The sequence below is a fragment of the Lepidochelys olivacea genome (assembly GCF_965140295.1).
Source record: "Lepidochelys olivacea isolate rLepOli2 genome assembly, chromosome: 4".
Classification (NCBI taxonomy): domain Eukaryota; kingdom Metazoa; phylum Chordata; order Testudines; family Cheloniidae; genus Lepidochelys; species Lepidochelys olivacea.
The window spans coordinates 34,605,707-35,182,422 of NC_140414.1; the positions used below are offsets into that span (position 1 = coordinate 34,605,707).

The following is a 576,716-nucleotide window of genomic DNA, read 5'->3' on the forward strand; positions in this document are numbered from 1 at the left end:
TCTCCTTCCTTAGAAGTTTTTAAGGTCAGGCTTGACAAAGCCCTGGCTGGGATGATTTAATTGGGGATCGGTCCTGCTTTGAGCAGGGGGTTGGACTAGATGACCTTCTGGGGTCCCTTCCAACCCTGATATTCTATGATTCTAATGACCGTTGCTGCCATTAAGGGGCTCTTCCCCAGGGGAGAGAGAGACACTCATCCAGGTATCTCCCCCACCTCCACCCTGCCACAATCGTTTGAATCTGGTCTACACACGCCTGTGGCCCTCTGTTTGTTCCCTGCGTGCCACAAGCTACCGCTGAAGCTGAATGGGAGTCCTGGGGTGGGATGGAAAGCAGGACCCGTTGCCAAACGAGGGCAGCATCCCTTTCGCTGGGGCTGGGAGGGCTGCAGAGGGGTTCGGTTGAGGAAGGCGATTCTCAAAGGAACTCGCCTTTGGTTTAAAAGGAGGCGGGCGTGCGCCGGACCAAAGCCCGAGCGATACTACCCGCACCCCGGCCGCACCCTCTCCCCTTTCCCCGGCAGTGCAGGAGAGCGGGTCGCCACGGCTTGGGGGCGCCGGGCCCTCGGAAGGGCGCCGTCTCCTCAGCTCGACAGGAGGAAGCAGGGCCCGCGTCCAGCCTTGGGCGGGAGTTTCACTTTTGCAGCCAGCGCGGGAGCCGAACTTCCCCCAGCGGACGGAGCGGGACCCGCGCGAGGGGGCGGGCGGGGGCTGCAGCGGCAGGTCGGTGCTTCCGCGGTGGCTGAAGAGGGGGCGTCTCTGCTGCTGGGGCCGGAGCGACGCGGCTGGCTGAGCGCGCCCCCGGCCTCCACCTGCCCTGCGGAGAGGGAGGCAACGGGCCGCGGCCTGCGGCGGGACGATGACGAGCCCCCCAGGTGGGTCCGGGCTGCTGCCGGGATGGGGTGGCCGGGCCAGCGCTGGGGGTGGGAAGCGGGGAGGGAGCTGTCAAACGCCGAGGTCTCTTCCTCGCCCCGCCGCCCAGCTTGGCTTCCCATAGGAGGGGCGGGTCCTTCCCTGCTCCCACACCGGACTGAGAGACGAGCGGGAGGGAGCAAAGGGGCTGGAACTGGGGGTGCTGCACCGGCTCTTCTTCGAGTCCCCCAGCCCAGCCTGTGTCCCACCTGGCGATGCCCTTGGGGTGTGGTGAGCACTGCAGGGGAGACAGGGACCCACTTCTCTTCATGCCCTCCGGCGACGTGCTGTTGCCCAAAGCTACCCTATTGCGAACCCCGAGTCCTGCTAATGAAAAATAAAGAGTAGGACCCAACCCACCAAATATTGCCGGGCGGGGGGTGCCGCTAGAAGAAGAGTGAAAACGTGCGTCCCTGGGGATTTCTTACTTTGCTTCCCTAAGCGAAGGATGGGTAGAGCAAAGCCTAATTTTTTATTTTGCAAAGTGTCTAACGTAGGAGTGAAAATGTCAGACAACTTTTTTTTATTTAAAGGGAGATGTGTAGTAGAAGACTTTTCTTCTTGCATTGAGAAATAGCTTAGCTGTAGGGACCATTGCTTACTTACAAAAGAGTAAGTTGTTTCCTTAAACAAAATGAATACAGCTGGTATATGCGTTGTTAAATGGTGAACAATAACCCAGAATTTCTTTAGTGAAATATAATTGTAGACTTATGGCTTGGAAATATACAACCCCTCCAGTTTGGGGTCCTAACATCATATCTAGCTCAGTACAACCACTTTTAGGCAAAGCAGGTGAGGTAATATCTTTTTTTGGACCAACTTCTGTTGGTAAAAGAGACAAGCTTTCGAGCAACACTGAGCTCTTCTTCAGGTTGTATTGAAATGAAAAACAAGGTCAAATGCCCACAAAAACTGGATAGGTTTGCCAGGTTTTCGACCAGAACGCCCCATCAAAAAGGGACCTTGGTGGCTCTGGTCAGCACTGCCGACCGGGCGTTAAAAGTCCGGTCAGTGATGCGGAGGGTCTAAGACAGGCTAGTCCCTACCTATCCTGGCACTGCGCTGTGCCCTGGAAGCGGCCAGCAGCAAGTCCGGCTCCTAGGCGGGGGGCTACAGGGCTCCATGTGCTGCCCCTGCCCTGAGCACTGGCTCTGTACTCCCATTGGTCGGGAACTGCAGCCAATGGGACCTGGGGGGGCGGTGCCTGCGAGCAAGAGCAGCGCGCGGAGCCTCCTGCTCCGCCTCCCCCCCCCCAACCCGGCCTAGAAGCCAGACCTGCAGGTCGCTTCCAGGTCACACAGCATGGAGCCAGAACAGGCAGGAAGCCTGCCTTAGCCCCGCTACGCTGCTGACTGGGAGCTGCCCGAGGTAAGCCCACGCCCCGAGCCCAAGTACCTGCCCCTGCCCTGAGCCCCCCCAAACCCCTCAATCCCAGCCCCACCTCAGAGCTCGCACCCCAGCTGGTGGGGGAGAGCAAGCCACTGAGGGAGGGGAAAATGTAGTGAGCGGGGGGTGGGACCTCAGGGAAGGGGCAGGGCTAGGGTGTTCGGTAGACCACTGGACCACAATGAAAGCTCAACTCACCCGTTCACCTTGTATTTCACTCGATTCCCATAAATATTTTGTTTTGGACATTTTAATTTGTTAGTGCCATTTCTCCAAGTGTTTTATATGACAAACTAAATTTTACTGAACACTTTACTGAAGAAGACTACCATTATTTTTCATAAGTGTTTAGCACCACAAGCCACACCTATAGCTTTATAGAAATGCACCCCTCCAAAATATCCATTAATCATATGTTGGTTCAACTTTAAACCTATGTATCATTACATACCAAAAAATACATTTCAAAAGTTATTGCAAAGTCAAGCGCTTGAAAGTTGGGAAAGGCTAGAATTAGGGTAGAATGGACCATATAAATTCTGGTCCCTTGGAACGTGCATTGTCACATACTTTTTAATTAGATAATCACATACTATTTTTTCCATCTCATTCAAAACACAGGATGGACAGTGTTCAGTGATCAAGGCATCTAATTCAATTTTTCTTTTTCTCTCATAATTCAATTTCTGATCTTCAGCCTTATTTACTACACGCCATCCAAACCCTGCACTGAATACAGAATTGTTCATTTTTTCATGGTCTTTTTTTATAGAGTACATTGCTATGGCATAAAAGTGCCTTACAAAAATTAATGCATTATTATTTCCATTTTACGGAAGGGGAAACTGACACAAAGAACATAGTAAATCAGGGGCAGATCCAGGATTAGAATTTCGGACCCCTGGACTCCCAACCTTGACCACACTGCTTAACTGAGGAAGAAGATACTGAGTATTTACAGTTCCCATTGACTTCAGGTAGAGATGAGTGTTCAGCTGCACTTCTGAAAATGAGTGCCCCCTGGTATTTTATATTGGGCACCCAGAAAATGACAAACACACAATAGTGACCACCTGCCAAAAATTGTGTTTAAGAGACTTGCTTGATATCACATAGTGAGTCTGTGGCAAAGGCAGGGATCTATTTTCACAACTCTAGGAGACAGAAAAGTATTTTTACCCTCATCTTACCTATGAGAAAATAGATATGAAGGCCAGAATTTGTAAAAGTGTCGCTATTTTCAGTGCCATGATTGGGTGCTCGCTCTGCATGAGACATCCAGGACTTTCTTTTTTCTTTTTTCCCAGTGTTTTTAGGATTTTATAGCACTTTTTATGTTCAATACACTAACTGACACTCACAGCCCCCTTATGAGGTACAATAGAACCTCAAAGATATGAACATCAGAGTTACGGCCTTACTGATCAACTGGTTAGCATGTGGGACTGGAAGTAAGTGGAGACCAAAATGCAAAAAAAAAAAGGCAGCAAATACTGTGTTTGCAGTGGTCACCAACCGGTTGATTGCGATCGACTTGTCAATCCTAGTGGATGTCCCAGTCAATCGCGATCTCCGACAGACTTCTTTATGCAAATTCCACTAAACATACTGTACCTAGTGTAGATAAAGCATTCATGAATGGCAGATCTTTTATGAAATCTGTCTTCACTTATGGGGAGAGGCAGAGATACGATAATCCGCTAATGGTGATGCCATACTTGAGTTATATCTCTTCTCCACATTCATGAAGATAAATGTCATAACAGAGATTAGCCATTTTGTATTCTTTATTTATATAAAGTGCACTTCTCCCACTTGACAGAAATAAGTCATTAAAATTGATTGTGTTTGAATGGAATGTGTTAATCGTACAGGGGAATCTAGCCAATGACTAGGCTTGGAAACATTTGATTTTTGTATTTCATGAATAACAGAAAACAGCATTATATATTCAGTATTTTTAATTTTTTTAATTAATTTAAATGTATGCATTAATAGGAAATAAATAATGCTCAGCGCTTGACTTAATTAAAAATATAATATGTAAAAGTGAGTTTTAGAGACGATTCAGAAATAATATCACAGAATTTGATAATCATATATAATAATATCTTCTCAGTATTTCTTTGAGTGTAATGAAATACTAAATTTTTTACAAGATCCTATGGTGTGCATTCACACGTGCACACAATCATGTTAGACAAAAACCCTTTTTGTGTATTAAAAATGCCCTTTCTATACATTTTGCTTATTAATGATGAAAATAGTTTGATAGTGTTTTGGATTAAAGGAAAAATCTAGTATTACTGAGATTTAAAGATTGAAATCTAATTATTCCACGCCTAATACTTAAAGGTCGAGGTTGATCATTTCATCTCCATCCAAGATGCTATCCAGCTGCCAGTGTCTTCAAACCACTCCTACTGGCTGGAAACGTAACTTCCTTTTTTAAAAAAAACATTCAGCATGGTCGTGGAAAGGAAAACCTTTTCCATTAAAAATTAAAACAACATCCCAATGACCTAAAATATAAAGGACCGAGTTTTTTTCTGCACAAAACTGGCATTAGAGGCTGGCATCATGGGTCATTCACAGGCATGTATCAACAGCTTTATAGGAATGAAAGATAATAGGGAGGGTGGGGATTGACTATGAAGGGCCTTAAAAGTAAATACAAGTAGCATATATTTGATGCAATAGAGAAGGGGGAGTCAGTGGAGGGTTTCAGTAAGAGGGGTCACATGGTCAAGGCTATGGACTAGGACAATTATCTTTGCAGCAGCATTCTGATGGCTATGAGCAGGGCAAGCTTGCATTTCTCAAGGCCAGAGAGAAGAATGTTGCAGTAATCGAGATGTGAGATAATGAAAGCTTGGCTGTGAATTTTAGCTGTGTGGCTGATTTGGAAAAGTAATATGTTAGATGTGATGCAGAAAGAATTGGCACAATTCAGACATAGTCTGGATGTGAGGACCTAGTGCAGGGGTGGGCAAACTATGGCCCGGGGGCCGCATCCGGCCTTTCAGACATTTTAATCCGACCTTCGAGCTCCTGCTGGGGAGTGGGGTCGGGGGCTTGCCCCGCTCTGTGTGTGCCATGGTTTCGCATGGCTCCCAAAAGCAGCCGCATGTCTCTCCTCCGGCTCTAATGCGTAGGGGCAGCCAGGGAGCTCCACTCCCTTCCCCCGCCCCAAGTGCTGCGCCTGCAGCTCCCATTGGCCGGGAACCACAGCCAATGGGAGGTGCAGGGGTGGCACCTGCAGATGGGGCAGTGTGCAGACCCACCTGGCCACGCCTCCACATAGGAGGTGGAGAGGAGGACATGCTGCTGTTTCTGGGAGCTGCTTGATCTAAGCACCACCCAGAGCCTGCACCTCTGACCCCCTCCCATGCCCCAACCCCCTGCCCCAGTCCTGATCCCCCTCCTGCCCTCCAAACTCCTTGGTCCCAGCCCAGAGCACCCTCCTGCACCCCCAACCCCTCATCCTCAGCCCCATCCCAGAGCCCTCACCCTCCCGCACCCCAAACACCAATTTCATGAGCATTCATGGCCTGCCATACAATTTCCATACCCAGATGTGGCCCTCAGGCCAAAAAGTTTGCCCACCCCGACCTAGCGAGAGGTCTGAGCTGAAGACGAATCACAGTGTTTCCTTTTCTTGCAATCTTTTAATAAGTCTTGTGATATTTGATGTGTCTCTTAAAGTCCTAATTTCTGAAATCATTTGGTTTATGTGAAAATCTCAGATTTTGTCAGAAAACAGTAAGTTTCAGTCTCAATGGTTTGTGGACAAAAACTTGAAAATGTGAATCCTAAAGGCTTAAGTATCAGAAGGCAAATACAAAGAACCCAGATTTTATTATTTTTAAAAATCCGGTGTGTTTTAAAGCCAGTCTTACGATTTTGAAAATCTTGATTTATGATTTTTGAATGCATGGGGTTGCACATACTGGCATCATAAACTTCGAACAGAAAGAAAGGGGGGATGTTTTCAAAGATATTTGAAAATCATTGCTGAAAATCTGCCCTCCCATACTGATTTTTCTTTGTAACTTGCAGTTGAAAAAAGTAAGAGTTCTTTCAGAAATGAACTCACCCAAAGCAGTTTCCTTTCCTTCTCTGAACTCTTATTCCTCTCTCCTGTCTCTAGGTGCATGGTCATCTCATATGCTCACTGAAGCTTAAAATAAGCAGTAGATTACACACATCTGAGTTTCATTGGCACTGAAAAATTATGTCACTGAAGCCACAGTACAGGCAAAAGAAAGGGCAACAGTCTCAATTTCTAAAAGGAGGAGCATCTGTGTCCAGGGGGATGGGAATTGCAATATAAACACAGTTCTTCTGCTCTCTTGTCTCTGTTTCTCTTGGTGCTGGTCTCTGAGTACCTCGTAAGCTTACATACTCCTCTATTTTTACACGTGCAGTAAAAAACCAACCAACCAAAATTTAGAACATTTGAACATAGTGCTACAGTAGGCAGTACTAGGTTAGAATTTTAGCTGCATAGGGGACCCATTCATTTCTGATTATATTACTAGATAATCTGTTTAATGTAAAAGTAGTAACAGATTTTAAATGACAGGTTTCAGAGTAGCAGCCGTGTTAGTCTGTATCCGCAAAAAGAACAGTACTTGTGGCACCTTAGAGACTAACAAATTTATTAGAGCATAAGCTTTCATGGGCTACAGCCCACTTCATCGGGTGCATAAGTATTTGCATAAAACAAACCCACATTTGAAATATTCAAAATAGCCATGCAGTTAAGAAGGGAAAAACAAATACTGAGGTCTGAAAGTCAAATAGAGATTCATATTATTTCCTAAGACAATATGGATCCTTATTTATCATCTGATACCTCCCTATTTAGAAATGAAACAAAGCTCTCTAATTATTCATAAAGTCTGATTTACACTTCCATTGGTTCTGATATTTAAGGCAAGCTAATTTTAGATTTTTTTTAAAAAAAGGCATAGTTATACAGTTCTGCAAAGTTTCTTGAGACTCCGTATAATCTCAAAAAATCAAGACATCCTGTATATAACATGGTATGTGAGTATAATTTAAGAATGCATAGCTGAGTTTGGAAAGCACCCTTTTTGCTCTTAGATCACATGGTTAGCAGCTGTAACTGCCTTGAAACATTATACAAGTACTTATTAATAGCAAGTATTTGTGGCTTTGATTCTCTCCTTATTAAAAGTTGGAGTGTGATGAATAGTCATTTTCATTATATGGCCAAACACCAGATACTGACTTCTTATGTTTAGCCATGTAATGAATACCATCAAAGAACCAAATTGTATAAACTGTATTTTAGCAGTGCTAAGAAATAACTTTCATGATAAAATAACTCAGAGCATCCATAGGAACTATTACGTAGTTATCTGCTGGGTATAATCTATGTTCAATATAAGCACACAATAATAATTGTATTACTTTTGTCATTCAATAATTACATACAATATTAGCACTCGATATAAGTACGGATTAATAGCACTGTAATACTAAAGTAAGCAATAATCTGAATTTTCTCTTACATGGTATGTTTTAATCTTTAATATAGTTTAAAAAATAAAGCCTTTTAAACAGATATTTGCTTTTTTACACTCTCTTCATAATAGTATGTCTGTACCTCACAAACAGAAAGAAACTGGATAGGTACTTAAATGAAGTGGACAGACTTTCAGAAGTGCTCAGTACACCGTAGCTGCTGAGCTCTTTTGAAAATTTGGTCCAGAGAGATTAAGGCCAAATTTTTCAAGTGTCCACTTGTTCTGTGTGTCTGTGTGTCTAGCCTTGGACACCCTGGGCCCAATCTTCAGACGTGCTAACCAACCATTGCCCTGTTTGACTTCAAGTGGAGTTGTGGGTCCTTCTAAAAATCAGGCCCAAGATGTCTGACCTGGTTAAAAAAGGGTGTGTGTGTGTGGGGGGGGAGGACAATAAGTGGCCACTCTGAATTCCAAGTTTGAGCTGACGTTTTATTAATAAATAAATAAATAAATAAGTTAGAGCACAAGCCCAAAGGGCTGACTCCTGAAAGACTGCCACCTTTGCCTTTCTTTTCTGTTATTCATTTCCCATCTCTTATAATGGAAACAGAGAGAAAAGGACCTTTGTTTAGTTTGTTTTGCTTAGAGAACCCCGCATATGCTATGAACTTGGAGGGGGGACATTATAAACAACTTGAAGTAGGATCTGGTGGGGACTCAGGAGAGCCCCAAACTCTCCCACATTTTGAAATGCTGAAAACTTGTTAATATTTATGTAGGCATGAAATGTGTGCTTGCTGCATAATGGGATTGAAACACTGGTGCACAAAACAACTTATACCAGTGTAACAAATTGTCTTGAACAAACATTATGTAAGTATAAAAAAAAACCCCAAATGTTTTAATTGGCGAAATGAAAAATTGGAACATTTCAGGCATCCTGAAAAAATAGTTATCAGGATACTATAACACCATGTGAAAAACTATGACTGTGTTGATTTAAAAAAAGAAATGACAGCCTTACCTAAATGATTTGTCCGAGATTACACAGGAAGCACGTGACAGCTAGGAAGAGGACCTAGAATTCCAGTGCAGCGTCTTAATCAGAAGACCATAATTTCTACAGATAATAATTAGAATACAAACATACGTTGTAAAAATTATTCAGGGGTTTTACCACTCCTTGAATTTCTGTGCAGCATCCTGACACAGTGGCCATGATTGTGATCCCTTAGGTAGTGCCTATAAAATGCCCGGTGAAGGCATGAGGCTACAGTGGAGGTGGCTCTGTGAGGGAGCCACATTGTACTTCTCCAGTGGTAATGCAGTGGCTAATCACCTCTCAGCTGGGCTCATGGAAGGAGTATATTTGCCTCAGGACTAGTGCCTCTGGGATCTTTAACTGGGTGGTTGTGTCCTCATGTTGCTGCCTGCTGTGGTGTATAGCTTAATGCTACAGCTGAGCCCTATAGTTTGTACCAAATAAAGACCCAGACATTAATACTTGAAATTTGTTGTTGGTAAATGGTACTTTAAAAATAAAGAAAACCAAGAAAACCTCACAAAAACTCAGCTCATTGATGATCTGTCTATATTATATGCATCTGATGAAGTGAGCTGTAGCTCACGAAAGCTTATGCTCTAATAAATTGGTTAGTCTCTAAGGTGCCACAAGTACTCCTTTTCTTTTTGCGAATACAGACTAACACGGCTGTTACTCTGAAACCTGTCTATATTTTAAACACTTACCCAGTAGCATTTAACATATTCTATGTACTGGTGAGGGGACATTGTGTGAATGCTCACAAAGAAACAGGGTTAGAGACTGTGGAATCTGTAACTTTTTTTCTTACTTAAACAACAGAGCCAGTTCAGACAATTGTACCAAATCTGCATAACTTTGGAGGAAGTAAACACTATCTAGCAAACAACAAACAAACCAATATTAACATTAGCCAAAAACACCAACAATCTTTCTTATACCCAAACAAAGACATAAAGCAGAAAACACTGAGCCCCCCCGCCCCCCAGGTTCTTTGTATCTGTCTGTTTACATCCATGATTCTGCAAACACTTAAACATGTCACTTTATGCCTATGGGTAATCACCTTAGGTTCCTTGGTGCAGGGACTGTGTGTACTTCTGTGTCTAGTACAGAGCAAACACCGAGGTAGGCACAAATAATAAGTCATGATAGCTCCACTTGCTGGATATTTGTATATTTTATTCCACAGAAATAATACTGAATATCAATATATCACAGCATTCAGCTTGAGCGCTCCATGGAATGAAGGAAGGTTAGCTGGTGGATCGAATAGTAATAGTACTCAAGTTGATTGTTAGTTAGTCAAAGGTAAATTTCTGTGTTTGAAAAATACTACTATTTGTTAACAAATAGAGTTCTTATAGGATATAGATCACATCCCTAACAACATTTAACATATTGAAGTGGTAATGTCTTTGTCAGTGTTCAAACTTTTACAAGATTTTGCTGAATAGAAAATGAATCAATACATTGACTTAAATTTTATAGAATTGAAATATATATACATCATATTTTCATATAATGTATGCTTATTATTGTTTTGGTTTACCCATGAAACATTTTACACTTTGTTAGTTGAAGGATGGAAAAAATGCAATTGTGTGCCTGGAACAAGTTCAACAAGAATAGCTGAAAACTATTTGAGGACTGAAATCAAAAGACCCAACCTTTAAATAACATTAGTTTCTTCCTTAAAAATAGAAGCCTACAGGACTCAGTTAGTTTAACACCAAAGCAATACTGAGCAGTAAAAGCAAACAAATAGCACTCCTGTCAGCCAATACAAAATGTGGCATCCTCCAGATTGTACTGATGTTTGTATTAATTCAAAAATCAGTCACAGTTGTTCACTCGTTAAACAAGTCATAATATGCTTGAGTGACAGAAACTGCATGTTAAGTTAACAAATCATACATACAGTAGAACTGTCAGATACCAACTTCTGGTTCTGTTTATTTTTCTTTTTTAAATGTATAATATGCGCTAAAACTAGTAAATACTGTATGCACTATTAATCAGGCTCTACAGACATTTAAATTTATCTGACCTTCTGTGCAATTTGGCGTAATTACCAGAAGTAACTCCTGACGGTGTTATTTGTAGGAACAGAGCTAATGTGTTAGGGTTCCTCCCCCCCAGAGGCTTTAATGTTTTCAGTAATGTCCAAACAGCCAGGTCCAGATCCTCTTCCATGGCTGAGGCACATGCAACATCAGTTAGGAGTGTGTGTGTATGTGCATGCACACGGAAAGAAGCCCAATCAGTTAATCATACTCCAGTAGTATAGAATTCTCCAGAACACTTTCATCCTCATATAGGGCCCAGTTTAGCCAAGTGCTTGAACATATACTTAGTTGAATCGAAGCCTTAACTTTTTATTCAACTGTGCAGTTGACTTAAACATAATTTTTTTAAAATCTATCTGTAGTCCATCCAAGTTCTGCTCAAAATTGAAGTAGGGTACCTAAAGATTTAAGGTTTGATCTGAAGCTCATTGAAGTTAGTGGGAAGACTCCCATTTACTTCAGTGGATGTTGGTTATGTACCTAAGCAACACCAAATGAACTGAAACCATGTTTTTATAAGCTTAAATGGCTTTACCTGAATCTAGAGAACTACATTTTGAGGAGGGCAGGCCAGGAACTTGGGGACGGTATCATAATATTACGTTTTAATATCCAAACCAAATTTGTATCTCATTCACACTCCTATAGTGATCTGAAAGTTAAAATAAAACTTCTAGCACAAAAAGTAGGGCTAGATACTGTAGAATTTAATAAAGATTTAATTAGAATACACAACAAATAAATCTAGCTTGGAATGGGATTTCAAATGTAGCAAATCCAATAAAAAATGCAAAAAGCTCAATACCACCCCTATTTTCAAGAATTCCAATAATTCTACTATTATAGTCTTTCGGAAAGTTTCCCATAGCTTCAAGTTTCCTGCATACAGAAGTACTGGGTCAGTTTCCCAGCTGCTGTAAATCATTATAGCTCCATTGAAGTCAATTGCAGAATGCTGATTTCACGCCAGATCAGGATCTGGCCCACTATCCTTAATCAAAATTCCACTTAAAGATTTCATACTAGCATTCTGTGTTTGTAATTCGATAATCTTATCAAAAGCTTCCAGAGGTTTTCTTCCCCCAAGAGATTCTGTTCACTGTTCAAGATTAACCATTTTAGAAGAGGCCAAATCTAATTTGGACTTGAATGCATCAAACCTAGCCTGTAATGATTGAATTGGAGAAAAAATATTTTCTGCAGAAGCTTTTGAGGTTGCTTTTACATTTGTCAATTTAGAAACAGAAACCTTTCCTACTAACACAAAACATCCAGGTCAATTTATTTTTAATTTTCTTGTAGAGGTCCTGCCAAATTATTGTCACCTAGTCTTCTACGAGAGTTTAAAACAACTCTATTTCATTGACAGACTCTTTGCCTATTTTTCACCATCTGAGAAGGTGATATGATTCATTTAAATGGCATTCCATATTCCTATATTTTAGCTTTTCAGATATATTGTGTATATAGATGTGTGTGTATATATATATAATACATTTTGTCCTCACACATGCCAGAAAACCCTTGATCATGGTGAACCATATATATAATTCTTATCATGAATCTCACACATGATCCCTACCTAAATCATACTCTAAATCACATGCCCCCTGAAAGTAGAACTGTACTCAACCTTACTATGGACTTGTGACCATTCATAATGTTTGAAACATAGAGCCTTTAGACAACCATTGATTAGAGAAACTTTGATCTGAGCAGAAAGTTGGATGTACAAACCTTACTCATGGCACTCAGGTGTGAAAATAGTGGCCTATGAATTTATTATTCTACCTTGTCTACAAACAATTCAGACATGAGTATTTTTATTAGGCAAAACTGAGGCTTTTAAAGTGGGGTCTATTATTAAAGTGGGGTTCTTTTCTGAAAATGACTGTGTAAACATGTTGCTTTCTTACTATACTCCTGTACATTAAGAGTCTTATCTGTTGAATTTAGTGATAGGAGAAAACATAAATTTTACTGTTTCTGTTATCCCTGCTGATCTAACTCAACTGAATTTGAATGGATTCTATTCCTTGTTATGCCTCATGAACAGAATTATTTAAGTTCCAGTTATAACTGTGCAAGTTCGTTAAAAACAATGGGATTGCATAAGTGTCACTTGAAGACCTCCTTTGGCTATACTGTGCTAAAATTAAGTCCCTGTGCTAAAGTTAAGTCCCTTTCCAAGAGTTTGCAAAAGTGTGCCAGGGAAAGGCACTGGGACAATATCCTGGGGACTGTGCATTCTGCAGTGCACTTTACTGCTTTTCTAAAAAAGAAGAAACATATACTACCACTGTTCTTCTAGTGTGTGATCCTATTGCAGCATGTGGGGTGTATTTATGCTTCTAAACAAGCTATCCAGGCCTCCTTGGTACCTTGGAGCACCTAGAATACTTTCTGTTTTGCCATTGATGATTGTGGACTGTAGTGCAAAATGTTTTCTTTTTTGCTTTTGTATATTAAAAAAATCCCATGAGTTCTTGAAACTTATTATTTCCTTTCTCTAAAAAATACAGGCTTTGTTTTGAGAGCATATGCCGTGAATTGAGAATTAATATGATTTTAACAGTATTAGTTGAAATTGTTGTGTACCTGATATGGAACATGGAAAGCAAGCCAGAAGTGTAGTGAGCTGAACTATTCCTAGATAAAATATAATTTGCTAAAACTTCCCAAAGAAAATCGAAGTCCGGTTAGAATCTTTGTCATTTACATATGGATAATGTTTTCCTATGTGGTTTCCAACTCTCCAAAAAGGAAAAGGAGAAGAGAAAGAAAAAGAGGAGTTTACAAAAAGCAAAGTTAACAGAAGGCCAACAATTAAAATGTAGCAGAAAGAAGCAAGACAGAACTAAGTGTCAGAAAGAGAAAGCAGAGGGAAGTAAAATATGTGAAGTAGAATGTGAGAAAACCAGAGCATAGATGTCAGTACAACTTACAACTTGTCAAGTAGTATGCAGCCGCAAAGAAAAATACAAGGTTAGAAAATCTAGACTGAAAAACAGAAAAGTTCTTCTGTCTATATAAGGAAAGTTGAGAACTAGTCAACTCAGTACTTTGGGTTAGAGAAAAAGGTGTTTTCATTTTAAGAGGATTATTTGGACACCAGTGTGTTGTCCAGTGATTTTTGCTGGTTCTAGTGACCATGTCCAGAGGGACAACCATGAGACAGTGGTAGAGAAGAGAGCTGAAAACCCTGCATCTCCAGTCACTGTGGCAGGTTCCTGGAAAGCCAGCCAACCACGCAGACTGTTCCCTTACATCTTGAAGTTTAGGACCTAGCTGGAGTAAAAGTCTACTTTAATATACAAGTCAGAATTTTTTTGACAATCACATATAGATTTTCAGGGTCACGTCCTGCAAATGGATCCTCACAGGTGCAGTTATGATGATATTACTGGATTAAGAACATAAGAATGCCATACAATGATCCATCTAGTCCAGTATCCTGTCTTCCAACAGTGGCTGGTGTCATCTGCTTCAGAAGGAATGAAAAGAACAGGGCAATTGAGTGATACATCCCCTGTTGTCCAGTCCCACCTTCTGGCAGTCAAAGGTTTAGGGGCACCCAGAGCATGGGATTGTATCCCTGATCATCTTGGCTAACAGCTAAGATTAAGATTTTGTCACAGTTATTTTTAGTAAAAGTCATGGACAGGTCACAGGCAATAAACAAAAATTCATTGAAGCCTGTGACCTATCTGTGACTTTTACTAAAAAAAAAATTATAATGGTGGGGGCCTCATGGGCAAAGTGGAGGACTGAAGTGCCCTGCAGGCGGGGAGGGGAAGAGAGCCCTATTGTCACTGCAGGGGGTGGGGAGTCTAGCACCTCCCACAGTGACTGACAGCTTGGGTGCCCCAGAAGCTTAGAGCTCCAGTTTCCCCAGCTGCGGGCCAATGGGTCTGGGTGCCCCCGCCATCCCAGTGCTGAAGCAGGAAAATGTCACCAAAGTCTCTGAAATTCATGGAATCCGTGACTACCATGATCACCATGACCTAACCTAATCCTTAGTAATAGCCATTGATTAACCTGTCCTCCATGAACGTATCTAATTCTTTTTTGAACCAAGTTGTACTTCTGGCCTTCACAGCATTCCCTGGCAATGAGTTCCATAGGTTGACTGTGTGTTGTGTGAAGAAATATTTCCTTTTGTTTGTTGTATACCTGCTGCTTGCTAATTTCATTGAGTGATCCCTTGTTCTTGTGTTATGTGAAGGGCTAAGTAACACTTCCCTATTCACTTTCTCCACACCATTTATGATTTTATAGACCTCTATAATATCTCCCATTTAGTCGTCTCTTTTCTAAGATGAACAGTCTCAGTCTTTTTAATCTATCCTCCTTTGGAAGCTATTCTATACCCCTATAATTTTTGTTGCCCTTCTGTATACCTTTTCGAGTTCCACAGTATTCAAGTTGTGGGTGCTATGGATTTATTTAGCAGCATTCTGATATTTTCAGTTTTATTATCTGTCTCTTTCCTAATGGTTCCCAACATTCTATTAGCTTTTTAGACTGCCGCTGCTCATTGAGCAGATCTTTTTAGAGAACTATCCATGACTCCAACAATGAATTTCATCTTCCATTTTGTCTCCCAGTAACCCAATTTTGTGAGATCCCATTTTAACTCTTCACAGACTGTTTTGGACTTACTACCTTGAGTAATTTAGTATTGTCTGCAACCTTTGCCACCTTGCTGTTTACCTTGTTTTCCAGATCATTTAAATGAATAAGTAAGTCCCAGTACAGATCCCAGGGGGACCCCACTATTTACCACTTTCCATTGTGAAAATTGACCATTTATATTCCTACCCTTTGTTTCTTATCTTTAACCAGTTACTGATCCATAAGAGAACTTTCCCTTTTATTCCATGATTGTTTCGTTTGCTTAAGAGCCTTTGATGAGGGACCTCGTCAAAGGCTTTCTGAAAGTCCAAATACACTATATCCATTGCATCACCCTTGTTCACATGCTTGTTGACACACTCAAATAATTTAAATAGATTGATGAGGCATAATTCCTCTTGACGAAAGCTGTGTTGACTCTTCCCCCAACATATGATGTTTATCTATGTGTTTGATAATCCTGTTATTTACTATAGTTTCAATGAATTTGCCTGGTACTGAAGTTAGGCTTATCACCCTGTAACTGAAAGGATCACTTCTGAAGCCTTTTATAGAAATCAGCAGTACAACTGAAAAGCATAAGTCTCTACTGCTTCAGCTAAGGGACCAGGCGTGTTCGCTCATAGGCAGTAGGTTGCTCGTAACCCTCTATTTGTTGTCTGGCAACTAGGGGAAGACAAAGCCAGACTGTGCTAATGTGTGCTACACAGGGGTCTGCTCATGTGTTTCCTTTTGTAAGATCAGGGTATAAAGCGGTAATATGAGAACTCGCAGTTTGTAAGAGAAGTCAGTGATCACATGATGTTAACCTTCTACTGAGAAAAAAGTGCTTGCTGGAAGAATGTATCTTAAATCATTCATAAACTTGAATGTTATTTGGGCAGGTTGGTTGATTTTGCAATATAATGTATGAATTGTCTTAATATATGATGGTGTAATGTGATTAAATAGGGAAAGAACATGTTAAAAATTGCTTAGACAAGATAGATGTCTTCAAGTTATCAGGGCCTGATGAAATACATCCTACTACTCAAGGAGCTGACTGAGGAGGTATCTGAGCCATTAGCGATTATCTTTAAAAAGTCACAGAATACTGGACAGATTCCAGAGGACTGGAAGAGGACAAATATGGTGCCCATATATAAAAAGGAAAAAAAGGACAATCCAAGGAATTACAGATCAGTTACTTTAACTTCAGTATCCGGAAAGATAATGGAGCAAATAATTAAGCAATCAATTTTCAAACACCTAGAAGATAGTAAAGTGTTAAGTAATAGTCAGCATGGCTTTGTCAAGAACAATTTGTGTCAAACCAATCTAATAGCTTTCTTTGACTGGATAACAAGTCTTGTGGATGGGGGGAAACAGTAGATGCGGTATATCTTGACTTTAGTAAGACTTTTGATACTGTCTCACATGATTTTCTCATAAATAAACTAGGGAAACACAATGTAGATGGAGCCACTCTAAGGTGGGTGTGTAAGTGGTTGGAAAACCATTCCCAGAGAGCAGTTATCAGTGGTTCACAGTCAAGCTGGAAGGGCATATCAAATGGGGTCCCAGAGGGATCAGTGGTGGGTCCAGTTCTGTTCAATATATTTATCAGTGATTTAGATAATGGCGTAGAGAGTACACTTATAAAGTTTGCGGACAAAAAAAGCCAACATCACTTTGGGATGTATTAACAGGAGTGTTGTAAGGAAGCCACAAGAACTAATTCTTCTGTTCTACTCCGTGCTGATTAGGCTTCAGCTGGAGTATTGTGTCCTGTTCCGGGTGCCACGGTTCAGGAAAGATGTGGACAAATTGGAGAAAAAATGGAGAAGAGCAACAAAAATGATTAAAGGTTGAAGGAAACATGACCTATGAGGAAAGATTGAAAAAATTGGGCTTGTTTAGTCTGAAGAAGAGAAGACTGAGACGGAACGTGATAACAGTTTTCAAGTACATAAAAAGGTTGTTGCAAGGAGGAGGGAGAAAAATTTTTCTTGTTAACCTCCAAGGACAGAACAAGAAACAATGGGCTTAAATTGCAGCAAGGATGGTTTAGATTGAACATTAGGAAAAATGTCCTAACAGTCAGGATTGTTAAGCACTGGAGTAAATCACCATGGGAGATTGTGGAATCTCCATCATTGGAGATATTTAAGAGCAAACACCTGTCAGGGATGGTATAGATAATACTTAGTCCTGCCATGAGTGCAGGGGACTGGACTAGATGATCTCTCAAAGTCTCTTCCAGTCCTACGATTCTGTGATTGATTAGCTCTTTTGGGGTGGGTTGGGTTGGGTTGGTTGGTTGGTGTTTGGAGTTTTTTTGGTTTGTTTGTTTTTTTTGCTGACTGGCGGGCAGTAATAAAAATATCTAGGTTATTACATGGGTGGAATCCTGAGTCCACTGTCTTAAGTGACTGTGCAGGGATTAATTTGGGCTTTTGTGTTGGAAAGTCTGCTTTCTGATAAAACTATTCAAAAGTTTTACAAAATGCTTGTTTAACTTGGTTTCCAACTGACCACTGGACTCATCATTGCAATTTTGTTAAACTATGTGTTTTGTTTTCTTTGGTTTACTGACACACTATACTCCTGTCTCACTTACTTCCCCCTTTGTGCATGACTGTCATTAATGATGTCAATAGAGCTAAGCTGTAGGATTGGGTTTAGCTAACTTGTGCACCATTTACTGGCAATAGAAACAGCATAGACTATTAAAGGTACTGTACATAGACACTGACTAGTGCTTTGATTTCCCCCCCCTCTGCGCTAGTGGCACACTTGAATGAGGGATTGGAGTGGGGAGGATATTTTGAATCCAGAGGATCTTCCCCACTACATTAAAGACATATCACATACTGAACATAAATGACTTTTCACTGTCCTTTTAAATGCTGATAGTGGAGATTCAAAACATCTAGAAGACGACAGACAAAACCAACAAATAAGGATGGATTCAAAGCCAATGTACAGAAGTAGATGAAGATCATGCACAAAAGTAGCCAGAGCCTTCTTGCCTACCCTGAGGATACTCTGTTGACTTCTGACAAAAATTAAAACATATTTGGCAACAGATTTTATGGCAGTGAGGACATAAGATTATTATATTAGAGGCTGTGACTGGTATGAGTTCTGTTTCTAGGGGACTTGTACCATGTAGATTTCCTGTGTCAGTGATGGTGTCTTTGTTTTTCTTAAGAATTGTTGTAGTGTTGTCATTGTTTAATACAGCACACTTGGCTCGACTTTATAATGAATTGAAAATAGAAATTGCTTTGAGCAAGAATCGCGGTAAGTAGTGGTGATTGCTGAAAAGTGAAGGATTTGTTTCCGGAGTTACTTAAGAGATCTCACTCTGCAGGAAGCAAGGCACTGTTGTGCTGTGGTGATTTCTGGATTATTTCAGTTTCTAACAATTCCCCGCACACAGGAAATCTTAACTGTTCAGTGATTAAGCCTCAATCACGGAATCCCACATGCAGCGCCATTTAAATTAATGGGGCTCTATGGGATCAAAGCAGGCTGCCTGGAAGCTGTCAGTTGCTGGATTGGGGCCCTTATATATATATATGCCATTTTCCTTGGGCATGTTCTCAATTGTAGGAGGGAAAAGCACTACAACTTAAGCTCAGCACTACAACACCTAACTTCGGCACTCTGATTTAGGTGCCCAGGCATCCTATACAATGCACTGGAAGAGTTAGGAACTTACAAACGGGAATCTACAAAAGCCAGGAAGCTGAACAGGGGGCTACCTAAACTAGCGACTAGGAAACATCAAGGAGAGGGATGTGATCCAAGCCTCCCCAGTCTCCACTGGGGATTCACAGCCATGAACCCTCCCCTGACATTAGTCGCCTAGGCCCTTTTTTGAAAAAAAACGTGGGGGAGGAGGAAGTGGTGGAGAGTGTCCTAACCCACTGAGCTGGATGATATTTTGAGGTGTCTGTCTCAGTCTCTCCTGTTGAAGCCCTTCCATTTTAAATATTCGTTGGGTCAGAGAGAGTGACTCTATAGCCCAGTGGTTAGGACATTAACCTGTTCTAATGAATATTTAATTAAACCATTCCACTTTGTATAAGTAATTAACAGGAGAGATTGGGATGTTTTGGGATGGGTCTCTCTCAAAGCCCAGTGGTTAGGGTACTCCACTGAGAGATGAGATGTCAGTTCAAATTCCTGTTCCAAATTAGGGAGAAGGGGGATTTGAACCCAGGACAACCACTGGGCTTATGGTTATAAGATTCATAGACTTTAAGGTCAGAAGGGACCACCGTGATCATTGCAGGCCACAGAACCCCATCCACCCACTCCTGTAATAAACCCCTGACCTCTGGCTGAGTTACTGAAGTCTTCAAATCATGGTTTAAATACTTCAAGTTACAGAGAATTCACCATTTACACTAGTTTAAACCTGCAAATGACATGTGCCCTTGCTGCAGAGGAAGGCACCCCTCTCCCCCCAAGGTCTCTGCCAATCTGACTTGGGGCAAAAATTCCTTCCTGCTCCCAAATGATCCTGGGCATGTGGGCAAGACATATGGCTCTGTGGATATGGGGAAAGCAGTGGATGTGATAGATCTTGACTTTAGCAAAGCTTTTGATAAGGTCTCCCACAGTATTCTTGCCAGCAAGTTAAAAAAGTATGGATTGTATGAATGGACTATAAGTTGGCTAGATTGTCGGGCTCAACGGGTAGTGATCAACAGCTCCATATCTAGTTGGCAGCCAGTATCAAGCGGAGTGCTGCAGGGGTCGATCCTGGAACCGGTTTTGTTCAACATCTTTATTAATGATCTAGATGATGGGATGGATCAGCAAGTTTGCAGATGACACTAAGCTGGGGTGGTACGGGGAGAAAGAGGTAGATATGCTGAAGGGTAGAGATAGGGTCCAGAGTGACCTAAACAAATTGGAGGATTGGGCCAAAAGAAATCTGATGAGGTTCAACAAGGACAAGTGCAGAGTCCTGCACTTCGGACAGAAGAATCCCATGCACCACTACAGGCTGGGGACCAAGTGGCTAAGCAGCAGTTCTGCGGAAAAGGACCTTGGGATTACAGTGGATGAGAAGCTGGACATGAACAGTGTGCCCTTGTTGCCAAGAAGGCTAACGGCATATTGGGCTCCATTAGTAGGAGCACTGCCAGCAGATCAAAGGAAGTGATTATACCCCTCTATTCGGCACTGGTGAGACCACATCTGGAGTATTGTGTCCAGTTTTGGGCCCCCCACTACAGAAAAGATGTGGATAAATTGGAGAGAGTCCAGCAGTGGGCAACTAAAATGATCAGGGGGCTGGGGCACATGACTTACAAGGAGAGGCTGAGGGAACTAGGGTTATTTAGTCTGCAGAAGAGTGAAGGGGGATTTGATAGCAGCCTTCAACTACCTGAAGGGGGGTTCCAAAGAGGATGGAGCTCGGCTGTTCTCAGTGGTGGCAGGTGACAGAACAAGGAGCAATGGTCTGAAGTTGCAGTGGGGGAGATCTAGGTTGGATAGTAGGAAACACTATTTCACTAGGAGGGTGGTGAAGCACTGGAATGGGTTATATAGGGAGGTGGTGGAATCTCCATCCTTAGAGGTTTGGAAGCCCTGGCTGGGATGATTTAGTTGGTGTTGGTCCTGCTTTGAGCTGGAGGTTTGACTAGATGATCTCCTGAGGTCTCATCCACCCCTAATCTTCTATGATTCTAAGACCCACGGGGCAGAATTCTTTCCCAAGTATATCTGTAGTAACTCAGATCCCTCCTCATCTAGTGTCCCATTCCCTGCCATTTGGGATTTTTGCTATAGGTAGTCGCCAATCATGCCATTGTAGGAAGTCCTGTTATACCATCCCCTCCATAAACTTATCAGACTCAGTGTTGAAGCCAGTTATGTTTTTCGCCCCCACTTCTGCCCTTGGAAGGCTGTTCCAGAACTTCACTCCTCAAGTTAGAAAACTTTGCCTAATTTTGAGCCTAAACTTGTTGATGACACTTGTTCTTGTGTCCACATTGGTGCTTAACTTAAATAACACCTCTCCCTCGCTGGTATTTATCCCTCTGATGTATTTATAGAGAGCAATCATATCCCCCCTCAACTTTCTTTGAGTCTTCTCTCATAATGTAGGTTTTCCCTTCCTTGGATCATCCTTGTAGCCCTTCTCTGCACCTGTTTCAGTTTGCATTAATCTTTCTTAAGCAGCACTGCCACCTACTCCTCTGGCAGCCTTGGTGTGTATGCCAGACCCAATCTGTTACCGAGCCTCTGAGAGGATCTAGTGGATAAGGCCCCACGAGCTTGACAGTTGGGGGGAATACTTAATTTGAAGACTGCCTCGCAGGTTTAAGCAGAAGACAGGACTTAGGCAGCTATACACACTCACTGGCAGATTTTTAGGTGCCTATGGGGACGGCAGCAGCTGAAATGTAGGCACCCAGGAATTTTAGGTGGCAATTGAGTGGTGATTTTGAGGATCTGAACTTTATGACCTATTTACCACTCTAGGTGCCAGAGTCCAATCCCCTGTACTCAAGGCAGGGCTACTGTGACATTCCCCTCTGGTGTTATCTGGACTGGTGATCTGCTAGGTCACCCCAATCCTTGACTCTAGGAGCCAACTTTACCTTGCTCTACTGTGAGAGCTCCTACTCCTGGGTTGATCACGCACAGTTTCTGGCATGTAAGCTGCTCCTTGGATTGTGCAAGCCAATATCTTGGGTCCCAGACACAACCCTAGGAACTTCTGTCTTGTTGGTTCCACTTATGCCTGCTGGACACTGCAAGCTTATATGAGTTTGTCAATTTAACAAAGAAGTTGATATGCACCAGGCTAAGGGGAGTCCAACACGCTTCAAAGCGAACACACTGCTTCAGTTAAAACAAACTGATTTATTAACTACAAAGATTTGTTATGCTCTGACTTCTAATCAAAGTCAAATTTGGGCAAATGAAATAAGATCAGCTTAGAATACATTTTGCTTTTAACACTTTCAGTGCTCTCACAATTTTAGATGCTTCTCACCATAGGCTGGCTGGCTGCCCTTGAGCCAGGCTCTTCCCTTTGATCAGCGCTTTAGTCACTTGGTGGTGATGTCTGTAGATGGAGGTGGGAAGAGAGAGGAAGAGCCTGGCAAACATTTCTCCCTTTTATCATGTTTTTTCCCCCCTTGGCTTTGCCCCTCTTCTTTTCAGAGTCAGGTGAGCATCACCTCATCGTGGTCCCAAACTGACCAAAGGAAGGGGTGTGTGACTCACTGGAGGGTCCAACAGATCCTTTGTTGTTGCCTAGCCCAGTGTCCTTTGTTCTGTGAGGCTGGGCTTGTCCCATACGTGCCTTGACAAGGTGTGAACTGCTCCTCTGCTCTTGGAGAGTTTTTGCCTGGGCTTGCTTTCAGCCATGAAGACACATTTTCAGCTGTATAACTACATACATGAAGTTGCAACTTATTACTAGAACGAAGCTCAGTATATCATGAGCCTTCCAAAGACACCTGACATGACAAACTTTGCATTAGATACCACACAATCATATTATAAGGATGAACATGGGGGTGTGGAGTGTTCCTAGGAGGTACAGTATGTCACAGCTACATAGTAACTAGACTATTCCTGACAGGTGTTTGTCAACTCTTAGAAACCTCCAACGATGGAGATTCCACAATCTCCCTAGGCAATTTTGTCCCAGTGCTTAACTGCCCTGACAAGAAGCTTTTCCTAATCTCCAACCTAAACCTCCCTTGTTGCAATTTAAGCCCATTGCTTCTAGTCTTATCCTCAGCTGCTAACAACCATTTTCACCCTTCTCTTCGTAACAACCTTTTATGTACTTGAAAAGGTTTATGTTCTCCAAACTAAACAAACCCAATTTTGTTTGGTTTTTTTAAACCACACACAATGTTCCCTCATAGGTCTTGTTCTCTAGACCTTTAATAATTTTTGTTACTCTCCTCTCGACTTTCTTCAGTTTGTCCACATCTTTCCTGAAATGTGGCAACCAGAACTGGACACAATACTGTAGCTGAGGCCTTATCAATGTGGAGTAGAGTGGAACAATTACTTCTCGTGTTTTGCTAACACTCTTGCTAATACATCCCAGAATGATGTTTGCTTGTTTTGCAACAGTGTTACACTGTTGATTCATATTTAGCCTGTGATCCACTAGGATTCCCAGATCCCTTTCTCCATTACTCTTTCTTAGGCAGTCATGCCCTTCCAGCTTGACTGTGAACGACTGATAACTACTCTCTGGGAATGGTTTTCCAACCAGTTATGTACATACCTTATAGTAGCTCCATCTATGTCAGGAGTGGGCAAACTTTTTGGCCCGAGGGCCACAGCTGGGTTACGAAACTGTATGGAGGGCCAGGTAGGGAAGGCTGTGCCTCCCCAAACAGCCTGCCCCCTATTCACCCCCCTCAAAACCCTCGACCCATTCAACACCCCTGCTCCTTGTCCCCTGACCACCTCCTCCCAGGACCCCTGTCCCAACCGTCCCCTCGGGACCCCACCCTCATCCAACCCCGCCGCTCCTTGTCCTCTGACTGCCCCCGCCCCTGCCCCCGACAGGCCCTCCCAGGATTCCTACGCCTAGCCAACTCCCCCATTCCCCATCCCCTGACCACCCCCCCCAAACCTCCACCCCATCCAGCCACCCCTGCTCCCTGTCCCCTGACTGCCCCCTAGGACTCCCTGCCCCTTATCCAACCCCCACCCCCTTACCATGCTGCTCAGAGCAGCGGAAGCTCGCAGCCTCACCAGAGCCAGCCACGCTGCCCGGCAGGAGCAGTAGGCCAGAGCACGGGTGGTGCAGCGAGCTGAGGCTGGGGGGGAGGAGGGGGTACAGCAGGGGAGGGGCAGAGGGCTAGCCTCGCCGGCCAGGAGCTCAGGGGCCGGGCAGGACGGTCCCACGGGCCAGATGTGGCCTGGAGCCATAATTTGCCCACCTCCGATCTAGGTTGCATTTCCTTAATTTGCTTATGAGAAGGTCATGTGAGACAGTATCAAAAGCCTTACTGAATATCACTGAATGCAATAGGCAAGAGGTGAAGGCTAGTTATGTACAGTAAGAGAAGGCATTTACTTACACAAATCATTGCAATTAACAATTGAAGGCAAAGAAATGCAGCCTATGTGCACATGACACAATAGTTTAACAGCAATTTGAGAATACAAATACAATCACTGAGCCAGTTCATGTGGTGGTGGCAGGAATGTCCTTCCTCTAAGATAATTGCTTTAACTGAAACAGGTGTGCCACTGCTTCACTGCATTTTAGGTACTTCATCTCACTGTAAAGCTTAGAAGCAAACAGTTGTAAAAATCTTCATTTCCATCAGTGGCAAATCTCTGAGAAGCAACATAGGAAAACATTTTCCATTATCCAAGAGTAGCTCTAAAGTGTTTTCTGCTGTCCCTCCCACACAAATCCATTTTGGCTTGCTTCAGAGAATTTGCCTTGCTGAGGTCTAGCAGGTCAGAGATCTCTCACTATGCATCTATGTTACTGGTTGTGTGCCAGGTACTTTGACTGGTAAATTTATTCCTGATGTGGGAGGAAAGTGTCATCTCAGGGAGACTGATTAACATTAAATTTAATAGTCTCATTTGGTTTTCACCAAGAAATTGCAGGGATTGCTCTGGTTTCTGGTGGAACTTTTCTTGAATTCCATAGTATATTATATTGTCACAGCAAGGCACATGTACAGATTAATGGCCATATGTTACTCTTCGTGGAGAGTCAGTCTGTGTATGGGCCAGGAGACGCCAGAGTTTCAGCTTGTCAAGTTTTATCCTAATTGCTCTAACTAGGTGGTCCTGGTGTGTCAACCCTCTCCTCTCACCCTGCGTGCACACACAGAACTGAGGGGGATTTTATACTGAGTTCTGAGGAGAAATTCAGTATCTATGGTAAGCTGCAACTTTCGCATGGAGACCAGTACCTGTGCACATCTCTCCATCACACTCTTGTCTCTTTATAGCATGGTTCCCGACTGCCCTAATTGCTCCTTGGTAGGCAGGATGGACAGCATTTTTCTGCTAAGCTTTATCCAGGTAATTTCAAGAAGGGATAAAGCAGCAGAAAGCACCCACTCCCTGTTACACACTCGTCAATCCCAAGCAGCTCTCTGTTACTGCTGAGTCAGGACCCTGCAGACTAGGAGGGAGGGGTTTCAGTGGAATTGGGGATAGTGGGAGAGCATGCCACATCTTCACCTATGATGGCATTCTGCATAGCTTCTCTGCCAGTGGAAATCTAGGTATAAACAACATAGGTGCATATTTGACTATTAAAAGCCTAGCACTTCCCTGGCCCCATCCTTCTGTTCCAGGGAAAATGTGGGTTTTTTATTTTTAGCATTGGTGAAAAGTACTGTATTGACAACTATGGAGAATCAACCATCAGCTATCAACCAAAGAGTTTAGCCTAGGTGACATTCATCCAATCTTCCTCATTTCATTTAGAGCTGTCACTTTAGACACTGACAATTTAGACACTCAGCAACAATGTCCACTCTGTCTTTGGTGCCTCTGCTGAGACAGCCAACAAGACTGCTTGTTTTAGAGGTTTTTGGGTCATGGACAGCTGTCCACTAGACACAGAGCACCAACTTGCTTCACACCGGTCACTGAACAGAGAGGATGCCTTAAAATGGCTTATGGACCTACAGCTGTATCTATAGAATGTTGCTCTGTAGATGCCATACATGAGAGAGAGAAACTGAGCATCTCTCATAAGGCAGAGACTTGTCATTTAGATGACAAAGTTTTCAAAGTGAAAAACTAGGGACTCCTTGAGTTGGGGAGATTTGGACAGCTAGAGGGTTGGTAGCTGATCTCCCTTCCCCATTCCAGACTAAAAGAAGTTGGGCAAATTACAGCAAATGGTAGTGTACCCAGTACAATATGCTGATCAAGATTCTTCTGAAACTGGGTGTGGCAGGCTTTGTACCTCATCAGCCCCTTAAGACAGGGGGCAGGAGGTAACCCCACTTCTATGCCTATGTCCATTTTCTAACCCCCCCACTCCAGTAGTCAGCACAGTGGGACCCAATGGCCAGAGTCCACCTACTGCCTCTTCCTGAGTGGGATAGCACAGCCTAGCAGCCAGAGTCCATTCAATGTGCCCCTAGAGCAGTGTGGCCCAATGGCAAGAGTCCACCTAATTCTCCTCCTCTAGTGGGATAGTATGGCCTGGTGGCCAGAGTCAGTACAGCCACCTTTGGAGGCAAAACAGGTGGCCTAGTGGCTGGTGCCTGGGGGTCATCACAAGGGGGTGGCAGCCCCCAGTAGGCCCACCCAACCCCACTGGGCCCCAACCCAGGGCCCTACTAGCAGCAGAGCAGTCCACCACAGGGTCAGCAGGGAATCCTACCAAAACACACTGACCTCATAAGGGTGGGAGGTACCATTCCCTTACCCTCCCTGGGTCACTTCCAACCAGCTTTCCTGTAGTAGTGGTCCATATGGTATTGCGGTCTCCAAACTCCTCAGCACCAGACACTTCCTAGGGTTCTGATAGCAGCAGACCTCTGGTCCAGGTTTCTGGCTCTTCAGCTCTAGGCTCCTCAGCACCAGACACTCCCTGGGGTTCCAGTAGTGGCAGGCCTCTGGTCCAGGTTTCTGGCTCTTCAGCTCTTGTAGGTAAGGGCTATAATGGCTCCTGGGCTGACACTCCTGCAGAGCATCTTTCCTCCTCAGCAATCCACCCTGACTGGCCAGCTCTGCAGGCTTTTATAGCTGACTTCCAGGTGGAGCATGCCCAGCAGAGCCTCAGGGGTGGGGCTTCCTCTGGTAGAAGGGAAGGATTAACCCCCTCCATACCAGTGCAGGGCCAATCCACCCTGTCACACTGAGATAAAACCTTAGTTTTATTAAAACAAGCTGAGAAAATGGAATTGTCCCAAGCCAGTTTAACATGGTTAGATCCTGCCTATGCTATCCAAGGAAGCTCTGTTGTGCCCTTTTTGTTGGCAAATACCATATTCAAAGGCAGCTCTCTAGAAAATTGGAAACACCATTTCAAATTGCTGTGTAGAAAGAGCCAAAGAAAACTGTGTGTGTCTGTAGGTTGCCAAAGATCTCCTTTCATCACAGAGAGAGAGCTAAACATATCTTATTAAATTCTTTATACAGTCAGGAAAATGTATACTGTAGAGAATATAATGTAATCTGTGCAAAGGCCCTGTTTTTGTGATTCTATTTTGATGTTAACCTGAAGGATCAGTGACCCTGAGTGTTTCTTGCTTAATTTGAAATGAAGAAGAAAGCAGAAGCTTGTTATAAATCAGATTAATAGAGAAACTAATTATCTAATGTACAGGCTTAAAAGCAGTTAAAAAACCACCAAACCTTTTAGATCTTTCCCTGCCCAGATAAATTTGCTTGGTACACCACACACTTCTCTAAAGTAATTTTCTCCTCAGTTTTCCAATTATTTCCTACTCTCTTTTACTCTACTTTTCTTCATAATCCTATATCCATAATTCTAATCCTTACCTTGGAATTAAATTCCCCCCTGCAAAAGTTCCTGATTTTCCTCTTTACCAGCACCACCCAAAAAAAATTTTTTTTTAAATCTCTCCTGAAGCATACTAGATTAACATTTTTCTTTTCAAACCATGTTTTAGAGGGCACATTTTATGGTAGTGTTGTGTTATGCTTTTATGGGTGACCACACATCAGTAACCTACTGATTAGTTTGGCCTGACAGAAAAGTCTTTTCCTGCTATGGATGACGACATAAACTTTCCTATTGTTTCTCATTGCAGAATTAATAATACATTTTATTTCTACCTTTGATTCTGCTACCAAGTACGAACAGTTAAAGCATAGCATAATTTTGTCAGGTGGTGATAGTTTCTATTACATTAACTTTCAGAGGAACAAAATTCTTCTCAACTTTCATTGTTTTTATCTCTCACTATTTTTCTTCTGTGTATAATGCAGCGAAAAATTCTTGCTGAAAAGTGAAATACCTGCTATTCTGTATTCACCACTGAGTTCTATTGAATTATATCTGGACTTCATCTTTTTCTGTACCCTGTAATAATTATTTTACTTTGGGGAGTGAGGGTGGAGATGGAAGTCTGGGTGTAATGTAGTTTTCAAGTAAGCTTCCTTAGAAAATTGCATCTATATTTTAAAGAAAAATATTTCTACAGGGAAAAATAATATTGTGATATACAAAGATTAATGTTTGGGGCATCCAGTAGGTTTTTGGCTTTGTAGGCTTTTAACTTTTGCTTGGTCTGTAACTAGGGAGTTGGTGAACAGTTGCAGAACCTTTCATCTCCAAGAAACTGAGTCAAAACCAACCTAGGGGAAAGAAACAAATAAATCCTATCTGTTGAGTGTTATACGTGAAATACTGGCTCCACTGACATAAATGGCAACACTTCGTGCCTTACAAGGAATAGACTGGTGGTCTCTCCTTTTGTGAATGATGGGTGGTTGTGACAGCAGTTCAGGGTGCAATGAGGAGTTGCGTCACTACTTGCCCTGCAACCCTAGGTGTCTCACAATGTTTTGCTGCTGTAGCTGCCAACCTGGGATGTTTACAACAAGTTCACAAGCATGCAAGTCACACTCTGAGTGTCTGTGTGCTAGGCAGACGTGGTTCAGCAGCCTGGACCCCAGCAGCCTATCTACAGGCCCACGGCCACCCTCTGGCTTGCAGCAGCCTTGGTTACTACTTGCAGGGTAGTGCACACTCCCAGTTCTGAATTTTCCCCCAACCCTGTGTTCTGTAATGTCTTTCCCTCCACTGGACAGTTCAGAGAAATAAGGTTTGTTCATGTAGAGAGACAAAAGCACATGGCAGCTTAAATATACCCTTCCATTCAAACACAGAACTGAGTTGGTTTATAATGGAAAAAAATGAAACAAATTTATTAGCAATTGGACATAGGTTAAGTAAAAGAAATAATTTGAAAGGTTTACAGGCAAAGTATAAACATGCATCAAAATGTCTAAAGCTTAATCTAGCAAGGTACATTCTTTGCGTAAGTAGGTTTCTCATCTATATTAAGTTCACGGAGACTGAAAAGTGAAATACCTGCTATACTGTATTCACTATTGAGTTCTATTGAATTATATCTGGACTTCTTTTCCTGTACCCTGTAATAATTATTTTACTTTGAGGAGTGAAGGTGGAGGTGGAAGTCTGGGTGTAATGTAGTTTTCAAGTAAGCTTCCTTAGAGAATTGCATTTATATTTTAAAGAGGAATATTTCTACTGGGAATATATCAATCTTTGGTTGAAGGACCCATCTTTCTCACCTTGCAAGAGTTCTGGCCTCTTGTGTCTGTTTAGTGATGGATGCCAAAGATGTCTCCTGTCCTTGCTTATATCTTCCAAATTTCAATTACCTTGCTTTAATAGGCAGGATGACCTCATGCTGTTTTTTCCCTTCCTATTGGCTTCCTATCCACTTGCATGTAAATTGGGGCTTCTGTTGTTTTGATTCCACCGTGCTTAATTTGCACAGGAGACCGGTAAATAGCTGCCTTCTCTCCTGTCTGGGAGAGCATTTGTTTCTTCCTGTTTGGTCACAGACTGTAAAACAGAATATCACTAAGTATCCATATTTCCTCATATAGTGTTAATACAAACATTTTGAAATGCTGTTAATTAACAGCATGTCATTAGCTTTCAGAAAAGACTTCACTCTATAATACAGTAATATTGTAAAAATTAGTTAATCCAATTGCTTATCACTTAAGGTTCAGATCCCTTGTATAGACCAATAAACCTTTGAAGCCCCTTAAAGTAAAGTTTATTCAAGCTGTGAGAAAGGCAACACTGAGTCTGATGAAGGAAGCTCCATGCTCTCTCTTCCCCCATTTGTGTTTGCTGAAATGAAAATTATTCTGTTTTCTGCCATATCCTCCCCCAGCTGTCTTGATGGTGCTGTTTACTGCTTATCTGTAAATTGAAGTAAACACAGTCCTTTCTTTAGGATAGACCTGTTTTAACAAGTCCCTCGCTGTACCTGGTTTTCACATACTTTAGTCATAATTCCAGCATATATTCATAACTCTTAATATACATCATGTACATACATCAAGCAAGAATATTAATGATCAGTGAGTTGTTAGTGTTCAGATGATACCTTACAAGGCACATTTTGTACAAAGATTATTACAATAGTGTGGAGGGTGTGAATACAGGGATACTTAGTGTCACAATGGGTTGTTGAATCTCACTATGGCTGGGGAAGATATCTCGCCTGATCACCTTCCTGTGGGCTCTTTGCAAATATTCAAAGTAGGGGCAAAATTTTGCTCAGTTTGCATTGTAATTCCATAGTAATTTCACTGACTTTAATGAAGTTACTCTGGATAAGTAACTGAGTAGTGTTTAGCCTTACATTTGAGCACATATACCACTTTAACAGTGATTCCTGCCTGCTTTATGATAAATCTAATGTAGCAAGCCACCTTTGGGTCTCACCAGCCTCAGCTGTTTTTTGCCTTGGAGAGACAGGCTTGGAGTAAAACAGTCCCTCTTGGCTGCATAGCGGCAGTCTGTCCCTCTCTCAATCAGTGTTTTGGGCTTGTTTTTCGCCCTTACGGGAGAAAATGCAGCCTCCCTGTCACGGTTCCTCCCCCACTCTGAACTCTAGGGTACAGATGTGGGGACCTGCATGAAAAACCTCCTAAGCTTATCTTTACCAGCTTAGGTCAAAACTTCCCCAAGGTACAAAATATTCCACCCGTTGTTCTTGGATTGGCCGCTACCACCACCAAACTAATACTGGTTACTGGGGAAGAGCTGTTTGGATGCGTCTTTCCCCCCAAAATACTTCCCAAAACCTTGCACCCCACTTCCTGGACAAGGTTTGGTAAAACGCCTCACCAATTTGCCTAGGTGACTACAGACCCAGACCCTTGGATCTTAAGAACAATGAACAATCCTCCCAACACTTGCACCCCCCCTTTCCTGGGAAATGGTGGATAAAAAGCCTCACCAATTTGCATAGGTGACCACAGACCCAAACCCTTGGATCTGAGAACAATGAAAAAGCATTCAGTGTTTTACAAGAAGACTTTTAATAAAAAATAGAAGTAAATAGAAATAAAGAAATCCCCCCTGTAAAATCAGGATGGTAGATATCTTACAGGGTAATTAGATTCAAAAACATAGAGAACCCCTCTAGGCAAAACCTCAAGTTACAAAAAAGATACCCAGACAGAAATAGTTATTCTATTCAGCACAATTCTTTTCTCAGCCATTTAAAGAAATCATAATCTAACACATACCTAGCTAGATTACTTACTAAAAGTTCTAAGACTCCATTCCTGTTCTGTCCCTGGCCAAGACGACTACAGACAGACACAGACCCTTTGTTTCTCTCCCTCCTCCCAGCTTTTGAAAGTATCTTGTCTCCTCATTGGTCATTTTGGTCAGGTGCCAGCGAGGTTACCTTTAGCTTCTTAACCCTTTACAGGTGAGAGGAGCTTTCCCCTGGCCAGGAGGGATTTCAAAGGGGTTTACCCTTCCCTTTATATTTATGACACTCCCCTCCTGGAGAGGCTTGTTTCCTTGCTGCTACTCACCTACGTTTAGTTTAGTTTAGTTTAGTTTCGTTCGCTTGCTGGCTGGCTGGCTTGCTTGCTTCCTTCCTTCCTTTCTTTCCTTCCTTCCTCCCCCCCGGGAGGGTTTAAACAGGTCTCAGACTGCCCTTAGTTGGAATCAGCTGATCCTAATTGACCTCATGTAACTCCCTCTCAGATGATCCTCACTGACCTGTAGTCACCCCTCCTCAGTTGATAGGGAGGAGGGCCTTTTAACCTTCTGGGACTGCCTTCTACCCCACCTCCCCCTTGCAGCCTTCTGTCCGGAGTTTATCACGGTAATTAACAAACACAGCTCTTACATTCATTATTAACAAAAGTTAAATTGAGACTGAGAAGAATATCTTAGAAAGCAACAAATCAAATGGCACAAATCAAAAAAATAAGAGAAACAAATAATGCAAAACAAACCCACTTTTTCTCCCACCTCTAAATGAAAGACAGCTGTATGTAATTTAATAGCACTTGCCTTCTTATTTAAACAACCAACATTTCACCAAACAGCTGTAATGAAGTACCAGTCCTATGAGTCTCCCCATAAACAAAAGATCAGGAAAGAAAAATGTGTTAAATTAAAGTTTATATGATACATGTCTTAAATCTCTTTCTCCAGCAAATGTATAATATACATCTCACTCACCCCCTTTCCTTACATAAATATGCCATTGTGTGTTTTCTCTCTTTAAAAAACATCAATATGGTAAAAAAGAGATACAGCCCACCTCTCAGTAAACAACTTAACACTTTGAATATTAACCTGATCCTTCATACATAATAAGTACTGTATGATGTAGTATTTGAAAAATTTATTGTAATTTTGCCATAATAAAAGGCTTAAACCCCACCCTCCCCCAAACTGCAATCCTTTTCATCCCCACTCAGCAGAGGACATAGTCACACACTCAGGGTGGAATTTGGGGTTTTGTATTCTGTCACAGGATCTTCAGGGTGCAGCCTGGGACTGTAGGACCACTGTGCCCCCTTAATTCTCTCCAGCCTGGGTTGTCTTTCACAATGCTTTGCTAGTGACCAGCAGCAAACCCTTCCAGGTGCTGTGATCATTCAGCACAACAGCATGTGGAGCCTCACACCCACGTAGATTGTATGAATGCTCCCGGAGCCACTCATGAATCACACAGAGAAAGGCACCAGCCAAATCCCCCCAACTCCCAGCCTTGTACCTCAGGAATATACCATCTTGCACTGCTCAGTGTGAGCAGTGTAAATTTATTAATTGGTTCACCACTTCATCAATGGAAAGTGGATATACTCCAGCCTTTGCAAAACCTGAGCAGATTTGCCATACACTTCATACGATCTCACTGGTAAAGATAAACAGTAAAACAGATCTATTGACTACAAAAATAGATTTTAAGTGATAGGCAAAAAGTCAGAGTTAGTTACCAAAATAAAATAAAATATAAGCACGCAGTCTAAACTCTCAACCCTATTTGACTGGGCAACAACAAGACTAAGCAGTTTTTCTCACTCCACTGGATATTGCAGCTCATAGTACACGGATTTCCCCCTCGAAATCTGGGCCAGTCCCCTCAGCCCTGGTCTACACTAGGACTTTAGGTCGAATTTAGCAGTGTTAAATGGATTTAAACCTGCACCCGTCCACACAATGAAGCCCTTTATTTCGACTTAAAGGGCTCTTAAAATCGATTTCCTTACTCCACCCCTGACAAGTGGATTAGCGCTTAAATCGACGTTGCCGGCTCGAATTTGGGGTACTGTGGACAGAATTCGATGGTATTGGCCTCCGGGAGCTATCCCAGAGTGCTCCATTCTGACCGCTCTGGACAGCACTCTCAACTCAGATGCACTGGCCAGGTAGACAGGAAAAGAACCGCGAACTTTTGAATCTCATTTCCTGTTTGGCCAGCGTGGCAAGCTGCAGGTGACCATGCAGAGCTCATCAGCACAGGTGACCATGATGGAGTCCCAGAATCGCAAAAGAGCTCCAGCATGGACCGAACGGGAGGTACGGGATCTGATCGCTGTTTGGGGAGAGGAATCCGTGCTATCAGAACTCCGTTCCAGTTTTCGAAATGCCAAAACCTTTGTCAAAATCTCCCAGGGCATGAAGGACAGAGGCCATAACAGGGACCCGAAGCAGTGCCGCGTGAAACTGAAGGAGCTGAGGCAAGCCTACCAGAAAACCAGAGAGGCGAACAGCCGCTCTGGGTCAGAGCCCCAAACATGCCGCTTCGATGATGAGCTGCATGCCATTTTAGGGGGTTCAGCCACCACTACCCCAGCCGTGTTGTTTGACTCCTTCAATGGAGATGGAGGCAATACGGAAGTAGGTTTTGGGGACGAAGAAGATGATGATGAGGAGGAGGTTGTAGATAGCTCACAGCAAGCAAGCGGAGAAACCGGTTTTCCCGACAGCCAGGAACTGTTTCTCACCCTAGACCTGGAGCCAGTACCCCCCGAACCCCCCCAAGGCTGCCTCCTGGACCCAGCAGGCGGAGAAGGGACCTCTGGTGAGTGTACCTTTTAAAATGCTATACATGGTTTAAAAGCAAGCATGTGAAAGGATTACTTTGCCCTGGCATTTGCGGTTCTCCTAGATGTAGTCCTAAAGCCTTTGCAAAAGGTTTCTGGGGAGGGCAGCCTTATTGAGTCCTTCATGGTAGGACACTTTACCACTCCAGGCCAGTAACACGTACTCGGGAATCACTGTAGAACAAAGCATTCCAGTGTATGTTTGCTGGAATTCAACCAAAATCCGTTCTTTATCTCTCTGTGTTATCCTGAGGAGAGTGAGATATAATTCATGGTCACCTGGTTGAAATAGAGTGCTTTTCTTCAGGGGACACTCAGAGGAGCCCATTCCTCCTGGGCTGTTTGCTTGTAGCTAAACAGAAATGTTCCCCGCTGTTAGCCACAGGGAGGGGGGAAGGTTGAGGGGGTAGTCACGCGGTGGGAGGATGCAAAATGCGACCTTGTAACGAAAGCACATGTGCTATGTATGTAATGTTAACAGCAAGCTTTACCCTGAAAGAGTGTAGCCACTGTTTTATAAAATGTGTCTTTTTAAATACCGCTGTCCCTTTTTTTTCTCCACCAGCTGCATGTGTTTCAATGATCACAGGATCTTCTCCTTCCCAGAGGCTAGTGAAGCTTAGAAAGAAAAAAAACGGACTCGCGATGAAATGTTCTCCGAGCTCATGCTGTCCTCCCACACTGACAGAGCACAGACGAATGCATGGAGGCAAATAATGTCAGAGTGCAGGAAAGCACAAAATGACCGGGAGGAGAGGTGGAGGGCTGAAGAGAGTAAGTGGCGAGCTGAAGAGAGTAAGTGGCGGGCTGAAGACAGGGCTGAAGCTCAAATGTGGTGGCAGCGTGATGAGAGGAGGCAGGATTCAATGCTGAGGCTGCTGCAGGACCAAACCAGTATGCTCCAGTGTATGGTTGAGCTGCAGCAAAGGCAGCTGGAGCACAGACTGCCACTACAGCCCCTGTGTAACCAACCGCCCTCCTCCCCAAGTTCCATATCCTCCACACCCAGACGCCCAAGAACGCGGTGGGGGGGCCTCCGGCCAACCAGCCACTCCACCACAGAGGATTGCCCAAAAAAAAGAAGGCTGTCATTCAATAAATTTTAAAGTTGTAAACTTTTAAAGTGCTGTGCTTAAGGTGCTGTGTGGCGTTTTCCTTCCCTCCTCCACCACCCCTCCTGGGATACCTTGGTAGTCATCTCCCTATTTGTGTGATGAATGAATAACGAATGCATGACTGTGAAGCAGCAATGACTTTATTGCCTCTGCAAGCAATGATTAAAGGGAGGAGGGGAGGGTGGTTAGCTTACAGGGAAGTAGAGTGAACCAAGGGGCGGGGGGTTTCATCAAGGAGAAACAAACAGAACTTTCACACCGTAGCCTGGCCAGTCATGAAACTGGTTTTCAAAGCTTCTCTGATGCGTACCGCGCCCTCCTGTGCTCTTCTAACCGCCCTGGTGTCTGGCTGCGCGTAACCAGCAGCTAGGCGATTTGCCTCAACCTCCCACCCCGCCATAAACGTCTCCCCCTTACTCTCACAGATATTGTGGAGCACACAGCAAGCAGTAATAACAGTGGGAATATTGGTTTCGCTGAGGTCTAAGCGAGTCAGTAAACTGCGCCAGCGCGCCTTTAAACGTCCAAATGCACATTCTACCACCATTCTGCACTTGCTCAGCCTGTAGTTGAACAGCTCCTGACTACTGTCCAGGCTGCCTGTGTACGGCCTCATGAGCCATGGCATTAAGGGGTAGGCTGGGTCCCCAAGGATACATATAGGCATTTCAACATCCCCAACAGTTATTTTCTGGTCTGGGAATAAAGTCCCTTCCTGCAGCTTTTGAAACAGACCAGAGTTCCTGAAGATGCGAGCGTCATGCACCTTTCCCGGCCATCCCACGTTGATGTTGGTGAAACGTCCCTTGTGATCCACCAGAGCTTGCAGCACTATCGAAAAGTACCCCTTGCGGTTTATGTACTCAGCGGCTTGGTGCTCCGGTGCCAAGATAGGGATATGGGTTCCGTCTATAGCCCCACCACAGTTAGGGAATCCCATTGCAGCAAAGCCATCCACTATGACCTGCACATTTCCCAGGGTCACTACCCTTGATATCAGCAGATCTTTGATTGCGTGAGCTACTTGCATCACAGCAGCCCCCACAGTAGATTTGCCCACTCCAAATTGATTCCCAACTGACCGGTAGCTGTCTGGTGTTGCAAGCTTCCACAGGGCTATCGCCACTCGCTTCTCAACTGTGAGGGCTGCTCTCATCTTGGTATTCATGCGCTTCAGGGCAGGGGAAAGCAAGTCACAAAGTTCCATGAAAGTGCCCCTACGCATGCGAAAGTTTCGCAGCCACTGGGAATCGTCCCAGACCTGCAACACTATGCGGTCCCACCAGTCTGTGCTTGTTTCCCGAGCCCAGAATCGGTGTTCCACAGCATGAACCTGCCCCATTAGCACCATGATGCATACATTGTCAGGGCCCATGCTTTCAGAGAAATCTGTGTCCATGTCCTCATCACTCACGGGACCGCGCTGACGTCGCCTCCTCGCCCGGTATCGCGTTGCCATGTTCTGGTGCTGCATATACTGCTGGATAATGCGTGTGGTGGTTAATGTGCTCCTAATTGCCAAAATGAGCTCAGCGGCCTCCATGCTTGCCTTGGTATGGCGTCCGCACAGAAAAAAGGCGCGGAACGATTGTCTGCCGTTGCTCTGATGGAGGGAGGGGCGACTGACGACACGGCTTACAGGGTTGGCTTCAGGGAGCTAAAATCAACAAAGGGTGTGCCTGTACATCAAGGAGTATTTCAGGCAGGACTGCACGGAGGGTTCCAATAAGAAATGGTGCACCTAAGTTATCGTTGTTATTGGAACAAGGAGGTTAGCCTGGCCTCTGATTGATACATGGCTAGATTTACCTCGCTGCACCTTCTCTGTGAGTGACTGCAGTGTGATCTAGACAGGGGAGGAGGCAAATGATTACAAAACAAATCTGGTCTATTTCTTGTTCTGACCCACTCCATCTATCTTTTACATCTTTGGCTGGCAGCAGACGGTGCAGAAGGACTGCATGCCATCCACATCTCATGGCTGCTCGGCAGAAGATGGTACAGTACGACTGCTAGCCATCTTCATCTCTTGCCTGCCTGGCATAAGATGGTACAATACGACTGCTAGCAATCCTCATCTCTTGCCTGCCTGGCAGAAGATGGTACAGTACGAATGCTAGCAGTCCGTATCGCCTGCCCGCTCACCATAAGACGGTTCAATAGGACTGACTGCAGGACTAAAGAGAATGACCTGCTCAAGTCACTCCAAATTTAGTCCCTGCGCCCATGTCTGCCCAGGCGCTCCTGATCGACCTCACAGAGGCGACCAGGAGCACCTCAGGCATGACGATGACAGCTACTAGTCGTACTGTACCGTCTGCTGCCACAAGGGAAGGGGTTGCTGCTACTGTGTAGCAATTCTGTACCGCGTCTGCCAGCACCCAGGAGACATAGGGTGACGGTTACCTGAGCGGGCTCCATGCTTGCCGTGGTATGGCGTCTGCACAGGTAACTCAGGAAAAAAGGCGCAAAATGATTGTCTGCCCTTGCTTTCATGGGGGGAGGGAGGGAACGGGGGCCTGACGATATGTACCCAGAACCACCCGCGACAATGTTTTAGCCCCATCAGGCATTGGGATCTCAACCCAGAATTCCAATGGGCAGCGGAGACTGCGGGAACTGTGGGATAGCTACCCACAGTGCAACGCTCCGGAAGTCGACGCTTGCCTCGGTACTGTGGAAGCGCTCCGCCGAGTTAATGCACTTAATGCACTTAGAGCATTTTCTGTGGGGACACACACACTCGAATATATAAAACCGATTTCTAAAAAACCGACTTCTATAAATTCGACCTAATTTCGTAGTGTAGACATACCCTCAGTTGGAGTCTTCAGAGTGTCCTTGTTGCTTGCAGCGTAGATGGGTGAAGGAGAAAGGCCAAGCATGTGGCCACTGTGTCTGTTTTATACCCTCAGTCCTATGTGCTGGGGGAGCACAAGTCCAGGCATGTCTGGGGGCACTGCTGAGTCTCCAGGTAAGGTTGAGCAATTCCACTGGTGTGGCCTCATGCAGGTGAGTCATTGCACTGTAGCTCCCTTGCTAGACAATGGCTGTTGATGGGTTGTTTGACACCCTGCCCGGGTGTTGGTTACTTTCCTTGATCTTGCCTCCGGAGAGCTAATATCCGGCTGATTCCCCAACTTACAGCATGTTTTAGTGACAACCATACAACACAATTCTCATAACTTCATGTGCGTTAATGATATACATACATGGATAGAGAAATGACTTTCAGCAGATCATAGCCTTTCACCGATACCTTACAAGGCATGCTTTATAGGTAAGATCACAATTATATAGAAATGAGGAATATGGGGGTTACAGGACGCTCCCAAGGTATAGAATGTCACATGTTCCCAAATCACTTAGGCTCTTTTGAGTATGAAATTTCCATCCAGGTATATCATACCCACATGTGTTCCAGTTGTTTGCACACTATTTTAAAATAAAAACATGCATTTGGAAAAATATAAGGCTTTTTCATATTTCATAACTTCAAGGCAACTTTCCCACCATTCCTTCATCTTCAGACTGCGGCTTCTCTTAAGTCTTGGACTGAGAAGTGCATAACTTTTCTGATGTCCCTCTGCACAGATGTGATTTTCACCTTTTTGTGTATATGATTTATATTTATGTAACACTAAAGGACTCAAAAGCACTTTGAAGACATTTCTAGCCATGGATCCAATGCTGCATGTCTGCCATGCATAGAACTCTTGCTGATACCAATCTCTCTTCTCTTCTCTTCTCTTCTCTTCTCTTCTCTTCTCTTCTCTTCTCTTCTCTTCTCTTCTCTAATTACTGGAAGACTATGTCCAGTTCTGATGTTCACAAAAAGGATAGTGAGAAACCGAGAGAGATTCAGAAAAAAGTTACAAGAATGATTTGAGGTCTGCAAAGTATATCCAACAGCCAGCTGAGAAGTCACTATTTCCAGTCTAAAAGTACCTACATGGGAAACAGATTTCTGATAGTAAAGAGTTCTTTAAACTAGCAGAAAAAGGCAAAATGAAATACCATGAAAAAACAAGAGAGACATATTCAGAGTAGAAGGTGAAGATTTTTAACAATGTATACGTAACCAGTGGAATAATTTACATAGGTGAATTCTCCTTCACTTGAAGTCCTTAAATCAAGACTGTATGTCTTTCTAAAAGATATACTGTAGTTCAAACACAAATTATGTGCTTGTTGCAGAAATTGCTGGGTGAGGTTCTGTGGTACAGGAGATCAGACTAGATAATTATAAGGGTCTTTTTTATCCCTACAATTTGTGAACTTCTATCTTCTCTTCTGATATTCCTTATGTAACTCTAACAACATTTTTTCTTTTATCCTTTTCTTCTATACAATTGACCAAAATCAAGATAAGGGTCTGGGAAAAAAAAAAAAAGCTTCACGGCCTCTCCTCTTCCTTAAACTACTGTAAAACTGAAACCATTTTGCTTAGCCCAGTGTCCTCTTACTAGGGTTCTACCACATTCACAGTCCATTTTGGTCAATTTCACGGTCATAGGATTTTAAAAATAGTAAATTTCATTATTTCAGCTATTTAAATCTGATATTTCACTGTGCTGTAACTGTAGGGTGCTGACCCAGAAGAGGATTGTGTGGAGTCGCAAGTTATTGTAGGAGGGTTGCAGCATTGCCACTCTTACTTCTGTGCTGCTGCTGATGACAGTGCTGCCTTCAAGGGTGGCAATACCATACCATACCATACCATGCCATCCTTACTTCTGCGCTGCTGCTGGAGGGACGCTGCCTTCAGAGCTGGGCGCCTGGCCAGCAGCCACCGCTCTCTGTCCACCCAGCACTGAAGGCAATGCAGAAATAAGGGTGGCAACAGTGTGACCCCCCCACAATAACCTTGCAATACTCCGCCTCCTCTTTTTGGGTTACGACCCCTAGTTTGGAAAACGCTGGTCTCCCCTGTGAAATCTGTGTAGTATAGGGGTAAAAGTACACAAAACCCCAGATTTCATGGGGAGAGACCAGGTTTCACAGTCCGTGACGCGTTTTTCATGGCCATGAATTTGGTAGGGCCCTACCCATAGCACTGAATTTTAGCTCTAAGTAAAATGAGAAATATAGTATTATAAAACACTTTTTATTAGAATTGCATTTTAAAACAGGGATAGAGAGCCATCTTGGATAAGGCTGATTTTGCATTTTGACCACAGAAAATATGGGGGCCTCTATTTCAAATATATTTTGAAAATTTTCAATCAACTCTGGTTTGAGAGAGAGCAGCAGTTCATTGTCGACCATTCTGGGATGCCATTATGCACTATACTGTGTATAAAGGATGAATGATTAGAACAGAGGTTGGCAACCTTCGGCACCTGGCCCATCAGGGTAATCTGCTGGTGGGCCGTGAGACATTCCGTTTACATTGACCATATGCAGGCATGGCCCCCCGCAGCTCCCAGTGGCCGCGGTTCGCAGTTCCAGCCTGTGCCACTTCCTGCAGCATGTTAACCCCTGGATTAGAAGCTAAGAAAGGAATGATGGTCCAGTGGTAATACACCTGACAGATATTGCATGTGATCGCAATATCTTTGCAGACCATATTATTTTATACCTGTGAATAGTACTATGTATGACTGTGTTCTGCTCCATGATGGAGGGTTAGCACAGCTTCTCTAGGAACTACAAATGGTGGGAGGTGATTAAGGTGAATCACTAAGACTAAACAACTCTAGAGACGTACCATACCCTGGAGTGCTTTGCATATACTGGTTTAAGCTGGGTTTTCCAGTGACCAACAGACAAAGGGCTTTTGGCAGAAAAAGGTAAACTGACTCAAAGCCTTTTTTCTGATCCAGCAAACGGACAGAACCTTCTGTCCAAGGGAGGGAGGTCTGACCCTTGCCAAAGAGTTGGAAGGACTTTGACCTACTAAGGCCCCAGAGATAATGCTGCGAGTCTGTCAAGGAGGTCCCAGAAGTCATGGATTCTGTGACTTTCTGGGACCTCCGTGACTTCTGCAGCGGCTGGTGTGTCAGTCTTGGGCAACTGTGCCTCCCGCATAGCAGCAGTGCGGGTCCCAGGCCACCGTGCTCACCTCAGCAGCAGCGGGGGTCCTGGACAGGCTTAAAACCCCCTGGTCAGAAGACAGTGTTATAAGGGTCCCTACAAAGAGACAGGTGATTTTGGAAACCGGAGACGTGACTAGAAACTCCTAGAGTGTATCACAGAAGTGGGGACACAGGAGCAGTTACCTGAAATCGTGATATCACTAATCTAGGACTCTGAGATCTGGGCTTTCTTCATTGCTGTGCCCTGTGTGACTTTGGACAAGTCATTTAGTCTATCTGTTCTTTAGCTCCCCATCTGTAAAATGGGAATAATCACTAAGGTGTTGTGAGGTTCTCTTTCTCTCTGAGTATATATAATAAAGATTGTGAGGTGCTCAGTAACTATGGTGATGGAGCTCTATAATTACCCAAGTTAGACTTTAGGATTTGGCCTGAATGGACTCTGCAGAAAATCTTCATTACACAACATTGTTTCTTGCACAAAGGGTCTTGTACTTATGCCACCGTTCTACTGCATATGTAATATTATATAAATGACAGAGGATGTTTGATTTATGCATTTTTAATTCTCTAATTGGTTAGTATTTATTGTTGGTGTATGCTGTTATGTGGTATGTGTTTATATGCCTCTAAGAGCTATGCAGCTCCCATGTCTAAGCTTTGTTTGTTTACAGTATTTTAAAAAATCAAAATAACTAGTGTATAGTGGGATAGAAATGAACTTTCTATTCATTTGGTGCTTTCTATTAAAAGAAATCTAAAACTGGAGCTTTTACACTAATATAATTATCAAACCAAATTCTGTTCACACTTAAAATGGCATAAAAGAGGTGTAATTTTGTCTGTGTTATTACTTCAGATTTACATCATGAAAACTGAGTGTAGAATATGGTCCATAGCATACAAACCTGTATTACTAAGCTAAAAGTATGTAGTCTGTGGATGCTGTTGCTTAGACCCACCTGTGATTAACTTTGTGACAATAGAACTGTATTAATTAATTTGATGTCATATTGTATTTTGCTGCATACTGTTGTTGATCAATATATCAGTGGTGTCAATGGCATCCTATCCTTTATAATATCAGCATCATGGGTGTGCCTTTATCTACTTTATTTGACATTTCCTTTTGTTTCTCTAGCTGCTGCAACTTGCCAAATGCTGAACTATTCCTATTTTTATTAGATTAGCATTTACATTAATATTTTAAAATAAATATATAGAAAAAACAACCAACCCAGTTCGCAACACATCAGTGTGGGGGAGGGATAGCTCAGTGGTTTGAGCATTAGCCTGCTAAACCCAGGGTTGTGAGTTCAATCCTTGAGGGGACCATTTAGGGATCTGGGGCAACTATGGGGGACTGGTCCTGCTTTGAGCGGGGGATTGGACTAGATGACCTCCTGAGGTCCCTTCCAACCCTGTGATTCTAATTGCTGTAGTGCATCAAATGACATGTTATATTATGATGACAGAATATACTCTTTTAGATTAGTGTCTCCTGTTCAAGTTGTAATTAAACCGTTTGATGCTTTAACAATTATTTTCTTGTTGAAAGTGTTAAACTACTTCATTACATCACAAACAAGTTGTTGACTTTTCAACAACAAAATAAGGTGCTTTAATCTGTATTAAGTAGCAGCTGCCCCAATATTTTTTTGTAAATAAAATACAATAAAAATAAAGTAATTGTTTTGAGTATTATATTTTGTCTGTACAATATGACATGTGATAGTGAGATGCACTACTACTACTACTACTGCTGAGACATAATGACAGATATGGGGAGGGATAGCTCAGTGGTTTGAGCATTAGTCTGCTTAAACCCAGGGTTGTGAGTTCAATCCTTGATGGGGCCATTTGGGGATCTGGAGCAAAAATTGGGGATTGGTCCTGCTTTGAGCAAGGGGTTGGACTAGATGACCTCCTGAGGTTCCCTTCTAACCCTGATATTATATGATAAAAACAATAAATAATATGAAAAGGAAAAAATTAAACATATTTTGTTTTGAAACAATTTAAAAAATTTTACTAAACAAAATTTTCAAAAGGGATATTTTATCAGAATTTCTATTCCACACGAAATTTCAAAAATATTTATATTCTAGTTTGGAACATAAATTTCAAATTTTTCTGCAAACAGTTGAAAACCCAGATTTCTATCTCTACCATTCTGTTTCAAATTACAAAGAGAAAAAAATCTAACATGCTAACTGTGGATATTAGATAAAATGGAGGTTTAAAAATGTTTTTTTTTTTTACAGAAAATACAAAGGACATTCTGGTGATTTATGAAGAAGAGGCAGAAGAATGGGCTCTGTATTTAAAATCGCTTTTCAAACATATTATAAAGGAACAAGGAATCTTACTTTACAACCTAGAGACTTTGTCTATTCAGCATCTAGAGTCACTCTCTCTATCCTGTTATAGATGTAAACTGCTCATACTATCAAATGGACTTCTAAAATGCCTGAATCAAAAGAGAAGATATTTTCTGGACAGGGTCCTTAAGCCTTCCGGTAGGGTGGTGATTCTACTTTGTGGGGTGGAGAACTCAGACATTCTACATGAGATACTGACCTTAGACCAGAGCAGCCAAGAGATCTCCACCGATCAGGATCCCGAGGAATATCTCTCCATTGTTGCCGGCGTTATTCAACAAGGTAATTTTAAAGTTTAATCCTGCTGATGATATATTTGTCACTTAATTATGATTAAAGTTATCCTCCTCTTAGATCCAGAGTAAGGAGTATGCAACTTTGGAAAGTCTAGCACTGCAGTGAATGTTCTTCAGAAGCTGTCTGGTGAGCTTAAAGGGATGATATACTCTTGTCTCTCTGACCCCTGGGTTCAGATAATTATAACAATCTAATGCCTGCCATTAGTATGGTTGAAAAATGTGTATGCGTGTCTCATAACTTTCAGTAAAAAAAACGAGGATTCCTTGTGGCACCTTATTATTTATTTGGGCATAAGCTTTTGTGGGATATAACCCACTTCATCAGATGAATGGAGTGGAAAATACAGTAAGCAGGAATAAATATACAGCACATGAAAAGATAGGAGTTGCCTTACCAAGTGGAGGGTCAGTGCTAACGAGACCAATTCAGTCAAAGTGTATGTGGCCCATTCTCAACAGTTGACAAGAAGGGGTGAATATCAACAGAGAGAAAATTACTTTTTGTAGTGCTATCGAGGCCAATTCAATCAAAGTGGATGTGGCCCATTCCCAGCAGTTGACAAGAAGGTGTGAGTATCAACAGAGAGAAAATTATCTTTCCATCCCATGTATTATATCCCACAAAAGCTTAAGCTCAAATAAATTTGTTAGTCTCTAAGGTGCCACAAGGACTCCACTTTGTTTTTACTGATGCAGACTAACACGGCAACCTCTCTGAAACTTGTTATAACTTTCAAATTGTCTTAATTTCCTAGTTCAGAACTTCCTAGGCAATGTGCTAATATGGAAAATATGCTGTCCACAAAGTTTGGGCTTACTTCAGTCATTCTTTTTCTCTCCGAAGCACACACAAGCTGAAACAATATGCTAATCTTCTGCAGCAGCTGAAACAAGAAGTTTCTGCTAAATAGAATTGCATCCTGTATATGTTTGTTATGTGACTGCTGAGGCAGATCAGCACTGAGCAGGAGGTCAACATAAGAATTATTTTAAGAGCTTAAGTAGTGAATAGGTCTTGTGCTGGCCCATTGCACAGGGTTGAAATTCATTTGCAAGTACTTTACTGTGCTGTAGAAATGGAACTGAGGGGTCACTTTGTACCTAGCACTGCCTGCAGTCTGTTTTGTAGGAAGACCGTATCGCAATCAATTTGGGGAGGCCACTCCAGTAATATTATCACAGGCTCCACACACATCACCCGATATGCACTCCTGATAGGCATTTGCTGCTGCTGCTTTTTCATGGCCTCTCAGTCCTCTGTCTGCTCCCAAACTCCTTCTGTTTTGTGTGGTTATACTATTCACACACACTCTTGCCCCCATATAAGTTAGTTTTTTGTTACAGCTGCTGTTTGAAAACTTTCATTCAGCATGCAAAGTGCATACTCAGTGAAGCAGGACATGAGCCTTGACTTCAGAAACTGCACAGTAAGTGCAGGGTAGAATGTTGTGCTGCTATCTAGCAAGTAGCTCCACATCAGAGTTTTCTTTTCTTTTACTTTAAAAAAAAATAAAGGAAGGAAAGTCCATCAAAAACTTGACATTAAACATTTGAAGGTTGGAAAATGAAGTACTCAAAATTCCGGGAATATGAATTAAAACCTAGTGTCAGATTTTTTTCCTCACTCCCTTGTCCCACTCTTATGCTAGAGCAACTCCACCAAAATGCTGTCATGAAGTGGAGTTGCACAAGTATAAAACTATGGCAGTGGTGTGGAGAAGTAGACCCAGTCTTTAATTACATGAACATGGATTTACTTTGCAATAACACTGGTGTGAAACTGAAAGCATGCTTGGACCCAAGTGAACAGACACGACTGTACTTACAAACAGAAGTCCTAGATCCCCTCCTCTAGATCTTTCTTTTATGTTCTGGAGTAAAGCTAATCAGAGTCACCCGATTTGGCTTCCAGAAAGTTGGCATCCCAAAAGTTCTGCACCTTCCTACGGTGCATTACTGATGCTTGACTATTGAATGGGAGAAAGAGCTCTTTGGCTCAGTAACCATGTCATTCATGGGAATGAAATCAATGGGATCACACCAGTATAGCTAAGAGGAGAATTTAGCACAGGGACTGTACTTCCATATCAGTGGGAACCGCAAACAGGAAACTGCAAACATTTGTTAAAAAAAAAACCAAATATAGTTTCTTAGAAGAAAGGTATTTCTTCATTTTGGTCAGTTGTCACAAAGCATTTGTTTACAGTGGTCAGACTACAGAATATGACAACGTAAAGTGGCAAGGCATCCACAATATCCTGTCTCAAATAGTGGCCAGTAACAGCTGCTTCAGTGGAAGGTGCAAAAAAAAAATGCTGTAGTGGACAAATATGAAAATCACTTGGTTACAATGAAAGTTTCTTCCTAATCTGTATCAGTTAGTGATATGCCCTGAAGTGTAAAGGTTTACATCTTCTATATTGTTTACTTCTGACCAGTGTAGCTGTGGATGTTTGCATTTTCCATGTTAATCTTTTATTCAGAATCCTGCTAAGCTTTCGGTCTCAATGATAACCTGTATCGGTGATTTTCGGATGTTGTAAAACAATTTTTTCCTTTTATCAGTTTGAAATTTGTTGCTTTTCAATGAAAGAACAAGAGGTACATTTGATTTACCTTTTGTATACCAATGTTTTGTATGCCCCATCATGTCTCCTTTTACTCTTCATTAAGCTAAATACTTTCAGTCTCTCTTCATGTGGAAGCCTGCCCGGCCACACCTCATTTTAATCTTCACACAATGCACAGTCAACCTGTGGAACTCCTTGCCAGAGGATGTTTTGAAGGCCAAGACCATAACAGGGTTCAAAAAAGAACTTGATCAATTCATGGAAGATAGGTCCATCAATGGCTATTAGCCAGGATGGGCAGGGATGGTGTCCCTAGCCTCTGTTTCCCAGAAGCTGGGAATGGGCTATGGGGATGGATCACTTGGTGATTACCTGTTCTGTTCATTCCCTCTGGGGCACCTGACATTGACCACAGTCGGAAGACAGGATACTGGGCTAGATGGACCTTTGGTGTGACCCAGTATGGCCATTCTTTTGTTCTTATTTTCATCACCTATCTCTGATCCCCTCTGTTTCTGCAACAACTTTTGACATAGTGACCAAACAGAACACAATATTGTATGTATTTTACTCCTTCCTTTTACATTTGCTCATAACATTATTAATTGCTGCTAATTTGTTCATTCTGCACATTTGTACCACCTTGCACAACGCCTTCTAGTCAATATTCATAAAACTCTCCCATTCTTCTCCTTAAAACCCATGTATTCCATGGCACATTTCAGTATTGACTACCTGACACCACAGCATCAGTTCTCCTCTGCAACTGAGTTCCATTCATTGCAGGGCACAGGAGGCCATTTGGCAGCTGATTTTGGCTCCATGATTCAGTACTGGGCTAGTCCTGGCATTAGATAGAACAGAAGAGGTCCTGTTCTAATTTCTATCACTGGTTTACAATCTCTCAGACTTTACATCAATGTAGATTTGGTGTTAACAAACTCTGCCATGCTGTGCCACTACGTCCGAGTGGCTGACTGGCACAGAAGCAGGGTTTTCTGCTTTACGCCTGGAGGGAATTCTGGGCAAGGGGATTCTCTGCTAGTTAATTTGCAGCTGGACTCTATTCTCTTTGAGCTGTCTGAACAGCATGAAGTGGATAGAATGGACCAAGAGATCCAACTCCATATCTCTTCATTTGGCCGAAATATCCTTTACCACACCAGATTGTGCCAACTTCAACCCTTTGGCACTGTTCTCCAGTTGTGTACTCTTATAATGCTAGCCAAATAAATAATACTAATTAACATGCACACTTCAAATAAAGGTGTTAGTTGCTAGTTAGATAATGTACCCACTAGAGATCCAGTTTACAGAAAAGCATGATTCAAAGAAAACCTAAAATCAGGAGGATTTGCTGTCTGTGGTTGAGAGCATTCATAGGGGGAGCAAATGAGGAACTGAGACTCAGGCATTATGCTTTGTAACATATGTTTCCTGGATGGTGGCAGATTTTACTATGTTCCTGTTTAGTGCTAGCAAGAATGCAAATATTTTTGCTGTTAAGAGATTGGCATAGCAAGACTTCTTAAAAGGTGTGAACATTTTTACAGTGATGTTATCCTGAGCAGCTAATTAAAACCTTTCTTCCGTTTTTTTTTAATTGTCTGAATACTCGTTTGTCATTAGAAATGTAGGCTGTACAGAAAAGTTAGGACTTAGGAGGTTGTATTTTCCCAAGCTAGCAACTAAGATTCTGTTTACTCTTCTACATAACTGTGCGTTTAATTTTAATGCAAGGTGACTCTATTAATTTAGTATTTTGACTTTTCTTTGCCTCAGCTTTTCTTAATATTGATGAAAGTACAGTTCAACACTGTGTTTTACTCTATGCCTTACCCCTCCTCTCTTTCTCCTGCCACTTCTCAACACTCTAGAGTAGCTGTCAACCTGACACTGCAGACAGCCAAGATTCTAGGCATGTACTTTCTCCTAGAAAAGATTCTAGGCATGTACTTTCTCCTTGGTTTTTCAGCCTAGACTTAACTGGGCCTCTGTTTTTATTCCCACAATCATTTGTAGGCACAATTTAGACAGGTTCAATGTCTAAGTAACTGATTTGCATGTGCAGTTAGGTACTTAGATCTCTAAATGCCTTAAATTGTTTCCACAGTTATTTCTGTCCTCATCTTGCAGATGCAAAAAGAGAGGGTAGATTTTGAAAATTTTACGCTCTATAGATACCTCTCTTGTTATGTTTCTAAAATGAGCTTATTATTTTATGAGACTGTTTGGTAGGACTTTGAATCTATTGAGGACTTGGGAATCTTAGCATCTAGCACTCTCTTTAATGGCTCTATTTTATTTGATGGTGTTGGCAAAAATAAACACAGCAGTCCTCTTCTCTTCTCTTCTCTTCTCTTCTCTTCTCTTCTCTTCTCTTCTCTTCTCTTCTCTTCTCTTCTCTTCTCTTCTCTTCTCTTCTCCTACAGCCTATTCCCAAAGAAAAAGAGGGCCCTTTTTTCGTGACCCACAGGAGAAATTTAAAATTGAGCACTTAAATACACCTCTACCCCGATATAACGTGGCCCGATATAACGTGGGTTTGCATACAACACGGTAAAGCTCCGAGACGCTGCCGGGCCGGGGCCGAGGGGTTGGATAAGGGGCAGAGGGTCTCGGGGGCGGTCAGGGGCTTCCCCCCCACCACAAGGTCTGGGAGGCAGGAGCTGTGGGGGGCACTTTTGGGGGCCCCACAATCCCAGAGTGGCCCTGGGGATTAGCAGGGGGCTGGGAGCAGCCCGCTCTGCTTCCCTTGCCCCAGCCCCAACCATGTCGCTTGGGGGAGGGGGATTGGGAGAAGGGATCTTCCCACACTCACAGCAGTGGCGGAAGCGGAGTAGCCCGGCCCCAGCCCGCTCCACTCCGCCAGCTCCCAGCCGTGGTGCTCGGCTTCCAAATCTGAAAAGCTTGGTTTAAGTGACTTGCCTAGTATCTCATAGGAACTCCGTGGCAGAGGCAGGGATAGAATTAGAGCTAAGCAAATAACTGATTGTTTTTTCTTCATTGGCAGTTTCAAGAAGTTGAAAAATAAAATACCTTTTGGGTCATACAAAATGTTCTGTTTGATCCAATATGAAACATTTTGTTTTAGATTTTGAGCATTTTAAAACATTTTTGATTTGTTATAAAATAAATTAAAGAAAATTTTGAACTGAAAAATTGAAATGTTTTGTTTTAAAAGGTCAAAACAAAATGTTTTGATTTTTTTCTCAGAATATTTTTGTTGTTTCTAAGCAAACATTTTGGCAAAACTGACAGAAATTCATGAAATGTTTGCGGATTACCAAATCTGCATTTTTTTTTTTTTACAAAAAATTTTGGTTGAAAAATTTCATCCCCGCTTTGGATAGAATCCAGTTCTTCTGAACAGCATTCAACTGCCTTAGCCACAAGACCTTAACCATGAGACTATTCTTTCTTTTTTTGCAATCCCCAGCCTCACTCACTGCACACCTTCCAACTTCCGTAACAAATGAGGCAGAGGTCCTACAGACAACAACCTGCTTCACTACACAGCCACAAATCACCTCCAGAGCAGGTCCATCCTCCTGGGTCATATGAAAAAAATAGTTTGTGATTTTTGTAATTAATTCACATGCTCAAGGGGGCTGAATTAAAGTTGCACAGGCAATCTTAATTCTGGCATTTCCTAATTTTTGAGTGAGAGATTCCATCATGTGGCATCTAAGTAGTGTCTTAGTTTCTACCCTCCTTTTTTCCCCACCAGCAGCCATTGGTTTTTTTCTTTTACCAAATGCTGCTCAGGACTTCTGCTGCAGGGAAAAGCAAGGAGACCATCCCCACAAAAGTTTACTTTCGTTTGCAAGTGAATAATAAACTGTGAAACACGCTTTGTATTGTCCTTGCCAGGCTCCTACAGCAGCATAGCTGCTTACACTACTACTACACCACTACTAGGTGATGGAGTGCAGAAGAATGTTGGGGTTGAAGTGACAGGTAGAGACAGAAAACAAATAATTCCTGCACCTATTGTTCCTATGTCCTCATCAGTCCCATTTTTCTCACTTCAAGATAGTGTTGAAAAGTCACCACAGAACTCAGATCTTCAATTTAGGGGTGTAGTGGGCTGTTTTTTTTGTCTCATAGAGAGGCAGTTTAGCCTACTGGCTAGGGCATTGATCTGGAAATAAGGAGACATGGGTTCTGTTCCGAGTTTTCCCACGTGACTTTGGGAAGTCACTTTACTTTTCTGTTTCTCCTCCCATCTTTTGTCTCTTTTATCCATTTAGATTGCAATCTCTTTATGCTGGCAATATCTCTCACTGTGTCTGTACAGTGGGAAGCACAATGGGTCCCAATTTTAGTGGGAGCTTGTAGGCATTACTATAATACAAATAAATAATATTTCTGTCAGGTTTTATTTTAAATGCAATTGATATTAAGGTGGTTGCCCATAACAGTTTTAAACCTGACTTACTTGTATTTTTCACCTATCTTGGTACAAGCAGCTTGCTACTCCTCTGACATAAGTGGTTAGCCAACATTTGTGTCCTTGCGGGGCTGTTTCTCTTAGGAGGAGAAATTGGTGATCTGAATCAGGTATATTCTTTGGTGCAATCCTGTTTATTTCCAAAGAATGTACGCAAAATTCTGTTTCCTTGAACACAGTAGGAACAAACAGCAGGAAGTTTCCTTGCTCATAAATCCTCAAGCCTGCCTCTCCTGCAAGTTCTGTGCCCAAGAAGCTCTGTCTCTGTGTTTCACCTCAGGGTCACGCTCATCACTGTTTTTTTTTTCACTTTCTGCTGACTTTCTGCCTCTAAAACACACACACATACACACCAGCCCAAAACTTGGCCTCTGCCTTGGCAATCAGGGAACCCTCTGTTAATCTACCTACGTTAGTTTTTCCTCAGGCCTTGTCATACAGCGAGTTGCCTTAGGTAGCAGCTTTTCACTACATGAAGGGGCTTAACTGCTCCTGTCAGGTAGACTGAAGGAAGAGTGCATAGCCTGCACATCAGATTGAACTAGGTCAAAGTCTAACTTGATGGCAACCTTTTTTTTGCTTTTGCCTTTGCAAGTAGATAAGATTACCGCCGTATTCTTGGTATTCCCTATACAGTACCTAGGAAATACCCAAGGAATACTGTGAGTTGCTGCAGTAATAATTATTTGTAAAAGCATTGAAGATTTCAGTGGGGACCATAACACAAAGAAAAACACAAATACAGTTTTATCAGGCAAGAAAACAAATGGAGAAATCAAGGGTCTAATTCTGAAGAAAATAGCCTTGCCCACAAAAGATATGAGGGATTTTGTGGGGATGGAATCTTCACCCTTAGTCCAAGAGTAGATCTTGAGGCACTCATGCAGCTAGGTCACATTCAGTTAATGGTAGAACAGAAAAGAATAAAGGGCACAGGCTGCTGTTCCCCACCTTACCAAACTGTACCCATGTAGATTCATACTATACATACCTCAGGCACAATCCTGCACAAGCCCACATTCCCATCATTTTTGGTAAGCTATGATGATGCATGTACCAGAAGGGTGTATACAGGCTTGTGAGGGATCTGCCCAGATTGTCCCCCTCCTCATCTTCTCTTCCGCAGCAGGCCCACCACTTTTAAGATATTTTGGCCTTTGTGTAAGAAACCTCAGGATTTAGCCTCAAAAGGGAGGTGGGGGTGGGAATGCAAGCAAAAATAAATGACCCGGCCCTGCCTTATTTCTAAGATTCATTTCTTGTTGTTTTTAATCTTTCTATATATTGTCAAATTACAGTTTTTTATTTTGTTCCATTCAGTTTCTGATATTGAATTTGTGCAAAATGGTCTTTAATATTGTGGTTACTTGCCCATCGGATGCTCCAGTTATACCACAAGTTTGCCAATGAAGAAATGTATACATAATTTACTCACAGAAGAGTCATTAATACACTTGTTCGTTGATTTTAAGAAAACGGTGATGCTTTATTATATCTCTCCTTTCATATAACAGATTTTAAAGAATTTGTATTAATTTTTGCAGAGAATCATTTCAGTGGCAATAATACCTAATAGTCAAATGAGAAGTGCAGGTTTTCTATGTGATTGTGTGAAATGCCCATCGATGGAGAACAGTGTGTCAAAATGAAGATTTCGAATGGAACCTCATCTGTTGTGATTCCCTTCTGTAGGAATTTCATTTCTCAGAAGTCTCCTTTTGTGTACTTAAACTATTGACAGTAGCATTGAGGCAGGGATACAACTGAACAAAAACCAGGAAGTTCAAAGTGAAAACTAACTAGGACCTAATCCTGCCCTCATTCCACATACTCCTACTGACTACAGTGGGACTTCTACCTTAATTCCACATCATTGTGCTGCTGTGAAGACTGAACCACTGACCATATTGGCTTAGAGTGGCAAAGCTTTGCATTTCATAGTATAAATTGTGCCAGTATAGTTTTCTTTTCTCACTTGTGCTATCATACTACTTATTCCACATAGTAAAAAAATAAATTACTGATTAACTAACATTTAATACATTACTCACTCCTAGTATGTAAGTTGAGGAATGTAGCTGAATAACAAGCAGGTTTTAATATTTTTAGGAAGAAAACCTCTGTTATAGCTTCAATTAAAAAAAAATCTGTAATATATACTGCTAATGCCCTGGAATTAACTAGTTGTCCCAAAATAAGTTGTTCTTAAAGTAGTTCTCATCCCACCAATGGTCATCAGAGCTGTCCTTGCTGGAGTACAGAATTAAACATTTTAAGAAACAACTTAAGAAGCAGTGGGAGACTGGCCAGGGAGATGCTCATTTCAAGATGTTTTCAGGGAGATGTCATCCATTAAAGTATCTTTCTTTTCTTAGATGAACCACAGAATGAAGAAGCCAAAGAGTCACTGTCTTGCATCTATGAAACAGTTCTTGCGGATGGTGAGTTTGAAATTCCCTAAACTACATGAAAGTAGAGCAAAGGGCTCTTGAGCACATAGAGTCTTTACATCTTGTGTGACCCAAAAGGAAGTGATCTAATCTTTCTAGAATGTGAAACTACATAGAGGAACCTGTCTCGTACTCACACATCCACCTGCCCATCCCTCCATGGGTTCCAGAAGAGGAAAAGGAGCTGACAGAACCATTGCTCTCCCCCTCAAATCCAGGTAGTGTTGGGCAGAGGAAGGACCTCCCTCTTCCATGCAGGGAGGGGGGAGAGAGAGCTTTTCCTCTCCATTTCTCCCTGGTGGGGAGGGAAGGATCTTCCTGTAGAGCAGGGGTGGCCCTGGGGGGGGGGCGCTCACTGCTCAACCCCTGGCTCTGCCACAGCCCCTGCCCCCACTCTACCCCTTCCTGCTCCCTCCCCTGAGCATTCTGTGCTCTCGCTCCTCCCCCTCTGCCCGCCCCCAGAGCCTCCTACATGCCATGAAACAGCTGATCGGGAGGTGCAGGGAGGGATGGGGAGGTGCTGGCCGGTGGGCAGGAGGCGCTGGGAGCGGACGGTGGGGGAGAAGCTGATGGGGGGGCTGCTGACGTATTACTGTGGTTCTTTGGCAAAGTACATTGGTAAATTCTGGCTCCTTCTCAGGCTCAGGTTGGCTACCCCTACTGTAGAGGAAATGAGGTTGATATGAGTCTTTCAGTTTGGACAGTACTTTTTCTCCTGTCAAATGTCAATGCTGCTTCACTTAAAGGCAGGTAGGCATGGAGCCCAATAAACTCCCCAGCCAGGTACCAGCTCCTCCTGGTGCTTTCCATTCTAGATTATTTGCTTAATGAATGCTTATTTCATCAGTCACTGCTAAGAAACAGGAGGAGATGGAACTTGGAGAGATGAATCCCCCCCCCCCCAAGCCCAGGAGAGTAAGAGAAGGTGGAACTTTCCCTCTGCTTTTAGCAAAACAGTTCCCACATAGCACAGCCTCTGCTACTAACCCTTACTTAAAGGCCTCTTCAGTAAATCTTTATTGCAGGGCTGATGTCAAGTTACACCACTATGTGAAGTTACTAGCTCAGCACAATCAACTTGCTGGCTGATGAAAAAGCTTTGGTGAGATTACTAAGTGTCTTTCGGAATTCCTGGCTTAGCACCTCCACCTTACTGGACTCATGGCAAGGTATGAGCCTCTCTGAGGTTACTGGATCAGCAACTCTGCCTTGCTGGCATGATGTCAGAGCACAGGATGCTGTAAGCTCATTGGCTGTGAACTTCTAACTTGCTAGACTGAATTCAGGTCACATGTCTGTGGGGTATCTAGTTCACAATTTCTGGTTTGCTGGGCTCATGTCAAGATACAGGTATCTGTGATGTCATAAGCTCAACACCTCAGTTTTCCTGGTCTAATATCAAGCAGCAAGCCACTGATGTCACTCACCGTTTTGGCACCTGTAGCTGACTGGGCTGATGTCAAGACAAAGGGAACTCTGAGGTGACTAAGGACCTCTGTCTTGCTGGTCTGAAGTCAGGGAGAGGGCTTTTCTGAAGTCACTGGTTCAATATGTCCAGAACTCTGGGCTGATGTACAGAGGGAAGTCTCTTTGAGGTTACTGCCTCATCCCCTGTAACTCAGTGAGCTAATGTGGAGTGGAAATATGCTGGGAACATACTGGCTAAGCACCTCTAGCTTGCTGGCATGATAGGAGGAATAGACGGGGGTGTGAGGAGAGAGAGCTGATCTCCCCACTCAAACCCAAGAGAAGAAAATAATTAGGAGCTGCACTTCCCTGTGTTCCCTCTTTCTTTGATCCCTGACTCTGCTATAGCTCTACCTTCATCCTGCCCACTTTGGAAAGTCGTTAGTCTCACACAGTCCTTGCATTCCTTCAGCAGCAGTGCAAAGGTAAGTGGTTTCTTGCACTATATTCTCCCTTTGGTGGCTAGAAAAATCTTTGGGGAGTCACCTAGGATGTTGTATAATCCCTAATATATGGCACGTAGGAATCCCCAGTGTTTCCCAAGTTACCTTGCTAAGAGATCTATAAGGCTTCCCCTTATAGTGTAGGAGCCGGTTGCAACAAAAGTGTTTTCCAGTTTTTCCTCTCCTGTTTGGGGAGCAGGCTGCGTCCTGCCTCCTGAACACACTTTAGGGTTTTTGGGATCAGGGTTGCCTCCTTGATGTTGCAATAGGAAATAGTCACTTGACATCCCTGGAGATCCATGGATGGGGGAACCTTGCCCAAGAAAGAAGAGGGAATGGGATGTTTGGCCACTAGCATGTCAGTGTCTCAGAAATCAGGCAAGATAAGGTGTCAAGAGGCAGCTGGTGATGCCCTTGAAGAAGTATGTGAACCTCACAAACAAACCAGCATGGTTTGGCTCAGTGGTGACAGTTGCAAACTGAATCCTGCAGCTTTGCTTATCTCTTATAAAAAGGGAGCTTATCCAGTCACAAAAATGTATAAAGCCTGTGCTACATAGATGCCAAGGAGCTTCCAGTTTACCTTAGACAAATATGATCTCTGGGTTAAACAGCTAAAACACAAGTAGTTATGGCAACATTATGTGAGAGAGAAACCTGGGATGATATCATGAAATAACTAACTTTTAGGGAAGGATTTAAAAAGAGGTAGTTTGGCCCACTGAAAGTTGGACTTTCTCTCTTAAGTGTACAATCTGGCATAGAAAAGGCACAAGATAAGAATAGGATAATTTAGGCTTTGGCTGGAATGAAAGGTGAACAGATCAAAAGAACAAAGCTTAAATGAGAACTATGAGGCAACAGTGGTCGAAAGAACAGCAAGTAGCTGACAAGACAAATGGAAAGACAGCAAATAATGTATCTAATAAAGCAAAGATAGATGGAGAATGAGTGAGACCTAACAATCAAGAAGAACTGATTGACTAAAGTGAATTGTGTAAGTCCTTAAGGGAAAAGGTGGGAGTGTACATTGGAAAATGGAAACAAATATGATCTCTGAGATCCTTTCGGGAAATATGAGTTGCAGGCAGATGTGAAATCAACTGATTTGTTAGTACCTGGGAGTGGTGGAAAATATCCAGTGGTAGAATGCTAATCATAATAATGTATATTTATGAGGGTTCATTCCTGTATCTGATAAAAGAATTCTCATGAGCAATTTAAGTCAAAGATATAGAAAGTGAAGCTGAATAATTTTGAGGCCAAAATAGTCTGAACAAATCAATGATTTTAGCCTCTCACAACTATTCTTATATATTTACTTTGTTTCATTTCAGTGTTTTCATTCCATGTAAGAAAACAGACCAAGCTATATTAAAAAAAATTAATTTCAAGAGATCTTATAGTTCTTGGAAAAAAAGTTCCATTTTTTCCCACCCTGTATACCCATTATGGCAATTTATAAACTGAGTTGGAAAAATGAAGTAATCTTGCTGGCTTCCAGGTATACTGGTTATAATAACCATTTAACCATGGAGTTGAAAATGTTTATGCATTATTGTTGAACTGAGACAAGGTGGGAGAGGTAATATATTTTATTTGACCAACTTTTGTTGGTGAAAGAGACAAGCTTTCAAGCTACATGGAGTTCTTCTTCAGGCCATTGTTGAACTGACATTAATTAATTTACCCAAAAACTAGAGCTACCTAAAATTAAAATACACATTCAGAATAATTAAACAGAGATTGTTCCAGTTTTATATTACAATTTTGCCTTTTTACCATTGACCTATTGGACCTGTATTAAGTAAATAAAGAGATTAGTTCTTAACATGATGTTAAACTGCATCCTCCACTGCCTTGTGGATACCTGTTGGTGAAGAATGGCTAAAGGATCTCACCCTGACAGAAAAGGTGTTGATGCTGAAGTGATAGGCAGTTAGCAGCTCTATCTAGGTTGGCTCTCTGGCAGATGCTACAACCTTTGTGTGACTGAACATCCAGACTCACTCTGGCTTTTAGATTCTGGCTCAGTGGTCTAAAGGGGGGACAACAGTTCTATGGCAGCCTCCGCTCCTCCATAACTTTGCCTAGGCATATGAGCTGAAGGTCTTAGCAAGATTGTCGCAGGGATCCGAGAGAGGCATAAAGGCCCTGGGGCAAATCCCAAGATTTCTAAGCAGCCTTGTTTAGGGATGGCTTGCTTGCCTTGCATGAGGGTGGCTCTAGAAAAGGTGGGTTAAAAAGGCCCTGCCTCATCGTTTACATTCTGGCTCAACTGTTTTCCAGAATTGTTTGCTAGAATGTTTGGAGTTTGTCCTCTGGATACAACTTTGATCTGAATTCAGATTTGAGGAAAACAGCGATGTTGAGTAATGAACTTGCATGTTTCAGAATTGATATTGCCGTTCTTTTGGAAACTCAGTTTTCAGATACAGGCTTCATAAGGGAGAAGGACTACACCATTTACTGGCACGGCAAACCTGAAGGAGTAAGGAGAGAGTATGATGAAGGTTTTGCTATCAGAAATGAACTTATGGGATTGTGTGATGCTCCGATTGCAGTGTCCTTACATATCATGACACTTTGAGTTAGTTTACAGAAGGGATTCATCAACCTTTTCAGTGTCTATGCTCCAATTCTTCAGGCTAGTGGTGAGTAGGATAGCTTTTACCAACAGCTAGAAGAACTGATCGGCAGGAATCCACGGAAGGAATCCATCCTAGTACTTGGAGTCTTCAGTGCAAGTATTGGGTCCAATGCTGAGATCTGGCCTGGGATTCTGGGTAGGCATGGCATTGAATGTATAAATGATGATGGTCAGAGAGTTCTCGATATCTGTGCCAGTCAAGGCTTATCAGTGACTAACACCTTCTTTGCTGATAACATCAGAAGAACATCATGGAGATACCTGAGGTCCAAGCACTAGCACCAGCTGGACTTGGTATTGAAAAAACATACATATTTGAAAGATGTCTTACATACATGATCCTTCTAAAGCTCAGACTGTGACACAGACCACTCTCTTGTCTGCTGCAAAGTGAAATTTCAAGCTAAGAAGATCCACTGTAACAAAACTGCTGTACAACCTTGTATTGACTTGTGTCGAATCCATGATCCTGTCAAGAAATGGCTTTTTAATGAAGAAGTAGCAAAGATAGCTGGAAGGAATGAAACTGCGTCAGATGCATGGGAAGTCCTGAAGACAAGTATGAACAATGCATCAGTCAAGAGCTTTGGAAAGAGTACTAGGAAAAATGTTGACTGGTTCTTAGACCATTTGGAGATTCTGCTGCCACTTGTTGAGAGGAAAAGATCTGCCCTATCACCTACAAGTCCACTATTACTGATTTGCTCAACAACCTAAGAGAAGCTCGTAAGGTTGTTCAAATAGCTTCCAGGAAGTGTGGTCAAGAATTTTGGCTGGGTCTTTGTGACAGAATCCAACAGTCAGCTGACGCAGATGACAGTTGACAGTTGTATGAGGGCATTAGAAAGGCCATTGGGCCAATAAAGAACAAGACAGCTCCACTGAAAGATTTGGATGGCAATATTATAATTGATAAAGGGAAGCAACTGGAGAGATGGATTGAGCACTAAGGAATGATATACTCAAAGGAGTCTGTAGTAGACCAACGTGTGCTGGACGAATTGCCTGACTTTGAAGTTATGACTTTGCTGGATGCCAAACCTACACAAGAGGAACTTGAACAAAGCATCAAAAAGATTTCCCACAAGAAAGCTTCGGGATCTGACTGTTTACCTACTGAAATCTACAAATGTGCAAAGACTTGCTGCAAAGATTGCATGAGGTATTGCTACTCTGCTGGAAGGAAGAAACTGTTCTGCAAGACTTTAAGGATGCTCGTTTCATCCAACTCCATAAAAAAAAAAAGAGACAAGTGACTGTAATAACCACAGAGGTATCTCTCTTCTTAACATCTTGGGAAAAATTTTAAGTCGTATTCTTTTACCTAGACTTCAAATTTAGCTGAGAGAATCTATCCTGAGAGCCAGTGTGCCTTCCTCTCAGGAAGGACCATCATAGACATGGTCTTCTCTGTAAGAAAACTGCAGAAAAAGTGAAGAGAGAAGTGTATTCCACTGTACATGGCTTTTATAGATTTAACAAAAGCCTGGTCGATCAGGGCTTTACATTGTTCTGAAGAAACTTGGTTTTCCACCTATATTGCTAAACCTTGTGAAATCCATACAAGATGGCATAAAGGCAACTTTAATGTATGAAAACCAAGAGTCTGACTCATTTGACATCAAACAATGGAGTGAAGGAGGGTTGCATACTGGCTCCTACATTGTTTAATATTTACTTCTCATTCCTGCTTCAGTATTCATTCCATGATGTTCGAGAGGATGTCTCTCTTGTCATGAGACATGATGGAGGTTTGTTTAACATCGTGAAGTTCTGAGTTAAGGTGAAGGAAATCATCGAAAGGGGCCTGTTGTTTGTAGATAATGCAACTCTTGTGGCTAATAACGTATATGCCCTACAACATCTTATTACCAATTTTTCTGATTCATGCAAAATCTTTGAGCTAGCAATAAGCTCGAAGAAGACTGTTATCATGCACCAAGGCTCTTCAGAACCAGTTCCACATATCGGCTTAGATGGTATTCCTCTAGATGTTAACCAATTTTGCTACCTTGGCTCTACTGTTACCACCAATTTAGATCTTGATGCTGAGCTTAATAGTAGAATTGGCAAGGCAGCCAGGAACGAGCACTATATTGCAAGACAATGCCTGGAACAATAACAAATTGTCAACTAAAGTAAAAATCTGTATTTATGAGACCTGTTTTATCCACTCTTCTTTATGGCTCAGAAACATGGATGACTTACACCAAACATACCAAAAAACTAAACAGTTTTCATATCAGATGTTTGGAAAAAATTCTTCTCATAAAATGGCAACACAGTGTGACAAATGTGGAAGTGTTAAATTGAACTGGTATGTCATTTATGGGAACATAGTAAGAAAAGACTCAGGTGGCTTGGATATGTAAGCTGTACTCTGAAACTCACAAAGAGTCTAAAAAGGGAGGCAGACCGCTGCGCAGATTTGCCAAATATGATTTAGTATCCTTTGGAATCTCTGTGGATGATTGAGAAAGGAGTGCAGAATCTGGTTGGCGGAGTTAGCTTGTAGATGGAGCAAGGCAGACTGGATCAAGCTTTTTGATGACCAGTGTCAGAGGAGGAAAGAATCTGCTGCTCAGATTCAGAACATTGCTAGTGCATGGGAGTGCCCTAACTATGAATGGAACTGTCACTCACGCATCTGACTCAGCAACCATAAAAAAACTCATTGGCACATACACCATGCTCTGTAAAGAGTGATGGTGCCATTGAAGTAAAGAGCTCGATAAACGGGGCATCACAAGATTATATTGATGCCTAATTGCTGGCCACTGGAAAGTTTAACTCCAGATATATGGTTTGTCTGCTCAGAAATCTGATCTAACCATGAGCAGCCTGGTTTCTTGAAGGATAGGTGAGAGCTCCATAACAAAATTGATGGCGCAGCTTCTGAAAGTTAGGCAGAAGAGCTCCCAGACCACCTCTGATCAAAGTAGCCCACGCTGTAGTCTGATGGTTTTCTTTATAACCCCTTTTGATAAAAAATGCCTATCCCAGACTCCAGGCACTATTGACATAAATGAAAATATGATGCCAAAAAAAAGCCTGCAGCTTACTTTCATTCCCAAACCAGAAAATAACCAACAAAAGATGAAATCAAACACAAACAGTATTCTGCATGACCTAGAGACAATCAGTCCTTATTGTATCCGTACGTAAAGTGATAGGCCTTGTAGCATACCGTACAGGTCAACAAGTTTGGGCTATTTCAAACCAAAGGTGAGAGTGAATTCCAACATGGAGAGTCCCTTATGGAGAATGGTCTGCTGACAATCCACTTTAAAAATAAACTTGTTTCTGGCCTCAATTCTTCTGCTGACAGCCTCTGTGGACAGTATAGCATGAGGAGAGATGGTCTCTGAGGTTGGCAATGGGTCCAAACCTGAAGACCTTACTCAGATAAAACTTTAGTGAGTCTAATGCTGGTAGCTTATGATTCCTTAATATTATATTTCATCTGAATAGCTGGGCAGGTATCCCATTTATGTAGAGAGGCTGGAAGATGGATTCTGACTTCTTGAGGTGCACCTCTTCCCATATGCCAGGCTATGTCACCATGTAGAGGAGGTTTAGTGGATAGGAAACACATGAACAACATGGTTTAGTGGATAGGAAACACTGGACTGGGACTCAGAATACATGGTTTCTATTACCAGTTCTGCTACTGACCTATGTGATCTTGGGCAAGTAGTCACTTTACCTTTCTGTGCCACTGTTTCCTCTCCCACACTTCATCTATCTTGTGTGTCTAGTTTGTAAGCTCTTTGGGAGAGTGGGTTGTCTCTTACTATGTGTTTGGTACAGTGCATGGTACTTTGGCCACATAATTCGTATTAAATTAGTGCTTGGAGGCCGCAAGAGTGTTAAAAACCTGTGAGTGACTGTAAATACATGTAATTTATATTAATGATGTTGCCATATGTATATGCATGTGGTTGTGCATGCACAAAGTATGTATGCAATTGTGTGTGCAGACTTCGGAGCTGGAAATCATACCCTTATTCTAAAGCCATAGTGTGGTTAGTAATTACAGTCTTCGTGATGTCACACCCATAGACTGGTATGTGATCAGTGTGTGGCTGGCAATGAACAGTGAGAAATGATAGATAGTAAACTGTGTCTTGCTGGGAGATTTACGGCTTTTAAAGAAACTGTCTGCCTGATGCTTACTTTATTTTTGGTGAGCAACTTTTCTTTCAGATAACAGGACCATTTTGGATTCATAGACAATACCGGCCAGCTCACAGATAACACAAACGAACATTAATTTTTGATAGAAGAGCTCAACCATGGAAGTAGAAAATGGGATTGAAAATGATTTTGAGCAAAACAAACCACTCCAGATAGCGTGAGACAGGCATTCAAGTCTGATCTCTCCTTTGTTCACCTACACATCCGTTAAATGCCAATGGAATTGTCAGGTTGCTCAGATATCAGGACTGCTTCAAAGGAAGATTAATATTTTTGGCATAAGGATCATAAAGATTTGGTTTTTTTTATTTTTTACAAAATTGGGAATAATTTCTGTTAATATGTAGCGCAGATTTGTATTTGCACTTAAAGTGCTTTAAAATGGGGAGTTTCTCAGGGCCTCTGACCTTTAACAAAAGAAGTCTTCCTTCTCAACAGAGCAGAAAGAGTCAGGCTAGTGATAGTCCCAAAGACGTGAAGGGATTGGCTTTGAAATGATGTGATTTCAAGAGATTTGTAGTAAAAAGGAAATTAAACCCTTAATTTCTCAGGTTACATATAGGGACCCCTACTGCCTCCGTGTCCCTCTCAGCCCTCCCCTCATCAGTAGCAAAATGGCTCACAGAGTTGCCATTGGTTCCCACCTAGCAGATATACTCATGTGAGCCCTCTAATGGGGCAGAGAGCATTTAGAATTAGTTATCCCTGTTCCAAGTAGCACCAGCAGGCATATTTACCTGGCATATATTTATGCTGGACTATAAAGGGAACACAAAGTGTATAGAAATGATTCCTTGATTCGTCCACACTCCAACAGGCTATGAATTATTTTCCCACAAAACTACTCTGAGGGATTAAATTCCCAATCCTGAAAATCACTTACACATATGCTTTACAAGCCTTTTGGTGGATTCAGCAGGACACGTAAGCACATGCATATTTCTACTCACATGAGTAATACCATTGAATCTAGTTCGATCACTCACGAGCGTAAAGCTAAGTATTTGCTTAAGAACTTTGCCGAATTAAGGCTAAATACAGTGGGGCTGAACGCTCCACAATCTGAAGCACCTGTACTGCATAAACACCTTTCCAATTTGTATTGCCGCCTTAGCCCATGTATGATTTTAAGTCACTTTCGATCCTCTTTATTGCTATGTGATGTAAGGGAACATAGGGACCTTGTTCAGTAGTTGAACATACACCTTAGCTCTTCAATTAACATTGCTGTAGCATTTTCAGTTTTCTACTGAGCACCACAGGGAGGTTTGTATGTGTAAAGGCTGAGTAAAAACTGAGTAGGGATCTCAGGCTTTGGCCATGAGCCTTTTACCATGGTAACCTTAGAAAACATATGCATGTTTCATTTAGTTCTTGTGCTGATTTTAACACCCAGAGCCTGTTACACACATTGTTGATTCAAAGTATATAACGAGCATCAAATATCAAAACAGAGATAATTTGTGAACCTTGTAGACTGCAATAAGGATTAAATAGAGTACATTTGAAAGGTTAGAATTCATTTTGGGAAGGAAGTTGGATGTCAAGTGTAGGTTGTCAGGAGCTGTGGTAAGGCATTCATGAAAAATTCTGTTTATGCAGAGGAATACAATTTCAAAGAAATTTCATAAGTTCAGTTGAGAATGTGGAATTGAAAGCTATAATGCATTCCAAAAGGTTTTACATAAAATATACTGAAATAATGTGTTGCATAATATGAATTAGGAAGAGAGATTGAAATAAAATTGAAAGCATCAGTACAGAATCCAACTAAACAAATAACTCTTAAAGTGTATGTAACAGATACATAACTAATATTTGGTTACTGAGTTATGAAGCTAAACTTTTTATATTAATCCTTTTTAAGTATGAAAAATACCAATAGATATTTTCCAAAGCGTGCCAAAGAAAGCAGCCTGTGAGATAGAGCATTACCTTCTATAATGGACTATAATTCTCAGGAAGAAGAGGAGTACTAGTGGCACCTTAGAGACTAACCAATTTATTTGAGCATAAGCTTTCGTGAGCTACAGGTCACTTCATCGGATGCATCCGTAAGCTCACGAAAGCTTATGCTCAAATAAATTGGTTAGTCTCTAAGGTGCCACTAGTACTCCTTTTCTTTTTGCGAATACAGACTAACACGGCTGCTACTCTGAAACCTATAATTCACAGGAGTATCTTAAATACCCTAGGGAAAAGAATAATAGCTTTTTTAAAATTTATTTTTAGCTTCTTTTTAACTGTCTAAGTAAGCATCATCAGATACTATTAATGATTTCTGATATTTAGATCCTCCAAGAAGGGACCCATTTTTATTGATCCATTATTTAAACTACTATTCCTCCAATGCATACACTCATATAGGTCACTGCAAAAGAAAATATTTGAGTTCACTGAACAATAAATATTGGAAAAAAGTACTTCTTCACTCAAAGCTAATATATTATGGTGAAGAAGAGCGAAGAATATTTGGGTATTCTCTAGCTAACAGAGTTATTTTTGATGGTAGGCAATTATTTAAGTAATGTCAGGCATGATGAACAGTTTGGTTTGGGTGACATCGTTTTTAAAGGGGTTTACATTGAAGATCTTGATAGATCTCAGAGCAATAAAAAAGTGAATCCTGCCAAGTATGGTCATCAAATGGATTTGTGTTTGAGGATCTGACTTTAGGAAAGCAGTGGATGTTATTTCATATTGCCATATCATGTCACTTACATGCCAATATACATCTACAATTGCAAAATCTTGTTAAAAGAGCTTAAAAGGCTTAAAAGGCTTGCAGAATAGCTGACTTCTTAACTGTGCCCTGGTCTACACTAGGACTTTAGGTCGAATTTAGCAGCGTTAAATCGATGTAAACCTGCACCCGTCCACACGATGAAGCCCTTTATTTCGACTTAAAGGGCTCTTAAAATCGATTTCCTTACTCCACCCCGACAAGTGGATTAGTGCTTAAATTGGCCTTGCCGGCTTGAATTTGGGGTACTGTGGACACAATTCGACGGTATTGGCCTCCGGGAGCTATCCCAGAGTGCTCCATTGTGACCGCTCTGGACAGCACTCTCAACTCAGATGCACTGGCCAGGTAGACAGGAAAAGAACCGCGAACTTTTGAATCTCATTTCCTGTTTGACCAGCGTGGCAAGCTGCAGGTGACCATGCAGAGCTCATCAGCACAGGTGACCATGATGGAGTCCCAGAATCGCAAAAGAGCTCCAGCATGGACTGAACGGGAGGTACGGGATCTGATCGCTGTTTGGGGAGAGGAATCCGTGCTATCAGAACTCCGTTCCAGTTTTCGAAATGCCAAAACCTTTGTCAAAATCTCCCAGGGCATGAAGGACAGAGGCCATAACAGGGACCCGAAGCAGTGCCGCGTGAAACTGAAGGAGCTGAGGCAAGCCTACCAGAAAACCAGAGAGGCGAACGGCCGCTCCGGGTCAGAGCCCCAAACATGCCGCTTCTATGATGAGCTGCATGCCATTTTAGGGGGTTCAGCCACCAATACCCCAGCCGTGTTGTTTGAGTCCTTCAATGGAGATGGAGGCAATACAGAAGCAGGTTTTGGGGATGAAGAAGATGATGATGAGGAGGAGGTTGTAGATAGCTCACAGCAAGCAAGTGGAGACACCGGTTTTCCCGACAGCCAGGAACTCACCCTGGACCTGGAGCCAGTACCCCGAACCCACCCAAGGCTGCCTCCTGGACCCGGCAGGCAGAGAAGGGACCTCCGGTGAATGTACCTTTTAAAATACTATACATGGTTTAAAAGCAAGCATGTGAAAGGATTACTTTGCCCTGGCATTCGTGGCTCTCCTGGATGTACTCCCAAAGCCTTTGCAAAAGGTTTCTGGGGAGGGCAGCCTTATTGCATCCTCCATGGTAGGATACATTACCACTCCAGGCCAGTAACACGTACTTGGGAATCATTGTACAACAAAGCATTGCAGTGTATGTTTGCTGGCATTCAAACAACATCTGTTCTTTATCTCTCTGTGTTATCCTCAGGAGAGTGAGATATAATTCATGGTCACCTGGTTGAAATAGGGTGCTTTTCTTCAGGGGACACTCAGAGGAGCCCATTCCTGCTGGGCTGTTTGCCTGTGGCTGAACAGAAATGTTCCCCGCTGTTAGCCACAGGGAGGGGAAGGGTTGAGGGGGTAGCCACGCTGTAGGGGGAGGCAAAATGCGACCTTGTAACAAAAGCACATGTGCTATGTATGTAATGTTAACAGCAAGGTTTACCCTGAAAGAGTGTAGCCACTGTTTTATAAAATGTGTCTTTTTAAATACCGCTGTCCCTTTTTTTTTTCTCCACCAGCTGCATGTGTTTCAATGATCAGAGGATCTTCTCTTTCCCAGAGCCTAGTGAAGCTTAGAAAGAAAAAAAAAACGCACTTGAGATGAAATGTTCTCTGAGCTCATGCTGTCCGCCCACACTGACAGAGCACAGACGAATACATGGAGGCAAATAATGTCAGAGTGCAGGAAAGCACAAAATGACCAGCAGGAGAGGTGGCAGGCTGAAGAGAGTAAGTGGCGAGCTGAAGAGAGTAAGTGGCGGGCTGAAGACAGGGCTGAAGCTCAAATGTGGTGGCAGCGTGATGAGAGGAGGCAGGATTCAATGCTGAGGCTGCTGGAGGACCAAACCAGTATGCTCCAGTGTATGGTTGAGCTGCAGCAAAGGCAGCTGGAGCACAGACTGCCACTACAGCCCCTGTGTAACCAACCGCCCTCCTCCCCAAGTTCCATATCCTCCACACCCAGACGCCCAAGAACGCGGTGTGGGGGCCACCGGCCAACCAACCACTCCGCCACAGAGGATTGCCCAAAAAAAAAGAAGGCTGTCATTCAATAAATTTTAAAGTTGTAAACTTTTAAAGTGCTGTGTGGCATTTTCCTTCCCTCCTCCACCACCCCTCCTGGGCTACCTTGGTAGTCATCCCCCTATTTGTGTGATGAATGAATAAAGAATGCATGAATGTGAAGCAACAATGACTTTATTGCCTCTGCAAGCAATGATTAAAGGGAGGAGGGGAGGGTGGTTAGCTTGCAGGGAAGTAGAGTGAACCAAGGGGCGGTGGGTTTCATCAAGGAGAAACAAAGAGAACTTTCACACCGTAGCCTAGCCAGTCATGAAACTTGTTTTCAAAGCTTCTCTGATGCGTACCACGCCCTCCTGTGCTCTTCTAACTGCCCTGGTGTCTGGCTGCGCGTAACCAGCAGAGCAGCCAGGCGATTTGCCTCAACCTTCCACCCCGCCATAAACGTCTCCCCCTTACTCTCACAGATATTGTGGAGCACACAGCAAGCAGTAATAACAGTGGGAATATTGGTTTCCCTGAGGTTTAAGCGAGTCAGGAAACTGCGCCAGCGCGCCTTTAAACGTCCAAATACACATTCTACCACCATTCTGCACTTGCTCAGCCTGTAGTTGAACAGCTCCTGACTACTGTCCAGGCTGCCTGTGTATGGCTTCATAAGCCATGGCATTAAGGGGTAGGCTGGGTCCCCAAGGATACATATAGGCATTTTAACATCCCCAATAATTATTTTCTGGTCTGGGAATAAAGTCCCTTCCTGCAGCTTTTGAAACAGACCAGAGTTCCTGAAGATGCGAGCGTCATGTACCTTTCCTGGCCATCCCACGCTGAAGTTGGTGAAACGTCCCTTGTGATCCACCAGGGCTTGCAGCACTATTGAAAAGTACCCCTTGCGGTTTATGTACTCGCCAGCTTGGTGCTCCGGTGCCAAGATAGGGATATGGGTTCTGTCTATGGCCCCACCACAGTTAGGGAATCCCATTGCAGCAAAGCCATCCACTAGGACCTGCACATTTCCCAGGGTCACTACCCTTGATATCAGCAAATCTTTGATTGCGTGGGCTACTTGCATCACAGCAGCCCCAACAGTAGATTTGCCCACTCCAAAGTGATTCCCAACTGACCGGTAGCTGTCTGGCATTGCAAGCTTCCACAGGGCTATCGCCACTCGCTTCTCAACTGTGAGGGCTACTCTCATCTTGGTATTCATGCGCTTCAGGGCAGGGGAAAGCAAGTCACAAAGTTCCATGAAAGTGCCCTTACGCATGCGAAAGTTTCGCAGCCACTGGGAATCATCCCAGACCTGCAACACTATGCGGTCCCACCAGTCTGTGCTTGTTTCCCGAGCCCAGAATCGGCGTTCCACAGCATGAACCTGCCCCATTAGCACCATGATGCATGCATTGGCAGGGCCCATGCTTTCAGAGAAATCTGTGTCCATGTCCTGATCACTCACGTGACCGCGCTGACGTTGCCTCCTTGCCCGGTATCGCTCTGCCAGGTTCTGGTGCTGCATATACTGCTGGATAATGCATGTGGTGTTTAATGTGCTCCTAATTGCCAAAGTGAGCTGAGCGGCCTCCATGCCTGCCTTGGTATGGCGTCCGCACATAAAAAAGACGCGGAACGATTGTCCGCTGTTGCTCTGATGGAGGGAGGGGCTTCTGATGACAGCGCTTACAGTGTTGGCTTCAGGGAGCTAAAATCAACAAAGGGGGTGGCTTTACATCAAGGAGTATTTCAGGCAGGACTTCACGGAGGGTTCCAATAAGAAATGGTGCACCTAAGTTATTGTTCTTTTTGGAACAAGGAGGTTAGCCTGGCCTCTGATTGATAAATGGCTAGATTTACCTCGCTGCACCTTCTCTGTGAGTGACTGCAGTGTGACCTGGAGAAATGAGTCCCCTAGACGGGGGAGGGGAGGGAAGCAAATGAGTACAAAACAAATCTGGTCTATTTCTTGTTTTGATCCACTCCATCTATCTTTTACATCTTTGGCTGGCAGCAGACGGTGCAGAAGGACTGCATGCCGTCCACAGCTCATGGCTGCTCGGCAGAAGGTGGTACAATACGACTGCTAGCCAGCCTCATCTCTTGCCTGCCCGGCAGAAGATATTACAGTACGACTGCTAGCAATCTGTATCGCCTGCCTGCTCACCATAAGACGGTTCAATAGGACTGACTGCAGGACTAAAGAGAATGACCTTGTCCAGTTACTCCAAATGTAGTCCCTGCGCCCATGTCTACCCAGGCGCTCCCGGCCGACATGGCCAGGAGCACCTCGTACATGATGATGATGGCTACCAGTCGTATTGCACCGTCTGCTGCCAGAAGGCAATGGGTTGCTGCTACTGTGTAGCAATGCAGTACCGCGTCTGCCAGCACCCAGGAGATGTAGGGTGACGGTTACCTGAGCGGGCTCCATGCTTGCCGTGGTATGGCGTCTGCACAGGTAACTCAGGAAAAAGGGCGCGAAACGATTGTCTGCCCTTGCTTTCATGTAGGGAGGGAGGGAACGGGGGCCTGACGATATGTACCCAGAACCACCCGCGACAATGTTTTAGCCCCATCAGGCATTGGGATCTCAACCCAGAATTCCAATGGGCAGCGGAGACTGCGGGAACTGTGGGATAGCTACCCACAGTGCAACGCTCCGGAAGTCGACGCTTGCCTCGGTACTGTGGAAGCACTCCGCCGAGTTAATGCACTTAATGCACTTAGAGCATTTTCTGTGGGGACACACACACTCGAATATATAAAACCGATTTCTAAAAAACCGACTTCTATAAATTCAACCTAATTCCGTAGTGTAGACATACCCTGTGACTTCTCTGGTAGAGGCACAGCCATTTCAGCAAATGGGAATCACAATCAAGGCTTGAAAAAACCCAGTCCTCAAAAGACCTATGTGACAAACACAGCCTAATCTCAATAGTTAGCATGATTGTAGTAAGAAAAGGAGTACTTGTGGCACCTTAGAGACTAACCAATTTATTAGAGCATAAGCTTTCGTGAGCTACAGCTCACTTCATCAGATGCATATCGTGGAAACTGCAGCAGACTTTATATATACACAGAGAATATGAACCAATACCTCCTCCCACCCCACTGTCCTGCTGGTAATAGCTTATCTAAAGTGATCATCAGGTGGGCCATTTCCAGCACAAATCCAGGTTTTCTCACCCTCCACCCCCCCACACAAATTCACTCTCCTGCTGGTGATAGCCCATCCAAAGTGACAACTCTTTACACAATGTGCATGACAATCAAGTTGGGCTATTTCCTGCACAAATCCAGGTTTTCTCACATCCCCCCCACCCCCATACACACACAAACTCACTCTCCTGCTGGTAATAGCTCATCCAAACTGACCACTCTTCAAGTTTAAATCCAAGTTAAACCAGAACATCTGGGGGGGGGGGGGTAGGAAAAAACAAGAGGAAACAGGCTACCTTGCATAATGACTTAGCCACTCCCAGTCTCTATTTAAGCCTAAATTAATAGTATCCAATTTGCAAATGAATTCCAATTCAGCAGTTTCTCGCTGGAGTCTGGATTTGAAGTTTTTTTGTTTTAAGATAGCGACCTTCATGTCTGTGATTGCGTGACCAGAGAGATTGAAGTGTTCTCCGACTGGTTTATGAATGTTATAATTCTTGACATCTGATTTGTGTCCATTTATTCTTTTACGTAGAGACTGTCCAGTTTGACCAATGTACATGGCAGAGGGGCATTGCTGGCACATGATGGCATATATCACATTGGTGGATGTGCAAGTGAACGAGCCTCTGATAGTGTGGCTGATGTTATTAGGCCCTGTGATGGTGTCCCCTGAATAGATATGTGGGCACAATTGGCAACGGGCTTTGTTGCAAGGATAAGTTCCTGGGTTAGTGGTTCTGTTGTGTGGTATGTGGTTGTTGGTGAGTATTTGCTTCAGGTTGGGGGGCTGCCTGTAGGCAAGGACTGGCCTGTCTCCCAAGATTTGTGAGAGTGTTGGGTCATCCTTTAAGATAGGTTGTAGATCCTTAATAATGCGTTGGAGGGGTTTTAGTTGGGGGCTGAAGGTGACGGCTAGTGGCGTTCTGTTATTTTCTTTGTTAGGCCTGTCCTGTAGTAGGTAACTTCTGGGAACTCTTCTGGCTCTATCAATCTGTTTCTTTACTTCTGCAGGTGGGTATTGTAGTTGTAAGAAAGCTTGACAGAGATCTTGTAGGTGTTTGTCTCTGTCTGAGGGGTTTGAGCAAATGCGGTTGTATCGCAGAGCTTGGCTGTAGACGATGGATCGTGTGGTGTGGTCAGGGTGAAAGCTGGAGGCATGCAGGGAGGAATAGCGGTCAGTAGGTTTCCGGTATAGGGTGGTGTTTATGTGACCATTGTTTATTAGCACTGTAGTGTCCAGGAAGTGGATCTCTTGTGTGGACTGGACCAGGCTGAGGTTGGTGGTGGGATGGAAATTGTTGAAATCATGGTGGAATTCCTCAAGGGCTTCTTTTCCATGGGTCCAGATGATGAAGATGTCATCAATATAGCGCAAGTAGAGTAGGGGCTTTAGGGGACGAGAGCTGAGGAAGCGTTGTTCTAAATCAGCCATAAAAATGTTGGCATACTGTGGGGCCATGTGGGTACCCATAGCAGTGCCGCTGATCTGAAGGTATACATTGTCCCCAAATGTGAAGTAGTTATGGGTAAGGACAAAGTCACAAAGTTCAGCCACCAGGTTAGCCGTGACATTATCGGGGATAGTGTTCTTGACGGCTTGTAGTCCATCTTTGTGTGGAATGTTGGTGTAGAGGGCTTCTACATCCATAGTGGCCAGGATGGTGTTATCAGGAAGATCACCGATGGATTGAAGTTTCCTCAGGAAGTCAGTGGTGTCTCGAAGGTAGCTGGGAGTGCTGGTAGCGTAGGGCCTGAGGAGGGAGTCTACATAGCCAGACAATCCTGCTGTCAGGGTGCCAATGCCTGAGATGATGGGGCGCCCAGGATTTCCAGGTTTATGGATCTTGGGTAGTAGATAGAATATCCCAGGTCGGGGTTCCAGGGGTGTGTCCAATCCTTGGGGCACTCCACTTGATACCGGCTGCCAATTAGACATGGAGCCATTGATCACTACCCGTTGAGCCTGACAATCTAGCCAACTTTCTATTCTATTTCTATTTCACCTTATAGTCCATTCATCCAGCCCATACTTCTTTAACTTGCTGGCAAGAATACTGTGGGAGACCGTGTCAAAAGCTTTGCTAAAGTCAAGGAATAACACATCCACTGCTTTCCCCTCATCCACAGAGCCAGTTATCTCATCGTAGAAGGCAATTAGATTAGTCAGGCATGACTTGCCCTTGGTGAATCCATGCTGACTGTTCCTGATCACTTTCCTCTCCTCTAAGTGCTTCAGAAATGATTCCTTGAGGATCTGCTCCATGATTTTTCCAGGGACTGAGCGAGGCTGACAGGCTTGTAGTTCCCAGGATCCTCCTTCTTCCCTTTTTTACAGATGGGCACTACATTAGCCTTTTTCCAGTTCTCTGGGTCCTCCCCCGATCGCCATGAGTTTTCAAAGATAATGGCCAATGGCTCTGCAATCACATCCGCCAACTCCTTTAGCACTCTCGGATGCAGTGCATCCGGCCCCATGGACTTGTGTTCATCCAGCTTTTCTAAATAGACCACTTCTTTCTTCACACAGGGCTGGTCACCTCCTCCCCATGCTGTGCTGCCCAGTGCAGTAGTCTGGTAGCTTACCTTGTTCATGAAGACAGAGGCAAAAAAAGCATTGAGTACATTAGCTTTTTCCACATCCTCTGTCACTAGGTTGCCTCCCTCATTCAGTAAGGGGCCCACACTTCCCTTGACTTTCTTCTTGTTGCTAACATACCTGAAGAAACCCTTCTTGTTACTCTTAACATCTCTTGCTAGCTGCAACTACAGGTGTGATTTGGCCCTCCTGATTTCACTCCTGCATGCCCAAGCAATATTTTTATACCCCTTCCTGGTCATTCGTCCAGTCTTCCACTTTTTTGTGTTTAAGATCAGCAAGAATTTCACTGTTAAGCCAAACTAGTCACCTGGCATATTGACTATTCTTTCTACACTTCGGGATGGTTTGTCCCTGTAATCTCAGTAAGGATTCTTTAAAATACAGCTTTATTTCATACCCTATATCTTACCACATTTGTCTTTATATGGGTCTTCATTACTTTAAAAACTCTTAGTGAATAATTTTCAAAGGTGTTGAGCTCTTGTACCGTCACACTTTTTCTTTAGCTATTCGTGTGTGTAGAGAATGGTTGGCTGAACTTTCTAACACCTTTGGATTGATAAATGATCACTTTTTGGAAGTAATATGAAAAAGTATATAATGAGATCTAGTTCATAATGATACATTAACTGAAGGTATTGCATAAATTTCTATATCCATTCTTTCTTTGCTGCTAGGTTTCTTGAGATTTAATAAAACACTGACTCAAAGAGTCATTTATGTGAGCTCATTACCTCTCTCTTTGGAACCTTTATAGCTAGATACAACATCTAAATGACATTTATTTTCTAATCAGTGTTTTTTTAAGGTGATAATATTTTCACAATAGAAAGGACATTTTTATGGCAACATTTTTTTAGAGTTGTGAAATACTCATATAAAATAAAAAAGTACTTGTTCTCTTGTCAGTGCTGCCAGTTTCTAAGCTAAAGTGACATATGCATATTGCTCAGAGTGGAGAATATCTTCTAAAAACTTGTTTTAATGGGTTTATCATGAGACACTAGACATGTGACACTACCATTCATTTTGACAAAGTGTCATAAGAACATAAGAATGGCCATATTGGGTCGGACCAATGGTCCATCTAGCTCAGTATCCTGCCATCTCACAGTGGCTGGTGCCAGATGCTTCAGAATGAATGAACAGAGCAGGCTAATTATCAAGTGATCCATTCCCTGTCTTCCAGTCCCCTTAGTTGTCTCTTTTCTAAAATGTACAGTCCCAGTCTTTCTAATCTCTCCTCACATGGAAGCTGTTCTATACCCTTAATCATTTTGGTTCTCTGTACTTTTTTCCGATTCTAATATTTCTTTTTTGAAATGGGTCAACTACTGAATTGCATGCAGTATTCCAGGTGTGGGAATACCGTTGATTTATATTGTGGCATTAAGATATTTTCTGTCTTATCTATCCCTTTCCTAGTGGTTCCTAACATTGTTCGCTTTTTTGACTGCTGCTGCACATTGAGCGGATGTTTTCAGAGAACTATCCACAATGACTCCAAGATTTCTTTCTTGAGTAGTAACAGCTAATTTAGACCCCATCATTATGTATGTTTAGTTGGGATTATGTTTTCCAATATATAGTACTTTGCATTTATCAATCTTCAATTTCATCTAGCATTTTGATGGGTGACTGGTCAGTTTTGTGAAATCCCTTTAACTGTTACCCAAGTCCAAAGCTGACTGCTTTGTTCTGAGTCATTTGTAAACTTTGTCACCTCACTGTTTACCCCTTTTTCCTAGATCACTTACCAGTGTTGAATAACACTGATCCCAGTAGAAATCCTTAGGGGACCTCACTATTTACCTCCCTCCACTGTGAAAACTAACTATTTATTCTGACCCTTTGTTTCCTATCTTTTAACTAGTTACTGATCCATGAGAGGACCTTCCCTCTTATCCCATGACTACTTAGTTTGCTTAAGAGCCTTTGGTGAGGGACTTTGTCAAGGCTTTCTGAAAATCCAGTTACACTGGATCACCCTTGTTCACATGTTTGTTGACCCCCCCACACACACATAATTCTAATAGATTGGTGAGGCATGATTTCCCTTTACAAAAGCCATGTTGACTCTTCTCAAATACACTGTGTTCATCTATGTGTCCGATAATTCTATTCTTTACTATAGTTGCAACTACTTTGCTTGGTACAGGAGAAGGCTTACTAGCCTGTAATTGCCAGGATTGCTTTAAAAAAACATTCTCCAGTTCCTAATAAACCTTAATCTTTCCTCTGAACACCATCATCTCATCCATGCATTGAGACCGTACAGTTCTGCCTGCCTAACTGGCCCTGCTTGTGGAATGGGAAGCATTTCAGAGAATGCTACCATGGAGGTCCTGGACTTCAGTCTGCTATCTAGCAGCCTAAATTTGGCCTCCAGGATCTCTCCCTATGTCACTGAACCACGACCTTTGGCTCCTCCTCAGCACTGCACAGATGTCTCGAGAGGCCCTCAGCCGTCGCACACAGCAGGCAATTCACCATATGGTTCTCTCCATCATCATAAACCCAACTATCTATATATCTATTAATTCAATCACCAATTACTATTACCTATCTACCTAATATGAGCGACCTCTCCAGGGGAGAGGTATCCTCAGTGAGAGAGGATACCTTGAGATCATCTGGAAGCAGGGTCCCAACTATGGGATCTTTTCTGTCTTCTCCAACTTGATGATCTCCTTCCTAAGACTCTCATCCTCCTCATCAGCACAGAGGCTGTCAGCCTTGGGGTGGGACTACTCTACTGTGTCCGTGAACTCCTCCAGTTCAGTCACTCTGGTCTTGAGCCCCCCGTACATGGTCTCTGAGGGCCATGTGCGACTTGTACCGAATGCACACATATAGCACCTGACCACAATACAGATAATCATGCATGTTGCATTCAGTGCAATAAGATGGGTAACCCCCAGTCTGCTGCCTGACTTCCGCCTGTATTATTTTTACTCTTGCAGGGTAGTGTGTGTAGTGTGTGTGGTGTTTTTTGCACAGGGAGTGTGTGTGTGTGGGGGGGGGTGTTACTGGTCAAAGTTTAGAGAATATTTATTAGGTGTGTCTGGCTTTCACAGTCCCTCGCTGAACTCCCCTACTAAAGTCCCCTGTTTGTTTGCTAGCTCCTCCTAGGGGGAGGGATAGCTCAGTGGTTTGAGCATTGGCTTGCTAAACCCAGGGTTGTGAGCTTAATCCTTGAGGGGGCCATTTAGGGATCTGGGGCAAAAATTGGGGATTGGTCCTGCTTTGAACAGGGGGTTGGACTAGGTGATCCCCTGAGGTCCCTTCAAACCCTGATATTCTATGATAGCATCTGTGTTCATTTGACATCACTCCAAACACTGTTCATCACACTGAATGGTCATTCACTGTCTTGTTTGTTCCTGGTAAACTCAGAGCAAATTCTACTTTGCATATAGCAATATGTCTTAAACAGACATTACGTAATATACAAAAATCAAACATTTTGATTGATAACATGAAAAATCAGGGACACTTCAGGTATCATAGAATTATTGAACTGGAACGGACCTCAAGAGGTCATCTAGTCCAGTCCCCTGCACTCAAGGCAGGACTAAGTATTATCTAGACCATCCCTGACAGGTGTTTATCCAACCTGCTCTTAAAAATCCCCAATGATGAAGATTCCACAACCTCCCTAGACAATTTATTCCAGTGCTTAACCACTCTGACAGGAAGTTTTTCCTAATGTCCAACCTAAATCATTCTTGCTGCAATTTAAGCCCATTACTTCTTGTCCTATCCTCAGAGTTAAGAAGAACAATTTTTCTCCCTTTTCCTTGTAAAAACCTTTTATGTACTTGAAAACTGTTATCTCCCCTCTCAGTCTTCTCTTCTCCAGACTAAACAAACCCAATGTTTTCAATCTTCCCCCATAGGTCATGTTTTATAGACCTTTTATCATTTTAGTTGCTCTTCTCCGGACTTTCTCCAATTTGTCCACATCTTTCCTGAAATGTGGTGCCCAGAACTGGACACAATACTCCAGTTGAGGCATAATCAGTGCGAGTAGAGTGGAAGACTTACTTCTTGTGTCTTGCTTACAATACTCCTGCTAATACATCCCAGAATGATGTTTGCTTTTTTTGCAACAGCGTTACACTGTTGACTCATATTTTGCTTGTGATCCACTATGATCCCCAGATCCCTTTCCGCAGTACCCCTTCCTAGGCAGTCATTTCCGATTTTGTATGTGTGCAACTGATTGTTCTTTCCTAATTGGAGTACTTTACATTTGTCCTTATTGAATTTCATCCTGTTTACATGAGACCATTTCTCCACTTTGTCCAGATCATTTTGGATTTTAATCCTATCCTCCAAAGCACTTGCAACAACTCCCAGCTTGGTATCATCCGCAAACTTTTTGTAAGTGTACTCTCTATGCCATTATCTAAATCATTGATGAAGATACTGAACAGAACCAGACCCAGGACTGATCCCTGTGGGACCCCACTCATTATGCCCTTCCAGCATGACTGTGAACCACTGATAACTACTCTCTGGGAATGATTTTCAACCAATTATGCACCCACCTTATAGTAGCTCCATCTAGGTTGTATTTCTCTAGTTTGTTTATGGGAAGGTCATGCGAGACAGTATCAAAAACCTTACTAAAGTCAAGATATACCACATCTACCACTTTCCCCCTATCCACAAGGTTTGTTACCCTTTCTAAGAAAGCTATCAGGTGGGATTGACACAATTTGTTCTTGACAAATCCATGTTGACTGTTACTTATCACCTCATTATCTTCTAGGTGTTTGCAAATTGATTTCTTAATTATTTGCTCCATTGTCTTTCCAGGTACAGAAGTTAAGCTGACTGGTCTGTAATTCTTTGGGTTGTCCTTATTTCCTTTTTATAAATGGGCAGTATATTTGCCCTTTTCCAGTCTTCTGGAATGTCTCCCGTCTTCCATGACTTTTCGAAGATAATTGCTAATGGTCCTGTGATTTGAAGACATCTAACTTGTCTAAGTAATTTTTGACATGTTCTTTCCCTATTTCAGACTCTGATCCTACCTCATTTTCACTGGCATTAACTATGTTAGACATCCAATCGCAACCAACCTTCTTGGTGAAAACCGAAACAAAGTCATTAAGTACCTCTGCCATTTCCACATTTTCTGTTATTGTCTTTCACCCTTCATTGAGTAACTGGCCTATTCTGTCCTTGGTCTTCCTCTTGCTTCTAATGTGTTTGTAGAATGTTTTCATGTTACTTTTTATGTCTCTAACTAGCTTGATCTCATTTTGTGCCTTGGCTTTTCTAATTTTGTCACTACATACTTGTGTTATTTTTTTTATTCATCCTTTGTAATTTGACTGAGTTTCCACTTTTTGTAGGACTCTTTTTTGAGTTTTAAGATCATTGAAGATCTCCTGGAAGAAGATCTTCCTGAAAAGAAGTTTGTGGGACACTGGGAAATCAAATGGCTAACTAGGATTATCCCAGTAAAACTGGCATGATCTTTCATATGTTTGCACAGTTAGCTTCTTTATATTATGCAGTCAGTGTATTTTTAAATATGCTTGTTTTGGTCAGTGAAAATGCTTTTTGAGGTTAAAATAAAAATAGGTGAGTTAACATCACCTGAAATTTTGCATTGTTTGAGTGGGAAATGGGTATCGGAATATCTTGATCTAAATCTGAAGGTGACTGTAGAGTACGTGTTAGAATTATTATGTAATCAGTTCACCATGACAAGAATAAAATACAGTAGAACCTCAGACTTACGAATACCAGAGTTACAAACTGACCAGCTGACCACACACTTCATTTGGAACTGGAAGTACACAATCAGGCAGCAGCAGAGACCAAAAAAAAAGCAAAAAAGCAAATACAGTACAGTACTGTATTAAATGTATACTACTTAAAAAAATAAAGGGAAAGCAGCATTTTTCTTTTGTATAGTAAAGTTTCAAAGCTATATTAAATCAATGTTCAGTTGTAAACTTTTTAAAGAACAACCATAATGTTTTTTCAGAGTTACGAACATTTCAGAGTTATGAACAACCTCCATTCCTGTGGTGTTGGTAATTCTGAGGTTCAGCTTTACTGAGATGAACAGTAAGGGATCTACTTCCAAGGGATTTCACTTTCTTACCCCTTCTATTCACTGTGTAGATGGACAAACTTTGGTCTGCAATTTTCTTCATATACTGATAATAGCCAGCTCTGTCTCTTTGTAATTGAACCTTCTTTCTATAGACTTTCTCAGTATCTCTCTCTGATATTCATTAGGTTAGGGATATTTCCAATAGCAGTCAGCAATGTTAGGGGCTCTAGAGTAGCTAGGGTGACCAAACAGCAAGTGTGAAAAATCAGGACAGGGAGTGGGAGTTAATAGGAGCCGATATAAGAAAAAGACCCCAAAATCAGGACTGTCCCTATAAAATCGGGACAGCTGGTCACCCAAAGAGCAGACAGCTTGCCACATTCCTTCACGCCTTTAAGCTCCATATTGATTAGTTCTTGTATGACAAAAGTTTATATTAATAATAAAATCCATCAGCTACAATCTGACTTGATAATAAATGTACAGTATTGTTTTACACAATGGTAACGTGCGCAAGCTGTCTTATGACTATCTGTTCACTGTGTCAGTCAGAATTCTCTGGGTCATCTAGGATACAGGGAAAATCCTGCACCTGTTTTTGTAACCAAACACATGCCTGCCTGCAATGAAATTCATTGTGCAGAAGTTTCAGGAGTTTGATTTGGAAAGTCCTTGACGAGGTCTTGCACCCCATACAGGCTGCAGAGGATGGGAAAAGGGTCGGTCAGGGGAGGAGATGGAGCTGGGTTTGTGGATATGAAATTATGTATATCCACTGGTCATCACTCCTTATCAAGCAGGGGCACAGTAGTAGCAAAAGCTTCTGCATCCACAGGGTTGCAGTAGCAGCAGTGTTGTGGCACGGTGGGAGGACTTCCCCTTTCCCATGGAAGTCTCTGCATGCAAGTCTGGCTACACAATTTGTGTGAGGAGAGAGGGGGCAGATTTTGCCTATGGTGAGGACTAATATTTGAGCTAAAACTGCATAATAATTACAAAATAATTGCAATGTTGTGACAGGCTCAATGTCTCCTACTTCGAAAGCAATTATTTTGGCTTCTCTCAACACTGGCATTTATATAGCAGTAGTAGGGCTTTACAATGTGCAACTGACTCGAGAACTTTATTCTTATCTGTATGTATAATGATCTTTATTGACAGTACTCTTTCTTTTCTTTTTAATAAATCTTAGATTAGTTAATAAGAATTGGCTGTATGTGTGTGCTTGAGTAAAATCTGAAATATTCATTGACCTGGTGGGTAATGTGTCTGATCCTTTGGAATTGGTAGAACTTTATGGTGAATAAGATTTTAGTAATCCTCATCATATTTGATTTGGCTGTCCGGGTAGGAGCCCAAGGTTGGATTAGTTAAGGAAGACTATTTTGGGGCTTCTTGGTAACCAGTAAGGAATTATAGAAGCTGTTTTGTTGCTAGCTTGGTGAATCTAATTATTAGAACAGACCACCAGTGTTAGGGATCGTCTGCCCCATTCTTTGCAGTTTGCCCTGATTGAGCAATCTCAGCATGGTCCCTCCCCAGCAATCACGGTCACTAACTGGACTTTCTGGCCTGCCTTAGCTCTTTCTGGGCAAGTCTGAGGAGGACACCCGATCAGTCACCTTTAGGGCTTATCTGAAAAGAAAACATATTCCCAAAATGTCGAGGTCCGCCCATCACGAGTTTGCACCTTAATGTTGTCTGTGTTCTTGACTGTAATTGACTGAGTGTTCCATAATTTACAGTAATACAAAATGCTCTGGTCCTCTGACTGCTCACAGAATCCTGACTGGCTGATGAGAAGTCTGAAATATCATTAGACTACATTAAATGTGCTGCAGAATACTGAATAATCCTGTATCGTTACGAATGTGCTGCTGTCCTGGGAGATGAGGTGGCAAGACTGTCTAACATTTTGTACTATGTCAGAGCTAGTCAGTAGAATGGAGTAATAATGATAAAACTGAGAAGTAGGGGGGGTGTGAAGAACGGCTTTTTCTAAAACACAGTTCTGGAGAGGCAATTGCCAATTCTTTTATGTTTTCACATTAAAATTCTGAGATGGGATGAAGGGCTCATGCTACAGCTCTTCCGGCCATACTAGTATTGTGGAATAAAGAAGAAACCCGTCACTGTAAATTGCACACAAACTAAATGGGATGGTGTCAAGGTTCCTCCCCCACTCTGAACTCTAGGATACAGATGTGGGGACCTGCATGAAAAACCTCCTAAGCTTATCTTTACCAGCTTAGGTCAAAACTTCCCCAAGGTACAAAATATTCCACCCGTTGTTCTTGGATTGGCCGCTACCACCACCAAACTAATACTGGTTACTGGGGAAGAGCTGTTTGGATGCGTCTTTCCCCCCAAAATACTTCCCAAAACCTTGCACCCCACTTCCTGGACAAGGTTTGGTAAAACGCCTCACCAATTTGCCTAGGTGACTACAGACCCAGACCCTTGGATCTTAAGAACAATGAACAATCCTCCCAACACTTGCACCCCCCCTTTCCTGGGAAATGGTGGATAAAAAGCCTCACCAATTTGCATAGGTGACCACAGACCCAAACCCTTGGATCTGAGAACAATGAAAAAGCATTCAGTTTTCTTACAAGAAGACTTTTAATAAAAATAGAAGTAAATAGAAATGAAGAAATCCCCCCTGTAAAATCAGGATGGTAGATATCTTACAGGGTAATTAGATTCAAAAACATAGAGAACCCCTCTAGGCAAAACCTCAAGTTACAAAAAAGATACCCAGACAGAAATAGTTATTCTATTCAGCACAATTCTTTTCTCAGCCATTTAAAGAAATCATAATCTAACACATACCTAGCTAGATTACTTACTAAAAGTTCTAAGACTCCATTCCTGGTCTATCCCCGGCAGAAACCAGCATATAGACAGACACACAGACCCTTTGTTTCTCTCCCTCCTCCCAGCTTTTGAAAGTATCTTGTCTCCTCATTGGTCATTTTGGTCAGGTGCCAGTGAGGTTACCTTTAGCTTCTTAACCCTTTACAGGTGAGAGGAGCTTTCCACTGGCCAGGAGGGATTTCAAAGGGGTTTACCCTTCCCTTTATATTTATGACAGCTTACTTTTACCAGCTTAGGTTAAAACTTCCCCAAGGTACAAATTAATTTTATCCTTTGTCCTTGGAATAACCACTGCCACCACCAAACTCTAACTGGGTTTACTGTTAGACACATAGTTTGGACACGTCTTTCCCCCCAAAAGCCTCCCAACCCTTGCACCCCACTTTCTGGGAAAGGTTTGGTAAAAATCCTCACCAATTTGCATAGGTGACCACAGACCCAAACCCTTGGATCTGAGAAAATGAAAAAGCATTCAGTTTTCTTACAAGAAGACTTTTAATAGAAATAGAAGTAAATAGGAGTAAAGGAATCACCCCTGTAAAACCAGGGTGGTAGGTACCTTACAGGGTAATTACATTCAAAACATAGAGAATCCCTCTAGGCAAAACCTTAAGTTACAAAAAAGACACACAGACAGAAATAGTCATTCTATTCAGCACAATTCTATTCTCAGCCATTTAAAGAAATCATAATCTAACGCATACCTAGCTAGATTACTTACTAAAAGTTCTAAGACTCCATTCCTGTTCTATCCCCGGCAAAGCAGCATACCAACAGACACACAGACCCTTTGTTTCTCTCCCTCCTCCCAGCTTTTGAAAGTATCTTGTCTCCTCATTGGTCATTTTGGTCAGGTGCCAGCGAGGTTACCTTTAGCTTCTTAACCCTTTACAGGTGAGAGGATTTTTCTTCTGGCCAGGAGGGATTTTAAAGGGGTTTAGCCAATTCTTTTATGTTTTCACATTAAAATTCTGAGATGGGATGAAGGGCTCCTGCTACAGCTCTTCCGGCCATACTAGTATTGTGGAATAAAGAAGAAACCCGTCACTGTAAATTGCACACAAACTAAATGGGATGGTATCTTATTTTAAAATCAGAATATCATCGTGCACAGATAGTGTATATGTTTAGGATGCTGTGAGTCCATCTTGTTAGATGTGAATGACAGACGAAGGAACTCATGCTGCTCATTACATCCACTACATATTTATGGCAAAGACCTTTGTCTATGCCAGGGATTTGCCCTGGTTAGATCCATTGGTAGCAGCTCACTAGTGTAGCTGCCCTGAGGCAAACCCCTAGTGTAGCCAGACAATGCTGCAGTTGGTCAGGACACACAGGTGAATGAGAACAGGCACAGAGGTGGATTTAATGGCTGAACACAACTCCAGTGTCATCTGCCCCGTTTCTCCTGACTTATGTGTGCCAGGTATTTAAATGGGTCCAATGCAAGGGTTACAGGGCTCCAACCATAAAACACATAACTCAGAGTAGACTAACCTCAGCCTATCCCTAGGATTCAGCTCACTCTGGTATATCTTCTCACCCTCCCCACTCTAATGGGGACAGACAGTACCAAAAGAGGGACCTCAGTCTGCAACGACTTCAGGTCTCCCCTTCTTCCAGAAGCACAAGTCTACCAAAGAAATCCCAGGTCTCTTACTTCAGGGAACTGGCCATTTTGGCCTTTTTATCCACACTGGACACCAGCCAAAAGTTATGACAAACTAAACAGTCACACAAGTTACTAATATTTATTTCTAAGTCCTACTGCTATTTAACACAACTGTCTCCATGGGGCTGTAAGGAAGGTGGAAAAAACCCAAAAGGCCCCTCACCATTTGGCACCAATGGGAAAAGTTTCTTCCTAACCTCCCAAAAGAGGTAATTGATTAGATCTATAACATCCTGAAATACACGGCTTGTATCCTAAAACTACAGAGGAGGGTAGGATAGCTAAAATGGAGTGAGAAGCTCCAAAAGACCTAGGCAAAGGTTTAAATTAATGGGGTGGGGGGGAAAAGGAGCCAATTACCTCCCAACTCCCTCTGGCTGGCCAATGGGAGGCAGAGAAACCCTGGAGGAGAAAGGGCCCACCTTTTGTGTTCTGGTGTGTGTCCCCTCCCCCAGCCCTTTCCCAGCGGCTGTCTGCCCCCAGCAGCTCCTATAAAGTTTCCTACCTGTTGAGTCAGGTGAGTGGCATTTGCATCAGTAAAGCTTAGCCCCGTTTGAAACAAGGATAAGCTGCAGTGATGAAAATCATTGCTTATCTCAGTTTATCCTGCATAGACTGTGGTTTGCTGTTGCAACTACACTGGTGGCAAATCCCCATTGTAGACAAAGCCAAATACGTTTTACCTCAGTGAAACTTCTCATGTGAGCAAAGACTATTGAGATGAATATGGGTTGTGGGAATTTTGGACAAGGACACTGGATGAAATCCATTGACTTCAATGGGGCCAGGATTTCATCTACTTTCTTTTATTTCTTCACAAAATGCCACGTACATCAGTAGCATTTTGTAAATAATCATCGTCTAGCAGTTTTCAGCCCATCATGTTTTATTTGTGTAGGATGACTAACAATACATTTCAAAACAATATTATATCTTTCAGATTACCAAAATAACTCTGAAGTTAACTTGCAGTTGAATGAAGGAGGAGTATCAGTGAAAACAGATGTGAGTTTGGAAACTGAAGTCGTTTCTGGAACGTTGGAAACTTCAAGACCATCAGTATTGGTGCTACCAGAAAGGGTATCCTGTGAGGTAAGACCTTTCAATGCTAAAAAGTTAGGGATAAATATCACTCTTCTGCCCTGCCACTGCTACAAGCTCCTTCATAGCATGTCAGTTCTGTGGGGCAGATCACTACTCTGGAGCACAAATGAGAGTTTACCTGCAGTGGGAGTTATGCTGTCTGTGTGTCACATCCAATACAAACATCTGCAAACTAATATGGATTTGGGACAATCGTTACATGACTTTACTTCTATTAAAAATTGTTTTGGCAGATTGGGTCAGATATAATTCCGCTTCAACATGTTTCATTGCAATGTAAAGGAAAATTGTAGTCAGGAACTTTCAAAAGATATTAATTGCCTCTCAGTAAGAATCAGGTTTGGGGTGGTAGATGTGTGTATGTGTGTGTGTGTACAAACATATGAATGCTCATTTTTAAAAATCAACACTGTATGTGAGAAAACACAAAAGCATGAAAACTGTATAAAGAGTGCAACATCTGAACCCCAACCCTGTAGCCCTTAGACAAGTAAGTGGCCACAGTCATGTGAGGGCTGAAGAATCAGGTGAATAATGGCATGGCAGAGAAGTGGAAGGAATGTTGCACAGTTTTGGCTGCTATGTTACAAATAGGCTATTCCATGCCACTGAGTAGCAGTGGTTCAGCGAACCCTAGATTACTGATTATAGCTGAAAATCAGATGAAAGACATGCATATAGAACATATTTAGTTTAAAACTTTTACTATTTTGGAAACTCTTTCAGTAATCAGCACTGATGAAACCAATAGGGCTCTACATATATTACACTAAAACCTATAGAATTGAATAAAGAATTACAGTTAGTATGCTTTAAAATATGTACTTCTGAGAAATACTGTTTTTCCTCACTGGAAAGCCCCATTATGAAGATGGAGAGTATTATTCTAAACCGTAGAAACTTGCAATAGAATTTTAACCTAACAAATTGAATTTAATAATGAATATCCCTTTTATAGAATTTTCTAGGTTAGTTCCGATTTTTTTTGGAAGAGTTGTCATTGTCTGTTAAGTTCTATAGGACCTTTCGATAATATAAATTAGGAAATTATTATTTTGGGAACAGGGGGTATACTAGAAAGTATTAAACTGCTTCTCTAAACAGTGAAACAAATATATTCCCTTTTGACTTTTGGGAAATCTTTCTGGTTAAAAAGATAAGAAAAACAAGGGCCTAGATTATCCTCCTGCCCCCAGATTGCTGTTCTGAAGGGTCGTTTCATGCACGGATCGCCCCATCACATTCAGAAGGGAGATTATGTAGTGATATAAGGGTATACATTTTGTTTTGAAGGACTAATAAAGAGATTAAGGGTGAAATTTAGTTCAGTTTTAGCTGATCTGAAGGGTGGCAAATATAGCGCAGTGAATTGTTCATAGTGAATGGTTGTTCTGACTCTTGTTCTGTTCTTCAAAGAACACTAGCATGTGTTTATATTTTCCCAGTGAAAATATATAAATTTGCCACAAATCAGTGGGCCAGGTTAAAAGATGTTGAACAGTGCAACATTACAGACCAGTATGACAGTGGGAGTCACCATGAGTGAGTATTAACTGGTGTCACTTGTATACAGAGACGGTTGAGCAGTGCATGGAGAACAAATAAGGGGCGGGCGCAGGAAGGCATAAGATAAAGTAGTCAGCTTATTTTATTTTACACCTTCTTGTTAGTTCCTTGCCTTACTATAATTCTGACTTTAGTATTTAAAATGCACCAGCTTACCCCTAAAACTGAGATGCAGTTTTATACCACCTCTGAGATGCAGCTTACACCACCTAGGTCACCTTTGAATTTGGCCCATCACGTACTGTAGCTCACTAATGTTCTCTATGTTGAAATTCTCTCTTGGTCAGAGGGTCCGCAGAAGACCATTGTACCACTTAAGTTCCTTACCCATGAATCCAATTCTGAGTGTTTAAGTGTGTTTTAAGTAGTGTAGGGGTCCCCTTCATGAGGGGAATGTCACCCTTTGTGGACTGGAAGTGAATATATGATCTTAGGCTTACAGTGAAAAGAATTTAATTATATATGGTTTTAGTAAACAGAATTCAAACTATTACAATAATCCTGTCAATTTTTTACTTAGAGAAACATAAAGGAGAACTTAATGAAATAGCATCACAGCTGTTATATAATAATATTTCAGGATATAAAGCTATTGGTAAAAGAACTTTTCTTGCAACTTACATTAAAGCATATAATTTACATTTTATGGTTTCAGTTTAATTTGGTGAAAGGCTAATGGGAGCATATTTCTAACTTTATAGAACCCTGGTGAAATATTCATTCTTTTGAGAGATGAAATAACGGAAACTGTAGAAATTGAATTCATAACAGACAATCAACGAATTAGGACACAGCCAGCCTTTTGGAATCAGAAGGTCAGATGCATGAAAGCTTTAGGTAAGAGAACATTGCTGTAGCTTTAAATAAATAGAAAATTTTGGTCCTGGACTCTCTTCACTTGTCTTACAATAAGCAGTTTCACTTCCCATCAGAATCTAATATTATTTTGTGTTTCCTGTATATGGGTTTTGCATACAGAGCATTATTATTTTTATTAATACACCAATACAAAGGCTTGTGATTTATGGGAAACTGGATTTTATTGGGTTGTTTTTGTGTGGTTAAGTGGCAGGTGGCAGGCTTTAAAATATCATTGATTAGTCATAGATTAACATTCTTAATAAATTCCTGCTATAAAATGCAAAGCTAATATTCTTATTACAGCATTAGATTTAACAAGATGTTTTGTCTCTTATTTTATTCAGCGAAGTTGTTTTTTTCTTTTTGCCCATATGCCTGTCTATAATTCTTACTGACATCTGAGAACATTTCCCTTCTTTGCTGTGATTTCATATCCACCCCGTTTCTCTATGTTACTCAATCTCCCTTGGTTTCTCTGGGTTTTGTCAATCACTTTATCCATAATATTAGCTATTCTATTTTCTTATTTTGCCTGGAGCATGATAAACCATACAACAACATTTTTCAATGTATGAGTTTCAGAATGCAGAGGGAATGGCCATACCTCCCTCCCAGTTATTGGACTAGAGGTGTGATGGAAATATTCAGCTAGGAGTTCAGGGTTCAATTTGCCTCTCTGTTGCATGTTGTGAATTCCCAAGTGGTAGTATATAATATTTTATTTTAAAAAACCGTGGTAATACCACATCATTTAGAAGGAAAACACTTAAGCTACAATTTTCAAACTTGGTCGCCTGAAGTTAGGCCCTAAAATCCATTGTAACAAAGTTCCTCCTCTACCTTGGTGGGTCTTGCGCTTATTGGCGGATTTGCTCGCCTTGGAGCTTCACGGCAGCCCTCAGCTTGGCCGTTTTTCTGAATTCACACTCCAGGTCAACTCCTCCTGTGTCTGACCAGGAGTTGGGAGGATTTGGGGGGAACCCAGGCCCGCCCTTTACTCCGGGTTCCAGCCCATGGCCCTGTGGAATGCAGCTGTCTAGAGTGCCTCCTGGAACAGCTGTGCGACAGCTACAACTCCCTGGGCTACTTCCCCATGGCCTCCTCCCAATACCTTCTTTATCCTCACCATAGGACCTCCCTCCTGGTGTCTGATAATGCTTGTACACCTCAGTCCGCCAACAGTCCGCATTCTCGCTCTCAGCTCCTAGTGCCTCTTGCTCCCAGCTCCTCACATGCACACCACAAACTGAAGTGAGCTCCTTTTTAAAAACCAGGTGCCCTGATTAGCCTGCCTTAATTGATTCTAGCAGCTTCTTGATTGGCTGCAGTTGTTCTAATCAGCCTGTCTTAATTGTCTCCCAAAGGTTCCTGATTATTCTGGAACCTTCCCTGTTAGGAAACGGAACGTCTTTTGCTTGCTCCTCAGCGTGCAGCGTGGGCAACCGAGACCGACTAGAGCTGCCTCTCACCCTGGCCGAGTTCTCGGAAGCCCTCCGTCGCATGCCCACCAATAAATCTCCGGGCATGGACGGGCTGACCGTAGAGTTTTACCGCGCGTTCTGGGACATTCTCGGCCCAGACCTAGTCACCGTCTGGGCTGAGTCCTTGCAGAGCAGGGTCCTCCCTCTGTCATGCAGGCGAGCGGTGCTCGCTTTGCTGCCGAAGAAGGGGGACCTCCGCGATCTACGAAACTGGTGTCCCGTCTCACTCCTTAGCACGGATTACAAAATCGTAGCGAAAGCAATCTCGCTGCGGCTAGGGTCCGTGATGGCGGACGTGGTCCACCCAGACCAGACCTATACTGTCCCGGGTCGCAGCATTTTCGACAACCTCTTTCTCGTCCGAGACCTTTTGGAACTCGGGCGGAGAGATGGTCTATCGTTCGCCCTCCTGTCTCTTGATCAGGAGAAGGCGTTTGATAGAGTAGACCATGGGTACCTCCTGAGCACTCTGCAGGCGTTTGGATTTGGACCTCAGTTTGTGAGTTTTCTCCGGGTGCTGTATGCCTCCGCGGAGTGTTTGGTTAGGCTCAACTGGACCCTGACTGAACCGGTCAGCTTCGGGCGAGGAGTGCGGCAGGGGTGCCCCCTCTCGGGCCAGTTGTATGCTCTAGCGATCGAGCCTTTCCTCTGTCTCCTCCGCAGGAGGATGACAGGGTTGGTGCTGCGGGAGCCGGAGCTGCGGCTGGTCCTGTCGGCGTACGCCGATGACGTACTCCTCGTGGTCCAGAACCCGGGCGACTTGGCGCGAGTGGAGGCATGCCAAGCCATATATTCGGCAGCCTCCTCCGCCCGAGTCAACTGGGTCAAGAGCTCTGGCTTGGCGGTGGGGGACTGGTGGCAGGTGAGCTCCCTCCCACCCGCACTTCAGACCATCCGGTGGAGTGCGGGTCCACTGCTCTATCTCGGCGTTTACCTTTCCGCCACGCATCCTTCCCCGCCGGAGAACTGGCAAAATTTAGAGGGCGGGGTGATAGAGCGGATCCGGAGATGGACGAGGCTTCTCCGATGTCTCTCCCTCCGAGGGAGAGCACTGGTGCTTAACCAACTAGTCCTGTCCACGCTCTGGTACCGGCTCAACACCCTGGCCCCGGCCCCGGGTTTCCTGACCCACCTCCGGAGATTGATTCTAGAGTTCTTCTGGTCAGGAATGCACTGGGCCCCTGTTGGAGTTCTTCATCTACCCCTGAAGGAAGGAGGGCAGGGCCTGAAGTGTCTGTACAGTCAGGTCCGCGTTGTCCGCCTCCAGGCCCTGCAGAGGCTCTTTTATAGTGCAAGTAGTTCGGCATGGAGCATACTGGCACACGCCTTCCTGCGCCGTTTCCAAGGGCTTCGATATGACCGGCAGCTCTTTTATCTTTCTCCGAGGGGTTTTCCGCGAGACCTCTCCGGGCTGCCGGCCTTCTACCAGGACCTCCTCCGGACCTGGAAATTGTTTCTAACAACCAGGTCTGTGGCGGCCACCGTGGGGGCAGATCTCCTCACGGAGCCCCTGCTACACAACCCCCAGCTCTGTGTGCAGGTGGCGGAGTCCCGCTCGGTGCGCCAGAGGTTGGTCCTGGCGGAAGTTACGAGGGTCGGAGACCTCCTGGACTACGACCGGAGAGACTGGCTGGATCCCCTGATGCTCACTCGGCGCATGGGGCTCTCCAGCCTCCGTACCCCCCGGCGCGTACTTCAGGAGGTGAAGGCCGCCTTGACCCCCGCTGCTCGGGCTTATGTTAGCCGAGCCTTGTGCGAGGGCGCACCCCGCCCATCCCTTACCCCAGGCCCGCCGGACCTTTCCATCGGGCCCCCACCTTGTAGATCCCAACACACCCCTCACCCTTTCACTGCAAGCCGGCTGCACGAATTGCAGCCGGTTAGCTTTCAAATTGCTTCACGGAAATACTTATATACACTTACGTTTCACACCCTTCACGCCCACACCCTGGTGTCCCGCCCCGATACAAAGTGGCGGGATCTCCTGCCACCTTTGGAGGGTGAGCAACCTCGGTGGGCCAGCCTGTATTCCACCCTGGTCCCAAGGCCCGTCGGGGACATCAGTTGGCGGCTCCTTCACGGAGCTGTGAGCACGGGCGTCTTTTTGACACGGTTCACCCCCATTCCGGACACTTGTCCTTTTTGTAATGTGAGGGAAACCCTGGCGCACGTGTATTTAGAGTGTGCCAGATTGCAGCCCCTTTTCCGGCTCCTCACAAATATTTTATTACGCTTCTGGCTTCATTTTTCCCCCCACCTCTTTATCTATACACTTCCCATCCACGGCCCCACAAAGTCGCGGGATCTTCTGGTCAACCTCCTCCTAGCTTTGGCTAAAACAGCCATTTATAAAACCAGAGAGAGGAGGTTGGCCCATGAAACGTCCTGCGATTGTGGGGCCGTTTTCCGATCCTCAGTACACTCACGTATCCGAGCGGAGTTCCTCTGGGCGGCGTCCAAAGACTCCCTTGAAGCCTTCGAGGAGCGGTGAGCGCTGTCTGGGGTTCTCTGCTCGGTGACCCCGTCCGGTTCCCTCCGTCTGACCCTTTGATTGAGGGGAAGAGCGAGAGACGCCAGCCCCAGCCGTTGCCGCTGTGGATACCATCATTCCTGTCATCTAGGAGGGGTCCTATAATACATGGGTGTCTACCCTCCCCTCCCTAAACCGCCCACCCCGCAGCCGTGCCCATCTTACCGGGCACTCTCAGGAGAGGGAGGATCGGTGACACTGGGCGCGGCACTGGGTAACTCGAGGGGGTGGAAGACCACGAGTGTCGAGGAAGCCCCCCCACTCTAGGCCACCAGGTAACTCAGGAGGGTGGAAGACCACGAGTGTCGAGGAAGCCCCCCCGCTCTGGGCCCAGGCTAACCTGAACACTTCTCCCTCCTGAAAGCTGCTGTGTTATACCTTCTGATTGCGTTGTTTTGTTGCATAGTTGTTTTGTTTCCTTTGGTAATTCTGTAAGCGTTACCAATAAATTTTCTTTCTGTTTCAAAAAAAACCTTCCCTGTTAGGAAACGGAACGTCTTTTGCTTGCTCCTCAGCTATCTGCTTTCTATTCTTTCCTAAAGCCCCCTGGCCCGGATTTTCTTACTTTTTGCACCTGCCTTAGTCCCCCCCCCGACCGGGCCAGACGCTTTTCTGATTTTTCTTTTATTTTTTGTGTTTTTTTTTCCGTCTATGTCCTTCGCCGGCCATCCCCCCCCACGCCTGCTTTCGGGCGCAGCTATTTGCCTCAGCTGAGCCCCCGGAGGAGGGGGGGGAAGATTGCCGATTTTGCTGTCCGGAGGAGGGAGTGGAAACCCCCAGACCCAGCCGTTTTGCCAGCAGCTCGGACCTTACAACATTCTTAACATACCGGAGGACTTGGAACACAGCCAACACAGCCGGAGACGGAGATTTCAGCAGACAGAAGAAATAATATAAATCATCGTGACGAAGGCCGTAAGATTGAGTAACTTTCTGAATTATACTCTCGTGGGGGGGAGTTTGACTGTGATTACTTGCGTTTGTGGCGGCACAGGGGGTGTGGCGTGGAGACCCCCACCCCCGATCCATCGGTGCCCCTACCCCCCCATCGTTATTACAACTGTCACGGCCCCCCCGCAGTCTGTCCCTGCTGGCAACCTGCCATCTCCCTTCGGATCCAGCTGTTTGCTTTGAACTTTGCCTTCCGGACCGGACCTAACAACCGACCAACCGAGACTCTTTGGACAAACGTGTGTGGGTCTGCACCCCCCCCCCCCGGATTGCTTATCCCACAACTTGCCCCTTTTACTGGTCCCCGATTTTGTCCCCCCCCTCCTCCCAGCCCCCCTCCCTTGGCATTTTTCCCTTCCCGTCCGCAGCCAGCGGAAGGAGGGGCTATTCCGCCTTTTCCCCTCCCCCCTCCTCCTTCCGGTGTTTCCCTGTCTCTCCCTGCTCACAATGGCGGGGAACGAGAGGGGCGAGACTGCTTTAATAAAATTAGTTGTCCCTTCCCCACCACCACCCCTGCCCGACCCCCAAGGTCCCCCCCCTACTACTATTGTTAAGGTACTTGCCACCCCCCCTGCTAGGGCACCGGTAGCAGGAGGCACCAGGGTGATTGCTGCTGCTGCTGCACCCACCACCCCCCCAGATTCTAGGAAACCCCCCCCCGGTTCGCCGGAAGGGCCAGGGCGGGTGGAAAGGAAAGGGCCCCGCTAAAACCACTGAGCCCTCCATGGCAGGGGCTGCCCCCACCGCTGCGGCCTCGTCATCAACCGTGGCGCCCCTCCCAGCGTTTCCCTCCACCAGCTCTGCGATTGTCCCTCCCCCGGCCCCCAGGACGTATGCCCGGGCGGCAGCAGGCTTCCCGCTGCCTGCCGCCTCGTCATCTCGCCCCCCCCCCCCGCCTCCACCACCATCACCAGCGGCCGAGGCCCTTTCCCCGCCTTGACCAGGAAGCACGGCGTCCGTTGCCTCCTGGTGCCCGCCTCGCCCCACGTGGAGACATACGTGCAGGCGTTGGCGAAGGTGGTAGGACCCACGGCTATTGTGGCGGCCTCCAAGATGTATGGGAAGGTCGTTTTCTTCTTAGCCTCGGAGGATGCCGCCCAGGAGGCGGTGGAGAGGGGCCTGACGGTAGGGGGGGTGTTTGTCCCCCTAGAACCGTTAGAAGACCTGGGCGTTCGCCTCGTCCTTACCTCCATTCCTCCCTTCTTACCCAATGCTGCCCTGTTACCCGCTCTTTCCACCCTGGGGAAACTTGTTTCTGTCATCAGCCCTCTCCCGTTGGGCTGCAAGGACCCCACCCTCCGTCACATTTTTTCGTTCCGCCGGCAAGTGCAGCTTCTACCACCGGCAGGGGCGCGTGACGGAGAGGCGCTTGAGGGGTCCTTTCTAGTCCCCTACGAGGGAGCCCGCTATCGGGTCTTTTATTCTACCGGAGAGGCCCGGTGCTACCTCTGCCGCTCAGCGGGGCACGTCCGCAGAGACTGCCCTTTGGCTCGGGGGGGAGGGGCACCCGAAACCCCCGAGACCCGGCAGGACATCAGCCCCGTCGCTGCCGACGCCCCTGGCTGCCCAGTACCTGAAACCAACCCTCCTCCTATTCGACCCATCGCTGCTCCCGTCCGGGCCCAAGAGATACCTTCCCTACAATGCCCGGGCGAGCAAGGGGTTTCCACCCTTGCTAGTACCAACCCAATAGAGCCCATGGAGGAGGGTGTGGCAAGGATATTATCGGGTATAAGAGAGGGCCCTCCCCAAGGAGAAGCCCCCGCCCCTCATGTTGCCCCACCGCTACCTCCCCGAACCCCTAAACCATTGCCTCCGCCCCCCGACACGACCCCTGCTAGCCAACCCCCAGATGATGCTATGGAGGGCTGGACCCTAGTCCAGGGGAAGTGAGGCAAGCGGAAGGCTCGAGCTCCGCTGCATCCACCCGACGCGGAAGCCCCCCGGAAGACCAGGAAAGGAGGCACTGCTATCGAGCCTCCCGCCACGGCCGCGAGCGAGATCCATCCGCCGGTGTCGGGAGGGGAAGACGGACTGGCATTGGAGGGCAGAATCCCCCCTCCACGGGAGACCCTCCCCTCCGAGACTTCTGAGGACACCCCTTCTGCCCAGGCGCTACCCGAACCCCCCGCGGACCCCGAGGCGGCCGTTGAGGTGGGCCTTAGAGGAGAGGCCCCCGGGGTGGCAGGAGTTGGCCTCTCCTCCGTGTATGCGGAGATTGAGGCCCTAGATTTGACCCCGGTCACCCAGGGAGGGGATGATTTGCTGCCGGCTGACCTCGAGCTGGGCAGCCTTACCCCAACCTCCCTTTCCCCATGCTCCCTCCCCCTTTTTGCCTTCCCGGGTGAGCACCCTGCGGAAGGCGGTCCACCACCTGATGCCGTGACCGCTAAAACCACCATGGAGCCAGCACCTAGCATTATTGGGAGCCCCTCCCCTTCCCCGTTAACCCTTGACTCTGCTCAGGAGGCACTTTTCTTTAGCTGCTCGCCTCCTGCTCCCCAGAGCCTTACCCCTGCCCCCGCCCAAGGTCCCTCCTCCCGCAATGTTAATGCCGCCCCTGGGGTTATTTCCTTTCCGCCTTTTGCAGACTCCCCCCAGGGAGCAGTCTTTGCACTTTCTAGTCGCGACCCGTTAGGAGTGGCAGTTTTTTCCCTGCCATCCCCCTCCACCCCAAGGCGTGAAATGAATTTAATAACCCCAGCCTGTCAGACGCCCCGTCGGTGGTCCGCACCCTGTCTACCTGCCTTGGCGGACCACGAGGCTGTATTAAGAGGCCCATCAGGGAATACCTCGGGAATTGTAACCCCACCCCCCCATGAGCTGCGGCATGCGCTACGGAAGTTCCTAGAGCACTCCCGTGGCGCCCGTGATAGGGCACAGCTGGCTCTTCGGCTATGGGGGGACTTTGATCAACTCCTCCAGGCCACAAAGGCCCTTATAAAGGAGGGCAGGGGGCAAGGAAAGCGCGGTGCTGCGGCCTACGAGCGAGCCCGCAGCTTCCGACGCGATCTACTCACCCACGGGATGGGTCATGGGTTGCTGTGCAACCCGCCGGGGGCCCTGAACCCCCCCGCCAATACGAGGCCCCCACCCCCCCAGCCCTCCGCATGACGCCTCTTATTATTGCGACCCTGAATACCAGGGGCTGTAGGATGGCTCTCCGCAGGTCCCAGGTGCTCTCTTACCTTCGGGAGGGGAGGTACTCTGTAGTTTTCCTGCAGGAGACCCATACGGACCCGGCCGCCGAGGACAGGTGGCGGCTGGAGTGGGGGGACGGGGTATACTTTAGCCACTTTGCGACCTGGCAGGCTGGAGTGGCAACCCTATTCTCCCCTAACCTACGGCCTGAGGTGCTAGGGGTCAATGAGGCCGTGCCGGGCCACGTGCTGCACCTTCGAGTCCGTATGGAGGGGCTCGTGGTTAATCTTGTTAATATCTATGCCCCGCAAATGAGCTCCAGGCGGCCACAATTTTATCAGCAGGTGTCCGACTTTCTCGGCACCCTGGATTCGCATGAGTGCCTGTTCCTGGGAGGGGACTTTAACACCACCCTAGAGGAACGGGACCGCTCAGGGGCCGAACCGAGTCCGGCCGCTGCGAATATTCTCCAAGGGATAGTCGACCATCACTCCCTAGTGGACGTCTGGCGTGACCATCACCCAGATGACACCTCCACGTTCACCTTTGTCCGGGTGGAGGCCCATCGGTCACACCACTCTCGGTTGGACCGTATTTACTTATCCCGTTTCCATCTTTCACAGGCCCACTCCTCCGCCATTCGGCCGGCCCCATTCTCCGATCATCATTTAGTCACTGTAACTGTCTCCCTCCGTGCAGAGAGACCGGGGCCGGCCTATTGGCACTTTAATAACAGCCTGTTGGAGGATGAGAGCTTTGTGATGTCCTTCCGGGAGTTTTGGCTGGCCTGGCGAGAGCAGTGGCGTGCCTTTCCCTCGGTGCGGCGATGGTGGGATCTCGGGAAGGTGCGCGCCAAGCTCTTCTGCCGTGACTACACTCGGGGCACCAGCCGACGGCGAAATGCGGCGATAGAGCAGTTGGAATGGGAGGTCTTAGAGATGGAGAGGCGCCTGGCCGCCGATCCCGAGGACCCGTCTCTCTGCGGAGCGTGCCGGGAGAAGCGGGAGGAGCTCCGGGCCCTCGAGGACCACCGGGCCCGAGGTGCCTTCGTTCGATCCCGCATCCGCCTCCTTCGGGAGATGGACCGTGGCTCCCGCTTCTTCTATGCCCTGGAGAAAACGAGGGGGGCCAAGAAACACGTCACCTGCCTTCTTGTGGAAGACGGCACCCCCCTCACGGATCCGGAGGAGATGTGTGGGAGGGCCCGTGACTTCTACACAAGCCTTTTCTCCCCGGACCCGACCGATCCTGACGCTTGCGAGGTGCTCTGGGAGGAACTCCCCACGGTCAGCGTGGGCGACCGAGACCGGCTAGAGCTGCCTCTCACCCTGGCCGAGTTCTCGGAAGCCCTCCGTCGCATGCCCACCAATAAATCTCCGGGCATGGACGGGCTGACCGTGGAGTTTTACCGCGCGTTCTGGGACTTTCTCGGCCCAGACCTAGTCACCGTCTGGGCTGAGTCCTTGCAGAGCGGGGTCCTCCCTCTGTCATGCAGGCGAGCGGTGCTCGCTTTGCTGCCGAAGAAGGGGGACCTCCGCGATTTACGAAACTGGTGTCCCGTCTCACTCCTTAGCACGGATTACAAAATCTTAGCGAAAGCAATCTCGCTGCGGCTAGGGTCCGTGATGGCGGACGTGGTCCACCCAGACCAGACCTATACTGTCCCGGGTCGCAGCATTTTCTACAACCTCTTTCTAGTCCAAGACCTTTTGGAACTCGGGCGGAGAGATGGTCTATCGTTCGCCCTCCTGTCTCTTGATCAGGAGAAGGCGTTTGATAGAGTAGACCATGGGTACCTCCTGGGCACTCTGCAGGCGTTTGGATTTGGACCTCAGTTTGTGAGTTTTCTCCGGTTGCTGTATGCCTCCGCGGAGTGTTTGGTTAGGCTCAACTGGACCCTGACTGAACCGGTCAGCTTCGGGCGAGGAGTGCGGCAGGGGTGCCCCCTCTCGGGCCAGTTGTATGCTCTGGCGATCGAGCCTTTCCTCTGTCTCCTCCGCAGGAGGATGACAGGGTTGGTGCTGCGGGAGCCAGAGCTGCGGCTGGTCCTGTCGGCGTACGCCGATGACGTACTCCTCGTGGTCCAGGACCCGGGCGACTTGGCGCGAGTGGAGGCATGCCAAGCCATCTATTCGGCAGCCTCCTCCGCCCGAGTCAACTGGGTCAAGAGCTCTGGCTTGGCGGTGGGGGACTGGCGGCAGGTGAGCTCCCTCCCACCCGCACTTCAGACCATCCGGTGGAGTGCAGGTCCACTGCTCTATCTCGGTGTTTACCTTTCCGCCACGCATCCTTCCCCGCCGGAGAACTGGCAAAATTTAGAGGGCGGGGTGATAGAGCGGATCCGGAGATGGACGAGGCTACTCCGATGTCTCTCCCTCCGAGGGAGAGCACTGGTGCTTAACCAACTAGTCCTGTCCACGCTCTGGTACCGGCTCAACACCCTGGCCCCGGCCCCGGGTTTCCTGACCCACCTCCGGAGATTGATTCTAGAGTTCTTCTGGTCAGGAATGCACTGGGCCCCTGTTGGAGTTCTTCATCTACCCCTGAAGGAAGGAGGGCAGGGCCTGAAGTGTCTGTACACTCAGGTCCGCGTTTTCCGCCTCCAGGCCCTGCAGTGGCTCTTTTATAGTGCAAGTAGTTCAACATGGAGCATACTGGCGCACGCCTTCCTGCGCCGTTTCCAAGGGCTTCGATATGACCGGCAGCTCTTTTATCTTTCTCCGAGGGGTTTTCCGCGAGACCTCTCCGGGCTGCCGGTCTTCTACCAGGACCTCCTCCGGACCTGGAAATTGTTTTTAACAACCAGGTCCGTGGCGGCCACCGTGGGGGCAGATCTCCTCACGGAGCCCCTGCTACACAACCCCCAGCTCCGTGTGCAGGTGGCGGAGTCCCGCTCGGTGCGCCAGAGGTTGGTCCTGGCGGAAGTTACGAGGGTCGGAGACCTCCTGGACTACGACCAGAGAGACTGGCTGGATCCCCTGATGCTCGCTCGGCGCATGGGGCTCTCCAGCCTCCGTACCCCCCGGCGCGTACTTCAGGAGGTGAAGGCCGCCTTGACCCCCGCTGCTCGGGCTTATGTTAGCCGAGCCTTGTGCGAGGGCGCACCCCGCCCATCCCTTACCCCAGGCCCGCCGGACCTTTCCATCGGGCCCCCACCCCGTAGATCCCAACAAACCCCCCACCTTTTCACTGCAAGCCGGCTGCACGAACTACAGCCGGTTAGCTTTCAAATTGCTTCACGGAAATACTTATATACACTTACGCTTCACACCCTTCACGCCCACACCCTGGTGTCCCGCCCCGATACAAAGTGTCAGGATCTCCTGCCACCTTTGGAGGGTGAGCAACCTCGGTGGGCCAGCCTGTATTCCACCCTGGTCCCAAGGCCCGTCGGGGACATCAGTTGGCGGCTCCTTCACGGAGCTGTGAGCACGGGCGTGTTTTTGACACGGTTTACCCCCATTCCGGACACTTGTCCTTTCTGTAATGTGAGGGAAACCCTGGCGCACGTGTATTTAGAGTGTGCCAGATTGCAGCCCCTTTTCCGGCTCCTCACAAATATTCTATTACGCTTCTGGCTTCATTTTTCCCCCCACCTTTTTATCTATACACTTCCCATCCGTGGCCCCACAAAGTCGCGGGATCTTCTGGTCAACCTCCTCCTAGCTTTGGCTAAAACAGCCATTTATAAAACCAGAGAGAGGAGGTTGGCCCATGAAACGTCCTGCGATTGTGGGGCCGTTTTCCGATCCTCAGTACACTCACGTATCCGAGCGGAGTTCCTCTGGGCGGCGTCCACCGACTCCCTTGAAGCCTTCGAGGAGCGGTGGGCGCTGTCTGGGGTTCTCTGCTCGGTGACCCCGTCCGGTTCCCTCCGTCTGACCCTTTGATTGAGGGGAAGAGCGAGGGACGCCAGCCCAAGCCGTTGCCGCTGTGGATACCATCATTCCTGTCATCTAGGAGGGGTCCTATAATACATGGGTGTCTACCCCCCCTCCCTAAACCGCCCACCCCGCAGCCGTGCCCATCTTACCGGGCACTCTCAGGAGGCGGAGGATCGGTGACACTGGGCGCGGCACTGGGTAACTCGAGGGGGTGGAAGACCACGAGTGTCGAGGAAGCCCCCCCGCTCTAGGCCACCAGGTAACTCAGGAGGGTGGAAGACCACGAGTGTCGAGGAAGCCCCCCCGCTCTGGGCCCAGGCTAGCCTGAACACTTCTCCCTCCTGAAAGCTGCTGTGTTATACCTTCTGATTGCGTTGTTTTGTTGCATAGTTGTTTTGTTTTCTTTGGTAATTCTGTAAGCGTTACCAATAAACTTTCTTTCTGTTTCAAAAAAAACCTTCCCTGTTATCTTACCCAGGGAAAAGGGACCTGCTTAGCCTGGGGCTAATATATCTGCCTTCTATTACTCTCCTATAGCCATCTGGCCTGACCCTGTCACGCCATATTTTCAGGTTTCAGAGTAGCAGCCATGTTAGTCTGTATTCGCAAAATGAAAAGGAGTACTTGTGGCACCTTAGAGACTAACCAATTTATTTGAGCATAAGCTTTTGTGAGCTACAGCCACTTCATCGGATGCATCACGAAAGCTTATGCTCAAATAAATTTGCTAGTCTCTAAGGTGCCACAAGTACTCCTTTTCTTTACACCATATTTTGGCATCTTTGTTTTGTCAATGAAAGCTGACTTTTGTTGACAAAACTGTGTAGTGTAGACAAGGCCTAAGTAAGTGGCTTAATTTTTTGGGGATGCTAAGCGCTAGCAAATCCCATTGTTCCCTCTGAGGTGTATGTGATCTGTGGGTAACAGAAGTGAACATCAGCTTCTCTTCTCTCCCACGGGAGCAGCAGCTATTTCTTGTAATAGTGTTCTCAGATCAGCTCCTGTGGGAGGCTGCATCTCTCTTTGCAGGGAAGAATCACAATCACTGACCTCATTCCTCTTCCCTTAAAGGAGCCTCCACTGGCTCCGTCTCACTGAGGATCATAGGTGGCTTTGACAGTAATAGTTGTATGGTGCATTCATTTGTATAGTGCATTAACATTTGTATGGTGCATTCAAAGGGCTATATGGACACTAATTGATCCTTATGACACCATTGTGAGGTTAGATGAGTAGTATTATCCCCATGTTACAGATGGGGAACTGAGGCAAGCAAGTTGTGATTTGATCAGGAAAACATGGCAAGTCAGTGACAGCTGGGATTAGAACAAGAGCTCCTGGGGTCCACGTCTCTGTTAAGTCCATTCAAGTATGGAGGCACTCAAAGGTGAGGTTGCAAGTTGCCTGATTATCCATATGCTTGAGAGTTATTCATTACCAGGATGGCTCCCTGGGGAGGTAGGCGGTGATCTGAAATGGCTGTGCTTGGCCAGAGGAGGATCTTGGTGATGAGGCATCTTTCAGAAAAGACAAACTGAAATTCCCATTGACTGTATTGTGGGGGCTCCTCCAGGCATATCTTCTGGGGACATTATTGGGCCAGGGCAGATAGCCATAAGGGGTATAGATTCATAAACACAAAATACAAAGCATAACTAATATGTTCAGTTTCTTTTTGTCCCAAACCAAGGTCAGTTTTTTGTTCCGTTAGAGCTTTTAAATAAAAAGTGTTTGGCATTCCAACAGAAGCACTATTTTCCTCCCATCATTGTTTAATTTAGCTTCTTTGTTATTTGTCCCTCCCTCCCCTCCCCCCTGGGAAAAACATAGAATAATTGAAGTACAGGAATGCCCGTTTGGACCAAGGATCCAGCTGATTTCATTTTAACAAAGGAAAGTAAAATGAGCTTGTGCTTATTATCATTTAAGTGAATTGAGATACTGATTTCTATTAATCTGAGTTTCTTTGACTCTCCATTTCTTCTCTGACTTCAAGTTTGTCCATTTTTAATTCTTTTGTGAGGAGAACTAGAATTTTAGTTTTGCTGCTGGTAGGTACAGCAGGATTCATGGCACAGTGAATACTAATGAATTATAAAATGTACTCATAAAGAGGTCTCATGCTGCATACACAGAGCAAGTTGTTCTAAAGTAACAGACTATACAAATACCTCCTTCCTCAGCTTTCAGTAGATAAACAACTGGAATGGAAGTAATTAAACTGTAATTTCTACAAAACCCAATTCTGAGAGGCTTGTCTGCAATTATGAAAAATGTTTCAAAAGATGAATAGTAAATCTGTAACTTGTAATAAATGACTGAACCTTTACTTAATCTGTAGGCAGAAGGCAGCTGATTATAGAGCATCAATCCATCAAAGCGAAGGTTGAAAAGTGAAGCATTCTGTTTTCACCTCTCTTCTAATTTGAAACAATACATAGCTATATTTTATAACAATTTACAGATATGTATTTTGTTGCATTTTTGTGTTAAACTGAAGGACTGGTTTAAAAATTATTGCATTGAAACATCTGTGAAATGAAAATCTTATTCGTTACCTTTTATGTGGTGTTTGTGATATTTCTCTGTTCTTTTACTTACTCCCTGACACCTCCTGTCTGGCATTATAAAATGTTTTCAGCAGCTGTTTTTGTTTGTGTTTTATAAGATTTTCCTGCTGGTCCTGTAAATGTAAATGTCTACTGTGGGGGAGTCATTAAGGCCGTGACACAGATTGAATACTGCACAGCAGTAGAGGAGATTGAACGCATATTTAAAAAAGTGGCTGATCCAATAGCTTTTGCTTGTCAGGTAAGTTGACATCTCCATTAAGTTAATAAAAAAGCATAAAGGTGCCAGTATGAGATAAGAGAACGTATACTGTGCTATAAAGGCTATTTTGATAAAATAATGATCAACAAGAGTGGAAAGAAGCCAGTCTTTGAGATATCTAGTTGTAAACAAATCAGACAAGTGAAAACAAATGATCTCTATTGAGCTATTATTAGTTGTATTATTTGTTATTTATTGTTTACACAATGACATAAATTTGAATGATTCTTTACAGTCGTAGACTAATGCCCCTGTCTCATAGATGAAAATAATAATAATTAATTTCTATCAGTAGCAAAAAGGAAACTGCTGAGCCTATTCTGAAACCAAGGGAAAATGTCCTTAAATCACACAGTGTTTCAGGATTCGGGAGGGAGGGCGAGAGAGATTTGGACCACAGTATATCCAGCAGCAGTAAATCCCTTCTTTTGGGTTGGTATTGAAAACTGAAAGCTTACTGTGTATGGAAAACATGAGCTTACTATACATATACAGATTGCACACAGCTTTTCAGTTATAACTCATGAGATCTGCTGGTTGCCATGCAGATATTTGCAGGTGTTTAGAAGAATTCAGGCTTTGAAGCTGGACTTCATACTCAGCACTGCAGACTGCAGTATAAAGCCACTGCAGCATGAAGTCTCCTTTACCAGCAACATGTAAAAAAAACAACAGGAAAAGAAAGCAGTCTTTAGAATGGACAGAAACTGAAATATCACTTGTCCAAGGATTGATAGTTTGAGCATATTTGATACATCTATATTGTAATGACAAAGAAAGAACAACAACAAAAAAGTCTGTGTGTAACGTAGACAAGTCTCATTCTCCTGTGACAAATATACCTTATCTACCACCTAAGGCATTACACGCATAACAAAAGGATTAATAAAACATTATATATTACATCATTAGTATTCTGTTTAAACACAGTGGTAGATTTCTTCCAAATACAATTCACTTTTGTTCTTGGAAAATAAAATAAAATAAAGTGTAGCTTATCCTGCCAGTGCATCTCAGAAAGTCTTTACAATATCTGATCATTCTTAAATCTCTAGATTAAAGGCCATCTAAAATGACCTTGATCTGGATTTAACAAAATTTTCTGTTGAAAGGAGAGGGTGTGAGACTGAGTTTAAAAAAAAATAGTGAGCTAGCAATACCATGTCTGTCTTAAATGTCTGTAGGTTATTAGATTATTTTGTTCATTAGGTTGGCCCCTCATCTTAACAATGTGACTAAAATTCAGTAAGTAAGACATATACAATTTTAAATAATATTTAAATACAAATTGTAAAAATTTTCTGTGCAGAACAGTATGTATACTAGGAAATACACTACTAGTGTTTTGAATGCCAGGCATATTTTAATGATCTCCTAACCTTTACTCACCTGAGTAATGAATAGGGGTACAAATTTGGAGCTACTGTAAGTCTGGCTATTTAGCTTTATATGCTCTGGGTTAGTATAGGAAACATAAGTCACTGCCAAGAGACTTTTTCATAATCAATTAGGTGGCCCTATCCACACAGCATCATGACAGTTCTGTGGGAAAGAATGGTAATGGGAAATCCATTTTGTGGTGGTATTTTTAATGATGAACACCAAGCCATGGAGCAATGTAACTGCACTAGCTAAGCTATTTCCCACAATTTTCAACTCCTTTAACCTCTTATTATAGCAGCAGATCAACAGCCTTTTTATAGTTAAGGGTAAGATGAGCTTACTGTTTAAAGCTTGACTCTTGAAGTTTTGATATGGGAGTGTGGGCTCTGTTAGCAGTCCAAATTTGGGGACATTTGAACAAGGGGTTCCTGAGATAAAGTCCCATGAAAATAAAAACAGCTTTTCTTAAAATTTAGAGATTCTAACAACCTTTTTAGCTCACACATAAAGGTCAATCCAGGGCTCAGACTATTGGACCAGGGTCTCAAATGCTCAAGGTTATCCCAACAGAGTGCATGGCACCAACCAGCCCTTTATGGGAAATCAAATTAAAACATTATTTGAAAAAGATTTTGCTTCTGCAATTAGGCTTCCTGCAAGCCGCATGTGCTGATTCTTACTCCTAACAGATTTCACTGAGCACGTGCAGACAGAGGCGTTAACAGGATTGTTAGACAGCAAAGTTTCATGCTAGTTGGTTAGCTCCAGGGAAAAAGTTGTGGTTCTTTGAACCTAGTGTCAGTTTGAGCCTTACCTGGGACAGAAATCTGGAAATGGGTGGGCGGCTTATTACTAAAATCTGACAGAGTTTTTTAAAAATTATTATTATTTATTTAAAGTGCATGCTCGCTGGCAGGGAATAGGTATTTTAAGGTGTGGAGGAGTGGGGGGAAATAGGAATGAGAGGGTTTGGGGCTATAGCAAGGGAAGGGGGATAAATGGGGATGGGAGGTAATGGAGGTGAGAGGGTTTGGGGGATTTAGGTGATGGAGAGGGACACTGGGACAGAGATAGATGGGAGTGGCAGGAGAGTGGGAGGAGAAGCCCAGGGGCACCCATCAGCCCCATATTTTACCTTTCTCTGTATGGCTGGATCTGGGGATCTGAGTCCCTTTCTCTCCTCTCCTCCCCCGCACCCTTATGTGGGCTCAGAGTCCCTTCCCCCTGTTGGTGACCGAGCCATAGTCCCTGTCCCATGTGTGTGACAGGATGTGGGGAACCCCACCCCACTGTGGAGCGAGCTTCCAGCATGCACCAAGAACAAGTGGCTGATATTGGAATAGGATCTGAGAAGGGGTATGCTGGACACACATCAGAAATTCTCCTCCTGCCCTGGGGAGGGGGAACACCCACTGATATGAATGGATCAGTTTACACATTTCAGGGCTATTGTTTTAGGCTGTATTCATCCACATTGAGTAGTCTTTCATTGGAGAATATCTCATTGAGATGAATGAGCTACTGAACACCTCTTGGAATATGCAACTTTTAAGAAATCTGGGTAGAAATCTGAGAATGAACTGTAAGCATTTGGGGAAATCTTCCTTTGAAAAGGTTTTTTTCGTTAAAAAAAAACCCCAAATAAACCATCATCTGAGTACAACAGAATATTCAGAAGGTGATGAAACTATTTTTGAAAAGTATAAATTGCACATGTGAATTCTCATAGGAGGGGAAGAATGAAGAGGAGTTTGTATCTACAGCGAGGGATGGGTGTATTATGGGGCCCTAAATGGAAATGGGTATTAGGGGAGAGAAGAGGGGTTGGGGGGCTCAGGTGAGGGGGAGGAGAATATGAGGGGTAGCAGAGGAAGTTGGGGGTTTATGACTGGTTGGGAGACTACTGCCAGTTCTGAATTCTCCCCTCTTCAGGGGTCTGAGCCCCTCTCCCTGCCTACTATGTGTTCTGAGATATGGGGGATCCAGCTCCTCTTGGGGTGTTTAAGCGCCTCCATGTGAGCTGTGATCTGGAGTGGGGGGACTGAAGGTAACACAAATATAAATATCTGAAATCCAGAAAATGAATAGGTAAAATACACATCATCCTGCTTCGGATTGATAATGGGATATGGCCGGTGTGTGGGGGAGGGGCAGACTGGATGGACCTGGGGCATGGCTGGGGAAGTAAGCTGAAGCAGGGACAGGATTCCCAGCTGTCGGTGGGTAGCAGGAGTGAGGAGCCCAGCTCCGTGTGCATCTCGATCATGTAACCAAGGTAGCCTGTAGCTTTCCAGTAAACTGCTACCTGTGATATGTACACACAGTAGGGTTGCCAACTCTCCTGGGTTGGTGGGAATCTACCGGAATTGGCATTGATCTCCCAGTGAGTATTGTAAGGAATCAGAGAGATTTTAATAGGCTGCTAAAAGTCCGTTTGGTGACGCAGCGGGGCTAAGGCAGGCTCCCTGACTGCGCTGGCTCCACGCGGCTCCTGGAAGTGGCCGGAATGTCCAGCTCCTAGGCATAGGGTCAGCCGGGGGGTCTCCACGCACTGCCCCCACCCCAAGCGCTGGCTCCGCAGCTCCCATTGGCCAGGAACCATGGCCAATGGGAGCTGCAGGGGTGGTGCCTGCAGGCATAGGCAGTGTGCCAAGCCCCCTGTCCCCTCCACCTAGGAGCCGGACATGCCAGCCGATTCTGGGAGCGGCATGGAGCAAGGGCAAGCAGGAAGCCTGCCTTAGTCCCACTGCACCACTGACAGGGAGCCGCCTGAGGTAAGCGCCGCCCAGTTGGTACTGTACCTCCTCCTGCACTCTGAACCCCTTGGCCCAGAGCCCGGAGCCCCCTCCTCCACCCCAGACTCCTCATCCCTGGCCCGACCGCAGATCCTGCACCCCCAGCCAGAGCCCTCACCCCCCTCCCCGCACCCCAACCCGCTGCCCCAGCCCAGTGAAAGTGAGTGAGGGTGGGGAGAATGAGCGACGGAGGGAGGGGGATGGAGTGAGGGGGGGTGGGGGCTTGGAGAAGGGGTGGGGCAAGAGAAAGGTTGTTCAGTTTTGTGCAGTTAGAAAGTTGGCAACCCTAACACACAGCAGCATAGGGCAGGAGACAGCAAGGAGCAATTTTTTTACATGTTAATGGCTTCTGCAGTGACAACTAATGACTCAATGGGATGGGAAGGGGAGAGGGAACTGGAAATGTTGGCAGGGGAGCTACATGTTGCAAGGAGTGGTGTGGCAGAGGATGGAGAAGAGAGACACACCAGGCTTCTCTCACACCCTTAAAGTTATTGTAACAACCATGTAATAAAATTGACAAGGTTTTTGAGACATAGACCAGAGATTTATCTCACTGGTTCTCTTAGCAACTACACATTGTAAGCATTTCAAAAACTGACCATTATTCCCATTTCACTGGAACAAAATGTCCATGAGAGGACAGGAGCTCTGAGGAATCCCATAGCAACCATGTGGCCTAATGGAAAGACTGCCTGACTGAAACTATTTGTAGTTCTGCCACAGGCCTGCTGGGTGACTTTGGGCAACTCACATCACCTTTCTGTGACTCATCTTACAGTTTCCCATCTGTAAAATGGGGATAATGTATAATGCCGAAAAGCACTGTATACAACTAGTTTTTTTTTATTATCTATCCACAGTATCATATGAACTGTAAACCTAGGTGAGAACTACAGCTGCCTAAATGGCCACTAACTCCTATCAACAAACATTTCTCTTTCTATTTAAAAAAAAATCTAGGAAATTGAATGGCAAAATCTTTAACACAGAGTTAAGGTTACCGAGTGATAGCTCATGCCCTTCCAGAATGTTGATTTAGCAAAACTGAAACTTCTGAAAACCAGGAAATACAGAGTAAAGGTAAATGTCTTTCCAACCTTAACTTTTCCCTCTTTGTGCCATGCTCTACAAGGCCCATAACACTCTTCCTTTTCACTGTGATGGACAGGCACTGCTGGCACTTGCCATACGTTCAAACTCTGAGCCCACCCCCCTGACAGAATACTACACTTGTAAAATTCAGGAAAAACTTCATACCTTTCTTCAACCTATTCTCACTTACACACAGGATGCCACCTAAACCTGTGCTTTACCCTATGCTTTAACCTATGCTTTACCCTCCCCATCATTAAATCCACAAACTGCTTTCATATTTCATATTTCACCTCACCACTGATAATACCAATGGCAAGAAGACCCCAGTTCCCTGCTGCTGATACAGTCAACACAATTCTATGCTGAAATGATGAAGACTGGAACCTCAAGGTACATATGCATCTCTTTCCTTTGATAACACACATGGGGATACTCAGAGGCAGATCTCCTCATATCACAATCACAGCTCTTCCAAGCTGTTCAAACTTATTCCTCCACCAATTCAATACAGCTAAACCTAACCCAATAAATGCTGCTGGAATGTGTGCAGTTAATTTCCAGTGGCTATTGCCAGCTCTAGGGGGACAGTGTTTACCATAACTCTGTATTTCCTAGTTTTCGAGTTTTTGAGTTTTGCTGAACTTGACATTCTGGAAGGGCACAAGCTATTACTGGGTGACCTTAGCTCTCTGTTAACAAAGTATGGCAGCAGGACACATTGTAAAAGCTCAGTTAATGGAACATCATCTAAATGTGCCCTAAAAAGAGATTTATGTAAGGAAAACCAAAACACAGTTTAGGAAGATCATTAGAATTCCCATCAAGTAGCAGGAATAGTAGTAACTTCTATTTAACCAGTATAATTAAAACCTTTGAGGCGAGCATTTTATCCTCAAAGGTATCCTGGGGCAACAGCAGTTTATGTAGAGACACAACATAAAACAAAATTAAAGTCAAAAAGAAAAGCTTACAGTAATTATTGATCAAAGAAACAGCATTCTGTGATTTTAAAGAAAAGTTCAAGTTTCTTGTGAATGTTTGCAATCTGAGATGCTGATTAAAATCTCTTAATGAATGCAGATTAGTCCAATAAGACATACTAAGGATGTCATGTTTGGATAATATACTTTTAAGAGATTGTATCCTCTGTTGTTGATCTTTCAGATTATTTGTACATGATGTGCATTAATGTTCACTAAAAAAATAGGGTTAGAGTGCTAAGTTAATTTTTTGCTGTTGACCAAATCAGGACATAGTCGCCAGAGATGACAGATTTGAGTAATACTGTACCACTAAAACCAATTGAGTCACTTGTTTAGACTGGGGTCAAAAGACAAAATTAGATTAAAAATTAGGGCTGATCAAAAATTTTTTTGAGAAAACATTTTACATCTTAAAATGATTGTTTTTAAAAATCAAAATGTTTTGTGCAAAAATGTGCCTTTTTCCATTTGCTTCTGAAATTTTTATCAAAACATTATTGAAAACATTATTAAAATGGTATTTAATAGCAATACAATACAATAAAATATTAAAACATTCCGAGATGTTTTGAAAAAGGATTTGTTTTGAAACAAAACTCTGAAATTTTAGGTTTTCAGTGTTGGATGTTCCTTCTTACTTTAGTCTGCATCATAATGATGAGTAGGGCTCCTTGTTTGTCATGGAGGTCACGGAAAGTCACGGATTCTCTAACTTTTTGCAACCTCCATGACTTCTGTGGGGGGCAGCTGGCTTGGGGACCAGCTGCTCAGGTGGCCCCAGGGACAGCCTCACCAGCTGCTGCCTGGGAAGCCAGCTCCGGGGATTGCTTGAGCAGTGTCCAGTATGGCTGGCCCCGGGGACCAGCTGAACAGTGGTCCCTGGATGGCTGGTGCAGCCGCAGCCGGCAGCAGTTCCCAGGTGGCCAGTGCAGCCACTGCTGGTGGCTCCTGGCAGCTGGTGCCACGGCTGGTCCCCATCAGCAACAGCACCCCCCCCCCAGCAGTGCTCCCCTCCCGGCTCTGCCCCCCAGCATTGGCCCCTCTAGGTGCTCCCCCCAGCAGCGACCCCCTTAAGATTTAGTCAGAGGTATTTATAGTATAAGTCATAGAATTTTTGTTTATTGCCCATGACCTGTCCGTGACTTTTACTAAAAATATCCATGACTAGATAATAGTCTTAATGATGAGTGCTGAAAGGACTTGGTATCAAGATATATGGGAGGTGGGGACTGCTAATGGTTTAATTATAAAAGTGGGAACAACACATTCATATAACACTACATCAAAGAAGCTCTCCTAGGAACATATCTTGTTATACTAACTCCTTATGTAGAGACATGATCATATGGCTGTTATGCTTCATAATTAGACCTTTGTTCCTATTTCACTATATACTTTAATTTATGATTTCAACATTGCGTTATACAGCTTATTGATTTTTCCTATGAGATTTTCTACTAATACAAATATTGATCCTACTTATTTAGATTTTTTATTTTAAGATTTCCTTTGGTTTCCCAATAAAGATGGAAACCAGTGGCAGGTGCTTAATATTGAAATTGTGATGCTCCTGTTAATTAGAGTGACTTTGAATATCTAGAGAGGTTTAGGGAATCTTTACATCAAACTCTTTTTGAATAATATTTTTAGCTTTTGAGACATTTGATATATCAAAAGATGTTTTTATCATACACATTAAACATGATTCCAGTTACAGTATGTAAATTTTGCGGGGAGGAAGAAAAGATAATTAAATCCAGCCTTCTCTATAAAAAGTTATATGAAATAGATATGACATACATGCTCCTATTTATATGATGAATCGCAGAGCTTCACATGCAGTCTACCTATGAATCCATTTCCTTTGGGACTAATTTTAATATTTGACCTTTATAAACAACTTCAGCAAATACCATTTAAAAATGTTTCCTTCTCTTCCTCCAAATGTGGAATCTCCTCTCAAAATTATGATAGCCCAGAATGGACAATGGGTAATATTTTCACAAGTGCATAAGTGATTTAGGAACCTAAATCCTATTTTCAAAAGTGACACAGGCACTGAAGAGCCTAAGTCTCATTGAAAGTCAATGATACATAGACTATATTATCCGATACATAGAAGATATTCAAGTATAGTTCATCTGTATGAAAATGTGACTTTTGTAGAGCTGCCAAAGTCAATAAGAAATATGTCAGTCTATTGGATAAGTATTGGCTGCAAAAATTAAGGGTCCAAATTTATTAACACATATTACGTAGTACAAGCTATGATTCAGGAAAACACGTATACATCCCTATTCAGAGAAATACTTAAGCACATCCTTAACTTTAAGCATATGCTTAGCTTCCACTGACTTCAATGAGACTTGAAGCACACACCTAAGTTAAATATATGCTTAAGTGCTTTCTTGAATCAGGACCATAGTGCTATGGGATTTCACATGGTACTAAGCACTAAAGGCCAGATCCTGCGGCTAAACTAATTGGTACACTGCGCATGGCAGAGGTTTGTGTGCAAAAGTGTCTGGTCAAGAGCTGCGATAACTCAAACTGATAGCAGGGATTGAGGGGGAGGGGAAAGACCCTAAATTGAATCTTTGCCACTGGAAGATGACCTTTACATTTGTTAGGCTGGTCAGGTTGGCTTTGGAAACATAGTCTGATAGCAGTGTAGTACATACTGGCCTTACCATACTATCGAAATTAGTCCTACCTTCAGAAGTATTTACAGACCCTAAGCAGCTTAAAATAGTGGGTTTGGGCATGATGTGATGAGTTTTTAAAATATCTTTCTAAAAATAAAACAGTTATTAAATGTACAGTCCTAGTAAGTTATGTAAAGGGACAAATTCTACACATAAACAGGTGGGACTCAATAGACTTCAATGAAATGCTGCTATCTTGTTTTATTTTTTTTCCTCTCAGTTGGTTTTACAGCACATTAATAATCTTTTCTGCTACATTTTGGTTGTGTCTTCCATCTTTTGAGTCTTATCAGAACAGTTAATTGATACCTTATTTTCCATGTACAGGAATGAATTTGTAATAATTCTAAGCAGTAGCTTATAAATTAAAATATATCCTTATAGTTATTTGGTTAAATTCTTTTTATCCCGTATTGTACATGGGTTTTCCATTCTAAAACAGAAATCAGTATCATTTTACAAGGAAAAATCCCCCAAAGAAAATGGCGGCACTGCATGGCTGTCATGATAAAGCATGGAGATATCTTTGGACTAAGTACAGTGTTTTGTAGGATCCTTTCAGAGATGCAAAAAGTTAGCAGCTACTTTAGTTTTGCTTCTTCTGAAGAGGATATCCCAGTGGCTGGTCTGCAGTCAGTGTTTTCAATTTTTGTTTTCATTTATTAGTGCATAGTCTATGTACGGCAGGGCATGCTCAGAAATGTTCCCTCAGTAAAAGGTTCCTCAGCTGCCATGAGTCTGAGAGTATATCTGTACTACAGTCAGAGGTGTGATTGAAGCACAGGCTGGCATACCTGCGCTAGCTTTAATTTAGCTGTCATGCTAAAAATAGCAGTGAAGCTGTAGCAGCACAGACTTTGCTTTGGGTTGTACAAGCACTCTGGGGACCTTTGCTACATACTCGCCTTGCTAGCCTGCATTGAATCCTGTCCTGCTACATCTTTACTTTTAGCCATGCTAGCTAGATTAAAGCTAGTATGGGTATGCCAGCTGGTGCTGCAATCACACCGCCAACTGCAGGGTAGACATATCCCGAAAAACGTATGAAGTGATAATTCAATGTGTAAATGTCACCCTTCAAAACCTTTGTTATATTAAACATTATATAATATACTGTAAGCCTCTTTGTTTGAAACTCCTCTCTCAAAAATCATTTTAGGATAGTAATAGTGACAAGCCGTTCTCTAGGGTTTGAGTTGATGGAGAGAACATGCAAAGAACTTTTGTGAAGCCTGCTCTAGGGCTTCCCACAATTTCTCTGCAGTCAGACTACTCTCCTTGGCACCTCAAAGGTGGCAGGGAGGAAATACAGCTATGGGCCCTGCTGTTCCACTTGCTTTCCTACCCCACAGAAATATTAGCTGCATGGCGGAGAGCAGATTGCACAGTCCTCACTATATGCCAGGCTGCCGTGAGGCACGGTTGCTTCTTCAGCCATTTTGAGTGTGGTGCAGTGATTGGGACATTAGCTTGGATCATTGCAGCTAGCATAGCTTGGTTCCTGACATGATTCAGTGCAGTATGAGTGTCTTCTCTAGCTAATAAATGTGCTAGTCAAATTGTTTTACCATAAAACCACTAATACTTTCCACACAGTTACCCTGATCCTCAGATATGTGTAGCTGCTTTACACTGTGTCACTGGTGCATAGTAGACCTGAAAGTGGTGTTAGCAGCCAGCTTAGGGGGGATGCCTATTTGGTGTAGAGCCAGGATAATGACTCATACCATCCTCCTCACTTGGCTCAGCCTAGGCAACATGCTGCCTTGTGATCCCCAGCTGCAGTAATGGCCTCTTGGGTCTATTGGCTGCTGGTATAAATTAGAATAACCCTCACACTGCTCTAAATTAGGGCAGGGTACTGGTACAGTGCACTGCTGAGCCAAGAATAGGAGGAACACAAAGGTTTCTTAAAGGCCCTCCCCAATCCTTCTGAGTTTAGTCACAGCTAAGGCTTGGGGCCAAAATGTCCACTTTTCTTTATTTTGGTCAAATTATCTTGGTGGTCTTATGTCAGATTACTTCTCCTTTGTGGTCTTTCAAAAATAAACTAACCTTAATGAGACTGACCGTACGTTTATTTTGTTTAAATCCTTTGATTCACTGCCACTACAAGGACATGGTTAATAACACATAAGCACTATGTGCTCTGAATTTTTGTTTTATCTTTCTTCTAAACAGGCTTTCAAGTTTTCTTCTGTGGAGAAGCTTGACAATACTCTGACCTTCTTATTGAAAAGCAATGTGTCTGCTTATGAATTCAGCGCTTTCCCGAATGAAATGCACCATCAACAAGCTAGTGAGTACATTCTCATATGCATTTATTTGTACACTACTGTTGTAGCAATTGCCTATTTAAGACATGTTTTGGATGTACATATAGTGGCTATTAGTGAAATGCAGAAGCCTACATTAAGGACACCAATAACCAGGATATCTGGGATATCAACACAAACTACTATTTAAGGCCCAAAATCAAAGTCTTGGATGAATTCATTTAGCCATTTCATGTTCCTGACACATTTGAAAATATATTGCAATAAACAGGTGGTCTTTCCTCAGTTTATGCTTCTAAAGTATCACGTTGGGTGTTTGCAGGATGTCTGTCAACCCTCAGTTTCTCCAAGAGCCTTGCTGCAAAGTTAAAAGCCCAGAAAATACAAGTTTTCTCTTTTCATATAACTGTCAGTTGTGTGAGGTATAAGTTTGAGGCATCAAAGTTATCCACAAGAAAGGAATGCACATTGGAAAACATAATCCCAACGATGTATATAAAATTATGGGGTCTAAATTAGCTGTTACCACTCAAGAAAGAGATCGTGGAGTCATTGTAGATAGTTCTCTGAAAACATCCACTCAGTGTGCAGCGGCAGTCAAAAAAGCTAACAGAATGTTGGGAATCATTAAGAAAGGGATAGCTAATAAGACAGAAAATATCATATTGCCTCGATATAAATCCATGGTATGCCCACATCTTGAATACTGCATGCAGATGTGGTCACCCCATCTCAAAAAAGATATATTGGACTTTGAAAAGGTTCAGAAAAGGGGAACAAAAATTATTAGGGGTATGGAACAGCTGCCGTATGAGGAGAGATTAATAAGACTGGGACTTTTCAGCTCGGAAAAGAGACGACTAAGGGGGGATATGATAGAGGTCTATAAAATCATGACTGGTGTGGAGAAAGTAAATAATGAAGTGTTATTTACTCCTTCTCATAACACAAGAACTAAGGGCCACCAAATTAAATTAATAGGCAGCAGGTTTAAAACAAACAAAAGGAAGTATTTTTTCATACAACACACAGTCAACCTGTGGAACTCCTTGCCAGAGGATGTTGTGAAGGCCAAGACTATAACAGGGTTCAAAAAAGAACTAGATAAATTCATGGAGGACAGATTCATCAACAGCTATTAGTCAGGATGGGCAAGGATGGTGTCCCTAGCCTCTGTTTCCCAGAAGCTGGGAATGGGCGACAGGGAATGGATCACTTGATTATTACTTGTCCTATTCATTTCCTCTGGAGCACCTGGCATTGGCCACTGTTGGAAGACAGGATACTGGGCTAAATGGACCTTTGGTGTGACCCAGTATGGCTGTTCTTATGTTCCTAATGTTTATTTGAGTTAGTTCTTTTCTTCTCATTTGGGTACATGGACTAAGGCTTAAGGAGAAAATACCTTTGTTACCTCCAAATACAATATTTCAAGTATTGTTTACTGCCATTGATATTTATCATGTTCACTTGTATTTTCCACAGTCTTGGTTACTCTGTTTCTATCCATTCAGACTCCATATGGCTGAAATTCACCTTTCTGTAGCGGGCCAGCACAAGACCCATGCATCACTTAAGTTCCACTTAGGTCCTCAAAATAAGGCTTATGCAGGATTTCGGTGCTGCATACCAACCCACTGGTTTTGTGCTGGGCCTGAGGGGTTGTGTGTGAATTTTACTGTATGTGTCAAGCACCATACCTCTCCCTATTGCACCACTGAATAAGAGTTTTGCCTGAATAAAGATTGAAGGATTTGGCCCAATGCAGGGGGGACCTACAGGAAGCTGTAGAGAAGATCCCTTTCTTATCAATATACAGGAGTTCAGACAAAAGTTTATTCCTGAACCACAGTGGCTTTGCTTCTCCAGGGTCCCAGTCACTCTCATATTCATTGTTGTAGCCTGTTTGTCAAGTCAATGCAAAAACTCCCATTGATCTCAACGGAGTTTGGATCAAACCCTTAGTTCCTTAGGGCTTCGAATACAGACACCTTTTGGTTTAACTAGTTTTTCCTCAAGAGTTCCAGCTTTAGTATCTGCTTTGAGCATCCAGCATTTGAAAAATTAAATGCTCAAATACAAAGTGGGGAACAACTGACTAGGCAGTAGTACTGCAGAAAAGGGACTGAGAGTGATAGTGGATCACAGATTGGATATGAGCCAACAGTGTGGTGCAGTTGTGAAAAAGGTCAGTATCGTTCGGGGATGTAATAATAGGAGTGACGTATGTAAGACTCAGGGGGTACTTGTCCCACTCTACTCAGCACTGGTGAGGCCTCACCTGAAGTATTCTGTCCAGTTTTGGGCACCACCTTTTAAAAACGGCAAATTGCCGATAGTGCAGAGGAGGGCAACAAAAATGATAAAAGGCTTAGAAAACCTGGATGTATTCAGTCTTGAGAAAGCAAATTGAGCAGGGGTGGGTTGGGGATAAATGTGTTGAGGCCTGGGGCATGCAAAAGTCAAATTTCGTTAATTTAGGCTTTGTGTTCTGCCATTTCTATTTAATTTTATAGCAGCTTCTAGCTGCCAGAGCCTCCTCCTAGGCATAGGCGCCAACTACGTGGGTGCTCCGGGGCAGGTGCTCTGCACCCACCGGCAGCCAAGCTCCCCTCCCCGCCTCACACTCCACCTCACCTCATCTCTGCCTCCTCCCCTGAGCGCGCCACTTCCCCGCTTCTCCTCCCAGCGCTTGCCACTGCAAAACAGCTGTTTTGCAGCGTAACAAGCTCCGGGAGGGAGGAGCAGGAATGCGGCGCGCTCAGGGGAGGAGGCGGGGAAGAGGTGGGGCTGGGGCAGAGATTTGGGGAAGGGGTTGGAATGGGGGCTGGGCAGGGGCGGGGGCAGAGGAGGGTCGAGCACCCACCGGCACCAGCAGAAGTCGGCGCCTATGCTCCGAGGCACCCCCTCGTCTCAGGGAATCCCTGCAAGTGATCCCCTCAGCTCAGTTTCCCTCTTGGATCCCTTGTAACTTCATGGAGTCTTGTCCTCTAGTCCCAGAGCAGTTGATTAACAAATGTATAAATATTCCGTAACAAAAGTCCCCAAACAGTCCATGTCATCCCGGTGTATGTAGTCCTTAAGATGGGAAATCCTCTTGGGCATTACCGTAATACTTACCTAAGGCTGCGATGTTGGCATGGGTATTTTAGTGAAAGTCAAGGACAGGATGTGGGAAATAAACAATAAATCATGGAAACGTCCACAGGGCTGGCGTTAGGGGATAGAAAGCAAACATATACACACCAGTGAGTTACCATCCAAAACCTAAGAGTGACAGAGTTGTAATGATCGGTCTGTTCAAAGTGTCTTTCAGTGCAGACCCAAAAGGGAGCCCCTGGCGGTCTCTGGCTTCAGTTTAGAGTCTGGTCCTTCAGAGTTCAAACTGTCAAAAAAGATAGTTTCTTCTTGCCAGGGATTTTTGTTCTCTTCCTCCAGAGTTCCAGATGATGGGACTAGTTCACATGCATGTTTCCTCTTCATGGGTGGTGGTGGTGACGAACAATCAACCGTTTTTTATCCCCTGGTGTTCCACAATGGTTTGTCTGGTGTCCAGGAGCAATCTTTTGTTGGGCAGGAGCTAACACCTCTTGTGGTTTCACACTTAGTCATGCTTCTCTTCTGGCTGGGGAGGGGTGTGCTGGTGGTTTACCATTGCAGAGAAAACACTTTTACAATTGCAGAACAAACACTGAAAATATTACCTTATACCATGGGGTATGGAATATTATAAGCGAGATTTTGAAATGCTTGTATCAGAGTCTAAACACCAAATAGTTTTATAAGACTGATACCTATTTTGAGCAAAACTAAGATACAGGTGACCTAGTCTGGTCTCCAGTTATGAGTTTGTCAGTTCTTAGCTAATGCCTGCAGTCTGGGCAAGAGCTGGCATTTGGCCTGCCAGCGTCACAGCTTTACAGTAAGGAATTATAAAATGGTGGTGCATAATGACTGTGGTAGACAAGTAAACACACATACAGCAGCAACTCACATGTAGCCTTGCACATATCCATTAGAAGTTATATGTAATCACAAGAAAGCACTGGGGACCAGATTTTCAAAGGTATTTAGGCCCCTAAAGATGTAGATAGGCATCTTGTGGGATTTTTTTAAAGAATCATCCTGTTACGTGTCTATCTGCATCTTTAGGTGTCTAAATACCTTTAGGGCAGTGGGCAGCGATCGACCCCTGAGCGCTCTCCCGTCGACTCCTGTACTCCACCGCCGCGAGAGACGCAGGCAGAGTTGACGGGGGAGTGGCAGCAGTCGACTCACCGCAGTGAAGGCACCGCAGTGAGTAGATCTAAGTACATTGACTTCAGCTACGTTATTCACGTAGCTGAAGTTGTGTAACTTAGATCGATCTTCCCCGCCCCGCCCGCCCCCAGTGTAGACCAGGCCTTAAAAAGCTGGACCTGGGTTACTCCTTATCCTTATACACTCTGTTTCCTACACACGATCACTAGCTACCTAGTTAATACTCGGTTAAGCTGGACGTCTGCAATAGCTTTACATTCTGACCACTGCACTGTTGCTTTCAACTTCCTTCATTAGGGGAGTGATAATGGAAAGAATAAAGAAAGAGGCTTTCACCTCTAGGTTACCAGGTCAGGATTTAAATTTTTAGTGGCCAAAAATTGTTCCCATCCCATAGATGTCCTAGCCTAAAGTGGACACACAAAAGTACCGTATATACTCGTTCATTAACCCATTCATTTATAAGCTGACCTGCAAGATGGATAGGTAAAAATGGCAAAAACTGTTGTGACCCTTTCATAAGCTGACCCTATATTTCAGGGGTTGGCAAACTTTGGCTCCCGGCCTGTCAGGGTAAGTTGCTAACTGGGTCAGAACATTTTGTTTAGCTGGAGCATCTACAGGCATGGAGCCCATCAGCTCCCAATGGCCGCGGTTTTGCCGTTCCCAGCCAATGGGAGCTGCAGGAAGTGGCGCAGGCCGAGGGACATGCTGGCTGCCACTTTCTGAAGCTCTCATTGGCTGGGAACGGCAAACTGCAGCCACTGGGAGATGAGGGGCACTGTGCCTGCGAATGCTCCAGGTAAACAAAATGACAATGTATTAGATATTCAATTCAATAATTCAATAAAGCTTAAAATCATCAAGTTTTGGTGTAGATCCATTTGATAAGCTGACCCCCGCTTTTTAATGCTTCACTTTTTACCAAAAAAATTTGGCTTATGAACGAGTATATACGGGTAGTTCTTTCTGGTTCTACAGCAAGTAAAGGTTTTAGAGATATTCTCTGTGCTTAGCTTCAGTATGACAAAATTTCAAGTTTAAAGATAGTTATTTTCCTTCTAAAGCTTTTGTGTGTTCAAATAATTACAGTACTTTGCTAGCATATACAACATAAAACCTCTTTTGTCCCTCATTTTAATGAGTTAAATACAGTACAGTAGAACAGTTCTTTATAGTAGAACATCTCTGATTTGAGCTAATAGAGAACCCATTGCAAATTACTGAATGTTGTGGATCAGCAATTAAGTGAACAATTACAATTTTAAAAAAAGTAAGCTAAGAAGCAAAGTACATTTTGTGATGCATTATCCTTATTCACTTATTTTGACAGGTGAAGATTTAGTTTTTTTGATGATACTTCACAGTATAACATATTTTATAGCTATAAAAAATTCTTAGCACAAGAGACCTCACTATGGCACTCTGTTAAATCTCAGAGAAGGGAAAGTGCAGATTGTGTACATATTAGTGAAGTGCAGATAAGCAAGTGTCTACTGTACAGCATGTGATATATATATATTTTTTTATAAAAATCTAGCTAAAATAGCATATGTAGTGCAAGATGAAATCTCTCGAACATTTTAGCCAGCCAGTTCTACCTCATCTGTGTTAGGACAGCACACCATTAATGACATAAGTGATTGCTGATAGTCCTGTTTTCTTGCTTCAAGAGCATTTGAGCATTCCAAAAATTCTCATTGTAGCGTAATTTCTAGTGGCCTAAACAGAATCTTTGACTTCAAGAGAAGATTATTTTATTTAAGGGGGAAAAAAACCCATATTTACTATTCAGCTGTGGATTATCACCCTGTCATTTAAATGAAAGGTGTGTGTAACAGGAGGTACTGGATACTGACTGTAGCCATGTGACATGGTACAGTAACTCCTCGCTTAACCTTGTAGTTATGTTCCTGAAAAATGCTACTTTAAGTGAAACGATGTTAAGCGAATCCAATTTCCCCATAAGAAATAGTGTAAATAGGGGGGGTTAGGTTCCAGGGAAATTTTTTTGCCAGATAAGAGACATATACAGTATAAGTTTTAAATAATTTTAAACAAGAAATTTTACTCACCAATTATGATTGTGAAGCTTGGTTGAGGAAGGCGCGTAGCGGGGTCAGGGCGTGGGGGCTTGCCCCGTTCCACCTGCCTGGCATTCCTGCTCCCCGTCTCGAATGGGCAAACAACAGTATAACGGAATACCGCATGTCTTTAAACTAGTATGTTCTGTAACAGATCAGCAACCTAATAATGAAACAATGTTAACTGGGATGACTTTAAGTAAGGAGTTACTGTCTAAGCTTTTGTAACCCTGAACCAGCTCAGAAAGTCAAGACAGACCTTTTACCAGCACTCCTATGTGTCACACCTTTACTAAAGGTGGAGCTAAAATTCATGCCCCCAAGAAAGTAGTTGGAGTCCCTTCTAAACAGAATTTATCTTCTCACTGACTTTTGAACCAGATGCCATGAAAAGCTAGGGAAGGTGGAAATATGGAAGAAGCCTACTAGTGCCTCCATAGTTCAGATCGCATGGAGATTTGTATTTAAAGTGAGGATAAAATCCTGTAATTCACACTTTCACGATTTAATTAAATTGCTTTAACACAATAATTCTTCAAATTTTTTACAATATATTTGCATGAGAGATTCAGTAACCATGGCAGAAATGAGCCTTTTCTGAAATTACCCCAGAGAGTCCAAGGTTTTTTGGGGGCCCTTTATAGCTAAAACACCCATCATCATTATAAACTGCAAACGTCATATACATGTATATTTTCATAAAATCTCACATATTAGTAGCACAGTTTTCAAAAGTTACATCTTTTGATGTAAACTCCTCTTATTCATTGTAATCCAATGTAGAGCCACAAACAGAGAAGCTGATGGAGCTGCCAGATGTGTCAGCTCCATCTGTTCTCTCATTTAGGCCAGGTTGCCTTCTTGACTCCCCAGCTACATTCTGTGAATTCAGGATATCATAGGATGGAGAGAAAGTGGGGCTGTGCCCAGGAGTGAGGAAGGATGATGTGACAAGAGTGGGTTCTGCAGGGGAGACATGGTGAAGGGAAAATGCAGAGGAGAGAAGAGAAATATTCCAACAAGTTGCTTATAATTTGTTGGGGGAAAGCTGCATTCTTATGAATCATAAGAAGTTTGTCAGATTGCAGCTCCTCCATGATCCAGCATGTCAAGTTAGCCCCATTCCCACTTCAGCCTCCCACTATGTGCAATATATGCTAAGATATGAAATGTAAATTCCTCAACCAGAGTTTCTGAAAGCTGAAGAATTAAGTTGTATGAATGCTTTGCACCATGCAGAACTCTGTGTGTTCAAATAATTGCTGCATGTGTGTTCAGTTTCTCTCTGCTGACACAAAAGATGTAGATTTACAAGGTTAACAGTAGTAATTATCTGTAATCATAATGTTGGGTTTTGGAAAAGGAATACATACTGCCCATTTAGTAAGTGATAACAGCAGGAAAACAGGCACTCTTATGTACATTCTATTTAATGAGTAAAATACATGTGTTCGTTTTGAATTGTTAAGCCAAAAATAGGTATAAAGGACATGTTTTGAATTGTAAACAGGGGCATATGGCTCACAAGGCTTCCTGGAACTTGATTTTTTTTGAAATCTGAAAAGCATGGAGCCATGTACAAAAATGTGCATTAAATGTGTGTGCAGTTATCAAAGTTGCCACCACATCTCCTATTTGTGCACACAAATGGCACAGAATACCTGACAAGTGGCACATGCAAATACCTCATCATTGTGTATGCTACTGTTATCAACACGTATAAATAAAACATACAGTTATTGCCCTTGCTCCTGGCCTCAAATTTTCAAAATCAGGCTCACACTATCTAAGGGTACGTCTCCACTGCAATCCAAAGTGTGACTGCAGCTTGGATAGATGTATTTGTGGTAGCTTTATCTATGCTAGTTTGGCTAAAAGTAACTGTGCAGATGCGGCACCACAGGCTTAAGCATAGGCTGCACAAGAAGGCTGGGAACCCTGTGTACCTTCTCGCATTGCTAGCCCACGCTGAAATCTGTGCCCCACATTGTTAGCTATATTAGTATGGGTATGTCTATCCGGGCTTTAATCTCACCTCAAAGGAGATATAGTTTTAGTTGATCACCATACAGTGCCATCACTGGCTGTAAGAGAGATGAGCTCAGTGACAGACCAGTGTAGGATTTTTTCACTCTGATGAGCTTGTTCATGTTTTGATGGGAAACTGTATTTTACTTATTTTCATTGTTTATTATTTTTTATAGTCAGATATATCCATTATGTTACATTACACTACATGCATGTGCACACAAAGTACATAGGGACATGTGGGTTTTTGTTCATTCTGAAATATGGAAAGGGAAGCTTTTAAAATATTCATAACAATCTTGCTGAAATGCAGAACCACAACCACAAGTTGTAGTTCTTATTCCTTCTGCTTCCATTTTCTCATCTTGTAGTTACACATTTTCAAACACCGCTGATGCCATTTGCATTAATTTCTCTTATCTAGAACATAAACAAACAGAGCCTTGCCAAAGCATTTTGTTTTAAAATCCTGATCTGTACTGCTATCTGGTGCTGGACTTTAAATTTGGGTGGAGTTCAAATTAAGATGCTTTTAAACTTTCATTTTAGTTCTGATAACTCTAATCTTGTGTAATGTTAAGAAATGGTTTGTTCATCAAGTGTGATAATTTAAACCTGCATGGACTTCCTGACAGGTTTTGACGTTACAGATTTTTATTTTTAAGTCTGCATTTCGTCAAGATTTGTGTATTATTGGGAATTAACACTGGTTAGATTATTTTTTCCTAAGTACCTTCCAAGTTAATGACAACAGACTAATAAAATGTGTAACAAATTGTTCCAATGCCTCTCTTTTTAATACACTGAATAATATTTTGGTGCATTAAAACAGAATCCCAGTTTGGGAAGGATATGATGGACAGATGAATCTGAGAAACTGCTACAGACATTGGATTTTTTTAATTTTGCTTTGCTGGAACTGGAATGCATGAATGGAAGGGGAAGAAATGCTATTTTTACTTATGTTGGGCTACTGCATTCTGTTGACAGGCTATAGAGTCAGAGAAACTGCAATAGAATGGTATTCTTGACCCATTAGATATTGTGGATGAAATCCTGGCCTCTTCTGGGTCAAGATTTCACCTCAGGGGCTAGATTCACAAGGGGGACTGAGACATCTAGCTGCCCCTTTAGATGTCTAAGTCCAACTTTTAGGTGCCACTGGCATTCACAAACCCCCACTCAGCTGCTGCCTGATCCTGTAGGTGGCTAAAGTCCCATGGTGCTCAAGTTCTGCCAGTAAAGTCCCAATGGCACCTAAATTTCTTCTAGTAAGCATGTGCAAATCTGTGTCCTAAATGTGTTTAGTTGCTTAGCACCTAAGCCCCAGTGAGATCCTCAAACTTACACGTTCCCCTGCTTATCTCACCTTTGGGACTCAATCCAGTAGGTGTGCTTTCAGCGTGCCTAGTCTGTGGGGAGTTGGTGGTGCTGCCCCTGAAATGTGGGAGAACTAGGTTAATATCTCCACTCTGCCTGGTTTTGAGCAGGGACTGGAACCCAGGTTTCCCACCTCCCACGTGAGTGCTTTAACCACTGAGCTATAAGGTATGTGGGGGGCCGGGGAGGTTCTCCATCTCTCCTGTTGAAGCTGTTCCACGTTGTGTAAATAATTCAATATTTATTGAGTCAGAGAGAGAATGACCCTATGCCCCAGTGGTTAGGACACTCACCTGGGAGACCTGGGCTCAAATCTCTGCTCTAAATCAGGCAGAGGGCATCATTACCACCTCCTCCTCCTTGTTTGTTTTTTTTTTTTTTGCAAGGAAGGGCTGATCTGCCTTAGGTACCTACCTCCAGGAGGGGGTTCATGGCTGTGAAACCCAAGCAGACGGAGGCACCTCCTTTTGACTCAGAGTTAGGCTCTAACTCCCTTTTGAGGAGCTGGGCTTAAGTCAACCCTCTCCTTGTCATTTCTTACTGGGTGGCTCAGGTGGCTGCCTGCTCAGCAAGCTGAGTTCTGTGAATCCCTTTTTTGGGCACCCAATTCTCTGCAGGCATTGGCTAGGGAGCCTGAGCATCTAACTTGGGCTTGTGTATTCCACTATGCAGCAAGGCACCTGAAAGTTAGGTGTTGCAACTCGGAATAATGTAAGGCAAGTCCCCCTTGTGAAGCTAGTCCCTTGCATTCCTTCAGCACCCAGAACATCCCTTGAATTCAGTGCCATTGTCCAGCAAATGTAAGAATGAGCCCCCCCGAACAGCAGTGAAGGCACGACAGCCTGGGCCTCAGTGCAGGCTAGCAATGAGATATACCTAGTATTAGGAACAGACTGGTACATCCATGCGGAAGTCCATACTGCACCAGCTTCACTGCTATTTTTAGTATGCTAGCTAAAATAAAGCTAATGCAGGTATGCAATCACATCTTCAATTGCAGTGTAACTATAACCTATATGTCATCAATATAAAAAAATCTTAAATGAATTTGCAGCATCAGTGACATGACTGATGTACAGAATACACTATATTGAACCTTCCAAAGGCAGACTAGCCTGATTTACTATAAATACCTTACAATCTCTCTCTTTATTCTGCATTGTCTATCAGTGTTTTTAAATAACAACACTCTAATAATCAAAGGGAATTAAGACCTTTACCACTGATAATCAGACACTTCACAGCACCTTAAAGTCATTATTTCATCATTAATGTAAAACAATCAATAATTATTCAATTCCAAGCTGAATGAGATAGATGGGTTATTCATCCTCATTTTGGACTGTAAAAAATTATTATGGTTTCTTTGTTAATGTTATGTTAATTGTTACAGATTTCATACATTAATATTAAACAAGAAATCCTTGGAGAATGCCACCTTGTGATATCACTAGCAAGTGGAATATATGTAATAATGATATGTATTATCAACTTTAATTGTTTACAGTTTTTAACTTTTAAGGCCAGATACAGTCTCCTTGATACAAGCTGGCTGCTTAAATTGACTGGGGTAGCACAATGTTTCTGGTCAATCTGTCCTTTAATTTAACATACAGCATAAGAATTTAATACCAGTAAAAGTTGGATCCAATCCAATGACCATTGGGAACTAAGTGACACTTTTTGTATAGTTTCCTTCACACACTGTCTCATTCCAACTAACAGAATTGCATCAGGGAAGGTAGTTGGATAGAAATAGTAACCATTGGTTGTGTGACAAATGTGCCTCTTTTGTCACATCAGGGCTCAGTGTTTCTCCCCCTGGCATTAAGGGGGACCTGGGATAAATCAGTCCTATTCTGCAGATTTAATATTTCATATTGGCCTATTTACAGGATAGGGCTTAAGGTTGATTCAAGGGCTTCTTTAGACAAAAAAAATTAAAATTTTTAACTCCTCCTGGAGCACTGCCTCTTCTTCTGCTGGCTCCACCCTCTTTAAACTACTCTGGGCCCAGCTATGATGGGAATCAAAGCCTCCTCCCCAAACAGAAATAAAAATAAGATTTCCCCTTATAGGGTAAAACAGCTCTTGACCTAGCAGAAACATTTTTCCCTCACTGCACACAACCTTTCTGCAGCTTACTTCTCATTCCACCTCTCCTTTCTCCCTCACTGGAAGAAGTTTTTAAAGATCACAGGCTGCCCTTAATTAGACTCAGGTGTCCCTAATTAAGCTGAGATAACCTCTTTCAGTTCATAGAAAAAAGGGCTTTAACCAATCTAAAACTGATATACTTGCCTTCAATCACACTTCCAGATCCGCTGGCTCCTTTGATGCTTTTGAGGAGCTGTGGGTGCTGTCCGGGGTTCTCTGCTCAGTGTCCCCATCAGCTTTCCTGGTTTTGGCCCTTTGACCCCCACACCTGTTCCTGTTTTTTTTTTTCCGTTGTCCCCTGTCTTTAGTTGAGTTCGGGGATCCATAGCTCCTCCCTAGGCTGGGGGAGGGGCCTTTAGCTGTGGGCTTACACCCACCCACTTCCCAGTACCCACACCTCCAGAGTGGACAGAACTGCTCCGAGGCCTCTCTCTTCTGGGGAGGGCACTGTTGCTCAACCAACTGATCCTGCCCATGCTCTGGCACCAGCTCAACACCCTGTGCCTGACATCGGGTTTCCTGGCCAATCTCCAGAAGCTGATACTGGAGTTCTTTTGGCCAGGACTGCATGGGGTGTCTGCAGAGATTTGTTGTCCCTCATAATCAGCTGAGTTCCCGGGTTCAGTGGATCCTTCCCAAAGGCTGGGGGAGGGTCTTTTAGCCATGGGCGGACTTATGCCGCCCACTTCCCTGGAATTTCAATAGGACCACACCTCCAGAACTGTCAGGTCTCACTTTTTGTCACAGTTGAGTTATCTGTAATGTCACAATGGCTCCATTCAAAAGTGACATGAGCTAATAACCTGACCCCAACAGTCCATAATCATAACTACATGAAAAATTTGAAGATGCTGTTTTATTGTTCAGGTTAAAAATAAAAATCCAACAACTATATAAGTTAAAATTCTTTAAAATACCAATTTTAAAAATTTTAACTAATAAACTTATTTATTTATTTGTAAATTCTCAGAAATTATTTCAACACTCATCCTTTCTGATTGTGAGGATGTTCTATATTCTTTGTTCATGACAAAGAGATTGAAGTACTGCTTTAAGTGGAAAATTCAACCTTAACTTAGGAGTCTCAACTAGTGCCTCCATAAAATACTAAACAGTCACAGTTTGCATACATTATAGCATTTTGTTATGCGTATGTAGAGAGTACGATGACAAATTTGACAAAAAATATTGAAGTTCAGGTGCTGAGATTCCCTCACTTCCCTTTGTGGCACCCTTTATGATGCATTTTGTCACTTCCTCCCATCTCAAACAATGTGTGTGAGTGGAATTTATAAGATGATAGAATTAGGACTTATTTTGCATTCCTGGCCAATTATATCTGGTTAATTTGAAGGCATGGATTTTTTCCTTAGAACATGTCATTAACATGTTGTAAAAGTTTTTTGCATAAAATATTTGACCTCTTGATGTATGCTTGCAAAACATAGGCTGGAAATTAAATTTTTTTGTTATCATATCCTCTCTAAAATTATCCTTTAACCTTTTTCAACTTTTATGTTCCTGCTAGACACCTACAAAGGCAGAAAGTTTAATACAGGCAACTCAGGGAAGAAATCTTTTTTTTTGGTGCTTTTGAAATATCAGCTATTTTTTAGACATTTTACTTGTAAAAGAATCCCACGTAATGTGCAGAATTAGACCTAGCTTTGATGGTTTTGGTCTAGTTTTCAAATTCCTTGCATATATTATACTGTTAGTGTGTGTGTGTTTTCCCCAGGGATCTTTTTCTGCTGTGTGTGGAAATATAGAGAAATAGCTAACTACATTATGGATTATGTTCACTTTTTTCTATGGGAAAAATATTTATAGTTATTCTAATATAGAATCTAGACTATGGAATTTAAATAAGAGGCTGAGAATGGCAGAGTAAACATATCATACAACAGCTATTTCTCACAAAGAAGCTTTAGATATTTTTGTTGTTGGAGCTATTATTTTAAAATTACAATTATTGTAATGCTTAATAGACTTTTACTAAGTAGACTCAAAGAAATATAAAACTCAAAGAAAACACAGCTAGGAGTATGGAGATACACAGGAAAATAAATATTTTCTTAACAGAGAGCCAAATTTTTGAAGCTGTGTGCCTCTAAATATATGCAAGGCTCCTGAATCTATTTCATTATTTATATTTAAGTGATTTGTTTTTTCAAAGGTGCTGAGCACTTAAAACCCCATTGCCTTCAGATAGATTTGCAGGTGCTCCATACATGTGAAAGTCAGGCCTTTTATATTTAGGTGCTCAATCTTAGGTGTTAGCACTGAAGTTTTTTGCCAGAGGTCTCTTTCAGTTTCTCTCTCTCTCTCTCTCTCTCTCTCTCACACACACACACACTTACTTATGGTGGCTAAAAACTTCAACATTATAGTCGACAGTACAAAGAGTGGTAACAGCTAGTTCTCCACTCAGTATGGCATAGTACAAATATTTCTGGGTTTCTCTGTTCTTGCTTCCTTGTCCAAAAGGCAATTGAGTATTTTAGTAATGACCATAAGAGTCACTTTTGGGATCAGTAATTATTTTTTTCTATTGCAAGAACTTCCTGTGTCTTTGCAATCCATCTTTCTAACGATGGTGAGCTGAGATTTTGCCATTCCACCACTACCATTGTACCGTTGCTAATAATAAGTTCTGAAATAGTTGGTTAATTTCAGTGTACCTACGTCACTTATTCCCCAAAAGAGAAATGCAGAAGACAATACAAATTAATGTCCCACTATTTCAGAACAATGACTAAAAATCTGTTCCCCAAATGTAAAGTCATTTTTAAAACAAAAAATGGGCCTGATTTTCAGTAAATTGATAGGCATACATTTGCTGATACAATCTAGCTATGTGAACCTGCAAAATGGGTATTATATTACAAATATAGGAATATACCCCTCTAGAAATGTCATGTTCAGGTCAGCTATAGAGATTAAAAACGACTCTAGAGAATTTTAGTAATAAATACTTATGGGAAGGTATGCCTATACTGTACAATTTTCTTTCCCTGGGGCAGTGTCCAGCTCTCATTATTTATCAGGAGAAATAATTCAAGTGTTTTTTGAAATTCCATCTGTCAGAGAAAATGGGACTTCTCGGTTGTGTTAAAGGAAAGTTAAGAGGCACCATTACTGAAATGTATGACAACTACTTGAATTATAAAACTTTTAGTTGTAAGAATTTGCTCTCTGAGGACCAATTCTGTAAGGACAGCTTTCAAAACACTACAAATTATTGAACCCTGGAAGTTTGGTAAAGGAGGGTGATATGTTTTGTATATAAACCAGGGACTTTTATGAAACCCTTTTCTTATTTTCATATACAGATTCCTATTGGGAAGAGCTTCCTACACTTCTCCATTGTGCAGCTAAATTTGGATTAAAGAACCTTGCTACTCTTTTACTCCAGTGCCCTGAGGCAAGTCAGGCTTGCAGAATAACCAACAAACATGGAGAGAACCCAGCACATATTGCTGGAAAGCACGGGCACAACGAACTCCAAAAAATCATTCAAGAATTATCAGTAAGTTTGTATACTTTTCCACAATGTTCATTGAATATGTAAAACCAGATGCTTAGCAGTCCTGTTACAGGATAGAATCTTCTTTGAAAGAGGTACTGATATTTGTCAAACCCTAATACGGTTGTCCTTCTCTTTAAAAACATTATGTGCTGGATTCTGGCTGCCCCAGCATGGTGCATGACAGGTGGGGCAGGATACGAGAACCCTTCCCACTTTTGCACTGATATAATGGGCAGCCAGAATGTCAGTGATTTCAAACCTAAGTGTCGTGGTATTGGAGTTGGAGTTAAGATAGCACAGTGAGAAGTTGTCCATATGGTATGTCTAGGTCTGTGCTGCCTGCACTGCAACAAGCAATCAGAGCTGTGGGAACCTCAAGCTGCTTCTCTAAAGAGAAAGTAAGGAGATGTAAAAACTGCTTCCGAATTCTCCCCGCAGTGTTTTGAGAAGCATTCTGCCTGCCTTAACATTCCACAAGGAAAAATTCCTTTGGACACCTCTCTACTCTCACCTTGAGTATAGACCTGACTATAAAAGCCATTCCAGAGCCATAAACAAACAAATAGGGCCTGATTCTATCTCCCATATCTATACTAAGCGGTTCTTTATTCTACTTGCTGTGCAATGGAACTTCTTGTCAATAAGGCACTACTTCACATGAGCAAAAATGAGAGAGTGTAGCTGTGATGAGGTATACAAATTCCACACTGGCCGAGAGGCTGTGGGCTCAATCAGCCCTGTTCCCTACACCTCCAATAGGTGCTGCCATTTATACTACCATGGCTTTCCTGCTATTGTTATTGGTGAGAGCAAAACTAGCTCAGGTTTGTCCACATGTGCTGTACTCATACCTCTGACTGCAGAGTAGGCATACTCTAAAAGATGTAAAGCAGACTAAGAGTAGGCATAGGGATATAATACATAACCAGGTAAATATTGTGAAGAATTGGCTCGGCCTTGTGAGTTGCATGGCTTTTTGTCGTTGTTGATGCTTGTTCTGTTGGGGAGTAGATGTTGAGTGGCAAATGGCAAAATTGGGAATGCTGGTGAGAAAGGAGATAAGAAAAGGAAGGAGGGACACTCAGGGCTTATCATCTGTCTAGCCATGATGATGAGGCAGGGTTTTATAGGCGTCAGAGTAGAGGCAAGTCTTAAAGAGGGATTTGAAGGAGGATCAGGTAGTGGCTCTGTGGATAATAACTGAGAGTTTTTTGCATGCATAAGGAGCAGCATGGGAGAAAACATGAAGGTATTTAAGGGAGAAGCTGACTTGTGGGTAATAAAGACTGGGAACACTGATGAAGTGAAAACATGATTGAGGTCATAAGTTACTAGTCTCATTTTCAAAAGTGACTAGGCACTTATCAATCTAAGTCCTATTCAATTTCAATCTGGCCCTAGGTGCTGAAGTCCCTTCTGAAAATGAGATTTAAGCTTCTTAGTCAGTTACAGATAGCAACAGTGAGTGGAGTAATGGAGTACCTTTAAAAATCTGGGCCCATCTCCTTAATTGGTGTATAGTGGCAAAGTTCTCTTGACATCAGTGGAGATGCATCCATTTACACCAGCTGTGGATCTGGCCTATAATTTCAAATACTGCAGCTGTGACTAGCAATTTCAACCGTTCTCTCTCAGGGCCTCTCTTGAGATTAGGTGAAAAGTAGAATTTGAGAATTCACAATATTCTGTCCGACCCTGACACTGGGAGTTTCTAATTTTGTACTAGTCTATTCTGGATCACATTTTTGTTCTCATTTACCTCCTGTCATGCTGTCTAGGGTGGCTCATGACTGTGAGTGCCTACATCAGGGCAGACTGTCAAAAACAGAGCAGACAGCCCAAACTGGTAGTGGGTTTTATAATTAGATTTCACCAAGCCAATAATGAATGTGAACTCCTGGATCACTAGAACAGTCCTACCATTGAGTCATAAGCAGTCCTCTTAGCCTCTCCAGTCTATCTTGCGAGCCGGGCAAACTGGACTTAGTGGTAAAGGTCTGTTACACCAAAAAATCACACAATATTCAGATTGCTTCTAGTCCCAAGAGATGAGACACTTACTCCAGATCAACAAGTACCCTAGATCTTACACCAAAGACAATGCCTGTAGCCAATCCTGTAATAAACTATCTAAAGGTTTATTAACTGTGAAAAAGAAATAAGAGAGTTATTTACAGGTTAAAGCAAGCAAACATATACACACAAATGAGTTACCGTCTAGATCCTAAGAGTGACAGAGTTGTCGTGAGCTATCAGTTCAAAGTGTCTTTCAGGGCAAACCCAGGAGGTAACCCCTGGCGATCTCTGGCTTTGGGGATGTCTACACTGCACACTGTACAACAGCGCAGCTGTGCCACTGTAGCTGCGCCATTGTAAAGTGTGCTGTGGGGCCACTCTTTATCTCCAGGGGAGAGCTCTCCCGGCAGCAAAATAAAGCCACCTCCAACAAGGGACGGTAGCTTTGTCGCCGGGGGTGCAGCTCCCGCCGACACAGCGCTGTCCACACCAGCGCTTTTCATTGTTAAAACTTTTGTATTCGGGTGTGTGTTTTTTTCACACCCCTGAGCAACCAAAGTTTTAACGACAAAAGTGCCAGTGTAGACAAAGCCTTCAGCTTGGTTTCTTTGGCCCTGTGCCCGTTCAAACAGCAGAAGGGATGTACAATCTTCACATCAACTGTTTTCGTTTCCCTCTTCCAGCGTTCACAGTGTACTTCCCCATGGGTAGATGGGGGCAATTAACAAAGCCTTTGTTTTATAATGGCCCAGTTAAATGTCGATAGTCCTCCTGGATGGCTGAGGAGGGGATGGGGGATTGGGGGTAGGGAAACATGAAGAGATGATTCCTTTGCCTGGGATCAGAAGTTCAGAGCAAACATTTTCTAAGTTATAAAGCAAAACTTACATATTTTCTTATAGCCTGGACTAAAGACATTACAAGTGAGATTAATACATGCATTTCATGCAGTTTACAAGCATTTCATGAAGTCTAAACACTACTACATTCTTATAAGACTATTACCTCTGTTAAGTAAAACTAACATACAGGTGAACTGGTCTTGTCGCCAGCTCTGAGTTTTTGGTTCTTAGCTAATGCCTGCAGTCTTGGCAAGAGCTGCACCTGGTCACACCTCCAATATACATTAAATGTGGGCAGAACTACATTACAGCAACCCTATGAATTAGTGAGACTTTCCAGTACCTGAGTACTCTCCATCATCTGAAGAAGTGGGTTTTTTACCCATGAAAACTTACGCCCAAATAAATCTGTTAGTCTTTAAGGTGCCTCCGGATTCCTCGTTGTTTTTGTGGATACAGACTAACACAGCTACCCCCCTGATACTCAGCATCTGAGTGAGAGCTAGCTTGCGATTTATTCACCATGTCCCAGCTTTTTCTCCAAGAGGACAATTATGTGACAATGAGAAAATATTGCAGCTTACTGTGTTCGTTATAACAAGTTACAGCAGTAAGAGTAATCCAACTTTAATTGGTTATTGCACATTTCATTATTGATACTACATGCTGTATAAATTATTCTAGAAAATCAGCAAGGAACCTGATTTTAAGTGTGTTATGAAAGATTTACATCATGGGATGCTCTTTTTTAAATTAAAGCAGCTAATGGCATATAGCCATATATCCCCCAGGACCACTGTCAAAGTACTATACTGTATTTACAGTCAATGTGGGACAGGAGAGTTAAGAGGACTTATCACCCCCACTCACTATGTCTTTCATCTGTAGAACACTGATTCAAATTCAACTCAGGTCAGTAGGTTGCCGGTCACATGCCATTTATTAATATACAGATACCCACTACCACAGTCTCAGTAAAGCAGCTCAGTGACTGAATGAGACTAATTAGCTGTTTGATGTCACACTGTCACCTGTACAAGTGGTCCCTACAAAATAAGTTTCAGAAATATCTGTGGAGTACTGGCAAGAAGCATATTCAATAAATACAAATTAGGCTATGTCTACACTAGCACTTTTGTCAGTATAACTTATTTTGCTCAGGGGTGTGAAAAAAAAGCCCTGAAAATACACACCCCTGAGCGACATAAATTACACCAACAGAATTGCCAGCGTGGACAGCTCTCTCCTGCGGTGCAGCTGCATCGGTACAGCTATGCCATTGTAAGGTCTCTACTTTAGACATGGCCTTGCAAGTGCTGTATGTGGAGACAATAAAATTGTCCTGCTGTATCTGTCAGTGTATACCTTGCTAGAGTACCTTTTATGAGGTGGGTAGTGGGAGGGGGACACAATAACCCATAATAAGGCATTTGCAAGTATTTCACTATTCAGTAATCAGCTTTTCTTTCCAAAAGAGATTTGTAGCTGTGATCCTTCTTGGTTGGTTTAGCAATTATGTGAATATCATTTTTCAGTTGATGCCACAAACCTGAAAATGCAATTTTAATTAAAACCAGCGTGCAACACAACACCAGCAAGCATGAGCTTTGGTAACATGTTGCTTTATGGAAATCAAACATACATGTTATCTGACAACAGCTGCAGTACTCACCTGAGCAAATTCCAAACCTAGTTTATTCCCTGATCCTCAGTATACACAGCAGCAGCTATATTGCTTCAGGTTATAGTTTGAATGGAAGAGAAAATAGATGCCATAATTAGTGACCTTAAACATGCTCCAGATAAAAAAGATCACTGCATTACAGTAAACATAGAGAAGGAAACAGGTGAACGTGACTCAGGCGGGAGAGGAGAGCATCTGTGTGCCTGCTACAGAGAACTTAACACCATGGTAACAGAGCCAAATGCATTTGAAAAGCATGATGCTCTCTTCAATATCCAATAGATCAGAGCCTCAGGTGCATCAGAGAATTGCTTGATGCACCTGGAAGTAAGAGCATAGATAGCTTATTAACACCTTTTCTCCCCACCCCCAATCCTGAGGGCAAGCAGGCTACCCACTGCAGCGGAACTGGCCTAGGGTGACCATGCGTCCTGTTTTGGCCAGGACAGTCTCAGCTGATCAGTAGGCAAGAGCAAATTGGACAAATGCTCACTTTTGCCCCCCAAAATGGGGCATACACCCTTAGAGGGGTGCAGAGGAACGTGCACAGTGTGGGGGGGCCAGCGGCAGCACCAGCCCTGCAGGGAGGCGGAGGGGGAAACAGGGCTCCAGCGAGCAGTGACGCCAGTCACAGTGGGGAGTCAAGGTTTGGGCATGCGGCAACAGCTGCACAGGAGGCAGGCAGGTATGGGTGAGTAGCGACACCAGCCGTAAGCACGGGGATGGGGGGCAAGGCTTGGGCAAGTGACTCAGGCCAGTCCCATGCAGTGTCCTGTTTTCCCTTTGGGAATATGGTCATCCTAATCTGGCTCAAAGAGTCACTATCACTTTTATCACACAGCCCTTTCTGGTTCAGTTGTGGCAAGGCTTGTGTTTGCTTTATTTCTCTGACATGATTTAGTTGTTTTTTAAATGAGAAATGTATGAACAGAAATGAAATAGGGAAGAAATAAGTCACAGAGATAATGTGCAAGTCTAGAAAATGATATGGCAAAGTCATTGGTTGTCATACTTTGATGAACTGCTATCAAATTAAAATGTTCAGATCCAAAATCGTCAAGAAAAAGGCCTTATGTGATATGAACAATAGTTTCAGATAAAAAGCTCTGTATATCTCATTCACAGAATGTCCAGTTCTGAGGCTGGCAAAACTCCTCCTAAAAAGTTAAATGGAGTTTTGCCTGGCTAAGCACATAGCTCCAGCCTGACTCATACTACATCTCCTGAATTCATCAGTTGCTTTTCCACTTATTTTTTTGACACACTCAGACTAAGGTCTCATGCAGTTCCTGTGTTATATTACATGGCTACATGCTTTTCAATTTGCAGCCAACTACTTTATCAGACATATGATTTCTGGCTGCAAATTGAAATAGGTGTTTTAGTCACAAAAGGTATCAAGTGAAACAGGGGAGTTTGATAACAATCAAACACTGCACTTTCTAGTATATCAGGCACTGCAGGAAGAAAGATAAGACACCAGGAATGTGGTTTAACTCAGCTGTTACTTTATTAAGAAAAATATATGGGAACTATCTGACAATAACTTCTCTGGTGCAGGTCATTTTGCCTGTTGTAATCCTTTCCATCTATGGGAGAGCTACCATTAGCCCCCTACCCCATTAACCTGATCACATATGGGAGCCATGAAGTCTTGGCTGACATCTTTAATTCATTCCATTTGAAGAGCAAATGTTTTCAGTTGATTTCATGGCTTTGAAACTTTGTTTGCTGTTACACATATTCAGTGTTCAAATTAGGTGCTGTCACAGGAAACGAAGTTTCAAAGCTGTTAAATCAAACTATGGGGGGGTCTCACATCTTATATGACGGGAATCCAAGATGGTATCTCCATTCACGCTTTTTAAATCTTGATTTCCCAATTCCAAAAGTCCATTTGAACATTTGGTTTGCTCAAGGAAGTTTTTTAAACTGGAATAAAAGCATGAAAATTGATCTGCCTATCAATAAGAATGTGTAACTGAATTTTGTGACTATTATGATGAAATATCCCACAGGAGATGTCTCGCACTGAAAACTAAATTACTGTATCACATGATACATTCTTGTAGCAAAACCCCAATAGCTAACCTCCTCTGAGCAATGGCTAGACAGAATGAAAGTGTGGATCTTAACTTGCTGGGATAGAGAAAAAAGCTGTATGTCATACAAGGAAACAGCAAAAATCTTAATGCATAAAATGCAGTGCTATTTACCACATTGTTAAAGAGAAGATACTATATGGAACATTAAAGCCACCCTCATCCCAAATTTTCCCTGAAAAGAAGCCAATCCCCCTCAAATTTCACATGTTGGTGATCCCAAGATATAATTGTATAGGATGTTTATAAAAACAATTAGAAAAGGAGTGTTAAAGTTATGGCATTATTTAAACCATTTCTTTATCATTGGCATTTTGAAAAATTTCCCAACTTTTTTGGCTAGTCTGTATCTCCAGAATGGCTTCAAATTGTTGTTTCATTTTTCATCCTTGCTTAGATGTCACATTTACTGTGGCTTTTTTTGGGTTGGGGGGAATAAAGATAGTAATAGTGTGTGCATAACTCACATGGAAGTAGACAAGTAGAGAAAGAGTTATTATGAGGTCATTAATAGAGCAGATTAGAAGCAGGGATACATTTTGTGAGAATTATGTCAATTGTTTTCTCCAGTTATTTTTCAGATTTTGAAATTTCAACCACTTCTACTCATTAGGACTTCACGGAGACTACTTGTTATACCAATAAAATAAAAACCAGCAGGATCTTATTAAAAGGGGAAAAGGCAAAATGCCAGATTTATTGTGAATACAGAAAGAACCATAGTAAGCAATTAGTTATAGCTATAACTTTCCATTCAATTTCATATTTATTCACACATTCATTCATACACACACACACAGGTTCTGCAAAGTTGTTACCATAGTTACCAGCCTTAGAGTTGCTCATGCCAAGCCACTGGCCAGGTGGCCTGGAAACAAGGAGGGAGCAGGGCCTTGTCAAATGCACATCTGACGCTCCTGGAAGTTGGTTTGCAGAATCAGACCCCAAAATTATCAGTTTCTGGAGTCCATTTTTATAGGAATTTATTCCTATGCCAGTCTATGGGAATTGATTCATCATGCTATTGCTGAATCAATCAGCAGATGGCACATTCCTGATGGCTCCATGTTGTTCTTCGGTTCTCCCATCCTTGAGGCTGTTAGGTGGATTCCAGTCTGGCCTCTGGGGGTCCTCTGATTGTTTCCACTTGATGCCTTCTTCGGCCAATGGACACTGTATTCTTAGGCTGGCACCTCCCTGATCATTCAGTTATTATCCACACCAAGCATCCATCCACATACATCCTCTATCTCTATTTTAATCACAATTGTTAACAAAGCGAGATGAATACAACAAAAGGGCGGGGAGTCTCTGTGTGCTGTTTCTGTTGTTACAAAGTTTTGCTTTGAGAATAGACTCTGTCTTAGGATGTGCTAACACAATTAGCAGCTTGCAAGTTTCACACAGAGCGGGAGAGAAACAGTACCAAAAACCAAGAGACCTCTTAATTAGTAATACCCTGGAATTTAAACTATGGAGAATCAAACTCATTTGTGATTTTAATACTGAACTTCTTTAATATGATCCAACATACTCACATGCTTCAAGCCAAGCATATAAATCAGGGCCACAGAGATTGGATTTACTCTTGCCTGGCCCAGCAAGGAATCAGAGCCATGAGGCTCCTGAGCATGATGGTTAAAGGGGAGTTTAGGCTATGTCTGCACTATAGAGCCTATGCTGGCATAAAGAAAAGGAGTACTTGTGGCACCTTAGAGACTAACCAATTTATTTGAGCATAAGCTTTCGTGAGCTACAGCTCACTTCATCGGATGCATACTGTGGAAACTGCAGAAGACATTATATACACAGAGACCATGAAACAATACCTCCTCCCACCACACTTTCCTGCTGGTAATAGCTTATCTAAAGTGATCACTCTCCTTACAATGTGTATGATAATCAAGTTGGGCCATTTCCAGCAGCACAAATCCAGGTTTTCTCACCCTCTGCCCCCCCCCCACATAAACTCACTCTGGAATATTTCCAAAATACCTCTGAACAACATACTAATCCACAGAGGCCTCCCTACCAACATTACAAAAAGAAGGATTCTAGGTGGACTCCTGAAGGTCGAAACAGCAGACTGGACTTCTACATAGAGTGCTTCCGCCGACGTGCACGGGCTGAAATTGTGGAAAAGCAGCATCACTTGCCCCATAACCTCAGCCGTGCAGAACACAATGCCATCCACAGCCTCAGAAACAATTCTGACATCATAATCAAAAAGGCTGACAAAGGAGGTGCTGTTGTCATCATGAATAGATCGGAATATGAACAAGAGGCTGCTCGGCAGCTCTCCAACACCACTTTCTACAAGCCATTACCCTATGATCCCACTGAGAGTTCTCAAAAGCAACTACAGCATTTGTTCAAGAAACTTCCTGAAAAAGCACAAGATCCAATCCGCACAGACACACCCCTGGAACCCCGACCTGGGATATTCTATCTACTACCTAAGATCCATAAACCTGGAAATCCTGGGCGCCCCATCATCTCAGGCATTGGCACCTTGACAGCAGGATTGTCTGGCTCTGTAGACTCCCTCCTCAGGCCCTATGCTACCAGCACTCCCAGCTACCTTCGAGACACCACTGACTTCCTGAGGAAACTACAATCCATCGGTGATCTTCCTGATAACACCATCCTGGCCACTGTGGATGTAGAAGCCCTCTACACCAACATTCCACACAAAGATGGACTACAAGCCGTCAAGAACACTATCCCCGATAATGTCACGGCTAATGTGGTGGCTGAACTTTGTGACTTTGTCCTCACCCATAACTATTTTACATTTGGGGACAATGTATACCTTCAGATCAGCGGCACTGCTATGGGTACCCGCATGGCCCCACAGTATGCCAACATTTTTATGGCTGATTTAGAACAACGCTTCCTCAGCTCTCGTCCCCTAACGCCCCTACTCTACTTGCGCTATATTGATGACATCTTCATCATCTGGACCCATGGAAAAGAAGCCCTTGAGGAATTCCACCATGATTTCAACAATTCCCATCCCACCATCAACCTCAGCCTGGTCCAGTCCACACAAGAGACCCACTTCCTGGACACTACAGTGCTAATAAACAATGGTCACATAAACACCACCCTATGCCGGAAACCTACTGACCGCTATTCCTACCTTCATGCCTCCAGCTTTCACCCTGACCACACTACACGATCCATCGTCTACAGCCAAGCTCTGCGATACAACCGCATTTGCTCCAACCCCTCAGACAGAGACAAACACCTACAACATCTCTATCAAGCATTCTTACAACTACAATACCCACCTGCGGAAGTGAAGAAACAGATTGATAGAGCCAGAAGAGTTCCCAGAAGTTACCTACTACAGGACAGGCCTAACAAAGAAAATAACAGAACGCCACTAGCCGTCACCTTCAGCCCCCAACTAAAACCCCTCCAACGCATTATTAAGGATCTACAACCTATCCTGAAGGATGACCCAACACTCTCACAAATCTTGGGAGACAGGCCAGTCCTTGCCTACAGACAGCCCCCCAACCTGAAGCAAATACTCACCAACAACCACATACCACACAACAGAACCACTAATCCAGGAACCTATCCTTGTAACAAAGCCCGTTGCCAATTGTGCCCACATATCTATTCAGGGGACACCATCACAGGGCCTAATAACATCAGCCATACTGTCAGAGGCTTGTTCACCTGCATATCCACCAATGTGATATATGCCATCATGTGCCAGCAATGCCCCTCTGCCATGTACATTGGTCAAACTGGACAGTCTCTACGTAAAAGAATAAATGGACACAAATCAGATGTCAAAAATTATAACATTCATAAACCAGTCGGAGAACACTTCAATCTCTCTGGTCACGCAATTACAGACATGAAGGTCGCTATCTTACAACAAAAAAACTTCAAATCCAGACTCCAGCGAGAAACTGCTGAATTGGAATTCATTTGCAAATTGGATACTATTAATTTAGGCTTAAATAGAGACTGGGAGTGGCTAAGTCATTATGCAAGGTAGCCTATTTCCCCTTGTTTTTTCCTACCCCCCCCCCCAGACGTTCTGGTTAAACTTGGATTTATGCTGGAAATGGCCCACCTTGATTATCATACACATTGTAAGGAGAGTGGTCAGTTTGGATAAGCTATTACCAGCAGGAGAGTGAGTCTGTGTGTGGGGGGGGAGGGGGTGAGAAAACCTGGATTTGTGCTGGAAATGGCCCACCTTGATTATCATGCACATTGTAGGGAGAGTGGTCACTTTGGATAAGCTATTACCAGCAGGAGAGTGAGTTTGTGTGTGTGTGTGTGTGGGGTGGAGGGGGCGGAGGGTGAGAAAACCTGGATTTGTGCTGGAAATGGCCCAACTTGATTATCATACACATTATAAGGAGAGTGATCACTTTAGATAAGCTATTACCAGCAGGACAGTGGGGTGGGAGGAGGTATTGTTTCATGGTCTCTGTGTATATAATGTCTGCTGCAGTTTCCACAGTATGCATCCGATGAAGTGAGCTGTAGCTCACGAAAGCTTATGCTCAAATAAATTGGTTAGTCTCTAAGGTGCCACAAGTACTCCTTTTCTTTTTGCGAATACAGACTAACACAGCTGTTACTCTGAAACCTATGCTGGCATAGCTAGGCTGACATAGGAGATGCAGTGTACACTGACAAAAGGAGTTTTTCTGCCATTGCAGGAACACCATCTCCCCGAACACTACACTGACAGAAACACTCGTTTGTTGGCATAGCTGCATCTACTCTGGGGATTTTGTCAGCACAGCTGTTTATCAGGGGTGTGTTTTTCACATCTCTAACCAACATAGCTATGCCAATGTAACTTTCAAGTATAGACCAAGCCTTATATCGGACTATATTGCTTGCAAGAGACTTCATGATTAAAAGACTTTGTTTCCTCTCTCCCCCTCCTCCCTTACTGGAAGAAAAAGACATTTTAGTTGGTTGTTTTGGGGGTTTTTTTCTGTGTACAGGCTGAAGAAAGCCCTCGTTCCAATTCTGGGCCATACTGAAGAAATGCTTTGTATAGAAGTGTAGATGCCCTGACGTGGCTAGACAGAGTATTTTAGCTGTTCTTCCTTTATCTCTTCTCCCTTTTTCCTCTGACTCATAAGTACACCTGAGATACATACTCTTACAGCAGGACCTAAAGCAATGTTGAATTTTTTTTTAATGAGAGGAGTTGAGTTTTTACAAAGAAAGTGTATTGTTTTTTGTAGAAGATGGAGAAGGAAGTTGAAAATTGTTGGTTATGCTCCACTGAAATACAATTTCATCCTGGACCCCTTTTTTTAACTAGGTGGCTAGATTCTGCCACCCCAAGTCATGTTGAATAATACTTTACTCCGTGAGCAGTTTTTTTTAAAAAATGGAAATAAGACACTGTGCTATAAAGGATGTGTGAAATCAAAGGACCTACTTGGGGAGTGAGATATTACTCAGTGTGAGCAAGAATGTCTGAAGCTTGCCTAGAGTTTTGTTTGGGAATATATGGTTAAATATGTTGACTATGCAGAATATTTCAACGTCCCTGCTGTCAAATCTTCCCTACTGAGCAGTGTACTCTTACAGGTTTTGGACGTTTACATTTTAGCAAATTGTGCAGCCAGTTTATCTACAATGTCCTGTAGAAGATCTATTGCAGGGATGCAAATTGAGGTCCGGGGAGAGGGGGAATCAGGGTAGCACTCCATGTCTGCTGAAAGATTTAATGTGGAATTTTAGAAGTATTAGATCAAACCCAAGAAAAAATGTCTTATTAATGCTATCGGTATTAGTGCATTTAGAACACAAAACACTCTGCTTTTACTGCACTTCTCTAATGGATGAGAATACAGTCGTATGAAAATAGTGGTTAAGTATGTTGTTGTCTGAGGAGTTTCCAAATTTTTCACAAAAGGAAACAGACTCATCCTTGTGTTTTGAGTCGTCATTTCTGGGGTATTAAATATAACAGAAATAACACATACTTTCTAATCCTGTATGTCAACAAACGGGAACTGACCGCATTCTCTCTCAGCACATCACCTCTGTATTTTTAAAGTTCCTCGAAGATCTTCTTCCATATGTTGAGGAAATCGTAACACAGACACATCATGTTTTGCTAAGATTTTATCATCTTTGTAAACATTTTTCATTTTTCTTAGGTGGATATAGTCATTGTCCCTAAAAGGGGTTTCTTTAACAGCCTGAAATGATCATTCTATAGTTTTGTCCCAAGTATGTTAGAAATTTTACGAAGAATAAATAATTTGTTATTTTAAGCAAAAAGTCAAATAAAACCACCTGAGAAACACTCACTTCCACTCCCTGTATGTTTCATTATAATCTAGGTAAAGAAACTTCCTCTTCTTCCAGCATAATGAAGTTATCATATACCAATATATTTGTCCTGCATTGTCACTTTGTTGCTGGTAGCCTCACTTTAGCTGCAAATGCAGCGTCTGGGACTATCTGTTCAGACTCTAGATACAACAACCAGTGATCCAGAGGCCTGGATTCCCTTGCCAGACTGGTGGACTGCTGATAGAAAGGCCTGACTGAATCAGTGACACAAGGTACAAAGAAAAACCAAAAAATAAACAAGGAATAACATTTTTAGAAGCTCCTAAGTTCCATTTCAAAATGGGTCTAAGTCTCATTGAGAGTCATGCTGGTCCTTTATGTCATCTTATGGACAAAATTCCTCCTTCCAGCATTAAGGGTGTTCTGTTGCTCCATCCATTACAGCACTCCAGAGGTTCAGAGGCCCATAATTTGTCCCTTTCTGTATTTAGTAGTTGATGCTGACGGCTACGTGGGCCATAATCAGAAAATACATACTGTATCCCATTTGCAGTGTATTTTGCAGATTCTGAGAAAATTCCTATTAAAAGACTGTTTTATTGATTGCTTAATGCAAATAAGGCTTACTGATTGTTGGATTTAGCCTTATAACATGGTCCTATGGGTAACATCAGTACCATTTTATACAATAATTGCAGTATTCATTTTTTGTGTTGCAGTGTCGAGACTGTGTGGTGGCAAAATACTTTTGTTTTTAAAATATTAAAATGCTTTTCATCATTTTAGGCTTGGTTGCCTAATTCTGATGAATAAAAAACAGGTTAATTGAGCTTTTTGAATCCAGCCAAGTCCCATTCTGAATAATGGACTGTAAAAACATTTTGGATTTTTGTCTCCAAATATAATTTTATGTATCTCCCTGCTTAATGAATCAGACAAGACCAAATTTATATATTGAGAGTGGTATATGTATGTGTTACTGAGCTGGTATAAGTCCTGAATGAATGTGATATTTAGCAGCTATTGAAAAGCAGTAGGTGTTGATCCTGTACCCATTTGCATAATTCCTATTCACTTCAGTGAGATTAGAATCAGGCCTTAACTGAATCTGTGACTGTATTTACTCTTTACAATACTCTTCAGCTAGGTACAGTCCCATTAATTCTTCTCCTGTGAAGATTGATTCTATCAATTGACATGCCAGGATCTAGAATATTGTTGCTAATTGCTGAGGTTGCAGTTGTTAACTACTCCAGATGTGCCCTGATTAGTGTATAGACATTGGGAACACATCTGAGTTTCAGCAATTATAGATGAGAATTGTTTTCTGAAGAGGAGTGTATATATTTAAATGCCAGAAAAAATCTAAAATGATGGCATTTTTTCTGAAACCAAGACCAGTATTTCTTTAACTCTTTAACCAAGGATGAATCTAAAAGACAATGAATTGGCAAATTCTAATCAGGCCCTCCATCAGTTATGTAAACATAGGGGATTGCGACATCTCTTTCACTAAAGCTGGCAGCTCAGTTAAGCTCCTCTCTGGCTGCATGGGTCTGGGCCCAACTCCACATTCCCATCTTGCCCAGTTGGTCAGCTCAGTCGCTCCCTATCTGCTCATGATAGGCTACTCTCAAGTACTCCCCACCCCATCCATCTACTTAGAGGTAGGAGAAAATCACCCCCTTTCCTCACTCTGAGGGCAAAATCAATCCCCCACCTCAGATTCAATATATATCACCCAGCTTCTTCTCTGGGAGCAAAATTGACTCTGGCCCCACTGTTGAGCCTGGAAATTGCCCAGCTATTGGAGATTAGGGATGCAGAAGATACTGGAGGTCGGGGAAGAGAAAATTGAAAGGGGAAGGGAAACTCTCTTAAATTGAAGGAGGATGGAAATCCTAGTCCCATCTGCTGGTTTGAGATGTGGTCGGGGGGGGGAGGAGGAAGAGAGTGAGAGACAGAGCGCAGAGGAGTCAGTGGAAGAGTAACTGGGAAACAGACTGAGGACAGGAAAGGAAACAGACTATTAGAGAATACAAAGGAAGTACTGTAATGAAAGGCTAAGAGGGAAAGAACAGAGTGGGGTAGGAGAATACAGTAAGGGAAAGAAGAGAAATTGTTAAATATGCCATACCATCCATTGCCTCCTATCATCTCCTCCTTTATTTTCTTACTACATCCCAACTCTTAAATCCACCTCTGTCTTTAAAACCACACTTCAAACAGCTTAGTGATGCTTTCCACAATTAAAATCCTGTGAAGTATTCAAGTCCAGGACTGGGTGCTGTTGATCCTGCTTCCTTTTGGCTCAATTGTGCAACTCAAGTTGGTGAAAAGTTACAAGAGAGTAGTCCCATTGACTTCAATGGGACAAGTCCGTGAGTAAATGCTCCCCAATGTAAGGGTTGCACAATCAGGCTATTTACTTATATGTAACTCCCGCGCAAGTCAATGAGACTTTTGTGTGTGGAAGAAATGTAGGATCAAGCTTGGTGTAAGAGAGAAATTCTGTCCTCAGATGCCATATCCAGTTCCCATTTAAATTCAGGGGGAGCCAAATTTGTGCATCCAAGGGAAGAATTTGAAGCTCAGCTCTACATTTTACGCTATCTGGTGCAGAGATGGGGAGTAGAGAGGTAGTCGGGAGAATCTTGTGCTATGGAAATTCTTCCAGTCTGGATGTTCTTTCGTACAAATAATTGTGCAGGAAGGCTTATTGAGATATGCTGCTTTCCCTCTGAGTAGGAGCACGGCACACTTCTGGCTAATACTTGGTGACACTAGCACGTGCACTTGAGAATGTAGTATGTGGGGGCCAGCATAGTAGCTTGCCTTTGCTCAAGCTCTGGCATAAGAAAGACCCTATCCTGCTGCTTGTGTGCAGAGAAACTATTTCCTACAAACTCTTCCCCCATTTACGCACCACTGCTGCACCAAGCAGATTTTCACTCCTTTATGTGTACATTTAAAACTGACTCCAAGTATACTCAGGATACATGTGGCTGAAATGCACAGTAGAAAAAGTATAATGTGGTGAATCACTAATTGAAATTAGTGAAGAGTTCTCAACCTTTTCTATACTGGGACTTTCCCGGTCCACCTGGCCCTCTTGCATTTAGTAAATTTCTAGCTGAGATACTCCCTTAGCAATCTGGGAAGGGCAGGATTGTCATCAACTGGGACTACCAGGAAAAGACGGTCTGAGAATACCTGAACACTAGTGGATCACTTTTATATATTATACCACCATTCTACAGTCTAATTGTAGATTGTGTCTTTTCTTTTCAGGACTAATGTATTAATGTATTTATTTACTAGTATAAATTATACAGGTGTCAGCCAGAAAGAACTTTGGACAGTCCTGTCACTTTTGCCAAAAAGGCACGGGAATTTTCCAGAGTTCTTAGAACTTCCAGTATTTGAATAAATGCAAATAGCAACACTCTTTTAGGATTGTGTGCCCTGCTGCTGAGCCTGTGGATGGCAAAGTCAGCTTCCTTTTTTTCATAGTAATTTCGTTATTCCTGCATCTTACTGTATTGTAGCTCAGTCTTGTGCAGCCCCAGAGGGATTCATTCCATTTCTCATATAATGGGAGGATCCTCAATTTAAACCTGTTGCTGCTTCAGTCAAGATGTTATCTCCCTCCAAAGACAGTTACTTAGTGGTTGGAGAGAAATCTATGTAGGAAGAGAAAGGGGAAAATATATTTTAAAAGAATTCTAAATGTGCTAAATTTGATTGCTATCAATATTTTGTTTAATTATCTTAAGTGCTGCTGTAATAACACTTTGGCCCATTGCTCATCAGCATCAGGTAGCTGGGAGTGTATGTGAGAGAAAAGGATCAGTCAGATTTCTGGCATTTGTGCTATTCCAACGGTGATAACTCAGCAAAACCTGCTGGGATTTTACTCTTTCAACAAGATTTTAATATTCAGAACTGTTGATGGTTACATGCATCCTACAGTACGTGGGAGTTACTAAGCTGACAGTGAATAAGATAATGTGATAGTGTTAGATGTCTTTTAGTGGCTAGATGTTTACAACCCTTTTGTAATTAAATCAGATTCTAAGCCCAGATTCACTGAGGGTATTTGTACACTGCAATTAGACACCCGCGGGCGTCCAGCTGCTGGCTTGCAAGACTCAGGCTATGGGGCTGTTTAACTGCAGTGTAGACTTTCAGGCTTGGGCTGGAGCCTGGGCTATAGGGTCCTGAGTGGTAGGAGGGTCCCAAATCTCAGGCTGCAGCCCGAGCCTGGAAGTTTCCACTGTAATTCAACAGCCCTGGAACTTGAGCCACTGAAGCCTGAGTCAGCTGGCACAGGCCAGCAGGGGTTTAATGCAGTGTAGGCATAGCCTGAGAGATTTGTCAATTTGGGACAAGTATTAGGCAACCTTTGGCCATGTCTACACTAAAGAGCTTACAGCAGCACAGCTACCGATGCAGCTGTGCCGCTGTAAGATCTCTCGTGTAGCCGGTCTTAAGTAGAGCTCTCTCCCATCGACATAATTAAACCACCCCCAACAAGTGGCAGGAGAAGCTATTCTGCCAACATAGCACTGTGCGCAAACTACCACTTATGCAAGCTAAACTTATGTCACTCAGGCGGGTGTTTTTTCACACCCCAGAGCACCAAAAGGTTTGCTGACATAAGTGCTAATGTAGATATGGCCCTGATCCCATATTTGGGTCATATATTCCATTCCATAGGATCCCTCTCTCCTCAACAGAATGTGGGAGCGTTTTACTGATGCTGTCTACCAGTGGCCACTTGCTTACCCTTTCTCTCATACACACGCACATACACACACAAATACTCTAATGTCTTCCTGGAACACTCTGCCTTTTGCGGGATGAGCTGATGAATAATTCCCATTCCTCCATACTCTTTAGTGTAAAGTGAGTCACTGACTGTATAAGCACAAGGGACAACATGGGAGTTTGGCTCAGAGGGGAGCAGACTGCTAAATTAATTGTTAATGGGCTAAAGTAAATAAAATCCATTAATTAAAGAAACAACTAAAATAAACCTTAGCTTCCCACTTAAAGATAAAACCTTGTTCAACCTAATACCCAATCACAGAGTAAAACCCCTCACATCAACTTTGGAAATTAAATTTAACATCCTTGGAGAAGGAATTATACCAAAAATTTGCAGTGTGAGACTAAATTTTAAACAGGGATATTTCACAGAAATGAGGGAGTGAGTAAAACACCTCCACCAATCCTCAGATCAATAGTGCAGAAATTAAAATCTTTACACTTACTCTGGAGGCTGCTTATGCAACTAGAATACGGTCACAAAGGCATGGACACGTTTAAACAAAAGAGGAAGGCAAACAAAAATTAATAAATTATTGAAGAGGTTATTCAAGCCATACAGGTATCCTTAAGAAAAAGAAAAATCCAGCTGGAGTGAAAGGAACATAAACTATAGCAGATAATATGTAAGAAAATAACACTGTGTGGGCTAAGAGGGAAATTGAATGGCAATTAGCCAGAGACATTATAACAGTGAAATTCTTTAAGTCTATCAGAAGCAGGAAGTGTCCAAGAGTATCAGTGGGTCCACTGGAGCACTGTGGAATAAAGGGAGCTATTAGGGCTGGATTCAAAGCCCAGTGAAATCAGTGAAAAGACTCCCATTGGCTTCAGTGGGTTTTGGATCACGCTGTAAAAGAAGATAAGGGAATTGTTGAGAAACTGAATGATTTCTTTGTCTCTATCTTTGCCATAGAGTGTGAGGAGATACCTACTCTTTTCATGTGATAAAGATGAATTACTGTCAGAGAGCGAGATATCAAAAGAAGAGGTGCTTGAACACACTGATAAATGAGGGCCTAATCCAGAGGCCATTGAAGTCAATTGAGTCTTTTATTTGGATCATGCACTTAATTAGCTACAAGTCAGCAGGCTTCTGAAGGAAGTTTAGAATGAAGTGGCTGAGCTGTTAACGCAAAATGCAGTCTCTCCTAAGAGCAGCTGCTGTACCAAAGGACTGAACAGCAGCAAATACTGTGCCCAGCTTTAAAAAAAGGCACTAGCAATGATACTGGGAATTACAGACCAGTACATGTAGTGTTGTAGCTGTGTTGGTTCCAGGATATTAGAGAGACAAGGTGGGTGACCTGCAGATCTCTGTGTAGCTTGAAAGCTTTTCTCTCTCTCTCTCCAACAGAAGTTGGTCCAATAAAAGACACTAACTCAATCATAGAATCATAGAATATCAAGGTTGGAAGGGACCTCAGGAGATCATCTAGTCCAATCCCCTGCTCAAAGCAGGACCAGTCCCCAATGTTTGCCCCAGATCCCTAAATGGCCCCCTTGAGGACTGAACTCACAACCCTGGGTTTAGCAGGCCAATGCTCAAACCATCTCGCTAAGAGCACAACTTCTTACTTCTGTACCGGGTAAATGAATTGAAATAATACTTAAAAATAAAATTATAAGTCACTTAGGAGATCTTGATTTGACAATAACAAACCAGCATACCTTAGGCAAAGGAAAGTCATTCCTCTACAACAGGGGTGGGCAAACCTTTTGGCCCAAAGGCCACATCTGGGTAGGGAAATTGTATGGCAGACCATGAACGCTCATGAAATTGGGGGTTGGGGTGCAGGAAAGGGTGAGGGCTCTGGCTGGGGAAGTGGGCTCTGGGGTGGGGCCAGAAATGAGGATGTGGGGGGGGGGGGCTCTGGGCTGGGATAGGCGGTTGGAGTGCGGGAGAGTGAGGGCTCTGGGATGGGGATGGGGATGAGGGGTTGGGGTGCAGGAAAGTGCTCTGGGCTGGGACCAAGGGGATCGGAGGGCAGGAAGGGGATCAGGACTGGGGCAAGGGGTTGGGGCATGGGAGGGGGTCGGGGTATGGGAGGGGGTCAGGGGTGCAGGCTCTGGGTGGCACTTACCTCAAGCAGCTCCCAGAAACAGTGGCATGTCCTCCACTCTGGATCCTATGTGGAGGCAGGGTCAGGCGGCTCTGCATGCTGCCTCATCCGCAGGTGCCGCCCCTGCATCTCCCATTGACTGTGTTTCCTGGCCAATGGGGGCTGCGGGGGCAGCGCTTGGGGCGGGGGTTAGGGGTTGGAGCCCCCTGGCTTCCCCTATGCCTTGGAGCCAGAGGGGAGACATGCCGCTGCTTCTGGGAGCCGTGCAAATCCATGGCACGCGCAGAGCAGGACAAGCCCCCGACCCCACTCCCCAGCTGGAGCGGGACAAGCCCCGGACCCCACTCCCCAGCAGGAGCTCGAGGGCCGGATTAAAACGTCTGAAGGGCCGGATGTGACCCCCCCCCGGGCTGTAGTTTGCCCACCCCTGCTTTATAATCTACTAGTATTCAGTCAATGTTTCAGTAAAATTGTGGATAAAAAGTAATAACTGACATAATTTATATGAACTTTCAAAAAGCCAAATACCTCACAATGACTATTAAGGAAACTGATTGTTTAATGGCTTAGACATAAAATATTATCATGGGTTAGAAACTGGGAAAAAGACAAAAAGCAGAGAGTAGAAATAAAGGAAGAACTTTCAATATGGTAAAAGTTTAAGAACAGGGTGCCCCTAGGTTCGGTAATAGGACTGGTGGTGTTTAATTTGTTTTGTTGTCAAGAGAGCAAGTAACTTCAAGGGGATCTAAAAAAATTTGGTGAATGGACAGCATGGAAGCAGATTAATACCTCTGTTGAAAAATGCAAAAGTATGCATGTTGGAAGGAATAATTTGAACCACTCATACACATTTGCTGGGTTCTCAGCTAATTGGAACCACTCAGGAAAAAAAGACTTATGAATCACTGTAGACTGTTCAATATTTAACATTGGTGAAAAAAGCAAATAAAATGTCAGTATGCATTTCAGTTCTGGTGACTATATACCTAAGAAGATATAGCAACAATAGCAGGTGTTCAGAATTAGATGGTGAAAATCATTAGCAGCATGGAGATATTTTTCTACAAGGAGAGCTTGGAAAGTTTGGGAACTGTTAAGGGGGAGGCAAATAATAGGATATCATACATGATAGAATCAAGAAGGCAAATCAGATGCTCCTGTTTACCCTGTCTTATAATACGAGAACAAGGGGAGAATTAATGAAATTGAAGGGCAACAGATTTATAACTGATAAAAGGAAATACTTGTCCACACAAGCCATAATTAATCTGTCTAACTTGATTAATTCAAAATGTCACTGAAGCCAGGAGCTTAGTAGGATTCAGTAAAGGATTCAATGTTTTCATAGATAATAGACTAACACGGCTGCTACTCTGAAACGTAACATCCACATAAACCCTCATGCTTTAGCGTTCATGGCAGCCTACTAACTGAATGGCCTAGGAAGAAACTTTCCCTGCAGGAGGTTATTTCATAATTGTCCATTATGGGATCGCCTGGCATCTTCCTCTGAATTATCTGATACTGGCCACTGTCAGAGGAGGGAGGCTGGTCTACTAGTCTGATCCAGTATGGCAATTCTTATATACATATATTCTCAGGTGATCAGGACACCCTCCTGAGTGTATGCATCTGATGAAGTGAGCTGTAGCTCATGAAAGCTTATGCTCAGATAAATTGGTTAGTCTCTAAGGTGCCACAAGTACTCCTTTCCACCTGACTAAGATGTAACTGCCTCAGAAGCATGTTAAATAGACAGAATGAGCAGCAGAAGTTATTACTTCCCAAACTATTCACTGGATCCTGCTTTTGCTGCAAAAGCCCCAGAATACACATTGCTGGAGAATCCCAGATTATGGTCCTGCAGCAAGACAAGTTCACATTACAAGGGACATTTTAGGTCTTGATCCTGTCAAATGGGCCACGGGGAGCCTGTCTGAAGGAATTCTAGTGATTTTGAGAGGACTGACTTACTTACCTCCCTGAATACAGGTGATGTGTGGAGTGTGCCAGTTGGCTGTCTCCAAGAGATTTAGGAACCAGACATCTGACACTCCTTACAAAGACATTGGATGTGAGGGGAGAAAGCACACCAGTGGCATACCCTCTCCCTACAGAAAACAGCAAAAGGCAATGAGAGAGGAGCTGGGTCTTGTTGGAAGAGGAGAAGGGAAGCTAGGGAGGAAAGAGGTGGTCTGGTTTATGGTCCAGAGTATAAACCATGTAAAATGTTGCAGTTTTGGCTGAATTTCATTTTCGGGGGGGAGTCATTGAACCCAAAACTCTAAAAGAAACTTGGGGGAGGAGATGAGAACCTATGCATGGCAAAGCCAGATAAAAGGCTTGCTGCAACCTCTCTGAATCAAAGGCTCAGAGCTCTGCACAGCTCTAAGAGTGACTTACCAGACTTTTCTACCAAGTGTGATTTATTGCTTAATTAGGAAAATTGTCCTTAGGCTCTACATCAGTAGAATGACCATTAGAAAAAGACATTTTTTTCAAAGCTACTGAGCCCATTATAAGAAACTACTTTTTTTAAAAAATCCATTTTTATCCTATATAGTGTTAATTTTGTTTAACATAGCCAAATCGCATTTTCCTTTTATAATTCTGACAGTGGGCTGGGCACAGATGCCATGGTCACACTTCTTTCCGCACCTTTTGGTGTGTTGAATAAACAGTAAATGATTCATTATTTCTTACCAAGTTTATAGAATATTGAGCAATGATTGTTGGGCTTCCTCACATCCTGTACAGCCTGAAAAATGGTTTCTGGATTCTTGTACTTTTCAATATGCTGCCTAGCTCAAAAGAACAGAGTAGGAAGACAGGATTCAGTATAGTGACATGAATGTTCATTATCATGAAGAAACCCACTGCTCTTGTTGAAGGGTTGCCTAGCAGGCTGCTTTCTAATTTAAGAATGCTGCAAATTTTGTTTAAAAAGAACACACACAGTAGTTTTTGATTCACACACACACACGCTCACCCCCACCCATCCACTCTCATTTAAAATAAAATGAGTTTTTGTACTTCTTGATGACTTACTCCTGGAAGCTGACAGCATTATCACAGCTATGCAGCTAGAAGCATTACTGATGTATCTATCCTGTATTGACTGGACATGCTGCTTAATCAAACAAAAATTGGGATTATCCTGGTAGCCATGTTCCACAAAGAGTAAGTCTGAACCAGTAGTTAGGATACTGGCCTATAAGTTAAGGACCTTGTTTCAGTCCACAGCTCTGTCACAGACTTCATGTAGATGAGGTAATAACCACCTTCTGTTGGTGAGATAGACAAGCTTTCAAGACCACAAAGCTCTTCTTCGGGTCTGGGAAAGGTACTCCGAGAGTCACAGCTAAATGCAAGGAGGAACAGATTGTTTAGCGTAAGTAAAACCAGACAATCATTATGCTCTCCCAGACCTAAAGAAGAGCTCTGTGTGGCTCCAAAGCTTGTCTTTCTCACCAGTTGAAGTTGGTCCAATAAAAAATAATACTTCACCAACCTTGTCTCTCTAATATCCTGGAGTTAACAAGGCTACAACTACACTTCATACAGCTTTTGTGCCGTGTGAGGAGATAAATATCAAAATCTGTGATAAGATGAATTTTTGAGCAAGGAGGAAAAACAGGTTAATCAGTCAGGTTAATCAGTCAGACAATAGTGTCCACTCAGTGTGACTTTTTAAACTTAATTTCTTGATTTGAGTTGTTGGCTGCAACAGAAAAGCTTCAAAAACAGACTCCAACGAGAAACTGCTGAGCTTGAAATAATATGCAAATTAGATACCATTAACTTGGGTTTGAATAGAGACTGGGAGTGGCTGGGTCATTACACATATTGAATCTATTTCCCTATGTTAAGTATTCTCACACCTTCTTGTCAACTGTCTAAATGGGCCATCTTGATTATCACTACAAAAGTTTTTTTTCTCCTGCCGATAATAGCTCATCTTAATTAATTAGCCTCTTACAGTTTGTATGGCAACTTCCACCTTCTCTGTATGTGTATATATATATATATATATCTTCTTACTATATGTTCCATTCAATGCATCCGATGAAGTGGGCTGTAGCCCATGAAAGCTTATGCTCTAATAAATATGTTAGTCTCTAAGGTGCCACATGGTATACAGTGACTCAAAAAAACTCTCAAAGTCTTCCTCTCCATTGATGAGCAAAGGAACACTATGACTGATGCAATGAGCTCTGCGCGACTAATGGGATGTTAGGCTTGATCTTTTTTGCCCTTTGTTCTATGTTTTGGCCATTATTTCTTTGTCTCTGTGATTCATACTGAATCACAATGTTGCTGAAGAGCTTCAAAACTTGTCCTAATAGATGTCATCAGAATTGTTTGCCGTGTTTGTCCAAGAACTCACCAGAAGCATGTATTTACTTGTGGCTTCTTGGGTCTGACCCCAATCTTTTCTCCTGTTCAGTATTAAAAGAAAAAATACTATCATACATATTAAAGACACTATGCATGATATAAATATAATTATCCTAATAACGTAAAAATGTTTTAAAGCTTATAATATCAAATTGATATGCCTGGTAGAATAATGTGATTGTGTGTTGAACATCCAAGTGATGGATTAATATAACAAGGAACAATGTGAATCTAATTATCTTTCCAGACATCGGGTGTGTGTGTGTATGCTTTTGTAAGACAAGTCACTTATATTTTACCTCAAAGTATGATAGATTTAGGTGGTAACATACTATAAAAAGGAGGTTGAGAAGTGTTAAATACAAAAATAATCCTATAAGTCATGCTTAACAGTCTGTGAAGTCAAGTAGTTTCACTATAACTATGCTGTTTGCAGTGTTGTTGTAGCTGTGTTGGTCACAGGATATTGGAGAGGGAAGGTGGGTGAGGTAATATCTTTTATTGTAGCAATTTCTGTTCATGAAAGAGACAAGCTTTTGAGCTTACACAGAGCCCTTCTTCAGGCTATGCTGTTATTTACTTTCTGCTGCCTGCTTGGTTGGGAGAAAACGTTCATGGTGTGACAGTGTGGTCACTGCAACCTCTGGGGTGTGAAAAAATAGTTACAGGTTTCAGAGTAACAGCCGTGTTAGTCTGTATTTGCAAAAAGAAAAGGAGGACTTGTGGCACCTTAGAGACTAACCAATTTATTTGAGCATAAGCTTTCGTGAGCTACAGCTCACTTCATCGGATGCATACCATGGAAACTGCAGAAGACATTATATACACACAGAGACCATGAAACAATACCTCCTCCCACCCCACTGTCCTGCTGGTAATAGCTTATCTAAAGTGATCATCAAGTTGAGCCATTTCCAGCACAAATCCAGGTTTTCTCACCCTCCGCCCCCCCCACACACAAACTCACTCTCCTGCTGGTAATAGCCCATCCAAAGTGACCACTCTCTTCACAATGTGTATGATAATCAAGGTGGGCCATTTCCTGCACAAATCCAGGTTCTCTCACCCCCTCACCCCCCTCCAAAAACCACACACACAAACTCGCTCTCCTGCTGGTAATAGCTTATCCAAAGTGACGACTCTCCCTACAATGTGCATGATAATCAAGGTGGGCCATTTCCAGCACAAATCCAGGTTTTCTCACCCCACCCCCACCCCCATACACACACAAACTCACTCTCCTGCTGGTAATAGCTCATCCAAAGTGACCACTCTCCCTACAATGTGCATGATAATCAAGGTGGGCCATTTCCAGCACAAATCCAGGCTTTCTCACACACACACACCCCCGGAAACACACACACACGGAGGGTGAGAAAACCTGGATTTGTGCTGGAAATGGCCCAACTTGATGATCACTTTAGATAAGCTATTACCAGCAGGAGAGTGAGTTTGTGTGTGTATGGGGGTGGGGGCGGGGGTGAGAAAACCTGGATTTGTGCTGGAAATGGCCCACCTTGATTATCATGCACATTGTAGGGAGAGTGGTCACTTTGGATGAGCTATTACCAGCAGGAGAGTGAGTTTGTGTGTGTATGGGGGTGGGGGTGGGGAGGGGGTGAGAAAACCTGGATTTGTGCTGGAAATGGCCCACCTTGATTATCATACACATTGTGAAGAGAGTGGTCACTTTGGATGGGCTATTACCAGCAGGAGAGTGAGTTTTTTTGGGGGGAGGGGGGGCGGAGGGTGAGAAAACCTGGATTTGTGCTGGAAATGGCCCAACTTGATGATCACTTTAGATAAGCTATTACCAGCAGGACAGTGGGGTGGGAGGAGGTATTGTTTCATGGTCTCTGTGTGTATATAATGTCTTCTGCAGTTTCCACGGTATGCATCCAATGAAGTGAGCTGTAGCTCACGAAAGCTTATGCTCAAATAAATTGGTTAGTCTCTAAGGTGCCACAAGTACTCCTTTTCTTTTTGAAAAAATAGTGTTTTCTCTGATCAGAGAGTCACATCCTAGATTGATTTGAAAATAACATCTTACATCTCACCTACCTTACATTTCTTCTTCTGCATCAGGAATGTGTGCTTAATGTTAAAAACAAGTGAAAAGGTCAGTGACTACAGTGGACTAAATTGTGTCATTTAAGTACTGAGAAGACAAGGGTGTTGCCAAGCTGGACTTCATAGAGGCATCTCAGGGAGACATTGTGCATCAGGAGGTACAACTATTCCCCAAACTCCCTGGTACACAGGGGTTGTGTAGTGAGGGAAGCCTACTCCTCTGCTACACCAGCGACTTCAGCTGGCCCATCTGAAGTAGGGAGAAAGATAACCTGTCCACTCCCTTTTGGGTGTTATGTGACCATCAAGGGCATACGAAGACAGCAGTCACTATACACCTGTGAGCAGAGAGAGACAGGGCATCCAGCCAAGCCCTTGTGCAGGATTGCTAATTGAAATTGCCGTGTCTCCCTTTCCATGTCCTCTTCCTCCGTACTAGAGCAAGGGACAGCCTGGCCTTATATTTGCTGGTTGGGAGGAGAGGACTTCCAAAGCCTTTCAGTAATAAAGAGCTGTTTCAATCAGAACTTTTAAATGTTGTTTACTGTAGCTGATGATTCATCCACAGCTGCTTCAGTAGCTGTTACTGTAGCATTTACACATTTGTTCCTAAACTGTTAAATGAAATTTGGAAGGGACTCATTTCTGTGAGCTGTTCTTCTAACAGGCTGCAACTTGTACAAGGCTATAGATTGTGCAACCCTTATCACATTGGTGAACACCATACACTGTACTGACTTCAAAGAATGACTTCAGTTCTCCTCTTCTTTGTGGACTAGATTATGGCAAAGCCACATGCCTTGTGAATGGGGCAGTACAGGAAAGAGACTCGATCTTCTTCCTGCTTCCTCCTGGCTCTGGGAGTGAGGGTAGAAATTTGTCGCTGGTCCATGCCAGGCAGAGGCTCACTCATTAGCCACACCTAGGATAGTAGCAGGAATGTAGCATCCATTTACTTCTCTGCATTTAGATGTAAAGTCTGTGAAGCCCGCACAGGAGCCTACAGGGGCATTCTTACTCCCTCTTATGGCCTCAGGGCTGCACAGCCCAAGTTACAATTTGGCACCAAATGCTGTAGCAGTTTGGTACAGCTGGATGGTTGAAATGCATGGCAGATTTATTAAGGAAACTGTAAGGAGAACGACATGGAATTGGCTAGTTTCAGTTCACATAGGCTAAAACAAACATTTTTGTTGGTTCCAGTTTGTGTAGTTTCCAGCCCTTTGAGTTTGACTTTGAGCTTCAGGGTCATTCAAATCCATTGCAGTGAGGACAAAATTACCATAAAACAAGGCAAGTTTTGTTACGCAACATACTGTTGTCCCATTTGACTTGAGTGGCTAGCCAAAAATTTGTGTTTGTATAGACTGTTCCAACAGGGAGGAGAAGTTGGTGGAGGAGTCTGGTACCTTCCATGCAATCTTGTTTATTTATAAAGAATGTACAAAGTCCTGGTTTCTTGAACACAGGAGAAATAAAAACAACTGGATATCATTTCTTTACCTACAGTGCCAAACCTTTTAACCATAACCAGATCCAAAAGCACTCTTTCTAGGCTTCTTTCTGGGTTATATATTGTGCTTCTCCAGGCTGACTAGCTTTCTGCCCCTACTACCTCCGTCTTTGTGTTGTCTCCTTTAGAGTCTGTTTCTGAGTGTTCCCCAGCCACCAACAGAAACTTACTCAAAACTGTACCTAGCCAAACCCTCTACGCACAGTTCTAATGTCTGGGCACATTCACAGAAGCAGAAACACACAAATACACATTGCCTGCCTCAGCCTCGTGGCTTGTCTACGCGAACCTTTAATTTGCCACAAGCTGGTGTGTGAATCTACCCCGTACTAGCACAAATCCTGATGCATGTGAACTTGCCACAACCTAAATGTTCATGTAGCCAAGACCTCAGTTGCTTCTGAAACCACAGGGGGAAAAAGATGCTGTGGTGGTTGGCTCAGATTGCTGTGACTGGCGGTCAGGTTTGGAGAAGGTGTGGCTAAAAGAAAAGAAGGCCTTGACCAATGTGTTTTTAAATGGAAATATTTTGGAGTCTGACTGTAAATAGTACTGAATTTTAGTTCTTAACCTGCAATAATTTTAACTAATGTAACACCATATCATGTCCAAACATCGTTATTTATCATTAGTGGTGATGACCAATAGTACAACAGATGACAAAACATCATTCATTTAGTTCATCTCTTGTGTAATTCTATTGCATTCAATGCTTTATTCTAGGCATAACCTTTTTTTAGCACACTGTTATTGTCAACTATGCATGCCTTGTAGTGATTTTTACAAATTTCTCTGTAAGAATAAAAGAATGCAGAGAACTTCCTCTCACTAGATGCAAAAAGAAAAGGAGTACTTGTGGCACCTTAGAGACTAACCAATTTATTAGAGCATAAGCTTTCGTGAGCTACAGCTCACTTCATCAGATGCATATCGTGGAAACTGCAGCAGACTAAGTCAAGTCTGCTGCAGTTTCCACGATATGCATCTGATGAAGTGAGCTGTAGCTCACGAAAGCTTATGCTCTAATAAATTGGTTAGTCTCTAAGGTGCCACAAGTACTCCTTTTCTTTTTGCGAATACAGACTAACACAGCTGTTACTCTGAAACCTCTCACTAGATGATACATGTCAGGCCTAGTAACCTGCAACAAATATCTCTTTAATACAGCTGGATGTATAATACAAAAAAAAAGTGAATAATGGTTTTAATTTTTTTACTAATTCCTTATCATTGTGTATGTCTTGTTTCTGCTTTCCATGAGTATTCTAGCAAATTCTGGCAGGAACGTTTGCTAAAACAGTCAATTGTGAGGACCTGATTTGGGCAAAATCAGGCCTTAGAAAATAGAATATCCCCACTGAATCATCAGTGTCACTCCATACAGCACTTTGGATTTTCACTGGAGGTCCTAGTACTGACACTGTTTCTCTTGTGTGTGCCCACAAGAACACAACCAGAGCAGGCGTGGCTGCTGGTAATATCGCCTCATTCAAACACTGATCCCACTTTCATTGTAGTCCGTGGCAAAACTTTGATTTCACCAAATGGTAAGTATTAAACAAATTTCCAAAGATAGGATATTGTCCACTATGCTGACTGTATCTCCTACTCTTGTATGTTACGTGGTTTGAACTTTGAGCAAAAGGGTATAAGAAATTACAAAGTTAAAGATTAAGTTATATGTAAGAGAAGATCTCAGACCTAGGGTGGGATTTTCTAAAGCACCAAAGTGTTTTAGGAGCATTAGTCTCATACATGTGCGTCTACGTCACTTTGGTGCTTTTGAAAACCCCACCCCAAATGTTCACGACATAATTATTTAAATACCACCTTGTTAGTGTTTGTGTTTCCGACACATCTCTGTGCTAGTTATCTTTTTGTGCATTAACCAAACTAAGCATGTTAGATGGTGAATATCAGAATAATTCAAAAGAAGGACAAACTGATTTCTCCAGTCACAGTGATGTTTTTTCAGCAGATGTTTCCAGTTTTTATATTATTGATCTCAAATGAAGTAAGGCAGACATCACTAATACACTAAAAGCTATTTTGCTATTTCCTGTGCAAATATTTTCTGATGACATATGCATGTGGGAAGCAGTTTTGTCAGAATGTCTCAAGCATGACTGTTGTAAAAACTTGCATAGCAGCAGGTCACTATTTAGCCATCGTCATTCATGGCTAAAATATATTTTAGAGCATAGATGTAATTTCACTTGGCACTTGGCAGAAACCATCTGTCCTCTGTTGTTTTTATTGCTTCCTCCCTCTTGTACATATTTAAAATAATATAAAATAGGCAAGCTACATATGTTAAAAACATTCTAGCAAGAAAATATTATCACTTTAACCTCCAGACCTTAGGCTATTTCCACTGAACTTTAACTCTTGATTCTTTTCATTTTTCATTTTACTGTGCCGAACATTATTTTACTAAAAAATGACATTGTTTGCAGATCAGTGCAATCAGGGCCACACATATTTTTGTAAAGGAAACACAAGGTTCATGGTCCAAAATATGAATGTAGTTACATGTCTAAAATTTTTCAAGTGATTACCCTGGCCTAAATTGAAAAAAAGCTAACTAGTGACTTTTAATGCCTCAATTTTTGGGTGCCTGACTAGAGACACATTGAAATGACCTGATTTTCAGAAGGTTGGAGTTGAGCAATTTCTGAAAATCAGGTTCCTTTAAGGTGGCAAAACCAGAGGCGTTCAAAATTACCAGATGTTTTTGAAAATTTAGGCCCGTGATCTTAGACCCCATCCTGCAAGATGCTTCCAAGAGACGTTGAGATCCCAGTGATCAACTCTTGACATTCCTTTCAGGGGTGGCTTAAAGCACATTTAAATGTATTATGAAGGCTATTTTTTTATTAAATCAGGTCAATGGTCTGTATGCAAAAATTCTTGTGAAATCAGATGGCAGCATTTTGCCACACTGGGAATTAAATGTGTTCTACGTGAAACAGAAGAGCTCAATATCTTGTAAAATCAGTCCTGTTATATACAAGTTGAGTGACTGCACATTTTAATGGCTACTTTGGTACCTTAGTATCCCATTCCATGCCACATCAACTGATTTGTGCCTGCATACAAGATAATTGCATGGTTTACTTACACAAGCATTTTTGCATGCGCACCTTGACCTGTTTTAATAAAAGGGGTCTTTCTAGAATAAATTTCGCTGTAGTCACAGATACAGTGAAAAGTAGTGTAAAGCTGTTGCAATCCAGCTCTTATTACACTTGCTTATTTCTTGCAGGAAATTTATCTAGGATTTTAACGTGGGAAGGGAAATTTGTTGATTAGTCCGATCATACAGCCTGGGATCAATGTCGCTAGTCTGATAACTCTCATTCCACCAGACTGATTGGCAGATTAGCATTACTGTATTCCATTTTTTATTATTCTAGTAAACCATTGGTCCTATTTTTAGAAATAGAATGAAAGAATTTCATAGAAATCTTGGACGTTAACTGAAGATATTTTTCATTGGCAGCTGAGGAAGTGCCTGACTTGTGCCAGAAGTTATCAGCCTAATAAGATTGTTTCTCTTGACCTTTGCATTGGTTGTAATATAAAAATAAACTCATATGCAACTGGTGTAGTACATAATATAGAGAGGATGTCAGTTTCTAGTTTAATAGAATAAGATCTTTTTGTTCTGTATTCTGTACATTTATTGTACATACTATACGTACACTGCTCAATATATGAATGTATTTCTGCATTTACTATAGTATATATTATGGTAATGTGTATTGTTGGAGAAGAAACGGGACAGTTCCTACCCTCACTACACGCTCTGAGGGATCACAGGTCTCAGACCGCGGCCCAAGGGTCCCCACGTAGCGCTTAAGCCATGACTGCCACCCAACAGCTCACCTGAGTAACTAGGTGTGGGTTCAGGGAAGGGCTAGCTCGCAGAGGACCAGGCCCTCAAAACTCCCTATTGGGAGAAACATCCAGCCCACAATTGGCTAAGGAGTACTATATGAACCAGGAAGTAATAAGAGGAAGTTGTCTGAGCATCTAAAAGAACCCTTCGTTGGCAGCTGCTAGGGACCCCACCTGCTGCTGGTTGCTGTCCTCCCATCCTAGACCCCAGTCTGCTTCCAGTTCCTGATGTCATGCCCTTATCCAGGCCCCTGCTCCTTTGCCTTACCCCTGATGCTATCACCAGCTCGGACTCCTGGCTTGGTACCTGACTCTGTCTCCAGCTCTGACTTTATGAATTGTACCTAACACTATCCTTGGTTTTGACCCTCTGCTCTGATCATTGGGACTGACTCCTGCTTAAGGTTGCCAAGTGTCCATTTTTTGACCGGACAGCCCAGTTGAAAAGGGACCCTGGAGGCTCTGGTCAGCACCTCTGATCAGGCTGTTAGAAGTCCAGTTGGCGGTGCAGTAGGAGTAAGGCAGGCTCCCTGCCTGCTGTGGCTCTGCACAGCTCCCAGAAGCAGCGGCACGTCCCCCCTCTGACTCCTAGCTGCAGGGGCAGCCAGGGGGCTCCACGCACTGCCCTGCCCCAAGTGCCAGCTCCGCAGCTCCCAGTGGCTAGGAACCACAGTCAATGGCAGCGGCAGGGGCGCCACCTGCTGACAGTGTAGGAGCTGGAGGCAGGACATGCTGCTGCTTCCGGGAGCTGCCTGAGGTAAACACTGTCTGGAGCCTTCACCCCGGACCCCTCCCATGCTCCAACTCCCTGCCCTAATCCCCCTCCTGCCCTCTGAACCCCTCATTCCTATCCTAGAGCACCCTCCTGCACCCCAAAACTGTACCCCCAGCCAGAGCTCTCACCCCTTCCCCAGCCTAGAGCCCCCTCCTGTACTCCTAACCCCTCATCCCAGAGCCCCCTCCTGCACCCCAAATCCTTTATTCCTGGTCCCATACCAGGGTCCTGACCCCCCACACACACACATACACCAGCCTCCTGTACCCTGAACTCCTCATTTCTGGCCCCACCCCACAGCCTGCACCCCCAGCCAGAGCCCTCACCCTTCCTGCATCCCATCCCCCTGAGCCAGCCCAGTGAAAATGAGTGAGTGAGAGAGAGGGAGGGTGGGGAGAGTGACCAACAGAGGGAGGGGGGAATGGAGCGAGTGGGGGGAAGGACCTCAGAGGAGGGGCCAGGCAAGGGTGTTCAGTTTTGTGCGAGTAGAAAGTTGGCAACCTTATTCCTGTTCTGACCACTAGGCTGACTGCCCCTGTCCTGGTCATTGCACACACCTTTTTTGTTCCACTACAGTAACACAGAGGAACCAAAAAGCTACTCTCAAGTACAAGATTTTCCTCAACCAGGGCTTTAGCTGCAGTGTAATAATTTGAAGCTTAAACACACAAGTGTTTATTTTTATTTATTTAAAATTAACATTTGAGGGAATTCTTATTTTCATTTTATGAGACAGCATAACAAGAAGGAACTGATCCACTTATTCTATCCATGATCATCTTAAAACCCTTAACCAGTGCTCTCTCACATATTGTAATCCTAGTTTTTGCAAGCTCGTCCTATGCAAGTCCCACCATACCTGTTAAAATCTAAGTCTCCAGTGAGAAAGATGTTACATGCCAAAATGTCAGGATATATAAAACTTTCCCTACTAATCCTGTCTGCAAGCATTACAATATACTTATTCTTTACAAGCTCACACTAAACTATATACAGTTATATAAATGCAACATATTTATATAATTTTACAGAAAAAGGTTCAGTTAAATCATTGATGTATACAGTCTAATTTATTTACAATCACACTGGGAGAAAAGTATAGCTCCATTCCATTATGCTTTTTGCACTACAAAAAAGAAAAAAAATCAAAAGAGCAAGAATAAACATTGCAAACTGGTCTTGATCCAGGAAGCTCTTAAACACGAGTAATTTTAAACATGTGAATGGTCCCATTAATTTCAGTGGATTTACTCAAGTTATGCTATGCATAATTGTTTGCAGATGTGATATGAGTAGATTCTCTGGAATCTCCTGTTTCTTCAGCAGACAAGCGTCCAGCTAGTGTTAACTAGAGTTCTAGGTTTTTCTTTTTATGATTGCTCATGTGGGAATTGAGTCCAATGCAGGATTTGAAAATGTAGTTTGCATGTCTTGCAAGAGTAGTCATTGCGGGGGGGGGAAGGGGGTTGAAGGGTTGGCCTTGCAGCATACTCTCTTCTCCTGCAGAGACTTCACATGCCACTCCTCAAAAATGGTCATAGAATATCAGGGTTGGAAGGGACCTCAGGAGGTCATCTAGTCCAACCCCCTGCTCAAAGCAGGACCAATGCCCAACTAAATCATCCCAGCCAGGGCTTTGTCAAGCCTTATCTTAAAAATATCTAAGGAGATTCCACTACCTCCCTAGGTAACGCATTCCAGTGTTTCACCACCCTCCTAGTGAAAAAGTTTTTCCTAATATCCAACCTAAACCTCCCCCACTGCAACTTTAGACCATTACTCCTCATTCTGTCATCTGCTACCACTGAGAACAGTCGAGATCCATCCTTTTTGGAACCCCCTTTCAGGTAATTGAAAGCAGCTATCAAATCCCCCCTCATTCTTCTCTTCCGCAGACTAAAAAATCCCAGTTCCCTCAGCCTCTCCTCATAAGTCATGTGTTCCAGTCCCCTAATCATTTTTGTTGCCCTCCGCTGGACTCTTTCCAATTTTTCCACATCCTTCTTGTAGTGTGGGGCCCAAAACTGGACACAGTAGTCCAGATGAGGCCTCACCAATGTCAAATAGAGGGGAATGATCACGTCCCTCGATCTGCTGGTAATGCCCCTACCTATACATCCCAAAATGCCATTGGCACACTGTTGACTTATATCCAGCTTCTCGTCCACTATAACCCCTAGGTCCTTTTCTGCAGAACTGCTGCCGAGCCATTCGGTCCCTAGTCTGTAGGGATGCATGGGATTCTTCCGTCCTAAGTGCAGGACTCTGCACTTGTCCTTGTTGAACCTCAGATTTCTTTTGGCCCAATCCTCTAATTTGTCTAGGTCCCTCTGTATCCGATCCCTACCCTCCAGCGTATCTACCTCTCCTCCCAGTTTAGGGTCATCTGAAAACTTGCTGAGGATGCAATCCACACCATCTTCCAGATCATTTATAAAGAAATTGAACAAAACCAGCCCGAGGACCGACCCTTGGGGCACTCCACTTGATACCAGCTGCCAACTAGACATGGAGCCATTGATCACTACCCATTGAGCCTGACAATCTAGCCAACTTTCTATCCACCTTATAGTCCATTCATCCAGCCCATACTTCTTTAACTTGCTGGCAAAAATACCGTGGGAGACTGTGTCAAAAGCTTTGCTAAAGTCAAGGAACAACACATCCACCGCTTTCCCCTCATCCACAGAGCCAGTTATCCCATCATAGAGGGCAATTAGATTAGTCAGGCATGACTTGCCCTTGGTGAATCCATGCTGACTGTTCCTGATCACTTTCCTCTGCTCTAAGTGCTTCAGAATTGATTCTTTGAGGACCTGCTCCATGATTTTTCCAGGGATTGAGATGAGGCTGACTGGCCTGTAGTTCTCAGGATCCTCCTTCTTCCCTTTTTTAAAGATGGGCACTACATTAGCCTTTTTCCAGTCGTCCGGGTCCTCCCCCAATTGCCATGAGTTTTCAAAGATGATGGCCAATGGCTCTACAATCACATCCGCCAACTCCTTTAGCACTCTTGGATGCAGCGCATCCAGCCCCATGGATTTGTGCTCATCCAGCTTTTCTAAATAGTCCCGAACCACTTCTTTCTCACAGAGGGCTGGTCACCACCTCCCCATGCTGTGCTGCCCAGTGCAGTAGTCTAGGAGCTGACCTTGTTCGTGAAGACAGAGGCAAAAAAAAGCATTGAGTACATTAGCTTTTTCCACATCCTCTGTCACTAGGTTGCCTCCCTCATTCAGTAAGGGGCCCACACTTCCCTTGACTTTCTTCTTGTTGCTAACATACCTGAAGAAACCCTTCTTGTTACTTTTAAGATCTCTTGCAAGCTGCAACTCCAGGTGTGATTTGACCTTCCTGATTTCACTCCTGCATGCCTGAGCAATATTTTTATACTCTTCCCTGCTCATTTGTCCAATCTTCCATTTCTTGTAAGCTTCTTATTTGTGTTCAAGATCAGCAAGGATTTCACTGTGAAGCCAAGCTGGTCGCCTGCCATATTTACTATTCTTTCTACACATTGGGATGGTTTGTCCCTGTAACCTCAATAAGGATTCTTTAAAATACAGCCAGCTCTCCTGGACTCCTTTCCCCCTCATGTTATTCTCCCAGGGGATGCTGCCCATCAGTTCCCGGAGGGAGTCAAAGTCATGGATTCATGGCACAGACCTTTCCTTCTGGGTCTGTTGAGTGCAATAAATTCCCAGGTTTTAAATGTGCATCTTGCAGGCTTTGAGGTTGTCCTTTAAAGAGTCTTTATATTGGAGGATGGTTTGACCTTTAGAGCAGCTTCCCATGCTCAGTTCGCTGTAGGGTACTTTTGGTATACAGGAAACCTCCTGTGGACCACGTGTCCAACCCAGCGAAGTTAAGTCCTGATGAGCATGCTCTCACTGCCAGGGATTTGGCTCCTCTCAAGGACTTCACTGTTGGGGATCCCCTTCTGCTACTTGAAGTTGCAAATGGACCTTAGGCAGTGAAGATGGAAGCTCTCCAGCTGTTTGATGCAGCATTGGTAGAGAGGCCATGTCTTGCAGCCATAGAGAACTGAGGAGAGTACAACAGCATGATAGATTTTTTTATCTTGGTTCTGAGGCAGATTCCATGCTCCCTCCCGAGTCTGTGGGTGAGCCTGCCAAATTGGCCTTTGCCAGGTGCTGAATGATGTCCCCATCTAATATGGCTTATGGCAAAGTATGCTACAGAGGTAGCAAGATTTCCTGGTCTAGTTGAGGATATGTTGTCTGCTGTGATGATGGGATCATGGTGCTAGTGATGCTGGTGATCTGGCGCTGGATGGTATGAGACCTTTGTCTTTTTCAGGCTCATTGAGCAACCGAAGCATTTTGAGGCATCAGCAAAGTGATACACAATAAGCTGAATATCTGAGTGTTTGTGATATGAGGAGACAGTCATCAGCAAACAGGAGCTCTTTTAGTCACTGTTTGATTACCTTGGTGGGGGGCTTGAGTTCCTGTAGGTTGAACAGACCCCCATCCAGTCTAAACTGGATGTGTATGTCTCTGCATTCCAGGATTTTGACAAACAAAAGCATGGCTGAAAAGACAATGGCAAAGAGGGCTGGAGCCATTACTCACCCTTGCTTGGTGCCACTGGTGACAGAGAAGGCTTCTGAGTCACCACACTCCATTAGTCTGCCATCATTCAAAGAGGGGATGACTGCAATTGTCTTTTCTGGGCAAAGGAGTTTCCATAGGCCCTCATGATTCATTGAGTCAAAGGCCTTGGTCAGGTCAACACACACCATGTATGGGTCCTTGTTCTGTTCAGAAGCCGTCTCTTGTATTTGGTGGACTGCAGAAATCATGTCCATGGGCTATGGCCAACACAAGAGCCACACTGCAACTCTGGGTTCACCAAGTCTGCTAGGTGAGAGATGGGCCTATTGAGGACAACCCATGCGAGGAACTTCCCTGCTATAGACAGCAGTAAGATTCTGCAATGGCTGTTGCAGCTAGATATGCTTCCCTTCCTTTTGTATAGACAGACTACGAAAGCATCCTTATACTCCTGGGGTGTGGTATCCTGTTCTCATTTAGTTTTGGAAAGGAGTTTCCTGACCATGTGGGCAACTCCACTTTTGTACACTTCAGGTGGATTGCTGTCAAGGCCTGGAGACTTGCCTGTGGACAGCTGGTTGATGGCCTTAATAACGTTGTCTAAAAAAAGGGGGGGGGGCGGGGCGGTCCATGGTCAGCTCCTCCAGGACAGGTTGCTGTGGGAGTGAGTCAATGACTTCATTGGACAGAGGCTTCTGAACTGACAATCCACTATCAAAGTGTCCTGCCCAGCGAGAAAGTATTGCCTTTGTCTGTGAGCAGCCAGTTACCATCTGCTGTAAGGACAGGGACTGTACCACAGCCATACATTGCACAGAGACCTTCATAGAAGGCCTTTATGTCATGCTTTTCAACTTCTTGCAGCTCTGTAGCCTTCTGCTCCCACCAGTGGTTCTTTATTAGCCTTAATTAGGTTTGTAGTGTATGTCTGGCCTCCTGGTACCTGGCCTCCTTCATTACTGATTTCTTGTCCAAGATGGTCTGAACCTGACAGTCTTCCAGGGTTGGTTATCCCTTTGGAATTGTACAGCCAGTTCATATTGGGGTGAAGGAGTCAGATAATTTTCAAAACACCATCAGTAGCTCCCATATTTGGTGAGCTAAATACTTAGGGCTGATGTACATGCTATTCTAGTAATTTAAGTATTTAGCTCACCAAATATGGGAGCTACTGATGGTGTTTTGTCAGGTTCAGACCATCCCTCTCTCAAATATCTGAGAATGGACAAGGATATCTGCATTACAAGACATTAAACTACTTAACCTGACTAATTAAATTAGTAATAATGTATTTTGCACAATCAATGCACAGATTCTTTGGTGATTAGCCTCTTATAAATCCCTTAGCTCTATTAATAGATAGAAATGTTTGTAACTTTATTTTAAAACCTGAAATGCTGACTATTTAGGTTAACCATTCAAATCCAGCCAAAGTCAGCAGTGACTTGAAAGAGGTTGCTGTCCGATGGCTGGAGTGGCATGTATGAAACAAATTTGGAACTCAGCCCAGTTCCTAGTGGAGAAGTGAGGAGCACAACCTTTAATGGAGCACCACCATTAATTGGCACCCCGGCTGGCAGTCTCAGCCCTGGTCTACACTATGAGTTTAGGTTGAAGTTAGCAGCGCTAGATCAATTTAACCGTGCACCTGTCCACACGAAAAAGCCATTTTTGTCGACTTAAAGAGCTCTTAAAATCGATTTCTGTACTCCTCCCTGACGAGGGGATTAGCGCTGAAATCAACATTGCTGGGTCGAATTTGGGGTAGCGTGGACGCAATTCGACGGTATTGGCCTCCGGGAGCTATCCCAGAGTGCTCCATTGTGACCGCTCTGGACAGCACTTTCCATTCAGATGCACTAGCCAGGTACACAGGAAAAACACCGGGAACTTTTGAATTTCATTTCCTGTCTGGCCAGCGTGGCGTGACTATGCAGAGCTCATGAGCAGAGGTGACCATGCAGTCTCAGAATTGCAAAAGAGTGGACCAAATGGGAGGTACTGGATCTGATCGCTCTATGGGGAGACGAATCCGTGCTATCAGAACTCCGTTCCAAAAGATGCAATGCCAATATATTTGAAAAAAATCTCCAGGGGCATGAAGGACAGAGGCTATAACAGGGACCCACAGCAGTGTAGTGTGAAAATTATGGAGCTCAGGCAAGGCTACCAAAAAACCCAAACGGCCGCTCCGGGTCAGAACTCCAGACATGCCGCTTTTATGAGGAGCTGCATGCAATTCTCGGTGGTGCCCTTACCACTACCCCACCCCTGTACGTGGACTCCTGCAAGGGGGGGGGGGGGAGTATCACTCAACAGGGATGAGGATTTTGGGGACAAGAAAGATGCTGATGAGGTGGAGGATGAAACTGTTCTCCCTGACAGCCGGGAAGTGTTTATCACCCTGGATCCAATACCCTCCCAAGGCGGGCTCCCGGACCTTGAAGGTGGAGAAGGCACCTCTGGTGAGTGTACCTTTGTAAATATAATACATGGTTAAAAGCAAGCATGTTTAATTTTCCCTGAAGACTTGGGATGCATTCGCGTCCAGTAGAGCTACTGGAAAAGTCTGTTAACGTGTCTGGGGATGGATCGGAAATCCTCCAGGGACATCTCAATGAAGCTCTTCTGGATGTACTCCTAAAGCCTTTGCAAAAGGTTTCTGGGGAGGGCAGCCTTATTCCGTCCTTCATGAAGGACACTTTACCACGCCAGGCCAGTAGCACATAGTCTGGAATCATTGCATAAGAAAGCATAGCAGCGTATGGTCCCGGTGTTTGCTGGCATTCAAGCAACATCTGTTGTGTTATCCTCAGGAGAGAGATATCATTCATGGTCACCTGGTTGAAATAGGGGAATTTTATTAAGGGGACATTCAGAGGTGACCGTTCCTGCTGGGCTGTTTGCCTGTGGCTGAAAAGAAATCATCCCCGCTTTAAGCCATGCAGTGAGGGGGTGAGGGTGGCCTTTCACGCTGAGCTGTTTGGGTTTGGCTGGCACGGATCTTCCCTGATAATAGTCACGTGATGGGAGGAGCGGTGAAGTGATCATCCCAGAGAACTGGGGGTGGGGGGGTTAATTGGGTTTGTGCTGCACGTTAACCTGAAAACCACAGCCCCTCCTTTTAAAAGGCCAATCCAATGGGTGCTTGAAACAGGAAAGGAGGGCGCTGTTGTTTGAAACCATTCACCATGAAAAAGTCTACCCATTGTTCTCTAAAATGTGTCTTTTTAAATACTACTCTCCCTTTTTTTTCCTCCTGCAGCTGCCAATGTTTCAGCGCTCCCCCTATCATCTCCATCCCTGAGGCTAGTGCAGATAAAAAGACTAACAAAAACACATTCGCGATGAAATGTTCTCTGAGCTCCTGCAGTCCTCCTGCACTGAAAGAGCTCAGCAAAATGCATGGAGGCAAACAATTGCAGAGTCCAGGAAAGCAGAAAATGTATGCGAGGAGAGGTGACGGGATCAAGATGATAGGTGACGGCAGCGTGGTGAGAGGAGGCAGGAGGCAATGCTGAGAGTACTGGAGGATCAAATGGATATGCTCTGGCATATGGCTGAGCTGCAGGAAAGGCAGCATGAGCACAGACCGCTGCTGCAGCCACTGTGTAACTGCCAGCTCTCCTCCTCAAGTTCCATAGCCTCCTCGCCCAGATGCCCAAGAACGCGAGGAGAGGGGTGCCTCTGGGCACCCCAACACTCCACCCCAGAGGACTGCCCAAGCAACAGAAGGCTGGCATTCAATAAGTTTTGAAGTGCAGTGTGGCCTTGTCCTTCCATCCTCCCCTACCCCATCTGGGCTACCTTGGCAGTTATCCCCCTATTTGTGTGACAAATTAATAAAGAATGCATGAATTTGAAACAATGACTTTATTGCTTCTGCAAGCGGTGATCAAAGAGGGGAGGGCGGTTGGCTTACAGGGAAGTAGAGTGAACCAAGGGGGTGGGTCTTCATCAAGGAGAAACAAACAGAACTCTCACACCGTAGCCTGGCCAGTCATGAAACTGGTTTTCAAAGCTTCTCTGATGCGCAGCGTGCCCTGCTATGCTCTTCTAACCGCCCTAATGTCTGGCTGCGCGTAATCAGCTGCCAGGTGATTTGCCTCAACCTCCTACCCCACCATGAACGTCTCCCCCTTACTCTCACAGATATTGTGGAGCGTACAGCAAGCAGTAATAACAATGGGAATACTGGTTTCGCTGAGGTCTGAGTCAGTAAACTGCGCCAGCGACCCTTTAAACATCCAAATGCACATTTTACCACCATTCTGCACTTGCTCAGCCTGTAGTTGAACAGCTCCTGACTACCATCCAGGGTGCCTGTGTATGGCTTTGTGAGCCATGGCATTAAGAAGTAGGCTGGGTACCCAAGGATAACGATAGGCATTTCAACATCCCCAACGGTTATCTTCTGGTCTGGAAAATAAGTCCCTTCCTGCAGTTGTTCAAATAGACCAGAGTTCCTGAAGATGCGAGCGTCATGTACCTTTTCTAGCCATCCCACGTTGATGTTGGTGAAATGTCCCTTGTGATCCATCAGTGCTCACAGCACCATTGGAAAGTACCTCTTTTGGTTTATGTACTGGCTGCTAGTGTGGTCCGGTCCCAAGATAGGGATGTGTGTTCCATCTGTCGCCCCACCAGTTAGGGAACCCCATTGCAGCAAAGCCATCCACTATGACCTGCACATTTTCCAGAATCACTTGCATTATAGCAGCCCCCACAGTAGATTTGCCCACTCCAAATTGATTCCCGACTGACCGGTAGCTGTCTGGCTTTGCAAGCTTCCACAGGGCTATTGCCACTCGCTTCTCAACTGTGAGGGCTGCTCTCATCTTGGTATTCATGCGCTTCAGGGCAGGGGAAAGCGAGTCACAAAGTTCCATGAAAGTGCCCTTACGCATGCGAAAGTTTCGCAGCCACTGGGAATCGTCCCAGACCTGCAACACTATGCGGTCCCACCAGTCTGTGCTTGTTTCCCAGGCCCAGAATCGGCATTCCACGGCATGAGCCTGCCCCATTGTCACCAGGATGTCCAAATTGCCGGGGCCCGTGCTTTGAGAGAAGTCTGTGTCCATGTCCTCATCACTCTCGTCACTGCGGTGCCATCGCCTCCTCGCCTGCTTTTGCAGGTTCTGATTCTGCACATGCCGCGGGATAATGCGTGAGGTGTTTACAATGCTCATAAGTGCAGCGGTGATCTGAGCGGGCTCCATGCGTGCCATGGTATGGCGTCTGCAGGAGAGCAGAGTTGCAGCAGAAGCAGGCCTACTGCACCGTCTGCTGTCAGCAGCACCAGGACACAACAGCGTTGGTGTCAGTGAGCTGAGTGGGCTGCATGTTTGCCGTGGTATGGCATCTGTAGGAGAGCAGGAAAGCAGAGTTGCAGCGGAAGCGGTGGCTGATGGCCTGCGAGGTGGATTTAGGAGAGCAGGAGAGCAGAGTTGCAGTGGAAGCAGTGGTTCGATGATGATGGTTAGCAGTCCTACTGCACCGTCTGCTGAAAGCAGTATCGCATTCACATGGAAAAAAGGCGTGAAACGATTGTCTGCCATTGCTTTCATGGAGGGAGGGGCGATTGACGACATGTACCCAAAACCACCCTCAACAATGGTTTTGCCCCATCAGGCATTGGGAGCTTAACTCAGAATTCCAATGGGTGGCGGAGACTGCGGGAACTGTGGGATAGCTACCCACAGTGCAGCGCTCTGAAAGTCGACGCTAGCCACGGTACCGTGGCTGCACTCTGCCAACTTAATGTGCTTAGGGACATACACAATCGACTGTATAAAATCACTTCCTAAAAAATCGACTTCTATAAATTTGATCTAATTTCGTAGTGTAGTCATAGCCTCAGAAGAGAGGCCAAGGGAAGAATGAGCAAAAAAATGAACCATCCTCTTAATTCCTAGAGGTGAACCCTCTAGATCAGGGTTGAAACTTATTGGCAGCGCAGTGTGGAAAGTTTGTGCTTTCTTCTTCTGCATTCATGGTATAGATAGACAAAGGGCTTTAGCCTACAAGACTGATGGTCCAGCATCTTTGATGAGCAATCAGTTCCTTAACAACAAGGAAAGATGTAAAAGGAAGAAAAGCATAAACCCTTTGATCTGAGACTAAGCATTCAGGTTGTAACCCCAAAGGGACATTTTCTGTGAAGAGTTATGGTGAATGACTGAAAATAGGAAGGATTGAATAGAACGTAAGCAAAACTTCACCAGGACACCGTAATTATATCCTCTTATTAATATTTTAAAATATTTTCTTAGGATCTTAACTCAGTGGTAAGGTGACTGAAAGAAAACCTAGACTTGTTGCAAGATGGCAGAATTGTAGGGATAAGAGGCAGAGCTAAGCAGAAGATATAACACTAAATGACAAGGTTATATGGGAGAGTCTAATTTAATGGCCTGTGATATATAGGAAGTCAGATGAGATTATCTAATGGTCCCTTCTGATCTTAAAATCTATGAGTCTGTCGTCTTCCATTGACTTTGATAGTAGATTGAACTGTAGGACTCCTCTTATGTTGCGAAGAACTCCTTTTCTCCTACATTGATATTATTCACTAGAAATTTTAGTAATATTTTAGATTTGGGACTTTAATACCCACAAAATAAGCCGGGTTGCCACTTTTACTTCTGCTTGTAAAAGACAATCAGTTTTTAAAATGTGTTAAAGAAATAATAAAAAGCAGATTGCACTTAGTTTCAAGCAGCTTTCATGTTTTAAAAACAAGAAGAGGAAGCAAGACCTTCAAGCCGTTAGCCAATAAAGGAACAATCAGCAGGAAATCAACTCTAATGTCTTAGTTTTGATTCACACATACAACAGTAAAGGGTACCTCACATGCATTAAACAGACAATTATTGCTGATTAGTAAATTAATGGAAAAGTCAAGGTTATCAGAATTTTGACTGAATACCATTCTGAGAAGAGTGGTGCTGCTTAAAATGAACCAAGAACTTAATTAGCTGATGCCAGCACAGCGTATTATATTGTTTTGACAAATGGTTGATTTAAGTTATTGAGATAAGTACTCACAGTGAAGATCTCAGTTGAAAGGGTTTGTCATAGAGAAGCCCCACCTGAAGCACTCTCCCGTAGCAGGCTGCAGTAGAATGGGCATACCTGCCTCAGTTTCCCTCTTTCAGAGTCCCCAGTAACTTCACGCAAGCTTTTTTACCTCAATAATATCCCTCCTTGGGGCCTGTTTATTACAAATATGTAGTGCAAAACTGTCCATACCAGGATCCAAATTTTTTTTACCCCCCAGTACATTTACCTTAAAATCCCATGATTTCTAGTCCCTCCACACCCTACATACCACACTCCAGCATCTTCCACCATACCCAGGCTCTTCACTGGTCTTCTCACCAAGTCAGCCACCCTCCTCTTCCCAACAGGACCTCCCAGTCTCTCTGCTTGGAGTTCATCCTCACCAGGGGAGCATCCGTAACTTCCCCTTTTACATTAGCCTATCATATCCAGATTAGCCAACAGATAAGCCCCTCCACTGTCTCCCTGCCTTTAGCCCTCTCCAGACCTGGCTCTCTGTCTTGTGGAGAAGAGTCAGCAAACCCTACTGTTGCCTTTAGCCCTGCCCTGTTGCTCCCCCAGCACATACCACTTCCTTCAGAAATCTCCTACAATATCGATCTCTGCCAGTTGGGGTCAGCTGACCAGTGACAGGTACACTGGCCTCTTCCCTACCTGTGGTCCAGTGTCACCCAATGACATAGTTAAACAGAGGACTTTGCCTACAGGACCCCATAAGGGCAAACTCTGACAACTGCACCTGAATGGGGATTATTCAGGTTTCTCTTGTCTGGATGGAGATTATCAGAGAAGCCAGCTCTAGGGGACAGTAAGTATAGTCATAACTGATTGTGATTTCCTTTTGTTGTGAAGCAGCTGAGCAAAAGAAAGTTTTACTTCCAGACTTACTGAACTAGACCATGCTTAGCTTTGTGAACATTGAGCTTCATGCTGTCACAATCTAGGGATTTTAGGCTAATGTGTTTCCCAGGTAAAAATTTCAAGAACAGACAGGACATGGGAAGAAATAGTGTTTTTAGAGCAAATGTGAAAGACCCAGGGCCAGAAAAAAGAAGCTGCTTTTGGCTACATAGTTAAACACTGTGGGCTAGATCCACAAAGATATTTAGAAAACTAACTGCCACCTTATGTGCCTGAGTCCAAAATGAAGATCTTCAAACCCCTGCTCAGCTGCTGCCTAACCCCACAGGCACCTAACTTTTATAGGTGCCTAAATTTCTGCTGGTGTGCATGCACACAGCCACTTAAATCCTGATGCCCTGCACCTAGTTCACATCTGAGCCCCAGTGGGATCCTCAAACTAAGCATTTCCTTCCTTAGTTTTTTGAACTAAAGGATTGATCTGACTCTAAGAGTGGGGTTTATGGTTGTGAATCCCAAGCAGAGGGAGGTGCCTCCCTCTAGCCTGGAGTTAGCCTAACTCCTTTTGAGGGAGCAGGGATTAGGGCACACTGCCTCCTCAACATTTTCTATTGGCTAGTTTAGGCAGATGCCAATAGAAACTGCTCAGTGTGCTGGCTATTGAGACTCCCATTCTTAGGCACCTCACTCTCTCCATGCATTGTACAGAAAGCCCAGGCACTTAACTCGTGTCCGTGGATTTCAATGAGGCAGAAGGGTGCCTGAATGTTAGGCATTGCAATGCTGAGAATAAGGGTATGTCTAAACTGCAATTAGACACCTATGCTGGTCTGTGTCAGCCAACTTGTGGGGTGCCAGAGGTTGGGCTCCAGCCCAAGCCCAAATGTGTACACCAGAATTAAACAGCCCTGTAGCCCAAGCTCTGCGAGCCCGAGTCAGCAACACAGGCCAGCCCCAGGTGCTTAAATGCAGTGTAGACATATCCTTAGTTCCCTTTGTGGATCTAGACTACCCTGTCTTAGCTATAGTTTCTGTATATAGAAGTGCCTTTGTGCAGTTTTGCTCTTTCCTGGGCCATTTCTGTTCAACGTAAATAGGATTCCATGTAGATTTTGAAAATAATTTATACTAGACTATACCCTGAGTCTGTATCACTAACTTCTCTTCCAGTGGGAGACTGACATGCTGCATAGCCCACAAATCTGCTACATCTTGGCAAAGGGACAACAATATATCACTCAGCACTTTTTACTACATCTATGAACCTTTATGTTGATTATATTAATGTGCTTTAACATATTGAAACTAATGTTAATAAAATGAGAAGAATGGCAACAAAAATGAGGCATGAGTCAGATTTAACAGGATACATTTCACTTAGATACCATTGGGATTTAAACTTGTCAGGTTTGTCTCCAATTTTCTTTCCTACATCCTCAGAGGATTTTTGGTTTTCAGCATAGTCTGCACAGTGCACTTATCTCCAGTCACTGAACAATGACCAGGCTGCTAGCAACTGAGTACTTCTAACTGTTCTTGATCACTGACTAACAAAAACCCAATATGCCATAGTTCCACATGCCAGCCTGGATTTGATTAAAGTGATTTAAATAGATAGTGACATGCTGCTTTAAAGTTTTTCTTTTCACTAGTTATTCTGTATTGTTTGCATTAGTTCAACTGGCAAATGGCTAAGCCATTATAAAAGCTGAAAGTGACCCTCTTTGAAAATTTAGGCTGCCAACTACTCAATGTTCTGTTTGTTACAGGGTTTTTTTTTTCCTTTACTGACCTATTTTGCTTCATACTTGACTAGTATAGTTTGAGATTTCAAAACTGTATTTTAACTGTGGTCTACATTTAATAAGGAAATGAGAAATTTCCACCATCACCTCTTTGCAGACTGAAGATTAAATTGGGTTTTGATTACCAAAAAAGAATTTCTCCCATTGTGAACACAGTATATGTGCCAGTAAGTTATAATAGGGAAGTATGCAGTGGCCTGCTAAAAAGGGTCATTTGCTGATGAATAGCATTGGCTCACCCTTGCTAGCTGAATAGGGAATTCTAGGAGTACTGCTATTAACGCACAGTCACTAGCTATCAAATATACTCCTAATTTCTGTACTCAAATTATAACCAGGTTAGTTGTTGTGTTATTACATCTGTAAAACCTGTGTTCAGTTCGTTACCCTAGGCAGTCTTTTATTGGCTGAGCTGCCAGGAGCTCTGGAGGCAGCACATTTAAAACAAGATTTTCAAACTTGGGTGCCTAAAGTTAAGTACCTGAATCCACACCTAAAGAAGTGGCCTGATTTTCAGAAGGGATGAGTTCCTGTATTTCCCATTAATTTGATGGGGAGTTGTAGGTGCTTCAGAAAATCTGGCCACTTTTATTTATGGGCCTAATGGTGGATTTAGGCCCCTGATTTGAGGCACTCAGATTTGATTTTGCTCTTAGAAGGGAATGTCATGTGTTCCTAGAATATCAGGGTTGGAAGGGACCTCAGGAGATCATCTAGTCCAACCCCCTGCTCAAAGCAGGACCAATCCCCAATTTTTGCTCCAGATCCCTAAATGGCCCCCTCAAGGATTGAACTCACAACCCTGGGTTTAGCAGGGCAATGCTCAAACTGCTGAGCTATCCTTTCCCCTGTTGCTGAGTAGTGACTCACTCAGTACAATTCAGGTGCTGCTTTGATGATTGAGATGGATGAAGGAGGTGGTATGTGGGTCTGAATTAAGTTTAGGTGAGTATTCACATTGAAGGTCAAATTAGGGCTCAGATTCAGAGTCAATTACATGAGGTTCACAAGCTGTTCTCAAAATGGGGGAAATCTCAGGAGGTTAATTATTCAAATGAAATTTCATCCACAGCTGAACTGGAAGCATAAAAAGATTCCTTTTCTTTCTGTACTTGTGGATCTGCTCCAAACTTAAAAGGCAGGTCAAATTCAGACTTGCAGATTGGAACCCAACCTACTTGCATACATCTTGTTTTCAAAATAGTTTGGATTCTAGTTTAAGCCCAACTCTCACTGATAGATTAGCTCCAAAAGGAAAACTGTCCTATAGATATTGTGACAAAGTTCCTCCTCTGTCTTTGTGGGTCCTGTGCTTTTTGGCGGATTTGCTCGCCTCACAGGTTCACGGCAACCCTCAGTTTGGCCACTTCTGCTAGAGTCTCAAACCTGCTGTTCACTCACCTAATCTCATCACTGGCCAGCATGGGGGAAATGGAGAACAATCCCCACAGTTTCTGTGTCCCACCTAGTGGGTCAGGGACAGGCCAGATCCCTTTCCAAATTAGACCTTCCCTTCTGGTGTTTCCTCACAAACCAGGTCAACTCCTTCTGTGTTTGATCAGGAGTTGGGGGGATGGATGGGGGGGGGGGGAACCAGGGCTCACCCTCTACACCAGGTTCCAGCCTGGGGCTCTGTGGATAGCAGGCGTCTACAATGTCCCCTATATCAGCTGCATAACAGCTACAACTCCCTGGGCTACTTCCCCATGGCCTTCCCCCAGCACCTTCTGTATTCTGACTGCAGGATCTTCCTCCTGAAGCCTGATCACACTTGTACTCTTCAGTCCTCCAGCAGGATCCCTACTGGTTATCTAATTTAGGGACCCTCCAGCTATGCCTTCTCACTCCCTGCTCCTTGTGCACCCCCCACAGTAACTGATGGGAGGTCCTTTTTAAACCAGGTGTCCTGGTTAGCCTGCCTGCCATAATTGATTCTAGTAAGTTCTTAATTGGCTCCAGGTGTCTTAATTAGCCTGCCTGGCTTAATTGGTTCTAGCAGGTTCCTGATTGCTCTAGGACAGCACCACTCTGGTAACCCAGGAAACAGAAAACTATTCATCCAGTGGCCAGTATATTTGCCTCCTACCAGACTACTGTATTCTCTGCTCGGTGTCCCCGTCCGGTTCCCTTCGTTTGACCCTTTGACCGCACTCCCGTCCCTGTTTTTCATTAGTTGTCCCCCGTAATTAGTTGGTTCTCCAGGCCCTGTGGATCTCCCCCTTAGGCTGTGGGGGGATCCTTTTGTAGTGGACGAGCTCTGCCCGCCCACGTCCTGGATTCCCAATAGGACCAGACTACTGTATTCTCTGCTCGGTGTCCCCGTCCGGTTCCCTTCGTTTGACCCTTTGACCGCACTCCCGTCCCTGTTTTTCATTAGTTGTCCCCCGTAATTAGTTGGTTCTCCAGGCCCTGTGGATCTCCCCCTTAGGCTGTGGGGGGATCCTTTTGTAGTGGACGAGCTCTGCCCGCCCACGTCCTGGATTCCCAATAGGACCAGACTACTGTATTCTCTGCTCGGTGTCCCCGTCCGGTTCCCTTCGTTTGACCCTTTGACCGCACTCCCGTCCCTGTTTTTCATTAGTTGTCCCCCGTAATTAGTTGGTTCTCCAGGCCCTGTGGATCTCCCCCTTAGGCTGTGGGGGGATCCTTTTGTAGTGGACGAGCTCTGCCCGCCCACGTCCTGGATTCCCAATAGGACCAGACTACTGTATTCTCTGCTCGGTGTCCCCGTCCGGTTCCCTTCGTTTGACCCTTTGACCGCACTCCCGTCCCTGTTTTTCATTAGTTGTCCCCCGTAATTAGTTGGTTCTCCAGGCCCTGTGGATCTCCCCCTTAGGCTGTGGGGGGATCCTTTTGTAGTGGACGAGCTCTGCCCGCCCACGTCCTGGATTCCCAATAGGACCAGACTACTGTATTCTCTGCTCGGTGTCCCCGTCCGGTTCCCTTCGTTTGACCCTTTGACCGCACTCCCGTCCCTGTTTTTCATTAGTTGTCCCCCGTAATTAGTTGGTTCTCCAGGCCCTGTGGATCTCCCCCTTAGGCTGTGGGGGGATCCTTTTGTAGTGGACGAGCTCTGCCCGCCCACGTCCTGGATTCCCAATAGGACCAGACTACTGTATTCTCTGCTCGGTGTCCCCGTCCGGTTCCCTTCGTTTGACCCTTTGACCGCACTCCCGTCCCTGTTTTTCATTAGTTGTCCCCCGTAATTAGTTGGTTCTCCAGGCCCTGTGGATCTCCCCCTTAGGCTGTGGGGGGATCCTTTTGTAGTGGACGAGCTCTGCCCGCCCACGTCCTGGATTCCCAATAGGACCAGACTACTGTATTCTCTGCTCGGTGTCCCCGTCCGGTTCCCTTCGTTTGACCCTTTGACCGCACTCCCGTCCCTGTTTTTCATTAGTTGTCCCCCGTAATTAGTTGGTTCTCCAGGCCCTGTGGATCTCCCCCTTAGGCTGTGGGGGGATCCTTTTGTAGTGGACGAGCTCTGCCCGCCCACGTCCTGGATTCCCAATAGGACCAGACTACTGTATTCTCTGCTCGGTGTCCCCGTCCGGTTCCCTTCGTTTGACCCTTTGACCGCACTCCCGTCCCTGTTTTTCATTAGTTGTCCCCCGTAATTAGTTGGTTCTCCAGGCCCTGTGGATCTCCCCCTTAGGCTGTGGGGGGATCCTTTTGTAGTGGACGAGCTCTGCCCGCCCACGTCCTGGTTTCCCAATAGGACCAGACTACTGTATTCTCTGCTCGGTGTCCCCGTCCGGTTCCCTTCGTTTGACCCTTTGACCGCACTCCCGTCCCTGTTTTTCATTAGTTGTCCCCCGTAATTAGTTGGTTCTCCAGGCCCTGTGGATCTCCCCCTTAGGCTGTGGGGGGATCCTTTTGTAGTGGACGAGCTCTGCCCGCCCACGTCCTGGTTTCCCAATAGGACCAGACTACTGTATTCTCTGCTCGGTGTCCCCGTCCGGTTCCCTTCGTTTGACCCTTTGACCGCACTCCCGTCCCTGTTTTTCATTAGTTGTCCCCCGTAATTAGTTGGTTCTCCAGGCCCTGTGGATCTCCCCCTTAGGCTGTGGGGGGATCCTTTTGTAGTGGACGAGCTCTGCCCGCCCACGTCCTGGTTTCCCAATAGGACCAGACTACTGTATTCTCTGCTCGGTGTCCCCGTCCGGTTCCCTTCGTTTGACCCTTTGACCGCACTCCCGTCCCTGTTTTTCATTAGTTGTCCCCCGTAATTAGTTGGTTCTCCAGGCCCTGTGGATCTCCCCCTTAGGCTGTGGGGGGATCCTTTTGTAGTGGACGAGCTCTGCCCGCCCACGTCCTGGATTCCCAATAGGACCAGACTACTGTACCCCACTGGTCAGGGTCTGTCACAATATATACATAGGGCAGAATCCTGGCTCCACTGAAGTCAGTGGCAAAACTCCCATATGAGCAGAGTGAAGAAAGCAAGGGTTGATGGATGCCCCATGTAAAGCAATGGAACGTGAGTATTGGTTAATGGTGAGAGTTTAGTAACCTTGTCAATTAACATGTTTAGCTTACAGAAGAGCACAGAATTTGCCTTATTAAATCAGACCTTTGACCCACTATGTCCTGTATCTTTGACCTAATGCATTAATTACCCTTAGATAAGCAGGTTTATGTTGAATGTTTGTCTTGAGATTGACATGAGATAGGGAAACACATTAATGGGTTTCCCTCACTAATCATTTCTTAGTGCACTGCTCAATTCTGTTTTATTTGTTAATTTAGATTTTTCTAACAATTTAAACTCAAACACTACCTCTCAGACTACATAGAGATTTGGTAATTTCTAAATATCTAACAGGTCCAGTTCAGACACATCTAAGGGACCCACAGCCACACTAGATTGGGGGCTCCTGCTGTATATAATATATTTCTCACACCCATATATCCTCATTTATATCTGATGTCACTACTCCTGTTTGTACTTTGAGTACTACTTTGTGATTGTTATTTGCATTTACAGTAAGTTGTAGGCACTGTTTTTCTGAGCATCGACTTGACATGGCAGGTAAGCATATTTCATTAGAGGGTGCAGAAATAAAGTATTTCTTTTTGAAATCGCTACATCAGCAAGATGTAAGCTTAAATCATACTGAGCTGTAACTGGAGTCCTGACTAGAGGATCCCACTGACCTACACATCTGAGAAACGCTCTTTTGAGGGACTCTTGCATTTTGTCACTAGCTGGATAACTTTGAGAGATTGGCTCCTTGACTATTGAATGGAGCATGTTTGCTCTGGGTTTTTGCCTTTACATATTTTTGTTAACCAATAGATTTTCTAATGTTTAATTTCTGTAGAAATGTATAGAAAATGACATGAAAAACAAAGTAATGAAACCCATTTCAACATCAAAGAGACAGATTCTCCTTTTACTTACACTGCTTTAAATTAGTAGTAACTCCGTGGATGTTAGTGTAATTACACATATACAAGACTTGGATCCAAGACCCTGATCTAGCAAAGCAGTTTAGGGGGAAGATTTCAAAGACACACATTTAAAGCAAAAAACCCCACCAAAAAACCAGAAGTTCGGCATCCAACTCTTTTTTTGTGCCTTTGAAAATCTGCCCCTCACATGAGTAGTCACATTGACTTCAGTGGGACCAGTCCCTTGTGTACTTAAACATATGCATCCATTCCTGACCTTGAGCCTGTGGGAGAGGAGAAGAAAGTCCTAAGAATTTGTCTTTCAAAGCATCAAAACAAGAAAAAGCTACTTTTTCAAAGAATATCTGTGTGCAAAAATAGTAAACTTCTTGGCTAAAAGAAAAGTTACAATTTTAAATGAATGTGTTCAGAATTTTAGCTTCTAAATACTAAGCAGAAAGATATGAGTCTAAAAGTTAAAAATAAGTGCCCTATTGTATATCTATAATCTGATGTAAAAGGTTCATTTCAGTATAGATTGTGTGTTCTGTGTGCTCTGCATTTATATGCTAAGCAGATTCCCTATATGGTATCTAGGAGAAAAGCAGGACCACCTCAGGTTATCATAAGTGCAAAGTAAAATGAAAGACTAGGCTTTAGACTTACTCTAATTAAGCTATATATTAGAGAAATAATGCTACATGTATAATGCAATTTAAAAATTGCATATTTTTTTTAAAAAAAAGGGAGCACTTGTGGCACCTTAGAGACTAACCAATTTATTTGAGCATAAGCTTTCGTGAGCTATAGCTCACTTCATCGGATGCATACTGTGGAAAATACAGAAGATGTTCTTATACATACAAACCATGAAAAAATGGGTGTTTACCACTACAAAAAGGTTAACACCCATTGTTTCATGGTTTGTATGTATAAGAACATCTTCTGTATTTTCCACAGTATGCATCCGATGAAGTGAGCTATAGCTCACGAAAGCTTATGCTCAAATAAATCGGTTAGTCTAAGGTGCCACAAGTACTCCTTTTCTTTTTGCAAATAGACACTAACACGGCTGTTACTCTGAAACCTGTCCTTTTTTTAATATATCCTCAGTGTCATGAATTAACTTTTGAGTAAAGTGAAGAAGGTTTCAGTGGCAGACTAATTTCTGAAACCCACAGCTGAAAGAGGAACTGTAGGATTTGTTTATTTTTTGACTGCTTCTTTGCAGCACTGTTTACCAAGCAACTACACCACCACAGAGTATATACTCCTCTGACTGGAATAAAGGTAATGTGACATGCAATGATATTAACCTTGGATGGGGATAACGCTTTGTTCCACCTTTTAAAATCTAAGGCTTTATTGAAAAAGGGGGGGTTAAAGACTGTCATGAAGACTAAACCATGTATAAATGCAGAAAAGACTTCTACCTCATTTTGTTAGTTAATGACTAATACCACCCCTATTTAAGACAGTGGCTCATTCAAGTGGATCAAATGAATGATCTATACAGTAGCTTGTGCTTTTACAGATATCTTAAATAATTCACTTATTTAAAGCACCAGAAAACAAAGTAATATGTATTGAATCAAAACTTTAATGTTATGCAGTTGGATATCTAATTTATGGACCCTCTTGAATTGGGTCAGAAAGAAGTGGCAGACTGATGTCACCCTCATTGTTCTATTACTTCTCCTTTTTAAATGGCTTTAGAATGCCACACAAACACTGAGTTCTCTAATGGTTTACTAATCTGCCATTGTTGTAATATGGTCTGTATTTCCCCACTAAATGCATGGGCATGACCTTTTCTTTTAAGATAACCATTTTATATGGTTTGAGACTCACCTTCATGTGTTTTTTAGTTAATTATCACCTCACAATACACCTGAGGTATGTAGTAATCCTCCAGAAATGCACTGCCTGCTTAGTCTTTGCCTTGTTGCTTAGTTATAATAAATCCAAAGCAGTGGAAGAAATTGCCATAGGGAAAGGTTTGTTTTCACAGTGTGTATTTTCTGACAGAAATTCTCTTTAGTATTAACTCTGTTTTCTCTTGGCATTGGAGAAGACACCAAGATTTATATTCACTCTTTCCTACCCATTCTATGTAAGACGACAAGAAATGTCTTTTTCTAATCACCTGATCCATAAGGCTGTTCATACTGAGGGACATCTTACCCTAAAAAGAAGTTAAACAAAAGAAATGAGCCGCATATAGTCTGTCAAACATTCAACCATAGTCCTTGCTTTTTTAGAAGTGAAATGGAAGAAATAGGCAGACTTCAGACTCCTGAATTCATTAAAAACTGATTGGAAGCACCCTGACTCCTTGGAGCATCTGCTTGACAACCTGTGAGAATTATCTCAGCCTTTCATCCTTCGGAGGCAGATAAATTGGAGATAATGCAGTTGACTGCACGCAGTTTTCATAGAACCTGCCAGAGTTGTGCAAAAATGAAAGACTGCCTGGCCCTTTTATAAGGGTAAGGATTTTGCTCTGGTAAATTTGACCAAAATTTCCCTTACCTCCCCTGTTCCTTTTCATGCAGTGTGCTGTACACTAATTGATTGCAGACCTCCTATCCAAGATATCCATTTCAGTAGTGCTGTGTGTACTGGTATACAGAGCCTGATCCTGCATTACCAATGTTTGTAGGAATTTTGCCATAGACTCCAATGGAAGCAGAATCGGTTTCCATTGAGCTCAGTGGCCCTTGGATCAACCTCTGTGTCATGGTGCTTGCTATCCTTGCATATTGTCAAACAATTCAGGTTTTCCAGTTTCTGGCTTCAAGGAACTCTTGGCCATGGCATCAATTTGCCAGTTGTGTTAATATCCAAAGCCAAAAATATAGAAAACTTATTTTCACCTGGCAGGATTTCACAGTGGGCATTAACTGAATGCAGGAGCATATGCTACTACAATGAAAGCTATTGCCATTTTGAGTATTTCAAGAGCAAAATAAGTTAATCAGAGAAATACTCTAAACATGCTCCCCATGAAATCTATGTAATAGCCTCTGGAGCAGATTTTATTGCTCAGAGGGTGGCAGGGGGCCTTACTGTCACAAAAAAATAGGACATTTGGCTAGGCAGCTATGGGAACGTATTGCAGGGCAAGCACACCCTGTCCACTCTTGGGTAGGAGGAGGGTTATTTCCCCATGATTAAGTCTGTACACTCATCCCTGTCTCAGGATAGCATGATCTAGGGACAAAAGTCAAAATGGCTGCTCTCTCTCAGGGCTGCATAGCCCAATGGCCAGAGTCAGTATAACCCCCCCTCTCCTTCAGGGCTGCATAGCCTAGTGGCCAGTCAGATGAGTGGCTGCTAGGTAGTAGAATACAGGCCCTCCCTGCTGCACCAGGTCCCAGCTCAGGGCCCTGACAGCGGCAAGTATGCTCACCACTGGATCAGCAGGAAATCCACCCAAAATGCACTGACACCACCTAGTACAATCACTAGTCCCCCTGAGCTACGGCCTACCCTGTCCCTGGTGCAGTGACCCTGGCATCTCCATGCTTCGCAGTCCATGCAGCTCCATCACACCTTTGGAGTCCTCCTGGGTCTCAGTGTCTCTGACTTCCATTGTCTGGGGCCTCCCTCCTCAGTGGTCAGCCCTGAATGAGCCAAGCTGCTTTATACCTAGTCTCCAGCTGAAGCATGCCCACCAGGGCTGAGGGGGCGTGGCCTTCTTGGCCCAAAGAGTAGAGTTAACCCTTGCAGTACCAGTGCGCCCTGTCACAGAAATGCACAAAGTAGAGTGGCTTACTAGAAAGAGAGATATTCTACCAAAAGGAAGATATCTGGTCAGCATAGTGTTGATAGCCAGCTTTAGTTGAACTCATATTGTGCAATCTTTTGACTGGCAGGAATTTCTCATCTCTTGCTATCTGAAAACTCACCATGGCAAAGGAAGGAAATGTGGGGGAATTGATCAATTTCATTTGTTTCATATTTCTTCTGTGATATTGAGTGTAAGGTAGTTATTGTTCAGTTAACAAAGTTGTAGTGGCTTAGATCACTGGGGGTCTGTCTACTCTGCATTGTAAACCTGGGTCTGTAGTGCCTGGGCTTGTGGACTGGGTGTTTCCAAACTCATGCTTGAGCATCCATACTACCTTGTAAACCTGGGTTTGCAATTGTTGGACCTGGATCTTACAGCCATGCTAACATGTCCATATTGCACTATACAGACTTCTGACTCAGGTCTGTGGCTTAACTTGCATCTATACTGCAAAATGACAGGGCTTGAACCTAGGTCATAATGGGACTTGAGCTGTTTCCAACCTCCCCCAGCAGGATCCTAGGATCTGGGTCCTGAGTGTTTACTGAGTCAGACTGATTTGTGTGTGGACAAAAGGTGGGCTGGGCTCAAACCTGAGTCAGAACGCAAGTTTAGTGTTCAGAGTAGACATACCCTGTGAGTTCCTTAATGGCTTGATTGTTCAAGTTGCTGAGTAGTAGGGTCCTTATCCAGGAAAGGCTTTTGTACCTTGCTGAATCAGAGTCTTTGGGCTCAGCATCTTGCAGGATTGAGTCCCAAATCTTAACACTAAAACTCCATAGTGAGATGCACAGTCTAGAGGTGGGATTTTCAAAAGCATCTAGTTGTCTTAAGAGCACAAATAATTTCAATGGGACTTGTGCTCCTAAGTCACATAAGCCACAACACTTTGAAAATCCTACCCCATGTCTGCTTTATCTCATCTTATTTTTGGTTCTTGTGTTAGGATTCTGGATTCTAAGAAATAAGGTAGTGCCATGTTAAACCTTCCAGAAAGAGAATGTTTGTTTGTTATTCTCTAACTTCTCTGTGTGTATATTGTGAACATAAGAAGAAAGCCAGCCCTAGAAAGTTTCCCACATTTTCTAGACTTATGAAATGAGGGGATAGGAGTCAATACAGTATGACAGCTCAATAATGCAAATGGTTAGGGCCTGATTCTGGTCTCAGGACACTGATTTTATACTGGTATAACTCCACTGTTTACTCTGGAGCACAGGGGTTACTCAGAATTTACACCAGTGTAAGTGAACTGAGAATTGGGCTCACAGAATATAAGCATAATAAAACCACCAGTTTTGTTCAATAATATAAGCACCTGAACTGATTTGTCTCTGGCTCAGCATTTCCAGAGAAATTCTGAAGTGAAGATTAAAATCATAGCAAAAATGTCGGTGCCCTTAACAAGGCATAGGATGGCATCACCTTTCTTGTAGTTTGAATTTTTTCCTTCAGTGCAACCATGGAAACACTGAGAAATGAATTCCAAATTGGTGCTGTGGAAGTACACCATTGAAAGTAGTTCTCTGTGTTTGGATTGCTCCATACCACTTGTTAAAATAACAAGTACAGTTTTCTGAAAAGTGCATAATGTAAGGCATTTGATTTGGTTGTGTATGTAGTGTAAAAAAGGTCAGTTAATCATTGGTAAGATGTAGTAGCCAAGGAGCATCCATTTTGACAAAAGTTATGCTGTGCTTTTCTTTTCCCAAAGGTTAGAAATCCTCCTTTTTTTATCTGGCATCAGGAAGGTTTTTTTTTTTTTTTTAAATTATTATATCTGTAAAATAAGAACCTTGAAAATGGATATCATTGAAAAATGTTTTCACATTTGGATAACTCTAACAGCAAGAACAATTTTTATGAAACTTTATTTTAAAAACCCCACATATATTCTAGCCTGCTATAAAGTAGAAGAAGGTTGTGCTCCAAAGGTAACTTTTTAGTAAGTTATGCAGTTCTGGAGCCTTAAAATTCCACTTGTCACACTGGAAGGGATGGTGTTACTTTTTCACAGGACCTTATAACACCATCCTTTCCAACAAGTCCCTTTCAGAACAGGAGTAATTCTGCAGAAATACTTTCTGCATATATACCTAAAGGCCTCACTGTTTCATGCTGGGAAGGGAAGAAATGTAATTCAAGAAACACTGAGCCTGATTCTGTGCTCACATCAGTTTTACATCAGTATAACTACAGTCATGTCACTGAAATCACACACAATCCTTGATCACTCTTGGGCCAAGGCTGGTGCAAATCTATTGGAATAAATTCTTTTTAAAAACTGAGTTGTAACCCAGCACATCAAATAGTAATGTAAAAACATGCTGTAAATCACAGTTTGCACATCATGGAATTCCACAAGTAAATAAGTAATAACGGTGGCTAATTTCTCTTTGATATAGTTTAAGGAAATCATGTCAAGCCATTACAGAAGGAAGATGTAACTGTAAGCACTGGAGTCAATAGCAAATGAGAGGGGTATAACCTTTTGTAACCCTTACCAGGGGTACAGCAAGGAGAAGGGGGAAACAAAGGGAACAGCCCCCTCATCCTCAGTCCTGACTGAAGCTAGAAATTTGGCCAGATCGCCCCTCTATCATGACAGAGGGGCAGCTGGGCTAAATTTGAGAGGTGCTGCAACTGCGTGCACCAGGTCGCAATGACACTCAGTCCCTCACTCATATGTGAGGGACATTGTGACCCTGTGCATGTGCTTGGGTTCTCCCCCACCTTTGCAATCCTTCTAGTGTCCATGGGTACTGGCCACCCCCAGGAAGAACTGGAGCAAGGGGCACCAGGAAGCCTCAGTCCCAAGAGGGTCGGAGGCTTTTGATCTCTCCTAGGGAAGCAGAGACTCAGGAGGAGAATGGGGTCTGGGGCTCCCAGAACTGCCTGTCCCTTGGTGGGGTTGGTGCACTTCAGCCAACTGCCTCTCTGAGTAAGAGATTGGGGCTGGATGTGTGATGGGGAGATCTCAGGGCTGGATACGGGGCAATGTGAGGGGAAGGCAGCAGATGGAGAGACTAGGTGTATAGCTGGGAATAGGGGACAAGAGAGCTCTCTGGGCCCCCTCCTTAGGAAAATTCTGATTGTGTCTCTGCTCCATGACACAGCACTGGCTCCAGGAAATAAAGTAGAGTGGCTTACCAGCTCCCCTGTGTGTTACACCTTTTCTATATTGGCCAACATGTAAGTTAATTCTTTTTATTATTTGTATTATAGTACCATTTACAGGCCAGGGCCCCATTGTTCAAGACATTGTACAAATAAAAGAAAGACAGTCTCTTCTCCAGAGAGCTTACAAACTACATGTAAGACGATATATAACAGGTGGATAAAGAAAACAAAAGGCGGGAGCTCAAGGAAACAATTAATAGCTGTGAGAAACATAGTGACATCAGATTTTAAGATTTCCTTGCTGAAATTTGCGTATAAATCAATAACACAGTGTCACTTTATATTAGATGCCTACCCCTCCACTAGCACTCTTCGGTGACTTGATTTTTTTTTACTGAAGGTGTTTAAAGTTCCCCAGTTTTCTTCCATTCTTTGTACTTTGGTTTACTGTATGCAATTTGCTGAAAAGCCAATAATGAAAAATGAGAAAATAACCATTAAAAAGAAAAGGAGTACTTGTGGCACCTTAGAGACTAACCAATTTATTTTCCACTGAATGCATCAGATGAAGTGAGCTGTAGCTCATGAAAGCTTATGCTCAAATAAATTTGTTAATCTCTAAGGTGCCACAAGTACTCCTTTTCTTTTTGCGGATACAGACTAACACGGCTGCGACTCTGAAAAATAACCATTGTGAAGATCAGACTGCAATGTTCCAAAGGTGGTAAATTTATATACCCACAATAGCAATTGGTTGGTTGGACTTTATAGAGAAACAAGGCTCATAAAAAGTTGTGACAAATAGGCCAATTTTTATCTATGTGAAGAACTGGGAACACAGAACACAGGAAACATAAATTAAATGTAATGATCCAGATATCATCCATATCTTGTCTCAAAAAGCTTATTTAAAACCAAAGTAATTTAGAGATGCTAATCTAAGTGGATCCAGTCATCATAGGCTAGACTGTGAAGTAGCCCAACATGACCAAATAACTAAGCTTAGCTAAGTTTATTAATTAAAGACAAAGCAGTGCAACACAGAAAGAAATGAGTTAATACTTTACCTGTTCTGTACGGAAGCTTGTTTTTTGCAGAGTGTAGTTCCTTACCTAGAAGATGTGCTTTGAAATACACATCCAAGTCTATCTATATTTATATTATAGTTGTTTATGAGCTAAAAGCACTTTGTACATCATCCAAGACTAAAATTTACTAATTTGCTTTTTACCATTTTTTGGTACCATGTTGTACCTTTCCTTATTTCTGTTTTAGATACTACATTTCAGACCAATTACTTGTGGTTCAAATTGGGAGGTACTTTCACAACAAAGAATATATGTATCTTGTCTTTGACAGGTTTTGTATTTTCCAGTGCCAAAGCTGACTTCAGCTTTGTAGGGTATTACTGGATATATATCTTGTGTTCCTGAGAGCATTCTGTACCAAAAAATTAAAATTCTGTGACCAAAAAAAAAAAAAATTCTGTGCACATTTTAAAATTCTGCAAATTTTATTCGTAAAATAAATGTGGAGACTCCAGCATGGCTTTGGAGAACACAGGCCACTGGCTGCACAGAGCTGGGAGATCACTGTGCAGCTCCACCGCCCCACATCTCCCCAGGACACAGATTCAGTGGTGAGACTGCACCCAACCCTGCCTCAGCACAAGGACCTGGCCTGCCCCAGAAACACCCCAGGGCCCTGATCCTCCATGCCATGTGCATCAGGTGTGGGCAGGCAGGCTCAGCAAGGCAGAATCCAAATGTGGAGGGGCTTAGGGTGGGGGGATCCAAGTGTGTGGTCCTCTGTGGGTCAATCTGGGTGTGGGCGACTCAGTGGAGAATCTGAGTGTGAGGGGATCTGGATGCACGGGGGCTTGTTGGGGTTTCTGGGTGCAATGGTAATGGGACTCTGCAGGGGAGTCCAGGAGAAGGTGGTTGGGGCTCAGTGGGGCTAGGGGGCCTGGGTGTTGGAGGATAGAGCTCATCAGGGACGCCTGGATTTGTGGGGCTCAGTGGGGTGAGGATCCAGGCGCAGCTAGTTGAGGCTCAGTAGGGTGGGGATGTGGGTGGCTCGTTGTGGTGGTCCAGGTGCAGTGGGAGTGGGACTCCTCAGGGGGGTTCTGGCTGCAGGGGAGGGGTGATGCTCAGTGGGAGGGTCTGGGTAAGAGGGGTTCTGGATGCACGGGGTTGGGCAGATGGGGGAGCAACTCCCTCTACGGCGATCCCTCCCCCTGCAGCTAAGGAGCAATAGGTGCAGGAAGAGCGGTGTGGGGGAGTTTGCAGAGCTTCCTACAGCCAGGGGAGAACCAGCCTGGGGGTGGGTCTGACCCAGCCCCAGATGCCATGCCGGGGAAAAGGAAGTCCCGTCCTCCCCATCCCAGCCGGGACTAGCAGCTGAGCCTGACGCAGGGTAGGAGTCACCAGCCGGGTCTTCCTCAATCCCACCCCTTGCCCCACAGTTATTTACCTCTCTGCTGGCTTCCCTGGGCACCCACAACATACTGCTGGGGAGGGTCACATGACCACTCGTGTGGTTTCCCTTTGCTTCCCCATCAGAAAGTCATTTTTCTGCAAGGAAGCAAAGAAATCTGTGGGGGACATAAATTCTGTGCATGTGCAGTGATGCAGAATTCCCCCAGGAGTAATCTTGACATGAGTAAAGAGAAGTGAACAGTACCGTGGGAAAGATGTAATATCATTTGTTTAACATAATAGCCCACATACTGGGTATAATACAACATTAATACAGCGTGCACTATGCCTAACATACATGTATTGGCTAACAAACCCCGGCTTGGCACCACAAAAATTATTATATCAGGGTGACACCTTTTCTAAACGGATATATGGAGCAAAGGTAAGAGCATTTATATAAAATGTATACTGGTTTAGCTTATTATGCAAGCGGCAGTAGGTAATTAGAATAATTAAATTAATATTTGTTGTAATGCAAACAAAGCTTTGTAAGATGGGAAACTGAGGCATGAGTTCACCCAATTTAGGCTTAATCAGTTTTTCACCTTTATTTATACATTTTTAGAATTGCTGACAGTTATAGTTTCTGATCATATATGTATGACAGACAATAAGACGGATAAGACAGAAAAGGTAGGGGTCTACATTACATCAGTCTCTGGAGTTCTCCAACTTGGGCCCTTGTTCACTTAGTTTTTTATATATTAATTTGTCCTTCTGCATCATCTGATATCCAGTTATGTGTTTACCCAAACATTAATAATTTGTTTTTTTCACTCTCCATTCTGTTACTGTCAGTCATTAATATTATATTAACACAACTCAATTATCCTTTTACCATTCAACATACGTTATCATTTACTGTTAACATTAAATTTACAAAATGTAGCCTACATTTTTACCATTCAGCAATTTTCCATCTTTTAGTATCATAATTCAGTATGCATGTATCATCCTAAATTACTTATGAACATAACCTTTATTTTTCTTAGAGTAGGAGTGTTATGGGGAACAACATTCCCTAATGTCAGCATAACCTTATCTTTTCCACACATGGGTTTTCAGTGGACTTTTTGCTCAAAATTTAACATCCATGCTTATAAATCATTAGAAAGCCTTGTCAGCAGTTTCACCTGTTACATTTTGAAGTGCTTATTCATTTGCCAGTTATCAAGTGCTTAGATGTATAATTGTTCCCCAACCACTTTAAATGCCACTTTTATTTAAGTACCATAAATTATTATTTTCAAATTACCATTATAGATAAGGTTATTTAGGGCTTCTTTTACTTTATGCATGTAATTGCTAATTTGAATTGTTAGAGTGTTTTTTGATTTAGTAATATTTTTAGATTTAAGGTTAGTGGATCAATATGTACATTAAAAACTGGTATGTATTTTCAACTTCCTCCTGATGCTGGGGTTCAATTTGAATTATGGCTTTATTTTGAAAAACTGGAATATGTATTATAATAGTACATGAAGAGTCAAACAGAAATTTGGAGTAGTGACATAACATGTCAGATCTTTATACATAATTTTTTTAATAGTTACTACACAGTACTCTCTATTCATATTATAGGCTACCATTACTGCTGTGAATTGCCAGTTGGTGAGCTTTACTGGGCAGGAGACAGGAGTGACTAACTTTCTGTTTTGTTATACTGGTCCAGGGCTGTGTGGCCACACTCAGGAGTTGTGATGTGAAAAACATTACATCTACACACATACTGATATTCCTTAACGGAACAACAGGCCATGTCTGATGCCTTCCAAGTTCACATTGCTGTTTGATATAACAGTAGCTGTGGGTGTAGGTGGCCTTAGTAGCCCCTAGCAGCTGGTGCTGCTGGCCCCTGGCACATCCCCCCTCAGCAGTGCCCCCCTGGCACCCTCCTCCTGAGCAGCACAAAACCCTCACCCCCAGCTAAGATTTAGTCAGGGGTATATAGTAAAGGTCACAGGCAGTGAATTTTTGTTTATTGCCTAAGACCTGGCTATGACTTCTGCTAAAAATACCCATGACTATAAATCGTAGCCTTAATTATGTGTTTAGAAACAGGTTCCGCTGCCTGTGCTCAAAATAGTTAATGTGCCTTTTCATACTTTTTCAGATCTGCCCTGTTCCAAATGGACATCCCAGATCCAAATAGTCCCAGAATAATTAATCTAAACTTTGGCGTCGCCTAGTTTTGAAAAATACCGGACTGCAGAATAGATTTTGCCCAGCTATTCGATGCTGTGCATATTTTTGAGATGATGCTATTTTATTAATTAACAAAGAAATATACAGTGATTCATTTGCTTTTACAGTAACTAAATTTAGCCATATTCCAATGAAAGATTTAAAAGATGTATAAGCATAAAATGTACATTATTAAGCAAAGTTACAAGTATGGATATAGCATGTAAACCACTAGGTAGGGCCCAGTTTTATCTTGGGCCATCGTAACATTTCTGTAGGTGATTGCATACTGAATAGTGCACATAGGATAGGTTGAAATGCAGTTGACCAGTCTGTTATTTGTAGGTTTATATCAATGTGGTATGCATTACACCTAACATATATGTATTGGCTAACAGCACATTATAGCTTCGGCATGAAAGGGGCAGATCCTTGGCTCCATCTCAATGTGTAAGCCGGTGGAGCTGAGCTGATATTAGGGGAAAGTAAGCTTCACTTGGTAAAGTGCTACAATAAAATACACTGCTTACCCTCAGAGAGAATCACAATTTCTTACCAGGAGATCTCCTGGGACTGTGCAGCTGTGTAATACCTTTTACACACTGCTGAGCCTAAAAGCTCCATCCAGCCCTGTATTTGTTTAGATATATAGCTGCAATAACAAAATGTGCATGAGAATTATTAATCCTTTACAGACAGTGCCAGAAGCTATGGGGTACATTTGGCTTCAGTTACTCTGGATTTATGCTGGGGTTAACTTCACTGAAATCAAAGGAGTTACTCCGGATTTATGCCAATGTTACTGTTGCAGAATTTGCCTGTATGGCTTGACCTCATAAAGATAGCTGGTTCGATCCCCAAAATGGAAAGGAAGTGTAGACATCAGAAGAGAAGAACAGAATTAGGTCTGTTGTATTAATTTTGATGGACTACATGGGCTCAAAGAGTCAAAGGTGTTAACATGAACCCATCACTGTCCAGCATTTATCAAGGTTTGTATACAGAGACCTTAGCCTGCTTAGTATCACAGCAAACACATTTTTATTAGAGAGAGAGAAGAAAAACAGAGCATTTGAAATATAGTAGTATTACAACATTTTTGTTCCTTTTTTTTAACTGAAGAGTTTTTAGAACTATGCCCCCCTTTTTTGACAGTCTCTTAGATCAGAGGTTCTTAAACTGGGGGGACGCCCCCCTGGGGGTGGCACGGAATGTATTTTGGGGGGCATGAGAAGCTTTAGGGGAAAAAAATTTACTGTGCATGTTTTACTCCAGCAATGAATAACTAGCTCCAGACAAATCAGGTCCTCAGATGGCACTAGGCATCTGACTGTAGGTGGTGTTGTGCATTTTGATGGATTTCTGTTAAGCTTTCATAGCATTATACAGAGTTGTTGCCATCTGTATGTTAATCCGTTTGCTATGATGCGATCTGCACATTTAATTTTAAGCATCAACTACAATTGCAATTTTGCTTTTGCTGTTATTACAATGGATCGTTGGCTCTGTTTGAATCAATGCCTTACTGTTTTTAATATTTAGTGAGAGTTGCATGCTGGGTTTTTTTTAATCAGTATATGTGCTTGTGTGGTGGGAGTAGATGGTAGTAACTGTCTTTTTGGAGAAAAGAGAAAAAGTTAGTGGAGATGGGCAAGAACTGTTGTTGCTGTTATTGTTAAAATCTGATTCCACCCCTGAAGACAAAACAAGGCCCACACAATGAAGAGGGGAGAGAGGAGAGAACAACAAAAATAGAAAATGCAGCTTCTGTCTCTAATGTTGACTCCCATGCAACCTCACAGCTGGAAAAACAAGGGAACAGCACACAGCCTTATTAGCCACTCTGAGACCAGGGAAACTTGTACCATCATAGGGCTGCTGGGGCATTACTTTTAACTGCCTTTCTGCTTACAGCAGCATTGCAAAATATACCCTCTTGGCTGGCTAAGCTAGACTCTTAACAGAAGTCAAAAGACAGGGATAGGAAAGAGAAGCAATAAAGTGGGGAAGGAAAATAACACGCGGAGGGGGTGGGAGACAGTCTCAGATCCCAGGTCGGAGTTGAGATTTAGTGAGAGCTAGTGGAGGTGGCAGTGTCATTTGAGCCCCCCTCTTTGGCCTGATCTCGTCAGGACATCTCTCAGGATCAGGACAAGAAGGGACAATAGTGTCACACAGTCAGAAATTGTTGCATTCTCCTTCTTCTGTCCATATTTTCCCCCAAAGTCTTTTTTGATTTTTAAAAAACCTCAAAGGGGGTAATGGATGGAATAACCCATCCCCTCACTATTTTGTTTACCAATGAAGTTTAATTTTCTACACTACAATTTTGGTCCATTAATTTTCAGTCCCACGCTTTTCTTGTTTACCAGGCATAATTTTTAACACCGTCCTTGAATTATATTAGTAGGCCTTTTTGTTTGGACTAAATCAGTTTATTTTGTCTTTGTTTTGCATCTTTTCCCATTAACATTTATTGTTGTAGGTTATTGTGATACTTTATAAACTTTTTTTTTTTTTTTTTTTTTTTTACAGTTTAGCTTACAATTAGGATAAATTTGTAGGCCCAATTACCACAACAGGCCTAATGTATAATGTCACATTTTGGCCATAAAAACAATCTTCCTTGAATCAGTCAGCCACAGATAAACGCTGTTTGGAAAATTCCATAAAGTAGCACTGCAATCTTACATACTTAAGTCTTCTTCCTATTTAATTCAAGAGATGGCTACTTAAACTTATTTACTGGATCAATTTGCTTCCGATGCTAAGATCTTGCATGGCTTTTCTTCTTTGAGTATATACCAGAGTAAAGGCTTAAAGCAAGACAAATGCTAATGTCAGAGATAGTCAATTCTTGCTTTAAAAAAGCAAAGGGTTTGCTACTGCAACACTATTTCTCCTTCAAAAGATATGGTTATATATTACCATTATTGTTTTAACTTAATTATATTACTCTGTTTCTTCTTGTTGTCTGTTATTTCTGGTAGTTATGTCCAATTCCTAGATGAGTCTAGCCTATTTTAGCTTGAATCCTTGTTATTCTTGATCCTGTTCTGCTACTTGTTCTATTGTTTCTGCTAATTTATCATGATATTTATCTTCTGACATTAGGAAAGTCCTGTTACATTTTAAGCCCACATCTGCCATTACATATACTACTCTTGCTATACCTGTATAAAAATACTCCTTCCTTAAGAGTATTAGATATATATAAGTCAGCAACAGCCTGAAAGAGAATTATTATGATCAGTTCTGTCCTAAAGAAAATGACTACAGAAGACTTGTGTTATCAGCTGGTGATATAAGCACTGTGCTTTTCCATTATTTCTTCAGAACGCCATTTTGGGTCTTGTGTGAAGGTCAGGATTTGCATTTAAATGGGGGAAAGCATGAAACACAAGATCCTGTAGGTGCCATATTTGTAATTTAACAAGAAAGCATTGTTCACAATATAGAGTGTTTTATTCAAAGAGCTACTAATAACAGGTATGTGCTTTCCATTATCACCAACTAGACACGCACACAGGTACCTTCTGATGCTTTACATTTTCCTCCATATAGTTTGCTTTAGCAAAAATGAATTAAAATGGTAGAGATTATTTACTGGATTTATATTACAATCCCAAGAAATCATGACAGAATACCAGCTTTGATTTCAGAGAACAGAGCAGGTATAGAGCTGACTTGAATTTTTCTTGGGAATTGGTGAGGGTGAAGTGATATAACATTCCCTTACAGTTATCTGGCTCAGCCTCAACAATGAAGTAGCAGATTTGAACTCCTATTCCTTCTCACAGTATTTCCTGATTTCTGCTTCCCCCGGTTTCAATCACCATCCTCCCTATTCCCAGATTTACTTTACTATAGTCCACAAAGATTAATCTTTTTCAGGGAAATTTGAAAGTAGATCCCCTTTTCCTCCAACCCCAAGCCTGTGTTTGTATGTGGCTTCAAAAAGAAAGTACTTCTTCCCTTTCCACGATTCCGGGCAGATCTGAGACAGCATAGTTTAGAGGAATGGAATGTCTGACTCCATGCCATGTTTGTTCCTTCAGAGTATACTGTCTTAGCTCTATCCTGAGTTGGATCATGTTGAACTATAATATACAGGGGATTCCTTTCCACACCACCCACTATACCAGGCACAGAAAATGTGGAAATGTGAAAATACATGGGATGCCTTTATGCTGGGAAGATACTCCCATGGATATCTATGTCAATTTTAGGGCCACTTTGTACCCATTGTGCAGTGCAAAGCAGCCTTAGTGCTTGGCAGAACCTAGGCAACCATTTTATCGACAAAGAACTGCATATTTCATCATGCACGAGTTGAAGGTTGCTGTTTCCTTGATACTTGTGAACTAATATCAGCAAAAGATGACATTGTTACTACCCCCTCTGAGACTTGTATGGGTCCTCTTCCCCCAGTCCACCGAAGCAACAATTCTGGCAACTGGGAATAGGAGTTTGATTGAACTAGGTATCTGAAGTGCAGTAGCTGAGTAAGAGAAAACTTGGGGACCAAACAGAAGAAGATAGGGATTGTGGTGCACATAGCTATGAAACAGTGAGGCCTTTGTTTTCTTTAAGTTTCTAAAAACTCTGCCTATGGGCACACTCAGCAACCATCTTGTTCTGAGAGTTGTTGCAGCCTAGACGAAACACAAACTGTGATCTCTCATGGAGACATTATCTTTGTCCTTTCTTTTTGTTGTTCTCCTTGCTATAAAATAAGTAGGACTGAAAATATATGGTTGCTCCTTGGAACAGAAAACATAACAGATTTGACTGAAAAACACTAATATAATGAAATAGCTAAAAACAAACAAAAAGCTTCATTAAATCTGGCGTGGGGACTTCTCCATGTTACTCAGCCACAGGGAGACACAATATTGTGCATTAGATTGTGAAAATGGCTAAAACAGTTCACTGAATAGCATCAGTGATTTTAAAACTTACTTAAAAGATTCTTTAATAATAAAATCTAGAGTCAAGAGGTAAATGTATGCGTTGGTATTCATAGTTTAACATGAGACTGAAACTCAGGGGGCAAGTCTTCAGCTGGTTCATAGTTCCACTGACCTCATTACAATGTACACCAGCTAACTATCTGCCCCACAGAATCTCATAAAGGGAAGGATTACATGTTCAAGCACAGCATTCAACATTTTAAGCTATAATTATTGTTTGAGAGATCTATTGATCTTGAATTTTTATACTGCCACTCATCATTATAGTATCTGAACACCTTCCACTAAAATCAATAGCAAAATACCTAGTGGAGGTTTTGTTTGTTTTGTTTTTGTTTTTTGTTTGGTTTAGATTGTATTAATTTTTTTAAGTGATTTGTTTTAAGGTAATTTTTTTGGCTGGTTGGTTAGATGTTTTTTGTGGTGCATGCAACTACCAGCATAAGATTCTATAGTGAAAGAATCAAACAAGGAAGCAAAAACGTGTGGAAAGTGCATAGTAAAACCCGTAATCAAACACAAAATTGTACACTACAATTGAGAAATACTGAAACAATGTTCTGTGCATGCTGCTTAAAACCCAGCCACCCTACACTTCAAACTCCTGCCCTTTCCATGTCATATTTTAATTTACTTTATATGACTTTTGTGTATCTCTAGCCGTAGTAATCTCTTACTTGAGGCCTGATTGTGATTCCCTTACTTACGATGAGTAGTACCTCATTCCACAAGTAGTCCCATTGGAAATAAATAGGGTTACTACTGGAGTAAGCTACCACTCAATGTGAATAAGTTTATCACAACCTGTCCTCATGGTAAATATCTGCTTCACTTACTGTTCAGCTAGAATTCTGACATTACTTGCTAGATTCATAGGTTTTATTTACTTTTTCAGTTCTTCAAATTGTATTTTATTATTTTAGTTCCTCAAATTATGTTATTTCTTCATAACTCTTCTGTACAACCCAGCACTATAAAATATGTCTTCCCAAACTCTAGGGGTAAAATCCTGGTCCTATTGAATTCAATGGAAATTTTCCCACTGACTTCAGTGGGGTCAGGATTTCACCCTAGATCTCAGTGCATCTGCCAAGATCAATTTATATCTTTGTTTCACAGTATCTATTGTGTGCAGATACTAGAAGATGATATCTGACTCAGCTGGAAAAGAATGGAAATATTAGTGAGTAATATATGAATAAGTCTCTGCTGACTAGCATTTCTGCAGCTGCTCCTTTAGGTAAACTGGCAGAATACTGGTGATCAAAATTCTGTTCTTATCAGCCATGTTTGGCAAAGGTCAGTGAATAGAGAAATACTAAAAGTAAATACAGCGCTTCTTTGTTCTGTATTTATGCAATTCATTGCCAGAGGAAGCCATTGAGAAACATACTGTGGGTGAATTTTAGAAGTAGTCGATAATTTCACAACCACTAACAACCTCTACAGTAAGGCAGGCTAAGACAATGATATAGTGCTAATCAGATCTGATGTTTTAGGATGATAATTGCTTGCTTGTAATAGTCAGGAAGAAAACTTTTCCACTTTGTTGGCCTGATTCTCTGCTCACTTACGCTTGATTAAACCGGAAGTAAGTCCATTGAAGTCAGTGGAGTTATGCTGGTGACAACCACTGTGAGAAAAGAATGAAGATCTGCATCAACAAATTTTGAAAAAAGGAGGTTTGGTCTGAAGAAATAACGGAGTAGTCATTGTAAAGTCAAAGTCTGGTGGATATACATTTTGCTGGAAAAGACAGAGCAAGTTACTGCGTAAAACTGATAGAAAAAAATGCTATTCTGAGCAGCATTAAAGGGTTGTAGATTGCTGTCGCAAAATCCAGTTGGCACAGTTAGAAAATTTCATTTTTAAACGATTATTTTCTGCAATATTCCTAACAATATTGTACCAGTAGAAATAAATTCATAGATTCTAATGCCAGAAGGGAACATCGTGATCATCTAGTTCAGTGGTTCCCAAACTTGTTCTGCCGTTTATGCAGGGAAAGCCCCTGGTGGGCCGCCCAGTTTGTTTACCTGCCACGTCCGCAGGTTCGGCCGATCGTGGCTCCTTTCACTGCTCCAGGCCAATGGAAGCTGCTGGAAGCGGTGGCCAGTACGTCCTTCAGCCTGCACTGCTTCCAGCAGCTCCCATTGGCCTGGAGCAGCAAACCGCAGCCACTGGGAGCCACGATCGGCCGAACCTGTGGACGCGGCAGGTAAACAAACTGGCTGGCCGCCAGGGGCTTTCCCTGCACAAGCGGCAGAACAAGTTTGGGAATCGCTGATCTAGTCTGACCTCCTGTAGAACAAAGGCCATAGAACTTCCCCAAAATAATTCCTAGAGCATATCTTTTAGAAAAACATCCAATCACTAATTGTCAGTGATGGAGAGTCCACTATGACCATTGGTAAATTGTTCCAATGATTAATTACTCTCACTGTTAAAAATGTATGAATCATAGAATATCAGGGTTGGAAGGGACCTCAGGAGGTCATCTAGTCCAACTCCCTGCTCAAAGCAGGACCAATCCCCAACTAAATCATCCCAGCCAGGGCTTTGTCAAGCCTGACCTTAAAAACGTCTAAGGAAGGTGATTCCACCACCTTCCTAGGTAACATATTCCAGTATTTCACCACCCTCCTAGTGAAAAAATTTTTCCTAATATCCAACCTAAACCTCCCCCACTGCAACTTGAGACCATTACTCCTCATTCTGTCATCAGCTACCACAGAGAACAGTCTAGATCTAAAGCCTAAACAGAGCTAAAATAACCTCTCTACTCCTTCTCAAGATTCCCTGTTTATGCACCCCAGGATTTCATTAGCTCTTTTGGCCAGAGTGTCACACTGAAAGCTCATATTCAGCTGATTATCAACCATGACTGCCAATTTTTTTTCAGAATCATTGCTTCCCAGGATAGAGTCCCCCATTCTGTAAGTATGGCCTACATCCTTCATTCCTACATATATACATTTACATTTAGCCATATTAAAATGTATATTGTTTGTTTGCACCTAGTTTACCAAGCAATCCAGATCACTCTGAATCACTGACTTCATTATTAACCTCTCCTCCAAGTCTCTTCCCTTTGAGTTTGGCAACATCACTACAGCCAGCCCTCAGGAGTTCGGAGTATAATTTAGTTCATCCCCACTGTCTGCTACCCTCCTGAGCTGGGCTTCTCTCCTTTTGAACTCCTCCAAGCCATACATGTTTTGCAAGTGTGATGGGGTGGGACTTCCTGGGCCCAGATCAGTTTCTTAACCCCTTTCTTACTGGTAAGTCACAGAGTTCAGTAACTTTTTAAAATGATCATTATTAAACTTTATCTTTTTCTTGAAATTGAGAACATGATTTTTTTATTTGTAAATGGCACTTTTTTTGATTAATCCCATAAATCCCTGTCATAGTTTAAAAAACTTCAGTTACAAGTAGGTAACTTTTGGGAATTAGTCCACATTTCTTAATATTCCTTCATTATTCATTATTCATTTTGTGGATCTTAGAATATTTTGCAATTTAGTTATATTTTACTTTGAAAATGTTGGTTTTCATCTTTTCGCAGTAATCTAGCATTTTCTCTTGCTGTAGTATTTTTAGTGAATAACCTTCAATGTTGGTATTTTTGCTGGTGGTGTTTTTCTTTATCTCAACATTGCTTTATTTTGTAATGATTATTCTTTCCATTCTGATTTACACTCCACTTAGGGTGGAATTATCTAAGGGCCTGAGACTGCACCATTAAAGTCAATGGGAACTTTGCTGGCGAGTACAGGATCAGACCCTAAAAATGGTGCACAGCCGGGATAACTGTACTGTGCACTCAGTCACATGTGTGTTGGAGCTGAGGAACAAAATGTTCAGTGCCAGCCTGCAGGAATAGCTACTGCTGCACCCATATGCCTGTTTGTGAACCAGGGGATCAATGTACTTGGCAAACTCATTGGCCAGACATCTAGCCTATTCCCAGCAAGTTTTCATCTCCTCTGTTTAAGACCCAGTGCAAACAGGCCATTGTGGAGCTTTGCTTATATTCTGCCCTTGAATGTCACAAAGCCATCTCTCTGCATCTTACCTTCTTGTGCAAGGGAGCCATGCTAATACGCTTCTTTGTGAGCCTCTGCGTTTTCCCAGGAATTACTGTGGTGCTGCTGCTAATCCTCTGCTGTATATTTTGTTATTTACACTGTCTTCTTGGTTTGAAAAGAATAACAGTACAATCATTTTTGGACTGCAGAATTCCAGTATTTTTTATGTTTCTCATGATATATGGGGGGGGGGTGGAAGGGGGGAAGGAAAGATTTGTGAGATAGCGAGGCTTTGGAGTTGAAGCAAAAAGGAACTAGTTCAGTAAGAATGGAAGAGCCAGCAGGATATGTCTAACGTACAAATATTTGCAGAAAGATATGATAGCTCTCTTTGGTACTGTAGAAATGCATTTATACTAATTAGTGAGTTTTAAGGCGAAAGTTCAAGTACCTTTTTTGAGTAATGAAAAGCAAATAAAGAATAAACAAATACCAAAGACTGCAGTAAAGATAGTTGATGCTTCAGAAAATATTTTTTTTTACCCTTATGTACACACTGCACAATTGATTATGGGCCAGGTTGTGATACACTCACTCAAATTAATTAGGATCTTACTTATTGAGTAGTTACATTCATTTTAATGAGACTGCTCAAGGAGTTACCCTTATTCATGCTCAGTAGAGCTTATCACACTTTATTCCTTATTTATAAAAGGAGGGGCTGTCTGTCTTCCTCTGAAGCACAAGGTGTTGTCCATTGCTGGAGGCAGAATGAATGTAGGACAATGATGGATCATGATCTAGATTAGTAAGGCTAACCCTATGTTCCTGTGTAGAGTGCAAAATAATTAACTTTTAGCTAGGGAGTGGCTTAAAGATATAATTTAATGGGTGAATATTACATTTGTGCACCCTTACCCTATAGCAGCTGGGTCACAGATTATATAAGAGTAATGCAGCCTGATCCAAAGTCTGTTGAAGTCAGTGGAAAGACTCCCATTAACATCAGTGGGCTTTGGATCAGGATCCAATAGCCATTCCTCTTCACTTCCAAAGGATGGTGCTTTAGGAGTTGAAGGTCCTGAGATATGTAGCATTTTGTATGGTACAGCTTTATGGTTGTGGTGTCAATTTGCATGCAGCCACAGATTTGCCTGGAGAGGCATAAAAATTTATAATATCAAAGACTATTAATTTACTAATTTGTCTGCTGAGTTGGAGTCTGTAAACTGCTCTTTTGCCCTCCACAGAGTACCGGGGTAATTTTCTGAATAGCAGGAAAAGCAAGAGAACACCTGGTATTTCTTCAGGTCTCCAGTTAGAGAGTCACTCCTTCTAAGATGACTCTGCTGTTAGAGTGTTAGTGATGTATGTATATGTTAATATCACCAACTCAGACATGTAATCATCCACTTTCTAGTTCCTCTGTCTACCTCCCTGATGCATTGGAGCTCCAGTGTAATTGCAGTCATACCAGAAATAAAGACACTTGCTGTTTCTCCCTAGCACTGTCCTATGCCTTTCTGTACCTTACTATTTTGTCGGCAAAGTACCAGCCTTTAGAGATGTGGAAAAATTAATAAAAAATGCAAAGCAACAGAATTCAAATTTTTCCCGCATTTCATCACAAACCAAAAATGAATCTAGTTTTATGGAAAACTTATGTGAATTGTTTGAGGAAAACTAGTCCTATTTTCCAGTTCAGATTAGCCAAATTTCTAGCAAAAATAGATGGCATTCTGAATTTTTTATAAAACAAACCCATTTATCAGTAAAAACCATAGTTTTCTAAGTTTATAGTATGAAAATAGCCTTTTCATAAACAAAAATAATGAAAATGTGATGACCTCAAAATCATACAGGAACTGCCAAAAGACTATGAATTTTTGCAAACTAAAAAATCTGATTTTTTTTCACAGATCTTCTTGCAGTGTTCTGTAGTATTTCTAAACAAACTTGGCATATAAATAGGGACTCTGGCTAAAATTCTATTCCTAGTGCCTGGTGCCTAGCAGCTGGACTGAGCAGATGCTCAGGGGGCACAGGGCAAGAATTCTCTCCTGGCTGTGGAGCAGCTTTGCAGCTGCATTATGGAGCCTACTCCTGTGGTTGGAGAAGGCTTCATGGCCCTATGGGAGGTAAGCGTGAAGATTGGCACAGCAGTGAATCACCGGCTCTGGCCCTTCCCCTACTCCTACCTTGTCAGGATCCCACCAAGGGCAGTCGGGGCCAAGAGTCAGAGCTCGGGCAAACCTGGGGCTGGGAGTAGCACAGGGGTTCATAATCCAGTTCTAGGCCAGGGCTGATACCAAGGGTCAGAGTCCAAGTCAGGTTTCAGGATCTGAGTCAAGAGGCGAAGTCCAAATCAAACCAAGGTCAAAGACAGGAATTCAGGAGCAGGTATAGTCATGGCAGCTGCAGCAGATCCACACTGTTGCTTGGGCACTTTCTGAAATGCCCCTTGGGTTTATATAGGACAGGGAGCCAATCAGGAGCCACAAGGCTGCTGCTTGTCAAACCCTTGAAGCGGAAATCCCATGGTCTGTGTCCACAGCAGGCATGAGAAGTGGAGTGCAAGCTGGTCACAACTGCTGCTACATGGCAGCCTGGAGAGGCCTGGATTCTGGACCTGCAGGGCCTTACATACCCACTGTGAACTGTTGTGCAGAAGCAAAATTCTGCACCATGCAAGAATTGCATGCTCCCCACACTTGCCCAGCTCAACTATGAAGTCTCTGTACCCACAGATCCAGAGTGCTTGATTTTAACCTGATTCCATGTGTGTTCTTTTGTACCCCATATTACCAACCAAAGGAGAATCTGTCTCGATCCTTAGATGTTTTTAAGGCCTGGCTTGACAAAGCTTTGGCTGGGATGATTTAGTTGGTGTTGGTCCCTCTTTGAGCCGGGGACTGGACTAGATGACCTTTCAAGGTCTCTTCCAACCCCAATATTCTATGATTCTATGATATTCTAGACCAGAAAACCTTCTCATTGGCCATCACAAATATCAGTGAATCTACTATTGCACTCTTCTGTCCAGTCCCTTTGCTCATTTTCCACATTGGTTGCAACTAAAAGAATTATTTACTTTAAAGATCTGCATTTAAACAATTAGTCTTTTAAACCTACCCTTAAAAAGCTATTCATCCAAAGTGACAGCACTGGAAACTCACAGAAAGAGGCAGCACAGCATATATAATCCTCAAAAGGGGAAAAACAATTGGTTCTGTATTCAAACAATTTTTATATTACCGATTCATACATCTTTTTTTACGTTGTTCTATAATAGGCATAGTGCCCATGACATGAGAGTACAATTGCAATAAACAGCTTTTTCATTCATCAAATGGCTCAGCTACAACAATACTGTATACAACATATTTCACTGGTACTTGACAGCTTTTCTCCTTTAAAGAAAATATACAAAGATGTGTCTTGCAACTGTTGGTGAGAGTGTGGAATGAAAGGTACCTTTATCCATAGTTGTTGTGAATGTTCAAAAGTGCAGAAATACTATATTTTAAATATCAGAATGGATAAAGCAGAAGTGAAATTGCTAATGGATGCAGTGGTCATGCTTTACTGTGTCCCTAATCAAAATACCTATCCACTCCATAATACAAAATTGCTCTTGCACCTCCTGATAGCATCCGTGTGGGTTCTGGCAGAGTTTTGCAAGAGGAGGAGATCCCCCTAATAAAGTTTTGTGGCTCAGAAGATATAAGATATTCTTACAAGGGAAAAGCTCACATATGATATGGGAGTGGGGTGGGGGTGTGGGCTACAGATCTCCCGACCATTTCTAGTATATGAAAATAAAAAAACAAAAGATAAAGGGAGACCAAAGAAATACAGACATATGCTTTTACTGTAAAATATTTAGTCTTTAGTTTCTGGTCTAGTAATATTTGGAACTAATAGAACTGAGTACGTTAAACACCTTTTTCTGTATTAGGTATTACTCCAGATATCATTACATTGCTATAATATTATTTGAAATATAACCATGATAAGTTCAGAAAAAATATGGATAAGGTATCTACACTTAAACTAATATTTATGTTCTCCTCCAAAGTGGAAATTGCCTCCAAAGTTTTATTGGAAGCGTGGCATTTAAAATTGACACTACTATAAAATGCTACAGCACAATATCTGCAACTATGAATGGATATTATGCTGGTGTAAATAGTGGAGAATTAGACCCATTGCTTATTTTCAGCTAAGTGCTTCAGTTAGGGCAGAGGTGGGCAAAATGTGGCCCGCGGGACAGTCCTGTCCAGCCCCTGAGCTCCTGGCTGGGAAGGCTAGCTCCCGGTCCCTCCCCTGCTGTCCCCCCTCCCCTACAGCCACGCCACCGCCACCGTGCAAGGAGCACAGCTTGTGCCCGCCCACCTCCCAGGCTTTCCAACAAGCCTGTCCTGCCGCTCTGAGTCATCTACAGTAGTAAAATATATACCATTAGAGTCAATGGCAGAAGAAATCAATGAATCAGAGGTTGTTCAATAACCATTTGTTGTTCAACATCTGTTCCCTTTTCCAATTCTTTGTACTAAAGCTCATTTAAATAGTGTGCAAAACGTTAGTGTAATGCAACTTGCAGCCACTGTAAAAGGTGAAGTACTAACAACAAATAATTGGTCTCGGCTTCCACAGTGCTGACTTGACCAGATTTCTACTATGTGAAAACTTGGTATATTATATGTTGCTTCAGGCCCAGTTATCTCTGTCCTTTTCAGCTTTAGGCTATTAATGATTTCTCTGTTTGTTCAGCTACAGCCAGACCCAAAGGGTATGGAAGTCGCTTTGAGTCTCCACTGCCTCTTGTGTCAGGCCCTGATTTCCTTGTTCTTTTATTAAGTTCTGTTACAGCCTTTCTATTTGTGTGCTTAGTTAGGGGCAGATTGATAACTCGGCAAAATCACTAGTCACATCATCATAGTTAATCTATAGGGTATTTTTTAGATCTCCCAATTTTCTGAGGAATGTCTTGGTTTTGTGGGAACATTTTCAGCCAATTCTGTTGAACATAATTCTGTTCAACAGAATCCCAGGATACCCTGCTCTCTGCTTCCCCACCCCTCTGATACTTCAGTGGAACTGTTGGGCTCCTGCAGTAGAATGGCACCTCCAGCAGTTGTTGGAACAGCTCCTTTGGCTGTTCTCAAAAAGAATGAAAAAGTCAATATTAAATGCTCTGGTGTTGTATATTTTTCATATCCTTCCCTTCTTTCTTCCTCATAGCTTCTACTAAGGCCTTCTATTAAAAATTATATTGGATATTAAATTACATATTTACCCATAGCTGTGGAATAAGTACAATTATGTCACTGCATGCTCTAAAATTAACAAAAGTGACAATAACTAACCTCCTTTTAGTAGTAAACAAATGTTAAACAATTGTTTCCACTTTCCACAACAAATCTTTGTTCTACTATCACAAGAGATTATCCCCAAAAGAGACGTTCAACTGAAATATGCTGTTACTGTCTTACAAATATTGTATATAACAAAACACTTGAAAATAGTTTAAAAACTTTGTTAGTTCTTTTAGTTCCATGTCTTAACTTTAAACAGTATGTTTGAAATTTTTTCTTCCTTTTCCCACTCTTCCCGGCACCCTGCCTCCCCTCCATGACTAGGAGTATAGGCTGTTGTTGGGTTGTGGAAGCCAAAAAATATGAACTTCGTAAAGTCTGCGTGTTGAATGTAAAACTGACCAGAATTGCTTAGAGTGGGTTTTTTGCCTCACCCCCTTTTTAAATAAATACGGTGTGGTTTTCTGAATTAACTGAGTGCAATTGAGTGGTAAATACTGAATCCAACGTACTTTTCCAGTGAAAATGAGTGCTGCTCAAAATGCCTCAAAGCAACAAAATGTCTTACGTGAAAAATATCTGTCTGAAGAGTGAGATGTAGACAGGTGAGTAGACTACTCATTGAAAGCGTAGAATGGTTCACTGGGTGGTTTTTTTCTTTGAAGTACAACTCAACAAGAGGCAGACAAATGTCTCACCCACACAAAATCAATGTCAAAAAAATCATACCCTATACCCCTTTGTGTGGTTCTGAAAAATTTTAAACTACAGGGAATGTGTTGCAGAAACTGCAAGAGTAAATATTATAGATCCATAGATTCCCAAGGCTAGAAGAGCCCACTGTTATTATCTAATCTTACCTCCTGTATAACACAGGCCGTACAATTTCCCAAAAATAATTCCTAGAACAGATCTTTTAGGAAAACATCTAATCTCGATTTAAAAATTGCCAGTGATAGAGAATCCACCACGACTTTTGATAAATTGTTCCAATGGTTAATTACCCTCAGTGTTAAAAATTATGCCTTATTTCCAGTCTGAATTTGTCTAGCTTCGACTTCCAGCCACATACTTATAATATACATGGGGAAATAGTTTTACTTTGTGTAATGACACAGCCACTCCCAGTCTTTATTCAAGCCTAAGTTAATAGTGTCCAGTTTGCAAATTAATTCCAATTCAGCAGTCTCTCGTTGGAGTCTGTTTTTGAAGTTTTTTTGTTGAAGAATTGTCACTTTTAGGTCTGTAATCGAGTGACCAGAGAGGTTGAAGTGTTCTCTGACTGGTTTTTGAATGTTATAATTCTTGACGTCTGATTTGTGTCCATTTATTCTTTTACGTAGAGACTGTCCAGTTTGGCCAATGTACATGGCAGAGGGGCATTGGTGGCACATGATGGCATATATCACATTGGTAGATGTGCAGGTGAATGAGCCTCTGATAGTGTGGCTGACGTGATTAGGTTCTATGATGGTGTCCCCTGAATAGATATGTGGACACAGTTGGCAACGAGCTTTGTTGCAAGGATAGGTTCCTAGGTTAGTGTTTTTGTTGTGTGGTATGTTGTTGCTGGTGAATATTTGCTTCAGGTTGGGGGGCTGTCTGTAAGCAAGGACTGGCCTGTCTCCCAAGATCTGTGAGAATGTTGGGTCGTCCTTCAGAATAGGTTTCCGGTATAGGGTGGTATTTATGTGACCATCGCTTATTAGCACCCGTAGTGTCCAGGAAGTGGATCTCTTGTGTGGACTGGTCCAGGCTGAGGTTGATGGTGGGATGGAAATTGTTGAAATCATGGTGGAATTCCTCAAGGGCTTCTTTTCCATGGGTCCAGATGATGAAGATGTCATCAATGTAGCGCAAGTAGAGTAGGTGCATTCGGGGACAAGAGCTGAGGAAGCGTTGTTCTAAGTCAGCCATAAAAACGTTGGCATACTGTGGGGCCATGCGGGTACCCATAGCAGTGCCACTGATTTGAAGGTATACATTGTCCCCAAATGTGAAATAGTTATGGGTGAGGACAAAGTCACAAAGTTCAGCCACCAGGTTTGCCGTGACATTACTGGGGATACCATTCCTGACGGCTTGTAGTCCATCTTTGTGTGGAATGTTGGTGTAGAGGACTTCTACATCCATAGTGGCTAGGGTGGTGTTTTCAGGAAGATCCCCAATGGATTGTAGTTTCCTCAGGAAGTCAGTGGTGTCTCGAAGATAGCTGGGAGTGCTGGTAGCGTAGGGCCTGAGGAGGGAGTCTATATAGCCAGACAATCCTGCTGTCAGGGTGCCAATGCCTGATGATGGGAGGTCCAGGATTTCCAGTTTTACGGATCTTGGGTAGCAGATAGAATACCCCTACTCGGGGTTCTTGGGGTGTGTCTGTGCAGATTTGTTCTTGTGCTTTTTCAGGGAGTTTCTTGAGCAGATGGTGTAGTTTCTTTTGGTAACCCTGAGTGGGATCAGAGGGTAGTGGCTTGTAGAATGTGGTGTTGGAGAGCTGCCTAGCAGTGGATGTATCATTACACAAAGTAAAACTATTTCCCCATGTTTAGTCCCCCCTCCCCCACTGTTCCTCACACGTTCTTGTCAACTGCTGGAAATGGCCCACCTTGATTATCTCTACAAAATAGGCCTGTCAGTCTGACATTGATCCCAGGCAAGACAATGAAGTGGCTGACACAGGATTTGATTAATACGTAATTAAAGGGCAGGTAATGTATTAATGCAAATCAACAGGGGTTTATGGAAACAGATCCTGTTGAACTAACTTGGTATCTTTTCTGATGAGTGTCATAAATATAAAGGGAAGGGTAACCACCTTTCTGTATACAGTGCTAAAAAATCCCTCCTGGTCAGAGGCAAAACCCTTTCACCTGTAAAGGATTAAAAAGCTAAGGTAACCTCGCTGGCACCTGACCCAAAATGACCAATGCGGGGACAAGATACTTTCAAATCTGGAGGTGGGGTGGGAGGGGGGACACAAAGGGTTCTGTCTGTCTGTGTGTTGCTTTTGCCAGGAACAGATCAGGAATGCAGCCTTCCAACTCCTGTTAAGTTAGTAAGTAATCTAGCTTGAAAATGCGTTAAATTTCCTTTTGTTTAATGGCTGGTGAAATAAGCTGTGCTGGAGGGAATGTATATTCCTGTTTTTGTGTCTTTTTGTAACTTAAGGTTTTGCCTAGAGGGATTCTCTATGTTTTGAATCTGATTATCCTGTAAGGTATTTACCATCCTGATTTTACAGAGGTGATTCTTTTACCTTTTCTTTAATTAAAATTCTTCTTTTAAGAACCTGATTGATTTTTCATTATTCTTAAGATCCAAGGGTTTGGGTCTGTGTTCACCTGTACCAATTGGTGAGGATTATTATCAAGCCTTCCCCAGGAAAGGGGGTGTAGGGCTTGGGGGGATATTTTGAGGGGAAGACGTCTCCAAGTGGTCTCTTTCCCTGTTCTTTATTTAAAACGTTTGGTTGGGGCAGCATACTATTTAAGGACAAGGCAAAGTTTGTACCTTGGGGAAGTTTTTAACCTAAGCTGGTAAGAATAAACTTAGGGGGTCTTTCATGCAGGTCCCCACATATGTACCCTAGAGTTCAGAGTGGGGAAGTTAGTTATCTTTTAGAGTGTAAAGAATCATAGAATCATAGAATATCAGGGTTGGAAGGGACCCCAGAAGGTCATCTAGTCCAACCCCCTGCTCAAAGCAGGACCAATTCCCAGTTAAATCATCCCAGCCAGGGCTTTGTCAAGCCTGACCTTAAAAACCTCTAAGGAAGGAGATTCTACCACCTCCCTAGGTAACGCATTCCAGTGTTTCACCACCCTCTTAGTGAAAAAGTTTTTCCTAATATCCAATCTAAACCTCCCCCACTGCAACTTGAGACCATTACTCCTCGTTCTGTCATCTGCTACCATTGAGAACAGTCTAGAGCCATCCTCTTTGGAACCCCCTTTCAGGTAGTTGAAAGCAGCTATCAAATCCCCCCTCATTCTTCTCTTCTGCAGGCTAAACAATCCCAGCTCCCTCAGCCTCTCCTCATAACTCATGTGTTCCAGTCCCCTAATCATTTTTGTTGCCCTTCGCTGGACTCTCTCCAATTTATCCACATCCTTCTTGTAGTGTGGGGCCCAAAACTGGACACAGTACTCCAGATGAGGCCTCACCAATGTCGAATAGAGGGGAACGATCACGTCCCTCGATCTGCTCGCTATGCCCCTACTTATACATCCCAAAATGCCATTGGCCTTCTTGGCAACAAGGGCACACTGCTGACTCATATCCAGCTTCTCGTCCACTGTCACCCCTAGGTCCTTTTCCGCAGAACTGCTGCCTAGCCATTCGGTCCCTAGTCTGTAGCTGTGCATTGGGTTCTTCCGTCCTAAGTGCAGGACCCTGCACTTATCCTTATTGAACCTCATCAGATTCCTTTTGGCCCAATCTTCCAATTGGTCTAGGTCCTTCTGTATCCTATCCCTCCCCTCCAGCGTATCTACCACTCCTCCCAGTTTAGTATCATCCGCAAATTTGCTGAGAGTGCAATCCACACCATCCTCCAGATCATTTATGAAGATATTGAATAAAACCGGCCCCAGGACTGACCCTTGGGGCACGCCACTTGATACCGGCTGCCAACTAGACATGGAGCCATTGATCACTACCCGTTGAGCCCGACAATCTAGCCAGCTTTCTACCCACCTTATAGTGCATTCATCCAGCCCATACTTCCTTAACTTGCTGACAAGAATACTATGGGAGACCGTGTCAAAAGCTTTGCTAAAGTCAAGAAACAATACATCCACTGCTTTCCCTTCATCCACAGAACCAGTAATCTCATCATAAAAGGCGATTAGATTAGTCAGGCATGACCTTCCCTTGGTGAATCCATGCTGGCTGTTCCTGATCACTTTCCTCTCATGCAAGTGCTTCAGGATTGATTCTTTGAGGACCTGCTCCATGATTTTTCCAGGGACTGAGGTGAGGCTGACTGGCCTGTAGTTCCCAGGATCTTCCTTCTTCCCTTTTTTAAAGATTGGCACTACATTAGCCTTTTTCCAGTCATCCGGGACTTCCCCGGTTCGCCACGAGTTTTCAAAGATAATGGCCAGTGGCTCTGCAATCACAGCCGCCAATTCCTTCAGCACTCTCGGATGCAACTCGTCCGGCCCCATGGACTTGTGCACGTCCAGCTTTTCTAAATAGTCCCTAACCGCCTCTATCTCCACAGAGGGCTGGCCATCTGTTCCGCATTTTGTGATGCCCAGCGCAGCAGTCTGGGAGCTGACCTTGTTAGTGAAAACAGAGGCAAAAAAAGCATTGAGTACATTAGCTTTTTCCACATCCTCTGTCACTAGGTTGCCTCCCTCATTCGGTAAGGGGCCCACACATTCCTTGGCTTTCTTCTTGTTGCCAACATACCTGACTCCTAAGACTCCTAAGACTATTGTGAACTATGCTATACAAATGCACATTGCTGGTGGAGAGGAGCTGAAAGAGAGTCCCATGGCACCTTCTCCAGGTTAAATCCTAGGATCTGGGCAATGCTCACCAATCAGAACCGCTCCCTCCCCAACTGGCCATGGATGCCAGAGACTCAAAGAATGGAGAGGAGTGTCTCCCTCCCTCACTGCTGTCCACTTACCAGCCCCAATAAGGTCTCCCACCCATTGAAGTGCATGGATGACATTTGCAGAATATGGATGTATATTTCAACAAAGAGAGTACATAATATGGCTCAAACTCTCATAAAAGATTCTGTTGCTTTGGAGCATGTAGCTATATTTTCTGTCTTGTCTTCTGAGTTACATAATGAAAATAGAAACATCTTCTCTTTATTACCACCAATTTCATTAATATGTTTGTAATTTATTATTTTTTATATTTTTTGGGAAAAAAAGACTGAAATTCAATTGAACAATTCAGAATAAAGGCAAACTTGTGAAATTCAGCAAATGGGTATGAAATTGGGCAGTGGAAAACTATTGTGCAAAATGCAAATATGTTTTGATATTCATTCAAAGAGGTTAGAGCTCTGCTTCCACTAGTTGGGAACCTTAGCTGTGTTGTTGAGGTGCTCAGTCAGTGTCCAGCTTTCTGCCTTCTTGCTTGTGAGCTGTTGTGTACTTTTAAAGTGTGGATGTAATGAGATTATCATTGTGATTCTACCACAAGAGCTGTTATACTAGAGAAATGGGAGGGCTGGTTCAAATGTATTCCTGAATTACATATCGTTCCTAAGAAGAAGATGAAATTCCATGGCTTTTGATTCTATTTTTGTTACTCCTTTCTCTCTTCTTTTCTCCATACTATGTCTCTCTTCACTTGCCCCTCTTCTGTTATCCAGAATTTGGATTTTGGCAATAACATCTGCACACACAAGGACATAGAACAGTTCAGTGTAGTATATAATTACAATAAATATAATATACCCAAGCTGAAAGGAATTACTCCTTTTTCTCTTCTTTTCTCCTTACTATGTCTCTCTTCATTTGCTCCTCCTCTGTTATCCACCATTTTCTCCCTCCCATCTGCTGCTTCCGTTCTGACCTGTCCATTCATCACTCCTTCATTTGGTTTCATGGCACATGTGGCTACAGACGTATATTTAAATAGTAAATGTTGTCTGTATTCACACTGTGTTCCCGAGTATGCAGCAATTCTTTTAGGGGTGTAGCGCATGTGAATCTCAGACCACCATTTTCTGTGACTGTTGAGATTAGCAAAGGTACACCATATCAAGGTCCTTACATTGATACACCGGGTGAAATCCTAGTCCTATTGAAGTCAATATCAAAATTTCCACTAATTTCATTGAAGAAGGCCAGATTTCACTTCTGTAGCCTGGCAGCATGACATTTTTGATAGAGAGTCCTCGGACCTGCAATTTGCTTCCCACTTTGGCTTATTAGAAAGGGAATCTATTGACTTTCAGGGCATTTTGTATGACTTACTCAGGCTTTTAATGAGGGATCCGTGGAATGGGGAGAGTTTCAGATTTTGCAGATTGTGGCGTTATTTCGTTGACATTGTGTCAGTTCAGTTTTATTTATGATATGTATTTAATTATAATTTGTGTGTGTGCCTTGAGCATTTTTGACAGGTGCATTTTATACTTATTATTTTGATTTATGTTGATTTTAAAGAGATATAGTAACACTTTGCATTTCTTTCCAAGGATCCCAGAACACTTTAAAAACATTAATGAATTAAGCCTCAAAACATCCTTGTGAGATGGGTAAATGTTGTTATCCCATTTTACAGAAAGGAAAACTAAGAGAGTTTTTGTCACTTGCTTAAGATCAAACAGGGAACTTGTGGCAGACCAAGGACTTGAGCCCCTAATTCACCATCCTTTGCTTTTACCCCAATACCAACCTTCCTTTTGCAAATAAAAATATTCCTGAACTGGAAGAAAAATGCAGGATATATAGAGCTAATTTTAAAATGAACTTTGTGCAAAAAATGGCAAACTAATTAAAGTAATGAGAATTTCAGGCTGCATTAATTCAAGTGACAGTTGTAAAGGATGAAGAATAAGGCAGCATTTGCAATAATTATGTAATGCTTTTTAAAAGATGCATATTGCCTAGGCTTATGAGGCAATGTTCAACATGTTGCCAGCTCTGCCTCAAGGCATTCTCAGCAATTTTATAATATTTGAATCTGAAAGCAAGTATTCACACAAACAAATGTTGGTGCATTCAGAATTAAGAAAACAATAAGAAAAACCTTCTTTGACCTTTGGAAATTAAACACCCCGCAGGATATACCAACAATTGTTTGACTGACAAGAGATCTAGAATAATTGACAGGAAACAATTGCAAGGGAGAAAAAACTGTTTCACTGTATTTTTTGTTTTTATTTCAAAAGGAAATTTAATTTTAAATCTATCTTTCTCCAGAAAAATGTTTCTTATGATAACTTCCAGTGCTTTGTGTACACACAGCCTGGGACAGAAATACAGTAGCTTTTAACTGGTATAGTTCAATACAACAGTAATTATGGCTAAAATCTTCAAAGGGTCCTAAATTTAATCTCCTAAATCCATATTTAGGCACCTGAATAACTTCTGTTTTAGCTAGTATTCTTATTTCTTATTCTTACTACTCTTTGAGAACATAAATATGGATGTAAGAGGCATCCAGTTTTGACAATAAGAAAAGGAGTTCTTGTGGCACCTTAGAGACTAACAAATTTATTTGAGCATATGCTTTCGTGAGCTACAGCTCACTTCATCGGATGCAGCTGTAGCTCACGAAAGCTTATGCTCAAATAAATTTGTTAGTCTCTAAGGTGCCACAAGAACTCCTTTTCTTTTTGTGCATACAGACTAACACGGCTGCTACTCTGAGTTTTGACAATGTTAGCCATTTCAGAGATGCCAAAGCACTTTACAGACTTAAGACCTATGCTGCTCCCATTTAAGTCAATATATAAAAACCTAAACTAGAAGCATGACAAAACTTCATTTGGCTTCTGTTTCTCGGGAGCAGGATCAAGTGCATTAAATAATACAGAGAGCTGTTTATTAACCACTAAACGCAGCCACTTTGGGGATGAAACATAGAATCTGTATAATATTGTGCAGCCAACACTTCACTATGTCTAAACATTTTAAATTCTTTTTTCATAGCAGTAACAGGATAAACCACCTCCCGAGCACCCCCTCCTGGCTGGGAATGGGGCTCTGCCTCTGTTTCCCCTTCTGCTCAGGCCCCTTAAAAAGTCCATAGTACAGATATTCAAATTTAGTTGTTGTCGGTCCTGCTTTGAGCAGGGGGTTGGACTAGATGACCTCCTGAGGTCTCTTCCAACCCTAATCGTCTATGATTCTATGAAATCATTCCCCTTTTGGGGTCCAATTTATTAAATCCTGCATAAAGTCTTTCAAAATAGAACTTAAGCCTATGAAGTCTTCACACCAGTTTCATATGAACACAGTCCCACTCCCTGAGGGTCTATCTTCTCTTCAGGTTTCTGCCCACACCCACCTGCAATGCCGTCTCTCTCCACGCCTCTTACTTATCTACTGCAGGCCTGATTGGGTAACCTGACCATCTTCACTCTCCCCATCTGAGGAGGAAAGTTGACTATGTCACTGGCAAGGGTGGGTTTGCGACAATAACCCTTCACACAGATGACCTTTCAGATCCATCAACACAGCTAAAACTCTCCTCCAAGCTCTCATTATCTCGCGTTTCAATTACTGCAGCATCCTTTCTCTCTTCTTGACAAATTCAGTTTTGCTCCACCCATATGCATTCAGAATGTTGCTGAAAAGATTGTTTTCCTAGCTCATTACTTTGACCATCTCACATTTCTCCTTGCAACTCTCCACCAGCTCTTCTCAAACATAAGCTGCATGTGTTCATTTTCAAGGTCCTTCGCAGCCTATCCTCATCCTATGTATCCTTGCTCTCATTCCCTCTTGAAATGTAATGTCAGCTTCCATTTCTAATCAGACCATGATACCAGCCTCCATTGCCCATGTCTTACATTTTCAAACAAGCACTTTCATCATTTCTTCCATGTTGCCCATTGTGCTTAGGAGGAACTCCCCATAAACATCTGCAAAAGTAAACATCCACAAAACTAACTCATTAGTCTTCTTCAAAATCCTCCTCAAAACTCTGCTTTGCTGTGGTGACTACAAAAAAACCCAAACTTGGCAGTGGTTAGGCTGCTTGTGTACTGATACCGCTGCATGTCATGCTGACCAATACTGTCTCATTGTTTCCTCTCTTCTGTCTGTATCCGTCCGTTGTCTCATCTTATACTTACATTGTAAGGTCACTGGTGTATGGACTGTCTTTTAATCCTGTGTTTTTCCTTAGAACAATGGGGTCCTGATCCATGACTGGGGCTTCTAGACCCTATGGGAATACAATATTAAATATAATAGTATAGGACAGAAAATGAGGAATAAAAATGTAACTATGGAATTAATTTACAGTCCTGTAGTATATCTTGATTGCCCTGTCACTTGAACATATGCAACTCATGCTGAGTCCAGGGAAAGTTGTATACTTTTAACTAAAAACCTAATTAGATCCCTGAAACCTTGAAATGTGCCCTTCTTGCAAGACAAGAGTGGAGGTATTTTTTACAGGAACTCAATAGTATTCTGTAGTATTCATCATGCAGGCAGATGGAATTGTAAAATTCCAGGTCTGTAGGTAGGCAGAATATTATTACTGAAGAACCCTCATCGTGTCCTGTTTCTTTCCTGTTGATTATGAATATCTTCACTGGTAACATTTCTTATTAAATACACAGCAACTTGTTTTTCATTTTAAAGTATGAGATCTTCAAATGTTCCATAAAGCTTCCCTACAGGCTGGTTTTCCCTTAATCAATGACCCATTCAAGCTTGTCTTTCATCTCATTGTTTAACTACTATACACCTGCAGTACATGAAGCATTCATACATCCAGTGCAGCTCTGATTAAAATTATGGTCATCTAAAGCATAATTATGTTTTATGAAAGAAAATCTTTCATCCAGCAGCAGTGATAAGATGGCAAGTAAGAGAGCCAAAGGAAAAAAATGTCTAAGAGCTGAGGGGCCTATATTCACCCCGATTTTTTTTTAATTTACCCAGAACCCTGCAAGTTTGGAAAAAGAAAGTAAAAAAATTTTGGGACAGAACTTCTGCACTGTTCTGCTCCCTGCATGGCATTCTCCTCCTTCTTCTTCTTCTTTCATATGAAAATAGCAACGTTTATAAGTTAATAGAAAGGTTTGAAATCCATTCAAGGGCTTCAGGTGAGTGCGCGTTTACTAGACCTCGTGGACATGAAAAGGTGGAGCAGTGTGTCCACAGTATGTTGGAGGATTTGGAGGTCTCTGCATTGACATTTTGGCGAATCCTTGATTCTCCATTTGTACATGAGGTGCATGCATCTTCGATGTAACGCCCTAATATGGTACATGGGTTTCAGGCCATGCAAAGGGAGTGGAAACTGCTGTGTGTCCCTCAGCGGGGAATTCTCTCTGGCTCCTCCATAGCCCCTCCCTTCCGACACACAAATCTAGTTTGGCAGATGGGGCATGTCAGTAGTGGGAAGGAGGCATGGAATATGCTGTGCTCCTGCAGTTCCCAGCTGGAAGTCCAATTGATGGAGCTCAGAGCATTCTTAAGGCTGGGCTCGGTACTGGGGAAAGGGGAGGAGGCCTGTGCTTACTTCCTGGCTGACACAGCCTGTGGTGAAATTCACCATTGTGAAAAGATCCTAAACACTCATTTAAAATATATTTTGAGAGCCTAAGTGCTGAATAAGCCTTTTGTTGGTCCTTGGCATAGGGGTGTGTTTCACCCACAGTGTGGCTGAGCTGTGGGCTTCAGGGAGAGGAATGGGGAACATGCAACAGAGTATTCTGTGGCCCAACCTCACCATGCCCACACCTACCCTGGGCTCCCTCGCCCTCTGCATATTGCTGTGCTGAACAAAACACTCCTATGGAGCTGGGTCTAGGCCTTGAAGGGTATGCAAACCCCTTATGTTCTTCCCTGACTCCCCCCTCCACTTTCTCCACCACCTATTGTACTGCCGAGGGGATCTCTGAGTGTTCTTTGACATCAGGGACTGAATGTAGTGTAATTGAGTACACTAAAAGCTGAGCCACCATAATTGGCATAAGGCAAAAGAGAAATGCTCTGTGGGATCGCTATTCTTCAGCCCAGTAAAAAACTAATGAGGGGGAAGCAAGAAAAATGTTGACTCCACATGACTGGCAAAATAACTTATTGACATGATGGGGATGCTTTTGAGGAATTTGTAGTGATTACACAGCTTGTCAAACAGCAGTGGGTATTTTGTTCTGCAGAATTAGTGCTCTGTAAGATTTGGAAGTCTTTGAAAAAAGTAGTGTGTGGGGTATGAAAAGTGAGGAAGCAAGAACAGTAGTCAAAGGAGAAACAACAAAAATAAATCTAAGGAGGATTGTTATTTGTGAAAGCTAGCTTGCTCAGAAGAGAAATCCCTTAGTATTCAGTTGTACAGAATAGCACAAACCAAACACTTTAAAAAAGAGAGAGGTCTTCAACCAAAGACTGAAGAACCTTCAGTAATTTAGTAAAAAGGTCTCTTGATATTAGCATTTATGTGTGTAAAGCTAAATTAATTTTACTGATTCCATTTTCTCTTTTCTATCTCCGGTAGTAATGGTGTCAAAAACAAATCTGAGGTTATTTGAATGCCTGTACAATATAGTATATGACCATTGAGAATGAAAAGCAGTAATTCAGCTAAAATATATAAAACTGTGGGAGTGTAGCGGTAAGTCATTTATGAAGAGCTGAATTGAAATGATAACAATAGCGTTTTTGAGTTGGTTTTTCACTTTTTTCCTTTCAATTTAAAGTGACAGTTACAGGAAGTCACACAGAAATTTACCTAAGTGTTGTAGACAGGTACATAAAATGCACATCAAATTATGCAAGATTAAATGGAAAAAAAACTTCAGGTTTGCCCAATGATGGCTCATGTCCTTACAGAATGTTGCTTTCAGCAAAATTCAAATGTCTGAAAACCAGGAATACAGAGTTTCTATGTGATTCCTCAGTACTTCTCCCACCTCCTGCACATTTGGTGTACTGGAATAGGGATAATGGTCATGCTTTGAAATATTTGCAATGTGTAAAATGCCACCATATCTAAATAGCAGAGTAAAAGAGGAGGTTAGGGGCAAAAAGGCATCCTTTTAAAATTGAAAGTCCAGTCCTAGTGAGGAAAATAGAAAGGAGCATAAACTCTGGCAAGTCAAGTGTAAAAGTACAATAAGACAACCAAGAAAGAATTTGAAGAGCGACTAGCTAAAGACACAAAAACTAACAGCAAGAAAAATGTTAAGCATGTCAGAAGCAGGAAGCCTGCCAAACAGTCATGGAGGCCACTGGGCAATCAAGGTGCTAAAGGAACACTCAAGAAAGACAAAGCTGTTGGAGAAGCTAAATGAATTCTTTGCATCAGTTTTCACTGCAGAGGATTTGCAGGGAGATCTCCACACCCAAGCCATTCTTTTCAGGTTACAAATCTGAGGAATTATTCCAGATTGAAGGGTCAGTAGAAGAGGTTTTGGAACAAATTGATAAATTAAACAATAAGTCAGAAGGACCAGATGGTATTTACCCAAGAGTTCTGAAGGACTCTTATTAAAAATGAAATGGCAGAACTGCTATTTCCGTTATGTAACCTATCACTTAATTCGCCATCTGTACCAGATGACTGGAAGATAGCTATGCAATGCTGATTTTTAAAAAAGGCTTAAGAGGCAATCCTGGCAATTACAGGCCAGTGAGCCTAACTTCATACCAGGAAAATTGGTTGAAACTATAGTAAAGAACAGAATTACCAAACAATAGATGAATATGATTTGCTGGGGGAAGAGTCAACACAGCTTTTATAAAGGAAATCATGCCTCAGCAATCTATTAGATTATTTGAGGGAGTCAACAAGCATGTACAGAAGGGTAATCCAGTAGATATAGCATACTTGGACTTTCAGAAAGCCTTTGACATGGTCCCTCACCAAAGGTTCTTAAGCAAACTAAGCAGTCATAGGATAAGAGGGACGGTTCTCTCATGGATTAGTAACTGCTTAAAAGATAGGAAACAAAGGGTAGGATAAATGGTCAGTTTTTAGAATGGAAACAGGTAAATAGTTCCCTCAAAAGATCTGTACTGGGAACAGTGCTGTTCAACATATTCATAAATGACCTGGAAAAGGGGATGAACAGGGAGGTGGCAAAATGTGCAGATGATACAAAATTACTCAAGATAGGTAAGTCAAAAGCTGGCTGTGAAGAGTTACAAAGCAAACTGACGTGACAGGGTGACAAAATGGCAGGTGAAATTTAATATTGATAAATGCAAATTAATGCACGGTGGAAAAAATAATCCCAACTGTATATACAAAATGATGGGGGCTAAAGAGCTGTCACCACTCAAAAAAGAGATCTTGGAGTCATCATGAATAGTTCTCTGAAAACATCTGCTCAACACGCAGTGGCAATCCAAAAAGCTAACAGAATGGTATTTGTGCCTTTCTTAATAGTTCCTAATAAAATAGAAAAAAATCGTATTGTTGCTAAGTAAATCCATGGTTTCCCCACACCTTGAATAGTGCATGCAGTTCTAGTTTTCCCATCTCAAAAAAGATATTAGAATTGGAAAATGTAAAGACAAAGGCAACAAAAATAATTAGGAGTATGGAACAGTTTCCATAACAGGAGAGATTGAAAAGATAGGGACTGTTCAGTTTAGAAAAGAGATGGCTAAAGGGGGATCTGGTAAAGGTCTATAAAATCATGTATGGTCTGGAGAAAGTGAATAGGGAAGTGTTATTTACCCCTTTACATAACATAAGAACTATGGGTCACCTGATGAAATTAATAGACAGCAGGTTTAAAACTAAGAAAAGGAACTACTTCTTTACATAATGCACAGTCAAGTTATGTAACTCATTGTCATAGGATGTTGTGAAAGCCAAAAGTATAACTGGATCCAAAAAAGAATTAGATTAGTTCATGAAGGAGAAGTCCATCAATGGCTATTAGGCAGGATGGTCAGGGGCAGAACTTCATGTTCATGGGTGTCCGTAAGCGTCTAACTGCCAGGAGTGTGACTGGACAACAGGGGATGTGTCACTCACAATTGACTTGTTCTTTCATTCCCTCTGAAGTATCAGAAACAGGATACTGGGCTAGATGGACCATTGATCTGATGCAGTATGGCCATTCTTTTGTAGTTGCTGACAGGGCTGGTGAGAGAAATCTCATCCATGATCTATGCCTCAAAACCTTGACCGTTTTATTACATGGTTGTTATAAGAAAAGGAGTACTTGTGGCACCTTAGAGACTAACCAATTTATTTGAGCATGAGCTTTCGTGAGCTACAGCTCACTTCATCGGATGCATACCGTGGAAACTGCAGCAGACTTTGTTATAGTAACTTTAAGTGTTTGAGAAAAGACTGATCTCTCACCTTTTTCACCCCCTCCTCCATCATTCCCCACAACATATAGCTCCTCTGCCAACATTTCCAGGTCCCCTTTCCCATCCCCTTTTTCTATTAGTTGCGTCTGTAGAAGTTATTAACATATAAGAAATTGCTCCTTGCAGTATTGAGCCCTATATTGCCATGTATATATGCATATCACAGGCAATAGCTTACTGGAAGGCTGCACACTACCTTGGTTATGTAGCCCAGACTGCACACTGGACTGGTCCCTTTATTCCTAGTACCCTCTGTACTGCCAGGAGGCATAGACAATTTCAAGACAGTCTATATAAGCCCACAGATTTCAGATCACTTAGAAGAGTCATTCTTCAAACAGGAAAGGCTTCCCAACCTTAGCTACAGCAGAGCTGGCATTCCATGATAATATTGTATTATTGTATTACCCCAAATCCCAGCTCACATAGGGGAGTAAGGAGAGGAGCTCAGACCACCTCCCCACCCCAGATAGGCAAGCTACTTCCAAGAACCTGACTCACCGGAGTGGGGCAAGGAGGGGGTCATCACGCTCCTGTAGATGATCATGGTGGACGCACAGGAGAGGAATGTGGGGCTGATAAGCATCCCTGCTCCTATTCTCCTGAGTCCCCCTTTCATTCACCCCCATGGCCCTCTTTCTAGTGTCCCACCCATCCCCTGTTATTCATACTAGTCCCCCTGCCCATCACCTGAACCCCCAACTCCTCTCCCCCTATTCCCACCTACTCTTGCACCCAGTCATCCACCCTTCCCAATGAGCATTTGCTTGTGTAGGGATTTAAAAAAAAAAGTTTAAGAGCCTTCTAAATATTCTGCTGTACTCAGAATACATTTCCCCAAAATAAAACGCCTCCTTTGATAGAGGCATATTGGAGAAATATGCCTGCTTTTTTTTCCACAGTGCCTGGGGTTGTGCTCAGATTTGGTGACTGAAATGTATTCTCAGAGCCACCCACATCCTGGGATAAAAAGGTAGTTTTCCAAATAGTTACCCTCTTTCTATGCATGTTTAGTGTAATCCCTTAGGCATGTGAGCCTCAGCACAACTAATTGGAGATGCAAACGCTTTTTCAAATCATGTTTTAATTTGTTTCCCCCCCAAGGGCTGGTTGGTGCCATACACTCTAGTGGGGTAGCCCTCGAGCATTTGAAACCCAGGTATAATGATTTGATCTCTAATTGTGAGCAAAAGAACATTGCCAGAATGTATCAACTTTAAAAAACAGCTGTTTTGTTTTTCAGGGGTTGTATCTTAGGAGCCTATTCATTAAATGGCCCCAGATTTGGATCACTGGCCGTACCCCATGTCGCCATGAGGCTCACCAAATTTCAAGGCAATCTGATTAACTGTATAGTTTGTAGAGCTCTTAGAACAGTCAAGCTTTAAACAGAAAGCTGGAGCTGGTCTTAACCTAAACTGTTGCCTTGCTATAGTAGTGCTGTAAAGAGGGATCACAGCCTATTGTTCTGCTGATACGCGGTGCAGTGCAGCAGTTTGTAAATCAGTATTAGGTAGCTATGCATGTGAGTCAGTTTATATTCAGAGTTTGTGAGGTGATCTATACATGGGTAGGTAGTTCAGATGTTTGTTATCGCTATGTCATATTTTCAAGGAAAGCCAGACTCGTTTAGTGCTGGTGTTTTAATATTTTAGTTTGAGGCCAAGGTAGTGTATCCATTGCTGACTTTTTGTTTGTTCGCTTTGTTGTTGTTGTTTAATATGCTGTGAGTAGTGTGTTAAGAACAATATTTCCTCAAACTGGTCCTAAGATCATTGGATTTGGGCTGTGATTTGTTCTATATCTCATATTCCTTGTTCTTTTCTAATCACATCTCTTTTGTGAGCCAGACCATGGTGATATATTTCCTATCAGCTCCCATTAAAATTTGAACAGATTTCATTTTCTTAAATTTCCCAGAAAGTATGGTAGTGCTTGGGATTTTTAGCAAACTGTGTGCTAAAGGCATGTTGTAGGCTGTTGTGAACATATCACCGGAAACATGGGTGTTTAATCCTCAACCACTAACTTTTAAATGGCAAAGGGTCTGATTTTCTTCTGTCTCTCTACTTTTATACCAGTGTGTCACAATTGAGTTGCACAACAAATAAATAAATAATGAATAAATGTCATAATTCATTAAGTCATAATGAGGCATTCCTGATTTACAGCAATATAAGTGAGAGGAAGCAGGGCAATTACATATCGAATGACCATATCTATTAATAAATAAATAACAAGAACACATTCTGAGGAAATTAAAACCATGCTGTGGGAAAGATGATAATATGTAGTGTATGTGGACAAAATGTGTATTTGAAAGATAAAATTATGTGTACCAGTAAAGCAGTGCTTATGTATTACTGAAAAGCAACAACATTGCTGCATTTGTTACCTCCAGCAGCCTGATAAGAAGCCATATGGTGTAAGCAGAGATATTAGAAGTTAGAAAGTCAGCATAGTATTACAGTAAATTATGACTACAGACTACTGTGAGAAGCATCTCCAAGTGATGGTTTTCCCTCAGTGTCAACAAAATCATCAAAATGATCAGCTTCATTCAAAAATATTATTATTTTTTATCAAAATAACTGATCTTAAATACTGGTCTTTTGCTTTCTGATTTGTTTGGCACAGCTTCAGGCCAAGTACTTCTAGCTCACCAGGAAAACGGATGCTGGTTACATTGTGGAAGCTGGCATCCTTTACCTGAGATCACAGATCTTATTAGGAGATGTGAAGTTATAAGAAAAAAATGGAAAAGAAAACAAAGCAGCAGAAGCACCAGTGTGAAGGAGTAGGAGAACTCTTTCCCTGCACCTACTCTAAAACTTAAAACCAGTAAGGGGGAAGAAGGCTTTTCTAAATATGTAGGGCCTAAAACTTGATCCAGCTAACTGTGCTTGATACAAGTATGCCAACTATACAGCTCCCGGATCATAGGCTCAGCTAGAGGTCAGTATGTCCCCTAGTGCATGTTTGAGTAGACTTACAGTCAGGGATCACTATGTTTCTGAGGTACTTTCCCTCCCTGCAGATTTTTTCCTACAAGAGGTGAGCCTTGGGTTCTTAGGCCCAGATCATCAAAGTCATTTAGGCACCTAACTCCCATTGAAATCACCTAAATACCTTTGCAAAAAGAAAAGGAGTACTTGTGGCACCTTAGAGACTAACCAGTTTATTTGAGCATGAGCTTTCGTGAGCTACAGCTCACTTCATCGGATGCATACCGTGGAAACTGCAGTAGACATTATATACACACAGAGACCATGAAATAATATCCCCTCCCACCCCACTGTCCTGCTGGTAATAGCTTATCTAAAGTGATCATCAAGTTGGGCCATTTCCAGCAGAGGCTCGTTCACCTGCACATCCACCAATGTGATATATGCCATCATGTGCCAGCAATGCCCCTCTGCCATTTACATTGGTCAAACTGGACAGTCTCTACATAAAAGAATAAATGGACACAAATCAGATGTCAAAAATTATAACATTCATAAACCAGTCGGAGAACACTTCAACCTCTCTGGTCACGCAATCACCGACATGAAGGTCACTATCTTACAACAAAAAAACTTCAAATCCAGACTCCAGCGAGAAACTGCTGAATTGGAATTCATTTGCAAATTGGATACTATTAATTTAGGCTTAAATAGAGACTGGGAGTGGCTAAGTCATTATGCAAGGTAGCCTATTTCCCCTTGCTTTTTCTTACCCCCCCCCCTGACGTTCTGGTTAAACTTGGATTTAAACTTGGAGAGTGGTCAGTTTGGATGAGCTATTGCCAGCAGGAGAGTGAGTTTATGTGTGTGTGTGTGTGTGTGTGTGTGTGTGTTCCCCCCCGGGGGTGTGTGAGAAAGCCTGGATCTGTGCTGGAAATGACCCACCTTGATTATCATGCACATTGTAGGGAGAGTGGTCACTTTGGATGAGCTATTACCAGCAGGACAGTGAGTTTGTGTGTGTGGTTTTTGGAGGGGAGTGAGAGAACCTGGATTTGTGCAGGAAATGGCCCACCTTGATTATCATGCACATTGTGAAGGGAGTTGTCACTTTGGATGGGCTATTACCAGCAGGAGAGTGAGTTTGTGGGGGGGGGGGGGTGAGAAAACCTGGATTTGTGCTGGAAATGGCCCAACTTGATGATCACTTTAGATAAGCTATTACCAGCAGGACAGTGGGGTGGGAGGAGGTATTGTTTCATGGTCTCTGTGTGTATATAATGTCTACTGCAGTTTCCACGGTATGCATCCGATGAAGTGAGCTGTAGCTCACGAAAGCTCATGCTCAAATAAATTGGTTAGTCTCTAAGGTGCCACAAGTACTCCTTTTCTTTTTTGCAAAGACAGACTAACACGGCTGTTACTCTGAAACCTAAATACCTTTGAGGATCTGAGCCTTAGATCTAAATCTTAATTGTTCCTATGCAAGTGTGAAAGGGCTGAATGAAGAGAGGTACTAGAGTCTTTCCCCCTCTCCTTGTACAGCCATGCAGAGGGCGCAGGAATGCTAGTGCTTCTCCTGCCTGAGCATGAGGGTGTTGAGGATGGCTAGCACATGTAGCACTGCTGCACAATCCCCGAGTCATGGCCAGGAGGATTGTTCAGAGGGGTAGGAATTGCCTTGGGGTGCTCTCCTTTTTAGCAACCCTGTAGGCCTTCTGTCTAGTTCAGCATTCTGTAGGCAGAGTGCCTCCAGCAACTGTTGCTCTGGTGCTCCACCTCTTTAACTTACTCTGCCCGCTCCCCAGAGCGGTTCTGGCTGTGAAAGCCAAAACAAAACAGATTCCTAAGTACATTTTACCTTTGGTTATAACTCAGTGTTTAATGACTTTCACTAACATCAACAGAGTGTCTGTCCTATCTTTCTCATAACAAGAGGACAATAACTTTAAAATAGATCATGTAGGAAAACTGTGTGAGTTTTCTTGCTGGTGTGAACAAACAAAATCAAACTCAAATTAGAAGGCAGTAAAACACTTCAAATAGATAATACTGATGAACAGCAGTGCTGATTCTGTCCATGTGCATGTAAGCAATTTTATGAAGCTAATTTCTTCATTCATTTATCCAGGTGCTCATATAGGTCTCGGGGGAAGAGGGGGTGATGGATAATAAATAATTTTTGAGTATATTACATTGTTGTCTAGCTCCTTCCCCAAGGTATGGCTCAAGCCTCCTCCCTGGTTCTTGCTACTTCAAGTGGTTTCTTCCCTCTACTCGCAAGGGCTGGGTCCTGACTTCTTTTTCGTGCTGCCTGGTGTCTCCACCTCAGGCGACTTTTCCTTGTGCCCAAGACACAAAGGGTGCTGTCCTTTGGGCAAATGAATAATGTAATCACCGCTGGCAAGGAGTATAAAACCCAGTACACCAAAAAAAACCAATCAACACAGACCCCAGCAAAGAAATAACACCCTCCCTCCCAAATAACAATATAACAATGGGGGGCTTTACTGGGAGCAAGAAAACAGTATTTGGGGAAGACAAGTGCTGGGTTAACTAAAAAATACTAACACATCCAAAAATCAACAAATTTCCAACCTCCCAATACTCCCAACTCTTCCCAACCCCCAGATCCCTCCCTGGCACCTTCCCGGGCAGAGGGTATGCTGAAGGTGAGCTCCAGAGATGAGTGTGGCAGTGCTGCGGATGTTGGCCACCTAAAACAAACAAAGTGTTTTCTTACAGTGTCTTCTCTCCTGGGTAGAGCAGGTTCCTCTCTTGGCTCCCTAGTCTGGGAATCCTGTGGAGGGCTCAGTTGGCTCTCAGAAGTCAAGCTGGATCTGTCACTCTGGACACTGGTCTCTGCAGGGCTGGAATTTCCTAACTCATACACTTTTGATCCCAAAGCAGTTCAAAGACTCCCTTTGTGGATGGTTGAGTTAATCAGAGGATCCCTGGGCTGTTTTGCTTCTCTCTCTGTTCCCAAAAGCTCAAAAAAACCCTAAACCTAATCTCTTTATCTCTGAGTCAGGCTATCCCCTTGGACGGAAGGGCTGAGCAGCCCTGGCTCATCTTTGGCCCAGCAAACTACTTGTCCATATCACCCCATGCAAAAAGCTCCCTACTGGCCTCAGCAGGAGTTTCTAGTCCATTCCTAACTCCAAGTATTCTGAGAAATGGTGACAGAGGGCTGGTGGTAGCTGGTATTGTTGTAATCCATAGGATAGGACCACCTAAAGGCTCAGTATGGGGTTTTAGGAACTGGCAAACTCCAAATGGGGGTTACAGTAGATTGTATAAATAGTAGTAACATTAATGCAAAGTGGAGCGTAAGAACAATTTTTAGAACCAAAATGCCTGGTTGCTAGGTTACAACATAGAGCTATGGGTGGTATTTAATGAAAGAGAATATTTATGAAACTAACTGCTTGCATCTCATGCAGCATGGACAACTCAAATGAAAAGGCACTGTGGGGGAACATGCAGCCTCCACTTCTGCAGGTGGGAGAGATCTTCTGGCAGAGGGTGGGGGACAGAACTGAGAGGTTGATGGTCTGTGCAGAGGCTGTGCATCCCTTGTGCTGCATAGATCCAAGCTCCGTGACGAATCTCTGTGTGGCAGTGTGTAAGGCAAGGGTAAGGTTGGGCTAGAGAACATGCCCACCTCTGAGCTTCCTACCAATGAGTTAGAATCCTTTTGCTGATGTAGCCTCCACAGAGTGGTTCTGCATCTGCTCCACTGCTTGCAGGGAGGAAGCATGGGGAAAGATTCCTTTCTCTCTGCAGAGGCACCTAGCACACAACTAAAGCTAAGTGTTGGGTCCTGGGATTCTGCCATATGTAAACTGCAGTGCATTATCATTAACCATTCATGGAATTAAATAGCCCACTTTGTCAGCACATTCACCAAGTACAATATTTTACATTTAGGCAGCAGAGCTTTAGTGGCATTATTCTTTTAAGGAAAGAGCGCAATTATGTTACTAACAGGAAATGGGTTGGCATACGTCAAGAATTTCTGCTATGAACCAATGCACGTTACCTCTCTTTAGGATGTGTTTATAACACAGCTAAGTTCAGTAAATCTCGTAGGCCACATGGGGTCCACGCTTCAGGAGAAACTAAAATATGAGATGGTTTGAACTAAAGACAATATGCAGAAAATAATGCATCTCTCTAAAATATAGTTGTCCAAATTCAGTCCTTGAGTGAGCAAGCACAATACGTTTACAAATGAAGCTTCAATTTGCCCCAGTATGTATATCCCTAAAACAGCAATTGTTTCTGAGGAAAGGAAAATAGACAATTAACAGAGTATGGGATGAAATACTGTTGTGTATTAAAATCTGGCTAAGCAATAGGAAACAAAGAGTCCATAATAAATGTCAACTTCACAAAGTAGCTCAGGGATCAGAGTTCTTCAATATATTTAAGTGTTGGAAAATTAAATGGACAGTGAGGTGGAAAAATGTAATAGTAATACAATGGGCTCAGAAAGCTTAGGTTTAGGTTTTGGCAAAATATCAGTCAACATGGTTTGGTTTATAGGCTAGAGGAAGACGTGAAAGACCACAATCCTTGTTAGACAGACATAAAAAGAAAGGTACTACATTTATCTTATTTGAGTAGAGTTGTTTGAGGATTTATGCCATTCACGTGGTAAACTCCAGCCAGTTCTAAATTCCGGTATGAGACAGAAAGTGAATGAAAGAAGTGAAATAATCTATTCAAACACACTGAAACATATCTTTGACGTCATTGATGCAGAAGGGACAATGAGAGTGAATGACACTCAGTGTAATGTGGCTGAGTTTAGTTAGATTTTATGCAAAAGATATCCACAGACCCTGATAAACATTTACCCCAAGGCTGGAAGAGTGAGTCAGAAACTCTGAAACAATTTTCACAACAATCAAAAACATACACAAACCTTTACAGAAGGTACACTATGTCTGCCATCTACTGATGCAGAAGGCCATGATGTGACCTAGCCCTGGTCTACACTTGGACTTTAGGTCGAATTTAGCAGCATTAAATTGATGTAAACCTGCACCCGTCCACACGATGAAGCCCTTTATTTCGACTTAAAGGGCTCTTAAAATCGATTTCCTTACTCCACCCCTGACAAGTGGATTAGCACTTAAATCGGCCTTGCCGGCTCGAATTTGGGGTACTGTGGACACAATTCGACGGTATTGGCCTCCGGGAGCTATCCCAGAGTGCTCCATTGTGACTGCTCTGGACAGCACTCTCAACTCAGATGCACTGGCCAGGTAGACAGGAAAAGAACCGCGAACTTTTGAATCTCATTTCCTGTTTGGCCAGCGTGGCAAGCTGCAGGTGACCATGCAGAGCTCATCAGCAGAGGTGACCATGATGGAGTCCCAGAATCGCAAAAGAGCTCCAGAATGGACCGAACGGGAGGTACGGGATCTGATCACTGTTTGGGGAGAGGAATCCGTGCTATCAGAACTCCATTCCAGTTTTTGAAATGCCAAAACCTTTGTCAAAATCTCCCAGGGCATGAAGGACAGAGGCCATAACAGGGACCCGAAGCAGTGCCGCGTGAAACTGAAGGAGCTGAGGCAAGCCTACCAGAAAACCAGAGAGGCGAACGGCCACTCTGGGTCAGAGCCCCAAACATGCCGCTTCTATGATGAGCTGCATGCCATTTTAGGGGGTTCAGCCACCACTACCCCAGCCGTGTTGTTTGACTCCTTCAATGGAGATGGAGGCAATATGGAAGCAGGTTTTGGGGACGAAGAAGATGATGATGATGATGATGAGGTTGTAGATAGCTCACAGCAAACAAGAGGAGAAACCGGTTTTCCCGACAGCCAGGAACTGTTTCTCACCCTGGACCTGGAGCCAGTACCCCCCGAACCCACCCAAGGCTGCCTCCTGGACCCAGCAGGCGGAGAAGGGACCTCCGGTGAGTGTACCTTTTAAAATACTATACATGGTTATAGTATAGTATGGTTTAAAAGCAAGCATGTGAAAGGATTACTTTGCCCTGGCATTCGCAGCTCTCCTGGATGTACTCCCAAAGCCTTTGCAAAAGGTTTCTGGGGAGGGCAGCCTTATTGAGTCCTTCATGGTAGGACACTTTACCACTCCAGGCCAGTAACACGTACTCGGGAATCATTGTACAACAAAGCATTGCAGTGTATGTTTGCTGGCGTTCAAACAACATTCGTTCCTTATCTCTCTGTGTTATCCTCAGGAGAGTGAGATATAATTCATGGTCACCTGGTTGAAATAGAGTGTTTTTCTTCAGGGGACACTCAGAGGAGCCCATTCCTGCTGGGCTGTTTGCCTGTGGCTAAACAGAAATGTTCCCCGCTGTTAGCCACAGGGAGGAGGGAGGGTTGAGGGGGTAGCCACGCGGTGGGGGGAGGCAAAATGCAACTTTGTAACGAAAGCACATGTGCTATGTATGTAATGTTAACAGCAAGGTTTACCCTGAAAGAGTGTAGCCACTGTTTTATAAAATGTGTCTTTTTAAATACCGCTGTCCCTTTTTTTTTCTCCACCAGCTGCATGTGTTTCAATGATCACAGGATCTTCTCTTTCCCAGAGGCTAGTGAAGCTTAGAAAGAAAAAAAAATGCACTCGTGATTAAATGTTCTCCGAGCTCATGCTGTCCTCCCACACTGACAGAGCACAGACGAATGTGTGGAGGCAAATAATGTCAAAGTGCAGGAAAGCACAAAATGACCGGGAGGAGAGGTGGCGGGCTGAAGAGAGTAAGTGGCGGGCTGAAGAGAGGGCTGAAGCTCAAATGTGGCGGCAGCATGATGAGAGGAGGCAGGATTCAATGCTGAGGCTGCTGGAGGACCAAACCAGTATGCTCCAGTGTATGGTTGAGCTGCAGCAAAGGCAGCTGGAGCACAGACTGCCACTACAGCCCCTGAGTAACCAACTGCCCTCCTCCCCAAGTTCCATAGCCTCCACACCCAGACGCCCAAGAACGCGGTGGGGGGGCCACCGGCCAACCAGCCACTCCACCACAGAGGATTGCCCAAAAAAAAGAAGGCTGGCATTCAATAAATTTTAAATTTGTAAACTTTTAAAGTGCTGTGTGGCATTTTCCTTCCCTCCTCCACCACCCCTCCTGCGCTACCTTGGTAGTCATCCCCCTATTTGTGTGATGAATGAATAAAGAATGCATGAATGTGAAGCAACAATGACTTTATTGCCTCTGCAAGCGGTGATCGAAGGGAGGAGGGGAGGGTGGTTAGCTTACAGGGAAGTAGAGTGAACCAAGGGGTGGGGTGTTTCATCAAGGAGAAACAAACAGAACTTTCACACCGTAGCCTGGCCAATCATGAAACTGGTTTTCAAAGCTTCTCTGATGCGTACCGTGCCCTCCTGTGCTCTTCTAACCGCCCTGATGTCTGGCTGCGCGTAACCAGCAGCCAGGCGATTTGCCTCAACCTCCCACCCCGCCATAAACTTCTCCCCCTTACTCTCACAGATATTGTGGAGCACACAGCAAGCAGTAATAACAGTGGGAATATTGGTTTCACTGAGGTCTAAGCGAGTCAGTAAACTGCGCCAGCGCGCCTTTAAACGTCCAAATGCACATTCTACCACCATTCTGCACTTGCTCAGCCTGTAGTTGAACAGCTCCTGACTACTGTCCAGGCTGCCTGTGTACGGCTTCATGGGCCATGGCATTAAGGGGTAGGCTGGGTCCCCAAGGATACATATAGGCATTTCAACATCCCCAACAGTTATTTTCTGGTCTGGGAATAAAGTCCCTTCCTGCAGCTTTTGAAACAGACCAGAGTTCCTGAAGATGCGAGCGTCATGTACCTTTCCCAGACATCCCACGTTGATGTTGGTGAAACGTCTCTTGTGATCCACCAGAGCCTACAGCACTATTGAAAAGTACCCCTTGCGGTTTATGTACTCGGCGGCTTGGTGCTCCGGTGCCAAGATAGGGATATGGGTTCTGTCTATGGCCCCACCACAGTTAGGGAATCCCATTGCAGCAAAGCCATCCACTAGGACCTGCACATTTCCCAGGGTCACTACCCTTGATATCAGCAGATCTTTGATTGCGTGGGCTACTTGCATCACAGCAGCCCCAACAGTAGATTTGCCCACTCCAAATTGATTCCCAACTGACCGGTAGCTGTCTGGTGTTGCAAGCTTCCACAGGGCTATTGCCACTCGCTTCTCAACTGTGAGGGCTGCTGTCATCTTGGTATTCATGCGCCTCAGGGCAGAGGAAAGCAAGTCACAAAGTTCCATGAAAGTGCCCTTACGCATGCGAAAGTTTCGCAGCTACTAGGAATCGTCCCAGACCTGCAACACTATGCGGTTCCACCAGTCTGTGCTTGTTTCCCGAGCCCAGAATCAGCGTTCCACAGCATGAACCTGCCCCATTAGCACCATGATGCATGCATTGGCAGGGCCCATGCTTTCAGAGAAATCTGTGTCCATGTCCTGATCACTCACGTGACCGCGCTGACGTCGCCTCCTCGCCCGGTATCACTTTGCCAGGTTCTGGTGCTGCATATACTGCTGGATAATGCGTGTGGTGTTTAATGTGCTCCTAATTGCCAAAGTGAGCTGAGCGGCCTCCATGCTTGCCTTGGTATGGCGTCCGCACAGAAAAAAGGCATGGAACGATTGTCTGCCGTTGCTCTGATGGAGGGAGGGGTGACTGACGACATGGCTTACAGGGTTGGCTTCAGGGAGCTAAAATCAACAAAGGGGGTGGCTTTACATCAAGGAGTATTTCAGGCAGGACTTCACGGAGGGTTCCAATAAGAAATGGTGCACCTAAGTTATTGTTCTTATTGGAACAAGGAGGTTAGCCTGGCCTCTGATTGATACATGGCTAGATTTACCTCGCTGCACCTTCTCTGTGAGTGACTGCAGTGTGACCTAGAGGAATGAGTCCCCTAGACGGGGGAGGAGGCAAATGAGTACAAAACAAATCTGGTCTATTTCTTCTTTTACATCTTTGGCTGGCAGCAGACGGTGGAGAAGGACTGCATGCCATCCACATCTCATGGCTGCTCGGCAGAAGATGGTACAGTACGACTGCTAGCTATCCTCATCTCTTGCCTGCCCGGCAGAAGATGGTACAGTACAGACTGCTAGCAATCTGTATCGCCTGCCTGCTCACCATAAGACGGTTCAATAGGACTGACTGCAGGACTAAAGAGAATGACCTGGTCAAGTCACTCCAAATTTAGTCCCTGCGCCCATGTCTGCCCAGGCGCTCCCAGCCAACGTGGCCAGGAGCACCTCGGACACGACGAGGACAGCTACCAGTCGTACTGCACCATCTGCTGCCAGAAGGGAATGGGTTGCTGCTACTGTGTAGCAATGCCATACCGCATCTGCCAGCACCCAGGAGACATATGGTGACGGTTACCTGAGCGGGCTCCATGCTTGCCGTGGTATGGCGTCTGCACAGGTAACTCAGGAAAAAAAGCGCAAAACAATTGTCTGCCCTTGCTTTCACGAAAGGAGGGAGGGAAGGGGGGCCTGACGATATGTACCCAGAACCACCCGCGACAATGTTTTAGCCCCATCAGGCATTGGGATCTCAACCCAGAATTCCAATGGGCAGCGGACACTGTGGGAACTGTGGGATAGCTATCCACAGTGCAACGCTCTGGAAGTCGACTCTAGCCTCGGTATTGTGGAAGCACTCCGCCGAGTTAATGCACTTAGAGCATTTTCTGTGGGGACACACACACTCGAATATATAAAACCGATTTCTAAAAAACCGACTTCTATAAATTCGACCTTATTCTGTAGTGTAGACATACCCCTAGAGACCTCAGTTTAAGTATATAATCTCTACATCCCAGAACCACAACCCCAAATGGATGAGATTTATGCTTTCTTCTACAGGTTTGGCATAGGGAAGGAGTGGCAAAAAACACAGCATAGACCTCAACCATTTTTGAAAAATTGTTACAACAGAGCATGTTTAAAATACCAGCTCTCCCTAGAGAAATAGAGGATTCCCTGTATAAGAAAGAACATCTGTGTCCTAATTCAGCTGCCAGATTTCTTTGGCTACAAACAGGATTCTTTCAGTAACATCAAGGTTTATTGATTTGGTTTGGTTTGGTTTTTTGCTACTGACAGCTTTTTCCACAGCTACTACAGTACACTGTGCTGTGCACTTAATCAGTTCTACCAGTTTTATTTACTGATTTGTCACAGAAATGGTATTGCCTCAGTTGAATAGCTACCAGTTAAAGAGGTAAAGAAAATGTCTGCTATGCATAGCTTAGAACCTCATCTGCCAGCTATGCAAACTTTAGTACTATTGTTCTGATTGCAAAAGAATAACCCTTGTTACAAAAGCATATTGAAGCAAAATTCTGTTCTCACTCACTCGGGTGTAAATCTAGAGGCATCCCCTTGATGGTCCTGATGTTAGAACAGAATTTGGCCCTCTTTTTATATATCAGCCAAGGCTACCAGACCTGCAGCCCCCTGATTCTCACACCAAAACGATGCCTGGCACACCCATTGTTGAATCCCCAAGGACAAACATGGAAGTGACATAAGCAGTGATAGTGCTGAAGGTGCTCAAAGGAGTACAAAAGGTTAGTATGATAAGGAGTAGGACTCTGTCATCTCTTAACCTAGTAGTATCTCATTTGTAACACTGATCATAGATTTGTCGTCATGTACGTACTATTTTGGTATCCGCCCAAGAGCCTGAAAAAGCTTATATAGTCCCCTTTGGTAAACAAAAATTTTGAGGAAAGCCTACTGAAAAGTTTTCTTCCTTTTGAGCTAAAGTTTGCATTTGTGCCTGGATAGTATGGTGACAGGCACACTATAACTGCATAAATTTATATTAGGATTTAAGGGAACTCTACTGTGTTCCCTTCTTCCAAGGAACACATTGTAATATCTTAAAACAGAAGAACAGCCCAGAAAAATGGTCTGCTGTGAAAAGTTCATTACAACTGGAGTTTGGAAATAAGCACTGTTTGTGCCTTCCATTCCTTTCTGTAGCAGAAATAAATCTATAGAGATGAGGGGGTGTAAACTTGGGAATCTGTGTGCTCAGAATGAAAACCAAACTAATTTGAGCCAAACTCCTGAAGGAGCCAGTGACAAACAGAATGTCCATTCACAGCACAATCATTTCAAACAGCCGTTATTGGCATTTATGTCAATATGCTGTCATATGGAACCTCAATGAAATAACAGTGAAACAGCACACAGAATTTGATTCTGTGGATTATTGCAGAGTTTCAGTTTTGTTTCAATGAGATCTGTTTCCTGGAAATGTCCATACTTTTATACAAAACAAATGGAGCTGTCCACATAAACAAAAAGCAAAAAAAGGTATGCCCAACATTCAAAGTGAGACTGGGTGATTAATTCTAGTTCGAGAGAGAGACCAGTTTTAGCTGTAGTCTCTATTTTAAGTAGAGGGAATATTGCTGGAGCCAGTAATATATCTAGTCTGGAATTGCTATTTTAAGCACGCTTACTGTATGTGCTTATGTTGCATACTGTCTCTTTTTTCTATTTTGGTTGTTTTCATCCCATGGAAATAAGTGACTTTGGAGGGGAAAGGAGTAAGTTACTGGAATAATACTAGTCAAATAGAACAGATTATCCCTGGTCTGAATGGGAAAGATGTGTTTAAAATACTTTATACATTGCCTTTCACACCTGAGGTTCTTCCATGCTGCTCCTTTACCTTATCCATATTGTTCTGTGTTTACATGATGACCCAAGGATGATGATAGCTTCAAGCTTCTCTTTTCAGTTTAGGTGCATGTGTTTGTTGCATCCAGGACTGTACTGTAATTGTAAATATAGAAGGGAAAATATGTGAGTTCTGAATTCAGCCTGCAAGACTGTTACTTTATTTCAAATGGAAAGCTGTGGGTTAAACTGGATTTTCATCTCTACTGCTTAATCAAAGTCTCTGTTTTTATGGAAAAAATTTCTTTTAATCTCAGCCTATTTATATGGATCAGCTAGGCTGGTATGGGTGTAAGTGAAGGCAGAATTTGACCCCATATTTTTGTGAGAAAAGTAGTTAGAGACAATATGAACAAGAAGTGCCTGTCTGTTTGTTCTAGCAGATAATGCTTATTTTCTAATAATAATGTAGGGTAATCTTAGTGGGAAATTGCTGGTTTTGCATACAGGGTCCTCTGTTTACAGCTTGGATGAGATTACAGAAGCCAGCTGCTTCTTTGCCATTAAACAAATGAAATGTCCAACAACTGTGACACAGTGACAATCCTAGTGCTTCATTACCATGCTTGACTTCTTTCATTTGATACTGTTGTATACATATTCAAAGTATCTCTGGCTTGGGGACAAGGAAAACATGGCCTACCAGTAATGTAGATCAAAAACCTGTCCACCTCTGAGCCAACTCCAAATTGGCAGCTTGGAAACAGGCTTGCAAAAGAGATAAAATCATATAATATTTGGATTGCATTCAAGGTTTTTTGGTCCATTCAAGAGACCACTTGGAGACTTCTTCCCCCAAAATATCCCCCCAAGCCCTACACCCCCTTTCCTGGGGAGGCTTGAGAATAAATAAGATGAGCACAAACCAGCCTTGGATCTTTTAGATCCCTAAAAACCCAATCAGATTCTTAAAAAACAGAACTTTATTAGGAGAACAAAACAAAGATAAAAGAAACACTCTGTAAGATTAGAATGGAAGATAATCTAACAGGCAGTCAGATTCAAAACATAGAGAATCCCTCTAGGCAAAACCTTAAGTTACAAAAAGACACAAAAACAGGAATATACATTGCCTCCAGCACAGCAAATTTACAAGCCAAAACAAAGAAAACCTAACACATTTTCTACCTAGATTACTTACTAACTTTACAGGAGTTGGAGAGCTTGCATCCTTGATCTGTTCCCGGCAAAGGTCACACACAGACAGACAAAAGCCTCTCCCCCTCCTCCCTTCAGATTTGAAAGTATCTTGTCCCCTCGTTGTTCATTTTGGGTCAGGTGCCAGCGAGGTTACCTTAGCTTCTTAACCTTTTACAGGTGAAAGGATTTTTCCTCTGGCCAGGAGGGATTTTATAACACTGTATACACAAAGGTGGTTACCCTTCCCTTTATATTTATGACAGCTCCTCATGCCCACAAAAAAACAAGATGAATTACCTTTTGTGGGGTTTATTGGTGGCTAATATTACATTATTTTTATTAATTTTTCCCTGACAATATGTGATTTTTTGAAAGCCCACAGCATGAATAAATGGCTCCATATTATTCCATACGTAGCATATCTTAAATCTTCCAGTATATTGCTAAAGTTAGCTTAATGTCATATTATGGAGTCAATTTCTTATGTTATAACTCAGTTTTTATTCACTCCTTACTAAAGTAAACCTCTCACTGAAAGAGTCAATGAGAATTTTACATAAGAATTGTGTAAAAACTGAATGACAACTAGAGATGGGCAAATAACCGATGTTTTGGTTTGCTGCCTGTTATGGGAAAAAAATTGGAGTTCAGGTCAAACCGAAAACAACATTTTTCTGAATTTTTGATTAATTAAAAAAGTTGGAAAAGATTTGTTTCAGATCAAGCAAGGTGTTTTCTTTGACTCGAGACTGACTTCTATTTTGAGGCATATTTCATCTCTATAAAAGCAAAGGAAATGAAAGGATAGACGCACAAAACTGAGAAGGAGGAAGCTGTGGGGATGCCTGTTGTATTCCCAGTATCCCATTCCATTTGTACAAAATTTTTGAATAGCATTCATTTCAGTATTTCCCTTTTTTTTTTCTTTTTTTCATTTTGACTGAAACAATTCACCAAAGTCAACATGAGTTTGAGAAATGCTTCAGTCGACCCAACTCTGCATTTTTCAGTAAAAAAAGTTTAAAAATATTTTGCCTAGGTCTAATGATGACTTCAGGATTCGTTCCATGGTGCATTTTCATAATTGCCACATTTCAGGGAAATTTGGAGGCTATTATGTAGCATGAAGAATTCCATAATTATATGTAGAAAGAATAGCTGAGGTTTGAAAGCCATTGAATGTTACATTTTTTTTAAAAATGCCAGTTTGATCAAGTACAATAAACTGAGCCAGAAGCACATGGGATTCTGGAAACTACCATCAGAAGAAGTTTAATTACACTATGGAGAGACTGAAAAATAATTGACTTTTCAACCTTGTTTGTAAATGCCATTTTTATAATGATTAATCAAGGAACAGGATAATGGGTAGTATCAAGCCCAACAGATAAGAAACAATTGAATTAACCGTGTGTGTTCAATCAATGCATTGTCCAAGGCCTAACTTAAACTTGAAAGGTTTGATTCTTCCAAGTCCTTGTGCAATGCACAAAAGGGAGTACAGACTTGTTGCGCTCCAGTGCCTCTCCTTGGTCTCTATACAGGGTTAAAAAAAAAGTGAGGTGTTTGTGATGTGAAGAGGCCTTAGGCATGATCATCAGCATGTAAATGAGGTGCTTTGTTATGGGCTGCCCTCACAGTCTGCAAGGCAGGTGTAGTGTGGTGGTAGCCAGTAGTGCTTTCATTAATGCAGGATCTGATTCCCTTGTGCTTCTTTTGTTCAGTTCATCGCTGTTTGCCTGTGCATAGATGTGGAACACTCCACATCTGTACAGGATCTAGCCAGAAGAGGCTTTCTCAACCATTGAGATGGTCAGAATTTTTTGACCAAAGTGTTTTTGTTGTTTTTTATGGAAAAATACCTTTTCTTGAAAATGAAAAAGTTTGCAAAAAAAAAAAGTTCATTTTTTTGTTTCATTTTTCATTAATTTTACTATGTTTTAAATTGAAATCTTTATTGAAGACATTATTGAAACTCATCAAAATGGCTGTAAATTGTTTGATAATGGTCCTGATAACAATTTTGCTACAAAAATTAAAAATTTAGAAAAAATGAAAAAATCAGTTTCAAACCCTGCAAAAAAGAAACAGCTTTGACATTTCAATTATCAGTGTGATTTTTAATTTTTTTTTGTGACTACTCTACATAAAGCTTAGTTAGCCAGTTAGAGTGGATAACTGAAAGAAAGCCATACCCGACCATATAATGTTAAAAGGGGGCATTTAACCTTAGCAGAAGTGAAAGTAAAATCAAATTGTGAGGAAATAGGCCTGATTCTTCATTAAGGGAGCAATGGTGAAAATAGAACTATGTTTCCTACTTCTGAGACTCCAAATGGACTTCATTCTTCTCTCCAGTATAAAACAGGAGAGAATGCCACTGAGTTACACTGAGATAAGTTAGAGAAGAATAAGGCATATTATCTACCTTTTATTTGTTTTAGACCACATCTAATGTTATTTCAGTAACATTATTTGCCCAGATTTGCCCTCTGAAACCCAGCAGATGGGGAGACTTCTCTTCTTTGCCAAATGTGCCCAGATCTCAGTCCCGAGGCAGACTAGGCCCACTGCTAGATTAGTGGTCCCCGAAATGACAGGTGGCAGTGGTCACATGGAGGTTTATAAGTTCTCTACCTTGAGCGATTCAGACCTAGGGAAAGCTGGACTGAGGAGGTAAAAAATAAAAGGCAACATTTCCGAGTCCATGGCTGGGCTAACCAACCCTGCACGCGAAGGGTTTAGAAAAGAAGGAAATCACATGGTAGTATCCAGTGTCTTAGAGGCCTTTCATTTCTAACCTGCCTGCTGCATCTTGAGCTAAGACTATCCAACTACTGTAGGGTGCAGACTCAGGTAAGCAGACCTTGCCTATTAATTTACAAGCTAAGGGTTTCAAATCTTCACAGACCTCTTGAGGCAGCCCCTCGGTTGACACTAGCAGAAGTTCTTTCCCTCTAATTGCCAAACTCGTTGCCAACAAAACAAAATTTTGGGTTGAAATGGAGGAAAGGGGAAAGACCCACAAAAAGTCCTACAGTGTGTGCCAGAAGGGCTAAAATTGTATTTCAACTCCATTCCAAAGTAAAGGGTCCCTCCTTCACTAATAAGTCTACAGAGCTATACCTCTTTGATGTAAAAGGAGATAAGAGAGACCATAGAGCTTTCTGCCTTAGAAGTAATACCAAGCAGAAACCCTCAGATGGGCTGAATATGTCTCATATTTGTATTCCCCAAGGTCACTGGAGGATTCTATCCAGTTTTGAACCTAAAGCCCTTAAATGCCAAGCCATTTCATCAGGACAGCCTCGAAGACTTTAAAGTAATAGAGTAAAATCCTGGCCCCATTGAAGTCAGTGGGAGTTTTGCCATTGACTGTAATGGAACTATGACTTCACCCAAGGTTTACAAAGGGAATTTTCTAGGAAAAACAGATCTAAGTAAAACTTTTCTCAATTTGCTCAGCTTTCCCATGTCTCCCAACTACAGGAAACTTGTTAACTTTTCCTGAAAAGCAGCACTATGTCAAGCTACTCACCCCCTAAAATCCAGAAAAGTGAAAAGATGTATTTACTTAAACAATAATTTCATTGCATCAGTCAGAAGAGCTTCTAAGACTTATATAATGGCCACAGTCCTCTTTGAAGGGAATTTGGGTTTCTTGAAAATATAGAAAAGTCTACATTAATCATATCTCCCATTTAGGCTTTCTGTGATTCGTGGGATTTCCTTCATCAAAAATTGATCCATAATGAATAAGTACCAGGAGTTAATGGTTGCTCCCTCCATCTCCCAGAGGCAATTAGCAAAGCTACTCCAAGAGCTCCATTTCCTGCCTTCCCTGTGGGCATTCTCTATTAAATACGTATCCATAGGTGCTTACTGGTTGCAAAGCTAAGGGTAAACAACTGGGAAGTGTTTCCCTTTTGCAGGCCTCCAACATCACAGAAGGGGAACTCAGTGTTTTTAAAACTCCACTCCTTTCTAGGCCCACATTGCACAGATCCTCAGGAGTCATGTCTCTAAATCGTGGCTTCATGTTGCTCATCACAGGGTCAGTGGGCCATGGAACTTGTCAGAGCCCCCTGGTTGCAGTTTAATGCTGCTGTTAGCACAAATTGTGCATATTAACCCAGATTATAGCTACTTTGTATTCTGGAAAAGTCTCATTTCAGGGCTTCCGTATACATGTTTTGTCAGACATCAGTGCAGTGATGTCCTATGTCCCCAAACTAGGGGGAACCAATTGAACAGTGGGGAAGTTCTGCCAGAGCATAAGACTCTTAAACTGCTAAACACATTAGATGGACATAGCATACAGGGCCAGTGCTTTGTTCATGGGGACACATGACCTGGACATATTCCTTAAATTGTGTTTACTGTTTGGAGGAGGTAGGGAACACGGGGCACTGGATCTAACATTCTTGAGATTGCCATACACAGCTGCAGCGGGAAAAGATGCTCTCTTGGTTCCCACAGAGAAACCCAAAATTTCTCATATTTATTTTCCCTTTTCCCTATACTTTACAAAGATCTGTCAGCGGTGATAAGTGATGGCCCAGATTGGTGCCTCTTGATCTGCTCACTGGGTGAAGTTCACCCCATGCCTTCACTCTGAACCCCGCATAATCCTAGGGAAGTTAAGCAGAGAGACCCAGGAGCAGAAGGCCAGCTCTTCAGTCAAAGACTCTCTGCTGATTGCATATCTGCTTGCAGTGATTCCTTGCAAACTGCAGGATTTATGGAGCACACTGTTAAATTCCTGCTTTCAAGTTGGTAGGGACTTTGTTGTGTAGGCAGAAATCAAATGCAGGGGATTAATATTCCTTTTCAGCATTCAAGTCTCTAATCAATGACTACTGAGGACTCTGTTGTGTCCTTTAGGCACATGCTAGTAATACAGGTCCCAGGGAGTTCAAGCTACTGTGAAGCTCCTTAAGATGCAAGACTCTAGATACCTCTAGAGAGTCCTGCTTTGTGCACTAATGATTGCTAGATGGATGCCTACACAGCAGTGTGTGCATGTTAATCAGACATTTGTGTATGTGCAACGGAGACATATATTTCCATACACATCTTACTGAAAATCAGGCCTTGAAGGAATACAAGCTTCTTCTGTGGAGGACAACCAAAACTGACTGTAATCCTACTCTGCTTTGTCTGGTCAGAGATTGGCAGAAGTTAATATATCCTCCTGCTTATATAAATACGGTGAAAAGACTATGGACATTGTTACTACAAACACTGGGCCTGAAACTCCTCCAACTGAGGTTAATTTGGACACTGTAAAATCAAGAGCTTTAATGTTTTTTTCAGAAGCAGGATAGAATAAGCACATAGCTCTGCTTTGATAGTAAGGCAGACCCAGCTAACATACCTGCAGTTGTGTGACCGGTCCTCTAGTCTCCTGTGCACACGCAGCATGCACTCAGTGGTCTACTATTTTCAATTAGCCCTCCAAAGATTGTTGCACCCTGGCCATTCTGGTCTACTCCACAGTGCCGCACAGACCCTCTTTTCATCTGTTACTGTCCACACCTTCCATCCACCCGCCATGCATACTTCACAATTGGAAACTGATTCTCACACATGCACGCACACACATACAGAGTAAACAGAGTTAGATTCATATATCACTACTACTATCCTGCCTCTGTTTTCGCCTTAGAAGGATTTTAAGGAATTTATCAGTAGGCATTAGTACTGAGGGCAAATGAACCTCTGCAAAATATGAAATGAGGGCATTTTACCCAGAACTGAAAGAAAAGGATTTGACTCTTTTTTTCCCCAGGGCAAAAGCTCTTTTCTTTCACATTACACTGGTGTGTTTATGGATAATATCACCAAAAGATGTGCTCTGCTTGATCTTCTTTCCAGATTAATATAACCGATAATGAAGACAGTGATCAGGAGGAGGAGGAGGAAGATGGAATTTATGTGGCCATGCTGAACTCAGGCGCTCACATTACCTCTCGTAAGTCGTATTGTCTGAAAGGTTTCAGGTACCATGTCCTTCATACTGTGTTGTATTAACTGAGAAATGGTGGTATCTAGAGACTATAGGGGAGTGTATACACACACAAGAGGACAAAGTTATGGTTAAATGCTCAACCTTAACTTGCAGATTTCCTGACTTTTTAGCATTTAGCTGTGTGACCTAAGGGCTCAGTCATGCCTTTAAACACCGGTCCATGGGGGAACGTACCTTTTGCTACACTCTTTCAAGGGGTGCAGCATGCTTTCCCCTTGGTGGCCACCCAGATCCGCGGGCTGATGTGGAGAGTGGCAGACCCATTTCTCTCCACCCCTCCTGTGCTCTATCAGAGAGCAGCCCTTGTGCTAGAGGAGGGCAGTGCCTACATTTGTCATTAGATCCTGCATGGAAGCACAATTGGGAGGCTCTTTTCAGCTTCCTCTTCTCACATCTGTACAAACATTGACCTGTCCCTTAACGTTTCAGTAATGTTGGCAGAGATTTGCAAGGGAACCTAAGACAGTTAGGGAAGAGCTGCAGGTTTTTTTGCATTTAGCAATGACACTTATGCCACAGATCCATGATAACTGTGTAAGAAAGGCCATCCCATATTCTATTTGTATTTGACTAGATTCTTGATATCTTCCCAGTTGTCTCACTTTCTGTATTAGATTGTTGCTCCTTACAGGCTAAATCATGATCCTCTTCCTCCAACACACCTAGACACTGGGCAGCCATAATTTGACTTGAAGGGCTAGAAGTCTGGCTAGCACTGTTAGTGCTTACTGCTCTAGGTGGGACACACAAACATTACCCTGTTCTGGATGTGGATATAAAAATGATGGTCCAATTAGGAAATGAACTGAAGTACTCAGCACTAGGGACAAATCTTCATAACAGATCCTTCACAACTAAGAATCCTTTAATAAGGTGCAACAAAAGCTGCTTCTCCTTCTACTTCCCTTGGTGCCTCTAGGGGCATTCTGTCTTGTAGAGACGTAACGCTTCCTTTCACACTTCTCACATGCTACGGATGTTTTCCCCACCCACCCGCATTCCACTGACTCAGGGGACCATAATTTGGCCTTTTTTACAAAGAGAAAAAATGGTGATGGATGGGTTTGTCTATTATATTTAGAAGCACTCATCTTTCTGTCAGGCATGAGGCAGTACAAAGTAGTCAGGTATTTTGGGGGGGGTTCTAGAATTTTTTTGGAATACCAGGAATGGAAAAGAAAGAATTTATTGGAAAACTTCTATCTCAAATGCACCCTAAGTGAAACATATATTAACATATAAATTGTGGGTTAAAATTGAGAGGGTTGGCAAAAGAATAGAAACATATGTAAGTTAAATGCTTCTAATATTGGAAATAATGGAGGGTCTTCATAATGTCTATGTCCAGAAATGGATACAATTTTAAAAGGGTATGGAGGGAATAAGTTACATGGTTTCCAGTTGTTATTTTAGCTAAATCCTTATGCTGTACATAGTGCTGAAAATTTACTGTTATGTATTTCTCCACTATATCCTTATTTTTGGTCAAAAGGCCACTAGCCATAAAGCTCACTATAAACCACATATCCCAGGGGAAATATTTATTTCATTTTAAATAATGTTAAATGATAAGCAGCCAAGCTATAGTGTATTAAAAATAAGTGATACAGCTGCATGAGTTCTAACATATTTTACTAACTCATGTGTGCTGTGCTGCTTTGAAAATCAGGCAATACAGATTGTGGGGAAAGGATAGTGCATATTGCCTAACCACCCCAATAACTCTGAAAAGCCCTAATGTTATTGTATACATGAATATGTTGTGTTCTGAGGTAGCAAGATATAATGAAAGCTTCCACTGTTCATTTGGTAAATATTTTAAAAGCCATTCACTGAAGTTATACATTTAACAGCGTTCCACGGTATTAGTTCATAAAAGTTTTATTGGCAGTGCTGGTACTTTTATGGAAATCGGTGAAACACAAAATGCTTCCAGTTGGCAAATTTTAAATTAAACAATGCATTCTTTAGCATTAACAGACAGACAGAGCACAGGAGACCAGTGTGGAGTCAGACAGAAAGCCTGGGAGGAATCAGGCAAGAAGGAAGAGGACAAGGAGGAAGAAAAGGAAGAGGAAGCTGAAGAAGTCAATGGAGTGGAAGAAAAGAAAGATGAAGAAAATAATTTAGAGGAAAAGTCATGCAGCTTTGATGACGACAATTTATATGCCAGCATACCTGATGACGATCCTGAAGCGGGTGGAAGAGACTCTTTTTTCCTGGACAAGCCACCCCTACCTCCTCGAGATCCATCTACCACTATAAAACAAGATTATATTCACTACTTTTCACAAGGTATAGTCTTACCAAAAAAGAATTTTTCATCATATGTGTAATACTTGTTAAATGCCACTGTAGAGATTCTATATGGACATGGCTAATGGTGGTTGGCTAGTCAGTAAGGCCCTGATTCAGCAAAACAAACAAGTGCTTAATTGCGTTGCTGAGTCAAGGCGTAAGTCACTCAGTACTACAGATAGAGTAGTGATGGTAGACTGTGGAGCACTGGTTCCAGGCTGAGTTTTCTTCCTCCTACGCATCTCAGAGATCCATAAAATAATACATGGTGCATAGAATTATAAGGAAGGTTTTAGACACAATACTGAATTAAGATGTTAGTTAAGTTACATTTAAATTGGTGCTTGTTTGCGAAGCTTGCAATGCCACAGGTAAAATTAATAGAATTTACTTTATGCATTCTAATAGGGAAAAGTAACCCAATATTGTATTAAGTATAAGTTCTAGCCAGTATTGTGGTAGAAATGTGGCCTTCTGTTGAATTATAGATTGGACAATGATCTTGGTATTCCTGTTTTGGTATTCCTGATGAAGGGCTGACATCATGACCCTAATGCAGTGACAGGGCTGTCACATGGATTTTTTAAAACCAGACTCATGGAACAAAAATCTAAAATTAAATTTTGTAGTTTGCATTCCCCCTATGGAAAGGCAAAAAAAATAAAAAATGTTGTGGTGGCACTTCTAGAAGGGTCATGATAGTTTTCCTATTGGAAAAAAATGGGAAAGAGCAAATCCTTAAATGCCAAATGTAGATGTTGAGCTAATAACAAAAATCAACTTGTCCTTTGCAGACACTATCTGTAAGTATCCAGATACGTCCATTCTGAATTTGCTGCACAAATGTTTGTCTTTAATAGATTATGAAAATCTGAGAACTCTGACCATAATCTCTGGTTCTTCTGTGAGTACGAGTCAGTGTAGATTCCACTGTAGGTGTGCATGCTCCCCAGGCACGCAAGAGCAGGTTCTTTTTGCTAGCAGTGTCCACTGGGGCTGTGCATGAATCCTATGCCTCCTCATGCTCCCATGATGGTCTCTCATTTTCCTCTGACCATCCATGGCAATGGGACAGAACCTAGTGGTGTCCTATCTGCTGACAACTCTATTATTATATCTTCATCTAAACTTCTGAAACACTTCAGAGCTGCCTTCAGTCTCTTACAACATCTTGGACTGAATAATTCTTGGCTGGATATAAATTCTTCAGTCTAACCCCTCCTGGATGAACGAACGAAAACACACAAACACACACGCACATGCACACACACGACTCCCCTGAAAAGGACCTTAACTTGGTGGGTTCAAAACCTGTAGGCTTCCAGCTGTGCCCAACCAGTGATGCACTAATTCCACTTAAAGATGGGTACAGCATGTGCCTTTTCTGCCAGGGTAAATTCCACATTCTAGTTTGCCTTTCTTTTGCTGCCTGAACCAAAAAATCGTGAGATGCGAAACTCAAACTCCATCTTTTACAATAATCCATGAGAGTGGCATTGGAGTCAGAAGATCTGGGCTCAAACTACTATGGTAGCCAAAACTTCACCTTCTTGTGCTCCATCAAGGGGACAGATGATACCTAAGGCTTCAGCAGAGAAGTCAGCACCATGTGAGGAACCATCACCAACACTGACCACAGCACTGGCTACATTAACACTGACCAGAACCAGGGCCATGGACAGCAAAACCTCAGACATCAGACCGGGTCACTGAAAGAAGCTACCTAGAATGCTGAGGCAGGATCTTGAGGAAGAACTCAGTGTCCTCTCATGTAGAGACACACAGGAAAGCATCAGGGATAAATCCTCAAACTCTCCCAGCTCTGAAGATGAGTGAAAAGGAGCAAACTACAGTGCAGCAGAATTCCTTGGTTCTGGACCCCACTGCCAACTCCTACCTTGGTATTATGGGGGAACAGTTGTGGACTGCAGAATGGTCAACCTCCCTGAGATGTGCACTGGTACTGACAGAAGCACCTGCACCCCTACCCAGTGGCGGCACTATACCCACTGGCACTGCCTATGGAGGACACATACTCATCATCACTGGGGCACACCTCACCAATTTCCCCCTTAGGGTCACTGAACTGTAAGAGTCTGAAAAACTGTAAGAGTTCTTCAGAGCTCAGCCACTGCATCAGGACTGGTATTGGTCCTGTCAGCAACCTTCCAACCACCTGTATTCATACGGGATACCAGTCTGGCCCTTCTTGGGATAAACGGCCCTCCTTCACAGGCCTGAAGGAGCCACTCTTCTCCATCAAGAAACAGAAGATCTCCCTCTCTGGCAGCCTAACTGGCAAGGCTGCAGACCCCCAGAGTACCAGGAGGAGCGGGACCTGTAGGCACAAATCCATCAGCATCTGGCATTGCCCCTCAAAGACCTTTCCTCATCATCAACCAGCAAGGTGGTCACCTCAGCATTGATACCAATGCTGAATGATTTCAAAGCATTCCAAGAGCTCCTGATATGGATCACAGACACACTGGAGATCCAGACTTCAGTCATATCTGAAAAATCTCACAAGCTATTCATTTTCCTATCTTCACCTTCCCCATAAATGTGGCATTGCTAGATCCAGCATGAACTCCGTGGCAACTGCTAGCCACTGTATCACTAACAACAAAATGTATCAAGAAAAGATACCAGGTGCCACTTTCCAGGTTCAAGTATTTTTATTCTTACCCTAATCCCAAACTCTAGTGGTCTCAGTCATCCAAGAAAAATTGCATTTGGCCAAGAATATGCATAAAATCCCAAATGATTGGATCTGCTATCTCTATATCACATCAGTGAGTGGTTCCTAATTGCCAGACTCTCCTAGACAAATGAGAGTTTCTTACATGGGACAGAGCAATGCTATTTATCAACAAGCTCCCTCTCTCAAGGCTTGAGAGGAGCTTAAAGACATTGGAAAAGATGGACAATTGGTGGCAAATATGTCCCTGCAATCCACAATGGATGTAGCTAGATCCACAGCCATTGTGGCATTAGTGAGGAGGGCATCCCGTCTTCAAGCTTAGGGAATTCCTCATGAAATGCAAGCCATAAGAGGATTTGCCATTTCCAGAGCTCTATTTTAATACTTAAAGAGGAGTGAGCCCTTGCAGCGCTCTCACTGTTTCTTTGTGTATTGAAAGGCGAGGTGATCTCTCCACGGGGACTCTCCAAGTGGATTACACAATGCATTTCCACTTGTTACTAGCTGGTTGGTGAGCCACATATGTGAATGTCAAGACTTACTTCACCAGAGCTCAAGCGAGCAAGTCGGCATTTGTCAGAAATGTGTCAGTCTCACAGATCTGTAAGGTAGCTACATGGACAAACCCACTGACCTTCTTTAAACATTATGCACTTGACATGCAGCCAGGGCAGATGCCAAGTTCCGAAGAGCAGTACTTCATTTTTATTTAATTTTATTTGATTAGCACAGATCATACACTTCATACCCACGTAGGGGCACTGGAACAATTTGTATAATGGGGGTGCTGAGAGCCACTGAACCAAACTGTAAACCCCAGGATATAATGGAAAGCACTTCAAGCCAGGGAGTACGGCAGCACCCCCAGCACCCTTAGTTCCAGTGCCAGGGTACCCACTATCCAGAAGAAGATACTGCTTGCCAGTCACATACAGTGGGATTCACAATGACACATTCGCAAAGAAGAAAGAAATTAAACTTACTTCTTTGAGGGAGCCTCTGCATATTCCCATTTGTGGGATCAAGGTGCCTGCACCACAAACTTCTGGAACCGTCTGAACAGGAGTATCCATTGTGGCCCCTCTCTCCTCCCTTTTCCTCTGATCCTGGAGGGTTCTAATGGTGTAAAAGTGGAGAGTGGCCCCAACCACCCCTCAGCTCCTTCCACTAATTTGGAAATTCTTGCCCTGAGACTCCAAAGAAGCAGGGAAGATGGGCAGGGAGTGTGAACATGCAGAGACTCCTCTTGCAGAACTCCAGTTACAGGTAAGTAACCTTCATTTCGTTGTTGAGTGGTCTCTGCATATTCCCACTTGTGGGAGTTAACAAGCAGCACAACCCCCAGGAAAGTGGGCTGAGGAGTTCTAGGTAAACAAGGACTGCAGAATGGCCAGAACAAGCATCAGCTCTGGATGCCAGGTCAAGAGTGAATAGATCAATCTTCTCCCTCCCCCAAGTTAAGTTTTAATTGTAGGAATTTTTTTTGCTAAAAACAACATATGTAGCTGCAGTATCTGTCATGCAGCGTGGTGTGATGAAGAAAGCTTGAGGGCATGCGGTGGACATGGCCTTTCTCCTGTCAGTTGTGCAGCAAGAGCACCCGCCCTCGGGCTTCCAGCTCCCCATCTGTTGCCTTTCTGGGTGGAGACCCCCATCTCTCTCCCTTCTGATTGGGCTGTTTCCAGACTGCACAGTTCCCTGCCTTCACAGTGCATTTCCCAGCACTGACAGGTTGCTCGGGGGCACCTGCTGACTTTCTCTTTAGAGATGGTTGACAGGTGTAATTGCCACACAGCACTTCCTGTATAAGTCTACTTTATTCTTAAGGTAAAAAGCATTACAGAGAAAACAATAAAAGAACCTACATGTATGCTAATAAGCTTACCAGAGTTAACCCTACTCCTAACATGGATTTTGGCAGGACCAGTCCTTCAGACCCTCCCCTCCCTCCCAGGATTCCTTGTGCTCACCAGTTTATCACAGCTTCAGCTCAGAACAAGCACAATGTCCTCTGTGACCTCCGTGGTCCAGTCCTTCCAACTAAGGGTTGGGGCCCTCCATGGACCTGTCTGTTTGCTGGATCAGGAAGCAGGTCCTGAGACAGTATAAAACCAGGCTATTCATCCAAAAACCCTTTCTTTGTCTAAAAGAAAAGGAGTACTTGTGGCACCTTAGAGACTAACCAATTTATTTGAGCATGAGCTTTCGTGAGCTACAGCTCACTTCATCGGATGCATACCGTGGAAAGGGAGCTGTAGCTCACGAAAGCTCATGCTCAAATAAATTGGTTAGTCTCTAAGGTGCCACAAGTACTCCTTTTCTTTTTGCGAATACAGACTAACACGGCTGTTACTCTGAAACCTTTCTTTGTCTATTGGTCCCTGGAGAATCCAGTCTGAATTAGTATATGCATCTCTGTCCAGGGGAGTGGTTTCAAAGGGTTGATAACAGAGGAAGTTCAGTAGCATCCCACCTCCCTACAAGAGAAGGTACTTACAATGCCAGAATAATACATACACAATTGCATTTTAATACAATGCATCCCAAAGGTATTAACCCTAACTCAGTAAGGTTTATCTTAATCCCATAAGGTTTGTTCAGATTTTACAGGATATTGTCAGTGTGTCATGACATGGACAACCTTTGGACCATGACAGACTGATTCCTCTTGTGTCAGCACCATCTTCCCAAGGCTTTGGGAAACTTATAGATGCGTTTTGGCCCCATATAAATAGTGACAAAGTTCTCTGAATATGCAAAATTTGATCCTTGCCTTCTTGAATGTAAATGAGGTGCAAGGATATACCGGCATTCTAGTGGTCTGCAGAAGATGGAAAGACCAGGCTTCTTAGCCTTTGGCTCAGAACCCTAAACAAGAACATTATCCCCATTGGGAAAGAATTTAACTTGTATTTATACCATTTTCAGAACAAATTAATACAAGTCAGAGATCTATATGCAGCTTTGGGGGGGGGGGTATCTATGCCCTGTTGTGGTATCTATGCCCTGTTGTGGATCCACTCAGGGTTTTGTGGCTCCCAGATCTATGATTGGCTGCTGGATCAGAATCCAGGTTTTGTGGCTCCTGGATCTATGTATGGCTGCCAGATCTGGATCTGGGTTTTGCAGCCTCAGATTCATGTTTTGCTGCTAGATCCAGATCCGTGTTTTGCAGCACCAGATCCCTGGATGGCCCCCAGGTCCAGATCCAGTTTGCGGATCCATAGCTTTTGGAAACTGGATCCAATGGCCAGAGAGCCACTTTAGGCATATAGTTAGGTCTCCTAGGCCAGGGACTTTAACAGTGGCCAACCTGAGATGCCTCCCCTATGAGCAGGGATGGGGCGGCAGGCAAATTCACTCCTGTAAGACATTCTTAAAAGCAGATGCTGGACTTTATTCACTGCCAACTTAGTCAACTGGGCCTGAGAAGCCACCCACAACAGTAGGCGTGTGTGAGGTGACTCCTGTGGCTTCAGACCAAGTCTGTACCAGAGGGGCAGCTCCTCTTTTCTTTTAAAAGACAAACTGACAAACTAACCAGAGGGCAGTTGCCAGTGCAGCTGTTACTGGTCAGCAGACCCCCACTTAGGCTTAAAAGAGAACACCTGGGCCCTGAAGGAGCAGCAGGGAGTTGCCTTGGGAAAACCCTGTAGAGAGCAGAAAGCTCTGTAGACCTTCTCTGGAAAGAGTGGGGAATTGCCCGGAAGCCAGCAGAGAGAGAGAGAGAGAGAGACCGACCGACCGACCGACCGACCGACCAACCGACCTGCTGACTTTCCTGAGCTAGAGAGTTATGCCCAGAGAAGGCTGAAGTGGGCTGAAGGCTGGGGACAAGGTGTGGTGAGAGATGTAGTGAGACAAGCTGGGGCTGTTTATTGATGAGCTGGGGACTTGCTTTGTTATGATTTATGTGCATGGGAACCCTGTAATAAATTAACACTGTGAGAGCTATATTTGTACTTGATAAGACCGTTGGGACTATTTCTGAGAACCAGTGAAGGAGGGAAACTGAGGCATGTTCCTTTGTTGTGCCATGGCCTGCTGCTGGAGGGCTCTCCAGTTGGGTTTGCCCTATGACATAACTCTAAACACATTTTGCCTCCAAAGGGCAGAAAAAGAAAAAACAAAAACTGTCAAGGAAAGCATAGAAGATGCTGTGGTCCAAGCTTGCTGCACCATCGGTGTTTAGAAAAGAACTGCATTTCCCCTTTTATACCTTTTTTATACCCTCAAACCCTTCAGGACTGGGGAATTGAAGGACAAGCGGGCCCAGAGAACACTGCTGTCCAGAGTGCTCTGGAAGCTCATGGTGCAGATGCCTGGAGCCTCAAGTGGAAATATGCCCAGGCCACCTGAAGAAGAACGGTTACCCTACAGGAACTGTGGTTCTTCTAGTTGTTTTAGTCAGTGTGGAACCCATGACCTGCCCTCTGTTCCCACTTTAAGAGACTTCAACAAACATGAGCTTCATACTGGAAAGAAAATGAGGGAGGGTCCTGGTCTCCCCACTCTTTATGTCATCACATGAGAGCATGAGGAGATACAGGGTGAATGCACAACCCCGATGGACACTGCTAGCAAAAAAAATCCAGTCTTATGCACATGGGTCACGTGTGCGCCTAGAGTGGGATTCACAGTCCCCTTCTAGAATGGTGGTTTTCAAACTGTGTTTCATGGACCTGGGGGTCCACAGACTATGTCTAAGATTTCCAAAGGGGCCTGTATCTCCATTTGAAATATTTTAGGGGTCCGTAAATGAGAAAAAGTTGAACCCACTGGTCTAGAAGACTCACAGTTACCGTAGGGTAATTATCTGTTCTTTATTTTTTCTGAATAAGGACTTCAGGATTTTGTTCAGTATGAATAAATAAACCCTGGCTATTGTGCAATAATGTTGGCAGCCATTTTGAGTTTGGCCTAGCTCCTTTCCACTGCCTAGGTTGCCTCTCACCTCTAATCATCTGGGTTTACAGATTACCTATTTCCTAGATCCTTACTTCCTTCACAATTTACACTCCATAGTCTCCCCACCCCACTATATTGTATAGTCTTTTCTATCTAATCTATCACCATCTTCATGGTATCTGAATGGCTACATGTTTTAGAGCTTTCTGTTCTCCAGGATATGGGGGGGGGGTTGTTTTGTTCCAGTGGGATTTGCTCCAGTCCTCTAACGTGAAAGAAAAAAGCTGGTTTCATATGCATCTGATGAAGTGATCTGTAGCTCATGAAAGCTTATGCTCAAATAAATTGGTTAGTCTCTAAGCTGCCACAAGTACTCCTTTTCTTTTTGCAAATACAGACTCACACGGCTGTTACTCTGAAACCTGGTTTCATACAGGATGCTACACATTTATATTCATATATTAAAAAGTAAAGATTACAAATTATAAGCACATCTACTTACCATAAAGTGGTGCACTGTCACCATGACCCCCAAATGCCCCTTACTTCTCTTGCAATACCCCCTGTTCTCAGTAGCTACATACATGAGAGGGGTAGACTTGGAATAAAGAATTTCTTGGTATAAATTTGGATTAACCTGCATAATTCATATGTGGCTACACCATGCATTAGTAATGCTTCCATCTCTGTCTCATGCCTATAAAACATAAATATTGACCTGAACAGATAGGTAGATATGGACATACAGAGCACAGACAGTTAACAACCTAGGGGTAATGTAAGGTGCCTCTGAAACAATTCCTATATGAATCCTTCATTTAAAACGTGCTGTGTTTTCATGAAGTATTAGCTTTGGTTTCATCATTACAGCTTTCTGGGGATGGGGAAAAGGAAAATAACATATGAGGATCTTCTCTAAATTAGGATGATAGTTTCTTTTCAAAGAGAAACTGTAACGAGTCATCGCTACACATTTTTAGTCAGCCATTTACTGCAGGTATTGCTTAGGAATAGATAAAAGGCATTCTAGTGCTCAGCCCTTTTTCAAAGAGAGGGTTTGGTTTTTTTGTTGATGGCATAAGAGTGCCCCCTATTGGAGTTCCGAGAATGAAAATGCCCACTGAGATAGAAACATGGAAACAGATTATTTCTCACATTAAGTATAGAATGTTGCAGACTTTTTATCCACCACAGTAGATGTTTTACAATATATTTTATATATAAGAAACCCAGAGAACATAGTAAGTGATAATTATATAGCTGGTTTACATGAACATGGTATCACTTTTAAAATTTATTCACCTGATGTAGTCCCCAAGACACACAAAATGTTTCTCACTCTAATTAGCAGCAGAACGGTTTTAAGCATTAAGAGACATACGCAGGGGACCACAACAACATGAAGGGAACCACAATTCACTACTAAAACCTACTAGGGGATCTTCTGTTTGTTTGGGGACAGTAGGTAGACAGCAATAGACAAATGTAAACATTCGTCATTTTGTGGCCTCAGAATCCCTCATTAATAAATTGTGCTAAGTATGTTTGTGACATCTGTCCAAGTATTTTTAAAACCACTGATTTAAAAATGAAACATCTACCAGCTGCTGCTTTTAATATCATTTTCTCTGCACAAGCTTCTAATATATTGCTGTCTAAAAAATGAAATCTGGGATATTATTAATTCTGCCTCAGCTTTTTAAATAGAAAGTGAATGCAATTCTGGGCAGCCAGAAAACACAATGTGTGGAATATGGGGAATATGGAAGGTGGAAGCAAAGGCTCAGGAAACCTTTTTTTTTTTTTTAAGGCATTGGCATGAATTACAAAAGATGATATACAATGGAACTGTATGTCATGAGCTGTAAAAGTACATCTGGAGACCCTTTCATCAGAGCCCAAGGTGTACAAATGGGTACGGCGAATTGGGGCAACTGCCCCGGGCCCCATGTTTTGGGGAGTCCCGCTCTTCAAAAAAATCGTGAGGAGTGGACAGGGAGATGAGGCGAAAGGCGGGCGGGTGAGGAGGACCCCCCTACCAGAACCTCCCCCTCCCACCCAGGGCCTCCTGCTCCCCAGTGGGCCCTGCCGATCAGCACCTCCCACCAGCCGTGGATCAGCTGTTTAGCCGCTTTTGCAGCGTCAGGAGGTGCTGGGGGGGTGGGTCTGTGGGGAGCACCCCCTTAGGGACGGCCCCGCCTTTCATGGTTTATAATACAGTACGACAGTACATCTTGGTCAAACTCAAAAAACAGGTGGTGTTGCAGGATAGTTGTCCCATTAAAGGAAACTGGGCTTGGCTCTCCTATTCCAGTCCAGGTGGATGATGAAGAGGGCAGGGTAGCACCAGGGGACTATAAGTGTATATCTACACTGCAATTAAAAACTTGCAGCTGTCCCGTGCCAGCTGACTCAGGTTTGGGGGTTGGGCTGCAGGGCTGTTTCATTGCAATGTAGACTTCCAGGCTTGGGCTGCAGCCCAAGCTCTGGGACCCTCCCACTGCACAGGGTCCTAGAGCCCAGGCTCCAGCCTGAGCCCGAACGTCTACACTTCAGTGAAACAGTGCCCAAGCCCAAGTCAGCTGGCACAGGCCAGCCACGGTTGTCTGATTGCAGGGTAGACATGCCGAATAAGGTCTTGTGAGCAAGAGACCAGGAGAGTCAGAGCAGACTGGAAGGGCAGGAGATAAGAGCTGCCAGAGACAGAAGGTAGTTCCTGGGAGAAGGCTGAAGGCAGGAGAGCAGCCAGAAGGTTTTGCTGACTGACATGTCTCAACCCAGAGGGCCAGTGCTGGAGAAGGCTGAAGGCAATAGCAGCAGAAGAGGGAGATTCCTGCTGGCTCTAAGTCAGAGAGATGGAGCCAATGGCCATAAGGGGCTGAAAGAAAGGGGAGCAGTGAAGGGGCTTACCCACTGACGTCTCTTTGCTGGAGAGCTGGACCCTGAGGAACAGTGAGGAGTGAAGCCAGGGGGAGTGAGGGGTGCTCCCAGCAGAGAGGCTGTGGGAGCTCCCGCTGGGAAGAACAGGATTGCACCCATGAAGGAAGGGCTGGACTGTCCTGGCAGAGGGATGGAGATGTGGCAAAAGACACTGGCTTATGGTGAGAACAAAGCTGGCTTTTTTAAGGACTAATTGCACTGGGGTGACGTGTTGTGAGACATTTGTGCTATGTTTTGTTAATACATGTTGATGGACTTGAGAACATGGTTGCATGGATTTTCTAGGGATCCAAGAGGGAAACTGAGGTGAGGGACCACATACAGGGCAGCCCCTAAGCCAGGAGGGGGCACCTGGGAAGAGGCTTCATGTCTACAGAAGGCATGTGGGAGACAAAAGCTAAAATTTTAAAAATATGGATAGGTAAAGTTAGACTACTAAGGTCGTATTTTGGCACATAAGTGAATTGATTTTCACAAGTGCTGAGAACCCCACAGCTGCCATTTATTTTGCTTTACTATTAAAGATAAGAAACCTTTTATATTCAGTGGGAGCTGCTGGGTGCTCAGTATTTTTTAAAATAAGGCCATTTATTTAGGGTCCTCATTCTTGGCTCCCAGTCTCAAAAAGTTTAGCAAAAACTATGAAGAAAAAATGAGAATGCAGTCTTTCCCCTAGAAGCCATCTGTATGGGCTTTAATAGGAGCTCTGGGAAATCAGGCCACGTTTCTTTAGATGCCTAAATATATATTTAGGTGCCCAATTTGAAAATTTTGGCATTAGAATGCAGCTTTTTGGAGTCTGAAGATTGAAAACAACTTGTCTATGTTGCAGCAAGGAAATGGGTAGAAGATAGAAAGGAAAGAGATGTGACTTCTGGTCATCTGGAAGTATATGGTGAAGAAGAAGATAAATCTGAGGAGGATGAAGAGGATCCATATACTTTTGCCGAGTTGGATGACAGTGTGTATGATATGATACTGGCCTCTGATGAGGAGAAAAGAAAGCAACACGGATCCTTTATTATAAACCGGCCACCAGCACCTGCCCCTCGTCCCTTGTGTTCCCCTAAAGAAGAGAACACTCCCTACATAGTACAAGGTAAGGTTTGTTTAAAGATATATACTGACAGATAAGTTGTACTCCAGGTAGAGTTGTCTGTTGTGAATGATGAATATTAATTTTCTAAAGATTATCTTCTACTTGAGGCTGAGGTCCTTGGCTTATTAATGAACTTGAATCAACCTATTCTCTCTTTGAAACAAACTGAAAAAGTATCCAAGCTGTTGCTAATTTCAATTTTGCATCTAAGAGGATGCTGCTTTTTTTAAAAAAAACCTAATCAAAATTACTTAAAATAGTAACACAATATGAAAAATTACTCAGCCAAATACTCAGCTGGTGTAAATTAGTGGAGCTACACCAGTTTACACCACCTCAGGATCTGGTCCATTCTGTTCAGTGTGTCCTTCAAGCAGTTAACAAAGGGTGCAATATATTGCCCAAGTAACAATATAAAAAAAAAATCTTTCCTTTCCCCAACCCCAGCTTCAGAACTTTCTTTACTGTGGTTCTTCCCTTAAATCCCATTATTTTGAAATCCATTCTTTTAAAATGTGTTTCTACAGGTAAACAAATTGATACACTGAGTAGTAGTCTAAGTTTCATCTCTATTTTTTGTTGGTTTACATAATTCTCAATGAATATACAATGACAATGGTAGTGTTCCTGAGGTTATTCCCACCTTGTTTTATGGTGCTATCCTTCATTGCTTTCCTTCTGGAATAATAGATTCATAGAATCCGAGGTCAAAAGGAACCATTGTGATTATCTAGTCTGACCTCATGTTTAACACAGGGCCAGAACTTCCCCAAAATAATTCCTAAAGCCAATCTTTTGGAAAAACATCCGATCTTGATTTAAAAATTGTCATTGATGGAGAGTCCACTGCAACTCTTGGTAAATTAATCCAATGGTTAATTAGCCTTACTGTTAAAAATGTATGTCTTATTCCAATGTCAATTTGTCTTGCTTCAACTTCCAGCCATTGCATCATATACCTTTGTCTGCTAGATTGAAGAGACTATTTCAAATATTTGTTCCCAATGTAGATACTTATAGACTACAATCAAGTCACCCTTTAACTTTCTCCATTAAAATGCTGATTGGCTGCTTGCTCCCACTTTACCAAGTGATCCATATAGCTCTATATCAGTGACCCATCCTCTTCATTATTTGCCACTCCCCAATTTTTGTGTTGCCTGCAAACTTTATCAGTGATGATTTTATGTATTCTTCCAGGTCATTGATAAAAATGGTCAATAATGTGACACCAAGAATCAAGCCCTGTGGGACCCCACTAGAAACCAACCCGCTCAGTGATAATACCCCATTTGGAGTTACATTTTGAGACCTATCATTTAGCCAGCTTTTAACCCATTTAATGTATGCCCAGTTAATTTTTAATCTAAATGTACAATGCCAAATCAAACACCTTACAGAAATCTATGTATATACACTCTTATCAACACAACTTGTAAATCATCAATAAAAGACATCAAGTTAGTTTGACACAATCTATTTTCTAGAAGCCCATGCTGATTGGTATTAATTACATTATCCTCCTTTAATTCTTTATGAATCAAAAGTCCTGTATCAGCTGCTCCATTGCCTGGGATTGATGTCAGAGTGACAGGCCTAAAATTTCGTGGGTCATCCTGTTTACCCTTTTTGACTATTGGCACAACATTAGCTTTCTTCCTGTCTTCTGTAACTTCCCCAGTGCTCTAAGAGTAATTGAAAATCAACATTAACATCAACATTAGCAAGTTCCTCAGCCAGCTTCTTGAAAACTCTTGGAGGCAAGTTATCCGAAACTGCTGATTTAAAATTCTGTCCATTCTTTTTTCATTTATCACAAATCATCAGTAAACTGTGTTGAACTCAGGGGAAGAAGATGTGGAAAAGAACATTTAGGAACTGCTGTTTCAGTATCTATGATTAAACATTTCTGTATCCTGACCACACACAGCATTTCCTTTCCTAGCAATCTTATTGTGACATTAAATTAGCATTTTGAAATAAAGTATCTTAAAGGTTTTTGTGTGCACAAATTGTCATTATGATAGCTAATGAGTAAATCTCAAAGATATAGAAGCTCATTTTGGTAGAAATAATTACACATAAATTAGGATGTGTATCTGAACTTTATCAAAGTGATCTGAAATTCCTGCTTCTGAAAAATTGCTTTGGAAATCTCATGGGAGCAGGCGTTCTGGTGAGATGTCTAGTACTTCCTGCTTTTATTCTGTCAGAAATACCATGAGAACAGTGTTTCCTCTTCTGTTTGAATTACTTGAAAAAGAAAAAAAATCAGTTAAAATTATCCTCATTTATTTTATTTTTTAAATTAAACAAAAGTCATACCAAGTTCAGTTTGAGTTTTGGGCCAAAGTTTGGGCAGGTTCTTAATTTATCCAAATCAGTTCATCCATCTCTAACTATTACAGAAAACGTAATTCCACAGTTGAAAAGCTCCTTTCTTCAGTTTTATGTAAATAAGGATGATACTGAAATATAATATTGGAGTTTAAACTATGCTGAAGGGGTGGAAATGAAAGAGAAAATGTATACAGAAATGTGATAGGTGTTTGGTTGGGATGGGGATAAAACTCTGTCTCTAAAAAACAGAGTTACCTCAAGTGTTTGTACTCATTACAGACAAAGCCAAAAGAAAGAGACATTGGTAAGAAGTGGAGTGTCAAATGTGCTGGAAGTGTAGTTTGTTTTGTTTGGGATTTATGATTTGATTATTAATACACAGACATTTTAATTTTACTATGGGTAGTTTGGCATATGGTATTTTGCTGGCCTTTAAGTGTTTGTCTCCTAAGATTTCCACAGAACTCTTAAGTGCTATGTAAAGAAAAGCCATTTTGCTACACTGAATATTCTGCATCTGCACCACATTCGCCAAAAGGATCTTTTCTTTTACAGAGCTATTATGAAAGATTGTTGGTATCCTTAACCTCAGTGGTTTCCCTCTAGGTTTCTCAGAATTTAGCTGGATGTAAAAGAATTGCACTAATTTCCTAGGTTTCAGAGTAACAGCCGTGTTAGTCTGTATTCGCAAAAAGAAATGGAGTACTTGTGGCACCTTAGAGACTAACCAATTTATTAGAGCATAAGCTTTCGTGAGCTACAGCTCACTTCCTCAGATGCATCAGATGCATTCCTCATCTGAGGAAGTGAGCTGTAGCTCACGAAAGCTTATGCTCTAATAAATTGGTTAGTCTCTAAGGTGCCACAAGTACTCCTTTTCTTTTTACTAATTTCCTAGAAAGTCATCACTTAATTAGAAAACTAATTTTCTTCCATCTTGTATTCTCTGAGAGAGGACTTGGAAGATAAGATTCTTGTGGTATGTTTCATTTAAATTCCCCATTCTCTTTATTAAGGACATAACCTTACATTTATCCAATAATGGCAAGAAAACTATAACAAATGTCTTGCCTTTCTTAAAGGCAGGGCTGGTAGCACCACCTCTTATTAAGGTTATCCAACACTTTCCATTATAAGACCCTGATTTCAGTTCCTTATAACTTGGCCAAACTTTAAAAACTTTAACCATTTGAGATGACCTTTTCTGTGCTGGGTGTCTGCCTCAAGCTGCATATTTTTTAAAAAAATCAGCCAAAATGGTTCAGCTGTTTTGGAAAATGGAGATGGGGAAAAATACATTGTTTTGCCCATGTTGAAAGAGAGTTCTTTGAAATGCTATAGTGCCCCCATGCTGTGGAGTAGGGACTGACTGACTAGCATCTAGTTAGTGAAGAGAAGGAATTCTGATTCATCTGATTCAAATGCAGAGGGGACAAAAACTGGATCTTTAGGAAAGGAAAGGAGTAGATTGGGACCAGGAGTCTTATGAGCCTGGGACTGGAGGAGGGAGAGAAATTGTGACTGTGAGTTGGAAGGGGGAGGATTGGGACTGGCTGGGCAAGGAGAATGCAACTGGGAGCCATGTGGGGAACAACTGCTGTCAGTTGCTCCATTAGCTGTAATGGCAGAGGTTTGTGTGATGGATTAAATGGTTCCAACCCTGCTGATGAACAGCAATGTGGGTATCAATATGATGTCACAAGATGGAATTTGTTTTGTCAGTTGGTTTTTTAAAAAAAAACAAACAAACCTCAAAGCTGTGTTAAAAGAACATTATTAAAGTTGCAAATTCAAGCCCTCAAAAGTTAGGAAATGCCAGAATTAAGGTTGTCGGTACAACCTTAATTTGGCCCCCTTGTCCATATGCATCAATTACACGATCACATTTTTTTCCCACGGGACCCCTGGGTGATTCAGTCCACAGGCCTATTTGACCCTGCTCTTGGGATAAATCAAGATTGAGTACTGTTGTCTGTAGGACCTTTGCATCATTAGTTGCAGCAAAATGGAAGATCTATACTGAATAAGACATGGGATTGTACTAATAGAAGGGACGGTCTCATGTTTAACACGGTTGAATGCTGCTCTGAAGAGTTGGATTCTATCCCTGTTTCTGACACAAAGTTTCTGTGTGGTGGTGAGCAAGTCACTTAAACCAGACTATTCACAGGTGGTCACTAATTGTGTGTTCCTCTTTTTCTAACCCAACTTGAGATCAGGGGCCTGATCTTCAGAAGTGCTGAGTGCTCACATTTACAACAGAAGTAACTGGGAGCTGTGCTTTGAATGTATAAAGTGCTATGTAATGCTAGGTACTCTGAAAAATTGGCTCCTCGTGTCTCAAATTGACATTCAAAATCAGTGGATAATTTTGACCTTCATCTCTGTGCCTCAGTTTCCCATCTGTAAAATGGGAATAACACCACAGTTTACCTCACAGGTGTGTTGCATGGGCAAGCTTAATTACAGCATCCCCTAACTTCTGAGTGCTTGATTTGGAAAGAATAGTGAGGTTGCAATGTATTTTTTGTGTGAAATTTACTAGGTAGATCACTTTGGGAAACTTTAGCTAAACAATGTTATTTAAATGTAAAGTATTATCGCCAAGGCCCTGATCCTGTATTGTGGACTGGACAGGTGTAGCCCAGTGGTGAGTGTGGGTTAGTGGGGGCTTGTCCAGGATTCTGAATTGTTGTGGCCTTCAGATGCTCAGGATGACCATCCCCTGTCAACAGGAAGTAAGTAACCTACTGGTCAGTGTGTGTTCTCCTCTTCTATAGCGCATCCAGAGAGGATACAAGTCTGTCACTGCTACCACTTACAGAGTCTGCTTCTTAAGATCAAACAGTAGAGATGCATGCTATTAGCTTAGGAGAGCCCTTCACATTCAGTCCTGATGCCAGCCAAGAGGGAGGCCATTCCACAAGTAGATCCTTCTTGAAGTCAGTAGCATTCCATGTAGGCAAACGTTTATTCAGGGCCCAGTTTCTGTTTATGGTGCTCACTCATTGAGAAATGATCAAATAGCATATACCGCCATTTATGTCCCTGCAAGTACAGCCTGGACTCCAGACTTTAAAACTGTCTGATGACATGCTGCCTGCTGGGCACTTTGGCCAGTCTAAAATGCAGGGCTTGATTTCATAGAGTTTCTCGTGGCCAGGTTTGAGTTCTTGTGACAGGGTACTATGTGTAGTACCCCAATCACCTGCTTCAGCGCTGGGAAGAGTGCAGGGTTCATTGAAGCCAATTATACGCTTTCTGTTGTGGAATTGTGCATACCTAGTTGATGATCTCTGGGCTAATGAGGTAATCGGATGGAACAGGAAGCAAGGGGAAGCTCAGAAGGGGCACTCAGAGCGTGAGCCTGGGCTGAGGAGTGAAGGTGTCATGGAAGCCTCCTCTCACTGTAAGCTTGCTTTACACTCTGTTACTTTGTAAAAAAAGAATAAATACACACTGTGGTGAAAGATAATAACCTGGTGTGTGTTTGGGCCCATGCGAGCACACAAACTGACCAGGCAGTGAAGTACATCAGGTAGTGACAGAGGCGCCCAGTGACAGCTCTTATTTTCAAGAAATACATTAAATTCTGCTACCTTTGGGCTCACAGAAGAACCCATGCTCAAAGTCACTTGGTCTTCTCTACCCCTTCCTCACGCCACCCCAGCCTTGGTCCACCGTGTCTCTAGATTTCCTTGTGGAGCTGCCCTGCTCTCATGGGTGCATGGTGATACTAGTCATGGTCGACCTCCTGATCAAGATGGTACAATTTGTTTCTTGCCACAAAATCTCTTCTCTCCAGGAAACAGCGTGCCTCTTTTCTAGTTCCACAGTCTGCCAACCAGTAGCGTATCAGACCGAGGCCCACACTTCATCTCCCACTTTTGGCATGAATTTTTTAGTTCCTTAGCGTGGAGCCCACTCAGGCTAACGGGCAGATGGAATGGGTCAGTCAGGTCCTGGAGCAGTATCCCCATTGTTCCCTGAACTACCAACAAGGTGACCCTATGAGGACTTTGCCTACAATAATTCAACCCAGGCCTCAACACGATAGAGCCTGTTCTACATCAGTTATGGCTTCTATCCACGCTTTCACTGAGCCTCACCCACAGGTTTCCCCATACCTGCAGCCATATTAAAAAAGCATAACTTTAGAAGCAGCCAGAAACAAGATTGTGACTCACTGGACTGGAGAAATATGTGACTAACCAGCTTTCCATAGATCACCAACAAGTGCTCTGCAGACCACAATTTGGGATTTGTTGATTTAGAGGCAATTAACATAGGAACCCATGATACCATTTATACACAGCCACTTTTCAGAGTAGGACTACGCTTTGAAGGATGATGGTCAGATGTTCAGATGGTGTAAATTGGCATCGCTCCATTGACTTCCACAGAACTGTAATAATGTATACAAGTTGAGTATCTCGGCCCTGTGTCTCCCAGCAGATGAAAGTAAAGAGATCTGTAATTTAATGTTTTTATGACCCTTCAGCTCGGAGATTCCCCTCATTATTTTTTAAAATCATTATGAGTTCTAATAAGGTTTCTCTTAATTTCCTGTAATTTTTTGCCAGATTATACTGAACATGTGAACTTCTATACTGAACACTCCACTAAACATACTGCATCTTTAATAAACAGTTGAGTGTATCCCTGCTTGTTGTTTAGTACACACCAGTGTAAATATTCTGTCTTTATATGAAAAGTTCATCAAAAGATGAAGCTGCAGAGTGGTGCCAAATAGCGCTTTGTCCAGATGGTGCGCATTCCCTGTGTGCTCCCTCTCCGTTCCTTAAATTCTTAATATTCCTTACCAGGTTATTTCAATATGTTTCCAGCTATGTGCTGTCAAAACAGTTGTTAAATAAATGTATTAAGGGATTTTGTTTTTATTTTACAGTGAAATTACAATGCTCATTATAAGTGCCAGATTAACAGCCCTGGAACCCAATTTTCTCAATTTATCCTCACAACAGGTGCAAGCTTTCCCACAATGCCCAGCAGTGTGCCCCAACTCAGACTTTTGAGGACTGCCTCAAGGGTTGAGGTGATACATTAAGTATCCCTCATTGAGCAGTCATTTGCCTCCTTGCTGAACCGACCAATGAGGGTGCTAATTGTCATCAGTGTCGTTTGTTATGTGGACACCTGGTCCAGCAGGAACTAGAATGAAGCCACAAACTTGTTTCATTTGTGTCTTTAAAGAGCTCTCAGGGGGCAAAGGCTTTTACTATTCTACTTCACCCAACCAGTGACATGCTGTAGTCTGTGTCTCATTACATATCCCTGGAGCCATACAGTCCCCCCAAGTACATGAAAACATTTTCGCATCTAGAAGTAGCTGTTCCTGGGACAAATTTCAAGCCAAAAAGTCAGTAGTGGAACAATATTCCAAAATCTATTCCAGAATAGAGTACAAGTTGCACTCTAGCATCTCATCAAAACCAAATGAATTTGCACCACATGCAGCAACTGGTGGTTGGGTTTTCGGAGAACAGGAATATTCCATATAAGGAACAGGCAGTGTTTACCCAAATGCTGTAAAAATCCCTCATTTCCAGCGCCTTAGAGACTCAAGAAACAACAGATTTCTTGTAACTATAGCAATCAGTTCCAGTGTGAGAGATCTCTATTATACTAAGCACTGAGATTGTTTAATGCTCTAGTAGTTTTACTGGCTAGAATGGGGATTTTTTATTCTGCTTGTAAATTGGTATGCTAACTTTATTGGCTAGATTGGTAAACTAAGATTAGATTTTAGATGAGCAAACTTTGGGGCCTTAAGAAATCTACTGAAAAGGTGCAATGGGAGGAAACATTTTTAGGATGCACTACTGTGATTGAAAGCTGAGGAGTCCATCGGACGCAAAAAAGGGTGCAGTTTCATCAGTCCTCTGGGGAAAAAAATACTACTTTGTATTAAATAATTAAATATTAATTGGGCTAGAGAGAGAAAGACACATAACCCTGTGGATAAGGCACTTGCCTGAGAGGTGGGAGACCCCTGTTCAAGTCCTTTGCCTCATCAAGCACAGTGGGGAATGGCCATTTTGGGTAGAGTTAGACATGCTCCAAGCACCCTTAGTGGATTGAGTCCCAGAAGTGAGATAGGCAAGGGGAAGGCCTATCTTGACCAGCTTCAAAGATTGTGCTGGCACTTAAATATTCAGACATCTGCCTCTGGCAGTCAGGTGCATGTCCAGAGGTGAAAACTTAGGTGCCCAGGGAACTTTTACAGTGGAAATTTAGGCACGGAGTGAATTTGAGCATCTACTGAGTTAAACAGCAGCCAAGAGGGAGTTTTGTGAATTGCAATAGCATCTAAATTGGGGACATATGCACCTAAATCTGGGGGTGCAAGTTCTTAAGTCCTTTTGTGGATCTGGGACTAATAGATTCATATCCCAAATAAGACATAATTTTGTTTTCTTTCTGATCCATCTGCAAGTACTGTGTGCCTTTAACTATCTCTCAGCAGAAGTGACCACATGCTAGCAATAATATTTGTGGAGAGGAATAGGAGTAATTTGAAACTAGGAATTGCTGAAACTTCCTATTTTCTCACTTTTTGAACTGCTTTGGTGGGTGTGATGAGGTGTGTACTCCACACAGGCTCTGAAGGGGTTAATGTGGGCCTGAGAGGCCAAATAACATACCTGACAGCACCTGAGAGAGAGGAGAGAGAGAGAGAGAGGCTTAATGGATGACCAAAGCCCAACTGGGACGGGGATGGGTGGTGATTATAAAGGTAGGAAGTTTGTAGCATGAAGAGGCTTAGGGGATTTGGATAGATGTGGCTGGTTCTCTTGCTGGGGCTGAAGTGGAAAGCTGGTCAGGCTAAACTGCTGGTTGGGGAGAGATGGAAGTGATAACAAATGATACTCAAACCAGGCTAGAAAATGTGGATAGGGAAAGCATTGAGGAAGATTGGTTGAAAACAAGGAAAAAGAAAAGGATAGATTCTTTAGAACCAGCAGAAAGAACTGCAAGTGGGAAGACAGGAATGGGACATGGGAGAACATTATATAACAGTAAAAGCCCAAGATAAAGATAGGGTATGTCAATCACCTGATGATTGCTGAATGGTTCAAAAAAGGTGTTGGAGATATAGTAAGATCTGGGAAACTACCTCATGGAGTCTTATTAGTGGAATGCAAAAACAAAGAACAAATAGGAAAGCTCCTTAAGACAAGACAAAGGTGCTAAGAAAGCTAAAAATGAACAGTTAGCTACCTGGATTCCTAACTGAAACAAACAGGGTAGATGCGACAGGTGTCAAAGATTTGGTCACTTAGCAAATAATTGCAAAGGGAAATTAATATGCAGCAAGTGTGGAGGAGACCATTCATATGATAATTATGAGGAAGGGACAGAACAAAAATGTTGTAACTGTGAAGGAAAACACAGCTCAGCATATGGAGAATGTACAGAGGCAAAGTAAGCTAAAGGAATATAAAAAACAACATCATTAACATCTCATATGCAGAAGCTGCTAGGAGACACCTGGAGAGAAAAATAATACCCAGTTGGGGGCAGGGATTTCCAAGCAACAAAATACTGAGAAGAAAGTAATGAGTGACATTGGGGCAAAAGGAGATGATATACTACGTATAGAAAAAGAAATTGCATCTGTGACTGAAGGCATACATGGTACTTCTTTCAGACAGGAAAGAAAACAGAGAAAATGAGACTTATAGTTAAAGCTGCTGAAAAGTAACTATGAACTACCAATTTATCAGAGGAACATCTCCCATACTTTCCTAAGTGAAGGAAGTATTGAAGGTTACAAGAATGGGGGTAACTATTTTTATCTGGAATGCACACAGTCTTATTGCACATGGGCAGGAATTAAAGAAATGTTATGAAATGAAATGAAAACAAAGCCTGATGTACTATGCATAACAGAGGTTTGGCAAATAGAAAAACTAGACTAAAAAAATCCAAGATTTGGCATATATAGACATGCTAGAGAAATAGGAAAGGGTGGGGGTGTCTACACCTTTTGTTAAGGAGAATCTAAACTACCTTGATTTAGAGTTAAAGTTAAATATCAAGTATAATGCTGTTGAGATACTGACACAAAACAGCTCTGCATCTCTCAAACTACATAATGTTTATAACCCCTGCAGAAAACTAGACTATAGAACTGAAAGAATTAACTGCGGATGTTACATGCCCATGTATTATCTGCAGTGATCTGAACAATCCCAACAGATTGTGGGAAAGTTGGAAAAATTATAAGAATGGAAAATGTCCTAGAGCAATTTTTTTGAAGATAATAATTTAGTAATATTACATGGTGGAAAACCTACCAGGTTCACTGCAGCAGACTGAAGCCTTTCTTGCCAAGACCTGGGAATAGTTTCTAGTAACAGAGCAAGCAAATGCATCTAGGAAATTTACAGAGAGGATGAAATGGGTAGTGACCAGTTCCTGACATTCATTAGATATCCAGGAAAAGGAAATACAAAGACAAGACTAATACCCCTCTTGAAACCGAAAAAAAATCAAATTGGAAACTATTTAACATGAGGAACACGTGGGCATGCAGTGTATCAGTGAGGATACTGAGGAATTCTGTAGTAATATTACTAAGGAAATTATAAAGACAGCCAGCCTAGCTATTCCTAGGATACCAACCTTTATAAAAGATAGAAAAGCGTACTGTGGTGGAACAAGGAATGTTTACAGTTAATTAAGGAAAGGAACAAGGCATATAAGAAGCAAAAGCTACACTAAATGGTGAGGACTTAATGACGTATTAAAAAAAGTAAGGTACTTGCACATAGAGCTATAAAAAGGACGAAAAGAAAAAGCTGGAAGAAATCTGCGGGAAAGTAAAGTAAAGATATCAATACATCAGAGGTACACAAACAATTTCAGAAAATGAATGGAATAAGAATAAGAGCAACACAAAGCCTTGCAGTGGAAGGTCATAGAGTAATAAGCTCCAACAAAGAAAAAGCAGAAATTTTGGCCACCATGTTTCAAAAAGTCAGTAATGATGAGGCTCAGGGGATAGAAATTAGGGAAAGGAAAAGAACATTCCTTAATGATGATTATGACATAATGAATAGGTGGGAGGAAGGTGTCAATCTTATTTTAAATGAAAAATTCCGTATTCAGGACCTCCAAAAAGTGATGAAAAGGAGCAAAAGCACTACACGAGGCAAGGACAAAATAAGTTTTGAAATTCTCAAATACTTCATACTAGGTGATGAAAGCCTGAGGATAATACTAAAATTAAACAATAGCATATAGAAGAAAGGGAAAATATCTATCTGGAAACATGTGATTATTGTCCCAGTGAAGAAACCAAGCAACATGCACTTTGGGCCTGAGGCATACAGACCAATTACCCTCGCAGCATATATAGGTACAACTATGAAAAAATGATGACAGACAGATTAGTAATATGCCTAGAAAGGACTAGGCTCCTAGATGGAACACAAAGTGCGTTCAGAAGAAGTAGGAGTGTGACTGACCACATTGTACTGATAGAGACAGAAACATATAAAAGCTTGAAAACCAGTGAGAACATTGGAACCTTCTTGGACATAGAAAAAGCCTACAATGAAGAGAGGGACTTTGTAAAAAGTGGCAACTATGGGTAATGTAGGAAGAATGTATAGATAGATAAGAGATTTTCTAAGCAAAAGAATATAAAAGACCAGATACCAAAGGCCTTTTCCACCATATATTCCATTACAAATGGAACTCCACAGGGGAGTGTCATTAGCCTAACCCTTATTAAAATCGTAATAAATGACCTATCAAAGGAGACGAGTGCAGGAATAGGCATTACAGTATTTTCTGAGGACTGTGCCATATGGATCAAAAGCAGAAATCTTGAAAATGCCACCAAAAGAATCAACAATGCACTTCAGAGTAGTTTAGAATGGGGAAATAGGTGGGGTTTCAAGTTCTCCATTGATAAAACTAAAGGAATGATCCTCACAACTTGGATTGGAAGATTCAAAAAGAGGTAACATTATATTATATATATGACCAGCAGATAAGTATAGTGGAGAAATTTCTTAGCTGTGATATTTGATAGGGACCATATTACAAATATTATAGATAAGTCCAAAGGGGAGAATCAACTTACTTAAAAGTATATCTGGAACCTCCAGGGGAGCAGATTAAAAAAAACAGTGATAGTGCTAAACAGAGTTCTAAACAGACCTAATATTGAGTATGGCTACCAGGCCTTCAGGTCAGCATCAAAAACAAATCTGAGAAAACTAAACAGTATCCAAGCACAGGCATTGGGTATAGCATGTGGTGTCTTCATTACTACACTTGTGTGTGAAATGCAGGTAACAGCTAGAGAAATGCCTGTCAATGCCCCTCTGCCATGTACATTGGCCAAACAAGATAGTCTCTACGCAAAAGAATAAATGGACACAAATCAGATGTCAAGAATTATAACATTCAAAAATCAGACGGAGAACACTTCAACCTCCCTGGACACTGAATTACAGACTTAAAAGTGGCAATTCAACAAAAAAACTTCAAAAACAGACTCCAACGAGAAACTGCAGAACTGGAATTAATTTGCAAACTGGACACCATCAAATTAGGCCAATAAAGACTGGGAGTGGATGAGTCATTTCACAAACTAAAAACTATTTCCCCATGCTAATTTTCCCCCGACTGTTACTCACACCTTCTTGTCAACTGTTTGAAATGGGTCACCCTGATTACCACTACAAAAGTGATTTTTCCTCCTGCTGATAATAGCCCACTTTAATTGAGCTGTCTTGTTAGAATTGGTAAGGCAACCCCCATCTTTCCATGTACTCTCTGTGTGTGTATATGTATCTTCCTACTGTATTTTCCACTCCATGCATCAAATGAAGTGGGTTTTAGCCCATAAAAGCTTATGCCCAAATAAATTTGTTAGTCTCTAAGGTGCCACAAGTACTCCTCATTGTTTTTACTCTTAGAATGAAGATCCTAGACTTAAGCTTTTGGTCTAAAGCATTAGATGGTAGTGAAGATAACTCTACACTAATATGTACTGTTGGGGATTAACTGGAGACTGGGTAGGACAAAAACTCAAAATTCCTCATGCAAGTAGTGTAAAGAAGTGGGTAAAGGATGTCAATGAAAAGAAGGGCTTAAGAAAGGTCAAACTCTATAGCAAAGGGAAAATACACAATCACTGGAAATCCATCCCCCCCAAGATAGAAATGGAATTATATAATAAACAAAGGAGAAGAATGATAAATGTACAAGATTTAGCAAATAGTGTATCTGTGATACATGGAGACACTATTGTCAAATGTATACTGACAGCTCCAAAGAAGAAGGAATGGGTAGAGCAGGAGCAGCTTTCTGTGTGCCTGTCTTCGGAGTCACGAAAGAGGTAAGGCTAGCTAATTTCATCTGTCTTTATGGCTGAGCTAACAGTGAATGGCAGTCATAGATTCAGGAAGTGAGTCTGCTGCTCCACAAACTCAAGAAGAAGAAGTAGTAGTAGTAAGTGCTGAAGGAGAGAGTCTGCAGTCAGTCTCGGGGGTGGGGGAAGGGGATAAAAGAAATAAAATGTGGTCCAGAGAGACAGGAAGGACTCTGAGGGAGTAGACCTTGGCTGCTAGCTGCAGGGTCCATGAACGGAAACCCAGAGTAGAGGTTCCGCTACCAGCCACCAAGGAAGATGTGGTGAAACCCCCTGAGGTATGAGGTTTAATGACCATGGAGCCCAGAGACAGGCAGATCTGCTCTACAGTCATTGGATTAATGATGGGTTGGATTCTGTTATCCCGGAGGGGATTGACTAAAGCATGACCTGGCCAGAGGACCAAGTTGCAAAAAGAGAGACCACCAAAGTGACCATTGGCAGGGGGTGCCATATGGAAAGACAGCCACTACACCACTTCTGGCCACAAGGAGGAGTTCCTGCAGTGACTAAACCCCTTTACAGAGGGGAACATAAGACCTGATCATCCCCCAGTGAAGTTATTGAAAAGACTCCCATTGACTTCAACAGACTTTGGTTCAAGCCCATACTGCGTAAGGGATTTTGCCTTTACTGTTTGTCCTTTTGGAGTGCCACACTCCCTTTTTCTGCAGCACACACAGAAGATGAGCATGGTGTGCACACACACAAATGCCCTACTCATGACAGGAGAATGAGACTTTTTTATTTTGCTAAAATTTATTTTCTTGGTGTGTTGACACAATGGGAGGAAATTACATCTAATCTTCTGCAAAAATATGCCATGCACCAGAAAGGAGATCTCAGTCCACTGTGTTTTATTGCAGTTTTTCAGACACTAGCAATGAAGAAGCTATAGCTGTAGATATACATAGAATAACGTTCAAAGCAAATTCATACAGTATCACTTCTCTCCGTGCAAGAAAAATGGGACTCCAAAGCCTAATAAATGTATCCGAAGTTTTAGGCTTAGTTAATTGTTCCATTTTCATAATGAACCTAATATTCCTGAAATGCACTGTGAGAGGTCTTCCAACTTCTAGCATATGTTTACCTACTAATAGAAGCTGCAGAGCAAGAGTTCTTGGAGTGGTTTCTTGCCTAGCAAGTAATTAGCACCCAGCAATTTAATGTCACATTCAAATAATTAATCAATCCACTTGGCTGTTTTCCCCAGTATTCTCTTATTGCTGGGTTTTCCAGCAATAAGAGAATGCTGGGGAAAACAGTCAAGTGAATTGATTAATTAATAGAATTAAACATAACAGTCAGTATAACTCATGACCCCTAACTGTGTCAACCCTCATTCTTCCATATTTCCTGCTTGCTGTTCTCTGTTTACTGACATCCCTTGCTGTATTTTGTCTAATTTAGATTTTAATCTCTCCCAGGTAAGAGACTTGTCAGTTTTATTTTTCTAAATGCTATGCACACCTGGGATGATCTTTAAGTAATAAAATAATTACACTAAGTAAAGCTAAAAATAATTCTGTACATACGTCTATCAATGCTCCATAACACTGATTTGTAACCTACCCCTTCTTTTTCATTCTTGGCCTACTCTTGATCAGATGCAGTCATTGTAGTTAATTGTGTAATTGTTTTATGATGTGACCAGATATTGAGTAAGGATAAGTTTGAAACTAACAAACTTATCCTGATTGGTGACCTAGTTAAAATGTGAATGTTGATATTAAGAAGTAAAATCTTGGTGCATAAATTAACTCATGCTACCATTTAGCCCTGTATCCCAGTGTAGAATTTTTTTCAAATTTTGTGTTTAGTAATTGTCAATGTTTCTTAAGCAATGCAGTTCTTGTTATAGGTAGCCTACTAAGACCAGACTCAGTGAAGTTGACAAATAAATGCAACTTGAATAACCCTGATCAAGCTGATTTCAGATGAATGATATCCACCATTTTGTCTCCTTCTGCTGCTTCATGTGTGTATTTTACTGAAAGCGTTGAATAGGTGACATTATGCTGATTTTCTGACTCAGTCACATTCGTCCTCAAGAGCACAATTTCACGAAAGTTTTCAAGGTTGAAATAGTGTAATATTTCCTGCCTGCATCTGCAGAGCCAAAACAATAAGTCTGACATGTGTGAACTGCCCCTTTCATCTTAATCAGGGTCCTGTGGATTCTGTAAATCTGCAACCCTGGCATTTGGCATTTTTCCAAGGCATCATTGCAGTCATGCTTTCAAGTATTTGTTTTCTGTTTTCCTGCTGGAATCTGCTTACATCTGCTTTTTGCTCTCCAGCTTTCCTTACATGGGAGAGTTAATTGGATTATAGTACATACCTAAAAGAATTCCATATATGTTACAGAAATGGAGCTAGTGCATCTAAACAATTTTAACTGTCTTATAACTGGGGGGGAGGAGGAGGGGAGTTAAAAAATATAATGTTTCTTTAGAGATCAGGGTAATCTAATCTGAGATTACAAACTCTGAAATGTCTTAATCATAAACATATGGTTAATGCATAATGTGACTGTAGGGCAGAGTTAAGGTTATTTAAGTGCACTATCTGTGCATTTTCATACTTACTATGTTTGTATTTCTTTTTAAATTGAACCTGGAAAACTGAATTTTTAGGGTTTATAATGCTTTGGGGGAGGGGATGATTTCATTCCTGTAATGCATGGTACCCTAAACTAGTGACGAGTACTCTCAATCTTAACTTAACCATTTTGACATAGGCTTTCTCTGGGATCTATGTATTTATGTATTGAGTGTAAAGTGTATTGGTTTTTCATTTATAGTTTAAATTGGCTTTCTGTTTTTTTTTACATTAAGGCATGTGTGGGCATTTATCAGCCATAATATGAATATAAATTGAAAGGGCCATCTATGTAGTATCTTGGAGATTGTTGTAGGTACAGGTTGGATAAATAAGTGTAATGGAAATGCATAGCTTCTTACTTGAATTACCCAAAGCAGAGAGGCTCAGAAAATAGACACCCTGCCTTGGATGGAACTCAAGTATGATATCTTGGCCATCAAAATGAGGGTTTGCTTTACTGATGCCCTTTGCACCTTTTTTTATTCTTCTTTATGTGGGAAAGGACAGAATAATTTCCCCCTGTCACACAAGCAAGCCCTTCCCCATATAGTAGTTCAACCATATTCCAGAGGTTACAACAAGGGTGGGCAAACTGCGGCCCGAGGGCTGCATCCAGCCCTCCAGATGTTTTAATCCAGCCCTCAAACTCTCACCAGGGAGTGGAGTCGGGGGCTTGCCCCGCTCCGTGCAGCTCCTGAAAGTAGCAACATGTCCCCGCTCCAGCTCCTAGGTGTCAGGGCAGCCAGGGAACTGTGGCCATTGGGAGTTGCAGGGGCAGCGCCTGCGGACGGGGCAGCATGCAGAGCTGTCTGGCTGCGCCTCCGCATAGGAGCCGGAGGAGGACATGCCGCTGCTTCTTGGAGCTGCTTGAGGTAAGAGCCACCTTGAGCCTGCACCCCTCCTGCGCCCCAGCCCCCTGCCCCAGCCCTGATCCCCCCTCCCATCCTCCAAACCCCTCAGTCCCAGCCCGGAGCACCTTCCTGCACCCCCAACCCTTCATCTCCAGCCCCACCCCAGAGTTCGCACCCCCAGCTGGAGACCCCGCACCCCAACCCCCAATTTTGTGAGAATTCATGGCCCACTTTACAATTTCCATACCTAGATGTGGCCCTTGGGCCAAAATGTTTGCCCACCCTGTATTACAACATATGGGTGGTAGAACAAATTGCTTGATTCATCTCTGTTTGTGACCATTGTATAGCATTATGCTTGTACATCTTTTCAGTCATTCAAAAAATTGGACTAATTTGTTTTCACTTAGTTCTCCCACATGGAGCATTTGTTGCCAGCTGAAATCATTTCAGCAAGATGCAGAGTGGTTTTAATGATTTTACTTTCAACAGCTGGAAGACTAATTCCATTTCTGATTACTCCAGCATTTCAAAGCTCAGCAGAAAACTCAAAGCCTATCAATTAAAGTACTTCCCAATCAGGGATATTGTTGAGAGTACCCATCCTGGACTCACTTCATTTCCCCTATTGATGATTTTGTTAGAAACTCTGCTCTTAATTCTCACACCCCAAGCTATTGATTTAACAATACTGGTAGAAAATAGAGTACAGACGCCTTTTTATGCAGTAATAATCACAATTTCACCTCTATGTTGTGGTTAGTCTCTTGTCCCCTACTTTAAAAAGGAAAAATCCTTTAAACACCAAGAACCCTATACATACGAATGGGAGAAAAAGCCCACAATAGAGAAAATGCTTCAGCTGGACTAGGTGGGCTTGATGGAGGTAAAGGTCAAAGAGGTGAAATCTAACCCTCTAAACTGAAGCTAGGGATGAGTCTCAATAGGGCCACTTCTAGGGTGGGCAAGCAGGGCAGTCACCCTGAGTGCCAATGTTCAGGGGGCTCCATACTACTCAGCTGGGTTTTTTGTTTTGTTTTTCTCTGCTGGTCATTTTGGTTCATTTGCTTTTTACTCAGCTGCTTGTTTTGAGGGTGGCACCAAAATCCAAAATTTATCCTGGCTGGCAAAACCACTAGGGCCATTCCTGGTCATTGGAAAAGCCTGTGTGTTGATCCAGTTTTTTAGTGTATTCACAACACTGGTGCAGTGTGCTGGAATTACATTCCCAAAAGTATGGAACTTCCGGCCACTCGCTTGGCTTGCTTCCATCAGCACCTTCCTTACCACTCTGTGCAAGGTCGATCTGAAGACCTATCCTGCGGTACAGGGGCACTCCCTTCATGACTTCCACTCCACACACATGTGCAAAGCCTGAGTTCTGAGCTTAAATGGCACTGAGGCCTGGCCTGCTACACTATAAGTAAATGTCCCTAGTAAGAATATATGCCTCTTAGATAATTTCATATGTTTGGTAACATAAATAACCCCACAGTAGCATGTGTAAAACTTTGGGAACAAATTCTATCCCAAAATGCACATGCACAGGTTCTGTTTTCATCTATGGAAATGGTGTGCTTAATGCAAGGACATAATTTGTCACTTTTATTTGGACAAAGATAACTCTGCTCTGGTCCCTCCCCACACTTTATCCTTAGTCTCATTCACAAACAAGGAATTGACATTTTGCTCCTCACAGGGAAAACCTGACAGCAGCAGCAAGAAACTACAATAATTGCATTATTAGTGGGTAAGTCAGAATGTAATGATCAAACATACATAAGAGCATGTTAACTTAAATAGATTAAAATATTATCCAATAAAGTTCACAAAACAAAAATATTAAAGGTTAATGCTAGGAAAAGCCATGTTTTATTCATCTTTGGTATAAGATACCTGAAAAAATAATAACAAAAGAAAGATAAATCAAGATGATGATATATAGCAAAGACAGTTAAACTAGGATACCCAAAAATCTTTACAAAAAAACTTTAAAATCCACTGGGCAAATATATTTGTATTAACATTTAATATTACCTCCCTTTTGGAAAAATTACATGAAGCAAATTATGAGCCTTTACTGAAAAGATTTTTAAAATATTTAATGGCAGAAATGACCATTCTCTGTAAAGTTTGTTTCTTCTTTCAAATCCTTCCACTAGAAATCCCCATAAAGATATTAGAAGTATTGCAATTTTCTATTTTACAACATATTTAGTGTAATAAGATCATCAGGGTTAATTAAAGGAAATGATATAGTGCAGGCGGTATATGTAATAGGCCTTGATAATATTGTAAGATGGGGGCAGTCGTGAACACTAGATGAAGGTAATGAAAGTTCCTTCACTGGAGGCTTCCAAAAGGACGCTGGATAGCCATCTGTCTTGGATGGTTTAGACAAAACAAATCCTGCGTCTTGGGAGGAGGTTAGACTAGATGTCCCTTCTAATCCTGTGATTCTATAACACTAAGATGAAGCAGGAAGATTTCAGTAACCTTTTACGATATATAACGTTCTTATTAAAACACCTGAAACTTACTGAAAAGGGTCTCCATCCATTTTAAAATTCTGGGACTAGATAACGATTCTTCTCTAACAGCAATTCCCCCCCAGGACATACTCATCCCATGTTTAACAAATGTGAAAAAATTAAAACAGTCAACCTGTAAAGAGGAGGGGCAGTAATTAGAGGGAAGAAAAAAACGGACACAGACACTATAAAGAGTTTTCAATACAGATATAATACTAGTATCTAACTGTACACAATTAAAACATTTTATTTCACATTCTTGACAGAGGTAGGCTTTAAGAGACCATTCACCGAGATTTGAAAGGTTATAGCCTCCCAGGGCATAATTTCAAAACTATATAATGACCTTTTATTAAACTTGCTGTAGGGATAACTAAGAAAATAAAAGAATTAAAGTTAGTTTTTTTGGTTAAGGAAATAATATATTTGCTTTATTATTTGTCACTAGTAAGGAAAAGGTCCTAATCAGTAAATAAAAGAAGGTCGTGAGAGTAAGACATATAACCTGGCTATTGCTTGTCGTGTGGGAAGGATGTATGGTTCAAAAAGTAGCTGATAAAATAAACAGCTGCAGTAACAAGATAAAGAAAAACTGTCTTAAAAGGAAACAAGCACAACCCTTCCCACTGTTCTGCTAGTAAGCAAGGAGGGGCGAGGAGATAAGAAAGGAAGGCCTTAGAGGAAGAAAATTGGGTTTTTGCTAAAGTCAGCAGATACAAAGAGAGCCATGAATCTGAAGGTTCTTTGTCAGATCCTATTTGATCATGCTGGAGTTCATAAAGGAATTCATGGTTAAATTAGTCAGGTGGTCTCTAATATTAATAACAACTTCAAATATTAATTATACCAACACTTGCCATAGAAGACAAATGTAATTATATTAATAAGTGGGAAAAGTTTTAGATACGAAAATTCCCTGTGGTCTTGATTCAAAGCCCACTGATGCCAATGGTAATCTTTCCTTTGTCTTTATTAGTCTTTGGATCTGGCTCCTAGAGCTGTGGTCTCTTATTTGCCATACAGCAGCTCCTCTTTCATATGTGTAACTATAAAAGAAAATAATAAGTGCTATTAAAGTGGTACCTGACAACCTCTCCTTTAATGGAAATCTACAGAGATGAGTCAGACAACTCATGCCTTAAGCTATATTTGGTAGAAAAATTCCTAAGCACAGGAATATTAGTCAATTATCTTAAACTTCATCGTGGACAGAACAAAAGAGAAATTACGCGCGGATCTATTAGTAAAACTTTGGGGGCTTACAAATAAAAAGATCTATCCGCTCAATAACAAAAAATTGCTCACACCTTTTGACAGCATCAGATCTGCGTTTTGGCAGTGCTTTGGATGAGAAGGAGCCCCCTGACAGTATACTGTGTCTTAGAAGAGTATGGGATTGTCTCATAATGGAAAAGCTCCTGGATGATATAAAACGGGAGGAGATTAGATTCTTACAGGTCTGGCTATCAATTTCTAGAATATGAAAATGTTAAGATGAAATAAATAGAGGCCTTGGAAATACCGAAGTATATTGGCTTCATTAGGGGTACTCATGCTTAAAGATAAGCATGTGCTTAAAAGCTTTGCTGCATAGGATCTGATTCTGAAAAGGTGCTGAGTGCCCTCAATTCTAAGGCTACAGGCCCACAATTAAATGCACTATATATGCACTTAAATAGTCCCACTGAAGTCAGTGTGTCTGTTCACATGAGTAAAATTACGCACTTTAAATGTTCGTAGGATGCGGACTCAAATGCTTTATCCTTAGAATTCTATGTGACTACACATTCTTTTTTATATAGTTGTATTACATACGTTATTAATTGGGCACTATGTATTGTGCAGATATCATATGTAAACTGCAGCATTCATTTACTGCATCTTAATTTTGTTTCTGATTAAGAAACCAACTAAATTGTAATTGCCGGTAATTAGGAAAGGACAAACAAACATTAGCAATTGCTATTAATTCATGTTCATTTAGATTGCTTTCTTCTGTGTACTATTATGAATAATAGTACATAGACAACATTTATGTTAGTGCTATCTCCAAAATACTTTAAAAACATGGTTTAATTAATCATCTCAGTTTGCCATGTGAGGCAGCCAACAATTATGCCCTATTTTACAGGTTGGAAAACTAAGGCAGAAACGTTAAATGACCTGTCCAGTGCAATAAACGGAATGTGTGCCAGAGATGGAATTAAAATTCAGGAGTTCCTTGGTTTCAGACAAGTTTTTAAATGTTGCACTACACCTTTCACTCTTGGGTCCAAATTCCGATCTCTCAATGTTAATTCTATTGACTTCAGTGGAGCAATTCCATTCACATCAATGGAACTCAATATGTGCACCAGTTTAACTGAGCTCCAAAACAGGCCCATGATGTTTAGCAATTGTAAACATTGTAATACAAATTATGTCGCTAATGTGACAATGTGTCTATTTATTATTTACTATTATTATTTTCTAACATACCCTTTACCATAATATGTGGGCACTCTGTGGCTGGCTAAAATCATGTCTCTCTATGCAACAAAACAACTTTGCAAATTAGTAGTAAAATGACATATCTACAAAAAAGGGTTAAAAGAAAAATCAGATTAAAAAAGATTAAATATAGACATGTACAAAAAGTTTTTCTTCTCCACAGAGTTTCATAGGAAAGATCTGGGTATTTTTGTAGTCAGTAGCTGTGTTGTCGAGTGCAAGCTAAATCCAAACACACGCAGACGTACGGTTTTAAAACTCTGTTATTAGGAGAGCTGCAGTACTAACAGCTTGTGCACTCTTAATAGTTCTTGTGGCAGATTAACTAGTAGTGGTGCTAAGGTTTTCAGGTCGCAAAATTACAGCGGTCTTAAAGAGGACAAATAATCCCTTCTCAATGCTTTACAAAGGTGCTCTTCCTTCCAGCAAAGGCTAACGAAGGAATCCATAGGTGGGTTTTTTTGTCATAACAAGCACAGTTACTACACACCTATGGACATTCTTCATTGGTCATCCTCCCTTACTCTGGTCACAATTAAAAGATTCCTTGCCCATTTGTGTTCAGGGGGTCTGCTTTTCAAAAGCTTTTAACAGGCTGCTATGATCTGGAATCCTTTCATTATAAACAGGCTTCCTGTTCCTTTTGTGATTTTGTGCAACTTTTTCCACTATGAAGAACTAGCTTTTCTTTTCTGGTCTCTCTGAATGAACCTGAATGGAAGGCAGAATACATGTTTCTTCCTGGTACTGTCTTTTCTCTCTGTTACTGGCAAAGCACATCCAGACATCCTCCAATAGAAGTTGTTGGTTTTTTCCCCCTGTGTGTTTTGCTCTTCACTTGCACTGAGTCTATGCACATTTCAGACCTTTTTACTCTTCTCTTTGGTAAATATCTAGATTTGTTCCTGCACCTTCTTGTGCTTGCAAAAGAGTTCATTCTTTGGACTTCAACTACTTGAAGCTGATTCTGCTTTGTCATTGAGTCTTCCAACTACTCTATATCACTTTGGCATCCAATTTCCTTTGCACAGCATCCTTTTTTGTGCATTCTTCTTTCACATAAGCACATTCCAGAAATGCTTCTATTATACATTGAGAGTTTTTTTTCTCTTCCAGCTTACTTTCAAAGGTCCAAAATTACCTTGCAGGACACTGAAGTTCTGATAAGCATTGAGCTATCTCCTTATTGTGTAATTGTGACCAACTTCCTAACATTTTTTATTTTGTTGCAGTGTTTCAGCAAAAGACCACCAGAACTCAGAGTGATAATGAGAAGATGTACTATGCTTTCAGGAAGCAAGGTGTGGAACCTCATTTTGCTATTGTAATGGTCTTGATGATCCTTAATATGACTGAGAGTTTTGCTCTGGCTTGATTTTTTTCTTGGATGATTTAATATCTTTTTTTCCTACCAAGATGATCTAAATCCCCAATAGTTCTTCAGCTTTTAAAAATCAATTCAAATAAATAAGAATTATTATTTTAACAAAGCAAATCAGTGAGGAGCTTTATGAAAGCTTTTTGGAAAGATATGAAAAAGCAAAAATGGCTTTGCACTTTTCTGTCAGCTTTCGCTATAATGATTAAAACTAAAAAAAGGAGGAACTGGGTGGCTCATATGTATGCTGTGCACCAGTTCTAACCTTCCTGAGTCAATAGCAATTTACCAGAGCTTATCTCATGGCTGCTTTGTGACCCATGTAAAATGAGTTGCTGGTCCCAGCCCAATTGCTATTTGAGAAGAGTCCATATCACTAAATTGCCACTGCAAGTGGCATTAATTGGTATCCTAGCATAACTAGCATTATTGTTAAATGAATGAACATGGAGTTGAGACTGAATTATCCTTCCAGGAAATAGCCCCTCTAGGTCAGGATTAGGACATATTAGTTGAAGCAGAGTAGGGAAGCTGCATTACAGTTGTCTGTCCAGTGAATAAACAGAGAACGCCTCTTGCCAGTGCTGTTAGTGTCACTTTTTGCAAGCACTAAATTCATTTTTAAAAAAAAGTGTTGAAATATAGAAAGTTTCTGGGTAAAGATTAAATAACTTCAATGTTTAGTAATGGAACATTGCTAGTGTAATCCCTACAAAGTTATTCCCCTAAGAAGTTTTAGGTTTGATTTTTTTCCCACTGCCTGGCGTCCGGTATAGTCATTTGCACTCTCTTAGAACAAATGTAAATTATTATCAGAGATGCAAAGTGGTGGAGATTCATGGCCAGTGTATACTGGTACTTGATATTCTTGAAAAAGAGCAGAATGGGGCTCAATAATGACTTTTTTCCTCTTCATCAAGGTATATTTCCCTTTGCACAGCTGGTCATCCCTCATGTAGAATAAAAGGATGTCATGCAGGCACAGTAAGGAATCAGGCATAATCAATTAAAAGCTTACATGTAGGTAAAGACAAATACTATGGCTCCAATTCGGAGATTCAGCCTAGCTGCATTCTGTGTAGGAGCTGAGGAGAGGAGAGCAGCAGTGGCATTATGCCACCTTTTTTAGTTCCCTGATTCTGGGGCTGACAGAGAGCTGTTTCAGTATCCCTCAAAAAATCAAAGCAGCCTCTGGGCTGCTTTAACCTACTCCCAGCTGCCTTTGCCCCCAGGCAACCATTCCAATAGCTGAGAATACTAAGAATGTATGGGCTAAACTGTGAGGGTGGCAGCACAGAGTTCCATATTACTTCTCTTCAACTGCACACCTGCATAAGGATTAGTTAGAACCTAGTCCGATGAGGCTACGTAGAAATTAAAAGATTCCTCTTTGACCCTGCATATTTTCTGATTATTATAGTTGAGTGCATTATATGAAAATTCAAAACAGCTTCTAACCTACTCTCAGCACAAGCTATTGGGAAATATGATATGTGAATCTGGGGGGAGAGGAAAATGGATATTGATGGGAATTTGGGGAGTGAGGAAAATGGATATTAATTGGAATTTGGGATTTTCCACTCCTATCTCCAAGTAATGTCATGGTTTATAAAGCAAATAACTTGGCACTGATATAATATGTCTACATATGATATAAATGGCTCTTGGCCACAATGGTCAGGGATGCAACCCTAAAGCTCTGGCTGCCAGAAGCCAGGAATGGAATACAGGGGTGGATCACTCCATAATTGCCTTGTTCTGTACACTCTCCCTGAAGCTCTTGTACAGGCTACGATTGGAGACAGGATACTGGGCAAAATGAACCATCGTCTGACCCAATATGGCAGCTCTTTTATGTCAGGACTCCCTTTTGAATTCTGTGGAATTTCATAATTAGTTAATGGTACGGCACTATCTCAAAAGAGGAGTTGCTACATAAACTTAATTTAACGAAGAGTGAACCAATCAGGCAAATGGCAATGAGTTTGAAAGTTTTATTCACCAGGACACACTACTTCACACAATTTCAAAAGAACAGTAGCAAATAGCTCATTGCATGTTTCTCTATAGAGCTTGGCTGTAAACACGGTTAAGATGGTAAAGATTAATTGCCATCTCCTTACAGATTTGCTGCTTACATGCTCTTGCTCAAAATGAGCTTTCATTGAAAAGAAAAACAGTTTTAAAAATGATTTAACCATCTGTGCCTTTTTTAAACTCCTTTTTATACTTGATAACTACAGACAGAGTTCGAACGGACACTTCCACCTATACCACTTTGAGACACAGCATCCCTTCTGGACAGGAAGAACTGATCCTTTTGCAGGAAAAGGTGAAGAAGGGGACAATTACTGTGGATGAAGCACTTGAGAAATTTAAACAATGGCAGAATGAAAAAAGCAGTTTAGAAGTCACACAGCAGGTATACTTCTGAAGGATTATGTTTGCTTGTAGGACATTTTGTCCAAGAGTTTCAAAAATAGGTACCTAAATTTGGAGTCCTAAATCCATACTTAGGCATCCAAATAAGTGTACATCTATACTGCAGCTGTGATTCCCAGCCCTGGCAGACAGACTTGCACGAGCTCTGCTCAAGCTAGTGCACTATCAATGGCAGCGTGGATGTCGCAGTGCAGATGCGACTTGGGCTAGCCACACAAGTTCAGACCCAGGAGTTCAGCAGGCATAGACTCAGGCAGCTAGCCTCAGCCCCTGCCTATGCTATAACCTCCACACTGCTATTTTTAGCATACTAGCTCGAGCAGAGCTAACACAAGTCTGTCTGTCCACACTGGGAATCTGGCCACCCAGCTGTGGTATAGACATACCCAGGGGCCCTGATTTTCAAAAGCGTTGTGCACCCAGCAGCTGATTTCAGCGAGAACAAGTGGGTTCTCAGCATTTAATTTCGGTTGCGTATTTTGGTACCTAACTATGTATTTAGAACATAGTTTTTGCACCGTTTTGTTTTGTTTTTTTAAATCTTGTTGTTTTGATCATCTATGAAAGCTGTGTAACATCTATAAAAATGATTATCTTTGAATTCTTCACCATACACCTTATCTCACTGAATAAGCTGAACCCTTCTCAATTACACACAAAATGTATAGAGCCAGCTAATGGAAGTTCTACCATTTCAGATATATAGGACGTATATACATTGCATAGGTTTTACACAGGTTTCAAACCGCTTGCATGCAGAATTACATGCTACAGTCTGGTATATACATATAGGGATCATCATATTCCCACCCACCACTAAAATGGAACCACTTTTATATTGCAACAAACAAATCCATTATGCTGGCAGTAGCCCCACCAGCAATTATCAGAAGTACAAAAAAAAAAGTGAAGTGAAGAATAGGATATCTTCCAGATTCCTAGACCATGATTCTACTACTGTATCAGTATTCATGCTGAATAGTATTTTATTCTGTGAGTAGCCCCATTAAAATGCCTCTTTCAGTTTGCAGTTCACAAGTAATACATGGGCTGAAATTTGTTCACCCTAAACATTGGTTTTAAACAAAAAATAAATATTTAAGAATCAATATGTCTTTGCAGACAATCAGTGGGATTACTTGCGTAGTAAGATGCTACTTATCATGAATAAGGATGGTAGGATCAGGCCCTAAAGGATCTTTCTTCTAGCACCTTATTTCTCAATTGGCTAGAAAATGACTACCTCTTATTATGGCTACAAAGACTGATGCAGACTGTTTCAATCTATTTGGATAGGAGTGTAACTACCATCTAGCCCTGGATACGCTGTAAACTTGCTGATGGCTTGAGGATAAATGCTGAAACTAAAAGATTGCACCTGTAGAGCAGCATAACATTCTTCCTAGCCTTTTAAAATGATTTTCCTGTGGTGAGAAGCTAAATGTTCAGAATACTAAAAAGCCAACTTTTCCAGCTATTTATTCATTCGTTTTTTTACAATCAACTCTAGTTATCAATTTTTATTGTTGTTTGTGTGTTTCTTTTTTAAGGAAAAAGTATGCCAGCTCAGAGATAACATTATTGGGAAAAGACCAGAAGAAGAAATTTTGTATGGTAAGTAGCATTTCAATGCAATGAAGATATGAATTGAGGGATAAATATGCCATATCTCTACTACCAATCCAAATCACAGGTGGGCCTTTAGATCAGGACCTAGTGAGCACTTTTGTGTATCTTGGTTTAACTCACAGGTATTATCTTAATAATACCTTTTTAAGACTTGATCAACCTTTAGGGTAAAATCCTGACCCTTCTGAAGTCAGTGCGAGTTTTCCCATTGACTTCAGTTGAGGCCAGGATTTCACCCTCGGTGTCTACTGCTCAGCTTTCCTGTAATGCACTGCATTGCTTAATAAAGTGTTGGGACTAGAAATGGGCAATCAATGGACAATCAATTTACTAATAACAGTTTATGTGGTGAATTTTTAGTCTTTTTTTTTTCTTGTTTGTGACTCATCAGTGAACACACATTGTTTTTTACTAACTTGTTCACTGTTCAAAATTATACATATTTAGTGCCTGTGAATTGCTCAGGAAGTGCTCACTGCAAGAGCTCTTTCACATAATTAGTATTCATTATGTGAGCTGTGGTTTTTTTCATTATTTAAAATTCTACCGTATTGTTTTGTTCCCGATGGGATGGCCTGCAAACAAATTTCATCCTGTCTTGAAACTAAGTTTGTTTCACAGTTAGACAAAGTTTGAGTATGAACCTGAAATTTTCCGCAAATATTTATACAAACAAAACTCCATTCACAGAACATTTGTTAAAAATAGGATGTGAACACAGTCAATGCAAAATTCTATTTCTAAATCACAAAATGTTTGCAAATTTATTTTTCTCTCTACTCCCCTAATCAGGAAATCACCCACACTACTGTTTTCATGATTACATTGGAAAACAGTGCACTTACATAGACTTGATGGTTAATGTGTTGCAGTAATCTGATAAAACTCAGTATTCATTGAGTACTCTTTGGAGTACCAAGGAGCATTTTTAAAGTAAATATAAAATAGGTACCTTTTTAAACAGGTAGTCACTCGGGTAACTAAAAAACTGTTCCTAAATATTCATCCTAATTGATTGTCAAGTGGAGTGTTGTGAAATCCCATTAAAAAATAGTTCAACCTGTCCTGCTGTTTAATTTTGACAATTAGTACTGTCATGGTTCCCTCCCCACTCTGAACTCTAGGGTACAGATGTGGGGACCCGCATGAAAAACCCCCCAATAAGCTTATTTCTACTAGCTTAGGTTAAAACTTCCCCAAGGCACAAATTCTTTGCCCTTGGAGGTTATGCTGCCACCACCAAGTGATTTAACAAAGAAGCAGGGAAAGGATCACTTGGAGGTCCTCTTCCCCCAAAGCCCTTACACCCCCTTTCCTGGGGAGGCTTGAGAATAATACCCTAACCAATTGGTTACAAAGTGATCACAGACCCAAGCCCCTGGGTCTTAGGACAATAGAGAAATCAGTCAGGTTCTTAAAAGAAGGATTTTATTTTAAAAAAAGGAAAAAATCACCTCTGTAAAATCAGGATGGAAAATAACTTTACAGGGTAACAGAAGATTCAGAAACACAGCAGAACTTCCTCTAGGCTTAGTTTCAAAGTTACAAAAAACAGGAATAAACCTCTCTCCAGCAAAGGAAAAGTTCACAAGCAGAACAAAAGATAATCTAACTCGCCTTGCCTGGCTTTTACTTACAATTTTTGTAATATGAAAGACTTTTAGGATGGTTTATAGGAAAAGGAGTTTTCCGACCTGATGCTTCTCTGCTTCCCAAGAGAACACACAAAACAAAACCTCCCCCCACCCCAAGATTTGAAAGTATCTTCTTTCCCCATTGGTCCTTTTGGTCAGGTGCCAACCAGGTTATTTGAGGTTCTTAACCCCTTTTAGGTAAGGAGGAATTCTAGGCTATCCTTAGCTGTATGGTTATGACAAGCACAGAATAGTAAACTGCTAAAAAAAAAAAACCTGCCCTTCATATATAGCTATACCTATGGGGGCGGGGTGGTGTGTGTACACAAGCGATACTGTGTCTATCTATTTACACACCTATATATTTATCTAATCCAATCCAAAGAGGGAAAAAACACACACACACACTTGCTCTAATGCCAGAAAGACAGTAAAACAAATAATGCATTCTAATGATCTTTTTTCCTCTTGACAGACAAAATCACCATTGAACATCATCCAAATGGTAAGTGATACTAGCTTAATCTTAAAAGTTCACCTTAGCATAGGTAGTTTTCAGAGTGCCCCTCTGGCAAAAACTACTGCACAGAAATTCCAAGTTATATAGCTGGTTCCTTAGATTGAAATAATGCATTCTGGTTAGCTGAATGGTATAGTAGTAACCTAGAGGATTTCAGTCTGAAAGTCCCCACGCTGCCAGGAACTTCGAGCACTGCACCTGTGAAATGGTTGAATCCCTATCAGCTTTCGCAACAGAGCACACAGACCCTGAGTTAGTATTCAGAATCACTCCCTTCCTACGGTTTGGTTTTATTGGTAGTTCACAAACAGTTACTTGATATAAACCTCAAACTAAGCTTTCTCTTTGAGCTTGGTTGTCTCCTAGCATTTCCCTCCAAGACCTCCTGTATCCTAGTTCTATCTAGTTTCCTCTCTCCTGAGAGCCACTCTCTCTCTTAATGAACCACACCTGCCACCTGACCTTCGAGGTCAACAGGAGAGCCCTGCCATTCTGGGTGAAATTCTATCTTGTGCATTAGACAGGTTAGACTAGATAATCAGAATGTTCCCTTCAAGTCTTAACATTCTGTGAATCCTGCTACAGTGTCTTATATCGCTCTGAAGTGTCTCTCTAGCTGGCATTCAAATTGGGCATAAGACAGAACTTTATCAACCCTTCTTGGGTGGGAATGACAAGGCAGAGACCTAAAAGGAGAAACTGGGAAGAAAGTGAAGGGATCCCAGATCCTTTTGAAACAGATTTTAACTATTGAGGGCCTAATCCTTGAGTTCTTACACAACTCCCACTGAGTTAATTGTCAAAATAATGTGTAAGGCTAGGACATTAAAAGGTGACATTTCTGTCCACCCAACAGATGTTAATTCATGACTTGAAACAAAAATTACAGTAGCATATCTTCTCTTTATCGCCATAATCCCACTTTTAGACTCTCAGATTTGAATGTCCTATTCAGTAGCCACGTTTGAAGATTAGATTTTGCATGCACAGTTATTATTCCATAAACTTATTCAGAAAGGGTTTAGGGTTTTTTTTGTAAATGAGCAGGAGGATAACTGAATTTTGCTTTTTGTAGATACAAAATGTGATTTTGAATTTCTTGATATTGGTGCTGATCTTCCTCCCACTAAAGTCAGTGGAAACTGTGCTATAAACTTCAGTTGGGGCAGGGTCAGGCTCAGTCTTCCACTATATTTCAGTTCTTCCTATCTTTGGGTCCCCAAGTAATACTTCATGGGCTATTAATATATGATTTATTCATAAAAAATATGCTTCTTATGGCAGCAGGAGAGATTATCTTGACTTTTTTTCTGGAAAAGCAAGTGGGATAGATCTGATTTTAACAACTGTTCCTACTAAATAAGGAGTAAGTGTGTGGCATATGAATGGACATGCTATTTGCACAAGCACCAAATATGGACATAGAAAACACTTTGTTTTTTAGAAAGCTGATTCTCTGATCACAATTAAAATGACATTCATTAAGGCATGGATATGATCACATTTTTGTTGCATTCTTATAGAACTGGAGAAAAAAATGAACCACCAAAGAAAACCACCTATGGTAAAGTTTTCAAAAATGCCTAAATGACATAGGAGCTGAAAAACAATTTTCAAAAGTGACTTAAGCACTAGACTGAGGAGACTAAGTCTCATTGACTCTCAGTGGGACTTTTAGACTTCTAAGTGCCAGATTTTAAAAGGTATTTAGGTGCCTAAAGGTACAAAAAGGTGCCTTAGATTTTCAAAACACATAGGTACCTCATTCTCATTAAAATCAATGGAGTTAGGCTCCTTGGCACTCCTGAAAATCCCACTAGGTATGTATCTGCACCGTTATGCACCTAAGTACCTTTAAGAATCTGGCCAAGGGCACTTTTGCAACATTTACCCATTATCACATACAAACTGCCTTGAGTTTTGTGTGCCATTTCCCATCATTTAAAAAGCATCCATAGCCATGTTCTAAAAATGAATATGAGAGATGATTCAAAGTGATCAGAGGTGATTAACAAAAATACTTGTGATTCATGATGATTTGAACTGCCTGTAAATTGTCGTCTTCTGATGGCTCTTTGGTAATTTTTGTAGAATGAACTCTTCTCAGTCCAGTTCTGGATGGACAAGTTTCCACATCCTAAAACTTGCCATCATAATAGATATTAATTAGCAACCTCATTGCCAGTGTTAATGGCAAGGACTGAATGGGCATGTAGTACCATTCTATCACTCAGTAATGCACCTATGTTTTAAACAACAGTCGTCTATTGTGCCCAGACTAAGTTCTACCCCATGTGCTGACACTGCAAGCCCTGCTGCCAGTGATGTAGGAGATTACCTGAAAGCGACAACAGGGCCAGATAGAAGCTCCAAAACAGCTGAAGTTAACATAAATTATATTTGAAAACTCCAAAAGGCCATTATTGAGCATTTATTTGTGGGGGAGGGGTGTTATGTATCAGCAGTGTGCATAATTGCACTTTGATTGAACATAGGTCTCCAGAAACATGTCAGACTTATACACCTGGAAATTGTAGTCCTTTGGTCACAGTTCTGCCCCATGAATATGAATTCTACTGGAGCCACTACCGGGGTGAGATGGTAACTCAGTCTTAATGCCCATTCCAGCCTAGGTATCTTTGAGACCACCAGTGTGGGTGGCATGCTGTGGCAATTTTGATGGTTGTTTTGTCCTGTGGGTGCTTGTTCACTGGAAACTGGATGGAAGTCCTTTTACATAGGCCATTCAATAGCCAACACATAGTTATGACTTCAGTCATTACTGACTTTTTAAAGATGAAAGTGCATGTTAATTTATTCATTTCTCTTTGAGAAAAAGCTTCATCTCCAAGGATATCTTTATTTCACCATGTGCTGCTATATTAAACATTCTGTCCTCTTACTGTTATAACTGCACCAATACAGCTCAACTCCCCAGTGTACTGTACATGGCCAGGTCACCTACAGGAGTAAAGAAATCCTAGAATTTATACTTTTTCAGATTTCACTATCTGAACCTCTGGAAGCCCATGGCAATAAAGCATATATGGTTTAATTAAGTTTGCCCCACTGTCTGCCAAAGACCAAATCGCTTCTACAGCGTCGTCCAAAAAGCCTTCAGAATAGCATTGAGCTTCTTTCACAAACTGTTAGCTTGTTGATTATGAGCACTATCTTGATTACCTGGATGTATTTCCCCAGCCCTTTGTCTCTCACCAGCATCTTGTTTCTATTCCCATTGCTGGCAGTTATCTCAGTAAACTCACTCACTTGATAATCAGTGGACTCCATTCTGATAGGGAAGGGAATGCATATACAAAAATCTATAAGACCAATAATAAGTAGAGATGGGCCTAAACCATAAAATACACACCTTTATTTTGAACACATCCACCAATTCTAAGCGTTCATGAAATATGAAGCCCGTTATTGAATTTAAAATCCTTTGCTTCTCCCTATTATTAGGAGTGAAATAATTCAAATTGAATGCCACTCAGTGGAAGAGCTCACAAACTCAGTGTTTCCTTGGAATTATCCCATTGGCAGGAATGGGAGGAGGCATCACTTAAACTCAGAGGTGAAAGTAAGCCGGTCCGGTCCAGTACGGCATACCGGCAAGAGCTGGTACGCCATGCCGGACCAGACGGCTTCCCCAGGCCGGCGATTTAAAGGGTGTGGGGCTCCCCACTGCGGCCGGAGCCCCAGGCCCTTTAAATTGCCGCCCAAGCCCTGCTGCCGGAGCCCTGGGGTAGCGGCGGCCGGGCTCCGGTGGTGATTTAAAGGGCCTGGAGCTCCGGCCACTGCGGGGAGCCCTGGTCCCTTTAAATTGCTGTCTGAGTCCCACTGTCGGAGCCCTGGGGTAGCAGCGGCAGGGCTCTGATGGTGATTTAAAGGGCCTGGGGCTCTGGCCGCAGCGGGGAGCCCCACACCCTTTAAATCACCACCCCAGCCCCACTACCAGAGCCCCGGGATAGCAATGGCAGGGCTCTGGTAGTGATTTAAAGGGCCAGGGGCTCCCGGCCACTGCTATGGCAGCAGTGCCCCAGGCCCTGTAAACCTCCACCCGAGCCCTGGGGTAGCGGCAGCAGCCGGGAGCCCCTGGGGCTCCGTCAGCGATTTAAAGGGCCCAGAGCTCCGCTGCAGTAGCAGCGGCCGGAGCCCCGGGCACTTTAAATCACCCTGAACCCCGGGGCTCTGCAGCTGGTAGCTCCAGGGGTGATTTAAAGGGCCCAGGGCTCCCAGCTGCCGCTACCGCAGCCGGAGCCCCGAGGCCTTTAAATCTTGATTTAAAGGGCCCAGGTCTTTAAAGGCCCCACCTCTTCTGGTTGAGGCCCCTCCCCCTGCTCAGGACTTCGGCGTACCGGTAAGTCCTTTAAGTTGTTTTCACCCCTCCTTAAACTCCATGGAATGACCAAAACTCAAGATGTTAAAGACCATGGCTGGGATGTTCTCAGAGAGGCCCAGTGTCTTTACAATACTCCCCAACCTCTCAATCTCCCTCAGAAGCCACTCCATCCTTGCAGCTGCACATCCCCAAACGAACAGAAGGGGACTCTTGTATAGTCAGAGGCAAGGGTCAGACCCCCAGCTCGTTCTCCAACAAAGATGACCTATTTTTATAGAAGTTTCACAGTTTTCCCCGTAGCATTTTCCATATTTAGCACCTTGGAAGGAAAACATTACTTAAGTGGCTGCCAGAAATATAGAAGGGATACTGGAGAATTTAAAAGAGAATTTTAAAAATTAACATATCACATTGTGTCAAAACAATCACTCACTCTAACTATAGACTTTGTGATCTTACTACATTTTTCAACATTCTATATTGTCCTAACTGCGCATGTGGCGTTCATGACTGTTTATAAATTGTATGCATCTTTTTAGTCCCCAGCTCAAAGCCCACCAGAAAAGGAACAGATGCCTAAAGATAATTAATGGAGGTAAGAGCATATATAAATTATTTATTTTTATATAAAACAATTCCTAATAAAGTGCTTCATATCGGTAATGCATGCTCTTAACCATGGAAGAGAAGTGACATCTCAGCCATAATCCTGGTATCCCTACCGCAATAACCAGAAATGCACACAGTGCTATAGTATGCAGTGTTATGTATTATATGTTAGGGCCCTGATTTTCAGTCAGATTTCAGTGTGCCCTCAGTAGTACAGCGGCAGATTTGCACTGAGTCAGAAACGCAACTGGCTTGTGTATGCAATTAAAAAGTGGGTGCCGTTGTAGGTACAACTAATTACACCAACAAAAATTAGAGGCTTTAGGGGAATATGTAGTCTGATATACTGAACATATGTATACTATCATACGATACATAGACTGTCCTAAAGGTATTGAATAAAACCTGTGCTGCATGTAACTAAAAACCATCATAATCCAAATATGAGGTCTATTTCTGATCTTGCTCACATCTGTGTAAATCAGTAGTGACTCCACTGATGTGAATGGAGAATGAAGGGATAAGAGAGGTGTGAGATCAGCATTAGGTGAACAGTGTCCCCAAAAGAGGATTGTGTTTGGTTTTTGCAATGGCAGGTGTGAGCTACGTAGACTGAACAACTGATATATTTTTGTTCATTTCTAGAATCTCTGGAGATTTCTCTAGGTTGCCTGAAAGGGTTTACATTTTTGTAGTAGGCTTGCAAACTGTATGACCTGCAAAGCAGTATCCAGAGGCCTTGAGACATGGGAAAGGGTATTCACCAGAAATTAGTGACAAACAGTGAAGGCTCTCTATCACTGGGAAACTTGGGGTACTGCTACCCTGAGAAAATTAAGAAAATCAATGTGCCTTTGCCCAATTCTGTGTATAATTCACAGCTGATAATTTATGTATGAGAGAGACAAAGGTGGTGAGGTAATATTTTTTTATTGGACCAACTTCTGTTGGCAAAAGAGACAAGCTTAGCACTACAAGATGAGGGATTCTTATGCAGCAGTGGCTCTGGGTCCCCTTATTGCAAAGTGCACCTTTCAGTAAGGGGATTTCAAAGCAGCAGTAGTACTTCATTAACCAGCCTCTCAGCCACAATACAGCACTGAAGGGCACTTTCAAATGTGCCTTTTATTAGTGAACATATGTAATGGAATGAAGGAAAGTTCTATCCTAACATGAACCTAAAATGCCTCACCAAGGACCACCACTGACATCAAAGCTAGCCACTGAGTTCATACTGGCTCCCTGTGTGCTAGGGACTAAATAATTTTACAGATATATCCTCTAGGACCACAGGTACTTCACTTCTATGGCAGAACTAAATCAATGCTGCAACTTATTTTCACGTAAGCAGGGCAGCTTTAGAATCTATCCGGGTCACCGTGAGAGATGAAAGGTGTCCAAGGAATGCACTCAATCAAGCATTTTCTAGGTGTTCTGGACTTGCCCCTTCTCTGGCTAGCATTGCACACTTGTGAGTTACACCTGCACTTCCAGCCCCTTGGCAGAACAGGGCGGGTTCAAGTTGCTTGCACCTCTGTATTCTAATTTAGGTGCTCACAGCCTGTCTTGTCATCAGAAGTTGCCAGAACCCAAGGAGTGACCCAAGCCGAAAGTCACTCACTAACAGCAAAATATACAAATGTGTAGTAAGAAGTGTGAAGAGATGGGAGATATCTGAAATGTTGTTGATATGCTGTGTACCTCTTCTATTTGATTGTATCCATGTATTAGACAGTATGATAGTAAAGAGTTAACTCAGTCTTGGGTGGTTTTACACTCTGCAGAAAGGCAGACAGTGGTTGTAAATCCTTGATACTTGACAAAAATATGGGTGTCAAAAGATGTTGCTCTTTTGTCACAATCCAAGGGGAGCACAACCACCCCTAGCTTATGGCAGAACCAGGGCCCTGCGGATAGAAAATTTGAAGAATTTGGAAATTGTTAAAAGCACTGGCCGTGAAACTGAAGGCAGAGGCAGGTCTGCAAAAAGGATTGTAACCCAGTCTCCAGGAGAGTGGGAGTAAAGGCTAAATTGAACCTAACTAAGGCTTGAAGGAAATGCTATGCTTAGATAAGATGCCATGTGTGTCGACCTTTTGTTGTTCTAACCCTTGTCTCTCTGATTGCTTTAGTCCTATGCATGAATACATACTTTGTTTTGAAAAAAGTGATCAGGGTCACTGCCTTTTCATCTAATCACAGGTTCCCGAATGGAAGCCTGTAGCAGGGGCCAAATATAGTTGGATCTGCTGGGGAAACGCAGTTGCTAAACAGGGGTTTTGTAACCTAGAAACCCAATCTATAAGTGGGATGAATCACAGGATTCCCCTCTGAGAAGTGTTGGCACTGGGTCTGGCACTTGGAAGGCTACCCTTGAAGAGACTGAGAGAGAGCTCAGAAGTAGAGCTTATCCTGGAACAGGGGTACAATAGAATGGCCCTGTTAATTTCAAAGGGATGTCCCTTCACCAGAGAATTTGAAGCTGTCACTGGAAAGTTAACCACTGAGGTTGTTTGCTGTTTCTTTTTACACTATATTCTGTTTGCATGCTGTTTATTTCCAGCACCACAACTGGTTAATAAAGAAATCACTGAGGTAAAACATACAAAGGTATTAATGTAAGGAGGCTGTTCACAGAGAAACACTAATTACCTATCAGCTACAGCCATTCAGTAATCTGTCATTTAAATGATGAGAGGATTATGTGTATTTACTACTCCTGTTTTCAATAGCAGCAGAGTTTGCTGATGGGCTTTGTTAATGAATGTGACCTTCCTACTTTGGGCATCTCATTATATCCTGTTGAAATATTAATTGCTCTCTCTAGCAGTTCATTGATACTCTATCCTATTGCATATTGTACCTCAAGGAGTCTGTTTTAATCACCAGTTGCTACCTGCATTTTCTTTTCTGTTCCCTATATTGCTTTTAAAACTATTTTAAACATTGTGGAATGATGAGAGTCATTAGGATTGATTGCTTAGAAGACATAAAGATAAACAGAATATTAGTACATTCATAGTCTTCCTGTCAGTGCAGTCCTTAGCCTCTCTTCTGAGATTACCAACAAGAGTGCCAGACATGATCCATTGAGACCACCAATTAATTTCACAGAATTTATCAATTACTTTTCCTTCATTCTGGCCCTGAGGTGAATTTGAACCAGTTACCTAGAAATGAAAGTTGCTACATCCTGTTGCCAGCCCACAGAAGAACCCAGTCCACCTGAACAAGTTAACGAGTTATGCAGCCTTACACAGAGAAGAATGATCAAGTCATGAAAGTACAGGGCTGAGAGTCAGAAGATTTGCATGCTATTCCTGAAACTGCCACAGTCCTCCTTCAACAAGTTACCTGTGGCCTGATTTCATGCATGCTGAGCACCAGCAGCTCCTGTTGATGTCAGCGGGAGCTGAGTGTACTCAGAAGCTCTGAAAACTGGAGCTCCTTGTGCCTCAGACTCCCATCAGCAAAATCAGCTAATACCTACCTGACAAGGACAGTCAGACTTCACTTTAAAATGTTTACATTATAGAAGTGAAAAGTTTTACTATATTTACTGATATATAATATAATGATACATTAATGGCAGAATTATGTTATTATGAGGAGGAGATAATATACCCCTTTAACTAAAACTAATATTGCATCTGACTTCCGAAATGGGCTATTGTAGCCACCATTATAAAGCTCAACTTTAGCCAACAATTACCTTGTCTTGGAGGGGGGAGGGATAGCTCCGTAGTTTGAGCATTGGCCTGCTAAACCCAGGGTGAGAGTTCTGTGAGATCTGGGGCAAGAATAGGGGACAGTACTTGGTCCTGCTGCGAAGGCAGGGGACTGGACTCAATGACCTCTCAAGGTCCCTTCCAATTCTATGGGATAGGTATATCTCCATAGCACTGCATTTAATTTAATATGTGAGTTACTAAGCAAGGGGGAGCACTGCACTATACTATATTAGTACCACTGTATGGTAATGGGTGGCACAACCTATTTTCAACACTTTAAAAGTAATCTTAATATGAAGCTCTCTGAAACTTGCTGTCCTTCACTTAAATGAAGGAGGGTGGATTGATAGTGTCAGTGAACCTGATTGATTTCCTGCTCCCTGAAGTGCAATATTCAGGCTCTTCCAAGATTGGACTGTCAGTCAGTTTCATGGACACTCTGCCACTGCGGCTGCTACAGCACATATGGCAGGGAAGTAACATGGGAAGTGGGAGGAACACCACCATATGGGGAATAACCGAACAATAGGGGAGACGTTCAACATATGGAAGAGAGATGGAAAAGAGACATTACAAGAAAATAGATCTTCCTCATGAAACTAGGTTTCGATCACGTTCTAATCTCTTCTCCTCCATGATGGTGGCACTGCTCCCTCTTTCCTGATAATAAAGGGATGGTTAAAACATCAGTACTTTCTGGGGCAGGAAGATAGAGGTAATCATTATTCTATCACATTCTTTTCACTCATTTCCAGTGTGTATGTGGGGAGCGAGGTTGGAGAACTGGTTTGCCAGGAAGAATCTACATATCTTACAGGGCTAAGGTTGCTTTAACAGTTAATGTTGGTTGAAGCAATATTTACTTCTGCTCCTTGCTCTGTGAACCCACTTAGAAAGATCACAGACTGTAGCCATGAAATGGCTAGACAATGTATTGTGCTGCCATTGATGGTGTGCCGGGAGACTGATGATGATACAAGAAAGGGTTTTTTTTTGTGCTACTGACTGAGATCTATAGGCTTGGACCATTATTGTTCTGTGGCCTCTTGCCCTCTGCTTATATTTGCAGCACTTCTGCTTTTGTACACCCGCCAGTGCCCCACCTCATGAGAAAGAAAGCACTTCCTCAATGAACACAGCAAAACACCAAAGTTTTTATATTAGTTTGTTCCCTTCCATACCATTTTGCTCAGGAGGAGAATGTACAATATGAGCCAATGTCTATAACAATGCCATTTATTCCCTTTGTTTAGGCTTTTTGAGCCCACATTTCTAAAACTCAGCCCTGTGCTTCACCAATACTATAGTTTAAAATATGACCTTTTTTTGACTCACTGCAGCTATTGCTTTTAGCTGCACTTTATCCTGTTTTATTGTTGCTTCTATAATCAAACAGAGCGTTTGTGTGTCTTTTGGGATTAGATGAGCCCTCAGTGTTGTCTGGCCACTTCAGTTTATCGTGCATTACTCAGCCTGTCTCCATCCAGCTGGCTTCATTTCAGTGTCACCCTTTCTTATCCAGATCAGTGCCTTCACTTCCACACACCATCATTGCACCAAGAGACTTCTGAAGACATTCATGCAGTTCCTAGCCAGATGAGACTTTAAAGATGGGTGCTGAATATGCTATTTTCTACCTCCCTTTGTCCCCAGCTCTTAGACAGGTCAATGAAATCCACAAGTGTTCGCTCTGAGTGCAGAGCTTGGCCTACGGAATCAATATTACATTCACTCAGTCTTTATCGCTTGTGACAGACCCAGACCAGTGGGGTACAGGAGTCTGGTCCTATTGGGATCCGGGAAGTGGGCGGGCGAAGCCTGTACAGGAGTCTGGTCCTATTGGGATCCGGGAAGTGGGCGGGCGAAGCCCGTACAGGAGTCTGGTCCTATTGGGATCCGGGAAGTGGGCGGGCGAAGCCCGTACAGGAGTCTGGTACAAGGCAAATATACTGGCCACTGGATGAACAGTTTCCTGTTCCCTGAGTGACCAGAACAGCGGCTGCGCTAGAGCAATCAGGAACCTGCTAGAACCAATTAAGACAGGCAAGCTAATTAAGACACCTGGAGCCAATTAGGAACATACTAGAATCAGTTATGGCAGGCAGACTAATCAGGACCCCTGGTTTAAAAAGGACCTCCCATCAGTTAGTGGAAGGTGTGTAAGGAGCAGGGAGTGAGAAAGTATGCTGTTGGCGGTCTGAGGAGTACAAGTGTGATCAGGCTTTAGGAGGAAGATCCTGTACTGAGGATAAAGAAGGTGCTGGGGGGAGGCTATGGGGAAGAAGCCCAGGGAGTTGTAGCTGTCACACAGCTGATACAGGAGACGGAGACAGATGCTATCCACAGGGCCCTGGGCTGGAACCCGGTGTAGAGGGTGGGCCCGGCTTTCCCCCATTCTTCCCAACTCCTGATTGGACACAGGAGGAGTTGACCTGGTCTGTGAGCAACACCAGAAGGGAAGGTCTAATTTGGAAAGGGATCTGGCCTGTCCCTGACCCACTAGGTGGGATTGTTCTCTATTTCCCCCATGCTGGCCAGTGATGAGGTTAGCTGAGTGAATGGCAGGTTTGAGCCTCTAGCAGAATTGGCCAAACTGATGGCTCCTGTGAACCTCTGAGGTGAGCAAATCTGCCAAAAAGCACAGGACCCAGCAAGGCAGAGGAGGAACTTTGTCACAAACGATAAAACATTGGCATTTAACAGGTTTGTGCAAAGTGAAAGGGCCAAGGTTAAACTATTCAGCTGTAAAAAGCAGTAACAGAAACAAATTTAAACACCATCTCCTATGTAGATATCACATTGTGGGGTGCAGTCCAGACCATTCGGGGTATTTCACCACTTGGCCTGCAACTTGGGTGCCTCACGATGCCTTGCTGTTGTAATTCCCAACCTGGGCCGCTCACAAACAGCCTAACAGCATGCAGGTCACACCCTGAGTGTCTGTGTATAGCTGCAGTCTTGGTCCAGCCACTCTGACCCCAGCAGCCTGTCAGCAACACACCAGCCACAGTCTGGTTTCCAGCAACCATGGTTACTATTGCCTGGGTGGCCCCACCAAATTCCGAGTCCAGGATTTTCCATAAAAACGTGTGTTCTCCACTGTCCAGTCCTCTCCTGGACAGTTCAGATATTATAGGTCCACTGCCCCTATAAACGGGTCAGTGTGTGACCGCTTGCTACTTTAATTGGCATTACCAAACAATTCAGTTTAAACACAACACTGGATTAGTTTTTATTAAAGAATAAAACAAGTTTATTTATCAACAAAGAGAGATTTTAAGTGAACGCAAGTATAAGGTATGAAAGTCAGAACTGGTTACAAGAGAAATAAAGATAGTAGCTAAGACTTAAGATACTAGACTTGGTTCAAAGTAAAATCCTTACCACAGGCTCCCATCATCATTTCTGATCAAATTTACAAGTCAGTATCTCTCACAAAGTCCAAAGGCTGGTTCCTTTGTCTTCTTGGATGAAAGAGAGGAGTCTTTGCCCCTGACTTTTATAGTCCAGTCAACCTTTGAAATGCATTTTCCTGAGAGTTACCCATAGATAAAGTACCTTCCAGCATGCCTCCAAGGATGGAGGCATGAAGTCTCGTGGTGAAAGAGGTTCCATGTTGTTGTTTGTTGAAATGCAAATCAATCTATTCCTGCCCCCCTTTGCTGACAAAGAAAGGCCACTTCAGCGGTGATTGCCCATCAACTTTGACACCTGGCTAGAGGCATCAGCTTGTCTTCCGTCTTTGAGGAACAGGTTGACCACCTTCTAGGGTTTGTCTGGTAAACACATTTCAGTGATAATTTCAGCTTCTGTTTAAAAATGTACATATAATTAGGGCCCTACCAAATTCACGGCCATGAAAAACGCATCATGGACTGTGAAATCTGGTCTCCCACTGTGAAATCTGGTCTTTTGTGTGCTTTTACCCTATACTATACAGATTTCACACAGGAGACCAGCCTTTCTCAAATTGGGGGTCCTGACCCAAAAGGGAGTTGCAGGGGGGTCACAAGGTTATTTTAGGGGGGTCGTGGTATTGCTACCCTTGTTTCTGCACTGCTTTCAGAGCTGGCTGGCCAGAGAGTGGTGGCTGTTGGCCGGGTGCCCGGCTCTGAAGGCAGCGCCCCGCCAGCAGCAGCGCAGAAGTAATGGTGGCAATACTATACCATGCCATGCTTGCTTCTGCATTGCTACCTTCAGAGCTGGGTGGCTGAAGAGCGACAGCTGCTGATGGGGGGCGCAGCTCTGCAGGCAGCAGCACAGACGTAAGGGTGGCAATACCATACAATGCCATGCTTCCTTCTGCGCTGCTGCTGGCAATGGCTCTGGCTTCAGAGCTGGGCTTCCAGCCAGCAGCAGCACAGAAGTAAGGGTAGCAGTACTGCAGCCACCCCTAGAAAAACCTTGAGACACCCCCGCACACACCCAACTCCTTTTAGGGTCAGGACCCCTACAATTACAACACCATGAAATTTCAGATTTACATAGCTGAAATCATGAAATTTATGATGTTTAAAATCCTATGACCGTGAAATTGACCAAAATGGTGAATTTGGTAGGGCCCTACATATAACGTTGCTGCCCACATTTCATCATGATACTATTGACCAGCAAGTTTAGTTTTCAAATGATACTTTACAAGGCATATTTTGTACAAATATTATTACAGTGGTGTATAGGGTGTGAAGATAGGGTGCATTTGGTCAGAGTAGGTCCATTTCTAGCCGAAGTCTGTGACGTTAAAACAAATTACAGAAAAATCCTGAGCAAAAAGTTCTCTCCTAGAATAGATACTATTGGCCTCATTCTCTTGGGACTCCTACTCTCACTTATACCAGTTTTACACCACTGATTCCAGTCCTGATTTATGCTGATATGAAAGGATAATAAGGCTTCAGGATTTATTGCTCCTCACAGCATCTCTGGATAGTAGTCCGCTTTTAGGTTAGATAAAGATTCCCTCCCCACCCTCCAACACACTTATTAAGCTCCTTCCCCAAACTCCCTGAGACAGACAGTTATAGCCCCATCCCTGAGGTGTGGCTTAAGACTCCTCCCTTTTCTCTCTGTGGTGCTTGCGATCACCAGTATTTGGAGCATTTTCTGCCCTGTCCTCATGTGGTTTGGGACCTGGGTTCTTTTCTGGCATCTGGTGCCTCCACTCAAAGTGACACCTCACTTTGCCATAGACCCAGGCCTGCTGACCCCTTGAGAAAATTAGTTATAATACTGCTAGCTTGCAAGGCCTGTAAAGCCCATTACGCAAGGAACAATAAGGTAAATAAAACAAATCTCTGAAAAGGAATGACACACTAGAAATAACAGCATAACAAAGGGGGACTGTACTGGCAATGGGAAAATAGGATCTGGACAATGGAAGGGTTAAGGTTCATTAATTATTAATGAATAGTAAAAATAAAGGAATTCCCCGCCTCCCAACACTTGCAAACCCCAGTTCCTCCCTGGCATCGCTCTGAGGCAGATGGTACAGCTGAGGTTCAATGTCCTGAGATGGAGCATTGCAGCACTGTGGCAGTGACTGGCTTAAATAAAAGTCACCTTGCTTTTTCTTCACCCCTGGGTAGGGCAGGGTCCTCTCCAGACTCCAACTGGGATCACTGGTTCCTGGGTCTGGAAGACTCCTGGGGTTTCAGCTGGCTCTCAGTAGCCAGTGCTGGATCAGCTCTCTCCTTCTGGATGTGGACTGCTGCAGTGTCTAAACTGCCTGGTTTATGCAGCTAGAGTCTCAGAGCAGAGCGAAACTCACTTCAAGGGAAGTAGGAGTTTAGCAGGGACTCCGTGAGCTGCACTCTCTCCCCTCCAGCATCCAAACTCAAAACTGAAACGACATGCTCTCCCTGTGTCTATCAGGCTGTTCCCTCATTGGGAGCTGTTAAGCCGCTTGTCTTTGGTCCCTTGGACTGCTTGTACAGATTGTCCCATGCAGACGCCTCCCTATCAGCCTCAGCAGGAGTTTCTAGAACCATCTGTCCCTACCTCTGACTCCAAGCATGCCGAGAATGAGGTCAGAGGACTGGGGCAGCTATTTTACTTGTAGTCCTTTTTGGAAGGGCCTCCTAAAGGCTCAGACTGGAACTCCAGAAGCTGGCAAACTCCAAGTGGCTGTTACATAGCGCTCAGCATGACCTGAAAGTGAACAAATTCAAATTACAGAGTAGCAGCCGTGTTAGTCTGTATCCGCAAAAAGAGAAGGAGTACTTGTGGCACCTTAGAGACTAACAAATTTATTTGAGCATAAGCTTTCGTGAGCTACAGCTCACTTCATCTGATTTAAAATTAAATTAAAAATTAATTAATTAATTAAATTAATTAAATCAAATTAAAATTACTGCATTAAATACCTTGCCTCCCTTTTCAACATTTCAGGCCAGATCCTCAGCTGGTGTGACTGGGCATAGCTCCATTGATTTCAGTGGAGCTACGGCAACTTATACTAACTAAGGATCTGGACCCTCATCTCAACTGATGGAACTACAGCTGGAGGAAAAAGTTAGTTAAAACAGTAGGTAAACTGAAGATTGCTAAAGTGAGATGAATCATGCAGCTGGAGAACTCAGGATCAGCAAGCGGTGATCTGTCACTTTTAGAAAATTGCTACATCAGTGAGAAAGGAAAGGATAGTGGGAGTGAGGATTACATGTGGGAGAATAACTCGCAAGATAAAATGTATTCAGCAATTTTTGCCCATGTTCTTGTTTATGACAAAATAGATTGTCATGGACAAAATACATTATCCCTCTCCTTCAAAAAAATGATTTAGTCAGAACCCTTCTGGTTTTGACTGTGACAAAATTTGAGTTGGAGACCCAGTTCAAAAGAATGCAGTACCACACTGGTAGTGGCATGTGTTTTTGAAAAGCAGGACACGCTCATCGAGAGGCACATATGCCTGCTGCATAAAATAGCGAGAGTACTGCTACCTGTTGTACAAAAGTGGAATGGCACGAACAAGAATGACAGAGGAGTGTGCTACAACTTCTTCCTTTTACATCACCTCTGGCCCTGCCAAGTCAACAGCAAGATAGAAACAGTGTTGGAAATGGAATATATTTTGCATGCACCACAGAAGAGAAAATGCAATTTTGGGGTAAAATTCTCAAATCCTTTATAAAATCTGGATGGCTGAGCTTTTCGTTCCTGATTTAAAACGTCAATGGCAAGATTCCTATTTTTTTCAACAGGCTTTCAGCCATGCCCTATATGCCTCTCTGACCTGAAATCAAAGTGATGAAATACATTTATTGGTAGCGGTCAGAGGAATGCTAAACAGGATTGTGTGTTTTTTGTTTAACTTCGACAAATCAGGCCACTAATGCAACAGCATAGTAAAAGGAATTGGGAGGATATAGGCCTGTACCACTTAAGTCAATAGATATTTATCACTGTCTTCAAGGACAGGCTCATCCCCACTCATCCCTGAAATAACTCTTGTTACTTTTTCTAACATCAGACCAGCAGCCTTCAAAGTGGGACAATCCTAAAAGAGATGTAAATAATTCCTCATACCATGACATTCTTCCCAGCATTTTGCTATGAATTTTGAAGCAGATCCTCAGCTGGAGCAAATGTGTGTAGCTACACTGAAGTCAGTGGATCTGTTCCTATTTAAACTAGCTGAGGATTTGAGCCTTTTTAGTATGTTGTCTTGCAAGACAGGTGTGTGAAACCATGTCTTCATAATTTTACACTGACATTCTGCTATTGCATTTTTGCCGGGGCATGGAAAGGAAGACATATTTGAGTGTAAATCATAAAATACATGCATTAGTGAAATGCAAATTAGCAACGCTCCTCACACAAATAAACATTCAAAAGTAAGCTTCTCTGGCCAAATTCTCTTCTGTCTTCAGCACTGCAGCTTTCATGTGGTGTTCACTCCTTTATCAAATTGAGTTCTAAGCATGTAGAAAGACCAAACTTGAAATCCTGGATGTGGATCTGAGAGCAGAATTAATGCTCTTGATGCTTTATCTAAACCTTCAAGAAATGTTGCATTTGATCACGTACCCACCCATTGCTAAAAGTTTATTCAATAATATGCATTTTTTTATTATTCCCTGCAGTGCACTTCTTCATTCTGTCTTGCATCAGCTGCCTCCGTTCAGCATCCCACACACGTATCCAATCTACATCTTGACTTACGCTCAATCTACTGCACATATTGCTAAGAAAATGACCATGCTCTCATCACTGCAGTTTCTGCACCTTGGAATCATATGGTTCGGACGATCCTGGCAAAAGTCCAGCATTGCTGAAGAAAGCAGAAATAAAAATTTCTTGACAAGTCAGCACTAGATTTTACACTCTTTCCTTGCTGTTTATTTCAGTTGATTCTCTAAATGTGAGGTTAAGAAAAAAACTGTGCCTTGTTTTGTGTATCATATTTTATACTCATTTCAACTTTGCTACAAAACTGTTAGAGAAGTGCAACTAAAAAGTGCCACTAAAAAGTTAAATAAGATGCTTCATTTAAATGGACTCACATGCACACAACTGGTGAAGTTATAAATACAGAGAAGTTGTATGTTTTCCTTTCTATTGTTTAAAACTTTTTTATACACATTTGTAATGTCTGTTTATACAGGAAACTTGCCTCTTTTGCCAGGAGGGATGGCTGTATTCTAATTAGAGCTACTTTCTAACGGCCATCAAACTGAATCTTTGTAAATTAAATTTGGATGTAAATCAGCACAAGTTATCTGCAGCTATAAGCATGATTACAAAAAATAATGTTTACAAGGCAGGTTTGTGTTTGTTTGTGTGTGTATGTATGTTTAATAGCATGGCTAGGGTAAACTATAAACACAGAGCCAGGCTCTAACCTCTGTTAAACCTATGCAACCCCAGTAAGACATATGCAGTGATAGGCATAACCAAGCAGAATTTGACTCAAATTGTGGTCTGCATTCATATAGTGACTCTGAGATTTAAGTGAGCACCCTCAGTTGTGCAGGAAAACTTACAAGATTTGAAGAAATGACCCTTCTTATCCACACAAGGGAAATGTACAAGTATGTATATGCAATTTACAGTCTAGCCAGTACTGTATCCTATAGGTAGCACTCACACAATGCTAGAACTGATTGAAGTGTTTGTTGCCAGCAATTTAGTAGTTGGATTTTCTATTTGAGAACAAGTTTTTAGATCATGAATTTTACTAATATTTTGGTTATTCATTATTGATTGGCAAATAATTTTCCTCAACACATTTAGGCCTGTGCATTGTTCATGCACTGTTCATAGTGGGCCATATCAGACATTCAGAATTCTCGATCTGCCCTTTTAGCTATGTAATTAGGCAACTAAGTCATGTGATATGGTATGTGTTCCCTGACTGGATGATCTAATGTAAGCATTTCCAGTGTGAATATTCTTGTTAATGCACAAGCACCTGAATATGTTTGAATAAAAGTTCCTCCCTGAACCAAATACCAATGTCTATGAAAAAGAAAAAGCTCTGACCATGGTCAGATTGAGGCACGATTCAGGTGGGTGAACATGTTTACTAAGACTTTTTCTTGCTATTTGCCCTGATTTATCAGAGTTATTTGTGACAAGAAAGCGAACTGTTGCAAACAGAGATGATCTGAGGAGCCAGTGTTTGGATCTGGCTTAGATTTAAAGTAGAGTTCAGGTCTGGATTTGACACCAACAAAATCTTACGAGGTATTCTCATGAAGTTGTCTCTCACACCTGTGTATAATTTTAAGGTGATTAGGGCTGGTTGAAAATTTTCTGTTGAAACCATTTCACCATAGAAAATAGGGTTTTTGGCTAAATGTAATTTTTTGTGAAAAGTGTCTGCTTTCTGTAGCAAATTTCTCATTTTCATTAAAATCCAAAACCTGAAAACTATTGGTTTGGGCTGGAAATGTTTAGTTTTACTAGGAAAAACAAATATTTTTCCACCAGCTCTAGTTTGGACTGAAAGTTTTGATTCCGGCCTGTTTCTCGTTCCGCTCTTACTCCTAATCTCTGCTGCCCCTTTTAATCCCCCGCACCACCACCACCCCCACACACACAGCAATGGTTACCTCATGTCATTTGCTTGCCTGGTGACAGTAAGACAGACTGTGTGGATTGCCACGGTCACCCTGAAGGAAGAGAGGCCTGTGGCATGTTTGGGCCTGTGTTTCTTTTCTCCTGAACTCCGGAATAGGTGACCTCCAGTGGACCTGAGCCAGAAGGCTGACTTTCCATCTCCAGACTTGAACAGTGGACCAGCTGGATGAGGGGCTGAGTGAGTACAGCACGCAGTCACATCCTAAGAGGGCACTGGGGAAAGACTAAGCCTTAATAGACACACTGAGCTCAAGAAGAATCTATTTGTTCTCGGAGAACAATTTTCGACAATGATCAGCTAAAACTCTCGAAAATAATATGTCTTAGTCACCAATTTTGTTTTTCTTGTGTTCAACTTGCTATTGCATGTCTCTTCCATGATTTATGTGAGGCTGTTACTTTTGATGACAAATATCATGAGGGCACAGATTCAGCTTGACATTGTCTCTGACTGACCAAATTTTGTAAAAATATAGGCATTAATTCTTCAATCTTAATACAGGCACCAGACTTGTACAAATGAGCATCAATTTGCTATTGATTATTAGGTAAGTGCTATATGACATAGTGTTTGCTCTGAGGGGCTTATAGTATAAATTGAGATGGTGCAAATCAGATGACAGTTCTCTGGAGTTAATAATTAGAGTATTTTCTCTTGTTTCCTTCAGTCTGCTCAGACTCCTGGTTGTTTTTTGTGAATATGTAGATCTTGGGTTCTCAGCACGGATGTTGCAACCCCCAACAAGTGACAGGAGGTCACAACCAACCTGCCATTCCCATATTGCTAAGGGGGGAGGGGCATGTATGTATATTAGCTCGACTAAGGAGTCCCATGAGCGATATTTAAGAATTTTAGAAATTTTGCAAAAGTAACACCACAAGTCAGAAGAACAGCAAGAGGCAATTATAGCTAGAAAACCACTCCAAAGGATGGCATTCCAATTTGATGAGCTTTGGTTATTGGTAACTATAAAATGCAACCAGAATTGCTTCCACCATTACATATTTTCTGGATGTTACTATCTTCAGTATTTTGTTATTTTTCAATTGATTTTTTTTCAATCCAGTTTTAAATGAGTACAGTTTAGTGTATGGAAAGATAAATTTGGTATTTTCAGTGCTCTTTGCTTATCAGTAAATCTTGTAGCACCTTTGCAAAATTTCTAACACCTCACATGAGACCTTCCAATCAGTCTCCCACACCATCTGCATAGACTATCATTTTCACTGCATTGCAAGTGCTCAGGAATTTTTCCATGTAAAAAGCCTTCTACAATCTCAGATATAACTCTCAGTTCTTTAAGGTAAAGAGTGCCAATGCTGGAGGTCCAAACTATGAAGTCCAGTAGCAGCTATTGAACTCCTGTTTCCCTGTTGGTTTCCATGTTGTCTTTTTAATTTATTTTTTTCATGCTGGTCAATGGTGCATCTTTTGTAGAACTGAACAGAAGAAACTGTGTGTTTGGGTGTGGATCTGGTTTAGCTTCAGGCTACATTCCGTGTTCAGATTTGAGGGAGAATTGGGGGTAGAGTTTGAATTGAACAGTGATGAAATCTTGTGGGGAAACATGCCCTTTCCAGTTCTGGCTCTCACTTGGAGCCAAATCCACCAGGCAGTTCAAATCCAGTTTCAAACCTAAATGAACTTCAACCTCCCAAAATAAACAATGGTTCAGATTTAAGCTCACTTTTTCATTCACCTGTTGTCTTTTTTTCATCTTGACAATGATTAGCTTTATATCCTTTTCATCATTCTGACTTTCAACTTTATAGCTGTCCAACAGCAATGAATCAGCTCAATCCATTTGCTGACTATTTGACTAGATTCTAATGTAAATTTAGTACATGTAGCAGACCTGAAGGCAGTTGGCCTATCCAATGTATCTTCACTAGTTAGGAAGGGTTATATTGTCAAGTGGCTCTACCATGAATCACATGGATATATTTCATTCATTATCCCTATACTGTGTGTATAATGTGCCAGATTTATTTTATTAGTGGAGCTGGGACCCGGGGTATAAAATGTCACTGCTGAAGATTGATTTCAAATAGAAATTCTCTCATTACAGGAATAATAGCCAGATGATGAGAATTTTACTAACAGTCCTTGGGGAGGGACACTAATAATGAGTGGGAGAACCATGGTCACACAGACTGACTGACCGCCTGTTTACTATATTGTGACCAACACTCATTTTGACAAACTTCAAAGTTACTTTTCAATCGAGCTTCACTGAATAGATCCAGAAATCGACTAGGAAGGAGGCAAACTTTTTCTCCACCCCCACCCACTGCAGATAGTTTGGGTAGCAGGTAATCTTGCCTTTTTTAGCCTGCAGACTGCAGTTATTGAGACTCTAAAACAAGAACTATATCAGGAAAGCAGCGTTAGTTTAATGGGAAGGAAAAGTGGTCTAAGGGAAGGAAACAATGGTTTTGTGTAGAATCTGTAGACCTATTCCAACTCCATGTCCAGCTCTGCAAAAGACTTGTCAATCTCTCTGTTCCTTGGTTTTCCCAACTGGGTAAAAGCACCTAGCCCTCAAACTAAATTAATCAAACATGTTTAGAGCTCTTTGGGAGCCTTAGGAGGAATGTGCTAAATATGTGTGAAGTGTCATCATGATTCTAATAGAGAGTGCCAATTATGACCACTTCATTGGTGTGGTATTTCCATAAATCCCACTTAAAGGTGCAAATCCAGCCTGTGCCAAGTGTTTACATTATTTTTAAAACTTTTGCACTGCAGTGGTATGAAGATGCAACTGATATCAGATGTTGAACACAGGAATCAGCTTCTGAGATATCTGCATCTCATTAATTGCTCCCACAGACCTTTTTTGTGGGGTGTTTTTTTTTTTTAATCCTGAAAATTACAGGTACAGAACGGAAAAATTACAAGGGCAGAGAGAGGCCCATTATAACCCAGACCATAAAAGCTTACGAAAATCAGGTGAAATAAAGATGAAATACACCAAGTATCATTTTTAGACAGCACAGTATTTCAGTTAATACATTCATATAGACTTTAAGGCCTGGAGGGTTCATTATGATACTATAGTCTGACCTTCTGCCTAACACAGGCCATAACATTTTACCCAGTGATTCCTGTATCATGCCCATAACTTCTGGATGAGTTATAGTGTATCTTTTTAGAAAGACATCTCATCTTGATTTTAAAGACTTCAAGTGATGGAGAATCCTCCACATCTCGAGATAAATTGTTGAAATGGTTAATTACCCTTTCTGTAAATTTTTTGCACATCTAGCTTGAATTTGTCTAGCTCCAACTTCCATCCATTGGACCTTGTTATGACTTCTTCTGTTAGATTAAAAAAACCCTCTGCTACCAGAAAACTTCCCCCATCCATGTAGATATTTATGATCAAATTCATTGCACTTTAAAAAAAACTGCATGGGGACAGCTGTTTAATTGGGATGACAAACACATCCCAGTTTTGTGAAGTTTCATTATTGTGAAGTTTACTGTAGTATGAAAAGTATCAGGGATAGCCATGTTAGTCTGATTTCACAAAAACAACAAGGAGTCCAGTGACATCTTAAAGACTAACGGATTTATTTGGATCGCATCACACGATCCATTGTCTACAGCCAAGCCCTAAGATACAACTTCTGGGGGAGAGGGGGAAGAAGCGAGGGCACGGCAGGCTCAGGGGAGGGGCGGGAAGGGGTGGAGTGGGGCAGAGCAAGGGGTTGAGCAGTGAGCACCCCCCAGCACATTGGAAAGTTGGCGTCTGTAGCTCCAGCCCCGGAGTCGGTGCCTGTACAAAGAGCCGCATATTAGCTTCTGAAGAGCCGTTTGTAGTTCCGGAGCCGCAGGTTGGCCACCCTTGCAGTAAGTGAATGAGCTCTTCAGAGCTTGTGTTGCCCTCCGAATACAATCTTAAATAAAACTATACTTCCAGTCTGTCATAGCTACAAGCCACAAGTAGCAACTACTTTGAAATTAAACTTTTACAGTTTTGGTGCCTCCGTACTGTAGTTCTCAGTCAGGCAAAGCTCACATTGATTTTGCCAGAGCGTATGGACTGAGGCACATTACCCACTTTTGGTCAAGTTAAATGACAAACTCAATATGTATAAATGATTTGCACCTCAAAGGGAAAGGGCTAGGGATCAGAGGGTTAGCCTCCCAACTGTATGGAAAGCCATCCCTACGCTTGCAGTATGAGAGACCCCCTGGGTTCTCCCTTACAGCTAGTCCAGTTCGGTGAATGTGTGGTGTCGTTGGGACACATGGTGCACATGCATTTATCAGAAGAAGGTGAAAAAACGCGATAACATATCTTGCCTGCTGTGGAAGAGGTGGAATCCTTCCTGACCCTGGCACTGATCAGCTCATACCATGAAACATGAGATTTGATTACTCCTATTTTATCATAACATGCTCCACAATCTTTTAAATCCAGCTCTGGTATTGGACCACATAACTTCTGTAACAGTGAATTCCAGATGCTGACTAGTTTGAATTCCTTGTCAGATTATAAAAGTACTTGTCTTGCACTAGGCCATCATTACATTAATATGTCATATTTGTATATGCAAATATCCCAGATGCTAGATTTTTTAAATAGCTAATCACTTTATTAACAAGGATTATCTTACTCACAGGTACCCTTGGTGCAACTCCACTGAAATCAGGGAAGTTTGGCAAATTAAGTAGACAGTCATCAATCTGACAGACTCCACTTCTCCAAATCCAGTTTATAAGTAATCCCCCTTTCCTGTTGTTTTGCAGCAGAATTTAGCTAAGGAACCTGCTGACATCCCTGAGATGAGTGAAGTGAATTAAGCAAAGAAGAATTTGTGTTTACTCCTGCAGCACTGAAAACATGACAACAAAAAATTGCTTTTGCAACTGGAGGAGACAGTAGAAGGAAAAAAGACCATCTTAGTTTAGGTTTCCAAGATAATATTTCAAAGACTAGAGAGCAATAATAAAATCAAGAGTATATTTTTTTTAAAAGGAGTTGACAGGGCATCTTTGAAGTCAGTTAGTACTTTCTTCGGTATACCAAGTTAGATTACATGAAAATCAAGGCAGTGGTTAGATTAGATTAGACAGGACTATATTGAGAAATTACCGTCAATCCTGAGTATGGGACAGTGTATAGGTGTAGTGCCCAATGAGTTGCCACAGGAAGGAATTGTGACTCAGAGAATCCAATAACTTCCTTGTTCTCATGAAGAAATAATTTATTGCATCTCTATGAGGAGTATATTTTTACCATGCCCCCCACTCACTCTTTCCAATCTGTGCTGGCTCAGCTGTGTTGGTTTCCAATTGACTCTAATTCCTCAAAGTAGCACCCACACCCTGCCCCATCCCACCCACTTTCTTAATGGCTGCCTGGAGATTGCTTTCCCTACCCTGGGTAACCCTCTGCATGCACACAGGATTGGTGGCCTTTTTGTCCCCTTACTGCCAAGCAAGGCCACATAGGCTCTGTTACAACATAGCCCAGACAGAGAGCTGGCTGAATGTTGGGAAGGAATTCTCATTACATATTTCCTCAAAAAAGACATAAAATTTACCAAATAAATTATATGATCAACAGACCAGTGAAATGAAAAGATGGACAGACGGATCAACCAAGCAAACAAAAGACAAAATTTTTGTTGACTACGGAATCTTTAGAATGTCACAAGATGAACACGGTGAATTATTCAGCCAACCTTACGTGACCAGCTGTTATTACAGAGCAGTTTAACCAGCAGAACAAGGCAGAGTGAGAGCTCCATACCGAGCTGCAGTTTTTGCATTCAGGTCAGGCAAGCCTGTTCCTAAGACTATTCACCGCATTCACATCCAAGGTATGTTACCTGTACCTAAAAGAGAGCATAGAAACAAAAATATCCCCAAGGCAAAGATGAGCTGAAATAAAAGAGAGGGTAGGGGAGGGTAAGATTCTTTCATCCTCTCCTCCCGCGCCACTTTGTATGTGTCAATTTCAAGAATATTAAGGGAGGGAGGGAGCCAATAGTGAGCCTCTTCTTTCCACCCACCGCCCCTATTGTGTTCACTTCTGTTCAATCATTCATTCATTCTTCCTCAGTCCCTCACCCACACATTCCTTGCTGACAGCCCAGCAGCACATCTGTTAGGAATTACAGTAACGCTTTTGCAATTTAACTTGGTATTTAAAAAAGGAAGGGCGATGATGACCGATTAATTTCTAAAGACCATACAATACTTTCTGTTATGAGTTCAGATAATGCTTGAACACTGCACATATATAATGCATGTGAAGCCTTTTAGGGAGTTCCAGGCTTGTTCCTCAGAAACAGCCCCAATGGTGTAAGTTTGTTGCAAAACCTAGTGCTTCTGAATTTAGATCAGAAAGCAGTAACAATAGTAACCAAACACTGAAGCTGGGATTTTCAAAAGGGTTGAAGGGACTAAAATGTCTAATTGAAATTCAGTGGGAGTGTTGTGCCTGAATCCCTTAGGCCCCTTTGAAAATCCCAGCCTCAGTGTCAACTAAAACAAAAAATGCCCAGCACTATTTACATTCCACATTTCAGTATCAAGGCACTTTCCTTTCCTTAGAGGTCTGGTGTGCAGTGGGACTGTGCAGGCTGCACCATCTTTTTCAGCAGCCCAGCCTGCTCCCGGGGATGCAAGCTGGTATTTCTGAGGTTATGGCCTCAACTTCTCCCAACCAACTATCGGGGGCTGCACTGAGAGAGATGCTCTACTGCTAACTCCAGTATCTCACTGGGAAAGGCTGCTGGCCTCTTCGCTTAGCTGATAAACCAAATCTGGAGGAATTCTTAGCTGCCTCCGTTGTGCACTGACACCTGTATCACCTCAGGCCCAGACAGATGAAAATTAAAGGGTATTATCTGTGAGGGAAATTGGTTAACATCTCCCATTTCACATTATCCATCTTCTCCCAGCTAAGACCTTCACTCAGGTCAGTGCCTTAAATTTAACAGGAGAGTCTTCTTTACCAAGTACTAACGGAGGTTCCCATCCTCCATTAAGGACTCAGGCCTTAGTGATCTGCATGATACAAGCAAATTATTGAAATAATTAAATCTTAAAATGAGTGGGACAAACATAACTTCACTGGTTTCACAGTTATTTGAAAATATTCCATCGGGGTGAATCCATCCCACTGTGTGACAGATTCATGCCATGTCTCTCTTCTCTATTAGCTTCTCTTCTCCCTGGGTGAAGAGCAGGACAGATATTGAGACAGGAGGTTTTTGCCTGCCTGGAGCTACAGTGAATTACTAAGATTTTTTTTTTTTCAATGAGAGGTGCTTCTTTGTAATGTGGCCTTCATTTGGTGCAACCACAGTAGTGGTCTTTATGCTTGTTAAAATGTCAGCCGTATATTTTAGGCTCTCCTCAGCCTGTCTTCTGTCAGCAGAACTGGGTGTAACATGACTTGTTATATACAAATGCAAGGGGAAAATGACATACAGATATTGCATAAAGCAGCAAGAATGGCATAATTTTCTTACTGTAGCTACACTATTTGACAGTTCACACATCTTATCAGTTGATATGCTCTGCTGATCAGAGACATAATGTTCAGACCCACAGTAAATTCTCAAGCTACCATTCAGTGTCAGCACTTGCTATTACAAAATTAAACTGACATTTTAATCTATTTCTCTTTCTTAACTAGGTGTAGAATTCCCATGCATCACTGTATGCCACTCTAATAGAGACAGGATTGTGACCATGCCAGATAACCACAATAAACACCAAAATGCATAGTGACATATGACAGAGGATTAAAGAATAAAAAAAATCAAGGCCAAGTTTTCAAACTTGGATGCCTTAAGTTAGACTCCTAAATCCATGTTTAGGCACCCAAATGAGCGGTCTGATTTCAAAGATGACGACTATTTCTTAGCTGTCTATAATAATGGAGCTCTCATACATAAAACTGTGGGAGGAAGGATGGCCTTATTGGTTACAGAATGATCCTGAAACTCAGCAGATGTGGGTTCAATTTCTGGCTCTGCCACAGGCTTCCTGGGGCAAGTCCCAATCTATAAAATTCAGACAGTAACACTTCTCCTCTCCCTCCCTTTGTCTCTTGTCTATTTAGATTCTTTCCCTATGTATTTTTACAGGGGTTACAACAATGGCCTCTGATCTCAGGTGAGGCCTCTCGGTACTATTAAAATAGAAATGAATAACAGTAGTAGTAGTATGTCTAGAGTCTCCTGAGAAAATCCCACTGGATCTTGTGCCAAGAGACAATTTTATTCCAGTTCCTGACTCTTTGCTTACTCAGAATTCCTTAGGTACTTCTCCATTGGGAAGTTGCTGAACTAGTTGCTCAGGTTTCAGCTCAGTCATCTGTACTGGCTTTTTTATTTGTTTCTTCTTCACTACTGCATTTACTACTGCAAAAGTTCCACGTCTGTGTATATTGGTTTCAAGAAGCAAATTCGCAAAATGATCGGAGAGGGTGATTTTCTCTGTGTTGGCTTGTAATCCAAGATGGGCCCTAACTACAAAACTCAAATCAGGATCTGGATTTTGACCTTCCCTCTGCCAAAGTTCAGGAGTGTTTGGTTCTAAGAGTTTAGTTCTGGCCTACCTCTAGCTGCAATTATTTGGGCAATGGGATTCCTTCAACAGAGCACATGCTTGTGTTCCTGCATCATCTCAGCATGCAGTAAACAAAATGAAAAGCAACCATGAAGGCACAAGTCTGTCACCGGTGAGTGAGTTTTTATTAATTTAAAATTAAATTAATTCCTGCACCTAATGGGTTGGGGGAAATGATGATGCAAATGCTAAGAGTTATTTTCATTCTGATTAAAGGTACTCTGGGCCCATATTTTAGCCAGCCACATCTAGGGCCCCTTATTTGATTCTTGTGAAACACTTGCAGATGCAGAATTGAATGCAACGGTTGAAAATTTGATTCTTAGTATACAATTGTAACGAGTTATTTACTTGGCTGTTTCATTATCAGAAGGTGTAGGATCACTCATGGAGCTGCTCTATGACAACGGGAGAGAGCTCTCCCATTGACGTAATAAACGTACCTAAACAAGCGGCAGTAGCTATGTTGGCGGGAGAAGCTGTGCGCACAAGTGCTTATGCAAGCAAAATGTACATTGCTTAGCGGTTTTTTTCCACATAAGTGGTAGTGTAGACATGGCCTAGTTTCTAACTTGGTTTCAACTATTCATTCATGACTAGTAAGGTACTACTCAGCCTGAGTTACTAAGGGCCATCTTTAAGCATATTGAGTAGTACTTTACTTTTCAGATAACCCCCCTGATTTCAATGGGAGTATTTGCAAGATAAGGTTCTATTCATTGTGAGTAAGGGTGATAGAATCTGGCTTTCAGTAAAGAACTTAGGCCATTCCAGTAGCCTAAGCAGAGCATCATTAAACTGTAGTAAGGAAAACACATGTATTTTCATGCATGGGATCTGAAGGGACATTATGGCATAATGTTGGCAGATTCCATAGTGTCTTCCCAATGTCCTTGGCCAGGACAGTGGGCTGCAATGTAAAGTTGGGAAGCTGAGGAGTACTGAGGAGGAAATAGGGGAAGGGTCCTTTTTCATTTAGTTGAGATCATTCATTTTTAACCTAAATTGATTGGATGTTGCTGGAGTGCATGAGCTGCATTCCACCCTAGAGATGGCTGCATTCCACTGGTGAACAATGGATTATATTATCTATGTCTAATACCGCCTTTTGGACTCCAGTTCGTCTTTATGAAAGGCACTATGTGAATGTGAGACATATTTTGAGCAACAGCAGCAGGGGAAGAAAGTAATTGGAAGGAAAGTGCTTTTCAGTTGTGTAAAGGTGGTTAAAGAAATTAGGAGGCTTAAAAGCCATTTATTGTGAACCCACTGCTGCCATTGATTAATAAACTCTAAAAGCCCGGACTTGTGTTGTTCTCTGGCTTTTGGGCATACACAGGAAAATTACATTAACCTTCACTTTGTTTGTTCATATTTCTAAGATGAGATTTCATAAACTACTTTAGGTACAGGATTCTCTGCAGGTCTGACGTCAATGTATTTGTTTCTCCAGATGTCCGCAACCCAAGGAGGACAAGCTTTAACTTACCTTGCCTTAAACCAGGAGCCTTCTCATTGCAAATGCTGCCAAGTGTGAATTAAGTGAGCAAATCAGCAGCTGTGCTAGCAAACTATTTTATAATCTAATCATATTGTCAGAAACCCCAGTTGTGTCCCTCCCTCCCATGTTCAGACACCAGCCTGGAGTTCTGCAAATCTTAGTTGATTTAATCTGCGAATACTTCAGTGTTGAAGGCCATTTTAATGACTGTACTTAACTCAGACACCGTTTGTATTTCATTTAAAGGGAATTCAGGCTTATTCTATTATACAAATGTAGTATAGGAAACAATACTCAATTGGTGGGGGTAACAGAGTAGACAAAGAAAAGGAGTACTTGTGGCACCTTAGAGACTAACCAATTTATTTGAGCATAAGCTTTCGTGAGCTACAGCTCACTTCATCGGATGCATACTGTGTTATGCATCCGATGAAGTGAGCTGTAGCTCACGAAAGCTTATGCTCAAATAAATTGGTTAGTCTCTAAGGTGCCACAAGTACTCCTTTTCTTTTTGCAAATACAGACTAACACGGCTGTTACTCTGAAACCTGTCATTATGCAAGAGTGGACAAGATGACTTAAGTGGCCTTCTCCATCTTTAACTGCTATAATGTAAAGTCTAGTCAGTATTCAGTTGTAAAGCAGTATAGAGGGTAGGGTGATGAGGTAACAGGTGTGAAAAATCGTGACACTTTCTTTTTGGGGGGGTTACAGTTGCATATATGAAACAAAGCCCCTAATATCGGGATGGTCCTGATAATATCAGGACATCTGGTCACCCTAACAGAGGGTTCCATGCAGTAATATCTGGTGCATTGCAAAATCTGCCCTGGCTACTCATCAATATTAAAGCTGAGAAAATAATTAGCATTGAAATTTTATTTGTCAAATTTTGTCTTCTTCTGTTCAGTAGTTGTCCATGAGCTGTTCATAATTTTCTTGAATGTGTAATCTTTCTGCCCATCAGAGTTGGCAGCAACAAGGGCCGGGTTCAGTATCTAGGGGTTCCATTCCAATAACACAATGCAAAACCGGCTCGAACCCCCACCCAGTGACCTGGGACAAATATATACCAACCCTGCTGGGCGCCTCCAAGAGGCAATACTTTCCCCTCACAAGCACAGAGTCTGAGTGTAGCAAAAGGCCTTTTAATAACAGAGAGAAACAATGTGGCATTATGTTGGGGAAACACCACCAACAGGATTCATAACACAACCCATGAGCAAAAAACCCACCCCAAGCAAATTGGGGCGTGTCCTTTCTCTTTGGTTCTTGAGTCCAGCAACTCAAAATCACCCAAAGTCCCAAAAGTCTCTGTCCCTGGTCAGGGCAGCCCCGGAGTTCGAAAGTTTATCTGCAGAGTTTTACCTCCCAACCTGGGTGGAGATGGGGCAGGGGTTAAGGGGCACCTTACGTGGTCCAAAGCTGATTGCCCCACCTCTCCAGGGGGCTCCACTCTGCCAGCCACCTCCATGAGCTGCTCCAGGCATCCGACAAACTGCTCTGCTCTGCCAGCCATCCCGCAAACTGCTCCACAATATATTTCCAGGCTCCCCCACTGCTTAACACAACACTCCGTGTTTTCAGCTCTTAGTAAGTTTAGCTCTTTTGTGATTTCAGCTCGTAGTAGGGGAGCCTCAGTGCTGGTGCACCATTAGTCAAAAGTGAATTCAGCTCAGCAGTCTGTAACTAGACTCCTAATGGAATCAAAATTAGCTCTGATATTCTACCGTGGAGAGAGGAGGAAGTACAATTAGCATGTAAGGCCCTCACCAGGGGGCCCATACCACCAAGTATTAATACCTATCCCCAGCCTCTCTCTCTTCACTGGGTTTTGGAACCCATGACCCTTGCCTAGTGAGTGCTGCTTAGTTGATGGTAGGTCCCTCCATCATAACAAAAGGCCAAGTACAGTTCCACTGTCCTTGATTCACATAACAGTTTATTCCTGCCCCAATAACAGAGAAACTGGGACTCCTATAGCATCTAAGTGACCATCTAGGCAGGGTGGGTGTGCCTATGCAAATGAGATCAGCCCCTGAAGTTCTTTTCCACAACCCACCATGACTCGCCACCAGATGTCAGGGTAGAGCTCATCCTGACTCCACTTACAAATGTATGAGTAAACTTGCAGATTAGTTTGAGCAAATCATTCTTGGTCTGTAGAAGTGGCCTCCCCTTACCTAGAGTGAACTTCAAAAGGGTGATGACTGCCTAGTAAACCCCACTATCCCCTCCTTTTGATATTTTTGTTGAGACAAATAGATTACGTGCCCCTCCTTCATGGATCTTCAGGCAGTGGCCAAGTAGCCTCTGATATTATTCAAAATCTTGGTGGATGATGCAAAATTCCTTAATTAGTACAGTCTAGAGAGGGTTGTGAGGAACTCCAAAAGGATTTAACCAAGGGAAGTGAGTGGGCAGCCTGATAGCAGATTAAAGTCAGTGCTGACATGCACATGGTAATGCATGTCAGTGAGAACAATTTGGCTATCCACACAGCCTGATGGAATCTAAATTGACTGTAACCACTGAGGAGGAAGACCTGGGTGTCATTGTGAATAGCTCGATGAAAGCTGCTCAGTGTGCTGTTGTGGTCCAAGCAGCATACAGAATGTTAGGCTGCATTAAGAAAGCAATAGAGAATAAAACTGAAAATATTATGTAATTATATGAATCGACGGTGCACCCTCACCTTATATAATGTGCTGTTTTACACAGGCACCCATTCACTCACCCAAACACACCAGTCTTCAAAAGAATATAGCAGAAATAGAAAAGGTCTAGAGAAGGGCAACAAAAATTATTGGAAGGATAGAAAGACTCTATTGGGGAAGAAATTGAAAAGACAGAGAGTGTTAGAGGGGACATGATTATACCAGAATTATGAACACTATACAGAATGTAAATTATTTACCTTGCCTTCATAATACAACAAGGGGCACTCCCGTGAAAATCAAAGGCAACAAATTTAAAAATGATTTAAATTAAATACTTATCATGAGGAACTCATTGCCATAAGATGTCACTGAGGCCAAGAGCTTAGTAGAATTTAAAGAATGTATTAGACATATGCATGAATATTAAGAATATCATCTACAGATACATAAGATGGATATAATGGGCGTTTCTAACTGCAGGGGGTTAGGAAGAAGCTTCTAATGAGGGCAGGTTGCTGCATAGTTGTCCATTATGGAGGTTTTAAACCTTCCCCTTAAGCATCTGGTACTGGTCAGATTCAAAGACATAAAACCAGACTTGATAGACACAGCTATTGGTCCCACTATACTGCCTGCACCCAGTCCTTCCTATGTCCTGGGACCTGATGCATCTCTGAATGCACTTGGGAATAGAGAACCCTGGTTCTGTTTAAATTCTATTGTGTTTTGCATTGAACTGCTTAAAAGCAGGGAGAAAAGAGCTTGATTCATATTCTACATTCAATTAAACACTTCAAAAACAATACTGCAAGTCATGATATCCAGTAAGGTGCTTTTCAGTGCCCCTCAGAAATCTAACTGAAAGCAGGAGATACAGCACTGCTTTGTTGTCAGGCCTTGATGACAGGAACAACATTTTGAGACTGGCCAGGGGAAGCAGCTTATAATCGCCAAGGAGGTTTCTTTCACTGGTATCAGCCCTGCTGGGCACAGGCTGTGGTGGGAAATTGCTTCTTTGGAAAAAGTTTTTTGCAGAAGGAAGAGCATACAGCTGCAGCATTGCACCCAGCTAAGCTGTGACTCACCTATGTTGATAAGTCTCCTGCGCTTTGAAAAAGCATATCGGCTACTTAACCTCTAGATAAGATCAAGCAGCTGATAGGAAAGATAAGAAAAGACCAAGCAGAGGCACTCAAGCAGCTCCCATTCAAAGCAAACTGCAGAGTTGAAGAGCTGTTTGCCTCGTACACTGACTGTTTTATAGTTTGGAAGATGTTAACGTTGTGATTATTTGCTATATAACTTTTTGGGGTTTGTCCCAAAGGCAAGTTAAATGAATTTATGATCACACTATAACAATTTACAGGATAATGCAGTTAGGCTATTTTGCAGAGTTGCAACAGAGTTCCTATTAACTATTAAGGTTCAGCTTCTTTTTTTCTTTATTTTCTACATCCTGTAAGTGGTATCCTGTTAACCTCTGTCCTTTTCCCCAAAGGTGAGCTATCTCAATGAGACCTTCATGCTGTGTCTTAATTAAATGCAATGCAAGACAACCTGGGGCAAGAGATTTAACATGAACTATGGCTGGATATATTTGTGAAACTTGCTTGACTTGCAGTAGATGCCTGATAGATGTTCTGTTTACTTTGGTGAAAGGGCTGGCCTTGGAGGACGTATAGGTTTCCAGACAGCTGGAAACAGGGAGCAAACACAAGCTATGAGTTACTTCCTTGTCCTCTGCTTCTTCAGAAAGTGATGCAGGCACCCTAAAAGTAGCAGACTCCATTTGGTGTTCTGGGCTCCAAAAGCTGTTGCTTCATTTGTGTTTAAGACAGATTCTAACTGTAACTTGTTTTTTCTTGACTGCTATTAGACCTATCTTATTACGTAAAATCAGTCAAAAGAGTGTATGTATGATGTTCATTTGAGAGGTGAAAGACATCCACTTGTCAGGCGTCTTTTGATGAAGTAGACAGAGATAAAGTGGTTGATAATAACAAAAGCTTCGCTGGAGACTTGGGGTAGGTCAACAAATCTTCATTTCTTAAACATTATAAATAATGTATTTCTAGATTGGGCCTGATTGCAATTTAAAAAATACAGAATTAGTGTCCATCCTGTCCCAATATCTTTCAGTTAGTTTTCATTAATGCTTTTTTGTGTAGATTCCCTTATTTTTAATGTTTCCTTTATTGTGTAATTACTTTGTAATCTTAGGGTATGCCTGAGCTGGTTTCTGTAGTGTAGTGGTTATTACATTCACCTAACACGCGAAAGGTCCCTGGTTCGTCACCAGGCAGAAACAGTGCTGCTTTCTCTCTTGGATGATTTAGTTGTGGATTGGTCCTGCTTTGAGCGGTGGTTGGACTAGATGACCTCCTGAGGTCCCTTCCAACCCTGATATTCTATGATTCTATGATACACTGCAATCAGGAGTGGTGTGTTATTGCAACACCTAGATACACCCAAGCTAGCTGTCATCTAGCTAGCTCATGTGTCAATAGCCCATGGCACCATGGGCTTCAGTGCAGGCTGTACAAGTCCACGTGGGACACTGGGTAGCCCAGTGGATAGCCCCCACTGAAGTTCATGCTGTCATAATTGGTTTCATTGCTATTGGTATGTGAGCTTGCTAGATTACAGGTAGTTCAGGTATATCCACATGCGCTACAATTACACATCCACTCTACCCAGTTTCAGAGTAACAGCCGTGTTAGTCTGTATTCGCAAAAAGAAAAGGAGTACTTGTGGCACCTTAGAGACTAACCAATTTATTAGAGCATAAGCTTTCGTGAGCTACAGCTCACTTCATCAGATGCATATCGTGGAAACTGCAGCAGACTTTATATATACACAGAGAATATGAACCAATACCTCCTCCCACCCCACTGTCCTGCTGGTAATAGCTTATCTAAAGTGATCATCAGGTGGGCCATTTCCAGCACAAATCCAGGTTTTCTCACCCTCCACCCCCCCACACAAATTCACTCTCCTGCTGGTGATAGCCCATCCAAAGTGACAACTCTTTACACAATGTGCATGACAATCAAGTTGGGCTATTTCCTGCACAAATCCAGGTTTTCTCACATCCCCCCCACCCCCATACACACAAAAACTCACTCTCCTGCTGGTAATAGCTCATCCAAACTGACCACTCTTCAAGTTAAAATCCAAGTTAAACCAGAACATCGGGGGGGGGGGTAGGAAAAAACAAGAGGAAACAGGCTACCTTGCATAATGACTTAGCCACTCCAAGTCTCTATTTAAGCCTAAATTAATAGTATCCAATTTGCAAATGAATTCCAATTCAGCAGTTTCTCGCTGGAGTCTGGATTTGAAGTTTTTTTGTTTTAAGATAGCGACCTTCATGTCTGTGATTGCGTGACCAGAGAGATTGAAGTGTTCTCCGACTGGTTTATGAATGTTATAATTCTTGACATCTGATTTGTGTCCATTTATTCTTTTACGTAGAGACTGTCCAGTTTGACCAATGTACATGGCAGAGGGGCATTACTCTACCCAGTGTACACGTTCCCTTAGTATCTGTAATCTTCTCAGTGAATCTAGGGTGACAAGGTGTCCAGGTTCGATGGGAACACCCAGTCGAAAAGGGACCCTGGCGGCTCTGGTCAGCACTGCTGACCAGGGGTATTAAAAGTCTGGTCGGCGGTGCTAAGGCAGGCTAATCCCTACCTGTCCTGGTTCCGTGCTGTGCCCCAGAAGCAGCCAGCAGGTCCGACTCCTAGGTGGGGGGGCCATGGGGCTCCACATGCTGTCCCCACCCCGAGCACCAGCTCCGCACTCCCACTGGCCGGGAACCGTGCCCAATGGGAGCTGCGGGGGCGATGCCTGCAGGCGAGAGTAGCATGCAGAGCCGCCTGCCACGCCTCCACTTGGGAGCAGAACCTGCTGCTGGCCGCTTCTGGGGCACAGTGTGGTCTGCAGCCTGCCTTAGCCCCCCCTTCCTACCTCCCCCGCTTGCTGTGCTGCTCACCGGGAGCTGCCAGAGGTAAGCCCATGGCCCAACCCCCTGCCCCAGCCCTGAGCCACCCACCAGCCTGGAGCCCCCTCCTGCATCCCAGAGCCCACACCCCCAGATGGAGCCCTCACCCCCTCCCACACCCTGCACCCTGCATTTCTGGCCCTACCCCAGAGCCCATACCCCCGGTTAGAGCCCTCCCACTCCAACCCCCTGCCCCAGCACAGTGAAAGTAAGTGAGGGTGGGGGAGAGCAAACCACTGAGGGAGGGGGAAATGTAGTGAACGGGGGAGCAGAGCCGAGCCTCGGGTAAGGGGTGGGGCTAGGGTGTTCAGTTTTGTGACATTAGAAAGTTGGCAACCCTAAGTAAATCTCTTGGGCCTTAATCCTGCTCTCTTTCTCTCTCTCTCCCCTTCACCTCCCAAGGATACATGTAATTCATTATTTGTATCTTGAGGTAGAAGAACAGAACTCCCTAAAAGGCACATTACCAGCACAAATCCATTACAGATGGGTCTGTCAGTCATTAGCTGGTACAAATAGGAAAATGTGTAATTGCAGCCTTAGGGCCAGAATCTCCTTGCCTGGCACTTTGTATAGTCATTCAAACCTGTGCAGTGTGGATGTAAGATGCTAGCACCCATGTAAATGAGAGGAGGCTTCTGATTACATAGCATTTTATATCCCCTTTGCACAGGTGTGAATATCCAACACAAGGCAATGGATAATCCAGGCCCTTCGTTTTCAGATCAAGACAAAATAGGGATTTTGTATAACTTGAACATCAATTACAAGTTTTACAATACATCGTCATGTTGAGCTGTGTAGGGAAGTCAGGTTGAAGCATCAGAGAAAGGAATCTGTGGACCTATATAAACTGGAAATGCCATGGGGGCTAAAATGTTGCATATTTGTACCAATAAACTGGAGAACCAATCCACTTTAATCATCAGAAGAGGGAAATGGGAATCATTATACTACTTCTGATTAATGTTCATAATTTCTAGTTCCCCATATTTGCCTCCCATTTTATAAATGGTTTGGTTTTGATCTGAATGTAGAGGGACCAAGTTCCTCTCCCTAACAAAAAATAACATCTAGCCATCTTCCTTTGTTTCATGGGATCTCACTTATGAGTTGAAGCTTTGTAATCATCTTTTGTCATCCACTCCCTTTGCAAAGTCTGGCCCAGAATGCAATCCATGTTTATCTGTAAGTTTTTCCCGGTTCCTTTTCAGGAATAAAATTGAAAACACATTGAAAAAGGGAGAAAATAATTAAATGCTCTCAAGTAAATAATTTTCAGTTAGCAACCAAATTGCTGTTCCCAACACAATTATCATTTGAGCACTATGTTATTCAGCTTTTTTCACATACTGTACAATAAGTTTTTTTTCTTAACTCTCATAAGTGGCCATTGTGTAGCAGGAAAGGTATTGGAGAATGCAGGCTAAGTGCCTTCCTTGAAGAAGGCACAGATTGCATCGAAGGTGGATGAACTTAGTGGTGAATTTACCAAACAGGTCAAATATTATGTTCTCTGAAGATTCCAGAGTGCATTAGGCTAAAGGAAACCCTTGATATCACCTGAAAGTAGAGTTCTCCTTAGCCCTCTGCAGTCTTGATGTCTCAGAGGCAGACATAAGGGCCCAGTGTATGCGTCAGCATTCCATTCCTACTGCCACTGAAGTACAGAGAGAGAAAGACGGGCTGCCCTCTCTCTAGAAGATGTCAACATTTAGGATATTGAAATGGGGCATAATCCTACTAACTGATACCCTAAAACAAACAGAATGAGAAGAGTGGGCCAGCCAGCTCTTAAAGACTGTCATGAGGGAAGAGAAAAATTTTGGAGGGATGGATTGTGTCCCAGACCTGTACATTAGACTGTGAGATTTGGAGGGTTTGTGTATTTTTGTGATTCAAAATTCCTAAATGTTAGGACTTCCAGATTTGAATAGTGGCTAATCATAAACCTCTAGTGCTTTAACCAGTAGAATCAGAGATCTCTAAGAAGCTAGGCTGAGGTAGGGTGACAGGGACAGGTAAGACTTTATATACAAGATTAGGCCTTGCTTTTAGTGCAGTTTTAAATTCCTAGTAAGCTCTTGTTTTGGTCTTGGGGTCTTTTAATTTTTTTTAATGTTTTTACCATTTTTATTTCTGGTTGAAGAGGATAAAATTGAATAATGGGTGTACAGGGGTAGTCATGGCCCGTTAGCTAAGGTTTTTTTTCTTTATACATTGTTACAAAGTTTGAGTAATTGTCTCGGTGGTCATGGAATGCTAGAATGTGTTTAATTACAGAGAGGCCATCAATCATTTTTCCTGGAGTAGTTTTTGGCAGCAGGTCATTATATTATAACTATTTCTGTATGCATGTGTTTTTAAAGTTTTTTGGTTTCAATTAAGCTTTTTAATGTGGCCGTGAGATGTGCATACTAATTTTGCTGCTTGGAGTGATGTATACTATACTACTTATTAATCTTTGACAGTGTATGAAATGTTTCACCTTCCAATGAAGACCATCCTTTTACACCAGATAAATTTTGCTATGCAAAGGCTTATTTAATACTATTAAAGTGAACCACTAATTAGATAGAGGCCTTCCACTTATAATAATACAAGGTTGGATTCTGCTACCCTGACTCAAGATGAGTTGCACCTTATTTTACAAATAGTCTCACTGATGTAGTTAAAATCATTCCGACTGGTCATAGAGTAAGGTACTCTTAACTGAGAATAAGACTAGGACCTGTGAGGAGACAGAGAACAAGATACAAGATGAGGATGGGATATGGACAATATTCCATACTGAATTATAATAATCTGAAAGGTGTTCAGAACTGGAGCCTAATGATGCACATTCTAGTACCCTGTTGTCATAAATATAAAGGGAAGGGTAAACCCCTTTGAAATCCCTCCTGGCCAGGGGAAAGCTCCTCTCACCTGTAAAGGATTAAGAAGCTAAAGGTAACCTCGCTGGCACCTGACCAAAATGACCAATGAGGAGACAAGATACTTTCAAAAGCTGGGAGGAGGGAGAGAAACAAAGGGTCTGTGTGTCTGTCTATATGCTGGTTTCTGCCGGGGATAGACCAGGAATGGAGTCTTAGAACTTTTAGTAAGTAATCTAGCTAGGTATGTGTTAGATTATGATTTCTTTAAATGACTGAGAAAAGAATTGTGCTGAATAGAATAACTATTTCGGTCTGTGTATCTTTTTTGTAACTTAAGGTTTTGCCTAGAGGGGTTCTCTATGTTTTTGAATCTAATTACCCTGTAAGATATCTACCATCCTGATTTTACAGGGGGGATTTCTTTATTTCTATTTACTTCTATTTTTTTATTAAAAGTCTTCTTGTAAGAAAACTGAATGCTTTTTCACTGTTCTCAGATCCAAGGGTTTGGGTCTGTGGTCACCTATGCAAATTGGTGAGGCTTTTTATCCAACATTTCCCAGGAAAGGGGGGGTGCAAGTGTTGGAAGGATTGTTCATTGTTCTTAAGATCCAAGGGTCTGGGTCTGTAGTCACCTAGGCAAATTGGTGAGGCTTTTTACCAAACCTTGTCCAGGAAGTGGGGTGCAAGGTTTTGGGAAGTATTTTGGGGGGAAAGACGCGTCCAAACAGCTCTTCCCCAGTAATCAGTATTAGTTTGGTGGTGGTAGCGGCCAATCCAAGGACAACGGGTGGAATATTTTGTACCTTGGGGAAGTTTTGACCTAAGCTGGTAAAGATAAGCTTAGGAGGTTTTTCATGCAGGTCCCCACATCTGTACCCTAGAGTTCAGAGTGGGGGAGGAACCTTGACACCTGTCCTGTTCATCGACATTTCTGTTTCTGGCAATCACTCTTTGGATGACTTATGACAAGGTGGAAGTAGGGACATAAGTGTGCACCACTCAGGATCACAGAGGTACTGAGAATGTGTCTTCTTTATTCATTCTCTCTCACCCTTCACTTCCTTATGTCAGTGGCGCTGGAACACTTTGGGGGGGGCTGCACCCACCCCTTACCTCTGTCCATGCCCCCCCCCACATCACTCCCCAGCTCGGGCTGGGAGCGGGGCGGTGGCTATGGGGGGGGGGGACATAGATGGGTAAGGAGGCCAACGCTGGGGCCACAGCTGGAGGCAGGTGCGGAGCCCCAGGGGCAGGGCCGGCAGCTGGGACCTTGTGTAAAACCTGGGGTACTGCAGCACCCCCATGGTACCCCTAGTTCCCGCCCCTGTGCATCATGTTAGTGAGCTTCCTTTCCCTAACGTAGGGGACTGGAGAGTCCCCACGGTCTGTGAAATGTTAATTATGTCAGAGAGAAGAAAAGAACCAGACCATGTTTGACGTCCGAGTTGGACTTTGTTTGCTTTTGTTTAGTTTTTATAGTTTGTAGTAAAATGATGTGACTGCTGCAACATTGCATACATTGTAAGACCTGTCTGGGATCAGGTTATTCCTGTAGGGTCTTCAGGATTCCTGTGCAGAGTCAGATTCTCCCTGGCCCTTGCATGTTGTGACAGATTTTCACTACCAATCTCCCTGGGGCCACAGTTGATCAGGCTGGGGCCACAGGATCTTTTCGGGGAGGAGATGACGAGGCACACCAAGTGTCTAAATTTTAAAACTTTATTAATAAAATGATAAAATAACAGCAGAGAGTGTTGGGCACGCTCCCACGTCACTTGGGAAGAAAGAAAGTGTTAATGCCCCAAGCCCTAACCCACTTTCATACTCACACACGCACGACCCAGACTGGCCAAGTCTGAGTGTAATGTCAGAAGAAGGGGGGGGGGGGAAGGTGGACGGGAGAGCTGTCCTGGGCCCAGGCTGATCAAGGATCTGCTGTGCTCTCCGAGTTGCTCCAGCTCTCAAGAGGGTTTTAAGTCCTGGGCTCCTTTAGGGGTGTTCCACGACCTCTGTTCCTTGTGCTCTCTGTGCCAGTCCAAGCCGGCTGTCCGTGGGTTCTTTAGCTTCCCAAAACACCTCGGCTTCAGGGACTCAAGGCTCAGCTCCATCTCACGGGTGTTTTCCATCTCTGCAGTCTTAGACTTTGTTTTCTTCTGTGCTGGCCTTCCAGTTCTGCAGATTTGTGCAGTTGGAATCTTCTTTCTCATGGCTGCTCAGGCACCTGCAAGCCCCCATCTTTCTCGGACACCAGCCAAGTCTTGGCTGTGAACAGTGTCCTTGGGTGGGGGCCAGCATCTTTATCTTCGCACTGAGCTAGCGCTCCAGTGTTGAGTTAACTCGTTCTCTGCTCTATTCTTCTTCTCCCCTCCCCCCCCGCCAGCCTCTTCTACTCCTGCAAAGGAATCTTCCACTCTCCACTCACACACCTTTAGCCCTCCCCAAAATGCTTTGTGATGCTTGCAACAGCGTTAGCAATATACAGTGCTGATCTACCTTCCCAGAGGACTCCCTAATGGGAGGGAGCCATTGGGTTGTGACAATGTGTGTATGTGAAAGCATAAGGAACTTTCCCTTCCTGGCATGCCTTTCCTGAGCAAGTCACACCAAGAAAGCAGAAGGCGCAGAGGGAGGGTGGAAGGATCATGGCCTGAAACACAATCCCTTCTAGAAACCCTGCTGTAGAGATGTAGCTGCCTATAGCCCCCACCATGAGTCTGTCCCTCAAAGACATAATCTGAACATATCCAGTCTGGCAACAGTTGAGACCCAAGGACCATCTAGTCCCACATCCTGTCTCTGACAGTGGCCAACACCAGCTGCTTCACAATAAAGGGCAAAAATCTCTCTGGTGGGAAGTTATGGAAAAATTCCTTCCTAACCTCTATTAAAGGTTGGTTTGATAATTCACTTAGGGTATGTCTACACTACGGAATAAGGTCGAATTTATAGAAGTCGTTTTTTTAGAAATCGGTTTTATATATTCGAGTGTGCGTGTCCCCACAGAAAATGCTCTAAGTGCATTAAGTGCATTAACTCGGCGGAGTGCTTCCACAGTACCGAGGCTAGAGTCGACTTCCGGAGCGTTGCACTGTGGGTAGCTATCCCACAGTTCCCGCAGTGTCCGCTGCCCATTGGAATTCTGGGTTGAGATCCCAATGCCTGATGGGGCTAAAACATTGTCGCGGGTGGTTCTGGGTACATATCGTCAGGCCCCCGTTCCCTCCCTCCCTCCATGAAAGCAAGGGCAGACAATCGTTTTGCGCCTTTTTTCCTGAGTTACCTGTGCAGACGCCATACCAAGGCAAGCATGGAGGCCGCTCAGCTCACTTTGACAATTAGAAGCACATTCAACACCACATGCATTATCCAGCAGTATATGCAGCACCAGAACCTGGCAAAGCGATACCGGGCGAGGAGGCGATGTCAGCGCGGTCACGTGAGTGATCAGGACATGGACACAGATTTCTCTGAAAGCATGGGCCCTGACAATGCATGCATCATGGTGCTAATGGGGCAGGTTCATGCTGTGGAACGCTGATTCTGGGCTCGGGAAACAAGCACAGACTGGTGGGACCGCATAGTGTTGCAGGTCTGGGACGATTCCCAGTGGCTGCGAAACTTTCACATGCGTAAGGGCACTTTCATGGAACTTTGTGACTTGCTTTCCCCTGCCCTGAAGCGCATGAATACCAAGATGAGAGCAGCCCTCACAGTTGAGAAGCGAGTGGCGATAGCCCTGTGGAAGCTTGCAACGCCAGACAGCTACCGGTCAGTTGGGAATCAATTTGGAGTGGGCAAATCTACTGTTGGGGCTGCTGTGATGCAAGTAGCCCTCGCAATCAAAGATCTGCTGATATCAAGGGTAGTGACCCTGGGAAATGTGCAGGTCCTAGTGGATGGCTTTGCTGCAATGGGATTCCCTAACTGTGGTGGGGCCATAGACGGAACCCATATCCCTATCTCGGCACTGGAGCACCAAGCCGCCGAGTACATAAGCCGCAAGGGGTACTTTTCAATAGTGCTGCAAGCTCTGGTGAATCACAAGGGACGTTTCACCAACATCAACGTGGGATGGCTGGGAAAGGTACATGACGCTCGCATCTTCAGGAACTCTGATCTGTTTCAAAAGCTGCAGGAAAGGACTTTATTCCCAGAGCAGAAAATAACTGTTGGGGATGTTGAAATGCCTATATGTATCCTTGGGGACCCAGCCTACCCCTTAATGCCATGGCTCATGAAGCCGCACACAGGCAGCCTGGACAGTAGTCAGGAGCTGTTCAACTACAGGCTGAGCAAGTGCAGAATGGTGGTAGAATGTGCATTGGGATGTTTAAAGGCGTGCTGGCGCAGTTTACTGACTCGCTTAGACCTCAGCGAAACCAATATTCCCACTGTTATTACTGCTTGCTGTGTGCTCCACAATATCTGTGAGAGTAAGGGGGAGATGTTTATGGCGGGGTGGGAGGTTGAGGCAAATCGCCTGGCTGCTGGTTACGCGCAGCCAGACATCAGGGCAGTTAGAAGAGCACAGGAGGGCACGGTACGCATCAGAGAAGCTTTGAAAACCAGTTTCATGACTGGTTAGGGTACGGTGTGAAAGTTCTGTTTGTTTCTCCTTGATGAGCCCCTTGGTTCACTCTACTTCCCTGTAAGCTAACCACCCTCCCCTCCTCCCTTCGATCACCGCTTGCAGAGGCAATAAAGTCATTGTTGCTTCACATTCATGCATTCTTTATTCATTCATCACACAAATAGGGGGATGAGTACCAAGGTAGCGCAGGAGGGGTGGTGGAGGAGGGAAGGAAAATGCCACACAGCACTTTAAAAGTTTACAAATTTAAAATTTATTGAATGCCAGCCTTCTTTTTTGGGGGCAATCCTCTGTAGCGGAATGGCTGGTTGGCCAGTGGCCCCCCCCACCGCATTCTTGGGCGTCTGGGTGTGGAGGCTATGGAACTTGGGGAGGAGGGTGATTGGTTACACAGGGGCTGTAGTGGCAGTCTGTGCTCCAGCTGCCTTTGCTGCAGCTCAACCATACACTGGAGCATACTGGTTTGGTCCTGCAGCAGCCTCTGCATTGAATCCTGCCTCCTCTCATCACGCTGCCGCCACATTTGAGCTTCAGCCCTCTCTTCAGCCCGCCACTTACTCTCTTCAGCCCGCCACCTCTCCTCCCGGTCATTTTGTGCTTTCCTGCACTCTGACATTATTTGCCTCCACGCATTCCTCTGTGCTCTGTCAGTGCGGGAGGACAGCATGAGCTCGGAGAACATTTCATCTCGAGTGCGTTTTTTTTTTCTTTCTAAGCTTCACTAGCCTCTGGGAAGGAGAAGATCCTGTGATCATTGAAACACATGCATTTGGTGGAGAAAAAAAAAGGGACAGCGGTATTTAAAAAGACACATTTTATAAAACAGTGGCTACACCCTTTCAGGGTAAACCTTGCTGTTAACATTACATACATAGCACATGTGCTTTCGTTACAAGGTTGCATTTTGCCTCCCCCCACCGCGTGGCTACCCCCTCAACCCTCCCACCTCCCCGTGGCTAACGGCGGGGAACATTTCTGTTTAGCCACAGGCAAACAGCCCAGCAGGAACGGCCTCCTCTGAGTGTCCTCTGAAGAAAAGCACTCTATTTCAACCAGGTGACCATGAATGATATCTCACTCTCCTGAGGATAACAAAGAGAGATAAAGAACGGATGTTGTTTGAACGCCAGCAAACATACACTGCAATGCTTTGTTGTACAATGATTCCCGAGTACGTGTTACTGGCCTGGAGTGGTAAAGTGTCCTACCATGAAGGACACAATAAGGCTGCCCTCCCCAGAAACCTTTTACAAAGGCTTTGGGAGTACATCCAGGAGAGCCGCAAATGCCAGGGCAAAGTAATCCTTTCACATGCTTGCTTTTAAACCATGTATAGTATTTTAAAAGGTACACTCACCGGAGGTCCCTTCTCCGCCTGCTGGGTCCATGAAGCAGCCTTGGGTGGATTCAGGGGGTACTGGCTCCAGGTCCAAGGTGAGAAACAGTTCCTGGCTGTCAGGAAAACTGGTTTCTCCGCTTGCTTGCTGTGAGCTATCTACAACCTCATCATCATCATCATCTTCTTCTTCTTCGTCCCCAAAACCTGCTTCTGTGTTGCCTCCATCTCCATTGAAGGAGTCAAATACACGGCTGGGGTAGTGGTGGCTGAACCCCATAAAATGGCATGCAGCTCATCATAGAAGCGGCATGCTTTGGGTTCTGACCCGGAGTGGCCATTCGCCTCTCTGGTTTTCTGGTAGGCTTGCCTCAGCTCCTTCAGTTTCACGCGGCACTGCTTCGGGTCCCTGTTATGGCCTCTGTCCTTCATGCCCTGGGAGATTTTGACAAAGGTTTTGGCATTTCGAAAACTGGAACGGAGTTGGGGATTCCTCTCCCCAAACAGCGATCAGATCCCGTACCTCCCGTTCAGTCCATGCTGGAGCTCTTTTGTGATTCTGGGACTCCGTCATGGTCACCTCTGTTGATGAGTTCTGCATGGTCACCTGCAGCTTGCCACGCTGGCCAAACAGGAAGTGAGATTCAAAAGTTCGCGGTTCTTTTCCTGTCTACCTGGCCAGTGCATCTGAGTTGAGAGTGCTGTCCAGAGCGGTCACAATGGAGCACTCTGGGATAGCTCCTGGAGGCCAATACCGTCAAATTGTGTCCACAGTACCCCAAATTCGAGCCTGCAAGGCCGATTTAAGAGCTAATCCACTTGTTAAGGGTAGAGTAAGGAAATTGATTTTAAGAGCCCTTTAAGTCGAAATAAAGGGCTTCATCGTGTGGACGGGTGCAGGTTTACATCGATTTAACGCTGCTAAATTCGACCTAAAGTCTTAGTGTAGACCAGGGCTAAATGGGTAAGGCCTGGATCCCCAAAGGGACTTAGACGTTGCAACACTCAGGGTCACAATGGCTAACTTTTAGGCACTTAGAAAATCACAGGACAACAAGTCTACAAAGCCTGAGTGAGGCAGCCAGGCTCCCTATACAATGAATGGGGAGAGTTAAGCACCTTAGAATGCAGTCCACAAGAGCCAGCACACAGGCTCAGAGCCACCTAAGCTAGCCAATGGAACAAGATGCTGACAAGACTAGTGTATGCTAAACCCTGCCCCTTTCACAGAGATAGGCATTAAGTCTGGGCTGCAGGGAGGTGCTATCTCTGCTTGTGATCCATGAACTGGGAGAAGATAGCATGCCTTTGCCTAACTCATGTGTGGGGCCTGAGCTGGTAGGAATGCTCAGAGAGTACTTAACGGTACACAAAATACCTGGCGGGAGGGGCAGCAAGGAGGAGCTCCCTTATAACCTTCGGCCCAGTGGTTAGGGTACTCCCTTGGGATGTAGGAGACCACTGATTCAAGTCAGACCTCTGCCTGATGAGGAGAAGGGATTTCACCACCTCAGAGGCATATTCCCTCACCACCAGACTAGTGGATATTCTAAACTTGGGCTCCCAATCTCTCCTATTCAAGTTGTTCCACTTTAATTGCATAATTAAATATTAATTGGGCCAAAGAGTGAGACTCACTGTCTATCGCCCTCTCCCGTCCCACTGTTTTGTGTGCAGTTAGGAGGCATCTGAGCATGCCTACTGGCTAGGGCCTCACATGCAAGTTAGGCAGAGGAGTGCCCATCTTCCCACTTCTTGGCTCGCCCAGAGGCTTAGGCAAGAGATAGGCATCCAGGTGCCAAGCAGTGTGCATGCCCAGAGGCAGAAACATGGGACCTTTTTACTGCAAAAACATAGGCACCTGATGGACAAGATGTTTGCTTAGGGGGCATTTTGTGGATCACAGTGGAGCCTAAAAATGGGACGTGGACACCCAAGACCCTTTGTGGACCTGGGTCTTACTCCCCAATAAATCTTCAAGCTACATATTATGGATGCTGATAGCCTCAATGGTTTTCAAAAATTAGTTCAAACTGGCCTTCATGTGTGATTTTCAGTTATTTTGTACACAATTTGTATTAAACGGCATGGGGAAAAAAAGCTACAAAAATCCTTTGTACTGAAGCAAAATATCTATTTGAATACATACTGGTCTCAGGGACCTAGAACATATGATAAAAAGGCATTGTAGTGTCTAAAAGCCAACACAAAAGAATAAAAGTTTTTTTCTCTCCTATAAAAACTAATCTCCTTCTGAACAAATACAGAGCCAGACAAATGTAAATCCACCAGCTTTAAGAGTCACACCCATTTAACTGAGATCACAATCTGTCCCAAACACTCTGTCTGGAAGCTTGTGGTCCTAACTGTATACAGTTAATACTCTACATGGTTTACTGTTTGAGGGGTTAGTTTTATTTTCTACATATATTTTGTTTTGCAAGTAATTCTGTTTCTTTATTTTATAATACTTTGCATTGTTTGTCAGCAAGAAATAAAATACTACAGTAATAGTAAAGAATGGAAAGCATATTGAAAAATATCCAATGAGGAAAAATTGAACACTTAGTACGTACTGAGGATGTGATTGGTACAGAGTCTATATTTATATACCGTGATTCATTGAACATAAAATCCAGCATCTCCATTGAACCAAATAAAAAACGAGAGGTATAAATTAATATCAGTGGAGTTTTTAAGGGCCAAAGGTTGGAAACCCCCGCCTTTCCCATCAATTTTCTCATAGGTATGGAAGGTACTAAATCCACTACTGTGGATCTGTTTCATGTTGTCTATCTTCATGACTGAGCAAAGTGGATCTGAAGACATAGTGGGGGTAGTTCAGAGAGGGATAGGAAAGTAGCTATTGGATCTATTGCTACATAGTTCAAAAAGCCTAAATACCTCTTTGGATGAGGTATGCAGAGACCCCAGTTGCTACTATAGGCCATCAACTATAGCTGATGCAGCAATGTGTAACTGCTGCACACCAAGCTGTAAGGTTAGGTGGGAAAGTTTCCTTTCCCAGCAATCCCTGTTTGATCACCTGCCCAGAGCCTGTTTACTCAGACTTTGCACCTGAGCGCATTTGGCCCTAATGCCTTTGTGCCACTTAGGTCTCATGGCCCTGATGTTGTTACAGTGCACTGGGATTGGTGGCACTACTGTTGTCCAGTGTTTCTTAGTCAATTATGTAACTTCTGTCCATAGATATAATGGTAACTAGTTGATAGATTTAAGTGTTTCCCTTTTCAGCCTGTTCAAGTCTATAAAACAGCCCATCTCACAATTAGAAGGTTTCTATAGGAGTCACACATTTGTGAACGGAAATGCCATCCTATCTGCAATAACTCTGTTTTAATCTTGCTAGTCCACATTCATCCTTGATGTAATGCCACTGAATCTACAACCTCTAACACCTACTCCTTGTTAATCATTGTATTTCAGAATTCTTGGCTGCCATTATAATCTCCGTTATTAAGTAATGTTCCAACGTCAAAGAGAATATAAACCACCACATTTTTTTTTAAAACGGTGGCAGGCGTGGCTTCCCCCCCCCCTTTTTCCCCCCACCTGGAGGTGGGTCACAAGCTACAAAATTCAGATCCAGATCAAAGTTTGGATCAGATTTAAAGTGCTAGCTCAGCCCCATCTCTAACGGCAATTGTAAATGCTTTCTAAAAAACACAAGCAATAGAATTTTTTACATGTCGGAAGTTTTTAAAAAAACATTACTCCTTTAAATGACTGGTAATTATTTAATTGCTAAGACCTTAAAATGTTCTTGAGCAAACTCTAACTTTTAATAAATAATCAAGTCAAAATGATTAAGTAATTTTATTACTAGACTTCGTTTGGACTTTGAGTAATTTTTTACCAAGACATACAAGTAATTGTGTAATTAGTAATAAGTGTATCACTCCTGTATGTGGTTTTCTTAAGAGTAATAAATTACAAGGTTTTCTTCTTTCCTTTTCTTCTGCGCTCCCCTCTCTTTCATTTTTATCTCTCCCACAAGTTGTCCCACTTAATTGCAACTTTAAGCACTAGAGAACAAAAGATGTATAGTAACAAGTAAGATCACTAGTCCATTTAGTGAGATGTCCGGACTGCTACAGCTGCTAGTATCTGACAGATCATTTCTGAATGCAGCACTGCACTATAAGACAGACTCCACAAGAGACCTGTTTCAGAGACTGAAACAATCACTCTCTTCATTTGCCTGATTCGACAGTGGATTTGAATTAGAGAAGTCAAAAGTCTATTAGATTATCTACAGTAGCTGTAATATGCATGAGTGAGTAATGTCACCCACTGGTGCCTGCCTTGAGAGACTCTAAGTGACCTGCTACTACTAGCCTCTAAAGGAGTTTTTCTTCATTATTAGTGGGAGAAGATTGTGATTTTGGAGCTAGAAGAACCAGGGTTCTAGACATGGTTCCTGGTGTCTGTGTGATACAGTAACTGTATCTTATCTATAGTGCAGGTGTCCCTTACAAAGACCATCCTCTGCCAATGCAAGATTGTTCCCTGTAGCATATTGTTCAGACCATTCAGGGAGAATAGAAATCAGTGGTCTTGGGCCCATTAACCACAGCAGAAAATATGGTCCCTTGAGCTTTGTTTTGGTAATGAGTGGACTGTCTGTTCAAAGTGATTTGCAATCATTAACAGATCCTCAACACCAGAGAGAGTTAGGTGGGTGAGAGCCCCACAAACAAACCCAGAAATTGGTTTATTCTACCTGAAACCACAAGCAGACTCAGATTCACATAGCACTTGGTCCAATCTCACTATAAGCTATTTGCATTCATGAGAAGGTTCACAAACTTTTCAGTGATCCTGGCCAAAGATTCAAGTTTGGAACACTTCTAAACCTGAACCCAATCAAATTTCACTAGCTTTCAGGTTCTCTCCTACAAAAACTTCCCACAAGAACTTCAGCTTCCTGTGGACCAAGATCATGGCTTATTCTACAGCATTTTGGGGTTCAATCCTGCTCCCACTGACATAAACAAAACTTCAGTAGGACTAGATACATGCTCTAAATTAAGCATGTGCTTAAGTACTTCACTGGATTAGGGAAAAAAGCAGCAGGGAAAAGAAGGCAGAGTCTATGGGACAGTCTAGGAAAGGTTTTATAAACAAAGTCAGTTTAGAACTGGAGCCTGAAGAGAAGAGTCAGTGAAGTTAATTAGGGGTGATGGTTTATATAGTGACTTCTTTCTAGGTGTAAAGTCAGAAAAAGCATTCCCCACATTTTGGAAACTAGAGGGTCGAGGCTAGGGCAGGGAATAGACAAGGGCATGGAAGTGGTCAAGAGTAGAGGAGATAATGGTGAGAATGAGGATTTCAGCAGAGGTGGAACTGAGAGAATAATAATAAATTAATTATTCACATTTCTGTCATTCAGTTCATCCCAAAGTGCATTACAAATATGAACTGCATTACTTCAGCTATCACTATGGAAATGTAGCCCTTTCTGATAAGAAACGTAGCAGTGGTTTCAGAGCGCATGGCAAACACTACAAAAGGAAAAAGAATATAATAACCACTTGAGAGTATAAGGGCATTTAGACAGGTAGAATGTAATTTCCCAAATTAAAATATGGGCTGAGGGATGCTTCTCGACTGCAAAAAGTGTCGTGGTATCACTTCCATAATTGGCACAGTCAGTCACAAAACAGAAATAACTTCTCATTCTAATTTTTTTTTGGGGGGGGGGGGAGCTTATTTACCATTTTCTGACCATTTGGCATGTGATATTTTTCACAAGCATTTTCACTGAAATTTGACTTCCAGTTTTCTGACCAGCTTGTGCAAGTGGTCAGAATCACAGCTCATCCATACACAGAAGGGTAAAATCTCCAACAGCCCAGTGCCCCCTAGCCACATCTCAATTCTTCAATATGAAATCCTTTTACAAAGGGAAACTGGAAAACAGCTGATCAGAAAATTTCTAATAGAACAGTATTTCAGCCTGTCTGAAAAGAACGATTCTGTTCAATATCACTTTCATGGTTGTGGCACCATAAAGAGATAGTCCTGAGACATTAGAGGCAGTCCTAAGGGTCTAAGGCTCCAAAAGCCTCAAACTAGTAAAGAAGTATGCTGCAATAGGGAACCAGAATTACCATACTGGATCAGACCCCCAGGCCCACCTACTCCAGTATCCAGTCTCAGACACAAGCCAATGCCAGGTCGTTCAGATGAAATTTTAAGAGGACTACAGAAGGCAGCTGTGTGATAATCTATCTGTGATTGGGTGTGCAAACCCTACAATGGAGAGGAGGGGGTTAGGAGCTGCTTTGGGTCCAGGCAGCTCCACTCTGCCACACCTGTAATGCATGAATAGTCTGGGGAAGGAGCTGACAAGGGGAACAGAGTAGCTTTTTGGTAGACACCCAGTGGAGGTGGATCTCTGTGCTGAAGCTCTGCAGAAGGAGCACTGTAAGTGCCCTAGTGGTGAAGCTGGGCCCTGACCATTGATGATCTACTCTATCCTACTGAGGGAAAAGGACTCTAGGCTCTGCCAGGTTGGAAATGTCTTTGTTTTATTTTGTTTGCATGTCTTTGCTTTTTTTCTCTTTTGTGGGGAGACTAGTAGGAGGCAGCTGCATAGCACTCCAGGATGCAACTGCCTACCTTTGGGCCCTGGATTTGAGTCTGGTAGAGGGAGAGAGTAGGCCTGGATTCCTCTGTTCAGCCCCTGATGGGGTTAGAGGTTTTTAAACAAAAAACAAACAAACAAAAACCCTACCTGATACTAGACACTCAGGACTAGGAAGACCCCACATCCCAGAGAGTTCTGCTTCTGGGACTTTAGCTAGCTGAAGCCTGAAGCCCCTCACTGGACAGTGGAATTAGCCTTTGTTAGACTCTTTATGCACTCCAGAAGGGGTGAATGCAATCTGTGAGCTGCCAGAGGGCTGAGTTACAGAAAGGGACAGGCTACTGCAGGGTTGGAGCAGGGGTGCTGGAACAATTTGTATAGTGGGGTGTTGAGAGCCATTGAACCAAACTGCAAACCCTGTATATAATGGAAACCACTTCAAGCCAGGGGGTGCTGCAGCACCCCTAGTTCAAGCATCTATGGGTTGGAGTGGCTGTCAACACAGGGTGCCAAGACAGAGAGTGCTGGTCATACCCTACCCTGACCACTAGGCCGTACATGTGGGGAGCAAATTCCTTCACACTACCTGTAGTGATGAGCTTTGCAGTTCAGACACGTGCACAGAGTGGCAGAATCAGTCCTTCAGAAAATACGCCGCCACCTACTAAATCACCATTACTGTAGCACCCTGGATTTTTCTAGTAGATAATTAATCCTAGCACTGACTGCTTAATTTAGTAGCACTGAGAAGATCACACCTAAACCAGGCCCAGCTTCAGACAACCCTTCCGTCTTCACTGCAGTCAGGACTAAAACTTGCATTCATGTCAGTGAGAATCAGATTGGGCCCTAAATTATTTCTCGTGTGCCATTTAGACACTTATTCCTGGATATTTAGAGAATAAGTTCTCCTCCCCTTGTATAGATACATTCTCAATGGTTGCTGAGCTCCTTTAATATAGATGCAATATTGAAAGCATGGATCTAGAAGATAGTATTATACAGACTATTTTGTTAGGTGATTTATGATAGATTATACTTAGTAAATCTGTGATTACTCTTGCTTTTACTGCCTCCTAAGGATTACCAAACATAGCAAATCTGCAGGATTTTAATTACTAGGGGGCTTAATTGCAAATTCATTGTATCTGAACACAATGAAATAAAGTATCAAGTTATATTTTTTGTGTGAACTAAGTTTGCTGATCAAAATCTTACAGCAGATCTATGTTACTATATTTCATCTTAGACTATTATACAGTTCTAATAAGAATTACTTTGCTATTTTTTATCTTCTTTTAAAAGCAGAAAAGTGGGTGTAGGGTCAGAGAATGGATAAAATTGTCAGAAGGTTTCAAATTGTAGGCAGAGGCAGTAGTGCCACACGTATTTAGGTTTGACGCTCCTGATTATAAAACCGAGTTTTCAGCGGCTTACAGCTTTGTCAGATGTTTAACTGCAATAACCGAGAAGCCCTAAGGAAGTTAATAATTCCATATTAAAACCAGAGTTCAGATAGTGCGCAGTAAATAAAGCCAAGAGTCACACGCTGAACAATGAGGATAAAACAAAATACTGAACAGCTGATTATTCCATCCTGTGTACTGAAAGAGGCAGGAGTCCTGTGGGGGGAAAAACGGTATGTGATCATGTCATAAGACAGTTCAAGGGGGCTGAATTGAGGCTGCACAGGCAAAATTGACTGCCTGTCTCTGACCTTAATGTTCTTTTAATGTAGGTTTTGGTTTTGTTTGTCTGTCTTGTTTGTGTACGGAATTGGAATAATAAATGGCCTGAATGCAATTCACTTCTAGTCTCCTATCATTCTGGGTGCTGATCTCCCATTAATGTGAATACAAGTCTCTCTTGAGCAATGCTTTGGCTTTAAGACCTTTCTAAAATAGTATATTTACTCATTATTGTGGAACAGCTCCTGCAGAACCATTACAGCTAATAGGAAAATACATGATAATTGCATATTAAAAACTGATATCTTGCTCAACAGTCTTTAATTGCCACCCCTTGCGTCTAGGCGCTGCTGGTGTCTCAGAGTGCAGAATGTTAAATATAATATGTATGTCACACTCTACATGATTTTATACAAATATGCTAATGAGTGTGAATATAATGTAGCTGGAATATGCTTCATGCAAAAGGTATCTCGTAAGGTATCATTACAAAGCTTATAATCTACTGAGTGTGGTCATCCTATTTGTATAAATGTATCACTCTTGTATCTGAAAACTAGAAATATAAAATATAACTCTTGAGAGCCTATTGTAATTATGCAAAATGTGGGCCATTAATGGTGGTTTGGAATCTTGATCATTCCCATTAACCAGGACAATTGTCTGTAGATGGCTCTGTTTCATTTGTAAGTCTTCCTGTATACCTGTGTGCTGGCAAGTGGGTAATGAACTCCTGCAGTGACATGTGATCATGTCACCTGAACTGGAATCTATCTTTAACCTGGTGCTTTCCATTGAGAAGGAGGGTGGCAACCCAGAGGGACATAGAATCATAGAATATCAGGGTTGGAAGGGACCTCAGGAGGTCATCTAGTCCAACCCCCTGCTCAAAGCAGGACCAATCCCCAATTAAATCATCCCAGCCAGGGCTTTGTCAAGCCTGACCTTAAAAACTTCTAAGGAAGGAGATTCTACCACCTCCCTAGGTAACGCATTCCAGTGTTTCACCACCCTCCTAGTGAAAAAGTTTTTCCTAATATCCAACCTAAACCTCCCCCACTGCAACTTGAGACCATTACTCCTTGTCCTGTCCTCTTCTACCACTGAGAATAGTCTAGAACCATCCTCTCTGGAACCACTCTCAGGTAGTTGAAAGCAGCTATCAAATCCCCCCTCATTCTTCTCTTCTGCAGACTAAACAATCCCAGTTCCCTCAGCCTCTCCTCATAAGTCATGTGTTCCAGACCCCTATTCATTTTTGTTGCCCTTCGCTGGACTCTCTCCAATTTATCCACATCCTTCTTGTAGTGTGGGGCCCAAAACTGGACACAGTACTCCAGATGAGGCCTCACCAATGTCGACTAGAGGGGAATGATCACGTCCCTCGATCTGCTCGCTATGCCCCTACTTATACATCCCAAAATGCCATTGGCCTTCTTGGCAGCAAGGGCACACTGCTGACTCATATCCAGCTTCTCGTTCACTGTCACCCCTAGGTCCTTTTCCGCAGACCTGCTGCCTAGCCATTCAGTCCCTAGTCTGTAGCAGTGCATTGGGTTCTTCCGTCCTAAGTGCAGGACCCTGCACTTATCCTTCTTGAACCTCATCAGATTTCTTTTGGCCCAATCCTCCAATTTGTCTAGGTCCCTCTGTATCCTATCCCTGCCCTCCAGCATATCTACCACTCCTCCTAGTTTAGTATCATCCGCAAATTTGCTGAGAGTGCAATCCACACCATCCTCCAGATCATTTATGAAGATATTGAACAAAACCGGCCCCAGGACTGACCCCTGGGGCACTCCACTTGACACCAGCTGCCAACTAGACATTGAGCCATTGATCACTACCCGTTGAGCCTGACAATCTAGCCAACTTTCTACCCACCTTCCAGCCCATACTTCTTTAACTTGCTGACAAGAATACTCTGGGAGACCGTGTCAAAAGCTTTGCTAAAGTCAAGAAACAATATATCCACTGCTTTCCCTTCATCCACAGAACCAGTAATCTCATCATATAGAAGGCGGTTAGATTAGTCAGGCATGACCTTCCCTTGGTGAATCCATGCTGACTGTTCCTGATCACTTTCCTCTCATATAAGTGCTTCAGGATTGATTCTTTGAGGACCTGCTCCATGATTTTTCCGGGGACTGAGGTGAGGCTGACTGGCCTGTAGTTCCCAGGATCCTCCTTCTTCCCTTTTTTAAAGATTGGCACTACATTAGCCTTTTTCCAGTCTTCTGGGACTTCCCCTGTTCGCCACGAGTTTTCAAAGATAATGGCCAATGGCTCTGCAATCACAGCTGCCAATTCCTTTAGCACTCTCGGTTGCAACTCGTCCGGCCCCATGGACTTGTGAACGTCCAGCTTTTCTAAATAGTCTCTAACCACCTCTTTCTCCACAGAGGGCTGGCCATCTACTCCCCATGCTGTGATGCCCAGCGCAGCAGTCTGGGAGCTGACCTTGTTAGTGAAGACAGAGGCAAAAAAAGCATTGAGTACGTTAGCTTTTTCCACATCCTCTGTCACTAGGTTGCCTCCCTCATTCAGTAAGGGGCCCACACTTTCCTTGGCTTTCTTCTTGTTGCCAACATACCTGAAGAAACCCTTCTTGTTACTCTTGACATCTCTGGCTAGCTGCAGCTCCAGGTGCAATTTGGCCCAACTGATTTCATTCCTACATGCCCGAGCAATATTTTTATACTCTTCCCTGGTCATATGTCCAACCTTCCACTTCTTGTAAGTTATCCCACCAAGTCTCTGTTATTCCAATCACATCATAATTCCTTGACATCACCAGGACCTCCAGTTCTCCCTGCTTGTTTCCAAGGCTTTGTGCATTCGTATATAAGCACTTAAGATCACCTGCTGTTTGCCCCTCATTTTCAGTATGAGGCAGGAGCCCTCTCCTCACAGATGTTCCTGCCTGTGCTTCCTCCCAGCATCCCGCTTTCCCACTTACCTCAGGGCTTTGGTCTCCTTCCCGCGGTGAACCTAGTTTAAAGCCCTCCTTACTAGGTTAGCCAGCCTGCTCGCAAAGATGCTCTTCCCTCTCTTCGTAAGATGGAGCCCGTCTCTGCCCAGCACTCCTCCTTCGTGGAACACCATCACATGGTCAAAGAATCCAAAGCCTTCTCTCCGACACCACCTGCGTAGCCATTCGTTGACTTCCACGATTTGACGGTCCTTACCTAGGCCTTTTCCTTCCACGGGGAGGATGGACGAGAACACCACTTGCGCCTCAAACTCCAAAGGATTCCCGCCTTATGCAAAAGATATATAAGTGGGTGGAAGACAACAAAGGGGGCAGCTATCATGAGGAATCCCCTACCTACCACCTGAGCTAGAACAAGGGCTGTTCCAGGGGAAAGGATTGTACTCAGACTAGGAAGATGTCCAGTCTATGAAAGAAACTTATTGAAGCATCTCTAAGGGTGAGATTTTCTGTATTCAGTTTTATTACTGTACTAGACAGACTTGCGTGTTTTATTTTATTTTGCTTGGTAATTCTGTCAGTTTGTTCTGTCTGTTACTACTTGGAACCACTTAAATCCTACTTTCTGTATTTAATAAAATCACTTTTTGCTTATTAATTAACCCAGAGTATGTATTAATACTTGGGGGGGGGGGGCGGGCCAGGCAAACAGCTGTGCATATCTCTCTATCAGTGTTGTAGAGGGTGAACAATTATGAGTTTACCCTGTATAAGGTTTTACCCTGTATAAGGTTTATACAGGGTAAAAATGGATTTATTTAGGGTTTGGACCCCATTGGGAGTTGGGCATCTGAGTGTTAAAGGTAGGAACGCTTCCTAAGTTGCTTTCAATTAACCTGCAGCTGTTAGGGGACATGGTTCAGACCTAGGTCTGGATTTGCAGCAGGCTAGCAGGTCTGGCTCATGCCAGGCAGGGCACTGAAGTCCTAAGCTGACAGGGCAGGAAAGCAGGGGCAGAAGTAGTCTTGGCACATCAGGTGGCAGCCTCCCAGGGGGTTTCTGTGATCCAACCCGTCATAATATGTATTGTAGTCAGAGACAGCCAAACAGTTTTGGAGTATGTAACTCTGCTATTGTAGTCTGGAAGTTCTCATTTGGCTCTGAATGTAATGGCTCAAATTCACCTGTTGTTGCAATTCCTATGCATGATTACAGTGAAATGCTGTGTTGCTGACTCTACTGATTTTTAGTGTCTCACAATGTTAAGTGTTTTTCTTAAAGCCCCTGCTACTAGATTCGTGTGATCATGTAACTCAGCTTTCATTTTAAACAAGTCAATTTTTAGCCTTCATTGCTGTAGAGACGTTTGAAAACATAACCTAGTATGTTGCAAAGGTTCATATGCCAAAAGGCATAAAACCACAATGTATTTTTTTTTTAATCGCATTATTTTGTGGGGTGTGACTCATGCTCTTTGAATGCTTGGTGTTGGCAATAGTGCAAAGTTCGGGGTGACATCTTTAATTTCTTTTGAGTCACAGCTTGTGCCTCATGTAACCTTAGAGGGCTTGATCCTGTTCAGTGTCCATGTCAAGTGTAGTGCCTATTGGCACAAGGCAAAAACTGGTGAGCAGGGCCAGGAGCACAGGAGAATGTGATCCAACATCAATGAATGCTACTGCAGGGACACTAAGTTACTCTTGATTAGTAGCAGAAGAAAGGCCTGAGAGGGGAATGTGTAGATATGCCGCCTTAGTACAGTGCTATTCTTGCTAAAGCTCTTGTCTTCTCCATCTACCCCTCCTCTTTCCACCAGCAGCAGCACAGAAGTAAGGATGGCAATACTATACCATACCACCCTTACTTCTGTTCTGCTGCCTTCAGAGCTGGGCAGCCAGAGAGTGGGGGCTGCTGACTGAGGGCCCAGCTCTGCAAGCAGCAGCACAGAAGTAAGGGTGGCAATACCATCCCGTGCCATCCTTCCTTCTGCGCTGCTGCTGGTGGTGACTCTGCCTTCAAAGCTGGGCTCCCGTCCAGCAGCTGCTGCTCCAGCTGCCCAGCTCTGAAGGCAGCACAGAAGTAAGGGTAGCAGTACCACAACCCCCCCCCCCCCAACAACCCCTTGCAACCACCCCACAACTCCTTTTTGGGTCAGGACCCCTACAGTTACAACACTGTGAAATTTCAGATATAAATAGCTGAAAACATGAAATTTACAATTTTTAAAGTCCTGTGACCATGAAATTGGCCAAAATGGACCGTGAATTTGGTAGGACCCTATTAATGACTATAGAAACTGGGATGGGGCTTAATCATTGTCACAAACATGGTTGAGCGGAAAGGAAAACACCTATGGCCAGACCATCAGCAAGTGTAAATCAGTATAGCTCCATTCAAGTCAATGGAGTTATGCTGATTTACACCAGCTGAGGATCTGGCCCCCTAATTTCTAATGGTTGCATAATCACATCTGATCATCTTGAAAACTTTTTCACGTAAGCAAATCCAAAATATTTAAAGATGAATGTGTATGTGTGACTTCTATGCCATGTTACGTGACTGATAGCTTGCACTTAGGAGTTAAGAGATAGTATATCTGAAATCAACTACTGTACTAACATCTAGGTGACACCTTTTTGCAGACATTAAGAGTTTCAGAGGTAGAAAATCATGGGAGAGTCAATCAGGCTGTTCAGAATACTGGGGAGCAACCAAAATGTTAGGGAGATGGCAGAAAAGTGGATGATTTACACAAAGGGTGATGTGGGTGAGGCGAATATTCTTGGTGGTAGACATGGAGCATTATTCTTTTCTGGTAGTAAAGATAAGATAATGCCAGGGATAGACATATCAAACAGGATAGGTTGAGAAATTAAGTCCTAGTCTATCCCAGGGGCCAAAGGGCATTTATCTAACCAGTCTGAGGGGACAACAACTTCAGACTTTCACTGCTAACAAAATGGAAAGCTGCTTACGTCAGCCACCAGGTGCAGCTATTTAAGGCTGGGAAAAGGAGGCCTTGAAACCAGGGCTCACTTCTTTCCCAAAGCAGTAACTTCTGCCCAGTTACTTCAAAGGGCATCAGATCAAGAGAAAGGAGCTTCATGTAACTGGGCTGTCTCCCACGAATGGCTGTTGTCTGTTCCCGACCATTGCAGTCCCAGATGCCATCATCCCCAAAGGTGGAGAGGAGGCCCCTATTGCAATCTCCATCCCAGAAGCAAATAATGTTACTTCCACTACTACAGCCCTGGCCAACAGCAGCTTTCAGGTGGGTGGGGAGGCAAATATAGCTTTGGCTCTTTTTAGGGGATGGCTATTAGATTTTATTTGTTGAGTTGGGTTAATTCTATTTTGCTATAATGGTTCCAAAATTATGAGTAAATCATTAGAATCTTTGTAAAGGCAAAGCCTGGCTGTATCAGGGGAGGGAATACTCATAGAAAATTACCCTTATGCTCGGTTGTATTATTTGGGGGAAATTCTTTAAGAGCATATGCATCTTCTTCAGCTACTACTTTAAACATGGTCAAGTTGGCCATTGACGCTATGGAGCAGAGATGTGATTCCAGGTTAGAACCATTGAGTCCCCAAGACTAAATTAGAGACAAGTCTAGTGTGTCTCTGTGGGGTGGGGAATGGATGAGAATCTTCTAGTTCTGGTTGTACAATGTTGATGAATCTGATCCTAGTAGCCTAACATTTGTCTCTGCTACGATAAGTAAAGAAAATGCTGAAGGTTATAAATTCTATAAAATCTAGAAGAAAGAGCATTATGATGGTATGTCTTTAGGATGTTAATGATATGTATAAGCTGGTAACCAGAATTCAAGGTACTGAATCACTTTAGACCAATTTGATTTTTAAACCTTGTACATGCAATACAATAGGGGGAGGGATAGCTCAGTGGTTTGAGCATTGGCCTGCTAAACCCAGGGTTGTGAGTACAATCCTTGAGGGGGCCATTTAGGGATCTGGGGCAAAAATTGGGGATTGGTCCTGCTTTGAGCAGGGGGTTGGACTAGATGACCTCCTTAGGTCCCTTCCGACCATGATATTCTATGATTATAAAAACACTGAAAAATAGAAAGCTCTTGGGTGGGAAAATTTTTAAGTTAATTGCTCACCTAAAAATTATTGGTCCAAATACTCTGTTGGAGTAAATCAACTGAATTGGAGTTCTAATGACTTACCTCAGCTAAAGATCTGCCCTATGATCTGCACAGATAGCAAAAGTGAAGACAGACCCTTATGGGAAAACCATGGCAAACTTTGTGACACAACTTGCTTCCTCCTTGACCTTCCTTTCAAACTACATGTGGCTAAATGTGTGTGTGTGTGTGTTTGTTTTTTATCATTCTGTTTATTTCTATCTTGCTATCCCCACTATGCTTCATCTATGCTTGCTATCCCCACACTATGCTTCATCAGATGGAGATTCTAGGGGGTGGGAAAATCTCTTGCACTTTGGAACCAATTTATAGCTTACCAAAAGAAGAGTGTAGGGAATCTGAGTGCCTAGTCCCCCATTCCCCAAATAATTCAAATTTACCTTTTAATGTTCACTACCAATCTGGCCTCTGTATAGTCCTCCAGGAGGCATTTTTCAGTAAAAATCTTAGGCAGTGGGTTTTCTTCTTTCCCTCCCCACTTCAGTCATGTTTGTATTGGGAGAGGAAAGGAAGGTGGCAGATGTAGTGAAGCCTGTTTATCCTCCTCTCCAGGCTTCTGTTCCGCACTGTCCCTGCTCCTCCCAACGTGCTTTCTCTTCAATTCTTGTCTCCTCGTTCTCTCTCCTGATGACGCATCCCATTCCTCTCATTCATTTACAGAAACAAATTGATGGGATGCTGTTGTCCCTTTTAATGCTGGATGCTGTCTTTGTCACTGATGATGACTGCCCATCTGCTTGCCCAGGACTTTCTTTTCTTTTTGTGCATGTGTGCACTTGTTCCAAGACACACCATACTGCATTGATTTCATCTCAGACTAATTATGTTCAGTCACATCCACCCATGGTTTCACTGGTCACACAGGCTTGACTTGAGTGGTACCACTCTTGTGCTTAGAGCTAAGGGGGCATGCAAGTGTTTGAGCAATCAAGACCAAGCATTTTTCTCTGGCTATGGTTTAAATGTAGAATTTTTTTTCATTAGACTTCCTCTTCATCAGAAACTCCAACATACTGCATTAAATTCAGCTATAGGATAAATGGGCACTGCTGTATTGACTTCAGGAGAGCACTTATTTACATCAAGGTTGAGTTTGGCCCATTCACACTAACCACGTAGATTCAAATTAACAGGTAAAGAGCCAATGAAAAGGTTCTTTTGTTCAGTTTGCTGTGGGGAAAACTATATTGACTATACAGAAGTGCTGTTCCATGGAGTCTCTTCACAAGCATGTCTTCTTCAATGGAAGATTGAAGAAATCAGGCCACTCTTGTGTGAGTCTAAATATGGATTTTTGGCGCTTATCCTGATTTGGAAACCTGGCTTTTTGTAACTAACTACTGTAACCGTTTAAGTTAATGAACTGATGTCATAGGAATGAGTTAGAAGGATGGGGAAACTGTAAAAGGCATGAAGTGCAGTTAGAGGTCCAGTTCCTACTGACAGTCAGTGGGAGCTGAGTGCCTCCTGTTTGGGCCTTTTGAAAATTTCCTCACCATGAATGTACAGTTCTAATTGCTTCAGTGAGAGTCCTAGGTTGTAATGCCAGAAAACTGTTAGAACAGCAGATCAGATCTCTTGTAACATAGGACATAGAATTTAATTCAATGGATTGCACATCCTCTCAAATTCACTGAGTTAATTATATATCTTATCTAGCCACATTTATTTAGTTTTATGTTCAGTCCTTTAAAAATGAAATAAACATTTTATATTAAGAAAAAAAGAACACGGGAACTGCCTAGACTAAACCAGGTAATTCATTTATAATATCTTGTAAATTGATTGTTTACCATTTTGTCATCTTGAATGTTGTAATTTCTAGCCCCAAGTCCTATTTCCAGTTATGCCAGCCTGGAGAGACAATGCTGACTGGCTGCTGCTATCATACTAAATGCTGCTCATTTTACTCCTGGGAGTAGTCCCGATGAAGTCAGTGGGAGAGCTCACAAGAGTAAGGAGAGCAGGATTTAGCCCATCATGTACTGTGCTCTGGTGACACTACTGTACTTTTGAGTATGAAATGGCAACATTGCTGTCGCTGTATCTAAGGGGCAGCTGTGGATTTGAAGTCAGATCCATGGGTTTCAAGCACAGCATATATAAATCAATATTGCTATTTATTGTTATGTGCACTAAAGCAGTGGCTCTCAACCGGAGGTACGCATACCCCTGAGAGGATGCAGCGGTCTTCCAGGGAGTACATCCACTCATCTAGTTATTTGCCTAGTTTTATAACAAGCTACATAAAAAGCGCTAGCGAAATCAGTACAAACTAAAACTTCATACAGACAATAATTTGTTTATACTGTTCTATATACTATACATTGAAATGTAAGTATAATGTTTATATTCAGTTGATTTATTTTATAATTATATGGCAAAAATGAGAACATAAGCAATTTTTTAGTAATGGCACACTGACACTTTTGTATTTTTATGTCTGTCTGATTTTGTAAACAAGGAGTTTAAGTGAGGTTAAAACTTGAGGGTACACAAGACAAAACCGACTCCTGGAAGGGGTACAGTAGTCTGGAAAGGTTGAAAGTCACTGTACAAAAGGAGCAGGGCTGTAAGGGCTGTGGGGAGATAGATAAGGAAGGATGTTGTTCCCATTTTGCAGAGAAGAAAATGAAAGTGGTTAAGCGATTAACTCAAGACCACTGCAGAAGCCTGACCTGACCTAGAAACTCAGCTGTCCCTATCCCCTAGTGCTGTGCTCAGATCACTAGACAATGCCACTGTTTACTTTAGTGTTAAAGCATTTAAAAAGTCTGTCACTAGGATAACATGTCTAACTTTAAAGGATTGGAAAAGGATTAAAGGATTGGAAAACATGCTTTGTAGTAATACCCAGGAAGCTCATTTATTTAGTTTAACAACAAGACAGTTAAGGGGTGACTTGATATTTTGTTTGTTTGTTTGTTTAATGTACCTACATGGGGAACAAAAATTTGATGATGTTTCATTTTTGTCTGCTAGGGCAAAGAGTCCAAGATCCAAGGTCTACTTCAGTCTGGAAGTAAGGTGCAAATTTTGAACAGTGAAGGTAATTAATTAGTGGAATAACTTAACAAGGCTTGTGGTAGATCCTCCCTGACTAGCAATTTAAAAATCAAGATTGGATGTTCTTCTAAAAGATGCTCTACTTCACTGAATGCATTCCTGTTTTCAAGTTCTGTGGCCCATGTAATGCAGGAGGTCAGACTAGATTATCACAGTGGTCCTTCTGGTCTTATCTATGAAAGTATTTCATGATCGCTTTAAGCTGTGAATATGTTCTACAGCTTCTTTCCACATATATAACAAATATTTATTGAACACTCCTGCTTTTTCTGCATTGTTACTGACAAATTTACCATCCCTATCGAGAAATGGACCCTAATATTAACAGGATTTCTTTTTCTTGATATATTTTTAAAGATCCTTCTTCTTATTCTTAGGCTAGTAGCTGTAGATTTTTTTAATTTTTTTTTTTAATGGATACTTTTAGCTCCCTTGATCATGAACCCTGAATGTGAATTCTAGAGACTTGCTTACCAAAAAGCTTAATGGAAAGAATCCAAACTTTAGTAGTTTAAATGTCATGATTTTTAGGACTGACTGATGATTGTTGAATGCTTTGGGTTGACAACGTAGTAGGTATGTGTCATTTGCTTGCTGTCATAATAAATGGGGTCACAGTCCTTGTCAAAAAACAGGTATTTATTAGTAAGAATAGGAAGCTCCAAAAAAACCCAATCTGCCTTCCTACTTTCTGGGAACCCCATGTTTTTCTGGACCTGTCAATACAGAACAAAGACTCTAGTGGCTGAACAGCATAACTGCAAGTAAATGTCATAGCACCTACATCCTTTATGGTACTTCATGACAAGTAGTCGTCTTTCATATAGCATTTGAAAAGCAATAGGCTGGGGTTATAATAGAATTTTAAGATTCAAAAACCATTCTAATGCCTCTGGTGGAGCTAAGGGTATCCTGTTGTCCCATTCATGCTTACAGTGATGGTACAGTTGTCCGTGATGAGTCACGTGGGTTGTACCTCACCACAGGCACAATTTGGTGACTCTCTGGGGTTTTCTTCCACAAATGGGGAATAATATACACGCTTGCCATGCCTTGTCCAGACATAGTTGAGTGCAGTCCACTGTCTATGGGAAAGGCAGAATCTTGGAACTTCTTTCATTGGATCTTCAATCAGGTCTTTGTTTGGGACATCACGAGTGGCACACAATTCAAGCCAGCAAGTGCTGGCATCCTTTCCATTGGCCTGTAGCATTGATGTGTGGATCCAGAAAGGCTTCCTGGATTTGAGTCAGGAGAGTGGCAAGACCTGCGAGCAATCCTGAACGCAGCATTGATTTCAGTGTCAACGAGACTGTTGTGGGAGCTGTTACACCAAACTGGCACGCAATACTCCACTGTTGATAAAACTATGGCAAGTACTAATGTTCGAAGTGGTGTGTGCATCACATCCCCAGGGTGCGCCAGTGAGCTTCTGAATGATGTTGACCCTCATTTTTATGTTCTTCTTGATGTTGTCAAGATGTTGGCAATAGCTCAGCATCTGAGGGTAACTCCAAGGTACTGTGTATTGTGGTCATGTGATAAAGGCAGACCACAGAAGTCCACTTTCAGAGACACTTCAGCCTCGTGGTGGTTCAAGTGGAAGGCAGAGATGAGTGTTCTTTGAAGCACTAGTTTTCAGATTTTAGAACTGGTTGCAACTGCTGTGACAAGGTGCTGGCCTCAACCAGCTACACAGAATCCAGCTACTAGTAAAAATTAAAAAGAGCAACATCGTTCGCTGACCTTACTTCCACATACAGTACTGTAAGGTGCACAGGGCTCCTGCAGATTTATCATTAGCTTTCCTGTGCCAATCAACCTTAAGACTTGTCACCGAGATGCGAAGTACACCAGGGTGAATCTGCTAGCAAATCAGAGATTAAACAGCAGCCTCCCTCAGGGATCCATTTTAGTGCTTGTACTGTTCAACTCAATATCAGTGACAGTTTGGTCACATCATCTTGTAAATTCATCTATGCAGCTTATATTGCACTAGCAATGCAGCTGTCTTCTCTGAAAGCCACAGAAAAGTTCATGAACCATGACCTCTGGACACTTGAGACATGTTTCAAAGTTTGGTGACTCATTCAAGTAGCATAACTGAAGTAAACTATCTTACTGTTTGTTCTGACACATTTCAGTATAGAACACTCACTGAGAAATAACTGACAACCACAATCAATCAAGGTTTGGTTCTTCTGTTCTTGTCCAGGATAGCATATCTCCTCCTGGTTTCAGAACCCTTATTTCTTTCTTTACCATCTCACAAACCCTTTTTTCTGACCCCTTTCATATAATATTTTAAATGATTTGGGGGGGGGACAAATCTCAAATATTTATTTTTTTTTTTTCAACATGTATTTCCCAGCTTACTTAAACTCTTATTTAGTCTACTTTTCTCTATGGTTTGAAACCTTACCAATATTTCCCTTTGCTAATTTGTTAAGAACATCACAAATGCCTTCCAAATCAGAGAAGTGCTCCATCTAGTCCAGCATCCTGTCTGACTATAGCCGGTACCAGATGCTTCAGAGAAAGGTACAGAATATCTTATGGTGGACAATTGACATTTCTTCTTAACTGTATCTATTAGCTGTTGACTTATTCCCTGAAGCATACAGTATGCTACAATATGCCTTATTTACATAACCGTGGATATTCTCATTATTCATATAAATACCTAATATTTTTTTAATCCTCCTATGATTTCAGTTGTATCTTTGGCAATAAGTGCCCCAGGTTAATCATGTGTGGTGTTTTTAATAAACAAATCCGTTTTAAATATCTTCCATTGCTGTTCCTTTTTGTTCTTGCACATAAGCAAGAGTGGATAGGAATGCCTGATTTAGCTTCCCTTTACCATTGTATACTACTATGCTGTCTCCTGAGTCTAGATCTGTACACCTCTGCATTATTTGGCATGCTCCTTCTGTCAGTTTTCCAAAGGTAGCCTTTTTTAGATATAAAACCTGCTGGATTAGTGTCAGCAATGGAACATGAGCCACAGGCAGAAGCAGCAAAACACCTGGCAACAAGTTCTTTAGTTCTGATTCTGTGAACAGTAGACTGTCTTTTGGAGTTTTGTTTCTTGGGGTACATCTACACTGTGTGGATTTAAAAAAAAAATAGGGCAGCAGCACGTGTGAACCCAGGTCAATTGGTTTGAGCTCAAATTACAGGGCTAAAAATATCAGTGTACATGTTTCCACTCAGGCTGGAGCCTGGGCTCTGGAACCTGGTGAGGTGGGAGAATCTTAAAACCTGGCCATTTACACTATTTTAGACCCATAGCATGAGCCCAAGTCAATTGACCTGGGCTCTAAGACTCATTGCTGCAGACCCTTTTTTTTTTTTTTTTTTTGCAGTGGTAGTCATAACCTTTGGTGCTTCAAAATGACGGACTGGGCTGGGGACAGCTCCTGTATTCCTTGTTTGCAGTTCACTCATGGCTCCCAGAATGGGCATTCTACTAGCAGCTCAAGTGAGAACTCTTTGGCTGGGCACATCAGTGGCCCAGTGTAGGAACTGACTTGGGCAGTGTCTGAAACAGCTGTGTGATCCTCACTTTAACTATTGAAAGCAAGCTTTGGCAGTTTGGGGAGAACTCATTCTCCAGAGCCTAGAGTGATTCTAGCTGCTTGCCCCACCGTTGGCTTCACTTTTTATTATTTGTTGGCTGGAGAATTTCACTGCAGATGCATCACAGTGGGTGCCTCCCCAGCATTCAGGCCTACAATTGCAGCACATCAGTCAGCCCTTTACAATGTTCCCACTGCCTAGTTCCACACTTGCATGCTACTGTGTAGAGCCATGTACAAAAGGGATTGCAGAGATGCTATTTTCAGGGCTATTTATTCATTCACAGAGCACAAACTGGAAAAACGTTAGAGCTTTAGATTCTCAAACTGGGGGTTGGGACCCCGTAGGGGGTCATGAGGTTCTTATATGGGGGTTTACGAGCTGCCAGCCTCTTGCCAAAACCCCGCTTCACCGCCAGCATTCATAATGGTGTTTAATATATTTAAGTGTTTTTCATTTATAAGGGGGGGGGTCACACTGAGAGGCTTGCTGTGTGAAAGGGATCACAAGTATAGAAGTTTGAGAATCACTGCTTTAGACCATACTTATCAAGAGGAAAAACATCTTTTCTGCTCCTCATGCAGGAGCTGGGCTTGAGTGATAATCCTTTAAGAAGGAGAACTCCTTCCTATTGTCTCTTGCAGATCTGTTCCAGGGCTGCCAACCATCGTGCATTTTATGTGACATTTAGTCATCCATGCATCCACCCGGATGTGAGCACGAGGCACAGTTCCCAGGCCAGTCACCAGGGGCTGCTTCAGCCAGCATCTGACTTCTAGATCTCTTTTGGTTTGTGGGTAGGCAGGGGAAGGCCAGTGAGGAGAGGGAGTCTGAAGGGGGGTTAGGAAAGGAGAGAGAATGGGGGTCATGGCCTGAAAAGGCATGGAGGGAGAATGGAGCAGTATGGCTCTGATCTGTCATGCCCACCACAGCCCTCTCGGCTCCCCCAAAGCCTTCGAGCTCTATCCTTTCCTCCCTCTTCCAGATTCTCTCCTCCCAGCAACAGCTTTGCCCCTCCCCCCCAAGTGCCCTGGTCTCCAATCAATTATTCTGTTACCTCTGGGTTTCCGTAACAACCACCCCCTCAGGACTTCTTGTTCCCTGCAAGCCCTATCATGATTCCTTTCTTGGGTTCCCCCCTTGTTCCAAGAGGAAGTGGTCTGGGCCAGGTCTTTTCCAGGCCCACCTAGACAGGAGAGGAGAAATAGACCTCCAGACCTGCTCTTCCTTCTGTGCACACACCATCCATCTACGTAATCCATGCAAAGGAATCGGGGAGTGGGGGAGAATGCTACTTTCCTGCTTACTCTCCTCTTCACTGTGGGCTAGCAACCCACATACATCTCCAGGGTCCCCAGCAGACACCTAGTGGGGCAGCTATCCCTTGCAGACACATCTTCACAACTACTGCCACCCATGCTAACTAGCTTAAAGTTAATGCAGGTATGCCTCCCCATGTACAACTGCACATAAATTTGTGGTGTACATGTAAGATCTGGGGCAGGATCTTGTCTTTAGCTTTTTCTGTTCAGCACCTACCACTCCTTTGGGCACCCAAACATAATAAGTAACAACTTGGGGAAGAAGAGGACAACCCCAGGAAAATCACAGACCATACACCTGATTGCACCAGCAGTGCATTCTGACTGCACTTCTCTTTCCTTCTGCAGCTGAAAGATGTTTTTCCATCATTATTTCAAGTGTGAAAGTACAGAAGTAATTCCTTAGCCATGTGAGGAGAAGGGGGGACTAACTATTCTCAGTGCTAGGGGAAAGCTCTTCTTGAATCATCATTCTTTTCACAAGCTACAAATCACAGTGTGCCCAAAATGTTAATTACAGTATTTAGCGCAGAATTTATGTAAATAGAGGTAATTACAATAATTACTGTTACTGTGGTGCAATTATATTGGTAATTGTGTCCTGGGAAATAATGAATTGTCCTGACTTTCACTTCTACTGTTGTTGTTGTCTGTCCCTATATGTTTTTTTGCTCAGAGGGGAGAAGAAAAAGAAAGTTCAGTTACTTTAGTTTTAATCAGCATTCCTTAAACGGTGTTTCATAGCCAATTCCATCCACTAATAGCAAAATTGTCATCTTGGCTCTACTAAGTATATAAAAACTGGAATGTTAGTGTAAACTTGCCAGGCTGTCTGTTCAAGACACAAACATTGCAGGCTTATAGACAGCAAGATAGCTATGTTTAATATTAGTGGACGTAGTGGAGAAGACTGTTGTTCCCCATGAGTTTCTACCTCATGCTATGTCAGTGTGGCTCATGGGAGATGGCACTCGGCTTGTAGTCAAGAGAGATGAGTACCTTCCCACCTGTGATCCTAACATAACGTGTGAAAAGCTAAGCATAGCTGAGGCTGTAGTCCAACTGGTGAGAAGCATTCTGTGAGAAGTGATGGCTCAATAGGTGGTATTACAAAGTCTATATTAAACCAGTACCACATTATACTGATGTGCCTAATCTTGCAGCGGGCTTTATAAAAGGCACATAGATCTTTTTCATGTGTGAAGATGATGAGCGCACATATCTTTAGGGACCAGTCCTGCATTTCCCTGCACCCTCAGACATCCTGCTGAAGTAAAATTGCAGACTTAGGCGCTTTACTGTTGACAATATATGGAAAAGCTCCTTTCTGCCAGCATATATGGGCTACTAGGTGATGGTAAAGTATGGTAAGACAAACAAGCATAGATTTAGTAATCACTGGAAGAGTAAGTGTCACAATAGGACTGCAGACAAAATAACTTCCACAGAGCTGTAGTTTTTCAGATTAACTTGATAAAAACAAAGTCCCGGGGCAGAATGTACACCTCACTTATTTGGCAATTCAATAGCAGCTGTAGCTTTGATTTCATTAACACAAGCAAGGTGAAAAATTATAAAATCTCTGAACATAGCGTGATTACTCTTTTGGCACTGATTAAATAAATATCATCATGTAAACATTAATCGTGATGGATTCTTTCTCTGCATCTGGTCTGATGCATGTAGTAAGGAGTGTCAGACAAATGGCACTATATAATTTATCTTTAATTAATGCTTAGTTATTGTAAAGTGTGACCAGCATTTTACAACCAAAAGGCTGGGCAGCTGTTATTCTACAATAGCCCATTAAAATGGTCCATACTCCAGAGTACCGATTCCATTAAATTACAAGAAGTATTTAGAAAATTGGGGGCAACGGGGTAGAAAGAGACTGGGAGCTAGTTGGCTCACCCTGAGACTGTTTACATTAATCAAAGGAACTGATTTCAATAAGTAACCTGAAAAAGGAGTAATACATATCTCTAAAGCTCCTTCACACAAACTAGATAACTACATTTATTTCACTACTTATTCTTTATGGGTAACTTAACAAACATGAAAGAGGAAGATGACAGATATCGCAGTTACCTGTAATATCACTGAAAAATCATATTGAGTAACCTGACCTATCTCTAGAATCCTTTGTATTAAGTGAATGGCTAATGTATTATTGTGGGCCTGGGTAATCAAAGGACTGTATTGAACAATGTGGCAGACAAGAATGGACTTTGACAAACAGTCAATTGGGTATCTCTAGTGGGAGGTAAATGCAAATTCCCACCTCCATTTATGCAAAAGCTCAGCCTTGTGAAGCTATCTCCTGAGGATACTGTTGTCTCCTGATTACCTGTTCCCAGAATCTGAAGATCTAAGGCCCAAGTGTGTAATGGAAAGACTGATGCATGATGTGCTTGCTCTTAGCTAAAGCTTTTATGAAATTGGAACCAGTGAAAAACCAGTTTGTGGTGTTTGAAGGACTGACCTCTACTGCTGGAGTTGGGGAAGGTACAGGCAGAGGTATGATCTCTCATAAGCTTATTAACATCCATGTAGGCTTTTATTATGTTTAATGTTTTATCTATAACCCTTTCACCTCAAGAATAAATGTGCTTGCTTAAACAGCTAAGTGGTGACTAACTGTAGACAATCACATTGTTTATAGCCTTCAAAGAGAGCAAAGTACAGGTGCTAGCATGTTTAGGCAGTCTGACTTGCTGGGAATAATGGAATAGACAGGGAGGAAAGCCTGGGGGAAATCCTGGCCAGGAGGGAGGGAGAGAGGTCTGCACCCACGAGCGATGACCGCTGAGGAGTGGGGAGCATTAGAGTCCTTGCTGGACTGAAAAGGGGGAATACAGGTTCAGTTGCCCTGAACTGTGACAAGAGACGCACAGGTCTGAGTTAGCCACAGTGGTGGACAGGCATACAACAAGATTTTTACTAATGAACATCAGTCATGACCTGAAGCTGCCAGTGAAATTCTCCTCCGCAGGGGCTGCCAATCATGCTGAATTGCATGGTGGTTATTTTTAAAGAAAATCTCTGCACTAAGTGAATACACCATATACTTCTACTTCCTTTTGGCTGAGGGCTACTGTCAAGGCTGGTAATGCTTCCTCTGTCTGGAGACACTAGCAGAGCTGAGTGATGTTCAGTAAAGTTAACCCATAGTTCAGGTGACTATATACCTGTTAGAGGGATCTCATGACAAGTTAGGGGCTTGATTTTTTTCAGAACTACTGAGCACTGTCACTCCTGTTGACTTCAGGTGGATGTGCAAGTGCTAAGTAACTCTGAAAACCAGCCGCTATTTGGGACTACGTACTACCTCACTATCCCAAAATGTATTGGAGGAAAATATTGTACTACTTCTGTATTCAGAACAGAATCCACATTTGTAATGTGCCCATATCACTGCTCCCCTTCCATTTTTTCAAACTATAACTTGTTTTCTTCATGGGAGTACCTTGACTTTGTGAAGAGAAATTAGAGAATACTTGCTGTAAACAAGTTAACTGTTTGATACACACTTAAAATACAAAATGCATAGAAAACAGTGCTGCTCTAACCTATGAATCAGTAGTCATGGGGTGAGGGGGGGAGATTGATACTGCTTCCAATGAAGTGAATTTCAAAGCTCTCATTGACTCCAGTGGGAATAGGATTGGGCCCCTCTATAGCTATTTTAGTATTTACCCTAAATTGGGCCTATCTGGAAAGTCCCCCAAAAATTGAAGTGGTGTGAAAATACATTAAAACAGTAATATTGCTTTTAATTTTCCAAATATTTTGCAAACTGATTACTTGGTAATGGAAACTCGATATAAAAGTACATTAGGCCCCAATCCTGCAAACCTTTCACGTGGGCTAACTAGCAAGACAACTGAAAGTCTTCAACACAAAACATGAATTCAGAGAAAATTCCAAACAAAACCAGCTGAGCTAGCAACAGGCATTTCTTTTTTATCTTCCAATCCTCCTGCTTTCTACGGCAGCCCGTTTTAACAACTTGCAGGATGAGGTCTTAAAAACTCAAGGGTGCTCAGCACCTTACATGAGCAGCCAATTTCAATTAGACTGTCAGTTGTCTTTGTAGTTAGCCCATTTCACAGAGGACGAGGCCCTAGAGGCATCTCTTCCATTTCCTCTGTGATATCAAAAACACATGCATGAAGCATTTCATAGACGTTGCAAATATATAAGCTGTGTCGCAAAGATACTGAATGCGTAGATATAACGAATTACATACTATGTTAAAAAAACAAAAAACAAAGCTCTTAAAATTCTCATTTCCTGAATGCTTTGTAGCAGATTGACGGAGCGAAGGCTAGGTCAGATTTAGGGGCTTTAAGCTTCCCCCCCCCAAAGAGCATGATGCTCTAATCTATTGCTGGAGCATTGAGAGGGTGTAAGAGGAAGTTCATGGAAGAAAAAATCAGGGTGAATTTCTGGGGGGATGGGGCTTTGGTTGCAGGGAGTCCTGACCTGCTCTACTCCTTACTTTTGGAGACTGTCTGACCATTCTCAAATATATACTTCCAACTTGGAGTGGCTTATACAGGACTTGATTTATTAAAGATTTAAAGGAGTATAAAATTAACATGGTACACATTGAATGGATTAAAAACTGGCTAACTGATAGGTCTCAGTGTAATTCTGAACAAGGAATCATTGTCAAGCAAGTATGTTTCTAGTGGAGTCCTGGAGGGACTGGATTAAGGCCTATGCTATTTACATTTTTATTAATGACCTAGAAGGGAAAAAAATCATCATTGGATAAAGTTTGCACATGACACACAAAATAGGGAGTGGTAAACTATGAAGAGGACCAGTCTCTGATTCATAGTAGTCTGGATCATTTGGTAAACTGGGCACAAGCAAACACATATTGTTTAATATGGCTAAATGTATAAATCTAGGAACGATGGTAGTCCATACTTACAGGGTGGGGGACCCTATCTAAGAAGCAGCAACTAAAGAAGATTGTCTCCCACCACCACCAATTGGCTGAACATAAGCTCCCAGTGCAATAGTGTGGCCAAAACGGCTAATGTAATCCTTGAATGCATAAATAGGGGAATCTCAAGTAATAGTAGAGAGTTTATTTTATCTCTTATTTGACACTGGTGCAACTACTCATGGAATTCTGTGTCCTGGAATTGTTGACAGCAGAACAGAAGGATGTTGATAAATTGGAGAGGGTTCAGATAAGAGCTACAAGAATAATTGAAGAATTAGGCTATGCCTACACTCGACACTGTGCAGCAACACAGCTGCACCGCTGTACGGTGTCCTGTGTAGCCACTCTATACCGACGGGCGTGCATCCCCAACGAGCAGCAGTAGCTATGTCAGCAGGAGAGTGTCTCCCACCAACATAGCATTGTCCACACCGCCACTTCTGTTGGTGTAATTTATGTCAGTTAGAGGGGTGGGGGGGTTTTCACACCCCTAACTGACAAAAGTTTTATCAATAAAAGTGCTAGTGTAGACAGCCTTAGAAAACATGCCTTATGACAGAGGCAAAGTGCTCAATCTATTTAGGTTAAGGGGTGAGTCGATCAGTCCAAGTACCTACATGGGGAACAAATATTGAATAATGGGCTCCTCAGTCTAGCAGAGAAAGGTAGAACACACTCCAGTGGCTGGCAGTTGAAGCTAGAAAAATTCAGAGTGGAAATAAGGCAAACTTATAAGTGAGAGTAATTAACCATTGGAACAACTTACCAAGTGTTGTGGTAGATTCTCCATCACTGGCAATTTTTAAATCAACACTGGCTCTTTTTCTAAAAGATCTGCTCTAGGAATTATTTTGCAGACATTTTATGGCCTGTGCTACACAGGAAATCAGACTGATGATGGTCATTTCTGGCCTTGGAATCTATGAATCAACTGCTCAAATATCTGCTCCTGCAGTATGTAATCGGAATGTACACTGAGCATTTATTGCACTAAACAAGCATGTTTTCCCAATTTGTTGACTTTAGTAGATCTCCCTAGTCGTTATTAAATCCGATGGGCCTGTTGCCTGATACAAACCATTGTGCATCAGGGATTGTTAAATTGACAGTTTTGGCCCCAGTTCTACTAAACAGATGTACTCACCCTATTCCAGGGATTTCTTCTTTCAAATGTTGTGCGGGGGAAAATTAGAAGGGGGAAAAAAGCCTGATGCTGGCAACTGTGATCTGGAACCTGGTGATGCTATATGGATAATCACAGGTCTTTTGATTTCAGGACTCATTACCTCAAAGAGCAATTGTGCAGGCGGAATGAAAAAATTGAACCAGTGAATGGCAAATGTCTGAGCTTAATATCTATCATTTTTAAAACACAGGTCAGGGAGTCTACAAATTGTATTTGCATCTCAGACATTCTGCAGCACAAAAACAAATGTGGTCTAGTGGTATATGCCATTCGTTTCAGCTCAGGGTCCTCTTGGAACATGACAACTATAAAACTAAGATTCCAAAATTCAAACACAAATAGAACTGAGGTTCTCCTTGGTCCTGCTAACAGAGGAGCCAAAGCAGGCAGACTTGGGGAGGAAGCAGTGGTTCTCCTGTATCCTCTCTCTGGCCAGTCCCTGCAGAGGACAGCAGTAAAGGGTCTGCCTGTGAGACAGAGGGGCATGTTCAGTGCAGAGAAGTGGACTTCACATCCACAAATAGCATATAGTCATTGGGTCTACGTAGCCCAGAATTAGTGTAGGAACCACACAGGGCCTTAGCACTATTTTGTAGTTGAAGACTCCACCTCATTGCTCATTTCATCTTACAGTTTTCCCTGGCACAGCTGTTTTGCTTGGGCTTTGTTCACATAGGACTTAAATGTGGCATTTAGCCACTGATAGGGTACCTGGGAGAGACTGGGCCAACTGATGTGGTGAGCAAGCAAACTGTGAAGTTATGTTATATTATAGGGTACATAGCTTGTTCCCTGCCCTACACCTTGCCTCTTACTCAGGCTAGTGCAAAAGGACATGGGATCATTGGGAGAAGACGCACTGCTGGCACTACAGAGTGTGCTGTTTCTGAGCTCCTTGAGTGCAGAGACTGCAATTGTGACAGGCCCTTGTACCATCCTGTGGTGAGGGACATGGCCTCTTACTCACACCAGCAGCCTATCTACCCAGCTATGGTCCCGTCTGCCACAATCCAGTCCCTTTTCCCAGACTAGCTCTCCACACCAATCTTGACAAAACTGTTGCTGCTATTGTGCTCAATACCTGCGTGGGGTTAAGAGGGAAGTGGAACTGTTCCTTTTGTTCTCTTCTGTACATTCCACACAGAAAAATACCCATTCTGGATTGTGAAATAAAAGCGCCAGGAAAGAAAATAACCTTTTCAGGGGTGTTCATCCCCTAGATCAGGTAAACCCAGAAGATTAGATAGAAATGACTTTAAAGTCTGGCATGAAGACTGGGAGGTGCAAATCCTCAGGCCGCAATAGTGTCAAACAGATTCCTGTTTTCTGTACAAGCCTGAGAGATTGTTAGCAATGTGGTAGTTCAACTGAGGTTATGTCTACACCAGCAGCTCAAACTACAGCGGTGTGAATTGCAGCACTCGCTAGCATGCTGTGATATAACTCCACTGCGTGGATACCGCGGGCATAAACGAAAAGGTACCTAGTTTGCATTAACTTAGACCTGTTTGCACCAGCAGTATCCATGTGGAGGAGTTAGAGCACTATGCTAGTGCATGCTGCAATTACACCCTTGTAGTCTGTACTGTACACAAGCCGGGCATTAATTTGGGCAATGAATACATAGTTCTTGGATATCTGTAATTGGCATTAAGCTAAAGCTGAATTTGGCTATTCTATCAGTTGGCTGACATTTTCAGATTTTGAAATTAATGAGATTTCAAAAATATTTTAAATATTTGGAAAAGTTGACAATATTCACAATTTTCCCACCCCCTGCTTTTCAACCAGCTACAGAGCTGGGTTACAATAAAAAAAATAACTCCAGTTTACAGTGATAGTAAGAATAAAATAAATGAGAATAAAAACACACAAGTTCGTGGGCCAGCACTGAGTCTTATTTAGGGAAATGCTCTGTGTACAGATTAACTCTATTCTATTTTTTTAAATTGTTGTGCCTAGTGTGCAATGGGACCTGCAGTAGTTTTGACCAGTGGATTGAAATAAGAGGAGAGAATTTAATGTAGCTTTTGTAGGCTTTATGCAAAGGCTATATTTTATAAAATTGCATAAAAACTTCCCTTTGCTAGCTATGCCTGATTAATTTAAGATATCCCCATGATGCTTATAATTGGAATATTTTTCTCATGGAAGAATGTCCCTGTTGTATAGCTTCCTCCAAAGAACCAGGCCAGGTGGAGATGGCCGAGGATGTCTATGCTTTAAGTGACTGGGCTGCATATAGAATCATCATAGTATATCAGGGTTGGAAGGGACCCCAGAAGGTCATCTAGTCCAACCCCCTGCTCGAAGCAGGACCAATTCCCAGTTAAATCATCCCAGCCAGGGCTTTGTCAAGCCTGACCTTAAAAACCTCTAAGGAAGGAGATTCTACCACCTCCCTAGGTAGAATATAATTCTGTTCCAAAAGTCTGAGGCACCGTGCCATAGCTACCTACTTTGTGTTCAGCAAAGCAAAACATCTGGAGTAATAATCCTTTTTTTTTTTTTAAATGAATTAATGGAAAACTCATGTCTTCCCAAAGCCAGTTTCATAAAATGAGTTGGGATTATTGAACATTGATAGTATTATGTGATTACTCCTCAGCTGGCAGTGTTCTCCTAGCATTCCTTAGCAATGCTATCAGGGCATCTGATATTCCTTTCCTCCTCCCCAGCACTTGCTAATAGAGTGAGTAGCAAGTCAGAATGCAATTTGTGGTGGCTGCTGCTCAGCCATGAGTGACTGGGTGAAATGCCAACAAAAGACAGACAGCAGCACTGAGAAGCTGCAGATTTAAAGGAGTTTCCAACCTAACCCAGGAGTCCTTCAGAAATTATAAGCTTCCCATGTATGGAAGGACTGGATTTTATCATTGGAGAATGGCATCTTTTAAGATGTATTGATGAAAAGAACTATATAAAACAAGAGCTGAGTATTGTCATTATACAAATTATGGTACCAGAATTTTCTTCATAGTGGATTTCACAAAGACAATCCAAACAGAAATATTTTACATGTGAAGCACAGGAAGGAACCAAATCTGAAAGCAAGTTGAAGATTTTTAACTTGAGTGGGTTGTTACTTCAGAATCAAGCAAGGATATTGGCAAATATCCCTTTCCCCATACAAGACCTGATCACAAGATAAAGAACTGGATACAGATGCCATTATCCAACTAGTTACTAATAATCACTAGTTTAAATTCTGAGTATGTGTTTCCCAGACCTGAAGAAGAGCTCTGTGTAAGCTCAAAAGCTTGTCTCTTACCAACAGAAGTTGGTCCAATAAAAGATATTACTCACAGACCTTATTGCTCAGTTAAATTTACACAATTGAGTCAATAAGTAATTATGCCATATTCTTTATATGGATTGCAATAAGAAGTGTAAAGATACTGTATAGGAATAAGAAGGTAAATGTATTGGGAATGAAATCCCAAACACATTATGTACCCATACTATGGGCAGATGCTTCATTTGTTGTATCTATCTCTAGCAGCCATGAGGCCTTCTGTCTGCTTTTGATTTTAGCCATGCTCATTTAACTTGTCACACCAATATATACTGAATTGTGAGATAGCGGAGGGAGTTTCCTCTAAACTCTACAGAAAGAATGAGCATCAGATACTGCAGGAGTTGATAAGGCAGCTATGCTATTCTGTGAATCTTGTGGCTATTATAATGGAGCCACAATCTCCCATTAGGTATAAATGTACACAACTCCCATTGGAACTAATGGCCGGGGGGGACGCTGCACCGGGAATATTAATGTAACAAAGAGCTAGATTTGGTCCTCTCATACTGTGTAGATTGGTAGCAGTTTGTACACTGACAACTGAAGTTACAGTCTCTCTTCTCAAACTTCCTCCTTTAAATAACATGCTTATCTAGGGTCAGATCTTTCCATCTTTATTCAGTCCTCACTCAGGCAAGATCCCATTGACATCAATGGGAGCAGGCCTAAGTTAAGGAATTCTGAGTAGGATCCTTAGTAAGTGACCAATTAGCATGTTGTCCTGTCACAACACGGCTGTTTTGGTGTAAGTGGTGGTGGCTGGTTGTTCAGCCCAAACATCTGAGGTTGATCTGCCACATTTAGTAATCCTCCTAGACCAGATTCCCACTCAGCTGTACAGGGGGTTCCTTTGCCTCTCTCATTCATGTTATAAATGGCTTACTCTCTGCTTTGCAGACAAACTAGATTCCAAGGCAATTCTTGGATTGTTTAAAAAGCTGTTTGACCCTTGTAAGGGACCATCTGAATTCAAAAGATCTGTTGCATGTTTTAAATCCCAAGTTAATGACCTAGCTCTAGCAAACACGTACACAATCATACAATCCCAAATTAAGTTACAGTAGCATTTCTGGGGCCAAAATACACTAGTGCAACCCTGTTGACTTCACTGAATTTGCACTTCATTGGGATTTCACAGGTGAGAAACTTGTCCCTTTTCTAAAACTTTTCTCCCTGCTAAGGCCTAGATTTATGAGAATTCACACAACTCAAAATTCACGATCAGGCAAATGTAGAAACTTTTTAATAGTGTGGGAGACCTTTGAAGATGTAAACCTATTTGTATATCTAAAGATGATGAAACCAGCAGTTTCAATAGGAAAGCTTTGCTGTCTGAAATGTACGTTTGTATTAGTATAAGTGGTCTGTAAGAATGAGCTATTAACATACACATGCTTAATCCTCCACTTACCTGAGTGAGAGAACACTGAGTAGACAGACAGCCATTCATTGCCCAATTTGTGGTAGCACTGGTCATGATTCCACAGTTAAGGTGGAGTCAAAAGTTCAGTTTAACAGATGCATTAAATGAATTGGTACAGAAAAAATAAGTTCAAAAATCTCAGCCTGTTTTCACTGGATTGTCACACTTTTTCTTTGTACTCCTACTGGAAGAAATCTGGGACCTGTCTTTTGTCCATATTGTTGCTTCTCACATGCCAATTGGTAGTGTTTGTCTGCGGAGCCTCTTATAGCTTTTTAGCCATAACTGTGAACATGGCACCAAGCTGGATCCATATCTGGGGTAGTGCAAACACATCACAAGAGAGAAACATGGCTAAGGCCACTGTCAAGGTATAACATCTTAGATGCATGGATTGTGTGACAGATGTACTGATCTGTTGACATGTGATATAAAACCGTACAAGGGCACTGTTAAGGCTTTGCATTACTGATCAGGTTTGAAGCTGAGATACATTATTGTTTTCGGGTATCTGTTGGACCAAGTGAAAGCTTTAAGGAGCATTGGAGTCTGTAATCGACAGTGTTGTAGGCAGTATGTGAAAGTGGAAAGGAATGTACAAGTCTCTTCCCTTGATTTATTCCCATGTTTCCAAGTGTCCACCCACAGTCTTAAATTATCAGCTTTTGTTTGCTAAGCTGTACCTGATATTCCACATGGAAGTGAAGGACTTGTATGGGGCAGGGACTATATCTTCCTTTGTGTATGCACAAAAGTCTAGCATATTTCAGACACTCCTAGAATCCAAATACATACCCCTTTTTTTAAGGGTGCGGGGATAGAAAAATGAAGTATCAAATGACTAGCCCTGCTATCACACACAACTCAATACTTAGAGGAAGGGAGACCCTAGCCTAGAAAGCAGTGACCCAAAAAGATTTGGAGGTCTTGATGGATAACCAGCTGAACATGAGCTCCCAGTGTAGTGTTGCAGACACAAGGCCTAATGTAATCCTTGCATGTATAAACGGGGGAATCTAGAGTCTAAATAAAGATTATTTACCTCTTGTTTGACACTGGTGCAACCACTGCTGGAATACTGTGTCCAGTTCTGGTGTCAACAGTTCAAGAAGGATGTTGATAACCGAGAGAATGATTATAGGATTAGAAAACATGCCTTACAGTGATGGGCCCATTTAGCATAAGAAAGAGAATGTTAAGGGTGCTTTGATTACAGTCTATGTATCTACATGGGGAACAAATATTTAATAATGGCATCTTCAATCTAGAGAAAGGTATAACATGATCCAATGACTGGAAGCAGAGGCTAAACAAATTCAGAGTGGAAATAAGGTGTAAATTTTTAACCATGAGTAATTAACCATTGGAACAATTAAGGGTTGTGGTGAATTCTCTCTAGATCAAGATCAGGTTTTTTCTAAAAGATATGGTCCAAGAATATATTTTACAGACATTCTATAGCTTGTGTTATACAGGAGGTCAGACTAAATGATCAGTGGTCCCTTCTGGCCTTGGAATCTATGAATCTAGGCTGTAAGTCAGACCTGGGATCTCTTCCTGGCTCTGTCCCTGACCTGCTGTGACACCGTGCGCAAGTCATCTGAAGTCTGCCCTTCCGTTACCTCACTGGTAACACAGAGACCATATTTAATCTCCTTTGCAAAGTGTCGTCAGCTCTATGGATGAAAAGAGCTACATGAGCATATAATTTGATCAATGGGGAGTGATCACCTGCATAAAAACTGTAGCTGTTCCAGGGACTAATCACTGAAGGCTTGCTCTGTCGTCTTCTCATCATCACACACAGTAGAAGGAAATAAAACCAAAGGAGCCAATAAACAGAATGATTTTTTTTTTTTAAAAGAGAGAGAGAGAATATTGAGTGAGGTCAGGATACCTTTCCTTTCAGAGACCTGAAATTTGGATGGCTGATAAATACAGTTTCTATATAGCAAACTGTATGAAATATTTATATTGTATACATATTTTTAAAATAATCAAGCCTAACCAATAACATTTAGCATTCCCGTACAGTTTGCCTTAAACTTGTTCCATCCTTTAGCAACCTTGAAATGTAACATTTATATAATGTAATTATAAACCAAGATACAATTAAAATATTCAAATCAATTTTATTGCCTCAAAGATAGATTTTAACAAATGGGGAAAATTCCAATCTCTACAGGTAGGAAGTGAGGTGGGAGACCGTATTTACTTTGAAATGGTAAAGCTGTCATTGAACAAGAGGAGAAACGTAAATAATTACTATAAAACTGTATTTTTCTCCTTCCAAAGATTAGTGGTAATTGAAAAGAAAAACTAGATGTATTTCCTTCCTCTCACTCCAACCCACAATACCAGGCCAGTTGTGGTGTTTGTGTTTTTTTTAAAATCAGTTCTTGCCAGCATGATTTTGGAAAACTGATACAATAAAAATTAATGTTTTGAGAGTCCAAGGAATGCAGGATTGGTTCTTCAAAAATGTATATTTTCCTTGCTACGCTGAACTTTTGTACAAGGAAACTACTCATTACAGAAACTCTTTGATTGCTGACATTAATTATTTTTTTCTTAGTGCCATTTGTCAATGAGATCTTACAAAAACTAAACCAAACATTAATTTTTTTTCTCCAGAGTGATATCTGTGGAACTTGATATATATATCTGAATATAAAACATTTCAAGGCAAAGTATTTATAGAACTTAAAATACACAATCCTTTTAAAACATTACAGAATTAATAATTTGTCAAATTTAATACCAAGTTTTTACTTTTAAAAAATTGTTCTCAAAATAAATCCACAATCTCTTAGTGCACTTAAAGAGAAAAGATCAAAAGCATTAACTGCTCTCTTTCCTTCCAGTGTTAATTAGAATCTTAGAAGCATTTATATCTATTCTGAAATCATTTGGGGGTTTTTATATGCTTATAGGGAAACCCTGCAACACAAGTCATGAAAGCAGGCAGTTTCCAAGCTGGTTAGTTTTCATCACAGTTAAATTAAGAGTATGAACCTTACCATTTTCTTTTGTACTAATTTCCATCCTGGCGATTTTTTTTTTTAAGTCATATGGAATACATATAGCTGCCTCCTGCTTAATTCCATTGAATATAATATCCTCTTTTACCATTGTGTAGGTATGTCTGGCACCTTCACAAGTGTTGAATCCATTGCTTGTAATACTCAGAAGTTGATGGCCCATTTTATAGGACTGATTTGGGAGTCCTAAAAGAAGCTGCTAACTTTCTATGATTTGCAGAAGAAAACAGCGTCATTGTTTTAAATCAGGTAGATGAATTTAAAGTCCCTTTATGGATTTCAAGAGTTTTTCCATTTCTAATTTACTAATATCCTTCATTATCAGTGCCATCTTTAGAATCTCATTATTCCAACTCAATGTCTCCTGCATATATGGTAATCAGCAATATAGCAGCAAATCCTGTTAGTAAACCAGCATTCTGAATGAGGAAGAAGGTTAAATCTGTTCTCCTTCCAGTCACTTTCTCTCTCAGCATGTCACTCATCTCTGGGAACTAGAAGAGAGGGGTTTATTTTTTAGGTAACAGTTGCCATCTTGTGGTAGAATATGTAATTTAGCATCTTGATAGTGATTTTTATTTTGTACTTTATAGCTGTGTTTGGATCTTAACCCTAATAGAAAGGAGAGTTAGTGGTAGGGACAGGTCAAAGGGCCCATTTCACCAATGATGGGAAAACTGAAATAGTGGTCTCTCCTGTGCTGTAATCTAGAGATGTCATCCAGATCTGAACCACTTCCTTCATATGACATCAGGAATCTATGGGGGTCCATCTACTAGGCCAGCTGCTGCTATCTTGCCAAGTTACACAATCATAATAAAAAAGATGTTATGGTCTGTCATTTCAAACACTGCTGCAGTCAGGAACCTCTCTAGGGTCTTTTAGGGAATGCAAAATAAGGATTCTGGGGGCACATCTACAAACTACCACCGTGAAACTGAAAATGCATACATCCTTTCAGAACTGGAACACCTAAGTGAGCTCTTAGGGGTGTTGATGAGCTGGTGGGAATCAGGACAGAAAGAACAATGACTCTGCGGTGAGATTTATCCTTTCACCTAAGGTACCAATGCACGAAAGGGACAGGCTGTAATAAAGGAAGATTGATGTATTTTTAATCAGTTTCATGTAGCAATAAGAAAGTATGATAATTAACGAACTGGACCAGAAGACTGAAGCAACATACTATAGAATTAGTTGAGTTTGCTAGCAGTCAGTGACGACTCTGTCATTAAAGGTGACAGGAGACCTTAACACTCATGTCAACACTCCCTTTCACCTACAACCTAGAACTCCTCACATGCATGTTATCAACTATAGGCTGCTCTCAGGTTCTACCCACCTGTGGCCACACATGGAACCGTATATTCAATCTGGATATGTATAAAGCCAACACAAAAATTATATTGCTACTATGGATGGACCACCATCTGTTGCTAGTGGTTATCAGAACACTTCCTCTTACATAACAAGGACAAGCTTTCTTAGTAAGTTTCCACTGCGCTCTTACACAGCCAGAGTGTCAAGACACTGATGACCAAATAAGATGCTATAATCACATAAATATCCACTGCTAGCGACATTAGCTTCTAATCAGTACCTCCCTTCCTACATATGCACACTGCCTCCACTGATCTCCCAGGTTCTCAGGCCAACGAATACAGGAACTGTTGATGGAATGAGACCAAGCAGCCACTAGCTAAAAACATGAGCTAAAGATGAAAGTCTCTGGGACAAGAAATTCCTTCAGACTTGCTCCAGTGTCCTATAGACACAGCCACTTTCTCATCAGCCATAGTTAATACAAAGTCTATGGTCCAGCTGAGCTAGAGTGTACACTGTTTGTTTGTTTAAACCTGTAGTGTATTCCAGAGCCCCCAACCTCCTCCACAAACTGCTGAAGAATGATCCGCCTTCTCTGACCAAGTTGCACTTGTGTGTGGAAGCAAACAAACAAGCATGGAATAGATAATGCCATGCCTCCCTTAAGGACCATTCAAACAGCAGGAGATCCTGGACATAGTTCCTTCCCTATGAGCCACTCCCTATTATTCTTAACCATATTTCACAGAAGTGAACATTTAGGCTCTCTAACAACACAGGCTATTAACTCTTTCTTTGAAAAGCAGGCTACTACCTACCTTGAAAAATGTTGTAGGTCTAGAACAGGGGTGGCTAACCTGAGGCTCCGGAGCCACATGCCGCTCTTCAGAAGTTACTATGCAGCTCCAAGGCTGGAGCTACAGACGCCAGCTTTCCAATGGGCTGTGGAGCGCTCACTGCTCAACCCCTGGCTCTGCCCCCACTCCAGCCCTCCCCAAGACTGCAGTACCCTCGCTCCTTCCCCACAGAGCCTCCTGCACGCCATGAAAGAGCTGAGGGGGAGGCGCTGATCAGTGGGGCTGCTGATGGGTGGGAGGAGAAGCTGATGGGGGGCTGCTGACGTATTACTGCGGCTCTTGGGCAATGTGCATTGGTAAATTCTGTCTCCTTCTCAGGCTCAGGTTGGCCACTCCTGTTCTAGAACCACTCCTAACTGCACAGACCTGGTAAACTACAGGCAAATAATCTCTAACTTCCCTTTCCTTGGGATGGATTATTTATAAAATGATTAAAGGCAGCCTCATATCGCCTAACAAGAGCCAATTTCCTAATCAGGCTTCAGCTGAGGGTATGACATGGAAATCATACTGGCTGTCCTGATGACTGTCTCCTGGCCCCTGCCAGTCAAACATTTTTTTCCCCCTCTCTCTGCAGCAATTGAAACCTACATTATGAGATACTGCAGGACTGACTTAGAGAGCTAGCAGGAGTTAGTGACAGTACCCCCAGATGTTTTCATCCTTCCTAACAGACCACACCCAGAGGACAGCAATGGTTAACGGCACTTTTGCAACCAAGGGCCTAGTCTCTAAAGTTCCACCACGCTCCTTTCAACCTATGGAACGTCTACGTTAAACCCCTATGGGAAGCTTATCAGATGCTATTGCTTTAAATGCCAGGAGTATGTGGATGACACTCGGCTATTTATCTCTTTCACCTCCCCTGTAAACTACTACCTCCAGCTATCCTGCACCTGAACAACACCAGATCAGAGCTGGCTGAAGCTGAACCCAGGGGGAAAAAACCCAGGACTAATGCTAATGGGGTACAGAGAGAAACTTCTCAGAACTAGACGATACCATCAATACAGGGTACCTACCCAACCATGGACAAAAGTATGTAACCTAGAACTCCTCGTGGAATTGATACAAGACACCAAAATAACTGAGAAGCTTATTTCAACCTGCAACATGCCAGGAGACAATACCCCATCCTGTTTGTCCAGATGACCTTCTATCCTGTCAGACACAAACCTCTAAACACAATGATCCATTAATTTGTGACAGCCAGGGTCACGTATTGTAACCTGTGTAGTCGGAAATAAATCCAAAACCACTCAACTTCAATGATGCAGAATGCAGTTCACTTGCTGACAAAGACAGCCCAGCAGCTGCTGCTTCTCATCGCCATCCTCAAATCATGGCACTGGCTACCGTCAACTGTTGAATCAAGTTTAAAGTTCTAGTCTTGGTTGGTTGTGTTTGTTTGTTTTCTGAAAAGCTCTCAGTGGGGTGATATTAAGCCAGCTCAAACTGCCTCTCCCTTCATGAACTCCCAAGGCAAGTGCAATCCCCTCAGACAGGTTAAGACTAGTGGGAGCAGAAGACAGTCTTCTCAGAAGTAAACCCATCACTGTGCAAGTCCTCCCTCTCACCCCACACACACACGCACTCACTCTCGCTCTCTCACCCACACATGGCCGTCATTAACAAGCTCTGCTCTGCCTGCTCTCTGAACAGGGGAGAGAAGAACAAGAAGAGAAATGAAGTTCTAATTAATCCTACCTGCTTCTAGACAGAGGAGTGTGAAAATCAGGAGAGAAGTGGAAAATCAGACCTCTGTATAGAGCACTCGCATAATTTTTTTTTCAGATACAATTGTAATGGACAACCTAAAAACAGAAGAGCAATGGATATGGAGACAGGGTGTTCTCTATATAATGGGTTTAACAACAATTTAAGTTGAGCTACTCTAAAAGTAAAGACAATTCATAATTTTTGCATGATATTCATGTTACATGAGTACTTGCATTTATGATCTCATATCAAAGAGCATTTGGAGTGAAATTAAACCATTTCAGTTGTGAAATTGTTCTTGTAGAGGTTACTAAGGCATTGTGAGTTTGAAAGACTCTTGGTGTGCTGGTTGACTCTAAAATGGCCTCAAGTGGTACCTGTGCAATCATATCTTGTTGGGCTGTAGCTCGAGGTGGGCCAAAATTGTCACCTTGCCCTGAGGCCCTTCAAATTCTGGGAATTTAGAGGAGCTTCAGGTTTGAACTCTGGGCTGTGAACCTACATGAACAGATGTGGTTTAAAACTCCGTTCCATTTCAGGAGAATAGCTGGTCTTCCAAGATTTGAGCCTAAGACAGTAATGTTTATGAATGATAGCTAACAAGATTTCTGAATTTTGTGATTTTAAAAATCTCATCATGAGAAAAGTTCACATGACTTTGATGCTGTTGAGTCCAAATTGCAGCTGTCAGAAACAAGCCCCAGTCTAAAACTTATGTGTCCCCAGCCTTCACACCTTACTTATGAAATATATAGGCCACGGAGCCTATTATGAAGACAAAGGTTAGTACATTTGTACTGAATCAGCAAGTATGAAAGGATGGGTCTTCACTCATGGCTGATGTTTGCTTTTGTGCCATTCTTATTTTTTAGCTGTAGTAGTTACAAATAAGTGGGGTGAGGAACACTTGACTCCCAAAGCCCTAAACTGAATAAAAAGCACCTCAAAATGCAACAGGTGAGATTACTGACAAGGCTTTTTAATAACTTAAAGCATGATGCTAGAGTTGGAGCAAAAAATTGGAAACCTATGTTTGGAAAAGACAAGTTAATGCTGACATCAAAGATTATTGTTCCTCATAACTTTCCTACTCAACTAACAGTTCATAAATAGCATCCTACATTTTTCATTATATACATACAAACTTATACCGAAATATAAAGAATTGTTGAATAGTTAAAAAAAAAAATAAGGGTTGTGTTAGTTTAATGTTACTAGTTTGATTATGTAGAGTGATTGAGTTTGGATAGTACCTATGTTAAGGCTTTGCCCTAGCTTTTGTCTTGCCAATCTTTCTCTTACCTAGACTTCTTTCAATAATGCTTACAGGACAAAGGTGGTGTTATGTGTTGGAGGACTTAGACTAATTAACTTCCTCTTATCTGATACTCACAATATAATGCTTAGTCCCTATATTGGAAAAACCATGAGTAAGATAACAAAGACCTGAAAATAGTATAGAGAGCAAAAGGTTTGTAAATTGAAGCTTGCATGTGCATATTGTAAAAGTTACATAAGACAATGTTTTATAAGCTTAATGTTGAGTGAAGGAAGGCTAATGAATCTGTAATGTGAAAAGGTACAAGGGAACAAGACTCAAGTCTCAGAAATATCAGACCGGAGACTTGAGACAACCGTCATGAAATGCAGAAGAGTCTCCTGGTACCCTGGAACTCAGTAACTTAGGCCTCTACCTATTCCACCTTATCTGCTTTTTGTCTGGCATAAATGTGATCAAATTATAAGTGACAATAATTCTGTCTGAATATGTATAAATTTGGGTGGACTTGTGACTCAGTTTACAAAAGAATTTTTTCTCAATAGCGATTCCTGCTGGAGTAAGATAATTTTTCTCCATTCATATAGTGTTGCACAGTTGGCTAGGTGCACTAAGAAGGTTTTCACTTTGATATATTTGCTTTGTGCCCCAAAGCAATATCCTGACACTCCCATCTTTTTACCATGGTGACACAATTGATGTTTTGTGCAAAGCGTGCCTTGTAAGGTATCATTCTCAAAGTCTTGATCTGTTAAACATTGACAGCACATACAATAATATCCTTTTGGATTGTATCTGAAGTTATGAATATTGACGGTGTACCAATATTTCAAATGTGTTTGCTCCTGGAGTGACACCCACAAGGCAGTTTATATCCAGACTAGTCAGCACATTGTGGACGAATCATCCAAGGTAACTGCCCATTAAGAAACACAAGAGGCCATAAAAGAAGCTTATCTTCACCTGATGGGCTCTTCTGTGGACACTTCAGCCAGTATGTGAGTAATGGCTGCTATGAGTCATTGAAGCATGCAAGGGCATGTGACTAGATCATGTGATACTGGATTCCATCTTAGGCCTGTACTTTTCCACAAACTGGGCTGGGGACTTTGCTTGGAACAAAAGTTCCCACCCCATGAAGGAAGCTATAAAAGGAGGAAGTGACATCCCTTGGCCTCACTCCCCTTACAACTGAACACCTGGAAACACCTTAGGAACAAAGACTGAACCAGGGATATGGTCCCAGGCTGAAGGGATTTCTAGCCTGTGTATGGAAGATTGGTGAACTGTTTGTACCATGAGGGTGAGACACTGCTTGATTCAAATCCTATCTAGGGTATAGAGCTTAGCCTGCAATTTTGTTTTATTTCTTGGGTAACAAACTTTGATCTGTACACTATGACTTGAAATCCATCTTTCTGTATTTAATAAATGTTTTATATTTTTTTTTTTACCTAAAACAGTGTGTTTGAAGTGCAAGGGGATATCTGCTCAGGAACAGGGGCTGGTGCATTGTCCTCTCCACACTGAAGGAGGGGTGGACTAGGAAATAAACATACTGGTCAGACTTTTGACCAGGGCAAAACAGTACAGCTGTGGGCTCCTAGGCTGGGGGGGGGACTGGCTGAAGCCTCTCTATTGTTAGTTCATGAGTGGCTAGGAGAAGCATTCATGTAACTGCCGCTGGATATGTCTCTGCTTGTGTGGGGCTGTGTAAGTTGTAAAATGTGGAGAGAACGGCAGCTTGTCACGACCTCACAGCTTGGGGGGGGGGGGCAGGTTAGTGAGACCCAAGTTCCCAGTTGCACCCAACGGAAGTCTAATGAATCTGTACATCCCCTATCAGGATCAGAGGGCAGAATACCAAATTATAGTGAATGAACCATTATTCAGGTCCCCTGTGGAAATGCCTATATTCTTATGCATGCATTAAATAAATAAAATGAAATTGTATCTCACCATATCTGCCAGGGAAATGTACAGGAACATACCACCAGCTATTGCAAAGATAATGTTAGGAGCAAAGTTGCTGCCCACTAATATACCAAAAACCAGACCAATGTAGCAGGAACATGATGAAATAAAGTTGAAAAATAGAGCCTGGTAGGTGCTCATTCCTGCATTTATCAAAATGATAAAATCCCCTGGGAAAAAAAAAAGGTGGAAGAGGACATTAAGTGATTATTTTCTGAAGGTTTGAAAGGAGATTTGTAACTTGTATGACAATTATAACCCAGCCCTCTTTCATATAAATAATGAAGAACATTTTCAGTCAGCATTAACATGACTGACAGGTGAGTTAATGTAAATATCTTACCCAGTTCATGAGGAAACTCCTCACATAAGATTGCTATGGATGTACTAAGTCCCTGAAGCAGAGAGAGGGTGAAGGAAGCACCAATAGCCAGACCATCAATGAAGTTGTGCAAGGCATCGCTCAGCGTGATCATCCAGGCAATTGTTCCAATCTCTGACAATGGGGGTCCCTTTAAACATTTACTTTGGGTTTGGGTTTTCTCTTCCTGCAGAAAGAACATAGCAATTATGTGATGCATTAAACAGCTGCAAAGAAGCCAGTGGATTTCTTTCCCTTTTTTAATGTAGAACTGCTAAAAGGTAAAAGTACTAACTGTAATGGAGACCAAAGCTTTTTGTCCCCAGAGCTGACACTGAACAGGCAGCAGCTGTACCCGCTTTCCTACATCACTGAGTTAATCTACTTTGATGCAATTGGGGAAGGATGGATGAACACTCTGACTGTGAGATAGCATCTCAATGCCCATTTAGCCCTTGGTTCATCTGCTGAGACAAACACCAAGGGTGAGAACTGGGGTAGTGGATTTTACAATTCACACACCAATCCATGAAAAGCTGGACAGAATACAAACTTGGGCTTCAAATGGGGTACTAAAAAGCAATCACTCACTTTCCACCCCAACCACTTAATTAGAAATGAAAGGGCGCTATCATATTATCAGTCCCTGTAATTCTCACTTGGGCACTCAGATACCCTGCTGATGAGCACCTCTATAAAACCCTAGATAGCCATCCAGGAGCATCATCGATTGTTTCACTTCTAAGTTTGGGCCATGCAAGTCACATCCTGGGGTTAAAATCAGTTTCTAAGGAGTGCATGTTCAATATCATTGCCAGTAAGTAATTTTCACTGTGCTGCTGAATGGTTCTAAGTTTAAAAAAAAAAACACAAACACACAGCTTAGTGTAGAGCTGCTGAGTATGAACATTTAGGACCCACTACTGTATCCCAGAGATGGAAATAGAAGTCTGGCACCATGTAGTAATGAACCCCTTCAGGCAGATAAAGCACAAAATAAATGGTCTCCTTTGAAAATGTGGTTTCCTATATGTTTGCACATACAATTACAAATGCAGTAGCACAATTACTGTAAAACCCAACAACATTTGTACATAAAAGCTCTTGGAAATCCATTAACTAGTGCTTGAAATGGAGAGTTAAATATATATTGAAGTTACAGAAACACTGCCCTTGCTCTTTAGCAAACTCTGTATATATCAATGTAATACCATATTCCTCTGATTACAAGAGAACTACAAAAATAGTTGTAGGAAGTTATTATACTATAATTATAAATTAAAAAAAGTGTGGGGGGTTTTGCTATGTGAAAGATAGAAGCTACTGAACAATTACAATTTGATCTTAATAAATGAGAATATAAAATACTGATTGATATCTTACCCGGGTTGACATTGCTATATGTTAGCACTGACTTGGCAGCTAACAAAGAGAGCATCACTGACTCTGCAACCTTGCCAAAATAGCTTGTTTCATATTGCTCAAGTGAGTTGTGAGCGAGCAGTTTATAAAAGCATATCTCTTCTTCCTAGATAAGCTTATACAACCGACTGAGAAACAATACATTAAATAAAAAACAATGTTCATACCTGAGCAGAGACCACACTAACTGTGTCAAAATTGGGGTTTCCATTAGGCTCTATTATGGCTGGATTTGCATAGCACATCATCCCATTATTAGATTTCAATGGCGTGGGTGGATTGCCCTTATCCTGAGGAAGATTCTGTTTGTGAGTTTCAAAGTGAGTGTGGCCAGTCTAAATGGGGGGGGGAAAAAGAAACAAAACAAAAATACAGACTGCAAAATAGGAATGTGTCTAAACACACTGTGCAAGAAAAATCAGCTTGTCCATTTGGATGGACATACAGATGTCTATGTTTGTGCTGATTATACTGTTAGGCAGAACGTCCCAAACTAGCCAGAGGACCACTGGTGGTCCACAGAGCATTTGCTGTTCATTAATGGAAAGCTTGCTCTTCACAAGGCAGTGCTTTTTCCTTCTCAATTCCAGCTGCTAAGTTGCACTAAAGACAATTAAAAATACATTAGCAAGTACTGAACGTTCCTGTTCCATGTATGTAATCAGTATGAATTGGCACATGGACCACCTCCCTATTGTAATCTTCAACAGCAGGGAGATGGGGCTGAGGAATCTCCAAGGGGGAAGAGGAGGTACACCAGACAGCTGAGGTGCAATTTAAACTCTGAACAAGTTTGAGACGCCCTGCTCTGAGACACATGCTGCAGACTGTACATGAGCACACAAGACAACAAATACAGTATGATATGGGGACGAAACCGAGAGCCTGTGCAGAACCCACAATTCCTGTTAAGGTTTCTGCACTGGAACATGGAGGGGATGTGGGGATATTGGCAGTGAGGTTAAAGCACAGTCAGTGTAGAGTCAATAGGCCAAAACCTTCATGGGTGGGAGTGTCTGGCTGTATCCACTTATCCTCCTTACACCCTACAGTATCTGCATGAGTGGCCAAGGGAGGGCTCAGGGTAGAATGCCCTTTATGTATTTCCACCAGGCAAAATCCATTCATTCAGGCTTTGCTCACAGGATTTGGTCCTTCAGGGTGCATAGAATGTGGCCTAATGATTAGAGCAGGAGATGGGAACTCGGTTTCTGGGTTCTATTCCCAGCTCTGCTTGTAATTCTCTGTGTGAGATAGGTTAAGTTACTGAGCCTCTCTGAGCCTCAGTTTAACCAAGTATCTCAGAGGGGTGTTGTAAGACTGAGATCCTTGGAAAATAATGTAAAATCTTGTATATCATCAAACTACCAACTATCTAATAAAAATATAACAGCTGTTTCAAACTAAGGCTCAGTTTTGTAATATAAAAAAGCCTGCTAGTAATATAACTTGCTGAAATATATCAAAATACATCAGTCCAGTTAGTTACCTGGCCATAGGTCTTCAATATCATTTTAAGAATCCTTTCCACAAAGAAGAGAATATAGAATCCACCAAACACAGCTACTGCTTTCTCAACATAGTTGTCAGTTTTAGGATCCAATCCAAATGCCTAGAAGAGAATGTAACAGCAATTCAGGTTAGTCAATCTTAACACACTTTCGGGGGGAAAAATACACTAGTTGGACTGGATCCTCTGAAGGACTGAGTGTCTACTACCACCAGTGGCTTTAATGGGTCCTAAGTTATTACTCAAACCTAAATCTTTTAAGTTAGGCCATCAATAGTTGGGCTGATGTACTGAAATAGTACAATTTACAGACCTAGTATAGAAGTCATTCTCGAAAGTCTCTCCATTTACTTCAGTAGGCTTTGTTCCCAGTAAGCAATATTTACTGTCCTAGAACCATTACATATTTGGCAACTATTGGTTTTGTTTTGGAAGCTTCATGCATAGAAAATAAATCCTCCCCTTCCAAACAGTAATTTAGGTCATGATAGTCATAGGTTAAAATGAAATGATAACAAGTCACTTTAATTACTAGATGGTAAAATCTAGTTGGCAAGAAAAAAAATCCCAAATACAGTCCAAATGTGTGGAAAATTATATATAGATGTGTCTGTTTCATAACCTCTTTCCACAACAGGTAATTTAAATATATTTCTCTACATGTGCAATTTTGACAGTGGTTTGCCAATATTTGATCTAAGTTTAGTCTCTTGACCCATGGTAGTATTTGAGGAAGAAACAGGTATTTCCCTGACAACTAAAATCCCCACTAAACCTGAGCTAGGAAGAAACTTCTGTTATTTTAATGGGTGAGAGGGAAGGGCACAAGTCTGCTTGCATGAGGACTTGTCAGGATACAGACTTGAAGAGGAATTTTACCTGTGTAAGGTCAGAGTAAGCAGAATTTGGCTATAAGGGCCTAATTTAACCCTCAAAGATGCATGTGCAACTCTCATTGCCACCAGTAGTAATAGCATGCATTCTGAGGACCAAATTCAGTTATAACACTTTAGCTTGCCAAAAGTATCTGAAGTAAATGCAATAAAGTAAAAATTGCCATGCTGACTTTAATGCCTAAATTACTATTGTCAAAAATCAAATCAAGTGCCCAGGAAAATAAGGAGTGAAACTCAGACTTTGGGCCTAAGTGCATATGAACTTTTCCATGTGCCCGATTTAGATGCACAAAATTTACTGTGCTGGCATATGCACTTAGATATCTAAACCAGGCAAACACAAAAGTATCTGTACTGTCAGCAAAATACCTACTGGAAAATTTAGGTCCCATATTTTAAAAACCCAATGGTTGACCCTGCATTTTTTAAACTATTATATAAAATCCCCTGATGCAGATTAACTTTCCACTAATATTTATTCAATGAACTGAAATAAGAACTGCAAGCACTTTGATAAGTGACAGTAAAAGCTGCCTGTTTTCCTGGGGGATACCTATTGGGTCTGAGCCTGCAAACGCTTACCAACTTGAGTAGACCCATTACTGTCTGTGGGACTGATTGCATTAACAACAGTTTGTAAGACAAGATTCCATTATTGTTACTTCTTGCAACAATATTACTACACCGTGAACTACAACAGACATTCCTAAGCCTTCTACCAATATAGCCACAATACAATACAGAACCTGGAACAAATTGATCGCTGTTGTAATTTTGTTAACTTCAGAATTACAGAAAGTATAACTTTGGTCTAATGTATTTCCCCCTTTCTCCAGTGATGGAAGCATAGTATAGTACAGTGGTCCTCAATCTCTTCCAGGACACGTCCTCATGTTACAATAAAGTAGGGGCGTTCCCCACCCATCTAGCCATGAAGACAGATGGTAGTCAGACCCCCCTGAAATGTGTTCACAATTCCCCTAGGGGTCGCGACCCAAATGTTGAGGACCCATGCTATAGTGCACTTCAAAAATGACAACACTTTGGAAATGGGTAAGTGCCAAGCCAGAGAATGAATACCCTTCCTTACCTCTGGAATTAGCTGGAAAATAGCATTGGAAAAGAGGGTCCCAATGGCCAAGCCCACAAAATAGGTTAAAATCTTGGGGAAATATGGCTTCTTCAAGAGAGGAGTTAAAACAAATCCAAGGAGTGATGCCAGGTTAATGATACTCACGGAAAGGAACCCAAACCCCCAAACTGTGAATGAGAGCACAGCAGAAATATCAAGTTTTTTAATATCATATACAATGTATTTTTAACAGATGAATTGACATGAGTATAAAAAAAACCATTCACAAATCATTTTTGACCTGCAGTTGATGTTAGAACTTACAAGTAGAGAAATCAAAAAAATGCATCTGATGAAATGAGCTGTAGCTCATGAAAACTTATGCTCAAATAAATTTGTTAGTCTCTAAGGTGCCACAAGGCCTCCTGTTCTTTTTGAAAAAGTACAGTGTAACTTTAAAGGAGCTGACCTGAACCCACAAAAACAAGAAAACCAAAACGCTGGAACTGATTAGTTCCTGTCTGGAACCAGTCACATCAAGGATTGAAAACACACTGGGGTCTGAAGTCCAGGATTCGGTGGGTCAGATTGTCAGCTGATACAAATCAGCTTACTCTGAAGTAAACAGAGAATCTAGCCCTGCTATATTTAATCTGGGACTAATGCTTTAAAAGCTAAACCAGAGGCCAGTATAGTCATGACATAAGAATAAGACTATCTTGTTAGCCACTATGGCTACATTTGAATATAATTTGCCATTGGAGAGCTGAGAAACAGCCAGAACACTTGTAGTTCCCTTCCTCACAGATCTCTAGCATTGGAGGGCTGCACCGCTTGACTCTTTTTATCCCCTAATCCTTTCCCTTTGAAGGAAAGATTTGTGAAATCCCCAGTAGTGGCTCCCTTCCCTCCCTTGCAGCTCCCTTCTTCCCTTGACTCTCCCAAGTACCTCTATGGGGGGAATACAGTAAGCTTCTCTAAAATGGCTTCTGCCTGTCAAGTCCTACCTGGAAGTGGTATCTAAATATCTCAGAATGGAGCAAATGTATGAACATTTGTATCTCTCTCTCCTACCCACCACAGACAGAGAATGGAACAGGACCATGAGGGAGAGTGGGCTAGACAATTTTTTCTTTTTAATTTCTTGTGGGTAACCATGTCTCTGTGTTAGATGCCATTCTCTGTGGACATCCAATGTTGTAATAATGAAATAAATCAAGGAAGGTGCAGATTCTCAGCTGGGGTAAATCAGTATTATTTGTTTAAATTAATGAGCTATGCTAATTTACACCATCTTGGGAATCTGGCCCTGAAAATATTAAATATTTATAATTTACAAAAATAATCTTGTGCTAAGTCCTTGTATAATGGGAGCAAGTTTCAGTGAATAGCATATTTGCACAGAGAAGGTTTAAACTACTCCTAAAATAGGTTTAATCAAATACTAACATCTTGTCTGTGTGTGAAGCACTTTGGCCCTATAAACCCATGCCATAAGAATACACCCACACAAGGGAAATTTACATGGAAAACACCGTGTGGTTCATGGTGTGAAGCTTTCAATGCATTATTCCCTCCTGAAAGGCAATTTGACTTACAGAATGGAAGAAATCTGTGAATCTCTGAGGAATTCATGCAGAGAGCCAGCCCGTTTCTTTTCCTCTACAACAGCGCAGGACACTTATGGCCATGAGCTAACACCCCTGAGCAACAGGAGATAGTACCTCATTTAGCGGCTGTCTCCACAGTATGAGTCTCTGGCCTGATGCCAGTCCTGAAACCCACTGAGGTCTCTAACATGCAGTGTTTGTGTGGAGAGGCATCTGTGCATTCAGAAAGAGGTGAGATATTTTCAGGTGGACTCCGCTCCCTCCCATCAGCTATTTTGTGGGAAGGGATTTTTCTGGCAGAGATTCTGCTTCTCTGACACCCTCAGTGCTATGTAGCTGAATGCTAATGGGGCTCTCTAAGCAGAAGTGCAACAACTCACATGAAAATGAACAGGTGAAAAGCCAAACAAATCTCAGACTTTCTGTATCAGTGAGAAAATGGCACTAGCAGGTGGAAAAGAAGATGGATCATTAGTGACAGACACAGAGAGAGAACTTCAAATAGTTCAGAAAGTAGTACTAGACTCCTGAATAATGCAAAAATTGTGTATGAGTCAAATGAGAAGAGCCTCTTCTTTTAAAGAGAGATAAGGGTAGAATCAGGCTTGGAAAAGCTCGGTCCCATGCACCATGAGCATAATTTCAGGTGACAAAATGCAATGCCATGAATGTTCCAGAATCTGTAGATTTTGTTATAAGCAATGTGAAATTGTCAAGATTGAGGTTTATTGTCCAGGAGTATCAAAAAGTTTTGCCTGTACACCAACTTGCCTCTTACCTCACCTTTAAAGAAATTCTGTGGTATAACCACAATCAGTTTTCCATACAAACTTCTAATTCTACCGTAAAATCATCCACAAACAATAATCACCGTCAACATTATGTTGGAACATATGAGAGCAGCAGGATAATCCAGAAAACTGTACAGTATAAAAGTTGCTTTAAGCTCCTCTTTGCACTGCTGGAGTGGTGCAAAGATGACTTAGCATAGGCCAAGGGTCAGCAACCTTCGGCACGCAGCCCATCAGGGTAATCCACTGGGACATACTGGCCACCGCTTCCCACAGCTCCCATTGGCCGGGAACAGTGAACCACAGCCACTGGGAGCTTTAGGGGGCCGTGCCTGCGGACGGTCAACGTAAACAAAATGTCTCGCAGCCCGCCAGCAGATTACTCTGAGAGGCCATGTGCCCAAGGTTGCCTGATTTTTTTCTCTTACATGACAACAAACATACGGAGTAGGGCTGTCAAACTATCAAATAAATTTATCGCAATTAATCACAGTTTAAATTGCACCATTAAACAATAACTGAAAACCGATTTAAATTTATTATAAATATTTTGGGTGTTTTTCTACATTTTCAAATATACTGATTTCAATTACAATACAGAATAAAAAATGTACAGTGCTCCCTTTATATTATTTTTTATTACAAATATTTGCACTGTAAAAAAGATAGTCCAATCTACAAGTCAAAGCATGAAAGGGCATACGAACGTTGAGCATATGTGACACGTAAATACCTTGCAGTGCTGGCTACAACAGTGCCATGCGAACACCTGTTCTCACTTTCAGGTGACATTGCAAATAAGAAGTGGGCAGCATTATCTCCCACAAATGTAAACAAACTTGTTTGTCTTAGCGATTGGCTGAACAAGAAGTAGGACTGAGTGGACGTGCAGGCTCTGAAGTTTTACATTGTTTTGGTTTTGAGTACAACTATGTAAAAAAAAATTCTACATTTGTAAGTTGCACTTTCACAATAAAAAGATTGTACTACTGTACTTGTATGAAGTGAATTGAAAAATACTATTTCTTTTATCTTTTTTACAGTGCAAATATTTGTAATCAAAAGTAATAATATAAAGTGAGCAGTGTACACTTTGTATTCTGTTTTGTAATTTAAATCAATTTTTGAAAATATAGAGAAACATCCAAAATATTTATAATAAATTTAAATCGGGATTCTATTAACAGTGCAATTAAAACTGTGATTAATTGCAATTTATATTTTGAATTGATTTAATTTGTTTTGAGTTAATCACTTGAGTTAACTGTGATTAATGGTCAGTCCTAATACAGAGCCAAATCCCTCACTGCAATAGAGTTGCACCAGGCTGAATTTAGTTTACTTTGCCTGGTGGTGTCAGTGTCCGGATTTTCATATGGAAAGGAATGTACATGATGTTATGAGAGGAAAGTGAAACCTTGTGCAAACAATTTAAAAGCCTAAATCAATATTAACGAAAGCTTTGATTTTTATCTGTACTAAAAATAAACAAAAACATTTGGGTTCTGTAGTTACAACAATCCATACAACTTTTGCTTTTACCATTTAGAATCATCATAAAACTGTGCCTTTTAATTTTGTATATTGTCTACTCCTCTTTATTATCCTGTGCACTGCAAATATTTTAAAGCAGATTTTAAAAAAATTAATTAAAACCTATTTTCAGATCTCAAAGAAACTGGGTCACGAACACTAAAACTGGATACAATCAAGATACATTAAATTAGGACAAGCATTTTAAAATTATGATTGTTTTTAATTTAATACTATCCATTTTGACAGCAAAAAACAGGATACATGTTAATATCTACAGGTCAATGTAGAAAGACAGCAGAAAAACTGAGGTCAGAAAATATGGTAAGAAAATTAGGTTAATGCCAGATTGCTAGAAATGTGCTGACTGTGGAAGATTCTCTAGTAAGAATGATTATGCATTCATAATAGCACTCGCACTCTCTCAGAATAACAGAATATATTGGTGTATACAATGTCGTTGTTAAAAGAAAAGGAGTACTTGTGGCACCTTAGAGACTAACAAATTTATTTGAGCATAAGCTTTCGTGAGCTACAGCTCACTTCATTGGATGCATTCAGTGGAAAATACAGTGGGGAGATTTATATACATAGAGAACGTGAAACAATGGGTGTTACCATACACACTGTACCAAGAGTGATTACTTAAGGTGAGCTATTACCAGCAGGAGAGCAGGGGTGGGGGTGGGGAGGGAAAACCTTTTGTAGTGATAATCAAGGTGGGCCATTTCCAGCAGTTGACAAGAATGTCTGAGGAACAGTGGGGGTGGGGAGTGGGGAATAAACATGGGGAAATAGTTTTACTTTGTGTAATGACCCATCCACTCCCAGTCTCTATTCAAGCCTAAGTTAATTGTATCCAGTTTGCAAATTAATTCCAATTCAGCAGTCTCTTGCTGGAGTCTGTTTTTGAAGTTTTTTTGTTGAAGAATTGCAACTTTTAGGTCTGTAATCGAGTGACCAAAGAGATTGAAGTGTTCTCCAGCTGGTTTTTGAATGTTATAATTCTTGACGTCTGATTTGTGTCCATTTATTCTTTTACGTAGAGACTGTCCAGTTTGACCAACGTACATCGCAGAGGGGCATTGCTGGCACATGATGGCATATATCACAGTTGGAGAACACTTCACTCTCTTTGGTCACTCGATTACAGACCTGAAAGTGGCAATTCTTCAAGAAAAAAACTTCAAAAACAGACTCCAACGAGAGACTGCTGAATTGGAATTAATTTGCAAACTGGATACAATTAACTTAGGCTTGAATAGAGACTGGGAGTGGATGGGTCATTACACAAAGTAAAACGATTTCCCCATGTTTATTCCCCACCCCCACCCCTCACTGTTTCTCAGATGTTCTTGTCAACTGCTGGAAATGGCCCACCTTGATTATCACTATAAAAGAGTTTTTCCTCCCCACCCTCACCCTCCACCTCCGCTCTCCTGCTGGTAATAGCTCACCTTAAGTAATCACTCTTGGTACAGTGTGTATGGTAACACCCATTGTTTCATGTTCTCTATGTATATAAATTTCCCCATTGTATTTTCCACTGAATGCGTCCGATGAAGTGAGCTGTAGCTCACGAAAGCTCATGCTCAAATAAATTGGTTAGTCTCTCAGGTGCCACAAGTCCTCCTTTTCTTTTTGCGAATACAGACTCACACGGCTGCCACTCTGAATGTTGTCGTTGTAGCTGTGTTGGTCCCAGGGTATTAGAGAGAAGGTAGGCGAGGTAATATTTTTTTGCACTAACCTCTGTTGGTGAGATGGTCCCTTGAAATGCGTTAATTATTTATGCTAGACAGTCTGCTCCACTTTGTATTTAGCTGTGACACTCGGAGTTAGTTTCCCAGAGGAAGAGCTCAAAATCTTGTCTCTTTCAAAAACAGAAGTTTGTCCAATAAAAGCTATTACCTCGCCTACCTTTTCTCTATAATTTAACGAGATGGGGGATGACCTTTTTTTAATTCTGGGCCCACATTTCTATGGCCTAAATCCTTTGATACTGGAATGAAGTATTTTTTTATTATTTTATTTATTTGATATCTTATGTCTGCTCTGCTCAAACAAGGTGAGCGTTCAATGGATAGTTAATTGTTTTTGGTTAGGAAACTTAATACAGGTGTCCAAATTACATCCATCACTGATTTAATAAAAGCAGCATGAACATAAGAAATACTGCCAACCCCAAAGATTCATGAGAAGCTGAAAAAACCATAAAATTTAAAAATAAAAAATTAGGTGTTTTTATTGGCTTTTTGTTATCTGGATGTTTAGGGTTCACTTGGGTAACATTTTCAAGTTTTTCTCTACAACCATGAGAGCTAGAAACTTACGAAAGAGGGAGGGAGGGAGGGAGGGAGGGAGGGAGAGAAAGAAAGCTGAGTTTCCTCACATAATTACCTGATACCAAGAACTGGTGTTTCAAGAAGAATACCAATTACTACAAAACTCATGATAAAATTGCAAGATTTAGCAACACTGCTGAAAATATTTTGTTTTCATTGTATTTTACAGAGCCATATATGTAAAAGTATACTTATTACTAGAACTTGATCCAGCTTAAACTATCTTTGGCCTTTTATGCTACTCAAGCCCTGGAAAATTGCCAGTTTCGGTTTTATACTATCGCAGGCCATCCTATATAGAGGAAGTCAGTCTGTCAGGAGAGCCCCCAAACAAACAGCCCTACAGCACCAAACTTCAGCATTCTGTGGAAAGCAAACGTGGAGAATTCACACAATAATCTCTCCCCCATGCGCTAACTCCCAATTCTCAGGTCCTTCAACACTCCAGTTATAGTAACAGTGTATGAGTTGTTCTGACTCTGTCCTATGTGATTGTGGGTGGCAGCCTGGATAGGATTAGGCCTTTTTCCAGTCACCATTTTTTAAATTTTCTGTAGGCCTGGCTCCCTCCATGGCTAACCAATGTATTACTGAAGTCAGTCAAGGAGAGAAGTTTATGCCATCTGTAAGCTGCAACCTTCTCTTTGGCATTATGGGAGATAAAGGGCAGCAGCTAGAATATCCTGAGCTCCCTGCCTGAAAACATGATCCAACCAGTCAGCGAGAGCAGTGATTCTCAAGCTTTTTTCATTTGCGTACCCCTAAAAATTTTCAAATGCTGGTGGGGACCCCTTTGGAAATCTTAGCCATATTTTGCGGCCTCCCGGGGTCTGTGGACCACAGGCTAAGAACCACTGAGCTAGGGAAGACAGCAACAAAAATCTTAGGACCTTAGCTCTTTTATACTTCGCCACCTGACTTTAGTAAGTTAAGAAGGGACTCTTCTCCCTCAAACAAGCAGATTCTAGGAATGTATTTAATGGACACTCTGCATATCTGAAAAGGCAAATGGTTATCTGTGGTTATCAGCTGGTGCAGAGTGTGCAGATCTGCTCTGAAGAAGCAACTGAGCGGGCTGCATATGATGCTTTATGTTTGCCTTGGACAGGCAGAATGCCTCAGACCATCACCAGTTGGCTGCTGCAGGTCTGCAGCTCTCCCCACATTACTCCTCAAAGAGGCAAGAACATGATTTTGCCCATAGTGTATTATCAAATAGCTTTATGTGCAGTACTATTTATTAAGCTTGCAACCCACATGGAAAATAGATATCTGTTACATGCTGCCTTTTAGCATTTTCTGTCTCTGAAGCAGCATTTTTATTCTTAGTAATTACTGAGTTACAGATTTTGTAATGAATTTTGGAATTTAAAAAATATTTGGGCTTCTAAAATGTTCTTTATTTCAGGCCCCTGCAATACAGGGTAGGGTAGGAGGCCCCTGAAGATTTTCTGTAGTTCTCATGGGGCAGGCTGCCTCTCTTATCTTGTCACTGGACACTGTTGATGAGTTGGCAGAGTCAAAAAAAAAAAAAGGAGCGAGATGGTTACAACAGCATAGGAGGTCAATTATGGGTCAAACTTTAAATGTACAGGCTACTTAACACACACAGAAAAATAATATACTTCCTCTACTCTCTGTCTAGATACTTATTTGGCTCTTATCAGGATATCGGAGATCCTACTGTGTATGGCATATAGTTTTTATTAATAAGTATTATTATTAAATAATGCAGTTCAGTAACATTGTCTAACAGCCAGAAAGAGAGGCAACATTTTCCAAGTACAGAAAAAAGCCTGTCCTCAGGCTCTGACAAATAGAAAATCTAGTATAACTTTGACTAAATATTTACATCTACCTCTGCCCTTGGTCACGGTAGGAGAAAAAATTATTTGGTTATTATTTCACGTATATTATTTTGTTGAACTATTCTTTGCTCCAGCTTTGTGTGTGTTTATTATTATTTATATTATGGTAGCACCTTGAAGACCTGACCAGGGCCCCATTATGCTCATCGTAGTACGAAAAATATCACAAAGAAAGTTGCAGCCTCACAGTGCTCACAATCAAGGATTATAAGATGCAATGGGTTTACTTTTTAAATAAGTGTTAAAATAATTAAAATCCTTTCCATATGAAAAATTAAACTTAGTTATAATGCAATTAACAAAACAAGACAAGAAGTCATGGCAAATGGAGATTGTGGATTTAATGAATTCCTAAGCAGCATTAGTCAATGTTCATTTTATTTATTTTCTGTTATAGCACCCCAACAAAGCACCTGTAATTCAGAATTACATATATTTAATAGTATATATTAACAACATTAATAGATACTGTTATGGGCCTATTGATAAACACTATCATTGGCCTGATCCAGCGTTCCTTGCACGCTCAGAGCCACTACTGAGCTCACTGGATGTTTTGGGTATGCGAGGAATGCCAGATCAGACTTGATATGGGGTTTACAAAAGAACGGCTGGAAAAAAAAAACTGATGAATTTCAGGAAAAACCAATATGCAGAATTTTGTGCAAAAGGTAATGAAAAACTGAAAATGGGTGAAGATCTGCAAAAGTAAATGTTCTTTCTAAAGCAATTAGTTTTCGGTGTAGACAGATGAGCAGGGGTTAAAGGGGCACAAAAAAAACCCCATTGCATTATTGTTCACTATTTCATGCAGTAAGAAAAATTAATGAAAAGAGTAAGATGAAAGTCAGCAACAGAACCCAAAGGAACACTGTCAGTGTGAGCCATAGGTATAAAAAAAAAAATAGAAAAGTGATCAAATATATTCACAAAGGTAGAAAGAAGAGACTGAAATCTAGCAAAGACTTATGGAAAAGTCTTTTTGAATTCTCCCACCATGAAATTTGCAGGTTCTTCTGCACAGAAGTTCCTACCATGTTTTAATAGACAGCATTGAATAATAGCAGCTTTTAAGATGGCGAGCCACAGCAGTCTGAAGACAGAATTGAACTCATATGGTTAGTTCACATGATTTTAAGAAGACAAGTAAAGGAAAGGTTCTCCCTTAAAGGGCCACTCAAATGAAAACATCTCATAAAATGGGCAGCATTCTATTGGGTACGAGTAATGGCTGTTACACCCAATGGTAACAGAGTTACAAAATAAGAAATAGAACAAGAACAAAAAAGTTGGGGCTCCTCTACCCTGTCTTTTAAACGTAGAAACGAACAGTAATATGATCCATATACCAGGATTAGCTAAAAGCGTGGCCCGGGGGCCAAATAAAACTCCCATTGTTATATGTCTCTCATAATTGACCTCAGGTTTAATATGGAGGCATGGCACATAGAATCTGCTGGTCTCAGCATGAAATGCTCCATCTTGATCCAAGAAGACCAGCATGCATGTTGGGACATGCAGCTTCCTACATTAAGGCTGCTATCAGTTCTACCTCATATAAATTAGGTCCAGACTTGGGACTCCTTGAAAGTTGTCAGTGTGGACCTCATCTAAGCCAAGTATGGACACTTTGTAAACTCTTTCAAACTTGGGTGCCTACATCTGCACTTAAGCACCAAAATAAGTGGCCTGATTTTAAGAGGTCACAAGAGTAACGGGAATTGTTGGTGATCAGCACCACTGAAAAATAGAAAATTCATTTAGATGCTTTCATATGGATTTAGGCTCCCAACTTTAAAAGGATTGACCTTTGTTGGTTTGTTTTTTTGTTTCAACTCACAAGCAATCTGAGCCAAAGAAAGAAACTAACAATGAGCTCTGTGGTTAACAGCATACCTGCCTCTGCCTTGGACTCATAAATTATGATGATTTTATTGGGAAAACCCTCTCATTCTAAATTCTGTTTATTAAATAGCTACTAATACCATCAAAATTACCATTAGCAGTGATATTAGCGTTCAGCACAGCACAAAAGCCTACAAGAACAACAAATTACTGCACAGCACTACACATTCTTTTGCACGAACACCATGGTAATGCCTAGGACTAGTTGTAAGTTCATTGGTTGCTTAAGAGAAGATGGAATTTTCTTCCCCCACACACACATCTATGTTGCCCCCAAACTGTCTTCAAATCCCCTCATTGGCTATAGAAGTGCAACATAGGAGCTGCCACAGAAACTACTGTGAAAACGTGCTGGCTTCTCTCTCTATTACTGTTGTTTGTTATTTTTAAGAGATTAAAAGTGTGCTAGGTGCCTCACAAAACAGGAAATAGGCTCTCACCCTGAAGACCTTACAGTCTGAATTCAACAATGAGGGTTATCAACAGACACAAAAGGAGGAGGAAGGGAAGAGGAAAGATAAGGATAACACGAAGATCACACCCTTACTCAGTAAGACATTTACACATCTCGGCCTCAATTCTGCAGACACTGAGAGCCTGCTTTTCAAAACTACTGAGCACCAAGAGCTCCTGCTCACTGATGTAGAATTGCAGGTGCTCAGCCCTTTTTAAAGAGAAGCCCTTAAGTATTCCGGAAAAAATCACATTGATTTTGCTATGTCAGGATCAGGGGCCACAGTTGATTCCCTTACGACAGCTGGTTTTGCACTTATTTTCCTTCCCCCTTGTATTTCAATGTATTATAATTATTCATTTCAGAATCAGAAAAAGAGGGATTTAAGAACAGGTTTGAGGAGACGTTCCAGGCACAGTGGGAAGCATGGAAGAAGGAACAAAAGCAGGAATGGGAAAGATATGGAAAATTTCCCTGGGCAGGATACCCACTGACTGACCCAGAATAACTTTGTTTCCCTGACCGGTATCTGTAAATGACAATTCAAATTTACGACTCCTGTAAATCTTAATGGTAGCTGCCCATCTAAAATGCAACACATTAATATTCACCCCTGTAAAGTACAATTTCTCCCTGCAATCACCAAGGCCATCTTCTGTTTCAGAGAGTAATTATAAGTGAAATGGCTCTTATGCTTCTGTGCATAAGCCACCCTCTAACAGAGATTATTAGAAAGAAACTTCCCTCTATGTGCAGGTTATTTCATAACTGCCTACGGGAGGATTTCTTGCAGTTTCCTCTGACTGTATCCATAAATTAAGTGGAAACAAATGGACACAATTCATCTCAGCAAGTCCTACTCCTGTTCCATTATGAATGAAAGGATATTATCTACCTTCTGAAGAAGACGGTTTAGATTTGTTCTTGTGCTTTGACGAATTATCACAAGGGTGAAAAATCAGCTGTTGTAAGACAGCTGGACATATTGCGGAGAAGCTGGAATTTGTTATCTGGCTGTTGTTCGGCAATCCATGAAGTGAAAAGATGTCCTCAGCAGACATGCACTGAAAAAAAAAAATAAAGATTATTAAGCTGACATGAAATTAAGGGGTGACAGATGAGAGAAATAACTGCTACACTAAAAACACTAGTGTTATGCAGTGAAAATACAGGACAGGATTTTCCAAGTAGCATACTTTGCACATTCCGAATTTGTGCATGAAAACACCATGATTGAAAATCCCTCCCAGAATTCATTGGCCAAGTCACTGAAGTGATTTGGGAACATAATTCACATTAGAAATCAATGGAACTTGTTTCTAATTAACTTAGGTGCTTTTGAAAATCTTGACTTCTGTGTATTTATGACCAGTTAGCTCATAGCTTAAAATAACATTGAAAACACTGGCTCAGAGTATATAAAACTAGTCTAACAACTAAATAATTAAATCTAAAAATATTTAGGATACCATTAAAATCTCAATGACAAAATATCAACAAATGATAGTTACTGCAGCAACTGTTACGTAAATAAATATTTCAACCACATGCTGTTTTATTGAATCATAGACTATCAGGGTTGGAAGGGACCTCAGGAGGTCATCTAGTCCAACCCCCTGCTCAAAGCAGGACCAGTCCCCAACTAAATCATCCCGGCCAGCGCTTTGTCAAGCCGGACCTTAAAAACTTCTAAGGAAGGAGATTCCACCACCTCCCTAGGTAACACTGAGCCTGACAATCTAGCCAACTTTCTATCCAACTTATAGTCCATTCATCCAGCCCATACTTCTTTAACTTGCTGGCAAGAATACTGTGGGAGACCATGTCAAAAGCTTTGCTAAAGTCAAGGAATAACACGTCCACTGCTATCCCCTCATCCACAGAGCCAGTTATCTCATCGTAGAAGGCAATTAGATTAGTCAGGCATGACTTGCCCTTGGTGAATCCATGCTGACTATTCCTGATCACTTTCCTCTGCTCTAAGTGCTTCAGAATTGATTGCCTTGAGGACCTGCTCCATGATTTTTCCAGGGACTGAGGTGAGGCTGACTGGCCTGTAGTTCCTAGGATCCTCCTTCTTCCCTTTTTTAAAGATGGGCACTACATTAGCCTTTTTCCAGTCGTCCAGGACTTCCCCCAATCGCCATGAGTTTTCAGAGATAATGGCCAATGGCTCTGCGATCACATCCGCCAACTCCTTTAGCACTCTCGGATGCAGCGCATCCGGCCCCATGGACTTGTGCTCGTCCAGCTTTTCTAAATAGTCCCGAACCACTTCTTTCTTCACACAGGGCTGGTCACCTCTTCCCCATGCTGTGCTGCCCAGTGCAGTAGTCTGGGAGCTGACCTTGTTCGTGAAGACAGAGGCAAAAAAAGCATTGAGTACATTAGCTTTTTCCACATCCTCTGTCACTAGGTTGCCTCCCTCATTCAGTAAGGGGCCCACACTTCCCTTGACTTTCTTCTTGTTGCTAACATACCTGAAGAAACCCTTCTTGTTACTCTTGACATCTCTGGCTAGCTGCAACTACAGGTGTGATTTGGCCTTCCTCATTTCACTCCTGCATGCCCGAGCAATATTTTTATCCTCTTCCCTGGTCATTTGTCCAATCTTCCACTTCTTGTAAGCTTCTTTTTTGTGTTTAAGCTTTGCAAGGATTTCACTGTGAAGCCAAGCTGGTCGCCTGCCATATTTACTATTCTTTCTACACATCGGGATGGTTTGTCCCTGTAACCTCAATAAGGATTCTTTAAAATACAGCCAGCTCTCCTGGACTCCTTTCCCCCTCATGTTATTCTCCCAGGGAATTCTGCCCATCAGTTCCCTGAGGGAGTCAAAGTCTGCTTTTCTGAAGTCCAGGGTCCGTATTCTGCCGCTCTCCTTTCTTCCCTGTGTCAGGATCCTGAACTCGACCATCTCATGGTCACTGCCTCCCAGGTTCCCATCCACTTTTGCTTCCCCTACTAATTCTTCCTGGTTTGTGAGCAGCAGGTCAAGAAGAGCTCTGCCCCTAGTTGGTTCCTCCAGCACTTGCACCAGGAAATTGTCCCCTACACTTTCCAAAAACTTTCTGGATTGTCTGTGCACCGCTGTATTGCTCTCCCAGCAGATATCAGGGTGATTGAAGTCTCCCATGAGAACCAGGGCCTGCGATCTAGTAACTTCCGTGAGTTGCCGGAAGAAAGCCTCGTCCACCTCAACCTCCTGGTCTGGTGGTCTATAGCAGACTCGCACCACGACGTCACCCTTGTTGCTCACACTTCTAAACTTAATCCAGAGACTCTCAGGTTTTTCTGCAGTTTCATACTTGAGCTCTGAGCAGTCATACTGCTCCCTTACATACAATGCAACTCCCCCACCTTTTCTGCCCTGCCTGTCCTTCCTGAACAGTTTATTGGTCTCAATAAACTTGAATTAGACTGTCCTAAGTGGTCCTACAGTATGTTGTATCCAATGGTTTTTATCCATTTCATATCATTGACTGTTACAGAACAAATCAGAATACATTTACTTTAAAAAAAAAATTCCATTAGGACAAGTACCTCTTTAGCCTCTTAGCTTAGGACAAGCCAGTAGCTCCTGTGCTAGTAAGCATATATTTTACTTTAGTATGTCAAGCCAGGAATTCTTTTCAATGTACAGCTAATAGACAGAAATCTTGATTTAAGTTGCACAGATGTGTAATGAATTGTTTGACAGTACACAAATAATTTATAATTTCTTTTTATTCACACATTTTTCTATCATGACCAATACCTGAAGGAGTTCTTCACTTGAGTATACAGATGAAACAAAAAGTTTTCACATACCAACGACGAGTCCTGAGACAACAGGTGAAGTCAAGTGTTCTTTCTATACAAGACACTGCATAATAGTCAACCTAGAATGTCAGTGTTGGGAGCTTAGGGGCATTTTAGGAAATATAAATTAAGGACCATTCCCCTACTCCTGTCAGATAATTTTGTTTAATTCTCTGCTCAAACCACAACAACTACAGAATGAAATAATGCCATATAAGTGCAAAATAGTAGTATTATTTATTACAGTAGAACCTCAGAATTATGAACATCAGAGTTACGAACTGACCAGTCGACCACACACCTCATTTGGAACCAGAAGTACACAATCAGGCAGCAGCAGAGACAAAACGGAAAAAAAAGCAAATACTGTACTGCGTTAAATGTAAACTCTTAAAAAAATAAAGCATTTTTCTTCTGCATAAGTCAGTGTTCACTTGTAAACTTTTGAAAGAACAACCATAACATTTTGTTCAGAGTTACAAACATTTCAGAATTACAAACAACCTCCATTCCTGAGGTGTTTGTAACTCTGAGGTTCTATTGTAATTAGAAATAATTCAAGCAGGAACATCATAAATAAAATGCAATAATTTTGAAAACATGAAAGAATTTATCAAGGATTCCAAATCCTTCTTGCTGAGCAAATGTCTTAGCCCTAGTGACATTCCATAAGTCATTAAAAAGATGTTGTAGCCTTATCAGTGGACTGAAGATCTCTCTCCACTATTGAAAATAACGACAATGTAACGCCCAAGTCTTGAAGATGGGATCAAAAGAATACCATTTAAAGAAATTGTAAGTCGGGGTGGAGGTATCTGTCAACAAACATTTACACCTACTAATCAAAACTTTTCTTTTCTTCATATTTGGGTTCAAATAATTATGTGAAGGTTTCTTTTTAAGATTAAGCTAGACCTTATATATGTTTCATACCTGAATTCTAAACTACACTACAAATGTACTTATCAGTAATATATAGCTTTTCATTATGCTTCAGTTATATATTCTTTGGACATCACTTTTTGTATGTCTGCATTTAAGAGATTTAGACAAGAGGCAATATTTCCATATCTATTGAACTGGACTTTCTGAAAAAGCCTGTACCCGATTAGAAGCATGTTACTGAGGACTCTGTCTATACTAACAGATTTATTTGGGCATAAGCTTTTGTGGGTAAAAATCCCCACTTCTTCAGATGCATGGAATGAAAGTTACAGATACAGGCATAAATATACTGGCACATGAAGAGAAGGGAGTTACCTTACAAGTGGAGGGCCAGTGCTGACAAGGCCAATTCAGTCAGGGTGGATGTAGTCCACTCTCAATAATTGATGATGAGGTGTCAATACCAAGAGAAGGAAAATTGCTTTTGTAGTGAGCCAGAAACTCCCAGTCCCTGATCAATCCCAAATTGATGGTGTTAAGTTTGCAAATGAACTGTAGCTCTGCAGTTTCTCTTTGAAGTCTGCTTTTGAATTTTTTTTGTTGAAGAATGGCTACTTTTAAAGCTGTTATTGAGTGTCCAGGGAGACTGAAGTGTTCTGTTGGCTTTTGTATGTTACCATTCCTGATGTCTGATTTGTGTCCATTTATTCTTTTACGTAGAGACTGTCCAGTTTGGCCAATGTACATGGCAGATGGGCATTGCTGGCACATGATGGTATATATCACATTAGTAGATGTGCAGGTGAACGAGGCCCTGATGGTTTGGGTCCTCTGATGGTGTCGCTAGAACAGATATGGGGACAGAGTAGGCTACGAGGTTTGTTACAGGGATTGGTTCCTGAGTTAGTGTTTCTGTGGTGTGGTGTGTAGTTGCTGGTGAGTATTTGCTTCAGGATGGGGGGCTGTCTGACCTCTGATTGAATTAGCCTTGTCAACACTGGTTCTCCACTTGTAAGGTAACTCCCTTCTCTTCATGTGCCAGTATATTTATGCCTGTACCTGTAATTTTCACTCCATGCATCTGAAGAAGTGGGGATTTTTACCCCAAAAAGCTTATGCCCAAATAAATCTGTTAAGGTGTAACTGGACTCCTCATTGTTTTTGTGGATACAGACTAACATGGCTACCTCTCTGCTATCTGTCTATACTATTGCTGAACCTATGCTAGCAATGACAGGATTTGTCCCAGAGTGGTACATGATAACCAAGCCATGCTACACACTATTCTGAGTAGCCTGCCATATGATTTTATAAAATCTCAAAGTGCGTCAGAATGGGGTGGAATACTATTCCAGCACTCCTCTGGCAGCCCCAGAGGCTTCTGCGTAATTTACCATTTCTTGTGTTTAAAAATTAAGGCCAACTTTTTTTAAAGTGTCTACTGATTATGGGTGTCTTAGTTGCCGAGTACTGAAAATCCTTTGGCCTAATTTTCAGAGGTACTGAGCACCCACAACTCCAACTAATGTAGCTGATGTGCACACCCAGCACCTCTGAAAATCAAGTTCTTTCAAACTGAGCAGCCAAGAGCAAGGACTGAAATGAAAGTTACAGCTGAGCTAACAATCAAAATTTTCATTCTTCAGGAAATTCTGATATTTTGAAATTTTGTTTCCATTCCAAACAGGGATTAAAAAGTCAGTATATTGACATTTTTCACAAGACAAAAGTTCCAAATCAACTTTTTAAAATGTTGAAACATAATGACATTCCTGAAGCAAAGTTTTTTGTTGAGGTTTGTTGAACCAAATCAAAAATGTTTCTTTTCAACTCAGTTCAACATTAATGAGAGCAGGTTAATAATTTTCCATTGAAGTGAATTTTAAAGTCTCTATGTGTGTATTCTTTAGGGCATATGTCTCTCTTAGAGGATGACCGTTCCGTGACTTTCCCACATACCCTCTTTGAAATTAAAGCAGTTACTTCTGGGCCGCTATAAAGTACTGTAAGCAGGAAGCCTACACCTGTGTATTAAACTTGAATAAATATGTTCCTGTTGTACCTAATCCTGGATCTGCAATGTGTCTGTTTTTCTGCGAACACAAAGAGACACCTTTGAGGGGGAAATGGCCTAAGCTTCTAGCCTTTTTGATTGCAAAGAGAACATTTCATATGTGAACCTAATGTAGTGTTGGCTTTCTGAATCTGCTGTCAGACAGGCTGAAACAAGAGCTCTAGAGAGAGCTGCCCCCATTCACTTCCATAGGCTGTTAGCTCTGAAGACTAAGGGCATGGCTACACTGGAAACTGCAAAGCGCTGTCGCGGGAGCACTCCCGCACCAGCGCTTTGAAGTGTGAGTGGGATCGCATGCGAGCGCTGGGAGAGAGCTCTCCCAGCGCTCCTGGTACTCCACCTCCACGAGGGGATTAGCTCCGAGTGCTGGGAGCACAGCTCCCAGTGCTGGGAGCCTGTTTACACTAGCACTTTAAAGCGATCTGACTTGCTGCGCTCATGGGGGTGATTTTTTCACACCCCTGAGCCAGCAAGTTAGAGCGCTATAAAATGTAAGTGTAGCCAAGCCCTAATAACTGAACATCCCCAGGGGCACCACTTTGGGGGTTGGGGGGCTTCTCCCCCTGCCCCCTGAGTTTCATACTAGAAGTTTGCTCGCGGCACACATCCTAGCCCCAGATGAAGCTCTTAACTGCAGCATAGCCTGAGTGTGGAATGTGAGTTCTTCAGAGGAGAGGCACTGCTCCCAGCTTATGCCCCTAGGACAGGGAGTCAATATTTTGTTTATAAACAGAGGCAGGGTGATTTAGATAAAGAAGGGCTGGTAATTAAAATGGATGAGCCTGAAAAACAGGAATCCGTCTGTGGGGGCTGGGGAGATTGAAGACAGAATGTAGGGGACTCAGAACAAATACAGCCAAGGTTACATTCAGAAAAGAACAGGAGTACTTGTGGCACCTTAGAGACTAACAAATTTATTAGAGCATAAGCTTTCGTGGGCTACAGCCCACTTCATCGGATGCATAGAATGGAACATATAGTAAGAAGATATATATATACATACAGAGAAGGTGGAAGTTGCCATACAAACTGTGAGAGGCTAATTAATAAAGATGAGCTATTATCAGCAGGAGAGGGGGAAAAAAAAGTTTTGTAGTGATAATCAAAATGGTCCATTTAGACAGTTGACAAGAAGGTGTGAGGATACTTAACATACTCTGCCAGTTGCCATCCAGTGGTTCTTCAGTCACACATGCAATCAGCACACTTTGGACAAATATCTGAGCTGTATATATGTGCGATGACACTTGACAACAGGCTTCTGTAGACTGGTGTGAGACAACTGAATGCACATATACTCGGGGTGGGGGGGAGAGGTCTATTGGATTGGAAGAACCATTATACAAAGAACAGATACTGGTAACTGCTCAGACAAAAAAATACACTCTGAAGTAGGTCCAGAATTTTCTCATCTGAATCAAATACAGAACCCAACTTATGCAACATGGCTTCCTCTTACTAAAATGGACTTTCACCAAACAGAATGTAGAAGCAACACAAGTCTTTCCAGCTAGGCTTCACGTGAGTTATGATAGACTCCTGCACTTGTATATTTTAAAAAGGGACAACACAAAATTTTTCCCCAGTACGCAGTACCATGTGACTGCAGAGGGAAAGGCTGGAGGACTGGGGAATCCAGGCCTTCTTTTTTCTTTTTTAAAGAAAAATATTTTCACAACCATAACCAAAACTGCATACTTATATTTAGTGCACTTAACAGGAAACATTTACATTTTCTTCCTTTAAAAATATACCGAGCATACTGGTACAGTGTTCAACTTGAGACATTTTAAATAGGTTGGGAGAAGTGAAGACCTTGGGCCCAATTCTATCCCTCTTAAGATGAGTACTACCTTGATTTCAATTAGGCTAATTGCAGAGTGAGCATCTACTCAACATGAGCAAGGATGGCAGAACTGTACCCTTTATAAACTGCAGCCTTTATGAGGAGATATAGGAAGTATATACCTGGGGCTTTTTAAATTTTTATACACACACACTTAACGCAGTCAAGTACATACAATAAGCAAAAGATCTGATCTTCGGAAGTTTATTTATAAGTCATCCCTGGCAGGGATGGCTCAACTGTATCCAGAGAGGGGTTATACTCCAGAGACAGTAAAGTTATTCTAACCCAACCTTCAACTTGGTGGCAGTTTTATAACAAGAGGACTGTCAAGAACCCCGAGATACCCCTTCACCACCTCAATTAAACATACTATTCTGAGATATTAACCGTGAAAGTTTATAGAAAATTGAAACTAAGGTGACTTTAAAGGCAATACTGAGTCTAAGGAGGAAAAGATCTGAGTTGTGTATAGCTGGACCTAGAGGGGAAAAAAAAAAGTTATTTTCACAGATCACCACATATATCCCTATGGCATCAAGCCAGAATATTAACAGATTTATTATTCGATGTAAACAAACAGTTAAGTTCCACCCTGTAATAAGAAAAGATATGAAGAATTCTGAAAAAGGATCTCTACACAGTGGATCTTTTAAAATCAAGTAATTTTTTTTTCACATGACAACTTCACTGTAGGCCAAATCCTGAGGTTCTGCTTACTCAGCTTGGTAGGATTTGACCCTAAAAATACCCATTGACTTGTCTGTTGCACCGCTGCTATTACCAGGAAACTTTCCTGCTTCAGGACTGAGTAAGAAACCTCAGGATTTGATCCTACATACAGAATATCACAACTTACGTACAGAAATTCAGTGATAATAGTCAAGGTTTCAGTCCTTCACTATAAACAGTTTCACTTTAATCTGGTTCCACCGTATGAATACTTTTTGTAAGTACACTGCACAAAGTAAATGTCAAATAGACCCAAGGTCTGTTGCACTGTCTACCCCCCACACCCAGGCAGAGGATATAACCAGACAGTGCCTGGGAAAATACAGCTGCAATGGGCTTCAGACAAATAAAACTTAATGTCACCTACTATGAAAGACCTTGTGGCAATTAGTTTGCAAGATGTAGCTATACCGGTTGATTTTAAGGGTCTGTTTTTATTAACTTACTACAAAAATTAAAAAGAAAAATAAAATATTTTCCAAATTAAATGGACCCTTTTGGATGGCATCTTATGCACGTGATATGTAACATGTACACATTGTGGATACTTGTCTATTAGTTGATCACAAAGCAATCCATCTAGACACTTACATCAGTATTTCGACCTTTCTCTGTATTTATATCTGTATCTTACTCACCTGTCTTTCAGCACTTAGCTAGACATCTGTACCATCTGCCACGCACGGTTAAAACTTTCTTGCCTTGAATTCCCCTAACCAGAAGAACTGCATCGTTATGCTGGTGACAGAACCCAGATTTGGCTGGTGGTTTATTTTATTTCCACCTGCCTGTTTGAGGTTGTGTACCTGCCTGTGTGTCCCCGCACAGAAAATAAAATGGGTGGGAAATCAGCGGCGGGTGCCAGCGGCAGCTGCCAGCGGCAGCGGCAGGGCTTGCTCCCGCCCGGCTGTGCCGGGGGTGGCCAAGGCGGAGACGTCCCGCGGGCGCGCAGTACCTCGTTATGGTGCAGGTGGTGCTGTCCCGGCGGCGCTGCCCCCGGCTCCCCCGCGGCTCCCAGCGTCTGCAGCAGGTGGCTGAGCTGGGCGGCCGAGAGGCTGCGGTTCTCCCCGAACAGGCTCAGCACGTCCTCCACGAAGCCCCCCACGGGGCCGCCCTGCTGCGGGGCCCGCGCAGCGGCGGCCAGCGGGCTGAAGGCCGCGGCAGCGGCCAGCGCCAGGGCCGCCACCGCCCCCCGGGGCATCTCGGCCCCGCCTGGCGCTCCGGCTGCGAGCGCGGAGAGCTGCTCGCCGACACCCTCGCGGCGGCCCCCTCCGCCGCGACTCGGCCCCCGGCGGGAGGCGGGCAGGGGCCGGCTGCGGCCGCGGGGTGGAAGACGAGATGCTGCAGCCCCGCAGCTCCTCAGCGCGCCTGACAAGAGAGCACGAGAGACGGGGAGATGAGGCAGCGCGTAGCGAGCGCGCAGCCCGGGGCAGCCTGCGCGGAGCATCCCCTCCCCACCCCCTCCCCACCCCCGGCCACTGCCCCAGCGGGCACCCACCCCCACCCCCACCCCCGGACTGGGTCTCTCGCCCAAAGGAGCCAGACCCCGGCGAGGCGCCGCTGCAAACCCCGCAGGAGCGCGCGGCGTCCTGGAAGCCGCTTCCCCCCAAAGCGCTCTGAGGAGGAATATTTTTAGCCGCCTTCAAAAACTCGCTCCCCACGCACAGCCCCCCACCACCACTCCCCTCCGCCTTGCATTCCCTCTGTCACACACACTGTGTGCCCCCCCTCCCCCCAGTCACTCATCCCGCCTCCCACACCGCCCTCACCGGCTCTCTCTGCCTCCTTTACAGCCCTGCCTCTGCCCAGATAAAGGCTCCAGGAGGGGCACGTGCTGCAATTCCACCGCCCCGCACGGGTTCCTCCTCTGGCCCTGGCACTGGCTCAGGGGTGAAAGACCCGTGGTGCAGCCCAACAGCTTTGGCCTCTTGTTTCCCCCAGCCAGAGAGCCGCCTACGTGAGCTGGGTTAGAGAATAACTCCTGTTCTTTCCATAGCCGCCCCACAGACTACCTAGCATCCTGTGGCTGTCTGCTCAGGTATCCCGGCAGAATTCCTCTGGGCGCTGTCCACTGGCTCCCTTGACACCTTCGAGCAGCGGTGGGCGCTGTCCGGGGTTTTCTGCTCGGTGTCCCCGTCTGGTTCCCTTCGTTTGACCCTTTGACTGCACTCCTGTCCCTGTTATTTCATTCGTTGTCCCCTGTACTCATTTGCTTCCAGGTCCTGTGGATTCCTCCTCTTAGGCTGGGCGGGGATCCTTTAGCAGTATGGATCCCAATAGGATCACTCTCTTGTAGCCATCTGGCCTGACCCTGTCACAATGGATATTGACACATGTTGAATATGGGGGCCACAGCTATTAAAAATAGTTTTAAAAGGAATTAAGGTAGGGTAAGTGTGAGATGCTCTCAAGGAAATGGCAAGTTACGGGACACCTCTTAACTGTATTCTAATGCCCCTATAATTCTTTTCCACTAACAATAACAACTCAACATGTTCTCTGCCTCTGGCATGCAAGAAAATACACTCCATACAAATATTAATCTCCCTCCGAGTGTAACACAAAGCCTGAATTGTGACCCCCCTACTTCCATAGCTCATAATTAACACACCATGCACTTAACTAGTGCATGTCAACATTGAATATCTGCTAATCTTGCTGTGGTTGTAATGCTTTTGTCACCTGTGGCAGATTTGAAGGTTGAGAGACTTTAGTGAAAAGGTAGCAGTCTTCAATCAAAGGGAACAATGGAAAATGTCGCCACCTTTGCTGGAGGCAGCCTCTTGGTCACATGCAAGACTTTAGGGACATGGAAGCCATCCTGCCTGAGTTTGCTTCAGTTTGGAAACAGTAGGAAACGGCCACCATCCTTACTAGATGCAACCAATCCTATTTCACCACCTGCTCAATTTAAGGGTATGTCTACACTGTAGCTGGAGGTGCAGGTTCCTGCTCAGGCATGGGCATGTCTACCTGAGCTGGAAATTACATCTCCGTCTCCAGTGTAGCTCAAGTATCCTCAAGTAGCATTTCCAATATGCACGTATTAAACTCTCCAGTGTGTGGTGTACTGTTTATTTCTTTGTCTAGAGACTGTTTCATCCAGAGAACAAGAACACCTATTGTAGTGAACAATCTGCTCTGCCTAGAGAATAGAGAAGCACAATTCCTGTTAGGTTGTCTAGGATAAGTTTTCATTCTATGAGTCATGGTCTGTCTTCACCCTTCAGTACAGAAATGACCTTTTATAATAAAGTTGTTTTGTTGACTTTAAATCTATGCAAGAAGGGTTCGCTCTGTTTCTGCTTCATAAGACAATGTGTTTTCTCCACAAGCGTGAGAGGAGATCAAAAACAGAAGGGATCTCAAAGTCTCCTTTAGGAGAACAGCAGTCTAAGGTTTGGGGTACTAGGTCTATATTAAAACCACTGGAGGGAACTTCTATAAAGTGTGAAAAGATCCTTCACCTTTCCATCATCCTCATTCCCACTTCTATTGGCTTGGCTTTAGAAAGTCATTGATTACAAGGCCTAATGCAGGCTCATATGTGTTAATGCAAACTTATGGAGCCATACCTGTTATTTACTTTAGTGAGCCAACAAATCCTTTTCTACTTTCTTTCCTTCACTACTTGAGGTGAAAGGTAGTGTATAGCCCTATGTGGGATGACACCGACCTTTCATTTTAAACATAACTGAAGTCAGAGGAAGTAAAAGCAATAGTACTGACTTTGTCACTTGATGACCCCGATTAACTTTGAATTGTGATCATCACAATTCAAAGATAAAAAAGGCTGACAGGATTCTTTTAACCATAAAATGTAAGCTATGAGACTGTTCAGCTGGGCCAATTTAAAAGGTGAACTTAATAGATTGCAATTTGAGTTCCATATTATTTAATACGTCAAAGGGCTAAGAGAATGTCATGGTTGACAATGAAATGTGTACTCTGTCTGTACTGAAGTATAATGAATATCTTTATTGTAAAGAGAGAAAGTAATTCATAACAAAATTTCAAAGAACTATATAATGCACTAAATTGGCCTTTCACGAAGCCTCCGGTTCTAAAGCAAATAACTGAAGAAAATAGGACTTTCAGCTGAGATAGTGTGCAAATAGTATATATCTATTAATTCCTTTAAATTTGTTCTAATACCTAATGTTAGCAGCACGGCTGAGAGATAGAAAACAGTTATGAGAAGTTTAGATTTTGATTTGTCAGACATTGCATTAGGTTCAATACAAATCACTTGCAACTTGAATACAAATGCCAATCAGTGCTTATCAGTGTTTGAGAATGAAATTCGTACAGCATGAGAGGCTAATGATGTTATTTCATACAAAATGAACACTGGCTGAACTGTACTAGTTAACAGGAAAAGAAAAATCATCACATAGTAGTGTCAAAAATTTTAATGTTAGAACCTGGAAAACTATTAGTCTTTCAACTGTGAAGGTCACACTGAAAAAACTAGTCTAATTCATTTTGTTTCAATAACAAAGAGCATTATACCCTGGGGAATGTATCTATTGGCCCAATTCAGACCTGGTGTAAGAGGATGCAACTCCATTGACATGTGTAGATTTGCTCCCACTTCCTCCAGCTCTAATTATGAGCCACTAATTTATACAATTGCTGTTATTTATTTGTAAAATGCTGACAGTTCTGCAGGTTCTATACAAGATATTTAAAAAAAAACAAAACGGCAACCATGTGGCTGAACCTTAGCCTGGGTTGGGAAATAACTGATTTATTGGCTAGGTTTGTATTGGCTAGGTTTGTTAGGAAGGGAGAAATGGAGCTAGTTCTCCCATCCGAGACCATAAAACTCTCTCCCCTTAGCTCCTCAGAGGTGTGTCTCTTTCTCGCACGACAGACCGTGTCATCTTCTAGTTCGGGTTGAAGTTGGAGATAAAAGAGGAAACACCACAGCTGATAAAGCCAATGGAATGTGGAGGGATGACTGTGCAGGGCATAAAGAAAAGGAGTACTTGTGGCACCTTAGAGACTAACCAATTTATTTGAGCGTGAGCTGTAGCTCACAAAAGCTCATGCTCAAATAAATTGGTTAGTCTCTAAGGTGCCACAAGTACTCCTTTTCTTTTTGCGAATACAGACTAACACGGCTGTTACTCTGAAACCTGTGCAGGGCATGAATTCTGTGCGAGTGCTCTGTACACAGGGTGCCAGCTGCATTGCATTAGCCCTAAGGAAAAATCCTTCCCTTCTGATATGTTGTTATTAATATCTATTAGCGCTTTGCAGCTGTTTTTTAATTCCAGGGAATTCCTTGCCTTTCAATTATTCTTGCTTTAAGCTGTAATTTATTTATTAATGGAGCTGTGAAGTTTATGACAAAAACCAGTATTATTGTAAGCGTGCTATCCCCACAATATAGCAAAGGGCTAGATTGCATCACGACCACTCAACCCATAATAAAAGGGGTCTGATTGTTATGCCACCACAGGAGCACCCCAAGGAAAAGTATGACTCAAGAGAACCCATAGGGAACCCAGGGAACCACAACTCCTTCTTTGATTCCCCCCCTTACTCCAGAGTAGTGGTTCTCAAACAGGGGTACATGTACTCCTGGGGGGTCACAGAGGTCTCCCAGGGGGTATATCAACTCATCTACATATTTGGCTAGTTTTACCACAGGCTACATAAAAAGCACTAGAAAAGTCAGTACAAACTAAAATGTTATACAGACGCTGACTTGTTTATACTGCTCTATATATACACTGAAATGTAAATACAATATTATTTTCCAGTTGATTTATTTTATAATTATATAATAAAAATGAGAAGGTAAGCATTTTTTCAGAAACAGTGTGCTGTGACACTTTTGTGTTTTTAGGTATCATTTTATAAGCAAGTAGTTTTTAAGTGAGGTGAAATTTGGGAGTATGCAAGACAAATCAGACTCCTGAAAGGGGTGCAGTAGTCTGGAAAGGTTGAAAGCCACTGCTTCAGAGGATAATAATTTGCTACTTGGCTCTGTTAAGAGAAATTACTACACCTCCTTTTCCTCCTCCCCACTCCATACTGACTCAGCTCTGCTGCCTGGCATGTTGTGGGTTCTGAGCTAAGACTCCATTCCCTGTTCCACCCTCTGTCCACTCCCCACATACCTGTCTTGAGGTCTGAAGAGGCGGGAGGAGGGAAGGAAGCCATTTCCCAGCAGATTTTTCTTAAGTAGCACAGAACTGTAAATTAGGGTTTGTTTGCTTATGGAGTTACTGGAGAATAACTCCATGTGTGGACACTCTTATTTTGGAATAAAAGTGTCTTGTTCCTATTTAGCTTAATCCATGTGGCATCCCCCTTGTTCAAGCAGGAGAGAGTCATTCAATGTTAATAGCATTTGAGTCTGCTGACACAGCTTTCCAGATATAGTGTCTCCACTACAAAGTACAAGTCAAGTTCCTGCCACAGAATGGGTGATGGGTGATGCAACCACAACGATGGTTGTGGTTACAAATAGTGCTCACAAAACCAAATGGAATCCATAATTGGACACACATATATTCCCCCAAACTGTCACATTCATTATTTAGATCAGAAGTGTTTTTAAAAAATAAAAAACTCATAAGAATATAAACTCTCATGCTTCAGGACAACCACCAACCCCTGTGTGCCGCGGGTTAGGAAGAAATTTCTCCTATAAGTAAGTTATTCTATCATTGTGCAGTATGAGATTTCTTGCACATTCCTGTTCATCATTTGGTATTGAGCCCAATCAGAGGCAGGATATGGGTCTAGATGGTTCACTGGTCTGATTTGGTATGACTATTCCTATGTGGCAATAAAACCTGTGTAGCATCGAGATGTAGGTATTAAAGGGGAACATCACCACCAACAGGTGTAAATCATCACAGCTCCCTGGAGCTATGTCGCTTTAGCTGAACTGATGATCTGGCCCTGGCTACATGTTTGCCCAAAGCTTCCTAAAGCTTGAAACCAAAGTTTTACATTATGAGGGCCTTGTAGCCTGGATAACAAAACTGTGTTGGAAATGTAGTCAAAGACACTTAATTCACAAATAAAACTTCTTAGTATAAATTCTATAAAAACAATTTCAATTCCACAAAACACCGTGAAGCAAAGAAACTGCCAGCGATGTCACTGACATGCAGAAAAATACACATTGAACTATATTTATACAAGTTCTACTATACCCTGCCACTCCTGTGACTAGATGTCTCTTTCCCATTCCTCCCTGCAGTCTACACTGAAGTGAAAGGTGTAGGTGACAGAGAGCTGGCCACACTGGCTTTTTGCAACACAAAGTTTCTACTTGGCTCCCACTTTCTTTAGGGTACTTTCCATCTGCTAAGCACTGCTGAGGCAGGAAACAGGAGGCAGAACTGGGGCCTACGATGCTTTCTGCCTCAATGTATCCATCTGTAAGATGGGTGAAGTAATGTCTAGTTAGGTGCTGCAGGTGCTTTGGAATTTAAGATTTGCAAATGCTTTCAGATGAGTGGATGAACGGTGCTAGATAACTACAGATTATTAGTACATTTTTGTCAAAACCATACATTGATTTAGACATAGACACTCCCAAAGATGTGCTGTCTTTGTTTGTTTGTTTTAAATTTCAGAATTGTTTACTTTAAAGTCCCCCACTTTCTCAGCAACTGTATGTAAATGATAATAAAAAACAGTATAATTAAATAAACAAACTCTTATTTGCATTAGAGATTCAGCCCATATTTGCGTAATACTGCAGAGTTCAAGGAATTCCTGGGCAATTCCAGTGGGAATTATTTTCTGTTACCAATCCTCTACAGAATGAAAATCCTCCTCTGCTTGGGCGATAGCCAAAGTTTTTTTCCTCATGGAGTGATACATTCTTACACTTTTGGTTAAAAGAGATTCTAAACTGAATGTTATATGAAAAGAACATCAACGAGCTAGAAAGTAGTATTGAGTAAGATCAAATAGGTTAGAAATGTTTAGAACTATTTGTCGAACTGAATGGTTAATTAAGATTGGGTGTGTGTGTGTATATATAATGTGTGTGTGTGTATAATGTGTGTGTGTGTGTGTCTGTGTATAATCTTAATATATGCCAAATATCGTGTTTGTTCCATAACCAATCAGGGAAGCAGTTTCTGTTCCAGTCAAGTCTGGCAACAAATCTCACCAAATCTTGTTGGGCCACTGAGGTGAAAGAACAACATACAACATTACTCTATTGTATTCCACGATCTGATTCAGCACTTTCTTGCACCTTCTTGAGTTATTTTCACCTGTACAGTGTAAGGGCACATCGGGCAAGGTAATGGAAAATCATGCCTGTAACCAGCAATTCAGTTCTTCATAGAGCACCAAATCCAGCGTTGGTGTGAGTGGGTGCATCTTACTGGCACCCATGTACGTCAAAGGTGGATTGGCTTGTAGTGTTTTTTATTATTCATTAGATAGCTCAAATTCAGGTTAGTATGAATGAAATAAAGAATCTAACTGAACAAAAATTGTTTTACATTCTATAGTTTGGTTGATAAGATGCATATATCCCTCACACCAATATTTTTTCCAGGATACTTCATTCAAGATAATTTATTCTTAAATGAGATGTGAAAAAGTATTTAGGTGGTAGTTGGTGTAAATTACTTTCCTCTTAAAAACGATATCCTGTAGTTAATCACTCAAGAATAAAGCAATCCACATAAATGCAGTTGGATATTTCAGGGGAAATATGGCTATTGGTATGTAAAAATACTGGGCACACATCTATTGCATCTTCCTGTAATTTTTATTTTCCAAATTGATCTACTCATTTGTTACTACTGGACTTCCCACACATTTTAAACACGGTCATGATTGTTCTAGGTTCCACTGCCTGGTAATCATACCATTCAAAGAGATAAACAGTAGAACAGCCCAGATCATGTGCTGGTGTAAATTGACTTCAATTCAGTGTTGCCAAATCTTGAATCTTGCGTTATTTGGTGATTTTCTTAAATCCCTGGCTCTTGGAGAATGGAATTAGGTGACAATATCAAGTTTTATTTTTATATTTTTAAAGTAAGTTTGAAGCCCTCATAGTTGCCTAGAAAATCTGGAAAACACGACCCAAGTGTACTCTACAGACTCAAAAAAGCAGAAGGCAAATAAAAAGAATCCATAATTCATTGGTTTTTTTAAACCTCAAGATTTTTAAGACAAGCTCATGATTTTGGGGGCCTGACTCTTGATTTTTGAATGGCAATATTGCTGCAGAGCTAATTTATCCCATCTGAAGATAACAGTTAGGAGGAAAGTTATAGAAATATAAATTGATTGATGTTCTAAGGTATGTTTTTTAGGAACAAGGAATTGCTCTATTTTAACGATCCTACATTCTTTATGTACACAAAACTTTTAATAAAGACAATGGGGGTTCTGGATTTGCAAGAAAACAGAATCAAGCTCCAAGTTTTTTAAGAATAAATGGTTTCTTAGTGACTGTGAAGTGCGTAGAAAGGTATTACTGAGGTACAAGAAATAGTTAAAACCAGTAGAGAGCCATTCTGATGTCACACAGTGTTACGTTGGTATAACTGCTTTGAATTCAACTCCTAATTTACTCTGTAGTAAGTGAGATCAGAATCAAGCCCACTGTTTGTATATATATACTTTGCAGCTCAGGTAGAAAAATTAATATATGCTTGAAGAAATATTTGGTATTTTGGCTTCTTTTTCATGTCTGTCTGGGCAAAAGAATATATTTGGTATGAGATTGTCATTCTGTAACAAAGATTTTTACAGTTTGATGTACTGATATATTATGTACTTTTTCTTTTAAAAAGCAGCATGTTACATGTTACGTTTCATCGGAACAGTTTACCATTTTGCTGTTCTTTATGTATTTTTCTTGTCTTCTTTTTTAAACTTAATAAACAATTAAAAAGTTACACATCACAGGTATTAATGAAGGATTCTGTGCTAGATCCTGCTCCTATGAGAGTCCCATTAAGTTCCAGGGGAGCAGGATTAAGCTTCTAAGGAATTGTATTCCACTGGTCCCCAATATTTTCCCACTTTACCGATCAAACACAGAGGGTTTCATGTTGTGATGTCTTAGGCAAATAACATGCCAGCCTTAGAAAGGCTGCTTCCCCAATACTTCACTGTCACAGTTTGCAGAATAGTATTGCTGTGGTAATTAATCATAATTTGTATCGTCACTGAGGTATTTTGTATTAGCTGTAATATCCCATCTGTAATTTGCTGTACTGAGAACAAGGAATCTTGGCTCATGGGAAAAAAGGTTATATTATGCAACAAGTTTCAGCCAGCCATAATGGTGTTACTGGTTCTACAACTCCCTTTTTACAAGTTAAGTAGTTCTTTCTGTGGGAAGGCGTAAACTTGTTTATCCTACGAGGCATATGCAATCCTTTATACAGTTTGCAGATACCTGTCCAATATGTAAGGAAATATGTATTTAAAGGCAATGTCTCCTAGCCAAACAGAGGCTATCTCAGTACTAAAGCACCCAGGCCAAGCACATATTCACTTACGCTGTTTTCTGTATTTACTTGCAACTCTGCAATGTACATGCACTTTACCATAAGGTGGATGTAAAAAAATTTTGACTTTTTTTTTCACAGCTATGAAATAGATGTCATTAAAAAGATGTATTTTAATAAAGGATGAGTGTTTACTTTCAAAACATTATCTGAATGGATTTCAACAGGTCCTCAAAGCAATATTTGTAATTCAAACATGGAATTCAAACATGGAAACATGGACAGGTCCTCAAAGCAGTATTTGTCAGGTCTTAGTAAAGATGTGATTGTGGGAGAGAGCATGACTGAATCATAGCTGCATACCATGCTCTCTAAAGGGTAACATGGACTACACATTAATTAACTTCTTAACTTTGCCTAAAACCAAAAACTTTCTCCTAGCCTTATTAGACTCACCTGAAACTATGTAATACAACTGTTAATCAGGCAAACTCATGCATGGAAATACTGACCCCTCCTTGTTTATAGAAGACCCATCAATGGGCTTTGGTTCAGATTCTAGAACAGGAACACTTTCTATGTTCTGGGGTGTAGGATTTGGGGGTTCTGAAACTCTATGGGATGCACAGCACAGTGGTGTGGTAGTTAATTGCATACAGAGGGGGGCGGGGGTTGTGGAAGTAGATTGTGAGAGGGGAGAGGGCGAGGCTTGTGAACCTACAGCTACCCAGGTTATTATTTATATTTATTTGTATTACAGGAACGCTTAGGAGCTCCAGTAAAGATCCAAGGCTCTACTGGGCTAGACACTATACAGACACACAATAATAGACAGTCCCTGTCCCAAAGAGCTTGGAATTTAAATACACAAGACTTTGAAAGAAGTATTGCCATCTTCATTTTACAGCCATGGAGCTGCGACACAGAGAAATTAAGTGATTTGTCCAGGGTCACAAGGGAATTCTGTGCCAGAGCTAGCAGTTGAATCCACATCTCTTGAGTCCCAGTCTAATGGCTTAAGCACAAGACCATCCTTCTTCCATCTGGTTCTATTCCTTCTTCCCATTACAGAGAGGAATTCTGGGCCTACTGTCACCTTAAGGCCACAGTAGAAGCTGTGGAGTACAATCTAGGGGGAAGAGTCCTTCTATCCATCCTTTCCACCAGCCCGACTACAAATGCTCACTGCACAGTTCATTTATTCAGGCTCTGCGCTGATACTAGGATTTGATCCTTAATATTAAAATCCCTTTATTCTATGTTCTCCACTGGTAAAACCAATCTTCTGGTTAAAATTAAGATGTAGTTTACACAGTGTTTGAATCCCACTGTTATTTTGTGAGGTAATGCATCAAACCATTCCCAAAAGAGAATTACTATGTTTTCCTTCCAAAAGAAGAAGAAAAGTGAATGGGACTTCTGGGACTGCTGTGTGTCTCTAAAAAAAAGGCTATTGGGTCTAGTCATGTCCCAAGAAATTGTCTGTATAGGGTCCAGAAAGAGGACTGCGCATTACAAGGGCAGAGACCAAGAGGAAGTCAGCACTGTACTTTTTCCCTCTACCTAAGAGGTAGAAAGGATGGGGGACAAACTGGATTGTAACAATAGCTGAACCAGAGGAACCAAGTTATATACAGAAAGTGTATATCTCCCTACCCAGAAAGTGATGTCAGCGAGGGAAAGAGCTAGATGGTTGCAACAGCAGCGGTCAATGCAATATTTTTAGTATAAATTGACCAAGGCACAAAGTTAGGATCTGAATCTGAATTTCCCCCAAAGTTTCAGGATGTTTAGATCTGGGATTTTGACTTGGACTTATTTTCATTGGAATGTTGCAGAGAGCCATTTGCTATAATGTCTTTTGAATTACAAATACTGTAATACATATAATAGAAAATGTAAATGTTAAAGGTTTTGGAAAATGCTCTACATCATAAAGTAAGAAGGAAAAAATGCTCGGTTGTAATTTAAATGGGCCAAATCCTATGGAACAATTGGAGAGTGTGTGAATAAGGATAAAGGAAAAACGAAGTGGAAACTGATTAAGAATCTCAGGATTTCATCCTAGGGTATAATGAGGATGATGAAAAGTAGACAGAAAGAAGAGGATATAGAAATGAATAGAAGAGAGAGTAATGTAGCAGATTTAAGTATACTGCATTACCGAAAGTCACCTAATTACAGTTTCACCATTAAAAAGTCAGCATTTACTGAACATTTACAGTACCATGGTATCACACTATGGTATCTGAAACAGCACAGTATTGCCGTGTATTTAGAATAAGAAACAGCTTTGCTATTTCAAATACTATGGTGTGATAAACATTGCCATTTTAATTATGAACACTGTAGATACTGGGCTGGATCTTCAAATGATGTAAATTCGCATGACTCTGTTGGCTTCAGTGGAGTGAGTCAATTTTCACCAGTTAAGACTCTGGTTCATTATTTCTTTAAATGAGTTCACAGAAGTGGGAGTAGAGAAGATGAGTGTGAAAAGTAGAGAAGACCATGCTGCAAGATCCTAAAGAGGACAGATGTTAGCAGCAGGAATAACTGGTTGGAAAAACGTCAGTGGAACAGTTTTCTGTCAAAAAATGCAATTCCATTGAAAATGAAACATTTTGCAAAACTGTAAATTTTACCAAAAATTTGTCTCAGAGAAAACAAGGGGGTAAAGTTCCAAAAATGTCAAAATGAACTCTTTAAATTTTTAATTTAGAAATATATTTTAATGTCAAAATTTTGTTTTTTTAATTATATATGTATTATAGAATAAACCTTTTTTAAAAGCAAAATCAGTATGTTTTGATTTTTATCTAAACAATATGTTTCAGTCAATCCAAAATGATTTTTTTCTGTTTTTTCTTTTGCAGAGGCTTTCAAAATTTCCAAATTGGAACAAAACCAAATTTTGAAATATCAAAATCCTCTGTAAAATGGAATTTCCATTCTTTTCAGAGCTCAAAAAAAAAATCATTCTAAAATATGGGCCAGGTAAGAGTTTTAAGACTCAGGGTATGTATATGCTACAACCATAAGCCTATGTTTGAGCCCAGGCTAAAGCCTAACTCCTTGTCTCTACACTGCAATTGTGCTAACTCAGGGCTCAGATTCAGGGTTCTAGGACCCTGCAGGGCTAGAGGGTCCAAGCTCAAGTTAAGCTGGGACCCAGGGTCTGGAGCACCCACGGGGCAAAATTAGTGGGTGCTCTGCACCCATTGGCAGTCAAGCTCCCCTGCCCCCCTGTCCCACCTCTTCCTCCTCCCCGCCCCACCCAGCTCACCATGTCCCCACTCCTCTGCCTACCTCCCAGCACTTCCGCCGGCCGCCACCAAACAGCTGTTTGGCAGCGTGCTAGGAGGGAGAGGGAGCAGCGGGAATGTGTCGTGCTCAGGGGAGGAGGCGGGACCAGGGCGGGAATTTGGGAAGGGGATGGAATAGTGGCAGGGAGGGGGCGGAGTTGGGGTGGGGAAGAGAAGGGGTTGGAATGGGGGCAGGGCAAGGGTGGGAAGAGGCAGGTCAGGGGTGGGGACACCTGGAAGGGGTGAAGTGGGGGCAGGACCAGAGGCAGAGTGGGGCTCCAGCACCCAGGGGAAAGTGGGGAAGTCGGCGCCTATGCTCCTGGGTTTGCAATGGAGAGTGAACTGATCAAACCTTTTGCAAAGTGAGCTGCCTCACATTTCCTATAATGTTTGTAGGGTGGGCAGCAAAGTTTTCCCACAGTGCACCATGGTCCTAGGACTCGAGCAGCCACATTTTGGGGGGTGGGAGGCCACTAGGAACACTGGGATATCCCAGATATTCTAGTTCCAACTAAAAGCTTCTGTTAAATTGGATGTATCTGTTGGTTATGAGAGAAACAGAAGGAAAGGAGTGCTGATATGTCAATATTAGTCTGACTAGCTAGGTATGTTAGTCTCAGAAGGCTTGTATGATGGACAGTATGTTGGCATTGTGTTTTATGGGCTTGATTCTGTAGAGGTGCAGATGAAGGTTGTGAAACAGCAATACTAACCCACCAGCAGAGCTGGGGGAATGATGCTTTGTTACTCACAATCCAGTAAGGTGGAGTAAACTGAAAGGATTGGGTGACACAGGTTGTTAGGTGGTGAGAACACTGTGTACAGTTCATCTTTCAGTCCTGTGTGGGACAGTGTTTTCTTGGACACATTTCTGTGTTAATGACGTGCTAATCATGCTTGAGTGAGCCACTAACTACTGGAGCCCCCAGGGTGAAATCCTGATTCCACTGAAGCCAATGGGAGTTCACCCTAGGACTTGAGGGACTTGGAAATCTGCATTGGTGATATAATGGTACAACCTGAGGACAGGAGAACCCAGGTTAAATTTTAAATCTCTGGTGCCAATTTACATACATTGTGGGGGGTGGGAGTGTATTTCTGAAAAATGCTACGTCTAGACTTTGACTGTTGACCTGATTCTTGTTGCACCAGGGTTACACAGCTACACTTCCACCACTTCGGGATACACTGGCATAAAACCAGTATAGTAGAGTAGAGACTCAGGTCCTATATCTCTAAAAGTGCAAACTGTCTCCCTTAAGACAAATTTCAGCTACGCACACACAGTACTCAGTATTTGAATTTCAGATTAATTACCAGAAAAAATCCAGTCACGTATGAACTCCTCAGTTAGTACTAACAGCATACCAACTTTCCAATTTAATAGTTCAGTCATTTTTGGTGTTTTCTGAGTAAAAAAAGCAAAACTACGCTAAAAACACCACAATAACTTTAACAGCACACTCGTTTGTTTTCAAAGCATTTTGCTCATATCATTGGCACGGTGCTAACCAACCTGAGTCAACCGATAAGATATTTGATCTGAGGGTTAGTCATGTGGAGTCCTGTTGTAGAGTCCTGTGGATCTGAGAGGTGGTCATGTGACGCAGAATTACCATGTGAGCACACCAGTTTTGTGTGTTCTGGATGAGAGCTTTCACATTACTTGTACTTTTGTGGCTTCCTAACTGCACCATTGGCTAGCTCTCTTGTCCTCTGTCTCTCGTGGAAAAGAAGAAAAATTTATTTTTCCACACAGTGCATAATTAGCCTGTGGAATTCACTACCACAAACTGTCTTTGATGCCAGATTGGACATTTATATGGATAATGAAAATACAGTTATGTTAGATGAGATTCTAAAAAAATAAAATTGAAAGGGATATGAACTTTCATGCCTAAATGATGGGGGTTAGACAAAAACTTTCCGTTGAGCATACGATTCCATAATTTCCCACTTTGGGGCTTCTTGCACTTTCACTGAAGCATCTAGTGCTGCCCACAGTTGAAGACAGGATACTGGACCAATGGAGCACTGGTGTGATCCTATAAGGTGATTCTTGTCCTCCAGTAAGATTTATTTAAATTTAAATGGCAACTGGTTTTAAAAAAAACCTATAGGCTTCACTCATTGTGAACTAGCATAAGTTTCCATTTCTTTTTCACTTGCACTTGTGCACAAGCAAAAATAAGAGCACTCTAAATACTTCTCTTCCTGTAAATAATTTATAACAAAAATATTTAATATTTGCAGTCAAATGCACATGTAGACTCATTGGCTATGTTCAGTTCAGAAAACTGCTATAAAAAGACTCCATTATTTTCAGTAGTAAAGAAAGTTAAAGAGAATATTCTATTTACAATGCCACTGAATGTAACTTGTGAATTTAAGTTTCACTAACTTATATCCTTTTTCACCATGTGAAGCACCTTGTTATTAATTTCTCAAGGTTCTTTCCAAATTAATGAAAGAGGGAAACATATACAGTTCAATGAAACTGTAAAAGACTTAACCTTTTGGGTGCTCTGTGTGTGTACACTAAATGCCTGATCCAAATCGCTCTGAAGTTACTGGGAAGACTCTCACCAGGCTCTCACCAACATTAATATGTTGAATATAGAAATATTTCCAGACGTGTGTCTGTACACTGCCACATTCACAGCCGGGGTGGTGGTTTCCTTCTGACATTCATTCTCCCATCTAAGATCTACCACTAGATGCAATCACTGCATCATGCAGTGCTCTCTCATCCCCATTGTGCCTCAGTATTACATGATAGTTCTCTCTTAGCGAAGACTAAGGGAAAATATGAGATATGAAGTTCTTATGCTTCCCTGAAAATCTCATTGAATGTAATTTTAATAGACGATAAACTGCATACTTGTGCCAAGCTGTTTCATTGTTTTTTGATGACTTGTCTGGTATGGTAACTGGGAGGCACTATCAGTTGTTGGTATGAAATGTAAATTTGCTTCACTTAGCTTTTACAACTTTTAAAAATTAGTACGGAATGATTTTTCTGGCACTTACCGAAAGATCTTTATATATTGTACAATTTCTATAGCTGCTGGATAGTTATTTTCAAATTGTGCATATTTTTATTGGCATAAATATGAGGAATTTTAGTGAGAAATTACTGTTTTGACTCATGTTTCCCATGTATTGTCACTATTGTAGAATAGCAGGAAAAAATATATTTGGGCACATTTGTTTTGTAAATTTCACTTGGTGCTTCAGTTACAATGGTACCTTTCCATGTGTGACCTTTTCTTGTGTAGAGTTCACAATGAGACCCTAAATTAGAATCATAGAAGATTAGGGTTGGAAGAGACCTCAGGAGGTCATCTAGTCCAAACCCCTGCTCAAAGCAGGACCAACCCCAACTAAATCATTCCAACAAGCAGGGCCGGCCCACAATATTTTGGCACCTGAGGCGGGGAGTGCAAATGACGTCTTCATGCCCCCTCGCTTGGGCCAAAACTTTGAAAGGTCTCAATTCTGCCTTTTTCCTGTTCTACTCCTCTCATGGTACTGCTCTGCTACCTACCCCAATAAAGGAGAACTAACAACTTAAAATACCTTGTTCAAAATTTGGAAGTAACGCTTAACTTTCAAATGCCTGAACAGCAAAATGTAACTTTTCTTGTCTGAACAGTAAACACTGGCATTTTTATCTGTTTGAATAATCAAAGTGGTCCTTTCCGTGCCTTCTTGGTTGCAAAGATTTGAACTGCTTCCTGAAGGTCCACACTTTGGGCCAGCTCATGCTCTATTGAGATGGTTGCAAGGTCGATCAGCCTCTCCTGTGTCATTGTGGAGCGTAGATGTGTTTTTATTAACTTCAGCTTGGAGAAGCTGCATTCTCCACTGGCAACTGTTACAGGAAGTGTTAGAAATATGCGCAGAGCAAAAAAAGCATTTGGAAAGAAGATGGTCATCTTATTTGTGCACATATATTCCAGAACAGCCTTTGGAATTGATCCTGCTGAAATGTATCTTGAAAGGGCTTTCAGTTCATCACCTAAATCACTCGCATCAATATCACGCATGTCATCATGTGTCAACACTGTCTCTAGTGCCCTGCATTGCTGGTGTAGGTCTTCTTCAGGTATAGTGAGGAGTTTTGGAATATCATATAACATCCCACATATACTGCTGTGGTCCTTGAGCTGCATGAAATGTTCTTCAACTGACTGTATTGCACAATCTAGCACCTGGTTAAAGAATTCAACTTTGAATTGTTGTTTGGGGTCTCTTATGTGATTATCCAATGCCTCATAATCAAAATGTTGTCTTCTTCAGTGACTCTTGTATTGTTGAATGGGTGGGAAAATAGTTGCAGTGTGAAGTTCCTCTGCCAATTTCTGTGCACTCTTCAGAACATTTGGAAATCCCTCATCAGACCGGTAAGACTGTAGGTATGACTTTGCTTTTTCCAGTTGTTCCATTGCTCCAGATATGTCAAGGTCAACACCTTGCAATCTCTTGCTTACAACATTTATTTCAAACAGTATGTCATGCCACCACACTAAGCCACACAGAAATTTGAAGTTATGTATGTTTCTGGTGATTCCATTTCCCTCTGCCACTGTTCTCCCAGGAACAGTTCCTGTCATAGCATTATCCTCCATAATGGCAGCTATGGCATCATCTACCTTCCCAATTTGATGTTTGATAGGCTTTATCGCTCCACTCAACTTTCCCATCATATGGCATTCAGTGGTTTCAATGTCAGAGAGGATGTTCCCAGATGTTGCTTCAAAATTTGCCATTGATGAGTTAATGCAGAGAAAAATACATAAAAAGAAAAGGAGGACTTGTGGCACCTTAGAGACTAAGAAATGTATTTGAGCATAAACTTTCGTGAGCTACAGCTCACTTCATCGGATGCATACAGTGGAAAATACAGTGGGGAGATTTTATATACACAGAGAACATGAAACAATGGGTGTTGCCAGACACACTGTAACGAGAGGGATCAGGTAAGGTGAGCTCTTACCAGCAATAGCAAACAATACCAGCAATAGCAAACCTACGTGAGCGATTACCTTTTTGTTGGCTATTGGTGGTAATAGCTCACCTTATCTGATCCCTCTCATTACAGTGTGTCTGGTAACACCCATTGTTTCATGTTCTCTGTGTATATAAAATCTCCTCACTGTATTTTCCACGGTATGCATCCGATGAAGTGAGCTGTAGCTCATGAAAGCTCATGCTCAAATAAATTTGTTAGTCTCTAAGGTGCCACAAATCCTCCTTTTCTTTTTCTGGATACAGACTAACACAGCTGCTATTCAGAAAAATACATAGATGCTTTGAATTACATTAAAAAATTCAGCAGCCTCACTAGAAGCTGATGCTGCATCACTGACCTCCAAATTCAATGAATGAGAACTGCATGGGACAAAAGAAGCTCGAGGGTTTAACTCTCGGATCCGTGTCTCCACTCCTCTGTTCTTTCCTCTCATGTTGGCACCATTATCGTAGCCCTGACCTCTCATGTGAGCTATCGCAATTCCCATATCTTCCAGCTTTTTAAGAAGCACATTTGTCATACCAGCTCCTGTAGTATCATCCATGTCAATAAATTCTAGAAAATGCTCTCTGACAGTCACCATTGCAGGGACATTTTCACTACGTTCTGTTGTTGTTACAAAACGCACCATTAAAGTCATTTGTTCTGTATGGCCGATGTCAGGTGTGCAGTCCAGAATAACAGAGTAATATCTTGCTGACTCCAGATCTGCCACAATCTTCTGTTTGACTTTTGTTGCCAGGAACTGTATAATCTCATTTTGAAATGTTTTTCCAAAGTAGTGGTGTGTGTACATTTCTTGGGTGGTGACTCTTCTTAGATGCTCCTGGAGTACAGCATCAAACTCAGCCATCAGCTCCACAATTTTAAGGAAGTTTCCATTGTTTGGCACATACAGCTGATCTGAAGTGCCACGCAGTGCTAGGTTTTGGGTAGCAAGCATTCTCACAATGGCAATGAGCCTTTTCAGAACATTTTGCCAGTAAAGAGACTCTGATGCAATCTTCTCTTGATGCTGATCATCTATGCTGGCCTTTAACCTTAGTCTCATCTCAAGCTCTTTCCACCTATGGAATGCTCTCTGGTGATTTGCTGCCTTCTCATGGCATGTCAGATTTCTAGCCAGATTTTTCCAGTCCTTTGTTCCTGTAGAACGCAATGTGGCTGGAACATTAGACTGGAAGAGTTTGCAACAAAAACAGTATGCAGCATTCTGGGGTTTTGAGTACATAAGCCATGGTCTCTCCACTTTGTCACCATTGGGGATTTCATGCTAGTAATGTGTTGGCTGGAAACTTCTGTTTTCATTGTCTTTGGGGAACATGAAGTTTTTCACTTGTTGTGGCCCATGCAGAACAAGGAAGTCCCTCAGGCTACTGCTCAAGTGGGTCCACAGTCCTGGATCATCTAGACTTAAGGAACTAAACTCAGCAGCAGCTGTTTCTTGAGCCTCCACCACACTCTTCTCCGATCTACACTTTTCTTTGGGAATGGTTACATCCATTTGAGATGGAGATATGGATGCTGCAGTAGCTGCCAGGTCACCTGCACTCTGACTAACGGGAAGATCAGGCATCTCCTCACCACTCACATCCTCACTGGGGCCGGAAGGCTCACCGTGAACATTTGTGTCTATTTTGATAGGTTTTGGAGTAGCAGCCGTGTTAGTCTGTGTTCGCAAAAAGAAAAGGAGTACTTGTGGCACCTTAGAGACTAACCAATTTATTTGAGCATAAGCTTTCATGAATGCATCCGATGAAGTGAGCTGTAGCTCACGGAAGCTTATGCTCAAATAAATTGGTTAGGCTCTAAGGTGCCACAAGTACTCCTTTTATTTATGTCTATGTATCTGAGGAGAGCTCCTTCCTGCTTAGATAGAAAAGCTTCCTTTGCTTGATTTGTTTTTCTGAATGCTGCCCCAGAATGATGTTTTCTTCTTTCACTCAGGACTGCTGTTCTGTGCCAGCTATAGTGGCTCTCAACACTCATTTGAAGGGGACAAATAAGCAGGCTGGTAGCAGGGCCTGAGTGAGGGAAGATATCAGCATCTTAAGGGCCTAACTGGCTCCTACTACTTCAGTTGACTGACTGTTCTCCTCAAGTGGGTTCAGGGAAGCAGCAGGAAACAGGAAGCTCCCGGAGAAGCTGGTGTTAATCAGTCCAGGCTCCTGGGGTGCTAGAGAGGTGCTATAAGAGGCTCCTCCTCCTCTCTCTCCCTGCAGCTCCTGCTGCTTTCTGCTGTTCCCTCTCACCTTTTCTCCTGCCTGCCTGTTATGTCTCTTGTGCCCTCCTTCCTCCAGCACAGCACTCCACCATCTCTGTGCATCTACAGCAGAGAGACGACATATGCACCAGCAGCAGACAGAATTTTCCAGGTCCTAGTGGCGCCCCCCCACAGTCTGGCACCTGAGGCGGCCGCCTCAGTTCGCCTCATGGTAAGGCCAGCCGTGCCAGCCAGGGCTTTGTCAAGCTGGGCCTTAAACACCTCCTCGGATGTGCGATTTCACCACCTCCCTAGGTAACCCATTCCCGTGCTTCACCACCCTCATAGTGAAATAGTTTTTCCTAATATCCAACCTAGACCTTCCCCGCTGCAACTTGAGACCATTACTTCTTGTTCTGTCTTCTGCCACCACTGAGAATAGCTGAGCTCCATCTTCTTTGGAACCCCCCTTCAGGTAGTTGGAGTGAGTACACCAAGGTTTTCAGATACAAGGAGGACAACTTTACTCTGGATCCTGAAATAAATGGAGTGCCAATGGAATTGCTCAAAGATGGGGTTGAGGCTGGTTGGTCTTCTTATACCACAGAAACTTGGAAGCAACACTAACACTGAGTCTAACTACAATTTCAGTCAACATTCTGGAAATATGTATGTTGAATCCTAATGACTTCTCTGTGAATATATAGTGCACTGAGTCAGCGCTAATATCCATACATTGTTCAAAGTGATTTTCAATATGCTCAGATGGTCTTTAAAAAGGAAAGAAAAAGAACCTTGCTCAGAGAAGTAACATCAGAAGACTTCTCGGAGATGGCTATCTTCAGGGCAGTGAGAACAATGCACTTGTTGCATTAATGCCCACTGTTGGGATAATAACATTGCTTGATTGGGTCCATGCAAACCTGCTGGTAACTGCCATTTGACCTGCTGATGTGAATAGGATGACCAGATGTCCCAATTTTATAGGTACAATCCTGACATTTGGGGCTTTTTCTAATATAGGCACCTATTATCCCCCACCCCGTCCCGGTTTTTCACATTTGCTGTCTGGTCACCCTAGATATGAAGCTCCTAGCAGTAATCATGCACTGCCTCATTCCTCCAAAGTCTCCACAATACCATTGCTGACAGCGCATTCTGTGCTAACGTGCTGGTACAACTTGCAACAGTGGCAGGTCTGAAACTTGTAGAGAGTGAATGGAGTGAATAAAAAGAGCTGACAAATTGAAATCTGCAAGCAATTGCTAACAGTGTAACTTCAAATTGTGGAAAGTATTATATAGCATTGGAAAGTATTACGTACTGTATAATTAAAGACCCTACACAACACATGTGTTTTACACTGGCACACTAACTCTGAATTTCCTCACTTTGCAAAGTTAGAATTATTATGTATGTGTGCGCACGCATGCATGTAGAAATGTATGTGCATTTTTGCACGTGCATGGCGAAGCACACAACTCAGGCATACACACCTTTGAAAATCCTTTAAGGCATTGTGCCAATCCCATGTTTCCAGTCATTGAGCAAAGGGCTTCAGGGTCCTTCCAGTGACAAAGGAGGATGCTTTTAGTAAGTTCTACAGCTGTTAATGTGGGAATGGGGTAGTTTTAAAGAAAATGTGGAATGAATGTCTAATCCACCTTCACTTATATGCATATATATATATATATATGTAATATGGAGGAATCGAAGACTGTAGAGATTACCTACTTTTGTCAACCAAGGTTTGAATATGAATACTTTGTGTATTTGAGGAAGGTATCTGTATCTGATTAAAAATTCTTCCATTAAAATATTACTTCCTAAATACACTGTCTTCCAAAACGTTTATAGTGGGAGTCTCTTCTCAGTTTCCCCTTTACTTACTTGGAGATGGGGAGCACTCACTCATATTTGAAAATAAAACATAAACAGAAAATTATTAAAAACAGATTGTTTGCATGGAGAGTGAAAACCAAGAGATACAATTTTCCTTTGCTATTGCTATGATTAGCCAAATGTCTGACTAAAGCCATTCCTGATTTTGTGAGTGTGGTCCCCCACAAGGTAGTCAGAGTTACCAGGAAGTGCAAGGGAATAACAGCAGCTCCTGTGCTGAACTCTGGTCAGAGTTCCCAACTCTTCACTGTTCAGCCAACCAGAGAAATTATTTCCAGGCTTGAGAGGTGCCAGTGACAAACTCGATTGTTTTCCTCCTTTGAGAGATCGTTATGATTTTTATTGGACACCAGAGTTTGGGTGGGGAGGTGTTAAGCCTTATTGTGGAGTAAATTCACACAAAGAAGTAGTCATAGACTTTGGTTAGAAGGTTCAGAGGACAAGTTAACCTCATGGTTAATATTCGCTTATTTGCTGTCTGTGAACATAACTGCCAGGATGAGCCAATTAGACAAAGCTGTGCTAAGTTACTACCTCCACAAGAAATTTGTTCATAGTAAATTGTCATAGGATTGGAAAGCTAAAATAGCAGTTTAGTACGTTTCCTAAAAATTAAAAATGGGGCAGGTGCTCTCATTTCTAAAAGCAGTCCACATTCCAAAGGTGAAAACTTTTAAGATTTTAGATAATGCTAATTTGGAACTATTAGAGTGGCTGCTGTATAAAATCAGTGCAGTCACAGAGTTGGAGCTGGTTAGCACCACTGGCAACACTTATCAGATATTCAAAATCAAATTGAAACTCACAGATATTTGTAAATAAACAAATCAAGTAGGCCGATAGGCAGCAGCATCTTGATTGATACATCTCCAGGTCTCGTTGCAATAGCTTTTCTGTTGAATTTTGCAAGACTCATCCAGATCCAACACACTCCAAACCGAACTTTTCTAGGAGGTATAGTCTCAATGAGATGATCTTTTGTTATATAGTTATATAAAGATAAGGTATATCCTGATAAGGTTGTGCTTTCATGTGTTGCAGGTATGGCATGATGATCACCCAGCTTCCTATGTTATAAAGAAAAAAGCAGTTAGGTAATGCTTGTCCTTGTAGTAGAGTAATCGGCCTGTTTTGCTCTGACAGCTGCACAGTTTCGTAGTTAGCATCGTCTTGATAAGAGACGATGGTACCTAGGAGGTAAAATGTAGATTCTGGTTCAGGTCCAGAATTTGAATGCCCCCTGATTTGTGGGGCAGAGGAAAGTTCATATTTGGTTTCTAGTGTAGTTTATTACAGTGTTAGATGACAAAAAAAGAAAAGAAGCATCCCTATGCTATATCCAGACCCCAGGAGTACACTCAGAGGATATAGTTCAGAGCAGGGGTCGGCAACCTTTCAGAAGTAGGGTGCCGAGTCTTCATCTAGTCACTCTAATTGAAGGTTTCGCCTGCCAGTACTGCATTTTCCCATTTTTAGAAGGTCTCTCTCTGTAAGTCCCTGTACTATATAACTAAACTAGTGTTGTATGTAAAGTAAATAAGGGTTTTAATATATTTAAGAAGCTTCATTTAAAATTAAATTAAAATGCAGAGCCCCTCCCTCCCACCCCACCCCCGACTGGTGGCCAGGACCCGGGCAGCGGGAGTGCCACTGAAAATCAGCTTGCGTGCCGCCTTTGGCACGCGTGCCAGAGGTTGCCTGCCCCTGGTTCAGAGAGATTTCAACCCAGCCGCCACTTACACTTGTATGTTGCATGTGCACACACCTGCACACTAGCAGCAACACCAGTGTGTGCTGGTGATACAATCTGCATTTGTAAAATCCATTGGGAGAAAAAAAAGACTTTTTCACATAAAGTCTATCAGTGTGTTAGAATCAATTAACTGTGTGCACAGATGTTAATACAAAAGTGTGTGTACGGGTGCATGAAGGGGAAGCAGGGGGCCTGCTAATTGCAAAATTCAGGTAAGTGTTAGCAGAATACTTCAATCCCCTCTGCTCTGATAAAACAATCAAATTATTTTCTTGATAAACTAGACTTGTAAAATATTAGCTGAAGTTGTGGCCTTGTGCCTGGCTGTATATTTGTGTGTTTTTTAACCAACCGGTCTACACTGTATGTTTTATAAGAAGCATAATGTAAGGGGATAATTTGCAACAACTTTTTTAGCTGTTCGGACAGCTGAAAACTTGGCTGTCCCTCTTATGGCCTTCTCTCCAGAAATACACTGTACCTTCGACAGTGGCAGATTAGCCACTGGGCCAACTGGGCCCATGCCCAGGGCCAACTGGGGGATCCCTGGAAAAATGGGAACCCTCATGCCCTGACCCACTCTATCTGGCGCTCCTGCTTGGGAGCTGGGTCAGGGCCCAGGACAAAGCCCCCACGCCCTGACCCCGCTCCCTGACAGGAGCGCCGGGTGGGCGGGGAAAGCCCCCGTGACCTGACCCCATTTCCCCAGCAGGAGTGCGGGGGAGGGAGGCACGGGGGGACTGCAGGTAGAAGGGGTGAGGCTGGGCCCCACTTGCTCTGGCCCAGGGCCCCACAAACCCCTAATCTGCCTCTGCCCTTCGATAGGATAGAACAGGGATACATATTCTAAAGCTTGCAAGGCATGAATAGCTTCTTACCTTGGACACACCTTTTATATATTAACCTTATGGCACCCTCGTCCCCGAGAGCATAAAGTTATGTTGTTTGCTCAGGCAAGGGTGCCATTTCCTTTCCCCTTTCTATTAATTCAGATAGAAAAGTTCTATAGTGTAAGAAATACAGGGCCATATGCAGTTCTCAGCAGCTAAAGTGTGACTAAGGTATGCAACTATGTCCCAGCTATACCCAAGAGAAGGTGTAACTTGAGAGACAGGCTTCAGGGGTGAGGGTGTAATTTAGTCTCGGTGTAGGTTTTTTGGAACTCATGGTGTGGGGGAAGGTGCTACATTTGCATAGGACACTCACTCAGCATAAACACCTCCAGGACGATCCTCTGTGTACTTTTGATAGCAAGGAAAGGTAGGGAACCAAGGACGGAGTGCACACGAGGGCATGTTGCTGGGGCCAGATCAGTAAAGAAATGACTTTGGACTTCCCTTGTAAGCTCTCTCCACAGACAGCATCACACAGCAAGAAAAACCTGTGTTTGGATTAGGTGTCTTGGAAGGGTCAGGCTGTACTCCCTTCCTTGTCTTTGAAAAGGTACACAGAAAGTATCTTGTGTCCTTGCCAAGACAGAGAAATTGTTTTATTTTTCTCTGGACACTGTGTACAGTGCAGCCTCAGAGCACAGGATGGTAACTCAGAAAATTAAGTCAGCTGCCTGGTACTGGAAAAGACTAGAGGGCTGAGTTTATGTGCAGGCCAGTTCTGTTTGGTCAGTTGACAGCACAGTTGCTGGTCAAAGGCCTACCAGATCCTTTCAGTGCTCTTTGCCAATGAAGACGCAAGTAAAAAAAAGAAGAAGAAGAAGAAGAATTCAGCAATTAGGAGATGTGAGAATCTGATCCATGTTTCTGCAGAACTAAGACTGAATCCAGGGACCGAGACTTCCAGTCCCCTCTGCTATAACCATGCCTGAGAATAGAATCCCAGGATTCCTGACGTCCACACCGCCTTGCTGAAACCACTAAATAATATCTTCCCCCTCCCCCACCTCTACATGGAGACAGGACTAGAATGTACATGTGTGAGGGATCCCCGCATGTGTTTGGGGTCCTGGAAAGCAGTGGACAATGAAGGAACAGGAACAGTATGAGGCCCTTAGAGCTCCCTGGCCTGTTTCCTGCTGAACCACCACCACCCTAATACTTTGCCCTCCTCCCCTCCAAAAAAGCAGGGATGCAACTACCTACTTTGATGCTGAAGAAAGGAACAAAGCACTCTGCAAACCACCTGACTTCCTGTGACACATGCAGTTAGGCATTCTGAAAGGTAGGGGCGGGGCGGGGGGGCTTCAGCCTCTGTTGTTCTACACTCCTGTATCACAGGAAAAGGGTTGCTGAAAGGCTTTTATTACTATTTTTGTCTTAAAGAGTATTAGATTCCTCAATATAAAACGGTAACATGGACTAATCTCTTGTACGTTCCCATCTGTGAAGTACTGTCATCTTCCAGTGGGTACAGAAAGGGACTAAGATTGAGAACTCCTGAATCTGATTCTTGGATCTGCATTGACTCGCTCTGTGCCTTGGCCACATTGCCCGGGACCTGATTTTCAAAGATAGTGAACATTCACAACTTCAGCTGAAGTCGAGAGAAGCTACGAGTACTCATCGCCTCTGAAAAATCACTTTACAAATGAAAGGTTTCAGAGTAACAGCCGTGTTAGTCTGTATTCGCAAAAAGAAAAGGAGTACTTGTGGCACCTTAGAGACTAACCAATTTATTAGAGCATAAGCTTTCGTGAGCTACAGCTCACTTCATCAGATGCATGATGAAGTGAGCTGTAGCTCACGAAAGCTTATGCTCTAATAAATTGGTTAGTCTCTAAGGTGCCACAGGTACTCCTTTTCTTTTTACAAATGAAGTTTACCATTACATTAGTGTGCCTCAGGTTTGCCACTAGATTGTTTATTTTTCCAAAGAGTGCAAGTAAAGGCAATATGTACATTAATGGCACTCTTTAGAGCTGGTGAATGAGGAGTTAAACATACAGCTTCAATTAACAGGAACTGCTAGATTTGGGCAAATACTGAGTCTAAGCCTCCCTCACACTTGAAATGAGTTCCTGGAAGACCAGTATTGCTTCACACAATGTAGCAGGGCAACAAGCTCCAAGGGTTCTTGTTAGCTGTGTGCTGGGAAAATTGTTTTCACAGACCATGAAAGTCTCTTTGATGCTTGTTTGGTGATAATGACCACTATGAATTTAAAATGAAAGGAGGACCACAAGTGGATGCAAGCAGTGCTAGTAATTAAAAGAAAATGCAGTTTAACTAATTTGTGCTTGCATATGGTAATATATGTCTAATACTTGTTAGGGAGAAGAAGTTGTTTCTCTGTGGATCCTTGTAAATGGGCTCCAGCATAGTAAAACTTGGTTTCGTTATCAGTAATTCTCTCATAAAGTATTTATAATAATATAGACAGGTTTTTGTTTGAAAAGAGGCACCTGCACAAGTTACTTCTAGTTTTGCAATAATCTTGCAATAACATTGTGAAATTGCATAGATGTTTACAGAAGGAAATTGGAACAAATCCAAACCCTGGGCAATACCTTGTTTGCAAATACCTTGTTTGCAATTGGCATGTGGAGTTTCCACTCCTGCTAATTCTTTACTCCTCTTTGGTTTGCAAAATCCAAAGAGATGATGACAGATCATTCCTTCCAGTTTTAACTACCCACATTTCTTTCCATTTCTTAGTAAATGCAGCCTAACTAGGGTTGACCACCCAACTTATCTCTGGTTTCAGAGTAGCAGCCGTGTTAGTCTGTAGTCTGTTACCATACACACTGTAACAAGAGGGATCAGATAAGGTGAGCTTAACAACCCCTCAGACAGAGACAAACACCTACAAGATCTCTATCAAGCATTCTTACAACTACAATAACCACCTGCTGAAGTGAAGAAACAGACTGACAGAGCCAGAAGAGTACCCAGAAGTCACCTACTACAGGACAAGCCCAACAAAGAAAATAACAGAACGCCACTAGCCATCACCTTCAGCCCCCAACTAAAACCTCTCCAATGCATCATCAAGGATCTACAACCTATCCTGAAGGACGACCCATCACTCTCACAGATCTTGGAAGACAGGCCAATCCTTGCTTACAGTCAGCCCCCCAACCGGAAGCAAATACTCACCAGCAACCACACACCACACAATAGAACCACTAACCCAGGAACCTATCCTTGCAACAAAGCCTGTTGCCAACTGTGTCCACATATCTATTCAGGGGACACCATCATAGGGCCTAATCACATCAGCCACGTTATCAGAGGCTCGTTCAGCTGCACATCTACCAATGTGATATATGCCATCATGTGCCAGCAATGCCCCTCTGCCGTGTACATTGGTCAAACTGGACATTCTCTATGTAAAAGAATAAATGGACACAAATCAGATGTCAAAAACCAGTTGGAGAACACTTCAATCTCTCTGGTCACTCGATTAGAGACCTAAAAGTGGCAATACTTCAACAAAAAAACTTCAGAAACAGACTCCAATGAGAGACAGCTGAATTGGAATTAATTTGCAAACTGGATACAATTAACTTAGGCTTGAATAGAGACTGGGAGTGGATGGGTCATTACACAAAGTAAAACTATTTCCCCATGTTTATCCACCCACCCCACCCCCCACTGTTCCTCAGAGGTTCTTGTCAACTGCTGGAAATGACCCACCTTGATTATCACTACAAAAGGTTCCCCCCCCACCCTGCTTTCCTCCTGGTAATAGCTCACCTTAAGTGATCACTCTGGTTACAGTGTGTATGGTAACACCGATTGTTTCATGTTCTCTATGTATATAAATCCCCCCACTGTATTTTCCACTGAATGCATCCGATGAAGTGAGCTGTAGCTCACGAAAGCTTATGCTCAAATAAATTTGTTAGTCTCTAAGGTGCCACAAGTACTCCTTTTCTTTTAACCTATCTCTGACATCTCATTTCATCCTTTCTTCTTCTTCTTCTAGTGACAATGCTAGCTTATATTTGGGTTTCCAAAATAAAACAATTAACTTTTATTATACTCATATTATATAGCCTTAGATTCCTATTTTTAGGCGAAACCAGTCTTCCCTACAGACATGCCCTAGGTTGGGAGATCTGAAAAGCCCATGTTAGAAACTTCCTACCTTTATAAACCATTAGAGACAGAGACAACTACAGTGCACATACTGCATCTATGCACAAACTTGGTTCTTTCTGCAGTTTTGTCACAGGGTGCAGTAAATTTTGACTGGTTAATAGTGACTACCGTAGTTCAACAGTTATTTTTGCTCACAGACTTTTAAGTGAATGTATGTTACAGACTGGAATGGACTTTAAAAGGATCAATTATATGATTGCATTTTTGGTCCTTTTAGTTCATATGAATGAAAGTATAGCAATACATATCTTATTTCTCTGTCTGAGAGGATTTAAATAACTTTTGGAAAAGCACCTTTAAGGCTGTGGGTGGTGCTTTAAGCATGCTAGTGCAGTCCGGTGCTGCCAGCTGTGCTCCTTCTAATCAACACACACTGTTTATCCCTATCCTGTTTGTTGTATTTGCAATCTCATGCCACTGGAGCTGTATGGACTATATACACAGCACATGAGCAAACAGTAATTTGAATCCCAAGACCAGGATCTATTTGAGAGCTTTGAGACTTAGGGAAATTGTCTCTTTTGGAAAGAAAGTAAAAAAGAAGTTTTGTGTAGTGTTATCGTCCCACTCCAAATGACCTGGCACAATCTTTCTCTTTGTTTCATGCTTGTAGATTTGTGACTACCTTTTCAGGTGCCTCTTGGGAGTTATGATTGCTGTATGGTTATGGGGATTTTTTTTTCATTATTTCCCTTTTGAATATAGCACTCATAAAAAGTGCTGCATTGACAACTCTGCAGCATGAAGTCTGCAGCATGAAGCAAACTCTGCAGCATGAAGTCTTCTAACTACACCAGCAGCAGTGTGTGAATTGCCTTCTATTGCTTCCACAAGATCTACTTCTCTTTTTGATCAATATTATTTTAGAAAGTCACTAAAGAGCAGAGGGAATTACTTTTGGTTCTTGATTTGGATTTTGCAATTAGCTTGGATTTCCGCAGAGTAACTAGAAGATCTGTGTTGGAAAAAGGAAGCGCATTTCTTTAGCTGACATTAAAAACCAGCTGTAACACCTTTTTGTGCCATCTTGATAAAGTTTGCAGCAAATATTTAGGTTACATAAGGATAGTGATGTCACATTATTAATGGATCTGTAGCTCTCAACCACTTTGTCACTTGTATTTCTCAGAAATATGCTTGCAAATATACTTGGGATACTCTGTGAAGCTCAAGATAAAAGGGTGAGACTGTGACATCAGTCACTCTAAGTGTGGTAATATTACATAGCAGTAACTAGCAAGATGAAGAGCACGTACCAGTAATCAAGATCTGGCTTATCTAGTCATTAATCCCGGAAAAAACTGCCGTGCCTTACACCAGCGTAGTAATTACTGTTCAAAGATACATTTAAAAACATTCCTACTTTTGCCACAGCACGCAACTTGCCTGTGACGTTGTCGTACATCTGCACAGCACTCAGAAGTGCAACTGCAGCACGCCTGGGCATCCCTCCTGAGCGAGCCTTGGTTTGCCTCGTTTGAATAACCAGAGCAGTGACGCAGTGGCAGCACAGGCCGTACATCCCCAACCGGGCACCCTGGTTTTGTACTCCAGGTAGTGCGCGATGTTACTGATCGAGCTAGAGCAAAGCGAGCTCAGGAAGTCTGTCTACAGGTGCTGCAGTCAGACCTCTGAGTGCTGTGTAAACATACCCTCAATCAGCCTCTCTCATTTCAGAAAAAAGAACAGGAAGATTTGTGGCACTTTAGAGACTAACCAATTTATTTGAGCATGAGCTTTCGTAGCTACAGTTCACTTCTTCGGATGCATGCAGTGGAAAATACAGTGGGGAGATTTATATACAGACTAACACGGCTGCTACCCTGAAACCTCTCATTTTAGAGAACTGCTGCCTCATACATTAGCTGCAGGCTTCTTCTTCTTCTTAGGCACTGCTTCAAAATAAATAACTAGGAGTCCCAGACACGGACTAGGACCGCATTATGCTAGTGCTATGCAAACAAACACACAACAAAAAGACAGTCCCTCCCCCCAAAGAGCTTCCAATGTAAGTACTTTGTGTATCACTTGATCATTACACTCACCTTATAAATAATACAGACTAGAACACAAACCCCATATTCGCATTGGTAAGCACTTTCCCACGTCATCCCACGTGACCTCCTGATCCTGCTCTCCTTGATGTAGTCTTTGTGTGTAAAAAGAAAAGGAGTACTTGTGGCATCTTGTAGGTGCTGGAACTAACGGTTCTGGGGGTGCTTCCGTACCACCTGGCTTGAAATGGTTTCCATTATATGCAGGGTTTACAGTTTGGTTAAATGGCTCTCAGCACCCCCCACTATAAAAATTGTTCCAGTGTCCTTGGTAGCAATAAGCTACACCAGGGTGTATATCAATAGGCTATTGCGAACACCTTGTGACAGGTTAGATGTGACAGGTTGACGATATCCTCTAATGTCCTGAACAAACTTTATGGAATTAAGACAAAGATTTGCATTTGTAATACAATGCGCTCCAAAGGTGTTAGTCCTAATTCAATAAGGTTTAATTTAATTCAGTAAAGTTTGTCCTATTGTGAGATTATATGGAATGTCTTTAGTTGAAAAACAAGATTAATGCAATTTGTGGAAGTTCAAAGATCTTTTTTGGAACAATACGTGTGAAGTGGATTTCCTCAAGAAATACCTTGAAGTGAGGAGAATGCAAATTCTACCCCTCCGAAACCAATCTTTTGAAGATATGCCCAGGGAAGAGAGACCCTTTGTATACTAACTAGCTGCTTCTGGAAACTTCAGTTCAAAGACCCCTGAACTGTATAAAAAGGAAACTGAACATGTTATGGGTGTGCTTGTTCTGAGCCAAAGGTCTGATGAACTTGTCACAGAAGGATGCCCCTAAGGTGGAGTATTAAAAGACTGCACTTGCCAGACCCATGTGAGAGCTGGGCTGAACTCTGGTACGCTTATTAGCATGAGTATAGGTTTTTATTGTTTTCAGTGTGTTTTCTCTGTAATATTTTTACCTTCAGAATAAAGCAGGCTTGTTTAGAAAGAGCTGGGTGGTAACTTATATCTGTATCAATTACATTGCTATCTGTCTCTAAAGAGAAAGCAAGCAGGAGTCAGAGGGCAACACATCTGTGCTGGGAATGATACTAAAAGCGAGAGACCAGTCCAGCCTGGGACTATCCCAGTCAGAAGGGAGAGTAATGCACCAAACTCCACCAAAGAGAGGCAACAGCTGGGGAGCTGAAAGCCAAGAGTGGCTGAACCACTGACGGGAAATGCAGACGCAGTTGCCCTGAACTGTGACACACCTTAGTCTTTGGCATTGTGCCTGGGGTTGCTCAAGAAGTGCATCAGTAGCATACTAGTGCACCCCCTAGTGTGGCTTTCTGCTATTAGCGTGTGGCACCTTTGGCTTTAAATAAACTAATTTTGGGATTGGGGGGAGGGGTCTCACAGTTTATCCACCAGGTGGTACCTCCTGGTACACTGTTAAGTATAAATAGATTGCTACATGTTGCCTTTACCCAGTAGTGTCTGTTCTGTAACACAGTTAAATTATGTATCTTTTGATTCCACACTTTAGGAGTTTCCTAAATGAAGAAATAAATATTGTACATGATTCTGTCTGAAGCTATTTCCTGCTAAATCGATGCTAGATTTATCCAGCTAATCACCTCTTACAGCTTAGACCTGGAGGAAATCCATGGACTTTCCAGCTATGAACTCACAATCTTGCAACAATTAAAACAAGCTTCTAAACATTTTTCAGTGCTGAATCATTCTTCAAGGATCAAAATGTGCGATGATCACCCCCAGCCTGAGTTTTATTGTCTTTGATGTAGGGGAGCAGGTGCCTGGAGCCGGTGGGGCACATCCTCAGCTGGTGTAAATCAGTGTAACTTTGTTGGAGCTATATCCACCAGCTGAGGATCTGCCTCAGGTTGCCTGGGTAAAGCACAATGCCATTACACCTTGTGAGGAACATAGGGAAATGGAAAGGTGCGCTTGGTTTCCCTTTGAAGAGCTGCACCTAGCACAGACATGTGACAGTAACTGGTGTGCAGGGGGCTAATGAACCATGGAGATGAGCGCAGCATTAATGCTTGGACAGATAGCCTGCAGCCGTGCCATGGCCAAGCCCCTGTCTCTCCTAGGGCTTGTTCACACTAGGGCTTACTTTGGTATAACTTAACTCACTCAGGGGTGTGTGAGACACGTAAGTTACACTGACCTAAGTGCTGGTGTGGATAGCACTATGTCGGTGGGAGGCGCTCTCCCGCTGACATAGCTACCACTGCTTGTGGAGATGGAGTAATTATGATGATGGGAGAGCTCGCTCGCATCAGCATAGATGCTACAGGAGAGTAATATTTTTTTTGAAGCAGAAAAGAATTTTATTTGCATAACACTTACAAAGAATCACCAAAAAGGAAAAAACAAAACTATGCAACAAAACAAAAGCAAACGCAAGGTATAACACAGCAGCCTTCAGGAGGGAGAAGTGTTCAGGCTGGCCTGGGCCCAGAGCGGGGGGCTTCCTCGACACTCATGGTCTTCCACCCTCCTTAGTTACCTGGTGGCCTAGAGCCGGGGGGCTTCCTCGACACTCGTGGTCTTCCACCCCCTCGAGTTACCTAGTGCCACGCCCAGTATCACCGATTATTCCTCTCCTGAGAGTGCCCGACAAGATGGGCACGGCTGCAGGGTGGGCAGTTTGGGGGGGGAGACGTACTCCCACGTGTGATAGGACCCCTCCTAGGTGACAGTGATGATGGTATCCACATCAATGGCAATGGCTGGGGCTGGGGTCTCTTGCTCTTCCCCTCAATCAAAGGGTCAGACGGAGGGAACCGGATGAGGTCACAGAGCAGAGAACCTCGGACAGCGCCCACCGCTCCTCGAAGGCGTCAAGGGAGTCGGTGGACGCCGCCCAGAGGAACTCCTCCCGGATACGTGAATGTAGTGAGGATCGGAAAACGGCCCTACAATCGCAGGACGCTTCATTGGCCAACCTCCTTTCTCTGGTTTTATAGATGGCTGTTTTAGCTAGGGCTAGGAGGAGGTTAACCAGGAGATCCCGCGACTTTGTAGGGCCACGGATGGGGAGTATGTAAATAAAAAGGTGAGGGGAAAAGTGCAGCCAAAAGCATAATAAAATATTCGTGAGGAGCCGGAATAGGGGCTGCAGCCTGGCACACTCTAAATATACGTGCGCCAGGGTTTCCCTCATGTTGCAAAAAGGGCAAGTATCCGGGATGGGGGTGAACCGCATCAAAAACACGCCCGTGCTCACAGCTCCATGAAGGAGCCGCCAACTAATGTCCCCGACGGGCCTCGGGACCAAGGTGGAATACAGGCTGGCCCACCGGGGTTGCTCACCCTCCAAAGGTGGCAGGAGGTCCCGCCTCTTTGTATCAGGGTGGGACACCAGGGTGAGGGCGTGAAGGGTGTGAAGCGTGAGTGTGTATAGATGTTTCCTTGGTGCAGTTTGGAAGCTGACCGGCTGCAGTTCATGCAGCCGGCTCACAGTGAAAGGGTGAGGGGTTTGTTGGGATCTATGTGGTAGGGGCCCAATTGAAAGGTCCAGCGGGCCTGGGGTAGAGGGTGGGCGGGGTGCGCCCTCGCGCAGGGCTCGGCTGAGATAAACCCGAGCAGTGGGCGTCAAAGCAGCCTTCACTTCCTGAAGTATGCGCCGGGGGGTACAAGGTCTGGAGAGCCCCATGCGCCGAGCGAGCATCAGGGGATCCAGCAGTCTCCCCGGTCGTAGTCCAGGAGGTCTCCGACTCTCATGACTTCCGTCAGGACCAAACTCTGGCACACCGAGTGGGACTCCGCCGCCTGCACATGGAGCTGGGGGTTGTGTAGCAGGGGCTCCGCGAGGAGATCTGCTCCCATGGTGGCTGCCACGGACCTGGTCGTTGAAAACAGTTTCCAGATCTGGAGGAGGTCCTGGTAGAAGACCGGCAGCCCGGAGAGGTCTCGCGGAAAACCTCTCGGACAGAGATAAAAGAGCTGCCAGTCGTATCGGAGCCCTTGGAAGCGGCGCAGGAAGGTGTGTGCTAGTATGCTGCATGTCAAACTACCTGCACTATACAGGAGCCTCTGCAGGGCCTGGAGGCGGAAGACACGGACCTGAGTGCGCAGACACTTCAGGCCCTGCCCTCCTTCCTTCAGGGGTAGATGAAGAACCCGAACAGGGGCCCAGTGCATTCCTGACCAAAAGAACTCTAGAATCGATGTCCGGAGGTTGGTCAGGAAACCCGGGGCCGGGACCAGGGTGTTGAGCCGGTACCAGAGCGTGGACAGGACTAGTTGGTTAAGGACCAGTGCTCTCCCACGGAGGGAGAGACATCGGAGTAGCCTCGTCCATTTCTGGAGCCACTCTATCACCCCGCCTTCTAAATTTTGCCAGTTCTCCTGCAGAGAAGGGTGCGTGGTAGAAAGGTAAACGCCTAGGTAGAGCTGCGGACCCGCGCTCCACCGGATGGTCTGAAGCGCAGGTGGGAGGGAGCTCACCTGCTGCCAGTCCCCTACCGCCAAGCCAGAGCTCTTGACCCAATTGACTCGGGTGGAGGAGGCTGCTGAATAGATGGCCTGGCAAGCCTCCACCCGCGCCAAGTCGCCCGGGTCCTGGACCACGAGGAGCACGTCATCGGCGTACGCCGACAGGACCAGCCACAGCTCTGGTTCCTGCAGCACCAACCCTGTCAACCTCCTTCGGAGGAGAGAGAGGAAGGGCTTGATCGCCAGAGCGTACAGCTGGCCCGAGAGCGGGCACCCCTGCCGCACTCCTCGCCCGAAGCTGACCGGTTCGGTCAGGGTCCAGTTGAGCCTAACCAGACACTCCGCAGAAGCGTACAGCACCCAGAGAAAACTCACAAACTGAGGTCCGAATCCAAACGCCCAGGAGGTACCCATGGTCCACTCTATCGAACGCCTTCTTCTGATCGAGAGAGAGGAGGGCGAACGACAGACCATCTCTACACCCGAGTTCCAAAAGGTCTCGGACTAGAAATAGGTTGTCAAAAATGCTGCGGCCTGGGACAGTGTAGGTCTGGTCTGGGTGGATCACGTCCACCATCATGGACCCTAGCTGCAGCGAGATTGCTTTCACTATGATTTTGTAGTCCGTGCTAAGGAGTGAGACGGGGCGCCAATTTCATAAATCGCGGAGGTCCCCCTTCTTCGGCAAAAAGGCGAGCTCCGCTCACCTGCACAAAAGAGGGAGGACCCCGCCCTGCAAGGACTTGGCCCAGACAGTGGCTAGGTCTGGGCCAAAGATGTCCCAGAACGTGCGGTAGAACTCTATGGTCAGCCCGTCCATGCCCGGAGATTTATTCGGCCAGGGTGAGAGGCAGCTCTAGTCGGTCTCGGTCGCCCACACTGACTGTGGGGAGTTCCTCCCAGAGCACCCTGCAAGCGCCAGGATTGGTCGGATCTGGGGAGAAAAGGCTTGTGTAGAAGTCACGGGCCATTCCACACATCTCCACCAGATCCGTGAGGGGGGTGCCGTCTTCTGCTAGAAGGCAGGTGACGTGTTTCTTGGCACCCCTCATTTTCTCCAGGACGTAGAAGAAACGGGAGCCGCGATCCATCCCCCGAAGGAGGTGGATGCGGGATTGAACAAAGGCACCTCGGGCCCGATGGTCCTCGAGGGCCTGGAGCTCCTCCCGCTTCTCCCGGCACGCTCTGCAGAGGAACAGGTCCTCGGGGCTGGCGGCCAGATGCCTCTCCATCTCTAAGACCTCCCTTTCCAACTGCTCTATCGCTGCATTTCTCCGTCGGCTGGTGCCCCGGGTGTAGTCACGGCAGAAAAGCTTGGTGCGCACCTTCCCTAGATCCCACCATCGCCGTGCCGAGGGAAAGGCACGCCGCTGCTCTCGCCAGGCCAGCCAGAATTCCCGGAAGGACGTCACGAAGCCCTCATCCTCCTCCAGGCTGTTGTTAAAATGCCAATAGGCCGGCCCCGGCCTCTCTACATGGAGGGAGGCTGTTATGGTGGCTAGATGATGGTCGGAAAATGGGGACGGCCGAATGCTGGAGGAGTGGGCTCGTGAAAGATGGAAACGGGATAAATAAATATGATCCAACCGAGAGTGGTGTGACTGATGGGCCTCCACCTGGATAAAGGTGAACGTGGAAGTGTCATCCGGGTGGTGGTCACGCCAAACATCCACTAGGGAATGATGTTCGACTATTTCTCGGAGAATGTTTGTGGCGGCCGGGCTCAGCTCAGCCCCTGAGCAGTCCTGCTCCTCAAGGGTGGTGTTAAAGTCCCCTCCCAGGACTAGGCACTCGTGAGAATCTAGGGTGCTGAGGAAGTCGGACACCCGCTGATAGAATTGCAGCCGCTTCGGGCTCGTTGTCGGGGCATAGATGTTAATGACATTGCTCACGAGCCCCTGCATATGGACCCGGAGATGCAGCAGGTGGCCTGGCATGGCCTCAGTGACCCCTAGCACCTCGGGCCGTAGGTCGGGGGAGAACAGGGTCGCCACTCCAGCCTGTCGAACCGTGAAATGGCTAAAGTAGACCCCATCCCCCCACTCCAGCTGCCAGCTATCCTCGGCGGTCAGATCAGTATGGGTTTCCTGCAGGAAAACCACAGAGTACCCCCCATCCCGAAGGAAAGAGAGCACCTGGGACCTGCGGAGAGCCATCCTACAGCCCCTGGTGTTCAAAGTTGCAATAATGAGAGGCGTCATGCGGAGGGCTGGGAGGGTGGAGGTTCCTTGTTGGCGGGGGTGTTCGCAGTCCTCAGCAGGTCGCACAACAATCTGTGACCCGTCCCGTAAGTGAGTAATTTATCACGGAAGCTGTGGACCCGCCCGTAGGCCGCGGCACCTTCCCTTCCTGTCCCTCTACCCTCTCTTATGAGGGCCCTTGTGGCTTGGAGGATTTGGTCAAAGTCCCCCCATCGCTGGAGAGCTTGTTGCAGGAGCCACGGATGTCTTCTAAAAACTCCCGCAACGCTTTTCGCAGTTCATGGGGGGTGGGGTTGCGATTTCTCGGTTATTCCCTGGTGGGGCTCTTGGTGCAGCCTCATGGTCCACTGAGGCAGGCAGACAGGGTGCGGATCACCGTCGGGGTGTCTGACAGGCCAAAGTTATTAGGTCCGTCTCGAGCCTTGGGGTAGAAGGGGATGGCGGAGGGAAAACTGCAGCTCCTAATAGGTCACGGCAGGAAAATGCAAAGGCTGCTCCTTGGGGGGGATCCGCTAGAAAAGGGAAAGAAATAACCCCAGGGGCGGCAATAGCATTGCAGGAGGAGGTGGATTGGGCAGGGACAGGGGTGGGGGTGGGGGTGGGGGCAGAGGCGAGGCTCTGGGCTTTGGGAGGCAAGCAACTGAGAGGTGGCGCCTCCCGAACAGATTCGAGGGTTAAGGGGGTGGGGAGGGGGCTCCCAGTGATGTCAGGCGCAGGCTCTGTGGTGGATTTGGCAGCCACGGCATCAGGTGGTGGACTACCTTCTGTAGGGTCCCTGCCCGGGAAGGCGGTTAGGGGGAGGGAGCATGGGGAAAGGGGGACTGGAGTGAGGTTGCCCAGATCGAGGCCAGCCGGCAGAAGGTCATCCTCTCCCTGGGTGACTGGGGTCAGACCTAGGGCCTCGATCTCCTCATACATGGAGGAGAGGTCGCCTTCCGCCACCCCGGGGGTCTCCCCTCTGGTGCCCACCTCGACGGTCGCCTCGGGGTTCGCGGGGGTTTTGGGTGTGTCCGGGCAGAAGGGGCTTCCCCAGGGGTCTCGGAAGGGAGGTCTCCCGTGGAGGGGAGGTCTCCCATGGAGGGGAGACCCTACCTTCCAGTGCTATCGTGTCTTCCCCACCCAACACTGGCGGATGGATCTCACTCGTGGGCAGAGCGGAAGGCTCGGTGTCAGTGCCCTCCTTCCTGGTCTTCCGGGGGGCCTCCGCATCGGATGGGTAAAGCGGAGCTCGAGCCTTCCGCTTGCCTCACTTCCCCTGGACTAGAGTCCAGCCCGCCATAGCATCGTCTGGGGACTGGTTAGCAGGGGTCGCGTTGTGGGGCAGAGGCGATGGTTCAGGGGCTTGTGGGGGTAACGGTGAGGCAGCATGAGGGAAGGAGGGTTCCCCTTGGGGCGGGCCCTCTCCTATTCCCAGTAGTATCTTTGCTGCACCCTCCTCCATAGGCTCTGCCAGATTGTTAGCAGCGAGGGCAGGGCTCCCTCGCTCGTCTGGGCATTGTAGGGGAGGTGTCCCTTGGGCCCGGGCGGGAGCAACGGTGGATCGAGCAGGAGGAGAGGTGGTTTCAGGTGCTGGGTGGCCAGGGGCATCGGCAACGACGGAGCCGATGTCCTGCCAGGTCTTGGGGGCCCCTCCCCGCTGGGCCAAGGGGCAGTCTCTTCGGACATGCCCCGCTGCTTGGCAGAGGTAGCACCGGCCCTCTCCCGTGGAGTAGTAGACCTGATAGAGGGCTCCCTGGTAGGGGACTAGGAAGGACCCCTCGAGCGCCTCTCCATCACATGTTGCTGCCGGCGGTAGAAGCTGCACTTGCCAGCGGAATGCGAGGACATGACGGAGGGTGGGGTCCTTGCAGCCCAACGGGAGAGGGCTGATGACAGAGACGGGTTTCCTCAGGGTGGAAAGAGCGGGTAACAGGGTGGCATTGGGTAAAAAAGGAGGGACAGAGGTCAGGACTAGGTGGATGCCCAGGTCCTCTAGCGGCTCCAGGGGGACGAACACCCCCCCCCACCTCCAGGCCCTTCTCCACTGCCTCCTGGGCAGCAGCCTCCGATGCTAAGAAAAAGACGACCTTCCCGTACATTTTGGAGGCCGCCACAATAGCTGTGGGTCCTACCACCCTCGCCAAAGCCTGCACGTATGTGTCCACATGGGGCGAGGCGGGCACCAGGAGACAACGGACTCCGTGCTTCCTGGTCATGGTGGGAAAGGGCCATTGATAGTAGCGGAGGCGGTGGGTGGGTGAGATGACGAGGCTGGTGGAGGGAACAGCGGGGAGGGACGCCGTCGTCGATGACAAGGCCACAGCGGTGGGGGCAGCCCCTGCTATGGAGGGCCTGGTGGTTGTAGCGGGGCCATTTCCCTTCTTCACACCCTGGCCTTTCCAGCCAACTGGGGGGGGGCTCTCCTAGAATCTGGGGGGGTGGTGGGCATGGCAGCGGCGGTAATCGCCCCAGTGCCTCCTGCTGCCAATGCCCCAGCGGGGGTGGTGGCAGGTGTTTTGGCAGCAGTGGTGGGGGGAGAGGCTTGGGGGTTGGGCGGGGGGGTAGGTGGAGGAGGGGTAGCTGAGGTTGTTAGGGGGGCCTCACCCCTCTCATTCCCCGCCATCATGAGCAGGGAGAGACGGGGAGACACCAGAAGGAGGAGGGGGGAGGGGGAAGCAGATTAACCACTTCTCCCTGTTGGGCTGCAGGCAGGGCGGGGGGCTAATTGGGTCGGACTGGACAGGGGGAGGAAACAGGAGTTGCGGTCGGGTAGTAGGGGCAAACTGGGGTGGACAGTCCGGGGGGTGGGGGATGTGAACCCACGCACGTTTGTCCAAAGAGTCTCGTTTGGTCGGCTGTTGTTTCTGATCCAGACGGTGGAATCAGGGCAAGCAGCTGAATCCAGAGGCAGATGGCAAGTTGCCATCAGGGACGGACGGCGGGGGGGCCGTGACGGTTGTAGTAATGTTGGGGGGGGCACCGATGGATCGGGGGGCAGCTCCGTGCCACATCCCCTGAGCCCCTACAAACACAGTCAAAACACAGTCAAACCTCCCCCCACACGAGAGTACAGTTCTAAAGTTACTCAGTCTTACGGCCCCATCCACGATGGTTCGTAGCTTCCCTGAGCGATTTCTCTGTTGGCTGTCTTCTCTCCTGGGCTTTGTGGAGCATTCCAGAAATGCCAAACAGATAAGAGAAGTTCCTCTCGGCTGGTACGGGTCCACAAACAAACAGCAAACGGTTGGGTCTGGGGGCTTCCACTCCCCTCCTCCGGGAAGCGGGTCGGCAGTCCCCCACCCCTCCAGGGGTTTCAGCTGGAACAGTAGCAGCGTCCGAGGACAAGCGTGGGGGGGCTCGCAGCTAGGTAGCACTCGAACGGCAGCAGAAAAACAGCAAAAAACCCCAAAACGAAGAAAAAGCGTCTGGCCCAGTTGGGGGGGCGGGGAAGCTGAGGCAGGAGCAAAAAGTAAGAAAAGCCTAGGCCGGGGGCTATAGGAGAGGAACAGAAAGCAGATAGATTAGCAGCAAGCTAAGGAGGTCCCTTTTCCCTGGGTAAGGGAGCAGGGAAGGTTGTTTTTTTTTTTTTTTTTTTTTTTTTTTTTTTGAAACAGAAAGGAACCTTCTGGAGACAATTAAGACAGACAGGCTGATTAGAACACCTGCAGCCAATCAAGAAGCTGTTAGAATCAATTAAGGCAGGCTAATCAGGGTTTTAAAAGGAGCTTATTTCAGTTTGTGGTGCGTGTGGAGGAGCTGGGAGCAAGAGGCACTAGGAGCTGAGAGTGAGAACGTGGACTGTTGGAGGACTGAGGAGTACAAGCATTATCAGACACCAGGAGGAAGGTCCTATGGTGAGAATAAAGGAGGTGTTGGGAGGAGGCCATGGGGAAGTAGCCCAGGGAGTTGTAGCTGTCACACAGCTGTTCCAGGAGGCACTCTAGACAGCTGCATTCCACAGGGCCATGGGCTGGAACCTGGAGTAAAGGGCGGGCCTGGGTTCCCCCCCAATCCTCCCAACTCCTGGTCAGACACAGGAGGAGTCGACCTGGACTGTGCGTTCAGAAAAACGGCCAAGCTGAGGGCTGCCGTGAAGCTCCAAGGTGAGCAAATCCGCCAATAAGCGCAAGACCCACCAAAGTAGAGTGCGGCAGAAGAAGGAGGGTGTTTGGGAGAAAAGAAAAAAAAGGGAGAAAGGGTCTATTTTTATTTTTTTTCACCACAATGGAGGAGGTAGTGCGGGCACTGATACAAGCCACGGCTGCCCAGCAGGAGGCTACCCGTGTCCAGGCAGCCGCCCAACAGGAGGCAGTGCGGCTGCAGCAAGAGACTAATCGCCTGCTGATGGACCAGGCTGCTCAAGACAGGGCTACGTTGCAGGAACTGGTACACCAGGTAAAGGCCTTTACAGAGCTGAACCGTGGCCATGATGGGGATGCAGATCATGCGGGCCATCAATTGGCTGCAGAAAATGATGCGGGAGAATGATGTAGAGACATACCTCCTGGCCTTTGAGAGGACAGCCCTGCAGGAGGCTTGGCCCCGAGAACAGTGGTTTGGCATCCTCGCTCCATTCCTGTGCGGGGAGGCCCAGAAGACCTACTATGATTTGCCTGCAGAGGCTGCAGCAGACTACTCCCAGCTGAAAGCAGAGATCCTGGCCAGATCTGGGGTAACGACCGCAGTGCAGGCCCAGCGATATCGTGAGTGGAGGTACCAGGAAAACAAAACCCCATGGTCCCAATTATATGACCTCATCCATCTCGCACAAAAGTGGTTACGAACTGAGTCCCAGAGTCCGGAGGAAATACTAGAGGTTCTGGCCATAGACCGATACATGAGAGCACTACCGCCAGACCTTTGAGCCTGGGTAAGCCAGAATGAACCCTCCACCTACAACAAGGTTGTCGCACTGGTAGAAAGGCGAAGGACGGCGAGGGAGCTGACCCAACCAGTTAAGGAAGAAGCACCCCAGATTAAACTAGCAGCACCAAGCCCAAGAGCTCGGGTGACTGGGCCACAAGGAGAACCCAGGTGGAAAAAGAGAAGGGCTGAAGGCCCACCAGAAGCCACCAAGAGTCGGCGCACTGAGGGGGAAGAGGATCATGATGTTAGACTGCCCAAACCAAGAGACCGGGGAATGCCTAGGGCTCCATACAGATGTTACACCTGCGGGAGTGGGGACACATAGCTGCACAATGTCCCAATGCCGAGGAGCCTATGCAGGGTAACCTGGGGAACTGGGCAGACCCATGCTCCCTAATCCACCTTGTGGGGGTCTCACTAACCCCACATATGTACACCAGACCAGTGAAGGTAAATGGGGTAGAGACCACGGCACTGGTTGATTCGGGAAGTGCTATCACACTTGTCTCAGGGAAACTCGTGAAGCATAGTCAGCTGCTGTGGGCTAAGCGTACGGGGATAACATGCGTCCCTGGGACATTTGGTTATTACCCCACCCTCCCAGTAAAAATCGAGATTCGGGGGAACACTACTAAGGTAGCAGCAGGGGTAGTCCCTAAACTCCCATACCCGGTGCTCATAGGGAGGGACTTCCCAGGGTTTGGAGACTTACTCTCGGTAGGGGAATTGGAGAAAGGGGGAAGCCCTGAAGTTAGTGAGGCATCCACAGTAGACTGTCAACCCCCAACCTTCTCTGAAATATCCCCAGATTTGTTCTCCACTCCCAGACAGGGTAGAAAAACAAAAAGGGAAAGAAGGGCAGCTAAGGCCTTGGGAACCTGAATACTGGCCCAAAGCCAGAGGGTCGCTCTCATAGGTAGGTGGACCCGAGCAGCTGAAAAGAAGGCCACCCAGGAGGGAGAAACACCCAAGTCTGACCCACACCCTAATGCCTCTGAACCAGTAGATGCAACAGAGACTGGCCCCCTAGATCTCGGGCAGATTAGCCCCGGGAGAGGAAATTTTGGACAGGACCAGGCTGAAGACCCAAGGTACGACAACATTAGGAAAGAGGTGACCGAAATAGATGGGGTCCCCATGGAAGGGAAAACCCAGAAACCAGGACACCGGAACCAAGAACAAATTTATCACATTAACCTCTTAAAGCCTTGGCACCAACGAGAGGCATGTGTAGTGGCCCAAGAGACCCCGATCCAGGGAAATAACATGCAGGAGCAGATCAGGATATCCACTGATCTGACACCAAACCAGAAGAAGGAGGTAACCGAGATGATCAACCGATACCAGGACGTGTTTTCAATCAAACCAGGTCGGACCACTGAAGCATATCACCACATTATCACAGACCCTTGGGCAAAGGTAACTTTAAGGCCCTATTGGGTCCCAGTGGCAAAAAGGGAGGAGATCAAGGCAGAGGTAAAAAGGATGTTGGAGCTGGGAGTCATCAAAGAGTCCCACAGTCAGTGGTCAAGCCCGATTGTGTTGGTGCCCAAACCCAATGGCACCACTAGGCTTTGTAATGACTTTTGCCGGCTGAATGAGATATCCAAATTCGATGCATACCCCATACCCCATATAGATGAGTTAGTTGACCGCCTGGGCGATGCCCGATTTTTGACTACCCTTGATTTAACAAAGGGATACTGGCAGATTCCCCTTGCCAAAGATGAGAAAGAAAAGACAGCATTCTCTACACCAGAGGGTCTGTTTTAATATACTGTTCTTCCTTTTGGACTGCATGGGGCACCTGCCACCTTCCAGCATCTTATGGACAAGCTCCTACGGACCCACACCAGTTATGCAGTGGCATACTTGGATGATGTGATTATTCGCACCCCCGACTGAGAAACCCACTTAGAAAAGGTGGAAGCGGTTCTGGGCATGCTAAGATGGGTTGGCCTCACAGCCAACCCAGCCAAGTGTGCTATAGGGCTAGCCAAGGCTAAATACCTTGGCTACATTGTAGGAAGGGGCATGGTCAAGCCCCAACTAAACAAACTAGAGGCTATCCAAAATTGGCCCCGGACGAATCGGAAAAAGCAAGTCCGGGCATTCCTGGGTGTGGTGGGGTACTACCAACGATTTATTCCCCATTTTGCTACCAGAGCGAGTCCCCTGACAGACCTGATAAAAGCCCGGGGTCCACACATGGTGAAGTGGACAGATGCCACAGAGAAAGCATTCATGGATCTACGGACAGCCCTCTGCAGTAACCCCATGCTTATAGCCCCAGACTTCAACAAAGAATTCATTTTACAAACAGATGCATCTGAAGTAGGATTGGGAGCTGTCCTATTGCAGATGGTCAGAGATGAAGAACACCCAATCCTCTACCTCAGCAGGAAACTCCTTCCGAGAGAGCAGAAATATGCTGTGGTTGAAAGAGAGTGCCTTGCTGTGAAATGGGCCATGGAAACACTATGTTATTACCTTCTGGGACGATGTTTTACCCTTGTGACTGACCATGCACCCCTCCCGTGGATGCAGCAAAATAAAGAGAAGAACGCAAGGGTGACCAGGTGGTTCCTGTCCCACAACCTTTCCAATTCACCATACAAACCTGGGCTGGAAGCCACCATGGCAATGCAGATGGCTTGTCACGAGTACACTGCCTTACGACCCAAGTTGCCCAACCCCATAGTGTTGAGCGGGGGGGCGGGGAGGGATATGTGACAGGGATGGCTACATGAGAGTAATAGAAAGCAGATATATTAGCCCCAGGTTAAGTAGGTCCCTTTTCCCTGATTAGGGTAACAAAGAAGGTTCCAGAACAATCAGGAACCTTCTGGAGACAATTAAGACAGACAGGCTGATTAGAACTCCTGCAGCCAGTCAAGAAACTGCTAGAATCAATTAAGGCAGGCTAATCAGGGCACCTGGGTTTAAAAAGGAGCTCACTTCCGTTTGTGGTGCATGTGGTGGAGCTGGGAGCAAGAGGCACTAGGAGCTGAGAGTGAGAACGCGGACTGTTGGAGGACTGAGGAGTACAAGTATTATCAGTCACCAGGAGGAAGTTCCTATGGTGAGAATAAAGAAGCTGTTGGGAGGAGGCCACGGGGAAGTAGCCCAGGGAGTTGTAGCTGTCGCACAGCTGTTCCAGGAAGCACTCTAGACATTTGCATTCCACTGGGCCCTGGGCTGGAACCCATAGTAGAGGGCGGGCCTGGGTTCCCCCCAAACCTCCCAACTCCTGGTCAGACACAGGAGGAGTCGACCTGGACTGTGCGTTCAGAAAAATGGCCAAGCTGAGGTCTGCCGTGAAGCTCCAAGGTGAGCAAATTTGCCAATAAGCACAAGACCCACCAAGGTAGAGGAGGAACTTTGTCACAGCAGATAAAGAGTGGGAGAGGAAATGTTTGTGTCATTTATTCCATAGTTCCAGAATCTGAGATTGTTAAGAATAACGGTTTCTCTTACTGGGTGTCAGAGCTTTGAAAGACAATGTCTCTTCCCCAGTGCCACACATAAATAATGGTCTTTGGGGCTGGGAATGGAGCCAACATTCCAACTCTAAAACATATGATGCTTTGTTTATCTTTGAGAAATTGTTCTAATTTGTAGCATTCAGAAAGAAAATAAGCTTGAAGCAGATTTTGTTTTTAAAATAAAACATTGCCAGGAAAGAACATTGTATTGTTAAAAAAATAATAACCCATGATATGAAAAAGGCTAGACTATGTCACATCAGTCATGATGCAGTTCTCCAGGTAAGGGAGAGACCTCTGTCCATCCATGAAGAATTCACAATGGAAATAATAATTGAAGATAAAATAATAATAATTACAATCCTGGTCTTAAAACTTGTGGCTTATTTACCTCATCACAAAAAATAGGATGACAAAGAATAACAGGGTGGATTAAGCACTTTAGGAAAATGTATTCTTAAGTTAGTGTGAACGTTCTATTATTAGGTTATTGAAATACTCTACTAGTATACAAGCGGACTCAATTAAACACTCTAATTTTCTTTCTATCAGTCACTGTCTGGTGGAGTTTTAAAGAAATTATATTTGAAAACCTATCATTAATATTTTCCTCTGGAGTCTCTTTGTGTAACTTTGGTTTTGTTTTATTTTCCCCCTCCTGGACAATATCTTTGAATGCTAAGCATTTTTTTTTATTTAAAGAAAAAACTATTCAGCACCTTACTGACAGCAGATGGAATGTGTATTTTGGTTCATGAACATACATTATATGTGAAGGCAAAACTCTCACAGCTGAACAAATATGTTCTTTAGCAGCATGCATTCAGTTAGAATATTCACATACTGCAACCATAAAACACAAAGATAATACAAGTACACTAACAAATCTTGCTATGCCCTCAAGAAATGAGATAAATATAATAAATTAGCTAATTTAAACATTAAAAATGAGAGATCTGTTTAATTGCTTTCTTTAGCTCCCAGAATTGTCATTCAAATTGCCAGCCAAAGAAAACCTTGTAGCTCTCGAAAGCTTATGCTCAAATAAATTTGTTAGTCTCTAAGGTGCCACAAGTACTCTTGTTCTTTTTGCGAATACAGACTAACACAGCTGCTACTCTAAAAAGGAATGTAACCTACCTGAGATTTCCCACTTGTATCTGCAACTGCTACCCTCCCCATGGTCACTGGATCTGTGCCTTGCAATGACTCAATCTAGGCATCTGGATTCATGTTTGTAGAGAACAAGTTTTTTGGATGACGTGAAACTCACTGTAAGAAATATGAGGACCCTGGAATTCTCTGGATTGAGTCGCAAAGGTTCCAGCAGCTGGATACAACATTAACAATAGAGCTGGTGAAAAATTTTCCAACTGAACAATTTTCTATTGCAAAATACCATTTTGTTGGTTCTGAAACGTTCCACAGGAATTCGTCAACATAGACAAAATCTCATTTTGGAACAAAAACGTGTAAAAACATTCTGCTTCAATGCTTTTGGAACATTTTTTTTTTTTTTGCTTTGAAATGACTTTCAAATGCTATCCTTTAAAAATCAATGTTTTCTTTAATTTCAGTTCATGGGAAATTTAAAAAATCTTTGGTTTTGTTCCAATTTTAAGTGAAACGAAACTTCTAAATTGTGGAATTTCCCATGAAGGAAGAAATTCTGGTTTCCACACAGCTCTATTAGACAGCAAGCTGTCATTGGTAGGTAAGTTAGAAGCTACAACAATTTTACTGGAGATAACACAGCCACCTCTGCCCTTTATAAATATTAAAGAGTCCACATCTCAACCCAAACATTTTCTTCTCATCATAAGTTTTTTCCACTATCTCAGAAGTAAAGAGAGTACCTTCAGGAGACTGTGCTGACCAAGTCTCTGGATACAAAGAGCCCCAATGTGTTTCCTCCTCATTGCTGGAAGGGTAGTAATTCTTTTTATTATTGTTATTCTTACAGATTTTGTTTCTGAACACTTCTCTTTTTATCGTTATGTGTATTATCTTAGTTCCTAGAGATCTCAACTGAGAACAGGGTCCTATTGTGGAGGCCAATCTACAAGCATTAGCAACAGACAGTTCCTAGCCAGAAGATCTTATAAAGTAAATAGACAAGTAAGAGAAATCTAAATAAAATAAAGTATAATTATCCCCATTTTACACATGGGGATATTGTAGCACTGAGAGATGAAGTGATTTTCCCAAGGCCTCATAGGAAGTCTTCAGGGGAGCTGGGAATTGTCTTTTGAATTCCCGTCCACTGCATTAACCACAAGATCTTTTCCTCTTCTGGTTGGATCTTTGTTCAGGTTTTATGTTAGCAAACAAGTATTTTGCTGCCCAGGGAGGAGAAGACAGCATGTGGTATGAGCTTCCATCGCTTACACATCCTTAACTCCCAGTGAGTATGGAGCTTTGTGGAATTTAGAATTGGAATGTAATGTCTGATTCAAGTGATTACTCTCTGAACCTAGCAGAAATTCATTTCCACAAGAACAAAACTCTAGTTTAAGACCATAAAACTCACAGGAATAGGTCCCAAATCTACTTAAGATATTGAACATATTTTTTCATTATTTTCATTACATTCATTTCATTATTCATTCATCAATAAAAACATTATTTTTTGACAATTAAATAGCTCTTAAAACAGCTGTCACAGCAGATACTATAATCCATAAACAACAAAAAATAGTTTCCAATTTCTACAGCCATCAAATAGCACTCAAAATACCAATTTCACAGCCTAAGAACCTAAAAAATGGGCACAAAACAAGAGTGTCAGATTGAACAGAGGTCAAAAAAACAATTTGGTTGATTTCACAGAAACTTAGTCTGATCTGAGACTTACAGTGAGACTTTGACTCCTAAGCACGTAACTCACTTTTGAAAATGGGACTTAGGCTCCAAAGGCATTTAGGCCCTTTTGAACATTTTGCCCTAAGTCTCACTGAAAATCAATGGCACTTAGATTTCTAAGGGCCACAATCACTTTTGACAGGTTTCAGAGTAACAGCCATGTTAGTCTGTATTCGCAAAAAGAAAAGGAGTACTTGTGGCACCTTAGAGACTAACCAATTTATTTGAGCATAAGCTTTCGTGAGCTACAGCTCACTTCATCGGATGCATACTGTGGAAAGTGTAGAAGATCTTTTTATACACACAAAGCATGAAAAAATACCTCCCCCCACCCCACTCTCCTGCTGGTAATAGCTTATCTAAAGTGATCACTCTCCTTACAATGTGTATGATAATCAAGTTGGGCCATTTCCAGCACAAATGCAGGTTTTTTCTCCCCCCCAGCCCCCCCACAAACCCACTCTCCTGTTGGTAATAGCTTATCTAAAGTGACCACTCTCTTTACAGTGTGTATAATAATCAAGGTGGGCCATTTCCAGCACAAATCCAGGGTTTAACAAGAACGTCTGGGGGGGGGGGTCCTCCTCAGATGTTCTTGTTTTCATGCTTTGTGTGTATAAAAAGATCTTCTACACTTTCCACAGTATGCATCCGATGAAGTGAGCTGTAGCTCACGAAACCTTATGCTCAAATAAATTGGTTAGTCTCTAAGGTGCCACAAGTACTCCTTTTCTTTTTGCGAATTACTTTTGAAAATTTTGTTTATGGGCTTGTGTGTAAACATACAAAGAGCAGCATCAATGAGCACACCACTGCTAAGGGTGAGCTGAAAGAAGGAAGCAAAATGTGTTAATAATATGGATGTTGGAATTGTTATTATTTATGCAGGATATTACCAAGACACGAATTTAAACATAAATTCCTTTATTGAATTCAAAGGCTGAACGGTATTTATACGATTGCTCTAAACATGCCTAAAAAATAAGAAATTTACTACATCCAAACAGTAACAAAACATTTATAAGCATTTGATCAAGATACAAATGGGCTAAACCCAGGAGCCCTTAGATCTATATTGGTCAGCTCCATGGTGGTCAGGGAGGTATTAGAAACGAATCCTTTAAGAGTTTACTTTTGTATACCCTTAAACAAACAAATGATGTTATTACCAATTATTGGAACTTAGCTAAGGTCAGATGAAGCAGTTTCTTGTATGGCCAATTATTTACTGCACCTGGTACCCAGTTAACTGTGTTTTATTTCTATTACTTCAGCCCAAACCTTAAATAAGATAACACTGGTATTTTGACAGGTCACAACAAGTTTAACACAACCTTTCTTTCTCATGAGCTCATTCTTTTTGGGTACATGATTGGGGCCAATTATATCCCAACTCTGTTTAAATCCATAGTCCCTCCAGATCTAATGTGGGGCTATATTCCCATGGTGGGTTTCAATGTTTTCTTCTCCTTTGAATTGTTAGCTGGTGGCTTCCCAAAAATAATGTGGTCCAATGTCGTGGGGCGAGGGTAGGGTCCATGGACACATGATGCCAACTGACAGAAGGCAAAAAAGGCATCAGTAAGACAGCAATAAAGCACTCAGCTGAGACTATTGCCTTCACTCCCCACAGCTGGAAGACACTCTACTGAGGATTTCTATTTTATCTAATCAATTAGATTAGCCCTCACCTCTTGCTCACCCCTCTTGCCCCCTTTTCAGCATTCCATCCCCGGGAACACCCCTGCCTGCTCAGTAAGGGCATCTCACAATCTGGGCACTAATGAGCAGTGTGGCCATGCTATGATTGCTGTGAGACCCATAATTTAGAATTTTGTGTATTTCTGATGTCTGCCATAATATTACACTAATGCAATTCTTTGCATAATGTGGGGAGGAGGGAATGGGTGTTTGTTATTAGGGACTCCGTGTATCTTAGATATTTATAAGACATCCATCACCACAGTAAGTAACACTAATGCCTGGGCAATAAGACCTGACTAAATATGTCTCTGGCAGTTTCTTCCTTCTCCAAAGAGAGGTGTATCTCCTATTTCAGGCAGGATCCTAAGTGTACTGTGGAACTTGTCAGTAATAATGTGTAATGAGTTGACGGCCAGCAGATTAAGACCATCTTTTCATGTATTTATACCTGCTCCTGTATTTTCCACTCCATGGATCCGATGAAGTGGGCTGTAGCCCACGAAAGCTTATGCCCAAATAAATTTGTTAGTCTCTAAGGTGCCCCAAGGACTCCTCATTGTTTATACTACTACTGGCATTCTAATATTTCTTGGAGTTGGATATTTTTGCAATTAAACACCAGAGGGCAGTCATTTTGCAGTTAAGAGGCAAGACAGAAAATGATTGTGCAAGCTCATGCAATGGTTATTATACTCCTGGCGTAGCTAATCTTTCATTCCAGGAATAAGAGGAGGACGCAAGGATAGTTAGAACTTAGCAAAAAGGGTAACATTATTTTTGTGCTGATAGGACAACAAGGCTGTGAATGAAAATATTTTCCATCGTGGATCTTCACCTCAAGAACTAGATTCCCGCTTGAACTGACGGAGCCTGGACTTGTCTCCCTTCAGGGCAGCTGTAAAGCTCATCTATTCACTCAGGATTGAGGGATTTGCTGTGGTTCATTGCGGGGTATTATTTATGGTGGAATTTCCACAGTTATAAGGGCTTATTGTGTTATTTAGCTGACTTTGCTATGAAGCTGGATGGGTGGTAGAGTCCTTTGTTTTGAGGATATTTATCCTTACGTTGTGTTTTTAAAAAATTGTCTAGATAGGCATTTTAAATAAATAAAATGAGATGTTAAATTCTATATTCAATTACACACACCCATGCACAAATACATTAAAAGAACATTAAGTTTGCAAAGTCAAGCACTCAAAGGTTAGGAAATGCCAGAATTATGGTTGCCCTTACTACCTTAATTTGAGCCCCTTATGCATCTGCATTATATTTGTCTTTAATTACATATTCACATACTGTTTTTTTCCACAGGATCCTGCCTCATTCAGTGCACCAGATGAATGGTGATCAGTAAAGCTAGATAGTAATCAGAATGAGCTGTTCTAAATGCATAGATGACACCTACTTTGCTGGATGAAACTCTGTGGCCTATGTTACATAGGAGGTCAGACTGGCTGATTATGGTGGTCCCTTCTGAAATTAAAATCTCTGAATGTACTTTCAAGTTTTTGTATAAATATTTTCATTTTTATTAATGCTAACTATGTAATGCTGGGTAGTAGTTTAGTACTTTAACAGTAATGCCACACTCCATCATGAGTAGTCCTGCTAAAATAAATGGGGCTGTTTGCAGAGTAGGTGCTATCAGCAAAAATTGGAGTACGGAGCAGAATCTGACCCATAATACATTAGGTGCTACCATGGTTTAAGCAATTCGGGCTCTGCTCTCACCCAGATTCACTGCCTGCTGACAACCCAGACTGTCATTTCACTACAAGTTTGTTTACTGGTAATGGAAGTTTGTTGGAAAAACTCATCTTTGTGAGGGGGGAAAATGTAGTCACATGATCCAACACTGATCTAATTGGACAGTTTAGGATATCTGTCTGTGTACGCTTATGAATGACATTTGATTTTATTAATGTTGTTTGATTACAGTCGTCAGCGTGGATTAATACTTCCCTTCTATGGCAGAAGACAGAAGTCTGTGACTCCTAACCAGGGCTATCAAGGGGCTTCAACAGTTGAATAGTTTTACCCAGATGGTACCATGGGTACAACAGGCTGAGCAGTTCCATGGGGATGACAGATTGAGCCATGACTTTTAAAGACTGTCTGACAGCAACCCTCAAGATCTATTGACACAGTGCACCCAAGAGGATCTGAGCACCATCATTGCCAGGAGGTGTTGGAGATGGGTTTGTCTTGTGCTTCGGATGGAAACTGATTCCACCACCAGAGTAGCAATAAGATGGACACCTGAAGGCAAGTGAAAACGAGGCTGCCCAAAACCAACATGGCGAAGAGCTGTGGAAGCCGAACTGAAAAACCTAGGACACAGCTGGGGAACCATTGAAAGACTTGTCAGAAACAGACAGGAGTAGAGGAGCTTCGTTGCTCCTCTAAATGCCAGAGGCGTAATAGGAACATGATGATGATGATGACAGCACCCCTACTTGAGGGTGGGGAGAATGGAAAACTTTGGAGTGAGAAGAGAATCAGGAAGAAGGGCCAGACACTGCTTTTAAAAACAGACAATCTCTCTGACAGTAATCACCAGAACCAGAAGACTGAGCAGGAGCAGTGGAGGGCTAGAGGGAACTGGACCTCCTGACAGACACTGACCAAACTGCAAAGGACCCCAAACAGTGGTGAGGTCTCTGAGGGAGGGAATTGTATTCAAGGTGTCCGTTATTTTTCCGCAGCCCTGTAAATCTCTGATGACATCTACAAGTAAAGTGTGAGTGTAAGACATTCATTTGCAAAGCCTGTGCATGCCTTGCTTTAACTGTCATGTGGTCCCCAAAGAGTTAAATTATACTGTACACCAGAATGCCCATGATGACGGATCTCTAGGGAGAGTCTGCACTAGCTACGAAGGAGACTTGAGGGTGTGCCAGATAGGGAGTCTGCACTCTGGCAGTATGTGTGAGAGACAGTGTCTGGAAGCTGCCCAGACCTAATGGACTTAGAAGCCTGTGGGATCCAAAGGTTGGGTCCCATAAAGTAGACTGGTGACTAAGCCAGGGGACTGTAACATAGCTCCAACAATAAACAATTATGGTTGGAACAAAAGAAAAGGCTAATACAAAGTCTTACGTGTACCTCTGTTTCCAAAAGTACTCAATTTTCGCAAGCTGCATACTCAGTGTGCGTGATAAGCAGAGGCTACTCCACAGTTTTATGTCCACTTCGTGCTTGTTTTGGATATATGGGTTGGAGTCTAATGCGTGTGATGGATTAGACAGAAAGCTACTGGGGATTTTCTTATTTTATGTCAAATTTTGTTCCATTGTTGTGTGATCAAGACAAATCCTGATAATTCTTCACTCTGAAGCACCGTGGTACTTTTTTCTGGTGGCCTTCATTAACCAAATTTATGTTGATGCAGCAGGTCTGGCATGCTGCCCAATTTTTCATGTGCATTTTAGCAAGTCTGGAGATTCCAGAGCTGCTGTTTCAATGGCACAAAACTGTTTGGACTAATAAATGTTTATTTTGTGGGTATTGCCAAATTTGGAGTTTTTGGAGGCCAAATTCTTGCTTCAAAGCCTCAGTTCCCTCGCAAGCTAGAAAGATATATTCTGTTCATATTGCATCTATCCATTTCTTCCATGGTGTTGAACCTTTATGTAGCAATGGATGGAATTTTCATTTGACTGCTATGATTAGACCAGATTCTCTGTTAGCACCAGCCTCTCATATATTTTATTTTATTTGTTTCAGTGCAATCTTGTTCCCCCAAAACAAGTTCCAAACAAATTATTTGAAATAATTTGAAACTTAAAACAAATGTGAGCTTTAGTTTCCACAACGGAACCTGCAAGTAGAACTTAGTCAAGAATTCTGTTGATTTTACATGATCTAGAAAGAATCCAGGTCAGGTCCTTAAAACTGTATTGGCTCTGAAGCAGGAGTAAATAAGCCATCAAAACACCTGATATTTTTGTTGCTAATGTTAAGCAGTACTGAATACATGCATGGAGCAGATAGGTAAGAAGGTGACTCTTTACATAGACACTTGTATGTCAAATACACAAAATCTAGATACATCTGTTAAAAAGCAGGTGTGCCTGTCAAAAGGCAAGGTGATAGAATAGTAAATCAGCAAAGCACTGAAGCATGTGCTTCAGTGTTTTGCTGATTTGAGCCTCTATTCTTAAAATTCTTATCTAGTCTATTACAGGCATGAGTCATATTCTGCCTGAGTTGTACTGATGCAATCTTCGTAATGTCAGCATATACTGTATTTCTATGAAAAATTTATCTGTACCATTCTCTACACCTGGAAATGAAAACGTCCCAGTTTCCAATGGTCTGCTCATTTCATGACATTAGACTATTTTGTCACAGCAAAGAATTGTCTGCATTTCATACGGGCAGAGAGGAACATAAATGACTGTAGAGAGAGCTTTCTGTTTAACATACAGTGAAGATGCTAAAAATACTTACATTTTGGCAACTTCAAGGCAGCAGAAAATTGCCTTAGATATAATGACAGTTTCAGATCATATTGGAAGAAAGCTGGTATGCACAGGAGTGATTTATTTATCTAGGTCAGGGTGATGAAAGACATTGGTGTTTTATGTCTCAACAGTCCTGCTCCCAGGTTTATTCTCTCGCTAAGCATCTGTTTCAACTTGCATTGTTCATAAGCTGAACATCTTCTTTATAGCATATAGCCGGGAGTGCCTTGCTCCATTTGCAAGAAGCTCTATTTTTCAACCAAGGCTATTGTTTTGTCTCAGAAAATTTTGACAAAAAGTAAAGTTTTTGATTAAATTTGGCCCTATCTATTCTGATTTCAGGCTTCTTTGAGACTCATACAAAGCTCCTGAGTGAAAACAGTGCTTCAAGGCTAGACTTTTGATTGCCAAGGGCTTAATCTGTTTGGGTTTTTTCCTCCAAACTGGCAGACCACTTGGTGATGGTAGCAGTTCAGTTTTAACACTTGGTGCCATATGTGTTTCAAGCAGCCAAAAGATCACTTTGTTTTTTGTATGTCAGCATAGGAGCAAGACGATGAGAGCTTTGCAAAAATTGGAGCTTTGCAGCTTGCTTATCTGCATGCAGGCTAGAAATGAAGAAAAAAGTTACAAGCCACATTAAGAACACAGTCCGGGGCTGCTCCTCTAATACAGCAGCTGTAAGTAAGGGATTGTCTGTCATAGGATGGGAGGAAAGGAGAGAGAGATTACAGGGTGAAACCACTTACTAGTAGTTGTAATTCTTTCCTCTTGCCCCAGCTTCTGCCCTATCACCTTTCTGGCTTTTGTTGCGCGCTTTAGGATGTTGTTCACCTGTTTACAAATGGGTTAAGCAGTTTCTTATGTTGTAGGAATGATTAAAAATCTTTTTATGCCTCCTGCTTGCCAGCAGGTGGAGTTATAAGAGCTCAGAGTAAAAGAACTCTGTTGTAGGATGGGGGAAGATGATCGTGATAGGCACAATTATTAGTAAGTAATAATTCCATCTTCCCTACGCACTAGTGTTCCATATTGCTCATTCCCTGTATATGAACGATGCTGTCAAGGGTGGGACAACCTGAAAATAGTCTGATCCTTATTTTCAGGATCCAGATTCTAGCTAGTATTCTGAGTGGTTAATACATAATACTTTATAATTACACAGCAACTTCTCTCCAAGGATCTCAAAGCATTTTACAAGAATTAAATAAGCCTCACAGGGGATAAATATTACCATTTTATAGATGGGAAACTCAGGCAGCTAAGTCATTTCCTCAAGGTTACACAGGAAGTCTGTGTCAGAGCTGGGAACAGAACCCAGATCTCTTCATTTGGAGTCCTATGTGTCAGTCACAAGAGAATCCTTCTGAAGTAAAGTGGTCATCATGGGGTTAACTGTGTTATAGCCCTCCCCACATAGGATGCCCCCCTCTCCATATTATGGGGCAGAGCCATGCTTCAACCTTTCCTTACTTCCAGTTTAGTCAGTGGGCATCCTCTCCCCACCCGACAAATTCTGTTGTGATAAAATTAAATAAAGCAGCAAGTTCCCATCCTGCAGTTCTGTGAGTAGATATGTGTTTGTTGCACCAAATGATCCCTTTACAAAACCTGATAAATTGGTGGGGCTGTGTGACTAAATGCTAGTTGTAGCACCCTGGTACCTGAGGTTGCTGTAGCACAGAGAATGCTGCAAGCTTAATTGTTACTGGTGCTTACTAATGCTTGGTGGTAATTGTTGGGCTAATGAAATAATTGGCTTAATAATGGGGAGGATATATAATTGGGAGGAACAGGAAGTAAAAGAGAAATCTCAGAGTCTGAGCGAAAGAAACTGGTATACCTGTGCTATGCCCTGTCATGTTTGGAAACTGAGGATTAAAGGTATACGTAGTGAAAAAGAAACAGACCGTGTGTATTTGTCATCTCGAAACCCCATAACCTGCCTAGGCAATGCTGCTCACAGGGTAGCTTGAGAAGGACTCTGTGATGGGCTGTTAAGACTGATTATTGCTGAAGTTGCGTGATGCCTCCTACTGTAAGTTGCTGTTTTCATTTGCTTATAACTTTTACAGACTTTAACCACTTGAGCTGAAACCTTCCAGGCGGTCTACCTCCGGTGGGCTTGGTTTTTTTAAATTTCAGCCAAAACAGTTTGTCTCTTTCTGAGATACAGCTCAGGTAAAAATAGGCTGCATCTGCTCTGGTGATGAACCAGACTTGGGGAGGGAAAGAGGCTCTGGATGTCAGACCCCTGTTTCATCCTGTTGCAGGAGTTGGGTACTATCTGTACCCCTGGGTCAGAGGTTCTAGGCCTACCCACAACTAACCCCCACCCCCCTCCGACCCATCAGCTAAGAGGGAGGAACCACTGAGCCCAGACTATAAATGACTTCTGGGGACAACAAATGAAAAAACAGGAGTGGGAATGAACTAAGAGTTAAAGAACGAGGGCCCTAGATAGGGACTCTGAGCAGAAAACACTGAACGCCCACTCCTCCTCAAAGACATCCAATAAATCAGTAGATTATGTCCAGAGGAACTGGAGATGTGAGTGGACAAGGGATTCAAAATAGGCACCAGAGTTGCAGAGCTGTCCCCACTCTCTCATCCAACCTCCTCCTCCTGGAGTGATGGATGGCTACCTTTGAAGGTGGATATGGAAGAGGCAGAGGACTGTAGGAAGAGAAAGGATGGTCTCATGGGGAAGTCAGTTCAGTGCTGCCCTGGAGAATGTGATTCTATTTCTGCCTCTTCCACAGAGTTCCTGTGTATTCATTCCTAGGCAAGTTACTTAAACCCAACATTCTACAGGTGGTCACTAATTGTGTGTTCCTCATTTTCTGGGTGCCTGACTTGAGATCCTGTGGTCTGATTTGCAGAAGTTCTGAATGCTCACAGCTGCAGCTGAACTCGATGGGAGCTGTGCTTTAAACAGAAACGCAATATAATATATACGCTGAAAATTTAGATTCTAGGCATCTCAAATTGGGCACCCAAAATTAGTGGAAACATTTGACCTTACTCTCTGTGCCTCAGTTCACCATCTGTAATGGTGAACTGCTGTGCTTGGAAAATAAAATTAATCAGTATCTGTGAAGCCTTCTGATATCTTATTGCTGAGCTTCAGAGAAAAACCTATGAGGAAGTTAATAATTCTCTCTTCAGACCAGGGTTTGAATAGTGTGCAGTAAATAAGGTCTGGAGCCACACACTGCACAGCAAGGAGAAAATAAAATATTGAATTGCTGCTCGTCCTCATTCCTGTGCATGGAATGAGGCAGGGGTCTTGTGGAAAAAGTAGTATATGATCATGTAATTAGTCTGTCTTATATTGCATAGTACAAGAGGGTTACGCTATGGTTGCACTGGCAACCTGAATTCTGGCACTTTCTACATTTTGAGTGCTTGACTTTGCAACCTTAATACTTAATAATCATGTAACTAGTTGAGAATCCCAGCTTCCATTAAAAAACAAAAACTCTCATGCTTGCAGGGAAAGTCTTGAAAACGTGACCTGAGTGGACTCTAAAGACTCCAAAATCAGAAGACAAATAAAGAGAATCCAGTTTGTTCAATCTCATGGATTTTTAAAGCCCACCTCATACTTTTGGTGGGTCTGACTCAATCTTTTAACACTTTAGGCTTGGCAAAATTGCTACTGGTGCTCCTTGGCTACAGCAATTCCCACCACCCCTATGCATTGCCCACTCCTCATCAATGGTAGCACTAAAAAACCTGTGCAAGCTTCTCTGACTCTGTCCTGACCCCTCTTCCTTCCCTAGTGCATGCACAGGATCCCCTCCAGGTTGCAAAGTGAAGGGTGGGGTAGGGAACATATCCCCTGTGAATTTTCCCAAATGCTGCCTGCACTTTGTATGTTAGAACCATATGAAAGCCACTGCCACAGATTACTCTCAAGGTGCAGAGAAGGCAACAAGATTTTCTCCCAATGCTCAGTCCTATGCCTATTTAAATTAACAGAAGTTTACTGTTGATCTGAGTAGAAGCAGAAGTGAGCCCTTGCTGTGAAATCTAAAAATTGGAGAGTCTTTGGGGGCAGCCTACTGCTAAAAGTTGTGATGATGTCTTAATAGTTGTAAATGTGCACAGAATTAAAACAATTCTCATTCTTATTGCTAAAATAAACTTTTCATTCTCACCAGGGAAGAAGGAAATACAAAAAGTGAGAAGGAAGAGTAAAACAAAAAACCTCCACCAATCCCAGCAACCAGCTCTCCTTCACAAATAGGTAGTGACCTGAAACACTAACTTGTGGCTGTCTCCTGCATCTTGGTAAGGAGTTAGACTAGATGACCCTTACGGTCCCTTTGAACCCCACGGTTCTATGATTCTGTGCCTGTGGGCAGGTCACCTAGGCCTGAACCCACAAAGGGATCTAGGTGCCTAGAAAAATTACAGTAACAGTGATCCACAAACCCTGAGTTTCGCATCTAAGCTCCCTATAGAATGAATGTGGGGGGAGTGCTAGCATGCTAGGCTGGGAGACACACCAGTTAACGTATCGGAGATCCTGACAAGAAGAGTGTCTCAAGCCCTGCCCCTCTCACAGAGATAGGTGCCTAAGTCCAAGCTGCAGGGAGATGCCTATTTCTGCTGGAGATCCACGAATGGGAAACCCTTTCTGACAGTCGGGTGGCTTAGGCGCATAAGTTGTTTCTTGCAGGAATGAGTTAGGTGCCTGCCTTGCTCCATAAAAAACAGGAGGAGGAGGAGGTGGTGTTATTTCTGCTGCTTCCCACCTTATAACGTTTATCCCAGGGTTTAGAGTTCTCACTTGGGAGGTGGGAGCTCCAAGTTCAAGAAAGGATTTGAATAGGTCTTCCATCTCTCAGGAGAGTGCCTGAGCTATGAAATATTCTGATGTGGGGTTCTTTCAGTGTCTCCTGTTGGAAGCTGTTCCACTGTGGATACATAATTAGAGAGTGATTGGAACATGAGGACTGGACCCTGGGTCTCTCCTTCCAGTTGAGTGCCCTACCCACTAGACTACGGAGTCATTCTTGTTCATCATTTAATGGTCTGAGTCAGACAAAGATGAAAAGTGGACTGCTCAGGATGGGCCGTAGCTTGCAAAGGTGCAAATGAGGGTTGAGAGACAGTAACCTTGAGCTACACTAGTAGGGCTGCTGAACATGGTGCGTTACTAATTATGATCCAATCAGGTGAAGTACTGAAGGGAGCGGGTGTAGCAGGCTAGTGGACTGGCAAAAACCTGCTCTCAATGAAGTCAATGACAAAAAATCCCTTTGATTTCAGTGGTTGTGGGATTAGATAGTAAATTGATCAACAGCAAAAAAATGAATCCTAGTCTGGACTAACCCTAGCTTCTAAAGAACAAACTAGAACTGTATTTATTCCCAAGGCACTTGTGACACTACTTGCCTTATCAATGGCCTCTGCTTAAGACATTTGCTTGTGATGTCATTCACACTCTTCTAGATATATTGTTTTTCCATTGTTACACTTTTCTGTGTATAAAACAATTGTGTATGTTCTGAGAAATGTGCTACTGAACACTTTGAGATCATACTGTATGTTATGTTATTATCTGGAGGAACATCCAGGGCTGGATTGTAAAATGAAAACAGCCCAGGCTGTTTCTTCTGAATAGTCCCTATCTTTTGCATGGCACATTTGCTGGGCCCCATAGGGAGCCAGTCAGTTGGAGCTGAACTCCCTTACAGAGTTCTCCTTAAATCTGCAATGAGAATGAATACATGTACCGTACATCTGTGCAATATAACATTATTTACAGTGGACCATTTTTTCATTTGCAGGGTGAGTGGGAGACTTGTGAATATATCATCATATCCATCAGCATTTGAAAAAAAAAATCTTAGAACCCAGCAATAGAAATTATAGGAATTACAATATGCAGCACTGAAATTAGTTCACCTCCACCAGAATCTCACCCCATTATAGCAAGAAAAACAAACATGACCTATCAAACTAGTTACCCCTCTTTCTCCTGTGCATCATCAGAAAAAGTCTGCCATTGCGTAAAACAATGTGGGCTCTTTCACTCTGCGCTTTGAATTGTTCAGTTTAGCACAGATTGCCAGCAATGCTATAGTTAAAGTTCCATGAGGCTTTTTGTGGGTGTGTCAGGATGCTCTTATTTTCTTTTTTGCTCATCTCCCCTGTTTTCCCCAAGTCCTCCCCTCTCTATCACTTGTTCTGTCCCTCAGTTAGGCTCACTACTTCAATCATATTTGGCTCCTCTTTCTTTCACAGCACACACAGGCAGCCAACTCTTTATAACCTCTTTAAAATCCATAGTTTCCTCTGCATTAAAACTCTCATCCAAATACTGGTCATCTCTTACCTTCAGTATTGAAACATCCTCTGGTCCCGTTGCTGCTTTTCTTGCTCCTTTTTAGACCATCCAAAAAGCTATTGCTATCATTCTTATTATTTGTATTATCATAACGTCACGGATAGGTGACCAGGCGCCAAGGGTACTGGCAGCTGTACACGCACAGAACAAAGACAGTTGCTAAAAATAGTTTCCTTTTTCCACTATTCTCTTACCACTCTACGTGCTACTATCATATTCAGATTCATTCACCGGCTCCCATTTGCCTTGGCATCATGTTTTGGAGAGGAAAAACAAACAAACAAAACCCCTAGGACCTGATTCTTTACTGCCTTACATCTTATGTAGCCATTTGCAACTGAGTAAAGCACTTACTTCCAAATGAAAATGGTCATGCGTTACATCCACTATGCCCAGACGTAAATAGCTGCACAAAGTCAAAGGGAGGGGATAACCAGTCCTTAGCCTTCACACTCAATCTTCTACAGAACTCCATCCCCCTCTCAACGTACATTTCTACCCACCACTACGGTTGCCAACCCCTCCAGGATTATCCTGGAGTTTCCAGGAATTAAAGATTAATCGTTAATTAAAAATGGTCATGCGATGAAACCTCCAAGAATATGTCCAACCAAAACTGGCAACTGTACTCACAATTTTACTCTTTTTTTTTTTTCCTGCTTCAGTTGCTGCTCACTTTGCTCTGCACAAGCCTCCAGACTGACCATTTACATTGTACCACTAGCCAAATGTACAACGCCACAAGGTCGCTACGCTCTCCTCGGAATCCTGTCTGGCCTCAGTGCTGCAAGGAAACTGGCAATCTTGAGGGGAAATGAAATTTGCTTGCTTTGAGTACTCAGTCCTGAGTCAGCTTTCACTGAGGTAAGAATTTTGTTTCATTCTCTCCAACATCCCAAATTTACCTTCAATTCCAGTAATTTATATCAAAATCAGATTTTACTAATCCTATTCAGAAATAGAAAATAGCATAGCTGATTAAAATATAAACATAGGTCGTTTACTACTATGCAAAGGATAGCTGACCAGGCACAATGAATATGCTACAAAGTGTTGGATAATATGCCTAAAACACTTACATAGTAGAAATTCTCTGGTCTTACCTAGAAGAGAAATCCATGGACAAGATCCTTTGGCCTCAATACAGTCCTTCTGTGCCACTCTGCCAGTGCAAAAGGGCAGGAAGCCTGGTCCAAACCAAAGAACTAAGTGTTCCTCTTGCGTGCCTTTTCAGGGGGCGTAAAGCTAGCTATGCTACTTCCACTGGAACAGGGGGCTCTACGTTAAGGAGGCATGGCCCAACAACTCCCACAATCCTTGACTGGCCTAACAGCCTCTTAGTAGCCATTATCTGCTGGTGAAAATTAGAGCATCCATGATCTAATTTGAGGAAAATTGAGTCTTCAGCAAGAGAGAATTTAGGCTGCTGAAAATTCAATCGGTATTTTTAAATGTATTTATTCATTCACTATTTGTTGAGTACTTAAAATGTGTTCAGCGCTTTAAACAATGCGAGGTACTCAACACCCTTCCCCAAACTGCTTGCAGTCTAAGGCCTTGATCCTTCACCGTGATCTACCTACCCAGAGCTTTAGGCCTGGTCTACACTACGAGTTTGTTGAATTTAGCAGCGTTCAATCAAATTAACCCTGCACCCGTCCACACAATGAAGCCATTTTTGTCGACATAAAGGGCTCTTAAAATCGATTTCTCTACTTCTCCCCAACGAGGGGATTAGCACTGAAATCGACATCACCGTTTTGAATTAGGGTTCGTGTGGATGCAATTCGACAGTACTGGCCTCCGGGAGCTATCCCACAGTGCACCATTGTGACCGCTCTGGACAGCACTCTGAACTTGGATGCACTGGCCAGGTGTACAGGAAAAGCCCTGGGAACTTTTGAATCTCATTTCCTGTTTGGCCAGGCGAGCTCATCAGCACAGGTGACCACGCAGAGCTCATCAGCACAGGTAACCATGCAGTCCCAGAATCAAAAAAGAGCTCCAGCATAGACCAAACGGGAGGTACTGGATCTGATAGCATGGATTCGTCTCCCCATACAGCAATCAGAACTACATTCCAAAAGACAAAATGCCAAAACATTTCAAAAAAATCTCAGAGGCCATGATGGACAGAGGCAACAGCAGGGACGCAACATAGTGCCACGTGAAACTTAAGGTGCTCAGACAAGTGTACCAGAAAATGAAAGAATCAAACGGACACTCCGGGACAGAGCCCCAGACATGCCACTTCTACACTGAGCTGCATGCAATTCAAAGGGGGCCGCCATCACTACCCCACCCGTCCGTGGACTCCGATGATGGGGTACTCTCCGCCATGCCTGAGAATTTTGCAGACAGGGAAGAGGAGGAGGAGGAGGATGAGTTTGAGGAGAGCACACCGTGCACCATTCTACCCAACAGCCAGGATCTTTTTATCACCCTGACTGAAATACCCTCCCAATCCAACCAAGCCAGAGAAGGAACTTCTGGTGAATGTACCTTTTTAAATATAATACATGATTTAAAAGCAAGCATTTTTTAATGATTAATTTGCCCTGAGGACTTAGGATGCATTTGTGGCCAGTACAGCTACTGGAAAAGTCTGTTAACGTGTCTGGGGATGGAACAGAAATCCTCCAGGGACATCTCCATGAAGCTCTCCTGGAGGTATTCTAAAAGTCTTTGCAGAAAGTTTCTGGGGAGAGCAACCTTATTCCGTCCTTCATGGTAGGACACTTGACCACACCATGCTAGTAGCAAGTAATCTGGTATCATTGCATGACAAAGCCTGGCAGCGTATGGTCCCGGTGTTTGCTGGCATTCAAGCAACATCCGTTCTTTATCTCTCTGTGTTATCCTCAGGAGAGTGATATTGGTCATGGTAACCTGGTTGAAATACGGGAATTTCATTAAGGGGACATTCAGAGGTGGCCGTTCCTACTTGGCTGTTTGCCTGTGGCGGAAAAGAAATCATCTTTAGCCAAGCGGTTGAGGGCAGGGGGAGGGCGCATTGATGCTGAGCTGTTTGTGTTTGGCTAGCAGGGATTTTCCCTGATACCAGCCACGCGGTGGGGGGAGGGGTAAAGCAATCATCCCAGAGAATCGAATGGGGTGGGGGGGTTAGTTTGGTTTCTGCTGCTGCACATTAACAAGAAAACCACAGCACTAAATGGCCAACTCAACGGGCTTCACTTGGTATGGGAAAGGAGGGTGCTGCTGTTATGAAGCTTGCAGAAGCTGAAAGACTATGGCTTACCGTGGCTGCCTGCAAGCTGAATCCTGTTGCCTGGCCCTCTATGTGTGATCTCTAACACCAAAGCCGCAGGCGCTTAATATAAGATGAAAAATGCAATCTTGTACCAAAATCAAATGTGCTATGTAATGTGAATAGTGTTGCTCACCGTGAAAGAGCATAGCCATTCTTCTGTAAAATGTATCTTTTTAAATACTTCACTCCCCTTTTTTCCCTCCCGCAGCTGCAAATGTTTCAAGCCTCCCTCCTCTGTCCCAAAGGCTCTCAGAGTGGCAAAAAACACACGCATGATGAAATGTTCCCTGAGCTCATGCAGTCGTCCGGCACTGACAGAGCTCAGCAGAATCTGTGGAGGGGCACAGTACAGGAAAGCGGTCAATGAACGTGAGGACACATGGGACGATCGAGATGAGAAGTGGTGGCAGGAAGATCAGAGGAGGCAAGATGCAATGCTGGGGCTACTGCGGGATCAAACGGACACGCTCTGGCGTCTGGTAGAGGTTCATGAATGGCAGCAGGATCTCAGACTGCCGCTGCAGCCCATGTTTAACAGCCCTCCCTCCTCCCCAAGTTCCATAGCCTCCTCACCCAGATGCCAAAGAACACGGCGGGGGGAGGCTCCAGGCACCCACCACTCCACCCCAGTGGAAAGCCCAAGCAACAGAAGGTTGGCATTCAACAAGTTTTGAAGTGACCTTTTCCTTCCCTCCTCCCACACCCCACCCAGGCTACCTTGTGAGTTATCTCCCTATTTTTATGATCAATTAATAAAGAATACATAGTTTTTAAATGAAAGTGACTTTATTTCCTTTGCAAGCAATCTGTGATTGAAGGGGGGAGGGTGGGTGGCTTACAGGGAATTAGAGTCAACCAAGGGGGCAGGTTTTCATCAAGGAGAAACAAACAGAAGTGGCACAGGGTATCCTGGCCAGTCATGAAACTGGTTTTCAAACCTTCTCTGATGCGCAGCGCACCCTGCTGTGCTCTTCTAATCGCCCTGGTGTCTGGCTGCACGTATTCAGCTGCCAGGTGATTTGCCTCGATCTCCCACCCCGCCATAAACATCTTCCCCTTACTCTCACAGAGATTGTGGAGCACACAGCAAGCAGCAATAACAATGGGAATACTGGTTTCGCTGAGGTCTGAGCAAGTCAGTAAACTGCTCTAGCGACCCTTTAAATGTCCAAATGCACATTCTACCACCATTCTGCACTTGCTCAGCATATAGTTGAACAGCTCCTTACTACAGTCCAGGATGCCTGTGTACAGCTTCATGGGCCAGGGCATTAAGGGGTAGGCTGAGTCCCCAAGGATAACGATAGGCATTTCAACATCCCCAACAGTCATTTTCTAGTCTGGGAAGTAAATCCCTTCCTGCAGCTTTTGAAACAGACCAGAGTTCCTGAAGATGCGTCATGTACCTTTCCCAGCCATCCCACGTTGGTGTTGGTGAAACATCCCTTGTGACCCACCAGTGCTTGCAGCACTATTGAAAAGTACCCCTTGCGGCTTGGTGCTCCGGTTCCACGATAGGGATATGGGTTCCATCTATGGCCCCACCACAGTTAGGGAATCCCATTGCAGTAAAGCCATCCACTATGACCTGCACATTTCCCAGGGTCACTACCCTTGATATCAGCAGAACTTTGATTGTATTGGCTACTTGCATTACAGCAGCCCCCAGGGTAGATTTGCCCACTCCAAATTGATTCCCGACTGATCCGTAGCTGTCTGGCGTTGCAAGCTTCCACAGAGCTACTGCTACTCGCTTCTCAACTGTGAGGGCTGCTCTCATCTTGGTATTCTTGCACTTCAGGGCAGGAGGAAAGGAAGACACAAAGTTCCATGAACTTATGCATGTGAAAGTTTCGGAGCCTCTGAGAATCATCCCAAACCTGCAACACTATACGGTCCCACCAGTCTGTGCTTGTTTCCCGAGCCCAGAATCGGCGTTCCACATCATGAGCCTGCTCCATTAACACCATGATCTCCAAATTTCCAGGGACCGCGGTTTCAGAAAAATCTGTGTCCATGTCCTCATCACTCTTGTCATCGCGCTGCCACCACCTCCTCGCCTGGTTTTTCAGACTCTGGTTCTTCATAAACTGCATGATAACGCACAAGGTGTTTACAATGGTCGTAACTGTTGCGGTGAGCTGAACGGGCTCCATGCTTGCTGTGCTACAGCATCTGCTCAGGCAATCCAGGGAAAAGGGCACGAAATGATTGTCTGCCATTGCTTTCACGGAGGGAGGGTTTACTGACGACATTTACCCATAACCACCCGCGATAAATTTTTGGCCCCATCAGGCATTGGGAGCTCAGCTCAGAATTCCAATGGGCAGCAGGGACTGCGGGATAGCTACCCATAGTGCACCGCTCAGAATGTCGACGCTTGCCACAGTATTATGGATGCACACCGCCGAATTAATGTGCTTAGTGTGGACACATGCACTTGACTTTATACAATCTGTTCCCAATAATCGACTTCTGTAAAATCGGAGTAATTTCATAGTGTAGACAAGGCCTTACTCCCATGCAGAAGATCTCTCGTAAGTGTGGGGCCTTAGGACATGATATTGCTTCTCTTGAAAGATAATCACAAAACTTCAGTGATGGTGGATTGGGTCTTAACAGAGTTAAAATTGTATTTTTATTTTTTTATTTTTAAAGATTAGATCTAGGGATGGTGCAGAGGATTTAATTTGGAACCTAAATGTTGGGTCCTAACCCCATTAACAATGTCCATTTAAAATCATTCCATGTCTGTTTTAACTTTTATAGCTATTTCAGGTTGTCCACTTTCCCGGTACTTGTTCACACAAGTCTTGCTTCTGAGCATGTCTGTGACGAGCTGCGATATGGCACCTTTCCTTTCAAATGACTCCCTCTGAAACACTTCCCACATTTTAGATCTATATTGATCTCCTTTCCACAGAGCCTTGGGGACCAATTCTCCTCCCTTGGTAGCTTGGGTATATTTATTATTATTATTTACCATAGGCTGGCCAACCTGGGGCCCTGTTGTTCTAAGTGCGGCACAAGCATATAGAAAAGGAGGATGGATGCCTCAAGAGCTTTGCTTATGCTGTAGTGGCTGTTTTCAGGACTGTCTTGATTTAAACCATCCGCTTTTAACTGATATGGTATAAAGACTGGTGCTGAAAAACCTATGTTAATAACAGTGGGAATTTTCTGTGTAAATTCACTAGTGTAGACAAGGCTCATGTATTCAAATATCTCCCTCTAGGCTGGAAGATTTTTCTGTGTGTGCGCAGTTGCAGCTTCCGTGGAAGAAAGATCTTGTTCGATGTGGGTTTATTACAAGCTTCTTCCTCTCTAGGGCAGGAGGGTTGTGGGGGAAGGGCAGTTTCTCTCCAGCACACAAGGCTGGTAGTAGGGGGTATCAAGCAGGGCAATTGTCCAGGGGCCCTGAGAAACTAAGTTATGGGCGGCGGGGCTCAAGGTGGGGACCCACTCCTTAGTTTCTGCCCTGCGTCCCAGCAAATCTAACACTGGCCCTGCTAGCACAGAAAGCGCATGTGTGTCGCAGTCCCTTTTCTGGGGAGCAGGGCCGGATTAACTCTCCTGTGGGCCTGGAGCTATTAGATTTTCTGGGGCCCCTGGGGGTTTGGAGTGGGTTGGGGCTGGGGATTGGGGTGCAGGCTCTGACAGTGAGGTGCTCAACTCCGCTGGGTCCTGGTCGGCAGCGCAGCAGGGCTAAGGCAGGATCCCTGCCTGCTCTGCTCCCTGAGGTGGTCAGCACGTCTAGCCCCTAAACAGAGGGGCCAGGCCGCTCTGCATGGTGCACGCTGCCTGTGCATGCAGGCACCGCCCTACAGCTCCCATTGGCCGGGGTACCAGTGGAGCGGGCTCTGGGGGCAGCACACATTGATTCCCTGAATGCCCTTCACCTATGGCCTGCAGGGGCACATTGGTAACCAGCGCTTGCAGCTCTAGGCCCGGGGGGAGCACCAACGTTCAGGGACCGGTGTCTTGCCCCTGGCATGGAGACTTGCCGCGGCCCTGATGAAAGGAAGCAGCGGGCCACATCTGGCCCGTGGGGGCCCCCTTAGCCCAAGGCCCGGGGCTGCAGCCCCTACATCAATCCTGCCCTGGGTGGGAGAGAATTGGGAGGGGAGGGGCGGGGGGTGTGTGTTACAGTCCCTTTTCTCTCAGAGGTGGGAGAGGATTTCGCTGAGTGGATTCACTAAGGAATAGGGTGAGCTCTTCAGAGGTGAGACTGCCCCTCCCCAGCGTGTATCTCCCCCGTACAGCACACTAGGCCACGGACCTGATTGGGGGTCTCTGGCTGCTACTAGCATCTAAATAATTAACAATAACGCTGACGGGTTGTTTGTTTGTTTTGTTTTAAATCTTCCCCAACTCGAATCCTGGCCACAGCGGGTCTCAGAGCAGGGCCCTGCCGCAGCACTAACCCGCGCTACCCGCTGCCGCCGCAGGCATCCCGGGAGCTGCTCCGCCTTTGGAGCGCCCCTCTCGTGTGCAACCTCCCCGCCCTTCCGCGGCGGCCTCCGCTTCTCTCTCGCTCTCGAAACGTCAGTGGGAATTTCCAGCCAGGAAGGAAGTGAGAGCAGCGGCAGGGGAGGGAGAGGGGAGGTAACTCGCTGCGAAAGGGCAGCTGCTGAGAGGTCTGTGGGACGGAGCCGCCCGGGCCGCTCTCCAGAACACGGGGGGGAAATCCCCGCTGCGCTGGGGCTGCAGGGGAGGAGGACGAGGCGGCTGCTCCCGCCGGCCGCTCCGCTTCGCAGCCTGGTTTACATGGCGCCGCGCTGACTCTTGCAAAAGGCGGCGGCGGCGGCGGCAAGCGACGTGCAAGGCTGAGCGGCTGCCCCGAGCGGGGCTCACCCCCTGCCGACGCACCGGAGTGCGGCCAGCCTGGAGAAGGAGCGGGGCCGAGCCGGAGTACGCTCCCGCGTGAGGGTGAGTACATACATCAATGTCGGGTCTTTGTCCGCCTAGGCTGGAGCCGCCCGGGCGCTTGCTCTGGTGCCTTTTTAAACATTCACCTTCACCAGCTGCTTCACTTCCTCATTCCTGTTCGGGCTGCCCGCCCGCCAGTCATGCGTGTGAAGAGGGATGAGCTTCACACCAGCCAGCTGCTGCGGGGAGAGTGCTACGCTCCCTTTAACCGGTGCCGCTGCGGAGTAACTCCGGATGGACGCTGGTACAACTGACAGCAGGTTTTGGCCTGGCGGGATTTGTAATGTAAAAGAAACTGATGGGGGGGGGGGGGTGGTTGACGAGAAAGTGTGAGGCTACTTAACATGGGAAATAGATTCAATTTGTGTAATGACCCAGCCACTCCCAGTCTCTATTCAAGACCAAGTTAATGGTATCTAGTTTGCAAAATAATTCAAGTTCAGCAGTTTTTCGTTGGAGTCTATTCTTCAGTTTTTCTGTTGCAAAATTGCCACCTTTAAGTCTGTTACTGAGTGACCAGAGAGGTTGAAGTGTTCTCCTACTGGTTTTTGAGTGTTTATGATTCCTGATGTCAGATTTGTGTCCATTTATTCTTTTGCATAGACACTGTCCGGTTTGGCCAATGTACATGGCAGAAGGGCACTGCTGGCACATGATGGCATATATCACATTGGTAGATGTGCAGGTGAACGAGCCCTTGATGGCGTGGCTGATGCGATTAGGTCCTATGATGGTGTCACTTGAATAGATATGTGGACAGAGTTGGACATGTTAAGTATCCTCACAGCTGCTTGTCAACTGTCTGAAATGGGCCATCTTGATTATCACTACAAAAGTGTCTTTTCTCCTGGTGATAATAGCTCATCTTAATTAATTAGCCTCTTAGAGTTGGTATGGCAACTTCCACCTTTTCATGTTCTCTGTATGTATATAGATCTTCTTATTATATGTTCCATTCTATGCATCTGATGAAGTGGGCTGTAGCCCACAAAAGCTTATGCTCAATAAATTTATTAGTCTCTAAGGTGCCACAAGTACTCCTATAATGTTTTTAAGTTCTCATCCAAAAGACTGATATACAGTAAACGGCGTAGAGCTATTTCTCCAGGGTATATCCAGATTCATTAGTATTAGCTTTAAAAGCAAACAAAGGAGAAAAAAATGGGGAATTATTGTTAAAATAATCTGAGCAGGTCCAAAGCAATAGGTGTCCAGCAGGTGCTGCCTGCTAGGAGCACATATGGCTTGGGACACTCTACAATAATGTAATGTACTGAACCTTAGGTGAGTTTACAAAATGAGAGCTTAAGTGTGGTGTGTTTCTTATTCTGAAAACCTCATTGTTTGTAAGGGCAGTGTCTTACCTGTATATGAGAACCTGTCAATATGATTGATTTACCCCCTTCCCTATCTCCCTCCTCCATCGATTTATGGAGTCATTGGACCAGAAATGAAGTGTTACTGGTCACTTAACTAGTCTTTCAATAAATGAATGACTTATTGTGAATGACTGTGTTGTGGATTTTCCTTAAAGGGTGGCTGTCCACTTGATTTTTTTTTTCAATTATGCAAATTCAAAAATTCCAGTTTCTGTTAGTGCACACTTTAAATTTCATGCTGTGATATTTCTTCGTCAAGAATATTGTAAATAAAAAATGTATATGGTTTTTCTACTCTTTTGTTAAAGTTTGTAAAGGTTCGTAAGCTCGGGAGAAACTCGCTGTGCATAAAGTGCTTTCAAGTCCACAAAAGAAACAAACTGAAAAAGGAAAGGGAGAGAATTATTTTTTAACTTTGTAGGGGTTACTTGTAACTAGAGGAGGCACAGAATTTCAGTCTGAAAATACAGTGATTTTTCAAATGTCCCTTTGATTTTACATGTGAAATTTCTACTTCATCTGAAAGAAAAATCACGGTTTCTACTACATTGCATTGTTTGGATTCCCTTAAAAACTAGTCACTTACCAATATGACTGGTGTAAGCATTATTTCTGATATTTTCAATAATTCCATTCTAAGTATAGGGAATACTGCAGCTAATTTAAATAATTTCAAAAGCAGTAAATGGGATCTTCAGTACTAAATAATGAAAATGAAATTATCATGGATGGAAAATAATAGCTATTTAATTGTTTGTTACATTTGACCGTAAAAAATAAGAGGATTCAGCTCTCCATTATTTTTTATTTGAGTAGCATTTGTTGACATGAATGAATGAGCATTTTTAAGTTACTCACTTCACGTGAACAAAAAATAGGAAATAGTTTCTGAAACTTACATACAAAATGGAGTCTGCATTAAGATGAATTACATTATGTGCCCTGATCCCCAAAATGCTTCTGTATATGATCATGTATTATTCAGACAAGTGAAATTAATTATGCATGTAAGAGTTTGCGGGATTGTGGTTTTATGAATTAAGCATTGCTATTAGTTTAATGATACATTTCAGTTTTCAGTTAAAAATGGTAAATTTTAAAAGGCACTAGTCCTTGCAAAAACTTATACACACTTGTTAAAATGAAAAGTTTGAGAGGAAAATATAGATAACATAAATTGACAAATTTAAGTCCTTTTTTCCTCTCTTTCTCTTCCGAAGAAGAAAAATCAAAGCAGTAGTAAAGGGTTTGATGCTCCACTCCAGTACACCAGATTTGTAGCAGTGTTACTCCACAAAACTGATGTAATGAGTGAATAATGTGACCAACTGTTTCATTTTGAATTCGGGAACTTATTTGCAGTTTACTGTGAATTTGTTTACTTTTCTAAATATTCTGCTAGCCAAAGAAGGGGTTGGGGTTTTGTTTTGTGTTTTTTCTGGTTTAGAGCCACACTTCTGTCATTTGCTGATTTTGGGGGGGGGGGGCTTGCAGTATTTTGTCATCTATATCAATTAATGAGCAATAATTGAGTTGCTAAAATGCAAAAACAGTATGCTATTTAAAGACTCAAATGTGGTTCTTCAGATGGTGTAAATTGTCATAGTTCTGTGATTCATTGACATTCAAGCTATGAGGCAAAGGGGGGAGGGGGCAGTGCCTTGCCCCGACCTTAGTTTGCCCCCCACCCAGACTTTTCATAGGGCTATATGCTCCATTATGTCTTCTACTTCCTCTCCCCCACTTTCCTGCTCCCTCCCCTCTCCCCCCCCCGCGACTTTTCAGGCTACAATATAATAACATATAATGTTATATACACTGAAACACAACTTCCTCCTGCCCCCCCCCGCCCAAATATTTCTGAAATGGCGCTCCCAGAGCTATGATATGCACACTAGCAAAGGATCTGTCCACAACATTTATACACTTGAATTTTTATTTAGCCTTCTAAGAACTAGCTTTGGTAAAATGTCTGCAAGAACTGTGAATAATTTCAGACTGTAGTATTGATTTTAACAGGTGGAAAGCTTTTCTTTTCCCTTCCTGCCCAGATCCTCCCCCCCCCATATCCCTTTTAATGGAAGAAATTTACATTAACAAAAAAAGTCGTCACAAAATTAAATTAGTTTCATTAATAACTAGTCAATAGGTGCTGGAGAGAGTTAACATTATGAAACTGAGAATGATTTGGTTTCATTTTGGTGAGGAGTTGTGTAGCTCTAAAAAATACTGACTTCCTCAGTGAAGTAATTTTGTGACTGACAGGGAACCCTGGGTTATCTCAATCATTCGGTGAATTTTGAAGCTGTTTTGCACAGTGAAAAATGCCCCGGAAAAAAGTACTTGTGATTGAAAGGGAAAATGAGGAAGGATTGGGTGGGGGGAGGGAAGGGATGGAGAGCGCTGGTTAATTTAGTACCATCTTTTAAACATTTCCTACTTCTTACAATTATATATATGTAGTTTCACAATGATTTTAGGTATTTTTCTTTAAGCTTGATTTATTACTCTTATTTGGCTGAAACTATGTGATTTCAGTAATGCTTAGCAATAGATATCTATAGGGAAGCATCACTACATCACAAACTCAACACTTCGTAACTATTGGAATTTTCATGAAAAATCAAGTTCCCCTTTCTAATCAGTGTTGCTTTGTCCTTTTTTGCTTTCCATATGCTGCTACATATATAATGGTCCATGAGCTAACCCAGAAAATGCCCTTCAATTTTAGGACCCCATGTATGGTGTTTCTTATGTACAGTGGACCTGTTCTAGGAGCATCGGAACCAAATTGGCAGCCCTTTCTGTGTATGAGGGTTATGGAGTATGTTGTTATAATTATTAAAATTCATAGGCTAATTTATGGAACCAAGTTTTCCCTTTTAGTTACACACATATCCTACCCCACTGACTCAGAGGTTGAAAAGATGTAACTGAGAAATGAATGTTTTTATTCATTTATTGTTAGCTTTTTGTGCCAAGAGAAACTATGGCTCAGAAACCTCTGTGGTCTTTGGACACACTGTGTTATCAGACGATCATGTGTCGTGAGAGACCACTTCAGAAAAGAAATTAATCTGAACAAAACGTTCCTGCCTTATAGATCACTGTTGTTTCCCAGCTATACATTTACATTTAAAAGTATCTTGAAGGGAGAGATAATCTTATTTACTCAGTTAGCAAGCAAGAACATTTCCAAACAACTTTCTGTCAATTTACTGATGGATTTATCCTGCAGGGGATTCCTGCTCCAAAGGTGAAAATAGTGGAGTTAATTATTTTTAAAAAATGGAAAAAGAGTTCTAGACACTCAGCTCTAGGTCACTTTCAGCCCCAGCCCTTAAAGTTCCCATATGATGGCCACTATGTGGACTGTGTGATAGGCTTAGAAAAATTTCTGTCTTGCCAAAATCATAATCACAACAGTCACTAATTATGAAGTTATTGTCCAATATTGTCTCAGTAATTATGTCCTCATTTCCAAAGGTACTTAAGCACGTGCCTAGTTTTAAGCACATGAGTAGTTCCACTGAAATCCATGAGACCACCCCATCTTTATTTCAAGCGTGTGGTTAAGTACCTTGTTAAATCAGGGTCTGTCTTCGTTGACAGTTTCATCTGAGAGGCCAAGGACTAAACCAGCGTGTTTCTGAATTATTCTGTCTCTGTCCCATTTTATAAGTAAAATCTCTAGATTAGTATTGAGCTACACTGTCAGACTGAGCACCAGTGAAATCCAGCACCAAATTAATTAAATTCTTCCTGTTGTAAGGCCCAGAATTAGTTAAGGTAAAACACTGTGGGCTAGACTAACAAAGAAATGTACATGTGGTAAGGCTGAGCATTACCATGCTTAATTTTTAGGCACCTAGAAGGTTAGGCACTGAGGTTCCCTGTACAATTAATGGGGAGAGATGGGTGCCTCAGAATGGGATTATGCAGAAGCCAGCACGCTGGGTGGCTCGTTGTCTAATTTACCTAGGGGGAGATGCCACGTCAAGGGGTGTGTGCTAAGCCCTGCTTCTCTCTTGGAGATGGGTGCCTAAAACCAGGCTGCAGGGATATATCTCCCTCTCATTGAGATTCCTTGCTGCCAGTCTTGTCCTCAGGTTAGCCTCCTATGCTGTTTTAGCAAGATGCCAGGGACCAGAGGGAGAGACCTCCCTTTTAACCTTTAGACCAGTGGATAGGGTACTCACGCAAGATGAAGAAGACTTCCCTCCATGCCCCCCATTTCAGATCCCTCGTCCTGATGGGGAGAAAGGTGGCAAATCTCTCTTCAGAACCTCTCTCAGGCGAATGCTGTAACCACTGGGCTAAGGGATATTCTGATGTGGGTCTCCCTTAGTCTCTCCTGTTGAAGCTGTCCCACTTTGGATTAAATAATGAAAGAATCACTGGGCAAGAGAGAGTGTGTGCAAACGTGAGAAGGACGGTAACCTGGTGATTAGAGCACTCACCTGGGAGAGCCAGGATCCAGTTCCCCTGCTGCAGTGACTTTTTTTATTACTCACAATGGAATAGCTTCAACAGGAGAGATTGAGGGACCCCCCCCACCCCCTCAGAATATCCTATAGCTCAGTGGTTAGGGCACTTACTTGAGGGTGGCAAAGCCCAGTTCAAATCCCTTCTCCCCTTATGTGGAGGGTGGACTTGAACTGGGGATCTCCCACATCCCAGGTGAGTATCCTAACCACTGAGCTAAAAGTTATGAGGGTGGTCCTCTTTCTTACCCTCCCCCTTCCCCATTTTGTGTGAGTTCACCTACTGGGGCCCCGATCCAGTAGACAAGGTCTGAACACGTTCACTGGATGGGGCCCTGCAGGCGAGTTAGGTGGAGGAATGCCTGTCTTCATCCAGTTTGTGAATCAGTTTGGGCCTGAGGCCTCCATAAGCTGGCATGGAGCTGTGGTGTGCATGCCCAGAGGCTGAAACATAGTTCCTTGGAAACTTTTACTGCACAAATGTAGGCGGAGAGTGATTTTTCTAAGCACTAACAAGGTGTGGGAGGCAGCTGAGTGGGGGTTTTGTGAATCCCAGTGGAGCCTGATTCTGGGATTTAGGCACCTACCATGGCAGTTAGGGATACATTCACAAAAGGATTTAGGCACCTATCAGCTTCAATCCAGCGAGTGACTCCTATTGGTATTTCAAAGGTTGAAGAACACATGAGGCCCTAGGTAGGATGATGTTCTTTAAAATCAGATTTCTTGCCTCTCACAGACCTCTGGATAGTTTGAGGCACATAAATAAAATAAGCAATAGAGGTACTCCAATGATTTTCTAATTTTACTAGTGATGTTTTGAAATATTTTATGTTGTATAATATGAATTATACTACATACAATTGCGGCCTAAGCGACTGTTGTCATGTGTTTTGTTTTATGTGAATTAAATCCCAGACAGCCTGAGTTCTACCTCCCAAATCTCATTTTGAAAACAGGTTTCAGCCTCCCCAAACCCAGACTTTTAAAACTCACGTTGCTGTCCTGAGTTTTACCTATGTTATTTGCGTATTGACATTGCACCACCAACCAGTCAGAAGGTCAGCACTTCCAATTTTCAGTGGTCAGCTTGCAAACAAGGGCCATTGAGAATCCCTGGCCACCACCACCACGAAAAAGAACTGATGGAGCTCTTGCTACCTCCAGAGCCCCCTCTCTCCACAATGTATGTCAGTGTTCAGGTTTAAATGGGGAATCCCACCCTGTCTGTATTACACTCCAGCAACTGGTGGTGCATGACAGTGTGTTGGAGCTTAGAAATGTGTTGGGCGGAGGGGGTTTGTTTTGTTTGTTTGTTCGTTTTTAGTTACTTGAGAAATTATTCATTCGCCGTAAATGATCAAGTTTGACTCTGGATACTCATATGCAATTCTCATTTAGAAGAAGGGGAAGTATGTATGTTTCCTGGGTTACAATTTGACTGTTTTACAAAAAATTTTAATATCATACAATTACAAACAGGGCCGACCTTAGGGAAAATGGCGCCCTGGGCAAACTTGTATTTTGGTGCCCACTGCCCCCCCCCCATTGCCTATCCACTGTGGATAGTTCTCTGAAAACATCCACTCGGTGTGCAATGGCAGTCAAAAAAGCTAACAATTTTGGGAATCATTAGGAAAGGGATAGATATAAGACAGATAATATCATATTGCCTCTATATAAATCCATCGTACACCCACATCTTGAATACGGCATGCAGATTTGGTCGTCCATCTCAAAAAAAGATGTATTAGAATTGGAAAAGGTTCAGAAAAGGGCAACAAAAATGATTAGGGGTATGGAACAGCTTCCATATAAGGAAAAATTAATAAGACTGGGATTTTTCAGCTTGGAAAAGAGACAACTAAGGAGCAATATGCTAGATCGGGGGTGGCCAACCTGTGGCTCCAGAGCCACATGCGGCTCTTCAGAAGTTAATGTGCAGCTCCTTGCATAGGCACCGACCCTGGGGCTGGAGCTACAGGCGCCAGCTTTGGCCATGAGCCACGATGGGCAGGGAGGGTGTCCCTAGCTTCTGTTTGACAGAAGCTGGGAATGGGTGACAGGGGATGGATCACTTGATGATTATCTGTTCTGTTCATTCCCTCTAAAGCACCTGGCATTGGCTACTGTCAGAAGACAGATACTGGGATAGATGGACCTTTGGTCTGATCCGGTGTGGCTGTTCTTTTTCTTATTTTACTCAGGATCAATATGCTTGAAGCACAATTTATGTGTGTAGAGCAAATATTAACATATCGCTATCTGTCATTAGGTCACTACTTCATTTTTTATTCCTTCCCTAAGTGCTAGTCATAATCTAGAAGTCCCCTTAGTAAGGAAAGTCATTAGGTTTCCAGGGATGCTCAGTGAAGTAAGATTAATGAGGGAACACTGCCCATTCTGCAGGAACAAAGCAAAACACAGGTGTAAGTTACAAGAACTACATATTCCTCTCTGATTTTCACATTACATTTAGTGCCAGTTATTATTTACAAATTTTATCTTAAACAGTTGGCATCAGTCGCACAATATCGGGGCAATTAACCTTATTAGGCTCAATGGTGGAGCATATTCTGCAACTTTTATGTAGATTATTCCCAACCTGTCTTAAACCTTAAAGGCAGCAAAAAGTTTGGTTGTATTGTACATGGATTAATTATACAGATAAGACAGCCATTCCCACAGTATTATTACTGTTTGTCTGATAAATTTCCCCATGCTATCAAATGTTTAGCTCAATAAAGTAATTGTTTCTTGTAGAAAATCTATGGCCATATTTTCAAAAGAGCTCAGTCAGCACCCAGTTGCGCTCATTTAGATTTTTTAAAAAGTGTCTACATTTTCATAAGATTTCAGCTTCCACTTAAGGTACGATATTAAGTGGCCATATTTTCAAAAGTGCTCAGCATCCAGAAACTTCTGTTGAGAGTAGTTGTGGTGTTGAGCACATTTGAAAATGTGGCCCCTAGTCTTTGTTCATCATTTTATTGTCACAAGCACTCACAGACTTTCTGTAGGCTATAATTCTATGCAGATTCTGTGGAAAGACATCCTTGATGGCTGGTAATGCATCCTTTGCTGAAAGAATTTTTAAGATGGAGTGTAAAATTATTGTTTAAAAAGAACTAAAGTATTATCTAAGATCCCAAATCAAGAGGAAAAATCATTTCCATCTGAAATTTTATCAGTTTTAAGATACACAAGGCCAAAACCTCCTGAGTCCCATCAAACAGAAAATCATAACTAGCCATAGCAAATAACAAAGATTGTGTTAGTAGAAAAACCAGCGTACAATGTCATCATTCTGGGTTGACGTAAAAAAAATTAGACGATCAACAGATTTGTTAGTGGCTGGAGAAATGTAGCAATTTAAATTCTGCAGCCCCTTAACAGCACTGGAGAAGGCTGCCTCTCTGTGATACAGTAATATGCAACTATTTTTAACGTATTTTCTTTTCAATAGCATGTCTAAAACTGTACATTCAGTATAACACTCTTTTAAAAAAATCTCAAACACACCCAGTACTGAAGTCACAGAGGGGGAAAAAGACATTAGTAATATGTAAAAAAGGAAAGGATCTGCTGGGAGATTAAAAGGATGATCTCAAGTTGAGATTTAAGCAGTTTCTGTAATGTAGTTTCACATGTTTCAGCTGCCTCAGAGACCCCCGTCAATTTTTGTGATTTTTATAAACACCTTTCATGTTTTTTAAAATGTTCTTTCCCCTCTTGCTGTATAAAAGACCCAGTCATACGATGAGTGTAAGAGTGAAGTTGACTGTATACAAAATGATGTTAAGAGCAAACAAACCTAAAAATTGAGGAAAATAATTTTGCATCTAATCTCTTTCAGTTATAATAATTTAGGGGGTCTCACTTGTAACAGTAGCAGTTAGGTGTACATATAAAATGTGTAATTATGCATGCCATACTGGCGAGTGTGCATGCAACTTTCAAATTCCCAGTATTTCCAAAGCCATTCCTCAGAACAATAGTTTACCTTAATGATCACATCTTATTCTGCCATTACCTAGGTATTAGGTAATACTGCCAGGTATTAGGACTAATACAAACCAAATAGGTAGTGGGATACCTGTGGAAACAAAATGACTGCCACAGTGAAACCTTCTCTGCAACAGACTTTTTTTTTCCCTGAATAATTTCCCATTAGTGCAGCTCCATCGGTGGTAGCAATGATGGGAGTGCAAGACACAGATAGCTGCCAGCGATTCTACCTCTTTGTTGTATATACCTGCTTTAAGCAGGTTTAGACAACATGGTCTTTAAAATGCCAGCGACTGCCTGGAGCTCTGCCTGCGCTAGTGTTTCCACTGGTGGTCCCACTCATGGAGCTGCACCAATGTTAGCAAAGGGAATTTTTTCAGCGAAAAGCCTTGTGTAGATACAGTCTAAAAGTTTTACAGTGAGCTAAAGGCCAGACATGGTTAAAACTACAAAAAGCAGGTTCCTCTGTGTAGCTGTTGTACATTATGTTGATGACCTATCTTGCCCTATGAGTATCCTCTCCAGGAGTTTAGAAGGCCTAAGGCTTTGTGCATACAATAATATGATGTGCTTCTTATCAGTAGATCTTAAAGCACTTTACAAAGAAGGTTGGTATCATTATCCCTGTTTCACAGATGGGCAAACTGTGGCGCAGAGCAGTGAAGTGACTTGTTTAAGATCCCCCAATCTGCCAGAGGCAGAGCTGGGAATAGAACCCAGGTTTCCTACACTGAAATAAAACAGTTTACTGTATACAGGCATGGATTATGTATCAGTAGAGAAAAATTAGGACTAAGGATGATACTGAGGTTACAGAAAATAGGGTGAAGAGGAAGTCCTAGTGGAGGAGGAAGAGATACAGGATGAAATATTGTGTGAGGATTATGTAGTACAACAATTATCATTTGTATCTGCAGAATTCACCACTAGAACTTCTAAGCCCGCAACACCAATGGGCATATCTCCAAAACCACAGTCATCTATAAGCAAACAGAAAGCCTGCCATATTTTATAGCTGTGATGTAGTACAACATGATATATATTTCGGTATCACTCTTGTGAAATAGTGAAATATGACTTCAGTTCAGCTCCCCATTCCCTGTTTTTCCTTATTTTGAGTAAGCAAAAGAAACCTGCTAACAGGATTAGTAATGATGGTTTATCTACAGCAGCTGTTGGTTTACACGTTTTTATTTGGAAAACCTTTTTTATATGTAAATACTAGGGAAGGACAAACACATTTGAATAGAAAATAGAATTGACACACACGTGTGTGAGCATCCCTGGCTAGAAAACTTGCAGCAGGAGCTGTTCTTTCAGGATTTCCAGCCAGTTGAGGGTGGGAGTTGTTTGTCATTATGCTGTATTTACTTTCTAGATTCCCCTTTCTGAAAGAAGAGGGTGTTCTTAAACACACCAATATCAGGAGAGAAAAACAAGCTGTTCTGTAAAAGTCTTGGGGGATTTAATAGAGGTAGATATCCTTCTTATAGAACTTTTAATAAACCATCTGAATAATTCTGTTGCAGAGATATTATCTTTTACAAAGTGTATATGAAGGAGACATTCTCTATTCAGTTACATAAATTTTCAGAGTAACCTTTATAGAATTTTACTTAATTTCTAGAGATCCCTATTAGTTTAATCTCTATTAAATTCAATAGGACATATCTATTGGACTGAATTTAAATATCTTGGCCTAGGAGTTTCTAAAATAAAATAGCAAGAAACCCTTCTAAACAGGGAGGGTTGGCATGTATGTTCTCTGAAGAGGCTGTCAGCATCATGTTAGCTTGTAATTGACTGTTTTAATGTAGTTTAGGTGGCACAGAAAATTTGAGAAGAGAGATCAGTAGCTGCTTAAAATGTTTTCACCAACTATCACTCTTCACGTGACTAGGCTTTAGATGTAAAAGCCCTAGAAGGTGTTACAGGGGTGTTATTGGCACTGTTTTTCCTTGGTCTTTCAAAACTGAGTTCTCAAGAACACTTAGACCATTTGTACTCAAACTGCATAGACAAAAAGCAGAGACCTTTCGACCATATCCCTTCTTGCAGGGTGGGATAAAAGAAGCATATGTTGTCTGGGGATTTTTTCTGTGGTTTCAGGACCCATTGAAGTATGAGTCTTACTCATAATTTACGCTTCAAAACATGAATAGGTAGATCTCTGGGAATAAATCTAAAATTAGTTTTGTTTTAACTTTAACTTTTGGATCATACTTTTTTTTTTCCATGTCTTTACTTCCTGTTTGGATTTCCCAATTCATTAATACATATTTGCTATATACATGTTTCCAGCAAGACCCGTGTCATGCGACCAAAGCTAATAAGTAAACATGAAGTTAAAAAAAATAGAAGGGAATTTTGAAAAGCCCCAGTAGCTGCTTGAGAAGACCTTTGTAAATGTTTTCTGAAATGACTGGTAAACCAGCATCTGCATCATCATCAAGTCTGGTTCCTCCCAGACTAAGAAGTCAATATCAGGTTCTGCTTGTTCTCAAAAGGGTGAATATTTTTTAAAAATCCAATCCTGGTCAGTTTCTATTGTGTATGCCAGTATGGCTACTAATGTAGAGGATAGAAGTGTCTTTGCTCACCTTTTAAAATCCAAACCTAATAATGAGACAGCAACAGTAGCTGGGAATATAGTAAAAGCGCTTGCTGGCATTGTCTGGAAAGGCATGTCTTGTTTTGTTTTTTAAAAGGCTACATCTTGTCACATATAGTCATCAAATACAGAGAGATATGTAAAATATACTGAACGAGCTACAGCCGCATTTCTCAGGTTTTGGTTATTCTTATTGGCTCGTACTCAAGCATTAGTTCTAAGCCTTAACACCAAGTAATAGTTGACTTTATATTCCATACTCTTCCCTCAGTTAGAGCCATGCAGTCCTGTTAGCTTCAGTGTACATTGTAGAAACAGATATTGGTTACTTTATTGTTTAATACCAACAAAGCCGTAAATGACTTTTCCCTGTGAACTTCCCTGAAAGTGTCTAACCCTTTCCTCTTCCCCAGTCACCTTTTCCTACATCTAAAAATAACACTAAAGGGCAACATTTTCCCCTCTGCTTCTATGAAACCTTACAGTAGCCAACCTGCTATGGAGACAAGGACGAAAAGTAGAGATACAGAAATTCAGCATGGGTCTCAGCAGCAGGGGCCTCCGCCCCATGCTCTAAGGGAGTAAATGCTGTTCCTCCATCCTCCCAGGGAGCAGTCAGAGGAAAATTCCATGAGTTCAGAACTCCAATCCCCTATGTGGGAATAACCCAGAAATGATTTTCCCCAAATTGAAGGAGTTTAAATTGTGCCATCTTTCTCTTTCACTAGACACCTCTCTTTCACATCAAACCCATTCATTCATCTGCTCTCTATATTGGCTTCCCACAGAATATTGAGTCAAGTTTAAGGTCTCAGTCCTTATCCTAAAGGCACTCAGTGGCCTGGGCTCAGGATACCCAAAAGATCATCTGAGGTTCCAGGATGAGGACTGTGGTTAACAACTCTCCCCCTCAGGCATATTGGAATTTTCTACCACAAAAGTTAAGGCTTGTCTGTGCAGGAGATAGAGCTTTCTTAGGGGCCAGTCCCAAACTGTGAAACTGTCCCACAGGAAGTGAGGACCATTACAAATTTCACCATCTTCCACACTGAGTGCAAGGCACGGTTCTCTGACCAGGCTTCTCTAATATAAAAACATAGCAGCATATACATTTACAGACAAATTCCCTAAACAAAAACACTATACTGCACATATAGTTTTCTTTCTAGGGAGAAGTTGAGAGAGTGAATGAATCACACATGACAGATGTTAGTCACATCATTTAATATACATGTGGAAGGTGCTCAGATACTACAGTGAGGAGGGCAATGTAAAAATTCATTGGGGAGGAGTTATTCTCAAAGTCTCCTATTTTTGGTGATGTTATTGGCTTTGCTCTAATTTCCTGAATATATAGAAAACCTAAGAGATGGGTTAGAATTTATTTAGAGAACAAAAATCTTGTATACTGGGGAAATGTTCTAAGGGCATTTTCAACATTACTTTGCTTTGAAGATGGATGAAATGCTTTTAGTTTGAAACTGAGAGTCTATTAGTCATTTGGAGGGGATTGTTTTAGACTTCTTGGGGGTGAATTTTTAGCTAGTCCCTGAAAAAGCACCCAATCTATTTACATACATAAAGCAGAATGTTTGCATGCCCAAGTCAGCATGTGTATGTACCACACTGCCTGTGTGTGTGAGAGAGAGATCATGTTGGGTTTTACTGCTACTGAGTACAAAAGAGCTTGAGTGAGAGGCACCTGTGTAGTTGGTGCCAAAGAACTTCTGTATGATGCCTCCTTATGAGCATGGCATCTGTGTATATATAGCCACAGTGTAGTCCATGTGCAGTTTGTTCTTGTTAAGCAAAATCTGTATTTTTTTTAAATTACTTGTCTTCCTGGCATCATGTCAGGATCCAAATAGCTACTCATTAGTTCTAATGATAAAGCTATCCATTGCATCATTTCAGGACATCTTTTAATTTTTAATAGCAAAGTACAATAAATGGTAGCTATTTGGAAAATACACTATATTGCCCCTGCTTTTGTTTATGAGTCATGTCTGATAAAAGTTCTAAATATGGATTCTACATGAAATACATATTACCATAAATCAGAAAAAGGAATATGAAATAACCACATTTCCTGCATGAAGTTCTCTTGTGAGAATAGGTGAGTGAGATAATTTCTTTTACTGGGCCAACTTCTGTTGGTGACAGAGACAAGCTGCTGTGTGTTGAACCAGCTGGAGCTTATGTGTGGCCTTTGTCAGCCCCAGGTAGCGAATGATGGTGGAATCAGATCTGTAGGTGATAAATGCATGGAGCTTGTGCATCATAGCTCGATCATCCTCCAGCGGCAATGAGCTCAATTGCCTAGTTAACCAGACTTGGAAGGAGGCATTACATGTCTTTCCACTCTTTCTATGTACATGTTTAGGAGTAGTGATGAATCCAACAGGACCCAGAGACTACACACTACCTTGACAATTGGCAAGCAAACACCATCGATAGAGAGAGAGGTTCACATTCTAGCCATCCCCTCAAAGTGTTTCCTTCTTCCTATCAACATCATTTCTATTTTGCTTGGCCTTGAAGGACATTTTGATCATCACTTTGCTTAGAAGACTCATGGAATCATAATTTGATTGAGTTAAGTATTCTTTGGCCAAATGGGGGAAAATGGTTTTAGACTTTCAGAAACAATTTTCATTTCACTTCTGTGAGTGGAATCTGGCATTTGTATGTACGGTTACCCACTTTGGGAAATAAGTAATTGTGCAGATGCATTTCTGGTGGCTTCCTGAATATTTGGCCTTTTGTGCTCTTCCAGTTTCTACTTTCCACTACTTTGTATCTAAATAGGAAGTCATTACATGGAAAACTAAATATTTATTTTTAGTAAGTATTTAGTCAGCTGGGTTATATTCCTCTATAATCCAGAACTGTAAAAAACAAAACAAAGCCTACTTAAAATGCCTCATTGTTTGAAGTAGCTGTACTAATTTTGAACACATTTGTTGGAATGATTAATGGTATAAATAAATAAAGTCTATTACACAAAAGAATGTTGCATACAGAGAGGCTACAGATGCTCTGTCTGCCAGGCTTTCTTCATAAAGGGTTATAATGTCAATAGCAAATTATAAAACGTAATAGAAAAGACAAGGCTTATCTTTCTGAGTTTTGTACGGTTATATAGTTGACAGACAGTGCTTTGATTACTAACATCTTGCTGTAATAATTGATCAAATACAATTTATTGTTTGGCTGAATTCCATTTCCAGTTATTTGATGTATGACCAATACTGCAACTAGACATTAGGTACACTCCCACTTTAAAAAAATCTCTCCAATGTTTAAGTTAGGGGAAAAGCAAGTTTGTACTTGCTGTGCTAAGATGTAGTTTTACCTTCATGAACTCCTGTTTTCTCAAAGAAGGTTTCTGTTTTTCCCGTTTTGATTTTCTCTCCCTTTTACAATGGTGCTGGAAGGCTGAGCCACATCTCCTTTGGACCCTGTCAACACACCAGGTTTACTTTCTGCCCAAAGAAAGTATGTGAATGTTCCAGTTTTTCTTTTCAATGCCTGCCTCCCTAGTGATGTAAAGGTCACTCGGTGACTCAGTTTTCCTTACAGATTCTTAATCATTTCCCACATTTTTGCATGACAATAGATTTTCATAATTGGTTTTTAGCTCACTGGAAAATATTGTTAATAATATTTGTGATGAAAGGTGAGAGCCATTGACTCCTGTCTGTCTTTGTAAGGTTATTGTCCTTTATTTACAACATGTTTGCATGTTACAGTCAAATGACTCTTTTAGAGTTAATACATTTCATTAGCTACATTATACTGTCTACTCACTCATTTCCTTGAGAAGTTTTTTTTTAATATTTTAACATTATAAAGGAAATTTAACTACATTTAACAAAGTTAAAATAAAAAAAGCAGTCTTTTGTCACAATTAGACTAGAGAACTAGGAGCCAAGATTCCGAGATTCATTTCCTAGTGACTTGCTCTATGGCCCTGGGAATATCACTTAGGCTCAAATTTCCGAAGTGTCCACCAATTTTGGGTGCCTCTCTTTGGGAGCGCTCACATTAAGACATCTGGCAAGTTAGCTATTAGAGGTGCTGAGCACCTGCAGCTCTTATTGGCTACACTTGCAGTTGTGGGTACTCAGCAGAAGTGTTAGTTAGGCCACAGATGTCTCACATTGGGCATCCAGAATCAAAAGCATCCAAAATTAGTCAACACTTTTGAAAATTTGTATTGTACCTTCTTTGGTCCTCATTTATACTGTGCAGGGTTTCTGTGAGACTTAATTCATGAATGTTTGTAAAAAGTTTTGAGATCTTTGGAAAATGGATTCTTTAGATGCACAATGTGTGTTTATTATTGCTTAAAATATGCTAATAGCTTTGCTTAAACTGCCAAAGCTCAGAATATTCAGAGTAAAAACCAGGATAAATTGATTTAAATCATCAAGCAGAAAGCCTTGATTTAACTTGGTGATTTTAATCAGCTTTTCCATTTGTGCTTCAGTTATTTTGATAACGAAAGATGCATTCTCATTGGTTGATATAACAATTAAAACATGGCTATTCACAACTAAATAGAACCTTTACATTAATCTTTTTGCTATATAGGAGGGTACACGATATCTGCATACATTTATTTAAGCAATTATGTAGCTTAATATTTTCAGATTCGTATTAATTATACATATTTAGTATGTTAGAAAATGGTGAATGCTATTGCTTATTTACTAGATAATTAACTTTTTGCATCATGATTTGCATCAAGTTGCATTATGATGATAACTGGAATTTAATTAAAAACACAATAGAGCATATTTATTTTTCATTTTAATATTTTAAGAGAGTATAATAAATTTGGGTCTAAACATATTTTATATTAAATTCAGATTTCATTTTAAACAGGTCTATTTTTAAAAAGAAAAACTTATAATTTAAATACCTCAATCAAAAACTCTGATTTTTTTCAAAAAATTCAATTTAAATTAAAAAAATTGATTTTTATCCACCCTGGGTAAAAAAAAAAAAAAATTTATTCCTGGTTTTAATGACATTACAAGGGGAGATGAATTTTGAACCTAATACTTCGTCTGGGATTTTCAATTCAATGGGAGTTGAAAGCAGGAAACCCCAGTCTTTGTTCTGAGTCCCACCCTTTGGAGGTGCTGAGCAATTTTAAGGGTATCTGGGCAGTGGATGATGTTGCTATTGCAGTTGGATAGTTCAGAGATGGGTTGTCAGAGCTTTAACAGTGAATGCATGTGACTTTTCATTTGAAAGCAGACTAATGTTATTTTGATACAGATATTATTATTATTGTATACTGAAAAAAATGCGGTGGTCAGTGAACAATCATCCTCTTTGTGCTTTCATCGTTTCAGCTCTTAAAATGGCAGAAGAAGATGCATATATCATGGGAGTATCTGATCATCAAGTAAGTATTAACACACAGTTTATATGCTCTCAGTGTGTCAAAAGCATATGAGTTTATGCTGTCTGGCTATCTTAGCTATTTGTCAGGTGCCAATTCCCATAGTATCTAAACTTTCTGTAGTCTGACATCATCAACGAGAAAAATATCAGAATAAACCTGTCTCAATAAGAAGCCCTTATCAGTAAAATGTAAATTTCTCCCACTGTAGGGCCTACCCTTTGACATTGCCTGAACGGTGTAAGTGTGGCTTTAGAAGAATTTCCTACATTTGTTTTTATTTCCTAGCTGCCCGATTCAAACTTACACTGAAATTAATTCAATGATGGCCATGACTGAAGTTAAAATAATATATAAAAATGCTGTGTTATGTAATTATCTGAGGTTTGTTGATATGATATTGACCTCAGTGTTCCTTCATTCACGGCAATTTTGGTGGGACTCCAGAACTCCCAAACTGTTCACTGATCCAAAATGACTTTAGGTCACTTTCCATATAATTAATTCAAGTGATGAAAACTGTGCTTGATTCAAAGGCTCCAATTAAAAAATATGTTAATCTCCTAAGGCTTAATGTATGTAAATGCATGCTAAATGGATTACGTTTGACATTTGGATCTGGCTTTGCCCAGGGCAAGAATACAGTATTGCCAGTCCCAAACTTTCAAAACTCAGGAGATTGATTTAAAAATAATGAGATTAAAAAATTACATTGGATGTTTTTATTTGCCTTCTGGTTTTGGAACTATCAGGTGCATGGTTACATTTTTGTGCTTTTTTCCCGAGCCATGAGATCTAGAAACATACTTTTTTAAAATAAAAGCTCAGAGTCTCACCTATTCACCTGACTCCAGAGATTTAAGAATAACACCAAATATTGTGAAACTTGCAATAAAATCACTAGAGTTGGTGACACTGAGAGTAGGACAAACTTTTCTTAGAGTACATAAAAAAAGAAACATGAAATCCTGGTCCAATTAAAGTAAACTCAATGAGTTCAGTTGTCCGGGGTTTCACTATTCAGGTCTATTTTCCCCTTGAAATACTCATGTAACCCATCATGAGTGACAGTGAGGAATATACGTACATATAGGAAGGGGAGAAGAGATCTCATAGTTCATGAAACCTATTGAGTTTAATCCTAAAATCAGGGAGCTGATTTGTGTACATAAATGCACCCCCTGGAGAAACCAGTGTGACTGAAGTCCCCTGTCTTCATTGACGGGCAGTCACCTTCCTTTAAGAAGACCGTGAAAGCCTTCACCTACTTATCATGAGAAGGGCCCTCCCTACTCCTTGTTGACCACAGCTGAGAAGGACGATGAAACAGTCACTGATTACAATGCAGTTGACTCCGGTGTTTTCCCCTGCTGAGGTCAGTGGGTCTGGACACTGCTGCGGGGGAGAGGAGAGAGAGGAAGGAGAGAAGAAAAGCAGGGAAGGACCGTTGAAAATTCCCAAACCCTGTCCTTAGAGCTCAGAGCAGAGTTTGCACAGCAAGCTGCCCCTATGGGTACGGAGGGAGCAGCCTGGAACCATGATGCAGTCAGTAGACTTTTGAAGGGAGATCTGTGTATTCACCGCCAGTGAGCTGTCCCTGTGGTCCTGTACTGGCAGAGTCAACCCAACAATTTGCTCCAAACTAGTGAATTAATTGTGATGAAAATAGAGTAAGACTTGCTGCTTCTGTGTTAATTGCTAGACCAATAACAAGTACCACATCATCCAGTCCAGGAAGATTCTCTCTTCTGTCGTATTAAATACCTTCTGAAGCAAATTTGGTTTTTTGTTTTGTGCTTATCGTCCAATTTGAAAAGTGATGAATTTAGATGTGGTGCTACTTACAGTAGATCAAAAAGACTTTTCTATATTTTTTTAGTATTCAATGAGAACTTTTTAAGTTGAGCCCACAGAAGCTGCTTGTTTGGTACTGTCATTTTAACATGGTGTGTCCCTTGTGAGTATGTTTTAAACGAAGATGGTGGCTAGATGATGGTTAGATAAGGGGATTGGAAGTTGGAACTTTTTAGCTCTGTCATTGACTCTGAGTATGACCTTGGGCAAGTCATCTGGGGCTAGATTTTCAAGTGCTCAGTGGCCACTATTGGGGCCACATTTTCAAGAGTTCAGCTTCGAAGTGCTTTTGAATATTTGGCCTGTGGTACATGCACACTGGCAGTTTGCACTGCTCAGTAACGCCTTTCCATGCTTGCTACAGAGCTACAGGTTACACTGGTCAAAATGCTGAGCCCTGTCTACACTACCAGGTCCACAGGAGCTAGCACTGGTGGAGTTGCACCATTACAAGAATCATCAAGGAGTGTTAGTGTGGACAAGTCTTTAAACTCTTTGAGCTTTGATTTATCCCACCTGTGAAACATGAATAAGAATGTGTACCTATCTCCGAGGTATATTGGGAGTCCTACTTAATATTTGCAAAGTGCTTTGAAATCCTTCGTTGAAAGATACTGTATATGTAGAAGTATTTTTGTGTATTAATAATGATTAACTCTGTTCAATACAGATGTTTGCAATGGATCAGTTCATGGGAGTGAATGCATTATTTAATAATACAGGTTTCATTACCTCAGATTTACCACTACGAACAGGTAAGAGCCACTGCTATTTGATCATGGTGATTTGTCTTCCTAGTGTTTCTTCCAATTGTGTGTGTGTGTGAGAGAGAGAGATCTTTCAAAGAGAACTGTTTGTTTATATTTATTATGTTCTATTAGAAAACACCTTGAAGTTTTTAACCTTACTTCCTCATATTGTTGTTAAAGTGCCAGATTTTACAACACCTTTAAGAATCCCCCCAACCTCACTTCACCTGTGAGAAGAATCTGTGACTGTTCTACTACCAAGGATACTTCTGTGCCTAAATATAGAAACTAAATGTTTTAGCCAGTTAAATGTTCTGATTGACCAAACATCAATAAATGATGTGTTGAATTTTTAAAGGGACAATAGCATTTTTAGATTCCTCCAGTTGTTGTATTTCCTGCATAGTGTAACAGATACATTTTTTTGCATGCTATCTTGGGCTGTGTTTCACTTCTTGCCGTTGTTTTTAAGGGGATATGTTTCTCACTAATGAAACCTAGAATATATTCAGCTTCCTGTATCATTTTGAATCTGTTTTCCTTCTCAGTGACTTCTGTATTTCCTATAAAGTGTCAGATTGATATTAAAAGTACTTAACAGTTTCCTGAATGTTAACACAAAGTTGAAAATGCAGAGCTAAATTCTGGCATTCCCCTCCCCTCCCAATCTTTGCAAAAAAAAAAAAAGAAAAAAAGAGTATTTTGAGTCAGTATGTGGATCAATTATCCTCAGTGTGGGACTAATTTAGGGGTGTTGAAATGTCTTGGCAGAGATCAGAAGAATAAACATATATTGATTAATATTACCTGGAATTTGTTCTTGGAGGTTTTTGCAAATGTCATTTATCAATATTACTTTTAATTTGAAAGTAGGAGTCCTGAGCCTCCCCTGTCTAGTCTATTGGATTAACAGATTTGGAGAAGAAAAGAACTCTGAGTCCTTATTTATAAATAATGTTGTTAGAATTTTTCTCTGACCTATTGTTAATGTCTTTGCTGCCGATTCTCCACTGCAGCTTACATGCTGTCATCATGTTCTGTTGATGATCCGTTTAAATCCACAATCTGTCAGGATATATCTGGTACTTTTGGCATCACAGGTTGCCTTGTATCACAGAAAACAAAAGTGCAGTTTGTTGGATGCATTTGCAAATTTGACAGCAATAAAGGGCATAAAAGTAAAATCCTTGTGCAGAGGGCTGTGTAAATCCCATTTAAACTCAATTTTAAGGGCTTATGTGATGCTTCTCTGCACAGGGATAAATTTCACCCCAAAAGAATAATATATACATATTTTTGAGAATGCCGTAGAGGTTTACAATTTGTTGTTCGTTTAGCATGTCCTATTGTAAATCACTCTACTTTTTCCTGGAATGAGTATGAATACATTAGGGTCAGGAATTGCTTACAGTGCCAGTGATATTGTTTCAAGAGAAATTATTTCTCTGAGCAGCAAATCTCTTAACTCATTAGCATTCAATAAATGGATTTTGCCATCAGTTGGTATAGCAAAAACGTTTTATTAACACAGAATGGAATTTGCCACTAGGATTTAATTGTAAAGCACAGAGGCTTGCTACAGAACATACCCTCCCCCTGAATTTCCCCAAGTCTCTGTGGTCTCTAGTTTGAAACAGTTTTAAGTAGCAGGTCCTAACTCTGGCATGATCAGTGTTACACATACCTCTGGGTCCTTCTGCCGTGATATGCTTCTCACCGCATGTAGCTTTTTAGTTTACCTGATAATCTTCACTGCTGGAGCAGCCAACCTCACTCCATACAGATGAGTTAACACAACTATTTCAGGATCAGAAAAATGATTTTCAGATATCTGGGCCCTGTTTACACTAGAAAAGGATGTTTTAAAAACCATCTAGACTAGCGTTTCTCAAATTTGGCCACATGGAGCCACCATGGGGTTTTCTTGTGGCCACAGCCTCCTTGGTGGTGATTGGGGCGGGGAGGCAAAGCAGCTGCCCCTCCCCAGGGCCACCAGCAGGGGGCTGGTTCTTGCTCCCTTCTGGAGCCACTAACACTGTAGGAGCAGGTGACCAGTGTGAGTCCCTACACTCCTGGGGGCTGTAGGGCTCGTGCTTCAGCCCTGGGGTGGTGGGTGACAGGCTCTGGCTGGGTGGCAGCAGGCTCTGTCCCCCAGTCGCAGGGCTTCAGGTTCTAGCCCCAGGCTCACCACCTCCCCACCCCGCATGGCCCCTGGCTCTCCCCGCCTCCCTCCCCATCTAGGGCTTAATTTGTCCCCCAGCTTGCCTGAGCAGAGTAAATCTGCTGTGAAAAGTGATTTTAACAAATATACAAATATCACTTTTCACTGTAGCAGATTTACTAGCTAGCACGTCTTTTAAAAAAAAATCAACCCAAACCAGCAAAACACGCAAAGCACCTTGTGTTTCTACTCTGTTTAGGTCCAGTAAAGAACAGAGACAACTGGGCATTATTTTTATTATTGAGTCTGAAAAAAAAAAACCCCAAAACCCTACATAAATAAATTACAATGATTTGGACATGTATATGTGCCTATTTATTTGTTTTTCCTAAAATTAATTATCAGAGTGGCCACCAGCAAGAGTTGGTGGCCACACTCTGAGGCCACCAAAAATTTTGTTGTGAGAACCCCTCATCTAGACAGCTCACACATGTTAAAACTACAACTCATCCTCTAACTGCGAGCAGTTTATTTGGTGACTGCATCCTCCTCTTGCAGTTCTTTTCTTTGTGCTGTCTGTTACTGCAAGATTATTGACAAGTTTGCTATGCTTATGGCAGGGGACTGATTGAGTATTTATCACAAGCAAACATTTCAACTGAGTTTCAAAAATGCTGCTCACCCACAGCTTCTACCAAGTCACTCAACTTCTTGAGTAATGTCACCATAACAAATCATGGGACATTAATTTCCTGCTGTTGTCACTGCTGTAAGTCTGCCTTTTAGCCACATTTTAATGTGGTATTGTGAGATGGGGATTGTATTTTAACCACTGAAAACAGAAACTAATGCTCTTCTGTACGCAGTTGAGATTACTTGCAGTTTTGTAGTGGGATTTTCAAAAGTGCTTATCCTTGGTTTAATTCAGCTCTGATTGAAATCTGTGGGGTTTTTACAATTTACTTCAGTCAGAGCAGAGATAGGCCAACACAGAGTGCTTTTGGAAATCCCACCCTATTTTTGTTTGTTTGTGCGTGTGTCTGTCTAAGAAAGCGATCCTCAAACCGGCCTGAGGAGCTTCCTTGGTAGTCTTCAAAATGAAGCACTTTGACAACAAAGTAGGGAGAACTGAGGTGGGAGGTGTCCAAGGGAGAACTTCTCTCACAAAGTGGTCTGCCGAATGAAGAAGTTGGAGAGCCAAGGCGGCTAATATCTGCCACCGATGCAGCCCCAGCACTTAAATCTTTCAGGCAACCATGGACAATGGCTGAGTTACTGATTTGACAAGGAGCAGGTTTAATGTATAACTATGGGTTATAATGCCATGTGAGTGTCCTATAAACAAGTAATAAACAACGAGGGCGTTTAGGGACTTTCTGACAAGTAGTCATGCCTATGTGTGTAAATATAATGCAATGATGTACTGCTGTCCCTCCAGCTTCATTGTGGTGTATGGTAGGGTATGCCCTGTATGAATAATACACTGCACTGCTCCATGGGAAGCGTTGGGATGCATTCTGCCTTGGAGACAGGGTCTCCAGCAAATCCTTGTTGTTTAGAGAGTCGAGGGAGCACAGGCTATGACACCCCTGAAAGAAGAATAATTTACTCACCCAACGTGGCAAGCCACTCCAGTCTAGTGTGGGGTGGAGTGGCAGAGCTGTTGCTCGGTTCACTCCTTGGCCCCTTTTTTGGCAAGTTACACCCAGAGTGCATGGGCTGCAATTGCGGCTGGTTCCCTACTGCCTCCTCCTCACTGCACAACCATTCGCAACCTTCCCCCAACATATAGGAAAAAATCGGGTGCAGCAGTGTAACAGTTTGGGGAATGCGTCTGCGTCAGCGTAGGGAAAGATGCCATTTTATGACCTCTGTTTAAGACTGTAGTCTTCAGTGCAGATTAAACCTTCCATTGTATGGCAAAAGACAGACCATGCCTGCAGATCTGAAGCGGGGCCATTAACAACTGAATAACCAGACCCGGCAGCTGCCAAGGACTATTATCTTACTAATGACTCTTCCCCACTGAACCCTGCTCTGTGCCCAGCAGCCATGGGGCATGTATGTGTGTGCTGAAGAATGGAAAATCCCCAGGAGAAAGCCAGAAGGAGAAAGGTGTGATAGACTGATTGTAAAAAGAGACATGTTCTCGAAGCAAGGAATCCATATCACCACCAGAAAGAGAAGACACTCTGGAGGGGAGGGGCAGGACAAACTTGTCTTCTTCCAGCAGAATAGCCAAACCTCAAAAGAGTCTCAGGAGTGAGGAAGACTCTGTGGGGGAGAGGGATTGCATGGAGGTTTTGTTGTCTTACCTAGATCTATATCTCTTGTGCTCTCTATGAGTAAAGTGTGTGTGTGTTTAAGAAGTTCCTTGGCTTTAACTGTCATGTGGTTCCTGAAGAGACAAACTATAAACCAGAGTGCCCACAAGGTTAGACCTCTGGGGAGAGCATTTATAAGATACAGGGGCAATCTGGAGGGCTGAGGCACTGATTCCAGGGTTTAGGCTGTTGGTTGGTGGGGCCCCACTGCCGGTGGGGCATCAGACAGGAGGTGCTCACCTGGGAGTGCACATGAGTGACCCAGAACTGGAGACAGTGATCAGTCACTGCCCAGACCCAAGGAACTTAGCAGTACATGGGATCCAAAGGTTGGGTGCAATACAGCAGCCTGATCACCATCCAGAAGTCAGGGCTATCTCGGGCTAAAATTAATTGTTTCAGGCATTAACTAGCCAGGCTGTTGGCTAGGAAAATCCACCGGTCCTGCAACTCTGCCAGCCTTGCCTGGGTAGTGCCTGAATGAAACCCTCCAATCTCACAAACCCCATTCTCCTTGGCATTTCTGTGGTGCGAGGGATTAAGGAAGTGGCCCTATCCTGAAGATTGGTACTCCTCCAGAAAGTGTGTGCAGGAGCAGGCTCTGATAGAAAAAGGAGGAGTGTAGCAGAGAGAGGTGGCAAGAAACATGAGGTCTGTGACTCAAGAGTGAGAGGAAGGAAGGAGAGTGAAGAAACACAGCAGTTGAAGGAGATGAGGGAAGTAGGCCTATGACTCAGGCAGGAGGGCAGGTAGCAGGACAGAAGTTAGTCTGAACTGAGTGAGGCGAGAAGAAGGAAAAGGAAGCTAGGTAAATAGCTAGGTTCAAAATGAAAATGTTGTCAGTCTGCCCCAAAATGTATCTATGTTAGGTGACTGTTAATTTCAAATACAAAGCCCTCCTGTTTGCAGCGGGAGTGTCAGGCAAATCATGAGGAATTGTGATGTTAGAACCTGGCCTTCTGTGGGAGTGAAATTCATCCCTTTGAGGAGGGCTAAAGCACTACTTAAGTGGTGCATTGGCTGCACAGGGGTGAATTTCATCCAAACAGCACAGAATTCTGGGTAATATACACTAACTATCGGTTATGCATTTTGAAAATGTAGGAAAGCAAACAAAGATTGAGATGTTTAGTGTTTGATTTGCTGCTGTGCTTTTTTGTGCCCGATTAACATTTATAAATTATTTGTTTGTTAGAATGAAATGTGCAGGAGACAGAGCTTTCTTGATAGCTGGTACCAAATCATCAAAAAAAAAAATCTCACATGAACTGAAGACCATCACAGGTCTCCACACCTTCTGCTCCAGCACACCTCTTCGGTGTGTACCTATATTCTCAAAGCAGCTTCTACATATTAAAATAATCAAAACTCAGAAACTCTTTCCTAAACAAAATACTCCACTGCACACATTCTCTCCCCAAGAGAGAACATGAGAGAAAGAATGACCTACACAGGACAAATGTTAGCCACGTTGTTTGATGCATTTCTGGAAGGAGTTCAGACACTACAATGATAAGCGTGGTTTAAGAACCTGTATAGAATAGCATATAATCCTCTCTAGCATTCAAAATAAAATGACTAGGGCATTAATGTTTGAAAGTCAATTAACATGCTTGCTCTTTATTTTTAAATAACATTTCTAAATACACATAACAGTACTACATCAGAATGACTTAATTCTGCAGGGCTTTTTTTTCCCTTCAGTTAATCCGGTTCAACAATCTAATTTTTATTGGTGGTAAAAAGGTGCAACTCCAGGCCTACTTTGTTTACATGAATCATAGTTTTATTTAATCTGACTAGGCTATAACAAGCCATTATGCCAACCTTTCTATATTTCCAATAGCTTTTTCTTTTAGCTTTCTCTCAGTATTAATATGTGAGGAGTCCAAAGTCATGTTCTGCCTTGGTATTTTTGTCTACTACTATTAGAACGTAGTTCAAAAGGGACCCACTGTTACAGACCGAGAATAAGCAAAATGGTATATCACTCTGTATCTGTTAAAATTTTTAGTAAGCAAAATGTTCAGTTCTGGTTCTAGCATGCCAGCAAAATGTTTAATTGCATAGGAAGAATATAACCCAATTTCCATATTTGTTACTTTGGCCAACTTAAATATTAGTTTGTTTTATAGTTAGTTGCATGTAAAAGGAGCTTTAGATTCAAGATTGTCATTGCTGATCTTTGTAACATATCTTTGGCATGAAGGCAATTGCTGAGTCAACTGATTTTGACAAATAAGCAATGAGGGCTCCTAATATATCTGCCAGTTAGAGTATTTACCAAGATTCCCTTTTTTATTTTGAGAAGATTGTGTGATATTTTTATGTAAGGAATAAAAAGCTATTTTACTAAAATTGAATGTTCTCAGTGCCACAATCGCACTACTACAAATACATGAATCCTATAGTATTTCAACCAGTCAGTGAACATCAGGTTGCAAAAAGATTAATGGTACTCTTCTAAGATTCCCTCACTGAAGATGTCAGAACAACATGCCACTTGTAGTGGATTGTGCAGTTGTTCAGAATGTGGTCATGAATGTTCTGATGAGCTCCTGTATCTTATCTCCTCAGTGGGGTATGGAAATACCCATAGGATCTGCTACGTTACTGTGGTTTGGCTCCTTTTGGTGGGGTTCTGGTGTCCTAGCGTGCTCTGTTAGATTTTTTGGACTTGTCTTTCTCTTGGCTGTTGGGAAAAAAAAAAAAAAAGAAGATGGTACCCACTTGTGGCACCAAAATGATATACAACTCATTGTAGATTGTGCAGATCTTCCTGAAATTATTCTCTTTTAGTACAGACTTTGATAAACAGCTGATTGATAACATTATTAACATTTAAACATTACCATTGGTCCTATGAGTTAACACCTTGTTAAGATGAAGGGGCAGTTTACACCTCTCAGAACCGTTTTTTCAAGCTCTCTGGAAACTCCTGAAGACATCTCTGCATCAGTAATACTTGGTTCACATTATTAAAATTATCTTCACAGCCATAAGGGCAAGAGATGAGCTTTCTCTTTTCATAACTGAGAATCTGAACGAGATGGCAGGCAAGGGGTGCTCCTTAGCTCCATGTAACTTCTTCCAATTTAAGCCCTGATTAGACCGAATTCTGCGCTCAGATGTCGTACAGTGAATGCCTTCATGGAGAATTTCTCACGTAGGGCCTGCTCCAAGGCCATTGAAGTCAATGGAAAGATTCCTATTGATTTCAATGGGCTTTGGATCAGGCTTATTAGGGTCAAATTGACCTCTCTTCAGAAGACCAGCACAAGCCAATGCATCGCTTAGGTCCTCCAAACCGGGCTTGGCTTAAGTTGGATTTAAGTGGTGCATAGCCCTTGTACTGGCCCAGTGCACAGGGTGGCTTTAGCCCATTGCATCTGATTATGGACCGTTTAAGTCAGTTGGAGTCTGACATTATTAGTGGAGCAGACCCAAATACTTGATGTCAGAAACTGGCTCATGAGTAAAATTTTTGAAAGTGTATACATGAATTAGGCTCCTAAGTCCCATTTTCAGGAGTGAGTTAGGCACTTAGAACAGGATTCATAAGGGGGACATAAGGACCTAAGTCCACTTTAGTAAACTTAAGTTGAAAATTTAGATCCTCAAAAATCTGGCTCAACTGCATCTAACCCTCTAGGTGCCCAAAGTCCCTAGGTACCTATGTTTCCACTGGTAAAGTCCCCACGGTGCTTACCCACCACTAGAAATGTAAGTGCACAGCCACCTAAACCCTGACACCACCGAGCAGCTGGGTACCTAACTCACACTCCAGTGGGATTCATAAACTAGGTGTTCCCCAGCCTATCTTGCCTACGGGACCTGGTCTGGTGGACATGCTCAGATGCTGCTTTAGAGGCTGTGCACAGGATCGGGCTCTACACAAAACACAGCTGTAGGAGGAAGTGGTAAGGTATGAAATACTAAAATAGTCATTAGAGCAGAGACTGGAACTTGCGTCTCCTACCTCCCAGGGGAGTGCCCTGTTAGCTAACCTCTCATTTTCTCTGGTGCAATGAATATTTAATTATTTCATACCAAGTAGAATCGCTTCAACAGGAGAGACTGAGAAAGCCCCTCCACAGGATGCCCCATAGCCTGGTGGTTAGGGCAGTCACTTTGTGGGTGAGTGACCTGGTTTTAAATCTCTGCTCCACATTAGGCGGGGGGGTAATTGAACCAGGGTCTCCCACATCTCTAGTGAGTGCTCTAACTTGTAGGCTAAAGTTTACAAGCAGCCGCCTCTGTTTTTCTTGAAAAGTATTTGACATAGAATATCTGCCTAACTCCAGGAAAGGGTTCACAGCTGTTAATCCCAAATCCAGGGAAATACCACCCTTCGGCCTGGAGTTGAGATCCTTAACTCCTTCGGGGGCCAGGGCTTCGGCCACCCACCTCTCTTTGGCATTTCCTACTAGCCTGCTTAAGCAGCTTCCTGCTCAGCTTGCTGGCTTCTGTGAATCTCTTTTTAGGCACCTCGCTCTCCCCGAGGCACTGTGTATGCAGGCTGCATGCCTAGCTCAGGACTGTGAATTACACTTGCTGGCAGGATGCAAAAACATTGCAAGTCTCAGCCTTCGCTCCCTTTGGGAATCCCACCGTTCAAAGCCTAAGGTGATGTCTACACTGCACACCTACCAACGGCGCAGCTGTGCTGCTGCAGCCGTGCCAGTGTAAGGTGCCCTGTGTAGCTGCTCCTTCTCCCCAGGAGAGGGCTCTCCCGGTGACAAAATAAAACCACCTTCAACAAGGGTCGGTAGCTTCATCTATGGAAGCTTGACTCCCGCTGACGAAGCGCTGTCCGTGCTGGCGCTTTTCATCCTTAAAACTTTTGTCATTCAGAGGGGTGTTTTTTCACACCCCGAGGGACAAAAGTTTTAACAACGAAAGTGCCAGTGTAGACAAAGCCGCAGTCTCATTGAAAGTCAATAAGATGTCAGCTCCCAACTCACTTTTCAAAATAAAACTCAGGTTCTTAGGCATATTTGAGAATTTTACCCCATGACTTTTTCGGAGATCTAATTTAGCCCTCTGACTTCTTATATGTGATGCTGATGTAAATCAGAGGTGTGTTATTATTTTTCTTTTTTTTATTAGCAGATGGACCATATCTTCAAATCATAGAACAGCCTAAACAGGTAAGAGGAATACTGCATTTTGAAAATCTTTTGGGTAGCTGTGGCAGCATATTGTCTGAGTACAGCTGTAATCCAAGATGGAGGGATACTAAATAATGTTGTTATTCACCTCCATTGATATTCACCTTTTCTTGTCAACTGTTGGGAATGGGCCACATCCACCCTAATTGAATTGGCCTTGTTGGCACCGACCACCCACTTGGTAAGGCAACTCCAATCTTTTTGTGTGCTGTATATTTATCCCTGCTTACTGTATTTTTCACTCCATGCATCTGATGAAGTGGGTTATAGCCCATGAAAGCTTATGCCCAAATAAATTTGTTAGTCTCTAAGGTGCCACAAGGACTCCTCATTGTTTTTGAATAAAGTGTCTCATTGTAAAGCATTTTGAACTAATAAGAATTGTGGTGCATTATTAGCAGGGTTCTGTTTTGTTTTTTACGCTTTTATAGCAAGGTTGTTTCCTGTTTTATTCTGTTCTTATCTCTTGTCATCTGTCTGGAAGTGTCACAGGACAAAAAAATTCTGAGGGTTATATTAAATGTATTTTATTAAAGGTAGAAAACATTTCCATCTAGGAAAGAGCCTTAAAATAGGTTATGAGAGGAAAATATCCCAATGTATGAAACAAATATGAGTCAATGAAATATTTCTGGAAAATTTGTAGGGTTTTTTTTCATATTTCTTGCTAAAATGAAAAATAAAAATAACATATATAATGGCCCTTTTCCGCACTCTTTTCAAAACCCTTGCAGGAAATTTTAACTCATAATTTGTATAGCCCTGTGGGATTCCTTTTGTCACACGCTTGGTAACGCTGAATATCCCAAGAATAAATTAAGGTAATTTTGGGATGCAATTTTTGTACAAGTGTAACACCGACAGACCCCAGTTGTCAGCAGGTGGGATCAAACCTGGAACCTCAGTGCATGAGTCTCTACTGCATGAGCTAGAAGCCACATGGCTCTTGCTAAGGCTGTAGTAGACTCATTAATCTCTAAGTGGTCTCGGTGCCACTAGAGGGGACAGAACACCACATCCAGGAGGTATATGGGTTACACAAGCACAGAACAGCACTACTTTTCACTCTTCTGTCAGTATGATTTTCATCTCACTGCACTACTTGGGCTTCATGCAGGTAAAGTGTATGGGAATTGCTGGGGATGGAAACCACCTTCCCACCCAGGGCAAAGGTGCAGAGTGCTCACTGTGATTGATACTCCAGCCTCTCTGTTGGAATTGTGGCTTCAGCCCTTCTAAGGCATTTGCACATAATCCTACATCCAGTGATTCCTCCCTTGGCCAATACAATACTGAAACCCTTTTCCTACCCCTCCCACACAGTCACATACAAGGCCAGATTGTGATGCTCTTGGGTGGGTGCATAGGGAGATGGAAGTGACCAAAGATTGCTCCACCCCGGGCATACCCCATGTAAAGGCCTGTCACAATACAATCTGTGCACTCGGGAATGCAGTGACTGCTCACTCCATGCACATCTAAAAACATACATCAGCCCAAAGGAAGTTGGGGGAAGGTGGGTCCCTGACCCCACCCCTAGCTTTGCACTGGGCTGGCCTGGCACACCAGGGGGGTGCATGCTACACTCAGTGAAGTGTGCATGCTCTGTGCACCAGGAGTTCTGGGAGCAATTCTGCTTCTCATGTGGTTCTGAATCATCCCAAACGCCAGGCTGTGCCTTAAATACATGATTGGGTCTACAGTGTGCAATGGCTGTAAAATGGCCAACCCACCCATGGCTCCCATTGTAGAGAGGCGCATTCCAAGAGGCGCATTGTAGAGAGGCACATTCCAAGGCGCACCAGACAATTTAAGGTTTGTAGTGTGGCTGTGCAGGGTGAGTCATGGACAGAGCACTGTGCAGGCAGTCTCCTCACTGGCCCCACATAGGTCAGTCATGGGGGCAGGACAGTGCCGGGTAGGGAAGGTTATACAGGCAATTACATGGATCCAGCGGCCTTGGCAGTTTGCAGTGGCTTTGGTGTGGCTGTTCTGCAGCCCTAGCCCTAGATTCAGGAATGAATTTCAGCCCTGGCTCCCACAACCCCAACCCCTACTTGGGCACTTCACAGGCAGAAAGCCCAATTGCTCTGCCTTAATGTGTTGAAGTGAATTTTAACCTTAGTGTTTCATGAGTATCAGTCTGTTCTGTGGGTATGTAGTGAAACATTGTATGAGGCACAAGTATTTAAACAGCAAAGTCTTTAGCAGGATAGATATTGCGGAGGTTTTGAGGTTGATTACTCATTTTAAGAGCAATTGTGTGAGCGCTGTGAATAACTGTGGGCTGACAAACACTTACATTCAGATGAACCTGGTGTCAGATGTCTGCAGCTTGATCCTACCATGCAAATGTTGTCTGATTAAGGTTACAACCCAATAGTTGACATTACTTGGCAGGCTGCTTCACTTCCTAGAATCACACTGAACTCAAAAAAGCTCTGTCAATCACAGGATTGGGGCCAAAGAGGAGAAACCTTCCTGACTGAAAGTGTAAGAGAGGTAGTGCCATTTGTAATACTACAGTGAAAGGTGTGTTAACGTTTCTTTGTAGTAGATCCTGCATGCATCTGATGAAGTGGGCTGTAGCTCACGAAAGCTTATGCTCAAATAAATTGGTCAGTCTCTAAGGTGCCACAATTCCTCCTTTTCTTTTTGCGGATACAGACTAACACAGCTGCTACTCTGAAACCTGTTATTAAACACTACTCTCTCCCAAATCCCCTCTCCCAGGTGGCTTTCATTTTCAGTAGTTTTTTTCATCCCTGGTATGTCAATGACTATAGCAATGACTTAGAACCATCTTGTTTACATTTCTCTTTGATAGAATAAATCCTTTGAAATCTTATGTTTATTTACTTCACTGGGGTTATGCTGATTTATACATTTTGAGGATCTGACCCATGTGTATAAGCTTAACCTTAGAACTGCAGATAAATTGTGTTATCTTGGTTACGATGGTGTGGTTATTGTTGGTAAAGGCTGACTTTCCGGTGGCAATCACTGTAAGCTGGCAAAAATTTTCAGTGTCCACTCATGTTTTATGTCTAGTGTAAAAGTAATCTAATCATAAAAGTGAATTATTTTGTGCAACTTTCTTAACTTGGACACTTCCTACTCCTTTCCCCCACTTACAGAAATAAATAAAGGGAAAGTGTTCATAAATACAGCACACCGGATCTCATGGATTTCAGTTCACCAGGGCTTTCTGTATTTTTGAAATTGCTTTTGTTCCTATATGGAACAAATTTCTTGGAGAACTGAAGATCCCTGGAAAACTTCTTTTAGAAATACCAAAATATGATGTTCCTGAAATGAAATGTGAAATTGATATTCTTGTTGGTTTCATGGCTGCTATTCTGTAAGAGGGAGAAGAACTCTTTCTTTCCCCGCCCCCTTCACCTTCCCTTCACTGTTGGGGCTCCTATTCTATCTCTCCCCATCTCTTGACTACTACCATGATGAAGAGAGTGTCTTCACTGTTCTAAATCCTTCATCCACCTTTTGACTGGTTTCTGGGGTGAAAAGGGATCTCTGCACCCACGTCCATTTTGTATAATCACAACAGCATTGGGAGAAGAGATTCCTACTGCCACTACGTGTGTGAATAAGAATAAAACTGTTTGCCACCCATTGGAAGTATCCAGAGTGTGTTTCAGGAATTAGCAGCCATAACATTTCAATTTGTCAGTGGATAGTTGTTTTAAAATGATGATTTTCCAAGTTTTTTTGTTTTTCTTTTTCTTTTCAATCTCCACAGAGAGGGTTTCGTTTCAGATACGTGTGTGAAGGGCCTTCGCATGGTGGACTTCCAGGTGCTTCTAGTGAAAAGAACAAAAAATCATACCCCCAGGTCAAAGTAAGTTCATAAATTATTATATTTAACAATATGATTGTGAGTGCCGTACAAGAAATCCTTACGTAGGATTCATTTGTACATCACCATGAATCTATTTGAAGTTATTGAGATGAACTATGTATTTCAATGCCAGTTTTTAAATTGAGAGACTGTTGTGCACATAAATAAGGCACTAGCTGGTTTTTTGTTTTTGGCAAGTGAAAATCCATCCTGTGAATTAAAAAGAATCTGCTGAATGTCTCTGGTTCTTCACAATCCAAGTTTGTGTGTTTGAACTGCTAAGTTTTTAGGAGTGGAAATTAGCACAGGGCTTCTGAAACTACTTTTTTCCCCCTTAAAAGAAGAGGTAGGTAGTTTTTCCAGATGTTTGCTTGTGCTCACTGTTGTGGTAGTGGTTGAAAGCACATAATGCAGCTAGTGCTCCTGGGCTCAGGTTTTTAAAAAATGGCTGCCTAAAGTTAAGCTCAGTGCAAAGACAGACTGACTTCAACAGGAGTTGGATCAGGCTTATAATGCAGTATTTCCTAAGCAGCTTTGTCTTTTTTATTAAAAGCCATCAACCAAAGAAAAATACCTATGCTAATGCAATGTTAGGGTTGAGATTATAACAGAACTAAAGTTAGGAAACCTCCAAGTTTAGGCTCCCTCAGCAATCATGTTCTCCTTGCACTGCAGGAGAAGGATATACTATATTTTATTTGAGCTTTTTGAGCTCATGAATTAAGAGCCATTGAGGTTAGTGAAGAAAGCATTAATTTGCTCTTCACGAGGTAATATCTAATGCAGTGGTTCCCAAATTATCCTTAGCAGTACCACTCACAAAAGTCTGTATCAATATGGCAGTGTGTACTTTCTGAATTGTTCCATTAGAGATTTCCCCATTAGGAATGAGAATTAATAGCTTTTAATTCATGAGTTCTTTCTCCTTTCCTACTCCTTAGTGTGCTAAAGATGAGTTTCTGTACTGGACTATGCTCACCATCCATTCAGGTGCATGTGCTCTGTTCTTCTGTGAATCTTGGGAGAGACTAGGATTTGGAACAACTATATCTCTACCATGAGTTAGAATGAGCATTACTCAACGTAATCAGCTCTGGCTGTTATAGCCTCGGATATTAGTCTGGTAAATTAGAAATCATAGATTTAATGTAGCCTTGCAAAGCTATTCTGAAAAGTTACCAGCCCTGGCAAAGAATCTACTCACTTTCCCTTTCACATGATGATGGTGATGAGACTATGAACAAGGTATCATTTCCTGGTTTAAATATAAAATTACTTATCTCAGTAGTGGGATCTTTTTTTCCTGGTGCAAGTCACCACCCAACAATACCTTGTGGGAGAGGCTGGCAAAGGAACGAAGTCAGTTCCTCCTGGCCACTGCCTGTTAGCGCATGTTTTTGATTCAAGTTGTGCCAGTAAAGAGAGACGTGTTTCACTCCTTTTCCCATAAGCCTCCTTTGTGTTTTGCCTCCTTTAGTTTTCACAGTTGATCTGATCTCGATGAACCCAATTGAATATTCAGGAACAACAGTCTATAAAAAATAAAGAGGGAGTGCCAGAACCTTGGGTGTGCTGCTGCGGTAGATGTGAATCACTTCTGATGTGCACAGCTGTCTGAAAGCATCTGCAAAAGCCTTGGCCAGCTCAGCGCTGGTCCAACTGCAGTAATCTATGCTGATGAGCAATAGCCCCTTCAAGCCATTCTGACAGCCAGAAATTGCCAAGACATAGGGGAACCCCTGCAATACCCCCATTTGTAGAATCATAAAATTGTAGATTTTAAGGCCCGAAGAAGGAGCATTACGTTGACATAGTCTGACCTCCTGCACAACATAGGCCATAGATTTCACCCAGTTATTCCTGTATCAAGTGCAAAACTTCCAGCTGAGCTGAAGCATATCTCTTAGTATACAGGGCTGGCCCACAACATTTTGGCACCTGAGGCGGGGAGCTCAAATGACTCCCCCATTCCCCCTCGCTGGGGCCAAAACTTTGAAAGGTCTCAATTCTGCCTTCTTCCTGTTCTACTCCTCTCATGGTACTGCTCTGCTACCTACCCTAATAAAAGAGAGCTAACAACTTAAAATGCCTTGTTCAAAAATTTTAAGTAACACTTACATTTGCTGTTCAGGCGTTTGAAAGTTAACTTTTCTTTTCTTCACTGGCATTTTTATCTGTTTGAATCATCAAACTGATGCTTTCCATGCCTTCTTGGTTGCAAAGATTTGAACTGCCAGCTCATGCTCTTTTGAGATGGTTGCAGGACTGACCAGCCTCTCCTGTGTCATTGTGGAGCATAGATGTGTTTTTATTAACTTCAGCTTGGAGAAGCTGCGTTCTCCACTGGCAACTGTTACAGGAAGTGTTAGAAGTATGTGCAGAGCAACAAAAGCATTTGGAAAGAGGGTGGTCATTTTATTTGTGCACATATGTTCCAGAACAGCCTTTGGAATTGATCCTGCTGAAATGTATCTTGAAAGGGCTTTTAGTTCATCACCTAAATCACTCGCATCAGTATCACGGATGTCGTCGGGTGTCAACACTGTCTCTAGTGCCCTGCATTGCTGGTGTAGGTCTTCTTCAGGTATAGTGAGGAGTTTTGGAATATCATACAACATCCCAAATATACTGCTGTGTTCCTTGAGCTGCATGAAACGTTCTTCAACTGACTGTACTGCACAATATAGCAACCTGGTTAAAGAATTCAACTTTGAATTGTTGTTTGGGGTCTCTTATGGGATTATCCCGTGCCTCGTAATCAAAATGTCGTCTTCTTTGGTGATTCTTGTATTGTTGAATGGGTGGGAAAATAGCTTCAGTGTGAAGTTCCTCTGTCAACTTCTGTGCATTTTTCAGAACATTTTGAAATCCCTCATCTGACCGGTAAGACTGTAGGTATGACTTTTGCTTTTTCCAGTTGTTCCATTGCTCCAGATATATCAAGGTCAACACCTTGGAGTCTCTTGCTTACTACATTTATTTCAAACAGTATGTCATGCCACCACACTAAGCCACACAGAAATTTGAAGTTATGTATGTTTCTGGTGATTCCATTTCCCTCTGCCACTGTTCTCCCACAAACAGTTCCTGTCATAGCATTATCCTCCATAATGGCAACTATGGCATCATCTATCTTCCCAATTTGGTGTTTGATAGGCTTTATCGCCTCCAGTCGACTTTCCCATCATGTGGCACTCAGTGGTTTCAGTGTCAAAGAGGATGTTCCCAGATGTTGCTTCAAAATTTGCCGTTGATGAGCTGATGCAGAGAAAAATACATAGATGCTTTGAATTACATTAAAAAATTCAGCAGCCTCACTAGAAGCTGATGCTGCATCACTGACCACCAAGTTCAATGAATGAGAACTGCATGGGACAAAAAAAGCTCGAGGGTTTAACTCTCGGATCCGTGTCTGCACTCCTCTGTTCTTTCCTCTCATGTTGGCACCATTATCACAGCCCTGTTATACCAATAAAATAAAAACCAGCAGGATCTTATTAAAGGGGATAAGACAAAATGTCGCATTTATTGTGAATACAAAAAGAATCTTAGTAGGCAGTCAGTTATAGCTATAACATTTCATTCAGTTTCACATTCATTCACACATTCGTTCATACACACACACAGGTTCTGCAGCTGCTGTATAGTTACCAGTCATGAATGTAGCTTGAGTTCGTGGCTTGGGTTCATAGCTTGTGACAGCTAACTGGCCAGGAAAGCCGGGCACAAGGAAGAGCTGGGTCTCTGTTGGGCATGCACCGATGCCCTTCAATGTTGGCAGCAGAATGTTACCCTTCAAAGTCTTCGATCTCACCCATCCTTTTTGTAGGCTTTAGTTGAATCCAGAGTCTATAGGTCTTGCTGTATCACGCTGCCTCTGGGTCCAGTGTGATTGATCACCCGTCAATTGCAGACATGACTTTCAGCCTGGGACCTGGCTTTGATGTTTCTTCAGTTGTACTTCTCTTCTTTTCTTTTGAGGATGGACTCCTCTTACTTTGTCAGGGCTGTTGTCTGCATCCTCAGCCGTTGGGTGTTTACACTTTATTTCATCAGGACAGGCTGGGGCTGGAGGTTGATTCCATCATCCATAAATACTTCATTCACACATCTAAACTAAACTAATGAGATTACAGGCTGGTTTTGCAAAAATGAAGGTTGCAGCAAGCTTTTACAAAATGCAGTGAGCATTTTAAAATGGCGTTTGAATTACAATATGGACAAGTGTAAGGAATGGCAAACAGTGCACAGAAGTTACCATGTTGAAACAGTGTAAGTTTCAGTGATTTGAGCAGCAATTGGATTGAAAGTGAAACTCAATTAGCCAGTTATTGGGGTAACCGGTTTTATGAATGAATGTTGTTTCATTCATAAAACTTTGCTTATGAAGTTATATTAATAAAGTGAACAATTAACAACAATTTCATTGATAAGTTTTACATGACCTCTCATGTCAGCTATCGCAATTCCCATATCTTCCAGCTTTTTAAGAAGCACATTTGTCATACCAGCTCCTGTAGTATCATCCATGTCAATAAATTCTAGAAAATGTTCTCTGACAGTCACCATTGCAGGGACATTTTCACTACGTTCTGTTGTTGTTACAAAACGCACCATTACAGTCATTTGTTCTGTATGGCCGATGTCAGGTGTGCAGTCCAGAATAACAGAGTAATATCTTGCTGACTCCAGATCTGCCACAATCTTCTGTTTGACTTTTGTTGCCAGGAACTGTATGATCTCATTTTGAATGGTTTTTCCAAAGTAGTGGTGTGTGTACATTTCTTGGGTGGTGACTCTTCTTAGATGCTCCTGGAGTACAGCATCAAACTCAGCCATCAGCGCCACAATTTTAAGGCAGTTTCCATTGTTTGGCACATACAGCTGATCTGAAGTGCCACGCAGTGCTAGGTTTTGGGTAGCAAGCATTCTCACAATGGCAATGAGCCTTTTCAGAACATTTTGCCAGTAAAGAGACTCCGATGCAATCTTCTCTTGATGCTGATCATCTATGCTGGCCTTTAACCTTAGTCTCATCTCAAGCTCTTTCCACCTATGGAATGCTCTCTGGTGATTTGCTGCCTTCTCATGGCTTGCCAGATTTGTAGCCAGATTTTTCCAGTCCTTTGTTCCTGTAGAACCCAGTGTGGCTGGAACACTAGACTGGAAGAGTTTGCAACAAAAACAGTATGCAGCATTCTTGGGTTTTGAGTACATAAGCCATGGTCTCTCCACTTTGTCACCATTGGGGATTTCATGCTAGTAATGTGTTGGATGGACTCTTCTGTTTTCATTGTCTTTGGGGAACATGAAGTTTTTCACTTGTTGTGGCCCATGCAGAACAAGGAAGTCCCTCAGGCTACTGCTCAGTGGGTCCACAGTCCTGGATCATCTAGACTTAAGGAACTAAACTTACCAGCAGCTGTTTCTTGCACCTCCACCACACTCTTCTCTGATCTACACTTTTCTTTGGGAATGGTTACATCCATTTGAGATGGAGATATGGATGCTGCAGTAGCTTCCAGGTCACCTGCACTCTGACTAACTGGAAGATCAGGCATCTCCTCATTACTCACATCCCCACTGGGGCCAGAAGACTCACCGTGAACGTTTGTGTCTGTGTATCTCAGAAGAGTTCCTTCCTGCTTAGATAGAAAAGCTTCCTTTGCTTGCTTTCTTTTTCTGAATGCTGCCCCAGAGGGGCATTTTCTTCTTTCACTCATGACTGCTGTTCTGTGCCAACTATAGTGGCTCTCAACACTCAGTTGAAGGGGACAAATAAGCAGCCTGGTAGCAGGGCCTGAGTGAGGGAAGATATCAGCGTCTTAAGGGTCTAACTGGCTCCTACTAATTCAGTTGACTGCCTGTTCTCCTCAGTTGGGTTCAGGGAAGCAGCAGGAAACAGGAAGCTTCCAGAAAAGTTGGTGTTAATCAGTCCAGGCTCCTGGAGGAGCTAGAGAGGTGCTATAAGAGGCTCCTCCTCCTCTCTCTCCTTGCAGCTGCTGCTGCTTTCTGTTATTCCCTCTCACCTTTTCTCCTGCTTGCCTGCCTGTTACGTCTCTTGTGCCCTCCTTCCTCCAGCACAGCACTCCACCATCTCTGTGGATCTAGAGCAGAGAGACTACATATGCACCAGCAGCAGACATAATTTTCTACACTCTGGGTCCTAGTGGCACCCCCCACAGTCTGGCACCTGAGGCGGCCTCCTCTGTTTGCCTCATGGTAAGGCCAGCCCTGTTATTTGTCTACACTGCAAATTTAACTTTGGTTAGCTCATCCCCATTAACTAACTCCAGTTAAAATAGCTTTGAATACATAGTGACTTGGTTTTTAACTCTGGTTAATGGCTCAAGTTAAAATCCATTGGTGTGCCTGGGGTTGAACTGGAACTGTTAACTGAGTTAAAAGCCAAGTTGCCATGTCTGCACTGATTTTTTTTGCACAAGTTAGCACTCACAGATCTGGCACTTTAAGTCTATAAGAAATAGAAATCGGTAACATTTGTATTGTAAGACAAAAACTCGTGTGTGTGTGTGTAGCCTTACATTGTATGGCATTATATTTTTATATGTACTGTTATAGTTTTAGCAACAACAATAATAATAGCACTTACAGAGTATATTACATTTTCAAAGCACAGTATAGTTTATTATTTAATTATTTGTGTGTATCTACAGTGTAGGGTATGAATATTAGACATATTACAGTAAAGTTGGATTTCAGAGCTACCTAAAGCTACACTGGAGAGCTACCAGTAATACAATCTAAAAATCTACGATAATTTTAACTTGTGTCTACTTAATACAAAGAATTTAACATAGGAAAACGATGATATATAGAACTCTACCGCTGCCATCTGAAAGCTGTTGAGCTTCATATCTATGATTACAGTTTTGTCATCTGAGAAAAAAGGAAAGAATACATACTGTGCTGATCACTGAGTATAAGGGGCTATGCACGCCCTGCAAGGTGTTCTTACAAAGAAGTGGTAACCACCACAAGAATGAAACTTGATTGGCTTGTGTCATGACACCTGTTTGGCCTATGTTATCATCAGTTCATTGAGACATCTGAATAGCGTTATTCATAATTTTCCTTTACATACTTTATACATTTGGAAGGAAAGACTTTACAAGAATAGTCTACACAAAATGTCCTTTTGCCTTCTTTCATGTTTATTGCTCAGGGAGATCCTGCAACAGAATCCATGCCGATGGACCTGTAAGTTCATGTGGACCTGTGTGTTATTCTTTGAAGAGCCTAACCCAGTTGGGGATGCTATAAGATAATGTGCTGAAAAGTGAAAATACTAGAAAGCTTTCTAATTTTAGTTGTCTGGGATTATTGTAATTTACAGCCCGATTCAGGAAAGTGTTCCTCTGGAAGTCAGTGGGATTTTAGCATGTACTTAATTTTAAGTCTTAGTAGGTGGTTTCCATGGGAATTCACAGAACAATAAAGCTACTCAGGTAATGTGCTTCCCTGATGAGGAAAGGAAAAATATATTGTTTTTCTTTGGTAGAAATTAAATTCTAGAATGATTGATTACTGATTAATATTAAGAACACATGTTAAAAGATAATTAAAGTTACTCTTTATTCCCCAATTGCTTTTAAATGAAATGATCAGTATTCAAGCATGAACATAACTTGTTATAATAAGTCTTTGTTTCCTTTTAAGCAAAACGCATTGGACCAAATTCATCCAAGGCTGAAATCAATGAGAGTTGCATCCATTATTGCCAGGACTGAATTTGAGCCATTGACTTCCTTTAGGCCAAAATTGCCAAACTTGGTTTCTTCTTCGAGTGCCTGCTCATGTCAATTCCATTCTATGTTTGTGTGCGTCCATGTGCACAGTCAGAGATTTTTGCCTTAGCAGTACCCGTAGGATCGGCTATAGCACCTTCTTGAGTTCCGTGTTCTTGCACTGGTATATTAGGTGCTGCTGACCCGATGTCCTCTCAGTTCCTTCCTACCGCCCATGACGGTTGGTTGGAGCACCTTGTCTGGCATCACAAGAGCATTAGCAGTTCTTACAGTCTATTGTTCTGTCTCCTTTGTTGTTAGTTGATAGGTATTTAGTTAGACCTTTAAGTTAAGTGTTAGAGTAGTTGTTCAGAGTTAGAGTGATTGGCCCAGCCAGGGACCCATCTCCGACTTCTGGGAGCAGCAGGGGGTTCTGGCCCCTTGTAGGGTCATCCGTGCCCGAAGCAGGCCCAGTGGAAAGGCCGATCGGCACTGCAGACATCAAGCCAGGCCCCGGCATCTAAGGGCAAGCCAGTTATGGGGCTGCCCACTAAAACAGCAGAGCATTCCCAATCCCTGGACCACAGGTGTTGGTCCGCATCACCGCAGCTTTGGTCCCTGATTAGAAAACACAGGTCCCTAAAGCCAAGGTCTCCGCCTGCAAGGCACAGGACACCTGAGTCACAACGCCAATCCCCGTACCCATCGTACTGTCAGGCATCCCACCAGAGTTCGCCACTTCACAGATCTCCATCACCTAGGCGGTCTCCCAGGCGTCAATCCCCCTTGGTGTGGGATCGTTCCCAGTTGCAACACCAGTCTCCAGCTGCCTGGTACCACTCTTTGTGCAACATTGGTCCTCACCCTGTCCTTACCGGTCACCAAAGAGGGACAGTTGGCAGACTCAGGCATCTGTGGCTCCTCCCTGGTCACCAGAAGGGCAATGGTTCAAGCCTGAAGGGGAGTTCAGCCCCTCATCTATAAAAGGCAAAATGCCACTGACCCACAAGAGCAGTGCGGCTCCTGCAGCGGTGGCATGGAGGTAGGGGCAATGGCCTGCTCAGTGGCAGTACTGGAACCCATGGGGGGTACCTATTATGCCGGTTCTGTACTCCCACCATTCCTCCCAGGCTGCATCAGACAAGCTGCCCCTGGCACAGCTGGCACCCGAGTCAGCACAGTGCCAAATCCGATGCAGGGGCAACACAGTGGGCCCCAATGAGCAAGAGGCAGCCGCCCCTCCCCCTGCCATGCGATCATCTTCTTCGTCTCTGGACAAAGCGGTGGCGGGCCCCTCGCTAACGAGCAGTACCCCCGACGACTTCTGGGAGCACCAGGCCCTGCTCAAAAGAGTGGTTGCCAACCTGAACTTGGAGGTTGAGGAGTTAGCGGAGGAGTCCAACAACTTCGTTAATGTTATACCCTCCTCCATCCTGGGCTGGATCGCATTGCCCTTCCACCCACAGGTCCTTAAAATTGCCTAGTCGGTGTGGCAGACCCCCTCTTCCATTCTGCTTACCTCCAAGAAAGCGGAAAAGAAGTACTATATCCCCACAAAGGGGTTTGAGTACCTGTACACCCATCCTCCAGAGTGATCCTGGTCGTATCTGCCGTGAATGAAAGGGACAGGCGAGCAACATGCCAAAAAATAAAGACGCCAAGAGGCTGGACTTGGTTGGCCGGAAAATTGATTTGACAGCCAGCCTGCAAGTTTGGGTGTCTAACTATCAGGCCCTGCTAGGCAGGTACAGCTTCAAACTGTGGGACTCCATTAGCAAGTTTAAAGAGGGCCTTCACAGGACCGAGCCAAGGAGTGAGCCGCCTTGGTGGACGAGGGCAAAGCGGTGGCGAGAGGCGCCTTCCAGATGACCTGGGACGCTATGGACTCAGCGGCCAGGGTAGTCACCTCTGCGATGGTCATGAGATGCAGCTCTTGGGTATAGTCCTCTGGGCTGTCCCAGGAGATGGAGACTACCCTTCAGGACCTTCTGTTTGAGGGAGCCATGCTCTGACCGACGCACAGCTCTACGGCCTTAAAGACTCCCATGCCACCCTCCGTTCCTTGGGCCTTCACACCCCTCAGCAGGCTAGAAAGCCTTTCTGTCCGCCTCCGTTGAGGTCCTGGGGTGTCTCCTGGTCCATCTCCTACAGGAAGAAGGACAGAGACAAAGGATTTTAATGGCTTCACCTTTCATCTTCCTGTTCCTCTGCCCAGCTTGGTTCTTCCAGAGGCCAAGGAAGCCAGAAGCAGGCGTTATGAGGATGCACCCGAGGATGGCACCCCAGTCACTTCCCAGGATCCTCCCCCCTTTCCTCAACCGCCTGCACTCCTTCCGGTCAGCCTGGACGTGGCTGACCTCGGACCGTTGGGTGCTCGACATAATATCTTCACCCTGCAGTTCGTGGCCGACCCTCCCTCCCACTCCCCTTCCCCGTCCCTCTTCAGGTACCCTTCTCACGAGCAACTCCTTGTTCAGGAAGTCAAGAGCCTCCTATGCCTGGGGGCAGTAGAGGAGGTCCCTCCAGACTTGAGGAAAAAAGGGTTCTACTCACACTATTTCCTAATCCCAAAAGCAAAAGGGAGCCTCAGACCCATTTTAGACCTGCGCCACCTCAACAAGTCTCTCAGGAAGTTAAAGTTTCACACGGTCTCTCTGGCCTCCATTATTCCCTCCCTGGATCCAGGAGACTGGTATGCTGCCCTCCACTTAAAGGACTTATATTTCCATTTTCCTGGGGCACAGGCATTTCCTCCATTTTGTGTTGGGCCACTGCCATTTTCAATTCACAGCACTGCCCTTCCATCTCTCGTCAGCCCCAAAAGTGTTTACAAAGCGCATAGCGCCAGTGGCTGCTTATCTGAGGCTCTGAGGGATGCAAATGTATCCATTCCTCGACGACTGGCTAATAAAGGGCTGGTCCCGGCATCAGGTGCAGCGGCATCTCAATCTGATTTGCTCCACCTGATTTGCTCCAACACCTGGGGCTGTTGATAAACGAGAAAAAATCAACCTTAATGCCTGTACAATGCATAGAGTTTATTGGAGCAGTCCTTGACTCTACTCAGGCCAGTAGAGTCTTTTTCCCCGAAGTTCAGTTCCAAGCCCTGGCAGACCTGATCTCATGCAAGCTTACCCTCTCACCACCGCTCTCACGTGCCTACGATGATTGGGCCACATGGTGGCCTGCACTTAGGTAGTCCAGCACGCGCAGCTCCACCTAGACCGCTACTGTTGTGGCTGGTGTCGGTCTATGTCCCCAATAGACACAGCCTGGACTGTGTGGTCAGGGTCCCAGTCCACATATTATTGTCACTCACATAGTGGTGAAATCCTACATCAGGGTTGGAAGAAGCCACACAACTCCCCGAGGCCAGGAACGCTTTGGCAGATTGCCCTCAGCAGGACCTTCTCATCCCGTCACGACTGGTCCCTCCATCCGGAAGTGGCCAGCTTCATCTTCCATAGGTGCAGAACTCCCCAGGTGGACCTGTTCGTGTCCAGGCAAAACCGGAAATGCCACATTTTCAGCGCAATTCGGGGGATCGACAGAGGCTCCGAGCCTGTTGGACACTTTTCTGCTTCTGTGGTCTGGGGCTCTGTTGTATGTCTTCCCTCCGGTGTCGCTGATTCACAGAGTCCTCATGAAAATCAATCAGGAGAAGGTGAAGGTAATCCTCATAGTACCGGCTAGGCTGTGCCAGCATTGGTTCAGCATGCTGCTGGACCTCTTAGTGGCTGTTCCATTATGGCTGCTGCTCAGGCTGGACCTGCTGTCCCAAAACCATGGCAGTCTTCTGCATCTGAACCTGGCCGCACTGCACCTGATGGCTTGGCTGCTACATGGTTAAATGCGGAGGAGCTGGAGTGCTCAGGGCCTGTTGGGCAGCAGAAAGCCCTCCACCACAGCGACTTACCTGGCCAAATGGAAGCGGTTCACTTATTGGACCTTGGACAAAGGCAGTCGACCTGAGCGGGTCTCGCTGCAGTTGATCCTGGACTACCTTCTGCATCTCAAGCTGCAAGGCCTGTCCCTTTTCATCTATCAAGGTCCACTTGGCTGCTATTTCGGCCTTCCGTCCACTGCTCGAGGGCAGGTCAGTTTTCGCCCAGGACATAACTGCCATGTTCCTCCAGGGCCTTGAGTGCCTCTACCTGCACATCAGGGACCCCATTCCACCCTGGGACCTGAATCTTGTGGTGTCACAGCTCACAGGACCCCCTTTGAGCCTTTGGCTTCCTGCTCTCTCCTTCTCTTGTCCTGGAAGGTCCCGTTCCTAGTTGCAATAACATCCGGCCGCTGGGTCTCCAAGATGAGGGCGCTTACCCTAAACAGTCTTATGGAACCACCCTAAACAGTCTTCTGAAAAGACCGGGTCCAGCTGCGGCCACACCCGGCTTTCCTGCCCAAGGTGGTCTCGCAGTTTCATACGGGCCAGGACATTTACTTGCCTGTCTTCTTTTCAAAGCCGCGTAAGGAGGAGGAGGAGGAGCATCTGCAGCATTCCCTAGATGTCAGGAGAGCACTAGCCTTTTACATTGAAAGGACCAAGCCATTCTGCAAGTCAATGCAATTGTCGTCACAGTGGCCAACAGGATGAAAAGTCATCCAGTGTCCGCTCAAAGAATTGCTTCTTGGATCACTGCCTATATTCACTGCTGCTTTGATTAGGCAAAGATGCCACCTCCAGCAATTGTCACCACCCACTCAACCAGTGCGCAAGCCTCTTCGGCAGCTTTTCAAGCCCAAGTGCCTATCCAGGACATCTGTAGGGCGGCCACCTGGTCAGCCATCCACGCGTTCATGGCCCATTACACATTTACCCAACAGACCCAGGGATGATGCAGAGCAGTATTGTAAGCCGCTAAACTGTGGACTTTAAGCCCACTTCCAAAGACACTGCTTGTGAGTCTCCTAGAATGGAATCGACATGAGCAAGCACTTGAAGAAGAAAAAATGGTTACCTACCTTTTTGTAACTGTTGTTCTTCGAGATGTGTCGCTCATGTCCATTCCATTACCTGCCCTCCTACCTGTTGTGGGTTGCCGGCCAGAAGGAACTGAGAGGGCATAGGATCAGCAGCGCCTAATATACCGGTGCTTGAGCGCAGCATTCAAGAGGGCGCTACAGCCGACCCTATGGGTATCGCTAAGGCAAAAATCTCCGACAACTGTGCATGTGGGCGTGAACATTCCCAATGGAATGAACATGAGCAACATATCTCAAAGAACAACAGTTACAAAAATGTAGGTAACTTTTTATTTTTTAAGCTGAGCACCTAACTCTGAAATTTGGCACCCAAATAAATTGATTTTCAGAGGAGCTGAAGACCTGCAGCTCCCACTGACTTCAATCAAATTAGGAAGTCATTTATATTTAGATGTAGAAGTATGTACGCAGTTGTCTAAATTTTAGGCACCCAAATTTTAGGGACACTGTCAACTGAAAATATCACACTGTGGCCTAAAAATGTTTTACTTCTAAGTAACAGCTAAGGCTGTGCAAATCCTGCAAACACCTACACAAGTGAGTAACTTTACACCCAGATATAATGGAATTACTCACATGTGTAAAGTTACTCACATTTTGAAGTTTTTTCAGAACTTCGGCCAAATGTTGCTATAACTGAAAGAGATGTGAAAGAAGGGGTGGCTTCCCAATTTTTAGTTTATTGACTTCATGCATTTCACAGCACTTTGAATAGTTAGTTTTGCTGTTTGGTCTCTCTAATCAGTAAGTCAGTTTCACTTGCTTGTATGAGGTACAGAAAAACATCTTTAAAATAGGAAAATGTGATTTGTAAAGCATAAAAACTGCTGAGCAGACTCATGGAGCTGTGAAGCAGTTGAAACTACTTTCAACTTACGTTTTGAAATTCACTAGCTCTCAAGATGTCCCTTTAATCTCTAAAACAAATCTGTCTCTTAAACAGAAACATCAGATAAATGTGACTGTGCAGCATTTTTAACTTTATCAGATTAGGTGAACTGAACACTGCTTCCCTATGGTGGATGCACAGCAAATTCTGCAACTATACTCTTCCTGGGACTCCTTATTTTCTTTTTCTTGTCTTTGATAGTAATTGGCTCCTTAGAAACCAAATATTTAGTAATTTCCTTGTTAAACAATAGGCTTGGGTTTTTTTAACTGTACATTTAGTGACATTTAGATATTCTTGTAACAGCTGAACACATCCTTCTTGCCACATTTTATTTTATCTTTCTTGTTATGTTGGCACAAATCACTGTAGTATCTGAATGTCTCTAGATGTTCAGCACCGATACATTTTGTATAACTTTCTAGAAATAATGTACTAGTCAGTAATTAATGTCTGTGGCTGTTTTTGGAGTTCTTAGTGGAAAAAAATTGACAAATACATATGCAACTGATCTATTACCAGATATAACTTAGAATTAATTGTGAAGTACTGTGAACAGTGTCCACAATTCAAGAAGGATGTTGAAAAATTGGAGAGAGTTCAGAGTAGAACCGTGGGAGTGGTTAAAGGCTCAGAAACCATGCCTTAAAATGAGAAACTCCAGGAGCTCAAGCTGTGTATTTTATGAAAGAGAAGATAATGGAGTGATCTGTTTATTTTATCAAAGAGAAGATTATAGGGTGACTTGCATCAAACTCTGTAAGTAGCTACATAGGGAACAAAACTTTTGACAATGGGCTCTTCAATCTAGCAGACAAAGGTATAACATGATCCAGTTGGTGGAAGTTGAAGGTAGACAAATTCAGACTTGAAATAAGGCACATATTTTTACCATTGAGCGTAAATAACCATGGGAATAACTTACTCCGAGGTTTGTGGTGGATTTTCCATCATTGGCAGTTTTTAAATCAGGAGTGGATGTGTTTCTAAAATATATGTTCTAGTTCAAACAGGAATTAATTTGGGGAAGTCTATCGCCTGTCTTATGCCGGAGGTCAGACCAGATGATCACATTGCTCCCTTCTGGCTTAATGATCTAACAATCTATATACAAGTTACGTTTTAGAGAACTTTGGCTTCTCTCCCTATGCAGATTACAAAGACTGTGTTGAGCTGAGTAAACCGTTTGAAGATTACAATCTTGATACCACGTAGTTAAATGTTCTGCTTTCAGATGTTTTGGAAAGTCCTTAAAACCCAGCAGCGCTAGATACAGTTTCCCTGTGGTTTGAACAGCTGATGCAGAACTGTCTTGAGCGATTTTGACACAAATACGGAACATGCACGTTATTTATTATTTATCATTTATATAGCAATATAGATACACAATGCACCTTATAACAGTGAAAATGCATATGTCAAAAAGAGGAAATAATGTGTCCTAGGAGTTATTAATCATTATCATCATCATCATCATACTTGGCACATAAGTAACAATTTTCATTCTCAAATCATTTTGTAAATGTTAATTAATCATCATACCTCTTTGAGGTTGACAAGTAGGTATTATCACACCCATTTAACAAACGAGGAAGATGAGGCAGTGTGACTTGGTCAAGGCTGTAGGTTGATTCACTATCAGAGCTGGGGTTAGTTCATGTGAGCTAGACATATGTTTAGACCACGTCACGCTCTCAAACTAGAGGCATTTTTATTGTACGGTACAGGTAAAACAAGTAGCAGACAAGTGGGTTATGAGAGGATTTTCACAGACACATGCTTCCTGGAAACTGGTTAGCTTTAAGTAGTGAGTAGGAGGGAGTCGTGTGGGAGTGCACTTGGCAAATGTTGAGACTGTTCCAAGTGTAATGGGCTCAAGAAGAGCTAAAGGAAACAAAAAAAGTAAGCAACACATGTTAGAGTGGTGAAATAATGGTGAGTTCTGATTATCAGTCTTATCAATACAAGAAGCTGAAGTAATTTAGTCATCACTCTTACTGTACAGTAGAACCAACATTTACAAACTCGTTGAGGATTGAGGAATTCATCAAATCAAAAAGTTCATAAAATTGAAAATACCAAAAATACAGTAGGTGCAGTGAGTAACTGCAGCATGGTTTACTGCATCACTTTCTTCTTGTCTTTCTAACCACTGCAAAGTGATTTCCAGTGCATTTCAGGCCTGAGAATGTGATGGGATGTCAAGTTGTTCTTCATCAACCTCACTTTCGTTACATGATTGTTATTTTTTCCTTCAGGAAGAATGGTTTGTAGAACTGGTTGTTTGTCTGACTGGTTTGTGTATGCTTATCCTTCGGTATTCTGGTTGATTAAATATACAAGTTCACCTGAGGCTAAATGTGAGAAAAGACTTCTTGATAAACTGGTTAGTTAATTAAGTGAAACTGTGGGAAGGGCGTTTAAGAAACAATGGGTATGGGTTTGAAGATTTTACACTAAGTATAATTTAAAATATGTAGATAACTGATAATCAGCTGGTGAACTCATCTTATGAGAGCAGCTAGTCAGAGATGTGAATGATGTCATGGATAAAATAAAGCCCTTATAAAATTGCTATTTGAGCAGTGCTTTTTCATTTGTACAATTTCTGTGGCATCACTTATTTTTATAACCATAATTTTTAACATTGTGTCAGAAAAAAAGATGTTGTAAGAAGCTAGGAGACAGAGTTCTACACAATTCTGCACCAGTGGTCCTACACACTCAGTTTACCATTATCCCAATCCCGCAGAAACTTATGCATGTGCTTATCTTTTTTTCTCATGTGTAGTTCAGTGGAACTATGCATGTGAGTTAAAAAAAAACAAACCATGTGCATTCGTATTTTCAGAACCGGGCCTTGTGTGTGAAGTGGAAGATGGTCCGGTTGTTAGGATGCTATCCTGAAACCCAGATTCAATTCCCTGCTCTGTCACAGATTTCCTCTGTGATCGTTGGGGAGTCTCTCTGCCCCTCAGTTCCCCATCTGTAAAATGGGGACAGTACTTCCTTGTCTGACAGGGGTGTTGGAAGGATAAATGTGTTGATTGTGAGTACTAAGATACTATGGTAATGGAGGCTATTGTAAGTGCCTCAGATCGATGTAGTTTTTTGAGCCAATGTAGAATACTTTCTTATGAATATTGAATGAATTCCATGCCAAATGTCTGTCTGTAAAACCTCTGCCAAAGGGGATTATTAGAATGAGAACGCAGCATTGTAAAGAAAATGCAGTCATCTATATAATATTTCAATCTTAACTTTTTGAGAGCACTTTTACATTCAGCAAAACAATGCACTTTCTTAATGCTAAACACATACCATTTCGCTGAACTTCTTAACATGCTTTAATGTCTACTGAGAATGCAATCTACTGAATGAATTTAACCTACTTAGCGCAAAAGGCCAAAGTGAAATATTTACTTTAATTATTTTCTGAAAAATGGGTATAAGTGCCTCTCTTGAACTGTTTTTCTCATTATTTCTGTTTACACTCCTGCTATTTGTACGTTGAGTTTAATTTATTTTTGTTGCATTTAATTTGAAAAAAAATAAAACAGTTAGTAAATGGATTGATAAAACTCTCCACTTTGGTGATACGGGACAATCATTTTATCTTGTTTGTATTTTACGAAGGAAGGAATGAAAACATACATGTTGTATTCAAATTTGTTTGTGCTCAGATATCAAAGTGACAGAAAATACCTACTTAGATTAATGGTGATGTTCTGTTTTTTTAAAATATTTGTTATGCTTGTTTACAGATCTTCAATTATGTTGGGCCTGCAAAAGTAATTGTCCAGTTAGTTACTAATGGAAAAAGCGTACACCTGCATGCCCACAGCTTGGTGGGTAAATATTGTGAGGAAGGAGTATGCACAGTTAATGCAGGACCGAAGGATATGGTAGTAGGGTGAGTACACTGATATATTTGGCAAAGCTAGTGGGCAGAGAATCGAGTATAAAAACTGTAACTGGAGAGACGAAAATTGTAAAGGTAAACCATTAAATGGAGCATTAGTCCTTCACTTTCTGCTATGTACTTTGCTCATACCTTAAAATGGAAAAATAAATGTGGTCTCAGTTTATCCCTATTTAGAAGACACTGACATGTAGGAGATAGAGGGTATATTTTGGAATTATAAGAATCTGGAAAAGTTAAAGAGATATAAGCAAATAATTTTTAATATGATTTTTGGAGATCTGCAAACAGGCACCTTCCAGGTGCAATCCAGATCTGTATTAAAAGTTTATTTAAAAATGTATTTAGAACTGGTCAGAAATTGGGTATGGCAGAATTGTAAAATTTTTCTTGACCTCTTGTTACAGTTTTCATTAGTTTTCCATTTTCATTTAAATTTGCCAATCATCTCTTATAGTAATCCATCAGAGCAGAAAAAGAATTAAGAAAATAGAAATTAGTAAAATGGAAATTAAAACAAGACAAGTATAAACATAAGAACATTAAATAAATAAAACTGTTTAATCAATAAAGATCATACTAAAATAACAGTCTGGTCTTGGTTTAAAAGAGTAAATGTTAATATCACTATACGATACTCAGGCTAATGTCTGATTTCAGGTGTGTATCAGGTTTCAAGGAGGCTCTTAGTTGTGAGTTTTACTCCCATGATCTCCTGAATGTCTTTCTTAGTGAAGATGATGAAGTCTAAAAAGTAGAGAGGGAGTGAGACTTCTTTTAAATGCTGTAACTTTTTGATGTTAAAGAGCAGTGTGCTAACTTGGCTTGTTGTAGGCGTTTAAATAGTTTTATCTGAAATAATCCTTTGGCATGTTTCCTATTAAACTTCTGTGTAGTTTCTCATATGATATTTAGAAACAGCCTTTCTGTCCTCAACTGACCCATATGAAAATTGGAATATCGACTTCATTCCATGCTAGTTCCAGAACTAATTGATCATTTTTAAATGTGCCAACAGCTCTTTTGAAACATAGGTCTTATATTTTGGACATTTTCACTCAACTTGATATCTGGGAAAAAAAACCAGGGGTCCTTGTGGCACCTTAGAGACTAGCAAATTTATTTGGGCATCAGCTTTCATGGGATTCATTTATACCTGTTTACTGTATTTTCCACTCCATGGATCTGATGAAGTGGGTTATATCCTGCGAAAGCTTATGCCCAAATAAATTTGTTAGTTTCTAAGGTGCCACAAGGACTCATTGTTTTTACTGATACAGACTTAACATGGTTACCCCTCTGAAACTTGGTATCTGCAGTGTTTCACTGAATGCCTAATAAAAACCATACTAGTAAATTTCTTATCCTTTGGAAATCGTTGCACTGTTTTTAGCTTGCTCCCATAATCCTCTAGGACTCTGATTTAGCTTATCTGAATAGGATTTTTGCACAGTAGTTAAAAAATATAGAAGACCGCTAGGGTTCTTTAAAATCTAACTCTTCTCCCTACAGAATTCATGAGTTTGAACATCTCTGGTTATGACATTACCAAGATAGAGTACACATAGATAATGAGAGCCAAATTTTCAAATATTGTTTCCTCGGTTGTATCCACAACATGAACACATGCACAAAATCAGTAACTGCTCATGCAAATGGTTACTTGTGTGTCAGGTTACCTGTTTTTTGCACCCACAGGACCACTGGCACACGGTGATTTAGGTTTTGCATATGCAGTGGGTGCCCACACATTTTGTAAGTACTGCTCGATCACCCACATTTGAAAATTTAGTCTTTCCATTGACTTCGGTGGACTTTGGATCAACCCCAAATGATTATGGTTACAAAGAGAGACTATGGGCAACTTCTGCATAAGGGACTAAGAAAATATTTCTTCAATCATATTGTGTAGGTTTCCAAACCTAGGGATACTTCATGTCACAAAGAAGAAAGTGTTTGAAACTCTGGAAGCACGAATGACAGATGCCTGTAAAAAAGGATACAATCCTGGGCTCCTAGTGCATCCTGAACTCAACTATATACAAGCAGAAGGTGGTGGAGAGAGACAACTAACAGGTGGGTGCGATGTTATTCATTTGGTTATCATGGATCTTGAGAACATGTGTTGTTGATAATAGATTTTGCTCCAAGAAACACAGATTCTCAGCCAGGATGATGTCTTAGTAGGCTCCCTAGGTAGTCTGCCCCCAGCTGTGCGTTTTGAGAGGTCCTTTGCTTTTGGGATCTTCAGGCATGCAGAGCCAAACAACCCTCTCTCCTAGATTTCTACAACATTTACTCCTGTGCACGAGTTCCACCAACAATGCCTCCATCTTCAACCCCTAGGGGTTCAGTACCCTCAGGGAAACTGAGTCACTTTGTATTACCGTGGAGAGCGATTGGACCCTTTAAGTGGTTGTAGGCAGAACAGAGATCCCTCTGGGGCAAGATCATCCCTCCAACCCCTGCTTGACACATGTACCTGCAAAACCTTGGGCCGGCATTGCTCCCAGAGAATTAATGAAGGACTGAAGGGCCAATCCAGCTCTGACTATGGCACAGCCAGAAGTTAGAGAATACTTACTTATTTTACTGCTGGTTAGTGCCAGCTTCTACAGGTGAACTTTGCTTAAATAGCTGCTGTGTCTTATCATTGTCCTTCTTTATTGTATTTCCACCCATTGTAAACTCCGCAGGGCCAGGAGTGTGCCTGTTTTTGTATGTTTGCGAGGTGCCTGGCACAATTTTGGGTGCAATAGAAATAATAATTTGCAGGCAACAAATTGCATGTCACTCCGTTTATTACAAGTGCAGAATGCAATGAATTACCCGTTTACTATTTTCCAAATAAAAATAAGAATTGAAGCTCATGGTTTAAAAAAAAAAAAAAAAGCAGCTTTTATCAGTGCTTTTTGGAGGTAGAATTGTTTTTCCCCTTGTTGTTCCAATTTATCTCTGCTATTGATTGGTTCTAGAGCGGGAAAGAGAAATCATCCGTCAGGCAGCCCTTCAGCAGACTAAAGAGATGGACCTCAGCGTGGTGCGACTCATGTTCACAGCCTTCCTCCCCGACAGCACTGGCAGCTTCACAAGAAGACTTGATCCTGTCATATCAGATGCAATATATGACAGCAGTAAGTACATTTGGCTTTCATGTCCTTTTTAACAGGCACGGTCTTACTTTCCCTTTCTAGGAACGTAGGCCATAGGAATCGCCAGACTGGATCAGACCCAAGGTCCAGTTAGTACCTATTCTGTCTCTGACAGTAGCCAGTGCCCCATGCTTGAGGGAGGTGTAAGAACCCCACATTAGGCTGATGTGGGATAATCTGCCCCTCACATTGGGTGTCATCCAGGTCTCTAGTAGCAAGAGAGTGGCCTAAGCCCTGAAGCATGAGGTTTAATATCCTGTAATGGGGTTCTTGGTGGGCTGAGGGGCCTAACGGTTAGCATCCACTCAGTTGTAGAGCAGTGGTAGGAGAGCCCAGGCTCACCCATTCCACTAGGCTCCAACCCAGGGCCCTAGGTAGATCAGCAGTGTTTGGCCTTTGGGAGGAGCCCTCTGAGCAACCTTTTTTGGGTTGCTTCCTACCACCGCTTCCTTCCCTCAGCTTCTGCCCCCAGATAAGGAGAAAAGAACAAGGAAAAAGGAAACTAAACTGCCAGCCCCAGCTGGGCTCCGCATACAGTCCTTTTTCTTCAAGGAGGCTTCTTCAGCCCCTTTTGGCAAGCATCTTCAGGATAGGTTTGCACTCCTCCTCATCCTCCCCCTTCTGAGCTGGGTTGCTCCCTTTTCAACCCTGTCTCCAGTTGGAGCACGCTCTGCAGGGTTGGAGGGGCAGGGCTACCTGGACCCAGTATAGTCCTTTAACCCCTTCAGCTCCAGTGAGGGGTTTGTATACCCCATCACATATGTCTTCCAAAATAATTTTACTATTATGACAACCTTTGTTATTCTTGTTATTCATATAAATGTCCAGTTCCTTTCTGAATCTTGATAAGTTCTTGACCTCAACAATTTCCTGTGGCAAAGAGTTCCACAATCTAATGGGTATCCCTAGCTTCTGTTTGCCAGAAGCTGGGAATGGGTGACAGGGGATGGATCACTTGATGATTACCTGTTCTGTTCATTCCCTCTGAAGCACCTGACACAGGCCACTGTTGGAAGACAGGACCCTGGGTTAGATGGACCTTTGGTCTGACCTGGTATGGCTGTTCTTATGTTCTAGTTGTACATTCTGGGAAAAAAGTATTTCCTTGCAGCCCTTTTGAATTTGCCATTTTATAATTTAATTGAATCTCCTCTTGTCCTTGTGTTATGAGATGGGAAGAACAGAAGTTCTTGATCTACCATCTCTAGACCATTCATTATTTTATATACACTTTTATCGTGTCCACTCTGTTCATCTCCTTTCTGAGGGAAACAATCCCAATCTTTTCAATCTCTCTCCATATGAGAGCTTTTCCCATTCCATTGCCCTTCTCTGAACCCCCTCTAATTCTCCAATTCTCCTACCTGCTACTTATGACTACCAATTTAGCAATATTCGTGCAATAATAATCCAGAAAAAGTATGTACTTTTTTTTGCATTATATTACTTGCATTTTCTGGAAGAGTAAAAGCCCCAGACTCTTCATCTGGAGGGTGATGTGAACTACCAAGTGGTGTCTTTGAGGAATGTTGTTGGTTTACTTTAGTATCTGTTATAATTCCAATATGCTTTCATTACGGTAACACATATCTGCATATTGATACAATAAGTAGGGGGGGAAGTTACAGTACAGACTGAGGTATAGTGTATGCCAAGCCACATTGAAAGGAAGTTGAATGTTGCTTTATGCTTTTTGTTGTTGTTTTTAAGTCTGAGCATCAAAGTCTATCTTCCATTTGTGGGGAAGGTGGAGGAAATAGATGCACCTATCTCTCTCACTGTCTAGGTTTTCATGCCACTGCCAGTGACCAGAGTATCTGAGACCACCAACTGAATTCATTTATTTCAAAAGAAACAGGGATTTTTTTTTCTTTTAATTTGTTTTTAGGTGAATCTAGTGCACTGCAGTACGGGTGCAGCATGTGGCAATGCAGGCTTCTGCCATGCTGTCCTGCCGTTGTGTCTCACACCTCACCTGAAGCTGCTATCTGTAATGGTGTGAGGACAGTTCTGTGTCCAGGGCCCTTTTAACTCTTGACATATCTACTGAGACTGCAAATAATCGCCAGTTTTGATGGTGGCGATGTGGACCCCAGTCCACTGTGAACTGGACAGGGACTAACAAACTCTTTTTAGGTAGGCCACAGAGCAGTAAAGAAACAGGAGATGTACAAGTATATAGTGATGTACACACACACACACCATATCAAGCAGTTAGTGGTGCCACACTAACCGATTTCAAGAGCACAAGAGAGAAAATGTGATGCAGTTCTCACATGGCTTTTTTTTTTTAACCTAATTAGTAACAATGGAGGGTCTTGAGTCCTGATTCCCCACTGCACTACTTGACTGGTATAGTGCTCATACAGGACTAACACAGTAGTGAACAAAGAACAGGAGACTTGCGGCACCTTAGAGACTAACACATTTATTTGAGCATAAGCTTTTGTGAGCTACAGCTCACTTCTTTGGATGCATCCCTTATTTGTAGTCCATAGTCAGGCAAAATTTCTACAGAAGTCAGTGGGAGTTTTGCCTGCATAAGGAGTACAAAATCAGGCCCTTAAGTTGAAAAATTAGTGGTTCATCCTTCACTTTCACAAGACAAGGAATCCAGTCAGTACCATGTGATTCTTGTTTGAGATTTGCCTTTTATCCCATTTCTGTGCTTTCTTGTTCACTAGGCGTGGCAGAATTTTATATTTTTTTCTAATTTTGATGTTTTTTTCTCCATTTCTGTTTTTAAGATTTTATTTTCTGTTTTTAACTATGTTTAGGGTTACTGCTGGGATGGCAGGGTTGGGGTTAGAGTCAGGGCAGTGCTGACAGTGGGGCTGCAGGGGGCTCTCTGTGTGGCTGACGGGCCAAAGACACCAGAGTGCAAGGTGGGGGAGGAGGCTCTGGTCGTCCTGGCCCTGTGAAGCAGAGAACCCCCTGGCCAGGGAGGCCGAGCCCTTGACCACAGGGTGCTGCTGAACATGTTGCTGCCTGGGGACAGCTCCCACATTCCTGGCTGGTGTGCAAATCGGGCCGTGACAGTAGAGCTGAACAGGGCTCCCTGCACAGCTGCAGGGCCAGTGGCACCCAGTCCCTGCAGGCATGCCGACCCTTACCCATTGATACGTTTTTCGTCGATTTCAGTGCATCAGCCCAAAGTAATGTTTACTGACCATTATGGATTAAAACCAAACCCTGACAAACCAATTTTTAGCCTACAGCTGTCAGCAGAATAACATCTTGTTTCAACTCTTCCCTTTTGACAGAAGCCCCCAATGCATCCAATTTAAAGATTGTAAGAATGGACAGAACAGCAGGGTGTGTGACAGGAGGAGAGGAGATTTACCTTCTTTGTGACAAGGTTCAGAAAGGTAAGAGCCCCAAACTGTCTGGTGTTCTGAATCGGCCCCTTTGATTGGGATTATAAAGTAGCTTTGCTATGTTTCTCATGGTGGCCTAGCAGTCAAAGGTCCTGTGCCAACACCGCTCCCATTAACTTCGGCAGAATTTGTGAGTTCTCAGCATTTCTGAAAATCAGGCCAGCAGTGATTAGGGCAGCGATTAGTGATCTTACACCGCTCACCCACGAGTAATTTGTAGGGGGAACAGCCTGGAGAGTTGGGGGAAAGAAATTCACGTACCCTTTTCCCTCTCCCCCAACCAGCAGACTGACCAGGACGCCACCCCAGCCCCTCTGAAGTTTCTGTTCTAGCCCCCCAGGTTGTCAGGGTTTGTGAACACTGGATATGTGCAATTGTGGACCCATGACCACACCCCTATGGTGCCTCCAACCCCTTGTATAATGTGTAGTGGGAGCTGCAGGTGCTCAGTACTGCCAGTAATCAGGCCATATTTATGTAGATGTCAAAGGGAATGAACCTGTAAATAGTTACTACCAGGTGTCAGGCTTGTGCAATGTGAGGCATCCTGTGGACTCACAGTTGTAAACATTATTCCTGGAATGAAGTGTTTGCGGGATCAGGCTCTAAATATGGATTTGGATGCTTAATTTAAGATGCTCAAATTTTAACATATTGGCCTTTGTTTATAATATTCTGGTTTCCTATTCATAGATGGAAGTAAACAGAAAAGAAAAAGGGGGCTTGGAGTGTTTCAATCTGTAGATTAAAACAAGGACCCACAGATATACTTTATCGCTACAACAGCATGTACAGTTCTCTACCTGACTGTAGAGTAGAGTTGTTAAATGATTCAGGCATTTTCTGTTATTCCACGCTGCAGCAGAGAAGGGTGTGGGAGAAGACAGCATACTGTGTAGTTCTGTAGGGAAGAGAGAAACTGGTTGAGTTTGGGGAAATGTTTTTTTCTCCTTAACACTGTAAATCCACAGCCTTTCCAGGGGATTAAGTAAAATGCAATTTTTTTAAAAAAAAGTCTGAATAAATGGAAACTCCGAAGTGGGGTTTCCCCTTAGTCTGAGCGGGGTTTCCCCTGACACCGTCACTCTCTCAAACCTCTGTGCTCTCGGAAACTTGAATGCACACGGCAGCAACATTGGAAGGAGTGTTTCTAAATCTGAATGCTGCCAGATTGGGGATCAGGAGGAAGCAGCCCACCTACCCCAAGGCCCCTTCCCATTGATTAGGAAGATAAAGAGTTCCTTGCCATTAGCCAAAGGCAAAAAATGGGCGTTTCGTATTTCCCCTCCCCAGGATGCCGAGGAAAGAGTCCTCAGGGTGGCCTGTTTTCTCCACCTCTCCAAAGAGGTCTATGCAGAGGGCCCCCAGCCTGACAGAAACATCTCTACCCCTCGCACTGCTTTGTGAAGGGGAGAGGAAATGCATTGCTGGAGAGCACTTAGCTCAGGACTGCTGCTGAAAGTAGCTGCTGCCACTCTAAGCAGTAGCTGAGAAGTGGCTTTTTGCCAGCAGTAAATAGAACTTGAACCTGAACAGTTCAAGTTTCATTCAGTTTTCAGAATTCAGACTGGTGGGCTGGGGGTCCTATATTTCACACCATAAGTTATCCCATCCCTACAGTTACTCTGTATTGAGCTACTGCACTAATCCTGTTTAACCATAGAACAGGAAGAAGAAGTGAACCTGATTCTCCACTCACACCAGTTTAAAACATGAGTAACTCCACTGAAATCACAAGAATTACATCAGCGTAAAACTGGTGGAAATAATGTTCATATAAATCTTCTTAAATTTATCATACTTGAGAGGGGTAAAGTTCTTGATGTTTAATGTATTCTTCTAAATGTAACACATTACCACAGAAAACAAATACTGGGTGAAATTCAGCATCAGAGAGAATTATTTTCCTTTACCAAAAATCATTTATTGTTGTTTATAGTATACAGTATGAATCAGTGCTAGGAAAAATATAATCTCCCAAAATCCACTGTTAGAACTGCCATCCACCATATTATTTTTTATTCGAAATTGATTTAACCAAAAGCTTAAAAAAAACCTAGAGGAATTAACACTCTCGCACTGTTTGCAGATGATATTCAAATTCGTTTTTATGAAGAGGATGAAAATGGTGGTGTATGGGAAGGCTTTGGAGATTTTTCTCCTACAGATGTACATAGGCAGGTAAGTGACCAAATAGCTGTCATTTGCTAACGGCTTTCAATTCTTTAGCTAGTAGGGCCCCATTTGAACCAATGGCTTAGTCGTGAAAGGCTCTAAATCCCAATACTAATTTTCGCAGTCACTATCTTCCCTCTCTTACTTCAGAAGAATAAATATGGCCCAGATTTAATTTAATCTGTAAATCATAGTGCCGATGAAAGTTACAAACACACTAAAAGGAAATTTGAAAACTATGGTGTGAAAGTAATGGTAAGGGAGAGATGTAAGGCACGTCTATGGAAAAATAGTACAGGGTAAAATGTCTCCAGAGTTCCTACAGGAATACTAAGGACACCATGAAAAAAAGATAAAGCAAGAGAGAAAAATACAGTACCTACATGTATTAGATAAAAGGCATTTAAACTGTAATTAGCTCCAAACTAGAAGTGAAAAATAAAACGGGAACGTATAGTTGTGGTAGCCTTCACGCAAGTGAGATTTTCCTCTCAGCTGTAACTAAGTAAAATGCCCCCAAATACAAAAAGTTAGATGTAAAACACTATCTTATTTCAGAAAACTCTATTCCTGACAACCTGATGATCAATGTTTTTCACAGTTTGCTATTGTATTCAAAACCCCAAAGTACAGAGATGTCAATATCACAAAACCAGCATCTGTGTTTGTCCAACTACGGCGGAAATCTGATCTGGAAACAAGTGAGCCAAAGCCATTTCTGTACTACCCTGAAATCAAAGGTAATTCATTGAACCTGTTCCATGCATTACAAAGGGGAAATATCCTGTTTGTGAAACAGCAGAGCCCTCACCTATTTCCTAATGTTGGGTAATGTCCTTGTTCTATGGTTTTTTACCTCTAGAAAATACTGTACTTGACTGCTCATATTGGGCAGAACTAATGGAAAAACTGGTCAGGGCAGAACTAGTCAGAGCAGAATGTGTTTACTTCGATATTTTATGTTGGACTGTTGTGCAGGAAACACACAGGTCCCTACAAGGGATTAGTGTCAACTGGTATCTTATACACCTAGAATGTATATATGCAGTAGGTGGCGCTTTTTTCCCGGTCACTTCTGAAACAATACTCAAGGTTATTGTACTGCCCGTGCTGCCTTTCAGATGAAACATAAAACCAGGGTCCTGACTAGAACTGGTGAGAAAATAGAAAATATATTTTGTATTTCTCTTTCATTGACCAGCTCTAGTCCTAAACACTTGTGTTCGTTAAATAACCCCCTGGCACCCTTTGCAAGAGGAAGGGTGGTGTGATTGGTGTGGTTTTTTTCCATGACAATATTGTAAATCTTTTAGGTGAAATGTAACAGTTGGAATCAGACCCGGTGACTATGTTGTTCAGTGTCAGGAAGCTTACCCAGTGGATCAATACTTTTTAAATCACTATGCTGTGAATTAATCTGACTGAATTATAAGGTTGTTCTTCGTGTTCATGTTAGCATTAATAATAAATAGTAATAAAAATATTTGTATGATGGCCGAGCTCAGGGGTCCCAATCAGGGATCAGGGCCTGTTCTGCTCGGCACCATACTACGCAGATGTAATAAAAGGCAGTAGCTTATGATCTTAAGCCCTGATCCAGTAGCATATGCATATGTGCTTAACTTTAAGCGCAGGAATAGTCTTGTTGAAGTCAATGACTACTCGTGTGCTTTAAAGCATATACATAAGCATTTGCAGGATTGAGGATTTAGCTTGTGACAAGAGAAAACAGGTGGACAAAACAAAGACATGTGCAGGGATAGTGAGTTATTTATATTTTGGTATAATAAGCAGCAGAAAGTGATGTTTGCTGAGAAATTTCCATGTTTTCAGGTGGATATTTGAATTTAGGTGAACTCTATTTTTAGCATCCAGGAACTCCTTGACCAAATTGTATAGAAACATTTCACACTGCTCCAGATATAGCCCACCAATTTTGAGGCTGACTTTTTTGTGGTTTTTAGAGGGGTGAAAATAATTGAATGATGATTTCTGTAAATGCCTTTTCATAAACTCTATCCAACATATTATGAAGGCTGGCATTCTAGCAACTGTATGGTATTCTAGCAACTGTACTGTGCTATTTCCCTGTTGAATAGTGCTCACATGAGCTCAGAAATGTGTGTCTTTTTTGTTTCCTGGGCCAGATTCATTAGCTGCTTTTTAGGGTTTTCTCTCTTCCTGGGTGTGAGTATATTTGATGCAGGTACACTTATCTATGTACTGTATATGTCTGTAAGTGCATTCATATATAGACTATTCATTATATTGGTTCATATGTTCAGCGCTTGGGTTTGATGCATTGATTGATACTGTTCTGCATGCAGTTTCCTTACCACGTTTGGCATATGCCTGTCAGGAATTATTACATTGTTTGTTGGGGGATATTTTGTTCTTTCCTCAACAGTGTTGCTGGGCTTCCTCTTCGCTAGAATTTTTGTGTCACTTTTTGATAGCTCCTCTTTTCATGACTGTTTCATTTTCTGTATGTTTAACTTTAGAGTGCTGTTTTTTTCCCCAGAGTCTTCGGAATATTTTTGATGGAGCTGGGGACTCTGTTCTACCTTTATTTGTTGTACTTTGTGTAAGGCTAGTTCTCCTTCTACTGACCTGCATGAGTTTTTTATGTCTTGCTTTAGACTCATTTTTGTTTGTGGCCTTTCTGGTACGAAAGTATGCTTCATTTCATCCTCTGATTCATCGTTTTTTGAGCACCTTCATCCCCTCTTTCTAAAGTGTATTTGGGAGAGAAAATTGCCCTTTTGTTCCCAATGGGTAAAATTTTCAAAAGCATATAAGTGACTTAGGCTCCTAAGTCCCATTTTCAAAAGTGATTTAGGCACTTAGGCGAGTCAGCCATGTCCTGTCCTAGTCCTCTTTATTTGGGTATTGTGGCACCAGATACAGCATTAGAGAAGCCATATGGACTTATGTGCGTGATTGTGTCTTTGGTTCAGTGGTCTGTCTGAGAATGTCACTCTGATTGTTACTTACTGGAAGGTTTCACCAATTTTTGCTGTACAAAAATAGTTTGTTGTTTGGAGCTGAAAAAGTTTACCCTACTTACAGCACTTCTGATTTCCCCTTAAGCTATTGTTTTTCAGTAATCCAGTCAGTACCAATGCTCTTTTCTGTCCCCAGCTGGTGATAGAAGTGACTCATCCTCTCCTTTTGCTGTTTCTCTTTCATTCTCTCCCTCACCCAAAACACAGATAAAGAAGAAGTTCAGAGGAAGCGACAGAAGCTTATGCCTAATTTTTCTGATGGTTATGGTGGAGGCAGTGGTGCTGGAGGTGGAGGGAGTGGAATGTATGGAGGCGGAGGAAGTGGTGCTGGCTCAGGTAAAGAGAAAAGATCATTGATCTGAAGCATGAGATTTAAACTGTAACATGTGTGGTTTGTCCCTCTAGGCGTTGGAGAAAGGACATGTGTTTATTTGTTATTGAAATTGACATTGCGAATCTCTGTATTTCTGTAGGTATAGAGGACCTGAATCTCATTTCACTTACTCTGATATGGAACGAGTATAACTCCATTGACTTCAGTGAAGTTACTCCTCATTCTTACTGGTGTGAAATGAGAATCAAAGCTGTAATATTTTCAGTAAATCATCTTCTTTCCTGTGGGACACCACATAACCCCCTCATTATTTTTCTTCATTGAAGTTGTATGTCACAGATAGCTTCCTTCTGGCCAAGGAAGACTGGGCAGAAATCCTTCACAACCCATCATTGTCAATGCCAATTAGTTAACGGCAATTACTGTTGAGAAATTCGAGGTGCTAGGTGCTCCGTGAAATGCCTCTGCACTGCTGCCATTCCTGCTCCAGTTCCAGCTGGCCCACAGAGCAAGGGACCAGAATCTGATTCTATATCTACTGTATGGCATTGAGGAGCAGTATGATATGTTATCACATGATGATCATTTTTGTTTCTTGCAGGAAGGTCGTATACTGTAGAGTAGCTAGGCATCATTTGAACAGTGACGTCCTGGAAGTCATTATCAGCACAGCTTTTCTACTAGAGAAAGGGAGAGAGCAGCTGTTCTCCAACTGTGGAACATGTACCACTGGGGGTAGAAGAGTTAGTCTAAACCAGCAGTTTTCAAACTTTTTTTCTGGGGACCCAGTTGAAGAAAATTGTTGATGCCCGCGACCCAACAGAACTGGGGAGGAGGGGTTTAGGGTGTAGGAGGGGCTCAGGGCTGGGGCAGAGGGTTGGGGGGTGGGGATGAGAGCTGGGGGGTGGGGCCAGTAATGAGGGGTTCAGGCTGTGCGAGGGGGGTCTGAAGTGGGGCAGAGGGTTGGGGTGCAGGAAGGGGTCAGGGCTCTGAGCTGGGGGTACAGGCTCTGGGGTGGGACGGAGGATGAGGGGTTTGGGGTGCAGGAAGGGGTTCCAGGTTGCTCAGGGCTGGGGCAGGGGATTGGGGCATGGGGTTGGGGCACGGACTTACCTCCGGCGGCATCCAGTCAGCGGTGCAGCCAGGGTGCAGAGGCAGGCTTCCCGCTTGTCCTGGCACCGTGGACCGCGCTGCGCCCTGGAAGCACCCAGCAGCAGGTCCGGCTCCTAGGCGGAGGCGCGCAAGCAAGTGCAAGTGCGGAGCTGGTGCTCGGGGCAGGAGCAGTGCGCAAGCCCCATGGCCCCCCGCCTAGAAGCTGGACCTGCTGCTGGCCACTTCCAGGGCACAGTGTGGTGTCGGAACAGGTAGGCACTATCCTGTCTTATCTGGGCAGCACTGCCAATAGGACTTCTAACGTTCCGGTCGGTGGTGCTGACCAGAGCGACCCAGTGCCTGACATGCCACGGCAACCCAGTACTGGGTCACGACCTGAAGTTTGAAAAACGCTGGTCTAAAGAACGGTATCAGAATAAAAATCCATTATAACTACACTAATTACAATTATTCAGGCAGCATGCCAAGTTCTTTGTTGAGCAGTAGAAGTGGTATGCTACCTCTTAAATTTTGAGAACTGCAAAGATAGAGGATGCTGCTAGCCAGACGTCTAGACTTTCCTTTGATTGACATAAAGATGGGAGGTGGGGCTTTCATCCGGAACATGTTATTTTAGTAGGGCGGAAAATCCATAGGACAAAATACTAAAGGAGCTGCATGTGAAATAGTGCTTTTGTCTGAGCATGTGATTTTCATTGTATTGCTTGTTTTTGTTCTGGAGAATAATTCCAGTGATTCTTTTTCCTTTTACATTGTTGTTGTTTTTAGGGTACGGCTACCCTTCCTATGGGTATTCTGCTTATGGAGGCATGCCTTTCCACCCAGGCCCCACGAAGTCTAGTGCTGGAATGAAACATGGTAAGAAACAAAATAGCATGGTTGCAACAGTAATCTTTAGTTTACCATCTTTGCTTCACTAATCAGCAATTACTGTTAATGACTATCAGAGTTTTGGAACTTGGTCGCTCTAAACTGGACTCAAACAGGATTAAAATAGGTGTGTAAACACTCACATGTGTTTACAGTGATCACTAAACGTCAGCATTAGCCAACAGAAACCCTCACTGCTGTCCCAAATACCACAGTTTCCCTCTATGGTTAGAATAGACAATAATTAGATGGCTAGTGCTGACATCTTAATGGTGAACTATATATGCGATTGACTGGATTTAATGTTTATAAGCAGCAAAAACTATTTTCCCCCAAGGACTTAAAAATTGGCAAATGGACTGTGGCTTTTGTCATTATAGGCCACTGGAGGCCACTTTTTTAACCTGCAGAATATTCATTTTCCCTGAAAATGAAAAATTCCAGTCTTCAGAAAAACTGTATTATGTGATATCACATGACGTACATATTACATGAGTACAAATGCAAAGCAAGACATATTTGTACATTGGGTAAGCACAATCAGTGGGGTAGATGGTGTTAAAGTGACAGAACCACAGAGAAAGGGCTGGCGCACAACATTTTGGCACCTGAGGCAGGAAGCTCAAGTGACGCCCCCATTCCCTCTCGCTTGGGCCAAAACTTTGAAAGGTCTCAATTCTGCCGCCTTCCTGTTCTACTCCTCTCATGGTACTGCTCTGCTACCTACCCCAATAAAGGAGACCTAACAACTTAAAATGCCTTGCTCAAAAATTTTAAGTAATACTTACATTTGCTGTTCAGGCATTTGAAAGTTAACTTTTCTTTTCTTCACTGGCATTTTTATCTGTTTGAATAATCAAAGTGGTCCTTTCCATGCCTTCTTGGTTGCAAAGATTTGAACTGCTTCCTGAAGGTCCACACTCTAGGCCAGCTCATGCTCTTTTGAGATGGTTGCAGGACTGACCAGCCTCTCCTGTGTCATTGTGGAGCATAGATGTGTTTTTATTAACTTCAGCTTGGAGAAGCTGCGTTCTCCACTGGCAACTGTTACAGGAAGTGTTAGAAGTATGTGCAGAGCAACAAAAGCATTTGGAAAGAAGGTGGTCATCTTATTTGTGCACATATATTCCAGAACAGCCTTTGGAGTTGATCTTGCTGAAATGTATTTTGAAAGGGCTTTCAGTTCATCACCTAAATCACTCGCATCAGTATCACGGATGTCGTCGGGTGTCAACACTGTCTCTAGTGCCTGCATTGCTGGTGTAGGTCTTCTTCAGGTATAGTGAGGAGTTTTGGAATATCATACAACATCCCAAATATACTACTGTGGTCCTTGAGCTGCATGAAACGTTCTTCAACTGACTGTATTGCACAATCTAGCACCTGGTTAAAGAATTCAACTTTGAATTGTTGTTTGCGGTCTCTTATGGGATTATCCCGTGCCTTGTAACCAAAATGTCTTCTTCTTTGGCGACTCTTGTATTGTTGAATGGGTGGGAAAATAGTTTCAGTGTGAAGTTCCTCTGTCAACTTTTGTGCATTTTTCAGAACATTTTGAAATCCCTCATCTGACCGGTAAGACTATAGGTATGACTTTGCTTTTTCCAGTTGTTCCATTGCTCCAGATATATCAAGGTCAACACCCTGGAGTCTCTTGCTTACAACATTTACAGTAACTCCTCACTTAACATTGTAGTTATGTTCCTGAAAAATGTGACTTTAAGTGAAACAATGTTAAGCAAATCCAATTTCCCCATAAGAATGAATGTAAATGTGGGGTTTAGGTTCCAGGGAAATTTTTTTTTTGCCATACAGTACAGTACTATAGTTGGGAGGTGCCCCTGCCTTACCCCACACAGGCACAGCCCACTGGCACTGGAGACAATGAGGCAGGCAAGGATGCTGAAGGTGCTGTAGGCTAGGAAAAGCACATTGCACAGCAGCAGCGGCAGCTTCCCCTACTCTGCAAGCACCAGGGGTGGGGGGCTCAACTGTCAGCCCGCCCACTCCACCCCTTCCCCCAAGCCCCCACCCTTAACCCACCTCTTCTTTCACCCCCTCTACTCCCCCTTTACTCTGCACGCACCGTCCTTGCTCCTCCCCCCTTCCTCCCCTGCCTCCTGCCCGCAGCAATCAGCTGGCTTGTGACGTTCAGAGAGCAGGAGGGTGTAGGGAGGAGTGAGGACTCGGCGAACAGCCTCCCCCCTCCCTCCCCTGCCTCCTGCCTGCGGCAATCAGCTGGTTTGCGACATTCGGGAGGGAGGAGAGGGAGGAGGAGCCTGCACGCTGAGTCCTCGCTCCTCCCCGCTCCCTCCAGAATGCCTCAAGCCAGCTGATTGACACAGGCAGGAGGCGGGGAGGAGGAGTGGGAAGACGCTGATCCATGGGGTCTGCCAGCAGGTGGGAGGCACTGTTCGGGGGGGGGCGAAAGGGAGCTGATAGGGGGCTGCCAGCTGTAGACAAAGCAGGCAGCCAAACGACATTATAGCGAAGCATTGCACAATTTTAAATGGAGCATGTTCTGTAATTGAGCAGGGACGTAAGATTGAAACAGCATTAAGCGAGAGGACATTAACTGGGGAGTTACTGTATTTCAAACAGTATGTCATGCCACAACACTAAGCCACACAGAAATTTGAAGTTATGTATGTTTCTGGTGATTCCATTTCCCTCTGCCACTATTCTCCCACGAACAGTTCCTGTCACAGCATTATCCTCCATAATGGCAACTATGGCATCATCTTCCCAATTTGGTGTTTGATAGGCTTTATAGCCTCTACTCGACTTTCCCATCTTGTGGCACTCAGTGGTTTCAGTGTCAGAGAGGATGTTCCCAGATGTTGCTTCAAAATTTGCCGTTGATGAGTTGATGCAGAGAAAAATACATAGATGCTTTGAATTACATTAAAAAATTCAGCAGCCTCACTAGAAGCTGATGCTGCATCACTGACCACCAAGTTCAATGAATGAGAACTGCATGGGACAAAAAAAGCTCGAGGGTTTAACTCTCGGATCTGTGTCTGTACTCCTCTGTTCTTTCCTATCATGTTGGCACCATTATCGTAGCCCTGACCTCTCATGTGAGCTATCGCAATTCCCATATCTTCCAGCTTTTTAAGAAGCACATTTGTCATACCAGCTCCTGTAGTATCATCAACGTCAATATATTCTAGAAAATGCTCTAAGAGTCACCACTGCAGGGACATTTTCACTAGGTTCTGTTGTTGTTACAAAACGCACCATTAAAGTCATTTGTTCTGTATGGCTGATGTCAGGTGTGCAGTCCAGAATAACAGAGTAATATCTTGCTGACTCCAGATCTGCCACAATCTTCTGTTTGACTTTTGTTGCCAGGAACTGTATAATCTCATTTTGAATTGTTTTTCCAAAGTAGTGGTGAGTGTACATTTCTTGGGTGGTGACTCTTCTTAGATGCTCCTGGAGTACAGCATCAAACTCAGCCATCAGCGCCACAATTTTAAGGAAGTTTCCATTGTTTGGCACCTACAGCTGATCTGAAGTGCCACGCAGTGCTAGGTTTTGGGTAGCAAGCATTCTCACAATGGCAATGAGCCTTTTCAGAACATTTTGCCAGTAAAGAGATTCTGATGCAATCTTCTCTTGATGCTGATCATCTATGCTGGCCTTTAACCTTAGTCTCATCTCAAGCTCTTTCCACCTATGGAATGCTCTCTGGTGATTTGCTGCCTTCTCATGGCTTGCCAGATTTCTAGCCAGATTTTTCCAGTCATTTGTTCCTGTAGAACCTAGTGTGGCTGGAACACTAGACTGGAAGAGTCTGCAACAAAAACAGTATGCAGCATTCTTGGGTTTTGAGTACATAAGCCATGGCCTCTCCACTGTGTCACCATTGGGGATTTCATGCCAGTAATATATTGGCTGGAAACTTCTGTTTTCATTGTCTTTGGGGAACATGAAGTTTTTCACTTGTTGTGGCCCATGTAGTACAAGGAAGTCCCTCAGGCTACTGCTCAAGTGGGTCCACAGTCCTGGATCATCTAGACTTAAGGAACTAAACTCAGCAGCAGCTGTTTCTTGCACCTCCACCACACTCTTCTCTGATCTACACTTTTCTTCAGGAATGTGCATGGTTACATCCATTTGAGATGGAGATATGGATGCTGCAGTAGCTGCCAGGTCACCTGCACTCTGACTAACGGGAAGATCAGGCATCTCCTCACCACTCACATCCTCACTGGGGCCAGAAGACTCACCATGAACATTTGTGTTTGTGTATCTCAGGAGAGCTCCTTCCTGCTTAGATAGAAAAGCTTCCTTTGCTTGCTTTCTTTTTCTGAATGCTGCCCCAAGGAGACGTTTTCTTCTTTCACTCAGGACTGCTGTTCTGTGCCAACTATAGTGGCTCTCAACACTCAATTGAAGGGGACAAATAAGCAGGCTGGTAGCAGGACCTGAGAGAGGGAAGATATCAGCATCTTAAGGGTCTAACTGGCTCCTACTACTTCAGGTGACTGCCTGTCTCCTCAAGTGGGTTCAGGGAAGCAGCAGGAAACAGGAAGCTCCCAGAGAAGTTGGTGTTAATCAGTCCAGGCTCCTGGGGGTGCTAGAGAGGTACATAAGAGGCTCCTCCTCCTCTCTCTCCCTGCAGCTGTTGCTGCTTTCTGTTATTCCCTCTCACCTTTTCTCCTGCCTGCCTGTTATGTCTCTTGTGCCCTCCTTCCTCCAGCACAGCACTCCACCATCTCTGTGCATCTACAGCAGAGAGACTACATATGCACCAGCAGCAGACACAATTTTCTACACTCTGGGTTCTAATGGCGCCCCCCCACAGTCTGGCACCTGAGGCGGCCGCCTCAGTTTGCTTCATGGTAAGGTCAGCCCTGCCCATAGAAAGCACTGAGAAGCATCCTGTTTCTGTGAAGCAAAATGCCTTTCAGAGGTGCCTTATTGCTCTGCAGAGAGAGTGATCTGCAATAGCTCTTTAAAAGATACTGCATGGTCCTTGCTATTCTCCTTCCCTTTCCAGTGAGTTGCTCCCAGATGGCCCTTCCTCTCCCTATTGTCTGGCTGGGTTAAGGGAGAGCCACAGTCTGGCCCAATGTGATAAACATGCATGGCCACCTCAAAAATTAAGTTAACAGTAAGGACACACTCATTCTTTGTGCCCAAAACCAGGGGAAATCACTTCAAACCCAAAAGCCCCAGAGCTTTGGTGAAAAAGACAGGTGGGGCCATTTATTTCCAACATCTGCTGGATAAATTGTACGGTCTGTTACACCAATATCAATCTGGAATAATCCTGTTGGCTTTGGTGGAGATACTGCAGATTTGTAACATTGCAATTGAGATCAGAATTCATCCCTACATTTACTGTTAGACAATTGGTTTGTTTAATTTCATACTTTAATATGGGGGTCAGTACAGTGAAAATCTTAAATAACTTCAGAGCAAGTTACATTTCTCTCTGGGTAATGAACTTGAGTGCAGTGACTCTGTAGCATTTAATGATATAGGTCCTGATCCAGTGCCAATTGAAGTAAATGGGCATCTTTCCATTGATTTCATTGGGGTGTGAATGAGACCCACAGAGCATTATCATTTGTACAAAAGAATCACAGTATCAAAAGACTAATGCTTTTCATTTATGTTGTAAGGAATTGCAAATGACATGGCTGAACAGGATGGGGAAAGCTGCAATAAGCACGATGACAAACCAGATATGAAACATAACAAGAAAGTGGAAATCACAGAGAGGAGTGAGTCCAGAGTTTGTAGCGGTGATAATAAGGAGGAGGATGTTACTTTGTCATGTACAGCTGAAGTAGCTGAAGCAGATTGTAGGTTACAGGGTAAGTGAACCAATCAGTTTATTTAGGGTCATTCATAGGGCCAATCTTGCCATGGGAGAAGTCTGTGTTAAGGACTGGAAATGTCAAAAGTTCCCGCTCACAGAGTTTCCATCTTTGCAAGGGTGGGAGGGTTTAATTTGCTCCTACTTGGAAATGGCAGGAGATCAGTCTCCTAAACCTGGGATCTCCCAAGATCCATGTATGCCAGGGCTCTCTATGCAGAAGCCTTTGTCTCTCTGCACTGTCTCCCAGTGACTCTGTGATCCCATTGAAGTCCGTAGAATTGAACAGGTTATAAATCAGCAAAAGGTTTGGTCCTTAATATTTAACAGGCTTCATTATATGTATGGAAAGGTGTTATTTCCAGGTATGTAATTGTTGCATCATTGTTCCATGCAATCAATCAATGCAAATCTATTTCTAAATTGCATGCGGAGCATTTTATTAAAAGTTAAATTTAATATAAACTGCATCCATTGCCAAATAAAGAATAACTTCAACAATCAAATCAGCATTGCTTCACAGCAAAGTCTTTATACAAAAAAAAAAACAGAAAAGAGAGAAGGAATGGTTGAAGGAAGTCTTTGTACTAGGATATTAGCCCTCTGGGGATTACAAATTTACACCTTTGTCTTGTCAAGCTTCCTTTTGTTGACAGTCTGATCAGTCCATATTTTGAGGGTTAGATAGCCAGATTTTTAGAGGTCTTGAGTGCCCATAACTCCCATCACAGTCAACATCTATCAAAACCAGGCCATATGTGTCTTGGATCATTCACTGGAGACGTGCTGTTGGTTGGTTGTTATAGTAGAAATGACAGAGAAGGAACTTGCTTTTCCTGTCCCATGTATAATGCGATATGTAGCTCTTTCATGCAGAACACTCCTCCTTTCTGGAATGGAAAAAGGGACATATTATGTTGTGTGCTGGTTTCGTTATGTGTCATTTACTATAACAATTCGACAGGCATTGGATTGGGAAAACAAGTTCACACAGTAATAGAGTTTCAGTATTGAAGCCTTCCCTAAGTGGCTTCTTGGCACTTGAGAGATCATGTGGTGCCCTGAAGAGAAATTGCTGCTTGCTGGCTCTGAGAGTCAACTCTTGGATTAGTTCAGAAAACAAAACTAGCAATTGATGGGTGTGCACTTGTGTGAGGGCGTGATGTTGTCTGTCTGTTTCCAATGAAAGGAAGGGCTTGGATTGTTGAATCTAATGGGTGAGTAAGAGACAGCACATCAGGAAGCTGACGATTATTTCTTTATCAATTATACAAAAAGAAAAAGGAGAGAAACAGGAACTCCAATTTGTGTGAAGAATATATGCAGAAGAATTGGGTCTGTGAAGTGCACCCATTTAATGTAATCTGCACAGTTTTGACAACTGGGTTTAAGGGAAATGTATCTTCTCTTATTCCAGTGACAATATAGTAGGCCTTTTTCCAGAGCTCATTATGACATTTAGTGTCCTGCTTATACAAAAGTCTGGAACAGAGTTTGACAAGAAAGAGACCATGTTACTTGTGGTGTCTTATCTTGACACACAAGTAGTGTGTTGATTGCATTAGCATTAGACTCTAAATCTGTTATTTAGTGCTGAGAGGTAATAATAAGTTATAATTGTCAGGCTAATCATGTGTCTACAGGAGCCACTGTCCTGTGCAAGTTGCAGTGTCAGCCTGATGTGGGTATAATTATGTAACCCCTAGTGAGTGGCCTACAAAAAGAACACAGGCATTAATACTGACCGCAGTTGAAGAGTCTCTTTTATCCCAAGTGTTACAGTGTTATTTTTTACATAGCAAAAGATCCTGAATTCCTTTCCTCAATGTACAGATGTGTGTTTTAGCTCGCAAGTGCTGTTTTCCTTGCTTGCTCATACTAATTTGTTACAAAGTCCCATGAAATCTCACTTTGGAATGGTTAGGAATATAGACTGTCTAGTACAATTGACAGTCCTCTCCAGAATGGTAAATGTGGTTTGAAACTTTGTCTCGCCTCACCCTCTTCACCATATTCCCACTCATTTGGAGCTGTGGATTTTATTTGGTCAGCAGTTTGTGACTTGGTTCCACCGATGACATGCGCAAATCTTTCTTTCCTTTTTTTTTCCTGTAGTGTATTTGGTAATTGAAATTGCTGTGTTATGTTGCTTTGACACTAATCTGAAGCTGTCGTTTAATTTTAAAATTCTCTTTGATGTATTTATGAAAGGAGGAAAGATGGTATAATCTTGCGGTTAAGGTACAGGACTGGCTGTTGAGACCTGAGCTCGATTCTTGGCTCTACCACAGATTTTCTGTGTGACCTTCGACGTCAGTTAACCTTCCTTTTCTTCATCTGTAAATTATGAAGGTGATGTGTCACGAGGCTGTTTGTAGAGCAATTTGAGATGCTGAGAATGAGCCAAAGAAACATGAAGTATTTCAAAGTTCTGTGAGCAGGTTCTCTTCCGAAACTGCTCTCAAATATAATCCACTATTATGCATAGTCCAAATTTACCCCCTTCACAGAGTGCAGCTCAAGTCTTCTCCTCAGATGTGGTTGCTCCTAGGATTTCTCTCCCCTGACTATTCAGCCCATACACTAGTTCATCTTTCTAGAGAGCCACTACCTCCATCTGTATGTGGTAATTAGCTGTAGGAGCCTCTGTGAGTCAGCAGAATGTACTTAACAGTATGCGCTTAGCATTCCCCAGGCAGAATCAACACCTGCCAAATGGTGTGAAGTGCTTCAGGAAAACACTGCCAGCCTGTTACAAGCTCCACACCTGCTGTCTTATGTCTGGACATTGCACTGAGATAATTTGTAACTCTGATGAATGCAATGATTTGTGTTGCAGATGGTCTGTTCCTGGAGAAGGCAATGCAGCTTGCTAAACATCATGCCAATGCTCTTTTTGACTATGCTGTAACTGGTGATGTGAAGATGCTACTAGCTGTTCAGCGACATCTTACTGTCGTCCAGGATGAAAATGGTGACAAGTAAGTAGCGAGAAATCTACTTTTTCAAAACTAAATCCAGTAGATGTAACTCTCAATACAGGTCAAGAGCAAAGCTATTGAATAAGAAGTTACCATGTTTGCACTGCAACTTTTCAAAGGATGACTGTGTTTTAAATGACATGGAGGGCTTGGGCTAGAGATTTCCTCTAAATTGAAGCATAACATACGGTAGAAGCTGTTCAGAGCTGACAGTCTATAGCTGCCACATGAGAAATTACACATGACTAACACATACTATCAAGTGTTTTGATAACCTAGTGGGAGGCTGCTATTTTTGTTCCAGTTTCTGTGGAAATGGATTTCAGATTACTGAAAAAGCAAGGAACATTAAGTGTTTCAAAATGATGGCTAATTTATTGTTAGAGACAGTGGTTATTTTAAAGCACTTTGATTGCCCAATTTTGGGCAATCCAATGTCTGCTTTGAAAACAACAGGAATAAGAATGAGCAGGAACTAGCAATAAAATTGTTAGAACTTTTGGTGATGAATTTTCTGGGTGAAATGAGTTGTTAGTCTCAGTCCAGTTCCCAGTTAATTTATTGACAGTTTCAGCAAAGGCGAAGAACTGAATGATCCATGGAAAATAAACTACCTAGAGGCAGTCCTTCTGGATCAAGGTTGTGATCCATGGCATGGGAGCTTACACTGCGGCCCCCAGACAGCTGTTTATCCCCAGACATGCTGTAGCTGTCATGGGGATAAATAGTAAATTTCAGTCTCCAGGATCTTGAGACCTACTTCCTTTCCTGAGCACTCAGTTCCTATACACACTTCAGAAATACCAAGTAAAATAGCAAACTCTTGATGATTTTGGCTGCTAGCTTTCCTGCAAGAGTTGTTTTACAGCACAGAACTGCAGACTCTAGGATCAATACCCATAGTTTTTCTACTGAAATCTACTGTTTACAAATCTGATTGCCTTTAATAAAAATATGTAAGTGATGAAAGTATCTTTAGATGACCCTAAAAAATTTTTAAATATGTTGAATTTGAATTCTGAGATAAAAAATAAAAACAACTTATTTAATAAATTCAGTAACATGCTTCAAGAAAGACAATTGTACTGGATACCCACAATTCCCTGGATACCTGGCGGCCTTGTGACCTTGTGCCTTTCACTGTAGTGCCAAAAGATACATTGTTAAAGCTGCCCACCTTATTAGACCATTCGATGAATTAATGGATTTTTCATGGAATGTATATTCAACTATTCTTTACAGAGTTAAATACAGTTACAGGGTAGAATAATAATGTTAGGAGAAGGAAAGAGAAATAAGGAATGATGGGCAAAGGAGAATCAGTATTTTTGAGATATGAATATAGGCAGACTGTCAGCGTTATAAGAAGTCTGTTCCATTTGGCAAGAGCGGCAGAGGAGGCAGCTCTTCTATAGGAGTGGTGAGACAGTAAGAGGAGGCCAGTGCTAGACAAGTGGAGAAAGAAAGGGAAGAAGTAGCACAGTATTGCCAACCCCAAATGTTCAAAATTAATGAGCCACCCCCCCACACCTTCCAAAATCATGAGATTGGCTTTAAATAGTACATCTGGGGAGGGGGCGTCATAAATATAAAGGGAAGGGTAAACACCTTTAAATCTCTCCTGGCCAGAGGAAAAACCCTTTCACCTGTAAAGGGTTAAGAAGCTAAGACAACCTCGCTGGCACCTGAGCAAAATGACCAATGAGGAGACAAGATACTTTCAAAGCTGGAGGGGGGGGAAAAAAAGGGTTCTCTCTGTCTGTGTGTTGCTTTTGCCTGGACCAGAGCAGGAATGCAGGTCAGAACTCCTGTAAAAAGTTAATAAGCAATCTAGCTAGATATGCATTAGATTCTGTTTTGTTTAAATGGCTGATAAAATAAGTTGTGCTGAATGGAATGTATATTCCTGTTTTTGTGTCTTTTTGTAACTTAAGGTTTAGCCTAGAGGGATTCTCTGTGTTTTGAATCTGATTACCCTGTAAGGTATTTACCATCCTGATTTTACAGAGGTGATTCTTTTACTTTTTCTTTAATTAAAATTCTTCTTTTAAGAAGCTGATTGCTTTTTCCTTGTTCTTAAGATCCAAGGGTTTGGGTCTGTGTTCACCTATGCAAATTGGTGAGGATTTTTACCAAGCCTTCCCCAGGAAAGGGGGTGTAGGGCTTGGGGGGATTTTGCTGGGAAAAACATTTCCAAGTGGGCTCTTTCCCTGTTATATTTGTTAGACGCTTGGTGGTGGCAGCAATAAAGTCCAGGGACAAAAGGTAAAATAGTTTGTACCTTGGGGAAGTTTTAACCTAAACTGGTAAAAATAAGCTTAGGGGGGTTTTCATGCAGGTCCCCAGATTTGTACCCTAGAGTTCAGAGTGGAGAAGGAACCTTGGCAGGAGGTGTTTGCCTTCTGGTTTCTGAACTTTTTGGGTGCACTACATTAACTGTTTCAAGCTTTTCTCCACAACCATGAGGGCAAGAAACTTTGTTTTTTAATTAAAGCTCAGATTTTCCCTTATTAGAATAATTCCAGGAGCTGGGGGCTTAAGAAATTTTATATATTGCAAGAGACACAGTAAAACATGAGAGCCACGGAAGAGAGGTTCAGAAATTAGACCAGAGCAAGTCCAGGCAGGGGTTCAAAACAAGCAGGACAGTTTTGAACTGAATCTGGAAATGAACGGAGGGGCTATTAAGGCATTTTATGGTTTGGGTGATAGGATTGTACTTCTTTGATGCTGTTACAATGTTGAGAGACCTGGGACTTGGGAAGAAAGTAGAAAATGGAGTTATAATAGTCTGAGTGGTCTTGTCTTGTGTGGTCACTTATATATTAAAGGGTTTTTCCCTTGGGCGTGACATCTCCAACTAACTTTGAGTCTGGGGGTCCTTAGTCACCTTCTTTTTGAAAATGAAGACAAGAAGAAATGACAAAGTTGGGGAAATCCCCATAGGAAAATCTGCTGTAGTTACACAGAATCCTGTGGAAATTCTGTATGCAGGTTCTGAAAGTGTGAAACTTTTCATGTGCTTTATGCTTCTAAAACAGTGGTGGGCAACCTCCAGCCCGTGAGCCGCAGGTTGCCCACCACGGCTCTAAAATATTCCAGGCTTTTTAACATTCAGCGTCTCTGTGATACAAAGCTTGTTATAAATAATACTAGATTTGGAGTAAGAGTCTTCTTTATACAATACACTGTCTTTTTAATAACACTCTATTTTGTGCACTAAGGCAGGTATTTAAGTCTTGGATTTCAGATGTGAAACCTCATTTCCACTGAAATCAATGGGAATTAGGTACCTAAATACCTTTGAGGATCTGGACCTTAGAGCCCAGTTGAGCTGTCATGACAATAAATGGAAAAACACCTGTTGTCAATGGGATTTCGATCAGAACCTTATTAGAAATTATTTGATTTTTACAATTAGAGTGAACTTGGTTTTGTTTGGTTTCATTTCAGTGTCCTTCACTTAGCAATTATCCACCTTCATTCTGAGCTGGTGAGAAACCTCTTAGAAGTGGTGCTGGATTTTAATTCTGATGACATCATCAATATGAGAAATGACCTTTATCAGGTACACCAGAATGCAGTGATAAGTGATACTAATCATCCAACTGGTAACAGAAATTTTCTGCAATTTATTTTTCCCTTTTATCCATCACACAAAACCCAAGTAAAACTATAATGCAAGCAGTTCAGAAGTTCGTAGATGGTGGGACACAATGACAGACTGAAAGGTGGTAACAGAGGGTGCACGCTCTCATTGGTGCATATGTGTAACTTCAGTCATTGTTACGGAATATGTGTTTATTGTAGAACAGAACCCATATTTTATACCATGTATCTTGTTTTCTGTTCAGTCCCTTTTTACCAGGCTTCTCTGTTACTAAACTACTGGTATCAATCGCCGTGTGCCAACCTTGTCAACATGTTTTGAACTTTCAAATGCCATACTCCTTCAGGCTGGAGGATCAGTTGCTGGGTCACATATAGGCATTTGTAACAAATAATGCCCTTTACAGTAGCCACTTCAAGTCAGTATCAGCACACAGAAAATGAGCTCAGAGATTCCCCTTTCCTTTCGTCGTTCACATGTGCAAAAAAAGAGATGATTAACCCCATACTCTCTTCATTTAGAGAAGAATTGTTAGGTCCTGGAAGCATGAGCCTGAGATTTTCACGTCCCCAGCCCAGACATGTTCTAGAAAGCGCTGTGGAAATCCTCCTATAAAGTGTCTCTTTCCGTATCCCCTACTATAAACACTAAAGGTCTAGGCCTGCTAGGAAAACACATCCTACTCCCCTGGGAGAGGTGCACCCATGATAGGAAGAAAGAAAAGCAGACATGGTTCGGGCAGTGTTCCTGTTTTATTGAGCTCCGCTCAGAGCTGCACCAGGAAAGTGTTTCAGGTCTGATTTTCTCCTGCGTAGATAAACCCAAAGGGCTTGATTTTTTCACTTTCTTACACCTTGTAGTTATTTTCACTGGTGTAAAATGAATCTAATGTTGGTATAAATGAGTGGAGAACTCTGGCTTGGTAGTGTTTTACATCCACTCCCTTTCTACAGGTAGAATGGCGATACAAGGAACAAGGCAGTAGTAGGTATCAGGTTCTCAGCATCTACTACAATCCCTCTGTAAGCCTTCAAAGTGTCCGTAGAGCGGGTATTTTGTAAACCAAAGGCTGGAGAGGGTATAATACTTTAAATCTACAGTATGGGCTGGGACTTCATGACAATACAAATATAGTGGAAATGGATTTATACATGTGCTCCAAAATAATTAACAACTCCAGACGTGTTTCTGTACTTACGATTCTGGTGACATTCACAAACAATTCTAGCCTCACCCCCATAGTTTACATTATCACTAGACTCTTCGGATGGAATTAATCATTATTTGTGTATAGTTGAGTATACACTATTCCTTAATATAGTAATCAGAATATGAAGTTGGGTTTGGGCTTGATTTTGCTATTATATTATATTATATATTTTTAAAGGCTAAGAGTCTGATTTCCCTCACAGTAAGAAGGCTCGCTGTACAAATACAATAATATTTGTATAAAAGTTTCAGCATGATCCTGCTTACCCACCAGAATGTCACTGCTGTAGTATACAGTCCCTTCTGTTGAAGTATGAACACAAATCTTAGTTACAGGTTTCAGAGTAGCAGCTGTGTTAGTCTGTATCCGCAAAAAGAACAGGAGGACTTGTGGCACCTTAGAGACTAACAAATTTATTTGAGCATAAGCTTTCGTGAGCTACAGCTCAGTTCATCAGATGCATCACAAAAGCTTATGCTCAAATAAATTTGTTAGTCTCTAAGGTGCCACAGGTACTCCTTTTCTTTTTGCAAATCTTAGTTAGAGGCAGTAAAAGCCTTGAAGTCTAATGTTGGTGTTGCAGCTGATAGCATTGTTATGCTAATGGAGAACATGCAAATTACATCACCTACCTAGACAGACATTATATAAATGCAACGTTCTTCTGTGCTTTGTCAGGTTTTAAAAAGAAAACAGCATATTTACATTTAATGTACCTAGTCATTTTAAAGGATTTAGGGGACATATCCATGGAGTTTTTCCTAGGAATGGAATCAGCAGAGTGGCTCAGCTGCAGATGGGAAGGCTGGGTTTGGGTTTATACTCCCTGTGTGACACAGAACTCAGGTCCTTTTGGGTCCAGGCAAGCATAGGGACTGGTTTTAGGCCAGAGAATCCACTTCCACACGGATCCTTTCACTTCCTAAGTCCTCCACCCTGTTCAACTCCATAAAAGCTTGACTACTTGGTCTCGACGATAGGGAGTGGATTTGCCTCTTAGAACCCAGTCCTTGCACACCTAAAGCTCCCATTGACTTCACTGGGAGTTTTGAGAGCCTGAGGAACAAATGATCAGTTCCTTAATCTGAATGCTGATACTGGGCTATGGGGATTTTATGACCTTTAAGTACAAGTATGAATCGTGTTCACAGTTCAGTGGAAGGAAATATATACTAGTTTGCATCGAGCATTTCAATTATCGTAGTACCTTTTTTTGTGTAAGAATAAAACATTAAAATTGTGGATCACTGTGAGTAATTTTTAAGAGGCTTCTGTGAAAATGACATATATGTTGCTCACTTTCTTGTGGTTACTTTTCCCTGCCTTTTCTAGACACCATTGCACTTGGCAGTTATCACAAAGCAGGCAGATGTGGTAGAGGACTTTCTGAGGGCTGGAGCTGATGTCAGCCTTCTGGATCGACATGGCAATTCTATCTTGCATCTAGCTGCCAAAGAAGGAGATGACAAGATTTTAAATATACTCCTTAAGCATGAGAGGACATCTCCAATGATCAACCATACAAATGGGGAAGGTATGGAAGGATCACAGCGATTTTTCATATTATTTCTTGGACAAGCATATTACCATATATACTTGTTCATAAGTCGAATTTTTTTAGTAAAAAAGGGAAGCATCAGAGAAGGGGGTCGGCTTATGAACGGGTATAAAGAGGGGAGAGGTGCGACACGGCCCCTCCTCCCAACAGAGGGGGCAAGGAGAGGCAGCACAGCCAGCAGAGCCAGAAGGGAAGAGGCGGGGCCAGAGTCTCTCCACTTCTGGCCACGCTGCTCTCCCCACCAGCCTCCAAAGCAGCTGCAGCTCTGGGGCTGGCAGGCTGCAGCCATGCCGTTCGGCCCTTCCCCCCAGAGCAGGCTGTGGCCGCACCGCCCGGCCCGCTGGAACGTGATGCGGCCGCGCCGCCCGGTCTGGCCTGCTGGAGCAGCTCTGGCCAGGCCAGAGACATCCTCCCCTTGCCCTCCTCAGCTAAGGTGGGAAGGGATGGGATGGGGAGAGTGTGGGGGTCACAGGCTAGTGGTGGGGTCATGTGGGGGGTGGTCACAGGGGTTACTCACCTGACCCCCAGCATCTCCCCCTCAAAAAAATTTCCCCACCGGTTGCTGTCCCGGCCCGTCAGGGTAAGCAGCTGGCGCACCGGGACACTTTGTTTACTTAGGTTTACCTCCGTGCCCTCGGACACTCGAGATAAACAAACCATCTTGGCCCGCCAGCAGCTTATCCTGATGGCCCGGGAGCCAGAGTTGCTGACCCCTGAATTATAGGGTTGGCTTATGAATGGGTCATTAAAAATTTTCCATTCTTACTTATCCATCTTGCGGGGGTCGGCTTATAAACGAACCGGCTTATGATCGAGTGAGTATATACGGTAATTAGGCTTCCAGTTCCACAGGCAAGGCCAGTTAGACAGAATTGCAAGGTCTCAATGTTTGGGGAGATGATGGTGTTTGAGGAGGGATTTAGGTTTAGTAGGAACTGGAGAACCTTTTGGGAAGGAAGGATGGGCTCCACCTAAACCAAAACAGAACCAGATTGCTGGCATGTAAAATTTAAAAAGTCATAGAGGAGCTTTTAAACTAAGGGGTGGGGGAAAGCCGATAGGTGTGAAGGAGCACACAATTGAGACAGACACATCCCTTAGGGAAGGATTTATTAAAGAGGATACTCTGTATCCTAGTAAAGAGGAGATGATAGAAGTTGATAAAGTATAGGTAGGAACTGAAGAGAAACAGTCAAACAAAAAAAGTCCCATTCAATTACATCACATGAAGGCAGAAAATTAAATGTTGACAAATTTTTTAAGTTCTTCTATACAAATTCAAGAAGTCTAAATAATAAGATGGGTGAACTTGAATGCCTGTTATTAAATGAGAATATTTATATAATAGGCATTACAGAAACTTGGTAGAATGATGGGACATAGTAATATCAGGGTACAAAATATATAGGAATGATAGAGTAGGTTGCATTGGTAGGGGGCCAGGTTACTCTGTGTGAAAGAAAGCATAGTCAAAAAGAGTAAAAATCTTAAATAAATCAAACTGTACCATAGGATCTCTGGATAGAAATTCCAAGTTTTAATAATAAGAGTATAGCAGTAGGAATATGCTACCAACCATCTGACCAGAATGGTGACTGTGATTGTGAAATGCTCAGGGAGAATAGAGAGGTTACAAAAACAGAAAACCTAGTAATAATGGGGGGTTTCAACTGTCCCCATATTGACTTGGAACATTTAACCTCAGGATGGGATCTAGATATAAAATTTCTAGACACCATTAATGATTGCTTCTTGGAACAGCTAATTTTGGAACCCATAAGTGGGGAGAGACAATTCTTGATTTAGTTCTAAGTGGCGCACAGGACCTGGTCAAGAGGTGACTATAACTGAACCTCTCTGTAGTGACAACCATAGTGTAGTTAAGTGCAACATCCTTGGAGGGGGGAAAATACCAATGAAACCCACCACAGTAGCATTTAACTTCAAAAAGGGCAACTACACAAAAATGAGGAGGCCAATTAAACAGAAATTAAAAGGAACAGTCATAAGAGTGAAATGCCTGCAAGCTGCATGGGAACTTTTAAAAAACATCATAATAGAGGCTCAAACTGTAGGTATACCCCAAATTAAATAAAACAGTAAGTGGACCAAAAAAATGCCACCACAGCTAAACAACAGAGTAAAAGAGGCAGTTGGAGAAAGAAAGGCATCTTTTGAACATTGGAAGTCAAATCCTATTGAGGAAAATATAAAGGTACATAAACTCTGGCTAGTTAAATGTAAAATTATAATTCGGCAAGCCAAAAAAGAATTTGAAGAGCAACTAACAGAAGACACAAAAATTTATAGCAAATGTTTTGTTTAAGTACCTCAGAAACAGAAAGTCTGCCAAACAGTCAGGAGGGCCACTGGACAATCAAGGTGCTAAAAGAGCACTCAAGGAAGACAAGGCCATTGAATCATAGAATATCAGGGTTGGAAGGGACCTCAGGAGGTCATCTAGTCCAACCCCCTGCTCAAAGCAGGACCAATCACCAATTTTTGCCCCAGATCCCTAAATGACCCCCTCAAGGATTGAACTCACAACCCTGGGTTTAGCAGGCCAATGCGCAAACCACTGAGCTATCCCTCCCCCAAAACCACTGAGCTTTGCATCAGTCTTCGCTGCAGAGGACGTGATGGAGATTCCCACGCCTGAGCCGTTCTTTTTTTTAATGACAGATCTAAAGAACTGCCCAAGATTAAGATGTCAATACAGGAGGTTTTGGAAGAAATTGATAAATTTAACAGTAATAAATCACCAGGGCCAGATGGTATTCACCCAAAAGTTCTGAAGAAACTCAAACATGCAATTACAGAACTACTAACTCTGGTATAAAACCTATCGCTTAAATCACTCTTTGTACCAGATGACTGGAGAATAGCTAATGTAATGCCGATTTTTTTAAAAAGTCTCTCGATGCAATCCTGTAAGCCTAACTTCAGTACCAGGCAAATTGTTTGAAGCTATAGTAAAGAAAAGAATTATCAGATACATAGATGAGCATCAAGAAAAGGAGGACTTGTGGCACCTTAGAGACTAACCAATTTATTAGAGCATAAGCTTTCGTGAGCTACAGCTCACTTCCTCAGATGCATATCGTGGAAACTGCAGCAGGCTTTATATATACACAGAGAATATGAAACAATACCTATTCCCACCCCACTGTCCTGCTGGTAATAGCTTATCTAAAGTGATTTCCAGCACAAATCCAGGTTTTCTCACCCTCCACCCCCCCACACAAATTCACTCTCCTGCTGGTGATAGCCCATCCAAAGTGACAACTCTTTACACAATGTGCATGACAATCAAGCTGGGCTATTTCCTGCATAAATCCAGGTTCTCACATCCCCCCACCCCCATACACACAGAAACTCACTCTCCTGCTGGTAATAGCTCATCCAAACTGACCACTCTTCAAGTTAAAATCCAAGTTAAACCAGAACATCTGGGGGGGGGGGGGTAGGAAAAAACAAGAGGAAACAGGCTACCTTGCATAATGACTTAGCCACTCCAAGTCTCTATTTAAGCCTAAATTAATAGTATCCAATTTGCAAATGAATTCCAATTCAGCAGTTTCTCGCTGGAGTCTGGATTTGAAGTTTTTTTGTTTTAAGATAGCGACCTTCATGTCTGTGATCGCGTGACCAGAGAGATTGAAGTGTTCTCCGACTGGTTTATGATTGTTAACCTATCCAACTATACTCTCAGCCCAGCAGAAGCAGCTGTTCTATCTCGGGGCCTCTCCTTCTGCCCCTCCACCCCCACGAACATGATACAGTTCTGTGGTGACCTAGAATCCTATTTTCGACGTCTCCGACTCAAGGAATATTTCCAAAATACCTCTGAACAGCATACTAATCCACAGAGGTCTCCCTACCAACACTACAGAAAGAGGGATTCTAGGTGGACTCCTCCTGAAGGTCGAAACAGCAGACTGGACTTCTACATAGAGTGCTTCCGCCGACGTGCACGGGCTGAAATTGTGGAAAAGCAGCATCACTTGCCCCATAACCTCAGCCATGCGGAACGCAATGCCATCCACAGCCTCAGAAACAACTCTGACATCATAATCAAAAAGGCTGACAAAGGAGGTGCTGTTGTCGTCATGAATAGGTCGGAATATGAACAAGAGGCTGCTCGACAGCTCTCCAACACGAGTTTCTACAAGCCATTACCCTCTGATCCCACTGAGAGTTACCAAAAGCAACTACAGCATTTGCTCAAGAAACTTCCTGAAAAAGCACAAGATCAAATCCGCACAGACACACCCCTGGAACCCCGACCTGGGATATTCTATCTACTACCCAAGATCCATAAACCTGGAAATCCTGGGCGCCCCATCATCTCAGGCATTGGCACCCTGACAGCAGGATTGTCTGGCTATGTAGACTCCCTCCTCAGGCCCTACGCTACCAGCACTCCCAACTATCTTCGAGACACCACTGACTTCCTGAGGAAATTACAATCCATCGGTGATTTTCTCCTCAGACAGAGACAAACACCTACAAGATCTCTGTCAAGCTTTCTTACAACTACAATACCCACCTGCAGAAGTAAAGAAACAGATTGATAGAGCCAGAAGAGTTCCCAGAAGTTACCTACTACAGGACAGGCCTAACAAAGAAAATAACAGAACGCCACTAGCCGTCACCTTCAGCCCCCAACTAAAACCCCTCCAACGCATTATTAAGGATCTACAACCTATCCTAAAGGATGACCCAACACTCTCACAAATCTTGGGAGACAGGCCAGTCCTTGCCTACAGACAGCCCCGCAACCTGAAGCAAATACTCACCAACAACCACATACCACACAACAGAACCACTAACCCAGGAACTTATCCTTGCAACAAAGCCCGTTGCCAACTGTGCCCACATATCTATTCAGGGGACACCATCACAGGGCCTAATAACATCAGCCACACTATCAGAGGCTCGTTCACCTGCACATCCACCAATGTGATATATGCCATCATGTGCCAGCAATGCCCCTCTGCCATGTACATTGGTCAAACTGGACAGTCTCTACGTAAAAGAATAAATGGACACAAATCAGATGTCAAGAATTGTAACATTCATAAACCAGTCGGAGAACACTTCAATCTCTCTGGTCACGCGATCACAGACATGAAGGTCGCTATCTTAAAACAAAAAAACTTCAAATCCAGACTCCAGCGAGAAACTGCTGAATTGGAATTCATTTGCAAATTGGATACTATTAATTTAGGCTTAAATAGAGACTTGGAGTGGCTAAGTCATTATGCAAGGTAGCCTGTTTCCTCTTGTTTTTTCCTACCCCCCCCCCCAGATGTTCTGGTTTAACTTGGATTTTAACTTGAAGAGTGGTCAGTTTGGATGAGCTATTACCAGCAGGAGAGTGAGTTTCTGTGTGTATGGGGGTGGGGGGATGTGAGAACCTGGATTTATGCAGGAAATAGCCCAGCTTGATTGTCATGCACATTGTGTAAAGAGTTGTCACTTTGGATGGGCTATCACCAGCAGGAGAGTGAATTTGTGTGGGGGGGTGGAGGGTGAGAAAACCTGGATTTGTGCTGGAAATCACTTTAGATAAGCTATTACCAGCAGGACAGTGGGGTGGGAATAGGTATTGTTTCATATTCTCTGTGTATATATAAAGCCTGCTGCAGTTTCCACGATATGCATCTGAGGAAGTGAGCTGTAGCTCACGAAAGCTTATGCTCTAATAAATTGGTTAGTCTCTAAGGTGCCACAAGTCCTCCTTTTCTTTTTGCGAATACAGACTAACACGGCTGCTACTCTGAAACCTGTCATAGATGAGCATCGTATGTGGAGAAGAGTCAACTTGGCTTTGGTATAGGAAAATCATGCAACATCAATCTATTAGAATTCTTTGAGGGGGTCACTAAACATGTGAAGAAGGGTGATTGAGTGTATCCTGTACTTGGACTTTCAGAAAGCCTTTGACAAAGTCCCTCAGCAAAGGCTCTTAAGCAAAGTAGGCAGCCATGGGATAAGAGAAAAGGTCCTCTCATGGATCAGTAACTGGTTAAAAGATAGGAAACATTGGGTAAGAATAAACAGTTTTCCTGGTGGAGAGAGGTAAATAGTGGGGACCCCAAAGGTCTGTACTGGAACCAGTACTGTTCAACATATTCATAAACGATCTGGAAAAAGGGGTAAACAGTGAAGTGCCAAAGATTGTTGATGATACAAAATTACTCAAGATAGTTAAGTCCAAAGCAGACGGTGAAGAGATACAAAGGGATCTCACAAAGCTGGGTGACTGGACAACAAAATGGCAGATGAAATTCAGTGTTGATAAATGCAAAGTAATGTACATTGGAAAACATAATCCCAAGTAAACATACAAAATTATGAAATCTGAATTAGCTCTTACCGCTCAAGAAAGAGATCTTGGAGTCATTTTGGATAGTTCTCTGAAAACATCTGCTTAGCTAACAGAATGTTAGGAACCATTAGGAAAGGGATAGATAGAAAGACAGCAAATATAATGCCACAATATAAATCCATGATATGCCCATGCCTTGAATACTTCATGCAATTCTAGTCACTCAATGTCTAAAAAGATTTATTAGAATTTCAAGAAGTGCAGAAAGGGACAATAAAAATGATTAGGAGTATGGAACAGCTTCCGTGTGAGGAGAGATTAATAAGACTGGGACTTTTCAGCTTGGAAAAGAGACAACTAAGAGGGGATATGATAGAGGTCTATAAAATCGTGATGAGTGTGGAGAAAGTGAATAAGGAAGTGTTGTGTACTCCTTCACATAGCACAGGAACAAAGGTCACCCAGTGAAATTAATAAGCAGCAGGTTTAAAATGAACAAAAGGAAGTACTTTTTCACACAGCGCAGAGTCAACTTGTGGAATTCCTTGCCGTGGGATGTTGTGAAAGCCAAAAATATAACTGGTTTCAAAAAAGAATTAGATAAGTTCATGGAGGATAGTTGCATCAATGGCTATTAGCCAAGATGGTTTGGAACACAACCCCATGCTTTGGGTGTCCCTAAGCCTCTGATTGCCAGAAGCGGGGGCTGAATGACAGGGGATGGATCACTCGATAAATTGCCCTGTTACGTTCATTCCATCTGAAGAATCTGGCAGACAGGATACTGGGCAAGATGAACCATTGGTCTGATCCAATATGGCCATTCTTATGTTCTTACATTCTAATTTTTAATACATATTACAAAGATGGATAAACTTTATACTGGTGCTGTTCATAGCTATCTTCACAATTTTCCACTCTTGCTTTCTCTTTCACACACTCACAGGGAGAGAGAGAGAAAATAACAAAACATATTTGTATATATTCATTTTATATGTATTCGGATGAAGTGTTATAAAAACTTATTACCACAATGTTTCCATATTTGTCAGTGTTCATGTGTATTTTGTTCTGTAGGTCTCAATGTGATTCACATGGCAGTGATGGCAAATAGCATGCCTTGTCTCAGACAGATGATTGCTGCTGGAGCTGACGTCAATGCTCAGGAACAAAAGTCTGGGCGAACTGCGTTGCATCTGGCTGTCGAACAAGAGAACATCTCTTTGGCAGGCTCCCTTCTCCTTGAGGTGAGTGCTGTGCTGCCATAATTATTTTTTGTAGTTCATTTCTCTTTGCTATTTAAGAAAGCTTTATGATAAATTCCTAACAGCTTATGATTTTGTTGCTTACCCTGGCTGGCAGAATGGCAAACAAATGCTATAATAATGAACAATAATAGTGATAGTTTATTTGTTTAGCACTGATAGTGAGCTTGGTGTAGTGCCTGAGGAATTTACAGTCCAAGACCCTGATCCTGCAAAGACGTTCACATGCTTAACATGTACTGTGAATAATCCTATTGAATCGAATGGAATTACTCACTAGTGTAAAGTTAAGCACATCATCTTTGTAGGGTTGGGGCATAAGCAGACAAACAAGATAGAGAATATACTTTGTGCGTGTACACCCATGCACATATACTCAATCATATCCTCCTCCCATTCAAGAGCAAAATTCTGGTTGATTTCAGTGGACACTGGTTTGGACCCATAATAGAAATATCATAGAATCATAGAAGATTAGGGTTGGAAGAGACCTCAGGAGTCATCTAGTCCAACCCCCTGCTCAAAGCCACACAAACCTCAACTAAATCATCCCAGCCAGGGCTTTGTCAAGCCGGGCCTTAAAAACCTCTAAGGATGGAGGTTCCACCACCTCCCTAAGTGACCCATTCCAGAGCTTCACCAGTAATATTACATTGGGTGCAAAGTTTAAGCTTTTTAATAACCTATAATATCTATCTGATCCTTCTTGGATTATATACTGTGCCTAATATCTGAGCACATAAACACCATCTCTTCATGTGTACAGAGAAGTAATTTGTTCATTATATTTTCCAACTCCTTTTGTTCAGGGTATGATTAAAGGTTTTATGTGCATAGGGATAGAGGTGCTTATTTGCATGGTTACAGTGTTTATGCAGACATGAGGCTCCAGCTGTATTCTCTGCCCAGGTAGCGTTACTTTTTTATTTCCTCCCTCAATAAAATTTTAGGGTGATGCAGATGTTGACAGTACTACATATGATGGAACAACTCCACTTCACATAGCAGCTGGAAGGGGGTCTACAAAACTGACAGCTCTTCTCAAAGCAGCAGGTATGAGGGGTTGGAAGTATTGTGGAGAGTACATTTCTACTCGAATGAAAATGTCACTTTTATTGCTAATTAAGAATTTAGATTTGAAGCTTGGAGCCTTCTCTGTTGGGCACAAGGGACTCATTAATGAGTGTGACCCCCTCCCACCCTTTCAGCCAGTAGAAATGAGATGTGTTAGAGATATGAGGAACTAATTCTATGAGGTAGAAGGGGAGTTTGTTGTTAACTGTGCGGCTCTTTACCTCTATCTACTGGCTAAATTATGATGATGTTAGTACTTGGGATGGGAAATGGGCTGAATCTCACAAGCAAATAATCTCATATGAGGTTCTGAGCTGTGTTTTGTTTGTAGCTTCCTGCGGCTGAGGAGATTTTTCCCTGAATGGTTCAGTGTTACATTAGTTTGCTGCTGGAATGCTTTAAGAAAAAAAAGAGAGAGATCACTGAAATTTTACCACCATCTCTTATCCTCTGAACAGCCTGGAGAATGGCACACTTTTGGTGATGAGGATCCTTATGTTTTTGAGTTTTGATTTTTGCACCTTTCGTCTTAAACTATGATGTTCAGTGAGACAGTCTCTATTTCTCTCTGCCTCACCTCAGATCTCTAGCAATGCTAGTGTTACAGCTGTATCTATCTTTTGGAATAAAAATCCAAACCTCCCTATTAATTCAAGAGCAAGACAGAACTCTCTGCCTACCATCCTTTGATTTTTCTGTCTGATGGTCTATAGTGAGACATCCCATATCACAATTCACCATAGACACATTTATTTTTCGTGATCTGAGCTCATGATTTGGAAGCCAGGAACTTCCAAGTTCCTATCTCAGTTCTGATGTGATCATGACTCCTTCTGTGGCCTTGGACAAAGTGTTTAACCTTTCTGCCTCCATTTTTCCCCTCTGTGTAGCTGGGATAATTCTTACCTCACAGGTCTGTTGTGAGGCTTAACTTTTTAGCTCATATTTGCAAAAGCATTTTGAAGGTGCAAAATGCTCTTTGGTGTTATATGCTTGATTAAAATATATGTATTTATTTTGCTTATATCAGTTCATCAATAGTGTATGAAATAGCACATTTTCTATTTAAAATCTGGAGACAAATTGTCTAAGTAAAATGAACCCATGCTAATGTCTTTTGTACAAGGATGTGTAATGAGACCTCTTTCCACCCCCCACCTCCAAATAAGACTTAATTTTGCATAGTTGAGTATGATCTAATGTAGTGAAGTCTTTAGAAAGCCTTTAGTTGTTGTAACTGCGCTCTGTAATTCTCCAGGTGCAGATCCTCACATTGAGAACTTTGAGCCATTGTTTGACCTAGAAGACATGCGAGACAAAGACAGTGAAGATGAAGGAATCGTACCTGGAACGACACCTTTGGATATGGCCTCCAGTTGGGAGGCAAGTGATCTGTGTGGTTTATCAGTTATTTGGACAAACACAAAAAACCCACAAACCCTATCTTTTAGTTTAATCTGAAGAGGAAGGTACATGACAGTGACACGTTTCTGCAGTCATTCATTTGTTGAAGACCTTGTTCACTATGAAAATCTAGGGAACTCCACTGTTTTCACAAATCACAGCTCTTGGCACAACTCACTGAGTGCGTCCACCGCTGCAATGCTTTTGGTTCTGTTTTTTGAAGAGCATTGCTTCATTAGGAGTCTTGGGTAATTTGTCACTGCTGAACTGATGCAGGCGGCTGTGCACTCACTGTGGCTGGAGCGATCTCTGTTGTCTCGGAAGGGGTTAGGAAAAGGACAAATTAGATTAATGTGGGCTTTAACGAGTAAGAATATTAATAGACTGCAAACTCTTGAAATGTCACACCTGAGACTTCAGGAGGAAAAACAGAATATAGAGTTTGGCTGAAAGGATTGTGTATTCCAATTCACCATGAATCCTTTTCAGGGCATCAGTCCATCAGGATCCATCTCTAGTATCTGTATGGGGCAACTTTCATGGGTATTTTTGTCATGAGTTCTTAATGTCACACTTTATAGTATCCCACTTAAAAACTTTAGATAACCCCCAGATTTTCAAACTTGGCTCCCTTAAATTAGGCCTCTAAATCTGTATTTTGGCAATTGCATGAGTGAACCTTATTTTTCAGATGTGATGAACACCTGTAGTTCTCTTTGGGTGTTCCTACAGCACAGTCAGAGGGTGTGATTATATACAAAGCAGTCATACCTCCTGATTGCATTTAGACAGACCCTGTGACCTCAGTGGGAGGTGTAGATACTCAGCACCTCTGATAATCTAGCCACCTTGTTCAGGTGCTTAAATATGGGTTTAGAAGCCTAACTTTAGGCAGCTACGTTTGAAAATTTATGCACAATTTTTGTTTTAAATTTTTAGTTTTCTTGGGTGCAGGTTACTGTGCTTGGAGGATTTTCCATCTCCCTTAAAGAATCTCTGGACCTTGGGGACAGTTGCTATTTGCCAGATGAGCTACTTAAAGGGCAACAGAAGGCAATCTCTCCATTTCCCACTTGGGCAGAGGCACCACTCCTCTGCAGCACTTTTAGTTCTGTTGACCCTACAACAAGAAAGAAATGTGGCTGTTGATCTATTAATACATAAAGTATGGAGAATATAGAGCAGTGTAAACATGAGGGTTGGATTTGATGAAATGCAGGATAAAGACCAAGTTTCTTCCAAACATTGATATTAATGACTAATTCTTTTCCCATACTACAGGTATTTGACATATTAAATGGCAAACCCTATGAATCAAAGTTGACTTCTGATGACTTACTGATGCAAGGTAGAGTATTTAAAAAAGAAAAGCTGCAATAATACCCATTTATTAATTGAGGAGTACTGACAATATGCTCAGAACATAGAGGAGAAACAGCTTGCAATATAAATAATAGAACAGGGATAGCCATGTCATGCTGTCTGGAGTGCCTGATGACCTTGAGTGCCAACCTCAGGGCAGATTGTCAAGAAGCAGAACAGAGACTCCAAACTGGCTGCATGTTCTAGAATTAGATTTCATCAACCTAGTAACAGATGTAAACTCTTGAAGCACTAGAACCATCTTATCGGGCAAGCTGAACATAGTGATAGTTGGTTGCTATACACTGAAGATCACAAAATATTCAGGTTGCTTACAGTTGCAAGAGACCTGTCTCTTTGACCCAGGTCAAACTGTATCTTAGATCTCTCACCAAAGACAGTGCTTGTATCCAACCCTGTGATAAATTAACTAAAGATATATTAACTAGGAAAAAGAAGTGAGAGAGTTAATACAAGGTTAAAAAAGGCAAACTTATATACGCAAATGAGTTACAGTCTATGGTTTTAAAAGACGATGGAGTTGTCGTAATCTGTCAACTCTGAATGTCTTTCAGGGCTAACCCAGGTTGACCCTGGTGAATCTCTGCTTTTGTTTCATAGCTCCAGCTCTGTGAGAGTCCAAACAGCAAAAGAGAGATGAAAATTTTTCTTGTCAGCTATTTTTATTTCCTTCTTCCAGAATTCAAGCTGATGGGATGAATCCTTTTGTACGTAGCCTTTTCTTGAGTGAGAAGAGGCAATTTAACAAAGTCTTTGTATTGTGATGTCCCACAATGGCCCATATAGTTTTGATAGACCTTCTTGATGGTTAGAAGACAGTCCCTCCTGACTGGGTTCATAGTTCCAGAGCAAACATTTTTTACAGTCATAAAGCAAAAAATTAAATATTTCTTTGTAGCATGTGATAAGGATGTTATAAGCGAGATTAGTGCATTCAGCAACTTACAGGCAATTCATAAAATCTACTCACATTGTTATAAATGCAATACCCATCTTAACCATACTAACACAAAGGTGAAGCAGACTGGTTTCCAGTGCTCAGCTGATGCCTAAACTGCTGGCAAGAGCTGGCACCTGGTCTGCCAGCGTCACAAGCCATACATCGGAAGTGCCCCTGCTTGTAGAATAAATATGGTTCTTTTTATAGTCGTATGTTATTTCTGACTTTGGAGTTACGACACAACGTAGTCCCCATGCTCGCTGTTATGCTACAGTGTGAGTAAATATATTGAGTAAATACTTTCACGTCTACCAATCACTTTTTAATTAAACAGTTTGCCTCTGCTTCGGGGCAAAAAATGTGACTGTGATTGCATAAATAGGTGCAGGGTTTATGTATATAATAAACTTGGTTTATTTCTCTGTTTCACCAGGAGATATGAAAAAATTGAATGAAGACTCCAAGCAGCAGCTTTACAAGTTACTAGAAGTACCAGATGTAAACAAAAACTGGTGTACACTGGCACAAAAATTGGGTCTGGGCATACTTAGTAATGCCTTCAGATTGAGTCCTACCCCAGCCAAAACTCTGCTGGATAACTATGAGGTAACTCTTTTTTAAAAGATGTTCTAAAGGACCAAGGGAACACAAGGTCATTTGTGACACATGCAACTGCCCTTGGTAATGTTCTCCTGCTGCATGGATAGATGGTGCCACACTTTGTTTTGTAACAAATCTGCCACAGTGATATGTATATTATTTTCCTTTCTGTTTTGTCATAGGTTTCTGGTGGTACAGTGAAAGAGTTGGTTGATGCCTTGAGACTAATGGAGTACACAGAAGCAATTGAAATCATTCAGAAAGTGCTCTCCATTCCATTAAACCAGTCTAGCAATGAGGATCATGCTGTGAAGGCTCCACCATCACCACCATCTGCCTTCTCCAACAAAGAAGAGATGGGTAAAATAGATAGGCATAGATAATGTGTTTTGAAAAGTGTTTTCCAGCAAGTTTCATGTGATTCTGATACATTTCAAACCAGCTACCTTTGCACAGAACAACCCTACTCAGTTGCCTGTCTGGGAAGTACTAAAATATGTAAGGATTTCTCATTTTAGACTTGCCAGGCCTAAGAGTGAGGGGAGATGAAGCAATGACTCAGGGCAAGGGTTATTTTAGTCTGTTTTCTAAAAATAGATATTTGCCATGTCATCGGTATTAATTCATCCTTGCCCGCAGCAAGGGACTAATGAATCTCCTTTGCCCGTGATTCTGCATCATTGTCCAGACTCCCCTGTGTTTGTACAATACCCCTCAATTTTCTTTTACTAGTTTTTTCCTATGATCTTGATTGGACTTAAGTGTTTTGGCCTCATTAACTGCTCATCAAAGTAGTTAGGCTATACAGCTTGATATTACAATTAAAATAGTTGCCAATTCTACGGATTTCAAATGCTACATAGAGATGGGTAATGCCGTCCTCTAGCCCCATCTTACCAATAGGGAAACAGACGCATGGAGGTAAAATGAATTGTCTACGGTCACATAGTGAGTCAGTTTCAGAACAAGGAATAAAACCCGTTTTCTGACACCCAGTCTCGTGCCTTATTCATTGACCGACACTGCCTCCGTAGCCCATGTACAGTTTAAACTGCATGCCTATGTATATGCTATATAAGAGCAAGGTATTATTCTCTCTATGTGTTCCTGAAGAATACAAATATCAAATCTAAATTGGCAGCACCACCAGTGAAAGAGCTTTGCCACTTAGTCACATTAATAAGCCACTCCTTATTCATTGATTTGAAAATGTGTTTTAAAGAGTTAGTAATTTAAGATCTTAAAAATTCCAAAATGTGCTGAATGATCTGTTTCAATTGCATCAAGGCCTTTGTTGCCAATGATGATGGGTCTCTGTGCCATAAGCACCTTCAACTGAGGAGACATAACCCACATAACAATCAGTTATTCCTTTGTAGCTCTTGCATGGATGGCAGCTGTCGCTGAACTTTTCAGATTTCATACTCACCTTAACTAGATGCAAATTATTTAAGTACTTTGACAATCCATCCTTTGTTCTTTCATGTAAAGATGTCTTAATAGCAGAGAGGCCTCAACCTGGACACTATAGTTCAGCAACAGTTTATACTTCTAAGATCCAGATTGCCTTTATCCTGGTACTGAGAACACTCCTTTGGGCAGTACCAGTGTGAGGATAGTAGTAACTTTTATGGATCAATATGGCTGCTAGTTATTCTGCATGGAATCACGCTTAAATACCAGGTGTCTAACCCTATCCATCCTCCCACCATTGATACCCATTTTTGGCCACTAAACAACCCTGCAGATTCAATCAGCATAGTGTGATAGAAGGGCAGCAAAGTAAGTAGGCTTTGGTCAGTTCCTAAGCAAAAACAACCAACACCTTCCTACTGCAGTACCGAACCCAAAAATTGCAGTATTTTGATTGTGCTTTACAAGTGCCTTTGTCTACTGGACTGTATTTCTCATGGCTCTTGAGGACATTAAACTAGCTTACAATGTTTTTAGTGCAGGATGAAAAACAAATGTGTATTCTTTTCTGTTTTCTTTCTCAGGTGAACTTTATAATGTAAAATTACAAGACAATGAAAGCATGTGCGATAGCGGCGTGGAGACCTCCTTCCGCAGACTTAGCTTCACTTATTCTGAGTCCCTTAACAGCAAGTCATCAATAACACTTAGCAAAATGGCCCTGGGATATGGACAAGAAGGCTCAGTTCAAGGCAAAATGTAACCAGTTAGCAACATGCAATTATATGAACCAAAATGACAGTTAAAATTATGCCTGTATAATTCTCTTCAGCAGAAGTGATCTTACAACCAGAAGTGCACTGGAAAATACTTGTCTGAAGTGTTCAAGATTTGAAAACATGACTCATGAACATTGCTTCTTTCTTTGTTTCTTAAGTACCTTTATTTTTGTTCATTTACAAGCTGTATAGTGTTACCAGAACCAGTAACCAGTGCCGCATAGTACATAGAACTGGATGACGTGACTGATTGAGCTTTTCTGGTTGCCAGCATTTTCTGTATGGATGGACGTTGCTACTTCTTGATAATGTTGAACACCAACTCACCTTTCATAAAAGATGTACTGCACACAGACCAATCAGAGGATGCATCTTCTAGCAACCCATTCCCCAGTTTTAGCATAGCTACATGGAACGGGAGCTCATAAACCAGTTAAAAGGATTTCCCTGATGTTAAAGACAAATTGTGGTTTTCTCAAAGTAGTCATGGTTGCAATTTAAAAAAAACTACAGAAAAGAGATCATGTATATTTCAGTGAATGTATTTAAATTTAACTCTGGTGCCTATAATCATTCAAAGCTTTAAAAAGTTTGATATTTTACTATTGTAAATATTCTTTTTAGATCAATTCCTTTTACAGAGGAAATTTGTGCTTTTTAAATGCTTATTTTTATTTTACTTTTATAATAAAAACAAAATTAAATTAAATCCATCTTCATTAACCATTTTGACTTCCCTTTGTAGAGTCATAGGAAGATTTGTGTCTTTTTATTTTTTCCCTCTGTTCACCATTTCAATTATAGGATCTGAGAGCAGATAATACAAGATTAATGTGATGGGGGGTTTTTTTTTTGCATTAAAAATACCTAGGAGGCTGAAAACAATTCCTCTTCAAGCATTGCCCATTTTTACTTGAGAAATCAGGGGCCTGAGGTATAGCTGAGCAGAGGTGCCGTGTGCAGGCTGTGGTTTGTGGTTTTGGAACTATGACCTCTAATGCTAATCCTCTTTACTCCCATTTGTGTGTCTGTCCTGTTGATTAATAACAGTGAAGGAGAGTGCTCCATAGGAGGATGTGCACACGATACAAAGTAGGGCTCACATCTGCACGGAGCCATTCCTCGTGCTCTGAATGAGGGGGATATAGGGAGGTGCAAGCCTGCAGTCACTCAGTTCCATCTGGGCTGCAAAGCCAGCGACACCACAGCAGAAGAGAAGGAAATGGGGAGGTAGAGCCCCAGTAGGGACAAAACATAGAATCATAGAATATCAGGGTTGGAAGAGACCTCAGGAGGTCATCTAGTCCAACCCCCTGTTCAAAGCAGGACCGATCCCTGACTAAATCATCCCAGCCAGGGCTTAGTCAAGCCGGGCCTTAAAAACCTGAGGATGGAGATTCCACCACCTCCCTTGGTAACCCATTCCAATGCTTCACCACCCTCCTAGTTTCAGAGTAGCAGCCGTGTTAGTCTGTATCCATAAAAAGAAAAGGAGGACTTGTGGCACCTTAGAGACTAACAAATTTATTGATCATAAGCTTTCATGAGCTACAGCTCACTTCATCGGGTGCATACCGTGGAAAATATAGTGGGGAGATTTTATATACACAGAGAACATGAAACAATGAGTGTTACCATAGAGACTGCAACAAGAGTGATCAGGAAAAGTGAGCTATTACCAGCAGGAGAGCTGGAGGTGGGAGGGGATCTTTTGTAGTGATAATCAAGATGGGCCATTTCCAGCAGTTGACAAGAACAGTAGGAGGGGAAATAAACGAGGGGAAATAGTTTTACTTTGTGTAACACATCCACTCCCAGTCTTTATTCAAGCCTAAGTTAATAGTATCCAGTTTTCAAATTAATTCCAATTCAGCAGTCTCTCGTTGGAGTCTGTTTTTGAAGTTTTTTCATTGAAGAATTCCCACTTTTAGGTAATTGAGTGACCAAAGAGATTGAAGTATTCTCCGACTGGTTTTTGAATGTTACAATTCTTGACGTCTGATTTGTGTCCATTTCTTCTTTTACGTAGAGACTGTCCAGTTTGGCCAATGTACATGGCAGAGGGGCATTGCTGGCACATGATGGCATATATCACATTGGTAGATGTGCAGGTGAATGAGCCTCTGATAGTGTGGCTGATGTTATTAGGCCCTATGATGGTGTCCCCTGAATAGATATGTGGACACAGTTGGCAATGGGCTTTGTTGCAAGGATAGGTTTCTGGGATGGTGCTTTTGTTGTGTGGTGTGTGGTTGCTGGTGAGTATTTGCTTCAGGTTGGGGAGCTGTCTGTAAGCAAGGACTGGCCTGTCTCCCAAGATCTGTGAGAGTGATGGGTCATCCTTCAGGATAGGTTGTAGATTCTTGATGATGCGTTGGAGAGGTTTTAGTTGGGGGCTGACGGTGATGGCTAATGGCGTTCTATTATTTTCTTTGTTGGGCCTGTCCTGTAGTAGGTAACTTCTGGGTACTCTTCTGGCTCTGTCAATCTGTTTCTTCACTTCAGCAGGTGGGTATTGTAGTTGTAAGAATGCTTGATAGAAACCCTGTAGGTGTTTGTCTCTATCTGAGGGGTTGGAGCAAATGCGGCTGTATCGTAGAGTTTGGCTGTAGACAATGGATCATGTGGTGTGGTCTGGATGAAAGCTGGAGGCATGTTGGTAAATATATTGGTCAGTAGGTTTCCGGTATAGGGTGGTATTTATGTGACCATCGCTTATTAGCACCCGTAGTGTCCAGGAAGTGGATCTCTTGTGTGGACTGGTCGAGGCTGAGATTGATGGTGGGATGGAAATTGTTGAAATCATGGTGGAATTCCTCAAGGGCTGCTTTTCCATGGGTCCAGATGATGAAGATGTCATCAACGTAGCACAAGTAGAGTAGGGGCATTAAGGGACGAGAGCTGAGGAAGCGTTGTTCTAAGTCAGCCATAAAAACGTTGGCATACTGTGGGGCCATACGGGTACCCATAGCAGTGCTGCTGATTTGAAGGTATACTTTGTCCCCAAATGTGAAATAGTTATGGGTGAGGACAAAGTCACAAAGTTCAGCCACCAGGTTTGCCATGACGTTATTGGGGATACTGTTCCTGACAGCCTGTAGTCCATCTTTGTGTAGAATGTTGGTGTAGAGGGCTTCTCCATCCATAGTGGCCCGGATGGTGTTTTCAAGAAAATCACCGATGGATTGTAATTTCCTCAGGAAGTCAGTGGTGTCTCGAAGATAGTTGGGAGTGCTGGTAGCATAGGGCCTGAGGAGGGAGTCTACATAGCCAGACAATCCTGCTATCAGGGTGCCAATGCCTGAGATGATGGGGCATCCAGGATTTCCAGGTTTATGGATCTCGGGTAGCAGATAGAATACCCCAGGTCAGGGTTCCAGGGGTGTGTCTGTGCAGATTTGTTCTTGTGCTTTTTCAGGGAGTTTCTTGAGCAGATGGTGTAGTTTCTTTTGGTAACCCTCAGTGGGATCAGAGGGTAACAGCTTGTAGAAAGTGGTGTTATAGAGAGCTGCCTAGCAGCCTCTTGTTCATATTCCGACCTATTCATGACGACGACAGCACCTCCTTTGTCAGCCTTTTTGGTTTTGATGTCCGAGTTGTTTCTGAGGCTGTGGATGGTATTGTGTTCTGCACAGCTGAGGTTATGGGGCAAGTGATGTTGCTTTTCCACAATTTCAGCCCATGCACGTCGGCGGAAGCACTCTATGTAGAAGTCCAGTCTGTTGTTTCGACCTTCAGGAGGAGTCCACCTAGAATCCTTCTTTGTGTAGTGCTGGTAGGAAGGTCTCTGTGGGTTAGTATGTTGTTCAGAGGTGTGTTGGAAATATTCCTTGAGTCAGAGACATCAAAAATAGGATTCTAGGTCACCACAGAACTGTATCATGTTCGTGGGGGTGGAGGGGCAGAAGGAGAGGCCCCGAGATAGGACAGATTCTTCTGCTGGGCTAAGAGTATAGTTGGATAGATTAACAATATTGCTGGGTGGGTTAAGGGAACCACTGTTGTGGCCCCTTGTGGCATGTAGTAGTTTAGATAGTTTAGTGTCCTTTTTCTTTTGTAGAGAAGCAAAGTGTGCGTTGTAAATGGCTTGTCTAGTTTTTGTAAAGTCCAGCCACGAGGAAGTTTGTGTGGAAGGCTGGTTTTTTATGAGAGTATCCAGTTTTGAGAGCTCATTCTTAATCTTTCCCTGTTTGCTGTAGAGGATGTTGATCAGGTGGTTCTGCAGTTTCTTTGAGAGCGTGTGGCACAAGCTGTCAGCATAGTCTGTGTGGTATGTAGATTGTAATGGATTTTTTACCTTCAGTCCTTTTGGTACGATGTCCATCTGTTTGCATTTGGAAAGGAAGATGATGTCTGTCTGTATTTGTACGAGTTTTTTCATAAAGTTGATAGATTTCCACTCCATACAGCTAAATTCAGTGCCTTGCATAATGACAGGTTTCAGAGTAGCAGCCGTGTTAGTCTGTATTCGCAAAAAGAAAAGGAGGACTTGTGGCACCTTAGAGACTAACCAATTTATTTGAGCATAAGCTTTTGTGAGCTACAGCTCACTTCATCCGATGCATTCAGTGGAAAATATAGTGGGGAGATTTTATGTACACAGAGAACATGAAACAATGGGTGTTACCATACACACTGTAACAAGAGTGATCAGGAAAAGTGAGCTATTACCAGCAGGAGAGCAGGGGGTTGAGGGAGGGGGGAATTAATTTGCAAACTGGATACAATTAATTTAGGCTTGAATAAAGACTGGGAGGGGATATGTCATTACACAAAGTAAAACCATTTCCCCTTGTTTATTTCCCCTCCTACTGTTCTTGTAAACTGCTGGAAATGGCCCACCTTGATTATCACTACAAAAGGTTTCCCCCACCCCCATCCCCGCTCTCCTGCTGGTAATAGCTCACCTTTCCTGATTACTCTAGTTACAGTCTGTATGGTAACACCCACTGTTTCATGTTCTCTGTGTATATAAAATCTCCCCACTATATTTTCCACTGTATGCATCCGATGAAGTGAGCTGTAGCTCATGAAAGCTTATGCTCCAAATAATTTGTTAGTCTCTAAGGTGCCACAAGTACTCCTTTTCTTTTCATCCTCCTAGTGAAATAGTGTTTCCTAATATCCAACCTAGACCTTCCCCACTGCAACTTGAGACAATTGCTTCTTGTTCTGTCATCTGCCACCACTGAGAACAGCCAAGCTCCATCCTCTTTGGAACCTCCCTTCAGGTAGTTGAAAGCTGCTATCAAATCCCCCTTCACTCTTCTCTTCTGCAGACTAAATAAACCCAATTCCCTCAGCCTCTCCTCGTAAGTCATATGCCCAAGCCCCCTAATCACTTTCGTTGCCCTCTGCTGAACTGTCTCCAATTTGTCCACATCCTTTCTATAGTCGGGGGCCCAAAACTGGGCACAATACTCCAGATGTGGCCTCACCAGAGCCGAATAGAGGGGAATAATCACTTCCCTCAATCTGCTGGCAATGCACCTACTAATGCAGCCCAATATGCCATTAGCCTTCTTGGCAACAAGGGCACACTGCTGACTCATATCCAGCTTCTCCTCCACTGTAATCCCCAAGTCCTTTTCTGCAGAACTGCTGCTTAGCCAGTCGGTCCCCAGCCTGTAGCAGTGCATGGGATTCTTCCACCCTCTGCACTTGTCCTTGTTGAACCTCATCAGATTTCTTTTGGCCCAATCCTCTAATTTGTCTAGGCCCCTCTGTATCCTATCCCTACCCCCCAGTGTATCTGCCTCTCCTCCCAGTTTAGTGTCATCTGCAAACTTGCTGAGGGTGCAATCCATCCCATCATCCAGATCATTAATGAAGATGTTGAACAAAACCGGTCCCAGGACCGACCCCTGAGGCATTCCACTTGATACCGGCTGCCAACTAGACATCAAGCTGTAGATCACTACCCATTGAGGCCGACGATCTAGCCAGCTTTCTATCCACCTTATAGTCCGTTCATCCAGTCCATACTTCCTTAACTTGCTGCCAATCATACTGTGGGACACTGTATCAAAAGCTTTGCTAAAGTCAAGATATATCACGTCCACCGCTTTCCCTGTATCCACATAGCCAGTTATCTCATCACAGAAGGCAATCAGGTTGGTCAGGCATGACTTGCCGTTGGTGAATCCATGCTGACTGTTCCTGATCACTTTCCTCTCCTCCAAGTGCTTCAAAATGGATTCCTTGAAGACCTGCTCCATGATTTTTCCAGGGACTAACAAAGAGTTACAGGGATCTCACAGGGATAAAACTCCCACCCCCAGGTGACAGCACATTCCACCAGATTTTTTTATTTAAATTAAATGCATTTTCCTTTTAAAAGATAAACCTATTTAAAAGTACATTTGAACCTGTGACAACATATGTAAAATAATTTACATTAAATAAATTACTATTAAGCAGTACATGTTTGCTGCTGAAGTTTCAAAGAAAGTCAAACCAAGAAAATGGTGCAAGTCACTGGCTAAGCATCTGCAACCAAAGTGTTTTCAACTGCTAACCCAGTTTTTGACAACAGTAACCTCTTCTGCAGGTGCAAGGATTATGTACGTTTCATGTGAGTTTATTCAACTAGTTCAGTTCAATGACTAGTTCGTTCAAAGTTAAGAAATGATTGGGGAGTTGAAAAAGCAGAAAAGTTTATTTTCCTCTTCCTATCTATGAATAAAAACTCAGTGTGAGAGGATGAGATTCTACTAGTCCTAAAATCTTGAAGGACATGGTGACTAGAAAGAATCGCTTCAATTCATTAATTGTAGATCATACCTTCTTAGTTTAATAAATCAGTTTTAAATGCAAAATGTGTTTGGATAACTTTTTTTCTTATGTACCCAGCACATTGAAGTAATAAAAAAATTAAATGCTGTTTCTGCACATTTCTATTTTGAATTCCAGTTTCCATCCAAACAGAGCTTGACATAAAACACAAGTTAAAAAAAATTAATAATCCAACAAATAAGAGATACATCGTTCACCATTTTCTAACATAAAAATTAAGAATCTGAATAAATGTATGTTAAGGTAAATGAACGAGTATAGCTTTTGTGTATCCTCCTGGTTAGCAAAAAGTAGTACCAAATTTAGTATAAAGGCTCTATTTAGTTGCAAATCAATTTGTTTTAATGTTTACCAACCACTGAATATCAACTATTGTTTAGCAAAATAACAAAAAAACACAAATGAAAACAAGATTAAAATTCATTATTTCAATCCAGGTTTCCTGCTTGCTCATTTAAATCATAATTAAAACCCTTGATTGAAATCATTTTGCTTGAAATGGTATGGAAACACTGGTGCTGCTGGTCTCAGTAGCAAGAGTTTTGGAAACAAAACCCCAAGGGGCAAACTGAGTCCCCGTACTCGTCCTGTGAGCTCATTACAGCTCCCAGAGTTGAGCCCAACACGCCAATGCACTACGCTTCCTCATGAAGTAGAATTAATTCTTATTTTAAACACATCTGCAGCTAACGCCATCTTCATCCTATAAACTTGATTTTTTCTTCCCCTTCCATCTTTGCAGATGGGTATCATGCATGTCACATTGTACAAAATGTTCTCTTGTTTACATTGCCGTATGGTATACGGATAGGGCACTGGTTGTTTTTTATTATTTTTTTGTAAGGGTGAAAGTTGAAAAACTCTCTCCCTCAGCTGGTGTCTGATGACATGAACAAGAAAAGCAATGCAGACGCATTAATAACCCACACTTTGCCTTTTGATCAAATCAGTTAAGGATTTGAACTGCAGCGGGGATGAAGAGGTGAGATATTTTATTTACTCATCTGAATAATTTTGTGACTTAGTCTGATTGTAGGAATTTCCAGAGAAAGATTCTGCCATTTCTTTACCAGATAAGATAAGAGATGGATTCAAAATGGAAATTGGTTCAGGCCCCTTTTTTCCACAAACTTTCAGAACGTTTGTGTCTGGATCTGAACACTGAAGCTTGTCTCTGTCTCTATAAGGAGTTTAAACAAGAATCCTGAATCCAATCACTCCTGAAACTTGAAGAAACCTGAGATCAAGAGCTGAAGCTCATGACTCAGGTCCATCTGTCCTATATAGGGCCCTACCAAATTTGCAGCCATGAAAAATGTGTCATGGACTGTGAAATCTGGTCTCCTGCCATGAAATCTGGACTTTTGTGTGCTTTTACCCTATACTATACAGATTTCATACAGGAGACCAGTGTTTCTCAAATTGGGTGTCCTGACCCAAAAAGGAGTTGTAGGAGGGTCACAAGGTTATTTTAGGGGGATCACAGTATTGCCACCCTTACTTCTGCGCTGCTTTCAGAGCTCGGTGGCCAGAGAGCGGTGGCTGTTGGCCGGGTGCCCAGCTCTGAAGGCAGCGCCCTGCCAGCAGCAGCACGGCAGTAAGGGTGACAACACCATCCCATGCCGTCCTTCCTTCTGCGCTGCTGACTTCAGAGCTGGGGGGCCGGAGAGTGGCGGCGGCTGACTGAGGGCCCAGCTGTGCAGGCAGCAATGCAGCAGTAAGGGTGGCAATACCACACCGTGCCATCCTTCCTTCTGCGCTGCTGCGGGCGGCAGCTCTGCCTTCAGAGCTGGGCTCCTGGCCAGCAGCTGCCGCTCTCCAGCCACCCAACGCAGAAGGCAATGCCGCCCCCAGCAGCAGCGCAGAAGGAAGGGTAGCAGCACCACAACCCTCCTTACAGTAATGTTGCCCCCCCCACAACTTTTTGAGTCAGGATCCCTACAATTACAACACTGTGAAATTTCAGATTTTCATAGCTGAAAACATGAAATTTACAATTTTTAAAATCCTATGACCATGAAATTGACAAAAATGGACCACGAATTTGGTAAGACCCTAGTCAGATAAATGGTAGAAATAGAAAGACAGTGGTCTGTCACGGTGAGAATTATGAGTGCTTGGAAATTCTGAAAATCAGGCC

The 576,716-nt window shown here is 42.7% G+C and overlaps 3 protein-coding genes and 1 long non-coding RNA gene across 13 annotated transcripts; 2 read left to right on the forward strand and 2 right to left on the reverse strand.

Moving 5' to 3' along the window:
• The first annotated feature begins 749 nt into the window (after positions 1-749).
• BANK1 (B cell scaffold protein with ankyrin repeats 1) lies at positions 750-304,758 on the forward strand. The gene is made up of 17 exons (XM_084625875.1): positions 750-875; positions 44,031-44,429; positions 53,845-53,910; positions 84,838-84,989; positions 87,269-87,404; positions 102,084-102,226; positions 113,393-113,510; positions 128,729-128,925; positions 243,678-243,774; positions 245,803-246,126; positions 257,511-257,777; positions 281,242-281,310; positions 283,631-283,809; positions 285,380-285,443; positions 287,568-287,597; positions 292,497-292,552; positions 304,382-304,758. The coding sequence occupies exons 1-16, from the start codon at positions 860-862 to the stop codon at positions 292,535-292,537; spliced, it is 2,298 nt and encodes a 765-aa protein (XP_084482001.1). The 5' UTR covers positions 750-859; the 3' UTR covers positions 292,538-292,552; positions 304,382-304,758.
• Positions 197,988-268,525, reverse strand: LOC311519420. 5 transcript variants are annotated; one of them, XR_014711273.1, is made up of 5 exons: positions 268,439-268,525; positions 246,010-246,090; positions 236,653-236,756; positions 216,792-216,883; positions 197,988-199,300 (listed from the first exon to the last, which is right to left on the reverse strand). It is a non-coding gene; the product is annotated as an uncharacterized lncRNA (long non-coding RNA). The 5 variants fall into 5 exon arrangements; XR_014711275.1 differs by lacking the exon at positions 197,988-199,300 and adding an exon at positions 212,936-213,376; XR_014711276.1 differs by lacking the exon at positions 197,988-199,300 and adding an exon at positions 212,936-213,376 and having other exon boundaries at positions 236,625-236,756.
• Positions 304,759-368,939: 64,181 nt separating the features above from the next.
• On the reverse strand, positions 368,940-402,917 carry SLC39A8 (solute carrier family 39 member 8). Of its 3 annotated transcripts, XR_014711295.1 has the most exons (9): positions 402,448-402,917; positions 393,050-393,218; positions 381,667-381,836; positions 379,660-379,782; positions 378,338-378,505; positions 376,731-376,935; positions 376,373-376,557; positions 373,123-373,229; positions 369,600-369,729 (listed from the first exon to the last, which is right to left on the reverse strand). XR_014711295.1 is itself a non-coding variant. In XM_084626058.1 (8 exons), exons 1-8 carry the CDS (start codon positions 402,691-402,693, stop codon positions 369,580-369,582), a joined length of 1,416 nt encoding a protein of 471 aa, XP_084482184.1. In that variant the 5' UTR covers positions 402,694-402,860; the 3' UTR covers positions 368,940-369,579. The 3 variants fall into 3 exon arrangements, 2 of the variants coding, with proteins under 2 accessions (XP_084482184.1, XP_084482185.1); XM_084626058.1 differs by lacking the exon at positions 373,123-373,229 and having other exon boundaries at positions 368,940-369,729; positions 402,448-402,860; XM_084626059.1 differs by lacking the exons at positions 373,123-373,229; positions 402,448-402,917 and adding an exon at positions 402,131-402,382 and having other exon boundaries at positions 368,942-369,729.
• A 68,601-nt stretch (positions 402,918-471,518) lies between these two features.
• On the forward strand, positions 471,519-568,356 carry NFKB1 (nuclear factor kappa B subunit 1). Of its 4 annotated transcripts, none has more exons than XM_084625637.1 (24): positions 471,519-471,807; positions 489,656-489,708; positions 492,230-492,314; positions 501,903-501,943; positions 505,725-505,823; positions 523,214-523,362; positions 525,284-525,447; positions 526,347-526,505; positions 529,787-529,891; positions 531,990-532,081; positions 532,677-532,815; positions 535,288-535,416; positions 537,296-537,385; positions 543,034-543,228; positions 546,070-546,211; positions 549,665-549,779; positions 552,364-552,565; positions 560,001-560,170; positions 561,139-561,241; positions 562,521-562,645; positions 563,948-564,014; positions 565,423-565,595; positions 565,772-565,949; positions 567,587-568,356. In XM_084625637.1, exons 2-24 carry the CDS (start codon positions 489,664-489,666, stop codon positions 567,763-567,765), a joined length of 2,946 nt encoding a protein of 981 aa, XP_084481763.1. In that variant the 5' UTR covers positions 471,519-471,807; positions 489,656-489,663; the 3' UTR covers positions 567,766-568,356. The 4 variants fall into 4 exon arrangements, with proteins under 4 accessions (XP_084481763.1, XP_084481760.1, XP_084481761.1 ...); XM_084625634.1 differs by lacking the exon at positions 471,519-471,807 and adding an exon at positions 471,834-472,051; XM_084625635.1 differs by lacking the exon at positions 471,519-471,807 and adding an exon at positions 471,834-472,051 and having other exon boundaries at positions 501,906-501,943.
• Positions 568,357-576,716: the final 8,360 nt, after the last annotated feature.

Excerpts from the sequence above, each read along its gene's own strand:
- BANK1 (XM_084625875.1), top strand. Across the intron at positions 44,430-53,844 it reads TGCCGGCGTTATTCAACAAG|ATGAACCACAGAATGAAGAA; the intron begins GTAATTTTAAAG and ends TTCTTTTCTTAG. Across the intron at positions 281,311-283,630 it reads CTATGCTTTCAGGAAGCAAG|ACAGAGTTCGAACGGACACT; the intron begins GTGTGGAACCTC and ends TGATAACTACAG.
- SLC39A8 (XM_084626058.1), bottom strand. The coding sequence starts at position 402,693 with ATGCCCCGGGGGGCGGTGGCGGCCCTGGCGCTGGCCGCTGCCGCGGCC. Across the intron at positions 379,783-381,666 it reads TTTTCCAGCTAATTCCAGAG|GCATTTGGATTGGATCCTAA; the intron begins GTAAGGAAGGGT and ends ATTCTCTTCTAG. Across the intron at positions 376,936-378,337 it reads TTAGTGTGGTCTCTGCTCAG|GAAGAGAAAACCCAAACCCA; the intron begins GTATGAACATTG and ends TTCTTTCTGCAG.
- NFKB1 (XM_084625634.1), top strand. Across the intron at positions 525,448-526,346 it reads TGGAGAGAGACAACTAACAG|AGCGGGAAAGAGAAATCATC; the intron begins GTGGGTGCGATG and ends GATTGGTTCTAG. Across the intron at positions 561,242-562,520 it reads AGCTCTTCTCAAAGCAGCAG|GTGCAGATCCTCACATTGAG; the intron begins GTATGAGGGGTT and ends GTAATTCTCCAG.